At 43.0% G+C, this 461,878-nt stretch overlaps 9 protein-coding genes and 1 long non-coding RNA gene across 20 annotated transcripts; 7 read left to right on the top strand and 3 right to left on the bottom strand.

The window, feature by feature from the left end:
- Positions 1–39,374: 39,374 nt before the first annotated feature.
- Positions 39,375–41,203, top strand: foxd3 (forkhead box D3). Its single transcript, XM_010872375.3, has one exon. It carries the CDS (start codon positions 39,639–39,641, stop codon positions 40,737–40,739), a length of 1,101 nt encoding a protein of 366 aa, XP_010870677.1. The 5' UTR covers positions 39,375–39,638; the 3' UTR covers positions 40,740–41,203.
- A 5,860-nt stretch (positions 41,204–47,063) lies between these two features.
- On the top strand, positions 47,064–62,222 carry alg6 (ALG6 alpha-1,3-glucosyltransferase). The gene is made up of 14 exons (XM_010872379.4): positions 47,064–47,258; positions 48,383–48,467; positions 48,890–48,979; positions 49,106–49,194; positions 50,478–50,560; positions 50,667–50,731; positions 50,844–51,029; positions 53,949–54,084; positions 57,467–57,552; positions 58,920–59,004; positions 59,087–59,157; positions 59,500–59,568; positions 60,344–60,533; positions 61,712–62,222. Exons 1-14 carry the CDS (start codon positions 47,177–47,179, stop codon positions 61,913–61,915), a joined length of 1,521 nt encoding a protein of 506 aa, XP_010870681.1. The 5' UTR covers positions 47,064–47,176; the 3' UTR covers positions 61,916–62,222.
- Positions 62,223–62,386: 164 nt separating this feature from the next.
- si:dkey-148h10.5 (uncharacterized protein LOC107988039 homolog) lies at positions 62,387–72,280 on the bottom strand. Of its 4 annotated transcripts, none has more exons than XM_010872377.4 (10): positions 72,185–72,280; positions 71,923–72,001; positions 70,607–70,643; positions 70,135–70,225; positions 69,990–70,050; positions 69,314–69,392; positions 68,982–69,069; positions 68,675–68,731; positions 64,033–64,090; positions 62,387–63,783 (listed from the first exon to the last, which is right to left on the bottom strand). In XM_010872377.4, exons 2-9 carry the CDS (start codon positions 71,940–71,942, stop codon positions 64,035–64,037), a joined length of 489 nt encoding a protein of 162 aa, XP_010870679.2. In that variant the 5' UTR covers positions 71,943–72,001; positions 72,185–72,280; the 3' UTR covers positions 62,387–63,783; positions 64,033–64,034. The 4 variants fall into 4 exon arrangements, with proteins under 4 accessions (XP_010870679.2, XP_010870678.2, XP_010870680.2 ...); XM_010872376.4 differs by having other exon boundaries at positions 72,177–72,276; XM_010872378.4 differs by having other exon boundaries at positions 70,135–70,222; positions 72,177–72,275.
- A 1,141-nt stretch (positions 72,281–73,421) lies between these two features.
- Positions 73,422–91,459, top strand: efcab7 (EF-hand calcium binding domain 7). Its single transcript, XM_010872381.3, has 13 exons — positions 73,422–73,694; positions 73,982–74,193; positions 74,355–74,441; positions 74,877–75,078; positions 78,863–78,981; positions 82,284–82,425; positions 82,718–82,827; positions 84,008–84,168; positions 84,378–84,511; positions 85,085–85,233; positions 86,642–86,851; positions 88,729–88,836; positions 90,378–91,459. The coding sequence occupies exons 1-13, from the start codon at positions 73,550–73,552 to the stop codon at positions 90,456–90,458; spliced, it is 1,860 nt and encodes a 619-aa protein (XP_010870683.2). The 5' UTR covers positions 73,422–73,549; the 3' UTR covers positions 90,459–91,459.
- Positions 91,460–93,623: 2,164 nt separating this feature from the next.
- On the top strand, positions 93,624–101,911 carry pgm1 (phosphoglucomutase 1). Its single transcript, XM_034293838.1, is given in 13 exon segments — positions 93,624–93,942; positions 96,286–96,448; positions 97,073–97,216; positions 97,309–97,434; positions 97,661–97,851; positions 98,080–98,234; position 98,322; positions 98,396–98,417; positions 98,420–98,509; positions 98,669–98,804; positions 100,008–100,191; positions 101,163–101,297; positions 101,627–101,911. Coding segments are annotated over 13 exon segments (1,683 nt in total). The 5' UTR covers positions 93,624–93,696; the 3' UTR covers positions 101,717–101,911.
- Positions 101,912–114,521: 12,610 nt separating this feature from the next.
- On the top strand, positions 114,522–243,902 carry ror1 (receptor tyrosine kinase-like orphan receptor 1). Its single transcript, XM_010872415.5, is given in 14 exon segments — positions 114,522–114,823; positions 200,471–200,527; positions 212,794–213,081; positions 213,481–213,517; positions 231,674–231,801; positions 232,490–232,626; positions 232,872–233,052; positions 233,260–233,505; positions 233,619–233,830; positions 238,660–238,839; positions 238,996–239,223; positions 239,394–239,539; positions 240,527–240,737; positions 240,739–243,902. Coding segments are annotated over 14 exon segments (2,874 nt in total). The 5' UTR covers positions 114,522–114,717; the 3' UTR covers positions 241,456–243,902.
- LOC109616008 lies at positions 158,882–166,679 on the bottom strand. 2 transcript variants are annotated; one of them, XR_002197036.2, is made up of 3 exons: positions 166,359–166,679; positions 165,121–165,245; positions 158,882–158,987 (listed from the first exon to the last, which is right to left on the bottom strand). It is a non-coding gene; the product is annotated as an uncharacterized LOC109616008 (long non-coding RNA). The 2 variants fall into 2 exon arrangements; XR_002197035.2 differs by lacking the exon at positions 158,882–158,987 and adding an exon at positions 161,187–161,702.
- Positions 243,903–266,772: 22,870 nt separating the features above from the next.
- cachd1 (cache domain containing 1) lies at positions 266,773–345,909 on the top strand. 4 transcript variants are annotated; one of them, XM_029121729.2, is made up of 26 exons: positions 266,773–267,271; positions 305,191–305,253; positions 316,176–316,324; positions 320,768–320,874; positions 323,550–323,676; positions 327,278–327,422; positions 328,345–328,561; positions 328,733–328,882; positions 331,709–331,942; positions 332,355–332,504; positions 333,472–333,595; positions 333,807–333,924; positions 335,109–335,277; positions 335,452–335,594; positions 336,724–336,905; positions 337,418–337,528; positions 338,713–338,835; positions 340,335–340,551; positions 340,822–340,982; positions 341,173–341,259; positions 341,412–341,528; positions 341,857–342,008; positions 342,315–342,473; positions 342,824–342,901; positions 343,016–343,117; positions 343,725–345,909. In XM_029121729.2, exons 1-26 carry the CDS (start codon positions 267,038–267,040, stop codon positions 343,970–343,972), a joined length of 3,867 nt encoding a protein of 1,288 aa, XP_028977562.1. In that variant the 5' UTR covers positions 266,773–267,037; the 3' UTR covers positions 343,973–345,909. The 4 variants fall into 4 exon arrangements, with proteins under 4 accessions (XP_028977562.1, XP_028977560.1, XP_028977561.1 ...); XM_029121727.2 differs by having other exon boundaries at positions 266,775–267,271; positions 342,992–343,117; XM_029121728.2 differs by having other exon boundaries at positions 266,775–267,271; positions 332,352–332,504.
- Positions 345,910–348,818: 2,909 nt separating this feature from the next.
- On the top strand, positions 348,819–418,919 carry raver2 (ribonucleoprotein, PTB-binding 2). Of its 3 annotated transcripts, none has more exons than XM_034293594.1 (15): positions 348,819–349,210; positions 364,256–364,322; positions 375,851–376,320; positions 390,943–391,134; positions 398,792–398,912; positions 399,620–399,705; positions 399,828–399,938; positions 400,622–400,733; positions 402,914–403,227; positions 405,736–405,844; positions 407,480–407,637; positions 411,754–411,852; positions 412,195–412,317; positions 415,390–415,617; positions 418,269–418,919. In XM_034293594.1, exons 1-15 carry the CDS (start codon positions 348,962–348,964, stop codon positions 418,407–418,409), a joined length of 2,580 nt encoding a protein of 859 aa, XP_034149485.1. In that variant the 5' UTR covers positions 348,819–348,961; the 3' UTR covers positions 418,410–418,919. The 3 variants fall into 3 exon arrangements, with proteins under 3 accessions (XP_034149485.1, XP_034149484.1, XP_028977189.1); XM_034293593.1 differs by having other exon boundaries at positions 412,192–412,317; XM_029121356.2 differs by having other exon boundaries at positions 348,820–349,210; positions 399,840–399,938; positions 412,192–412,317.
- Positions 418,920–424,325: 5,406 nt separating this feature from the next.
- On the bottom strand, positions 424,326–460,910 carry jak1 (Janus kinase 1). Of its 2 annotated transcripts, none has more exons than XM_034293694.1 (24): positions 460,656–460,910; positions 448,266–448,471; positions 445,066–445,189; positions 443,367–443,520; positions 442,821–442,984; positions 441,868–442,213; positions 440,555–440,734; positions 440,048–440,205; positions 439,828–439,942; positions 436,161–436,359; positions 435,028–435,137; positions 434,380–434,532; positions 434,164–434,251; positions 433,661–433,788; positions 433,392–433,527; positions 431,985–432,136; positions 431,744–431,894; positions 431,490–431,578; positions 431,157–431,349; positions 430,942–431,066; positions 428,117–428,289; positions 426,903–427,020; positions 426,359–426,469; positions 424,326–425,984 (listed from the first exon to the last, which is right to left on the bottom strand). In XM_034293694.1, the coding sequence occupies exons 2-24, from the start codon at positions 448,462–448,464 to the stop codon at positions 425,877–425,879; spliced, it is 3,474 nt and encodes a 1,157-aa protein (XP_034149585.1). In that variant the 5' UTR covers positions 448,465–448,471; positions 460,656–460,910; the 3' UTR covers positions 424,326–425,876. The 2 variants fall into 2 exon arrangements, with proteins under 2 accessions (XP_034149585.1, XP_034149586.1); XM_034293695.1 differs by lacking the exon at positions 460,656–460,910 and adding an exon at positions 452,853–452,871.
- Between the last annotated feature and the right edge of the window lie 968 nt (positions 460,911–461,878).

Below are 461,878 nucleotides of genomic sequence, written 5' to 3'. Positions count from 1 at the left end.
TCATGTTCACTGTACTTCATTACAGGGTGTACTTCACTACACCTACACACACACCCATACCGATACACAGTTATTTCATATTATGTCACATTTTATTAAGCTGTTTTCCAGCTCATGGTTGTGCAGGTATTGAATAAGTCCAGTGATGCGTGATTTAGTGCAACAACAAGACCCGCCCCACAGAGGGCCAAGGGCTCTTTTTGACTGACAGCTTAGACCCTCCCTATCTTACCACCTGATTGGTTATTGACTCGTTCCGTTGATAACAGGTAGGTCAGCGGGTAAATCGGGAAGTCAATTAGCGGCCAATGATTGGCTCTGCAGGATAACTGATTGATTCATAATAATCATTTCAAAAGCTTCTCATTTAAGTCTAGTTTCAGTTGGAATTAAAAAGACCTTGTCTGCATCCCAATTGGCATCCTGCTGCCTGACTACAAAGGGCTCTTGTCAATAATAGTGCACTAAAATAGTGCACTTCATAGGGAATAAATTGCCATTTGGGAGGCAGGCCTTGTAGATGCTGGATTTATCCTGTATCTGATGCTCTGTTAGAACACGAGCAAGGTCAACCTTTTGGACATCCATTCTTGCCAATGAGGAGCCATTTGAACTTTGACCACAACATTCTAACTGTAATAAATATTTCGGTGCCCTAGGAAAATAATTGCATGTCCTCTTGAAACTGCTTTACAACAGAAATGCTGCTTGTGATATACAACTTCTGATGAAACGTGTGCTAAATAGACTTATTTAGGAAAGGTCAAGGAAGTAGGTGGGAATGACTTCCAAATGGGCAACGATATTAACATTTTAAATTAGATTTCAGTCAAAATGTCTCACCCGGCCTTGCTAGTGTTTTCTGGGACAATGTGATGGGGAATTTATCCTGGCATTGTCTAGTTCGCTCCCTGTACCTAAGCCTTGTCTATGATCTGGTGTCAAAAAAGTGTCCATTTAACAGTATACCATGCCCAATGAGACAAGGCCCGCATTTCAACTAGTTTCATTAACACACAAGTAGGCTCAAAATTGCAATAACACTGCTAATCTATGCAAACTTTCTTTAGCCTGTTGCAACTCCAAATATCTCGCTGGTCATGCAAAGGCGTATGATAAAATATACTCTATTTAACTTTACAAAGGAACATTTCTCCCTGCAGCCTACAAAGGATTCCAAGTTTCGCCATCCTGCACAGCTGCCTAGAATAGAAAACACAGAAGTCTTTTGTGAGGTGAATGAGTCAGTCTGAGTGGGTGTGAATATATTAGTCCTTCACAACAGAATTTCTGTTTTCTTCAAATATTCCTCCGATAGGTTTGTCACTGCGGTCATGTTTGGATTACTTCCGGAGCTGAATTGCCCATAATTAGACAGCACGAATGGGCAGTAGTTTGACACTAAATAATTACACTCTGAGACCTGTGACTTATAAATTGGAGGAACACACAGCACCCACTCAGAAAATGTACGACATCACAAACATGTTTTTCAGGGAGTTTGCTGAGTCTGACAAAGAGGTTTTTAATTATGACAGGCCATGTTGGGAGGTTGAATCATGTCCACGGGTTATCGTTGTGGTGCGTGGGCCTTCAGACATTGTCTTGCTCCATCAAATCCTAACTACAGTTGGGGGGGGGGGGGGGGGGGCATTCAAAATCAATGAGACCCTTAGGCTTGCACAGTGCTGAGTTGTGAAGTCATCATTTCCAACAGAGCGAAGACCACTGTTCAGTATCACACACACACGCACACTTTTGTGCTGCCAGTATTCAAATGTGCACGGTTTTAAAGAACATTACTGGGTGAATGGCACATAAAGGCCACTTGAGTAATAAAGGACAGCGTGTGTTGTGGAGTAACAGACCAGCTGTCCCCTCGTGCCGTCATTATGCATCCTAACAGGTATGTGGAGGTTAAAAACAACCCTGACTGATATCTGGACATTTTGGGGAGGATTTGACTGAGCCAACCTGATACCCGTTGTTACTGTGCATTTCCCTGGGCTGGGAAAACCGATCAGAGCCCCTCTGTCTCTCTCACGGTGTTTCTCAGAGATGCACCAGTAGGCAATTTGGCTCCCATCCCTCTGGATGAAATTGAGCGTCAGACCACGTACGCACGCACACACACACACACACATACACGCGCACACACACACACACACACACGCTCACACACGTACGCACACATGCGCCCGCTAACTCCCCCTCCCTCACACACCTCGCTCCATTAGCGATGACATGTGACGCTGCGATGGGCCAAATGAAGCTCAACAATTGATGTCAGAGCCTTACAAATTAAACAAATGGGTGAGCGCCATGGTGTATTATGCACCACAAGCCCCCCCCCCCCCCCACGCACACCCCCCACCCCACCCCCCCACGGCACAGACACAGGCCTGGGCCGGCAGGACCACGTTGTCTTCCTAAAAGTGTCCCATAGGGATGGTTAGAGGAACTCAGCTGAGGGAGAACCACCTCCTGGGGTCTACATCGAAGGCGTCCATGGCGTCGACGCAGTCAGCTGGGCGGGACTTCATTGGGTGGTCCTTTCAGGTGGCCCGGTAGGTCATATGATCGCAATCATCGGGATGATAAAGGCATAACACTGTCTGTCGGAGGGAGAGAAGGCCGGGAACGAATGAGCTGGGGAAAACTGTGCATACATTGATTGCCAATGTAGAGTCTTGTGGAAATAAAATAAACTTTATTCCCTGGATCGGTGCATTCCATGCATCATCCTGCTGTGGTTGCTGGGTCTGCCACTGAAGTGTCTCATTCTGAGCCCAGCTCCAGAAGATAATCCGGGTAGCCGTCGAGGAAGCACAGTTCAGAGACTGAATCACCTCCACCAAACTGGTGACATTGATCCTGTCTCGGGGCCCAAGTGTCACAGCCAATCAATGTCTCCGATCAGGAGGCTCAGCCAACCATGCTGTGTCAACATGCACCTATTTAACACGCGCGCACGGGCACCAGGGTCCAGAGGGGCGATCCCGGTTAGGTTCTATATATTTGAATGTTAGTTATTAACACACAAACACAGTGTCCATCAACATGGTGGCTGAGAGGTGAAACGTCCCAGGAGGCGGAGATGAGTCACAGGACCAGGGGCTTTACACGATTCACAGCACCTGCACACAATGTGTCAGACAAAATCACATCCAATCAGACTCTTAATAACACACACACACACGCACGTACACTTTCAGATGCTCACAGACATACAAAAGGACACACGAGCCGTGGACAATCACCAACGTTAACAGGAAAACATACTGGATATTGGTGGGGTAACAACTGCTGTAACCACCACGTAGACCTGGGGTGCTTTTGCACTGTGGACAGTGATGGTCAAATGAGGTAGGCCATGAATTTGGCTCAGAGGTTGTGGGTTCAATCCCAGTAATAGGCTCTTTTTTCTTTTTTTTTTATGGATATTTCTTCCCATAGTAGTTGGTATCAAAGGCATAGTAAAAATGTCCACAATGAAAATTCTTTTAAATCTCCACAGCAAACAGAGCGATAGAAGGCTCATGTTGTCATTAGGCAGATTCAGCAGACATGCACAGTGTTGTTTTGCTTTCCGAAAAATGCATGACATCCCTGCTATGAGAAAACCCACAGCATAAAAAACCTACTGGGCCTGCCTCTGTCAGGCTGTTTCTCTCCGGATATGTGTGTGTGGTAAAGAAACGGGAAAGAGATGGAATATCTAAAAGGGGTTAAGTGCCGAGGTTACCCATCCACGGAGCATTAGATGAAGGCTCTCATTTTGATGGACACCAGCACTGGTCTCCTTGATGTCCCAAAATATTAGGTTTCTCTTCTAATAATGTTGGAAATATTGCCTACTGTCATGATTAATCTGGGCGACCGCTGTAGCTGATTGCAGGTGACGCGGTCACAGCACAGTGGCTGTGTTAGTTTCCACACTCCGTCAGCTTCACTCCACACACACAACGCTGCCAGGAGCAGCCCTGATAGCAGCTCCACAGCAAGCTAACTAGAAGTGACAGTGGAGAAGGAAACCTTTATTTTAATTCAAACAACAAAAGACCAAATAGCAAAACTTAGGCTTTGTACGTGCTTAACTTTTTCACCCTTTTTTTTTTTCTCGAACGCCTTTCTTTTTTTTCCGTTCTCTTTTGAAGTGGTTTATTCCACTTCTCCGCAGTCGATGCAGGCTCCGAGAGCAGCTTGCTAGCATCGGTAGAAGCGTGCAATCAGGCACAGTGCTTGGCAGAGGAAGAGAGACAGAAAGGGAGAGAGAATGTGAGGGAGGGAGGGAGGGAGAAAGAGAGGGAGGGAGGGTTGAAAAAGAACAGAGAGAAAAGAGTGGAGGTATTTGCAGATGTGGAGGAAGGCACAAAAACATTTGTCAAATCAAAGGCTTGAATTATTACACACAGTTTGCCCAGTTTCACATGCCACTCAGTCTCATTGTTCCAGGCTGGAACAAGACCCTGTTTCTTCTGAGGGGTGAATAACAACCCTAGTCCTCCTCATAATCAAATCTGTATGTCCCAACAGACCAGCAGCCCCGACGTTCAGACATTCTTCCCATTGGCTGTGGTGGAAACGCACTGCTTGACCCAACAATGGCAACATTGATTTTAGCCGCGCTGAGAATTTGGTTGAGCTGTAAAAACTGGACAATGACGGAAGTGCCGGTTTTTCGCCTTTCCCATGAGGCTACATGACAGTAGCCAGTAGCCTCCCAAATCCCTGAACTCTGACCCTTGGTCTCAGCTCTGATTCAATCATCTCCAGTCATCTCCATCCCAAACATCATTACCCCATCATCAGCAGGATCCTCTCTCCCAGGACATTCACGCATGCATATTTGTCCGTGCCATGACAGCGTGGAAACTCCCCACCCCACAAACCCGAAAAACTCACTTCCTGCCCCTCTGTTGTCCAGTTCGACTGTGCTGCCACAATCAACGCTGATATCGTTTGTGCCGTTGTCCCAGGCCACAATCGTATCCTTGTTTACCGCACAGTGTTTAAAGCCAGCCACTTCTGTTCGGGGTGGGGGGTTTGTACATTGATGTCCGGTTGCCATGGGGCTGGTGTAAAGTCATGACCTTCCTGTTTAGCAGCATAGTAACTTATTGAGTTGATACAAATTACCCTGATGCTCTATCTACCCTATTTAGCTGCTTCTTGGTGGGAAGGGGTCAAACTGGCCCTTTCATCGGCAGGCTTTTGAAGTCGCTGCTAGATGCTACCACTGTGAGACTATAGCACTAAGGAAGACCTATGTAAGGGGAGGGAATGTAGGGGGGAGTGGAGGGGGGTCTGTCAGACAATGGCCACCCTCAGAATAAGCATGACTCTGGGGGTAACTTCAAAAGAGCCCCTGGTGTCAGAGTGCTGTTGTGACTTGAGCTGGACCCTGCTTTTCCCTGGATATAAATGTTTTATTAGAGGAAACACCACCTCAGGCAGACTGATGCTGAGAGAGAGAGACTGAGAAAAGAGAGAGAGCGGCAGACCTGGCTCTCAAGAGAAGACAGGCCCTGTGCACACTGCCCATAAAATGAGATGGAAATGGAGCTGCACTTCTTACCCTCCCAACAAATTTGAAAACAAATAGTTTTCTTAACTCCATATTTCTATTTTTTTTATCTGTTAGGCAAAATACCACAAGGTACGATCACTGATGTGTTACCCGTTGTGAAAAGAGTAATCAGTGGAGCACAAATAACATTTTGAATGCAATCAATGATTACCTCTTCGCTAACTCTTCTATTTATTATTAACAATTTGCATGTTTGGAAAGCATAGAATATGCATTTGCATATGCATAAACCACTGTATCCTTCATTTCAGATTACTTTATAGTTTATTTAAAAAAAGGTTGATTGTCTATAACTTGGTTGGCAATGTAAAAAAAAGGTTTTCCTTGCTAATATAACCATTTTAATTGGATAGAGAAGAGAGAGAGAGACCATTGTGGGGACAGAAACACAGGCAAACACAGACCGTAGAAATAACATAACAATTGATTCAGACCAGATCACTATATAAAAAGATCCAAACCTAATCACCACATGTTCACATCCTAGACCCAACATATAATATTCAGAATCCCGTCGTCAGATAAATATAATGATTTACTAATGTTATCCATAATTTATTGCCAATCAGTCTTATCGCCAGCAAGCTCTGGTTGGATCTCTGTCTCTGAACGAGGCTCCTCCACTCTTGTCCCAGGCAGAAAGATGGATGTGTGAGAGCCCCTATGAGAGCCAGATGGTACATTCCTAACAATAAGGTTTGGACTTCCTTTGGAAAATGATCATCTTCCTGGGTGACACTAATGCATCATCATCAACCCTTTTGTGGAAACCCTAAATAAAGCTTTCATGAATATGATATTGGTATGGATTGTAAACTGACATCCAGTCTGAGCCTGGGTCCTCTCTAGGTTTCTTCCGAAAATTCGACCTTCTTAGGGAGTTTTTCCTAGCCACTGAAATTCAACACTACTGTTGTTTGCTCCTTGGGGTTTAAGGCCGGGTGTCTCTGTAAAGCACTTTGTGACAACTGCTGTTGTAAAAAGGGCTTTATAAATAAATTTGATTGATTGATTGATCCATAAACAGAGCAGTAGATTCCAGTACTGGCTACCCATGATATCAAGATTATAGTGTGAATCATGTTATGGAGATGTAAAGTGTTTGTCTACATTTACTTTGTTCACAAACATTGGAGATAAACAAGCTTTTATTATGGTTAATAATTGAGTTTAGCAGTTAAACAAAGCTCATGGGGCATTTATAAGCTATATTTTTCAAGAATCAATGAACAGTTAGATAAAACGTGTACTTACGGTCCAAATATGTATATAGCAACAATAAATAATTACCTAATAACGTGATTTCTTTATGCAGTCTAGATAAAATGCTCCTACAATCAATGTCCAGGTACTTTATTTTGAAAGTATCTCATGTGGCTTTTTTTGTGTCTCAGCGACTGTGTCTTTCCAACATCAATATTACTATATCTGATACACAGAGTAAAATATATAGGTAACCAACTAGCCAACCTTTACTCTAACTCAGAGGAGAAACACAGAGAGAAATAAAATACCAATTGTCTCTAATCATTAATGGTACATGAGTTCGGGCCTTTCTAATTCCACCACCATTTTTTCTGAGACCTCCAAACACACTCGATTCGCTGTGTTGGGCCACTTTGATGTGAAGCGCTAGGGTAAAAGGGTAAAAATCGAAATTGTTGACAATTGCTACCGATCGCCTTTAAACGTCTTTTAATTGATAACGGCGACGAGGTGTTGAACTTTAAACAGACATTGTAATTATCTGCTTTAAGAAGGAGGAGCTTTTTCGGGAAATGTTATGGCATTTGAAAAGGGATTAATGGCTGAGCGAGGCGGACGCCACCCTGCAGCTAAATGACATTAAGGAGACGAGTGGCGGAGCTGAAGACGGAGCAAACCCACCAGTCACTGGAGCCATACCAGCCCAGGGAGCCAGCCAGCCCAGGGCACACTGGCAGTGATAGTGTGGATGAGCAAGGGGGAGGCCGGAGATTATCTTACCATACCACAGAGGGGGGAAAAGGTGGACACGCACCCCTGTTGAAACCCAACCGATGAAATGTGGCTTTGATATCGGAGTCGGCAGCAAAGACAGGTTTTGTACATCAAAAAGTACACAAGATTAATCAGGGGTATTACCTTGTTACGCCTGTGTCGTCAATCCCTCTAACTGCTCGCTCTCAGCTAGAGTTCTGATGTGGACCTGTCAAATTCATCTTAACCCTGTCTCAGTGCCCCCCCCCCCCCCCCCCCCAGCGAGCTGGCAGTTCCCCTCAGATTCCTCAGGATCATGTGGTTCCCACAGCAGCCCCTCCAGGCCTGATCAGGACACTCCACTGAGCTCCAGCCTGGGGGCCTGATTGGTCAGGAGTTAGGGCTGACCAGAGGGCCAAGCCCAGGGGTTCGTTAGCTGCTGCAGGCTGCCAGGGCTTTGGCAGAGGTGACCCCGGGAGAACCTCGAGGACATCCCGGTCCCATAGAGACAGAAAGATGGGTGGGGTGCGGGGTGGGTTAATGAAGCCCTCATCACCTCAGGGATAATGAACACTGAGGTTACTGTGTTACTTTCTGGGTCTCTACCCTCAGGACTGGTTGGGATGTCTTCTAACCAGGTTAGGCCCCTGTGCACAGTGAATTCCTTACCTGAAGAGAATGAATGAAAGTAGAAGGGGAGTTTAGGCCATGTTTAACAATGTAGAGCTATAACCTGAGGAGCTGTAGAGGAGTAGAGTTTAGGCTGTAGTCATATTTTATAGCCTGAGGAGGTGAGGAGAAGAGGATGGGCTTGGGGGGCTTAAAGAAAAGGCTGTCACACATCAGTCATCAGTAATCCAGTCAGGAACAGCTGCGATCTATTCATCTATGATCATCATTAAGGAACCAAATGAGAGAAGACTTAGTTAATGAAGGTGCGTGTGACTAAGTATGGGACTGAAGTGTGTGTGGAAGAGAAAGCGAGAGAGAACGAGAGAGACTATACACACAGGGACAAGGAGAAAGAGCGATGGATGTTATAAAATGTCAGAAACATAAAACAATTGTTCCCAAATTCGAGACTATTATTTAAGGTTTCAGGGGCCCCTGAAGTGGCCACCTTTTTGTGGGAAGTGGCAGAGTGTGGATTGATAGAGCCCTACATTGCTGCTATCTACTTAATACACCGATCAGCCATTACATTATGACCACCTGCCTAATATTGTGTTGGTTCCCCTTTTACCTCCAAAACAGCCCTGACCCGTCGAGGCATGGACTCCACTAGACCTCTGAAGGTGTGCTGTGGTATCTGGCACCAAGATGTTAGCAGCAGATCCTTTAAGTCCTTTAAGTTGCGAGGTGGGGCCTCCATGGATCGGACTTGTTTGTCCAGCACATCCCACAGATGCTCGATTGGATTGAGATCTGGGGAATTTGGAGGCCAAGTCAACACCTTGAACTCGTTGTTGTGTTCCTCAAACCATTCCTGAACCATTTTTGCTTTGTGGCAGGGCGCATTATCCTGCTGAAAAAGGCCAATGCCATCAGGGAATACCGTTGCCATGAAAGGGTGCACATGGTCTGCAACAATGCTCATGTAGGTGGTAGGTGTCAAAGTAACATCCACATGAATGGCAGGACCCAAGGTTTCCCAGCAGAACATGGCCCAAAGAATCACACTGCCTGAATCCTGTCGCTGGTTCACTACTTTTCCTTCCTTGGACCACTTTTGATATGTACTGAACACTGTTGAACACCCCACAAGGGCTGTAGTTTCGGATATACTCTGACCCAGGCGTCTAGCCATCATAATTTGGCCCTTGTTAAAGTCGCTCAGATCCTTACGCTTGCCCATTTTTCCTACTTCTTACACATCAACTTCGAGGACTGAATGTTCATTCGCCACCTAATATATCCCAACCCACTGACAGGTGCCATGACAAAGTTATCCACTTCACCTGTCAGTGGTCATAATGCTATGGCTGATTGGGGTATGTGACAATGACAGACCAACAAAACTTTGTTATGTAATGGATATTTTTATTGTATATTGTTTGTATTCATGTCTTTTTGTCTTTTAAATATTTTTCTGCTATTTTACATATTGACAATCTAAACATTATTATTACTTTAATTGTTAAATTGTAAAGTATTTCAGGTCATTCCAATAAATAGCTATTTGAATTTTTAAAAAAAATTGTTGTACAGGGACAGAGCGACATTCTTTAGTGACAGAGATGCTCAGTGGGGACAGAGAGGTTCTACAGGGTCAAAGACAGAAATAGATAGACAGAGAGAGGTTCTACGGGGACAGAGAGATGTTCTACAGCAACAGAGATGTTCAACAGGGACAGAGAGAGGTTCTATAGTAACAGAGAGAGGTTCTACAGGGACAGAGAGACGTTCTACAGCAACAGAGATGTTCAACAGGGACAGAGAGGTTCTACAGGGTCAGAGAGATATTCTATAGCAACAGAGATGTTCTACAGGGACAGAGAGGTTCTATAGAGGCAGAGATGTTCTACAGGGACAGAGAGGTTCTACAGGGTCAGAGAGATGTTCTATAGCAACAGAGATGTTCAACAGGGACAGAGAGGTTCTATAGAGGCAGAGATGTTCAACAGGGACAGAGAGGTTCTATAGAGGCAGAGATGTTCTACAGGGACAGAGAGGTTCTACAGGGTCAGAGAGATGTTCTATAGCATTAGGCGGGCCATCAGAACAACACAGCCTAACAATGACACTGTACAGTCACCACGACCACCAAGACATAACGTGGTTATTATGTCGCAATTTCATACAATTGATCAAAAATCCCTAGAAGAAACAGTTAGACATCTTAAAGCTTCCACATGTTGTCTCGACACACTGCCATCAGACTTTATTTTTAATTTTTTTACTCTATAACAATTGATCTACAGCAATTATTTAATAGCTCTCTGCAATCAGGCCCTGTCTCTAAAACAGCTGCCATTAAGCCCCTGTTAAAAAAGAGAACACTGGATGTATTGTTCTATATTGAACAACTATAATTATATATATACCTGTGTCAAATCTCAAATCTCTTATATATACCTGTATCAAATCCCCCTTTTATAGCCAAGATCATTTAGAAGATTGTCTTCAATCAACTCAGCAATTTTGTGAATTCAAGCAGCCTCTTAGAAGTATTTCAGTCCCGCTTCCGACCTCACCACAGTACTGAAATGGCTCTGATAAAAGTTTGAAATTATATACGGCTGAATGCTGATTCAGATTAAATAAAATTTCAGAACAACAACATTAACTACCATATGTATGCAGATGATACTCAAATATGTATGGCTCTCGAACCATATGACAACAGGTCAATAGACTCACAGTGTCACTGTATAGACCACATAAACACCTGGATGAACCAAAATTGTCTACAATTAAACCAAGATAAAACAGAGATTATTGTGTTTGGCAACAAAAATAAAAAAAACTAGTGTTAGTAAAGAGTTGGATTCTTGGGTCCTAAAAACCAGGGACCAAGTGCATAATCTTGGTGTTCTGATAGACCTCATATTTAACAGTCATATCAAAGCGGTCACCAAAACAGCATTCTATTATCATAAAAATATAGCCAGAATCAAGGGCTTGGTGTCCTAAAAAGTCCAAGAGAAGCTCATCCATGTTTTTATCTCTAGTAGGGTTGAATACGGTAATGGGCTCTTAACTGGACTCCCCAAAAAGACTGTAAAACAGCTGCAGCTCATTCAGAATGCTGCTGCTAGAATTTTAACCTGGACCAGGGGTACAGAGCACATCACTCCGGTTTTTAAATCTTTGCACTGTCTTCCAGTCAGTTAAAAAATAGATTTCAAAGTGGTGCTTTTAGTGAATCACTGAACGGTTTAGGCCCCGAAAATATTTCTGATATGTTTGAAGAATCTGAGCAGGGCTCTAAGATCCAAGAACATACAGTGGGGAGAACAAGTATTTCATACACTGCCGATTTTGCAGGTTTTCCCACTTACAAAGCATGTAGAAGTCTGTAGTTTTTATCATAGGTACTTTTCAACTGTGAGTGACCGAATCTAAAACAAAAATCACATTGTAGGATTTTTAAGTAATTAATTTGACATAAGTATTTGATACATCAGAAAAGCAGAACTTAATATTTGGTACAGAAACCTTTGTTTGCAATTACAGAGATCATATGTTTCCTGTAGTTCTTGACCAGGTTTACACACACTGCAGCAGGGATTTTGTCCCACTCCTCCATACAGACCTTCTCCAGATCCTTCAGGTTTCGGGGCTGTCGCTGGGTAATAAAGAATTACAGAATTCTGGGTAATACAGAATTCCTTCTCTCATTCCTCCTCTGGATCATCCAGATGGTCATAGGCAAACTTCAGATGGGCCTGGACATGCGCTGGCTTGAGCAGGGGGACGTTGCGTGCGCTGCAGGATTTTTATCCATGACGGCGTAATGTGTTACTAATGGTTTTCTTTGAGACTGTGGTCCCAGCTCTCTTCAGGTCATTGACCAGGTCCTGCCGTGTAGTTCTGGGTTGATCCCTCACCTCCCTCATGATCATTGATGCCCCACAAGGAGAGAACTTTCATGGCTCCCCAGACCGAGGGAGATTGACCGTCATCTTGAATTAATTCAATTTTCTAATAATTGCGCCAACAGTTGTTGCCTTCTCACCAAGCTGCTTGCCTATTGTCCTGTAGCCCATCCCAGCCTTGTGCAGGTCTACCTTTTTATCCCTGATGTCCTTACACAGCTCTCTGGTTTTGGCCATTGTGGGGAGGTTGGAGTCTGTTTGATTGAGTGTGTGGACAGGTGTCTTTTATACAGGTAATGAGTTCAAACAGGTGCAGTTAATACAGGTAATGAGTGGAGAACAGGAGGGCTTCTTAAAGAAAAACGAACAGGTCTGTGAGAGACGGAATTCTTACTGGTTGGTAGGTGATCAAATACTTATGTCATGCAATAAAATGCTAATTTTAAAATCGGCAGTGTATCAAATACTTGTTCTCCCCACTGTAAGTCAGCTAGTAGAGCCCAGAGTCCAAACTAAACATGGCCAACTTGCGTTTAGCAGTTATGCTGCACACAACTGGAATATACTACCAGAAGATATATTTAAGATTTTAGTCGTGCTCCAAATGTATACATTTTTTAATCCAGGTTAAAAACACTTGTCTTTTCACGCGCCTATAACTGAGCGTTTAAACCTAACCACACTGTTTAGCCTTACAGCTTTTATTGCTTCCTACGTTTTTATCCCATTTCTATTCTATTTCTATTTTCTTACTCTATGTTTTATTTTTATGATGTTGTTTTGAGGTTTTCATCTGAGTGTTTGTTTTTATGCTAATTAATTTCTTCTTTTTTTTGTTAAGGACATTGAATTGCTTCTATGTATGAATTGTGCTATATAAATAAACTTGCTTGTTTGCTTGCTTGTTTGCTTGCTTGCTAGCGACAGAGATGTTCTACAGGGACAGAAATGTTCTACAGGGACAGAGATGCTCAACTGGGACAGAGATGTTCTACAGGGACAGAAATGTTCTACAGGGACAGAGATGTTCAATGGGGACAGAGATGTTCTACAGGGACAGAGAGAGATATCCTTCAGGGACAGAGAAATAGATAGACAGAAAGCAACATACAGTACCTGTACGTTGTTGACCTTATCTTGTTTTAAGCTGAGACTCTGGAAGTCTGTGTCTCCATCTATTCCTTTTTCATTAGGGCTGCCACGGGAAGTAACGCTGCCTGTGTAGCGCAGAGCGAGAATGTTTACACCTCTGCTCCGTCCAACATAAGCAAAAGCCAGAGTAGCGCTTCTTCACAATGGCTTTTTAATTGGCCCCAGTCCTGGGAGTGGACTCATTGAGGCTGCTTGCTCCCCCAAGCTAATTGCAGTAGCGACAGGATAAACATTATTCTCTTCTTTACATTTCTCCATTTTATGCCGGTTCCCACAAATGCACAGCCGGGTTGGGCGAACTAGCTTGTTGTGTAACATAAACAAATGATTAATGTCCGTGAAGTTTCTAAATATGTATCTCTACAGTGTCCAGGATTGGAGGCCTCACGGATAACAAATAAGAGTTTGTTTGAAAGCTAAGCGTGTCTAAACAGTGGCTGTGGACACCCTCTTTCCGTCTGTCTGACCACCTCAGGAGCTGGTGATGGAGATGAGGGGAGTCCAGGAGCAAGAAGGCTGACATTGATTGCACGTCAAACAGGGAACACACGGGATTAAGGCCTCACAGACGTACCCAGCAGGGTAACAAGAAGCCAATTGGAGACCCCATGGACCTGCTGCAGAGGCCTGGCTCAGGAGTCACAGGAGCCATCTTGTTCAGATAGGGAATGATTGGGTGGGAGATCACCAATGTCAATACACACTACTGCGTTGTCGCTCACCACTTTAGGAGTTAGTGTATATAGTGCCTTCAGAAAGTATTCCGACGCATTCATTTTCCTCAACATTGATTCATTGTGGGCTTAATTGATAATTTATGACATTCATGTTTTGTCCTTTAAATCTATACAGGACACTCCATACTGACAAAGCAAAAACATGTGATTTTGTCCTCATCAGACAAGATCAAATTTTTCCTCGTGCTTTTAGTGTCCTTCAAGTGTCATGTAATTTTCCCTTTAGTCCGGGGTGGTTTCTTAAAGGCCTGATTGATGGAGTTCTGCAGAGATGGTATTCCTTCTGGCAGGTTGGTCACCTCTGTTACCCTTCTGTCCGGTGACTTAGTTTGGCTAAACGGACAGCTTTAGGGAGACTCTTGGTTGTAGTAACTTTTTCCATTTCACAAAGATACATCTAAATGTGCTCCTGGCTCTTGGCTTTAACAGTTTTTATAACTTTCCTCAGATCTATGCTTTGACACAATTCTACGTGAAAGGCGAATTCCTTGGACGTCATGGCTTGGTTTTTGCTCTTACAAGCATTGTGAAGTGTGGGACCTTATATAGTCAGCTGTGTGCCTTTTATGACCAATCAATCAAATTTTCTACTGTTAAGGATGAGTGTCGCGGATGTAACAGCCGGGCATGGCCAGTGCCGGCTGTTGCATTTCTACGTTCAGTGTATTTTAGTTCTAGTTAGTCTGTTTCTATGTTCTGTTGTTTCAATTACTTGTGTTTACTGTCTCTTGATTTGTCATTATGGGGTTTTGTGATTGGATTGATGTGAATAAAATCGATTATAAATGAAGTCTGTAAGTCTGTAAATTGTTGAAACAGTGAATAGATCTTTCCCAACACACTGTCCCATTGTGTGTGTGTAAGTGTGTGTGTATGTGTGTGTGTGTGTGTGTGTGTGGGTGTTAAGCTGTTTTCTTTCAGTAAGCGTGTGGACCGGTTGTAAGTAAACAGACACTGAACTGAATTGTGGCCTTTAGGGAGGCGTGTCATGATAATGAGTTTCTTGAGTCTCTCCCACTAATCCAGACTAACACTGGGGATCAAACCCACTCACTCCCTTGTCCCAACACAGGCTGACATCCCCCAACAGACTAACCCGACACAGAAACACACAATAACACACATACTTCACACAGAAACACAATAACACGCACACATCCCGCACAGAAATGCACAATTATACAAACATCCCACACAGAAACACAAACATACCACTCAGAAATACACAATAAGACACACATCTCACACAGAAATACACAGTAACACAGATATCCCCCCACACACAGAAACATTCAATAAGACAACCATACAGAAGAACACATCACAGGTCTGTAAAATTGTATAATGAGATCACATAGACGATTTATTCACGCTCTTACATTTGAGAAATAACATTTGTGGAACAACATTTCAACAATGGCTTGCATTTGTGTAAATAGAATAATCTCAGTTGATACAATTAAATCAATCAAATGTATTTCATAAAGGCCTTTATGGTTAGCAGGAGGCACAAAGTGCTTATATAGATAACCAGCCTGAAACCCCAAAAATCAAGCAGCAACAACAAATTGTTTCGCAGCAGCTTGGCTGTGCTGGTTGGAGATTATAAGAGGACATGGCCTTAAGGTCACATTGTTGTTCAATATTCTATACACTCACCTAAAGGATTATTAGGAACACCATACTAATACTGTGTTTGACCCCATTTCGCCTTCAGAACTGCCTTAATTCTACGTGGCATTGATTCAACAAGGTGCTGAAAGCATTCTTCAGACATGTTGGCCCATATTGATAGGAGAGCATCTTGCAGTTGATGGAGATTTGTGGGATGCACACCCAGGGCACGAAGCTCCTGTTCCACCACATCCCAAAGATGCTCTATTGGGTTGAGATCTGGTGACTGTGGGGGCCATTTCAGTACAGTGAACTCATTGTCATGTTCAAGAAACCAATTTGAAATTATTTGAGCTTTGTGACATGGTGCATTATCCTGCTGGAAGTAGCCATCAGAGGATGGGTACATGGTGGTCATAAAGGGATGGACATGGTCAGAAACAATGCTCAGGTAGGCCGTGGCATTTAAACGATGCCCAATTGGCACTAAGGGGCTTAAAGTGTGCCAAGAAAACATCCCCCACACCATTACACCACCACCACCAGCCTTCTCATTCTGTTTACGCCAAATTCTGACTCTACCATCTGAATGTCTCAACAGAAATCGAGACTCATCAGACCAGGCAACATTCTCCCAGTCTTCAACTGTCCAATTTTGGTGAGCTTGTGCAAATTGTAGCCTCTTTTTCCTATTTGTAGTGGAGATGAGTGGTACCCGGTGGGGTCTTCTGCTGTTGTAGCCCATCCACCTCAAGGTTGTGCGTGTTGTGGCTTCACAAATGCTTTGCTGTATACCTCGGTTGTAACGAGTGGTTATTTCAGTCAAAGTTGCTCTTCAATCAGCTTGAATCAGTTGGCCCATTCTCCTCTGACCTCTAGCATCAACAAGGCATTTTCGCCTACAGGACTGCCGCATACTTGATGTTTTTCCCTTTTCACACCATTCTTTGTAAACCCTAGAAATGGTTGTGCGTGAAAATCCCAGTAACTGAGCAGATTGTGAAATACTCAGACCGGCCCATCTGGCACCAACAACCATGCCATGCTCAGAATTGCTTAAATCACCTTTCTTTCCCATTCTGACATTCAGTTTGGAGTTCAGGAGATTGTCTTGACCAGGACCACACCCCTAAATGCATTGAAGCAACTGCCATGTGATTGGTTGATTAGATAATTGCATTAATGAGAAATTGAACAGGCGTTCCTAATAATCCTTTAGGTGAGTGTATTTACCTGTTTATACATCACATAAACAACTATCCCCATATTACAGTATCTGTTCATTTTCCATTCATCATCAATATGAGTCTTCATGAAATCAAAAGTAACCAAGATGATTTTTAGGTCCAGTTTTATTGCACGTCCTGTATCCACATTTGCCTTTGTGGGTGAGCGTGTGTGTGTGTGTGAGTGTGAGTGAGAGAGTGTGTTATTCTGTCAGCGTGTGCAGGTGTGTGTCCGTCAGCGCGTCTGCCTCCTGCCAGCCCATCACACCAACACACAGATAATATCAAGCGAAGGGGAACGAGGTCTCCTCTCATCTCCTGCTCCTAAGTGTTTACAAATTGTTTTCTCAGGGCTGGGCTGTGGGCTGTTGATCCCGATGACACGAACCCCTTATGGTGTTGCACATGGCCGCCATTTATAAACAAATGAGGTCTCACCCCGCGGGTCAGGGTGCTCAGCTGGCCCATTTGTGCCCAGCCAGGACTCCTGGCTCGACAAGGCCGTGGTGTCTGCCGTCATGTCAGACGCCCCTAACCTTGTCTTTGTGCCGAGGCGGGGGCACCGGGTGTGTGGCGGGGGGGGGCTGCTGATTAGTGTGAGTGACAAAGTGGCACACCGAGTCCACTCGGGCCTTCATAATAAATCTATCAGGGTGTAATAGAATTCCATCAATCCTTCGTCCGCCTCCCCCCTCCCCCCGGGGGGGGGTCACCGTGTTTGGGGACGGAGGCGCAGCGCAAACGTTCCGTCCGCCACCCCGAACCCCCTCCTCTGGGACTGTGACACTGTTATTATTCAATTACGCTCTTTTCTTCCCAGTTAAAAGACCATGATATTATTATCACTTAATGAATACATATAATTGGATCTTCACCGTGGCGCCCCCCCCGCCCTTCCCCCACCACCAGGCCGCCTGATGAATACCGTTCACTATTCATACTCCCCGCTCTCGTCTTCCCCGGACGCATTTATTACGGACTCTGATCCGAGCTGGAGGGAGACAATGGAGATGAAGAGGATGATGAGGATGATGACAGTGTTCATTCTATGCTTAGTTAAACACAAAGAAAGGATGATGAAAATGGGTAGAGGGGAGAGAGGAGGGAGAGGAGAGGAAACGAGAGCATGGACAGAGGAGGACTAAGAGCGTTAAGCGAGAGAGAAAGATTGAGGAGAGCGATGAAAGCCTAAGTGAGATCAAACAATAAAAGCTAGAATCACGAGAGAATGGAGAGATTTCTGTGGATTTCTGTTAAAACACTGTATCACTCGACTGGCTCACGGTCGTATTTCTTTATGAAATCGGAATCATATTGACCAGCACGATCCGATCTCGTGCTCGGACCAACTCCCGGAGGTATTAAGACAAGGGGCACGCCCCCGCCAGCCGCAGTGGCTATCAATATCCTCTCAATCTGACTGAAGACAACGGGGGGGGAGGGGGGGGGGGGAGGGGGGGGGGGCTCCGAAGCGGCCGATGAGCACCACTAAAAACATTGATTTAGCATTCATCCACTTCATTTGAAGGGAGGCGGGGGGGAAGGGGGGGGGCTGAGGGGTGCGTCAGTCCGTGAAAAGGCAGACAGGGGCTGTTTAGCCGCCCCTCATTCAAGTTACTGCCCCCTCATTGGAAACCAAAAGCAACCGCCCCTCCCCTTAACATTGTCGTGGGGAAAATGTGGTGGGGCCGCATGGGGTGTTGGTTGGCACGTGTGTGTTTAGGGTTTTTTGGGTGGGGGGCGACATGGTGACACTCAGCAGACAGGGTTGGCAGAGTGGCAGAATCCAGATCCGGCTGTTCCCCCGGCACAGGCAGAGAGCCTCCTCGACCTCCCTCTTTGCCTCCTCCGTTGTCCCTCTTACCTCTTACCTGTCCCCCAAAACCCCTTCAACCCCTCCAAAAGCAGCACCTCAGCCTACCCAACCCCAGCCCCCACCATACATCAGTCTAAATTAAATGTACATTAGGCCTTCCTCTATCAGAGGGCAGGGCAGCAGAGGGCTGACATCATTACTGAACACATGACCATCATCTATTATATCCTATTATACACATGTCTCTGGATTGTACCAAAGTTCATGCATACCTAAGTGCAAGATTGTGTTAAAAATTAAAGAATCTTTTAGGAGGACAAAGGACTTTCTGAACTGTTGACTTTGAGAGGGTCTTTATTACCCCGACCAGGGCGTCTCACGTGCCTGGAGAGTGGATAGGGACTTTCACCCCATCCTCGCCCCCTCTTTCTGTCTCCCTATCTCACTCTCTCCCTTCTCTCTGCATCACCCCCTCCTTTCTCACCTGTCTCTTTTCCCTTCCTCCCTCTTCATCTCCTCTCCTCTTCCACCTGGTGGTATTGTGTAGTGTTGGGCAGTGTTGGATTGTTTACTCTTTTGTTTTGTAGTATTGTGTTGTGCTATTGTGTGTTAGGTAATATTGTGTAAAATTGTATTGTGTAGTATTGTATTAGTATTGTGTTTTGTAGGGTTGCGTTATGGAGTATTCTGTGTGTTGTGTGTTGTAGTGTTGTGTAGCACTGTATCATGTGGTATAGTGATACATAGTATTGTGTTATGTAGTACTGCGCTATGTAGCATTGTGTTGTGTTGTGTAGCATTGGATTGTGTCGTATTTTGTGTTGTACTGTTGTGTCGTGTTGTGTAGCATTGGATTGTGTCGTATTTTGTGTTGTACTGTTGTGTCGTGTTGTGTAGCATTGGATTGTGTCGTATTTTGTGTTGTACTGTTGTGTCGTGTTGTGTAGCCTCTCTGGCTCTCCCTCTCTGTGTGAGTGATACATTTGGGTTGCCTCCCCTCACCAGTGGGGATATATTTGCGTTGGAGCGTTCTGAAAGCAGCTGGAGAAGCGGCTGCCTGAGTAAAGGCACCTGAGTGCTCAGCGCTTCTCTTTAATTGCTTCATTATCCTCCACGCTAATCCCTCTCCAATTTCCACACTCTCATTTTCAGCACTCATTTGTCCCGGTTCCTCTCCAGCTCTATTTCCTCTCCTCTAGCGCAGACACGGCCTCCCAAACAGCACCCTAGCCCTTAACAGGTTTACGACTTTTGACCAGAGCTCCATAGGTCCCGGTCGAAAGTAGTTCACTGCGTAGGAAATAGGGCACTGTGGGGGAGGCCGTCAGACCACAGCGGTCGCAGCATTGGAACCTATTTGCTTTCCAAGGCAATGATAACAATTAATGCTCCAGAAGGCTGCAGCGCTTGTTTCCTGAAACTGTTTCAGCTAAACGAGGGGACTGATAAACCGAGGAGAGTGGAGGCGCCAAGGCAGACAGGCTCAAAGCTTCATGGAACCATTTGTCTCCGTAATTATGCTTTAATTACAACTGTGTATGCTAATACGCTAAACATTTGCGTAGAGCATAACATACACAACTTCCTGCATATCTTTGTGTTATATGCATGTGCGCAGGGGAGGGAAGTTTCAGGTACGCTGTTGGGTTTATTGCTTCGGGGAATTGTTTGGAATGAAAAACAAGGGTATGTGTTGTGTTGTATTGCTTGTGTTTATTTAGTTAAGTAATCGTGTAGAAATGTTCCACCATCACGGCCAATCTCTTACTCCTTTTTTCAGAAGAACCAACATCATTTCAGTTTTGTTAGTGAGCGGCAACAACGTGTGAACAAACGACCAATTTTCGGATCACTTCCAAATCACCCACCACGGCATTCGAACGCTGCTACCTGTTGTTCTAGCTGTTCTATTTCTATAACCAAGTGTCTGACCGGGCACAGCCGTCAGCCGTCATCCACGGCTCTTCGCCGCAGCACCACCGAGGCGTTGAGACACACACTTACCTTAACTACATGCCAACGAGCCATTAACATACAAATGACCCGCACTTAACCCGTGATACAGATACAACCAAATGCCACCAAACACTAAGGATCTGCAATTCACAGATGGAAACCCGATAGAGGCTGACACGAAGCGTGCAGGAACTCTTTTATGTGCAATTCTGGCTCCAACCAAAGTCATTTAATTGGCTATTATCGAATGGAGATAAGGGAGATTTCGGATTGATGAGGGTGACGGTGGTGGTGTAGAAGATGGGGAAAGAGGAGTTAAATGTCAAATGAGGGTTAGCCATGCAAGGGAAACCCCCCTCTCGCACAGGCTAATGTGACCTTAGATTGTGGTGAGATTCAGCCCCTCATATGGGGAGTCACTCTGCTAGTTTTCTATAGAATGACATCATGTGGTACATGAGTCAGTCAACCCTCACCGCAAAAACACCACCATCATGTGAGACGTCTGACCACTGTTACTGAGACTTCTGTAAATCCAGGACAAAGCAGGACTTTTATCCAATGAAAAACACATCGCGTTTGTTCAGTTTTTCGTTTAAATGATACTTAACATGTAGATTACTAATTTCTATTTCTATTTTGGAAGGGGAACTATTTTACACCAACAGAGCTTGATGGTAGACGCAGCACATGCAGAACCATGAACTTAGTAGTGTAGAACTAGGTACCTGACCTATGTAGCTAGTTTACCTAGCCTACATCACTGGTCACATGACTATGATACATCTGAGCAAGGCAATGTATTCCCACTGCAGTGATCAGTGGGGGGTATTCTGTGGTGGACTTATTGCCCATTACCTCAGAGGTAAACTGGCAACCATGATTTTTTTTTAAATGTACATGAAAAAATTCTATATGTAAAACATAATTCATAGTATATGTTTTTTCGGGCAAACCAGTTTGAGCGGAACAGGACCAAGTAGCCCTCTTAGCAACCCAGGACAGCGCTGACCACGTCTGGATCATCTCTCTCAGGATGCTCTGTCGGAATACTACAACCAGGATAAGAACCTTTCTCACAACCACATCGCTGATCTGTAAAATACTTTACAAAGACATGAGCGTTCTGATACCAGGGAGACACTGGATACCAATTATATTGAACATACCCTTTTACTTAATGTCATTATCTGAAGAAAATAGTGTTACAAAATAACAATTTAATTTAGGTATTTTCAATATTTTATGGACAGTGAAAGAACACTGAAGGTTGTTCCCTGTGTCTAATTTAACTGCTACATTTACACGGTCAATTTAGCGTTTGGATTTTCTTCAGATTGCATTCATGCAAATAGAAATGTGATTTGAATACAGGGTGATGTCCTAATTTATTTTGGGTCCAGGGGAAACAGTAGTTGAGAACCATTGCTCGAGAGGTCATTCTCAACTGTCTTTTCAGGAATGGGTTTGTGCAGTGTCTATGTATATGGGGAGCCTGATTAAAACCTGTTTGAACATTTACATTATATTTTCACACTTGATTGACTGTTTCTCTCTTTCTTATCATTGCCCTGAGGCCTCTTGTGTAGGGCAACTCCTTACTTCCAATGTTTGTATCGTTTTTGGACGACAGCAACAACATACAAACCGCTTCCATTGAACGTTGTAGACATTTTTAGACACTAGGATCAATATCTATTCGGTGACACCTAACCCCTGTCTAGCCAACCAGGCAGGAAATCTCGCAGCGTATGAAGTATTTCATCTGGGCCGACCCTGATCCCTGACCCCTGACCTGTCCACTGCTTGGGCCCCAGCTATCGGTCCTACATGCTCCTCAGGCTATCATTGCCAATAAACAATAGGCAGGAAATTGTTCCACGCTTGTCACAATGTTGGTGGCAACTGACCCCAACTACCTTTCTCTCCTAATCTGCCTCTGTATCTTTAATTCTTCTCCCTGTCCTTCTCTGTACCTCTTTGTCTGTCATTCACTTACATATCATGTTGCTCTGTCTAGCTGCCTGATAGATTTCAAGCCAGATTTTTCCCAGTGCAAAACTCCCTTCAAAGTCCCCCTAAATTGCATATGTTTGGATACGACACTGTCCCCTCAGACTCAACTCTGGACCTCAAAGCCAGATCCACTCCACTTTTTCATTGCTACCGTCTGATTAGGAGCTTATGTAGGAAAGGGACACCAGGTGGGTGTAATTAATGATGAGGTAGAACAGAAAACCAGCAGGCTCCGGACCTCGTAGATTAAGAGTTGAGTACCCCTATATACTATGTATATAAATACTACATATTTCTAATAAGATATTATAGATTTTCCTGGCATAGCCACGTTTTTTAGTAAGAATAGTATTACAGCTTTGTTCCTGATTTGTTATGTCAAGGGAAATTGAGATAGCAATGCCAAGGAAGAAAAAAACTAATAAACACTGTAGAAAAACAAATACTATTTTCCTATGGGCTCATCTGTCTGACAACCTGCGGTTGAAGAAAGAAGAAAAAAATGGAAAAATCTGGCCTGTCCACCAATCCCTCATTCACCGAACCCTCATCCATCCCGGGTGCACCTCTTAATTTGGTCCTGCCAGCGACCGGGAAACAAGAGACCTTCAACATCGGAAACAAATGGTTCTACCAGGGAGTGGCACCATTCACGGCCAGCGCCAGCAGTGTCTTATACCACACCAGTCAACCTCAGCCATACTGAGTCCCATGTAGTTCCTGCTAGTTTCTGCTACACCAACAGTATTACAGGCTTGACATAAAAAAGGTTGCTCTGATTGTCTTTCTGCTAAAAAATGTAAGAGCATAACATTTTCTCTGTTTGGGATGTATACATACAGTTGTGCTCAAAAGTTTGCATACCCTTGGAGAACTTATAATATATGTAGCATTAGTGAAGAAAACATGAGTGAGTAGGCAAAACACATGTCCTTTATTTCTTATGGGATTTACATTCAACTGTAGGTCATAACAGAATGGCACAATCGTAAAACAAAACATGGCAACAAATAAAGAAATTAACTGACCCCTGTTCAAAAGTCTGCATACCCTTAGTTCTTAATACTGTGTATTGCCCCCTTTAGCATCAATGACAGCGTGAAGTCTTTTGTAATAGTTGTCGATGAGGCCCTGAATTCTTGCAGGTGGTATAGCTGCCCATTCGTCAAAATGCCTCCAGGTCATGCAAAGTCTTTGCTCGTCTTGCATGAACCGCACATTTGAGATCTCCCCAGAGTGGCTCCATGATATTAAGGTCAGGAGACTGTGATGGCCACTCCAGAACCTTAACCTTTTTCTGCTGTAACCACTGGAGGGTCAACTTGGCCTTGTGCTTAGGGTCATTGCCGTGCTGGAAAGTCCAAGATTGTCATATGCGCAGCTTTCGTGTTGAAGAATTGTCTGCTAGTATTTTAACATGCTGCATTCATCTTGCCATACATTTTCACAAGATTCCCCGTGCCTTCAGAGCTCACACACCCCCAAAACATCAGTGAGCCACCACCATGCTTCACAGTGGGGATGGTATTCTGTTCACTGTAGGCCTTGTTGACCCTTCTCCAAACTTATGGTTGTGACCATAAAGCTCTATTTTGGTCTCGTCACTCCAAATTACAGTGTGTCAGAAGCTGTGAGGTGTGTCAAGGTGTTGTCAGGCATATTGTAAGCAGGCTTTTTAGTGGCACTGGCACAGTAAAGGCTTCTTTCTGGCAACTCGACAATGCAGCACATTTTTGTTCAAGTATTGTCGTACTGTGCTCCTTGAAACAATCACACCGTCTTTTTCCAGAGCAACCTGTATTTCTCCTGAGGTTACCTGTGTTATTTTTTTTTATCTCGAACAATTCTTCTGGCAGTTTTGGCTGAACTCTTTCTTGGTCTACCTGACCTTGGCTTGGTATCAAGAGATCCCAGATTTGTCCACTTCTTAATAAGTGATTGAACAGTACTGACTGGCATTTCCAAGGCTTTTGATATCCTTTTCCATCTTTATAAAGTTCCATTACATTGTTACGCAGGTCTTTTGACTGTTCTTTTCTGTTCCCCATGGCTCAGTATCTAGCCTGCTCATTGCATCTACGTGAGAGCTAATATTATATACAGACACTAACTGCAATTTAAAAAGCCACAGGTGTGGGAAATTAATCTTTAATTGCCATTTTCACCTGTGTGTGTCACCTTGTGTTTCTAACAAGGCCAAACATTCAATGGTATGTAAACTTTTGATCAGGGCCATTTGGGTGATTTCTGTTATAATTATGATTAAAAAAATAAAAATGTGATAATAAATGGCTTCATATGATCACTATCCTTAAATAAAATACAGATTTTGTGCATGATCAGTCATATTTTCAAAACCAATGCCAAAATATCACAATTTCTGCGAGGGTATACAAACTTTTGAGCACAACTGTAAATGTGTTGCAGATTAGGAGGGCTAATCTCCAGTCAGTTTGTCCTTTTACATCGTAATGGACCAGAACTCATGGACAGTGGCGAACTGATCCTAGATCAGGGCTTCTACTTTAAGATGCTTTTTGAAAACGGTCCATGTGCTGTATTGTGTGGTGGGGACAGTGTGGTGCAATGACCTTTGTGACTCGCCCGATGTCATCCAAATTGAATGTGAAACCAGAAGCCAGTCATCCTCCTCATGTCAGGGGCGAGCAAGGAGCCTAGAATACACTGGCTGCCTGCCTCTCCTGCCACACCAACCAGGAGCTGTGGGATCTACTCTCCTGACCAAATGTTTTAGGTTGTGTCCATGTAACAGGCCGGACACAGTCATTTCCTCCCTTGTAAACAATATACAAGCATTTCGTATTCAATCGATGTCTGCCATGTGTTCGTTTGATGTGATGATACCATCTCTGCTGGTGTTGTGTTCCAATACACAATGGTCACCAGAGCGCACGTGTTATCGACTCCGTGAAGCAGGCAGCAGACACCGCCAATCGGTGTAATGCGAATGTGAGTGGGTTACATTCAAAACAACTGTCAGTCATTTTAGAAGCTGTCACTGGTTGGTTTATAGCTCTATGTTCGCGCCTCCGCTACCCAACAACACTATGTTGTGCCGTGATCTCACTTTTTTGAAAAGATTGTGAGCTTGATGGTTAGTTGACAAGTTGAACCAAATGAGCTGGTACAGGACAAAAAATAAAAAAACACTGTTTGAGATTCTGGAGGACTGGAGTCAGGAATCAACAGAGTATAGGACAGTACAGTACATTAGACACCACTGGAATATAGGTCAGTATAAATGTCTGTATTGTATTGCACTGAACTCTGCAGTGCTGTGATGTCTAAACTTGTGAAACATGGATGTCTGTGATTGTTAGAGATTTGTTGTGGTCTTGACCCACCAATACAGACAATATTGCTTTGTTTGGTTGGAAAAGATCATAAGAATAAAGTAAATCTCTCATGGGCAGAAACTGATCAAATTATGTAAAATGTACTTTCATGTTTCAGAGATTTAACTAACATAGAAAAGTACCCAAACACCCTAAGAAGGATATTAGATATTTATGCATTTGTATACCTATTCTATGAAGAGGATGACTTGATTTTGCTGCGTAGTGTGATCAGGAACTATGATGTCATTCTTTTACTTGCTGTTGATCCACTTCACTTACTGGAGATTTTTTTGTAACTGAAGTTGTCTGATCATAGCTGACACCCCATTCCTTCTACAGATTTCTTTCAATATTAATTCAAGGTAGATGTTTAACAGACGTTTCGGAAAACCTGCTTAGACACTTTTTTGTAATTCTGTTACACACTGCAGTGGTTGTTAAGACAGGAGAAAGAAATACTACAGCCAGTGTTCTGGGTAGACTGTGCCCGCACAAACACCCACAGTAGACAGAGAAAAAGCGGGCTACAGTAGCAGTCACGTCTCCAGGGGTTTAGGGGTAGAGCAGGGCATGACACCAAACATACGGACGGACAGCAATCTATCCTCACAGATACAGTAAAGCACTCATGAGGCAGGATGGCCTTTATCCTTAGGGTGACTGTTTGGCCGCACGACAGATGCTAGGCGTGGGGGACGGACATGCTGGGACAACAAGAGCTCCGAGATGGACGAGGCAGGGGGATGGAGGGACCCACTTGAGAGAGACTGTACTGCTGTATCTCAGCCTGCACCCTGGACCCCCTACACCCCACGTGGATCCCTGATGGGCTATGGAGATCTACTAGATTTCATCTTTGGTACCCTAACCTTGCTTGGTGGTTGGAGAAGTACTGCAGCACTGAAAAGTGGGCCCCAAACTGGAGCCTAACCGTATGTAAACTTCCAGTTACAGTTTGTAATTGGGATCAGTTAGGTAAATGTCAATGTAGCAGTTTCCTCTGATAAACTCCATTGAGTTACACTGGGTTACACAGAGCGAACCTCGCTCAGCTTAAATCAAGTTAGAATTAGCTGGACAGTGATAATAACTTTAAAGGGTCTGACATCATGGTACGTCATCAGAATCCAACTTGAAGCTATTTTACTCTAATATCTGTTAGCCTTCAAATATTGAAGTGTAGCCTTCAAATATTGTTGAAATGGTTGTTTTGAAGTTATAGGTGGTCGGTCCTTGCGTTCGTAGCTCTGTCTATATGAGTTTGAGAATGGTTCCACTTCTCCGATCAGAGGAGGGGCTCCCTCTTTGTTATTGTTTCAAATTAGAACTGACCTGTAAATCCAAACACAGTCAGTCACGATTATCAGAGGAGATTTTGTCACTGTAAAGGTAGTGGAATGGCCCATATAGATTCTATCAGAAGAATTCAGTTTGGACAACAATCTATTCTACTGAAGGACTTCCCGTCAGATGACTCCAGTTTCAGTAAATTCAATTTAAGACAACTGGACCCTTCTTTGAGATTAATCAAATGTTTACAGAGGGCCTAATGTGGTAAATAGAGGGCGAGGGCTCCTCTTGTTCTTGATGATAACTGTGGGTCATAGAGGGAAGGCAATCAGGATAACAGTTGCTGAATTGTTGTAGGAACTTAAAGAAACTACACCCTCAATTAGCAAAACAGGTCCAAATTACAATGGAAGTTCAACCAAATGATCTAAAGAAAATTGGTTTTCATACCAGGTAAGCATTTTGATGACAAGGTAAAGCTTATCCTCTAGTAGTGCTTACCTTACGATCCCTTAGAATCCACATAAATTTAACATTAATACAAGAGATGGTGGAACCCCAAAAGGACGTGATCAGTGAACATTTTTTAAAATGTTTTTTTAATGTATTCATTGTTAATTGTTAGAGTGTTATAAAAGGTTTTTGGTCTTTATTCTGCACCATTCAATTGAAATTCCAAATAGAAACGCCCAGAATTCCTAATGAGCTTCAAAACATTACAGATACAGACAGAAATCCAAAGATCACTTGGAGCAAATGTTCCAAACATTCCCTAGCTCTCTCAGCAACAATCCCTACCAATATCCCCATCAGAACACAAAGACATTAAGAAGGGAAAAGAAATGACATAGGCCAGCAAACTTGAAATGTATGTAGCTTCCTCAATATTATCCTTCACTGGCTTTCTTTGTCTCAGATGTGTATCCAAACCATGTACATATACGAATGACCCATCTAGGAATTCCAGCAGCACAGCTCAATAAAATGGCTTATGCAGAGCAAATTTAATATGTGGTTTTGCCGAGACAATACAGGGGTTTGAGGGCTCTGCCATGCCCTGAGGCTGGGTGATAAAGAAGAGAAACACAGAGGAGAATGAAGCCTTTGTGGGTTTCCTAAAGTTTGAAGGCCCCATGCAGGATGTAGCAAAACAGGGGCCTAATAGAGGTGGAACTGTAGGCCACGGTAAAAAAAAAGACCTGTTTCTGCTAAGGAGACACGAACTGCAAAATATATGATGTTGTATGTGAAACGTTGTGGAAAGTATTAGAAAAACATCATGCATCTGTCCTTCTATTTATTATTATAGGTTCAGGCTTAAAACACAAATTATTGATATCATGCATCTAGATGCGTCTGATAACTACATCCCCAAACAGGAGGAGGTAACAATAATACTACACTCTCAGGGGAAAACGGCATCCAGAACCTAACACGTTTTTTTGGGCTAGGAGCCCTTCTAGGTTTCGGCGTAGAATGTTTTTCGGGGGGTTCAAAAGATGTGGAAACGTCTATGTGGAAACAAAAGACGTTCTACCTTCCGTGGATACAATCAAAGCCGTCTTTTAGAAGCCGTTTTCTGATGTATTTTAGCTCACGGCGTTGTGGCACACGATGACCCAGTGTTGGAACCCCAGTCACTCGTATGAACCAACTCTAAAGCAGAGCTGTGGTTTGTCCATGATCCCCGGCAACACGGAGACACCCGAGGGTACGGTCCTGGGTGCTGCATGAAGCCGGGTGGACATACCATCACAGACGGTTTCTCGCATTGCATTTAGACACATTAAGCACTTTGTAAACATTTGATTTCATTCAAAGAAGGGGGCCGGTTCTTCCAAATGAGATTACCCTACTAACGCAAGTCATCTGACAGGAATACCTCTAATTTCTAGTATAGATTGTTTTCATGCAGAATTCTTACATGATAATTGAGTTTGCTGTTCTGAGCTCCCTCTCTCAAGACCAGTCACATGGACACATTAGTTGGTTAGCAGGTTCAGCCCGTTGAGTTATAAGAGATGTGTAAGAGATTATAGGAGTTTGGGAGGAGAGGCTGCCAATTGACAATTTGCAACTGCACTTTGATGATTTTGTTATGCGTTTAAATAAGACAAATAGCCTGATTCTGCAGTTTAACTAGAGGCCTCTCGCTCAGTGAAAACAGATGTCATCATTTGCAAAGTTGCCCTGAACAAAGGTGTGACACAGCAATGACAAAAAGACAGAAATCGAACACGTTTACATATATGCTCAGCTACGTATGTGCAAGTGCAATACAAAAAATTATGTTAATAGTTAAATCTTCAAATATAAAGTCATCAATCAGCATGGCTTTATTGAAAATGATGTTGTTCATTCCAGGTGATATTTGTTCATTTTTGGATATTCCAATAACCTTTTTTTTGTCGGTTTGTCTGCATCTATAAACCGTTGTAGCCAACACATAACAGATTAACATAAACCTTGTGCAAATGGATGTATATTCTAGAATTGGGGTTCTGATATTTACATGGGTAAACACTATATAATACCTTTCCAACATAAAAAGCTTTAGCTCTGAATGATGTTACCATATTTGTAAAGACTCTGTATGGAACCTGTATCATAATGCAGTAAATTTTCCCAAATTAATTTGACATGTCATATTTATATGGTGTGCTAAAATAGAATGGATCAGCCTTTCAAAAATATTATTTGAGATTGAGAACATATTCATCTGTCATTATTGACTAGCCATTCAAATTCAAACTTGGTTTGAAGTCTAGACACTTACACTGCAAAATTAGGATTTTGTAGTCAATTCATATTTCTTTGTAGATGTTGATTAATTCTGGGGTTACTCTTTTGCTGGAAGATCAACTTGTGTCCAAGTGTCAGCTTCATCATAGTGACAACCAGGATTTTAGTTGTAATATGATAGTACTTTATAAAGTTCATGATGTATTTAACGCAGATGCAGGAAACAAAACAGCCCCAAAACACAGAAGCATACTTACAATACCATATTCATACCACGTTGTACCATAGGTATGAGGTTATTTTATGCGTGTATATTTATTTAGTCAACCCCAAACACACCACTGGTTTGCCTGGCCAGAGATGTCTTTTATTGTCATGTGACCATAGCACCCTGGCAAGTAATACCCATACTGTAACAAAATACGCACAGCAATTAATGCATACAATAAATTCTGAAATCTCATCATACTGATACATGTCTGGAGAGAGAGAGAGAGAGAGAGAGAGAGAGAGAGAGAAAGAAAGACAGAGAGAGAGAGATAGAGAGAAAGACAGGGTGTGGGTTTCTCTACTGGAAAAATCAATCTGAGGCTACCAATTACCAAATGCCAATATCTTTAAAAGGGAATCTACACTAAATTAGCGACCGCTAACAGCATTGTCCTGGCTGGCGAATGATGTAAAGCTGTGAGTGGTATTTAATTTGTATTTCTCTCTCTCTCTCTCTCTTTTCTCTCGTTCTGCAGTGCTGCTGATGTTGAGTTAACTAAGTGAGAGGCAGAATGATATCCAATGTGAGACTGTCAGATATATTTACCCTTCAAGCACGGAGCCATCATGTGCGGCCTTGATGCCTTCACAACGCACAGGATGAAGTTTCAGCAGCGCTTGGGATTTTTTTAAATAACTTATACATAACATTACTGCATTAATATATAATGCTAAATTGCAAAATAATAGACAGCCAGGAATTGTTAGAAAGGTAACATGATATACTATCAGAATAAAGAATAGTTTGTTCTTCATCTATAGCATGACTTTATATGCAAAGATAGAGAGAAAACACAGTTTTGTGAACATTTTAACCCAGAGAAGCATACACTGACACGGTGATTGTGTGAGGTAAATAGATGACAATGACTAGTTAATCATATTTTATGGTTGCACAAAATAACCAAGACTATAGAAATGCCCACGGAGAAGACTAACAGTACATCCTGAGACCGATTCACAAGCAAAAAGGAATTACTTTATTTTGGTCCAGAAACACGAACACACAGAACATTGTAGTCACACTGTAACATATTCAAAATTCAAAACAACCAACTGCCTCTCACTTTTCTTGCCAACTAGTTAATTCAAATGTGATCATCCATGTAACCTTTTCTGTTAAACAGACAACAGTCGACGCTATCGGCAATGATCTTGTAGCAGGCAAGTACACAATCCACATAGTCCCAAAAGTCACAGTGACAGAGAACCCATTTTTAGAAACTGAAAACCCTTATTGTGTTGGTGGACACTAGACTGGACCCACGGTGCTGATTCCGCGGAATCAAAGGCAGTCCTCCCGCAGCCCACTGACTGGTGAAACCACTAGTTTGCGTCCCCAAACGTCGCCCTACTCACTACATTGGTCGAGAGAGCGATGTTCCCTGATAAAAGAAGTGTAGTAGGGAATAAGGTGCCATTTGAGACTTAACCATAATTACATGCGAGAGGGACTTGTGATCTTTTTAATTATTCCGTACTTCGTTTCTATCCCACCATTCTAAACCCAACATGAAAATTGATTGCCTTGAATATCCATCTTTATAATCTCTCCCAGGGCCATAAATTATCCAACTTTGGGGCATAGAGGGGACAAGGCGTGGATGTAGAGGCACAAGTGGATCACTTTCATAGGCTACACCCGCCATCTATAGCCGGAGCCCCGGCCCTGTCTGTGAACTGTCGGGGCTAATTGAATCGACTGCTCTTTGGAGTGAAAGACCGGGGAGAATGTAGCCTGCACTTGTTATTTTGCGAACCCCTCAAACATGTCAAATATAGGAATCTCCTGAATGTCAGCGACAAAGATGGAATTAACTAGATATATTTTTATTGTTGCAGAAGGTCGTTAGGGCTGCGGATAGACTGGGGTAATTATGGAAATGATCTCTCCGGCTCTGCGGAATGTTTTCCCGCTTCCATACGGAGTGGAGAGCCGTTCAATCAGCCGCTCTCGTGGGAAAGTTCAGCCATAACTGCAAGTGTACCAGCAAAATCAAATTAAGAAAAGAGATTTCATTAGTATTTATAGCCTAGAGGCATTTGTAAAAGTACAGAGCCAGTGAAGTTATGTGGGATTGAATAGAGGAGAATTATTGGTTAATGACAAAGGCCAGACCTAGAAGACATACATGGCTAATGAATGGATCATTGAATGCAGAAGAGAAAGCTGGGGGGGTGTAAAATATTGATGTTCTTGTGTCTGACTTTGGACTCCGTCTTGTTGCTTTTGGAGATTATAGGCTCATGTAACACACATATGAATGGTATGGATGCAAATGTAAACAATTCATAATTGCATTTTAAAAATGTGATTAATTTGATTTATCTTGAAACTCACAGCCGTGATATGGAAAATGTTAGCCATGTCTGACTAAACAATTATCTTTTATCTCTTGAACCAACATAACATTGTACTACATTGGGCCTACACTCATTGTAATTAACTACATTAGTGCATAAAAACAATAGCGATTTATCATCACCACGCACCTAAAACAAAACCAGTCTACACATGACATTTCCATCCTAGTATTACAAGACTATTACTATCCCACAAGCAACAACAAAGGAAAATATGTAGGCAACGTTGTACAAATGTATACAACGTATTATATGGAAATGTTATTTAACGTCATTTAAATCGTTTGTCTTCATACTTGCAAGATCAGCATTCTAACTAACTCACAGTCAAAAATGGGCAGCTTCTCCTTCAAATGTTTTAGGCCTCTTTGGCAACTTGTATCTAGATTTTAAACGCAGTATCCCGTGACACGTACCCCTCATCAGTCGATGACAGTGCGCGCTTTTACATCCAAAAATGTCCCCTCATCAACCCCAATCTTGGTAATTGGGTTTTGGAGCCAGGAAATCCGGGGAAAACGAGGCTCTAGGAAGAAAGTGACAGAATATTAGTGGGCCTAGTTGCCACCTCTAGATGTATGCATTGTACTATGATGTCATAGCTAGACGTGTATACTTTAATAGACAAGAGGAGATGGCGTTCAAGGGTCAGTTCAAGTGCCCAGCGTAATATCCTACATGCAGGCTAAAGAATGACAGTTTCCTTTAACATCAATTACAGGTAATGGGACCTCTCGTTTTATCTTTGCTGGCCTAATATACATAGGTGTGTCCTTGGCGTTGTTTCAAATGCAGCAATTTAAATTGGCTGGACAATGTAGTTGCACGATACACCATTCAATTTCTCATGACGCAGTTATCAAATACATGTATTAATGTAATCAAATTAAAAGAGCCCAATTCACAGGATGCAAACTACAATGGAATATCCTAAATATCCAAATTACACCCAGAAATGTGTGGTTATGGCTATTTACTAATTTACGGAGGGGATAACAAAAAATGGGAAACCTAGGCCAACCGTTGCCAATTTGATATTGCATTCTATAATTATTTATGTGCATGGAAATATTGTTTATTAATTTTCAATTAACTGTATATCAATTTGATTGTCTTTCATCTCATAATCCAAAATGGCATGCCTACATTTCAATATGACCTATTTTCTGGAAATTATTTTCTGTAAAAATTTTCGTTTTTGTATTTTTTTGTTACAAAATCTGTGCAGGTGTGCTTCAATTTTGGTGGTGCGATGAGTGACATTAAACGAGTAAATGTGCTGTTTACTACAACCTACTACAACGGTAGTCAAATAACGCTTTCTATTCGTGTTAATGTGCAACTTTAACCCTGATCTAAATGACAATAAAACCTACAAACCGGTTAACATTGCACATACTTAACAAGACACATTTGCATGTTAATCCGGCTCACATTTAGCAGGAGGTGTCACTTTCCCACCCTAGCACCATTCCAGATCGCACGCCTCCGTGGGGAACTCCGAGCACCCGCACCGGGCACTTCTAAACCAACCATGAGTCTTTGGAGCACAGTTAGACTGCAACCGTTGTATTAGTAGTTGTCTTAGAAATGTGAAGATAAAAAACAACAGCAAACGAGTTATCAAAACAAACCAACAATACTCCAATCAATAACAATAAGAGTGCCATAATCCATTAAAACAAGAATTGGAGTTAAACACATAATTTCGATAAATAAACAAGAAGGAGCAACCTGTGAGATAATAATTTCGACGAAAAGTTGTATTGGACATATAGATGAATTGAGTGGATCATATGGCAATAGTATTTATCAAAATATGCCAACTAATTCAAACCCACGTACTGGATAGATTAACATCAATTTACTTAAACTGTCATACATAGGCTTTTGTAATGTAAATAGACCGAATTAATCAAATAAATTATGGGGTAACTATAGCCTGACATAGCACTGTTGGTCCGAACTCCACTGTATTATATGCCTAATCGTTGCCGTTGTACATCAGTAATTATTAAGTGTGCTTACATCTATCAGCAGTCTCTAAACAGTGTTGAAGTCAATATCATCTATTGGACCTGGCTCACTATATAGATACTGCATTTGAGGGCAACTTCAAAAATCTATAGCCAAGACCTACTGTAGTGATTACAGGTCCAAACGTCTCTAGTTAGGCCTGTATGCAGCAATCTATTCGACAATTCAATTAGGTCGAAAAGGTTACAAAAATATATTTTGTTAAAAACGTTATCGAGCTATTTGTCAAATTATTGGGATACATTTAAAAACAACCCTGAGATCTGTCATTGCAAATTTTGTGAAATTAAGTTACATTTCAGATCATATAAAATGAATAACATTGCAGCTTGCAATCATTATTTTAGGGAGTAGAAGGTAATGACGAAAAATATTATAATAAAGCAAAATCAAGAAAATGTATACCTTGAAAGAAAATGATGATATAGGTATGACCGTTATTTTCGTGATCAACTGATAATGTATACCTAGAAAATCCCTTTCATCAGTGACAGCTCCACAAATCAGGTGTTCTAACTCAGGTGTCCATTCGATAAATCAGCCATAGCCCATAGTTTGCAGGCCATGATATTACAGATAGTCCATGTTCTTTTCTCTTGGCTTTTAACAGTACCATCCTGTCATTTTGTATTTTGTATACCAAAGCAATTATGTCGTTATCATTCCCGCGCGCCTGCAGTGCGCGACACACATTCTCTGTTTTGGCCCCTTTGTGCATTGTTGTGAAAGCACGAGGTTCCATGATGATTCTACAAAACGGACGGTTAAAAATGAGCTACATCATATTGTTTGACAGAAAGTTGCAGGTTGATAGAGTGGATTCTTCAAGGGGGTGAAAATGCCGACCCCCCCCCCCCCCCCCCCCCCCCCCCCCCCCCACCCGCGCGCGCGAAGAACGGCTGAGATCCTGCCTTCTGGTGGGGAGCCTATAGCCTTGAGGGAATCACGTGTCTACCATGAAAAATCTAATTAGATATTGCATTTAAATTAATAGTAATTTTTTTACTGAAGTATGACGTGAACGCTTTCCTTTTCCTAGATGAAAAGAACAGTTTTCCAGAGAATGGCTCGTTTTTATTAAATGTGACGTGCTGATCATTCGGCGGTGATGTAAAATAATTAACATAATAGCCATAATTAAAAGCGCGCTAACAATGCCATTAATTTATCATACCGTTTTACTAGCTTGCTGCCCCCAACTGCTGTACCATAATTAATTAAATGAGTTGCCTTTCAAAAATCTGTTTTTCAGTAGCAGCGTTTTACACACTTGAACAAATTCTAACATAGACTCTTTGCTTTCATATTATACATTTTTTTCTTTCCTCCACTTTTTATTGAGGATATCTATTGAACAATGACATTCCATTGGTATGACACTGACAAAATGACTGGAATATTCTTAGAGAAATTAATTAATTTATATAAACAGACATTTATATGTAACCTTTAACACATACATATAGACACGTATATATATATATATGTATATATTGTGGCCTCCACCCAAAGTTTTCAGATCAGGTTTGCTTAAAACCATCTTGATAAGACGGTTAAATTGTTCTCATCCTTTCCTAAAAATCACAGTAGGAAATATTGAAGGCCAAAATAGAAACAAGCATCAGGCTTATACCTGCAGCCTAACTCTTAATCCGCGGTAGATCCAAGTTTTACATTACTTACTGGATCTTATTTACTGGAAGGGTTTAAACAGAGAGCATCCTTTGATTCTGCAGACACCGCTAAAGCTATTATGATCCGCTTACCAAGAAGAACACACCAAGTCGTCTGATTCGTGTTCTTTCAGTTTTTGTTGCTTATTACGTTTTATTTTTGTCTATTTATTAATAAGAGTTACGTGTGCAATATTATTGCTCGTCGAATTTCCGTGCTGGAATATCTGGCCGTTGGTATTTAACATGCGTCCATGCGTAATTATTACGCACCGTTTTTGTACAGCAGTGTCTTCACATCCCCAGCAGTTTCCATTCTAGGAATGCATTTTCCTACGGAGCACACATTCTAAAGCTCCCTCCATCTCTTTGCCACACCTTTCAATTTAATATCTTTTTATTTAAGCAATTTAATTAGGCAGAAATTCTATACCGTTTTGCTATTCGCGTGATATTTGTTTCTGACCTTGCTTGGTAATCACATTGCAACGCGACGACGCAACGACTTTTTACGCTCTGTCACCTGCTATCTTCTATCGCCGCTGCGTCCTCTAATGGTTCATGGTGGAGAGAGTTTGCTTATTATTCTAAAAGGTTTTGTCGGGCTAAGCCGTGCATGTGTGCTTAAATGTACATTTCATTAACAAACTGCGAAGGTATAAAAGCGGATTTATGAGGCTTCAAAAGATCACAGGGAGGACGGGTTTGATCCCCTTTTGTGTAATATCACCAAGTTACGCTGCCTATTCACAACACACTGCACCTCGAATTTAAAGAAGAAGGAACCATTTAAAATAGACTTTCTCCAAACGTTTCTAATATCCCTATATCGAATCCAGCTATGGTCAATAAAAATGGCATTAGCATTCAAAAAATACCTTTGTGAAAAAGAGGAAAAACATGTTAACAAATAGTTATGTCAGTGTTACCTACGGAGAGGGTGAGCTGGGATTTCATCTGCTAAGTAGCTTCGTATTGATAGACTCCACATCACACAGGTCACCGGGTGCTTGCCTGAGCAAGAGATTAGCACAATGCATGTCTAAATGGGAGGCCTTGTCCCTTTTCACTATGACACCATTATTAACGATATGATTTAATTAATTTGACTTTTATTCAACGTAAGGAGCAGCGGCGTCAAAGGTGCAGCACGAGGCTTGAGACCCAGTGCCAGGAAGAATTAAAAGATAAAGAGCGATTAGAAGACAGAGGTCGCGACTATCCAAACCAGAAATTAGGTACCACAAATTATGTAAAATTAGGCCTCAGTTGTAAAAAAGACGGGTTCCTTAATGGATTACAAAAAGCATATTTTAATCTAAGATATCATGCGAAGATTTTTTTTAGATGTAATACAAATACAATCTTGACGATATATGTACATTCATATGTAAATATATATATATATATATTCACATATATATATATATATATATATATATATCGTCACATACATATGAATGTAAAATATAATGGTTATTATATTACAAAATGTTAAGATGTCAATAATAATTATAGGCCGATTTTTCTTAACAAACATCTTCATTTTATTATAATAATAGTTTTATTTGAAGACCTTAGTAAAGCAGTAGTATACATCAAACGTATAAAAAAAACCAATCAAAGTATAGCCCAATGTGATGTCTGGGGTACTTGTGGTTAGTGGTAGCGAAATCCTTACAGATTCAATGTGCAGATAGAGGCCAGACCAAGGGCTTTGAACTGAGCCAAATTAGACCTTGACATGGTTAACTGCTACTCCATTCCCATCGTAAAGTAATTTGCACATTTTTGTTAGTTCTAATAGAGGGGTGGTAAGAATAATTGATTCTGTTGTCAATTACATATATTTTCATTAGGTTACGGCAGGAGGTGGGTTTCAGAATGAATCAATAGGAAGTTATATTGCTAGTGGCACAGATAGAGGAGGAAGATTCTCCAGTTTTTTTTCATCCTAACAAACCAACGGCAGCTAGACTAGATGAGCAATGAACATTTTCTATTTTCAATAGCTGAGCAAAGCTATGTGACCGACCTGGCATCAGGATGTTTGCTCGCTATTACCAGAGCACTTGTCCTGACCCCCTCCATCTACTCCACTACAATGACATCGGGCAACATTTTCTCACACGACGCAGGAAACGTTTACCCTTCTGTATTCGTTTCTACATCCTTTCTTAAGAACAGCCCACATACATGGCGTACCTTCATGGTTGTGAATGGCCTTTTGCATTCATTCGTCCCGCATTTCCTACTTATTCATATGCTAACACCTACAATGATTAGGTCGTTAACACCTCTAGCGAAACCTGTTTACAATTCTTTATTTTATTTTTCCATTGTTGTTTCCCAATATCATCCTCACGTTTGACGAATCCACAGAATTAACAGACTGAATATAGCCTTACATTATCTTTTCCATTTACACAATTCATCGTGCAAATGATACTTGGTATTTTAGTAGGTACATAGGCTCATCGTTTTTTACGGTTAAAAATTTGTATATAACTAAGTATTACGCGGAATAATTACTGTATACGGGTAAAGTTATTTGGGTACTCAGCACGGTAGGCAAAAACGAATTATTGACTGCCCTAAAATCTATTTTCCAATAAATTAACATTATTATATTCCATGCAATATACAGACGAGCACACAAAAATAACTAGAAGATATTCAATTAACTTAGCTGTCGACGTTTTCATTCAGCAGCTTTCAACACAAGCAATTTGTTTAAGCAAAGTTAAGATTTGCTTTTACCGCAGCCCCGAGTTAATGCGCATCAGATCTTTCAATCATGCAGGCCAATTTTCTTTTCTCCCCCCTCTGCTACCGTTAAATGGTCTATGACGGACGAACACAGCCAGAAAGTAGTGTAAGGCAGCATAACTGTTGTCCCTTTGTTGACAAATCCATGAAACAACTTCAGTTTGCATGGTTTAGCAGGGGGACGTCTGACGTCACCCAATCACGTGGCGACACTGATAGTATATCTTAAACTGAAAAGGTAATCTATCAGGCAGTCCTTAAAACCGGCTTTAAAAGCATGTGTCATCTAGACTTCGTACTCAAAAATCACTATTAACCTACAAGGAAATAGCGGTTGAAGGACACCGAAGCGTGAAGCGCACCCACACCAAAACCAAACCCTAAGAAGACGCGACTGGAGAAATATTTTCAGAAGTTTAAGTTTCTGTGGCAGGCCGATCTGACCTGCATTTAGAATTAGGCGACATCCGATCTGACGCGCGCACCCACTCACCTAGCTCTGTGGTTGTTCATCGGTAAAGTAAGCTGTGATGACCCTGTCTGGTAGCAACAGTGCCAACGACATGTCCGGTCAGACGGTGCTCACTGCTGAGGATGTGGATATCGACGTGGTCGGGGAAGGCGATGAGGGAATGGAGCGGGACAGTGACTGCGACAGCCAGGGGGGCATGCAAGACCGCTCGGAGGAGGTGGAGGAGATAGAAGTGAAGGAAAGGTCCGGGAGTCCCTGCGAGAGCGCCGGGGAGGGAGAGACCAAAGCCGACAGCACGGAGAGCGCATCGGGTCCAATGAGTAGCAAGCCGAAAAACAGCCTGGTGAAGCCCCCATATTCCTACATTGCGCTCATCACCATGTCTATACTGCAGAGTCCGCAGAAGAAACTCACTCTTAGCGGGATCTGCGAATTTATCAGCAACCGGTTCCCGTACTACCGAGAGAAGTTTCCAGCTTGGCAGAACTCCATCCGCCACAACTTGTCGCTGAATGATTGCTTCGTTAAAATACCCCGTGAGCCGGGAAACCCTGGCAAGGGCAACTACTGGACTCTGGACCCCCAGTCGGAAGATATGTTTGACAACGGCAGCTTCCTCAGGAGGAGGAAACGATTCAAGAGACACCAGCCAGACATTCTCAGGGACCAGACAGCCCTCATGATGCAAAGTTTTGGGGCTTACAGTATTGGGAATCCTTACGGGCGTCACTATGGAATTCACCCAGCCTACACCCATCCAGCGGGGATGTATCCTTACATGCCCCCGGTGGGTCCCATGCTTCCCCCCACTGTCCCGCTCTTGCCATCCACTGAGCTCAACCGAAAAGCCTTCAACTCCCAGCTCAGCCCCAGCTTACAGATGCAGCTAAACAGCCTGAGCACCGCGTCTATGATCAAGTCCGAGCCCTCCAGTAGACCGTCGTTTAGTATAGAAAATATAATCGGGGTGTCCACCTCCTCGAATGCACAGACTTTCCTGCGGCCTCCGGTGACTGTTCAGTCGGCGTTGTTGAGTGCACATGCCCTAACGAGGACATCAGCTGCTATTGCACCAATTCTTAGCATGCCATCTAATATCATATCGGGACAGTTTTTACCCTCCGTAACGGCAGCAGTGTCCAAATGGCCTTCTCAATAAACATTTTTCTAGACTTGGGGGGAAGACAGTATACAGCACGAAATAGGCAGCACTGGACTCAGCTATCTGTAGCCATGTAAAGACTCTAAAACAGAGAGAAAAGAAAAGGAATGCTTTCTGTACAGGTAATTTGTACATATTTGTAAAAAGAAATGATTGTTTGAATTTTACCTATTTTATTTTGTTGTTTGAACTGTACAGCATTAGCTTAGTTATAGACGAGCTGTCCTTTTATTCTTTTATATTTTCTTTTGTATCTGGAGGCTCACTGTTAGTTCAAAACAAGCAACACTTTTGCTTTGATTTTTCATACAGGATTCAACATGTTCCTATTATAAGTCTGGATAAATAGTCTGTTTATAAATTCAAATATATGTATGTAGCTCTATTGTGTTGTAAAATTGATTCATTTGTTAATAAATCTAAAAAAGAAGTATATTATTTATGTATAGAATTCTTGAATTATCTGATAGACCTGCCTATTGACAACGTTTCCCATTTAACTATTTCAGTTAACAGTCGAATGACAAAACATTTTAAATCAGTACTGGTTTTGCAAGTAAACAAATGGAAATGTTTTTCAATTGAAACAATGTTTACAAAAAAGTGTCAGCCAATATTGGTGAAACAATATTTTATAAATTTCTATTGGCATGTTTATGACAATTAAAGGATAGTATAATGACGTGGTTATTATCTAGAACAAGTTATTAGTCAACTGAAACAGGTAATTTTCTTTAGCTGAAAAGTAGACTGAGTCCCTTTTCGTGTATCTTAAAGATGGCTATTGATATTACATACTAACGAATGTTTATTTCAGTATTAGTCCATCATCAATACAAATAACAATATAATCATTTGAAGTTCATTTAAAAATTATAATGTTTTTGTTTTTGTCAGAACATTTGGCATAACAATAGAATGTCATTAGGCTAAAATATAACGATTATTTGTGCAATTTTATCACGGTTTATTTTCAGAGATTGAAATTGTTAAAAAATGTTTAATACATACAGATAACATGCTCTTGGAGCTTAAAGAGATTATTACAATCATTAACATTCTGCATCCAATACGCCTGTTTAACATTGAGATTTTAAAGCGCACATGAAATCATTAGATCTAGAATGAAAAGATTTTGGTGGATAAACATAGTTGAATCACTACGAAATTGACAATCTTTAACTAATATTTTAACTAACATGGTAGTGAATTTCATTAGCAGTGCAGATGATCTCAAGGTAGCAAAGAATATAAATGCAGAGACATTACAGTATCCTATTACAAGATAAACGAATGAGATATAAATACGTGTACACGTTGTTACTATAAAAGCAACACTTAGTTTCACAGTTGTGTCTGGCTAATCACTTCAACACAAACAACAAATGGTGGATGGTGTGTGTGGCCGGTGTCGCAAGGGTTAGGGGCTATATTTAACTGATACTCATGGGAACAGAGAAATGGCTCTCTTCTTGAATTCACTTTCAGTCTGAAGAAGCTGCTGAGGCAGTGCTTCTTAATGACACTGGATAACGGGAACCCATTCCACTACTGACTTCTTATTCCTTCGGAGAGACTACATTTGTAAGCGCATTGCTCTGATGCGTCGCGGCACAGCACAGTTGGATATCACATTCGCCAGCGATATATAGACGTAGCGGAGTAGGAACTTCTATTTTAATTGTAGTCAAGATATTGATCTAATATGATGCAGTATAAGACAACATAGCCAGCCTATATTCGAAAATCTATTCTCGGAAAATTTTATAAAATATGTTTTCACCACGAAGTGGTGTTTGTAGGTAAAATATGTAAGGGACATTTTACACTCAATCAAATGTGTTGATCCAACCGAATTTGAATAAAATATCACATCGAAATCAGCGTTTCAATAAAAACGAATACTTATCGAATTTTTAAAATTCTGTTTAATTACTAAACGGGTAATTGTCCAACAAAACCGACTATCAAATGTGAATAGCTTTATGTCTCATCACTATTACCTTGTTATTTAAATTTTTATTTTTTTGCAAAAGCTAGTCAATTCTAAATAGACATTATAAAAAATGTCTTGCAAAACAAAAACAGAAAATGAGCAACTAGTTCTACATAGGCCTACATTTTGTATTTATCCTTTATTTTACCAGCCAAAAGGCCAATTGAGACACAGCATCTCTTTTTCAAGGGAGACCGAGACAAAAAGGCAGCAGCAATTATCAGAACACTACAAAACACAAAACAATCAACACAACAGTACTGTCCTGCATTAACAGTACACTAGGCTAATATTAATTCTGGGGCAGTTTAATCATAAACTGCCCATGGTTTGTTATCACTTCTCAAACAATGTAACCCTCTGGAACACACGTACAGCAATGACTTGTAAACATCGCTAGGTGGCGTTTATTGACACCTTTATTCACGTCTGAAGCAACACAGAAACATTAGACCCACATTTCCGCACAGGAGAATTATGTACATGGGTAACTATATACAAGTATGCTAATATGGTCTACACGAGTGGTTTGGGTTTGGATCTTATTTATCTTGGAGAACGGACACTGTGAAATTGTTTAGATTAAACGGGTTTTAATAGTGTGTCTACTTTAAGGGCAGCTGGTGGGAAAGAGTTGACTCTTTAACAAGTGCAAGGTTATAATAGATCCCGGCTTTTTATATACTTGACGTCAAGTAATACCCTTTTCGGTATTGCAACTGTGGACCACCGGAGCTCCTCGAAATGTTAGTTAAGCCTATCTAGGATGTAGGATGAAGAATGTTTTGTGGCCAGAAAATTAAAATTTTCAATATAAAAAATTTGAAGCCCTAAGAAAGTAGCAAAAGCTTTTATAAGAAAACAATTTAGAATACAAATAAAAACTATCAAAAGATGTTGTTGTCTAGACAACAATCACAATAATTTGTATAATAATTTGTATAACATTGTATAAATAAAATTCCATTTGATTAGTTTTTTTTTTTTTCTAATTGAAATACAATTTACGTTCCAAAATCAATTACTGTTGGATGAAAACTTGTTTACGCAAGGTTTTGAGATTTGAATTTAGGTCTGTAGAACTTTTCAGATGCTTAAAAAGCCTATCATGGGGACATGCCAATTCGCTTATCCAACGAAATATTAAAGATCCTAAACTGTACCTTGACAACTGGTATGCTTTGGACAGATAACCGTTTCCCCAAAAAACTATTGATCTCTAGTTTGAAAGTTGCTGCGCTTGGTAAATCGTGCGGCGCTCACACGTATACACGAAGTTAACGTAGCAGGCGTTGACCTTTGAAACTGCACCTGCTCTTGCGCGCTGCACAGGTGGGGTTCAGTATAGTGAGAACAAGAGGTTCCCACAACCCTGATACGTACTCTCAATATTGACAGTCAGTATGGCCCACCACAGAGAACTGAAAAAGTTGCTTAAAATAATGCCGTAGGCCTATCCAATTGTAAGCCTATATTTGGACTGTCAATGGAAGCTTATAAGGCTATTCTTTCCTATTGCAGGGCATTTTGAGTGCTGTAATACAGTAGGCTCACCTATTCGTAATTTATTGAACATCTTTTTTGTAAATTGATGTTTATGCATAGTGGTATATATACATATATATTCTAAATGTAAATCTACAATAACGAAAACAATGAAGACATTTCCCATTGAAAGCAGAAGAAAATACCTAGTTAAAAAAACCTAGTAGAAATATTTCTTTCTTCGAATAAGAGCTATTCCCCAATATTGACCTGAGTAGGTGAAATATCGTTATATTTTCTAGTCAACTGAAACAGGTAATTTTCTTTAGCTGAAAAGTAGTCCCTTTTCGTATATCTTAAAGATGGCTATTGATATTACATACTAACGAATGTTTATTGCGTGGGTGATCCAGACCACTCGTCAATAGGTGGTAACTTAAATGCGTCTTTGTGGTTTGCATCACTTCATTCACTGAAATAGAATCAGAATGTTTAGGCAATCTGTTTGACTCCCAATTAATTTAGAATAAAGTTCCACAATACAAACTTGTAAAAGTATTTGCTATTGTTTCGAAACAGGCGAAAGATCAATCCGAGATGACTGCATTACATAGGCTACGTTGAAATAATGGGTAGCCTATGGATTCAACGCGTTGTTTACGTGAGATACGAAGTGAAAACTTGCCACTACGCTAGACAATGTCTGTCGTTTTGTCTCAATACGTTTCATGATGTATGCGTTATGCAGCATGCGCGCAATGAAGTGTCCAATTTGTGATTTAGTGCATATTGGGTAACCTACCTAAGCATAATACGCCGCCTCAACAGCCTATTTGCAGCCATAGTTGGTAATATATCTCGAGTCTAGGAGCATCGTAATGCTTAAGTTACATCGAAACTGTTCAACGAGGCCCTCTTTTTTTATTGTGTGCCAACTGTTTCTTCGAAAACAATAAGCCAACAATATTGATAAATTTCCCATGACAGGCGTTTCAGCAGGTTATTTCCAAAGCGCAATTAACAGCGCGCATGTGTGTGTAATGGAATCTATATACATTTCAAAAACTATAGATCTATGAAAAATTATCAATACTTATATTAACCTTCTTATTAGCTGTGAAAATAAATGTGAATGGTAACATATTTTTATTATGGTTCCACACCTTGTTAATGCATCCTGCTACACTGCCCTTTGTGACATTTAAATGTTGTTGTTATCATAATACTGTTGTGTAGAAACAACGTGTGTTATTTAACAAATAACATCAGTGCGCCTGATGGCCAAAATTCAGGCAAATCACTGCAGCAGGACTTTCAAACTGGGGTCTGCAGAACCTGAGTGGTCTGCCAGGTAGCGACAAGATCACAGACATGGTGTAAGACGAGCTGAACAGTTCTATTAACATTACACACTTTTCTCTCAGCCTCTTGGCAAATGATGTAGAAGAGCAAGATTACCACTGGTAAAATTCAACTCTCAGGGACGTTACAGGAGGCTCACAATAATATATAATATATAGGGGTTCCTTGACATTAACATGTTAAAAAAAAAGCAGCACTGTCATTCCTGATAATAGGAGGGGGGGGGGGGGTCAGGGTTAATGGATCCCAGGATTTTCACTCTTTTCCAGGGGGATCACCCCCCGGAACCCCCACCCCCCTCTAAATCTACACCCCAGGTTATGCCCGAAAGGGATCTCAGGTACGCATGCCCTATTCATTTGAATGAGTTACAAGTATGAAGGGCAAAGGTCCAATGCTCTAAAATACTGTGTGTATTAATTTTGTTGAAGCACCGATTCTAAATTCCCCCCCCCTAGAAGACAGGAACATGTAAAGAAACCTGGAGAGGAACTGGGCTCTGGGGGTGGCTAGTCCTCTTCTCCCTGGAATCTTTCCTGCCTCACTCTATTTCATGCTTAAACATGGGCAGAGAAACAACCAGAGACTATGTCTTTTAAACGGCACCCTATTCCTTATCCAGTGTACTAAGGAATAGGGTGATATTCCCAACTGCTTCATTTTCAAGAAAGACCTAAAAACCTTCATTATAGCATTACAACTGGGGTGACAAGCCAGGCCAGATCTTTGACAGTAAATGTAGATACAGCAGTTACTGAATATTTAAAAGGCGCAGAGATGAAGCAATAAATGACAAAGTAAAGCTGGTACACCAGGGTATTAATAACTAATGGCCACCAATGAGTTATAGTTTTCTCATTGTAATGAAAGTGTCATTGCAAATCAGCAGTTGTCCAAGGTTATTATTATTTATAAATAATTGATGCGTGAACCACAAAGAAGTGACGTGTTTTATTCAACAACTTCTCACTCACCGAATGGTTGTAAAAGTAATCAGACTGAAACGTTATACAGGATTTTCATCCGATCAGTAAGCATTTCTGGGGGTTACAATAAGCATCGGGGTGATATAGCATTGTTCACTAGCGCTACAATATTTGCATATTCATAAAATAATCAAAATGGTGTCGAAAGGCCCAATGTTGTTTTTACGTTTTTTTTTAAATCGTTCTATTATCACGTAGAATCATTCATTGTTTCCGTTTTCAGATTTAACCAGTCGTATACATTCAGTGTCCACATAGCCAATAAAAGTAGCGAAAACATTAACTATCCTTAAGATTTTTCACTTCTTAATGTAACTATTTGTCTGCACATGATATATATAATGTCATAATCTGCGCTGGGCTCTATTCCGCTTGTGATTTGAATGGAACATTTTCTATAGGCTACTCTGCAGCGTCATCAATCTGATCAAAAGCTCGAAATGCATGAAAACCCCGACGAGGTTCCTCAATATCTCTACGTCATCACTCGGTGCCTGCGCCTGATATGACGTGTTCAGGAAATGAAACTGCTAGGAAGCTGCAACATTTATCGACAATCGTAGCATTTCGTGGTCTGTAATACAGGTGTTTTGCATTAAGAAAGCATGGACACTTGGAGCCTTTTATCCATCTGTGTTTTGCTCGGCCTTACGACGAGATGGGCTGTTTCCTTGAACTCATATTCAGGTATGATTAAGTGGAGCACAGCCAGTTAGCAAGCCAGAAGCAGCAAGAATGATGATACCAAATAGCTACTATCCTTCACTGCGGCGAAGTTAGTTTTAAGTTGGACATTCGACAGACCTTCGGCACTTCAAATCTCAATAGCTCTTTAACGAAGTATTCATGTAATCCAATATTGGACTCATTGTGATTACAAAAGTGTATACGATGTTGCACAGCCCTTATTTATCTAAATAATAAGTTAAGAAATCTGATGGAACTTCTTCATTTCAATAGCTCCAACAGTAGAAATGCCATGATTATAAAAAATACATATTCTTGATCAGGGGAGGGTGAAGAACAATGCACACCCTTTATTTTTTCTAAATCTGAAGTTTCAAAACTTGACGGAAGTTCTTTATTTCAATAGCTCCAACAGTAGAAATGCCATGATTATAAAAATTGTGAAAATCTGAAGTTTCAAAATATACCATATGTACAGTCATGTCATATCTATTTTCGGAGCTATTGACTTCAAATATTGAAAAAATAAAGGGTGTGAATTGATCCTCACCCTCCCATGATCAAGAATATGTACTTTTCATAGTTATTGTATATGTTTTGTAAGAGCTATTAAAACTAGAAGTTTGAAGAAGATGGCTGCATTTGTACACACTTTGACCATTCCCACAACCAGCACCGGCCGGAGATCACTTCCTTTTCGGTTTTGGCTCTGATACACAGCGGTTAGTTCTCCGTGGCTCGGTAACTTTATGCTCGGTTAAAATATGGGTAAATAAGGGCTGTGCATCATCGTATACACTGTTGTAATCACAATGAGTCCAATATTGGATTACATGAATACTTAGTTAAAGAGCTATTGAGATTTGAAGTGCAGACGGTCTGTCAAATGTCCAAACTAAAACTAACTTCACCGCAGTCTATCATTCTATATCTGCCCTGTCTAGCTTGCATGTTCAAATGCTAGTGAAAATGTTAGTTTGCATGCAACCTGTATTTTTGTGCCTTAATCGTGTACATTATTCTGAAAGATAGACATAAGAGCCAGCCAGCTTATAGGCAGCCACTGTGCAGCAGGCCCGTCATCATATTGCTGAATTGCTCGCTTCACACATTTCGGTTTATAGGGGCAGGTAAACCACCCATGTTCGGAGACTATGAAGCTCAAAGGCATTGGCAAGAAATCACATATAATCTGCCTGTTCATGAATGGTAAGTTGTTCTACACACTTGTCCTTGCTGGGCTTGTGTCTTATCTGTTAAAGGTTGTCTTTTTTAGTTTTTAGGCCTGGTCTAATAATGTTATTATAATATGATATGCAATTCCCATAACTGTTCTAATGTCTGCTGTAAAGAACTTTTGAGAAAAACATCTGTGTCATGAAAGTAAACATGGAGAACAAGTATGAAATAAAAAGGCATAATTTTAGACATTCTGTAAAGCTACAGTGCCAATTGGATTTACAACTTTCAGTGCCAATTGGATTTACCTGCACGTAAAACAATTTAGCAAAGTTCTCCTTACAATGTAAAGAATATCCCAAATTAATATAATGTGGTGAAACTTAATCAATTTCTTCCAGTATGGTATCTTAGAAAGGTATTACAACTTATTGTTGTTTGTATTCATCCAGGTACTTTAACACAACAGACAACAACCTGAACTATTGGGGCTTGGACTACCCTCCGCTAACAGCGTACCACAGCCTATTGTGTGGACACGTGTAAGTCTGAGTGAGCATACACACACACCCAAATGGCATGCATGTGTATGTTCTCACCTGACATAAAAAGGCATTGTGCATGTGTATGTTCCTTCCTGACACAAACACACATGTTCTTTCCTGCAGAGCCAGTCTGATAAACCCAGATTGGGTGGAACTGCACACATCTCAAGGTTTTGAAAGCTCCGCCCATAAGTTGTTTATGAGGGCCACGGGTAAGACCACTTAGTATCAACAGCTATTTTAGCTATTTTATCCCTCTGGGTGGTTTTCAGTGTTGCAGTATCCCTTTAATACAACATACAGTTGATATACATTTATTATACAGTACCGTACTGGGCAGCCTGAGATGTTTATTTATAAATTATAAGTTCAACACTAGCGTCTGCTTGTGGAATAGCAGAAGCAATGTTTTTACCATTCTAGGCAGCGTTAGCAGCTAACTAGATAACTACTTCATTACTTGGCAGTTGTTATAAAATGGTTGGGAATTGCGTTTTTCTAGAATATCCTGCCTGTGGTATATCAATAACACATATTTCTTTTGTCCTATGCTAGTGGGGCTGTGAACACACATAGGGGTAGATTACTAGCTTGGTAGCTAGCTTGCTATTTCGGTGGATGTATAGTTTACCTATTGATGAGCTTGCTTTTCAGATCTGTATCAGCCCATTAATTCCTCCATCACTCAAAAATGATGCTGATATTTGAGTTTTGTCCAGAACTTAATCCCAGTATCTGTTGGACTGACAACTCTATACAACCACCAGACCGAAATAAACAAGAAATAATCATCGGAAAGACTACTGAGAGTGAATGCAGTGACAATAACAAGCTATTTGGAAAGTACTGAATAAAAAAAAAACATCTTTCCCCAATACCATTTTTAATATAAATAGTATTTTTCTGCTTTTTTTATAATGGATTATGGATTTATAATGGATAATCCAAAATGATTATTTTAAAGATGTTCATCTGGACAGTAAGTGTTTATTTCTGCAAAAGAAGTAAATTAGATTACAATAAAACCAAATACAAAAATAATAAAAACATCAATATTTATTTTGTTGTTCAAAATGTAACTGACATCTTTGGCTTGAACATTTGAGTACATGGGGCAAGTTGATGACAAAACACAGTTGACCCAAAAAGCTTTCTACATTTGATGAATAGTGCAGGTCACTTCCTGGAGTGACAGAACAAAATACAGTGAAGTGCTGGCTAGTGCTCTGGCGTAGTCATCGTGATGTGCTCTGGCATAGTCACCTGCCTCTGAAGTATACACTTTGACTGTGAGAACAAGTCTTACAAGATCTTTTAATTCAATAAGGACCAAAAACACTGCAAAGACCATTAAGACATATATGGAGTCTGCAGATGGAAAATTCCGTTTCAGATAAAAGGCTTTAAACAACAGGTAGTAAGAAAATAAGGATGGTAATTTGTGAAGTATTGTTACTTTGTGGAAATTATTGTACTGTTTTTTTTTTTTTATCAGTTCTTATTGCAGATCTGCTGATGTATGTTCCTGCTGTGGTGTTGTACTGTTTCTACCTCAGTGAAGGATCAAATAGAAAGAAGGTTTGGCAGAATACATTTACATTCTCGGTTTATATTGTGTTAGCAATATAGTTGAAAGGTGATAAACAAGGATGCTGCAGGGCTGAAGTGTTGTCTTATGGCCTAGGTCTGCCTCGTTCTCTGCATCCTGCTCTATCCAGGCCTTATTCTCATCGACTATGGACATTTCCAGTATCCTTTAAAGTCCAAAGCTATTATGTATCACTGGATTGCAGATTCAGCTTTTGAAAAATAATGAGCTTTAACAGTATTATCTTGTCTATATTCTTTAACCTGGCTTCAGATATAACAGTATAAGCCTAGGTCTGGCCCTCTGGGGAGTGTTGGGCTTGGGTCTGGGTTGGGACATGCTAGGATCTCTGGCCTTTGTCCTGGCTGTCAACTACAAGCAAATGGAGCTATACCACTCTCTGCCGTTTTTCTGCTACCTACTAGGCAAGTGTTTCAAGCAGGGCATGGCAGGCCGAGGGTGAGTTGGCTGACTTTTACTAGCTAAGGGGCTTTGCATAAATGGGAATTTTGTAAAAACAAATACATATTTAGCGCTGTGTTTTTGGTTCTCTATTTGTTGCTGTTTGATTTTTAGCATTTTAGCGTATTCTTTCCTGTTAGATTTTAACATTTTTGGTGCTTAAATTTCTCCCCTGTACCACAGTAATGACAGCCTCTATGTGTAACCCATGGTAACTAAGTAGAGGTTAGCTGGTCTCTGATCCCATAGTTCTACCATCTCTTACCACTGTTCTCTTGAGCAAGGCACCTAGTACAATAATTACTTTTAGGCTACTGTGTTAAACACATATCAGCCCCTATTATCTGGAGAACCGCTCAGTGTGCAGGGATTTGATTCACCACTAAATCACAATGAAGCTTTTATTGTCCTTTGATGTTTGCCTAAAGAGTAGTTAGAATTTGTTAAAGTTGGAGAACGGCATACATTTTCCAATAACTTGGGACAGCCTATTCTGTGTATTAATGGATGTGTACTAATGCGCGGTTAGGCAGAACGCTGTTGCAAAAACAGTTAAGTGACAGCTCTCGATTGAGTCAATCACTGACTATGGACAGTTGTGAGGCTCAAAAAAGGAAAAAAGTGTTAAGCATTTTTAAGTTAGTAGTACACTTTAACTTGGACAACCCTAGTTAATACTTGATTTATTTAGTAAAGTTTTGCTACACCCAATACCTCCATGAGAAAAAGTATTTGCCTCCTTAGACTCAAACTGGTTACGACTCCTTTGGCAGCAACGACTACAACCAAATACCTCCGGTAGTTATTGATCAGTCTATTACAGCGCTGTGGGGGAATTTTGGCTCATTCCTCTATCCTGACTAAAATGTATCTATAATTGTGCAATCAAAACTTACAGTTCACCATGTCAACATTAAAGCAACCGATTCATTCAACTTGAAAGTCAGAGGCATTTTGGGGTTTTCGAGCATGAACTGGTCCTGTCACTACATCTTAATGGGGTTTAGGTCAGGAATTTCTCTTTGCCATTTCAAACCTTAACATTTCTTGTTCTTCAACGAAGACATTGACTTACTTGCTTTGGATCAGTATCGTGCCTCATGACCCAGTTGTGCTTCAGCTCATGGACAGATGTTTTTACCCTTCTGTAGAATTATTTGAAAACTTAGAGAATTCATGGTCCCCGAATTCTGTAATGATGATGGCAAATGATCCTGGTCCTGATGCAACAAATCATCCCCAAACCATGACACTACCACAACCATGCTTGAAAAGTGTTATGAGCTTCTTAAAGTGTAATGCAATATTTCCCCTGACATAACAGGGCCCATGTCACTCTCAACTGTCCATAGAATATTTTTGAGGTAAATCCAGGTGCTTTTTGGCAAACTCGATAGAAGTCATGTTCTTAGAGAGCAAAGGTTTCCATCTTGCTACTGATTCCTATATTCCTATATTTGCCCTGTGTTCTGATGGTGGAGTCATGACCTTAGCAGAGGAGAGGATAGGCCTGCTGATCCCTGGATATTTTTCTAGGGTTCTTTGTGTCAATACCTTCTCCATTTGGGCAAAATTACTCTGACTGTTGTTCTGTGGAGCCTCAGATCCACATACATGTATTTGGAACCCTTTTCAGGCTGATATTCATGAACAAAAATTTTCCAGAGCTTTAGCTTTGGAACATGTGTACTGACAATCTGATGGCAAGGGCCTAAGTTAGTCAGATTCATATAGAACAAGGCTGGGCCAAATCCAACCAGATTGTTTACCAAGGTATTCAAACACATGGCCCTAAGGATCCCTTTCACTGTGTCAAGTTAAAACAGAAGAAATACACTTATCACACCTGAAGACCGTTTGTACAAATACATTTAACAAGCTGGAACTAGCTAAATTCAAAATGAAATTGAAGACTTTGAAAGTGGGTAGTGCATCAAAAAATGTCCTGTTGCCATGTCACTTACTGCAATCTGAGATCTATAAATTGTCAGAAACGTCCACAACAACTTGCCCATGTTTTGTTAGCTCATTTATTTAGTTAATATTGGCCAGCATAGTCCTCAGCGTGGGAGGCATCATCGGCGGTAGGGATACCTTCGACTTGTCGTGCTCCAGCGACTCCCTTGGGTGGCTGCAAGCTCACTTGGGTTGTTAATACATTTCTTAGTAGCTGAATGGAAGATTTCCTCTCCACCTTGATAGCCACCTTTCATCATACATAAAACAGGTGTAAAAACAATATGCTACTTGTCATTTTATCTATAAATTGTGTTTCTCTTTAATTTTAACAGGACACGAGAACGTAGGACAAAGAAGTTTAGAAAATCCAAATGAGATGAGGCCTGTGTCCGTTTTAGCACGCTCCCACTCAGAGTAGCCATGTTACTGAGGCCAGGCTGTCAGATGGCTTGACTCTGAGTAGTGCCCTCGCACTTGTTTATCTAGTAACAATGTACCAAGGGCATCTGGTAGCAAATGGAGACCTGGATTAGATGGGCAGAGGAAGATATGTCCAGATGACACCATCCTCATGCCCAAGCTCTTTAGCTATTCCTGTGTGTGCAAATTTACCACCATGCAGCTACTACAGCTGATCTACTGTGAAAGGCCGTTCACCGACACGGTTCCCACAACATACATCGACTAACTTGGGATGAGTAGACAGCCGTATACACAGCTGTTGTCCTTTCTGAGTCCTCTATATCAATGTTCATTCTCAGAGGAACATGTGTGCGAGGGAAAAACAACAGAGTGCTGAGATTTAGCCAATGACTGCTGTTGAAAAGATTAATGAACATGGTATACTGCTTAGTAATGTAAACACCGCTATTAATATACAGAGAGTGCCTGCGTGAGTTTATGTTTTGGGTATTAAGTTTTGTGTACTTTATTGTCGGTATATCCACTGTTCGTTAGGTTGTTCTTGCTAGTGAAGATTGCTGTGACGGTCCTGGTGACCTTTACCCTCTGCTGGCTTCCTTTCCTCACTGACCCTGGCCAAGTTCTGCAGGTGCTTCACCGACTCTTTCCGGTAGGACGGGGTCTCTTTGAGGTACGTACTGTGTGAATTAGAACAATAGGAAATTATCATTTTTTAAATTTTATTTTAAACTGCACATGAAAGATTAGTTTGATGGTGAACCCCAAATGGTTAGGTTAAAAGCTATATTTTATTTATTCTCAAGTCAAGTGCGTTCTCATGTTCTACAGAGTGAGTCAATTAAAGCTTGTTGAATTTTCTGGAGAGCAGGAGATAACCCAAAGCCAGTTTTCCCTTTGACAAGCAAGTCTTTTGAAGTAAACAATGGATAGATGTCCTGTTACACAAGGGGTTTTCAAACTTTTCCTGCCTATGGAGAAAGGATTCCGATCCGGCTATACCTTATACACTTTCAGATCGAAATAGTGTTGTATTTATTCCGATCTAGAGTGAACACCTTTTTAAAGCAGATACAGGTTTAACAAACTGTAGCATAGCCTATCTATTTTGTGTCGTGAAACATTGGGTGTTGGTCACAGAAATTCGAGAAAATACAATGTAATTTTGTCTGACAGTGACATTATACTGTGCTATTATATACGTTTCTGACTTTATTAAACAAGCTATTATACAGGAATTTTGTTAAACAAACACCATTCACCAGAGTAACCTGAATAGGCATGAGAAAAAGCACAAGAGAATGATCACATTGCACAGAGCTCGATCTACACATGCTCTGAAGCTTCTGGAATCTCCAGATCTTTTGGTCCAGTGAACTAAAGATCCTGAGGAAGATTGGGATCCACTGACAGCCACTCCATTTAATTATTTTGACCTATCCACGGTTCTATTTTTGGATGAGGAAGTATCAACTCTAGTATCGCCTATTAGCCTATTATGGAAAGATGATATACTGTAACTCCAAATAAATGTTTGCCAATAGCAGCTGTTTAGCTGTTTAAACAAAGGTTAGCCATGTGTTTCTGAAAAGGAATGTCCAGGCACAACATCCTACTGTTGAGGCGCCACTACAACCCAGGTTCTATACCAGGGTGTGTCACAACTAACTGTGACCAGGAGGCTCTAATGGTCAGTACGTACTGGCCCCTGCATCTCCCCAGAATAAAGGAGGTGGGGACGGGCAGAACATTCCTTGGCTCATCTTGCTCTGGCATTCTCCTCCGAGCAGGTTGGTCACACTGGTTGAGTGAGTAGCAGAACAGCTTGGCTTGGTTGAAGCATGTCCCCGATCTTGGAGGGTGTACTGCCTGTTGGAGTTAATTGGTCAAGGTGGTAACAAGTAATTGTACACCCGAAATTTGGAGTTAAAGGGGGTCAGATAAAATTTATAGAAAGCACAACATGCCAGGACAAGTGTCACCTGGGTGACTTTTCAAAGTCGGACGTAAAGCGATTACAAAGCAGAAATTCTGCATCATAAAAAAGTGGTAGCTCTGTGGCCCCCTAGAGGTTGATATGAATAGCCACAACACCTGGGTGCCAACTCTACACTGATAAGGCAGTCTTTAGGTGAGGCACCCAGTTAATGATGCGATGAGGGGGCACAAGGTAGTCAACGCACACAGCCAACATGCTCTTACACACGCACGCACGCACTCGCAACACAACCTGCTACCTTCCATCAATTCATCTGTGCTCAGCCAATTGGAAATGGATCCCCATGCGTGATCAAACAAAGCGGACGAACAAAATGGTCAAAGGTCAGAAGATCAGGTTTGCTGTGTCCGGTCAGCTGGTGGGGGGTGTTGTGACTAGTTTAAGGGATAACATATAAATCTAGGTCGGTTAATGCCAAGGCCTTTTCAGCACGTCGTTGGCCAGCCATGTTTCGGCCATTTGACGTGGCGTTTGGTCAGTGGACCCGTGTCAAAGTGCACCCGTCGGCTCGCGCAAACGTGTCAGCATAGCGCGGGGCGCGCAGGAAGTGGGGAGACGGAACGGGGGAGGTAGGGAAGAAGGGAAGGCGTCGCCGGATCAGACGAGGGGACGTTGTTGAGAGGGGCAACGCTTCCGGTGTCACTATTGAGGGTCGTGGTGGGGGGCGTCGAGTGGTCGGAGGCCAAGGCTTTCCAAAACCTGCCGTGTCCTGCGGGCCTGCACCCGCTCCCCGAGGTGCCATGATGTGAGAAGTAATAGAACATTCTGTGAGGCCCGCTGGGGGGGCGGGGAAAGGGGGGGGGGTGGCTTTGCATGCTGCAGAGTTATTTGTTATGAAACGAAGCAAACATAATACAGAAGGTGTGAGCGACTCTATACCCTCACGCCTGGAGGGGAATCCTGGACTAATTGTGAGAGTCGCGCACGTAAGCAGAAGCCGGACCAGGGCAAGGGGGACGGGGGGGTTGAAGAGGATTTGGGTAGCGGTGAGGGGGACGGTAAGTTGTAAGTTTACCCACGGAGCTGCTCTCTGGCCGTATCGGTTTCCTCGCTCCACTAAAACAGAGCCGAATGCTGCAGCCTGTGAAATTCAACGCCGGCTCATAAGCGAGGAGCGCCACCAATGGCCAGACCCTGCGGTACACGTTCCTCTGCCGGCCCGGGTTTGGGGGGAGGGGGGGTGGGGGTTATTTGTGGGGCTACGTGGGTCGTGTTGGTGAAGGCCCAGACGTCTGCGGGACGGCCTGTCTGCTGACTGGGCCGGTCTGGAACCTCCACACAGCTGCGATCCGAGCAGCTGTAGAAAGGCCCGGAGGACCTCTGCTCCGAGGATATCTACATTGCCATGTCACAGCCAGTGGAAGCAGCAGGGCGCCTTAGTATTCTAATATCTGTTTCCAGAACAGCTGCTGAGGCACCTAAATCACATACTGTACTTGAGTTCTCCCTTTCCTGCTAGCAACCCAGACCTGCAAACTGTCGTTAAGGTTGACCTGTAGGGTGTTTTTGTTGTTACGGTCATAACTACTGTTGTTCGGTGGACAGACTTTGTGACAGTGGTACAGCGGTCTTCTACGGGGCGGGCTGATTGTGAATGGGCAGAAGTGTGCGGAAATTGTAACAATGTGCTTATCTCTGAACATTTAACCCTGTGTCACCAAGATTACAAATAAGTGCATAGCTTCTAGTGACATCCCTTGGCCCTGACAGGGGCGATTTATGAGGCTGGTAATGCTTCCCGAAGCACTCCTGTACAAATGCTGTGTGGAATGCCCAGAAGGAATTTTTATTGCACTTTCAGTTGGGAAATTATTACTTCTAGCAATGCGACTTACTCGCTTTCTCTTTAAAATACAACGGTTTTAAAGCTGTGCACTGTAACACTATGTTTAGATTTTTTACACAAAACCCCTTTAAGGAGTTTTGGAACTCCTTTATTGATTCACATGGATAATAAATCGTCCATTACCAGCCAGTAACATGGTCCACCTACTGGTACAGTATTATTGAAGGTGGGGGGTTCCTTCCTTAAACTTGTATATGTGTGTGTTGACAGGATAAAGTGGCCAACACATGGTGCAGCTTGAATGTCCTGATAAAGATCAAGACCATCCTGTCCACTGATACCCAGCTGTATCTCAGGTAATCCCCCAGTCCATCTCTTTCTCACACTTCGTTAGCCTTCTTCGGCCCTTATCTCTGTCTCTCTACCTCTCATTATCTCTCTGTCTCTTTATCTCTTTCTCTCATAGGGCTTGTTTACATTACGAGAGAAAATAAAACGCTCATCTCAGTTTGTGCGATAATGTCCATAGTGTTTGAATTGACACCGGTACAGTATGTTGGAGTGATATGTGCTCGGACTGTCCAGAAACCTGATACAGCTCTGACACGATTGTCTTCACACTTGCAAAACTCTGGCGGGGGGCTAAATTGAAAATGTGGTGCACGCTCCACCAGAAAGTGGCGTCTCGTACTATTGATATCTGCAGGTTTATACAACAAAATAAAGTAGCATCTCAAGTCTTCTTCAATATGTCTTGGAAAGTGTAGCATACTGTAAACAAGCCCTGAGAAGCTTCACACGAGACACTTTTATAGGGGTGTGAAAAGAAGATTATCCCTTGTAATAATATGAGAGAGCCACTTCTGAATACTGAGCACTACCAGCTGCTATGGGCTGTTAAAGGCTCTCTGACTTCTGGAAATCTCCTGATGAGACTTCACATTTGGAATCCAGAGAGAAACTATTTGAACCATTTCTGGGAATCAGTAGATAGACAACCTTTTTGTTACAAAGTGTTATACCAGTTAAAGCTCTAATAAGGTCCTTGTGAATGAAGAGGCTTCAGCCAGTCAAAGAATAATGCTGTCATCATGGCTTTGTGCTTGAATAACCTGTGGGGCTATTATTTCGTGGTGCTGTGTGAATAACCTCTGGGCTATATTTTGGGGTGCTGTGTGAATAACCTCTGGGCTATATTTTGGGGTGCTGTGTGAATAACCTCTGGGCTATATTTTGGGGTGCTGTGTGAATAACCTCTGGGCTATATTTTGGGGTGCTGTGTGAATAACCTCTGGGCTATATTTTGGGGTGCTGTGTGAATAACCTCTGAGCTATATTTTGGTGTGCTGTGTGAATAACCTCTGGGTTATATTTTGGGGTGCTGTGTGAATAACATCTGAGCTATATTTTGGGGTGCTGTGGACGGACACGTTTCAGACTGTTAAAACTGGGATTGAACTTGGACTTCCAGGGCTTGAAAACACTAGATATTTTTGGTTACAGTGGAATGTTGTGGTTTTTTTGAGGCCCATAGACATGTAATATTTACCGCGGGTCTCCTAGGGTCTTCTGGTTTGACTGGGATTTACAGGAACCAGCGGCATGGTTGGCTTTCACCATGAGGGTTCAGTATCTAGACCGGGCCACTCACTATCTGGGCAGATTTATTGGCGTTTCTATAAATGATGCCTGATTAATGGATTCCACTGTTGTTATCTTTCAGCTTGGCCGCCACTCTCCTAGCTGCCCTACCGTCGTCTATCAAACTATTAACCAAACCTACGCTGTGGCAGTTCAAACTTGCCTTGGTAAGTGAGTAAGTGTCCTGTTTTCTGATGGTTGATTACAGAGAATGATGTAATGCTAACCTGTAGGAAATTGTCATTTTAGGTCAACTCCTCTCTGGCGTTCTTCCTCTTCTCCTTTCAAGTTCACGAAAAGTCAATCCTTCTGCCTGCCTTGTGAGTAGCAGAGTAAGGACGTGTGTCTTTCCTGTGGTTAATAATTTACCTCACTTACCACTGTGCGTATAGAAGACCAGGACTTACCAAAGTTTTACTGTTAATGGGATTTGGTCACTGGTCATCTGTTCAACTAGATTAGGCTTATTGTTGCTTTACTTTCTTCAGGAATGTGTCTTCCATCTGTCTCTGAATCAGTCAGTAATGCATGTCCAGTACAGGACGAAACCCAAATACACAGTATACTTCAGACCAGGGCTCACAGTGTTTGTTTTTAATGAAATATGTGCCATTTAAAAGTATACGCGTCCGTTTCTGCTCCGCTTCATTGTCTGCTTCAAGACCAGTATGCCTGCTGTTAGGAGACCTTCCCCTGCCAGCCGTTTGGTTTCTACAGGCCTCCACATTCAGGTAAAGGGTACTTTTCTCCTGCTGCTGATGGAACACATAGTGGACTAATATTATGTGGGAAATACATGAACTTAGCCTTAAGATTCCTTTAGGAAACTTTCCGTTTTAAGTTAAAGGCCAAAGGGGAAACTATTCAAAAAGCATGAAGTACAGTCCTTTACATTAAATGTAACTCAGAAACTCCTGTAGAAAAAGATTTGAGGCTGTGTGAGCATGGCAGTTGCAGAGGAAAGGAAGAGGGGCTGACTACTGACTTTCACCCCAGCTGTCGTGGAATTCTTCCGGCAGTACTAATTATTGTGCGCGTGGTTTAGAATGGGGATATCTGTGGATTACACTGCATAGCTAGCATACCTCTCCGCTAAGCAGGTTTTGTATAGGGACAGTGGCTCATTCTGTAGGTCTCCTTCAGTACAGTCGTGCTGACATGGCCTGCATTGTGCACCTCCAACCCCCTCGGCGTCCAAGACATACATCTTTTGTTTGTGCGAATCCAAACATAATTGGGTCATTTGCTGCTTAAGCACAGTTATTGTAAGAGTGGCTGAACGGCAGCACGGGGGTTGGTCAAATCGGAAAAGTATGTATTGGTAAAACGTTCAGGGTATTTGTTTTGCAAATGAATGGTGGTTTGTGTTGGATTTAAGTAGGCGCTCCGACTGCTTTTCTGAATTGTAAACATGTCTTTATGTGGCCTGGTCAGAGTTTATCCAGCGAGGTTGTGTGTTTTTTGGGAGACAATGTTGTTATACTTCCTCACCCCTCCCGTCCACAGCATGCTGCCGTTGTTCCTGAAGGACGGTCTGTTTGTGCCGTACGCGGTCACCTCGTCAGCCTTCGTGTTCTACAGTGTCTACCTGCTCTCGGCCCTGGAGCACAGCTCAGAGGAGGAGCTGCGTCTGAGGCCCGTACGCCGTCTGGTCTGCCTCCCCCGTGTGGACCTCGGACGGATCGCCCGGTGGACGGTGAGTGGCCTAGCGGTGTAAACACACAGCCCCGAACGCCCACCCCCACCGCTGGTGATACAACTGGAAAGTATTTATTAACGGCAACAAACAGATCGGTCCGACTGCAAACCCAACGGAATGTGTTACCGGACGGAAATCTGCAAAGTTGTCAGTTGAAGCAGTGGGTGTCTGGTCTTATCTGTACCCGGCTCAAGTTACTTCAAATGAGGACGACCGTACACAGCCACACGCCAGGGAAGAAGAGCTGACGGTCACAAGGTTGTTGTCACAGTCATTTAATAACCTGAACTGCATCAATGCGAGAAGATACACACCCCTCCAGATGTATTAATATAATGTGCAAGGTACTGTAAACTGTGTACTCTGGCTGGAAGGAAAGCCACTGCCAAGGCTCTCCGAGGATTATTTATCGCTTATTTATGTTCCAGGCGTCTGAAGTAGATTCCTGGGCCTGGTCAGCGCTGTTGCCGATCATTTCCTCCCTTGGCAACAGGAGATCCCAACCCCTATAGAGTGTATGGTGGACTTCTTTGACCAGAGCGCTTTATGTGGTGTAGAATGGACCCAGGTCAAAAGTGTCCAGAGCACACCCCACAGTTAGAGGATGGGCCCTTAAGATGGGTGCCATTTATGTCTGGGACATAGCCAGGGGAGATCATGAGGAAGAGGTCTTTTTATAGAGAGTGTCATTAACACAGGTTAGCCTAGATATATTTATTTACACAAGAGGCATAAAGGAGGAGACTAGGTCAGGGTTGGGTTTCACAGGGTTGGTCTTATACAGAGGCGCTTACACCACCTACACTCTCCTAAATAGACATGTTAATGTTGATCCTGCTGCTAACACCGTTTTGCCTTTCCGGTCGGAACGCACCAGCCGGGGCGAAAATAAATGTCAGCTTGTGATATGAGATCATCACACGGTGTCTCTTTAAAAACGGTTTCAATTGTATGACCAGGAACTTCATTCATCGGATGAATTAATGAAGCTGTAATGAGGGTGTTATGTTTGAAACGCATGTCAAATTAAGCTTCAAACTGAGATGAATCTGAGCCAGAGGGCATGACGTGATACGCTCCTGGCTCTGTGTTTACACCCTGTCACGGTTTAACTTCCTTTAAAAGAACTGAAGTCTCTCTCTCTTCTTCCCTTTCTCTCTCAATCTCCTGGGCAGTTCTACCTCTCCGTTGCGGCCATGGCTGGTTTGAGCTTTATGAGCGTGGCGTTGGCCCCTCCGGCCAGGCTGCCTGATTTGTTTCCCCTGCTGGTGTCTGTGTTCTCATTCCTCCACTTCCTCGGCCTCCTCCTGTACTTCAATGTGGTCCAGATTGCCGAGCCACCTTCACCTAGGAGGAAGAATCCCAAGAAAACGGAGTAGCTACCGCCTAGCGGAAAGAGGCAAATGAACTCAGCAATCATTCGACAGAATTGTGTACAGCTGCTCAAGACGCTAACCTCAAAGTACCCAAAGGACTCTATGGTCAAATATTGGCATCTTTATTCCAGAAAGAATCAGCCATTCAAATATGAACAGTTGTTGTTTCATCAATGTCTGATTATGTACTTTCAACTTATAACAATTCATATTTTTTTGCAAGCAATTTCTTTCTAATGTTTTTACCATTTATTAAAATATTGTACAAATTCAGTATTTCTCTTGAAAAATAATATCACCTCACCTATGACTTCTCAATGAACCTCTTTTACAGCCATATAACCAGCACATAGACCAGATTCACCTGAAAAAACGATTTCACATCAAGTGTCCATCTTTTCCAAGTCTTCCAGCTAGCTAAATCACTGGTGCTGATAGTGTTATGGTGTCATAGCAGGACAATTAGCCAAACCATGTATTTCAACCATTTAATTTTGCTTCATAAAAGATTAATTACAACAGCTACATACACTGAGTCCACACAGCACACAGGGCTAAACACAAAAAAGCAGTTAGAGTTTAGACAGGCCCTAAAACAAGGATGATGGAGGATGACATATCTGAACATAATGTCATAAAGCTTGAAATACCACAGAAAAAAAATAAAACGGTACAAGCAATCTTTTCCACCCTCGGTCTGTGAGTTAATGACCGGCATTAAAACAAAATCCATTCCAACTATAAATGTTATCGGGTCACTGAGGGCCTGCTGGTATGCTGTGTTTCTGCTGCGGCTGCCCTGGAGCTACTAACACCAGTGACGACGGCGAAGGCCCAGATAACCAGATGCCTGGGGTTTTACCGGGACAAAAGGGTCAACGTGACGATGTGGAGCCAAACATGAACAGATGTACACAACAGCAGCTTGATTATTTTACACATAACTAAACTCATTTTTGTAACAGAATTATGCAAGAATGATGTATCTGACTGGAAACCACACAGTAGAATATGTAAAACCATGGCGGTCAAAGCGTATGCGCCGTCTCGGCGGATTGTGTTGTGGAGGGCTAAGGCAGAGTGGGCCCCGATGCAACGGGTGTAGGAGGCGGTGGGTGGCCGAGGGTGTGGGAATGCCAAAAGCCCCGTGGAGCTCCAGAGGCCCAGTACGAAAACATTAGTTTTGTTTATGGGGGTGCTTGCTTTGTCCTTCACACGGCCTCCAAGGGTGATAAAGTGAGAGTTATACGATCCACCTTGGGCAGGAATAGGAAATGTGTCTGTGTGCACCAGCTGTTGCTGAGGTCGCACAGGCTACTTGGGGCCTTGGCCTTCCCAGGCACTGCCAAATAAAGAGCCAGAGACTGAGGAGTGTGTGCGTGCACATGTACAGTGTGTGTGTGTGTGTGTGTGTGTGTTTGTTTATCTTCCAGGCCCATATTCCTTTCCTTTTCCAGGTATCTAGATGAAATGCGGGGGATGGATATCAAATAGCATCAGCTCTAATGGGACTGGGGCTTCGCTCACTGAAAGCACATTATTTTCACAGCGCCGCATCGCTGGCGTTATTGTAGAATCAACATTTGTCAACTAGAAGGGAGAGACTCTCCGGCGGACGGGGCCGGACGGGAACGCGTCTTGATGTCTATACAGTAACTGGCTTTTTTCGCTTTCTGACACGTTAACCCCCCGTGACAGGCAGCTTCGAATACGTCACCCCGCCTCACGACTGACAGCTACGGGTTCTATATCCATCACCCGGCCACCTCGGAGGAAACGTGCACACCCACAATGCCGTCTGAGGAAGGATGGAGAGCAGCTATTCCAGGTGCCGTCGGTGTGTTGAGATGAGCTGCTCTCCAAGCTGAAACCTGTAGGGGGATATAAAGACAGGAACGCATAAGTGTAATCCTTCTGTCTGTCACAGTAATTTAATACCACCACCTTCGATAGGAAGACTTTGTGTAGGTATAAACAGGAGGACAATAGAACAAGGAACGTGTTGTTGTTCAAGCAGACATTGATGAGTGTGTTACAGTATAAGGGATCTTTGGACCTCGTGTTTTTGTACTTTAAAAAGTTGCACCAGAAGGCTCAATAAAACGATGATGGTTTTGTACCTTTATAAGCCCATTATGGATTTCAGGAATTCAGCGGAACTGCCAATTTGGACCACACCTGCAAAATGATAACATTTCTCTTTCAGAAATTAAATGCAGTAACAGCTTTTATTTTGGAGTTACATTTTGTTAGCAATAAAATAAATATTTTCATTTGATATTTTTAAGTACCCTTAATGACTACAGTTTAATATTACTAGAAGGGGAGGAATTTTAGTTTTTCACCTGTAACGGGACAAAATCCAACAACCTAGTCCGTGTCAGAAATCATACCTGAAGGACTGCATAGTCTGCAACCCCAGAAGGCAATCGAACTGCTTCAATTTCACCAAAACAGCCTCTAATATAATACACAGCTCTTCAATCAGTTGTGTGTTTTAATCAAAAAGCATAAAACTTCTCCCGAGCAGGTGGCATGTGTCTGAGAAGGGGAGAGGATTGATGTGGCGGATCGTGGGGAGACCTGGGTCATAGCACCGAACCTGGGACACCGACCCATCTCATCGCTTTTATTACATTTAAGGAATCCTGTCTTTAATACAGCCCATTACTGCTGACATACAAATCTTTCAACATGGACCGTCTAAGGCCTGATCAATTGTTATACTGCTGAGCTGTCCCCTTGCTCCTCATTTTGTCATCTGAAAATGCATATTGTATAGGATTTTCTTATAGAAAAACTGCAATAAAAATCCGTTACTGCCCAGGAGATGTGAGCGCGGTGGTGGGTTGCCCATGACTAAATGCTTCGGTGAAACTAAAATTTGTTTCCGTGGTAAGCAGAACTGTTTAAATGTTATTTATTTTTATGCTCCTAAGAAAATATATTGTGAAGTGCAACATTGATTTAGAACATAACAATGTCTCTGTATGGGTCGGAGGGTGAGAATTTATGAATCCTTTGCACAACTCCTTTAATTGAATTTTCCAAATCTCTCACCACACACAAATAATCAATACCTTCTGCTGAGGTGCCTTCACTTTTCAGTTCTGTAGTCATCAGCAGATACAGCCAGACACCCTCCTCCCTCCTGGGGAATTTGTAATGCCTGGGCAACCTTGTGGATTTATGTCTGCCTGAAGCTGGATTTCTCACGAAAAGCGACTTCTCCAGAATGCTCAACAAAACTTTTGTAAATCCTAAAGAATGGCAGAGAGCTCTTCAAAGCCTCGCCGCTGGCAGGCATGTTGCATAAAGAAGAAAAAGGTTGCCGCTTGCTACTCTCTGTAACTAAACCGTGTTATCAGGGCCTAAGAGCGAAGGAGGACGACCCGTCGGGGGAAGCAAAGTGGGTCAGAGTTTGGCTGCCGAATTTAAAATATCCTTGTCGATTGACTCAGCTGCCTTGGCAGTATGTGAGGCCTGCTCTGGCACAGAGCTGTGGCTGCTTGAGGCTTCGCTTGGCCCTTGAGACGGAGTCAGAGTTACAGCTAACAGTTTGTATCATCTCCACATGGCCTCTGAGACTGAGTCAGAGTTACACCAAACAGTTTGTATCATCTCCACATGGCCTCAGACGGAGTCAGAGTTACAGCTAACAGTTTGTATCATCTCCACATGGCCTCTGAGACGGAGTCAGAGTTACAGCTAACAGTTTGTATCATCTCCACATGGCCTCTGAGATTGAGTCAGAGTTACACCAAACAGTTTGTGTCATCTCCACATGGCCTCAGACAGAGTCAGAGTAACAGCTAACAGTTTGTATCATCTCCACATGGCCTCAGACGGAGTCAGAGTTACAGCTAACAGTTTGTATCATCTCCACATGGCCTCTGAGACGGAGTCAGAGTTACAGCTAACAGTTTGTATCATCTCCACATGGCCTCTGAGACGGAGTCAGAGTTACAGCTAACAGTTTGTATCATCTCCACATGGCCTCTGAGACGGAGTCAGAGTTACAGCTAACAGTTTGTATCATCTCCACATGGCCTCTGAGACGGAGTCAGAGTTACAGCAAACAGTTTGTATCATCTCCACATGGCCTCTGAGACTGAGTCAGAGCTACAGCAAACAGTTTGTATCATCTCCACATGGCCTCTGAGACGGAGTCAGAGTTACAGCTAACAGTTTGTGTCATCTCCACATGGCCTCAGACAGAGTCAGAGTAACAGCTAACAGTTTGTATCATCTCCACATGGCCTCAGACGGAGTCAGAGTTACAGCTAACAGTTTGTATAATCTCCACATGGCCTCAGACGGAGTCAGAGTTACAGCTAACAGTTTGTATCATCTCCACATGGCCTCAGACGGAGTCAGAGTTACAGCAAACAGTTTGTATCATCTCCACATGGCCTCAGACGGAGCCAGAGTTACAGCTAACAGTTTGTATCATCTCCACATGGCCTCAGACGGAGTCAGAGTTACAGCTAACAGTTTGTATCATCTCCACATGGCCTCAGACGGAGTCAGAGTTACAGCTAACAGTTTGTATCTTCATCTCCGCATGGTTCAGGTAACAGAGGTGACTTCTTAGTCTCCAGCCACATGACAGTCATGCTGAAATCACAAAGCAGACTGGCCGGGCTCTGCCTTCTCACTGGAGCTCTCTGTAACCGTAGAGACACGGCTACATTCGACTGGGAGCACAGTCCTCGGAACCTTTTTTTTCCTCCCAGTTTTACAATCAAACAATAAGAGCCTCAGTTTTGTGAATTAGTCAGCCTTAACAGCGTGTCTTTGAACTGAATCATTTTGACCCGAATGGGGTCGGTTCTTCTTCACTAGAACTGTTGGTTTATTTGTTTGCTTGCTTCATGGCAGCACATTGGCTTTTCCTGGAGAGTGCAGACGGAATAATCCAATCACCAAATCAGATTTGTATGACATTGCATTCATTGTAGATTGCTGTTAACTGACTATGTCAAAGTCAGACAGCTAATTAAAAGAGACAATACAAAATGTATAAATCCATAGTTCTCATATGAGGTGAAATTGACATATTCCATTACTACTGTTATAACTACTCCTGCTATTTTCAAGGATTGTGGTGACAGCAGTGTTATGGTTGTGCTTGACATTGAATGGGGTGGGTGTCAGTATTAAAATACATTAATTGGCAAAACCCAGGTAAAAAATGGGAGTAAAAGTTGCATCAGTCTTTTTAACTAACAACTAAATACATCGTAATGTCAAAGACATGCCAGAACGGCTATCCGAGCGATTTTGAGCGTTTATGAGTGGTCCAGTCTCAGTGCTTAAATTTCTTGAAATCAGAGCTTTGAAGGTTTCTGTCCATCTGTCATTCCCAACCAGATTTACAGAGCTGCGAACATTTATTAGAATCCCTGAAGACTATTCACAGCTGCAACTGCTACCAAAAATAATTCCAACAAGTATTTGCTGGCCAGGAGGTTACAACATCAAACCAATCTGTCATTTTTCATTTGGATAATCTTCATTTGACACTTTTAGACTGAATGGAGCAACGCTATGTGGGCTGTAAATGTAGCCTAGAGGTCAGAGAACACAAGCCTAGGTCCTGGGTGTCACAACCAGCGAGTCTAAACTAATACTTCACACCAGACAGCAAACCATGGCTCAGTCAGGCTCCATCTCTGCAGCACAGATATAAACTGTAAAGGTCCGTGCTGGACACTCTTCTTCCTCCTCCTCTGCCTCGAATAAGGTTTTGTTTACTTTAAATGTGTGGAGGCTCCTCCCTGGGCCATGGTAAACGCTGTTGTTGTAAAGGGGTACATAGAAAACTGATGTTTCAGACTCCAGCATGTGATAAAAGATGTGACATTCCTCCGGTGTCGGGCCACAAGGCAACGCGTTTGACTTCTTCACTGGAACTAATTAAAACAATTTCCAATGACTTTATCGGAAAACAAGCCTGACTTTGCCGACAATCCCCCTATTCACTTACTACAAATCACCATTATGTGATTGGATCACAAGTAGAGCTTTGCTGGAGGCATAGTGTGTGCTTGAAATAATCAAATTTATTATCTGCCTGGGAAACCGAGCAAATGACTGTTTGTGTTAGGAAAACAAAATGTTGTTTTTCGAAGATTACAGTTTTTATCGAAAAAATGGGGACAAAGAAACACACATTGAGATTGAATGGATGCGGTAGAAATAGACTGACAAAATTCTGTAAAAATAGACTGATTGAATACTGTAGAAAGAGGATGAATTCCGCAGAAGCAGTGATGAAGAAATGATCAGATCAATGCCTAGTAGATGTTTCAGAATAAAAGTTACATCGCTAAGACGGATCCTTCTGATTGGTGTAGCACTTCCTGCCTCAACCTGTCCACGTCTGCTCACAGATTATGACAGATAATTTAAACCAATTCAGTCCAGAACATAATTCATTTGACGTGTGTGTCACGAACAAGACAACGATGCTACTGTGTGAATATTATTCATTTTATGGGTGCTGTTATCCGACGGGTTGTAAGGAGAGGCACCAACACACAGCCAGACTTGTTTTATTTTAAATGCTGCTAATGTTTTGGCCCCTACTGACCTTCCCCTGAGCGTATATTATTTGATCATAAAATGTCGATTAAAGCGGCAAACACCCCTAACCACGCTTGGCAGAAGGTTTTCAGAGAAAATGTAATTGTGTCAATAAAGTACTGTTTACCTTGAACACCGTTTAAAAGTTTATTACGTAATTAGAGTGTCAATTACCTTGCATGGGGCTCTGACCGGAACTATCCACGCTACGACAGGACTCTGCTTGGGCTGCTGCAGATACAAGTTTTGGATTTTAGTGAAATGTTGCACATAAACAAAAAAAGGGAGGTGAAAACAACATTTTATAACAATGACTTTGCCCTAACTAACCTTTGACCCATACTTCATTATTCTAAGACTTTTGTTAGTTAGTTATTCTTATTGTTTTTAACGTATACAATTTGTTGCCCTGAAGCTTTTTAAATGGCTCTTGCCATCAAACTGCTGTATGGATATAGTAAGTGATTAAATCCTCACTTACTAAGCTCTTCGTGTCTCTTGAGTTCAGTCTTGAGTTCAGCTGAGCCTCTCGAGAAGAACCTGTTCAGCTCACTGCTGCCCTCTGCAGCCTGATGGCACAAACAGCTCCTAGTCACTTTTGGTCAGTCAGGCATATGAATAGGCTGAGCAGTGGCAGTTCTGTTATTAACTAACATCACAAATATAAACTGTCTCTATGACAGTCACAAAAATACCTGAGAATACCAGCTAGGAATCAAGAACGAGGCTGTCATACACTGAAACTCCTGTTGGTCCTAAATCAGAGTGGATGTTTCCTTTAGGTGGTGAAATGACGGGGGAAAGTTTACTTACCATTATTTGCTCCAGCTCTTGCCTTGCCTTGATAAATGCTGCTACTGATCCTTCCAGTTTAGATCTGATGGCATGTAGTCTGGTCCAGAATAATTTAGGTCCAAATAAAGGAAGAGTTAAATGCATTAACATGGTAGGTTAGGGGTGGAGAATGGCACTACATCGACAAAGGTGAAATCCCCATAATAGTATCTCATGACGACAGCAGGGCCATGTCGAAATAGAAACATTGAAATAGATTCTTCTTAAATGACTGCACTATAAAATTCTAAACTAATGCTTGTCTTGATGGATAGAACGGAATCAAAATGGGTATGCTTTGGGGAAGGAAATGGCCCTTGTCTTAAACTACTCTTATCCAACTATTTTTAGTGCTATGTAAATCACTGATGATTCGACCAATGATGAATCCACTCCACTGCACGTTTCCTGTCATTAAATTCTGATTTGTCATAATGACCATCAGCCAAGTGTGGCAATTGATATATCCAGTGATACTAAAGGCAGACCTCCCCTTCTTTCCCAGTCCCAGAACATGGTTTCCTTCTTCAGTTTACACCGACTCAGCTTGAACAATCAACAAATACAATGTTGTTCTATATGGCTAGCTTCCCCTATAGCACTGCTGTTGTGTACATGAGCAAGAAGAGACACTGCGAGGTGTCACAATACTCACTTTTCAACTTCTGTCTGTGGCAACTGCGGTTTAAGTGAATATTGCGTGGCTTTGGCTTTACCTGTCAATGAAGTAGAACAGTCTAAGACCATTTTCATAGATGCTGACTGAGCTATAAGGTTGGACATCTGAAGCTGTACCGTACCAGCTGGCGAGACAACAGTGGGACTCAGTCGACAGGTCCCCGTCATAGGGGAGTAGTTTCTGTTCGGGGCATGTCGCTTGGCTGGCGTCTGCTTGGGGCACACAGATCCACAATTAATTAGCTAAACGTTACATTTACATTGTCTTCTGGTTATGTTAATTAACTATAATGTTACGATGCGGAACTGTTTGGACCACAGGAGGCTGGTGAGAGGAGGACGGCCTATGATATCTGCCATGTGAATGGGCCGGTATTAAACGCATGGAAATGGTGTACTCGATGTGATGGACACCCTTCCATTCATTTCATTCCAGCCATTACTAAGAGCCCGCCTTCGCTAATTAAGATGCCACCGGTGGTCAGAACTCACACAACCAAAGAATCGTAGGAACAAATGCTAGCTAGTAAGGTTATACACTTTGAATAAAAAGTCAAATATACTCAATCACTGATGTTTTCTTTAACAACTCACATTTTCTGGGCGCTCCAAACAGAGAGCTCTTTTAACTCTGTGAAAACAGTGGAGATTATTTTAAAACATGAAGTGTGTTTTGTATTGAAACAAGGTATTACACAGGAATTACAGTCCATGAGCCAAACCAAATTTCATGACACTTTGCGGTAGAAAAGCTTGGATGATATGATTTTTTCAATCATAGGCTATATGATTCCATTTCAATAAAAAGGGGTTAAACAACCCCTCTATTTTTGCCATCAGCTCTATTGATTTACCTACAATGGCTCATTTCTTAATAACATTGTCATAAAATGCTATAACTACATACTTGTTTCAGGGTAATCGGTCTTACTGGAAAATAATACAGTCTGAAAGATTCAAAATGGGTGGTATATTGTTTGTATAGTTGGCACTTTTAAGTCCACTGTATAAAACAACTTAGCATGCGAAGATGATTGGTATCCTCTGCAATTTGTTGATTTGTCACAAAAGGTTAACACAGAAATGTAAGGAATGCACAATTCACAAAAAGAAAACATTGGTGATTATACTCTTCTATACATTAACATCATGATCCAAGCCTAATGCTCTCAAATATTAAAAAGCATTACATTAAAAAAATGGTTAGTTGATAAATTCAATAGAAACAATGCAACTGGTATGTAATTATCATTAGGGGTATTTCAGCTATTATAGAAAGATTTGGTTTGTGGTACATGGCCAATGTACCATTACTAAGGACTGTTTCCAAACACTTCATGCATAGTTCCTAAGAATACCTCTTAGTCATGGTATATTGGTGTGGCAGAGTGGCCTAGTGAAGTGTTTACCAACCATACCGGGAGTACTAGGACCCTTGAGAAGCCAGAGAGACTAAAAGGTCAAATGCACATGACAATGAGTACTTCAGGGGTTCTCAGTAGAGGTAAAAACTCAGTAGGCGATAGTTACCAAAAAACTGAGGGAACCACTGGCCTAGTAGTAGTTATAGCACCTGGCCATTAACTGACAGGTGAAAAATCACAAACATGGAAAACCATCTAGAAGACTTTGCCACACTAAAACAGCCTTTGGCTAAATACCTTAAATTTGTCCCTCGACCCCATTTACACTATACTTGATCAAAATCGCATTAGATTAATGGGCCTAGTCTTCACGAATCAAAATATCAACACCGTAGGGTTTTCAAATCATTTTGGGTTCTGGCTCTCAGTCCGCCTCTTTCTCAGTTCCCAATCAAACTATAATGTGTACAATTAGCTACATTGTATCACTGGTAAGTACCGTTGAAGAATCTATAGAAATCTAACGTAGATAAATAGATTACTTACGGCATTTTCATAAAGTACATCTAGGACCAGTCCAATGTTTAAAAATTGGGCGCGTTTTTGCAGTAGAATTTGTGTCCTCCTAAAACACAGGCAACACAAAGTTTTATCCGTAGATTAATAGTAAAAAGTCATTATAATATATTTAATAGCATCGGTTACGAAATTAGTTTTGAAAAAATAAAAATATGTTTACAGTTTTTTCCTTATTTCATGTTTTTATATTAAGATTTTCAGTGACAAAAAGAATCTAGGAACTTTTTACATGTTTAGTTCCTTCCGGATTCGTTTTCTCAGTACACAGCGAAATACTTGTTTGGGCGAAGCGTTCAAATGTCGTGGTAGCCTAGCTACAAAGCGTTAGCGTAACTACTGCAGCACAGGGTTCCCCGGAGCCACATTAAGACTTCCGGTTTACGAATTATGCTTTCAAAATAAAGGTCGGCGGTAAAACACTATTTCTAAGAAACAAAATCCACATCTTCCGCAGCTCGGCATAGTGCATTATGTTAAAATTATGTTAACAATGAAGAGGCTTACTGTTTTATTATGAAGCTGATCTTTTTGCTTTGTAACACATACCTCCTCTTAGAGTGACATGGCAGCAGAAATGTATTATACAGTAATGCAAGTTAAACACACGTTTGTATAGTAATGGATATAATAAAAAAGGGGAGTATTATGGTATCTGCAACAATAGCAAGCAGAAGACTGATGTTGCACCTCCGTCATAAATAACATGATATTACGTGGTAGGCAGTAGATGAAATAACATGGTACAAAGTAGCAGGTCATTGCAGACTCTCACTTAAAGCCTGAGAGATGTTTGCAGTGATGATAATGAGACATCCTGGAGCCTGAAGCCTAAATAAATTAAAATGTAATGTCCAGAAGGGTGAATTATTGTACAGTCAACCCTAAATAGCATAAATAACTATGACAGGATCAGACACCACATGTGTCCATACCATTACAAGTCAGCAAGGAGCAGACCAATTGACAGAGTGCTAAAAGTGTCCATCCAGGTTGTCAAACAATGTAAGGCCAGTCCACTGCAATAAAGCAGGTGCTGAGGTGGCTAACCCACAGAGACGACCAGGCGCGGAGTGAGGCCAGAAGGGACCCACGGCAGGCAATGTGGTGGTAGCTCCCTAGGCAGGAAGGACAGGGCAGGGACCAGGGACCCAAGCAGCTCCTAGGAGAGGCCCAGTAGTAGATCTAATGTAATGGCATAAACAGGAATCAATGCTTACAAGTTAAAGTCCACTGAGGGATCAGCTTGAACCTTGTGTATATGGGGTGGATGGCCGCTGGGGACATGATTGGAAAAACACAGTGCTTTATAAAACATATTGGTTCGTTTTTTCTGATTTGAGACCAAACAAAAGGTTTAATATCCATATAATATGCCATATGCTGTAATAAGTGAGCCCCAGCATCTATTAGCGGGGAACTTTTATTTCTTATTTATATGAGATTTTGTGACCTGGACGTATTTTTTTTTGGTGTTGCTGACAATACGCTTGTGCTTGCGCTTTGTAACGTAGCAGTATGTATATAACAATGTAGCTAGTTTAATCTGGATTTGCTTGCTTTTTGAAACGCTAACGTAGATTTTTCACGGTTGGCTATGTCTCAGCAGGCAACTTCACTCTCGGTCGAGGTGCAGAAAGGCACCGACCAGGAGACTTTCTACACGCACTGCAGAGCCGCCTACCTCGCTGTATTTAGGTCTAGTTTAGCCTGCATCACTTCCAAGCAACAGCTATGCCGTGGTAGGTAAACATTCCTGTCACATGTCATACTTAGTTCCATCAGTGAAACCAAAGGCTAACGTCTTCCCGAACTAGGCAATTGATGGAGCGTCAAACACTTTTAAGGGAATTAGAGGAAGTTAAGTAATAGATCGATAGATAAATAGATCATTGCTTTTTGCACCTAAGAGTAGTCCTCTGCCACCTCATAACTGCCTCCTTAGCTAGAATGTTTAACTCTTAATTAGCCTTTGTTCAGTTAACGTGCACTCACATTAAATTGTTTTATGTATTTTATCAATTCATAGTTCTCCAACAGGCTGGCAGAAATCCATCCCAGGCAACTCTGAATAAACACTGGACTCAGACAACCACAAAGTTGAATTTTGATGATTTCTGTGAGATCCTAAAGAATGAAAGGCCAACAGAAGAAAATGAATTACTGCTAGCCTTCAAAAAGTTGGATCTCAATGGGGATGGTTATATCTCTCACACTGAACTACAGAAAGTCCTAACTTCAGTAAGTACATCCTGTTGAAATTAATTTACAACATCCTGATATTTTAAGATACTTATCATCAAATGAATTAAGCTTCTTACACATAACAGTAAATATGGAAACATTATTAAGCAGTATATAGTCTTTCTTAAAATTGATTGTGAAGTTTACTGATTTTGTAGAAAGGTGAGAAGATGACTCCAGAGGATGTGGATGCCATTTTTTCATTAGCTGATGCCAACAGAGATGGCAAATTGGACTATGCAGAGGTAAGATTGGGATGAAAGTTTGCAGGGCTGCTTTTCCTCATTGCACATTAACAACTCTTCTTGGTTGGTTGAGTGCCACTAATCTCAGTCATCATTGTTGGCCCAGAGAATGCTCTACTTCGGGCACATAGGTTTAAATACTACCTTACTGGGAGAGCTGAATGGGTACAAAATTGAAGCAGAACGCCTGGGCAAGATTTTTATCAGAGTATCCACCTCGATTTCTTACTGTCCTGAAGCCCCTAGGATTTGCTGGAATGAAGCAAGGCCATAACTGCTAATTGGACATCTCAAAATTATGTAGAGAAAAATGGCGTTAAAATTCTTTTTCAAACTAACTAAGGAGTGAGTTTGACCACTTGTTCTTAGCTCAGTTACATGCATGCCTTTACAACACTACACAGCCCACTAACCTATATGTCTGCTTACATCCAGTTCTGCAGACTTTTGCTATCCACTGTAGAGCAGTGTCGGGTTGCAGCCCTGGAGAGATTTGAGGCTGACGCCAAGATGAAGAGGCAGAACTTTGGCAACCAGTTGGACAGCCCTCCAAAGACTTCAGCACCTGCTGCTGTACCTGCGCCCCAGCCACCAGAGATGGCACAGAAAACCGAGCTAGACTCTACATTAAAGAAAGGTAATTCAGAAGTGTGTGTATAGGAGTACCAGCCTAGAACAATGATGTGTGTGTCTGTGTATTGAAATAGCCCAAACTTAAGATATGCATGCACTTAATATGCGAGACATTAAACCAATCAGAATCTTATATGTTTAGAATGGTCAAATCATCCAGTAGATTGTATGGGCATACTAGAACACATCCATCCATATCATCATGATGAAGAAAACGTTTCCTAAAATCTCCTTGAAGTATATAGCGTGCCGTCAGATTTGTATATTTCCTTCACTGCACATTACATTAAAACACATGCATGTACACACACATACACACTGCTTTTAAGTGCCCTCCTCTGTAGAGTAGTGATATGTAATATGTAATAGGTCTGTTATTGATTGATTCTCCTCCCCTGAATCATTTAATTAAGACACTCCATACATCACAATCTTTATAACCAACTGTGATTTAGGGCTCATTATCCCTTCTATTATGAGATGGTTTAACAGAGGGAGGGTTGAGGGCGTGATACTGCCTGCGTTCTGCATTGAGATGCGGACAATACACATGGTTCAGATACTATTTGAAATAATTGAAAGGTCTTAAGCTGGACTTAGTCCAACAAATCTTTCTTTTTCACTGCCTATTTAATTAATACGTCAGTCTTATCACATTCGTTAGCGACTGCTCTAGTTATGGTACATCTGTTAGTTTGCCCATTTGAGAGTCTTGTGGGTGACATTTTCCGTAATCAGTAGACGCCGATGGAATGTGCATGGTTTGCATGGCCGAGCTGTGTCTAAGAAGGTATTCAGTCTAATAGTTTAAATTTGATTTGGGTGGGTAGGGGTAGCATCAATGATGGGTGTCAGCTTTGGCTGATCCATGCTCTGTTGTACATCCATCTGGAGCACCATGTGATTAGCTGGACTAGCAGGTGTGAAACACAGGCAAGTGTGAGTGAGAAAGTAGGACAAGGAATCCATGTTTGGCTCTGATATGGTGTTGGGTGGTAGCGCTAAAACCTTTTGGATAAACATTTTTATTGGGCACTGGTCAGCAAAACAAATAGCGACCTTTCCGCCAGGAAACTGTCGCCCGTCCAACACAATAAGGTAGATGTTGCTTAAGCAGATATGTTCATTACTGCAGTACAAATGTACGGAACGTGTTTACAATGGCCTGTAGAAGTCTACAACCCCTGGAACTTTTTCACATTTTGTTGTTGACACCTGAGAGTTTTATGCGTTTTAACTAGGATTAGTTTCTGCTTACTTTTATGAAGTTATATATTAAAAATACAAAACCAAAATATCATAATTTGATAAGTCTCTACCCCACTGAATTAATAGTTGGTGGAAGTACCTTTGGCAGAAATGTCACGTCTATATCTTTTGAGATAGGTCTGTACTGTAGCTCAAAGATTTTTAAATATTTGACCATTCTTACATACAAAACTGTTCAAGCTCTGTGAAGTTCCTTGAGCACCAATGGACACAAAAGTCATGTCACACATTTTCGATTGGTTTTAGGTCAACGCTCTGTCTCGGCCACGAAAGGACATTTTTCCTTTTATTCCCTAACCACTCTGCTGTAGCTTTGATTGTGTGCTTTGGGTCATTGAAAAGAGAACTTCGATCCCAGTTTCAGGTTTTTTGAGAAAGGCTGCAGATTTTCCTCAAGGAATTTTCTATTCTTGACCATGCTGTTATGGAGATTGAACACCTAATAAATCTTTATACCAATCCCCTGACATGTCATCCACAACTTTGTTCCTTAGTTCTTCTGAAAGCCGCTTGCTGCTCATGGTTGATTGTTTGTCATCCAACATAACAAACTACAAAAACTGCTGACTTAATTCAGAAATCATTTGAATCTTTATTACAAGTTGACAGAGTTCGAGGCCAGTTTTGTTAGTTGTGATTTTGAGCGTGATGGGTTACACCTGAACTAATTTAGTATTGCTGTTTAAAGGGTTGTAGAGAACTATCCAGTTAGGATATTTCAGTTTACTCTTTTGAATATTTAATTTCACGATCCTGAAATAATTGAACTTAAATGTGGAATATAATGTGTAAATGAGTAGGAAAAAAGCATTAAAATAAGAGCCATTGACATAATGAAATGTGAAAGAATTCAAGGATGTTGTAGATTTCTATGGGCATTGTACATATACAATTTGACAGTATGCTTGACAGGACAAGCTTTGTAGGGCTACAGCACATGTGGGACTCCAGACTGGCTAAAGCAAACAAAAAGCATAGGAAAGATTTCAAATGGTCTTTGAATAAATTCAGTTCTGAGCTGGGGCCAGGCAGGGCGAGTCAGTGCTTTAAGTGTTTTGTCTGCTCATGTTATTGATTGGGGTGAACCTTTCATCATTCACTGGAGACTGGGAGGGTTTCCACAGTCATCAAGGGAAAGGCCTCTCTAACCACAGCTGCAAAAACACGCGCTGAGATACCAGCTGGACTATCACATTATTGTGCTTCTGCCATTTATTGATGTATCCCCCTTTACATGCAAAGATTCTTTTGAGTGGACTTGACCATGCAAGGCTTTTTAATGCTCAAAATATTTTGACAGGTCGTTTGGCTGTAGGTTGTCTTCTTGGGAAAGATTCCACAGTACAAAATAGTCTTCATTTTCTGAACAGTTGCAATTATGTCCTTAACAGAGCCCTGTCATCAATACACATTTGATTCTTAAGAATAAGTTGATGGAGACATTTTATTTAATTGGTATTTCATTACAACATCCTTCCTTCTCATTATTCTTCATCTCTCTTCTGTGGTCTGAGAAACAATCAAGTCCTTCATTATTGAATTGGTATTTTTTGTTTCCATTGGCAGTCCAGGAAAAATTAGAAGATAATGGATTGGAAGAACTGTGATTTGTGCCATTTGGAATGCACTAATAGTCTGCACTTAAATGAATTAGGATACGTTAGAGTTTTTCCTGGCTGAAAAAAAGCAAAGGTGGTATCCCAAACCCCGCTACCCCTCGATCTACCGGACGCCCCTCTGTGATATACTTCATATAATATCTGGATGCCCCTCTGTGATATACTTCATATAATATCTGGATGCCCCTCTGTGATATACTTCATATAATATCTGGATGCCCCTCTGTGATATACTTCATATAATATCTGGATGCACCTCTGTGATATACTTCAAATAATATCTGGATGCACCTCTGTGATATACTTCATATAATATCTGGATGCCCCTCTGTGATATACTTCATATAATATCTGGATGCCCCTCTGTGATATACTTCATATAATATCTGGATGCCCCTTCTGTGATATACTTTATGTAATATTTGACGCCCCTCTGTGATATACTTTATGTAATATCTGACACCCCTCTGTGATATACTTTATATACTATCTGGATACATTTTGTGATACTTTATATAATATCTGAAATACACGGTGTGATATACTTAATATAATATCTGGATGCCCCTCTGCAATATACTTTATGTAATATTTGAATACCCCTCTGTGATATACTTTATGTAATATTTGAATACCCCTCTGTGATATATTACCACATCTTTGCGTTTGACCATTTTTATTTACGAGACTTCCTCTGTATTTTTATGTGATGTGTTTTTTTATATTTTATTTTGTATACAAATCATCATCGTATATCAGAATATTTTAACGGCAAACTGTAATCCTGACTGGACAAAATGTTACATTGTCCAACCCTACTCTGAAGTGTTTTATCTTCAACTCGCTTTTTTGTAATGCTGTTTTAAGCGATTCATGTTTTATATTTTGTTTCTCTCTCAGACAGCAGATCGTCATCCCGTCCTTCAGCTCGTAGCAGGCGGTCGTCACTGTCTAACACCGTCACCATGGCAGCCAGCAATACCAAGAGCACCAAGCTGGCAGAGCCCACGTGTGTACAGGTACATGAGGAATGGTAGCCGGGACCTGGGACTTAACATTTACATCGGTACAACGGTACTCACTGAGGTTTGGTTCATCTGTCGGTCCCTTTGGTGATGCTCTGCCAGGGCAATTCAGCAGGCATCTTCAGTTATTGGTTTTGATGTGTTTTTTTATTGTTTTTTTTGCCTGAGAAACCTGACCACCTTCAACCAATGATGTGGATGTTTAATTGGATTTAAATTTGAAGGTTGATTTGGCCAGTCAATAACTTTCTACCTTTTGACCCTGAAAAACCCCCTAGTTGCTATGGCAGTATGTTTGGGGTTATTGTTTTGCTGTGTAAATTAAGCGCCACCTAATGAGTGTAGAGGCATTTTAATGTACTTAATCAGAAGAGGTCTCACTTCAGTTACCTTCCGTTACACTTCAGTTACCTCATCAATGACAAGTGAGCCAGTCCCAGTGGCTGCCATACACGCACAAGCCATAACACCCCCTTCACCAAATGTATTACAGATGAGCTGGTATAATGTTTATCATTGAATCTATGCATTATCCTCATAGTCATTGATTACATTCAAAATAGAGAATAGAAAATGCTTCACCGCCCTAAAGAATATATTTGGATGGATACCAAAGCTATTCTTTTTTTCATAGGCCACTTAGTCCAACTAATGTATTCATTAGTCTGAACGCCCCACCATAAGTCACTTGAGTAGCAGCACAGACATCCTTCCCGGTCTCTATGGTGGTACAGGGGAAAGAGCTCCGGGTTCGGGGCCATGAGGCACACTTCTGCTTTTTCTGTTTTTATGTTGTTATTTCACTGAGGCCTTTGGCTGGCAAATTTACTCCAGGTCGGTCGATAAGTATGTAGTCTGTTGGTATTGATCGTACTCTCTTTTTCTCTCTTTTTGACTTCACCTCGCCTCGAATTCTTTAATGCAAGAAAAGAAAAGAGAACAGAGAAAATAGCTGTGCGCGACCTCCCTGGTCAGAGTGATTGGAAGGGCCAGCTGGAGGAGGGGGGGAAATGTTGTGTCTGAAGATTACCTTCTAGATTGTTCTCTCACCATCCCGCATGTTTCACTACTGCCCAGGCCTGGCTGAGACAATCAGGAGTTGTGAATGGGTTGAGGCTTCTCCTGATACCCAGCTGTAGATTCTATGAAGTGTCTGGATCCATTAACATGTCTGTAGGAAGCCAGTGCTCTGAAGAGTGGCAAGGCTATGTGGGCCTGTAAATTAGTGCAGGGTCCAGGGGTGGTGCCAGGGGCCTTAATTAGGCTCCGTGGGGGTATTATGGACCCCTTAAAGTTGGGGACAAAAAACATCCCTGCCCCCAGTACCGTTTGGTTTATTTCATATTTGGTGGACAAACCAATTTTATGGTTACGGTTTCATCAGCCTTAATATTTTTCAACCTTATTTTGCCACTTGGTTTTAAGAGCTACCCGTTTTGTCAGTCCACACACTTTTGGTTTCTTTGTTCAAGTTGATAATTAATGGTTCACTTAATTAATTAATTGTAAGACCATAATTTCCTCTGTCCTCATCGCCTGAAAGAGAGTTTTCAATCACAGATTATTTGCAATAGAAATCATTCAATTTCAATAGATATGTATGGTCCAATGATTGAAAGGGAACTGTGTAGAATCCTACCTGTAGCGTTTACTAGTCTGAATGTAAACAGTTACACAGCTCCTCCTCTACCCTTAACAAAGGAATAGTATTAGCTAGTTCAGGGTGGTACTGCAAGTGTTTAACGCGTGTGTGAGGTGATTACACCTCAATGCAAACGGATAGACAGACCGCCGACCAAAGTTAAAATGGACAATATCTCAGTCTGAACACATTTCTGGTCATTTATGCCAGTAGCGCAGTGAAAACCTTATATTTGGCCCCATTAAATGTCCTGAATGTAAGGCACATCACAGTTCAGATCAGAGCCGCTGGAAGATGTGTGGCGAGGCAGCATTTGCCACAGCCAATTGAATCAGCCGCGGCGGTGCCATAGCACTTGATTGAGTTTAATAAAGCGCATGGACGCAAAACGTTCTAAAGATGAGCCAAGTGCTGATTTTAAGGCCTGTTTTTCCACATGATTAGCTAAGCCGCACAGAACTTCTGTCCTTCATGTCGTTTCACGGCTGCACGGCAGGCCCTGTCCTCTGCGCGGGACTCGACCTATCAGTTTAATGGGAAAGGTAGGTGATGCTGGTTGGGCACAAAGCTCAAGACATGCTCCCTCCTTTCCTCTGGTAGTCTGTTTATAAAAGCAAGCGCAATAACGGATTACCCTGGACAGACCCAAGCAAAAACACTGTAGAAGCTTACACTTTAATACTTCCTGATCCTGCATGCATGCTGTACTTTCAGTCAAATGTAGGTTTTCAGTAACAGCTGCATACAGTCTATGCATCCTGGGTGAATAAAAAAAATAGTCAATTATTTACTGCCCATTTGTTTTTGATAATTATTTTAAATTCGATTTTGACTTGGGCTGAATATTTTACCAACACATTTTCAGTCCAAATTTATTAACAACTCATATAAATGTTATATTAGCACACAATCTGTAGACACAATCTCAGCACTACTTTCTGTGTCTACGTATAGGACCTGTCTGTTAGTCTATCTTTAAATATAGCACTACTTTCTCTGTCTGTGTTTAGGATTTGTGTCTGTTAGTCTTTAAAATATAATGAGCATGAAAAAGTACAATGTTGCTGCAGTTTGACTGGGTTTTCGGCCTCCCTGGTTTTTACCTGATTTAGTGACCAGATCGGGAAAATCTCCATGTGCCACCCCTGGCTGGGGAAGAGATTGAAAAATCAGGAACACACACAGAATATATAAACAGTCCTCAATAACCAGCTCATGGTATTTTGGGAAGACATTTTTTAAATATCTGTTTGGAGAAGAAATGTATATAAAAGCTTAATGCTATTATTCAACTTGGTACGTAAGATGATTTTCATGGCATCGTTTGAAAACTGGTCTCATTATGCTGCCATCTTGTGGCAGTGTGTCTAGTATGGTTAGTATTGGTGCCTATATATAACAGAACAAATATGTTCTCTGAATTACAAATGTAGAGTAATTACGCCCATTCCTCAATGAGTCATTGCAGTATCAGTTTGCTACTGGCTGACTTGATATCTATTTCCAAAGACACCCCTGTAATACAGCCTATATATTTCAGTCAGTTTTCTCCAGTTTAGAGATCACCTGCCCTAATACATTCTACAAGAATCTAAGCTTAATTGTAGATTTTAAACATTGAACTGATTTTAAATCAAAGAATACTGTGTTCCAGGGCTTGTACCACTGCTGTATGAAGGGCTGTTTTTTCCTTGAGGAGGATGGAGGCATCACATCCCTGCAGTATCATCTCACTGTCCCCCAGACAGCCACTGTCTACCTCACCATCAGCCCCCTGAACCTCAGCCAGACACCTGGTAAGTCTACCTCACCATCAGCCCCCTGAACCTCAGCCAGACACCTAGTAAGTCTACCTCACCATCAGCCCCCTGAACCTCAGCCAGACACCTGGTAAGTCTACCTCACCATCAGCCCCCTGAACCTCAGCCAGACACCTGGTAAGTCTACCTCACCATCAGCCCCCTGAACCTCAGCCAGACACCTGGTAAGTCTACTTCACCATCAGCCCCCACCCCTCTATGAACCTTGATAGTTTAGTCTAATCTGAGCTACTCTAATCGTCATTTATGATATCTGTGTTTATCATAGAAAAGTCTTCACCCTGGATGTCGGTAGACACAGCTGTCTTTGTAGTGTCAGGAAAAGACTCCAAGCAAGAGACTAACCTGGTGTGTTTCACGGAGTCCAGAGACAAAGAGGTCAGTCCTGTCGGATTCATTATTTCCCTTAGATACATTACTCCCAGCTTCATATAAACTGACCAGAGGAACTACAGTGAGATACAAAAGTGTTTTGTCAGTGACACATTTATGTTTTTTTGGGCTCTGTATTCTAGCACTTTTGACATGATACAATGATTTTGGGGCTACAGTACAGATTTAATGCTTTAATTGGAGCATGTTTATGTTTATCCATGTATGATGAAACATTTTCAAAATTATAGCAAGTTTGCTCACAATCCAAAAGTATTTCAACAATTGGCCTCTCATCTTTCTTATTTAAAGAAACATCTTTCTTGTTTTGCATCATTATTGCATGTCTTGGCTTGATTCCAGGCTTTGCATTTGGAATATAAACTGGTATCTGACAACACAAGGACCAAAGAAGTGTCAATGCTAGTCACCATGGCTATCATCATGCAGATAAAATCTGAATAAATTGATTGAGGTCATTGCCAAAAACATGAAGTATGTGAAAATCAACTGTTTGATACAAAGAAAAATCAAGGAAGCATTGATGAGCTTAGCAATGGTAACCTGGCTAGTAGTCTAAGAAGACGCTTGTAGTGGATGACTGAAAACTTTCAGTGGTGAAGAAAAACAGATCAGTAACACTTTCCAGGAGGTTGACATGGATGGGTCAAAGACTACCTTAGAACTTCAGAAGTTATACACAACAAGATGCAAACCATCTTGAGGGATGGGAACAGGAATGTGTGGAGAAGAAAAAGGGAACTGCCCATGATCGAGTATGCAACCTGTGAAATATGTTGGAGGAGGTGTTATGTATTGGCCATGTATTGCTGCCACTGAAACATGCTCACTTGTCTTCATTGATGAGGTAAATGGATGGAGTGTGCAGCATTAAAAAAAGTATTTCTTAATGGTTGAGAATTCAGTTGAGTTAAAGCTGAATTCAGTCTGAAATCCCAAAGTAATTGTATCATTTAAAAACAAAGAGCTGGAATGCAGAACCATAAGAACTATAAATAGCTCACTGCCTAACAAGAAAGATGTGGAGCATTTCTAGTACCTATTATTTGTTATATACTATTGGGCTGTTAAGTGTACACTGTCTACTATCTAGTTGTCTTCATTCAACTTTAAATGTAAACCCAACCAATTAATATCCTAATAAGTGTTGTCCATAATTGTCCAGAAGTATGGCTGGAAGGGAGAGCTGAGCGCCGGGACCTACTACCTCCTGCCATTCACCACGGGCTGTAGGTTGAGGAAGAGGATGAGGAAGAGTGTGTCTAAACCTGTCACTCTAGTCACCCTAACTGAAACCGGGGAGCTGGACCTGACCAGGGAGTTCCGGTGAGTTTTACACTTCGTAGAAATAATACTACAAACCAATTACATACAGAAAATACTGTTTTTATATTGTGTGAACTTTCAGTTGATCTAATAATATTTATTATTGTTATTATTACTCAAATTGAAAGGTGCCAAATGTGCAAACGTGTTGATCTTTATCTGTGGTGGATTCCGAGGTTAACCTGTTCATTGCTTCCTGTCCACCATAGGGATGCGCTGTCGGACATCTTTGAGGTGATAGACCTGGATGGAAACGGCCTGCTCAGTCTCCAGGAGTACAACTTCTTCGAGCTGAGGACCAGTGGAGAGAAATGCGATGATGAGGCATGGGATGTCTGCAAAGGTGAGATAAACTTGATGCTATTTTATATGGCATATTAAAATGTATAATAGTTTTGCCTAAATCCTTGCCAGTCTTTTCTCCTTTGACATTTTGTTCAGACGGTTGTCTCATTGGATCATCAAGGCGGATGGCCTAGTGATTAGAGCGTTAGCTCATTGGTTCTTATATCCAAGCTGACACTGCAAAAACAAATAATAATAATGTGCCCTTGACCAAGGAACTTAACCCTAATGACGTCTGTAACTAACCCTGGATAAGAGCTTAGCTAAATGACTGAATGTCAAAAGAACACACAAACAACATGATGTATAGTATTTGCTTTAACTGATTTTTTTTCTTTATTGGGGAGGTACTTTTATTGACAGGACAGTAGGCATGAGAGGCTAGAGAAACTGATGGGGTAGAGGAAGACAGAGAAGACGGAATTCAAACCTTCGTCGCCACTCGGCAGGGTGTAATGCAGAGCTTAGACTGCTACACCAGACTCCGGCACTTAACAAATTATTTGACTGTTACATGATTCTACTTGAATTTAACTTTGTGGTTCATGACTCTTATGTAACTCCCTCGCAGAGAACTTTGACACCAGGAAGAACCAGCTGAGTCGTCAGGGCTTCATGGAGCTTAACTTAATGGAGGCCAGTGACCACGATGGAGACCCCACAGACCTTTGGGTTACGCTGGAGGCCATGGGCTATAACCGGAGCCTGGAGATGGTGGAGGTGGGCCGTAGCTCTAATTTCCTACATAATTTATCATGACCCATAGTATTTCTACACAGTAGTTTTCAGAACAGCAAAAAAGGACCACTGCCATCAGCCAAGGTCATAGGTCATTGTGAAACTTTTTTTTTGAGAAGTGGAAATGACACAAACTACAGCAGTTAAGATGGTATCAGCCTTAGGTGTTTTGATTAACCGATGGGATTGGCCAGGGGATTCAACCCATCATACATGCTAGCAGTTCATTGTCATTTTCACGCCAAACTGACACAGTGCTTTGCAAACGCATTCAGACCACTGACGAATTCTCTCATGTTACCGATTTACAAATGGCCTGTTTGATATATTATTATAAAACACTGAAAGTCATTTTATGGTCTGGTTTTATGTTGGGAAATTGTTGTAAGAAAAAAAAGTAGAAGTGTTCATCTGAAATATAAACAGTATTTCAGATTGTTGTATAGTTTTGTTGACACAATTTGCAACCGAAATTCTCATCTCCTTAACATTGTATGTTATTATCCAGAATAGTCCTGTTTTCTTTGTAGCATTATACCAAAAAGTCAGTCATGTAAAATACAGTCTATGAATCTTTCATTTTTATACTGTATCAATTTACTCTAGGAAGGCAGACTTTCTTATCCATTCACTGATGTTTTTTTCTGATATTGGTCCTTGAGATGTCTTAATTATTTTTAAACTTGTTTGAAACTTTGGAGGCATAACCTGTATTGGTAATTAATGTCAGTTTACATGTCAAAGGAAAAAGAATCAACCGATGGGGATTCTAACATGCATCACTTATTCAGACAAATACAATCTGTAATGGATGGTTTATGACAAGCAACTTCAGTCATGAAGGGCTGAAGCAAATAATTGTATTTTTACCTGCTAGTCATTTTCCCTACCTGGTATGTTAGATCTCATTTACTATATGATTAGAAGGAGAGGATGATAACCTGTGTTTCAGCCATGCAGGACCAAAGTTAGTAACCCCCCTGCTATAGTACAAGATGTTAGATCTCGTCAGCGATTTTAATTTGCTGCGTTTTTTTTCTTACCTGATATGAATATTTGCTCAGCTGGCCTGCCCCTGGCATGGTGGCTAATTATACCAGATGTCTATGAAAAAAATCACACCATTTGTTTAAACCAATTGTTTTAGCAAATGTTCATGAGTATGTCCCCCAGTTATTTGAATTGGACTGTGCTTGCTTTGATTGTGATCTTACAGGAGTTAAGAGCTGAGTCAGGCGTTTACATGACTAATGACATGCTCAGCCTACTACCATACTCTGTTTAAAATAGAATTATTAGTGTGCAAGTATGAACATACTCCCTGGAATTCACTGATCACAAATCGCTTAGTGAAGTTTAAATGAATAAGTCCTTCCCCTTCCATCTGTAGGCTTGTCCGTTCCTGATAGATCTCTACTGTGATGAGGCCCAGTGTACCCTGCAGCCGGTCCATTTGGAGACGGGTCACAGGATGCTGAACATGGCTCTACAGCGTTCCATTACTGCCAGGTCAGAGGTCAAAACCCTCAGGGGTTCGGAGAACGTCCTGGTCTACACCTACAGAGGAGAACACAGGATCTCAACCGTTATTGCCAACAAGGTGAAGGACTAGTGTCTTTACTATATAATTTACAACCCATTTACGATGCTGTGTAAAATGCCAATAACAGAATGCAATTATGTGCAAATCATTCAGCTCTGTATTTAATGGAAAATGGTACAAAAACAACGTATCAGATGTTGAAACTGAGAAATTGTATTGTTTTGGTGGAAATACATGCCCATTGAATTTTTTTTGCCAGTGACACATTTCAAAAAAGTTGTGACAGGGGTATGTTTACCACTGTTGCATCCATGAATCCCAGAAATAATTTCAAATTTAAATTTGTCAGACCACTGGACAGTTTTCCACTTCGACCTTATTCCACCTTAATTGAGCTCAGGCCCAGAGAAGGCAGCGGCGGTTCTGGATCTTGTTTATGTGGTTTCTTCTTTGCACGGTAGAGTTTTAACTTGCATTTGTGGATGCAGCGACGTACTGTTTTCCATCCAATAATGGTTTTCTGCCTTGTCTCTTGCATGCAGAGATTTCCCCGGATTCTCTGAATCTTTTCATGATATTATGTACCGTAGATGATGAGATCCCCAAACTCTGTGTGAAAGACTGTGTGGGCTATTATTGCAACAATGTAAGAATAACGTTTCTTAACGTAAAATAGCAGAGTGGTGAACCCCTCCACATCCTCACTTCTGATGGACCCATCCTCTCTGGAATGATCTTTTAATACCCAATCGTGTTACTGACCTGTTGCCAACCTAATTAATTGTGATATATTCCACCATGTTTAGTTTTTTGGCATTACACAACTTTTCCAGTCTTTTGTAGCCTCAGTCCCAACCTTTTCGAAATGATAGCATCAAATTCAAAGTGGGCATATATTTTAATTAAATGTCTCAGTTTCAACATTTGAGATGTTGTCTTTGTACTATTATCTATTGAATATAGGGTTTAAAGGATTTGCACGTCATTGCCTTCTGTTTTTATTTACATTTTACACAGCGTCAAACTTTTGGGGAAATGGGGTTGTACTAAAAACTGGGTGATTCAAACACTACATGCTTAATAGGATGAAAGCTGTGGTGTTTCAGACCTTCTAACCCTGGTAGGATGACAAAACATGTTTTACAGTTCTAATTTTGTTGATAATTCATTAAATATAGCAATAGTGCTGAAGCAACTGTCCTCCAATTTTTGAGAAAGTAAGCTTTTATTTTTTCTTTTGGCTTCAGTATTTGGATTTGAAATAAAATGATTACTATGAAGTGAAGAATAGATTATCAACTTTAATTATTCAGAAATTACTGATACATAAAAAATCTATACATTGTATATTAAATGTATCTAATCCACCTTCAAACAAATTGCGGTTTACTTTTTATTTTTTATTCTCCCACAGTGTATAAGGTAAACCTTTAAAAGTTAAATGTTCACAACTAGCGAGTCTCTTATCACATGACGCCATCATTGATATGCAGCTATTGCCTCCATTCCCATGACAACCTGGATAGCCCCTATAAGAATGCTCTGGTAGAATAAAAAAGTGTGCTACAGTGTTTTCTGTTTTCATCCATGCATCCTGTAGAACTATACAGTAGGCTTGGGAGTTATACATTTTCAAATGAGCATAACAATATCAGCCAACAATTGACTGTGTATAGGGTTTTGTAATGGGATCCCGTAAGATTAATAAGCTTGGTTCATGTAGTCTATAAAGACCATTTAGCAATCCAGAAACCAAATCCAAACACAGGGAAATTAACTGGTTTTAATATTCAACTCACTTAGGTTACCACCAGTCCAATTTACACCAAAACCTGACCAGCATTTCTAATACCACACAGACGAGTTCCATTAAAGAGACCTTTCAACATAATGCAGTGTATAAAATGTCTTGTAATGTTTCCCTCCTGCTGTAGACCAACCAGAAGGTGACGGTGCATGTGAACAATGAACAGAGTAAGAACTGCAGCAGCAGCAGAGGAATGTGTGTGTTCGCTGTGGAGGTCCCTGCTAGGACAAAGATGGTGAGAGAACTCGTAAAGGACACGGTCTCAGAGGGCTGTGGCAGAGCTTGTTGGATCTACAGTGGATCTTATAAGTATTCAACCCCCTTGGACTTGTTGCATTTTCTGTATTGATTGTATTGGGGAATTACGCAAAAGTAATTCTAAAGTGAATTGGGTTTGGAGGGTCAATTGGAGGCACTTCCCTCTGGTCAGATCATGAAAGATTTGATGAATCTGTGGCGTGTTCCATCGCTCGGTCGCAGTGCTAGACCTAGCATATGGTATTTACAGAGACTTTGGCCCAGTGTTTTCATCTTCAGCAGGGGCTGTGTAACATGCCACAAGACTAGGCTCCGGTGCTGAAATGCTCTTGTCCATGCTGCCACCCACTCTTTAGCCTTGCAAAGCACTTGTGAGACAAATACAGAAAATGTCAGACTGGAAATCTGGCTAAAAAATAATTGGGGGATGAATGTGTACACATCTAAGGCCTAAGGATGTTTAAAAATTAACAGAATATTAACTTGAAATATATAATTATTAAAAACTACTGCTACTTTACAATAATTAGTTATTACTATAAACTAATAAATACATTCATAATCTAAATTATTCACACATTTCCCTTTTCAGATATTTTCCAATCTGGGGAATGAAGTTACAGATCAATACTCTTCTAAAGTTGATACTGCCAATATATTGGTTTTCTTCCTGTACTTGCTCTACCCATTTCAGAATATCCCCATATTGAGGTCCTGTTATGAACGACTAATATGATCATTCATTTATTTGATACTGTAAATGAGTGAGTAAACTCACATTCAAATTGTAAAGAGGACTGGCTGATGCAAATGAAAGTGCACTTTGACCTTAGAACAAGGTCATTCTTGCTCCTGATAACTTGGAAACCCTGTTCACCTTTTCCAACCTGGATTGCACCACTGGGGAGAGGTGTGACTGTGCAGCATAGGGAATCTATACCTGGAATGGACCTTTGCCTACTTTGAGCAACTCTGTGCGAAGGAGATGTGTTGCACTGCGTGAGGCAGGTAGTGGTCACACCAGATACTGACTGGTTTTCAGACCCCCTCAATACAGTGAAACTGCACATTTTAGAGAGGTATTTTATTGTGGCCAGCCTAAGGCACACCTGTGCAATAATCATGCTGTCTAATCAGCGTCTTGCAATGCCACACCTGTGAGGTGGTTGGATTATCTCAGCAAAGGAGAAGTGCTCACTAACACAGACTAACAATATTTGAGAGAAATAGGCCTTTTGTGTACATAGAGAAAGTCTTAGATCTTTGAGTTCAGCCCATGATAAATGGGGGAAACAACAAAAGTGTTGCGTTTAAACATTTAAGTGTAGATCTGACCTAGCTGGTTACATGCTGTATTCCTGCAGTTGTGTTAGTTCTGTAAAGCACTAAGACTAAAGGAGAATGCTTCTCCTTCTTCTCTCTGAAGAGGAAGCAGAAACATGTTGCATCAAGAAGTATGGAAATATCTCAATTGGGCAAATGTTATTAACTTTCTGTGATCTTTGTCATATCTTTCAGGTGTGCCAGCATGTCCTCCCCATCAATGAGAGCCAGGAATGGACCTACAGCTGTGTAGAAAGCATTATACCATGCCAGTAAAACCGTGACAGCCATACTAGCTAATATAACATTGGTACTTCAAGGTACTTCAAACTATTTTTAGCCAAAGGAAACTGAATGGAAAAACACTATGTGCTATAAATGTATTAACTGAAAAAGTCATAATCCCCATAAAACCTGGCAGCAAAACTTAAAAAGCTGCTCTTTGCGTTATTCCACCATTAATTTCTTCCATAGGGGATTTATAAATCAACTCAAAAAAGGTCTGTGTTTCGTGTAGGCTTACACCTCCACAGTGTTTGATAACAGTGTAAATATCTTTAGGACGAGGTGACTTAATGTCTTGATCTATATTTAGCCAGTACTTACACAATATTTTTTGCATAGTGTTTTGAAAATGGTTACAGACAACCTTTACACGATTCTCAAAACGCTGAGCCGGGGTAGGCTCACAAGAAAGACAGACCTTATTTGAAGTGGATCTAAAAATCCCCAAGAAATAAATAAATAGTGTAATAAATCAAAGAACCGCTATTCAAGTTTTGCCACTAGGTTTTGTGGTGATAATTACTTGTCAACTATTCCTCTCTTTTGTGCCTTTGTGATAACTGTGGAGTGTTCTTCCATGGAATTGTGAGATGTAATGTTAATTAGAAAAATATGATGGTATAAATGTAACTTTTGATAGAGATTCTGTAGATTGTAACTGAACCTACATTTGCACTTTTTATTTTTTATGATTTAACACTGTGGCCTAGGTTATACTCTGTACTTTATATTTACCTACTTTCTCTGTTCATCAAAAAATATTGAAATTGCTAAATTAACAATTTATAACTTTGATCGTGCTGGGCTTTTGTAATAATGTTTATCATTTTGTAGAGTATTTGCATCACAATTGCACTTTTTAATACCAATTTAATGTGCGTTACATTGTAACTTGTGCCTTGTGCCCTGAGATTTGGAAAGCATATGTGCTAAATCTCTAACAATATTACAGATGTATGTCAAAACTAAGTAAATCTCTTACTTAAAAATAACCTGTTTAATTTCATCCTTCTGAACTGAGATGTGTGCGTTTCACGTCTGCCCCGTTAGAAATGTCAAGACCAGAAAATTGCACAAAACGCTTCTGTACCGCTTATATGAAAAGAGTATGGCTGGCTGTGCGACAATACTGTGCTCTGGGCCCAAACATAACTTAAGTGGCCAGTATTGCTCTGTCCCTCTTAAAGACCAGCACAGTATGGTTGGCTTAGGTCGAGATGGTTGGGAGCAATGAGGTAGTTGCCAGGAAGTCCTCTACATTCCTGTGCTCTCCACTAAGGCCTGCTCTTTATTTGTCCTTGGCCTTTAACACTCTGAAAGCCTTGACCTCCTATTAATAGGTTCGTGGCCATTATTTTGCTCTTTGACTTTTCTACTGTAACTGTAGAACCCACCGGTAAATGTCACATGACATGTGAGCTGTGTTTAGTGGGCCTAGCAGATTCCGCTCTTCCTGAATCACTACAGTAAGTCTGAAAGCTTTTTAGTTCTATTCAGCTTGACCAGTGAAAGTTCTGTATGTGATAGCAATGCTCAGGCCTTAACCCAAATCAACCCCTAACTCTGATGCACTGGAGATCTGAGTGTTTGACTTGTGTAAGTAATCTGATAACAGCTCTGTTTTTTCATAACCTTCCCCAGCTGTATGCCTCAACACAAATCTGTCTAGAAAGTCTATGTAGAGTTCCCAGCGTTGGGTTTTGCTCTGACATACGCTGTGAAGAGTTGGACAATGTTAACAGTTGTCTTTATTAATAATCTTTGATTAATTGAATCTAATCAGGTTATAGAGAACTCTCAAGGATGATGAAAAGACACAGGATGCATCAGTACTGACTTCTGTACGTTTTGGTATGTTTAGTTTTTTCACATTCAATAATTTGACATACATTTCTTAATGTTGTCATAGAGTCATGGCATAATGAATACATGTAATCAAGTGCAAATTCAGTCTATCACACAAGAATATGGAGGATCTCGCATCTCCAAAACTGAATAGGGTGTAGGACAGAGGTTCCCAGCCTTTCTCCGTTTCTGTACTGAATTTTGCTCTGCCTGGACTGCCAAAGTACCCCCTCTTCAATACACAACTAAACCTATGGTGTCATGAGTCTTGTCAAGTACCCTCGGTGGAGAGTAACCTGCAGGTGTCCTTGTACCCCTGATTAGGAATCACTGGTATAGGGCCTAGGGTTTGATTTTGTATTGGGCCATACACTTTGTACACAAAGTGCAAAGTTTCAAATAATCCCAAAGAAAGTTAATACCAGGTTAATAGCGTACTGGGAAATAGAGCCGCCATGTTTTTTTTCCTACTTCTGGAGCTGTTAAGTTCTTACACATATTCCAAATAAGAGAAGTTCCTTTGAGTCCATTTCAATACCCTTACCAACGCCCTCTTGCATGTTACTCAATTTAGCAAATAAGACTGTGGTGACACAACCGGCAGGCCCTGTCATAAACCACACGGCTTTTGGTGATTTACAAAAAGTGAGTGATGCAATGGGCAAAGTTGGCTGTGACTGTGGCAGGCCTCTGTCACAAAATCAGCATACCCAGGTGACTTGGATTTTTGGCTATATGTCTTTGTAAAACATTTTCAAAAAAACTAATTTCAGTAGCTTAACTGGTTTGCTTTCTCACCCCCGTTAGGGACTGTTTGGCTGTTGTGTAGGTTTTCTTTTTGGAACATGGACTTGTACTCCCTGACCTATTGCCAGGTTAAAGGGATGGTGTAACCGAAAAATCAATGTTGCTCTCAGATATTTTCAGACTTTCAAACAGAGTAGATTGTTTTAGTAGATACCTATTCTATGCATTAGGAGAAATGTGACAATGTGTGGGAGGGTATTACTGTCTGGTTAACTGAGAGAAAACGGTTGCCCAGATGAATATAGTTTTGGCAAGGTGTGTAAATTACATTAGCAGTGAATGAACTGTATGAATGGGAGATTCAGCTGAAGGGTCCAATGTATACTTGACTTATATGTCTCTAATCATTTACAGAGCATATCGGTTCATTTCACCCAAACGGGTGGGCAGCTCCCAGCTTCTCTGTTTGAAAATATACTTTTTTGAAGAAAACCTCAAATAACTCCACATAAATAAGCCTACTGTCTCTTTAAATTTAGAGGTGGGAGGGACTCGACTCTGTACGTGCAGCAGCTGTGCGGTTCATTCGTCTCCACCGAATACGCGGATCACACGGGCCGTTTTCTTTTGGGGGAAAATGACGAAAATCCAAGTAGTCAAAACCAAGGCTTATCCAGACCAAAAGCCTGGTACGAGTGGTCTGAGGAAAAGGGTGACAGTTTTTCAAACAAATGAGCACTATGCAGAGAACTTCATCCAAAGCATTATTTCTTGCATCGAACCAGCGGAGCGTCAGCCTGGATTGCTCGTAGTGGGAGGAGATGGAAGGTTTTTCATGAAAGATGCCATTCAGTTGATTATCCAGATCGCTGCTGCTAACGGGGTAATAACGCTGTGTTTGTACACCCGTGCATTACAATATTGATCTATAACCTTGCACAGGCCTCAACCTAAAACTTGCATAGTAGCTAGCCTAGCGTCTTGACAGCCTCCAGTGTTGACAGTGACCGCTACGTTCAGACCAGGGATTATTCTCGTTTAGAGGTTACATTTTTGCTGGTCCGGAAACATTATTCGTTTAAATTGCTGGTGTTTGAAAAACTATAGGTCTGAGTTTGCTTGCTTCTCGTTTGAAATGTGGAGGACAACTACCTTATTAAATATCATTAGCCTGATATATATTTAAACCCGAACACCATAGGCTGTTGGATCATCGGTGGAGTTTTCCTATGCTGCCTCATGTGCCAAATTACCTCTCTGATCTTTCGGTAAAGTGCTTGGAAGGGATATGGCTGGCATTATGGTATGCTTGCCCTTTCCTCAGGTGACTACACCATTTCTTTCCGCGTGCGTATTTCGTCATGGCAGGGATATTTGTCCTGGTTAAATTGTTCATTGCATTCATGTTAAATTGGTTATACGAACACATAGTGCGGTATTCTGCAAAGTTGTTGTAAAGGTAAGAGGTGCAGGGGGTGTTTCATAAGAAGACTGGGTACCGGGCTCTGTTCGTTCCTAATATGACTTGAGAGGAAAGGGGGCGTGGTAGTGCGCTGTCACGTAGCCGGGTGTAGAAGAGCATAACCGCCAAAATTGCCACGTTCAAAACAACAGGGAACTTTGAAATCTCCGATCTAGCTACGATTCATGGAAAACTAAATCTTGAACTGTCATCCAAGTCGGTAAATCGGATAATCGGGGGTTATCGTGAGCTTCGACATCCCGTCCTGAAGCTCACTGGTGTCATAATTACCTTATAGCTGAACTGTACAGTGTTTATTCAGACCAACGTCTTTATCGCACCATAGTAAATCCAATATGATCCGTCCCAACCTGGTCTCAGGAACCTAGGTAGACTGTTTTACGAAAATGCATGGCACCCGATTTATGTGACATTACATTAGGTTACATTACAATGCACGACCAAAAAGGTATGATACATAATGAAATTATTAAAACGAAACATATCTTACGAACGCTATTACAACGTATCGAATGTTACGAGCACTATTAAAATGTAAAATAACATACGAACGCTAGACAAACATATGATATTTACGAACGCTATGAAAGACGATTCTTTAACAAAATGTTTGACGAGTGTTTCGAACTGGCAATGTTAGGACGAGAAGGCAGTCGCCTTACCCACTGCCCCACACTAGACATGGGGATTTAAGATGAGTAACAGCATTAGCAAGGTCGCTAGAATATGTTATAAAAGCATTTTATCGTTAACGTTAGGCATCACAGCACTGGGGTTAGGGTTAAGGTTAGATCTTACAACGCCGGGGTTGAGGTTAGGTTTAAGATTTGGGCTATGGTTAGGAAACAAAAAATATTAGGTTAAGGTTTGGTTAGGGTTACGTCTCACAGCTCTGGGGTTCAGGTTAGGGTTTGGGTTAAGGTTAGGTATCAGAGCACTGGGGTTAAGGTTAGGGTTATGGCTTTGGTTAGGATTACAAAGAAAATAACTTCAAACATATTTATGTTCTGACAACACAACTCGCCAAGACTATTTACAGTTTCCTTACTGGAGCAATGGGTAGCATGCCTGTCTAGGATGCGGAAGGTCGCCGGCCACGGTTACTACTTTTTATCTCCATTCCAACTCTAACGTTATTTTACTGCACGTAATATATCTTACGAAATCCCCTGCCTAAAACTTGCGTAAAATAGTCTACGTCATCCTTCTGAGACCAGGTTGTCTGTCCAGTATGATACTGCAGAAAACGATCTTCATTTCAATTGTCTGTCTTCGTGGCTGCTTTTAATTTACTGCCCTATCATCATCACTTAGACATCTAGGTTAACGTAGGCCTATTGGGTTAGATATAGGCTACAGTAGACCTATTGTATAATGTTGGCTACCGTATTATGTAAGTGAAAGTGTATGTATGATGTAGAAATACACTGATTTGGGTGCAGCTCATAGTTAGAACTGTTTTGTAAACAGAATATCCCTCCAACCATCCAGCCTACTTCCCAAACTATCCAGTGTCACTCCAATACTTGTTATCTCCAATAGATACCAGCCCGTCTTCACCACTGGCATGAGGTGTTGACTCTGTATTCTCCTTTTGTTTCCTCCATACAGAGTGTGTTTGTGAGTGTAGACTGAATAGGTGAATGTAATAAATTGGATGGCTTGTATAGCACATGCATGGCACCAGAGTATGATAATTTACCCATTGTTCTCTCCATTTCTCTCTCCTCGCTCTTGATGCAGATCGGCCACCTTGTCATCGGTCAGAATGGCATCATGTCCACCCCCGCCGTGTCCTGTGTGATCCGCAAGCTAAAAGCGGTGGGAGGAATCATACTGACAGCCAGCCACAACCCTGGTGGCCCCAATGGAGACTTTGGCATAAAGTACAACATCGCCAGCGGAGGTGAGTTAGGAGGAAGTGAAGAGGAAGTGGAAAGGAAAAAAGACAGGCTGGGATGAACTGGGACTGGAGGTGACTGGAAATACAGTGGAGAATGGGGGGAGATGCATTTAAAACTCAGAGGAGATAGACATGTAATACCTATAAAGGAGGGACATTTAAAGGGAGAGTATGAAGCTGGAGCATTGCTGTTAATAATGCCTGGGGATGGAGTATGGCTGTTTATAAGGCCTGATAGTGTGGTATAGCTCTTTATAATGTCTGGTGGTGGAGTATGGCTGTTTATAATGCTCAGGGATGGAGTATGGCTGTTAATAAGGCCTGATGGTGTGGTAAGGCTGTTTATAATGCCTGGTGGCGTATGGCTGTTTATAATGCCTGGTTGTGGAGTATGGCTGTTTATAATGCCTGGTGGTGGAGTATGGCTGTTTATAGTGCCTGGTGGTGCAGAATGGCTGTTTATAACGCCTGGTGGTGCAGTATGGCTGTTTATAACGCCTGGTGGTGCGGTAGGGCTGTTTATAACGCCTGGTGATGGGGTATGGCTGTTTATAATGGCTGTAGTACTGTAGATTTATTTAACCTCTCCCTTATCTTCCTCTCCCAACTGTGCGTCTCCGGCTCAAGGTCCTGCCCCTGAGGGAATCACCGAAAAAATCTTCCAGATCAGCAAGAGCCTAACTGAGTACCACATCTGCCCTGACCTCAAAGTGGACATCTCCAAGATCGGCAAGCAGACCTTTGAGGTGGACACATTTAAGCCAATGACTGGTACAGTATGATGGGATGCGGCGGGGCCAGTGGACACAGATCTCAGCTGATGGGTTGCCTGAAGACTAAACTCTGCTGTGTCCCCCTTACAGTGGAGATTGTGGACTCTGTGGAAGCCTATGCTGAAATGCTGAGGGGAATCTTTGACTTCCATGCCCTGAAGGAGCTGCTGTCTGGAGCCAATCACATTAAAGTTCGTCTGGACGCTATGCACGGAGGTATGCCACATTCACTTTAGCCTACAGAAGCCCCTCCCTGACGTCTTGTGGAAAGCCAGTGTTGTCCAATAGAGAGCAGTCCTTCAAAATTGCTGGTTTTAGTCCGAATGGCCCCGTGCTTAGTCTGGCAACCCCATTGGGATATGTTGTTCAAACGTTGATCTTTACCCTCTCACCTCAGCACCCCAGACACTGAACATAACTTTTAATTCTTGCCCTTGAACAGTGGTTGGTCCCTACATCAAGAAGATTGTCTGCGAGGAGTTGGGTGCGTCCGCAGATGGTGCTTTCAACTGTGTTCCCAAGGAGGACTTTGGGGGACACCACCCTGACCCTAATCTGACGTATGCCTCTGACCTGGTCAACGCCATGAAGGGGGGAGAGTACGACCTTGGGGCCGCTTTCGATGGCGACGGTGTAAGTGGACAGACGGACTTGCCTCATCCAGTCACGTTTGTCAGTCATCTGCAGAAAGTCTTGTGTCAAGGCTGCTCCTTATTGACTGGTGTCCCGTGTTGTTAGTCGCATCGGCCCCGGGATCAGTCCATAATCCGTCCAAATACTGTTTTGTTGTCGCTTCGTCTCAGCCGTAGTCCGTTCTTAAGCCGACTTCTCCTGTCCTCTCTGGCTCCCTTCTACCCTCAGGATCGTAACATGGTCCTGGGAAAGCATGGCTTCTTTGTGAACCCGTCTGACTCCGTGGCTGTCATCGCCGCCAACCTGACCTGCATCCCCTACTTCCAGAAGACCGGGGTCAAAGGTCTGGCCCGCAGTATGCCCACCAGCGGTGCCCTAGATAAGTGAGCTTAACAAGGTTCAATCGGCACTTCCCTCATAGTTGCAATTCTTATTAAATGTGTTTTGCTTGGACGTCGCACGTGTATCAGCGTCTAGTGTCGTCTTCAGTGTTCATGGCAGAGTTAGTAAAATTGATTTAAAATGTCTTATCTATGACCTGCAGTGTGCTAAAGCCCTGAAGATGAATCCTATGAGACTCCTACTGGCTGGAAGTTCTTTGGCAACCTGATGGACGCCGGCAAGCTGTCTTTGTGTGGAGAAGAGAGCTTCGGCACTGGTGACTGAAGAATTCGCTTACTTATTTGACTTAATGATGTAATGGTCAGGCCTTATGTTACTTTGCTCCATCAGTTGCTCCATTTCAAGGTGAGATGTGTTTGTACCGGTCTTAACCACCGCCTTCTTCCTCCGCTCCACACTTCCTTGTTTACTCCAGGCTCCGATCACATCCGTGAGAAGGATGGGTTGTGGGCTGTGCTGGCATGGATGTCCATCCTAGCCCACAGGAAGCAGAGTGTTGAGGAGATCATGAAAGACCACTGGAACAAATTCGGCAGAAACTTTTTCACCAGGTAAGTCTGGAATGTATTCATGGGGATGGATAGGACACTCAAACTTGGTTATTGCACTGTTCAGCTTGGATCGACATCGCGGGCGTCCACAATTTTAAAATAGTCTGTTGATTGGTACTTTCAACTTAATGGCCTAATTCCCTCCTGAAGACCGGGTTTAACTAATGTAAATTTTTTCATTACATGTCATCCGCTCAGTTACCCCTTGTTTTTCTCCCTTCCCAATTTTGTGAATTCCAATTCTTACTTATGGTCTTACCTCATCGCTGCCACTTCCCTTCTCAACCAACTCAAGAGAGTCGAACATCAAGAAGTTTCTCCAGAAACACATTTCACCAAGCCGTTCTGCTTATCACACTGCTAGCTCAAACAGAAAATTCTCCACAGCATCTACGCGCTTGTTAGAGTATTAATTTACCGTTGTCGGTACACTACAACCAGGATTTGAGCTCCAACATTAGAAAATGGACTAGTTCTAAGCGGATATGTCCACTGGCATTGCGTGGTGACCCCGGGCAGGGAGAAAAATTGCAATGCGGTATATACGTCGATCCTGGCGTAAATCCTTCTCACAGTCAACGTCTGACTGTGAGTACCACATAGATATTCCACATAGACCACACAGATAATAAGACAATATAAAATAAAAATACTGAAATATATTTATCATAGAGGCCCAACATGAGCCACCACTGGCCCCCTTCCCACCCACCCACCACTGGCCCCCTACCCACCCACCCACCACTGGCTGCGCCAGTGGGTATGTCTCAGTGAACCTGACCTCTATCATAGAGGGATGTTGCCTGTTTTTCTACCTCGTTCAGTACTGCTACTTCCCAGTGGTGAAAGAGAGAACTGCAGTCTCTATCAGGATCACATGGGGTTCATCCTAGCGCTGGAATGCAAGGATTTAGATACCGGGGTGGAGAGTCCCCCTGGAGGGTGGTTAGAGAATTGTAACAAAATGTTTTTTTATTCTATTGCACATCATTGAATTGTGCACATTGAATTGCTTCTATGTATGAACTGTGCTCTATAAATAAACATGCTTGCTTGTAGAGGCGGAGAATAGAGAACACTTTTTCAACTATTGATACGTTTTTATTTTATTAAGAATGGTGCCCCATTTGATAGTTTTAACAGGGGTTATGTTGTGGAATTGTTCTTCCTTTTAAGACCGTTTTCCCCTCCCACCTTCACCAGGTATGACTATGAAGAAGTGGACTCCGACAAAGCCAACACCATGATTAAGGATCTTGAGGCTACCATGTTTGACAAGTCCTTTGTGGGACAGAAGTTCTCATCAGGTGATAAGACCTACGAGGTGGCCGTCTCTGACAACTTTGCCTACACCGACCCTGTGGACGGCAGCATCTCCAAGAACCAGGTGAGGGACCCGTTGTGTGTCTGGACAGGCATTCAGGTACATGGGCGTGACAGATGGAATTCCCTATGTGTATTGTGGTGGATAGTTATTACAGTGTTGTTGATGTGATGTTATTACTTGACCAGCCCATTTCCTGATAATATACAGAGGTGAAGCGTTCCCAGAGGCACATGCTTATCATTATTAGTTTTGCTTTATATTCACAGCGTGGTGAGTGAGTGGTACATGACAGAAATTATACTGTTGTAATTGTGTTGCAAAGCAGTTTATAATGGCAACAAGGCATGTTGGGGGTATACTGCCAATGTACCCTGGCTAAAGCGCTTTATCAAGGCACTATCTTACATCTGGGCTAAGAACATCCCTTAAATGTGACATTGGTCACAATGTAGGTGACTGAATACAGGTACTTTAATCCAAGCCAAAAACCAACAAGGTACACGAAACAGGTGTTACAGCAAACAATGACCATCAAGAAACACTAGAACAGGAGGAACTTACATAGGGACTTAACAAGGGGTTAATGAGACACAGGTGAATGTGATTACAAAGATGGCAGTAAATTGAACGTAGAAACAGGCGAACTAGAACCTAACTACATAGACATGCAACAACCGGCACGGCACAGGCCCCAGCCAGCCATTACCGCCAAATAGTGTATCACATACACCAGAAGTGCCTAATTTTCTTAATTTAGTTATGTTATCTTTCTCTGTCTCTCAGGGTCTGAGGATAATAAGAGTGTCATATTGCTAGTCACTTTTAACCTTGTTTCTGTCTGTCAGAGTTGGAGGATCGTATGAGCATTGTAAAGCTAGTCATGTTTATCCTTGTTTCTGTCTCCCAGGGTCTGAGGATCGTATGAGCCTTGTATAGCTAGTCACATTTAACCTTGTTTTTGTCTCACAGGGTCTGAGGATCGTATGAGCGTTATATAGCTAGTCACATTTAACCCTGTTTCTGTCTCACAGGGTTTGAGGATTGTCTTCTCCGACGGCTCCCGGATCATCTTCCGTCTCAGTGGGACAGGCAGTGCCGGGGCAACCATCAGGCTATACATAGACAGCTATGAGAAGGACCCGGCCAAGATCTATGGTGACGCCCAGGTGAGTGTTGAGGAGCAGTCTGTGTACTTGGTATGACCTCGCAACAGGAGAGGAAGTTTTCCCATGCGCACAAGTATATTTGACATTGTACTGTCCTTGCAGGGATCCCAAACATTATTCCTGTTAAAAATCTAATTTTGTCAAACCCTTAACCTCACTTTAACCCCATAAAACGCACCTAGTCACCAACATTAAACCTAACCCCAACCTCTAACCAAATTCCAACCCTAAACCCACAACTGTGTCTCGATCCAAACCCCTAAAATGTCAGTCGCTGTTGAGGAAGAGACTTTGATAAAATGACAGAGCATTTCATGGATCTTCCTCAGGTCATGCTTAAACCTCTGGTGGAGATTGCCCTGAAGATCTCTGGGCTCCATGAGAAGACTGGCCGCACTGGCCCCACCGTGATCACATAGACGGCCACACCCTGCCACGCCCTGTCGCGCCCTGCCATGCCTTGCCATACTCATCCACATACCTTTCTCCTGTCAATTGTTCCACTTGTGCCTACCGTCCAAAACAAACACTTCAGCTTTACTGTTAAGTCCAAGCTAAGCCTGGAAAACTATCACTTCTATCCACCACAAATAAAACATCCTTCCAAAAAAATGCTTAATGTGTTCATGTCATGTTTTTTTTCTTTCGTTTTTTGTCTGCATACATTGACAAATATCTTAATTGATTCTTTGGATGTGTATGTTTATTAAGCAAATGTAGGAACAGTCTGTTTTGTTCTTTGTAGCAATAAATATGACCCAGAAAAACCGACTATATTATACCTGAGGGGTTTGCTGCAAAGTAAGATAGATCCCCGTGCCTCGTTAAGGGTTTCATATTAGGCTGGATGCACGTCCATTAATCCCTGTATGTTCTGCGTTGTGTTCTATGTTATGCTGAGTGAAAGAATGACCTGGATCACGACCAGCTGCTGGTCACTCTTTTAATGAAGGCAGAACGGTGGATTTGTCTCCTCTCAGCTAGTCTGGCGCGAACTGCACATGCATACGTGACTGATAAAACTTTCAGTATTAACAGCAAAAATACTTTAAATGAAAATGTGAAAATTAATTAAATAAATGATAGAACGCTCAATGTATTTGACAACATGAATTTCTTTTACATGCTTAATACAACCAGTGTAAACACATGTAAACACTATTGCCAGATGAATTATAATGAACATCATGCGCATACCTCCTCTCAGCTAGTCTGGCGCGAATTGAGAGAAGCCCCTGAATGACCGCACAAGGCCTGCGACCTCTTAAAGTGACAGTACAGGTATTAACACCTTGGTCTGAATACACATAAACATAGGCAATAAAGCAAATCTTAAACATATAAATACAATATTCATCAGGATTTGGTGACATTTCAACTGTAAAAGTAAAGGGTTATATAATTTCAACTCGGTTACATATAGCTAATTTTTCATCCCCACTTCCCACCAAAAACACCATTCCAGGGGTATCTGTTTGAAGAGACAAGAATGATCACTGGAATCCAGACCGTAATCCCTTCAGCAGACAGGGTTGAAGGGAATGAAAGTGGGGCGATAATATGAAAGATGGCCTCTTATTCTGAATATAGACATAGTAATTTATTTTATACTCTGTCAACAAACAAGCCAAGAAGTGCTGGATGGATCAGGATGGGTTCTGTCCAGAGTCAATATGGGAGAAGTGGGAGAGGTAGTGTTTCCAAAAGGTGAAGGCTCTCCAAAAGACATTCCTGAACTGCATCCCAAATGATCCAGACTTTTCATTATGTCTCCATCGGCCCTGAGATAAACGGAGTGCACAACCTAGGAAATAGCGTGCCATTTTGGACCCAGTCCTGGTCCTGAAGCCAGGAGGGATAAAAGACAAATCTTTCTGTTCTCTTCAGGGAAATGTACTCAGTAATAGGATAGTCCTGTGTAATTTGTGTGCATGTAAGTGTCTCATAAGATGATTTTCTGGCCAAACAGCAGAGAGAGCTGAGTAAGAAAGAGACTTCTAGTGAGGGGAATAAAACTGTTCTACTACTTACAGGTTAAGGAACAGTGGAGAGAGGGATTGAAACTTGTCCTCCTCCCAACTCATTTACTGGTCGGCATTGACGTCACCATTTTTCATAAGCCTGTCTCCTGAGTCCCAGTTCTAAATTGCCTACAATTGAGTTAATGGTTGAGAAATACAATTAGTTTGGGTTGCACAGATAGACTTCTAGCACTTTTAGCACATGCCTTCCCTCTGATGTACGTCAATGTCATTCATGTTGACAGCAACTCAAATCCGGTCACCCCTGGACCCTCCTTTATGGGCCATCTCTGTAGCATACAGGGGGTTAACCCTAAACCCCGCCGGAAACATCAAAGGTGTGTGCTGTGACAGCAGGATGTGTAACGTCAACCCTAAATGGTTCCTCTTTGGGGTCCACAGGGGAAAGAATAATAGGGCAGAACTTTCGGTCCCGGGCTTCCATTGTTGAGTCCCGGGCCTGGGATTCCAACACAGTGCGACGCATAATGTATTCCCCTGTTCGGCCCAGCCGGTAATGGTTCCCAGGTTGTATATAGATTGGCTGTTATTACGTCAGGTAATCACAATAAGGCTTACATTAAGCCGCTCTGGTCTGAAGCTATTAGATGGCTAAATGACTTTCTGTGTAGTTTGCAAGGCGTCTGTGTTTTTATAGCAGCCTGTAGAGGACTCTGTTGGGAGAACTGGTCCCTTAGGACATAGAACAACACCATCAGCTGACAAAGCCATCATTCTAATACGCTTCAAATAAGGCCTGAAGTGGTGAAAGCATACTGTACACTAAATTAAAAAATAACTCAATGTTTTTCTGGTTTTTAGTTCTATTAAAACCTTTTTCACTCAAGAAATGTTATGATGTAATGTATTATAATAATCTGACATTAGAAAAGGAAACATAATCTGCAGAAAAGGTATCTTTTAACAACTCAAATGTATTTTCAAATAATTTAATCACCAGATTTATTATAAAGTCATTGTACTGTGAAAATGTTGAAAGGTTTCAATGGCTTTCTGATGACATCAGCAGGTATTTCACTAAAAGACAGTGTTTCAACATCCTTTATATGGATTTTACTTTCAAGCTGATGATATCCACTGAAAAATAGTTGGTTAATTTTCTGATCTGAAATGTGATCAAATGAATTCATTCAAGTTGTATTTTTATCCACAATTTATTTGTGCACCCCACTTTTTTCACCAAAATAAATTGCACCAGTGAACTTGAAGTCCATTTTGAAGTCCATTCTGTCATCTGTTAACTAATCCAGTACTGTAAGTGTGTACCAATCCAGTATCTGCAGACTGCCACTTCAAGTAGGTATTCATTTTGTTGGCAGAATATCATCATTATCGTCCTGAAATATAATAAACATTCCAATCAGTTGTTTACTCAAATTTACAGCATGATAAATATTTTTTCTCAGCATTCATAAATCCATCCCTTTTAGACAGATATCCTACTCCGTTGGCTGAAATGCAACCCCAGATTTATCAACAACAGATGCTGACAGCTTTTTGGGTCTTCAACTGCATTTTTTGTATTTAACTTGTGCAGTTTCTTAGATAATGTCACTATGATGTTTCTTCGAGCCATTTCACAAGCTATCAATTAGCTTTTGGACAACATTTTTTTTCAAACCTCTAAATATATTAAATAATTTTTGAAAGGTTAACCCTGATGGCACACATAGACATCTGGGTTGTACGACTGAATTTGTCAAGTACTTCAATATTCATAAATACAAATCATTGGTTTGTGTGATGAAGAGGCTGAACTAGAGCATTTTCTTTTTTTAGTGAGATCCGGGTGTATCCAAATGTTTGTTATAAAACTTTAAAGTGGAAATAAACTATTGAAAAATATTATTGGAAAGCCTAAAAAGATCTTCATGATTTGTCATTTAAAATAGTATATGAATATTTAATAATTATATATAATAAGACATCATAGGACATTTATAGTATCCATAAATATTGTGTTGTGCTAATAAACAAACTCGAAACTCCTTGCCAACCAACAACACCTCGTCAAGGTGACAAGGAGACAAGGCTTAGCCCTGTGCAATACTCATTCCCTTCCAAGTTGGGTCCCTGACCAACCAAATTGCCTTGACTCATCAGGGATGTTGGTGCTGGCGAGCACCCTCAAGTTCAAGCAAAATGGCTTGCCAAGATGTGCTTAGTAGGACACAACTCACTTGCATATTGTCAATTGTCAATATTTGTTGCCCATTTTGTGCTGATATTTTTTTTGGTAAAAGCAAACTTGAATTTGAGGAGTCAAAATAAGGGAAATGAATCGATGGAATTGTGAACAAAACTAAAATTGCATCTCTCCCCTGGTAACTAATTTGCATGAATCTCAGAAAACATGAATAAATAACCATCTGCAGTGAGGCAAGCTGAGAAAAGAGAAACAGAATCTCTGCCTATTCAAACTTTTGTTCGTTCACTACTTTGAGAAGCTAGAACAGCTAGAAAAGTAAACAGCATCAAGTTCTAGGTTTATTTACTGCACAGAGCATGACAAATGATACCAAGGAAGCACTCATTTTCCAAAGCATTAACTCTTAAACGTTGTGTGCTGCAACCTCAAAAGAAAATCGAAGTACCATTAATTTATAGTGAGTGAAATTCCATTGTTCACCGTATGTAGGCTTATAGACACGAACAGGTGGGATTTTAAACATTGTCCTCTTGTCTTTGAAAAGATAAAAAGAGATTGTGTAGAAGAGAGACAAATGTGGGTTTGTATTTTGCAAGAATTTCTCCTGGTTAAGTGGATGGGATATTTGTTTTATAAGGCATTAGAGGATGTAATGCGTCAATGTGAAAAAAAAGTACAACCAAAAATACAACCAAAAATAAATTCCAACCATATAAGTTTTTAAAGGTAACCCAATTTAATGTTTTGTTTTTTTTTACTTCAAAACCATTTATGCAATAAAATAAACAGAAATGAATTTTACTCATGCAGAAAAAGTTAGTACACTGCAACAATGACCAGAATTAGTCAGGGGCTCCATAACAGGTGCAAGTGATTAGAAAATAATTAGAGAGTAACTCAAGAGCGTCCAGCACTCCACAAAGGTTAGAAATTTAAATAACGATTTGAAACTTGTCTGGTCTTAATCATATGGTTGTGTGCTGAGATTAAAAGATCTATCCTAATCCCCCACAAGAAAGCTTATTGATACCCATGAGATTGGGAAGGGTTACAAAGCCAAGCATTTCCAAGCAACTCAAATTACATAATTACACTGCTATACAGATCATGTACAAATGGAGACTGGCAAACAATATTGGACAGGTCATCCCACCAAATTCATACCAATAGCTGACCAAAAGACTCTTATAGAAGTCTCTAAGAACCCCAGGTTAAATCAACAGATGTACAGATCTCTCTTGTCAGATTCAGTTTTGAAGTGCATGAGTCAACTATCAGAATGAGAACGTACAAACCTGGCCTACAGGGTTGGTCAGGAATGACCTCTCATACATGTCCAAGGCACTACATTCTGTGAGTTCACATGTTATTTTGTATTTTGAATTGTTGTTGAAGGACCTATGCAGCTTTCCTCTAACAATTACGGAACATTTTCTGATATGACAATGAAAGCGCCTTTAGTGTAGATTCTACAAAACAATTTAGAACTTTTTTGGAAATTCTTTTACACCTTTGCCTATCTTGTGTCCCAAAGATGGGAAAAAGTAGTCATTTGTATTTAATTTTATTGTTTGGGAAAACATTTTAGCTTCGCTAAATGTCCATATTACCACAGCGTACTTACACTTACCATTGTAGATCAACCTGTTGGTGTCCTACAGCAAAACCAAAACCACATCCTTGTTCCAGAAACTCTACTGAACATAGAACATACTGTATATACCTTTTGCTGGACCATGTAAGCAGAGCCAGCCAAGAAGAGTAAATGTCTCTTACAGAGTGAGTGACTGAATGACTGACTGACGCCCCCTTGTTAAATAGCATAGTGCTTGGAGACGTGGACCGCCAAATATAAGGTCCTGCGTTCGAGTCTCATCACAGTCAAAGCAAATTTGCATTAGGATTTGTTCTGGATAGACAAAAACGTTGTTGGCTACCACTTTCAGTGGCTAGGTTATAGTAACCCTAAACTAAAACTGTTCACTGTTCTATCACAACTATTTTTGGTGGATTTTCAAAGTACGTATCCATGCATCCTTTTATACGAAAAAGTCAGTTATCGTCACCTATAATGATAGTTATTGTATCAATGTCATTCATGAATGAAAGAAAAAGGAACTTGTTGTGCCATGAAATGAAATAGCTCTGGCAGTGTAAAGTTCATCTTCAGTCTTGTTAGCAATTGCTCAATTATGACTATTCCAAGTAGTAGGTTAGTAGATACTAGTAAGCCTATTACTGGCTAATGAACTGTTTAAACGGCCTGTGGCAAAAGTCATACAGTTCAAGGATGCTATTTGTGGTGGAGGTTAATAAGACATTTCAAGTTTACCTCCACCACAATGCTTAATGGTGTCTAGTAAAATATTAAAACTTGGCATGATTTTAATGCGTGACAAAATGATCTAATGTCGAGATGCTATACCGACACTCAGCAAACGTATAGCACCGTGGTGTAATGGTAAAAGACACAGCCTCTCACGTGGTTGTGGCTGTGTCACGTTTATCACTTCTAATTGCAGGCCGACTGAACTTGCCTGGTTACTTTTTTTGTTTTTACATTATGATTTGGGACTGTTTTGCTGTCTCAGGGCCTTACTCTAACTCCCCTATCCTAACCCCCCCAAACCTAAACACTTCTCCCTATCCTAACCCTTAACCCTTCCCCCTATTCTGACCCTAAACCCCTTCCCTATCCTGACCCCTAACCCCTCTTTCTACCATGACCCTAAACCCCTCCATCCTGACCCAAAAAACCTCCAGATATCCTGACCCTAAACCGCTTGTCCTTATTTGACCCCTACCACTACTCCTATTTCTAGACCCCTCCCATTGTCACCCTAAACCCCTACGCTTATCCTGACACTAAACCCCTCCCCCATCGTGACCCTGACTCCTGTAACCACACATCCCCCATCTCCATCCCAAGGTCACTAGCCTAGTCCCATCCCTGATGAGCTGCAGTGCAGGGATTTGGAGCCAGATCTGACTAATCTTCAGCCCCTTTCACAGCATGTTAGCCTGTCACTCAGAAAAACAACTAGCACTGCAGGCCTGCCATTGTTATGCAAGCAATGGACCACCTGGAGGCACCGTACCCCCCACTTACTACTGACACCCCTCTCCCATTAGAATAGACTAAAGTGACTGTTTGTTTTCCCTTTGTCTCTACACAAACAGAGGGGAGCTGCCTACTGCCAACCCCTCAGTCAAGACTCGCTTACCTAGCAGTTAGGCAGAGTAGGCAGGACGCTACACACTTGGAGAGAGGGGGAAGCAGATCGAAATAACTTTTACTTTTCATCCAGTAGTGATGTTGTAATCTTATCAGTCCAAATTGAGTTGTGGGAGGACAGAATGGACCACAAAGTGCAAACACATTTTCAGTCAGTTGTACAGCCGGTTGGACAATTACAGTGATCTGGGGAAAGGGGAACGGAGGACTCCAGGGTTTAGAGAGAGAATGGATAATCTTTTCATAACCATCTGGTGCCTGTCAAAATGACTCTGAGAAAACATAATCAGAAGTCATGTCAGCCAGACTGCAGTCATTCTGTGTGTTGAAATGTACTTGATTCAATTGAAATAAATTACTTTATTTAGATAGAATGAACTTCAGATGTGGCAGGTCATATTAGAAGTAGAGACAGTACTTGACTAGTACTGTACATACATAGTAAACATATTCAGTGGCTCTCCCCTTGGACTTTTCAACCTTTTATGGTGCTGCAGCATTAAATCAAAATGGATTTTGCCAATGTTCAACACAACATTATGTCCAAGTGAAGAATAAAACATCTAAATTATTATTTGTTAAAAAATGAAAATAATTGACTGCGTAATTATTCACCCCCTCTAGTTAATATTGGACATAGGTTGCAATTTCAGCCATAAGCGCATTTAGATCTACCAGTTTTGCACATCTGGACACAGTAATTTGTGGATTCTTCTTTGCAAAATGCTCAAGCTCCATCAAATTGCATGGGGACCTTTAGTGAACAGCATTTTTCAACTTTTTCCATATATTCTCAATTGTGTTGAGGTCCGGGCTTTAACTAGGCGACTCCAGGACATGTAACTCTTTTTTTAGGCTACTCCAGTGTTGCTTTGTCTTTATTTTTGGGGTCATTGTCCTGATGGAAAATAAATCTTCTCCAAAGTCCTAAGTCTCTGTTGCAGACTTCAACTTCCAGTATTACTTTGTATTTTGCTGTGTCCATTTTGCTCTCGATCTTTGCAAGCTTTCCAAGCCCAGATGCAGAGAAGCATCCCCACAGGATGATCCTACCGAACCCATGCTTCATGGTGGGGATAATGTTCTCAGAGGGACGTGTGCCAAACATGCTGTTTTGCATTGAGGCCAAAAAACTCCACACTGAATCTTCTTCATCTCTGTATTTGTCTCCAGCATACCTTCTGGCAAACTCTTGGCTTTCTTTTTGACACGCTCCCATTAAGGCCACTTATCATCTGGCCTATTGTTGCAGTATGCACAATCTTCCAGCTCAGACATGGAAGGATGTACAGTGAGGGAAAATATTATTTGATCCCCTGCTCGTTTTGTACGTTTGCCCACTGACAAAGAAATTATCAGTCTATTATTTTAATGGTTGGTTTATTTAAACAGTGAGAGACAGAATAACAACAACAAAAATCCAGAAAGTATTTGATCCCCTCTCAATCCCTTTAAGAGTGTGCTCCTAATCTCAGCTTGTAACCTGTATAAAAGACACCTGTCCACAGAAGCAATCAATCAGTCAGATTCCAAACTCTCCACCATGGCCAAGACCAAAGAGCTGTCCAAGGATGTCAAGGACAAGGTTGTAGACCTACACAAGGGTAGAATGGGCTACAAGACTATCGCCAAGCAGCTTGGTGAGGTGACAACAGTTGGTGCAATTATACACAAATGGAAGAAACACAAAATAACTGTAAATCTCCCTCGGTCTGGGGCTCCATGCAAGATCTCACCTTGTGGAGTTGCAATGATCATGAGAACAGTGAGGAATCACCCCGGAACTACAAGGGAGGATCTTGTCAATGATCTCAAGGCAGCTGGGACCATAGTCACCAAGAAAACAATTGGTAACACATTACACCGTGAAGGACTGAAATCCTGCAGCGCTGGCAAGGTCCCCCTGCTCAAGAAAGCACATGTACAGGCCTGTCTGAAGTTTGCCAATGGACATCTGAATGTTTCAGAGGAGAACTGGGTGAAAGTGTTGTGATCAGAAGAGACCAAAATCGAGCTCTTTGGCTTCAACTCAACTCGCCGTGTTTGGAGGAGGAAACATGCTTTGGGGTTGTTTTTCTGCCAAGGGGACAGGACAACTTCAACGCATCAAAGGGATGATGGACGGGGCCAAGTAACGTCAAATCTTGGGTGGAACCACCTTCCCTGTGATGGCAATTTTATCAATCAGAACTCTTGTCTCTGTTGATTATCCAGACATTGTGTGTCACAATCAAAGTACAGATTTACATATCAGCCAATGGAAAGACAGACATTTCTCAAATGCACCTTAGTTCAAAATTTCCATAACATCCCTCAGCCAGGACATTGAAAATGGTTCGTGGATGGGTATTCCAGCATGACAATGACCCAAAACACACAGCCAAGGCAATGAAGGTGTGGCCCAAGAAGAAGCACATTAAGGTCCTGGAGTGGCCTAGCCAGTCTCCAGACCTTAATCTCATAGAAAATATGTGGAGAGAGCTGAAGGTTTGAGTTGCCAAACATCAGCCTTGAAACCTTGATGACTTGGAGAAGATCTGCAAAGAGGAGTGGGACAAAATCCCTCCTGAGATGTGTGCGAACCTGATGGCCAACTACAGAAATGTCTGACCTCTGTGATTGCCAACAAGGGTTTTGCCACCAAGTACTAAGTCATATTTTGCAGAAGGGATGAATACTTATTTCACTTATTAAAATGCAAATATTATTTTTTTTGTTATTCTGTCTCTCACTATTGAAAAAAACCTACCATTAAAATTATAGATTGATATTTTCTTTGTCAGAGGGCAGACGTACAAAATCAGCAGGGGATCAAATATTTTTTTCCCTCACTAAAACTCTTTTAGAGATATTTAGTTTTAAAGTTTGGCCCGCTGTAGACAGATTCACATTTCTGCCATATTCTCTCCATTTCTTAATAAGGGACTTTACAACACTCTGGGAGATATTCAGTGCCTTGGAAATATTCATGCATCCTACCCCACCCCCCTTTGAATGTTCCTTTGTCTTCATTACAACGTTTTTGTTAGGAATTTTAACCAACTCTGGGACCTCCTAAAGACGGGTATTTAAACTGAAATCATGTGATTCATTGCACACTGGTGGAATCCGTTTAACTAATGATTTGACTTCTAAAGACAAAAGTTTGCCCCGGAGCACATTCAGGTGTGTGATATCAAATGGGGTGAGTACTTATTTCATTAAGAGTAATTAGCAAATTAAATTTTTCACTTTAAAGACTCTAAATTAAATTCCTTTGAATATCATGTTCAATAAAATGTAGAAAAGTCCAAGGGAGGTGAATACTTTTGAGAACCACTGCAGTCAACAAACATGATAGACACAAATGCATAAAAGATATACAAAATAATGTAAGTCACATTTAAAAGTGTTACCAGCTGTCTTGGTCTTAAGAAGTAATCTACAGGGTCTACTCCCTGATGGCAGTAGAAGATATTGGCTGTTCAGTGGGTGTATGAGATCCAAAGAGATGTATTTACCTCTCTAATGTGTGTGCTCTTTGTAAATGTCTCATAGAGCCTTTTGCTTTCTTTCAGTTTGCTTTCCTACTTTTTTCCATCTTCCAATCTTCCAAGTTGAGAACCAAAGCTATGTTGTTGTTTTTTTTTTGCAATTTGCAATTTTTATAGTAAGTAGTATTTTACTTGTGGAAAACATTGATGGACATCAGAGAAAAATAGTCTTGTAAAGATTTCTGCTACTTAATCAACCCTGGAGTAATGGCTTACAAATGTTTAATATTAGATTTAATCATGCTGGAAAAAGTAGAGACCTAATTTTCTCTCTTTCCTCTTTGAGCTCACTGGTCTGGGATACTTAATTTTAAGGAAAACAGTATTACTCTGATTTCATACAAAACTATTTGTTAATTTGTAAAGTTTTTCTTAACCTCTGCCTGTCTTTATTTTGTTGGTAACCAGTTTTGGTAATTGGGTGTTCTGTGCCATCATTATATGGTTTAGTTTCTTCAGTTTTAGTTCATTAGTTTCATTGTCAATAATAATGTGTCCATTGTTTTTAGACACTGACATCAATCATTGAATTGAGTCATTATGGTGACTATGGATTTTACCACATTTTTCCAACAGAACTCAAAATATCTGAACCAACCAAGATTTTCAATCCCTGTCTGTTCTATATCGGAACAGAATGAGTTTGTCAATCCTTGACTGACCTATATCAGTAAAGAAAAACCTTATAAATCCCTGTCAATTCAACACCTGAACAGAACGACTTTATAAATCCCTGTCAGTTCTATATCAGAAACGAACAACCTTATAAATGCCTGTCAGTCCTATATCAGCACAGAATGATTTTATAAATCCCTGTCAGTCCTATATCAAAACTGAATGGCCTTCTTAATCCCTGTCAGTCCTACATCAGAACAAAATGGCCTTCTCAATCCCTGTCAGTCCTACATCAGAACAGAATGGCCTTCTCAATCCCTGTCAGTCCTATATCAGCACAGAATGATCTTAGAAACCCCTGTCAGTCCTATACCAGAACAGAATGACCTTCTCAATCCCTGTCTGTCCTATAGCAGAACAGAATAACCTTCTCAATCCCTGTCTGTCCTGTATCAGAAGATCACAACCTTACCAAAGAGCCCCGTATGGGGGAATGGGAAGGTTTTGATCAGGTTCTGTGTGCTGCCATGTGTCCCTGCAAGCCCAGGCTGACATGGAGTTGGGAAATAGGAGCTGAAACGGTGGGCTCATGAGTCATTCCAGCCCCTTCACTTCAAACGTTGGCGCGCTCAACCCGCTCTTTCCTTGCTACTCTGCCGCCAGATGGCCTAACAAGCAAGAGCAGGTCAGGAAGTAGGAGCCGGAGACGCTAAATTGCTACCATTCACTTTGCTCTACCCATCGGTAGCCTATCTAGAATTACAGTACCACTCTGACCCTGATAACGTGTGTCTAAAGCCAGAAGGGTGTTGTAAAGATTTAACAGCGCGTAGTTGGGAGATGGTGATGTGACGTTGGAGAGGTTTGGGAATGATTATAACTGCGTTGCTTGTTGAAAGCCTATGGTGTAAAATACTTTTAGATGTTGTTGTTGCTTTGTCACTAAACTAACTGCCCTATTCCTCTCTTCCTATTATCCACTCTACCTTTCTCTTACCCCTTTCCATCCCTTCATTTATTTCCTTCTCTCATTCTTCATTTGTCTTTTCACCTTTCCCTGTAATCTGCCTTTTCCTGTTAAGAACAGTGTCTATTTCTTTCAAATTCATGATGAATTAATAGGCTGTAGCCTACCCCTGATTCAGTCTCTGGTCTCAATCCATGTGGTTCAGTTCCATTTTTAACCTCTTGGTTGTGCTCCAACATTGTGAATTCTGAAGTAATTTCGTTCACACAAATCCACCAACTCTATCTTTGTAAATGTCAGAAACATGTATTGCTGTAGTCTAGTCTAGTCTGCTGATGTGATTTTGTAAGGTTAAGGTTAATCGATTTATGTGCAGTACTTGAAGTAGCAGCCATAGCCTGTGACATAGCTTTGTCTAAAGCCGCAGCATTTCTTATACCCATGTAATATACTCCCACATACATGTCTGATTATGCTTCATGAATCTAAACACCATCAAATGCAGCATGTGTACTGTAATAATAGTCTGCACTACAGACGTTTTCAAACATACGGTTTGAAAACTCGTTAAGCCTTACCCCAAGACATGCCTCTTTTCAACAGAAGGTGGCGACACATCCTACACTAATCAGAGCCAGATGGCTCGTGCAAGGCAAGCCGCATACAGAAGTTTTGGAAGCGTGCGCTGAGAGCGCGAATGAAAGCAGAACTCCGGCAGGGAGAGAGGGGAAAAAGAGAGAACTTCGTGATTCCACTACACACAGACAGATACGGGATAAAAGACGAGTCCGTGGACAGTTCTTATAGACATTTTTGTTTATTTTCTTTTTAAATCAACGTTTGTAGTGGATGTAAAGGGACTAAAATAGATTAGGAGGAATGTATCCTGATCGGGCAACAGTGACCCACCGTCTTCTGATATGTCATCTTAACATTCTCCGGGCCATGGTGCTACTGCAGGCAGTTTTAGAGATGACTGCGACTGGTAAGAATTGGACTCTTTATTACAGTAGTAAAATGTGGCGTTAGAAACTTTTTGCAACTTTTAATGGCATTCGTTTTATGTTTAATGGCATTTGTATGATGACATTAATCCAGCCTTTTTGTTAAATACTCACATACGTATATTTCAACGAGAGAACGTTATTTTCTTGTTTGTAGTATTTTATGCAGTTTCTTTATTTCATTTAAGTTGCTTCGTTACACAAACATATGGTTAACATCATACATTATTGCCTTAGCTTTTGTGTAAAGTAGGTCTGTCTGTTGAAACCCTAATACATATTTAATTGAATCAGTGTTCACTGCCAAGTGTTACATTTTAAACAAAGCAAATTTAAATGTTGACTTATCTCCAGTCTATTAAAAAAAACAAAGGGACTTATTTCCACTGATGATGGTGGGGATAACCATCCAAGACCCAGCTGGAGGTCCATTGTGTAACTCGTAGTAATTTAAAGCAAACTCGGATTTACTTTGACACTATTGATTGACTGATGCCGAGTATGATATTAGAAAGGGAATACGTTTTTTTGTTTTAATTTATTATTTCAACAGATGTAATCTATCAGCAATATTGCATTTCAATTCAGGAAGTGCGCTGTAAGTCAAATTCCGTTTCGAATGTTTCTAATATGTTAAGCTACATCCAGAGCCTGCGGCAGAGCGGCAGACAATGGTCAACAGAAGGGCATCCGATTTTCCGTAAGGGGCAATGATTTTAATTTAAAAAAAAATATGCCTGCATTATATGAAAATCTATCACAGGCTAATCAAATTGCATAGTATTGGTTTATGTTTTTAATAAAAACTTTCGAATTGACTACTAACAGAAAATAGATCCCTCCCTTAACCAGTGTTTGTCCATAAGTCTACCACTACAATGGCAAAATTAATTCATTTACAAAAAATCAAGAGACTGGTCGGTCAAAGTCACGAATGCGTCTTTAACATACAACACAAGATCACCTTAAAAACGGCTATTAAAACCCTAGCTGGCATACATCAAAAAAACTTCTATGAAATAAATTGACATGGACGTTGAAAGGGATGGAGTGGCGCCTGTGCAACCACTGTCTTATTCTTTCATGATTCTACAAGAGCATAACTGCATTTCTCTCCACTTTATGATTCCTATGTCAGTTTGTTAATGGGCAATATTCATGATGAATGTATATATCATAAAACAATGATATATACATTGGCTAGAGTATTGGGAACTTAAACTTTTAGTTTTCTTTTCTTTCACACCTAATGATACAAATATGAATATGCATACCTGTAGTCTATACTCAGAATTAGAGGCCACCACTAATACTCATCATTGAGCTCAGTTTGGCCATGCTCTTGTGCCAATGACTCAACTCAAGATAAGCAATTTTCCTTTAAAATAATAACTGTTTGGTCTTTGACGTTTGAGGTTGTGCAGTGTGTGAAAGAGTATCTCAACATGTCCATCTGTGCCTTTTGATTTGGCTGTTAAAGTGCCAGATGGGGCTTCAGTATGGTTCTTCGTGGTCTGACCAAATGCAGTCTTCCAGTGAACCACCAGGGGCCCGCGGTCCACAGGTTGAAGACCCCACCCCCACCCCATCTTCCACCCCCCTGCAGTGGAGACACACCAGCCCCCTGGGCATGTCCTCCACCCATTGAACTACCACCAGCCCCCCCCAGAAGCGGAGACACACCAGCCCCCTGGGCCTCTCCTCCACCCCCTCATCTACCACCCCCCAATGTTCTTAAATGTTTTTCAATGCAAAATATGTTCAATTGGAATCAGAATTTGGTTTAAGATATGTAGATGATACTGACCCGACCATTTAGCATCAGTCACATTTCTGGGAACAAGTTATCTGCCATCTCCATATTTATGCATATACTAGCTGTGACGATGTTCTTATATCATAGATCTATTTTGTACATTATTCTACAGCAGTTAGGCATATTTATGACTAATAATAGTCTTTCACTAAGTCATCACAAAGACAAACAATGGTTCTCCTTACCACACCTAACCTGTAAACATCCCGTGACTGTATTTAACCTTTATAACTGCCGTAGCTAACCTTTATAACTGCCCGTAGCTAACCTTTAGAACTGCTGCATATAACCTTTATAACCACCGTATCTAACTTTATAACTGCTGTATATTGGAGGCAGGTGTCCAGATGGTGTCTGAGCACTTATGACAAGTAGTTTCCGTAGTTTTAATGTTTTAAAACAGGAGCACTGTCATTGGATATGGGTTTCCCCCCTTTGGTGACCAATGTGATTGTAATTTGTTATTGTTTTTCTGTCTATGACTAATCACCAGGTTAAGGATGTCTGTGTTTGTTCAGATTGCACCAGTACTCCCTATTGGTTCTGGTTATTACTCAAAGTGGTCATGGGAGGCGGTGCTTTCCGTGCCATTATTCCGGCATGCCGTTCTCTGAGAACAGAGTCCATAACTCGCAATGTTAATCCAAGATACATGGCTGGATGAAGTTAGGTTTTTCACATGGGATTTTATGACGGAACAGGAATTTGAAGAAGACAGACTGTTGACACTAAAGGCACTTTACCTCGGTAAAACGTCACCCCGGAGGGATGGGTTCAGTCTTTTTCTAAGACTCCTGTCATCCTCCTGTGCTCTTATACATCTCACTCTTCTCCTAATGCATGCTACAGTAACTTGCAATCCACTGGTGCATCTCCAACAGCCTTTGCAGACCTCTAGGAATGTGGAGGAACTATATAATGGGTGTACTTTGTGTGTGTGTGTGTGTGTGCGCGCACGCTTATGCGCGTGTGTACGTGGATTTGTGAAGGATTAGCCTGCGCTCGTGTGTGAGATCATGCCAGCGTGTGTGTGTGTTTTGTGACAGTTTGGGACTAGTTGAAAGCGCCTGGAAAGAAAAGAAAGTCACACCACTTCTGTGAATCTGGACTAAGTCATAAATAAGACAGTCCATTGCTGGTCCCTTGGTGCTTTCAAACAACATTGTGTAAACCATGTCATGCATTAGCAATTACCTACTTCCCTTTTCATGTTAACCTCATTATGTTTGCCAAGTTTATATGTTTTGTAGATGGTGTCTTGTCTTATTGTTTAATTGATGGTTACTTACAGTAGTAATTAAAGGTCATGCAGTTATTGTGTAATTGTATGTTAAACTGATTGTTGTGGATTCTTCTATCTGCACGCTAATGTATACATTTCTTATTTAATTTGTTTATCCTCCCTCTCACTCCTCACCTTAGTTTGTTGTATGTTTAGTTTTGCAAGAAGTGGCAGCAGTTGTGAAACTACTCATTCATTGGCAGAACATTAAGCTCATTAATGACAGTCTCATTTAAAGTTCCTTTGTCTAGATATTCCATATCTTGTGGAACAATTATTTCCATAGACCAACCATCTTGAATGTTACTAGTCATTTACACAATAACAGACATGTTTTCCCCCCTGCAAAGTTCAATCGTCACTACAGTATCAAAGCAAAAGGATTAATTTGAACAATTTACTTAAAGAACAATGCTGATGGGAAGTTTGGTCACAGGATGATGGTTTGTGTGTCTCTGCTCTATCTCTCTGTGCTAGAGTGAGTGTTTCTCAAAGATTTCTCCACTACAAACTGAAGCCAAGCATGGAAAACCCTTTCCTGCAATTACTGACTTTGCACTGCACAGTGGAGATGAGGGCATGACAGAGAGAAAATCTCCTCTGGACATCTAGGGTCTCAGAATTAAAAAGAGAGGTAGGATCTTTGATGTAGATAAGAGGCCTATCTAATCTGACTTTTTAGTTCCAGCTATTGTAGCATAAGGCCTAATTCCCTTTATTACTAAGTATTCTTTGATAGCAGAATGACACTGATTACATGCGACGTGAGCCTTTTTGACTCAAACTGAATATTCAAATAGTGGCCTTTTAATGGTCACATGCTATAATACGTTGAGAAAGAATCTGAGAAAGAAATCTATATAGAAAAAACAGAGACTCTGGACCAGAGCCTACATTAACATAAAATAAGGAAAGGTTAATGTAGTCTTTTTTTTTTAAATTCCATTTTAACAATGGTGTATTAAATATATTCATTAGTCCAATACCATGTTTGAGTCAAAATGGCCCCTCGTTGGCCTGTAGGGGCTTCCTGGCTTTTCTGCTGTTGAGGAGATGCTTAAAACTTGCTGTTGTAATTAGATTACATGTGCATCGACGTAACCTGCTAGGAAATGCAAACACTGCAAAAAGACGTGTACATTTCACTGCCACTGCATCACGTTACTTTTTTCATGTTTCATTGCGTTGTTCTACAGTAATACAAGGGGGGACATGTTGCATTTCATTTGAGGGGAGGTGGGGATGAAACATGGCTTTTTAAATTCAGCTGTAAATGTGTCACTGTAAATCTCTAAAGCCTGTTTGCGTTGCATTAAGGACTTAAGGAACCTGTTGCATGTGGACTGTCAGGCCTCTTGCCGCCTACAATTAGGCCTTTGTATCTCACCACACTCTCTGGGAGCTAATAAATACCCAACCTTAACGGCTTCTTACCCAAAGATGATATTTATTTAAAAACTGGAAATATAGTATGTGCAACTTATCAGTCAACGGAGGGAGTTTTCCTTCGTTTTTTTAAGATGTGACGGGCAGCATCAGATTTTTCTCAGTGAAGAAGGGGCTTTTATGCATTCATCATTCCCCGCAATATTCATGTCCATCACTGAACAGGACTCATAAATGCTCCCATAGGACAGAGCAAAGCTTGAGTAGGAGTGGTGGTGATGAATTGAGATGAGGCTATTGTTGAACTTCACGTTTACTGGTTTGTTTTCTGACTTACTGGTGAGCTGACTGATTGTCTGGCTGACTGGTGGGATGGTTTGTTGGTTGTCTGGTTGTCTTGACTGACTGGTGAGCTGATTGCTGCCTGGTGAGCTGACTGGTTTTCCGGCTGACTGGTTGTCTGGCAGACTGGTTGGTTGTCCGGTTGTCTTGTCTGGTGAGCTAACTGGTTGTCTGGCAGATTTCTGGGATGGTTTGTTTTTTGTCTTGCTGTCTGACTGACTGATGAGCTGTCTGATTGGCTGAATGGTGGGGTGGTTTGTTGGTTTTCTTGCTGTCTGATGAGCTAACTGGTTGTCTGGCAGACTGGTGGGGTGGTTTGTTGGTTGTCTGGCTGACTGGTTGGTGGGCCGACTAGCTGGCTCCTGTATCTGAGAGGTTCTGTCTCAGGAAAGGTAGACAGCCACATTGCCTTCTCCCTGCCACCCTTGATACAAGCTCTGAATTGAAATACCTTGGCACCTGTTCCCACCACTCCTAGTTGTTAGTCTAAAATCATCCCATGATCGCTGTCCTATTTCTTTCATGTTGTCTTTCCTTTCCTCACTCACGACCTACAGTGTTCACTGGGTGAACCAACAGAGAACCAACTGAGATGAAGCAAATACGTCTGGAACGTTTATGTTCCATGATGGGAAAACTTGAAAATCTACTGTTGGCTGGATGGGCTGGTTGTGCTTATGCAGAACTCATAGTATTCCCCATGATTTCTGCCAAGTTTGCTATCTGCAGTATCAGTCAAAATGTGGTGGTGTAAGTTAACACCAAACTCTGTAATAATACACAGTTTAGAATCATCCTTTTTGTTTCATATGAAGTAACTTGCTAAAATTGTGGGTATTTAAGCTTATGTTAATGGTTGTAAAGATGCCTCCACAATGCTGGGTTATATTACTGAAGCGAGGGAAACCCATAACACCTCTTAGAATTACTGTCTGCAGCTTTGGCTATATAAAAGGCACTTGCTGAAAAGAATGAGATGAACATTTGTCTTCTACTTCTCTCCCTCCCAACTGAGGATTACCCTCCCTGTCTTTTCCTCCTCATGGTGTGGTGGACCTACTCTACCTGGCTCAGGTACTCTTCTGTCTGGTCGAGGAGCCAAATTTATGTTGTTATCTCTGTTGACTGAGAGAGGGTTCTTGGCATGGTTTACCCACAGCCTTCTGAGAAAGGCAGAAACAAATGGATTTCCAGCAACACTCTAGCCTTTGCTAGTCCAGCTTCTGTTCCATCCATCTTCTCACAACGTCTGCCTGGGGCTGTAGAAACCTATGGACCGCCTGTTTACTGCACATCACATAGTACTGATTAATATAATATACCGGACTCTATCAAAATGCTAAGAATTCACACTGTGGTGGATTCCTGGTTTTGAATCAAATCCTTGCCTCAAAATACCATCTTAATTTCTCTTTTCACAGCCCCAACCCCCCCCCCCCCCCTCACTATACGCCCCCAGTCCGTCTCCCCTCTGATGAGATGTTGAGTTAGCGGTGTCCTCGGTACAGGTGTTTCTGATGAGAATAGCATCTGGCTAACTCCTTTCCCATGCTATGTAGCAACCTAAAACACGGCAGTTTGGATTGCGGGAAATTACATTTTACAATTGTCTGATGATTTGTCTTATATATAGTGAGGCAACGTTTCCTTGTTGCCATAGTCTCTGTGAGTTAAAGAGGCACAGGGTAGGAGGACAACATTGTCTCTGAGATGCTTTTTTGTGCTATGTATAGCCACATTTGTGTCCTGGGAGTATGTGGATGTAAGACTTTAAGGATAGTTTTTTGACAGTTTTTGCCATTAATCTGCAGTTGACTCCGTAAATGTTGACTGCGTGTGTCTGCCTGCTTTGCCCTTGGTTCAATGTCAGGCTAGAGGAGAACCCTGATTGGCCCCTTGATGTGTGGGTTCAATGTCAGGCTAGAGGAGAACCCTGATTGGCCCCTTGATGTGTGGGTTCAATGTCAGGCTAGAGGAGAACCCTGATTGGCCCCTTGATGTGTGGGTTCAATGTCAGGCTAGAGGAGAACCCTGATTGGCCCCTTGATGTGTGGTTTCAATGTCAGGCTAGAGGAGAACCCTGATTGGCCCCTTGATGTGTGGGTTCAATGTCAGGCTAGAGGAGAACCCTGATTGGCCCCTTGATGTGTGGGTTCAATGTCAGGCTAGAGGAGAACCCTGATTGGCCCTTGACATCCACGTTAAGCTGTTTCGGAATTCTCCACCTCTATTCACCCCTGTTTGTTTAACATAAAAAATGCTTTCCTTTATTGGTTCGTAATTACTATCAGTAGCCATAGAAACTTTAATCCCGTTGTAGTCTGAAGGCTAGGAATTTTCTTCTCTTTGAAGATTAGTTCCTTTAAAGAGGGTTAGGTTTAAGCCAGTTGTTGGACAATCCTTCTCTGGCCACTGAATGCCTCATGTATGTTGTTGTGGATCTGAGAGGCATTTATAATTGGATTGGGAATGCCTAGGCCATTTTCATCCCATTGTTTAGGAAGGGTAATTGAGGCTGGGTTGATTTGTGTTGCTTCTGTGCATCAAAGAGGGGATGGCCAACGATAAGTATTTCGTAATCTTCCTCTTTAGGTGCCTGGAAAAGTTTGTGTAATAGGAAAAAGTGGAAAGATTATGTTTCTTCTCTGCCATACCCCATCAAAATGAACTTGTGTGGAAGATCCACCGCTACTCAAAAAATAAATGTTACAATAGATCCAAAGTCACTGACTTCTTGGTCGGCTTCTACCACGTCCATCATGGTCTCATGTGTTGCCCCCTGCTGCCATTTTCCCCTTCCCTTTCTCCTCTCCAAAGAGACGCGGTGAGTGTAGTAAAACTCTGTATTTATGACTGTTGAGGGAAAACAGCCTTGGTGCCCCTACTGTCTGTTCTCGGAGCCCGGCCTCCGTAACCTCCCTCAGTTGTAGTCAAACAGCCATGAGTGGGACAGGGCCTGTTTATATAGGCTCAGCCTTTGTCACTTTGTTCCTGTCGGTGGCTGACAATTAGACACTGGTCCGTGTTTGTTCAGCCACTCCATTCAGGAACAAAGAGCTTGATGACTGAAGGCCTCTTGCTGCTGCTTGAGTGAATGACTGGCCTGGCATTTCATGTCAACCTACCTTTGTGTTTTCTGCTCTTCCTCTCTCTCGCCCTCTCACTCTCAGTCCTGTGCTCTGGGTAAAGCAGAGATGGCTCTGTGGCCGAGCTGACCAAGGAATCCAGAAATAAAAGGCCTCATTTGGTTAATTTTGAGTGATCGTTAGCCAAGGCCCCAGACGTGGCCCATGAGGACTTGGCTCAAGTACGCGTCGACAAAGGGGGAACCAATGCTGATGAACAGGGTGTTGCCAGAACCTGGACCTGGCGACCAGGCTGAGACTAGGGCCTCTTCTCTTCCCTCAACCCCTCGAGGAAACCTGGGAAAGAGATCTCACCCACCTCAACTTCCCCGGAGCGTTCGCACAGGCACTAGAAAGGCTGAAAACCACTTGGCGTGCCAACCGGCGAGAGACTTTTTTCAACAGGAACCCTGATTTCTCCATTTGTCGGCCCATTGTCGTTTCACTTGAGATGTGATCCACTTGAAAGCCCCACTTGCTGGATGTGTTAACCAGAAACCAGTAGGCCCTTTGAATGAGGCCCGAGACGTCTGTTTGAAGTCTCCGTGTCTGACGGCCAGGTGGAATGTGGTGCGTGAAAATGCTAGGGGATGGAGTAGTATTACAATCGGGTTCTTGAGGTTCTGGATTGTGAGTTGGCAAAGGTTATTAAACGCTTCTTCTCCCACAGACATTTGTGTGTGTTGCCAGACCCTTGCATGATCAATACACACTATATGGTTCTGCATTATGTATGGTTTTAACTCCCATAACAGGGAACAGGGCCATGGGGGACCTCTGTATTTACCCCCAGCCGGCGGAAAGGAATCTCAAGTTGACCAGGAATTCCTACATTTATTCTGCGGGATGCGGAATACTCTTGGCCTCTCCAGAATCTCTCAGAGGTGGATAAAAATCTGTGGGAGTGTTGAGGGGAAAATTGAGTTTACTGGTTGGAGCGGCCTTTTACATATTTCGACTTTAACAGTTATTTCATTTCCCGTTGGATGTTTATGAAGCCTGGCACCAGGGTTTTGGAGCCAGGCCAAGTTTAGATTCACCCTTTGGTCCCTCTCTCAGTAGCCCAAGTGCTCAGACTTCTCGTAGAGCTTTGATTTGAACAGTGCCGGAAATGAAACTGCATCGAACGACCTCTGAGTTAAAGAGATGGAGGAAGGGTAAGGAAGGAGTGATAAAGAGAGAGAAAAAGGGTCAGACAGGGGAGACATCTTAAAGGGAAATGAGAGAGAAATGTCTACAGTGATTAATCCTTCTCTTTGTTGGATTCTGCCAACACCGGTTAGGATCCAGGTCAATTTGACCTAGACAGGAAGTACAGTAAGTGCATCAAGATTTCCAAGATTTTTTCAGTAGTGTTCCAATAGACAAAATGTTTTATCTTTATTCTCTATGCCCTGAGTTGATTGACCTAACTATTCAAAATATAGTGATTCTTCACAGTACCAAAGTTGTAATCCAATTCAATTTGGACATTTTACGACATGCCTTTGAGTATTTAGTCCACACTGTAGGCCTCTGAACATCACAGTTAATAAATATAGTTATCTGTGTATGTATATAAGATCACATTAACTTCAAATGCACATTGAATCAGTGTTGCATAGCTTCTGAGAATAATGATATCACACTGATATCCATGTGATCAGCATGTGGCCACCATTGCTGTGTAGAAAGCATGGTCATACAGTGGGAATCCAATTGACCAAATACATCATGGATATCACTATTCTGGTCCTGGGAGAGTTTATTTTATTTGCATATTATTTAAACATTGCACATAATTGATGTATTCCATGAGTCTGAGAACCACACTTATGAAAGTAGATGAACCTTTTTGGTGGATAAAGAACATACAGTATAAAATAGTATTTTAGTTATTTCAAACTCCGTTCCGGGTCAAATTGTCCATGAACATAAAATAAGGTGTAACTCTATTTTCCATGCCTCTGGTTTGGTCAAATGGTTATTCTATGCATGAAAGAGAAAACAGAACATTCCAATGTACAGTAGATGGAAGTAGGGTGAGCAAAGATGATGGGCCAGTGAAAGGAAAGACGAAGAACGGTTGAATGTTGACACAGGAGCAGATGACTGACAGTAGGTTTAAAACAACCCTGCAACCCACCCGTCAATCTAAGTCCGGAGAGAGAACATTTCGAAGGAGTAGGACGGAGAATGGAGACGGGGTAGAGCCGTGGTGTAATGGGGGAGCTGTCTGTCTGTGAAGTCAATTATTGCACTCTTCAGTAAGGTGCTAAGACGCTTATGTCTGACGCCAGGAGATGTATGGTAAATCTCTACACATGCAAGATTATTAAGCTGTATCACATCAGTATTTCTGTAGTTTTATTGCCCCTGAATGCTCCCAAAGCAGAAATGTATGAAAGCTACAATTCCTTCCCTCCACCCATTCATGTTAAACGCTGCAGCACAAGGGCAGCTGTCTGTTGCTGAGTACTGAGCAAGCCAGAGAACTGGCCGCAGGTCTTTCCATTACACATAATATCATAGGAGGTTTTGATTATTTATTGTGCTATCTGTCTGAGATGAACGGTTCTTGATACGCCTGCTGCATGTTTTGGATGACCATGTTTAGTATTAGTGCTGTTTGGGAGGAACTCAGGGCCAAGCCATACATCCCTCAGTGTAACAGAGTAAGATCTCTGTTCCTGCTTCCCTCATATGTCATCCTGGATTATTGTTCTGGAGCAGAAAGTGGCAGAACTGAATGGTTATTATACGACTGTTTAAAAGGCTAGTCCAACACTTTCCCATCAGGACAAGCCTGTTGTTATTACTGACCCATCAGGACAAGCCTGTTGTTATTACTGACCCATCAGGACAAGCCTGTTGTTATTACTGACACATCAGGACAAGCCTGTTGTTATTACTGACCCATCAGGACAAACCTGTTGTTATTACTGATCCATCAGGACAAGCCTGTTGTTATTACTGACACATCAGGAAAAACCTGTTGTTATTACTGACCCATCAGGACAGGCCTGTTTTTATTACTAACCCATCAGGACAAGCCTGTTGTTATTACTGACCCATCAGGACAAGCCTGTTGTTATTACTGACCCATCAGGACAAGCCTGTTGTTATTACTGACCCACCAGGACAAGTCTGTTGTTATTACTGACCCATCAGGACAAGCCTGTTGTTATTACTGACCCATCAAGACAAGCCTGTTGTTATTACTGACCCATCAGGACAAACCTGTTGTTATTACTGACCCATCAGGACAAGCCTGTTGTTATTACTGATCCATCAGGACAAGCCTGTTGTTATTACTGACCCATCAGGACAAGCCTGTTGTTATTACTGACCCATCAGGACAAGCCTGTTGTTATTACTGACCCATCAGGACAAGCCTGTTGTTATTACTGACCCATCAGGACAAGCCTGTTGTTATTGTTTTCCGTCTGTGTGTGTTTGTATGTGGCTGTTCAAGAGCTTGGCAGTCCGTGTTGTCTGCCTGTCTGCAAGTAAGTCTTTGACGGTTCGCCTGTCTGTCTCTATCAGTCTGGATGTACAGTACCAGTCAAAAGTTTGGACACACCTACTCATTCAAGGTTATTTCTTTAGTTTAGCTATTTTCTACATTGTAAAATAATAGTGAAGAAATCAAAGCTATGAAATAACACATATGGAATAATGTAGTAACACATTTTTAACCCATCAGTGCTAAACAGATAAATACATTTCATATTTTAGATTCATAAAATAAACCTCCCAAAAAATTGCCACCCAAAAAATGGGGTTTGCACACTCTTAGCATTCTCTCAACCAGCTTTATGAAGAGGTCAAAAATCAAGAAATACCCTTGAATGAGTAGGTGTCCCAACTTTTGACTTGTACTGTCTGGTTGTTCTCCACATCATGCCCAGAACCTTCTGTCGTTGTCTTGGTTCCAGGGTTAGATGTGACCGTGGTGTGGTTTGGTCAGGGGTCAGTCAGAGGGACATATGACAGTGACACTCTTACAGGGTTTCCAGTGCACTCCAGTTTCATTCCAGTTATTTTATGTATGTCCATTGTTGCTTCCCCTGTGGAAATGACAAATGATGCACACTTTCTTCCTCATTACATTACTGAAACCGTTGAGCCTCACAACCACCCACACACACACCCACCCACACACACACAAACACACACACACACACAAACACACACAAACACACACACACCCACATGCACAAACGCACACACAATCACCCACACCAGCAGAAGGTTGAGTAAATTGATTGTTGCCCTGTGACAGGAGAGAGTTATAGTAACTTAAATGAATTAGGCTCAGAGTTAATGGCCCCTGAGATGGCTCCAACAGCTTGAACTTCCACCATACATACTCACTCATTCAGCCTCAACTACAGTCATTATAAGGGCCATTCCATCGCGCTTGAAGTATTGAAGGACTGATACATAGCTGTGGAGATTTGCATCATTCTGATCGGATTAGAGTTCTTTCAAGGAACATTTCTATATTGTCAATTTTCTTTTTAAAAGCAGGATTCTAATCTATATACCCAGAGTTGGACATATGAACACAGGCGCAAGAGTGAGAGACAACCAGAAATGGTACAGTTTATACACATTTTGCACTTCCCAGATTAAACAATACTATTCTGCTAATGGTTGTTATACTTTTGATTACATTGCTGTCAACGTGCTTGTCTTTAGATCGTGTTAAATGAAAACAGTTGACAGTTTTTTTTCCATCAGTCTTTTTTTCCCTCAACCTTTTCCTAAGTTTGAAGCAACACTAGAAGGTAGGCTTACAGCATTGGTCACATAGGTGGTCTTGGAAAGCCACCAAGATGGCCTGCTCAGTAATGTGAAAGCAATTAGCTGTGGTTTTACTGAGTGCAGAGATATGTGGAGTAACAAAAGGAATGTAGTTGGGCTGCTGCCTGGGTCCGGGTCGATGCTAATACTGATTTACCCCTTTAACAGCCCATTCACACAGCCTAAACACCCCCAATTTGACCAAGCCGTGAATTATTTCAAGTCATTTTTGTTGATGTGTATCAAATACGTGAACAGAAGCGGGGAAGCAGATACATTTCTTTCCTGCAATGGACCTAGTCCATTTTTATTTAACTCCTGCCAAAGCCATATCTAGTATTCCAGAAATACTGAGGTCAAAATCCCCCCCAGTCCCCCTTAGAGAAACAAAATGGAGTATTATAATTAGCTTGAAAGTATGTAAGTGCAATACATGATCTCTTGATGAAATAAAAAAAGCTTCTGCTTTTTTGCTCACTTTAATCAATACAAAAAACTCCCAAGATAAACACTCCACAATAGACAGATGTTTTACACAAGACTGTCAAAATGGGATTTATTTATTGACAGGACAAAGATATTTTGTCTCATCCCTGGACACCCCTGCCTGATTTAGAAATAAAAGGTTAATACGTTTTATTACATGTGAGTTTGTACAACTTTTCAAACTTGTGTCAGTAGGAGCATGTATATCTATGTAATTACTATCTGTTATATAATAATACCAACATTGTCAAAATGCCTAGATGCTGTGAACATTGTCTACGGCTGTGTAGCATAGATTTCAGCCTGGTTCCTAATCACTTTTGTTGTACACATACCCAGACAAAACGTGGTAGGTGTGACTGAAGCGTGATGTAAAGTTGTAGTTTTTTCTGCACTACGCTCTAACTGCTGTGACTTTGAGGTCGGGACATAGGATGCTGAATGTGGTGAAAGTTTCACAGCCTAGCTTGTTGACATTCCTGGCTGGAGAAAGTATATTGACCTACAGCAAAAATATAAGCTGTAGGTCTGTTTACTGGCAGTACTCATTGTTCATCAGGCTTGCTTAAAAAGAATCATGACCATGCTTCATTAGTCACCACTTAATGTAACGTTACAAGTTTCTGCTCTCACAAAAGCTAAAAAGTATTCCTCATTCTTATATAGTTCTCTAGCAAGTTAATACCAAAACTGGATATAATTCATGCCATTAAGCCAACGTTGTGTTGATTGGAGTAAACATTTCTATGTATAAACAGTGACCGTAAACATTACCGAATTCTTTCTGGAAACATTAACCCAACAAACCGCTGTTCCTTATCTGAAAAGCAGTAGAACAGACTTACCCATGGCTTTACCCTACCCACCTACAGAAACATTCAAAGTCTGTTTTCTGGCTATTCATCTTATCTTCATTACAGTGTGCTGGGTTCTAAGACAAATTACATGGATCTGCTTGTCTCTTGATTACATGCAGTGTGTGTGTTGTGTGTGCGTGTATGTGTGTGTGTGTGTGTGTGTGTGTGGATAGCTTTGGATTTTTCACAGACTGGTAATCCTGGAAACCCTGGTGTCCATCCTCACCTGGGACAAGTCTCTCACCTCCCTCCAACTTCTTGTTTTCTCCTTAGGGTTACACTTTACATTTCACATGTCCCTTAATTCAACTTCCACCTCCTTTCTGTCTTTCAGTTCAAAGTGACTTTATTACAATAGGAATGTTTTATTTTATTTACATTGACACTGCAAATGTAACAAGCTAGTAGGTAAACATTTAACCGACAAAATATGTAACAACATTTCACATGCAAAAGTTTAATGACATTTCAAATGCTGAATACGCACAATGTTATTACAATGTGCAAATATTTAAAGTGGGGAATATAAATAGAAAAATATTAGTAAAGTTTAAAATGTTGTTTCTGCTACACTGGTTACCCTTTTTTCATGGCAACAGGTCTCAAATCATGCTGCGTGCTGTCTCTCTCTCTCTCTCTCTCTCTCTCTCTCTCTGTCTCTTTCTCTCACGCACACACTCACACTCCTTCACTCACAACTGACTACAGTACCATAACACTTTTGTTTCCAGCCTCCAAGACAAACAAGATTTTAGTGAGTAAACACTATCTCCGATATGCACACCAAACCCCAACATGAATCCAGTGGAGAGAGCCAAGGCCTTTATAGGGCCTGCCAAGCCCAGGTTTAAACTCCTACTGTGGGGGGATTCCTATGTGGACCTGGCCTCTTTTGCAAAAGAATCCCCAGAATGTTGTGGAGTCCAAAAGAAATGAAGATAACAAGACAGAATAGTTTGGCAGCTTGAAGGCCGTCCGGCCTGGGCTCTCCGCAGGCAGCGTTGCTCCATCCCTCAGAAGGTAAAGTCATTTTCACCTCTGCCTGGGAAGCTGAGCCAAGACTAATGCCCCAGCAACATATTTCTCCTCTACTGAGACCAGACGAGCTATCAGCCTCTGGAGCAGAAAAGCAGCTTTAGTGTCAACGACCGCACTGCTTTGTAGCTGATAGCAGGTAGAGACCCTGCTATCAGCTTATCATAGACTAAAGCAGAACCTAAAGATTCAGGATAATAGGAAAGTAATGCATGTGTCTGCAGAGTAACAGTGAACAGTGAACACTAAATGCTAACCAAACATGCCAGATATGGCATAAATGTTGTCTGGCGATAAAACTGTGTGTGTGTGTGTGTGTGTGTGTGTGTGGTGGGCAGCCTTTGCCAAGTACTGCTTTTGATGGAAAGTCCCCAAAACAGGCAATTCAGCAGGCATGAAGGTTAGGTCCCAGAACCTTCCCAAAGCCTCCTGTCTCTGACACCTCGGAATAGAACCTCTCCCTCTGTGCTTCTCTGGTCCATCTCTTTACTCACATCCCTCTTTTAAATCTCGCCTTCGCTTTTTCACTTCTCTTTTTTCCTTCCCCTTCTCTCTGGCTCCCTCCCTCCTGTGGACAGGAAGAGGTCACCTTAGTGGGAGTTATTTTAGGAGCCCCGTCTATCAAAGCTGGGATAAGGGGGAGATTTGGAAGGCTTTCCTCCTGCCCTTGGTCACCAGACATCACTGGTAACACCAAAAGGCCGGTGAATAAACAGTGTCCAGTAGTCATGGTTATGTCAAACCTCACTTACCTCATACCACTAAAGCCTGTCAATCAAACCTGTCCCCAGGTAACCGCTCGTATCATCAGGGTTCTGGAAAAACCATACTGAAATGAACAGTTTTCCCATTCTTCTCAATTATGAGGCTTAAGAATGTATTGAAATACTTACAGATGTGTTCTTCCGGTAGGTTCTATTTGGTGGAGTGTTACGGTTACTAGAGTGTAAATGTGTAACTCAATGTGAAAGCTCCTGAATCAACCAGGTTACTGCGCCTTTCTATTTCTGGGACAGCCAGGAAGTGAATAATGCTGTTTTTGACCACGCTTCATTACCACTAACCCGAATGATTGTTTCCTTTCTGCAAGGTGAAAGGATTCTGGAACCGAGAAAATATGTCATTTTTTTAAAAGAGCTGTCTTGGCTTTTCTTAGCACCTACTCTTTGACAAGGCGGGTTATGTACTCATTCCCAAATGTCAGCTAAAACTGTATGACTGCATTCTTTGTGTTTTTCAAGTGTTTTTCAAGGAAAGCGAATAGCAATTCACAGAACATTGAAAGCAGCTGGAGCACTTGAGCTAGTCAATGATGCAAGGAACTAGAACGAGAGAGAAAGAAAGAGAGAGAGAGAAAAAGAGAGAGAAAGAGAGAGAGAGAAAGACCGATAGGGAGTGTCAGTCAGTATTTGTATTATCCCTCCCAAAACAAAAAGGAAGCCATTATCAGGGACAGGGGCCGTCGCCTCTTGTAGACATAGGTAATCATATTGATATATAGGTTTTGGACTAGTGGCCCTTGGAGCTGTGGTTCATGGGTAGAAGGAAAGAGGAGATGGGCCAGGAGAGAGGAAAGGAGGGAATGCCAAACGTAAAGAGAGTCGAGGAGGGCGGGGAGTGTGGGTGAGAGTCGGGTGGGAGGAGAGGGGAGAGGGACAATCTTTTATGAGGCGTGGGGAGGGAGGGGGGCTTTGCCTGTGGTGGGTCCTGAATAGAGGAACCCCATGTCCTCTTTAATGTGATGTGAATAACTCTTGACCTAACAGAGGCTCTAGATTGGCATAACGACCAGTTGGGCTGGGGGTGAGATGATGTGTGTGTGTTTGCATGCATGCTGTCTTCGTTAATGTGTGTTGGTAGGTAGGACTAGCGTGAAATTAATGCGAATTGGTGGCTGACTGTCTTTGAAATGGCTGCCTCAGTTCGAGCTCGTTCTCAGGGCCAGTCCTGGCCCTAAAGACCCCAAGCTGGCCCCAAGCTGGCCCCAAGCTGGCCCCAAGCTGGCCCCAAGCTGGCCCCAAGCTGGCCCCAAGCTGGCCCCAAGCTGGCCCGGTGTTTGGGGAGGACAGGCGCAGAGGCCCCTGTGCCTGCGGGATGCCCCAAACATGAATGAAGGCAGGACGGGGCCCAGAGAGCGAGGCCTGAAAGAGGCAGCTCAAGCAGAAAGCCCGAGAGGGGTTAAGTGGAGGCAGGTGTTCCATGACAAACCTTACACCCCCCTCAACCCAACACTTCTCGCCCCCCTCACCTCCCCCACACAGAGAAAGGGTCATAAGACACCCGCGTTCCATCGCAAGGTATTCACTGACAACTGTCAAGGTATTCACTGACAACTGTCAATGTATTCACTGACAACTGTCAATGTATTCACTGACAACTGTCAAGGTATTCATTGACAACTGTCAAGGTATTCATTGACAACTGTCAAGGTATTCATTGACAACTGTCAAGGCATTCACTGACTGTCAATCTCAACTGTCAATCTCAATCTATTTTGCTGTCTCTCTCTCGCTTTCACTCCACTCTCTGTCTGTCTCCGTCCCTCCCTCTAATAATAAATGTTCTTACTTTTTATGCTGTCTGTGTGTCTCTTTTTCCACCCCAGGTCTGTTCTCACTCTCTCCTGTGTCTATTTTCCTCCGTGTAGAAGGATGGTTCATTCATAGTGGGAAATTCCTTGTTGTATTTAGCAGATGGGAGCCTTTACCCCTTCAGCTTCTCCATCTGTTCTATTCATTTGAATTGCATGGAGGTGAGGAAAATGGCCACCATGACTGTTACTGTACACACCAAAAAGCACACTTTTTGTGACTAATTTAACTGCACCAAAGCCCAGAGAACCTGGACGGTGAATTTCAACATAACAGAAGTGATAGAACGTCCCTTAAAATAATGGCTACATTGTTAGATGTACCAACACATGACCACTGACAAAAGGCAATTTCTGTCACTGTCAAGTCAGTCAACCAATGAGTCAGTCAAGTCAGTCAGATAATCAGCCAACCAGCCGCAGGCAATACCCGGTAGAGTTGTATCAGAATTATAGCCACTTCTAACTATGTCTTGACAAACATTTCAGTAGATCTCTTTGTAGCACAACCAAATTAATTTCATGAGTTCAACTATCTAACTAGGCTCAACTATCTCTGTCAGTCTGTTTATTGTCCTAATGCAGGTATGACCCATTTAATCCCTTGTGGTTTTAAATCCCTTGTGGGACAGCGTTATTGTGTCCTTGAGCAACCTTAATCTGAACTTTTTAAATTATTGAAGAGATATTATTTGTAAACTTATACAGGACATTTTTTTACTGATTTTTCACCAGACTAGTCCATCAAGGTATTCTAGAGGCCAAGAAAAATTGCAATCTATGATTGATGTTTCTTTACATTTATATTATTTAGCAGACACAAATCCAGAACAACTCAGGTAAAGCACCTTGCTTAAGGGCACACCAGGTTATTATTCACCTTGTCAGTTACTGGCCCTAGACTCTACTACCTACTGACTTTAAACAACCATTACAAACTTCAGCCGATTTCAGACACGGATAAATCATTGCAAGTAAACGTAAGCATATATACTTTGTAATGGCCAAACCACCTTGAAGTGATATGAAACCAAATAAGGAGTAACTTTCTGGTTATTTTGTAATAGCGGTGAGTAAAGTTGGCAGAAGTCTGGAAATAGAATGTGATATTTAAATCCTGGAGGGACACGTATCTGTTATTTCACCTTGAAGACAAGGCAGCCATATTCTCTTTCTAACTCCCCAGACCCAGATGGCACTAACCAATTGCGTGACACTTTGCAGGTCTCTTGGACATGTCCAGAAACTTGTTTGTCCGAGTAATGTGGCATTATCCATGTCTTATGAGTCTAATGAAAACACCCCAAGAATGTAATAGCAGAGATGGAGGCAGACAGTGGGATTGAGGCAGACTGTAGGGGGGAGGCAGACTGTAAGGGGGAGGAAGACCTTAGGATGGAGGCAGGCAGTGGGATGGAGGAAGACAGTGGGATGGAGGCAGACAGTAGCAGAGAGGCAGACCGTAGGAGGGAGGGGACTCAGACTAGTATAGATGGAGACAAAATTCTGACATAGTCAGAAAGACGTTGTCTATCATATGCAAACAGACATACAGAGAGAGTTCATTATTCAGTCTGGGTGTTTGGGTAGGGTCTGGTTGTTTGGGCAGGGTCTAGATGTCTGGGTGTTTGTGTCGGGTCTAGATGTCTGGGTGTTTGGGCAGGGTCTAGATGTCTGGGTGTTTGTGTCGGGTCTAGATGTCTGGGTGATTGGGTAGGGTCTAGATGTCTGGGTGTTTGAGTAGGGTCTAGATGTCTGGGTGTTTGGGTAGGGTCTAGATGTCTGGGTGTTTGGGTAGGGTCTAGATGTCTGGGTGATTGGGTAGGGTCAAGGTGTCTGGGTGTTTGGGTAGGGTCTAGATGTCTGGGTGTTTGGGTAGGGTCTAGATGTCTGGGTGTTTGGGTAGGGTCTAGATGTCTGGATGATTGGGTAGGGTCTAGATGTCTGGGTGTTTGGGTAGGGTCTAGATGTCTGGGTGTTTGAGTAGGGTCTAGATGTCTGGGTGTTTGAGTAGGGTCTAGATGTCTGGGTGTTTGGGTAGGGTCTAGATGTCTGGGTGTTTGAGTAGGGTCTAGATGTCTGGGTGTTTGGGTAGGGTCTAGATGTCTGGGTGATTGGGTAGGGTCTAGATGTCTGGGTGTTTGGGTAGGGTCTAGATGTCTGGGTGTTTGGGTAGGGTCTAGATGTCTGGGTGTTTGGGTAGGTTCTAGATGTCTGGGCAAGATCTATGTGTTTGGGAAGTTCATCCGTTAGTGTGACTGTCTGACACATGGACCTATGAGTCTGCTGGTTAGAAAACAGAAAGGCCTGTTTTTTGCTCTCATTCCCCTTAGGAATCCACATGATTCAATCTTAAAACCTGACACACAAACCGATTATGTGGTAGTGTGCCAAAATGTTCCTCCAAAATGTGGTTTAACCAGGAAAATGTCATGATTTGGGTCCCTTGTAGTTCTGTTGGTAGATCATGGAGGTTACAATGCCAGGGTTGTGGGTTTGATTTCCATGGGGGACCAGTAGGAGAAAATGACATACTGCATGTTAGTTTAAGGGTTAGGATTTGGAATTACAGTTAGGAAGAAAGGATTAGAATTATTGTATTTAAGGGGAATACATTTTGATGTCCTCTTGATGATAGCTGAGTTAGTTGTGTGTGTGTGTGTCTGTGTGTGCGTCTTGCTTCTGTGTGTCTGTGTGTGTGTGTGTGTGTGTGTGTGTGCGTGTGTCTGTGTCTTGTCTCTTTGCGTGTCTCTGTGTTTGAGAACTAAGTCTCATAGGACAGGTGTTCCCAAAGCCTTTTTTCCAGGGCCCCTTTTCTCATTTTGGGTTTGTTCTTACCTTGCTGGAATAATTATGTTATTAAGCATGAACCAGGATTATAAATATTACAGGAGAGAGGGCGCAGGAGAGGGAGAGATAGTGACTGATTCAGAGACAGAGGAAGGGAGGCAGGGAGGGAAAGAGAGAGAAAAAAGAGAGATGGAGGGAGAGCGCCAGAGGGTAGAGGCTAGAAGGAGATTTTGGTCTATAGGTGAGGTTCACTAAATGACTTTTCCATGACTACTGGTATCTGAGCCACTCTGAGCCCAAGGATATCCTCTGTTTATGCTCAAGCAAAGACCTGCAGATTAGCCAGCCTGGCATTCGCCTGATTAAAATGACCTTCTTGTGTAAACTAAGCCTGAGAAGCTGAGAGCTGGGTAAAGCACAGAGGGACCTTTTGGCTTGCCGCTCTCTGTCTAAGCTCTGTCTGGCTAATTAACCTGCAGCCGCACGGTACACACACACACACACACACACGTACAGACAGATATACACAACCGTCCTATTGGTGGTCCATATTGTGTTAAGGCAGCAGCAAAGCCCCATGGGAGAGGTGCTAAGAAAGCCCTTATCTCCATCATTAACATCAGGGACAGCTTTTCTTTGTGTGTGTGTGTGTGTGTTTGTGCATGCACAGTGGTGGTTCTACCTTGGATGGCTCCCTGGGTGAGTCTGCATACCCTTAGTTCGTAATACTGTGTATTGCCCCCTTTAGCATCAATGACAGCGTGAAGTCTTTTGTAATAGTTGTCTATAAGGCCCCGAATTCTAGCAGGTGGCATAGCTGCCCATAGGTCTTGGCAACAGCATCCAGGTCATGCAAAGTCTTTGCTCGTCTTGCATGAACCACATGTTTGAGATCTCCCCAGAGTAGCTCAATGATATTAAGGTCAGGAGACTGTGATGGCTGCTCCAGAACCTTTTTTCTGCTGTAACCCCGGGAGGGTCAACTTGGCCTTGTACTTAGGGTCATTGTTGTGATTATTGTAACTGGGCTTTTTTGTGGCATTGGCACAGTAAAGGTTTCTTTCTGGCAACTCGACCATGTAGCTGATTTTTGTTCAAGTATCGTTGTAAAACAACCATTCCATCTTCTCCTGAGGTTACCTGTGGGTTTGTCTTTGTATCTGGAATAATTCTTCTGGCAGTTTTGGCTGAAGTCTTTCTTGGTCTACCAGACCTTGGCTTGTTGTCAAGAGAACCCTGAATATTCCACTTCTTAATAAGTGATTGAACAGTACTGACTGGCATTTGCAAGGCTTTGGGTATCTTTGTATATCCTATTCCATTACCTTGTTATGCAGGTCTTTTGACAGTTCTTTTCTGCTCCCCATGGCTCAGTATCTAGCCTGCTCAGTGCATCCACGTGAGAGCTAAGTAACTCATTGACTATTTATACACAGATACTAATTGCAATTTAAAAAGCCACAGGTGTGGGAAATTCAACTTGAATTGCCATTTTCACCTGTGTGTGTCACCTTGTGTTTGTAACAAGGCCAAACAATGATTTCTGTTATCATTATGATTTAAAAAGGAGCCAAACAACTATGTGATAATAAATGGCTTCATATGATCACTATCCTTAACTAAAATACTATTTTTTGCTTGAGCAGACCTGTATATACAAAAATAATACTCATAAATATCAAAAGGAAGTAACAAAGACAAATAGAAACAAATTGTACTAATTAAAATTAAAAAGGAGGATCTATTTAAATGTTTACACTATCGAAAATGTTTATACTATTACCCTATTGATAACAAAAAAACACCCAAATAAAACTAAATTGCACAAAGCCTAGATGCTCCTCATCCTGGCCAGTGCCAGAGGGTGCCAAAAATCTTTAAGAAATTCCCCTGAATTCGTATTGAAATACACTACACGAGTCTGACACCTAATAAATACATTTGTTGCACATTTAAATATACATGTCATTATACACCCCAAAAAAATCTATATATGTAATGCTCAGTTGAGAAGGATTCAGGCGCAGAACAAGAGATGTATTAAACAGATTGACCTTTATTGTGGAGGTCTGTTACACTCATAAATGAAACATAAATTAGAGAACGCACCTGACACAGTGCTTCGCTACACAACAATAACGCACAAAAACAGTGCTGCTGGGCTTATATATAGAGCTAAATGAAGAGATTAAACGCAGGTGTTTAAAAACAAGACAGAACCAATAATAATAAGACAGAGAATAATGAATGGGGGAGCGGCATTGGCTAAAAGACCAGTGATGACGAGTGCCGAAGTCCCATCAAGAGAGGGAGCAGACTCAGGAGGCGTGACAACATATCACAAAAAGACAAAATATCAAAATAATATAAACATCTTCTAAGTTAGCCTACAGCATTGGATGTTCCCCTTACTGAGCTCAGGACCTAGTCAATACTATCACAGAAAACCTTTATGATGTCACCTCAGTGGAAGTTAACTATGTTTTCCTAAACTGGGCACCTGATGGCTAAGACCTTTTCTTATCCATTTGTGTTTATTTGACACTTGAACATCAATACATTACCCATCCCTCATCACTGTCAACCAAGAGTCAAAACATTACACATCCCTCAGCACTGTCGACCAAGAGTCAATACATTTCCCAACCCTCTGCACTGTCAACCAAGAGTCAATACATTACCAAACCCCTTGAACTGTCAACCAACAGTCAATACCTTACCCATCCCCCAGGACTGTCAACCAAGAGTCAATACCTTACCCATCCCCCAGGACTGTCAACCAAGAGTCAATACATTTCCCAACCCTCTGCACTGTCAACCAAGAGTCAATACATTACCAAACCCCTTGAACTGTCAACCAAGAGTCAATACCTTACCCATCCCCCAGGACTGTCAACCAAGAGTCAATACATTTCCCAACCCTCTGCACTGTCAACCAAGAGTCAATACATTACCAAACCCCTTGAACTGTCAACCAACAGTCAATACCTTACCCATCCTCCAGGACTGTCAACCAAGAGTCAATACATTACCAAACCCCTTGAACTGTCAACCAACAGTCAATACCTTACCCATCCTCCAGGACTGTCAACCAAGAGTCAATACATTACCCATCCCCTTGCACTGTCAACCAAGAGTCAAGATGTTACCTATCCCTTAGCATTGTCAACCAAGTGCCAATACATTACCTATCCCCCAGCACTGTCAAGACTAAATCAATTCACCTTAGTGGTGTGCAGACTGGTTTTATGTTATTGTTAACGATTTTGCACAAACCAGAAAATAATGCAACAGAATGTCTGTGAAGCTATATATTCACAGTATAATGAATTAATTTGCAAGGCCTGCCATCAGGTCACACCCTCGCTCCTGTTGTACATCACACATCACACTCCCTAGATCACCCAAACCCAGCACACTCCCTAGATCACCCAAACGCATCACACTCCCTAGATCACCCAAACCCAGCACACTCCCTAGATCACCCAAACACATCACACTCCCTAGATCACCCAAACACATCACACTCCCTAGATCACCCAAACACATCACACTCCCTAGATCACCCAAACACATCACACTCCCTAGATCACCCAAACACAGCACACTCCCTAGATCACCCAAACCCAGCACACTCCCTAGATCACCTGAACACATCACACTCCCTAGATCACCCAAACACATCACACTCCCTAGATCACCTGAACACATCACACTCCTTAGATCACCCAAACACATCACACTCCCTAGATCACCCAAACACATCACACTCCCTAGATTCTGAGCGGTCAAAGTGGTTTTCTTTATTAGATTCTTCTGGTTATGAATTTTAGCTTGTCTGTTTAACAACATTGTCTCCTGCCTGCCCCTTTTGTACTGTTTCTCTCAGCATACTGTATACCTGTGTTTTTTTATTCCTGCTGCCTGCCTCTAGACTTCGACACCTGCCCTGTGTTCGGTAGCTTGGTTTAATAAACGATGCTTCTGTGCTTGGATCCGACCTCCTGACTCTGTATTCATTACAGAATTGTGGTTTATTCTGTAGCATTTCGCAGTGTGACTGATTCAAAAAGTTAGAGGTGACTGTACAAAGTTAGAGGTGTGCTATTTCATAGATTTCCCTGCTCCCCCTTCTTCAGATTTGCAGTGTAGAGACCTTCCCATCCCGTACTTCTGAGTGGGAGACCTTCCCAGGCAGTAATCTGCCTAACTCACAAACTAGAGTCAGGGAGTCTACTCCGACTAGGTTCATTGTCCCACATTCCCACACGGTGACATGATATCATTAATGTGACATGCAAATGAGCAATAGGAAACCAATCACAAATGTCACCATTCCGAATTTCTGGGGCCCAGCAAAATGTCACCCCATGCTGCTGCCCTTGCAACTCATACCTAAATCTGTCGCTGTGTGTGTGTGTGGTTAGGTCTTACTGAACTCATGGGGACCAAATGTCCCAATGAGTATAGTAAAACCAGAAGAAATTGGACTCATTGGGACCTTTTGCCGGTCCCTGTGAGGCAAAATTCAATTTCCGGCTCAGGGTTTAGGTTTAGGGTCAAACTTACAATTGATTTTATAGTAAGAATTGGAGTTTCTTTAAGGTCCAGGGTTGTTGGTTAAGTTTAGGGTTAAGGTTAAGCATTACATCTAGGTAAAGCTTAGGCATAAATGTTACTTTATTGAGGTTAAGGTTAGGGTTAGGTATAGGGTTAGATTAGGGTTAGATTAGGGTTACCTTTCGATACATAACCCCCCTACCCACACACACTCCTAATACTCAACCTGAATGCTCCTTTCTTTGTTTCTTCTCCATCATCTCTCTCTTCCTGACAGTGGCAGTTACTGAGCAGTGTATGTCTTCCTTTATGGCATGTCAAGTGGTGACATGGACATTTATATTAGATTAGAACTGAAATGTGGTATCTCTGAACTCTCTCTGTGTCTCTTTCTGTGTTTCTGTGTGTATTTGTTCAAATGGAAAATGTGCTTTTCAGGCTGTGCAGGTTAGATCTGTGGGTAATTTATTCTTGACATCTGTCCCGAGTCTATGTGAGCCCTCGTGGGAGAGCTCTTACCTGGGTTCCTGGCTCTCCAGCGCCCAGTCCTACCAGACCACGCCCCCTCCCTCCTCTGACCAATGAAAACTACTTAGTGGTTCTGATTAAGGGCACTAGGCCACCATGTACAGTCGGTCTTAGGATGAAGCTCAGTGAACAGTTCACAATGTTCCGTGGGTCTTGGAGATGGTTTGGATCAGTTTAGTGGACGTGACACCCGCACAGAGGCTTCTCTCTCTGAGTGTCCAACACGACTGCTAGTCTGGCCGCTTGGGCAGAGAGAGTGGCATACAATGTGGGGGAGCGAAGGAATGCTGCTTGCCTGCTGCGCTAATCCCATGAGGAAGAAAGGATGGAAAAATGTGGAGAGGAAAAACAGGAAGGAGAGACGAGAAAGGGGAGGCAGGGGAGAGAGAGTGAGAGGAGTAGGGAAGGATAGAAGAGATGGGAAAATGGAGACAGAATCAGAATCTCTTTTATTTGCTAAGCACATTCATAAGAACTCAGCCTTTTTCATGGCGTAATATTGCAGCGTGCAGACAACATATAGACAAAATACACAAAATGTACACACGGTTGGCGTACAATTATATAGAAATTATTGGTGAGCATGTAGAATGATGACTTAAAATACTGAGATATGAGCTACCCATATTGTATATACTAGATGGATTTACAGGAGATTTACACATTTACAGTATCAGTGTGTCTGGTTGTAGATAGATGAACAGAGTTTCTATATGGTGCCACTGTGACCTGAGCAGTTTGTTGGTTTGATGTGGTGATCCTAGTCATGTTAGTCTCCCTGGGAAATATATCTGGACGCTGACAGGCGCACCTACCTGCTGTGAAAGAAAACTGTTCAGGTGGCAGGACGTTTTGGTCCTGATTGACACCGCCTGCCTGCTCTTTTGCTTGTCTGGAGAGAATCCTTGGAACAGTCAATGACCAAGGTGGGAGTTGAGGATGGACCCTGTGATGGATGGGTCAAGCCGGGTCAGAATTCATTGGGAGGTGTCTTCGATGTCTTCGCTGCAGTGCGACTTCTTGATGACCACTGTGACGTCGTCCTCCTACCTGAGATCCTGGGAGGTGATTCAGCCAAGCTAACAGCTGAGCTTTCAATCTCAGGGGGGAACATTTTCTGAAGTCAACCACCACCTCGACTGTTTAGTCTGTGTAGAGCTCCTGATTGTTATGATGGCGAGGGCCACCGGTCGCTTGACCTCTCCACACTCATCAGCGTCGGCGACGAAACCGACCTGACTATTCTGTCACAAACATGAGCAGTTTCTCTGATGGAATTTTGGAGATCCAGTTGTTGGTGTGTAGCAGCGAAGGGGTGAGCTCAGACATCCCTGCCGGGCTCCCAGTGCCCATGGATAATGACTTCGACACGTGCTTACCCATCTTTACACGTTGCATCCTGTTGGTCGGAAGGTTACTCAGCGGAGGCCCATGATGCCTCGTCTACAGGCCTGTTGGCTCTGTGGAGGAGAAAGGACAGAGGAGGAGGGTAGAAGGGATAAAGTTTGGATGAGGAGGTTTGGGGTGGAATATGGAGGATTGGGAAAATCTTTCTCTTTATTTAGTTCATGTAACGGTTTGAGAGTTATGGCAGGTCAACAGACAGCCGTCTAACAGGTTCAACCTACTAATACACTGGCCTCGACTCCGCTAGTGGCAATACTTCTCTGAGTATATGGTTCTCTAGACTAAGGAAGTAGCCTGATGCATAGTGATGTCCTTGGTGTGTGTGTGTATCCTACGTGATATCAAGCGTAGCTTCAAAGCTTCGGCGGAGTAACATGCATTACTTTCGCTTCGAGCCGGAAACCGGCCAGTCCGACTAAGGCAGCAGTCGAATAAGGAGTGTTTCCTGTCCCTCCTTTAAAATGCCTCTCAGACCAGGGTTCAAAACCTAGTCTACATGATTTCTTTCCAATACTTCAGCTGTGTTTTCTTTGATCTTGTCAACGGGAACATATTGAATGGTCCTCTACAGTGCAACGCTAGCTAATGTGACATTCAGGTCAGGCCCAATGTAACACTAGAAGAATTTGAAAGATATCCAGTACTATTTGAACCCTGTTTTGAGTCTGAGTCTGGACCAAGTAATTAACCCCCTGCAGCCCAGGGGAAATCACCTGGCTCTCTACTCTGGCTCATTCCTTACATCACCCACCGCCTTTTTCAGGTGTTGACAAAGACATCCGTCACTAACAACATGATATTCTGACATCACATAGGTGAAAAAAAAATGTGGGGAGATTTTGAGGATCATAAAACGGAAAGAGTCAACACTTAACATGCCTCTTGGAAAGTATGAAGATGGAGAGAAATAGAAATGGAACTGTGAAGAAAAGTTGGAGTACATGTAGGAGGAGTCGGATGAGGTGAAGGAGGAGAAATGGTTTGACTTGAGGAAGATTTCTCTCCAGCTGTTTGTTGTGGTCTCTGGTCTAGACAGACATACATATGGGACGAGCATCATTACCATTTCATAACCTCCTCAAGCCCACTTCCCTGTAAATACTCAGCTATGGAAGCTTGTCATGAAGGAATTGGTAGAGGATTAATAGAGAAGAGGTTTACTGGTCCTGCTTGTGTTGACTCCTCCAACTGCAGAAAGAGAGGGAGTCTCAATAAGAATCTCCTTTTGTCCTCCTCTGTGCTTTTAGACTGAGTGCTTGTAAACAAATGGATCCTTGAAGGACAAATGTTTGTGATGAAGGAAATGTGATATGAGGAGGATGGGGGGAGGAGAAGGATGATGGCTGTGCCTGTGTGTGAGAGAGAGCAAGGATGAGGGTTAGGGTCTGAGATTTGAAAGGCCTTGACTGGAAAGGAGACAGGGATCTCATTAGAGGTTCCTGTGAACAGTCCTCCTCCACGGCTGGGTGCAGGAGGGGGACATTGTTCTCATCCTGCCCCAGCTCGGGGCTCCCGGCATGGGCTTGGCTTGTTAGGTAGACACCCTCCCGTGGAGGCTGGGGCAGGCTATCAAAGGGACAAAGAAGCCTTTGGTGTGCTGACAGGCGGGCAGGTCAAAGGCTGGTGTGTGTGTGTGTGTATGTACTGTGTGTGTTTGTGTGTGTGTGCATATGTGTGTGTGCATGTGTGTCTGTGTGCCTTGGTGTGTGTCTGTGTGCTAATATGTATCTGCAACCCCAAAGTCAGACACAAGTGTCTAATAGACAGTTCTAATAGACAGTTCTAATAGACAGTTCTAATAGACAGTTGTAATGGATAATTCTAACAGATAGTATACTAATAGTCAGTACTCTAACAGACAGTCAAGCAGACAGTTCTGCTAACTGATGAGCAATAGGGTCTAGTTTGGAATTCAACATGAGTTGAGGGATCAAGGAAGGACAGGGTGATCTAGAACAGGCCTATATTTTAGGCCCTTATCTCAAGCCCTCATCTTCCCCGCTCTGTTTATAGTGGAATAAACAGCAAGCTGAAGGGTTTGGCATATACAGTATATAGGTCAAACATCTGTCTGAAGTAATATGAAAGAGGGGAAACTTCCTGCTTTGTTTTCTGACCTTCTCTCTTAACCATCCACGGCGTCCCCCAGAAGTTAAGATAAGATGACAACCCTCCAACTCAACGTCTCCTCCACATTGGTTGAACTATGGCAGAATAGAAACCTCCCCCAACCTCCCTTATTTCCCTCTACTCGTCCAGACCAGTATGTGGGGCATCTGGTTCCAGGTGTTTCTTCAATGCCTGCTGAGTCAGTTTCATGTCTTCACCGACCAGCCGTCTTCAGCCTCCATCTCCCTCTACGGCCCTCTTTCCGTCGCCTCGCTCTGTTTTTATCTCGGGTGGTTGTCTGGTTTTTAATCAGCCAGGAATAACAGCAACGCTGTGGCCCTTATTGTTTCCTTCTGCTTGCCCCACCGACTGCTCCGGCCCTGTTGCGTCTCGTTATTAATAACGTAGGACTGGACTTCTGCAGTACCACTTGACTGGGATCATCCCAGCACGGCACATATTGCAGAGCCTGCGGGCAGAGCGGTCACAACCCGGGAAGAAGTGATTAAGACGTTTGCTTTGTTTTAATGAAAGGAAAAGAAAGCAATATTCTTTTTTATTAATTTGCGGGTTACCTAAATAAGAGAGTTTCAAAACTCATATTGGAAACCGCTGTGTTCTTTAGCCTGGAGCGTGTGTTTCGCCGGCAACACACAAATTAGTTTGTGCCCCCGTGTGTATGTCTCTATATGCTGTATGTTCTCTGAGCGAACCTTTTGGGACGCTGATCACTGGCTTGCATTGTTTGACATGGCTGGGGTGAATGATCTCATTGAAGGTTAGCTTATCTTTAGGGCTGCTGTATGATAGCATTAGTGCTCTGTAATCTGACCTGGTAATCTTGTGGCTAGCTGGCGTTAGCGCTGTGTAGCCTCATGAGAGAGAGCCCATGTTATTCATTATCTACCTCTGAATGCTTACAGTGGTGGTTAGCCCACGTAGTGCTCCCTCCGCGGTGCAAGCTGTTGCACTCTGATGGATATGGTATGTTATTGGAGGAGACACAGGGGTGTTTTACCCCACTTGTGTTCTGTGTGCGTGTGTGTGTGTGTGTGTCGGGGGGAGTGGGTGTTTCTGTGTGTGGGTGTGTGTGCGTGCGTCCATGGTGGTTTGTGTGTTAAAGGGCAAAAACGTCTGTTTGAGGGGACCCTCTGATGTAGCTAGTATTTGAAATGGAGTCTTGATCTCAGTCTCCGTCTCTGTTTAAAAGACTGTCCTACTACTGTCTTTAACTCCTACCCTGACCTAGCCCCTTACTAGACAGAACATAACAATACTGATTACAGCCTGAACAATGCTGATTACAGCGTATGAACCAGGGCCAGATTGGTGGAGGAAGGATTAACATAAACGAAGCTGTCGCTAGCTCATTAGAGAGCTGCTAGCTCTTTATACTTCATGTAGTACTCCTCTTCTCAGGAGCCCAGCTGAAGGGCTCAAGCCAAGCTGAGTGCTGGAGAACTGGAGTCTTTTCTTTTCCTTTTAGACTGAGGTCTTTTCAGGCTATCTGATGGTAACAGACATGAAGCAGCCCCCCAGGGCTGGCTCTGTCGTTCCCCTTTTAAAATGTTAGCACTGGGAACAAAAAGGCTAAGTGACCCACAAGTGCGTTTTGGAGGTTGAGAGTAGACAGAGAGAGAGTTGGTTTAGAGCATGGTCTGTTTGCAGTTGTTTTGTTAGAGGGAGGCGGCTTATGGAGGGTTACTGAACCCTATCAAGGTTTAAACGTTGTATGGTGCAACGCTCGTGTGTCAGCGACTGATTCCATAGGAATAGAAGTCTGAGCATGAGCATAGGATGAACACACAGACACACTGGCTTGACATATTTTCCATGTTTACCGGTAGAGGGTTGGATCCAAACCCACGCTGCTCCATTATATACACTGGAGGCAGCAGCTTTTGATTGGACCGCTGGATCAGTCTAGGCCATCAACCATACATACTCCAGTTGTGTTTAGTAAACATTATATCCAGATTTCTCAAAGATTTGGCGACCGAAATTACATGTGTGTTCATGACAGGTGACAGGGCTTCAACAGTGGGTACCATTGGAGTTTTCATTAAGCCTGGCAATACTAGGATGATACAGATGTGATACATGTACCATAGAAACATCAGGATGAAACTGAAACCAGGATGATACAGACACCAGGATGATACTGAAACCAGGATGATACTGAAACTAGGATGATTCTGAAACTTGGATGATACTGAAACCAGGATGATGCTGAAAATGGGATGATACTGCGACTAGGATAATGCTGAAACTAGGATGATAGTGAAATCAGGATGATACAGACACCAGGATGATTCTGAAACTAGGATGATTCTGAAACTTGGATGAAACTGAAACCAGGATGATGCTGAAACCAGGATGATACAGACACCAGGATGATACTGAAACTAGGATGATTCAGAAACTTGGATGATACTGAAACCAGGATGATGCTGAAACTAGGATGATAGTGAAACCAGGATGATACAGACCTCAGGATGATTCAGACACCAGGATGATTCAAACACCAGGATGATACTGAAAATAGGATGATTCTGAAACTTGGATGCAACTGAAACCAGGATGATAGTGAAACCAGGATGATGCTGAAACTAGGATGATGCTGAAACCAGGATGATACAGACACCAGAATGATACTGAAACCAGGATGATAGTGAAACCAGGATGATGCAATTCTGAAAGTAGGATGATAGTGGAACCAGGATATACAGACACCAGGATGATTAAGATACCAGGATGAGACAGATACTAGGATGAGACAGATACTATGATGAGCCAGATACTATGATGAGACCGATACTAGGATGAGACAGATACTATGATGAGACCGATACTAGGATAAGACAGATACTAGGATGAGACAGATACTATGATGAGACCGATACTAGGATGAGACAGATACTATGATGAGACTGACACTAGGATAAGACAGATACTAGGATGAGACAGATACTATGATGAGACTGATACTAGGATAAGACAGATACTAGGATGAGACAGATACCATGATGAGACTGATACTAGGATAAGACAAATACTAGGATGAGACAGATACTATGATGAGACAGATACTAGGATAAGACAGATACTAGGATGAGACAGATACTATGATGAGACTGATACTAGGATAAGACTGATACTAGGATGAGACAGATACTATGATGAGACTGATACTAGGATAAGACTGATACTAGGATGAGACAGATACTATGATGAGACTGACACTAGGATGAGACAGATACTATGATGAGACTTATACTAGGATAAGACAGATACTAGGATGAGACAGATACTATGCCTCCATTTTCTTCCTGCCATAAATGGAACAGTCACCGTGTGATCAAGGAAAACATGACACATGTAGCCAGCACACAAGACCCCCACACAAACACACATTTCAGCCTGGGCTCTGAGAGTCATAATAAGTTATTATATTTCTTCTTCCCAACACACAGGCTCTTTGAGAGTGTTTTTCAAAACAGGCCTCACTTATTGCCATTTGGGCCTAATGAGACACATACGGTACACGTTGACCAAAACCAGGAGGAGAGAGGGTGCAAAAGAGAGAGAGAAAGACAGAGAGAGAGGGAAAGTGCCTTCAGTTGGCAAGTTTGAGTAGACTCATCCACCAGCCCCTGCCCTTCAAGAACCCTCCAGGGCTTTTAACACATGACGACTGTCAGGAATCACCTCACAGCCAACTTCAACACTCCTCTTTTCCAAACATATCGATGAGGCTTTAGAAGTGCCTTCATGTCTATGTTCGATTTCTCCGTGTGGTATTAACCACACCCCCATGCTGTGATTCTTGATTTGAACAGCAGTAAGAAGCAGCCAGTCGGCCTTTGTTTGGTGCATAGCCGAGGGATGTTTATGGAGAAAGGGAACCGCTATCCAGTTTATAGACAATGAGTAACATTGAGGTTGTTGTGTTGAAGCTTTACCCTGAGTGGTGTTGCTAGGTAGCAGTTATACACTGTAGTGTCTCTGCTCTACTGTTGTAATGGGTTTTTGTGTCTGTAACCTGCACATTGTCTCTATGATTGTCCTCTGTTGAGAGAGACCAGGGGCATCTTGTCCTACTGTGTGTGGGGTGTGTATGTGTCTCTGTATGTGTGTCTCCGTGTGTGTGTCCTACTGGGAAGGTTGCGTTTTGTGAAATAAACCTTATTTTAATCCCATACCACCACTGTCAAAGCCTAGAACATGAAACCTGTATTTTTTCTCAGTGATCACAAACCACTTATTTTATCTTCGGTTATCAGCAAGCTCTTTCTTTCCTTCTGAAACCCTGTGTTCCCTCTACGTTGTCGTTAGTGGTGTGAAGGACTAGTAATGAAAGTGGACGGGTGTGGGTGTGTGTGGGGGCTTGAAGCAGCCGGGCGAGGGTTAATGACAGAGTGTTAGTCTGGGCCGTCACTGGACAGGGAGATTGATGTGTTTCTAATGAGAGGAGAACAGAGTGGAGCTCTAACACACCTCCCCTTAGAGCCGTGCCCCAGCTTTTAGCACCAGCCTAGCCCGGCCATCCCAGCCGTGGGAATTGGGAGGGAATACCAGTGGTACATTAGGCTACATTCCAAAATGACGTTTTCCTATTCTGTAAATAATGGTTACTGTCACCAAATAGGAAAGTGAGCAGGTTATGATTATGAATAGTTTTACCATCCATAGTCTTTACATTGCCTGATGTTGAGAAGGACCAGATAAAGGCTGGCCGAGGTGCCTTCATTTAGACTGGGTTGAATTTGAGGGATTGGGTCTGTAGGTAAAATGGGGGTGACACTTCTACCTATTTTATCTTTGTAATATGTAAAGGCACTTCATTCTGTGTTTTGCTGAGATTCATATATCTTTTAAATACATCCAGTTATTTCCTGATTTGCCTTTTCTCAAATTTGATATTCGGGACCTCCTCTTTTCAATCAAATCAATGCAGTTGGTAGGAAGTCAAGTGCTTTAGTGTTGAGGAGGGGAATCAGACCCATGACCAGGACAGAACCACAGTTCAAGTCTGGTGGGAAGGGCTTTGGTCCCTGTGTTTCTTCATTTTGTGTTGTCCGTCTGTGTCTGTGTCTGTGTGTGTGTCTGTGTGTGTGTGCATGGATTCATGCATGTCCATATGTTTGTGTAGTGTTCCTGATTGGAGTAAGACTCCAGAGGAGACGAGAGTATTCCAATCAGAGACTACAGAGGAGAGGAGAGTATTCCAATCAGAGACTCCAGAGGAGAGGAGAGTATTCCAATCAGAGACACCAGAGGAGAGGAGAGTATTCCAATCAGAGACTCCAGAGGAGAGGAGAGTATTCCAATCAGAGACACCAGAGGAGAGGAGAGTATTCCAATCAGAGACTCCAGAGGAGAGGAGAGTATTCCAATCAGTATGGCATTTCCTCTCCTCTCCCTATCCTCTAAGGGCTGGACCAGCACCTGTGTTTGCTTCTGTAGTCTGACACACAATCCTTTTCTCTCTCACACCCACTCTCACACGCAGGCACACGCACGCATATGCTTGTTTAACTATGCTTGGAAGGATTTTGGGGGATTTCCATTAAAATCTCAATCTTTTCTACCTTTACCCATATTGATTGGTTACATATACAGTTAAAATAACTTTTTTCCTGTGCCACAAAATATTTCTCTCGTAGACTGATCTAGTGTGTCAAAAAAAATACTACAAAGTAAAATAATAAGTAATGTGCGGAACAGAAAACCGCCAGGCCCAATACCACCCCCATAATAATTAACAGATTCGTTTATTTTACAGTAGTTTAATGTGACTCACTAACCTCAATAATTAGGTCTTAAAGATTCTAGCGTTTCGGTATCAAAGATGTTTTTTCTGTACCAAAGATGCTTGTGTTGTTCTGATCCGAGAGGTCATGCAGCACATTGTATCAGGACCTGCCCTCATCCACATCTGTTTCAATCTAATTTCTCTCTGTTCTTTTTGTTTTCACTATAGATATTCACATCTTAAAACAATCATAGTTATCAGCATATCACGAACATTATAAGATGACCACAAGTGAATCCCCACCACCTGTAAACAGAACAACAGAACAAGGGATAACATATAGAACCCTCGCCCCATACCACAAACAGCCCCCCGCTTCCTTGGTACTAACTATCAGTAGTTGACAGAATAGAAAGAAAAAAGAAAAAGATAATATACTTATTTTTCTTGATATGCAATGGTCAAATGATTGGTAAATTAAATACTGAACACAATACCTGTGTCCAGAATACCTGAATGATGTCCTTCCAATATTCCCCTTGTTGAGGCCAGAGAACATATTCATTACTGTTCCTACCCCTGTTTTACATCTTGGGTGGAACACAGAATATTTAGACTTACTCCAGTCCCTGCCTGGTGTGAAGTAAACCCAATGTACTGTAGCAAATTGAATTGCAACAGCTTGTGTCTTGTCTTAAATGGAATAAGCAGAGTGTCTAAAAAGAGCTTTCATCACTTCTTATCCCTCAGAACAAGACCAAGGTCCTCCTTACATTTAATGCATGTACTTATAGATCCATCATTCCCTATCAGAGCCTGAAGACCAGAGTGCATGTAAGAGACCAGAGTGCATGTAAGAAACCAGAGTGCATGTAAGAGACCAGAGTGCACCTTTCGACCCTGTTTCTCTATAGCCAAGTATCAATCACAAAATGACTCATGGGGTGACTCTTCCCTTCTTTTTCAGTGGCAAGATAAAGTAATTAAAATTGGTTTGGGGTAACTTAAAGTGAGATACTAGCTACAGAAAGAATGATAGTTTACAATCTCTATACAGATGACCAGAAGTTTGAATTCGTTCATTAAACCATAGAAATCTGATCTCTCAGGGCATTGGGCAATAAGGGGTTATTATAGAAGGATGTTTGTATATGCAGGAGATCTATCCTCTCCTGTTTATTTACAGGCTTCAGACAGTATGTTGAGTTTTTATACAATGCTCAACAAAATGAAGGGAACACGTGATCATGACAGTATAACACCAAGTCATTTAGACTTCAGGGTATCAATCTGTCCAGTTAGGAAGCATAAGCCATTCTGAGTCAATGTCACCTGATTTGGTGCAAATGAAAGTTTTGCGTTTTGCTAGTGTCCTTGTCACTACTGGTAGCATGAGGTGGTACCTGCAGCCTATTCAGGTTGCACAGGCAGTCCAGCTCCTCCAGGATGGCACATACTGTGCCGTCACAAGGAGGTTTACTGTGTCTCCCATTACAGTCTCAAGAGCATGGAGTAGATAACAGGAAATGGGCTGTTACACAAGGAGAGTTGGACAGGGCCGTTGAAGGACATCAACCCAGCAGCAGGACCGGTATCTGCTCCTTAGTACGAAGAGGAACAGGAGGAACCAAACTCTCAGAAACAGACTCTGTGAGGGTGGCATGAGGACCCAACGTCCTCTAATCGGATCTTTGCTCACAGCCCAGCACCATGCAGCTCGATTGGCATTCGCTAGAGAACACCAGAATTGGTGAACACGTGACACATGAAGAGTCTGGAGACGCCGTGGTGAACGTTATGATGCCTGCAACATCATCCAGCATGACTGGTTTGGCGGTGGGTCAGTGATGGTCTGGGGAGGAATTTCCTTGGAGGATCTCACAGACCTCCATGTACTAGCCAACGGTACCCTGACTACTGCTAGGTACCAGGATGAAAGACCCATCTTCATACCTTACACTGGTGCAATGGGCCATGGGTTCCTCCTGGTGCAGGACAATGCCCGGCCTCATGTGGCCAGAGTGTAGGCAGTTCCTGGATAATGAAGGCCTTGATGTCATTGTAAGTTGCAGTGATGAAATTCACACAAGTTGGAACAGCCTGTGATTTCAACTGTTCAACTTAGATTTTCGGTGTGAGTTTGAATCCAGCCCTCAGTTGGTTGGTGATTTTGGTTTCCATGGACCGTTGTTACGTCATTTTGTTCTCATTGAATTACACAATGTACAGTAAAGATTTTGATCTCAAATATATTTAGTTCATCAGGACTCGATGTATGATTTAAGGGTTCCTTTTTTGAGCAGTGAATTATAAAATGATTGTATATAAGATCTAGCAATGCTGTATTGGTCTAATCTAAAGATGCCAATGGAACAGGGGAAAAACACTCCTATATCAGCCTTCATGAGAGTTTTGTGTTCTATCATGCCATACCCACACAGTCTTAACTGAAAGGCCCAGTAATTCACCTGAATGTTGGGTAGATTAAGCCCACCTTCTGAATACATTTTGACCTTCACTCTTGGAGGTTCCATTGCCGCAGAAAGGAAGAGACCTTATATGTCCCATATTATTTTATGGTGTCAACCAACTCTTGAAGTTTAAACCTCTGGTTTAGTGAGATAAAGCAAAATATGTAATCAGCACATCACAAGACCAGATGATTGCATTCCCCAATTTGCACACAGCTTTTTAACTTGCACCTTTGTGATGTTTTGGTCTTCATGGAGTTTGTAAACCAGCACTTTAATTTTGTTGAGATGTTTTGAAAGTGTCTCTTGAATGTTTGCGTTAACATGATCCTTCTACCTTCTGTACCAGACTTCCTCCGAGCTGTCAACTGTGGAGGCTGAAGCATGGCTTTCAGAGTTTTATTTTTCAATTTCTGTTGGCAATAGAAGAAACGCACTTTGCACTTTGAGTTTTTAAGCAACAGAGACTATTTAAAAAGTGTGTAGTATAAGAAAGCTTTGAATACACTATGGAGTCGCATCTTCTTTGCTGTTCCTGGGATTCTCTGTTGTATCCTCTACAGGACTGTTACTGATAAGACATGTGGGATTGATTTCTTTTTAAATGTTTTTTCTCTGAAGTGGAAAATAAAATAATGGCACTGGTCTTAATTGGTTCCATATTTTGTCTTTGGGTTGGTTGGGAGCTATGGAGGGGCCTAACCCTACACACACACACACACACACACAAACACACACACACAGTGTTAGACCGAGTGCTGTTGTCTACATGATCTGTATACATTATACAACACTATGTTGTACACGTCTGACCCCTCTCTGAACTCACCACCATTTAACATAGCTTTAATAACACACCACATGCCTTTCTTGATCTTAAACCACACATCAATTCAGTCAGGTGTTGAGGTTCAGAATCAGCGTTGAAAACCCCCTGATGCCCAACAGATATCACCACTGCCAGTCGACAAACAAAACCACATCTTTAAAAGCCATGCCAAAGTTTACAGAAAGTACACAAGGACTATAATTATTTATTTTGTGTGGGGGTTTTCATTGAAATTCAGGAACACTTGAATTGTAGCCCAAGAAGACAGGAGGGGAAAAGAATGTGTTTTTAGATCGGTATAGGATTACACAATCATGAAAAGAAATGTTTATTCAGCCTCAGCATTCTGTATCTGACCTGGGCCAGAGATGTTCACCCACTTCTCAGGCTATATATTCTGGCAGTCTGTATGCCATTGTCTTGAATTATAATGTATAAGATTGTTTTAGAACAACTATGTTCCCAATGGCTAATTTTTGGCCCTTGGAAATCATGCATGGTATACCAACGTCAGCTGGTGTGTCTCAATAAGTTCATGTGATTGTCCTGTACCGTCCTGCATTAACCAATGTGTTCAGATTGCAGGGAGTACAGGGAGTAGTCAGCACAATAGTCAGATAAGTTTACAGTAAGTAGCCTATTTTAATTTCTGAAAGTCCAGACAACTGATGCCATAGTGAAAAGACTCAGGTTAGGCTGTACTGTCAGCCGAAATTCCCTCATTGTCATTGCACTCGGCCATGATCTTGAAGTGTCACAAATCTCATTAGTGCTCATTGTTCATTTTCTTCCAGTCCCTTTTCAAACACCTCTCATTAGTCCTCTTTCTTTACCTCTGATGTTGTCATCCATTGTTCCAAAACACGGATTAACCTTTTTAATTCTTGCCAATATCCTGATTGCTTTTTGTCTGATTATGTTTGTTAGTGTTTACACCTTGACAACTGTGTGTTTGGAGCATTGCATTGGGTTGATTTGAGTTTAGTTTTTTACACGACAACACTGCGATAACTGTGCTTTACAAAGTTACTTTTTTTGTAGACTTTTGCAAAAAAGTGTTAATGGAACACTAACTTCTATGAAAACATGCGCATTAGGCTTCTGGTTTGGGGTTAATTGTCTTCCTTCAGGAATACAGCAAAATGGTGTTGTGTCCAGTATATTTTTAATAGAACCAGTTTTAAGCCTGGATATTTCAAGTATTGTGAAATAGGATATGATATTATCATGATACTTTAGTGACGATACGATATGTATTGCGATTGTCACATGTTTTGCAATTCAGTATTGCAATTTGACATTGGTAAATTGTTTAATTATAGTTCAAAATACTACTATGTGCAGTGGGTACTTTGAAGAAATTTCAACAGAAAATGTGCTTTTTCTTAATATAGCCAGAGGGATATGTTCTAGACATATTTGCACATACTGGCTGGCTTGGCATTCTGATGTGCATAGCTTAAACATACAGCTCCAGAAAAAATTAAGAGACCACTTTTTCTTTCCTTTCCGGAGCTGTATACAGTACTTACAACAAAGAGTTTAGAATTTTAGAATCTATTTTAATATTCTCAGAATAAAAACTGCAATGTATTACTGTATTGATTTTCCACGCCTTCCCAACATTTTGAAAAATTCCATTGCATTGGAAACTACTACTTTATTTTTATATCATTAAATGTTCAATGTAGTGTCGCCAAGCATATTTATAGTAACACTGAGGCTGCTGTACATTATGTTCAGTGTTTGTCAGTCTCAAAAAGCCAATCAGAGGAAGTATAACTGACGTTTGGGATGTTTGCTGACATTGTTAATGACGTGTTCTAGAGGACTAATTTCTTCCTAGTGACTGACAGCTGAGTCAGTGGAACACGAACCCGGAATGTTTGTGTTCTCATTTGTGGCTTCGGCCCCACTATTTGCATGCCATTACTGGCCCAGAGTCCACAGAGACTTCATTCATGCCTTCTGCTTCTCTCTATCCACCTCTCCTTCTATCCCTCTGTTCTGTGGACGTTGGTTCCTTCCTTCATGCACCACAGCCAAGCCGCCCGTTACCGCGGTCGTCGACCACAGCCACGTTCGCTGCCGTACCTTGACACCTCGGCACACGGGGGAGACCCCCCCGGCCCACCCCTCCCCAACCCAGACCCCACCGACTCCCTTCCCTTCAGGTTCTCACGGACCCAAGGGGCAGCTGGTTAGGACTGGGTTACCCTCTCCCATCGCTTTCCCACCCCAACGTCAAAATTAGAATGATTGACAGCGGGAAAGGAGGGGTTCGAGGGGTGGATCGTTAGTGTGTAAGGCGCTGCGTGGCGAAAATGAGGCAGCGTTTAAGAAAAGCCTCTTGTGAAATTTGAACTGACGCAAAGTCGAGTAGCGTGCATAGAGAGCGCATGTGGGCAGGGTGAGTGCTGAACCCTCACCCACGCAGCTAGTGACCCACATTCCTAGGTCAGTTGATAACCAGGCATTGACATGTCAGACTTCTAATGGATCATAATGAATTTGCAGTTGCTGTTACTCTAGCCCGTTACGGTAACTAGCCATTTACGGTTACTAGACAGTTACAGTCACTAGCCAGTTGTGGTCACACTAACTTCAAAGATGCCCGTTCTATTCAGCAGGATCGAGGTGCTTTTTATTCCCACCTACAAACACCTAATGGAACTCACTGTCAGTGTGTGGGTGTCCATGTTTTGTTTCCACTGTCACTGCTGTTCATTCATCAAACCCTGTTGTTGTTCAGGGTGTTATTCTCTGTTATTCATCTCTGTGATGACCGTGACAAGACGAGGCGAAGAAGGAGACATGTTTCCTTTCTGTCATTTAGTCGACATTTTTATCCAGAGCGACTTGCAGAAATTAGGGCTAAACAGCTGTCTCAGTTGGCACAGTCACAGATATTTACGGCTTCAAAGCTGCAACCTTTCGCTGGCCCTGTGCTCTTACTTCTATGTTCCACCATGTAAAAGACCACTGACTGTTGAGCAAACACAGAGAGAGAGGTTTTTCCTCGCCGTTCCATTACTTATAATTTCTGCACATTGTTACTGACACCATGCTAAAAAATCTAACACATCTTTTTAAAATGTTTGCATATGTAATGTAAATAATTGCTTTCCATTCCAGCAAAGAGACTTTAAATTGAAATCAGCATTTAGACAAAGAGACAGACAGGCTGGTGAAACAGAGATGTGGGGTTCATCTTGGAGAGTAAGAAAATTACTTTTACAGAAAGGAAAGTAAAACCGAAGGAAACACCCCCTCCTGTAGACTGCCCTGCCCCCAAAAGCAGGAACGTGGGACCAGAGTAATGAGTGAACACCACTATAATGCACCTGCTACCTCCACAATGGGCCAGTGCCGCAATAAATAACGTGTCTGACTATGGATCAGAACATTCTAGGTTTGACCCCTGCCTGGCTCATTAGTTTTTTACACTTCCTGAAGAAAATTCTAGAAGTAGTAGTTGCAGTTGTGGGTCCTGACACTACGCATTGGCTGAAGGCTCTTATAGAGTTTATGTATTTCATTGTACGTAACAAAAGTGTAAAACAACAAACTGTCTGCTTAGTAATTTTTCTTCCTTGGAAAACCTGCCCTCATTTCAGACTTTTGTGAAGATTATGTTGAAAGAGAGAAAGGATTTAAAAGCAAGGGGTGATAGTGGGGAGGAGGTGAGAGTGAGGAAGGCCGTGAGCGTCTTTACACTATGATCTGAAACATCCTATCACCCTCCTAGACCTCCAGCCTTTCTCCAGCCCCGTCCACACTCTCTATACAGCCTCACTCCAACCCTGTCCCCAGCCTCTATACAGCCTCACTCCAACCCTGTCCCCAGCCTCTATACATTCTCTCTCCAGCCCTGTCCCCAGCCTCTATACATTCTCTCTCCAACCCTGTCCCCAGCCTCTATACAGCCTCACTCCAACCCTGTCCCCAGCCTCTATACATTCTCTCTCCAACCCTGTCCCCAGCCTCTATACAGCCTCACTCCAACCCTGTCCCCAGCCTCTATACATTCTCTCTCCAGCCCTGTCCCCAGCCTCTATACAGACTTTCTCCAGCTTTGGGCTACAGACTCTTCCCAGGCTCTCTCCAGCCCTGTCCCCAGGCTTTCCCTTGCCTCTCTCCATCCCTGTCTCCAGCCTCTTTCCTCAGTGCCTCACAGGTTGGTTATTATGAACCTTATCTCTGCCTCCCTCTACTCCCTCAACCTCCCCTCAGTGCTGCCGGTCAAGGGCCACTGCAGCTCCAGGCTAATGAGCCCTCAGTCACCCACCCCTGGCTCAGAACCAACCAATTAGAGCACTGAGCAGCCAACCCCGGTCTGGGCCTCGGCCATTTACGGCCCTCACAGCTGCACATGCGGAACATTCCATGGGCAGGTGGCAGGGGTGTGTGGAACGCGCCATGTCACTTTCATTATCAACTGCAGGGTGGAAAGACGGTAGTGGTGGTGGGCTGAGTACAGTGTAAGATGCAGGTGTGTGTTGTGTCTGTACGTATACCCCCATTCTATTTCCCTCTGTCTCATGTTCCTTGTGGTGTCCTCTTCAGTTCTTTCTGATACTGTGGATAGGTTGAAAATGGTGGTTAACTTCAGTGCATTAAATATCCTGACCACATAACCAGAGGCTTTCTCAATATTGCATAAAAAAATACAAAATTATCTTTACAAACCCAAGTTAGAACGTTCATATGCGTAGATAAAGATTTATCAATGACACAAGTGTCATGTGCATAGCAGAATGAGATTGCCATTAGGCCAACTGCTGTGAGCCTGGTACTTGTATTTGTATATTCAAAGGCCCTCATTAACAATATATGGTCAAAGTTATTCTGTTATAGCCTGTGAGCAAACAAAAAAACAGAGAGCCACTTTTCAAAACTAAAATACGTTTTAATTTTCAATAAAGGATTTTTAATGAATTGGCACCAATACAAAAAAATTAAGTATTCCCTTTGCCATTATAGGGTATTGTGTATAGATTGATAGCAAAATTGTAGTCTAATCACTTATAAATGAAAAATTTTAAATCTTACACTTTCCACATTTATGGTAAGATTACACAGGATTGATAGACTAGGACCGATCCTTTGGCAGATGGACTTTGCACTTTATTTTTTCCAGCCAGTCATTTTGACAGAAATCTCCTGCACGCGATCCTATTATATTTCAGCGCCATGGAAAAATAATGTCACATTCTTATCACACAGATTTTAAAAGAAAATCTGAACTCAAAATACTAAGTACATATGTGTTTTAAATAGACTTATTTTATAAGTTCATCTAAGAATGTTAAGCCCTAATCAAGGCAAGCTGGAACCGGCACAACGCTATATGAAAGAGTGATGTAAGCGGCGATCTGGTTTTAGGAGAATATAGTCGGACTGTCATAATGAACACTGCAGATCTGCATGTGGGTGTGCAGGGACAGAGGGCATCTCATCTGTAAACAGGGCAAATGTCAGGGGTCACAAAAAGTCACATCAACCAGAAGACCAACTGTTTATGTGCAGCCCTGTGGAGAGAGGAGAGAGAGAGGAGAGAGAGAGGAGAGAGGAGAGAGAAAACAAGACAGGAAGATGAGGCTGAGAGAGGGAAAGAAAGGATAGGAAGAAGAGTGGGAGATAGAGGAGAAGAAGTGAGTGTCTGTGAATTCCAACTATGTTTCTCCTCCTGGTGTTTCATTGCTGTTTTATAGCCTGTAGATGTGTGCTCTCTGGGCTGCAGCCTAGAGCTCCTTCAGCTGCAGTGTCTCTGGGCTCCAGCTCTCTGCTCTGGTGGGTCAGGGAACCCTCAGCAGGACTAAATGTGAAAGGGCGTTAGGATTATAGTATTCATCGCCTGTTGGTTAACCACCAGTCATTATGACTCAGGGTTGGGACTCTTCACAGGCTGTTGGCTGTGTTGTATGGGCGGTTGGCTGCGGTCAGGAGAGCTGACCTCCTCGTTGTAGGGCAAAAAAGGTCTTGTCACCTGGAACAGATAATGTCCCGACAGACCGCTCAAATAATTTTCAAACAACAATTTCTAGAGGCATTGAACATAAACAGTCACCTAGCTATCTGACAAATACAGTACTGAAAATTAAACCTAATTCATGCCAGCTCAGGGGTTGTGTGTGTATGTGTGTGTGTGTGTGTGTGTCAGAAAAGGTCCAGTCATTTTAATACTAGTCATTTATCAGGCTTTGTAGAGAGAGGGGGAGATTTCCCCCAGAGTACAGCAGCAGCACTGTATGGCCCTGATGTAACTCTGTGCCGGGGCCACTGATCCTGGAATAGTCTGTCCCCCGGGGAGGATTAACCAGGTTGTCGCTGATACAGACCCCAGGACAACCCTGACCGAGGTCCCTGGAAGATTAGAGGCTAACGGGGTGCTATATTTCTTTCTATGACCGAGACTCATGGTATTAGTGGAACTGTGAAGTTGTCACTGATACTGCAGCCCCTGTCCTGGTGCTATGGAGCGGTGTTTCCCCAACCTCTCCTCTGCCCCCGCCCTTCCCCAGAACACAACCCTAAATGGCACACATTCTCCCTCCCATCTCAATCCATTTTATCATTTTATTGGCATGGAATACATTTTTCTCATCGCCCAAAGGAAGTGGGAAAAAAAGAAACGTGTAATACCTAACATCAGTGAAAACATAAATTAAATTACTACAAACATTACACACAAAGTATTTTGGGTATAATCTATGTATAATGTTCTAAAAAGGTATGCATAGTTATAGAAGATGTATGACAAGTGAAAACAAACACAAATATGAATGCTGGTTAGGTTGTCAGGGATTCTGATTCACGAGTTGAATATGTTATTCAGTTAACACCTTCACCTGTCTCTCTCTCTGTCTCCCTCTGTCTCCCCCTCTCTCCCCCCCTACCTCCCTCCCTCTCCTATACCCCTTCAGACTTTTCTCTGTGGCAACAGTGTATTTTATTTTTCTGAACTGTCAACTCTGTAAAATAACAAACATGGAAAGCTACGCTGAGGTCTAACTCAGCAGTGTGACACAGAGGCCTCAATTCCACCATATTACATGCACAGCAGTATCCAACTAAAGCGTTATGGGCCAATCAAATAAATAGAGGTTGAGACACACCTCTCAGTGTTTGTCTTTCAGCAGCACTGCAGTATGGGAAACACCTCTCCTCTCATATGGCACTCCTGGTTGCAGGGAGCTACGCTCACACGTCTGCAAATGTTAATTAAAGTGGAACTCCGCGATTGCAACACAAATCGTTTTGCCTAAAAGAATGTTGTATACCCATTGATTGTTGAGCTACGTTCAAGATTCATGAGCTACGTTCAACATACAATCCTACATTCAAGTCTATTTTATGGTTAACAAATATAGTACATGTGGTATCACAACTGAAATACATGTGGTATCGCAACTCAAATTTGCGTGGTATTGCAACTCAAATTCATGTGGTATCGCAACTGAAATACATGTGGTATCGCAACTGAAATACATGTGGTATCGCAACTCAAATTCATGTGGTATCGCAACTCAAATTCATGTGGTATCGCAACTCAAATACATGTGGTATCGCAACTCAAATACATGTGGTATCACAACTCAAATACATGTGGTATCACAACTCAAATACATGTGGTATCACAACTCAAATACATGTGGTATCACAACTCAAATACATGTGGTATCACAACTCAAATACATGTGGTATCACAACTCAAATACATGTGGTATCACAACTCAAATACATGTGGTATCACAACTCAAATACATGTGGTATCACAACTCAAACACAGGTAAAATCACTAGCTGAAGAAAGTGAACTGACAAGTGTGGGACCATGTGTTTTCGATCAGACTGAACTGTGCCCTCCTTCCCTCCCAGTCCGGTGGATGTCTCCCTGGGAGCCAGAGCTAAGCTGGGTCTGTCTGCAGAACAGAAAATGCCCCATGTTAAGCCTGGTCTAATAAGACCGTCCCCCCTCTCTCTCCTCCCTGAGCTTTCCACTGACCCCCTCTGTCTACTGCTCTCTCATTGTGTCCTTCCTCTCTCTGTTCTTCTGTTTCTTCCTCTCTCCATCTCGCTCATTGACTCTGTCTCTTGATCACCCTTTCTTTCTCCCTCCCTCCTTCCCTCCCTCCATCTCTCATACCTTCCCTCTCTATCATTCTGTCTTTTCCATCTCTTTTGCTCTCTCTATATCCCTCTCTCTGTTTCTGGCACCACAATTAACTGTGAGCTGCTTTTGACCCTATGATTCATGTCCCCTGTAAACATTTTTGTCTGGTTAAGTAAAAAAGTTATTCTTAGAGAGTGGGAGAATGGGTATAAATGTGTAGTTATTCGGCTGTGGTTTTCTGGGAGGACAAGAGAGTGACGGTCTGGACCCGTATCAACACAGCATCTCACAAAAGGTGTGTTGATCTAGGATGGGGTCCATATATTCGTATTCATTATGATTCCCTATATCAGCTCTCTGACACTCTGACACTTTCTGGATCGAGGCCCAGGTTTCCAGAACAACTGAAGAAACATTCTGTTACAGAATTCGTTGTTCCAGGTTCTGAAGTGCAGGTCTTTCTCTCTCACTCCCTATTTAACTCTTACACTTTCTTTGTTTCTCTTTCACTCTATAACTGTCCATCCTCTCGCTCTCCATCTGCCAGTACGTTGTAGCCTAGGTGGTGTGTTTTTGTTTTTGGATTAACCTGAAAAGAGCCAGAGAGACTTATATGAGTATGTGTGTTGAACCCATAGCCTCCCCCAAGGGTACTGTTCTCTGCTCTGCTCTGGTCGAGTGTAGTTGTGACAGACAAGCTCTCAGACTTGGATTCTGGCTTTCACTGGTAGCACACACATTCAATACATGCAGTTTTACACACACACACACACACACACACACACACATACAAATGTTTGTTTTTCTATCCTTGTGGGAACCTGAGACTTAAACCAGAAATCCATGTTCCCTAACTCTAATCTCAATAACCTGCCTTGTATGCCTAAACTTAACCCAGCCCTAACTGTTAACCCTAACCGATCATGCATAAACCTCAAAGGAACCCCAATGTTAATAATATGGCCAATTGTACATTTTCCCCTAAACCTAACCCCTGAGTTGGTATTCGCTTATGGGGAATGCTTTTTTAGGTTTCATCTTTGTATGGTAACCAGTTCCACTCATAAACACATAAACATGGATCGCACAGACATGTTTAGATAGCAATATTTATTTAATGATCCTAAACCAAACCCTAACCCTTAGAAACCATAACCTAACCTTTACCCTAACCAAAATAACCTAACATTTATGCATAAACCTACCCTTAACCTAACTCCTCGTCCTAACAATTAGATACTATATTTCGTAGATGGGTTCTAGAAAATGTATTTCTGTCTGTTGCCTCTTTCTAATTAATGTATAGTTTGTGGATGTCTTTGGTTCATATGGTCATATGGTACATGTAAAACCTAAAACACACACTAAATCCAGACTCCTTCAATTGGCATGGTTTGTTGTGAGCTGCCATTCAGTGTTACGTTGTTTGAGTTAATGTACTGCAGGACACCTGTTGGCAAGACATCAGTGAGGCACTGGCTTGCAGCATTACACGCTATGTAGGGATGGAATATCATTCCGTGTAACACTGCTCCAGTTACTGCAAACTGAGCAGCACTCTGCCACGGCTTCCATTTTCTACCTTTAGACTGACCCATCCATGACCTGGCCAACAAAACGTATGCTTACTACAGGAAATACATACCGCATCGCTGGGAATTAGATTCTCTCTCTGTCTGCCTGTCTGTCATTCTGTCTGTCTGTCTGTTTCTGTCTGTCTCTCTCTCTGCGTGACTGTCTATCTCTATCTGCCTGTCTGTCATTCTGTCTATCTGTCTGTCTGTTTCTGTCTGTCTCTCTCTCTGCGTGACTGTCTCTCTCTGTCTGCCTGTCTTTTTCTCTGTGTGCTTTTTCTTTCACTCCCACAACCTGAGTAGAGCTCTGGTACTTCAGTTGACTTGGTAAGACACAAAAACACAAACAGGCACACATAATACCATTCCTGTGGGGACCCTGAACATTATTCCTACTCAGAATTGTATGTCCTCTAACCTATAACCTCTAAATCTACACAATCATTCTAACCCCAATTGTACAATGTACCCTAAACTTAACTCATAGGCAGAAAATCTGCTTTTTTGGGAACAGAAAAATAATTTTCAAATGTTTCTTTTTTATTATCCTTGCAGGGATGTTTGGCTTTTACCTTGATTATAAAATATGTACACACACTCAGAGATCGACAGACAGACACACAGACGCACGCACACACATACGCACACACATATACACACACACACCCAGACTTATTCTGAGCTTTTCTGAGCTTGCCTTTGAAGATCCGAGATGGTTGCTTCTCTATGCTCCGTGTGTGACTGGATGGATTCTGATTTATTTTACTACACATGGGGGCAGTATGGGTCGCTGATCAGTCCACATAAACATCCTATAGCCCTGACGTGTGTGTAGCTACAGTAACACAGCCCTGATGAGTTCTATAGTCTACAGTAACACAGCCCTGACGTGAGTCTAACTACAGTAACATAGCCCTGACGAGTTCTATAGTCTACAGTAACATAGCCCTGACGAGTTCTATAGTCTACAGTAACATAGCCCTGACGAGTTCTATAGTCTACAGTAACACAGCCCTGACGTGAGTCTAACTACTGTAACATATCCCTGATGTGTTCTATAGTCTACAGCAGGGGTGTCAAACCGGTTCCACGGAGGGCCGAGTGTCTGCAGGTCTTTGGGTTTTCCTTTAAATTGGTTCCCAGGTCAGACCTGAACAACCAGGTGGGGGTAGAAATTAACCAATTAGTGAACTAATTAATCAATCAGGTACAAGGTGAGAGCGAAAACCTGCAGACACTTGGCCCTCCGTGGAACCGGTTTGACACCTGTCGTCTACAGTAACATAGCCCTGATGTGTTCTACTGTATAGTCTACAGTAACAAAGCCCTGATGTGTTCTATAGTCTACAGTAACATAGCCCTGATGTGTTCTACTGTATAGTCTACCGTAACAAAGCCCTGATCTGTTCTATAGTCTACAGTAACATAGCCCTGATGTGTTCTACTGTATAGTCTACAGTAACAAAGCCCTGATGTGTTCTATAGTCTACAGTTACATAGCCCTAATGTGATCTACAGTCTGTAGTAACATAGCCCTCACGTGAATCTAACTACAGTAACTTAGCCCTGATGTGTTCTAAAGTCTACAGTAACATAGCCCTGATGTGTTCTGTAGTATATAATCTGTGTTCTGTAGTCTACAGTAACATAGCCCTGAGGTGTTCTATAGTCTACGGTAACTTTAGAACTGATGTGTTCTATAGTCTATAGTCTGGGTACTATAGTCTACAGTAACATAGCCCTGATATGTTCTATAGTCTACGGTAACATAGCCCTGATTTGTTCTATAGTCTACTGTAACTTTAGAACTGATGTGTTCTATAGTCTATAGTCTGTGTTCTATAGTCTACAGTAACATAGCCCTGATGTGTTTTATAGGTCTACGGTAACATAGCTCTGATGTGTTCTATAGTCTACAGTAACATAGCCCTGATGTGTTCTATAGACTACAGTAACATAGCCCTGATGTGTTCTATAGTCTACAGTAACATAGCCCTGATGTGTTCTATAGTCTACAGTAACATAGCCCTGATGTGTTCTATAGTCTACAGTAACATAGCCCTGATGTGTTCTATAGACTACAGTAACATAGCCCTGATGTGTTCTATAGTCTACAGTAACATAGCCCTGATGTGTTCTATAGACTACAGTAACATAGCCCTGATGTGTTCTATAGTCTACAGTAACATAGCCCTGATGTGTTCTATAGTCTACAGTAACATAGCCCTGATGTGTTCTATAGACTACAGTAACATAGCCCTGATGTGTTCTATAGTCTACAGTAAAATAATCCTGATGTGTTAGTCTAACATAATCCTCGCTCACTGAACTACTCTCTGGTAGTTCTCGTCAGGCTGTCCAGACTCTGCTCACCACAGGGACACAGATGCCAACCTGAACCCCTGAAGGCTAAACGCCCTTTGACCTCCTAACCTTTTGACCCCAAGCGTCCGACATCAGAGAGACAGAGACAGACGAGGTGCTCTCCCTCCCCCGTCAACTGGCTGGCCCTCTGTCCTGGTGATTTGTGAGCGCAGGGCATGGCTGTGCAGGGCAGTCTGGGGAGATGCAGGGAGAGATAGATCAGACCGAAGGAGACGAGGGGAGCAGAAGGGCCCAGATCAAAGGCTACACAGCACAGGCACATCTCTTTGTTGTTGGACAGGAGTACGACTGGACAGACCGACTTTGGGTGTCCTGTGAGGAGGACATTTTTGCCTCGTGACCGTGTGATTGCATACCTCTGTTAACTGTCTGGGGCTGGCCTGTTCAACTCAGGTATTCTAAGGTGTGTTGCTCCCAGCTGATTTTATAACCAAGGGGGAGGGATGGGAGTCTGAACTGATTCCAAAGACCCCTAACCTCTCAAACCCAAACCCCATTGCCTGCGTGTCTTTCACCACTGAGGGATTATGGTTCCGGTCAGGATACATAACACTACTGTTACAAAACTGCAGCCTGGAAAAGATCTGCCAGAGCAGAAACACACTCATTCATCTTTTCCTGTGTCTCCCTCATTTTTCCTTGTCATGACTTGTTTATCCAGACTAGCTTCTTGGTATAGTTGTGCATTGTCTGATGCAGAGCCGCGGAACCTAGCTTAAATGTATTACCTATCTTAAACGTATTACCTAGCGTAAATTTATTACCTACCATGAATGTATTACCCTAGCGTAAATGTATTACCTAGCTTCAGTGTATTAACCTAGGTTAAATGTATTACATTGCGTGAATTTGTTACCTATCTTAAATATAATAACCTAGCTTAAATATATTTCCCAGCGTAAATGTATTAACCTAGCATGAATGGGTTACCTAGCATGAATGGATTACTTAGCGTGAATGAATTACCTATAAAATCTACTTATAGTACCGTGGATGAGGCCTCCCAGTCCCAGGTAGTAAATATGGGGCTTCTGAAGTGGGTTTCACCTCGTTTCCGGCCCTGAGGTACTGACTGTTTCGGAGAGACAGGTCTCTGCCTATTACTGGATCCCGATACTGCCCCAGGTTTAGATGACATTAAAATACAGAAGCCAGCACAAAGAAGAAACTAGTGGGTCATTGGATGTGTCAGCAGACTAGCACCAAAGAGGAAGCAAAGAAGTGGCAATTAGCTGTTTCTGGAACAAAGTGAAATCCAGAGAGTGATTAATATCTTTTTGACTCACCTTTCACACCTGATGTAGGTTCATTCATCACCCAAACTGTCTAATGGTGTCTCATGACTAACATACAGTTTCAACACTTCCTCTAGGCATGTCTTGTCACCAGCTCTGCCGCGTGTGTGGTTCTACCGCGTGTGTGGTTCCGTCGAGTACATGTGCACGTGTGTATGCCCGTCAGGATGTGGGAGACTCTTCAGGTGTCTGTCTGGGTGTTGTTTCCACAGCTCCGCTCCAGCCCAGCTTGGCAGCTGATTCACTGTAAGAAAGCGCGGCTGTGTGTTGGAATCCCAGGCTTGTGTGTGTGTGTGTAGAGGAGAGAGAAAGGGTCCTTGTGTGTGTGTGAAACAACCCCGATCCTCTAGGTCCTGATTGGCAGATAACACTGGGCCGGATAATAGCTTGCTGTTCCCCTCACTGTGGGGGAGTGAGGGGGCGAGAGGGGGAGGGGGAGAGCTATGCTGGTATGGAGCATGCTGAACAGCGTCAGGTACTCATTGGGCACTCCAGTTTGCCAAGAGACACACAAACATGCACACACATTCACAGACGCATAGTTACACACACACACACACACACACACACACTGTTCATGGCTTTTGGTGGAGCGGGTCCATCGTTATCAGTGATGTTTCCTCAGGCCCTCAGGGTTTACTGGCACATACCATGCTCACATTCCGCCCTACGCTCTCCTGGCTGATTGGCAGACCCTCTGTGCCATCTCTATATCTCCCCCAGAAAGAGGAACCATTATTCACTGGGTTTAATATTCCCGGGGTTGAGCACCCAGGGCGACAAAGCCTGCCGGATGCCGGACAGCGTTCACTGGAATCCCCTCTGGTCTCTGTCAGAGCTGAACAACGCTCATCGAAGGAGGTCTGGATAATGTGTTGTCTCCCTGCGCTACACCCAAGACAGGTGCTTATAGTTATCGGAATAGCGGACCTCTGGGGTGACTTCCCGGTGGCTCGCAGTAAGAACAGACCCACGTTGTTGATCATCATATAAACACAGAAGTCCCCCCCCCCTAGAGAAATGACAATTGACCTCCTCCCTCAAACCCATGAACCAAATATAGGTAACCGCAGCCCACAGTACAGAGGGCCCCAGTGGAGTGTAAGACCAGGGGGCGTTTAAGGACGCAGACGGTTCGCGCATACCAAGAGCAGACGGAACGCGCCCTGTACTGTAGTCCTCCGTGTCTCTCAGAAGCCGTTCGAGACGGTAGCTTGCCGTTTTGTCATTTAAGCGTTGACGAATTGCACCCGCTACGAGCCGTTGACTTGCGATTTCCCTGGCTCAGCATCGCCCAGGTCCGAGTGCTCTGCGGGGCGCCGTGAGTTCGCTGGTTTGTGATCACATGAAATATGGAGTGTTTTCACCCTTGGGTGATGACTAGCCATGCAGCTCTGCTGTGGATGAGTGAGACTCCAGCAATTGACATACTTCATACCCGCTGCTTTCTCTCAGTAACAGTTGAATGGTTTCAATCTGTAATGGATCTAACAGGCCAACTGGAGCCAAGTCAGTGTTTCTCCTCTTTTTAGCTCCAAATTACGGAAAGAAACAGATCCGCAAGCAATTAGGATGTAATTGATTGTACCTCAGGACTGCTTTCATGTGCTGCGTGTCCCCTGGTTTTGCTTTCCTGCCTGCTAACAGATGGAGCTCAAGTTGAGGTGGTGGTTTCGCATACACACACACACGTACGCACACAAACACAAGGTCACACACAAACACACACACAGGACATCATACACAGCGGTATGCATGGCAACACTTTGTAATAATGAAGTTGTTAAGTGTTCTTGTTTGAAACTAAGCGGTGACACGCTTTAATAAACAAATTCAGTCAATTGTCGTTAACAGCGACAGACTGTTGACTCTGAAGAGCCCGGTTTTTTCCAGAAAGCATCAGCAACTGGTGCCCATGAGGAAGCTTTAGCGGCGTCAGGTCTCACTGGTCAGGGGGCAGCTGGGCTGTTATCATTAGGGTCGGAGGAGGTCCTCCAACCTGACCAGTATATCTTCGCTTACAGTTAATTTCACACACAAGGCTGTGAATGTTTTCCAGGTGTTTTCATATGTATTTTAATGTAGCTGATGCTGTCTTGTATCTTTCTGGCTCAGCTGATACACATACTACAACACTTTACTGTGTTGCAGTATGTTCATCTTAGGGTTGTAGTATGTGAATCTGTTGTTTTGTTGTGTTGTCATGTGTGCTGTAGTACAATAGTTTTATTTAGATGAACAAGACTTGTTGCCAGATTTGCGTTGGAGATCCATCATTTGTTGAACGTCACAAACATTAAACATTAAAAGATGTTAATTGCTGCATGTCACAAACATTAGTTTGCGTGTTTTGTGAATGGAACATTTGAATGACTATTGATTATGACTAATGACTAATGATTATTTAAATGAAACAGTTTTCACAACAATTGTGGTGGTTGTAGTCTAAAACGACTCTAAGCGTCAATGTTACCTTACATGTACTGTATTTATACAGCCGGGCTGAGGGTGGAAAGGATACTGACTGTCTGACAGAGCCATTCCTCAGACTTGTGTCTCGACCTGTCTCAGAGGGAACAGAGATGGTGCTCCGATAACACACACACACACACACCACTCTGAGTGGTCTATTCTCCAGACCTGCCAGGCCCTACTCAGGCTTCTTATCTCAGACTAGTCACTTTTCTCTGTAGGACATCCTTTAAGAAGGCCTTCCAGCTACTGGATTTAGTCTGGCTGGTTTACAGTCTGAACATTTGGAGAAACCAGATTTCAGCAAGTGATGGTTTTGTTTGTCTTCAAGTTAACCCTTCAGTCCAAATCCTACCAGCTATATACTCCTCTCTGATCGCTCCTTCTGCACTTTCCTTTGTTCCTCATACTAGTCTTCTCCCTTTCCCTCGCCTTCCCTCCACTCCCTCCCTCTCTTCTGCTCTCGTCCTCTGCTCCGCCCGGCCCTCCTCTCTGTGGGTGTGTGTTTGGCCTCTCCCAGGGGACAGAAGTCTACTTCTCTCTCACTCTCTTTCTCTCTGGCGTTCTTCCAGTCTGTGTCTCCGCTCTTTACTCTGTTGGAAGCATCGAGCAGACAGGAGGCTGAACCTGAACCATGACCAGATCCCTGCTGTCTGAACTACTGTAGGACATAATTCATGCTTGCTCCGCTAAAATGAAAGGAGAACATAAGAAACCCAAATGAGTTCATAGACGTGATGGGAGCTGGGAGCTGTAGTGCCGTGGGGAGTCTGATGATACTGTAAGCGTCCACGTGGGCCGGTACACAATGCGACAGGCCGACGGAGGGTGTGTGAAGATGACTGGACTCGGCCAAGACATTGCTGCATCCTGTCCCGGGATGATGACCTCACCCTTCCTTTCGTCATACTCTTTAGGTTAGGGGCCATGTCGTTTGCGTTGTTATTTCATGTCATCGGGTCTTGGCGCGGAGCTGAACGCGGACAAGCAGAAGTCGACATAGCGGCTAACCAGCAAATACATTCTTTGTACAGCACCGTGCAATTGATTCTTGGCTTACAGAAGAGAATCTGGGAGCAATTTAGCTGGAGGTTTAGAGAGGGTCCCAGCTCTGCCAGAGAAGGGGTTCATGGTAAACAGTATGGCACACAATAACCCTCCAACCCCTCCTGCTGTTTGAAGTGGTACCCCCTAATCTGATGCGACTAAGCGTCACGTGTTGCTCAACTCACCACGTTTAATATATTTTCAGTTCTGTTCCTTAACTGTATGTATATCTGAGGTGGCTAGAGGGTCACTGACTATGATATAGACAGCCATAGTGTGTGTGTGTGTGTGTGACTTCTGATCCCCTGATGATCCCCTGCATTTTAGCCACGATGTCAGATGAGGTGTTTGTTGAGTACACCGAGTAAAGAGTCCAGTATGTGTCATCGCGGAGAACACAGGCCAGAGTGTGTCATTGCAGAGAACACTGGGTAGAGTGTGTCATCGCAGAGAACACTGGGCAGAGTATGTCATCGCGGAGAACACAGGCCAGAGTGTGTCATTGCAGAGAACACTGGGTAGAGTATGTCATCGCAGAGAACACTGGGCAGAGTATGTCATCCCAGAGAACACTGGGCAGAGTGTGTCATCGCGGAGAACACAGGCCAGAGTGTGTCATCGCAGAGAACACTGGGTAGAGTGTGTCATCGCAGAGAACACTGGGTAGAGTGTGTCATCACAGAGAACACAGGCCAGAGTATGTCATCCCAGAGAACACTGGGCAGAGTGTGTCATCACGGAGAACACAGGCCAGAGTGTGTCATCCCAGAGAACACTGGCCAGAGTGTGTCATCGCGGAGAACACAGGCCAGAGTGTGTCATCACTGAGAACACAGGCCAGAGTGTGTCATTGCGGAGAACACAGGCCAGAGTGTGTCATCGCAGAGAACACAGGCCAGAGTGTGTCATCCCAGAGAACACTGGGCAGAGTGTGTCATCACGGAGAACACAGGCCAGAGTGTGTCATCCCAGAGAACACTGGCCAGAGTGTGTCATCGCGGAGAACACAGGCCAGAGTGTGTCATCACTGAGAACACAGGCCAGAGTGTGTCATTGCGGAGAACACAGGCCAGAGTGTGTCATCGCAGAGAACACAGGCCAGAGTGTGTCATCGCAGTGAACGCAGGCCAGAGTGTGTCACCGCGGAGAACAGACTGGAGAACACAGGCCAGCGTGTGTCAACACAGGTCTTCGGTGTTCTCATAGTGGCTGTTTTGGGATGAGAGTAAGGTTCTGCTTGCATCACCGTTCTCCTCTACACCCCTGTGTGCTCACCCAGGGTGACTCATTAGAAATGTAGAAATGACCGGCTCGCCCAGCGAATGTGGTGAGCTATTTTATTAGCAGCTATCGGATGGCGTATTTTTATGAAGCCTTAAGCCCTGGGTCGCGCTCTCTCTTTCAGGCCGCTCCAGCTTCTCTTTATTACAATCCATTAACAGACGGGGCCTCAATGGGCCCTTTGTGCTCCCCTGTGTGCCATTTAAAACTGTAATGTATTATGTCGTTCACTAATCCCACCTGCTGGGGACATGCTATTGCTACCTAGGAAACCGCAGGCTATCTTAACCCAATTCATGGTGGGATTTACTGTACATAAAGTTGAAATGTAGGAGCTTGAATTCATTTTGAACACTAGGCTACTCCAGTGCCTATGTATGGGCAAAGTGTTTCTATCAATTGTCTCTAATAATGAATGTCTTCCATCTGATCCTAGGTCAGATTGTCATTAATATGAGGTGTATATTAACAGATCTGATCCTAGGTTAGATCGTAATAAATATAAGGTGTATATTAACAGATCTTATCCTAGGTTAGATCGTAATAAATATAAGGTGTATATTAACAGATCTGATCCTAGGTCAGATCATAATTAATACGAGGTGTATATTAACAGATCTGATCCTAGGTCAGATCATAATTAATACAAGGTGTATATTAACAGATCTGATCCTATGTCAGATCATAATTAATACAAGGTGTATATTAACAAATCTGATCTTAGGTCAGATCGTAATTGATACAAGGTGTATTTTAACAGATCTGATCCTAGGTCAGCAGTCCCATTTTGCAAGACTTGATGAATACTATATTTTTATCTGAACCCATTTACCCATGATGCACTTATATTGTTAATCTTGTAGTTCATCTCTTGTAGTTGTTTCAAACGTATTGCTCACCATATGAATGCTGCCGAGCAACAAGAGGAAACCATAATAAAATGGAAATGAGAGTGAAACCTCTAAATAAATGTGCTCACTGTTAGAAAATAAGATGGAGAACAGCCTCTTATGTGAAGCAATGAAAGACAATGAAAGACAATATAATACAACATGTCGTCGAGAATAATATTGCGATGCATATCTGTAACGCTCTTTCCCCTCATCACTCGTGGGTAGACACGTACGCCAAGCAGCCATTTCTCAGGTCAGTCTGAAAGGAGGACATTGGCTTGATGTCTTCTGAAACAATATAGGAGAGGTCAGAGAAAGATAGAGTGTGTGAATGTGTGTGCACAGCAGACCAAAAGATGGTTCTACACAGTAAGGCTTATCTCATCCAAATCCCTATCATTGTCATGGTCATGATGGGCTTGGGTCCAGGTAAACTTCAAGGAAATGGATCCGTGGACTTAACGGCTAAATGTATAAAATCCAGAGACAGTCTTAAGCAACCCTTATAAATACCCTGTTTAACACTTTCTTCATATCCAGCAACATTAATTTGCATTGGCTTCCTTTGGGTGAGAGGGCCTCGTCTGTTATGTATATCTGCCCTGAGAAACCCTGAGAGTGCTTTGGGCCTCTGTATCTGTTGACACAGTGAGGACAAGCAGGCGTCCCTCTTGTGGATCAGGTGACAATTTGATGATAATGGAGGAATAGGGAAAGTGATTTGATTATCCCTCTATGTGCTGTTTGACTAATTACTGGGGTGTGTGTGTGTATTTGTTTATTTATGTATTTGTCTGTCTATCTATTACTTTGGCTATTCATCTTTTATAACGTAAACAGGTACAAATAATCAGCCTTCACCTTCGGTGGTAATGTGGCACTTTTGCTACTGGCAAGACCCATCAATCACTCCAATGTGAATACGTTATGTCACTGGTTGCGTACAGTAGATACGGGTTCCTTTTTAATACCGTTATAGATATTAGTAGCTACCTGGCTAACTCATGCTAGTTTCTTACTAACTCTGCAACTGTAGGTAGTTAGATAGCCTTTTGCCGGACTGCGTAAGTGGAGCCGGGCAAAAAGAACGAATGTCTCTTACTGAGTGAGTGACTGACTGACTACCCCCTGTTAAATAGCGTTGTGGTTAGAGACATGGACTGCTGTGCAGGCAATACGTCTTTGACAAAACAAACTATACATTAGGACCATTAGACAAACTCTTTGCCAGCTACAAGCTTCAGTAGCTACGTTAAAGTAAGCCTAAAGTAATACTGTTTACAGTTATATTGTGATTATTTCTGGTGGATATTCATAATACACATCTGTGTATGCTTTTGGGGTTATAGATCACAACAGTAATAGAGGAGAGATTTCCACAATTCTCACATCTTTATATTTGACGAAAAAGTCAGTTATCGTCACCTATATTGATAGGTATTGTATCAATGTCATTCATGAATGAAAGAAAAAGGAACGTTGTTGTGCCATGAAATGAAATTCGCTAGAAATTCCTCAATTAATTTGACTCTTCCAAGTAGTAAGTAGATACTAGTAGGCCTATTACTGGCTAATAAGCTGTTAAAACAACACCATTCATCTCTTCTAATCATGGGCCGACTGTATATTATGGGTGCTGCAGTTAGCAGCATTCTACTGATATGAAGTTTCCATTCTACTGACATGAAGTTTGACAGGCTGGCTCAGCTACGTCGTTAGCTAGGACGCTACTTTCCATGAAATGCAAACAAGAAATTCAACCAACCCATTGGCCCATAAAACACTGTTAATGTGGAATGCAATTTTGTTTGGCTCTTTGTTTGTCAAATGTAACAAATCAAATTACAACATGCTTGTAATTGTTGTGTCAAATAACACTATAAATTATGAAATGTTGAGTATGTTGAATTTGGGACAACTCGGGTTAGCTTTAGCATAGTACTTGTCTGACAAACAGCCTATAAACTATTACCAGAAACTCTGGCCATTTTAAATATTTTAGAATTGATTTAGTACTCCTTGTGACTATACATTGTATAGCTTCCCATTACAAATGTCAGTTGAAAGGTGTATCTATATATTATTTAAATGTTATTTATTTTGAAATGTTGTTAGAATAACTTTGTGAAAATCCCACCACATTAGTTGAAATATATTGTATTTGGGCCTGTTAGCAGACCAGACTGTACTCCCAGATACCTGACCTCATGTGACACCAATTCATGATCTTTTTATGAAATACGGGGACAAAGTTTCCATATGGGTTGTTAGATTCTTAAATTAGCCAGAAAGTGGAACACTAACAGGCCATAAAGTTGATTGACTGTATTGTGCTAAGTTAAAAGAGACCGTTTTAAGCTAAGCCACTGCACGTACAGCAACCCATACACATGCTGTACAGAAAGTCCTTGTAGTGGTAATGACTGTAATGTTTGCATCTTATTTCTTTCACTTTGTTGTGGTATGTGGGCAGCTTGAGACATTTAAACGAGATGATTCATCAGATGCAGATCAAGTTAACCTAATTCATTAGAGAAGTGCATATAATAAATCCAGCTGTCAGATGCAGGGTTTTTGTTGGTCTTTCACCATCTCAAATGATATCCTATTCTATATTTAATGCACTTCTTTTGACCATGGTTCTAATGGCTCTGGTTAGAATTGTTCACTATAAAGGGGGTAGGATGCTTATTGGTACTCTGCCCTGGTTCTCTCAAGCTTTGTTGATTGGGGACTTGACAGTCAGTTTCCTTTCTGTGGAGAGTTATAGAGATAAGTGTTCCCTCTCCACAGAGAGTTACAGGGATGATTGTTTTTATATAGTTTGTTTTTCTCCAGATTTAAAGTAGCATGCTGCATAGGTTGGGAGGGGTGTATCTAGGATTAAACTATGGCTGTGACATTTTTTATTAATGTCGACAAGCAAGAAAGAACTTAAGCTAGCGATTAATATTAATGTAAGTCTAACAGCAAAAATATTACCATTTGCCAAAGGTATGTGTCAGAGTGCCAGAATGTTTAAGCTCTCTAATACTGAGTGGTGAGGGGAGGGGAGGGGAGGGGGCGGGGCGGAGAGGAGTGAGGTGACAGAGGCTTTATTTAGCCAGCCGGGTAATCACCTATTAGGAGTGGGTTGTAAAACAAGCAGGAATTTGCTGTCAGGTCCTGTGAGGTTTTCATCAGGGAGGGAGGTAATGATTAGGGCTAGAGTTACCCTCAGGGGACCCCGAGAGAGGAGTGAGGAAGGAAGGAGAGAGACACAGAGGATGGGGGAGAATGTTGATTCACACGTAGACTATGCAAAAGTGTGTACGTCAGTCCTGTTTAACTCTAATCTGTTGGGATTTGGTGTGATGAGACCGGGCTGTAAATGCTTTGGATAATGACCAAACTGTGAAGGGAGACAAATAGGGTAGAAAGATGTCCTTCTCCATCATGGACCAGTGGTGCTAACAGATAATTTGTCTCGTTATTGATCCGAATATTCAATGTTTGACTTCTGGCTGGCATGGGAACTGTTTTACATCGGTGTCTCTTTACCTAACAAATTCTACTATCACCAGTAACAGCATTTGTCAGTGAGTTGCTAGTGTGAATAGGAAATTGGATTAGCATATTATGTTAATGTTATGTAAATTAAATTGTTGTCAGCAATTGTTATCAACATTTTTTAAGTCTTAATAGGCTCCACATTCCCTACTCATGTTAGCAAGACAGACAAGTGAGGAATATTCATCTAGACACAGTGAACATTTAAATTCCCATAAAATATCAGATGAGAATCATGAAATCCACCAAAACCCCTGTGATGTCCTCCAGCCACATAAATGAATATCAGCAGCAGGGAGTGGCCAATCAAACAGTAAATACTTCCTGATCCCTCGATTGTCAGTTTTCAGTTGCCATGGTTGCCGGGGGTATTATTGACTTGACACATTTTTCGTGTTTTTTTTTTTCCAGCTTTATATACCCACACAGACACACAAGATTCAAGTGATTTGTTTTTTTTTAATCATAAATTAAATTGATTAAAATGTATTCAGTAAAAAGGCCTATTTGAATAAGTTCATTCTTGGTGGAACCACCTTTTGCTTAAATCACAGTCTCTTTGAATATGTCTCAACTAACTTTGCAGACCTTGACTGGGAAATATTTGCCCCGCGTTGGAGGTGGCGTCACAGCAGTTTTCCTGTGATGTCACTATGGGCGGGTACAGTGTACCATCTGCATTGAAAATGAACCGAGGTGAGGCGTGTAGAGCCGAGTCCAGCTGGTACTAAGTGGTGGAAAAGCTCCCAATGCGAATCGAGGCTAGGCGAGTAGAGTTGAGCCAGTACCATGCAGTGGAAAAGCGTTTAAAGTTAACCCTCAAAGTGAGTTGGAAACCAAGCTTCACGAATGTCTCTTACTGAGTGATTGACTGACATAGCGTCGTGGTTAGAGACGCGGCCTGCGGAGCATCAGTAACAAATTATGCCTGAGGTTCAGCACAGAAAAAACTTTACGTGGCTCCCTAAAATAAAACGGTTCTGGTGGATATTAGGATTTGTTCAGGATAGACAAACACTTTGCAGGCTTCACGATTCTCTCCTCTTTTCACTTGACAAAAAAGTCAGTTATCGTTAGTGGTGGCCATTCAAGGCTTCATTACCGTTCTTCTAGCAGCAGGATATTATGCCACCAGTGCTAACTCAGATTTTCTTTTTCAAAATAAAAGCCATCATTAAACTATATAAGGTAATATAGTTAACAATCTTGTCTGTACATTTTGTTTAATGTCCGTTCCAATGTTATTCTTGTCTGTTATTTTTCACAGACTAGATTGTTAACTATATTGTCTTATACATTTCAATTATGGCTTTTATTGTGATAAAGAAAATCTGATTGCTGCCAGCATAATATCCTGCTGCTAAAATAAAGCTAATGAAGCCTTGAATGGCCACAACTAGTTATCGTCACCTATATTGATAGATACTGTATCTATGTCATTCACAAATGGCTAATTAGGCAGTGGCAAAAGAGGATTTGTTCAGGATAGACATGAACCTTGCTGGCTACAACCTTGAGTAGATATGTTATGGGAAACATAAAATGTAACTGTTTACTATATTGCGACTATTTCTGGTGGATTTTCAAATTATGTCTCAGGATTTGTTCAGCATAGACAAACACTTCGCTGGCTACACGATTCTCTAATTTTTTCACTAGACGAAAATGTCAGTTCATCATCACCTATATTGATACAGTAGTTATTGTATCAATGTCATTTACGAATGGCTAATAAGCTGTTAAAACAGCCAGTGGCAAAATCCATAAAGTTCATAGATACTATTTGTGGTGGAGCCAAAATTAATAAGAAACGTTACTCAGTTTAACGCTAGTTAATGGTGTCTAACAAAATATTCAAACTTAGTGTGATGTTAATGAGTGTAAATAATATAATGAGGCTATTCTAATGCCCAGCATGTGTGCTGTTTGGTTGCGTAGTGGTTAACGACAATTCCTTTCACATGGGTGACCTGGGTTCGATTCTCAAGAGAGCACGATTAACACATTTGATTGCGGGCCGACTGAACTAGGCTTGCCTGGTTTCTTGTTATTATACCTATTTGCACATTGTTTGAACACTGTGCACTGTACAACTGATAATAACGTATAACATTGAAAACATTGCAATTGTTAAATCAATCAAATCAATCAAATGTATTTATAAAGCCCTTTTTACAACAGCAGTTGTCACAAAGTGCTTTTACAGAGACACCCAGCCTTAAACCCCAAGGAGCAAACAACAGTAGTGTTGGATTTCAATACTGATAAATACTGTTAGTTGTAAAAAAAATGTATCTCACTTTGTTTTTCTCGTTCAATTCACTTGCTTCGGAAATGTAAATATACATATGTTTCCCATATAACTCCCCTTTGTATTGGTTTGATTGATTGATAGGGAGAGTTTGGGGGAGTGGTTAGGGAGAGGGAGCTCACTCAAATTAGCCAGATGCCAATCAGAGAGCAGCTGGCCTGGGGCTGCGGGGTGCAGAGAAGAGGGTTGAAGGGATGGGGGGGGGCTTTACAGCTGTTAACATATCATGTTTGACATCACCGCCTGCTCTGCATCTAAAGATTTATAGGCCTCTGCATCGCCCCTAGGCTTCTTCCACTTTACATTCCCTTTATTCCCCATAACTCCCTCTCAATGCCCTCATCTACCCTTTCTTTTCTCTAATGTCATCCCTCTCTCCAGAGTGTGAAGCCTGTGATTATGGGCCAAGCTGGAGAGAGTAATACTGAGTCAGCATGATGAGGGCAGGAAGGCAGGCAGCGCCAACTCCCCACTCAGTACCCCATAACTCTTACGTAGTCTTACCCCATGTATCTCATTCACTTCCACTTAATTACTTTATTTTTCCAGAAGGAAATTCAGATGTGGCTGGTCAGAGAGGATAATGATAAGTACTTTGTAAACATAAATAAGCAACATAAACGACAGATACAAATGCTTATACATTTATAAAAAAAAAAATATGTGAAAATTTGTAATAAATAAGATAAACATCTGTCACATCCATTTTCGTTTAAATGGTACTATACAGTTGTTTATTTGCTGATGCTACTGTTCTGCTGCTAATATACTAATTGAACGCAGATGCTAATGTAATGATTTTATTCTAATCTAATTCTACTTTAGTGATGCTACTACTGTATACAGATGCTGTTATACAGATGCTTCTATACAGATGCTACTATATTGATGCTACTATACAGATGCTACTATACAGATGCTGCTATACAGATGCTAATATACAGATGCTACTACACAGATGCTACTACACAGATGCTACTATATTGATGCTACTATACAGATGCTCATATACAGATGCTGCTATACAGATGCTACTATGCAGATGCTACTATACAGATGTTGCTATACAGATGCTACTATACAGATGCTACTATACAGATGCTGCTATATAGATGCTGCTATACAGTTGCTACTATACAGATGCTACTATACAGATGCTCCTATCCACATTCTACTTTACAGATGCTACTATATTGATGCCATTACATTGACGCCAATACCAATATGCTGATGCAACTATTACATAATATTGATGCCACCATGCCATAATACTAATTTATTACACTATATTGGTTCAAAACCTTTGAATAACTATGTTGGTTTTAAAAAATGACTGGAGTCTGCACCCTGTTGGCATTACCATCCTGATGGCATTGTTGATTGATAGGTGTGTGTAACATCTGAAGAGAGTTCTTTACCTCTGTTAGATGTTCACTCATTGTTAATGTTTCAGGGAGTATTTTGCTTGCACAACTCTCTTTAGGTTATTCTGATTTGACCATGTGAACAGGAAACTGGATTTAAAGTTAAACTGACAAAATAAAGCAACAGGAAAAGAATGTTAAACAGACTGATCAACATGTTAAACAGATTGAGTTTAAGCAGGAAGCATAGTCTGGATTCGCTTTTTGATAACTCCTTCTAAGGTGAGCTCCTAAGTGTAACTTACTATCAGCTATTGTTTTCAGGTACCTACACCCTTCCACCTGCTTTAGGTTCTGATCTCCGATGGTGATTACTTTTCATGCTGATGGCTTCTTCCTAAATCCTTTGATCAGGTCTGTGGTCTTGGTATCATTCAGATCCAGAACGTTCTCTGGCACCTGAAGTCCAACTTGTCCACAATGGACTGAACAAGTTCCTTAGAATTAGATGTATGAAGAATTACTGTGTCGTCTGAGTATTTTATGTGTTATCTCAGGGCAGGTGATCCTACAGCTCTGTATCTCTCTATAGAAGTAACAGGAGACATGACTCAGTCCTGTTTTGATCCAGTTAAGATGTATTGTTTTTGTGTCTGTTCTACTAACCATTGAATCATAGACATTTGACACAAAATCCATTTAAGGACATTTTTAAAATGTTCTGACCCATTAGGTGTGGCTGCATTGTTATAAAAGCACGGGAAAAGACCACAAACCCAATCCAGGCATAAGACTTGGGCTTCACAAGATGAGACTTAGTCAACACTTAGCTTGTGGTCCTTAATGTAACATCATCCTCAAATCCCTGAAGTATCACAGCCTCACCTTACCTCATACATCCTGTTCCCTACATTCTACCAACTCAGTCAACCTGAAAACCCTGACGTAACCCAGGCCAATCTTTTCAACCTGCCAAAATCGGTAGTAGGACCGAATGCCGGATCAGGCCCTAGAACTAGTGAGGGATTTTGTCTGTGTTCTAGTCCTGGTATATTACTGTATAACACACATTACACAATGGAAAATATGAATAATAGGAAATTTGCTCCAAAGCTGCTGACTTCTCCCCATGGCTCTTCTCTCCATGTCATACTGTGTATAATTTTATAATCTTTGCAGGGAGTTTTGGTCCCAACCAAGAAAGCAAAACCTGTACACACAGAGACAGAGCGGGCCTTTGAATGCCCGCAAATGATCAAACGCATGTCCCTGTAGTTTGGGTGGGAATGAATCAAACCTACAGTTTGTGTGGATAAGATCTGAATGCAAATCATGTGATTGGCAGTTGGGCTCCAAATAGGCCGTAGCTTTCGGCTTTTCCCCAACCTTTTATTCACAACTGTTTGGTGGTAAAGGTCCGAAGCTGTTCGCCTCATTCGGTTCTATGCATATATTTATCGTCTGGATGTTCAAGTAAGGTGCTGCTCGCCCTCCACTACTTTCCTTTATGTAAATGCAGCCAAACCTACCTCCTTTATCTGAACAGTGGCAAAATGAAACCCCTGTGGCTGTTTAAACTGACATTCTGAACATCGACTAACCTGGGCTTCAACCTTCTCTCTGTGTTCACTAAGACATAGCGGTGACAGATGCTGGGCGCAAGTTGTATTAGGCCAAGAACACCCGTTTCAACCATCCATGTAGCTACTTTTGTGATTGAGCAATCGTGCTGACATTTGGTCGATTTAAATACTGAAAAAGAACACTACTTAAATTGTTGGGCCCATAATTTCGCAGTGTTAACCAGGGTCATGAAAGTACCACATTATTCGATAGACGCCTTTCAATGCGCCAAAATTCCAACTTTGGGTCACCACTCACCGGAGTTTCACAATGAACAAGTTTGTTTTGCATGGTAGGGTCTGTCTATGTCCTTAGCTGTTGTTTTCAGTGGCAATGAAATCCCTGTTTTCAGACTGCCTGTCTGAGTTTGCATGCATTTGACCCACTGTCTAAGTAGCTAGCTTGAATAGACTTCCTGTGTCGTGCTTCGGTGTCGTGCTTCGGTGTCCTGCTTCGGTGTCGTGCTTCGGTGTCATGCTTCGGTGTCGTGCTTCGGTGTCGTGCTTCGGTGTCGTGCTTCTGTTTGCAATAGCCTTCTGGTACTGAAGACGTGTTTGTTGACGTGTGGAGCAACGACTACGCCAGACGGGGAGCTGCCCAACAAGGGTCTCGGCTGAAGCTCCGCGGACCAGTGGCCGCTGCCCGTCGAAGCAGAGGCAGGACGGGGAGAATGAAGGAACCGGAAGGACGGAGAGGGAAATGGTAGTGGAAAGGATAGAATGGGGGAGGAGGAAGGTAAGGACCTGCTCGCCCTCGCTCTCCCCCCCATGTGGATCCTGGTGCCCAGCCCTGTGTGTGGTCCTGGCGGGTTACACTTCAGCCTACCTGTGGCCCCGGCCAACCCGACCCGCATCTGTCTCTCGCCGGTGGCTTTCTTCCTGTTTCCTGAATGTCGGCCTGCTATAGCAGACCTGCAGGTACCAATGCAGTTTTCCCATTGTGACTATTCAGTGTCACCTGAACAAGTGCAGTTACGCATAGATGCGTTAAACCAAATGTAAACACTACAGGCGTGTGAGGTGGACTGGCGCTACTGTATTGTGAGGGGGAGAGTTTCCGAAAGTTTTACACTGTACTTCAATGAGTGCATGAGATGGCAGGCAGTACCGTACTGTTCAGTAATGAGTGTGTGAGATGGCAGGCAGTAGTGTACTGTTCAGTAATGAGTGTGTGAGATGGCAGGCAGTAGTGTACTGTTCAGTAATGAGTGCATGAGATGGCAGGCAGTACCGTACTGTTCAGTAATGAGTGCATGAGATGGCAGGCAGTAGTGTACTGTTCAGTAATGAGTGCATGAGATGGCAGGCAGTAGTGTACTGTTTAGTAATGAGTGCATGAGATGGCAGGCAGTAGTGTACTGTTCTGTAATGAGTGTGTGAGATGGCAGGCAGTACCGTACTGTTCAGTAATGAGTGTGTGAGATGGCAGGCAGTACCGTACTGTTCAGTAATGAGTGTGTGAGATGGCAGGCAGTAGTGTACTGTTCAGTAATGAGTGCGTGAGATGGCAGGCAGTAGTGTACTGTTCAGTAATGAGTGTGTGAGATGGCAGGCAGTAGTGTACTGTTCAGTAATGAGTGTGAGTGGGCATGTGTGGCCCTGTTACTGTTCTCGCCCTGCCCCAGCACTCACCCACTTCCCAACTCACAGCCACGGCTTGTAAAAGTCACGACTGGTGTGAAAATAAAGAGCTGCTTACTGTGTTTACGAGCTGGAGCCCCTACAAGCCTGTCCACTGACGTGTGCGCAGTGCCTCGTTCCGGGCTTGACCTGATCCACTGTCTGTCAGGGCATTCCCCCTTCCAGGGTTCAGTTGCTCTTTCACTCAATTTCAATTACATTTATTATTGGAATGGGATTTTATTTTTACACTGCCTAAGAAAATGGAGAATTAAAAAGCTATAATAAAAAATTACAAAAATATAGATAAAAAATCGGCCATTTTAAGTAGACTTTACACACAGGTTTTAGAAAGATTGAAGTCATTTTTAAATATATATTAAAGACAGTGGAAGGGTGATATAAATGAGCGTAAATTAAAAGGTTGAGTAAGAGTTCTCTCCCAGTCCCTTTAAAAAAATAATATATATTCTTCATTCCTCCATTGCTTGGCTCTGTCAGAGACAGCTTACCGCAAGGAAGAGACCTCGTGCCTGTCTCAGTTCGGTTCCACATTTTCTCCAGCCCATTGCCCAGGATGATTCATAATGTTGTTCGTCTCCCTTATTAATAGTTGTATTTTGACTGCATCATAATGTGATTAGCAGTCCATGAATGGGCACCAGTGGGTAATGTGTCACTGAGGCTTACCCTTCAATGCGTTGAGCTGACGGAAAAACTCCAGAACACAATCAGCTCGAAATGGTTGGAAACGGTTATTCACAGTTATTCTGAGGCCGGCAGTGACTTTGAAGCTGCTTCAAGGATAATGACAGCGGTAGGGCATACAACGTGATCCTGTCTGGCACACGTTGTGGCGGGCCAACTCTGACAGGAAGCGGTGTTATCGCGGCAGATAGGCAAACGTGGAAAGCACGAGTGGATAGATTTACCTTTTGTTATTTACCTTTTCCTTTACTTCCTGCAGCCTGGCCTTTTCTCCATTTGTGGCTCTCCTCGTCCTCTACCTTGACCTTTCCCCTTTCTCCTCCTCAGAGTTTGGGTTAGCGGTGTTAGTTAGCATGTTAGCATGTGGCTAGTGCTGCTGCAATGTCAAAACAGTAGGTTCTATTCGACCGACCTCCCGTGTGCGGCGTGACCTTGAAGTTGCTTCCACTTAAAGTGTATATGTTGTCATGCTATACTGCCCTGCCGTAACCCGTGGGAATTACTTGATAATGTCAGCCAGTAAAACTTTAAGAGCGGTACTCAGTCAGGCTTTATGTGGCTGCACTGAGGGTATGTTGCTGGGGCTATAGCCCAGGCCGACCCTCTAGACTACCAGACAAAACCTCCCTGTTTGTCCCCGTAACCAGCTGCCCCTATTGGTCAAGTAGTCTGGACCTGCTGCCTCCAGCCTGGTCCCTGGTCTTATCCCTCTTTACATACCCTTTTAGGGCCTGGGGCTTAACCCGCCCTGGCTCTCGTTGGCTCCCCTGTCCTCCTCCTCCAGACTGGGCTTAAGAGCTCAGTGTGACTGCCAACAACACAAGCTGAGAGCCAGGGCCTGGAGAGGGGAGCAAGGCCCTCGGAGTGACATCAGCGCTCCTTCCAGTACAGCACACAGCGCTCTAGTCTGTTCTGCAGCCGTCTATTTAGAGCTGTTGGACCTCCAGACTACCTGCAATAGCTAGCCACAAGTTCACATTACCTATCATGGGTGAGAAAGGAAACATTAATTTAGGAAATCCTGTAACATTTGTGTGACTGGACCGGACTTGACTGTACAGTAGACTGGCTAAGGTTATGGTTTTCTTCACATACATTCATTAATAGTTGTACTGATCTCTCACAAATGGACAATAATGATTAGATGTTAATGAGACAGTCAGGAGTCAAACCTAGAACCTTCTGATTCCTAGTCAGAAGTGTTATTCTGTGCTGATGTGGGCAGTCTGGGGCTCAGAAACAAGTACATTCTGTGTGGTCAGAGCTGCAGTACACAATCACAAAAGACAGCTCAACTCCGTGGTCGTTCATGGAGTTTAGTTTCTATTGGCTTGACTCGTGGTTGTCTCTGAGATGCTTCTGAGTCCGCAACAATACCACAGCATCACTCGTCTGTGCAATTTGTAGCACATTTCCTGTTCCAGTAAAGACAATTGATCAAACCTAGAACCTCCTGCGCCGTATTCAGGTGCGTTGTCCATTGCGCCACACTGTCCCACTGCAGTTCTCACGTTTCCCCTCTTGGGCTGGTGGGATGGGGTGGGGGGGGTGCCCCCCAAGCAAAAAACACACATCCTCTGGCTAGTTGGAAGGAGGGGAGGTGGATGTTCAAACATATCAACCCTCTTAAGAGAAAATGAACATTCTCTACCTCTCGTCTCTACCTCTTTCACTCACTCTTTCTCGATCTCCCTCAGTATCTCTTTATCTCTGTCCCCCTGTCCCTCTCTCCCAGCCTCCCTCCCTCCCTGTCTCCATTCCTCCATCCTTTGTGGTTTGGCAGCCCATTGCAATTAAGATGTGGGAATAGTTGGTGGACTTACCACATCTAAACTTAACTTGAATGTTGGAATCGACTACAAGTATTTCACAGAATTGTCTTTGTATTAGCTGGGTGTGTTGGTAAGCCATTTTTTCGGAGCCGTCTCCTCTCCCTAACCATTTCAATGTAAATATTCCATTCATTCTTTGTTTTGGAACCATCTTCACAGAACCTTGAGTTTTGTGGAATGTGGGCGGCAGCTTAGTCAGGAAATATACAGCTCCTTGGCTGCTCTTAGATTTGTTGTCATGCTACACACACACAAAAAGTAAACAAACACGCACACACGGTTTCAGCGTGCGAGATGCTTCACAGAGTAAAGGAAAATACTATTTTCTTCATGACGTAACGTAATTGAATTAAAGGAGCGGGTTATTGCGGGTTATCTTTCTGATGGAGCACGGCTGGGTCAGTTGGATGAGAGCTGTGTGACGTGGTTGTGGTTGGCTGGTCTTCAGAAAAAGTGCTTCAACATGCTGTTAATTGCAATATTGTTTGGGGCTCTGGGCTCTTTAGAGTCAATCACTTGATGAGGCATAATGGTGCGAGTATAGCGTAGCATACAGCTAGCTAAGGCTGCGAACTGGTCTGGCTCAGCGTAGTGGAATGTTAAGGTACTGTACTAGATAATAGAGCCATAATGATCCAACATTTCTATAGACTCATAACAGCAACTACCACCATAAGATGTGGAGGTCATGCGGAGACAGAACACGTAATTAAATGTTTGAACAGTGAGATTAAACTGAATCTAACATTGTGTGTCTGTGTGTGTGTGGAAGAGAATTTATAGCAGATGTTTAATTGTGGAATCTGGACTATGAACTACAGAGGGAGTGAAGTGAGGGAAACATAAACAAACAACAGTTCATGACCCCAGAAACAGAACTCCAAAAGGGCAAAACTACTATTAACGCTGGTCCCCCTTAAAGAACAGGACAACTATGCTAACGTTAAAAACCCAGAGGCATCTATTGTGCAGCAGGGCGAAGTTGGATTACTAGAGGGAATGTTAGTGCTTTCAATTGTTTTAACTACATACGGATTATTAATATTATTAATATTCTCAGTCCCTCTCTTCAAAGACACACTTTCTTTTATCAGGCACTGTTACGAAAGCAATTAGGGTTTTAGTGCCTTGCTCAAGGGCACAGAGAGATACAGTAAAGACTACTGAACTAGACGGACTGATGGTCTTCTGAAGACCTGGTTTTATGACTGGCCTCAGTTAAACACTGTTATCTACTTGAATCTAAAGCTGTGACACATGGAAAAACTCCCAAACCACTCAATGACAAGGATGTAACTGTTTTTCAATGCTGACTGGAGAAAAAGTATACAATGGTTGCCCTATGTCTGTCTCTTGCAAGAGAGTTAAAGGGGTGCTGAAATGACGGGAGGAAGCTATTTAAGGCTGGGGTCTTCAAAAGAGACATGTTTCTAAGGGCTGTCAACATAGTTATTATAGTGTCGATTTAGGCATCAGGTCTTAAACTGTGACAAGGGACGCACAGGAAAAAAACTTTATTTACCCTGATGTTAGGAGCTTGAGACGCAATGTCAGATATTTTATTTTATTACTCTGCTTATAGCTACCCTTTAGTTACCACCAGCTCCATTCCATAACACACCACAACTCTGCTGAAACCCGACACACACACTCCAACTCCACTAAGTCATGGCTGAAGGCGAGACAAAGAAAGAACACTTCTGGAAATGTGGCTGAATCAAAAGGGGAAACCTCCACTCCTCCTCTCTCTCTCTCTCTCTCTCTCTCTCTCTCTCTCTCTATGCCATCATTCAATATCCCAACACTCACACGGGATAGGGTGGTGCCGGGGTGATGGGGGGGGGGTAATGTTGGCCGTGTCACGGGCGGGGGGGTGGGCAGAATGGTGCTGGGGTGATGTTGGCTGTGAAGGGGGAAGGCCTCTGTGGATTGTCAACAGTGGCCGCTCATTTCCAATCCCGCTTGCGGACAGACAGGCCAAACTTCAAACTACACAGAAGATATTCCAGATGTGGGGAAAAACACTGTGAAGTGCCTAGGTCTGTCTAGCTGCGGCCCAAATGGGACCTTAAACCCTACAGTGTTGTTAAGGCCTCTGGTCAGAAATAGTGCACGAAGGAATCGGGTGCCATTTGAGACACACTGTGATAGACCCTATACATGGCGGCTAGGAGATGACAGTAGCCCTCCACTCAGGCATGGCCAGGGGACCTGCTGGCTCACACTAACCCATAGTTAATCATGCCAGTTTACAGGGCTGTGCGGTTCTGTGTAGAAGTACCAGAAACCCAGGGAGGGGCCTGGGAGACCCAACCATCATCCATCACCCCCCCCCTCCCCCATGGAAGCCCAACCTACATTGCCTGGGATTGCTTTATCCTGCTTTAAACTATAAGAAATACTGGATCAAGGGTGATATGCAATTTCCAGCCAGCACTGTGCAAAATCTCTAAAGGAAAGGAATGGTTCCCACATGGTATACCACTACAGTCAAGACTCAGACAGAGTTGTAATCTAGGGTTGGACAGGATGAAAGGATTACTATGCGTAACTGAATCACAACTTTGAGAAACCTGTAGAAGGACTGTTTTTGAAAGAACATTCAGCTTTAGGCACAGCTGCCTCCAGGAGCGTAACAGTCCCCCAACAATAACAAAAATACAGTCATGTCAGAAAGTAAGTACACCCACTGGAACACTGTGGATGTTTGGATGTATGGATATACAATATTCACATCAACACTACTGACAGATAAAGGTAACCTAATATAAAACATGAGTCTGAATGATTATACTTTGCTATCATTTGTTCATCAAAAATCTACAGATTTTTTTTTTATATCTTATAAAATGTAAGTTCACACCTAGCTTCAATAGTGCCCCCTATGGCTTAGGGGATTTGGAGGAGTTTTTGCCCACTCTTCCTAACAGTACTGTTTCCACAGTATCATGTTTGAGGGCTTTTTGCATGTATGGCCCTCTTCAGGTCCCTCCACAGCATTTTGATTGGATTGAGATCTGAGCTTTGACTCTGCCATTCAATAACCCTCCTTTTTCTATTAGAGACAATCTGTTGTAGCTTTGCTTGTGTGCTTTGGACCGTTGGACCGTAGTAGCAAGATCTATGTTCAGTTCTGCTTCAGCTTTTTAACAAATGGCCTCACATTCTCCTCAAGAATTGTTTAGTACAATATGGATCTCATGGTTGACTCAATGATGACGGCCAGGCCCTGAGGCAGAAAAGCATCCCCAAACCATAATACAACAGCCTCCATGCTTCTCAGTTGATGTGAGGTTTAAAGGCAGTGTCGTTTTCTAGACATTGCAGCCTAACTACTCCACCTGTAGATTTTGTCTTTACCCAGATGTTGTCTGGCAAATGTTCATCTTGTCGTAATATTTCTTTTGAGAGGCTTCTTCCTAACCTCCCATGTAGGCCAAGTTTGCGCAATCTATTTCTGACAGTTGACTTACACTCAAATTATTTTCTAATCATTTGCACCTGTTTTTGTGCGCCTGATTCAAATTTTAGCCGCTTTATGTGATCGAACACTCCTACTTTTATCAATTTTTTTCTTATAATATAATTTTTATTCTGTTTATTTTAATTCCATAAATGGTTTGTCTAATGTGTACAGCCATACACCTCTCTTGCATGTCCCTGAGAGAGAAAGCTAACAGCTAGACAATGGTAACACGCTAATGTGTTGTGAGTGTTGTTTTTCGTTGCCCAGCATTGAGCAGAGAGGTATGCTAGTTGAGAAAAGGGGAGGGGACTTCCGTCGTTGTCATCGGTTCTTAAGAAGATCAGCAGTGGCACAGCCCAGCGCCATATTATATTTGGATGAGAACATCTGAATGAAGGGTGCGATAACATCAGGGGAGCTAGTGTGCTCTTAAATGTCTTCCATATGACCTGCTTATTCTTCATCCTCCTCTTCCTTCTCCTCCCCTTCTCTCATCGTTCTCCTCCTCCACCTCCTGTTCTTCCCGCTTGTTGTCTTATGGAGGTGCGGAACCTCCTGATTCTTGAATTTTTCCATTGAGGTAAGGGTTTGATGTTATTGGTGTCTTGACAGCCCTTCCCACTAGGGGTCAAAGGGGGGCGTTGGGGGAGTTAGAAAAAGGAGGGGGCGAAGACGCGCCTGCATGTGTCCCCAATTACCCAGTCCGAAATGAAAGGGTGCAACAGATTTAATGGGAGGTGTTTCTCTCAACAGGAATAAAGCACCTAATCAGACCCAGAACCACTACCAGCCATTACACACACAAACACACACACAGTTTACTTCCACCACCACAATCCACAACCAATACCATATCTGTTTCGTACTGAGCGGACAAGTCTTTAGGTAGCCATCTTCCCTCTTCACACCCAATCCTACAGTTCTACCTACACTGCACATTACTGTCAATAACTAAAACCGTTGCCATGGCCATACAAACTGTACAGCGTGTATACAAATAGCACTGATAAGTGTTTTGCTTGCTGTCTCAACATTCAAAGTGGTCTCAGGATACTATGCAGACTATTTTACAAAAATCCATGGCACCCGATTTCGTATGTGACGTTACGTTAGGTTACATTACAATGCACCACATTGATACATTACGAAATGCCTAAAACGTAAAATAACGTACGAACGCCAAATAAACGTAAGATATTTACAAACCCTATGAAAGCGCATAAATAATTACGAAGTTGAACAAAACATTTGGCCTTTGTTTTGAACAGCCAACATTTGGATCAGAAAGCAGTCACCCTACCCATTGCCCCACACTGGATATGTAGTTTATGGAGGAGTGATAGCAACACCAAGGTCCCTAGAATATGTAATTTTTCCGCTAAGGTTAGGTTAACGTTAGGCATCACAGCAGTGGGGTTAAGGTTAGGGTTAATGTTTGGGCTACGGTTAGGAAACAGAAAAGGTTAGGTTAAGGTTTGGTTATCGGTGGGTAGCGTACCCGTCTGGGATGTGGAAGGTCTTCGGTTCGAAACACTTCGCCTGGCTAAAATTTACGTAAAATAGTCTGCGTAATCATTCTGAGACCAGGTTGCAACATTGCAGTACACATGTGACATTAACATACGTCAGTGATTGCATCAGTACCCGCAGTGCTTCAAAACATATTTTAATTACATGGGGGAGGAGAGATGAATGATCAGCCAATTAGGGTGATTGTGTGGCCTTCGCTTACCATCAGTGCAACGGGATCTTCAGTCACCACACAGAGTCCAGGAGCCAGCTTGACGTCCCATCTGAAAGACAGCCCTCTATGTCCTCCTCACTGCCCCATCACTAGAACAGTGTGGGTCTGGAGCCCTTACCTCAGTTAGTTGCAGGGTGCTATGCTGCTAGCTGCGCATTATCGATAATAATCCCAAAATCAAATTGGACCGAATAGTTAATTATAGGAAGGTAATATGTATATTAATAAAACAAACACAGTAACACAAACTGATTTACAGTGTGCATGATTAATGTGTTAAATCAATTAGGCCTGTGTAACCAACATGAAGTGGATTGTTGGCCTGGATTGATATCAGAAGTAACTATAGATCTGATGTGTTTATGAAGGGTGCTTACCATGGGAACAGGATGGTGAGGCCTTGTGATTTAATATTATAGCATGGCCAATACATCTCCTTCACTCATCTAACTGGGACATTTCACTGCTAGGCTGACAGGAAATGAGGCAATACAATAGAGATCTTTGTGTTAATCTACTTTCTCTCTGTCTCGCTGAGTCTCTCTGCTTCTCTGTCTCATTTTCTCCCTGTTTCAAAGTCTCTCTTTGTCTTTTCCGCTGTCTCAACGTCAGCGTCTCTCCCTTTTTCTCATTTTGTCTCTCTCTCTCCCAGTCTTAAATCACATTTAAATGTAAAGGGCTTTAATGGGCATGGTAGAAATAGCTTTTCTGGCATTTGTTTACATTGGAAAGTAGAAAACATAATAAATAACAAAAGTGAAAACCAACATCTAAAAATCAATGTAAGAAAATAAAAATAAAAAGGGGGAAGGCAGTTTGAATGTTCCAGTATTAGCTGTACAGCTGTATGTGTAGTCTTGTAACAATACTCTAACAGCTGAAGTATGAATGACATGGAAGTGAATACAGATGTAAATATTGGTCATGGTTGAAATGCCGTTTGTGCTTCACTAGTAACTTTTTGCTTATGGCATCCAGTCACAAATCTTTCTGCTGTTTACACACTATGATATTTCAGCTAACAAATAAGGGAGATCTCTAACAGATATACATCTCTCTGTGTCTTTCTCTCTCTCTCTTTCTGGATTTCTCAATCTATGGATCTGTCTTTCTGTCCCTATCGCCTGGCTGGGATATGGAAGAGTTATGGCCCGTTTAAGCTTTAGTTATTGCGTATGGTTTTTCTGTAGGATGTGGAGTGGCAGAGACAAAGGGAGATGATTTAAGAAGGTGAGTGCTTGATGGATCTAACTGAGCGGGAAATTGCCATTCCTGGCTGTAAATTGACTTACTAGCACCAGGGGTTTTCAGTGCGCATGGAATAACGAGAGAAAAAAGTCCCATTCTGCTGCATCCATTCAAACTACACACATGCAGGAAAAGATATGGCAGTCCTCCTCCCCCTTCTATTTTTACCTGGTTACTATATCTTATTGTGAACTGACGAAGAGTTACTTAGACATTGGGCATGTAACTTGGTACTATGCAGGCCTCTCTATACCATTCAGTAGCTGTGGTAGCAACATCCCTGATGAAGAATTTGAATTAGGCATTCACTTCTCATCTTTCTGTGTCCCTTTAAAACCTTCACTACCTCTTCTCTCCCTCTGCAATCTCCTCTTTTCTCTTTACACATTAGGGTCTTGCCCCTTCCTGACTCCAACAGACGGTTCTTAACCTGGACTGGAGCACTGTGACACTGCTGAACACAAGGAGCTAGGTCACTGTATTACACTAGAGCACCGCGACACAGCTGAACACAAGGAGCTAGGTCACTGTATTACACTAGAGCACCGCGACACAGCTGAACACAAGGAGCTAGGTCACTGTATTACACTAGAGCACCGCGACACAGCTGAACACAAGGAGCTAGGTCACTGTTTACCACGACACAGCTGAACACAAGGAGCTAGGTCACTGTATTACACTAGAGCACCGCGACACTGCTGAACACAAGGAGCTAGGTCACTGTATTACACTAGAGCACCGCGACACTGCTGAACACAAGGAGCTAAGTCACTGTATTACACTAGAGCATCGCGACACTGCTGAACACAAGGAGCTAGGTCACTGTATTACACGAGACACAGCCGAACACAGGGGGCTAGGTCACTGTATTACACTAGACACAGCCGAACACAAGGAGCTAGGTCACTGTATTACACTAGACACAGCCGAACACAAGGAGCTAGGTCACTGTATTACACGAGACACAGCCGAACACAGGGGGCTAGGTCACTGTATTACACTAGACACAGCCGAACACAGGGGGCTAGGTCACTGTATTACACTAGACACAGCCAAACACAGGGGGCTAGGTCACTGTATTACACTAGACACAGCCGAACACTGGGGGCTAGGTCACTGTATTACACGAGACACAGCCGAACACAGGGGGCTAGGTCACTGTATTGCACGAGACACAACCGAACACAGGGGGCTAGGTCACTGTATTACACGAGACACAGCCGAACACAGGGGGCTAGGTCACTGTATTACACTAGACACAGCCGAACACAGGGGGCTAGGTCACTGTATTACACTAGACACAGCCGAACACAAGGAGCTAGGTCACTGTATTACACGAGACACAGCCGAACACTGGGGGCTAGGTCACTGTATTACACTAGACACAGCCGAACACAGGGGGCTAGGTCACTGTATTACACTAGACACAGCCGAACACAGGGGGCTAGGTCACTGTATTACACTAGACACAGCCGAACACAAGGAGCTAGGTCACTGTATTACACGAGACACAGCCGAACACTGGGGGCTAGGTCACTGTATTACACTAGACACAGCCGAACACAGGGGGCTAGGTCACTGTATTACACGAGACACAGCCGAACACAGGGGGCTAGGTCACTGTATTACACGAGACACAACCGAACACAGGGGGCTAGGTCACTGTATTACACGAGACACAGCCGAACACAGGGGGCTAGGTCACTGTATTACACTAGACACAGCCGAACACAGGGGGCTAGGTCACTGTATTACACTAGACACAGCCGAACACAAGGAGCTAGGTCACTGTATTACACGAGACACAGCCGAACACTGGGGGCTAGGTCACTGTATTACACTAGACACAGCCGAACACAGGGGGCTAGGTCACTGTATTACACTAGACACAGCCGAACACAGGGGGCTAGGTCACTGTATTACACTAGACACAGCCGAACACAAGGAGCTAGGTCACTGTATTACACGAGACACAGCCGAACACTGGGGGCTAGGTCACTGTATTACACTAGACACAGCCGAACACAGGGGGCTAGGTCACTGTATTACACGAGACACAGCCGAACACAGGGGGCTAGGTCACTGTATTACACGAGACACAGCCGAACACAGGGGGCTAGGTCACTGTATTACACTAGACACAGCCGAACACAGGGGGCTAGGTCACTGTGTCACACAGCTGAACTCATTATCGACACGACTCCAGTGGTCCTACTTCATTTATTTGAATGTGTTGACAGCTTGGTCTGCTCTGAAGAATTGAAAAAAAGTATAAAAACCGGAGATCTAGAAGACTGTAGAAGACAGTGCGTGCATGTTCGGATCGTGGACTATGATTGACATTTAAGGGCAAGCCTGGGGTCAGACAGCAGAATTAAACAGATGCTGAGTGTCTCCCATGGACGTCCTAAACAAACTGAGAAGGAAGAGCTTGCTATTCAATCTGGTTTGGAGACAGTTATTGACAGATTCTTGAAGTATGTTTGGACATCTGTTACCATTCTTATACAGGCCTGATCATTTGTATTACATACTGTTTTTATGTACAGTGTACATTCAAATATATTGTGGTCAACAAAGTATTGTGCACATTTCAAAAGGAAGAACACGAAGGGCTCTGTCTGTCAATCTGTGTGTGCCTATTTGTGTGTGCATGTGTGTTCGTGTGTACACTACTTGCATTTGTGTATGCGCCTTCAACACATTGACGAAAGACAAATCAGAGGGATTGTGGTTAATAATAATGGAACATTTCTCCTCCAATTACAAATCATCTTCTAAATCCTCAGAATACAGGGATTCTAATGAAGTGTATTCTGTCTCTGATTGTTGCTCTGAAGACCAACATGCTTCAGTCATTAACTGATTTACAAAGGCAGACATTCAAATCCCAGCGCATGGAAATTCTGAAATTCCGATCAGGGTACGGGACGGTTCTGGCACGGTTTCGGAATTGATCCCACTCACAGGTTGTCATGATTATCCTGGTCTTCAAAGATGCCCGTCTACCTAGCCCTCTCCATGGGGGACATCATCAAGGAGGAATCCATGAATTCCCTGAACCCTCATGGGATACGTTTTGTCAACGGTGGGGTTGACAGACAGACACAGACAGACAAACACAGACCGACAGGCAAACAGACAAACAGACATTTCTAATTATGACGTCAGGATTTTTTGGGGCCCGCATCACAAATCCCCAGGCCTACACATACTCCGCTGTGTCGTCCTGTCAGGGAGGGTATAGCTCTACAGTAGGCAGTAACATGCCCGGCCATTCCTGACTAATCGCCCCAGAATCTGCGGTAATCCGAGCATCGTCATGAGCCCTGCGGTCATTAAACCGTAAGGTAACCCAGGGTCTACGACGCACCGCACGTCGTTCTGTGACACGCTACACGCCTGGACAAACAGGGCCGTCTGAACGCGGCACCAGACTGTAATGTCAACAGCGTTTTTCTACTGATGTGGTCTGTGGGGACGGAGGAAATGCTAACACACTATGCTAATGACCTCCTGTTGGCCTGCTATAGCTGTCTGAACTAATGAGCGTCACGTGTGAGAGATTTGGTGGGGGTGAGCGACCTTCAGAACCAGTACCGGGATCCAGCCCTCATTATGGCTTTGACAGAGCCAAACTGACTGACAGAAGGGACTTTAAAAGGTTGTGGACATTCTTCGTAATCACCAGAAACAGCCATCAAACTGACCACAAATGTCAGTTTGGGTTTTTTAACAGAGAGATGGCTAACTTTCTGTAGGTAGCAGACTGCTGTTTTATGGAACATTTCAGCACTGGTTGTCATACAGTTTAGTTCAGTATGTAAGGGCTGGATTCATCTGTCTTGTTGAACTGGAGCTTGTTCTTTCTGTTCTTTCTGGCTGCTTGTGTATTGTGTTTTTCCATAGGACTTTTATTCCAAACCTCTGGGAATTTCCTACTTCACCGACCAACACAACCTTCTCTCTCTGTCTCTCCTATTTTCTCTTAGAGCACTTTGATAGGACAGTCAGGGAGTTAGTTCCTGAAGTGGCACGGTCAAGGGGGTAAATGGGGTTCCTGAAGTGGGACGGTCAAGGGGGTAAATGGGGTTCCTGAGGTGGGACAGTCAGTGATGTTAGTTGGTTAGTTTCTGAAATGGGACTGTCATGGGGATTAGTTAGTTCCTTAGATGGGACAGTCAGATGGATTAGTTAGAAGGACACAGTGTCCCTGGGCTTCTCTCCTTTCATTCAGCAATGCTTGAGTAGAGCAGCGAATAACTGCATTGACACTAGTACCCCACAACACACACACACACACACACTTAACCACATACAAAGACCTACATACACACCACATGCAAAGGTAACACACACAGTCAGTCCCTACCCTGAACATCCAGCCCATCCTCAGTCTTCCAGATCAGGCTGTGTTTCTGTTCCTGTGATGCTCAGGTCCGGTCTGGTTATCTACATCAGGACGGTGACAGAGGAGCACAGCTCTGAGCACAGCAGTCCCAGAAACCACAACACAGAGTTACCAGTCTTTCTTCTTTTCCAAGCCCATGTCCGGCCAACATCACCGTAGTTGCCACCATATCTGGGGCACATCCAAGCTTTATCACTCAACTAATTAAGACAGTTGGAGGCATTTTTAGGAGGTTTAGTGTGGAAGGCTGCAACCTCTGGGATATACAGAGCAGTGACACCCAAATTCAAACATTGCTGCTCCTGTCCTCTTTTACCTCTGCTCCTCTCTTTTACACCTGCTCCTCTCCTCTTTTACCTCTGCTCCTCTCTTTTACACCTGCTCCTCTCCTCTTTTACCCCTGCTCCTCTCTTTTACGCCTGCTCCTCTCTTTTATACCTGCTCCTCTCTTTTATACCTGCTCCTCTCCTCTTTTACCCCTGTTCCTCTCTTTTACGCCTGCTGCTATGTTCTTTAATGTACGCTCCTCTCCTTTTACAACTGCTCCTCTCTTCTTAAATGCCTGCTCCTCTCTTCTTTTACACCTGCTCCTCTCTTCTTTTACACCTGCTCCTCTCTTCTTTTACACCTGCTCCTCTCTTCTTTAATGCCTGCTCCTCTCTTATTTTACACCTGCTCCTCTGCTCTTATTCACCTGCTCCTCTCCTCTTTAAAGCCTGCTCATCTTTTCTTTTACGCCTGCTCCTCTCTTCCTTTTTCTAGGTTTTTTCCCAGGGTACAATCCCAGCACTCCACTGGGAAACTAGGATAGAGAATCTGGAAAGAGAAATATGAAATATCCACATTCAACTGTGCACATCCTTCTAATGCAAACATCTGCTGACCAGTTAAGATGTTGGTTTGTTATTACTGTTGAATATTATAGGATACCCCTCAATTAAATAGTTCCATTCTTCAGTAAATATGAGTGATCCATTAATGATAATGTAGGAAAACCACACACACAGACACATACACTGAACCAAATCATACCATATTAGCTGCCTGGCTTATCTGACCGCTTCCATTTAACCTTTCAGACTGTATTGTATTCCCCACTTGGCTGACTCTCAGTCTGGCTGGAGTTTTTTAGCCTTGTCTGTTTACCTTGTTATCACATCACATGCTTTTGGGGTTCTTTCCCTTTTAAGCATAAAAATCTGAAGAAAGAATTTTTCTACAATAAGCTCACATGGCGGCGTGATTTTATTACCATCATCTAAATACAGCTGGAGGGACATGTGCTCTTGGAATATAGCAGGAGAGATCTGGCTGATGAGATTCTCCAATTTGAGGTGGTACCTGCTTTGAAGAGAGCTTAGCTGACACAATGTGTCTATCACTTAACCCAAGGCAAATGTGCTACAAATATAGTTCATTATATATGTCAAACCCCCTGGAAACCAATAAGTTTATGAATCTGCGTTAACTTTTCCCAAAGTGTAGTGTTCCGTATTGCATTGTGTATGGGAATGTCATGAAACCAGTTTTAACGTGACAAAACAATGATGCATTTTTTAACATCAACTGTCATTACGAGCACTAAGACTAAGGACTAAGGGTGTTATTCAGCTATCATTACGAGGACTAAGACTAAGGACTAAGGGTGTTATTCAGCTATCATTAGAAGGACTAAGACTAAGGACTAAGGGTGTTATTCAGCTATCATTAGAAGGACTAAGACTAAGGACTAAGGGTGTTATTCAGCTATCATTACGAGGACTAAGATTAAGGACTAAGGGTGTTATTCAGCTATCATTACGAGGACTAAGACTAAGGACTAAGGGTGCTATTCAGCTATCATTACGAGGACTAAGACTAAGGACTAAGGGTGTTATTCAGCTATCATTACGAGGACTAAGACTAAGGACTAAGGGTGTTATTCAGCTATCATTAGAAGGACTAAGACTAAGGACTAAGGGTGTTATTTTATTAAATGCATTTAAAATCTTCCCCTGAATGTGTTTCATTTGTGCTAACAGAATGGACTAAGAATTGGGATATTTTATAAAGGTTTACTTCAGAAAAGCCTACATAAAATGAGAGTTCTTAAAGTTCCTGTAAGGTTTTATTGACCCATGATGCATCAGGGCTAGTCCTTAAATGAGCACAATTTTAGTTGCTAACTGTATATACCTTCAGAATTACCCCCACTTTGCCTTCTCATTACTGAGTTTTACTTCATTTGCATATCAGACAAACAAATATTTGTGATATTAATAAGTTCAGATACAGAATACTAATCCCCGTGATCCAAAAGGAAATTCATGAGAAATGTAACACTTGAGAACGTTTTGGTCAGATGTTTGGTGAAAATGACATGTGTGTGTGTTTGTGTGTGTGTGTGTGTGTGTGTGTAGTGATGCTTGAATCTGCGTCATGTTTGTATATGCGTTATGTATACATCTTTGACAATCAGGCCAAAACATCGCACCAGACTGCTGTTTTCTTTTGTTTCCAGGATCAGCTGCTGTGACCAATCCTAACCAATCTATTTTTAGGCCATCATTAGCAAATGGCTCTAATAAAACCAACCCTTTGTTCCTGGGAAACATTAAAATGGTGATCTCCAAATTACCCTGCATTTTCTCCGATCTTCTTGATTGTCTAATAATGGGGGCTGGGTAGGGCTAGCTTGCAGATGTTCTCTAAACGGAAGAGGGGAAATCGGGCCTCTCATCTGGTTTGATATTCCACAGGACCGGACGGGGTAATTTGGCCTCTAAAACAGACCCCCTTTACAGGCCCCTCTCCTGTAGACCCCCCTCCCCTCGTTCTTCACTTCCTCTGTAGGTTGCTCACCTGGCTCTATTTCACTGGCTTCACTGTGTTAGGATAGGCAACTGGCCGTGACGCCTCCCTCTCCTCTCCTTCTCCCCACACCTCTGCCCCCCACCCCACCCACCAGAATACTCCTTACCGTGTATTGAATCACAAAAACGAATCTGTGTTATAGCTCATGAGTGTTTGTAGCTTCGCCATAGGATCCCTGGGATTCTATCCCAGATCCCAGAATCCCCCCTGGAGTTCCGCAGCCTTCCCGCCACCACCCACCAGTGTGTGAGGCCCGCTGCCGGAACATTCAATCAATCAATCAAATTTAGCAGTTTTCACAAAGTGCTTTTACTAGACACCTGGCCTTAAACCCCAAGGAGCAAACAACAGTAGTGTTGGATTCCTCATTTAAATGCTGGAGCGGTGTTTCTGGCGTTTGTTGGAATAGCGTTGTTTGCCACGTGACGTCAGCACGTGCCACCCACCCGTCACATGAGCAGACTCCGCCTCCTCCCCCCACCCGTTAGCCCGCCTCATTTCCTGACACTACGCCGAGTTGCGCTGGGCTCGTTATTTCCTCTCTGACACGTCGCGTGTTCAACCGCAGATTATCACCCAATTACCACCTCCCAGACGGGCCCTCCTCGGCTCCCCTGGGCCCCCGTCGCTCCGCCACTCTCGCTGTCATCTGTCTGGGGGCCTCGCGGGCGCAGCTGCTCCAGCTTGGGAATTTATCGTGTCAGCCGAACCACGGCACGCGTGAGAGTGCGACCTCGCCGGTTTTGTGTTTTTATTTTTCTATCGTGGTCTGCCACCAGAGGATGATATTTACGATGAACAGTATGATAGATTTTGTAGTGAAGTGAGTGAGGAGAGTGGAATCTGTGAGTGGACGCCGTGGTTCAGTTTAAAAGCTGTGTTGAACTGGGGTGGGGGAGGCTCCGATTACACTAGAGACTGAGGCTCTGATAGGGAAGGCCTCTGGCTTCTGGGTCTGTCTGTCTTTATGTCTGTCTGTCTGACTGTCTTTCCGTCTACTTTCTGTCCATCTTCCGTGTTAAATAAGCTGGCTGTGTCAGTCAGCCCAGTCAACCCAACCACTCAGACATGGCTTTGGGTACTCCCTGGGTCCGAGACACAAACATCCGGGTGTCTGAGAGATAAGGGTGTGCTAAATGGGAACAGTGCAGAGTTATCAGTTCTTTCCAGTGCAGAGATGTCATTTCTTATTGTCTAGTGCAGAGATATCAGTTATTTTTGTCCAGTGTAGAGATATCAGTTATTTTTGTCCAGTGTAGAGATATCAGTTCTTATTGTCTAGTGCAGAGATATCAGTTCTTATTGTCCAATGTAGAGATATCCACTCTTATTGTCCTGTGAATTGATATCAGTTCTCATCATCCAGCGCAGAGATATTTCTGTTCTTATTGTCCATTGCAGAGTTATCTGCTTTTGTCCAGTCTGGAGGCATCAATTCTTACTGTCCAGTGCAGAGTTATCAGCTCTTATTTTCTGGTGTAGAGATGTCAGTTCTTATTATCCAGTGTAGAATTATTAGCAATTTTTTTCGGTAAACAGTGACTGCATAAGGGATTTAGTACATGATAATTATTTCAACTACCCATGGATAAAGTGTCATCGTTTTTCCATTAAAACCACGCTTGTCTCCCTGTTCACGTTTTGAAGCAGGTGTAACAGTAGTGTGTATCTCCTGTCCACAGGCTCTGACATCTCCCTGGACCCCAGTCTGGTAGCCAGCTCCCCTTGGAACAGCTCAGGTGATGACACGTCTCACGCACAGCAAACGCACACTCGGTGTGCACAGTGACACACCCCACGATACACCCACAAGCACAGTCACAGTGTACAGTGAAACAAGCCGACAAAATGAGAGTACATGCCAGTCAGAATTATACCGTTGTGACCTTACATGTCGAAACAAGCCATGGCAAAAAAATTATCCTGCACATTTTTTATTACCTGGGCTCCCCACTCTGTGAATAGACAACAACACAGTGGCTGACTGTTGTACTGTTATCAGATGGGCAGGTTGTGGATTGGCCAGTGTTGTTTTTGATTTGTCGAGCAGACAACATTCAGGCCCTCTGAAAGCAGCCGGGTCAATCTGCACGTTGGAAGGGCACCGTCGAAGCGGCTGTCTGACGCCGGCGACATCAGAGCTGTTCAAGGAGTTGACGCCTCGGTAAACTGGCGTCTGTCGTCTCCGGGGGGTTTTCCGTACACGTTCGAGTTGATGCTCAGATATTTGGGAATTCCAGGTGGAGTTGGCTGGCGGGAGTCTGTGCTCGAGAGTGGCGTCGTTGTAACGGCAAGGCGTCTTCTACACTGTGACATTATGATGTGTCCCTTTGAGAAGATGGATTATACTGGGCTCTTACTGCGCTTGTCAAATGCCACATCTTTATAGTTTTGATTTCCATCTAAATGTGGATTTAGACCTTGACCTGTCTATAGAGGAGGAACAGGTGTCTCATCCTCCTCCCATGTGATGTTAGCTGGGCTCCAGCTCCTGTTTCTAGGCTGTCTCCTGGGGTGAGGGCCAGGCCAGCCCACGGACTAGGCCTGTATTAACCAATAAGTACTGACAGGCTTCTACACACAGAGCTAGAATGCAGAAGCTGCTTGGTTTGGGTGTGTTTGACTTTAGAGAGTGCGTGCGCATGCGTGTGTGTGTGTGTGTGTGTGTGAAGATGGCCGCAGTAATGAAGAAGGGGCAATGATGGGAACAATTTAGTAATCTTGTGATATTAAAGCACAGTCATGAGGCAGGTTAGGTTTGGTTTCAGTTAGATTGGGTTACCAATTACTACAACACTCCGCACGAAACAATTACAAAAGAATGGGTTTGTTGTGCGAACGTTGGCAGGACATCTCTTTCCTCCTCTTCACGCTGGTCTTCCGGCTCATCTATCTTTAAGGCAGGCAGTTGAGTGTGCAGGCAAACTGTTTAAAAATTTAATTTCCACTCAGCCCTATGGGAGTGTGCTGGGATGTGACACGTTCAACTCAGCCGATAGAAGTGGATGTGTCATGATCCACTCAGCCCTATGGGAGTGTGCTGGGATGTGACACGTTCAACTCAGCCGATAGAAGTGGATGTGTCATGATCCACTCAGCCCTATGGGAGTGTGCTGGGATGTGACACGTTCAACTCAGCCGATAGAAGTGGATGTGTCATGATCCACTCAGCCCTATGGGAGTGTGCTGGGATGTGACACGTTCAACTCAGTTCAACTCATTTTTACCTAAACCTAACCTTAACTCTAACCCCTAACCATACATTCCATGACCAAAACCTTTATGCCTCCCCTTGACCAAACCCTAACTCCTAAACATAACCCTAACCCCAATTCAAAAATAAATTTTAACGCTTATTCTAACTCTAATGCTAGACTTAATCCCAAATCAGATTATGCTTCTTGTTAAAGTTAGGATGGGCCAAATGTTTTAATTTTAGAGTATCTTCCTTGTTTTACAATCATAGTGACATTTTGGCCCTGACTCAGACAATAGAATGGGAACACACTATGTTATTTCCGTGTGTTTTTAGACTCCTCTCTATGTGGTGTCTAAGTGTAGAAGGTCATTGATCTTTGGAGAGCTGAGGGGAGTCTTTGAGTAGTTGAGTACTCATGTCAGACATGTACTGTACCTGTCCAGATATGAGTCACACATCACTGGCAAACACAGTGCTCTATGTATGAGCTACAACTTCACATTAAAATATCCCTGACACGTAGATCCCACACTAGCCAGTGTCAGCCTGGCCCCGCAGACATGTCACAATGAGAAAACCTAAGTGGAAACGCCATCGGAAAACCTGAGCCACAAAACCTGAGTCTCATTCTTTTTCCTCCGCTATGAAAATTATGAAGTGTTGAAATAGTTTGGGCCTTTTCCTGTAATGTACAGGTTAGGATAGACAATCTGTCTGAATGTTTCTGCAGTCAGTCCTGTATGTTTAGAAGGATAAAATGTATTCTCAACGTGGAAACTAGGTGAATTACTGAGACAGTCATTCGGTTTCAAACCAAATTGGTATCATATGTTTTTGCTATTTCATAAAATATCCTTTTACATTTTTTTTATTTAGGCTAGATGGCACAATGATTCTCTTCACTATTCTGTGCTTGTTTTGCCATTTGAACAGAAATTGAGTGAACTGTGTAGAATCTTTGCAATGAGGAAATAAACACTTCTTCGGTTGATCAATATATACAGTGGGGAGAACAAGTATTTGATACACTCCTGATTTTGCAGGTTTTCCTACTTACAAAGCATGTAGAGGTCTGTAATGTTTATCATAGGTATACTTCAACTGTGAGAGATGGAATCTAAAACAAAAATCCAGAAAATCACATTGTATGATTTGTAAATAATTAATTAGCATTTTATTGCATGACATAAGTATTTGATCACCTACCAACCAGTAAGAATTCCGTCTCTTACAGACCTGTTTGTTTTTCTGTAAGAAGCCCTCCTGTTCTCCACTCATTACCTGTATTAACTGCACCTGTTTGAAAATGTTACCTGAATAAAAGACACCTGTCCACACACTCAATCAAACAGACTCCAACCTCTCCACAATTGCCAAGACCAGAGAGCTGTGTAAGGACATCAGGGATAAAATTGTAGACCTGCACAAGACTGGGATGTGCTACAGGACAAATGGCAAGCAGCTTGGTGAGAAGGCAACATCTGTTGGCGCAATTATTAGAAAATGGAAGAAGTTCAAAATGACGGTCAATCTCCCTCGGTCTGGGGCTCCAAGCAAGATCTCTCCTCATGGGGCATCAATGATCATGAGGAAGGTGAGGGATCAGCCCAGAACTACACGGCAGGACCTGGTCAATGACTTGAAGGGAGCTGGGACCACAGTGTCAAAGAAAATCATTAGTAACACACTACGCTGTCATGGATTAAAATCCTGCAGTGCACGCAAGATCCCCCTGCTCAAGCCAGCGCATGTCCAGGCCTGTCTGAAGTTTGCCAATGACCATCTGGATGATCCAGAGGAGGAATGGGAGAAGGTCATGTGGTCTGATGAGAAAAAATAGAGCTTTTTGGTCTAAACTTCACTCCCCATGTTTGGAGGAAGAAGAAGGATGAGTACAACCCCAAGAACACCATTCCAACCGTGAAGCATGGAGGTGGTAACATCATTCATTGGGGATGCGACCCGAAACACCAGAGATGGGGACAAGTCACACATGGTCAAGTCCAAGCAAGTCTCAAGTCTTAACCATCAAGTCTCGAGTCAAGTCTCAAGTCACAGTTCAGATAAATCAAGCAAGTCAAGGGTTCACCCTAAGCAAGTCAAGTCGAGTCCTTATACGTTTCAAGTCAAGTCACAGTACTAAAGAGATGAACACACACACACACACTGTCCTCTGTTTCTGACGTGCGCTTGGTGCGAAGCTCGATTTCAAAATCTAATATTTTTCTCCTCCGTGGTACAATTTTTTGGGGGGACGAAGCGTAGGGATCTTGAATCAGCCTGAAGGGGTTGTATTCGCTATAACAACCGCCTCGCTATACCTTATCCCGCTTATTACATGGCTACCTACCAAATAAATCTATAATTTGACACTAAATATTGATTTCAAAAGGAATTTATTGATTTAAAAACGATTGTATTGCTTCCTCTAAAGAAAATAGTCAGTTCCGTCTCTGGTTAGAATCTTGCTGCGTCCATAGCAACAAGCTGTCTTTTTTCATGGCAACAGTCTGTTATCAAGAAATAACATGCGTTCTGCACTGGAATTCAGCCAATTAATGTAATATGGGCTAATAATAACAACCTTATAAACTAATTATTGTGACTGAAAAACTGCCTAATATGTAATTATTCTTGTCTGTATGAGTAAAAAAAAAAAAACCTCTTTGAAATGTTTAGGTGCTAGTAATCACATCGGCGCCTCCATGTTAGCCTGTCATGTAGTAAAGTTAACTGTTATAGTGTAAGCACAATGCTTTTTAGTTTCCACACGCAGTCCACAAACACTTGAAAATGCGCATATTTAATACAGACATTATAGCCTACGTGTAATAATATACATGCCCGCTCATTTTAAGATGCCCATCAACATTAAAATTCAGGCTATGGCTCCGGAAGAAGCATCTCAAGGTCCTGGAGTGGCCTAGCCAGTTTCCAGACCTGAACTCAATAGAATATCTTTGGAGGGAGCTGAAAGTCTGTATTGTCCAGCGACAGCCCTTAAACCTGAAGGATCTGGAGAAGGTCTGTATGGAGGAGTGGACCAAAATCCCTGCTGCAGTGTGTGCAAACCTGTCAAGAACTACAGGAAATGTATGATCTCTGTAATTGCAAACCAAGGTTTCTATTCCAAATATTAAGTTCTGCTTTTCTGATGTATCAAATACTTATGTCATGCAATAAAAGCAAATGAATTACTTAAACATCATACAATGTGATTTTTGTTTTAGATTCCGTCACTCACAGTTGAAGAGTACCTATGATAAAAATGACAGACTTCTACATGCTTTGTAAGTGGAAAAACCTGCAAAATCAGCAGTGTATGAAATATTTGTTCTCCCCACTGTATTTCCCATTTTAGGCTGTACTTTTGTATACTCCAAAAATAATTACAACAAAAGTTTTATTGACTTCCTTATATTACAATGTTATTTCTTATACAAATCATACATACAGCCATTTAAAAAAATAACTGCCCAAGATACACAGCATACCACCTCTTCTGTGAAACATGTTGAAGGGAATGTTATGGCTTGCCCATGCATGGCTTTCACTGGAAGTGGCTCACTTATTGTCTTTGATGATGCAACTGCTAACAGCATTAGTACAATCTTTTCAGTAAGATCTTGTCTACAAAAGTACGATCAAATGCCTTCAAATGCATCATACTGCAAGACAATGAAACCAAATATTTTAGGGCAAAAAGTAAATAGATCTCGGCTGGTCAATCTCCAGCTTCTAATCTAATTCTACATGCCAATCAAGTTGTTAACGATCAGAGATAAACAGACCTTAAAATAACCAAAACCTAAAAATGGTTGCTGTACAGGCCTGAAAGAGCATCACCAGAGAAGATACCCAGAATCTGGTGCAGTCACATACTTTAATACTTCAAGTAGCTTTAGTGCACACAGATGATATGCGACCAGATACTAAACATACTTGTTTTGTTTCTTCAAAAATCCTGACACAGATGACCTACCCTTGCTTTCTAATATTCTACAGAAAACTGTAACTGCACAGCAGCTGGCATCATTTTTAAACATTACATTTGTAACCAATCTTGTTTTAGACTATTTCGAAGTACAGAAACCCACTAATGTAGTTAATGAACTCCTGCAGTCTTCTGACACCAATTATGTCTCTATTTCTTTTAGATTTAAGTGCTTCATTTGATGCTATTGATCATTCTGTACTTATTAGGAGGTTAAAATGCTTGGTTGGTCTACGTGAACAGGTTTTTATTTGGCTAAAATTATACCTTTCTGAGCGGTATCAATTACCTCAGCTGGGGGATAATTCGTCAGAACATTCCAAGTTTGAATTCGACGTTCCTTAAGGTCAGTGCTTAGATCCCTTTTCTTTTCACTGTACATGCTACCCCTTGGTAATGTTATCCATAAGTACAACATGGACTTTCATTACTATGGTGATGACACCCAACTGTAATTATATTTTAAGCCAGATTGTACTTCACAGTCAGCCCTCTTTAAGAAATGCATTACAGATGTAAAACACTGGATAACAACCAACTTCTTCCTTTTAAACTGACAGAAATTATGCTGCTTGGCCCCAAATAAAGTTCAACGTATTGGACCTCACCCTTAAACATTCATGGTTGGCCTATCACACCAAACATGGTCGTTAAAAGCCTTGGTGTTACCTTCGATGCCAGCAAACATTTAATAACCACATTAAATGCATATCCAAAACTGCATACTTTCATCTAAAATCCAGAATTATACACTATCGCTCAGCCAGATACCAAAAAAAACTGGCCCATGGAAATTTTTCATCTATATTAGAATTGTGACAACTGCGACCTCTGCTGGTTCACCTCCCCCTGCAGCGGGCGGGCCCCAGCGGTCGACGTCACCTGCTTTCTGACGCCACCGTCTTCATCATACATTTCACCTGTGTCTCGTTTGTGCACCTGTTCCTCATCATCGCTGTTTCCCCCGGTATATATGTTCCCTCTGCTCCCCCTGTCTTTGTGTGTAATTGTCTCTACTAAATGGAAGAGCTGTTCAACGCTTTGTTATACCTGTACTGATTTCTCTCGCTGAGAAACATTAAACCTTCATTCCATCACGCCTTCTCCGGTTCCTCCTTGCTCCTCTCAACCCCCGAAGCCGTGACAAGAATACTGTAAATCCCTCTTCAGCAGATCAGACTTCACATTGAAAAGCCTACACCTCAAATGTCAAGCAATACTACAAGAACACATCAGTCCACTTTTATTCACACTGTACTGGCCGCCTGTGAATTCTTCCATTGATTTTACAATCTTACTCTTGACCTTAAAGGTACATGGCCTCACCCCTTCTGACAGACATGGTCATTCCTCACAACCCAGAGAGGGTCTTTAGTGTTTTTAGGTGTCCTCTGTTAGAGCCCCTCGGTTGTGGAACAGCCATTTGATATACACTAGGAGGGTCAGAGACCACAGAGGTTTTTGGATAACTTTTAAAGACCTAACTTTTTTGACCAGACTTTTATGTAAACCCACCCATCGAACGAGGAAGGGGAAATCAGACGTAACAGGGATCACCTGTGGGGGTAACCACCTGTCTTTCTACCCATTATTAAACAGGTGTCGGCACCTCATCGTGAGGGTGGAAGCCTGAGAAAGAACGTGGGTTGAGGGACTAGGGAAATACTATCCACAAGCTTCAGCAGAATGTTGGCCACTTAGGTCCAGTCCAATTGCAGTAGTTATGTTTAACCCTGATCTTTGACTAAAGTAATCAAGTAAATTCAATACAGACCTGTTCTCCCTGTTGTAATCTTCTGGAAGTTTTTTGTAAGTCCTTACCTGTTCTGTTCTCAGTTTCTAAAGAATACGCTTGAAAGAAATGTTTTGGGAACATTGGATGATTTAGTTGTTTTCAGATTCACTCTGTCTGGACTGCCTTACGTTATCCCTTTATGGGAGTTGAGTTCCCTCTTTTCTTTTAGTGTTTTTGTGTTAAAAAGATAGTGTTCATGTTTTTTGGCTCTGCTTAATCTACCTGACAGTGGAATTATGGCTTGGCAATCCCTCTCAGACTCGTGGGCATCAATAAACTTCCTGCTGATAGGTCCTTTGATCCTGGCAATATGTTACCCCACATCCCTATGGACAAAACCAGACAAAATGTTTAATCTTAAAGCTGAACCCTACCAAGTTAATATCTAATGAATTTATAATCATTTGCATCTGTTTTGGTGCACCTGAATCTAATTCTAGCCTTTTTGTGTGATGGTTAATTTAGGGGTGTGCTAAATTCTTCCGCTTTTCATTGCATTAATTGTTTCAGAGTAAAATATTTTTGTGGGATTTATTATATTGGATTACCTTATATTGGGTTTTCTTAACTATCAAAAAAAAGAATCCATAAACTGTGCTAATTTCTCCCTTGACAGTATGTCGGCCAGTGTTTTGGTCTACAGTGAGGCGTGTACATTCCTCATCAAACATTTCTATTAGCATTAACTGAAGTCATTACAGGATTTTTGAATCCATAACGGGAAGTGTTCAAGTCCAGGCTCCACATCAGAAGCAGTGTATAAAATTCGGACACATCCTTATACCAGTTGAACATACCAAACCACCTTCTTTCCACCAATGATCTAAGGTCTGTTTAGACGGTTCTTGCTCTGTTTACGTGTGTGTGAGTGTGTGTGTGTGTGTGTGTGTGTTTCGGTTCTGCACCTGAGGACCATTTGACCAGTAGTCCTTCTGGCCTTCTCAAGCCCCTTGTTAAGTCAGAGGTGATTCATAGTTTCCCATCCCTTCTACTCAACCCAGTTTAAAACGTGCATAAGCAATAAATAAGGTTTTATGTCCTTTTGACGTCCATCACAGACCTCCTGTTCATAAACAATACCTTCCCTTAAAGACTACCTTCCCTGAGCTGTAGGTCACAGGGTCGCACATACTCTAACCCAGGGGTCGCCAACAAGTCCGTCACCAGTTACCAGGTGAAGGTCGCAGCCCACTTAAGAATACAATATACCTGTTTTGTCTCAGACCGTTTGAAGCAATTTTCACAAGCATCAGTCACCTCAGTCTCTCATCTTCTGTCTAAAAAAAGGAAGCTAGGTTGAAATCCCAGAAAAACAAAAACAACAATGGTTTCTGCCAACACCGCTAAGGGGGCACATACTCTGATGTCTGTGTACGTACACACATGCGCGAGCGTGCACACACACACACACACATGCATTTTGGTTCCTTGTGGAGACCACAAACATTTTTGCAATTCAAAATCACATGTTCGCTAACCCTTAACCAAACCCTAAATCCGAAACCTAACCATAACCCTAAACCTTACGGTAACCCTAACTCTTAGCCCTAACTTGAACCTAAACCTCCCAAGAGAGTAAAATCTGTACACACACACAAAATAGCAGTACTGGAAGTAGCCTACTGACTACAAAGTTGAATCCCAGTATCAACAAGAAACATCACCAAATATCATTACTGCAGTTATTCAATTTCATTATTCAATTTTCACTTCCTAAATTGAATTAAGAAGTGGGTCAGGTGAACAGGGAGAACAGCATAGCTATGTGTGTTGGGAATAGGAAAGAATAGGGTTTTGGTCATGTCCAGCATGTTTTAGTGGAAGCATGCATTGCGGTGAACAGAGCAATGGAAGAAACCTCTATCTGGGCATTCTGTAATAATATCCGCTCCCTCCTCCCCTCGCTCTCTGTTTCTCAGAGCAAGTTTGTATATTGTTGTAAGAGGCTGTGTTTGTCTAGAGACTGGGAATTGAGGAGACAAGGGGTATATGGTGAGACATCCTATGAAAGGGAGAATCCCATGAAAGGGTCTCATGTAACTCGATTGGTAATGCATGGTGCTTGCTACCCTAGGGTTGTGGGTTCGATTCCCATGCAGAGCCAATATGGAAATGTGTGAACATGTATTCTCTCTGGATACACTACTGCAAATCACTCTGGATTAGGGAATGATGAAAACAGGGCCTCTCTTTTGTAGTCTGCCAGATCAGACAGACAGGTCTGTGAGATGGACTTGGTCAGACAGACAGGTCTGTGAAATGGTCTTGGTCAGATAGGCAGGTCTGGGTGGCTGGTATTGGAGGAATAGTAGCTTAGCTGGGATATTGTGGGATGTCAGATGACACATGTTGAGGTGTTTTAATTACACTTCAATACTTTTGTTTGATGTGCGAGTTGGGAGGGAAGAAGGCTGTGTTGAGTCTGAGGGGCAGGGAGGAGGGACTGTGTTTGAAGAGTGTAGGCCAAGACAAACATCCCCGGCGCACACTCTTCTCTCACACAGGAACACACACAGGAACACACACGGGACACACACCCCTTCACGTTGCACACACTCTTCGATCCGTCAGTCAAGAGCAACGAGGAGCAGCATGTGGTTGCTTAAGCGGAGCTGAAAGAGGAGACGTGTGATGAGCGGTTATGACCTGCCGGTTCCTAATGCCATCCCGGCTTGGTTAATCAACCTAATAACGACCCACTGACTGACCTCCAGTCCTTTCACTGGCCCATTGCTTTTCACTTGATTCAATTGGTCTTAAAAGAAGCCCCTTCAAGAGGTTCATTTACCACCGTCAGTGAAAAAGGAGAGGGATTTATTCCTCATGTCTTACAGGCCCCCCTTCTGTTCCCGTCAGCAGGCTGAGACATTTGGTTCACTAGGGTCAGGAATACTGTTATTCTGTCTGTCACTGTATTCCATCAGATTGACCTGGTCAAGGTTTACATTTGCAAACACATCCTTATTATATTATTATAATTATTCAAGGTAGTGTTCTACTGAAAAACTACAGTTTTTAACTAATTGGTGATCAGGTTATTAGAATTCCCTGACCATCTGAAAACCGGCAACTTTGAGGCCCTTGACCCCCTCCTGGCCCCATAAGGGCCACACTTTGGGCTCAGCACAATATACTTTCATTAATATGGCCCTCGGTGTCACATTCCATTCATTGCTACATACATATAAAGCCTATGGATGGCCTCCCTCTCATACAGAGACTTGTCAGAGACCAGCGAAGCACGAGGAGGTTCAGTACACGGCCTCTTTGTTTTCATTCTTCCTCGGATGCGGTTTTATCTGTGTTGTCAGGAACCTACTACAGTCATTAATGGTGCTCAGAGTTCACTGTCAGGTTAAAACATGACTTTGTTAAATCATCTGGAATGTTTAGTTATGTTTTCTTTCAGGGATTGAGATAACTGAGCCACAGAGTGTGGGTGGGTGGGTGGTTGGGGGGAGGATGACGGACAGACAGAGGGAGGGGAGGGAGACGGCAGGGTGGAAACAGACGGAGGGAAAGCGAGAGAGGGGGAGGGGTCTGGTGATCTCATGTTAGAAAGGTTGACCTTGATGCCAACAACCAACACTGCACAGTGCAGGAAATGCTTTCCGAGGTGTGAGGTTTGGATGGGATTCAGCCAGGTCTGCGCTGCACCTCTGAGCATGACTTCCTGTCATGTGACCACGTCAAACACATGGAGACCTTGACGCAGTGGAATTCCAAGAACTACATTGTACATACTTCATAGAAGCTTGATATGTATAGATGCCATACAGTTCCATTCAAATAGACACAGACTTACAGTACATGTAAATAACACAGAAACAACTTTCTGTGTTGTTGGTATGTGTCAGAACTGTTCATAAAAGTGTTCCATCACTGGGAGTGCCAAACATGGAGCTTGTTTAGATATTCACACAGCCTGAAAGAACTGACTGGTTCCCTCTTACACATGTCAGCCTCTCTTTCACACACACACACACACACACACAGACACACCGATACACGTGTGCAGTGTGTGGAATCATTCCCCCAGGTTTACCATGCTCCAGAGTGTGTGGTTGTCCAGTTGATGTTGGCCCTGCAGTAAGACCTGGCTGTGTTCAGCAGGACAGCTTCAGGAGAGGAGAGGGATGATTCACGAACGAGCAAGTTTGTTCGTACACACCTTATTCGCAGTAAACACACGCGAGCGGACACACACACACACACACCGACTACAGTCATTTCGGAGTGGTGTTATGTAGAAAATGTATTTAAAGCCTAGCTTTGTGGGATAGTGGAAAGTGTGGTTGGAAAGGGTTGTGGTGAAACCCTTAGATATTGGATAGCACTGCTTAATATGAGGTGGAAGAACGTGGAAGAGCAACAATCCATCTTTTCAGCTGGACATTCCATTAATGGATGTTTATTGCTTAATCCTTTGACAGACATGGAGTGATTGCAGAGCACAGCAGTTTATCTGACTCTGTGGTTTACTCAGTAAAGGATACAGGATTTAAATGTGTTTTACAGTGTTCTCTGCCTGTGTACTCCTGATCTTAAGGGATATCTTCACCTATAAACATGATATTTTTATGGTACATTTATATCCTTCGCTACGGTTTTACGGGCCACATTGTTATTTACAGGATGTTGTCTGGGTCTGAAGTTATGCATGTCAGTAATGCCAATGTAGTTACTGTGACTAATGTATCATAAAGTTCTCTCACTATCAGCCTATCTCTCTCCCTCTCTGTGTCTTTTCATCTCGTTCTTTTTCCATCTTGTTGCCAAGAGAAGACTCCCTTCCTGTCATCTATTCAATGCAGTTTGTGATAATAGGCCCTTTTTGATAGTTTTATGCGCAAAGTAAGATGCAATAAAACAGATGTGCACATGAAATTGTTCCCCCGTCTCCATCTTTCACCACTCCCCCCACACACGCTCACACTCCCATCCTCTCTCTCCTAATCATTCAGTGCTCCAATTAAATGTCCATATCAATTCTCTGCCCCCCCCCCCTTCATCCCAGACCTGTTCCTTCGTCTGGATGCTCCCATGAACAACATTACCACGTCTCTGGGGCACACGGCCGAGCTTCTGTGTCGCGTGTCCGGTAACCCCCCTCCCACGGTGCGCTGGCTGAAGAACGATGCCCCCGTGGTCCAGGAGCCGCGCCGAATCTCCTACAGGCCCACGCCGTACGGCTCGCGTCTCCGCATCCGCAACTTAGACACCACGGACACGGGCTACTTCCAGTGCGTAGCGACCAACAGCTACGGCACCGTCTCCACCACTGGAGTGCTCTTCGTCAAGTTCGGTAAGACCGAGGCGGAGGAGGGCATGAGCTGAGTGTGTATGAGGTGGCTGTGCGCCCTGTTGATTTCTGAATTGCCTGCTATGAAGTGTATGAACCCGGTTTTAAAAATCCAGACCAACTTTGTGCGACTCTTTTCTGTGTCTTAACACCTCACTCAGTTGATGAAAACCTCTCTGGACATTTCTCTGTGGTTGATCAAATCAATAAGTAACACTGGCATAGTTAAGAGTCGGGAGGTCAGAGTTCACTGTCGGCTTTGTTTGAGTGAGCTTAGTGGATATCTGTCCTTCTTGGCCTGAGTTCTGGCAGAGGTTAGGTTCTGGCAGCCTCCTGTGCTCTGAGAGTGATTGTTCCCAGAATGTTGTTAACATTCTGCATTGCTTTTGTCTTCTCTTTTAGATCCACTCCCAACCCCTCTGCCAGGAAGACCGTCTCCGTAAGTAGTCCTCCATCCTCCATGTAGCTCCACTTACCACAACACAAAGCTGGCTCCTGTTCTGAAGAGCCTTCTAAAGTAGAAAGAAGGGACAACTTGCGAAAGAAAATAAATGGCTTGATACTCCTTATAATTGTGTAAGAAGTGTTTAGTTTGGTGTGGTGACAGTAGTATTCTACTACCGTACTAAAGATAGTATTCTACCTAGAATGTACACAGTACAACAACAATAGCATTTATCTTTTGTTGTAGTACATGTATATATTGTGTGATGGTAAAAAATCTATCCCAGAATGTGTATGTATATATGCCACTCAAATGTTGGCACTTGTTTAAAAATATAAATAAGGTGAGATTGTGCGGAACTTCCTGCAAAGGGTAAACCATGCATACGCACATCTACTCATGGTTAAAATATTTTGTTACAAGCCAGGAGTAAATATTGTTATTTGTTATGGGGGATAGTATGAAACACTTAGAAAACCATTAAGAAAACTGAAATCTGGAAAACATATCAACAGTTCTGTTGCTTTTGCCGACAGTAGGAAATGCATTTTTTTTTTTATGTATTTAGATTTAAATAAATATCTATCTCTCTCTAGCCATGATGGATTCATATTTATGAAGTAGCCAAACGAAAACATATTTTATGTGCATTTTTCAGTCATGTAATTCGATCTAGTAACCTACAATAAATTGGTAGGCATCATGTAGTTCTGGTTTTGAAATCCCATAATACTGCGCAGTTTACAGTATTGGCAAAATATGGATTTTACTGGTGAGCAATACATGTTTTACAGTTGAGTCCTTGAAGTAGGCCTGTTTCAAAGCTTTCTTCCAAACTCTCTTTGCTTCCTTGACTTGTTTAAAGCCTTTCTCCTATGGACTGACCTGTGATATGTGGGCAAGGCATTAAGGCTAGGTAAAACGTGTGTGCCTGGACATTAAAGTTAGTTTAAAATTAGGGTAAGTTAGGATTAGGTTTAGGGATGCAGTATGTGTCTGCATCACAGAGTCAAGCCATATTCCATGGAAAAGGACCATCAAACAGGCTGGCATAGTGGGGAAATCGGACACTTAGCACATTAACACAGAGGGAGAGATGACACACACACATCTGTTTCTACCATACATTTTGTTTGATTTATCGTGCATCTTGTTGAAATATCCTGCAAGACTTTTATCATAATACTAGTGTTCGCTATTAGAACATTAGCTAAACCATCTTTTTCCTCTCAGTTGACGTCTCTTCAGTAGTGTGACAGAATAAAGACTAAAGCAGAGACTGCTGTGGAGTCCTGTGATGTCAAGGGTACTTTCCCCCTCGAAGCTCCTTCTCTCAGAGACCTTGTCAGGTCAGCTGTCTTCCCTGGCCGTGCACGAGAGCCTCTTAGTACTGATTAAAGTCCACAGGACCTGCCTCTGTGCTGTGCGGAGGCGAGCGGGAGCGGCATAAAGCAGGACTCACTGGGTTTAAACACAGTCATTAGGCTCTTTCATTAGAGTGCACAGGGCTTCCTTTGAGTGGGGCCAGGGGTCTGGGGATGGGCGCCGGGGGCCCGGGGGAGGGGTGCTGTTGCTCGTCATTAGTGTCACGGTCAGCTGATTAGCTGTCAGGGGGACGGCAGGAAAGACGGGGTCAGCTAATGGTGGCATGTTATGGCGTCCGCGGTCGGTGCCGCGTTTCCACTGATCAGTCAACGTTCCGGGGGTTGGATTCGGGGAGAGGAAACACCGGGTTTAACGCCACGGTGGCACCGGCCGAAGCTCCTGCCAGCGGGCGCGTTTGCGGGCGGGGAGTGGAGAGGATGCTGGGGTCGCTCATTAGGTTTGCGGCGTGTGTCCTGTTTTTCCGTCGGTGTGCCGCGGCCCACTGGGCATTCGATGATGGACGCTAATATATGTTCTGTGTGCGTGCCCCTTTGGCCCAGATCTGACTGGCCCGCGGCCCACGGCACGGACGCGGTCCTGTGTACACTGTGGATTGGGCCAGACGTGCCACAGCATGCCAGCCGGACACAAGGGTTGTCGGGCGGCTCGGAACCATATCTGTTGAGTGGCTATGTGGACTTCCTGCTTCTTGTCCATGTCCATCAGTGTGTTTGAGACCATGTAACATGGTCCTAGACCTGTTCTTCTGCCCTGGACCATGTAAGCATGGTTTCAGAACAGTTCATTCACAGCTTTTAATAACCGCTCAGTGTTTTCTCTTCTTCTTTTTTTTTACGTGACTTCCTTTACAGGGACCACCTGGAGTCCGGGGTAATCCAATCCTGGGGATGAGGTACTGCCCCCCCCCATCACCGGGGGGTGGCGGAGGGTTGAAGTGGGACAATGACGCCCGTTGTTGCGGTGGTTGGTTGTCAGACATGTTGGTTGCCGCGGGCGCCTGGCCTCACACCTCTCTTCTCCTCTTCCCTCCCTCCCTCGCTCGCTCGCTCTCTCCTCAGAGATGTTTTCACAGGCCAGAACAAACACACGAGGGGGAAAAATTGCTTCATTTCCAAAATGAGCTCCTTCTGGAGCAGCGAGCAACCTCCTTCCACCAACCATCCCCCTTCCTCAGCAAAAGAGAGGAAGAGGAGAGTGGGCGGAGGAGAAAAACGGTTAGGGGAGGATGGAAGATGGTGGCCTGCCACCAGTGTTGAGTGAGCTCTTTGATGGTACCCTTGGGTGGATGTGTTCACCTCAAAGTAGGACAGAGAGATGCTGGATGTAACTCTTAACAGACGGAGACGTAGTTAACACTGAACAGACGGTTGTCTGGTCTCCACAAGCCCAACTGAAAGGATGGAGACCAGCCCAGCAGCAGAGAGGGTGAGCATGGAGAGAACAGGGGAAAGACTATCATCACTGTTTCATTCTGCTTGGTGTCAACATGGAAGACATGCCGTACAAACAGCCACAAAAATGCCGCGCAGAACAAGCCCCATTCATGTGGAATTGGGCCAAATTAATAATGTGTGAAACTTAAGCCATAGGTTTTTCCTTATCATCAGAATAACAGCTAAACGTAAACCCACAAGGTTTCTGGTCTGAGATTTTCATCTTAAGAGACAGGGTGATGTATACAGCCATGAGCTGGCTGGCGCAGATGAATGTGTGAAACGTGTCTCCTGTACAGACCAAAGCCTGTATCTCAGCCTGTTTATAACACAGTGTTTTCTGTTGTTTGAAAAGATTAATACCACCACAGTCCAGTTGTCAGACCTGTTTAACTTTTCCAAAGCTTTCTCCCTCCCGAATTCTGTCAACGCTGCAGAAAAGCAATTACAAAATATCTCTACTTTTTTCCCCTTGTCCCTCTCCCTCCCACCCCTCCCCCACCCTAACCACCTCATACGGCATGATATTAGAGACAGGTTTCAACGAAGAACAGACCTCTCCTCTATCTCTCTGTCTCTCTGTCCCTCTCTGCCTCCCCTGGTCTCCCACATCTCTACATTGTCAATCTCTCTCTCTCTCCCTCTCTCTCCCTCTCTCTCCCTCTCTCTCACAGTCTCTCCTTCTCTCTTCTTCTCTCTCCTTCTCTCCCCCTCTCCTCTGTTTTTGTTTCTCTCCATCTCTTCTCTCTCAGTCTCTCTTTCTCTCTCCTTCTCTCCCCCTCTCCTGTTTTTATTTCTCTCTCCCTCTCTCCCCCTCTCTCTGTCTCTCCCTCTCTCTCCCCCTCTCTCCCTCTCTCTCTTTCTCCCTCTCTCTCCCTCTCTCTCTCTCTCTCTCCCTCTCTCTCTTTCTCTCTCTCTCCCTCTCTCTCTCTCTCTCCCTCTCTCTCTCTCCCTCTCCCTCTCTCTCTGTCTCTCCCTCTCAATTCAATTTCAATTCAGTTTCAAAGTAAAGGTTTATTAGCCTGGGAAACATTGCTTTACTGTACTTAAAGTGGAAAATAATCAAGATGTAAAAATAAGAGAAGTGTAAAACACCCTTAAAAAGATACCAAAACTGAAATTCTAAGGAAATATTACATTTTGAGTCAGTTACAGTGTTGTAGTATTAGCTGTGTACAATTATGTAACAATGTGCAAATAGTTCAGAGTATGAATGGTGATGAGAAAAATATTATAAAGAGATAAATGTTGGTTGTCTATAATTACGTTTTTACTTGATTGGTCACCATTTTCTCATGACAATCGAACAAATGGTCTCTGTATAATGAATATAAATTTTAAGTGAACATTGCATGCAGAGAAGTTCAGACAAAGTCATTGCACCTTGTATATTATTAGCTATGTTATTATTAGTGCTGCAACAATGTGCAAATATTTTAATTAGGATCAAATGGAAAGTAAATAAGGTACATATTGGTTATATTTGCGTAGTTGTTTGTTCTCCAGAGGTTGCCTTTTCTAGAAGGTGCAGCTCCATTTCCATTTAAATCTGATGGCATTGCAAACATTCTCTTGTTGGCCCGGTCTGCCTATACTGGTATGCAGCTGTGTACTCACTGTTTAGCAAATGAGACATTTTTGATTGATTCTTTCAAGCATCTTTTGGTTTTTTGATTATTTGATTGATCTAACTGTGTTTCTGTCCTGGGGCTTGTTGGGGTCTGGTTTTGTTTTTGAACAGAGCACCAAAACCAGCTGGCATAGGGGGCTTTCCTCCAATTTCTCCCTTTCTCATTTTCGTCATTTCTCTGTAGATGAGATCTTTGTTGTGGCATGTTTTGGAATCACTTACCTTTAGGTGGTTGTGAAGACTAGCTCTTTTCTCCATTCTGGTAATTGGTGGGTGTAGTCTTTATCCTGCCCTGCATGCATTATTTGGGTTTGTGTGTTGTCCTCCATGGGATACTTTTACAGAAATCATTATTTGAGTTTATGTGTTGTCCTTCATGGGATACTTTTCCTCAATTGAGTGTTTATTCCATTTTATGCATTTTTGGTTGGTAAGATGGTCCCAGACCTTAGTCATCTTGGGCAATGGGTTTCAATAACTGCTTGGATTATTTTACATTACTTGTAAAATGGATACAAAACATACAGTATTTTGCCCAAGCAATGTAACATTGGGAAGAAATATAGCTATTTGTTAACTTTTTTGTGTGACTTAATGAAATTGTACTTTTTCCCCACATTGAAATGGGGTGAAGGTTTTAGTCCCAGCTTTAGTGTTTCACCGAGCCAAAGGTTTTAGTCCCAGCTTTAGTGTTTCACTGAGCCAAAGGTTTTAGTCCCAGCTTTAGTGTTTCACCGAGCCAAAGGTTTTAGTCTCAGCTTAGTGTTTCACCGAGCCAAAGGTTTTAGTCCCAGCTTTAGTGTTTCACAGAGCCAAAGGTTTTAGTCCCAGCTTTTTGTGTTTCACCGAGCCAAAGGTTTTAGTCCCAGCTTAGTGTTTCACCGAGCCAAAGGTTTTAGTCCCAGCTTTAGTGTTTCACCGAGCCAAAGGTTTTAGTCCCAGCTTTAGTGTTTCACTGAGCCAAAGGTTTTAGTCCCAGCTTTAGTGTTTCACTGAGCCAAAGGTTTTAGTCCCAGCTTTAGTGTTTCACCGAGCCAAAGGTTTTAGTCCCAGCTTTAGTGTTTCACCGAGCCAAAGGTTTTAGTCCCAGCTTAGTGTTTAACCGAGCCAAAGGTTTTAGTCCCAGCTTAGTGTTTCACCGAGCCAAAGGTTTTAGTCCCAGCTTAGTGTTTAACCGAGCCAAAGGTTTTAGTCCATAGGTTGGTCCTAGTTATCTGGGTCTCTCTGTTTTTGGTTGGATAGTTGTAGGCTTTTGGAATAATTTTTTTAAGACAGAAACATTTCAGGCATGTTTTTGCTTTTATGGAGTTAGACGGTGTGTAAAGTCTCTCGATCACTCTCTCTCTCTTTCCATCACACTTTGTCTTAGAACTGGGAGGTGTAGATTTCTTTACCAGGAAGTGTTCTCTGCACTCTAAGACCATTCGGTTTGTAGACCGTCCACCCTGTTCACACGCCATAATGGCACAGAGAGTGTGCTTAACCTGAACTCAAATAGAAATGATATTTCACTGTGGCACACACACATGCACATACACACAAGCGCACACGCGTGCGCACACACTGTATCAGGATATGTTGACATTAAAGAAATGATTGATCTGTTTAGCTAGTCACTGAACCGAGACGTGTCCATACCATTGGTAAGACACCTTGATTATCAAGTGCCTTTATAAACAGACTAACTATTCATTTATTTGGATTCCTTTGAAATTTTTATACCATATAGTATCAGGCAATTAGTTATTCAGTAAAATGTTAGGGTGATACTGAGTACAGTTTGGGTGTTCGTTACACCTTTTCATAGGTCGGTGCCAGTATCAACAGCCCTGTCTGTTACAGGTTTCCCCACCATAGTTGATTTATACTTTTTTATATTAACTCCATCAATTTAGGACTTTGTAAAGCCTGCTGTCTGTAACATCGCTGTGTAACATAGAGTTTTTTGTAATCTGACAATTCTTTCTTTATGCTCTAAGATAACATGAATGTGTGTGTGTGTATGTATGTGTGTGTGTGTGTCTATATATATATATATTTGTTCAGACCTGTAGTGTACACCCATGAGAAAGCAAGTTTCTCAGAAGGTAAAAAAACAAAGGCTTTTATATCCGGTGCAGACAGAGGATTTTCTGAAGGGAAACTCAGTATTACACCCCCCCCCCCCCCCCCCCCACACACACACACACACACACACACACACTCACTCCCACATGTTCACCTAAGCCCGTGGAGGGCTTCATTGCCTCCTTGTTATAGATCCTTTCTAACTAAGTGTTGATTGATTGGGGATCAGGGCCCTAATATGGCACACTAGGGGCCGGCCCTTTGACATAGGCTGCTCTCTGTGGCCATGGGACTGTTTGAAACCAGAGCCCTACCACTACGCATAGGAAATACCACAGAGCCTCTCACCATACAAACATATAGAAAACCTTCTGCAAAACAGGCCTATTCTTCGGGGACTATTCACACTTTTAAAACCATTGAAAAAGGGACACTTTTGTGTATTGTCTTATTTACGTTTGCATGCATGACCATAAGCAGGGCGTAGCTCAGTCAAAATGTTGACTAGCTTGTTTTCCGTTTGGTTCGACATCTGTTTAGTTATATTCACAAAATGATGTTTTGTTGAAAAAGGACAAGTGAATACAATCACATGGTTTCTTGAATCAATACTAAGAATTATGAATATTACTCCAGTTTCTTCTCATTGATTTCAGGCTGGTTGCCAGCCAGGTAGCAGGTAGCTTAAGTGTTATTCGATGTGTTAGTTTGGTCCCACAAATATTACAGCGTTCCATATATGTTTATGTTTTACATCAATGGAAAGTAGAATATTAGCTAATGATGTACTGTAGCTGAGCCAGTCAAATCAGACTTCTGTTTTAAATAAAAGCAAATGGGTTCACGGATACTGCTGACCAGTGAAGCCCTCATAACATTGAAATTGTTCCAACAAATAAGCTACCATTGCTTGGTTATTAACTAGCTAGCTAACATACAGGTGCTGGTCATAAAATTTGAATATCATCAAAAAGTTGATTTATTTCAGTAATTCCATTAAAAAAGTTTAACTTGTGTAATGTATACATTCATTCCACATAGACTGATATATTTCAAGTGTTTATTTCTTTTAATTTTGATGATTATAACTGACAACTAATGAAAAACCCAAATTCAGTATCTCAGAAAATTAGAATACTCTAATCAGCTAATTAACCCAAAACACCTGCAAAGGCCTTTAAATGGTCTCTCAGTCTAGTTCTGTAGGCAACACAATCATGGGGAAGACTGCTGACTTGACAGCTGTCCAAAAGACGACCATTGACACCTTGCACAAGGAGGGCAAGACACAAAAGGTCATTGCTAAAGAGGCTGGCTGTTCACAGAGCTCTGTGTCCAAGCACATTAATGGAGAGGCAAAGGGAAGGAAAAGATGTGGTAGAAAAAAGTGTACAAGCAATAGGGATAACCGCACCCTGGAGAGGATTGTGAAACAAAACCCATTCAAAAATGTGGGGGAGATTCACAAAGAGTGGACTGCAGTTGGAGTCAGTGCATCAAGAACCACCACGCACAGACATATGCAAGACATGGGTTTCAGCTGACGCATTCCTTGTGTCAAGCCACTCTTGAACAAGACAAAAACGACTGGACTGCAGCTGAGTTATGTTCTCTGATTAAAGTAAATTTAACATTCCCTTTGGAAATCAAGGTCCCAGAGTCTGGAGGAAGAGAGGAGAGTTACATAATCCACGTTGCTTGAAGTCCAGTGTAAAGTTTCCACAGTCAGTGATGGTTTGGCGTGCCATGTCATCTGCTGGTGTTGGTCCACTGTGTTTTCTGAGGTCCAAGGTCAACACAGCCGTCTACCAGGAAGTTTTAGAGCACTTCATGCTTCTGCTGCTGACCAACTTTATGGAGATGCAGATTTCATTTTCCAACAGGACTTGGCATCTGCACACAGTGCCAAAGCTACCAGTACCTGGTTTAAGGACCATGGTATCCCTGTTCTTAATTGGCCAGCAAACTCACCTGACCTTAACCCTATAGAAAATCTATGGGGTATTGTGAAGAGGAAGATGCGATACGCCAGACCCAACAATGCAGAAGAGCTGAAGGCCACTATCAGAGCAACCTGGGCTCTCATAACACCTGAGCAGTGCCACAGACTGATCGACTCCATGCCACGCCGCATTGCTGCAGTAATTCAGGCAAAAGGAGCCCCAACTAAGTATTGAGTGCTGTACATTCTCATACTTTTCATGTTCATACTTTTCAGTTGGCCAACATTTCAAAAAAAAAATAATTTGTATTGGTCTTAAGTAATATTCACATTTTCGGAGATACTGAATTTGGGATTTTCATTAGTTGTCAGTTATAATCATCACAATTAAATGAAATAAACATTTGAAATATATCAGTATGTGTGTAATGAATGAATATAATATACAAGTTTCACTTTTTGAATGGAATTACTGAAATAAATCAACTTTTTGATGATATTCTAATTTTATGACCAGCACCTGTATGTTTCCACAAATTAGATTATGCCTCTTCCCACCAGCTGCTGCTATCTGCACAGGTGATAAAAAATAGCCATTGTCAAGAAAACATGCTGATAGACAGGCAGATATTCAGTAAATTTGGGGCAGTATATTAACACGTTTCTGAAGCATGCTAAGCATGCCATTTGTGTTTGAGCTATAGCTAACTAGCTATATCAACTTGACAATATATATTTACCTGTTGAGATTATTAAAAAAAGTATAACAAGCTCAAATCACCTAGCCTCTCAACTGCCTCCAACCTCAAATCACCCAGCCTCTTAACTTCCTCCAAGCTCAAATCACCTAGCTTCTCAATTACCACTGACATTTAATCCCCAAACCTCTCAACAACCTCAAAATCAACAATTTAAATTCACCCAACACCTTAACAATCTCCAACCTCGTATCTTACCATATGTCGACCTTCTCCGCTCTCCAATTACTCAAAATGACCTCCAATCTGAAATGTACCCCTTGACTACCTCCACATCACCCAACCTCTATAATTCCTCCAACCTTAAATCACCCAAAACCTCAACCATAGATCAGGGGTCGGCAACAGGCGACCACCCACTCTGAATGTAGTGGCCTACCCCTAACATATATCTTCTAAAACATTATCCTCCACCCTGACAACCACCCAGAAACCTTTCTCTATTGCTCCATTACCTCGCTTTCACCCTTTCTTTCACCCTCTCCCCCTTCTCTCCCTCAACCCCTGTAGACAGGTCTATATATTGTTCAGGCAGTGTAAGGGGCAGCTTGGTCAGGACCTCAGGGACCCCAGGTCCAGACAGATCAGCTGGGAGGGGAGGGAGGGGCAACGGCTAGGGCACTTCCTGTTTCCTGTTCCCAGCAGCCCTTGCAGGAGCCTGTCTGAGATTTGTCTGGGGTCTCCATTGGCTCATGTCGGGCTGATAAAGTCTGTGGTTTGTGTAAATCATGACTGTTCCCAGTGGGATGCAGTGGTTTGGACTTTACCCCCACTCCCTCACTAGTCTCGCTTTTCTAGCAGTAAGGTCTCCCTGGCACTGATAGTTCACCAGTAAAACCTCTGGGCATCTGCCATTCATGAATGACCATTTCTGCCAGATGCCTTAAAAACACCTAGCATGTAAACCATGAAGAAAGCGTTAATCTGGCTTTGCCCCTTTCGATCTGGCTCAAATTTCACCCTGGTGCTCTCTCTATGAGCCTCTGAGCTTGTAACATTACTCAAACTCTATCTCACATTTCACAGTTCCTTCCACAAAACGTGGCCATGCTCTCTCGTGCTATTGTATGAAACAGCTCCACTGGTTCTAGTAAACATCCTGGACGGGTTCTTGAGAAGTGTAACAGAACTCTGTCACAGTAAAAGGTCCCTGTGCTCCTTCTAGAAGGATCTACGATAAAGCGATGTCACCTAGCTGAGGTCCAGTATAACACAGCTAAGCCGTGTTGTGGTGTATATCCCCTTTTCCAGGGACTACCATGGTAATTGCATCTTTCTTAAAGAGAGATAACACCCTCTACTTTGCTCTTAGGAACTGCGTTGAAGCCACAGGTTGGGACGCAGTGCTCCAGGCCGGGGCCTTTCAAAGTCTCAGTCTGACCCAGGCATCGAGGCTTATCCATGGGTGGGCTGATTCCAGCTCTCCCCTGGGGCTTATGCTATTAGACCACAAACACAAAGAACCTCTACTGAGGAGAGGATTGCATGGCCATCCTGAGAAAGAGAAATATAGACGGAAGAGATTGAGAAAGAGGGAGAGAGAGAGAGGGGGAGAGCGAGAAACAGAGCGAAAGAGAGATGGGGAGAGGGGAATTGGAGCAGGAAGGTGGAGTCGAGGTCCTGAGGCACTATGGGAGTTGAGACACCTGACATCATGTGGCATGTTGCATCTGCTGTGTTGATGTCCCACGCCTCCTCTCTGTCACCACGTCACAACACTGACGTCCCACACATACATCTGTTTCAACTCATCCGGATGTTCAGACCTAAAGAGAAGCTTTTGATCGCTGTTAATGTGGAAATGAATGTGTTTTTTAGGTTTCATTTGGCGTGGTTGAACTAAACGCTGAAACGCTGAACCGTTTCATAGCTGTCTATTTTTTCTGTTGACCTTTAATCCATTAATGATGGCCAATACCAATACTTTGGATTGTTCTTGCGTTGACATTCTTTTTCTGTAACTACTGTATGTAGAGTCCCGTAAAGGCATTGCCCTCTATCCCTGACAGATATTGTTTCTGCTCTTTAATGAGTGGTCAAATGCTTACAGTCAGGCAACCAATAATTCTGTGAATCTCTGGTTCTTTTCCTGTGTTTAGTCAAATCTGCCCTCTCATTTGAAGAGCACCGCAGTATGAATAGTTCTGAACTGAGACCACCCTTTTAAAGGAAACCATCGGTGTTCTGTGTGCTCCTGTGTGTGGTGAGAGACCTCACGCCAGTCCAGACGAGACTGAGTTTGGAAAAATAATGCTCTAAAGCCATTTAGTGCGTAAAACCACCTACGACTAGCTTTAGCCTGGATACATGCGGAGAGAAGCCAAGATTAATTTATAATCCTTGTCTCTAAAGTGATACATGCAGAGAGAGCAGCCTAGACTAATTTATAATCCTCTGGCCTAAAGTATTTTCTGTCTCCCTCCACCCGTTCCTTCCACCTCCTCTCTCTCCCCAGTATCCCTCCATCCCTACCTCCCTCTCCCTGACTCACCCCTGGTTTTCCCCCATTCAAAGCCAGACTCCCAAGCCCTTTGACTGACATTTCTTTCCATTCGAGCAACACAGAAGGGCACTTGCAGGCCTAACTGTAAATATGAATGAATGCTCTGATAGGTACTTTCTCTCCCCTTTTCCAGGGTGAATGATGTTTTACTCCCATTTATTTTAGGAGGACAGGGGGGCCATAAATTCACTTTTATTGGAAGATCACAAACGGTATCCTCTGGACTCTATTAAAGCAGCGGTCTCTGTGCCTCCCCAGTACAGGCTCTGTCCTGTGTCTACGTGCATGAGTCTGAACAACGCTCTGTTTTACAACCCTGCATTCGTGGACACTTTCACTAGTGGACTATATTTAGGTTATTTCTGGTTCTAATGACAACGGTTAATAATCTGTTCTGGCAAAACATTGCCCTCGTAGACCCGACGAAAATCTTAAGGTCAAGAACCCAGGACACATAACTCTATGCAAAGTCTAAAAGACAGTACCCAAGTCCCCGAAACAGATATTTTGTCAGGATGGGGGTTATTTTAACAGGCTGACTCTGAGCCTTTGTGTATTCCTTACCTGTGATCTAGTCCTTGGGTAAATTACTGTAAATTGCTCTTGTTAGGATTAACTCTTATACCCAAGGAAATCACGTTTCGTGTTTTACTTTCGCCGTGTTCTCTGAGTCCCTACCTCACAGCCAAACATGCGTTCTCCAGTCCTTCTAAGTGCACATCTTACGTGGGATCTCATTGTTATTTGTGATGTACAACCCAGTCGGTCATAAATCAACCAGTAAAACATAGGGACGCGTGTCTCTCTACCTGTATCACTTCGGGCTATTTCAGTCTTCCTGTCTTTTTCCTCAGCTCGTCCTGTTATTACCCCTCAACAAGCATTTTGAATCTGTTTCTATGTGAGGTTTGGGTTCCAAGCTGAAGGACATGGAGAAGAATTGGAATGAAAAGCAGGCGGTTGGTTTGGCAGAGCAAGACCCTTGGTGAGCCCTAACAACTGTGTTAGGTTTGTTTAGGAGGCTAGAACTCTAATCTACCACACCGCCTAGAGGGCTTCTACAAACTCTTACCAGGCCTCCCTCCTCTTTCTCCATTTGTGCTCTCCCTCTCTCTCTCTCTGTGCCTCTCTCCTTCTCTCTCTCTCTGTGCCTCTCTCCTTCTCTCTCTCTCTGTGCCTCTCTCCCTCTCTCTCTCTGAGCCTCTCTCCTTCTCTCTCTCTCTCCTCTACACCTTTTCCGCTTCTCCCTGTTTCACTCAGCTAGCTCCGTTTGTTTTCAGGGATCTGTACACATGACGGGTCAGTGAATACAAAAACAAACCCACTCTGTTTTCATGAAGGGCCTCTCTCCCTCACTCTGCCTCTCTTTCTCCATCTCTCTAAAAACACACTCTCTCTCTCTTTCTCAAACGCACCCACGCGCACACACGTTCTCTCTCTTTCTCTCAGGATTTCTGTCACTCTCTGTCTTTTTTTCTGTCAGTGTCTGCCAGTCTTTCTCTATTCATCTCTGCCCGAGTCTCTCTCTCTTTCTGTCACTGTCTGTCTCTCTGTTCTCTCTCGCGCAAACACACTCTCTCTCCTTCCCTCCGCAAGATGTAATGAACTCCTGACAGTTTGACCTCTCAGTTGCCTTTGTTTAGTAAATCACTGGAGTCGTCTGTAAACATGGTCAGCGTTGGAGCACTGAGCCCCGTGACCTGCGACTCCCCGAATTTCTCCATTTCAGAACCCCCAGCTGTAAAATAGAATTCCAGAACTCTTCTACAGATGCTGCTAATTCCTCCAATCAGGATTTCTCAATTTTCTCCAACCGTCTGAAGCACCCGACCCCACCCCCCCGGCGATCATTGCCCTATTTTCCACTGGATGTGATGTCCCTATGTCAGAGGTCACAGTGAAGAATGATGGGTTTAGGGTGGGTCTCTGTCTCTCTCCACGTCTTAATCCCTTCCTCTCCCCGGGGGACTGAGTAGAGAAGGAAGCACTGGTCTTAGCTAATCTGATTGACACACAACCATCTGTAAACGTGCTGCTGTCAGGATCACTGTAATGTTGATGGGCAGATATGCCTGGATCTGACTCTCATTTTATCTCGTACTCTGTTAGCTTGTCCAGTTACTTTGTTTCCCATTCATTCTCTCTCTTTCTTGCTCACTCTCTTTCCTTTTCTCTTCGTCTCTCTTTCTCTGCCTCTTTCTCCCTCTCTGTCTCTCTTTTTTGTGTCTGTCACAGAGGCGTGTATTGTTCCAGTTCAGGTAACATGAGGAGTCTTTAGGTCCTTTCTCCATTGTGCTCTAATAGAGTTCCTCCGTGGCCCTGGTCTCCATCCGTTCCCGTTGTGGTCACGGGCCACTGGGACCCACAGACCCAGCCGACCCCAGCTGGCGCCGGCCATTTTGTACAGTTCAAATGTCTTCGCGGAGCTTGGCGTCACATCTCTCTGACTTGTCTTGTTTTATGTGGCTGAATTACAACAACACACAGCCATGCACAATATTTCTGCAACGTAACCTTTATTGTTATGGTAGCAGAAATAAAACATAAGCAATGAAAAGCCTTTTCTGCAAAAGGGAAATCCTGAAGAGTACATAGAAAACTGTGACGAACAGGCTTGTTTTCTTTTTCTCCGTCCTCGTACCGAAAAGGCTTGTTCTGAGAAACCCAAACTGGGTGCGGCTAGACGAGGAGCGGCCTGGAAGCCCCGTGAGCGATGGGAACTGGCAAGGCTTGCCCAGGGTGGCGGGAGACACTGTCAGCCGGGGATTCCTCGTTCTCATCACGCTGTATCGACTCCTCGGGCAGGGCTCGGGTCAAGGCCAGGCTCCTCGCCCGGCCCAACCTTCAAAAAAAAAGCCCACCAGTCCATTGAACACGACGTTCCATTCAATTTTTTATTTAATTCTTTATCTCTGGGAAGTGATGAGAGGAGACGAGAGGGGAGAAGGAAAGTGGGACTTGTAGGGGATCTTCCTCTAGAGGAGAGAGAAAACAGATCCTCCAATAACCAGCGCAGAGGCGTCTTCACACAGGACGTGAATGCCTGTGACCTCGCGGTGGTGACAGCTAATATCCTTGTCTGTTCGCACTGTCGAAAGCCTCTAGATAGAACCCTCTGTGTCACCGGGCCCCGCCCCCCTCTGCCCCTCTGTTCCTCGCCTCAGTCTGCACATAACTGGAGCTTTAAATAGATCCAAGTCTGATGAACGGATCAAGAATGCTTTGAACACGAATACCGAAGATGATATTAAAAAGACTGCTGGGGAATAAGGAGGCTTGTCTTAAGACACTTTGCCTCGGCGGTTTCTCTCGGTTCCATCCCATTACGGCGTGAATCTAGCGAGCGCGCAGAGAGCGTGACGCCAACGACCAATACAGACGTCAAGGCTTGTATCCCAAAGTCCCTCCAGTCTGCCCCTGAAACCCGTCCTCCGATGCGCTCCTGTGGACATGCCCGCTGGGAAGAGGATTTCACAGACGGAGGCCAGGAAACTGAGAATACACCAGATGGCGGGGGAGAGAGCAGAGGGGTTGGGAAAGGGAACGGACGACAGGACGGATGAGGCTTCGCAGCAGACTGGGCAGAAACCATTGCCGCTTTCGCCAAATCTTGGAATGTTTTATTGGCCTCCGGAGGCATTGAGCTGCTGTTAGCTGCTTTTAGCTCTGGAGCGCCACATCCATTAGCCTGGCTCCTTGTGTTAAGCGTGTAACACAACGTTGACATCTCCATACGCTCCCATTCCAATGGAGTGATACAGATGAGTGTTTTATTCACAGTGGACCAAATCACTGAACGCTGGTTGACTCTTCTGTGAGTCAAACTCCTCTGAGGTCTGAAACGTCAAACCCAGCGTCTTCGCAAGCCTTTATAGACTTTCGCTTGACTCCGGTTTTCCCAGAAAACACCCAGTTTGACATTGAGTGGGCTGCACGTACTGGAATTGATTTAGATGACTGTCTGTTAGTCAGCAGTGGGAGCACATAGTCTCTGACCCCTTAGTCCTTCCTGGTCCCTGAGGTGAGGCCCTTAGCAACAGACTGGCAGATGTCATACTATTATAGTAAAAACACATTGGGGTTGAGAGACATCCCTCTTCCTGATATTCTCTGGTGTCTCTCATCCCCATGGGTGACTGGGCATGAGGTGCGGGTAAGCTCTCACTCACACACACACACACACACACACACATACACCCACACACACAAACATCAGCACTCCTTGGGGACCCACGGTAAAACTGCTTTCTTCCTGTCAATGCTTTATGGATTTACCAGGCCACGAAGGATTCCATTTCCAACAGGACCTGCTGTCTACAGTGTGTGTGTGTGTGGGTTTGTGTGTGAGCACGTGTGTGCGAGCGCATGTGTGTGTGAGCACGTGTGTGTTTGAGAGCATGTGTGCATGCACGTGTGTGTGTGTTCGTGTGTGTGTGTGTGTGTGCGTTTACATGTGTGCCATACATGTGTTTAAGCAAAATAGTTAAATGTGGTGCATTAATGTATAAACTGGTTGTTCATGTGTGTGTGCATTTTTTGTTTTGTAAATTAATTTCTAGTTGTGTTTTCCCGTATGTTAATTTCTAGTTGTGTGTTTTCCCGTATGTTAATTTCTAGTTGAGTGTTAGCGTGTGCGTGTGTGGGGTTGTTTGTGTGTGTGAATGTGTGTGTGTGTGTGTGCAGCCTCTGCTGGATCCTTGCTTATAGTTCTGAGTGGCTCTGCTCTATCTCCCCCGTCCATCAGACAGAACTGTGAAGTAATCGTAGCCTAGACAAACACAGCCTTTCCTGTAATTAGCCATTATAAACTAGTACGAGAGAGGAGCGTGGTGTTAGTCTGTAACTCAAAGGCCTAAACATCCTCACTGTTTATCCCCATAGTAACCTTGCCGTAGGACTACAGCAGTTCCTCAGAGCCTGCGACAGACTCAGCCTCCCAGCATGCATGTGGGATCCGTTCCAAATGGCAATATATTTGGAACATCTTGAAAGTTGTGCACTACTCTTGACTGAGGAGGGGAAAGGCAGGGAGATAGGATGTCATTTAGACCGCACACACAGACAGGAACCTCCTTCAGAGGGCAGGCTTTGTAGAGGACGTGGTTAGAGGACTTAAGGTTCTATGGTTTTTAGATGATACTTTTTCTTCCGAGCATTTTTCTTTGACTGTTTTGGATAGGGTTTTTCAAGCTAATGCCTTTTGGAGCAGAATGGCTGAGTGAGTGATGTTGGTTGAGGTCTTTCAGAGTTCCAGGGTTGTAATTTGCCGTTGGCTCAGGACCCAGAGCAAGACTCCGACGGTTCAGGATTGTGTAGTCTTCCTTGTCATTTAGCCCTCTCATTGCAGCAGTCCCTGGCAACACACAGTTTAACACACACACACATTTCCAACGACACACTTCTGAAGGATTTCTTTCTCTCTTTCTGTGTTTCGCCCTCCCCTCTCTCTTTTCCTGCATGTGTGTGTTTCCGTGCGAGCGTGCTTGTGTGTGTGTCCATGTCTGGAGAGCCCAGAGGAAAGCCACGACTGGGGGATGTGGGGAATTTAGGGGTTAAAGTTCAAGTTAGAGAAGTGACCTTGGCCTCTGTGACACTTAACGCTCTCCTCAGAGAGTGACCTCCTGACTCCTGACTCACACAACACCACACTCACCCCTTGTCCCGGTCCAGGCGACGATGAGGCTGCTCTTAGATGTTCTCTGGGCGTGTATGAGTGTGTGCGCGTGTGTGCGTGTATGTGTACATGTGTGCATAGGGTATGCATGTTTGCGTAGGGTTTGCATGTGTGTGGTGTGTGTGTATCATGTAGAGAGAAGACAGTATTATAACCATTCTGTATGGTCTTCATCTGGCATAGCTTCAGTCACATGACTAATCAGTGCGTAGAGGGACATGACCTTCTTTCAGTGAACACTGTTTGTGTGTGTGTGTATGTGTGTGTGTGTGTGTGTGTCAGACTTCCATCAGTGCAGAACACATGGGCCACACTCACAAGATAGGGTAAAACACCCACGCCTGTTATACTCCCAGCTATTCATGTGTTCGGCATTAAAAGTCCATGATGACATCCTTTTCCATAAACAGGAATAAAGTCAGACGACCGACTGTTTAACTCTCCGTTCCTTTCAAACTATCTTTTCTATGGGAAGGAATGAGACGTCAGGATCTCACAGCTGACAGAGATAGACAGATTTTCTAGGAGCAGGACTGAAACCTTACCCTCCGTTCTGCTGTGACCGTTTTGACTGGACAGAAAGAAAAGGGTTTTTGCCATATGCTTCTGATAATGTATTGTATGCTGTGCTGACCTCTAGTGGACATACTGTGAACTGCATCACAAACATCCCATCCGATTACTCTCTGTCCCTCTCTCTCTCTCTCTCTCTCTCTCACTCTCTCTCTCTCGCTTTCACTCTCTCTCTCTCTAACAGGGATGATTTTGATGAGGAGGGGTTCTGCCAGCCATACAGGGGCGTGGCCTGTTCTCGGTTCATTGGAAACCGCAGTATCTTCGTGGACTCGCTACAGATGCAGGGCGAGATTGAAACCCAGATCACCGGTAATACCCCCACCCCCCCATGTCTCTGTGTCCTCTCAACCCCCTACATCCCCTGTGGGCACGTTGGAAGTGAAGTCAGACCTCCGAGCGCGTAGATTCGACTCATGGTCTGGAGAGCTGGTGTGGCACGTAATCAGACAGGACACTCGATCAGTTCTAGCTCCGGTGTGACACGGTCAGATCTATAGCTAGTCATTACTGTCAGCCTCGTAGAATGATGAGGGGATATGTGGTAGATCGGTTAGCTGGATGTTAACGTCACATTAGGGCACGTCACGTTGTCTGTAGTGTCGGAGCTGTCTGGCGCTGCCTGTCTGTGGTTGCCAGTCCCAACCCTAGAGACTGTATCCAGCATGTGGCTGTACTGTCTCAGAAGGTCCTGCACTATGGACGGACAGACAGGCAGGCAGGCTGTGAGACAGACAGACACACGGTAAGGCAGACAGGCAGACAAACAGGCTGCTTTCCTTAACTTTCCTTAAGCAGAAATGACAGTGCCAAACAGAAACTTTGAGTGATTTGTTACTGGATGGAGAAGTTCCAAAGGGTACGCAAATGTTATGATAAGATATGATATTCAATAAATAGTCAGCAGTTCCGATAAGTGTTATAAGTTAAAAGACAAAGAGAGAGACGGAGAAAAGTTAAACTTGTGACACCGACACATAAACACTCTTTTGTCCATCAGCTGCCTTCACCATGATTGGAACGTCCAACCACCTTTCCGATCGCTGTTCCCAGTTCGCCATCCCGTCACTGTGCCACTTCGCCTTCCCTACGTGTGACCGCAGCTCTGGGGCGGACAAACCCAGGGACCTGTGCAAGGTAACTGTCGCCAGTGTGTCACTGACCCAACGACCTGCGCTGGGTTTCAAAGCCACAGCCGGATACGTTCCGGCTCTCTAGCATGCGGACGGCTGGTAAAATCGCTTTAGCCGTGAAGGCCTAGCAGGCGCGGCGTTACTTGCCACGCTCAGCGGTGACCTGGCGTGGTTACGGCGCTGCGATGCTCGCATTGTCTCCTTGGCGTCGCACTCATCCCTCCCGCCTCCGTCTCGCCCGTGTTTTAGGACGAATGCGAGATCCTGGAGAATGACCTGTGCAAAACGGAGTACATCATAGCCCGTTCCAACCCCATCATTCTGAAAAGACTGAAGCTGCCCAACTGTGAAGACCTGGCTGCCCACGACAGCCCTGACGCCCTCAACTGTCTGAGGATAGGAATCCCCATGGCAGAGCCCATCAACAAGAGTAAGACGGCATGGCGCCCGGCATAAACACTGTTCATAGCAGGACTGAAACTAGAGTACTGCACATAGAAATACCACACATAGAAATACCACACATAGAAATACCACAGAGTCAGGAGACTTGTTGCCTGTGTACAATAGCTGTGAAACTTGTTACGGTTCTGAACGATGTCTGACGTTCTCCTCACCTTCTCTCTTTTTGGACCAGACCACAAGTGTTTCAACAGCAGTGGTTCAGACTACCGCGGGACGGTCAGTAAAACCAGGTCCGGTCGTCAGTGCCAGCCCTGGAACTCCCAGTACCCCCACAGCCACGCCTTCCAGGCAGCGCGGTACCCTGAGCTCAGCGGAGGCCACTCCTACTGCCGTAACCCCGGCAACAAGCAGGAGGGACCGTGGTGTTTCACCCTGGACGAGGGGGTCCGCATGGAGCTCTGTGACATCCCCCTCTGTGGTGAGACAACGGGGGAGGGGGTGGGCATGAGGGGGTTGTAGAACATTCTGTAGTTAATGGGAGTGTGGACCCTGGTGTGGACTGTAACCTGATGTCTTCTGTATCTCCCTCAGACTTTAAGGAGCCACACGGAGGCGGTAACATGGAGATCCTCTACATCCTGGTGCCGAGCGTAGCCATCCCCCTAGCCATCGCCTTGCTGTTCTTCTTCATCTGCGTGTGCCGTAACAACCAGAAGGCTGCCCGACCCCCGACGCCCAGACAGCCCAAACCCGTCAGGGGACAGAATGTGGAGATGTCCATGCTGACCAACTACAAACCCAAGGTAACCCCACCCCCGACCCAGAGCCGGCTGTGTGTTTTCAAGAGGTGTTCGAAGGTGGCCCCCTGTTCTGCCCTCTCTTTCCTTACTGCTGTGCCGGAGACCTCACAGATTTGCTGGCATCCCTGGGGATATGTCCTGGTGTTGATTGGTTTAGGACTGCAGGGAGGCCGAGCCAAGACACCCATGTTCAATATGTCATCTTTACGGCCTTTCTGGTCAAGGCCTGCTCAGGGTCTGCGGCCTGCTTATTCTGCTGTTTCAAACTGCTATGATACGCTCCACCCAGATGTCGAGGGTCTCACCAATATCTCGTTGGCGTAGGGGTTGTGCTACTGTTCCTGAAAAAGAATCGCTGTCTTTTTTTTATACAAACACGTTTTTATCTTGTTCTTGTCAGTGTGCTTCATATAGCCATTGCTGTGGACGTGAATTCTCACTCCCACTTATAGCTGTTTGTCCCTTTGCTGTGATGAAAAGTTACTTAAAAATTGTGAAGTTCTTTAAATATAGTGAAAAGTTATACACCTTTCAGATGTCAAACCAATGTGGCCAAATAATTCAGGGTGTGGTCAGATTTGTGGTTTCAGGCTTAGTGTAAAAGGGGTCATGATAAAGCTCAGTCATGCAGAGCTGTGCTCCACTGGTTACACTGTCTCCACTGGTTACACTGTCTCCACTGGTTACACTGTCTCCACTGGTTACACTGTCTCCACTGGATACACTGTCTCCACTGGTTAAACTGTCTCCACTTGATACACTGTCTCCACTGGTTACACTGTCTCCACTGGTTACACTGTCTCCACTGGTTACACTGTCTCCACTGGATACACTGTTTCCACTGGTTACACTGTCTCCACTGGTTACACTGTCTCCACTGGATACACTGTCTCCACTGGTTACACTGTCTCCACTGGTTACACTGTCTCCACTGGTTACACTGTCTCCACTGGATACACTGTCTCCACTGGTTACACTGTCTCCACTGGTTACACTGTCTCCACTGGTTACACTGTCCAAAGCTCCCCACCTTAGACAATATTTTTCCCCTTTAACTGTCTCCCTTTCAGAAGCCAGAATAATTTGGATTTTTCTCTCTTACTCTCTTACCTTCTCCAATGCTTTCATTAAATCAAGGAAAATAACAAACTGCACAGTTAATAAAAAGCACCCAGTCTAAGCAACATACAAATAAAATATTCCAACACAGATTTAAATATGCCGGACACACGTCAAAAAGAAGAGAGTGGAGACAACATGAGTAGGCAATTTCTCCAAACTAGGAATCAGGAAGTAGGCTGACCCCCAGCATCCTCCTGATATGGCAGTATTGGGACTGGGATTGGGACTGGAATACATTTTCTACTGGGACTGGTACTGGCATTAATGTTTCTACTGGGACTGGGACTGGCATTAATGTTTCTACTGGGACTGGGACTGGCATTAATGTTTCTACTGGGACTGGGACTGGCATTAATGTTTCTACTGGGACTGGGACTGGTACTGGCATTAATGTTTCGACTGGGACTGGTACTGGCATTAATGTTTCTACTGGGACTGGGACTGGCATTAATGTTTCTACTGGGACTGGGACTGGTACTGGCATTAATGTTTCTACTGGGACTGGTACTGGCATTAATGTTTCTACTGGGACTGGGACTGGTACTGGCATTAATGTTTCTACTGGGACTGGGACTGGTACTGGCATTAATGTTTCTACTGGGACTGGGACTGGTACTGGCATTAATGTTTCTACTGGTACTGGTACTGGCATTAATGTTTCTACTGGGACTGGGACTGGTACTGGCATTAATGTTTCTACTGGTACTGGGACTGGCATTAATGTTTCTACTGGTACTGGGACTGGCATTAATGTTTCTACTGGTACTGGGACTGGCATTAATGTTTCTACTGGCTCCCTGCATTCCTTCAGCTATGCAGCAGAAGCAACAGCCCCCCTACCGCTGTCTTTCACATGCACACGCACATACACACACACACACACACACGCATATACACACAGCCCTCTTGACCCGGCCTTCTTCGGCCCTGCCCTGTTCAAAGACGCGACGTTCGCCCAGTGTTTTGACTGCCTCCGTTCTATTGCTATTATGACTCCCAAAGACAAACACTGCAGAAGTGTCTCGTTTAAATTCACCACAGGAGGATTGGAAAAGATTTATGGTATGTGTGTGTGTGTGTGTTTGACTGTGTAAGTTTATGTGTGTGTGTGTGTGCGTGTGTGTTTGCCTACTTATGTGTGACCTGTTCATGCCAGAGCCTCAGATCTCTATCATCAGAGCCCAGCAGGATGAGGAATGTTCAGCTGCAACTCCCTCTGTCTCCCTCTGTGTCCCTCTATCTTTCTCTGTCTCACTCTGTCTCCCTCTGTCTCCCTCTGTCTCCCTCTGTGTCCCTCTGTCTCCCTCTGTCTCCCTCTGTGTCCCTCTGTCTCCCTCTGTCTCCCTCTGTGTCCTTCTATCTCTCTCTGTCTCCCTCTGTGTCCCTCTGACTCCCTCTATCTCTCTGTTTCCCTCTGTCTCCCTCTGGGTCCTTCTATCTCCCTCTGCCTCCCTCTCCCTATGTCTTGCTCTGTGTCCTTCTGTGTCCCTCTATCTCCCTCTATCTCTCTGTTTCCCTCTGTCTCACTCTCCTTCTGGGTCCTTCTATCTCTCTCTGTCTCCCTTTGTCTCTGTGTCCCTCTGTGTCCCTCTTTCTCCCTCTGTCTCAATCTCTCTGTCTCCCTCTCTCTCGGTTTCTCTCTGTGTTCCTCTTTGTCCCTCTGCCTCCCTCTCCCTCTGTCTTGCTCTGTGTCCCTCTGTGTCCCTCTGTCTCCCTCTGCCTCCCTCTCTCTCTGTCTCCCTCTGCCTCCCTCTCTCTCTGTCTCCCTCTGTCACCCTCTGTCTCTCACTTTCTGTCTCTCACTTTCTTTCTCCTTCTCTCTTCATTCCTCTCTTCCTCACTTTCTCTCTTTCCATCTTTCTGTCATTCTTTCTGTCACAGAAGCCACTGTCTGCTGGCTATATCTGTCTATCATTCCTACTCTGTCCTTTGTACATTTGTCTATTTATTGTCATTTTACAATAGTTCTATTTAGATGAATGAGACTTGATACTAGATTTGCATCCATGATACATTTTTGTAAATGGGTGAAAGTGTCAAAAGTGTCAAGTGTTAATTGATGGTACACTTTTCTGACCAATATTCCCCCGCTGCTACTGAGGTCAGAAGGCGATATCGAACTCAAGGTGTATTGGAATGTAATGAACGGTGATGTAGGAAGCCCTTCCAGTTCTTTAAACAGAATCAGAAGTAACTAAAAACAGATCACACAGACAGCAAAATGGTTCTCCTATCACAGGTGAACAACATTGTCAGTGGGTTTATAGATCCTCCAGGTCAGTGGATTGGGCCAAAGCACTGCACGCGGATGTGTTTTGCCTTACTGCGTTGCGAGGGTTTCCAGTGTATTGAAAATGGTATTTACGCAGTATGTTAATGTTATTCAGATGAAGTGGTGTCACGTCAATTGAGGTTCTGGAGGAAGTATTCTAAAGATGGAACTCTATTATCCCAAATCTCCCCTACTAGTCCTGTCCTTCTCCTCAGTGTCAAAACTACCCATCAGGCCTTGCTCCGGGTCACCCAGGGGTCGTTATTCACTGGCCTAGCCCAGCAGGGCGTGCTATGAGGTGAGGATGAGTCGGGATTGGCCCCAGGGAGGGAGTGAGGAACCCAAACCAAAAACATCTGTCCCCCTTTCATAACCTCCCCCACCACCATTCCAGTGCTAACCAGTCTCTCGTCCCCCTCCTAGCTAGCTGTGGCCTCCGTCAGGAATTTCATTTTTCATTTGGGAGTTCCTGGAATCTCTCATCTTCTTGTCTTTTCACATTTTATCTCCTCCTGTCCTGTCTGAGTCCCTCCCCTCTTTCTCTCTCTCACACACACACACCCGGACAGGGGAAGCTGTTGGGATGGCAGGTCAGACAATATGAAAGACTATGATTCAAAAATGATGTTTAATAGAAAGAGTATAGAAAAATGCTGTAGTCGCCTTTTCGGAGAGAATCTGTCCCTTCACTGAAGAAGAACAACGGTTGGGTTCAATTAAATTTGATTCAATAATTCCAGTCAATAATTCAGAAAGTACACTGATTTCAATTCTCGTCAATGCTTTTCACAACTGGAATTTGCTATACTTTGTAAATTGCCTGTAATATGCCTCTTGGCTCTCCTCTAGTTCTCATGGTTCAGTCCAGCGGTACAGATAATTACAGCTGCCCGTCTTTCCTCAAACCAAACCTTTAACTTTCTGTTATTACTGGACAACTTTTATTTTACTTCATTCATTTACATAAAAAAATTAATAATTGCAGGCAATTTCTGAAATCTGCTCAAACTTGTCCGTTTATTGTGGTCTGTTAGGAGCATGTTGGCAGATTCATGGGTGTATGAGGCCAGATTCTGGGTTGCGGTGGTATATTTATGTATTTTGTGTCTGGGGCTTGAGTGGTTTATTGAAGCATTGAGCTGACGAAAGCAAATAATGCAATGAGGGTAACAGATAATGATGAGGTCTCCAGGCAATATCACACAAACACACACACAAACACACACACATATATATATACACAGAACTATACGAGGCACTGCCTCCTACAGCTATAAGCAGCAACCATTGTCAAGCTGTCAAGTTTTGAGATCCATCCACAGAAACCCACATAATAATGAGTATGAGTGTTTATAGGTTAATGCAATTCCTCTCTCCCCTCCACCTTTCATTCTTGTTTCGCTCCCTCTCTCCCTCTTCGCACCTTCACCCTGCTCAGAGTAAGGCCAAGGAGCTTCCTCTATCTGCGGTCCGGTTCATGGAGGAGCTGGGTGAATGTGCGTTCGGTAAGATCTACAAGGGCCATCTGTACCTGCCTGGTATGGAGCACGCCCAACTGGTGGCCATCAAGACCCTGAAGGACTACTCCAGCCCCAGCCAGTGGGGGGACTTCCAGCAGGCATGTAACCCTGGATGACACTGTACAGTCAGAAGAATCGCAGTACTGTCGATGGCACTGTGCAGTTAGATTCATTGGTGTTACCAGGGACGGCTCTTGCCTTTTGGGGGCCCTAAGCAAGATTTGACCCAATTCCTGATCTGTCTGTCCCCGCAGGAGGCGTCGGTCCTGTCGGAGCTTCAGCATCACAACGTGGTGTGCCTCCTGGGCGTGGTGACCCAGGAACAGCCTGTCTGCATGCTGTTCGAGTTCCTCAACCAAGGAGACCTCCACGAGTTCCTCATCATGCGCTCTCCCCACTCGGATGTGGGCTGCAGCAGTGACGAGGACGGAACCGTCAAGTCCAGCCTGGACCACGGAGACTTCCTGCACCTCGCCGTACAGGTAGCTAACACGACTCCTCACTCCTTGTATCGTCGTCTGACGTTGGGCTTTCCAGCAAGGCACTTAACCCCGAAAATGGCACTCTTCTGATCCCTCGGAGTAGAACTTGTGGGGAAGAGATAGACAGGAGATGGATGTTTCTGAAAAGGCTCTTTTCTAATATATTGTAGGTGGCTGCTGGAATGGAGTATCTGGCTAGTCACTTCTTCGTCCATAAGGACCTGGCGGCGCGTAACATCCTAGTGGGAGAACAGCTCCATGTCAAGATCTGTGACCTGGGCCTGTCCCGAGAGATCTATGCGTCCGACTATTACAGGTCTGTACACGGTCACCCCACTACTCACTGTCATTGTTCACAAACCCACCCTCCGCAAGGTCAACAAGCTGAACATCTTACATCACCACAGGCATTCATACATTTGCAAAGTGATTTACAAGGCACATATTCAGTGTCTTGCAGTCAGAGCATTTGGCTCATTCCTTCTTGGTTAAAGGACAATTCCAGCACTAATCCCCGTCAACTTGGTTGGAGACCTAGTAATCCAAATCTGTTAGAATTTTTTTTTTTTATTGATGACCAACTCGGCGAACCAGGAACTTATTTGTTGAGATTGTTAGATTGTTACAACTTCCATAGTACTTTGTGGCAGGATGATCAGATGCGATTTTGCCTCGGGAGCTAGCAGATAACAATAACTACTTAGTGGCTATTTTGTTTTTTGGTTTGTAATGGATGTTTTGTTGTCTGTGCACAAATAGTTGTTGACGGCTATAGAAACCCTACATGAACTAAACACATTCCCAGAGATGTAGCAGAATGTCTGTGTGTGTAGTCAGCATTTCACTCTGGATGACTGCAAGAGGCATATGCAGGCTGAGTTGATAATAAAATGTACCAAAAAGCTATCCAAAGTTCAATTCAAAAACTTTAGCTACAGTATGACATCAACAAGTCAACCCCATTCCAACCGAATGCTTGTTAGTTTTTAAAAGACGTGATTACCCCCAAATATGTCACTGAGGGTAACTTGCCTTTCCTAACTTTAAAACCTCAAAACACAGTGACTAACTATTTTCAGTCTGCCATGTAGGAAACATGATCTGCAAAACGATTTTGAGATGTTTGGGGATCCGGGGATCTGGGGATCCTTTATGTGAAACAACCTGATTAGATTATTGTTTCAATTATATTTTGTGTGCTTTTATGTTCCCACTTAATGATTTCAATCCTGTTGCTTTTAGTATTAAATTATTTAAGTTTGATGATTCCATGTAAATTAAAGTCATTTTGTTTTCATTACAGAGTCCAACCCAAGGCTTTACTCCCCATCCGCTGGATGCCTCCGGAGTCCATCGCCTACGGGAAGTTCACGACGGAGTCGGACATCTGGGCGTTCGGCGTGGTGTTGTGGGAGATCTTCAGCTACGGCCTGCAGCCCTACTACGGCTTCAGCAACCAGGAGGTCATGGAGATGGTTCGAAAACGTCAGCTGCTGCCCTGCCCAGAGGACTGCCCCCCCCCGGGTCTTCAGCCTGATGACAGAGTGCTGGCAGGAGGGCCCTGCCAGGCGTCCGCGATTTAAGGACATCCACAGTCGTCTCCGGGCCTGGGAAGGCCTGTCGTCACATGCCAGCTCTAGTACCCCGTCGGGAGGCGGGGGCAATGCCACCACCCAGACCACGTCATTGAGCGCCAGTCCTGTCAGTAACCTCAGCAACCCGCGCTATGCCGCCGCCGCAGGTTACCTCTACCCAGCCCAAGGCATTCCCGCTCCAGGTCATCCAGGCCACCAGATGGCAGGCTGGACCCCTATGACCCATGGAGCGCCCATGGCCCAGAACCAACACCAACGTTTCATACCCGTCAACGGGTACCCCATACCCCCGGGATACGCTGCTTTCCCGGCAGCCCACTTCCAAGCCCAGGGCCCACCCAGGGTGGTGCAGCACCTCCCCCCTCCCAAGAGCAGATCTCCCAGCAGCGCTAGCGGCTCCACCAGTACGGGTCACGTGACCAGTGTGCCGTCCACGGGGTCCAATCACGATGCAAACACGCCCCTGCTATCACACTGCGTGGCAATATCTGCCTTGCCGGGGGGTGGGACCATGCAGGTGTACGGACACATGTCCCAGAAGGCTTTGCAACAGATGGACCCCTCGCAGACGTCCGCACTGCTGGCCGACACCAACAGACTCATGTACAGCGAGTCGGTGATCACCGCAGACCTGTAAATAACCCTAGCAACAGTTCCTGTATTATAACTCACCCGATTGATTTGATTTGTTCTGTGTTTTTTGTAAGAAAAATATTTTAATTATGGTTCCAACTTTCTGCCCTGCTTGTAAATACACGCACGTGAATTCTGAACGAACAAGATGCAAAGATTTATATTCGAATGACTTGTTTTTCAAAAGAGCGATTGCAAGCCTGTCCTGCGTCCTATTCTGAGACTCCAACTGCCCTTGTGACGCTCCCCCACTGTGTTCTCTGGACCCTGTGCTGTCAAAGCCCGGGCTCGTCGTCAATAATGCACACCGGTCAATATAACTGTGTCCCTCAGTGCCTCCCACTGACGTCAGGAAATCCCAGACTCCCGTTGAAGTTTCCGACCCAAGTTTGACGGGCGCAGGCTTATGTGGAATGAATCGAGCTCCTGTTGATTCTGCTGGGTACTCCTGGGAGCGCCGGGATTTGCCACAGCGGGGTTGTGTTGTAGCATGGACCGAACAGGGCCACGTTCTGCAGCCCAAACCCAGGTGCGCCGTTGCTTGGACTGGATCTGGCCAGTTTTGCGGCAGATGGGGTCTCCTGGTGTGCTGGAGCCAATATTGATCCTCCCTCAGCACATCTGCCTTGCTGCCATCCCTGCAGGAATCCCACGATGCACTTCTCCTCTCCTCCAGTAGGCTAAGCCCCCCTCTGGGGACATGTGATCTTCAAAGACTTGCGATCTGACTTCAAAGAAGCCTATGGAGCATGACGCTGAAGGAATGAGGCCCTACCTACGCAAGGCTATGCAATAAGATAGCATTCATACCCTGTGCCTCACTTTCCACAATGGCAACTCTCGATGTCTCTCTCTATAGACAGAAAATATATATATATAAATCTATCTCTTTATCTCTCTCTGTGTCTTCTTGTCTATCAGCATAGGGCTCTATCAACTGGAATGTCCCCTAGAAGAATGCTGTAGGTACAGGGATTAAACCGATGAGTGTTTAACCAGTCTGTGTTTCTCTCCTCAACTCTTTCAGTTTCTCATATCTGGTAATAGCAGCTATGCAAGATGGCTCTTCAGCCTTTGATCGACAGTTACAGTATTTCTTATTTTTTTTCTTTTTATAGAAGTGGGGTTGATACGCGTATGCTCAACATTACAACTTATTTGTCACAACTTTTAATGTTTGACTGTAGACTGAATGAATGATAAAATACAGGTGTGAATAAGAAATCCTTCCACATTCCACCACAAGGTTCACAGGAGCAGCTAAAATACAGTATTTCACCTCAGTTGAATGTGTTTGTTGCAGTGAAACTATATTAAAAAAGACACCCTTTGCCTGTACAGAAAGATGACAATCCTTGGTTTACACTTGGTAACACTTGCCTTCAACGATAACGTTCGTATAATACACTTTGCTGGATTTGTAAGTACGTCTTCACCTTTTTTCAAAGGAACATAGTCTGATAGTGATGAGAATTACAATTGCATTTGTTTTGTTTAAATTCCTTATTATCTTTATTTATGTAAAGCAGGTTAAGCTTCCTAGTACCAGGACTAACACACAGGTATCCTCTGATAATGTAAAATGCATTTAGGTGTGCGTATATACCAGTTCAAAACCACTTAAACTGAAGACTGTGAACCTTGGGACTGACGTGTCTTCCTTGCAAAATATCAATCTTGTGTCCTATGTTTTTCTTTTATGTCAGATCAGTTTCTTTTTCAAACAACGTGTTTGTGTATACATAAAAATGGTTTACATGCATAATATTATATTGACCAAGACGCCTTGTCTTTGTACTTGTTGAAAGATTTTTGCACAGATGTTTTGTATGGCAAAATCATTATTAAATAATTACATTGTTTGGTCATATCTTGTAGCATTATTTCTGTTTATGTTAGTATCTATGAATTGTGATATTTGTGGGGTCTGGATTATTGATTGAAGAAAATTATATGTATGGTTGAATAATGTTGTGTTGACTATATAGAGCCACAAGGGGGCAGCAATGACTGGTAATACCCCAATTATTTATTTCAAAACCACTTGTGACCACACTATGGTGCAGTTCTGCTATTTGTCATAACATAGTATGTCCAGTGATAGTTTGTGAGTCTCATCTTCAGCAAAAGGCATGTTTGATGATAGCTGAACTGAATACATGTTGGCTAAGATATCAATTCTCTTTTCTTTCATTAAGAATCAATGTTTGTTGCCTGTTATGAAGATTCTGCTAAGAAATACCTTACAAAAACACAATATTGAATGTTTAAACCTTTGAAATCATTGGAGGATTTTCTTGTTTTCATGTCAGTGCAGAAGCCTGATATTATATAAATACGATCTTGCTTGCATTATTTGTGTGTGTGTTAGTGTGAATGTGTGTGTATCTGGGTGTGTGTTACTGTCAGTGTGTGTATGTGGGTGTGTGTTACTTTGAACGTGTATATATCTGGCTGTGTTTTTGTGAATGTGTGTGTGAATATGGGTGTGTGTTATTGTGAATGTGTGTGTATCTGGGTATGTGTTACTGTGAATGTATGTGTATCTGGGTGTGTGTTATTGTGAATGTGTGTGTATCTGGGTGTGTGTTACTGTGAATGTTTGTGTCTGGGTGTGTGCTATTGTGAATGTGTGTATATATGGGTGTGTGTTACTGTGCATTTGTGTGTATCTGGGTGTGTGTTATTGTGAATGTGTGTATATCTTGGTGTGTGTTATTATGAATGTGTGTGTATCTTCGTTTGTGGGAGTGAAACTTCAATTCTGTAATAACTCTCTACAGCGCCATCAATGAATAAAATCTGTTTTAATTATCCTTCTTCCTAAAAAGTACAATGTGTGTGTGTTTTCCAAGGAAAACCAAGTAATGGTGCACATATGGAAGGATGATTAGATGAACACACTCCTGGCAAGGAGAGCAAGACCTATGAAAAGTCTGTGTGTATTTACGCAGGAATCAGTGCGAGCGTGAGTGTGTATATACAGTGTGTATATATATATATATATATATACATATATATTGCATGTGTGTGTGTGACCCAGGGAATGTTTTTAATCAGGCCCATGTCTCCTAGTTCCCACCTGGCTTAATCCCAGACCTCTCTGTTATGATTCTGGAATGTTCCACGTTCTGTGCTAGTTTCTTTACCAGAACTGCCTGGAAGTAGCCGACAGTATTCTACAAACATTACATAGTGTGTGAGCACATGCTGGCCCTTGATATGGTTGGGATTTAAGCTAGCCCTCGGAACTTCACTGCTTTTGTAAGTGAAAAATTGATTTGTTTTGGCAGTGATTTTCTGAGACGTGATTGTTCGTTTCACTATATGATAATCCGAACCATGCAGAGTGTGCTCGTTAGTGAATGACGGACAGAGCAACAGCATTGATCCTGATCCCAGGGAGAGTCGCTTGTTTGCTCAGGCCCGTACTCACAGCAGGAGTCTGGATCACACTCTGGGTCTTTCTGTGGGTTGCAGGCAACAGCAAGCCGGTTAGCTCAGTCTGGATTGGGACGGACAGACAGGAAACCAATGCCCTCTCCCCCAAACGCACATCATGAATGAAATATAGATTATTCTTTCCATTTTAATGTTCTACCACTGTGCTCGCTGTCAGTTTGTCTGCATTCCTCAAACCCCTCGGATTCTCTTCCCATAAGCCTATAGAGGGATAAGTGGAGACAGACAGCAGAAACGGGAGAGAGTAGAAAACGGGGCATCTGTGATTGATACAGGACAATCTGTCTGGATGAGAGAGAGCTCAGCGGTGCTCTCACAGACGGTGTCATGAGCATGAAGAAAAACAGAAGCTAAATGCCACTTGAATCGCGTTAATGTCACTGACTGGTGTTTGGCCTCATTAGGCATTGTCTGCTCTCTCTAGCTTTCTTTATCCGTCTGTCTGTGTTTCTTTCTGATTGTCCCCATCTCTTACAAAATAAAGACATGTCTAGGAAGGACTTGATAGTTTAAGTTAACCCTAACACTTAAATCACCAACAGTGGTGTCCTAGTCCCCTAGTCAAAGAGATCAGTCAAAGAATCACTCCTGGCAATAAAATCCTTTCCAAAGTGTAGGGTTTGAGGGGGGTGTATGTTAGTTATATGATTAGTTATAGGGTTTGGGGGTTATGTTAGTTCTAGGGTTTCAGGGGGTTTATGTTAGTTCGAGGGTTTTAGGGGGGGTTATGTTAGTTCTAGGGTTTCAGGGTGGTTCATAACAGTTCTAAGGTTTCGGGGGGGGGGGTAAGTTAGTTCTAGGGTTTCAGGGGGTTTATGTTAGTTCTAGGGTTTCTTGGGTGTTTATGTTAGTCCTAGGGTTTCAGGGGGGTTTATGTTAGTTCTAGGGTTTCAGGGGGGGTGTATGTAAGATATAGGTTTTGGGAGGGTTATATTTGATATCAGGTTTGAGGGGAGTTTATGTTAGTTCTAGGGTTTGAGGGGGGTTTATGTTAGTTCTAGGGTTTGAGGGGGGGTCTATGTTAGTTCTAGGGTTTGAGGGGGGTGTATGTTAGACATCGGCTTTAGGGGGGTTTATATTAGTTTTAGGGTTTGACAGGGGTTCATGTTAGTTCTAGGGTTTGAAGGGGGTTTATGTTAGTTCTAGGGTTTCAGGGGGGTTATGTTAGTTATAGGGTTTATAGGGGGTTTATGTTAGTCCTAGGGTTTCAGGGGGGTTTATGTTAGTTCTAGGGTTTCAGGGGAGATGTATGTAAGATATCGGTTTTGGGAGGGTTATGTTTGATATCAGGTTTGAGGGGAGTTTATGTTAGTTCTAGGGTTTGAGGGGAGTTTATGTTAGTTCTAGGGTTTGAGGGGGGGGGGGTCTATGTTAGTTCTAGGGTTTGAGGGGGGTGTATGTTAGACATCGGCTTTAGGGGGGTTTATATTAGTTTTAGGGTTTGACAGGGGTTCATGTTAGTTCTAGGGTTTGAAGGGGGTTTATGTTAGTTCTAGGGATTTAGGGGGTTTATGTTAGTTCTAGGGTTTCAGGGGGGTTTATGTTAGTTTTAGGGTTTTTGTGGGGGTTATGTTAGTTCTAGGGTTTCAGGGGGTTCATGTTAGTTCTAGGGATTCAGGGGGTTTATGTTAGTTCTAGGGTTTCAGGGGGGTTTATGTTAGTTTTAGGGATTCAGGGGGTTAATGTTAGTTCTAGGGTTTCAGGGGGGTTTATGTTAGTTCTAGGGTTTTAGGGTGGGTTATGTTAGTTCTAGGGTTTCAGGGGGTTGATGTTAGTTCTAGGGTTTCTTGGGGGTTTATGTTAGTTCTAGGGTTTTAGGGTGGGTTATGTTAGTTCTAGGGTTTCAGGGGGTTGATGTTAGTTCTAGGGTTTCTTGGGGGTTTATGTTAGTTCTAGGGTTTCTCTGGGGATTATGTTAGTTTTAGGGATTCAGGGGGTTAATGTTAGTTCTAGGGTTTGAGGGGGGTTTATGTTAGTTCTAGGGTTTGAGGGGGGTCTATGTTAGTTCTAGGGTTTGAGGGGGGTGTATGTTAGACATCGGCTTTAGGGGGGTTTATATTAGTTTTAGGGTTTGACAGGGGTTCATGTTAGTTCTAGGGTTTGAAGGGGGTTTATGTTAGTTCTAGGGTTTCAGGGGGGTTATGTTAGTTATAGGGTTTATAGGGGGTTTATGTTAGTCCTAGGGTTTCAGGGGGGTTTATGTTAGTTCTAGGGTTTCAGGGGAGATGTATGTAAGATATCGGTTTTGGGAGGGTTATGTTTGATATCAGGTTTGAGGGGAGTTTATGTTAGTTCTAGGGTTTGAGGGGAGTTTATGTTAGTTCTAGGGTTTGAGGGGGGGGGGGTCTATGTTAGTTCTAGGGTTTGAGGGGGGTGTATGTTAGACATCGGCTTTAGGGGGGTTTATATTAGTTTTAGGGTTTGACAGGGGTTCATGTTAGTTCTAGGGTTTGAAGGGGGTTTATGTTAGTTCTAGGGATTTAGGGGGTTTATGTTAGTTCTAGGGTTTCAGGGGGGTTTATGTTAGTTTTAGGGTTTTTGTGGGGGTTATGTTAGTTCTAGGGTTTCAGGGGGTTCATGTTAGTTCTAGGGATTCAGGGGGTTTATGTTAGTTCTAGGGTTTCAGGGGGGTTTATGTTAGTTTTAGGGATTCAGGGGGTTAATGTTAGTTCTAGGGTTTCAGGGGGGTTTATGTTAGTTCTAGGGTTTTAGGGTGGGTTATGTTAGTTCTAGGGTTTCAGGGGGTTGATGTTAGTTCTAGGGTTTCTTGGGGGTTTATGTTAGTTCTAGGGTTTTAGGGTGGGTTATGTTAGTTCTAGGGTTTCAGGGGGTTGATGTTAGTTCTAGGGTTTCTTGGGGGTTTATGTTAGTTCTAGGGTTTCTCTGGGGATTATGTTAGTTCTAGGGTTTCAGGGGGTTTATGTTAGTTCTAGGGTTTCAGGGGGGTTTATGTTAGTTCTAGGGTTTTAGGGGGGGTTATGTTAGTTCTAGGGTTTCAGGGGGTTGATGTTAGTTCTAGGGTTTCTCTGGGGATTATGTTAGTTCTAGGGTTTCAGGGGGGTTTATGTTAGTTCTAGGGTTTTAGGGGGGGTTATGTTAGTTCTAGGGTTTCAGGGGGTTGATGTTAGTTCCAGGGTTTCTTTGGGGTTTCTGTTAGTTCTAGGGTTTCAGGGGGTTTAAGTTAGTTCTAGGGTTTCAGGGGGATGTACTGGGTGTAGTACTGCAATGCAGAGAGATTCAGGATCTAATTGCTTCCAGCTGAGGGATCTGGTGTGGTATGAAAAACTACCAGGGAGGATCAAGAAGAGAGGAGGGAGAGATAAAGTTGGAGGGAGACTGAAAGAGAGAGAGAGAGAAGATGAAAGGAATTGGAAAGGGTGATGAAGGGATAGAGCTGTTTTGCAGCATTAGCTACAACCATGTAGAAGACTGTAGTGAAATGTCTTCTGGGGGAGGAATAGCAGACAAGGTATATACAAAGGGAAAACTGGGGGATCAATTTGATGGAGGGGCGATAGAGACGAATGTTGTGGAGAGGTGAAAGAGGAGGATATGATGAATGGGTCATATAGAACAAAGCCTCTCAGAACATTTGAATAAAGAACGTATTATCTGCAGTCATGTAGAATTCCATAGTTGAATTCTAATGTTATGTGTTGAACAGTTACCAGGTATATTACAGAGTGTGCATCGCATATTGCTTGACCTGATCCTGAACCAGAGCATACAGTCAGGAAGAAGGTGCTCCAAATAAAAACAACCCCATTCCTCAATCCCTCACTTTGTGACAGCTGACTTTGTTTTGTTCGATCAAAGACAAGACGGGATAGAGAAAAGGAGGGAGTGAGCGAGAGAATAAAGAAAAGAGAGGTATAGCGTTTCACTCCTCCCTCTCGGGGCCTTCTCGTCTGTCTGGGATGTCTGTGATGCCTCAAACAAGCCCCTGTTTGTCAGGGAACATGGTGTGTTATTGTGGAGGGCTGATAGGCGGTTGACCCCTAGTTAGAGGAGGCTACTGTGACCTTGGACAGGGGAAGTGAACAATATAGGTCCTTGAGCACTCTCAAGTGGCCAATCATTTTCCACTTTGCCTCCTGGGCTACTGTTGGCTGTCTGTCTGTTACCTTAGTTACTGGTTACTCATGGAAATGCACAGATTTTTTTGTATTTTGAGTCTGAAATGTATAGTATAGACGAACGAGTCTGAATGCCTGATTAAAAAAACGAATGCTGCTGCTGGTGTCAAATGAATTGTTCATGTCTTCAAAGAAAATTAGCAGCATTTTGGTCTCGTGACCAAGTTAAATAATTTCAGTTGTTAAATCAACAATAAATTGGTACTATTCAGGGTTTTTCTTACTGTATACATTTAATATCCCATATCAAATTTGGCAGCAAGCTGGCCAGCATAGGGTTAGAGTGAAGAGAAGACTGCAGGGATACAGACCTACTGTTACTTCTGCCACATCAATTCCTTTCTTGTGACTGATACAGTATGGATGAAGAGATTGAGGGAGAGGGTGATGGAGGGTGAGGAGAGGGTGAGGAGAGGGTGATGGAGGGTGAGGAGAGGGTGATGAAGGGTGAGGAGAGGGTGATGGAGGGTGAGGAGAGGGTGATGGAGGGTGAGGAGAGGGTGATGAAGGGTGAGGAAGGGTGATGAAGGGTGAGGAGAGGGTGAGGAGAGGTTGATGGAGGGTGAGGAGAGGGTGATGAAAGGTGAGGAGAGGGTGATGGAGGGTGAGGAGAGGGTGAGGAGAGGGTGATGAAGGGTGAGGAGAGGGTGATGGAGGGTGAGGAGAGGGTGATGAAGGGTGAGGAGAGGGTGATGGAGGGTGAGGAGAGGGTGATGAAGGGTGAGGAGAGGGTGATGAAGGGTGAGGAGAGGGTGATGGAGGGTGAGGAGAGGGTGATGGAGGGTGAGAGGGTGATGGAGGGTGAGAGGGTGATGGAGGGTGAGGAGAGGGTGATGGAGGGTGAGGAGAGGGTGATGGAGGGTGAGAGGGTGATGGAGGGTGAGGAGAGGGTGATGGAGGGTGAGGAGAGGGTGATGGAGGGTGAGAGGGTGATGGGGGTTGAGAGGGTGATGGAGGGTGAGAGGGTGATGGAGGGTGAGAGGGTTAGGGTTAATAAGAGAGAAATGATAATTTTACAAAAGATTGTCCAGATTCCAGACGCAGAAACATAAATTATACTTTGACACTTTTGCTCTAGAGCAGAGGTATTCAAACTCTTGGTTGCGAGCCCAAGTCTGGTCTCGGGGGAAGAACTGCAGTGGGGTGACCATGTTTAGATGAAATAACAAAAAAACGTTGTTGTTTTTTACAGAAATTTTTTGTATTCATTATTAAATGTATGGGACTACAACAAACTCATTAAGAAAGATCATTGGTTGAAAAAGTTGCATTGATTGCATTCACACTTCCTTCATTACACTGGAGTTACAGTATCTCACAAAAGTAAGTACACCCCCAAATATTTGATTATATCTTTTAAAAACTGATGAAATGACACTTTGCTACAATGTAAAGTAGTGAGTGTACAGCTTGTATAACAGTGTAAATTTGCTGCCCCCTCAAAATAACACAACACACAGCCATTAATGTCTAAACCGCTGGCAATAAAAGTGAGTACACCCCTAAGTGAAAATGTCCAAATTGGGCCCAATTAGCCATTTTCCCTCCCAGGTGTCATGTGACTCGTTAATATTACAAGGTCTCAGGTGTGAATGGGGAGCAGGTGTGTTAAATTTGGTGTCATTGCTCTCACACTTCCTCATACTGGTCACTGGAAGTTCAACATGGCACCTCATGGCAAAGAACTCTCTGAGGATCTGAAAAAAATGATTGTTGCTCTACATAAAGATGTCCTAGGCTATAAGAAGACTGCCAAGAACCTGAAACTGTTGCCAGCAGTTTAGACATTAATGGCTGTGTGTTGAGTTATTTTGAGAGGACATCAAATTTACACTGTTATACAAGCTGTACACTCACTACTTTACATTGTAGCAAAGTGTCATTTCTTCAGTGTTGTCACATGAAAAGATATAATCAAATTCCACAACTAATTTCTTTGCTTTATCCCTTTCTGTGTTTACAAATCGTTATTTACACATCCGCAAATCTCTTTGCCATGAGTAGTGAGATAAATCACCGACAAAAATCAGAACACTCGAAAAATATACTAGTATATATACAGATGCAATTATTTCTTCCAAATATTCAATTACAATATTGTTCATGTTCAGAACTCTTTGTTTACACATCTGAGAAATGTTTACAAATACAGATTGTTTTTAAGTGTTCACAAACCGTCAGTGACACACTTGCAAATTGGGTTAACAAATACAAATCTATTCTACACATGCAAGTCATTATGTCAAGGATTTACCCTCACAGTTATGTGCAATGTATTTAAAGTTAAGAAACCTTTAAGGAAAAATATAATAGGAAAATTAACTTTTTATGCTGACACATGTAACACACACTCTCCAGAAGTGGTTTGGTTTTAGTTAAGTCTATGGGAAGGGAACCAATTGTGATTAAACAATGCCATGAACGCTCAGAGGATAATAAAGCTTACAAGGAACAGAATTCCCGGAATGTGTGTGACTGTGGAATTTTGCGGCTGCATGAGAAACCAAAGTGTGTTAGGAAAATATGGCAGAGGTTGACAAACAGACGCCCCCACCCACCCATCAAATGACCCACACAACTGCACAAACTCTAACACACACACACTCAGAAAAACTGCCCATCACACGCATGCACAAAAACACCTGCAACAAAAATATGCTTGCTGGAAGGAAATTCAAAAAGCTAATGTTTCAAAGGGGAATTTAAAAAGATAACGTTTCAGAAAAAATGTATGCCGCAATTATTATATAGCCCATGTTGCAATAGATATATTATACAGCCCATGTGTTTATAGAATTATTATACAGCCCTTGTTGTAATAGAATTATTATACAGCCCATGTTGTAATATAATTATTATACAGCCCATGTTGTAATAGATATATTATACAGCCCATGTTGTAATATAATTATTATACAGCCCATGTTGTAATAGATATATTATACAGCGCATGTTGTAATAGAATTATTATACAGCCCATATTGTAATAGATATATTATACAGCCCATGTTGTAATATAATTATTATACAGCCCATATTGTAATAGATATATTATACAGCCCATGTTGTAATATAATTATTATACAGCCCATGTTGTAATATAATTATTATACAGCCCATGCTGTAAAATTATTATACAGACTACACTTTAATGTTTACTTGCCTTTTATGGTACATGCCAAAACGGTAGTGTCAGTAAATGGCACAGATGTATAAAAGAGGTTTAACCATGTTAGAGAGACCAGGTCCTTGACAGAGAAAGGTAATCCACCATGAGACTGGATTCAGCTGAGTTAGTGAACCAAGGCCCTCCTGAGTCCATCTGAGGTTCTAATGCTTTATTCTCTCTAATACCATCATCATTAAGAGGCAGTTTTACTACAGTTTTTCTCTATTGATAAAATACATTTAAGGAATCAAGGCTCCAGTTCATCTCCATTGCAACCCAATGTGCAAAAAAATATTTGTTTTCATTGCTTTAACACACAATACAAATGCTACTCACATTTTTGTGAACACAACGCTACAAGACATGACAAACTCAGTTGTGCAAAGTCACATTAGATCCCAGCTAAAAAAAACGACTCCCTTGAATGTGAACCTCTTCAGCACACATTCAAGGTGTATTTTCACAGTTAGTTCAATCCCCAATCAGCCCTTCTGCACGAATTGCTTCGCTGGGATCCATTACAACAACATCTAAGACCCATGTGGTTCCAGCAGTGTTAAGTTGTGACCTGTTGTGTCTGCACCATCTGCTTGATGCCCCTCTCAGGTCCCCTGGCTGTGGGGTGCGTTGGAGTCCCGTGGGCCAGGGTTGATGGTTCCTGTCTTCCCCAGTCTCTGGTCTCCAGACCTCAGGATCCAGCCGCTCTAAACCATCCGTCTCTGTGCTGGAATGGAGTCTGAGGCTTGGCTAATGTGTTCCATCTGGCTGTGCTGCAGGGTCCAGGGGTTAGGGCCGAGCACAGCCTTCTCCCCGCTCTACCCGGCCCCGCGTAAGTCTGGTTCCACTCAGCCCCTACATTCCTTCCCACACCGGGGCCCCTGGCCTGGGGAAAAAGGGAGACAGGCATAGCCCTGCAACCTGGGTCTACAGAGCACGAGGCTGGGGCTGTAGGCTGGGGCTGTAGGCTGGGGCTGTAGGCTGGGGCTGTAGGCTGGGGCTGTAGCTGCGCTAGGATCTTGTGTCTCCATGTGGTTACGCATCTTTGGGGTGACATCATTGTTGAACAAGGGGGTTTCTAGTAGATAAATAAGAGGATCTGCGAATTGCCCCACGATGGTTAGTTCTTCAGTGCACCTGCAATGTTCACAACATTCTGTGAGCAGTTCACTTTACAAGCTATAAGCTTAATGGGTGAGGGATATGGGGTCTATGGGGGGGACTGAGGGTCTTTTCCCCCTCTATCTATATATTTCCCTTGCTCTCTGATAATTACTCCCTCATTTCCTGCTTGTTAAGTGTGAAGTGAAAGAGGCCTCCTCTGCATAATTCAGTGGGAGGGAGAGGACTCATATCTCCATGAGCTATTTGAAGTGGATGGAGATGCATGGATTAATATGAGATCTTTACCTGTAATCAGAGGCTGAGTGTTAAATGTGTAATACACACAGCATTAGCAGGGTAATGGCAAACTGGAAAACTGCTCAGCTCTTTCATTTGTCCCCTCAACTCCTGTCGCACTCTTCTCCTCCACTGACTTTGATTGCTGTTTTAAAAGCAGAGGTGTCTTTATTTTCAGATATGTATCAACAGACATACTCAATCCATTAGCCTTTATCATCCCTAAACAGCAGGCAGCCCAAAAAGGTTAATCATCCGGCTGTTGTTTGGGGCTCTGCACTTGCATGCACACACACACACACACACACACACACACACACATGCGTCCGCACAGGCATACACACACCCACAAATTTACAAGTGCTGATGTCAGAAAGAAAGCAGACTGTTCCAAGTTGGAGCCTTAATACCGCCAGAAATAGCAATGGCTTCAGCTGGGAATCGGCTTAGTCTTCAAAGGCACATTCTGATGTAGAAAAAGAGAGGGGAAATGGGGGGAACAGATTGGTTATATTATATAAACACATTGGTTATATTAAATAAGCAGATTGGTTATAATATATATAGCTTGCTATTCAGCTGTAAAAGACAAAATAAGAAAAGATCCAGAACATCAAAGAAGTACATTGTCATGGCAACTGTGCCTGCTTTCCTCCCCAAAAATATAAAAATGGAGGATAATGGAGGATCTGTACGGTGCGAGTTTGCCTTAATCACCCCCATTTTGTGCGAGTAGTCATGTTGAATTTCCCCCCAAAATTACACGACAGACAAATGTGTTTGTTTGACACGGTGGGATTGTCAGTAAAACATAAGTATGCAAGAAATGGTATGGGAAATATGCACCATTACTGAATAACTTGGTAAACTTATTGATAGTAAACTTGGTGTCAAGTGGTGATTACGTGATTGTGGAAGTGATTAATATCGCAATATCATTTGGAAAATAAATCAGTTTATTAGGCTACAGATTACATTTTAATTAATCTCAAATGGTGGCGAATCTGAACTGGGAAGAGCTTGATGCTTCATTTAAAAAAAATATTCTGGTAAAGATGTATGTGTGGCTGCTGTTTGACTAACAAAAATACTCTTAACTTTTCTCTATAACGATCTCATGTAGCCGACCCGCATTGTTTTCGCGAGCTGTTGCTAGATTGCATGTGCGAGGATACGAGTGAACACATAAGCTTTATAACGCTATAGCTTTTATAATCGAAAATGCGAGGGAAACCTATTAAAAGTACTGTATATTAAGTGTATTACAATATCACACACTGCTTTTCAACTGCAAAAAGTCAGATGAGTGAAACCGTGCACCTATCTTCATGAAGATTCTACAATACTTCCATGCAAATCTGTCTCCAATTGGATGGAAAACTGGCTACTGACTGAGATTTTACTTCTCGCTTTTCTTTCTTCCACAGTACAATGACTTAACAGATCATATCCATCTGGCCATTATTTAAAGCTAGTCGAGCGTTGTAGCTGACTCAAACTAAAAACCGATAGAGCAGAAACTCCTCTAGTTCCCCAAGCTTAAGTGAGCAGCTCTACCCTCACCGATCCAGCAATGGAAGAATTATTGTCCTATACACTGTAGGCTCTTAATCATAATGTGTCTCATTAGATATCCTCCCTACTAAAATGTTGGCTAAATCAAGACCTGGACCAATTCCTTCCAGCCGCAAGTTATAATCCTGATATGCAATGAAGATTATGGACGACCAAGGAAGGCTACTGATGAAGCACTATACGGTATGACTTCTGTCTTTGAAACTGTACATGGTTGTACATTGGTGCAATGATCATGATCCCAGCCTTACCATTGGCCACTGTGGTTGTCACTCAGCCACGCTCTTGTAATTATTTTATTTAACCTGTAACCATCCAGGGTAATCATGTTTAAATCTTCTACATGCAAATTTTGGGACTTGTAGAACAGTATAAAAAATGTTTTTGGATTTAGCAACAGCTCAAGATCTTTAAGGGAATTTTGTAGTTGTTGGAAGTCAGACTGTAAGTATGCAAAGGTCTGAGCAAAATGTAACCCTCAGGAACTGCTTTGTGACATACAAAAAAATGTGTTTCAACCCCATCAGTTACAATGGCCTGGGTTCTATCACTGACGTTATTCTGGAACCATAAACATGTGTCCACAGCCAAGACCAACAGGGTCGATTTCTTTATCAAAATGAAATTATGAACTGTATCAAAAGCCTTTGACAGGTTTCCAGTGCTTCTGCAGTATAATTTACAGCCAATGGAGTAGCAGGAATAATACTGTGCACATGTGCAGAACCAGATTGATATTTATTTACAATGCGGTGGTCAGCTAAAAAAAATTTGTGTATTCACAGAAGACTCCAGAACTTTAGTTAGGTAAGACAATTTAGAGATAGGACGAGAGTTATCAAGGTCTCTAATAGCAGCATCCTAATACAATGGCAGCACAGAGGTTATCCATAGTGTTGGAATAACTCCAGAAATAACATTAGATAAAAAATATGTATTAGAGCTCCAGAAATAAGTCAAGCAGCAATAACCAGCAGACCTGTTTGAATTTTGTGGGCGCCTGTTGCTTTTTTTAACGTAGACAGCTAACAAAGCATTTAGGACGTCTTACAGTGAAAGGAGTTAGTAAAAAATCATGGGTTTTAATATCAAAGTGACCCTGCACAGATGCTTGATAATCTTTTATTCCTTTTATGTTTGCATTTGGGGTAATATTGGCAGTTACCTCAAATAGAGAATCTACAGCCATGGAGTGGTGATTGAAGGCATCAACAATAGAATTATTTTCAGTAATGAGCCCAGAGTCCAAAACAATCTGTTCAGGCAACAAGGTGCCGGTACTGTTCTTTAGGCTTTTTACTGTTTTCTGGAATTTGTCCAGATTCCTCTAAGTGTGTTTTACGTAGTATTTTAATTTTGTCTTTTGAACAAAAAACTTCGTACATAAGTTTCTCAGTTGTTTATAAGTCTGCCAGTCAGAACTTGTTTTTATAGCCCACATCATATTTATTTTATGAGTAGCATCCCATATAATCCAGTGCACCCCTAGCCCCCACCATCTCTTGCATATGGGTCATTATTTTTGGGGGACCTGTCAGAAGAATGGTGGAGAGGTCACAACTTAAATGCAGCCACTGGTCAGAAGTCAGGGGTCAAAGATCGGGTTCATCAAATGACTATAACCACATGACTCGATGTCCTCAACATCTTAGAGGTCTTTCTCGTTCTCTGTCTGTTTCTTCCATTTTGTACAATGATTTGGCTTATAAACTGTGTGTTGTTCTTTTTAAATCCCTTCCTTTGCATTGCTGGAGGAGAAGACCCTGTGTGTGTTACCCATTAAGGGCAGGAGTCCTTTGAAGTTTTTCTGTGCTGATGAATCATCACAGTGAGACTGAAATGGTGGACATCTGATTGATGGCCAGCGGAGGAATAAGAAGATAGCTCATAGCTCATCATGACTGGGGCAAAGAATATATTAACAGACCATGTCTATTTATGAATACAGTGCAGCTTTGTCTATTTGTGCTTTAACGTAAACATGGTTCACTCTAAACATTATCTTACACAGTTCTTTATTGATTAACAATCACAAGGTCTCTCTAAAGATTATCCAGGGAATAGTGATGACTGGGATAGTGTGTTAGGGACATTGCAGCTTAGTCAATATAGTAATTGCACCACAGTATAGCTGGGTTGGTGGAGATATGATGTAGCAGGCAAGGGGCCAAGACATTATAATGACAGACCAGTCTCTTTAGGTATCATTTCACTCCACTGTCCTGAATGCTAAGACTGGCAACCAGGAGACCACGATAATGTCTAAGAAGCCTGGCAGCCAAGCTAGCATGATAACTCAGGTCCAAAATGACTACTATCTGCTACTATAAACTCTCCTTTGTATACTGTATATTCTAATGTGGAGTCATAAGCAACGGTCGGCTGCTTTTTATTATCATGTCCTGGCCTTCCTGGAAAAAGGGGAGAGAAATAGAAAAACGAGAGACAAACATGAGCAGAGAAGTTTTTCCTGCCATTCTCTGTTTGTCTGTCAGCTTGTATACTTCTCATATCAAGGCTAATGTATTCACAGCGCTAGGACATTGTTCTAATCAGACACACTTTCCCTCTCTCAATCCTTTCTTGCTCTTTATCTTCCCCAACCAGGTGGCTTTGTAGCCATGAGGGATAAAACAATATGCAAATGAGATAATCCCCTAAAATAAATCTTTCTCCCTTAAAGTGGCCCCCTCCCTGGCTTCTTGTGTAATTAAGTATTTCTCCATGAATAAAAGACTCATCAGTGGTCTAAGAGTAGGCCAGCCAGACATTTGGGTTAGTGTTTCATCCATAACTAAAGGAGTGTTGCTGTTTTCATAAGTCATCCAAGATCAACAGTCTGTAGCTAACTCCAATGATTTAGTGAGTGAAATTAATATTTGAATTGACTGTCCACTATTTATGACACGACTGCTATTCAAATCATGTAGATCCCTGCTGCACGCAGTGGAAGCAGTTCAAAGGCAGGCTGGCATTTGAGTTTTATGTGTGATCCAACTACCAATCAGTTGTCTGGAGCTAATGCAGGGGTTGGAAATGAGGTTTTCTGAAGGTAATGATTGGGAGCTCCAGCTTGATAGTGGGACGTGTGTTGCATTTGGCGTGTTTGTGTGCATGTGTGTGTTTCTATTTTGAAAGAGAAAGCAAGGTGTCTCTATGCGATGAGGCTTCATCCAGATAATAGTGTGTGTGTGTGTGTGTGTGTGTTTGCTCATAATTACGGTATGTATCTTTGAGTGGAAGCTTGGTGCATAGCACATCACAGAAACCCCAGGCCAGCATACGACGACACAGCCATGGAGCCTAGACAGCCCCCTCTAGTTCAGTGTCTGTGTGTGAGCCACTCTGTTTGATGTGCCGCCGCCTTTTAGAGCCATGGTACTGGCTAATTAGACATGGGGTTTATAGGGCGCAAGCAAACACACATGCAAGCACACATGGTTTAACGAGGCCAGCTAGAGTAGTCAGGAATGATGTAGACATTTTGGCCCGACCACACCAAACCAAATTACAGATTCACTGAGATCGCATATACTGTAGGTTAACACTGATGATACAAGCAGCACATCTGAGGAAATAATTGTACGACAGCAATCAGGTGTGTGGGTGTGTTTGTGTGTGTGAGCAGTGAGTCCTCTTCCTGAACTGTTTCATTACGTCAGTAGTATTAAATGCAATGACGAGTGTGTCGAAGCATTGACATGAAATCTTATGTCATCTTGCCATCTTGTTCTGAAGGGGACCTTAAAACACACTCTCGCTCATCCACATGACAATACACACTGTGCTGTATAATTACTGTGACCTGGTTGTGCTGTGTCCCGTAACGGTGTGTGATAAAAAATGTGTGTGAGTACGTGTGAGCGTATGCATACGTTTGATGTGTCCATACATCAGTCTTTGAGTTCATAAGCACTGATTCAAAGTAAATGAATGAATACTTTAAAAGAGCTCTAGACACAGTATGTGCGTAACCTCTAGCAATGAATGTCAAGGTCTATTCTGGTGAGAAACAAATACATTGAATATAATATCAGAAATGAATAAAACTAATTATTACACACTGTTTCAAAAGTAAAAATCCACTGGGTTATATTATTGGCTAGGTACAGTGTCATAACAACTGATATTGTAGCTGTGTACAGTGTTGTAACACTAATTTTGGTTGTGCTTACTATCTTGTTTGTTATACAATGGTTGCCCTTTTCTTATGGCAAAAGGACACAAGTCTTTCTGCAGTGTCTGCACATCGAGCTATTTTGCAGATACAGGAGTTGATCAATGCCTGATTTGCTTTCAAATTCTATCTGGGTCTGGATGCACTGAGGGAAATAAGTGTCTTGAGTGGTCATGCATTTTGCAGTAGGTTAAGAAGTGCAGCTCCGTTTCCATCCCATTTTCTGAGCAGAGTGCACAGCCTCTTGAGAGCCAGATCTGACTATGGTGGCCTCTCTCCATAGCAGTGCCATGCTTAGTGAGTCTGTATATAGTCAAGGTTTTTAAACATTTTGGATCTGTTCCATTTATGGTATCCAGCAACTGTGTTCTGTCTGTTAAGTTGCCCCCCACTGATGAAATCGGAAGTGGGACAATGTAAACGATTCAGTCTGATGATTGGCACATGCAGGGACTTAAAAAGGTCAAGAACTTATGTGTATGCATAGTTGTATGTAGAAACAAGATTAGCTGTCCATCAAAAGATTGTGACTACAGAGGGGAGAACAAGTATTTGATACACTGCCGATTTTGCAGGTTTTCCCACTTACAAAGCATGTAGAAGACCTTCTCCAGATCCTTCAGGTTTTGGGGCTGTTGCTGGGCAATATGGACTTTCAGCTCCGTCCAAAGATTTTCTATTGGGTTCAGGTCTGGAGACTGGCTAGGCCACTCCAGGACCTTGAGATGCTTCTTACGGAGCCACTCCTTAGTTGCTCTGGCTGTGTGTTTTCAGCCACGATCCATCTTCAATGAAGGGAAGGAGGTTGTTGGCTAAGATCTTGCGATACATGGCCCCATCCATCCTCCCCTCAATACGGTGCAGTTGTCATGTCCCCTTTGCAGAAAAGCATCCCCAAAGAATGATGTTTCCACCTCCATGCTTCACGGTTGGGTTGGTGTTCTTGGGGTTGTACGCATCCTTCTTCTTCCTCCAAACACGGCTAGTGGAGTTTAGACCAAAAAGCCATATTTTTGTCTCATCAGACCACATGACCTTCTCCCATTCCTCCTCTGGATCATCCAGATGGTCATTGGCAAACTTCAGACGGGCCTGGACATACGCTGGCTTGAGCAGGGGGACCTTGCGTGCGCTGCAAGGATTTTAATCCCTGACTTCGTAGTGTGTTACTAATGGTTTCCTTTGAGGCTGTGGTCCCAGCTCTCTTCAGGACATTGACCAGGTCCTGCCGTGTACTTCTGGGCTGATCCCTCACCTTCCTCATGATCATTGATGCCCCACGAGGTGAGATCTTGCATGGAGACCAGATTGACCGTCATCTTGAACTTCTTCCATTTTCTAATAATTGCGCCAACAGATGTTGCCTTCTCACCAAGCTGCTTGCCTATTGTCCTGTAGCCCATCCCAGCCTTGTGCAGGTCTACAATTTTATCCCTGATGTCCTTACACAGCTCTCTGGTCTTGGCCATTGTTGAGAAGTTGTGTTTGATTGAGTTTATGGACAGGTGTCTTTTATACAGGTAAGGAGTTCAAACAGGTGCAGTTAATACAGGTAATGAGTGGAGAACAGGAGGGCTTCTTAAAGAAAAACTAACATGTCTGTGAGACCGGAATTCCTAGTGGTTGGTAGGTGATCAAATACTTATGTCAGGCAATAAAATACAAATTAATTATTTAAAAATCATACAATGCGATTTTTTTATGGATAGAAATTACAGACTTCTACATGCTTTTTTAAGTAGGAAAATCTGCTAAATCGGCAATGTATCAAATACTAGTTCTCCCCACTGTACGTAGCCAGGTCAAGGTTATTCTTGGTTATAAAAAATGTGCCCACTCATATAAAGGTGTACCTGTAGAACTCAAGAAAATCTAAATGCATTTCCCCTTGATTCTGATTGATATTAAGTGTGTTATAGGCTATTATGGGAAATTTCATTTTCGATCGAATGTGGTGATGTTTTTGATATTATACAGTCCTACTGCAGGGATGTTTTTTGTATGCTACGCTACGCTATTAAGCCATTCAATTAGGTTCTGTAATGTAGCACATTGATGTGTCTCAATGTTGAGAGCTGGCCTTTCCACAATGACGTTGACTGTAGATGTAATAAATCCATGAACCATGTGTGCTGGCATGTTTGTATACGGACACATGCAAGCTGCAGCCCCAAAGCTGCCAAGCCGCTAGCCCAGTGGTCAGTACAACTCTGTACAACTACATTTTGCAGCCCATTAACACCAAGGCTGTAAACTCCCATCACTAATATGGAACAGCAAAAGTGGGGGACAACATGTTTACAACTTGTTTTATTTTTGTTGAATGTCCTTCTTGAACAGCCTTGTTGCTTTTGCGGTGTGGATGTTTAGGCAGAAGTAGGTGTAATTCTTGTTTTCTCTGGAGGATCTTCTTTTTGGTAGATCAATATTTTTGTGTTACTGAGATTCCCTGTCAGGGCTCAAGTCATACAGAGTTTGTGCAGAAGATCTAGCCTCTGCTGTTGGCTCTCCCTGGTTGGAAGCAGAAGCACCAGATCATCTTCGAAACGGGAGGCATTCAACTTCCTAGTCCAGTAGGGTGAGACCAGCTAATACAAACTTGCCCTTGTCAACTCAGTAATATAAATGCTGATAAGAGTGGGACTCAAGCTGTGTGTTTACTGAATAAATATTTTGTGTACAGATTTACTTTATGATATCATATTTTCCCCTCTTAAGGCTCTTTTCCATTCATTTGGACATCACACCCTGATGCCAATAAAGCATGAAAACTGTTTTGTTTTGGTTGTTGGTCAGTAAGTGTGGGCAGGGAGTGAACATGGTCTGTTGTCTTGTGTTTTGGTCAAAAGGCAGTTGGACATTTTCTCAGAATTATGTTTTACTGATAAAATTGTCAAATCTGCTGTTTTGCTGCTGCAAAGAATTTACCTGCTGCTGCTGTTCATGCAGAATGAATGGGGTTAGATGTTCATGCAGAATGAATGGGGTTAGATGTTCATGCAGAATGAACGGAGTTAGATGTTCATGCCGAATGAATGGGGTTAGATGTTCATGCAGAATGAATGGGGTTAGATGTTCATGCCGAATGAATGGGGTTAGATGTTCATGCAGAATGAATGGGATTAGATGTTCATGCAGAATGAATGGGGTTAGATGTGTCTCCCCTTTTGTGGATTAGTGGTCTGACCCTAGTTCCAAACATTAGGAAAGATATAACTATGGCTAATTAGAATGTGTGTTCTGTAAGTTTTATCTTTTCAAGTGCTATACCGTAAGGTGACCAGACGTCATGGTTTGCCCGGGACTGTCCCAGTTTCAAGCTGAGTTTCCCAGGTCCCGGTTTCCGACATTCACAAAAAAAAAATCCCAGTTTTCACCACAATAATAATAATAATAATACTGTAAGGTTTCCACATATGAGTCGGAGCCAAACAAACAACTGCGTAGAACTGCAGAGCAAAGCAACTATTCTCATCAAAGCTCAAAGTGCCCCCCGCTCCACCAACCACAAGCACGCAGGATGACCAAAATGCGCGTACAAGCGCATACATGTGCGCGTGCATTAACGTGCGGTTACACAAGGGTCCCGGTTTGGGGGTTTGATAATGTGGTCACCCTACTATACCATCAACACCACATGTCTTTTTGGCTTGAATGGTTGCTATTTTGTCCTCTAGCTCTTTGAATGTTAAAGGAAAATCCAATGTATTCTGGTCATCTTAATCCTGAAACTGCATTTTGTTGTAAAGATGAAAAGGTTGGAGAAGTGGCTTATCGATATACTCCTCCATTTTGGATAGCTAGCTCGCTGTGTTGTTTATTAAGTATTTTATAATTTCCTCAGAAATTATATGACTATAGATTTCCAGTCACATACAGCTGTTTTCTGACAAGCAATCTCTTTCTGTCTCTCTCTCTAAAGCTGTTGCAGGGATGCACATGACTGGCTGGGGTGTTTTTCCATCTGTGAGATGATCTGTTTCTGTGGTTGTTATGCCTTTGGGTGTGACTGCCTGTCTGGCTCTTCTTGACAGGACTCGGGCTCCTACAGCTTGTGTGGTGTGATACCGGAGCAAACCGGCCAGTTCCCTCACCTAATTCACACCCTCACACATCAGACTCAGCACACAGATGCAAACACAGATGTTGAACAGAGCAAAGTCTGGCAGGTCACAAATACATACACATTCATAAAAGAGAGCACGCGTAGGCACACAGAACAATTCAGACGGTCAACTGCAGCACTCTCTCCCCAGGTGTAAAGCAGAGTGCTGTCCGTCTCTGTGTTTTAATCCTCTCCACTCATAAACACCTCTTACTTGTGACATTATAGCTGAGATGAGGTCATCTCTGCCTTTTTGGGGCCTGGACACCTGTAGAGAGTATACTTTTTCTGCGCTGGACTGTTAGCTTTGTCGCATACTGACAGATAATTGTGACTATTTGTTTCACACCAAACCAGTAATTAGTTTACAACCGTCAGTATCTATCAACCTTTTGTATGGAATTGTCTGAAAGCATCTCACAAGTATGAAAACATCTCACAGGTTCTCAGGCCAAGGACACAAACAGACGTCCCATTCATGCTGCATGTCTGCTCTTCATCCGCCCCGCCGACTGACTCCCTGGCCCTGGCCCTCCCACAGCAGGCTCTGAGGACGGGGTTTGGGGACTGGAGCCAGGACTTTGACTATGAGATTAGAAGGCTATGAGGCTGGGGTTGTGAGGCTGGAAGGTTCAGAGGCTGGGGAGGCTATGAGGCTGAGGTTGTGAAACTGGAAGGTTCAGAGGCTGGGAAGCTATGAGTCTGTGGTTGTGAGGCTGGAAGGTTCAGAGGCTGGGGACGCTATGAGTCTGTGGTTGTGAGAGTGGAAGGTTCAGAGGCTGGGACGCTATGAGGCTGCGGTTGTGCGACGGGGAGGCTCAGAGGCTGGGATTGTGCCTGCGAGGCTGGGACGTTAGGAGGACGCTGTGAGGCTGGGGTTGTGAGACTGGGAGGCTCAGAGTCTAAGACGCTATGAGGCTGGGGTTGTGAGACTGGGAGGTATGGTGGAAAGGCTGGGATGCTAGGAGGCTGGGGTTGTGAGGCATGTCAGTGCAACCAAATATCGACCATTGAAAGAGATGTATGTTCTCCAGAGAGTCCCGTCTGTGTTACCCAGTACCTTAACAACTGTTTTGCAAGCTCATAAACGGGCTGCGAGAGATCAGGAGCTACCAGCCAGGGCTGGTGGCCCACTGCAGTTCGGTTGAATCATTAATGTGATTCTGATTCTCTCCTTCAGATTGTGGAGAACATCTAATCCTGTGGACTGGTATTTACCTTTATTATCATAAAGCTCTGCACATGCTTTGTCAAAGACATATAGTAACCCAATTGGCTTCACTTTACTACAGAGTAGCTACATAACCATTCACGTCACCTCTCCTTAAGTCAGTGTGTGAGACAAGGCTGATGATGCTACAGTCATAGTGAGTTGATTGTTCTCTACAGTCATACTGAGTTGAGCAATGTATACAGTAGACAGAGTAATATTACACTGTTGCTTCACTTATCATAGACATTACATAGTAGGCGTGCCCATTGGGGACACAGTGCCTACATCAGCTGTCTGGAGTTGGGTTACACACATGGCCAGAATGGCCACCACCCTTTTTATTAGGTGTGCTTGCCAGGTAAAATTTTCAACACATTTCTTATTACTGGGGCTTTCATAGCGTAGCCATGTTCAATATTCAACATACAGGACCACATAGTATTATTAGTTGGTTTAACCGCTTGAGCAAGACAGACTTAGTTTAACGTTTAAGCTATACCAACATAAATTCCATAAATAGTAAATATATGTGACTATATTCCTTTGCAAAAACAATTGCTAATGTAAAATTGGCTTTACAAAATACATTTGATCTATTGAACAGGCTGTAAACCCACCTAAAGGATGGATAAACCTTGGGGTTAGAACAATGACATGGATGCTGTAATAATCCTCTGTGACAGGGAGTTTGCAGTGGGCCTCTCTAGACAGGTCAGGAAAGACTCAGCGATGAATGCCTGCAAAGTATTTTCCGGTCCCTCATCATCAACGTGTTCCTTTTTACCGTCCAATCTCACCTAACCCTGCTGATTCTTCTCATTTCAGGGAGGTCACAGAGGTGTCAAAGTTGCTTGTGGTGCTCTGTGCCTACATGGTACATACCAAATGCTTTTGCTTCACTGGTAACCACACAGTGGCAGTGCTGGCTGTCATAGGGCAAATTACCTCTGCAAATTCAAATACATTTCCTGGAGATCTTCCTTACGCCAGGTTCTACGTTTAGGCCTGGGGCTAGATTTCAATATCATGAAGCAGACTACAAATGTACGCAATCACAGAGACTTTGCAGGAATTATTGGTCATGGCCTCTCAACATCTACAACCAAGACAACATGCAAACATCTTCAGCTGTTAGTGAAAAAACTCCCTTGCAGAGAGCTATTGTGTACCAACTCGTCCCCGTGGATTGGAACTGGTGCCCAGGGGTGTGGCAGGAACCTGCAGTTGGATCGCCACATGGAGATGCCAGTCCGCCTGGCTCTACAACAGCTTCTGCCCTACTTGGAGTACAGCATGTCCTAGACATTGGATGTTAGAAACCACAGTGATTTGATGAGATATCTTGAGAGCTTCTGCTGGGTACTCAGGCATGCTTAGTGTCGCTATGAGCAGAACATATCCCCTGAATCAGGCAGCCAATAGGGTAGAGACGGCCTGCCAAAGTGTCAATAGAGTCTACACCCTTAGGTGGTGCAGGTGGATAGCTTTGGGGGAGTACAGGTTGACATGTTTGTATCTTAGGAGACGTATTGCCTCATCTGGTTCTTGAAGTTGAACCCTCCAGGCAGTCTCGGACTGAGTAAAGTATTTGTCACATCGGGATTGTAGTAAATGGAAATATTGTGACTGTCACAAATTGACCTGTATTTTTCATGTTTGAAACTAATGCATGTCCATATCTGGTGAATCAGCGGTTTTCCTCCATTACAAAATAGAACCTAACCAGTGTCCTACAACATTACATTTAAATCTTCTTAAATCAGCTACTGTACACAACAACAATGAATATGTTTAATGAAGTGGTATTTGTCTTGTTGTACCCTGAGTCACAGCAGCATAGCCAAGCAGAGACAGAACAATGTGTTTGAATCAAAATATATTATCATTATTGTGTGGGAAAAGTGTCTAACAATACGACGTTGCTTCTGCTGATGTACAGTAGTAGAGCGTATGTCAACCATGTTATTTTAAATGTGAGTAGAACTTGTTTTTTCAAATTGTTATCCAAATAAATCCAAATCCATTCCTAGATCAAGCTCCATGCCGTTGTTTTGGTACTGCTCCTCCTACTTTCACTCGATTGTGATTCTCCGGCTCACACTTAGCTAGAGTTGGTGCGGTGTGCAGGATCTTAGGTTAAAAAGAACTACTTTTAGTGCTTTTACGGATTTTATTCTTCTACCTCCGTGGATTTTCAAAAGATGCTATGATGTCTTCGTTAAAAATCGAGGAATTTTGTCTTAAAAGTATGGGCACGTTTAGCGACTAAGTTGCAAAGTAGTTCCCTTGAAGTTTTTTTCCGAAGGCTGCAAAGCGAATTCCCAGTTTACTATTCTACTACCCCAGCCATCATGGCGAGGCGGGCAGGGGGAGAAGGAACCGTGATTTTAACAAGAATTCGCTTCACAAAATGGAATAAGCACTCGAGACTTCAGTGTAACTTCATGGCTGTTTTTTTTAGCTTTGTGGCAGTAATGTCATTTTGTGGCGCTGAAACTGAGTTTTCGATTTTGGAAGAGGCACAAGTTTTAGCAATACAAATGAAGAAACTGTCCTCGCAAGAGCTTGGAGTCTTCACCATGCAGGTAACAAAACTGTTCACATTTTGTTTGAATGAATCGACAACCTTGTTTTTGATATACTGTTTTATGTATGTAGCCTTGCCCTAAATGCCCATTGTAGGTTATCATGAAATTGTTTAATTGCAGTCTACAATCACTGGGGTACAAACGTCTAATTATGCCGCATTAGGCTATCTTTTAAGGACTGAGCTCCCATGTCACATTTTTTTAATGAACTACTGAATTAATCAGCAATTAAATTACACATTTTACCTACAATTTCGATTTTCTTGTGTGAATGCGGGCATTTCTATGCTTAAATCTGTATTGTTTTACACATTTTATTACGCCCGGAGCTTCAGTCCATCACTAGTCGCCACTCAACTCCGTTGGAGTATTATTTAATGGGCCCCTTTAGTTGTGATAGTGTTAACTTTGACAGAAATGTAACAAATGTTCCATAGAAATACAGTCATTACAAACACCTTTGCTCGCGGTTTATTTGTGGTTGACTGGGTCCATTCTGAAAGGCGCTCTCTTTGAAGTCGTATGCGGATATTGACGATGTTGTAGGTCGAAACAGTAACGATTACTGCACCTTCAAATAGTTGGCGTGTTGTCAAACTATCTGGTACTTCCTTACATATATGTAGGATTAATTGAAGGGATTAGGGGATACATTGCTGATAACAATGTTTGTTCGGCAGGTTTCAGTGTAGGTTATCCGCATTACATTTTAGAAGGGTTATTCCAGCATTATGGACGTTAAATTAGCATGTAACATGTTGACGTTTACAGAATGGACAAAATATCTAAATGAAACTTTGGATTTGGGTTTATAGTAGCCTATAGTGTGTATGGAGGCGGCTAAGATATTAGCATGTTGGGAAATTACAATTAAATGCGTTAGGCGTATGGTTTTGGATGTTAGGCTATATATGGCTCATTTTATTTCAGAAGATATTAATATGGAAAGTCTGAGTTCGTATAGCGAAACATCGATTGTCATCTTCAAGAACGGCATGGCAGAACAAAGGATCATTTTAAAAAGGCTATGGTTTTCTGTTATTAGCCTGGAGTATAATCAACGCTCAGTTGGATGCTAGTGTGACATAGACATTTAAATGTCTCGTATTTCTAGATCAAAATGTATTTGCTTTGAATGTTTTAAGTTCAGCAGGCGTCCTAGCACTTCTCTATTGCATAGTTACAGTTGGCCTGAGCAAGGCTAGACTCCACAGCACAGTATCTATACATTTAACTTCAACAGTTGGATATATAAATATAAGATTATATTGTTTAAACATGTTTCTTGTAAAAAAAAAAAACTGTCTGTGTAACTATTAATATTTTAACTGGAAATTATAGCATGGTTTTATGTTAAATACTAAAATTTGGCAGTAAAATGTTTTCCCATTAAATAAAATAACTGAATTCACCCCAACCCACATGACTGTAACATACAGCTATTCTTAATGTTTAAGTAGACCTATCCACTCCCTCTTATCAATGCACATACACACTATCGTTAAAGCTTCAGGCATTTTTAAATGATTTATGTCCCAATGTTTCAAGTTTGGCGCATAGATATAAAGAAGTTGGCCAAAGTGGTTTCTTCATTATGATGCATTTACATGACATTTACATTTTCTAAGGTAGCCCTGTTAGCTCTAACATTTTATCGGTAATCTTTAAAAAAAACTTAATGTCTTGAATTAGAACATACATTAAACTTAAGGTGGTTTAACAGTTATCCAAACTATATGCAAATGACTGGTTGTCTGTTGGAAAATACCTTAAACAATGAGCTAATCCTTTCCAGCACACTTTGGAATTACACAGATCAGTCTACTAAGACTTCAGGTACAACTCTAAGCTATTTGTGTCTTTCAACATATACTAGTCACAAGTGGATTATTGTAACTGCTATCATTTGTCTAAAGGCGGATTTTACTACTTTACAGTTTGATGTTATATGGTTCCACACTGTGAATGTAGTCTATGAACGAAGATGAAGTTTTACCACCTCTAGCAAAAAAATGTAATTGCTTTGCAAGTAACTTGAGGCTTGTGAGCATGTAAAGACAAAAACAATCTCAATCACCTGAAATCTTTGAATTGATATTACCTATAAGAAATGTCCATTAAAATAAGATATGTATTTTTGCGAGCAGGGGCTAAATGTATAGCCTGTTTCACAGTATGATAGTTGAGATTTACTAAGAGTTGTTGACATTTGTGTCGTCAATAAAAATATTTATGATCCAAACTTGGAAATCTCAGTTGTCGAATTTTGTGTTCTAAGAAATACGCCCCAGTAATCACTGTGAATATAATGCTGGCTATTGATTAACTCCGCAACAGTCTATCTAGATTATTCAACTGTGTGTGCTTAACATTGTTTTATGAGATTTGACTGGATGGCCTAGTTATGTTGGCAGGCTTTGCTGAGTTTGCTAATGTTGGCTTACTCGTCATTCTAGTTTTTGGGAATGTCCAATGTCTGCTCATTAGTTCAAACGTAACTTAGCTAGATGGAATTTAGTATGATATGAAGTTCCTCATCATTAATCATTTATGGATGGTTGATGAACAACCTTTCCATTTCATTAATGTAACTACCATGTATGTGGCATTTTTTGTTGTCCTATTGTTTTGGACTTGGCCACCTACTTGACTAGTAAGCTGTTTTCAACACACAGCAGTAAAAGTCTACCCTCAGGTATAGAATATAAAAATGGACATGGTGTAGAATTTAGAAATGGTAAATTTTAGTTCTGGATGCTCAGGTTAATCTTAGCATTATATTTCCTAGCACCCTTTCATTGACAACCGATATTTTAGCTCGCTCTGTGACTCGCTCGCTCGCTCTGTGACTCGCTCGCTCGCTCTGTGACTCGCTCGCTCGCTCTGTGACTCGCTCGCTCTGTGACTCGCTCGCTCGCTCTGTGACTCGCTCGCTCGCTCTGTGACTCGCTCGCTCGCTCTGTGACTAGCGAATACCCGGAGCTTCGGTTGGGATGGGGGTGGTCTTTGGTGTCGGCTGAGAGGGAGGGCATAGCACTGAAACATTTGTTTTTCAGTTTAAATTAAGTATCAAAGGATTTTGTTCTACAATTTCACATATCACCGATAAATATTGCCCGACAGAAATGCTCATAATAATGTATTATTCTTTGTCTTCTCAGTATGGCATACATGTAAACAAAACGCAGGTTTATTGCTGAACATAATAGTACTTGTGTTTTACACATACTGCACAATGCAGTTAAACCCAAATAATAGTAATGCGCAACCAAACGGCATCGATAGGCACAAGGATATTATTTAATGTCAACCAATTTTTCCATGTTAAGTTACTAAGATGCTTGGAAAAGGTGTAAGCTATTTACGGCATTGAGGTGAGTTTTTTTTAAACTTATTGTCCCACTGTGGTAGGCCAGTTTCAAATCACATTTCTGCCAAACTGCCTTTGTTTTATCTTCGTTTAACTTTGTGCTTCCACACAGTTGAGCTCTAAGGCATTCTCTTCAGGAATACACTACATGTGTACAAATCACTATGGGTGTGAAAGTTCCTACGCACATATCACGCAATTGGGAAGCTTCAACTGTTGTCACTTGTGCCCGCTATACTAGGCACGTTACCCTTCAACAACAAGTGCCTTATTCTTGTGTACAATGAATGAAGCCATGTATGCGTGGCAACAACTGCTTGTATGGCAATATTAGACGGCCAAGGTGAACAGAAGCGCAACGTTCACTGGTGTGTGAGGGATGTCAGGCGCACTCACAAAGTTGTTTGGCAGTTCACCTGTATTTATAGTCTGTTTTGTAAATAAAATTTAAAAAAAATATCAATAGTGAAAATGAAAACAAAATACCTACAGAATGAACGAATATTAGAATATTCTGGTCCAGCATTATAGGAGATAATATAATCTTAAATATTCTAACTACCTTATTAAATCACTTGTATTTTAACTCATTCTACTTGTAATAGGAGAGTTATTTTCCCCTCTTAAATGTTAAAGATTCCCTAACAAATGGCTTGCTGATTATACTGCCGTGGTGGTGTGATGTGTGTTAGTAACGGTGATGGGATGTGTTAAATGTGGTGGTGGTGCAGAGGGCTGTTTCACACAGATGGGAGCCATAGTGCTGGTCAGTAGGGGGCCCAGCCCAAATGGTGTTTCATCTCCCCACTGCCCTTCAACCTACCATGAGACCTGGCCTACAGGACTGCTTCTACCCCTGGGGCCTCTTGTCAGCAGATCACTCTCCTTTCTTACATCTTGTCTTGTACTCATCATGATTATTTAGCTCATCTTCTTTCCCTATTGACTTATTTTATCATTGATGGGAAATGTCTTTACATACTTACGGCAGCTGTGGTGTGTTATAATGAATCACAATCCAATTGTCTTCTGTTTTTTAGAACCCTGTTAGTTTCTGATTCATTCCCTTTTTCAAGGTAAACGGTTACTTTCCGCATTTCCTTGTAAAACTGCTACATTCTAGGTTATGATAAGTTCTCATTAAATTCAGGCATTGCTTTGAAATGAAGCTATGTGTTTGGTCAGGCCTGTGTGACCACAAAGTGTTGTGAATCCAGTTAAAACAGTAACCTGCCCATGTATATAGGGGTAGAGTTGTGGCTTTGTGGTGGCGGTTCTCTGCCCTGACACCTGTGAGTTACTGGTCAGTCAGAGCTGGTCCGGCCAGAGCTTGTTGCTCCAGGTGTTTGAATTGTCTCTAGTAATGCTAGTTCTCTATGGCTAGCCTGGGATTTTCCATCTGCTGTGGTCTGGCTTAGGGGAGCCGCTCTGGCCATTGGAAAACTGGGGTAATATTGCATAGACAAATGTGCACAAAATAGTTAGAAAAAGCTGTGCTCAGGTTTGGTTTCTAATAATGCTTTAGACCATTTATGATCTTTAATCAACCCAACCCCATGTTTTCCTTGCACAAAATCTGTGGATGTAATACTACACAAGCGACCCCCCCCCCCCCCCCCCCCTCCTTGTCTTGTTTGTAATTTGATGTGTGCCACTGCTCTGTCATGGTCTCCCGAGTCAATGGGTCAAATTGATACAATCTGTCAGTGAGTTATTCAATTATCTAGGGAGCCTGGTTGCACAGACAAACCCTATGTTCTCAAATGTGTTTGTAACTTAATGCGTAGATAATCAAGTGCTTCTGTGGACAGGAGGTGAGCTTTGCTGCTGAGTAGGCCTAGCCGTGCAATTTTATACACTAAATGTTTAAAAAATAAATAAATAAATTGCAGACTTAATTTTAGCTGTTTTTTTAGTTGAAAATTTGAAGTTGAAGAGATGTTTTGCTTGATATTCTATACTCTGGTGTATACTGTTTCAAATGTTGAGTCAAACCACCATAGACCTACAGTATATACCTTACCAACAGCTATGGCTAGTGGACTAAATATTGAATAGGGGAAAGCTTTATAGCCACCGGTAAGAGAAATCAGATGCTTGTCACTTTATGTGTAAGTACAGTGGTACAATTTGCTCTGAGAGCACATATTTGCCTTCTATATCCCCCTGATTATTTAGAAAGGAAATGTCAATAGGTTTATTTTAAGGGGTGGATTCTGACTCTGAGTACCACCTGAAGAGTGAAGGTACTTCCTGTAGCTTAATCAGAGGAAGTGGGGGTTGTGGTTTGTTTTGGGTTTGGCACGTCTAGAGTCCTAATTGAATAATGATGGTAATTTCGGCGGGAATGGGGAAACTTGTGAAAGATCCACAGGAGAGAAAAAGGAGCTAGCTGTCGACCCATCTTTAGGTTGTGATTTTCAGGTTGGGTCTAGTCCAAGTAAAACAGTTTTCACATGCTGATATTGGCATTATATTACTGTGTTCGCCACTAAGGTAAAATGTACTTAGAAAGTCAGTGCCTTTCTGTAGAGAGCATTGCAGTGTGGACTTTGTAGGAAACATGAGTCTGAACAGACTTCAACACATTTCACATGAGGATTTCTATATTATTAAAACTATTACAAGCAGAACAATGCCACAATACATAGTTTTGACTTTTCTAATATATTGTGCACAATTGTCAAAACAAAGTGGATATTAAATGAAACAAGGCAAGCCTAGTTCAGCCAGCCCGCAATAAAGTGTTGCCATTTCGAGATTCAAACCCGGGTTGCCCACGTGTAAGGCTGTGTCCTTAACCACTACGCCATGGAGTTGTACATTTGCCGGGTGTCAGTATACAGTGGGGAGAACAAGTATTTGATACACTGCCAATTCTGCAGGTTTTGTCATTTTTATCATAGGTACTCTTCAACTGTGAATGAAGGAATCTAAAACAAAAATCCAGAAAATGACATTGTATGATTAAGGAAATAATTAGCATTTTATTGCATGACATCAGTATTTGATACATCAGAAAAGCAGAACTTAATATTTGGTACAGAACCCTTTGTTTGCAATTAAAGAGATTATAAGTTTCCTATAGTTCATGACCAGGTTTGCACACACTGCAGCAGGTATTTTGGCCCACTCCTCCATACAGACCTTCTCCAGATCCTTCAGGTTTCGGGGCTGTCACTGGGTAATACAGACTTTTAGCTCCCTGCAAAGATTTTCTATTGGGTTCAGGTCTGGAGACTGGCTAGGCCACTCCAGGATCTTGAGATTGTTCTTTCGGAGCCACACCTTAGTTGCCCTGGCTGTGTGTTTTGGGTTGTTGTCATCCTGGAAGACCCAGCCACGACCCATCTTCAATGCTCATACTGAGGGAAGGAGGTTGTTGGCAAAGATCTTGCGATACATGGCCCCATCCATCCTCCCCTCAATACAGTGTAGTCGTCCTGTCCCCTTTGCAGAAAAGCATCCCCAAAGAATGATGTTTCCACCTCCATGCTTCACGGTTGGGATGGTGTTCTTGGGGTTGTACTCATCCTTCTTCCTCCAAACACGGCGAATGGAGTTTAGACCAAAAAGCCATATTTTTGTCTCATCAGACCACATGACCTTCTCCCATTCCTCCTCTGGATCATCCAGATGGTCATTGGCACACTTCAGACGGGCCTGGACATGTCCTGGCTTGAGCAGGGGGACCATGTGTGCGCTGCAGGATTTTAACACATGATGGTTTTCTTTGAGACTGTGGTCCCAACTCTCTTCGGGTCATTGACCAGGCCCTGCCGTGTAGTTCTGGGTTGATCCCTCAGCTTCCTCATGATCATTGATGCCCCACGAGTTGAGATCTTGCATGGAGCCCCAGACCGAGGGAGACTGACTGTCATCTTGAACTTCCTCCATTTTCTAATAATTGCGCCTTCTCACCAAGCTGCTTGCCTATTGTCCTGTAGCCCATCCCAGCCTTGTGTAGGTCTACAATTTTATCCCTGATGTCCTTACACAGCTCTCTGGTCTTGGCCAATGTGTTGAAGTGTACCTATGATAAAAATTACAGACCTCTACATTCTTTGTAAGTAGGAAAACCTGCAAAATCGGCAGTGAATCAAATACTTATTCTCCCCACTGTAGCCTCTTGTCTCAATCCTGAACAAATCCTCTTTTGCCACTGGCTGTTTTAATAGTTAATTGGCCATTCGTGAATGACGTTGATACAGTTAAACTGACTAACGTTTCTTACTAAGTTTACCTCCACCACAAATAGCGTCTATGTATGGCGTTTGCCACTGGCTGTTTTTACAGTGTATTAGCCAGTAAAAAGCTTTACTGGTATCTATTAACTTTCTGGTATCGTCATAGGATTTGAGCAATTGCTAGCAAGTCTGCCAAAGCTATTTCATTTCATGGCATAAGAACATATTTTTTTCTTTCATGGCAAAACAACAAACTTTTATTTAATTCATGAATGACATTCATACAATAACTACCAATAAAGGCGACGATAACTAACCTTTTCATCAGGTGAAAAAAAATTGTTGTTTCTTTCAATAGATTCAAACTCAGGTCTTCCACATGAGAGGCACTGTAACCACTACGCCACGGCATTACACGTTTCCACTTTAAGTTTACCTACTCCATATTGTCTATGAAATGTGTTACTTTTGCCACTGGACGTTTTAACAGCTTATTAGCCAGTAATAGACTTAATAGTATCTACTAACCTCCTAGGAATAATCATAAGAATTGAGCAATTGCTAGCAAGACTGAAGGTGGACTTTTCCATGCCAGAAACAGTCGGTTTCAGTTAAGGCGTATTGTAACGTAACTACTGTATGTTAAGCCAGCAAATGTGTTTGCCTATCCTGACCCACTTCGAAAATCTTCCAGAAACAGTTGCAATATAACCGTAAACTGTTTTATAATGTAGATATAAACGGTTTTAGCCAGCAAAGTTTTTGTCAGTACGGAATAATTCACAGTGCGTATTTTGCTTCGCCTGCGAGGAGATAGGTCCCGAGTTGGTATATTTCACAAGTCCGCTTCTCTAAACACTATACTATTTAACAAGTCAGTCACTCACTCACTCAGACATTTGCTCTTCTTGGCTGGCTCCACTTTTGCGGTTTAGGCAAAACATGAATTTGCACCATTCATGTCAGGTAAAGATATTTGGTAACACCTTACTTGAAATGTGGTGTCATAACGTGGTCATAACTGTCGTAAAATGGCACTGTAATGACATATTTACTAATATTATGACTGGTTATGACACATGCAAGTCTGTCAAAACGTAACAAACCATTCTGTAACACCAGTCTTCTAAGTTTTTATTTATTTTACATTTCATTATAAATGCTATGTGTCAATATAATTATGCATGAAGTGATGTCAGACATTTAACTTGCCCAATGCTTTGTTTCTCATGACCCATTTGTTGTGCCCTTTGATGTACCTCAGTGAGTATTTCTCATTGGTAGTATGAGTAGAGAATTGTATATGTTAATGTTATGTTGATAATATTGTCACAACAATACTTGTAGTATAAACTGAGGCGTTTCTCGCTATGCTAGTTTTACAGAATTGAAATAACATTTGTATAATATGTTAATATGAATTTTTTCTATTCACGCTATATAAGGACAAACTCTCGCTGGGTCAGAGGTATTTGGTGCAGCTCAACACATGCTCTTGCAGTGCATATTTGTCCTGTCCGGAAAGGGGCATAAAGTATCTTACTATGTGGTTTACCTCACAACTTACATTGTTGCCAGGTAAATACTGTTGAAATGCTGTTATGGGTGAAAAATTCTGCATACTTCCTGATTCTGTACACATGGAGCCGCGTCAGACTTTGTACGTCACTGCTCATACATACTGTTTAGCATGGTCTAATAAAAAACAGTGAAAGGCAGTAAGCCACAATCAAATCGCAGTACATATGGAATTTTGCAAATACTGCGACAATTAGACTTTCAGATTGGCTGTGCTTCTCACTGACTATGATTAGCCACCTTGCATATACTCGCAGGCCTATGCTACATTTGAATCACTGTTTTGCTAGCCAAGATCGCTCTTGCTCTCTGTTCTCTTGAGGTAATAACACACACTATTTGCTTTCAATCACGACACAATGAATTTTTCAAATGACCATGTAGACTATGCGGACACCGCCCCGCCCCGGAAGGCCCGACGACACATGAAGGAGGTCTTCCTCCAGGAAAGTATTTCCACACTTGCTGCTCGCAGGTGGCCTGGTCCTGTATGGTGAATGTATCGCTTTGGTTATGGTCTTCTCACAGTCAGTTTCTGGGTGGGACCCATCTCTCATGATGAGGAGCCCCATTGAGAAGGCCTCTAATCACTCACATGGTCCGGACATTTTCTGGCCCTAACATCCATCACACTTAGCCGTGCTGGGGGATAAGGCTGGGGAAGCGGGCTCTCTGGAGCAGCTTGGTATCTGTTGTGGGCCTCCGAGCGAGGCTGTGGCCCCCCACCTGGCCCCCTGGATAGTCTACTGCCTTCCCCAGTACCCGGCATGTGTTCCTGACAGGACGAGCTGATACTGTTTTGTTCCGAGCCTGAACTCTCACTGACCTCACCTCTAAGGCTGTATCCTCTTTTTGGGTTTGGGAAAGTTCAAAACGTTGTTTTGTTGATCTGCCCCTTCAGCTCTAATTGTACAGAATGCTTTTTCCCTTCATATTCTAGTTTTAAAATGTCACATCAAGAATGTTTTAAGTGGTGGTTTTCAATTCCAACTAGAATTGCTTTTCGATTCTCTGTTGATAAGCAGGCGAAATCACCCAGCGTTTCCTCTACAGCCAGGAAAAAGTCTTGTTTGGAGCATTATTGTATGAAGATATGGCATCCAATGCTATGGAAGACTAGCTGTTTCCAAATGTTAGCAGGGTGGGGGTTTAGTGTGTGATGTGGCCTTGCTGCAGGCAGTAGGCTCCTGAAACCCCTTTGTTTCAGCCCGTCCACCCCCCCCCCCCCCCCCCCCCCCGCCTACTCCACCCCCACATCCCCCAGGCTAGTCAAGGCCACGAATGAATGATCTGGTCTACAGCGTTGTTCCAGATGGAAGATTGAAGGTCCATTCTCCAGAGCCCGGTTGTGTCCCAAATGTCCACCCTGTTCCCTATATAGTGCTATGGACACTGGTCAGTACTAGTACACTGCAGTAAAGGGGCATAGGCTGGGTATGTGGGACGCTGCATATTGTCTCATCTGGTCTGGACGACAATACTGAGTTATGACCATGGCGATGATCTCCTTTCCTTGCCTCATGAGTTAACTGGCTTGGACCAGCTGCTAAGTTTAAATCAGTTGGCAGGCCTATACTACTGAAGAGTGGACTAGATCATTTATCAGCTTGGCTTCTGATGGAATTCCCACATGTTTTGTAAAAGGCTTTGACCAAATCTGTTTTCAATGTTTTTAAAGCAAGTAGGCCTGCCTCTGCCTCATAGCTCTTATGGGTTTCTGTCTTCCCCACCCTGCTGGTGTCTTTACAAGCCAGACCCCCTACTAGACAGAGTGTAAGAATCAGGAGGTCATGTTCATCTGTGTCTTTCCTAACTAGACCAAAACATTGGGTAACACTTTATTTGGGGAGTCAACATATAGATGCTTTACAGATTATAGACAACATTTCAATGATCTGTCTACTAACCCTAACCTTGAACCTCATCCTATTCCTAGACCTTTCCCTAACCCTTACACTAACACTTATCCTAATATTAATCTTAGCAAGCATTTAGTGTTTTTTTCTTTTGGAGTTTGTTGTTGGTATTAATATTTTTAGTGCCTGTACATGGTCATTTTGACTATCCAAATGAAGTGTAATCAAATATGGGAGAGGGGCCAATGTTGTTTATTAGAAAGGCTTTTCGTTTTTAAAGTTCCTGATTCTTCTAGTGGTCTGGTGTAGCATAGGTGGCCAGTTCTCTGAAGTTGTGACCAGTAGCAAGAAATGGTTCAACCCAGTTAGGTATTCGGTTAATTATCAATTGAAATGAGTTTGCGGGCAGTTAATGGGCTGAACCCCCTTGTTTCCCAAATAACGACAATGGGCCTTAGGGCTTATTCATATTAGACTGATCTTAGTTTGCGTAATCACTTCCATAGTGTTTGAATTTTCGTCGCCATGTTTGTGGCATGTCACGCAGGATTGTGGGAGTCAATAGAGGGAAAATTTAACAGTACTCACTGCATATAAACTTGACAGTTCTGAAAAAAATATTGTCACACCTCCAAACCTCTTTTGCTTTGCAGGTGTGTTTACACAACAGCAAAATCTAGTATCTCAAGTTTTCTTCGATATGCCTCGGAAAATGTATTATAACGTAAATAAATTTTTTGTTTCCTCTGAAATGACTTCATTTAACAGTGGCTGTACTTAACTAGTCTTATTTAATGAAGTTTAGTTTATTTAGTTTGTATCTGTATAGTTTTAACTAGGAATCAGAGAGAGACCTGTATAGGAGAGAAACAAAAGTGTAGAAATGGATATTGAACCCAGAACACAGAGCAGTATAATGAGCTCCCCGTGTATAGATCCAGCAGACCAGACCCAGGATAGCAGGGCAGAGGCCTCTCCACTCCACCCCTGTACTGAGCGGGCCAGAACCCTCTTCACACCAACCCTACACTGACCCCGGATAGCGGGGCAGAGATCTCTCCACCCCACCCCCAAACTCACCACAAAAGACTGAGCTGTGGCGAATTTGTCCCCCCTCTGCAGTGCAACAAAAAAGAAGGAAAGCATGGGGGATGGGGAAATGTGACGAGGGAATGGCACACTGTTGAGCCAAGGGTTCTTGGGCTACCTCCCTGTGTTTTCCCCTCCCCCTCTTCTCTACTCCATCTTCTGCAGGAGTCTTTGCATTCCCAATGAGGGGAGAGTTGAAGCCCTTACGGTTGGGAAACCGGATTTTCAGTTACCAGCTTTGTGTGTATTTTACTCCTTGTGCGACTGCTTTCTATCCAAGAGGCCGTTTAGACTGCAACAACTGTCGTGACAATTTCATTTAAATAACATATAAATGCAATTTTCTTTTGACACGAGCAAAGAGCGACTCTTATACTGGCATCGAAACAATTCGACTATGACCAGCGAAGCACTTGTTTACACCTTCCAGGTCAGTGGTCTGGCCAAAGCGCTTCATGTGCATGTTTCACATTACGGTGGAGCGACAGTTTCTCGTAGGTAGTGCGAATCGAGATTTTTTTTCAATTCACAAATGTTCATGTTATTATAACTAAAGTTGTCCACGACAATTGATGTAATGTAAACAGGCTCTAAAACTAGATGGAAAATAATGAATGTTAATTTGGACGCTTTTGAGTGAAGTGGTTGGCTGGACAAGCAGTGACCTTCACTGTGCTTGGCAGCAGGACGGTGTGGTCAGCACCCAGCACTGAGGCTATCTTTTAGGATGACTAAGTAGGTGAGTTCTAAATGAGTCTTCTTCATCAGGCCGGCATCCACTTTCACACAGGCCTCTGTGTTGGGGGCACTGGGGGTCTGAGAGGTCAGCTCAGTTAGTCTAACGCCTTTCCCACAGCCAGTTATTAGAGCAGAGAGTCCAGGAGATCAGCCAGGTCACACAGTCAGCACACCTGTCAATGAACTGCAGAACAAAGTCCACTGGTAGGCTAGCAATGCCGTACAGTACTGGTGCTTTCATGCTCTCGTAACTCTATCTCTCCTTTTCATAAAGAAATGTTGACTTTTCTTTGAAGTGTGTCCTTCCCAGTGGGATTTATTGAGGACTGTTGGCTGTATTTGTATTGGCACTTGCGGTTGAAGATAAATTGGTAGAAATTCACCCCAGAGGGAATGAAACGTGGTGTTGTAGTTTACATCTGGATGGAGGATAGCCCACTACGCTAGTAGGCTATTGATGTGTATAGTTTCATAATTATCAGTAACGGTGTCCGTCCGTCCTTGTCTGCCGTCTGTCTTAGCCCACCTGTCTCTTTGCCTGTCTGTCTGTCTGTTGTTTTATCTTTGTTCGCCTATTCTGTGTGTGTGGCTGTGTGTGTGTTCATTCTCCGGCCCACAGTGTTTTTAGTGATAGTGAATCTGTTGTGCTCCTGTATACTGAGAACGTGGTACCATATGGGCTTGTCAATAGTTCAGAGACTGAAGAGAATGGCTAAATGAGAACATTGATAAATCCAAACCCATTGTTAATAGAAACAAGACTCATTGTGGCTCTATAGTTTTCTCATGCCTAAGGGCTTGTCTACAATTTCCTTCTGGTCTCAAAGGGCCCAGCATTCCTGGCTAGGAGGAAACTGACAGAAATACTACCCATCCTCCGACCTCTGTCTACCTTTTGTTTGTTTTTCAGTTTTTCCTTCTTCTCATAACTGTGCCCTTTGCGTGTTTGTGTATTGCTGTTGTGTGTGCATGCATGGGTGGCTGTTGACTGTCCTGCATTTTCTCTTGGATCATTGGTTGTAGAGATGAATGAGGATGTGACCATGGCTGACCCATGACCCCTGAACCCATTATGTCTCGATGTAGTGCAAGGTTGTTTGGCAGATGAAAGGGTGAAGGGAGGGATGGTGCACTTTTCTTTATCAGAAAAACCCATGAAAGAAATACAGCGGTCTAATTGGGAGACGTGTTGAGTGTTATAGTAAAGAGCGGGAGGCAGGGTATGACATAGAGTGTGTGTGTGTGTGTGTGTGTGTGTGTGTGTGTGTGTGTGTGCACACGCACAGACACACAGAAGCTGTGTTTGGCTGTCAGTGTCTCTGAGCTCAGAGCCCTTGTCTGCCAGGGACTGGTTTATGTTATCTGTCGTGACTCACTGACTGGGTTGGTAATGCAACACGAACATTAGCAGAGTCAAACGGAGACCTTTGTGGGTCCCCCCCCACCCCCCCAACCCAGTTTTGCGGAAGGCCTGATGGGTCGCGCTAAACTTGGCCATCCTTAGCCAAAAACAGCGCTGTGATAAATTCCAGCCGCGAAAGGCATTGGTTTAATTGGCTTACCGATAAATAACTCCCACGATACCTGTGTGTACCCAAGCCCAATCACTTTTGTAATATTTACAGTGCAGCAAATCTTTCTCGATAGATACTGTACTGCATTTCAACTATTTCATTGTGATCAAAAAGATTATTGTAGGCTGTTAGGGGTTGGCTCCCTTCTTTTGGTTGGCTCAGATTTGACCCACCTCTCAGGACTTTGATTTGCTAAAATCACAAGGTGACAGATTACTTCACTCAGTAAGGCCACTCCCAGGAGAGCCGTTTGTAAGAAGAAAAACATGTTCTGGGACATTGGCCATAATTCATGAAACATGTGTATGATAACATTTGATCTTAAAATGATCGTATGATCATTTCACCGACAAAGCTGGTATTCGTCAATATTTATCTTTGTCATATCCTTACAATCAAACTCGCGTCTGGTCGGAGACCGTGTAAACGTCAAAAATAAGATTCGCAATAAGACCATAATTATCACACAAAACAACAATTGTACCAGCCTCGGTAACAACAACCACAATTATAATCATAATAGGTAATATAAAACAAGATGATGAGGAATATAACACATTCAAACGTACCACAATATCAAATATTGTATCACTACAGTAGGCAATTATTTTCTTTTTGTATTTCACTTTATTCTGCATTTTCTCCCTTCTGTTGTTCATGCATTTGTAAGGTTTGAAATGCCTTTGGATGTAATGCATTAGACAAACTTGCATTGCCTTGCTTTTGCTAAGTCACTCGGGCCGTATTAACATACTTGGAGATCATAACTGGTGATTATAATTATGGTGGCCGGCATCTTGATTAGCTAACAGGTCTTAAATTGACTAGAGAGGATAAATATACCAGTGGTTCTGGGTTGAATAGTTACCCTAATGATGGCAGAGCTTGCTCTTTTGAAGGACTTTGGCTCCGGGCTGAGATGCGAAAGTGTTCTGTAACTGTACTGATTTTGTCATGGGGAATGAGGAATGGTTAATCAGCCATTTCAGGCTATAATTTATTTTGAATTCATAGGTTGCTGATCGTCTTATGTAAATAAGGACAGGTGCAGCACGTTCTCGCGTTCACAGTTTTATCCGATTTATCAATCTGTGATGACATCTACACTCATTTTCACCAGGTGAGAGTTTTTGAATCACACTTAGAGATTCGTAAGTCTCTCCCAATGTTCGAATCTGAGAAGGTTTCATGAATGAGGGCCATTGTCTTTTTTGCAGAAATGCCTTCTTAAAGATGTAAACTTTAATGTGAGTTAATAACAAACTACTATGCGAAGTGTAAATGCGAATAAAATGTAAAACTCAAACCCATGTTTAACCTGTAAAATTTAGGACTTTTCCTGCTAGACATGACTACTAGGTCTGTATTATTGCAATCCTGGGATTTTCAAACATGGACCAGTGCGAACACGTTGCTAGAGCTCTCAAACCATATCATTGCCCTGAATTTAGCCGACCATGTCAACAAATCTGAGTGGGAACAAGTTGCGAGAGAATACTTTCTGCTGCCATGACCTTCTCTGACTTGGAAAAGAGCATAGTAAACAACGTCAACAGACCAAAAGGACTTAGTGTTTAATCAGAGGATATTATGTCTGCTGCAAAACCTTCCTACTGTACATATACGGCTAAGTTTAACGTTTGCTAACTAACTACAGATGATTCCTTTTCAGAAATGTGTCAAAAGTCCTTTGCATTGCTAGTTATCTAGCTATTGCTACTGACGTTACTGTTTATTTTAGCTGGCTAGGTAATTATTTACTTACCAGCTAGTTAACATTTCCTGGCTTCTAGCTTGATCGTTGGGTAGCTAGCTTTTCTTCACTAAAGTGAGCAAGTAACTTAGTTTGATAATAAGCTACCTGATTGACTGGTCATTCATTCAGATGTGAGACAATGTCTAGCTATTATGTTTACATTGTCTTCAAAAAGTGAGTTTGTTGTGAAACGTACCTGGCAATAAAACTTTCTGATGCGTGATGTGGACAACCCAGTCCGTCAGAACAGTAAGACTAATAAACTGCTCAGTGGCTGTCCACCTGCACTCAAACTATCTGCGCTTACATCGCTGCAACTATTTATAATGAATCCTGCTGCTAAGCCACTTTACCTTTGACTGTACTGTTTATACATGATGTATGCATGTGAAAACATTTGAATTTTATTTTATTTGGTTTGATATAGTATGTGTTTATTACAGACCAACCAGACCAGTTTAGCACAAGGCCAGTGTCTCCATTTGAATACTTAAATAGCTGGGTGGGGTTAAGGCCTCAGAGGGAGTGAACTATGCCGAATGGGCATAAATAAAGACCAGCTCTCTGGCAAGTGTGAATTCCCATAACTTTATCAAACAGTATTGTATTATATACCATTAAAGCTGGACCTCTATAAGAAAAAAATGCCCAACCACATTTTTGTGATAGGACCCCGTTCCTGAATTCTGTCACATTTGGTCTTAAAGTACAGGCATCACAGAGCAGATACTGAATCTCTGGTGGGGTCAGAAGGCGGTAGATTCCAGGCAGTTACTGCATGGAAGGGAATATGTGACTAAATACAAAATATACTGTAAGTTGAACATTAGGATTTCTAAATGGTGAAAACAATGTGCACAAGTACCCTAAAATTAAAACCAAGAAATCGTTCTTTACCCTGTACTTTCAGTGGTGGTTGGGAGGGGCTTCAAGCATTGGGGCAAAAGGAGTGAAAACCTGCCAATAATCATTATACCTAGTGCTGTGTTCTGTTGGTTCCATTCCCCTGGGCACCATTTTTGATACGTGAGATCCACCTGTGGTTTGGCAGGAATAAAACGGTAATGATTTGCATGTCATTGTGGGCGTAAATGGGAAAAGACAAAAGTTTAGGCTTTTATAGATTGTTTTTTGTGTACAAAATAAAATATGCCACTGGACCCACAGTTTTGAAACGTATTCCAAAACATTTAACCAAATACTTTTGTTGCTAAAAATTCTAAAATTCTGCACATTTCTAATTATTGTTTTTTTTTATAAAGATAACAGAACCCTAACTCATTCATCTCCGGGGGAACAAGGCGAACGGTTGATCTGTCTTAGTTACTAGGTATGCGGTTGTTAAGTGGTGCAATCACCCAATGGGAATCTGCATTTAAATTCCTGACCAATTCGGTCAAGGGCCCTGAACAACGGATTGTGTTGTTTGCTATTGGCATGGCCGGTCAGGGACTGTTTGCAAAAGTTGTCATTGTCTTTGGAAAAATACTTAAATTTGTCCGCTCTTACGACAGATGACAAAGCGCATCGGAGTTCATCAAAGTCGAAACAAGTAAATCATTTTTTGCTAAAATTGTTCGCTTTTGTTTGAGCTCGTAGTTATCCTTTGCTGCTGCCTTCACTTGAGTGACTCATGCAAATTTTTCAATGTTTTTTTGAAAAACAATACCAGACAGCCACGTCACATCACTGCCCAACTCTTGACTGGCTAACTGCACATGCAAAGAACTGTAAGGTAGATATTTGTGAATGTGCCAGATTATGAAACAATTGGAGGATGTCAAGTTTATAATGCAATTATTTGTTTCAATCTTAAATGGTTTGAAATTGCCAAGGTTGCTGTCAAGTTCAAAACAAGTAGATTCACCCCCCCATCATAATCTTTTTAATAGGGCATTTGATACCCACTGTGTTGGTTTGAGTAACCAGTCTTTAAGAGACTGGCAGGGAAGTAGGTGGTAAAGTTCCCAGTATTTCTGTGCCCAGGCTCGTTGGCAGTGGTGTACGCTGCCTGGTCTGCTGCCAAGCTGCCTCTCTAGCAGGGCCTTGGGGACAGGTTGCCTCAGACCTGTTCCATAAGACCCTGGTTCCTGGCGATGGCTGAAAGGGATGAAGTGTAATGGAGGTCTGGAAAAAGAGGGGGAGTGATACAGAACACTGTGGGAATGCAGGTGGACTGATAAGTGTGCATGTGTGGGTATACATCCCCATATCTTTATCTAAAGAGGCCTCTCTCCTGGTGGTTTTGTTCAGCACAGTATAAGGGACTGCTATTTTCCCTATTTCTAAATGCTAACTCCATTTGAATTCAATTATTTGAGTAGAGTCCTCCACACATACAGTACTTGCCCATTGTAGGAATGCTCAGTTTGTGTCTTTTTGGACCTGAATGTGGAATTCTATTACCCTCTAGGGTTTGGAGGTATGGATCCATGCAGCGTTTCATTCACTTATTCATTATTCATAGATTAAATCTATATATTTTAAGGGTGTGGTGGTCATTGAGAGATTATCAATCTATTTTTATTTTGGCTTCTTAATCTAGTTCATCAGGCTACTTTCCGACAGTTCTGCCAGTAAGGGCCCAACCAAACTGGCCCATAGATTTAATGTGATTTCTAATGCCCTCTCAATGAGTCATATGTTTACCTAAAGCAGAAATGTATCATATTTTTTCACTATATGTGCTGTGTTGCAATTATTTTTCTCTCATTTTAGGGACTAGATGTAGCCAACTAGTTTTTCTTTAGTTTTTTTATTTGCGTGTAACTTCGACATGGGATTTTGTTCCAATGATTGATCCTCAAAGTACCCTATCCTATGTTTCTCAAACGTTGTTGTGCCAGGGACTGGCAAAACGTGCTTATTTCTCTGGGTACTGCTTTCTTTAGAAAATGTATTTATTCTAATTTCTGCCGGACCGACCGCAGAAGTGAAGCCGGCCAAGAAGAGCGAATGTCTCTTACTGACTAACTGACTCACTACCCCTTGTTTACTAGTGTAGTGGTTAGAGAAGCGGACCTGCAACAAATGGGTCCTGCGTTCGATTCTCGTCACAGTCCAAACAAATGATGCATTAGGATTTACTCCGGATAGACACCAACTTCACTGGCTACAACCTTGACTAGCTATGTTATACAAGCCTAAAATGAAACTTGACGGTTAAAATGCAAATATATCTGGTGTGTTTTCGAAGTGGCCGTTTTAACATCTTACATTTCAGCTTACATTTCATAGATGCTATTTGTGGTGGAGGTAAACTTAAGAAGTATTAGTCAGTTTAACACAATGCTTAATGGTGTCTATTGAAATATTCATACTTGGCATGATATTAATGTGTGACAAAATTATCTCATTTTGAGATACTATACCGACACTGGGCAAACGTGTAGCGGTTAAAGACAGCCACTCACGTGGGAGACCCAGGTTTGAATCCAGTGAGAGCCACAACATTTATCACTCTTAATTGCGGGCAAGCTGAACTAGGCTTGCTTGGTTCCTGTTCTGGTTACATAAGCGGTTGTCACAAAGTGTTTATACAGATACTCAGCGTACAACCTCAAAGAGTGAGTAACTAAAGGTTACTCATTCACAGTGGCTATGAAAACTCTCTGGTAGGGTCGGAATCTAGACATACAGGCCTAAAAACACAACTAGATAACACACCTCTTTTCTAGGTAAGTAAATTAAGTTTAAATCTCAATGATTTAGGTCTATGGTTTGTAGGTACTATAATGACTAAAAATGCTACTGAGACATTCATTGATGTTTTAAGAAAGATCATTAAGTTATAAATTAATGGATAAAAGGCGGGATGCAACAGTCACTGTTGAGCATCATAGAAGGAAACCGATTACATGAATTTGTCCCTGAGAGGCATGCCTTTAATTTAAGGAGTTGTCATAGTTGATAGCTTAAATTGTTTAGAAGTTAGTCATATAAGTCATGGAAGTGAAATGGAAAGCTGTCTGTGTGTGCCAATGGTTTGTGTGATATTGACAGTGATAATGCGATATCATGAATATTGTGATATCGATATTAATTTAAATATTCTTAAACATATATTGTAAACTGCCATTTGCACTCGCATTTGCCTTCATTGCACATCTATACATCCCACTTGTACGTACATTATATTTGTAAATTTTCTGCCCTCTTCTGTTAGCACTTCTGGTTAGATGCTAATTGCAATTTGTTGTACTGTACTTGTACTGCTCGATAACAAAGATGAATCTAATCTAAAGGTTTTTTCTAGGGATATGCCCAAGTTTAGTCTCTACAGTAGAGGAACGCTTGTCAACTCTCAAACAGGTTTTGGCTTTTTAGACACGGTACTTAATCAACACTAAAAGCAAATCATTTTGAAAACCTGAAAACAAATGATCGCATGGACATAGACTGCCAACATGCCCAAAAGCTTTGTAGGCTAGTGCAAATGGAATCTGATCGCCTGAAGAGTCCGGTCTTTCAGCCTATGTAAATGTGCCCATTGTATTTCTTGGAAGCGCGTACATCATTTAAGATTTTTTAAGTTGATTAAATGTCAAATCTAGTGCAAAGGCATTTTAGAAGCATTGTCTCTAGCTAATACCAGAAACTCATTCATTGTTTATCGCCCAGTGTTCTAAAACTCCCGACTCTATTTATTTACGTTTTTTGTGACGTGGATCAAAATTACAGTTCCAGTCTATCACGTAACATTTTGGCCACTAATGTTTTTCCTATTCAATCTCCGTTGTTTCGTTGTCTTCTTGAGCCACACATCTTAACTTTTCTGTCCTTTATTTTCTTTCGCTCATCTGACTTGCTTTGCTCTCGCTCTCTCTCTTTCTGTCCTTTTTAATTTATTTCGCTCCTCTGACTTGTTTCAGTGTCTCTGTCTCTCTCTCTCTCGCCTCTCTCTCCTCTCTCTCCTCCCCCCCCCCCCCCCCGTGTAGTGGACCGTGCACTTACATGTGACAGGGCAACTGGCCAATGAAACATGATCATTATATAGTGGTTTCAAGCGGGCTCTAAATCAAACAACAAAGCCACACAGCCAATGGACGCATCTCTCCACAAAATAAACACAATATCGATATGCAATAATGGTTTTGTCAATATATCGTGCACCCCTAGTGCTAGCTACTAAACCGTGAACGTATAAATATATGCGTAACTTTGGTTCTGTGAAGGAAGTGTCTAAGCTATCAACAGGAATTTTCATGAACCGGGGGTGGTCCGAGGACCGGGGTTTGAGAAATGCAGCTGCCTGTGCAACATCTGGCATTCAAAGCACATGTATCTACCTTTCTCCTCCTACAATCTACACTCCTCTCGTATTGTGTTAATAGTCCAACTTCTGCACTATCCATTTTAAAAACCATTTGTTTCCATATAATACAATTACTGAATACTTAAACCACTGTTTGATTCAATAATAAACAAATGGATATAGGTATTGATAAGTATTAAAACCATGTTCCTAACCTGACACACTGCAGCTGCTTGCCTTCCCTGATTCAGCCACCATAACGTTACTCTGTGATTCTGTTAATGTAGCTAAATGCCATTTGGCTACAAGAAAGGCCTTCTAACTATATGCAAAGTGAATTCTGAGTGCCGATAAAATGTTGTTTAAACTGTAAAGCAGTAGAGTGCATCAATTAAACGGCGCATGCTGCTGTGTAGCCTATATTTCAGAACCCCAGACAGCGTCCAATATTCACCACAAGAAAATGGCCTTATTGAAGATTCTTAAAAGTTAGAGAACGTGTCTATTTTACACCTGGCAGACCAGTTGGGAAGTAGTTGGCATGTCATTGCATTTTGATTGAATTATTTTAACCTGGAACATTAACATTGCATATTTAAATATTGGGACTAAACCTTAAATCCTGCTTCGAGTGTCTATATACACTGAAGGACTACATATGTTTGTTTTTTGATGGCTTTACTTTTCTGTACTTGAACTAGGACAGCCTATGCTTTGTGCAGAAATGGCCTGTCACTTAAGAGCATGTTGTAAAATGTAGATGTCGTGCTTCAGAATGTTTCATTCAAACAACTAATGACATTTAAACAACTGAGTTTTTACCATGTTATTGCATAACAGTGGTGATACCCCACCTCATCCACACACACACACACACCTACCTATCCAATAGAGGTTCCTGTCTATTTTGGGTTGGTAATTCCATGTTGAATGCCTTAGTTATGTCAGGATTAGTGCTCTAAAGATTTTATTTGCTTCTGTGTCTTAACTGAACTGACTGAAATAGTATGAGTCATAATCCCCATAAGACCTTGCGGCACAAGTGGAAAACCGTCTCTTTCAGGTCTTACTCCATTCATTTCTCCCATAGGGAATTTATAGGTGCACTTATGCACTACAAATAAGGTCTGTTTTTGTGTAAGCTTACACCACCTGGACATTTTTATCAAGTATGTTGACTCATCAATAATGGCTAAATATAAGCAAATCCTTTTTGTGGATGTAATTGAGGACAATATGTTTACAAACATTTACACGGTTGTCAAAAGCCTTGTGGGTGTAACCCTAAATGGAACACAGGCCTTATTTGAAGTGATTGTTAAATTCCTTATGGAATAAATGAATGGTGTAATGTGAAAAGAACCACTATCACATTTTGCTGCTAGGCTTTGTGGGGATTATGACGCATCAACTTTTTCAGTTTATTGATTGGTCCAAATGCAGTCAACAGGGTTAAAACCAGGATTTGGCAAACGATCTTACTTTCCTTCATTCAGACTTCATTGTTAGAGTTTGTAAGAAAGGATTAGGTGAGTTAATTTGTCAGAACAATGGTGCTTCAAGCTGGCTTTCTAACCTGTGCCAAAACTAACAGCTGTAACACCTCTACACTCTCTCCTGGCTCCCAGCTTCCCCCTTTTCTCTCTCAGAAGGGAAAAAAGCAAACATGAATTTATTTTTTAAAGATATTTATTTTTTCTGTGAAAAATATTGTCTCAATTCTGAGTGTCTCAAAGGTGTGCAAGAGCTCTGTGGTTTGTTATTGCTGCTGTGCTAATTCTTTGATAGAGCGGTTTGGTTATTATTGCTGCTGTGCTAGGTTTCTGATGGAGCTGTTTGGTTTGGTTATTGTTGCTGTTGTGCCAGTTATATAATGGCACTATGTGTTTTAAGGATGTCATGAATTTTACCATTGCAAAAATGTGTAAATTACCATTAAAGGAGAATTTCCTACTATTTAGGGAACATATGAAAACTTATTAACGAGTAAACAAACACAAGAAGTTTGGCATTCAATGGGACTGATTTCCTTAGTGCTTTATTCTTTGACCAAATAATTTATTCTGTAAAATAGCAATCTAACTACCTTAAAGTGCATTGCTAGGTTAATTAAATTAATCTATTGTTTTTAGTTTAGTCATTTAAAAACACTCGTGAGTGCAGGTGATGTCATAAAGATAGTGGATATAAAGTCTACACACCCCTGTGAAAATGCCAGGTTTTTGTGATGTAAAAGAATGAGACAAAGAAATCATTTCAGAAGTTTTTCCAATTTAATGTGAACAGTTCAATTGAAAAACAAACTGAAATCTTCAAGGGGGGAGAATGAAAAATAAAAACCTTACAATAACCTGGTTGCATAAGTGTGCACCCTCTTATAACTGGGGATGTAGCTGTGTTCAGAATTAACCAATCACATTCAAACTAATGTTAACTAGAAGTCATTACACCTACACCTACCTTCATTTAAAGAGACTCTGATAATCACAAATAAAGTTCAGCTGTTCTCATAGTTGAGAGATATCAGTCAGGCGAAGGGTAAAAAAAAATTCCCAGCATTAGATATACCATGGAACACAATGAAGACAGTCATCAAGTGGAGAAAATATGGCACAACAGAAACATTACCAAGAACTGGACGTCCCTCCAAAATTGATGAAAACACGAGGAGAAAACTGGTCAGGGAGGCTTCCAAGAGGCCTACAGCAACATTAAGGGAACTGTGCTACATGTGATAAAACTCCCGTATTCTTCATATGAATGGGCTATGGGGAAGAGGGGCAAGACGGAAGCCTTTTCTTACAAAGAAAAACATCCAAGCCCGGCTGAAGTTTGCAAAAACACACATCAAGTCTCCCAAAAGCACGTGGGAAAATGTGTTATGGTCTGATGAAACCAAGGTTGAACTTTTTGGCCATATTTCCAAAAGGTATGTTTGGTGCAAAAACAACACTACACATCACCCAAAGAACACCATACCCACAGTGAAGCATGGTGGTGGCAGCATAATGCTTTGGGGCTGTTTTTCTTCAGATGGAACCGGGGCCTTAGTCAGGGTGGAGGGAATTATGAACAGTTCCAAATACCAGGCAGTTTTGGCACAAAACCTTCAGGCGTCCATTATAAAGCTGAAGAGGAAGTTTACATTTCAGCATGACAACGACCCAAAGCACACATCTAAATCCACAAAAACATTTCAGTTTGCTTTTCCTTTGATTTGTTCACGTTATAGGTCACATTAAAGGTCGAAAAAATTCTGACTTGATTTATCTTTGTCTCGTTCTTTTACATCACAAGAACCTGGCATTTTAACAGGGGTGTGTAGACATTTTATATCCACTGTATATTGTTCAATCAGTTTTCTTAGTCGCACCACCTGGGGGAAAAATGAGACTCCTATGTGGTGTCGAAGTTTAGGCCACTGACAAAGGTTTCTGTCATCTGAGAAGTTTTTCTATTGAGGAAAGAAAGGGAATGGCTGATGCCTCTATCCTCCTGTGTTCTAGAATGTAGGATGTGAGGCATGACGCTTGTTCCTTCCATAGGAATCGATACTGATAGTTTTATCCTTCTCGGACCATCCCTGCTGACTGACTGGTGGACTGGCATGGTGACTAGAGTCCTTTTGTACTCTTGCTTGGTTAAATTATTTCTCTCCCCTCTGCATTAACATGGCGCGGTGGATTTGTATTCTGTATGCAAGTTCGGGGCTCTCAGCTCATGAACCTTCTTTCAAGCACTACCGTGTGTGTGGGTGTGTGTGGGTGTGTGTGTGTGTGTGTGTGTGCTCGCACTGCCAGTCTAGTCCGGGGCTACATGAGTAAGACGTGTAGTTGGAATGGGGAGTGAGCATCTTCTGAGGATGTCTAAGGTCTTCAAGCGCTGTGTGAGGGAAAGAGTTGTGCACGCGTTTCCTTTATTTGCCTAGACTGGGCTGATGTTTTCCTTCCTTACTCACCACAGTCCTTTTCCTTTCCCCTGAGCACCCTTACTAGCCAACACAAACCATACAGGGAGTTAATCATGTCTTGACGTTAAAGTACTGGGCTAGGTAAAGTGACAATGGGGCATGTAGCTAGGCTACCAGAGGCCAAAATGTGCTGTCTCTGAATAAGAATTGTCTTACCGGGTAAGTCACATTTGATTGTGTTTTCTCCGTTTCACCAAAACGGTAAATCTCCTGTTTTGAGGACATGCTGAAAACACATTTAATGAAGCAAAATGTATAGGCCTACTCTTCAAGTGATAGTTTGACCTAAAATCATGTAATCAAGTGAGTCTGTGAGACCATGGTGTTATATTTCACAATAAGGCTTTATTTCTGTCCCTGTCCCTGGAGTTAGCAACGTAATCTTTGTCCAAGTTTATAAATTGAAACCCGATCCAGCAAAAGCTGCATTGCAAGCATAAACCAACTCAAAAGCATTTCAAGATAAGACGGGTGCCGTCGTTTACCTTAAAGAACCTGTCAATGTTGTTTTCCCAGAGAAAATGTTTTCATTTTTACAGTGCAATTATTTTCACTGCACTAATAATTGTGTTTACCGGTCTTGCCCCAACGGGAATATAGCATTTACTTTCTTGTATTCTCAGATATTACTAAAAAGACATGTTACACACATGGCAGTTAACTACAGTGGGGAGAACAAGTATTTGATACACTGCCGATTTTTCAGGTTTCCCTACTTACAAAGCATGTAGAGGTCTGTAATTTCTATCATAGGTACACTTCAACTGTGAGAGACGGAATCTAAAACAAAAATCCAGAAAATCACATTGTACGATTTTTAAATAATTAGCATTTTATTGCATGACATAAGTATTTGATCACCTACCAACCCGTAAGAATTCCAACTCTCAAAGACCTGTTAGTTTTTTTTGTTCTCCACTCATTACCTGTATTAACTGCACCTGTTTGAACTTGTTACCTGTATAAAAGACACCTGTCCACGCACTCAATCAAACAGACTCCAGCCTCTCCACAATGGCCAAGACCAGAGAGTTGTGTAAGGACTTTAGGGATAAAACTGTAGACCTGCACAAGGCTGGGATGGGCTACAGGACAATAGGCAAGCAGCTTGGTGAGAAGGCAACAACTGTTGGCGCAATTATTAGGAAGTGGAAGAAGTTCAAGATGACGGTCAATCTCCCTCAGTCTGGGGCTCCATGCAAGATCTCACCTCATGGGGCATCAATGATCAGGAGAAAGGTGAGGGATCAGCCCAGAACTACACGGCAGGACCTGGTCAATGACCTGAAGAGAGCTGGGACCGCAGTCTCAAAGAACCATTAGTAACACACTACGCCGTCATGGATTAAAATCCTGCAGCGCACGCAAGGTCCCCCTGCTGAAGCCAGCGCATGTCCAGGCCCATCTGAAGTTTGCCAATGACCATCTGGATGATCCGGAGGAGGAATGGGAGAAGGTCATGTGGTCTGATGAGACAAAAATAGAGGTTTTTGGTCTAAACTCCACTCGCTGTGTTTGGAGGAAGAAGGATGAGTACAACCCCAAGAACACCATCCCAACCGTGAAGCATGGAGGTGGAAACATCATTCTTTGGGGATGCTTTACTGCAAAGGGGACAGGACGACTGCACCTTATTAAGGGGAGGATGGATGGGGCCATGTATCGCGGGATCTTGGCCAACAACCTCCTTCCCTCAGTTAGCGCATTGAAGATGGGTCGTGGCTGGGTCTTCCAGCATGACAACGACCCGAAACACATCCAGGGCAACTACGGAGTGTCTCCGTAAGAAGCATCTCAAGGTCCTGGAGTGGCCTAGCCAGTCTCCAGACCTGAACCCAATAGAAAATCTTTGGAGGGAGCTGAAAGTCTGTATTACCCAGCGACAGCCCCGAAACCTGAAGGATCTGGAGAAAGTCTGTATGGAGGAGTGGGACAAAATCCCTGCTGCAGTGTGTGCAAACCTGGTCAAGAACTACAGGAAACGTATGATATCTGTAATTGCAAACAAAGGTTTCTGTACCAAATATTAAGTTCTGCTTTTCTGATGTATCAAATACTTGTCATGCAATAAAATGCAAATTAATTACTTAAACCATACAATGTGATTTTCTGTATTTTTGTTTTAGATTCCGTCACTCACAGTTGAAGAGTACCTATGATAAAAATTCTACATGCTTTTTAACTGGGAAAACCTGCAAAATCGGCAGTGTATCAAATACTTGTTCTCCCAACTGTAGCTAGTTGGCTAATTTGGAATCCAATGAAGAAATATCCCACCCCAAGGGGGGAATATAGTATTTTACGTGAATTCCTCTTTCCCCCACTCTATTTCTTTAATTTCCTTTTTGTGTGGATTGTAAAAACATGTTTACTGCATCTCTACAAAAGATTGTCTCCTGGTTTCATTTCATGAATGTGGCCGAGTCTAATGATGCCAACGCCAGAAGTAAATGGTGAAATGACACCATTAGCCTTCAGACAACCCCAGTTAAGGGGAATTTTACCCAAAAATGATTTTAGGTCCCTTTTTAAAGGTGCTGTGCAATACAAAATCCTGGGTAACCACCATATCTACAGCATAGGAAAATGTGCACTGTCTTTTGTGTGCAATCTGTAGACACCTTAGTTATAGTTCTTTGAATTTCAGTGACTAGGACAAAATAATTCAACACTCATAAAAAGTACCAAGCGGACTATGCTTTCCTTGATTGTTAGCAATCTCCATGGTCTTTGCCGCTCAATTTTATCAGCTTATTGGCAGGGCTTAAGTATTTGACTTTGATCTTGCATTGGAACTGTTTCACCTCAGTTCCACTTTATTGACATGCTGTAATTCCCATCGACCGGGCGTGAACCTGGCATGGGCCTCCTATGTGTGAAAGCCTGAGAAGTTGGATGAGTTCAGTTGTTATACTTGCCGTGGAAAAGTTTAACACTATCAACTGATGCTGCAGGTCTATATTGTAGGTCCGGTACTGTTCAATCCCTTATCCTGACACCTCTTTAATGAGCATGGTAGGCAGTCTGTAGTAAAAGACACTTCAGTAGAGGAGGACCCCAGTCATTGAAGCCTCTGTCCTCCAAACTGTAACCTCACCCCTGTATCATGTTCTCCTTGACTGCACTGCCTCTCATTCCAGAACACAATTTTGTCCAAAAACATGGACCTAATGTAGGCTAGTTTTTATTTGCATCTCTTTATATAAATCAGTAGGGTTTATAATCTGATGGTATAGTATCTAGATTACGAGGACTATCTCTGACTTTTGCATTTGTACTGACCTCTGAGGATGTCTAATGGGGCAGAGAGGATGGCAGGCCGGGTAGTCACCTTTCAACCACCACACGTGTGTGATTTAGCAGGGACCTGGACTGTTGTCATAAACATTGAACTCAGGCTGAGCCTGGGGCTGAGCTAGACCGGGATGTGCTGGGCTGTTCATCAGATCCAGGTGTGCGCTGCTTGATTGTGAATGCTCTTTAGATTCAATCCAAACTCCAGGAGAAAACAGCTGACTTGATCACTTCTCAGTTTTACACTTACCATTTAGGCCTGTTGCCGATTTGTAGATGTTTCTTTTTACAGTCATATTAGCAAGGTGTGCCCTTAGATTGACTCCAGCAACCTTTTCGTTACTATTCAGAGCATATATCTCCTAGCCTACTCAGCTGTTGTGGAAGAATGGGCTTTGCTCTTATTGTGCTGTGCAAAGAGAGATCCTGCTGTCTTGTGGAGCGCAATGGATTATGGTAATTGTAGTTCATTACCAAATGTTCTGCTCTAAATTGCATGAAATATGTAACTACAACTCCCTAAAGCCTGGTGTCCCAGTTCGTTCGTCTCTAGAGAAACCTGAAATGGAATCCAACAGGGCTGCAAATTATGAGCAAAAATCGCATTACGATTTGTTGTTAGACATTGTGATTTGATTTGCGATATGATGAACAATAATTAACATGTCCTTTTGCTGTGGTTTAGAGTAGGGATCAACCGATATATTTTTTTTTCAGGGCTGATTCCGATACTGATTATTAGTGATCAAGTAGGGGTGACTGGTATTTGGGGCTGATTTGTATTTCTGGCATAAATTACATTTTTACTGACACAACATTATATTTTGAAGAACAAAGTTCATGGACTTCCTAGCAGTGTTTCTTGTGAACAAAAATGTAATATAAATTAAATCAGGTACATTTCCTTTTACAATCTTTGTCAGGTTTCTTTCCTTTAAAAATGTATGAATGAAGTAAAATGCTTCTGTAACTAACTTTTCTGTGGTGTAGCCATCTGCAATAAAAGGGAGTATCAAAAGAGAAAATTAAAAACTAAAATATGGTTAAATTATTACAGCACAAAAGCATTGGAAATAATTTGTGTGTAAGCTGGTTCCAATTCTATGAACGTAATGTATTAACATCATAACAGGGAACCAAAAAAACATTACTGGCGGAGTATTTCTGCTATTGCGTCATGCTTAGTGTGACCAGCCTTGGGATAAGTGACGTGCAATAATACATTTTACGCCAAGTTTTTTTTGCTAGTCAGCAGACCAAATTAACGGTAAACAAATAAACTTGTTAAAGTTACACTAGCTATCGCATTCAAATAACGTTAGCTAATGAATTCACGATTCAATTCAATAGGTGCTTTATTGGCATGAATGGATGGTGGCCACTGTTGCCAAGGCGAACATGCTTAAGTAGCAACAGTGATAGAGTACATAAATACAATGAACCTATAAAAGCACAATGCAAATTCAGTATACCAAATAATATTGACAGTTTTACAGAGAATAAACAACGTAAGATGGTGTAGCACTCTCGTTCATGTATTTTGCTAGGTAGCCAGAAAAGTGCAAATGATAGGCAACAGAATTTCCTCACAACGGAGGTGAAATCTTTAACGTTAGCAAAGTTGACGTTACTTTTACCAAACCTAGCTACCATCATGTTAAAACTTAAACAAATAGAGGCGAGTATTATGTTATATATTATCCAATTGCATTCGCACTGACAAATATCACTGCAAAAATTGACTCAAACATTAGCTGTCTTTTACTGCAACAAAGAGCATTAGGAAGGGACACTGGCCTATCACATGTGGCTGATTTATTATTGTTTGCCTTATTAAACCGGGGTTCGGAAAAATCGCTGTCTGTTTTTCAGCTAGTAGGCTACACCAAAACATTAGTTCAAGCATTTTTGGTGGAGTAACGTTAATCCACAAATATTAAACTGGGTATTGTCATCATAGAATATCATATTGAGGGTGAAACTTTGTTGCACAATCAGTTTAGACGTCAGCGTTCTTACCTCTGGTCTTCACCAGGCACTTCTCTGCGTTCTACTTTCCCTCGGCTCTCTCACAAATATTACATACAGTGTTGATAGTGTATTAACTTGTGATGTGTAACCAATTCTGCCGGCGGGACAATGAGCAATACAAGCAGAAACATTTCTGAGAGATGCGGCTGCCACAGAAGCGCATTTAAAACTAAGTATTTTATAGGCAGCTATTTCAGACCAATGAACGATTCCGATTATCGGACAGGTTGATAATCGGTTCACTTGTAGTGAAGGGGCACGTCTTTGGCTAAATAATGTGATTGGCTCTTATTTCTTCACCACTCTGTGAGCTCCTCTCACATGGTGTTACGCTTACAAAAGAAGGGATTATTGACAAGAACGGCAGAAGTAGGGATGTGTGGACAGTACCTCAGCTCCTCTACAATTGAGTAAAATATTCAGTCATGTATTGTTGGAAGTATTTTGTGTGAACGTGTAATCCGAACAAATACAGACTATACATTTTTGGAATTTACGAATTAAGTAAAAAATGAGTAGGCTATAGCTTGAAATGCAGATTAAGATAATTTTGTTAGGACATTCTCTTTAGTGTTTAGTCTATGGGCTATTTTTCCACTTTATGTGCCTTAGGCCTATATATCTAATAAGATAGCATATAGGCTATTCTAATAGTTTTTCAGCCTTTCTTTTTTACTCGTAAATATTTGAATTATTTTTCATTACTGTACTTCACGTCAGTTGCGAATGTATTCGACCTGTTTTTTCATGAGGGATGATCCGCTTTTGTGAATGTTTATAGCCTGTAGGCAACGTTTTTTCTAAAGCATAAAGAATATCGTTAGGCCATTTTCTTTTGTGTTCTTTTCCACGTTTGTTATAGACTTATTAATAAAAAAATACCTGTTGATCAATTCATTATTTACTGGTATGACTGTGCATATTTAGAGTTAAATTACGTCTTAAGAAATAATTGAAAGCTCAACAACATTTTGCTTCTAGTCCTTGTTCAGGACTAGTCTAGCCTACATCAGTTACCACCCATCCCTGTTGTCCCCTTCTACAGCAGTTGTGTAAACTGGTTGTGGTGTGTAGGTCCTCCACCCAACGCTCCGGACTGCATGGTAGCAGACAGTAGTTGAAGGCACTTTAGGGCGGAGGGGTATTCTTTAGGAGCTCTGTGTGTAGGGCGGGAAGGGAAGAGAAGGGAAGAAGCAGGGGCTTTCTGATCCCCCCAGAGAGATGGATGAGTACAGGGAATGTCAGACAGAGATGTGAGCTCTCTCTCTCTCTTATTTCTGTCTTTTTCCATTCTCCTCTCCACTTGTCGCCTTATTGCTAGCTGTGTTGCTTTTCTTTGAAGCTCTGAGTTTTTTGTGCTGGTGCGGAGGCAATGTTCACCTTGCAATTTGTAGCACCTTCAGATGAGAGGTTCAGACGCTTGCATGCCTCTGCTTTCATTCTCACACCAGCCACTGCAGCAAAGCAGTCTGACGACTCTACAAATCTGAAATCGCAATGTGCTATTTTTGGACAGGATCAGGGAATAATTCTGTATGTTTGTTTTTGGATTGACACATTAGACCGCCTTTCAGGATGCCCACGCTATTTTGATGTGATCTTTAACTATAGAAATAACTGTTCCTTTGGGACCGCATTTCACATCTGTCTCTCATAAAATGTTAGTGAATTTCTCAATTCCTAAAGACCTACATATCATTTGCCTCATTAGGGGGAAAAAAGCATATTTTGAAAGAACTTGTGGATTTTGTTAGGGTAATAATTGAAAGTCCCTTTTCAGTTAAAATGCTGTTGGCTGTAGACGGAGCATTAAGGGTTGCTGGAGGGAAAGGAGTGTTAACAGAAAATAGAGCACCAGCTGTTGATTGAGGGTGAGGACAGCGAGCAGAAGATGGACGTTTTAAAACAAACCCCACCATCCTCTGCTGTTGTCACAGTTGACCCTGTTTTTTTCTCACTTTCTCTCCCCACTCTCTTACTTTCTCCACCCCCACTTACACGCTGTTCCTCTATCATCTCTTTCTCACATGTGGAAGGCATTAAATCCTGTCTACCAGAGCAGAGAGTGCGGCAACAGCAGCAAGTGGCCTAGAAGCCTCTGACATGTCTGGGATCCGTGTAGGGGATCTGCTCTGCGCTGGGTGACCCAGCCTCTCTAGAGCCCCCGCCGCTGTTTGCACAAAAGAGTTTTTGTTATTGCAGAACTGTACACTCCTGACAGGCCTCTCTCCCGCGACGGGGTAGCGAAGGGGAGACCGGTGGTTGGGAGGCCCCTCCAGAGTTGACCAAAGTAGAGCAGTACTACAGGGCAGGCTAGTCTAGGCTGCTACATGGGTGTGATCTTTACGTAGCTGGATTTTAGTTATGAATGTATTTTTAGGAAACATTTAGGTTTTTCTTTGGGTGCCTATTGTTATTTAATCCATTCTCTGGTCTAGGAGTTGGAACATTAAAACATTTTAATTGCTATTCCTGACCTGAATACCTGTTTCATATTATTTCTCTTAATGTTTAAATCAGTTATTCTAAAACAACCATTCCTGCTTATTGTAAAAAATTTTTTTTAAAAACATCCTACCACCAAAATTCTTTGTCACTAGTAGTTTTTTGTGGGGGAACAATGCGTTAGGAGCTATTTAATTAGCTGTAGCGGCAACGCAGGAGAAGATGAGTAGCTGCAGGCAAGGGGGAAGTGTCTGTCTGGGGGATGATCAAGCCTAACTGATGTGTTGAGGTGTTGTAGCGTGTCCTCATTTAAACTCTTTGATTTGGCTGTCTTTTGAAATTCAGTCTTCCATTGTTTAGCCAGATGTCTCAAACTTACTACATGAGGGCTCTAGCATTAGTCTTGTGCCCCTTTGACAGCTCTGTGATTGGACGACACCTACGACACCAAGCTACACGCACCAGATAACATGGAATGGTAGGCTTATTTTTATAGTTTCAATAGAAATCCGATAAAATGTGTGTTTAAAATGTTTTGAAAATCTGCGATTCTTTGCATTGTGGGCGGTGGGATGGCATGGGGTTTTATGGGCTTTCATTGTTTAGGTCATGTTTCTAGAGGTTACCTTAGTAACGAATTGGATTAATTACTCTACCAGACTTATACTCAGTATTTGCTGTCGTTAACTGTTCTGAAGAACCTAAATGGTGTTTTAGGTTTTATTTCCCAATAAACAGCCCCTTGATCCGTCTCATCTAATATGTTTCAGTCAGAGCACCATGACAACGGAAGGCATAGTTTCATCAATACAAAAACATGTGGAAGTATTTGCAAGTGGAACAAATTTTTCTGTATTTTTCTTTTCATCGCTCTACCGCAGTATTATTATTCTTGTTTTTTCTCTATCCAAATTGATTTCCAGTGTTCCCTAACCTTCTGAACTTCTGATCCCCTAATGTATGGTGAAAGTAGGAAGCTGGGGGGGATGTGATGTGGCGGTAGCAAGTGTAGAGAACCTGAAAACGATTCTAATCCGAGACACTGCTCGAGGGGTTCACTCCGAGCCCCGGCCCTGTGTTGGGCAATTATTTATTTAAGGATGTTTTGCAGAGACACGTGTTCCAGATGAAACAATTACAACCTGTCACAAAGCAAGTGAGCAGGCGTGCGTGTAAAGGTTGCCAGCATCCAGCATGGCCGACACTTCCTTGTTGTCTCCCTACAGTGCAATGGCACGCATCCAAGAGCTATAACATGTCACAGAATTCCGTTCACTCCATTGACTGTGGTGCGCAGTAGGCTATACCCAGTTCGTCCAAGATGGATTAGTCCGAGAAATATTCATGGTGATTAACTGGTTGTTAACCTGTTTTCTATTTCAATTTCTCTTAATAAAACAGTCATCCTGATAAATGATTTTGCCTTGGTTAGAGAAACTGTCTTTTTCGGTTCAGAATAATGACGATCACAGAAAAACTAAAATGCATGTTGTTGGCAAGACAAGTGTTTAGATAAACCCCAACAGTTCCTAAAGAAAAGGCTACGCTTGCTGCATAGGAACCATTCTTTCAGAAAGTATTCTGACCCCTTTCCACATTTTATTTACTTAAATTTTGATTAAATATGTACTTTTTATCATTCTAAATGCAAAATGCTGAAATTGACTAAGCGAAAACACCTTTTTAGAAATGTTTGTGACTGAACATGAAAAACTGAAATCTGGTGCTTATGTATTCAGACCCTTCATTCAGTAGCCTACTTTGTAGAAGGTACTTTGGCATAGATTGCAATATTGAGTCTTCTTGAGACTACCTGCTCTACTACACTTGGATTTGGGCAGTTTCTCCCATTCTTCCTTGTAGATGCAAAAGCAGCTGGAGTCCCTCCAGCAGCATTGCTGAGGGCCATGGCTATGATTCTGTAAGGTAATGAATGTAGGTCTACACTGGAGAGATGGAAGTTGCAGGCCCACAGGCACGCGTGTGCTTCTGTTTCTCACCACAGCAAAGGCCTGCAGTGTTGCTCAGCCTGTTCTGGCATTGGGTCGCCTACTGCATGAGCACTTGATTGTGACCCACCACTTACGGGAGCATGCTTCGTGGTGCCTAAACGAACAGCTATTATACATGAAAACAGTTTTTTTATGCTTTTGAGAAATACAGATGTAAAATGGCATGTTTTTTTGGTCTGAAAAGTGGTGCTGTTCGGTGCAGCTTTCATGCTCACAGATGCAGTATACGGGCACTTGGTGCACCGCACCATAGCAGTGCCTCCATCATCCCTTCAGGGTGCCAGGCAGACCCGTGGAAGGAAAGGAAAACAAAAAGAATGGCAAGACCCGGCAAGGCAAAGCCTGGTCCACTGATCAGTCAGCCCTGAAGAGAGGATTAAATCCAGTGGATGTCTGACTGCCTTCCTCAGCAGGCCCTTCCAGAATGTCTCTAGCTGCAGGCTCCAGAGGTCTTTGAACATGGCTGAATTACTAATGGGTTTATTCCCTCTACCCAACCCCAACCTCCCCTGGTCAAACCCTTCTAATCAAAACGCTTTGCCGCCCGTGTCCGTTCCTCATGCCCAGCCTGGGTGATTTAAGTGGAATCTCATCCTTTCTGGCTGTGCTGTGTACATCAGTGGTTTTTAACTGGATGATCCTTTTAAGACGCTGCTCTATTAAGATTAGATTTACTTGAAATGGAAAAGGAGCTCTAAGCTGGTTTTCTGCATCCGAAAGAACAGCTAGAGCCACTAAGGAAAGACTTAACTTGGACAAATGAGGCGTGTATCGGCTTGGTCTTTATAGTGTATACAAATAATGGGTGTCAAGTCAATAACTTAGTCCCATCAAGTTTTCTATGCCCAAACTGGCTATTAAGGCCTGCATTCTCATGGCTAACCCTCCAGTGGTAGGGTCCGAAGAGTGGCCTATAGTATGTCTCCCCATGGAAGCTTTGAGTCAGGGAGCCCTAGCCGCCTAGCCAGGGAGAGCTGTATTAGGTTACAGAAGGATGCATTCCTCCCTACCCAGGGCATAGCTGTGAAAACCACTGGGCCGCATTTAATAACAAACAGCCTGCAATTGGGAAGACCGGGTTGCGCTACAGTGCTAAGCTTATGCTAGTTAGCTAGCTGTGAGGGTTTTGTTTGTGTTCTGTGTCTTTTATTGTAAATTTGAACACCCACAGCTCTTTTTGTTTGGGCTAGTCATTTTGTTTGGGCGAGTAATAATCTGTTTGCCGTATCTGGGCTGGGTTAGTTTTTCACATAACCATGGGATGCAGTGTTTGGTCTTGGTATCTCTTTGTGCTTGTTTCTCATGTTTAGTCTAATGCATATATGCCTGTGTTGACCTGACCCTACCTGTATCAGAACTGTAGAGCAGAAAACGGCCTCCGACTCTTTGCTCCACGATCCCTTGGACAAACGGCTTTCCATGTTTTCCTTGTGTGTATATTTAGGAACCTTGTTCGTGAGTGATTGTGTGAGGTCCCATGAATCACTGCTGTTTTGACAGCCACCTCTATTGTAGGTGTGTAAGAACTTTGGTTTAGATCAAGGCATACCGGGTAACTTGTGCCCCTCCACTGGAGTGTGTGTGTGTGTGTGTGTGTGTGTGTGTGTGTGTGTGTGTGTGTGTGTGTGTGTGTGTGTGTGTGTGTGTGTGTGTGTGTGTGTGTGTGTGTGTGTGTGTGTGTGTGTGTGTGTGTGTGTGTGTGTGTGTGTGTGTGTGTGTGTGTGTGTGTGTGTGTGTGTGTGTGTGTGTGTGTGTGTGTGTGTGTGTGTGTGTGTGTGTGTGTGTGTGTGTGTGTGTGTGTGTGTGTGTGTGTGTGTGTGTGTGTGTGTGTGTGTGTGTGTGTGTGTGTGTGTGTGTGTGTGTGTGTGTGTGTGTGTGTGTGTGTGTGTGTGTGTGTGTGTGTGTGTGTGTGTGTGTGTGTGTGTGTGTGTGTGTGTGTGTGTGTGTGTGTGTGTGTGTGTGTGTGTGTGTGTGTGTGTGTGTGTGTGTGTGTGTGTGTGTGTGTCGTAATGAGGCAGTGGAGAAGCTTACAGTGAAACACCTGACACTAAGTCAACATCTTATTTAACAGTGTTTTTAGTGGCCTCCCTGTTTGTTTGTACCATCCAGTGACTGTGTGTGTGCGCAATGTGTATACTGCGCATAAAACCAGCTACTTAAAAGTTGTAGTAGCAGGTGTGTGTTTTTCTGTTTGAGTGTGCCTATCCTACCAACCATACCAGTGCGGGTTTAAAGATAAAACTCAAGGATTGTTTGTGCTGAGTTGTTTGTAGCAGTCTATACGATAATGCTTTGCCATGTTTGTGGTTTTATACATTTGGCATCTTCAAAATCTTCAATAGGCAACAGCAGGCAGGTTGGATTTCTGAAGACATAAGTTTTATTACTGTAATTGACTTCAATTAGAAGGGATAGCGTAATTCCAGGAAATGGTCCATTAACAGTGAAATAACTCCAGCAAGGGCCTTGTGCTTAGGAGCGGACCAGGGAGGTATTCATTTGGCCAAATGTTTTTCTACAGTTAAAGGTAATGCAATCTCCTAAGAAGCATTAAAGGCTTTAGCAAGTAACACAAAGACATTGCTGGTTATTTAAGTGTAATGGAGAGAGGCATCCACCTCACAGCGCATTAAAACTGAATAAATCCCTCCGTATTTGCATTGGAATGATGGAAATTCGGGCCTGGTGTTATTTCGCTTTTAAATGAAGCAGCGCAGTAAGTCTTCCTGTGGAATACTAACCACGTTTTTGTCTCTCTGCAGAGAATCTTCAACTCGTTTGTGTACACAGAGAAGTCATCAAACGGAGAGGCAGAGGTGCAGCAGGTGAGTCACTCTGGGTGCTCCCGCCATCGTGAGCTTGTGCTATCTTCCTGTGTGCACGTGTGTCTCAGTGCCGCAGTAACACACACACACACACACACACACACACACACACAGTGATCATCAGAGGGAGAGAGGGCTTATTAAAATTCTACAGCTGCCGTCTCATTGGCTTTGAAGTTGTTTCAGTTCATTGCGGGCTCCGTTCTCCCCCGTGCAGTGCTGTCAGTGCAGTAAGGATCTCTGACAACGAGATGCTGCCATAAAAACATGCGTCCTCCAGTCCCTCTGTATTCTGAACGCAGAATGTCATTTTGTCTGCGCTGTCCCCGTGGTTAGTAGTGAAGAGAGACTGTTAGATTCCAACATGTTCGTGCCATAGCTTTGAAATCGCCGTTATGAACGTAGCCCGATCCTGAGGGTCATTGGTCATACGGTGTCTGTGTTTTCTTGTGCCTGGCCAACCTGCACACAGCTAATAAGCCGCCACTGTGTAGAGTAGACAACCATGGCAGCTTGCTGGCCAAGCCCATTCCTACACTGCATTGGTCTGTGATGTTTCCACGGCATGGCGAGTTTGACTGGCTCCTAGTGTTAGCACTGGCCATAAGTACTGTGTAGTATATTGTAGATCACTTTGATGTATTCGATCATTTAATAGCTTTTTTTACCGTTGGTTTTGAACCTCAGCTACCGATGTTCAGACAGTATAGGGTACTAGGTTGTACATTGTGACCAGTATTGTTACATTTGCAACAAATGGTTTGGCTGTGTAGCCAGGAATTTGTCGGGGGGGGGACTGTGGAGTTTGTATAGTTTGGGGAAAGAAATCTCCCTGATATTTGTTTTAGTAAGAAGGCTGTACCATTGTTTTCAAGGGCCCTGAATAGAAAGGCCATTGTGGATTAGCATCAGTGTTGCACCTAGCCGCACACAGCTGCCTCATCCCATGAGCTTTGCTACTACCTCAGTCAGTAATTTTTTTTTATTTGGACCTAGACTATATGCCAAAAGTGTGTGTGGACACCCGACCATCACCTATAGGAGCTTGTTGGACATCCTGTTCCAAACCTATGGGCTTTTAATAAGGAGGTAACATTAGAGATTCGGCAGCAACAATAAGACCTCAGGTTTTTGTGTTTTGTCTTCCAAATAAGTCTGTGGTGAAACGTCACATAGGTTCAGCAGCAGCAATTCATAGTTTTCAGTCATGTGATTGCTCAGACAGCCTTGCGGGACAAATATTGTAAAAATGTGGTGGCTAACATGGAATTCTATGGAGCTAGTGCGTAAGCCGGTCAAATGATGTGTGTTTACTTCACCTCACAAAACATGAAAAACAAAGGTTTATTGGGCACTTGTGACCCACATACAGCACCCGCTGCGCTATTTACATGGTTAAAAACAGCGACATCCCTGCCAGAGCTGAACTTTGGGGATGTTTACTCAACTATACATTTAGTTCAGAATTCTAACATACACACCCTGCTACCAAACCAGACCCACCATTGACAGTCTGGGTGGAGAGTGTTTGATTGGTGCTGTTCCTCCTGTATTAACTTTATTAACTTAGCTAATGCTTTATGTTTAATAAGAGAGGTTTAGCTAGCCTCACCTACTTTAGCTAGTCCATTGGAGTTGGTTGCATTGGTGCAGATGAAGACAGAACCATGTCATTCATTACACTGATTATATGTAGATATGATTGCAAATACAATATTTATGCGTTTCACTTATCCAGTGGAACTGCAACTATCTGGCATTTAGTATGAAGTATAACTAGTAAAAGTTGTCAACGGAGGGCAATGGAAGGAGACTGTTTTGGCCACCAAGCGGGCATTCCCTATGCCATGTCGCTGCGAAAACTGTCAATAAGACTTACGATATTTGTATTTTGCCTTCAAAATAAAGGCCTGTGATTTGTATTGTGTACATTTTCAAAGGAAAAACAGTGCCACATTTAAAGTCACTTAGCTCTTCAGTATGACCCATTGTACTGCCATTGTTTGTCTGTGGAGATTTAATGGCAATGTGCTGCATTTTATGCAACTATGAACAATGGGTGTGGCTGACAAATGAACTCAATAAATAGCAGGGGTGTCCACATACTTGTGGCCATATAATGTATACTAGATTGCCGGGACTGGACATTGCATTCATAAACAATATTGTGGCCTGTTATAAACTATTATGTTCTGTCACATTACCTTGCTAACTTGTGACATTACCAGTCTCTGACAAAATGTCCAGTCATATTACCTAACCTGCTGGTAACTTTACCATTACATCCAACCATTTTGGAGCAGAGAAAGTAAGAATAAAGGTAAAGTTCTTCAGGTGATCGGTTATCACAACTATAAAGGAGTGACAGATTCTCTGGTACTGTAAACCTGACATTTGTAAGGAGTTTTAAATATATTTTTTCCCAGCATTGTAGAGCTGGAACCTGCCAGTAGGAATTCTGTTACATGCTTTGCCTCGTATCTTTAATTCCACGAATAACACTTCAGCTGCTAATTTAATAGCAAATTTGCATCAGCCAATACAATGAAAACATTTATTTTTTTATTCAAAGTGTGCGCGCGTGCACTAATCAGCCATACCATTATGACCACCTGCCTAATATTCTGTAGGTCCCCCTTTTGCCACCAAAACAGCCCTGACCCGTCGAGGCATGGACTCCACTATACCTCTGAAGGTGTGCTGTGGTATCTGGCACCAAGAAGTTAGCAGCAGATCCTTTAAGTCCTGTAAGTTGCCAGGTGGGGCCTCCATGAATCGGACTTGTTTGTCCAGCACATCCCACAGATGCTTGATTGGATTGAGATCTGGGGAATTTGGAGGCCAAGTCAACACCTTGAACTCGTTGTTGTGTTCCTCAAACCATTCCTGAACCATTTTTGCTTTGTGGCAGGGCACATTATCTTGTTGAAATGAGGCCAGTGCCATCAGGGAATACTGTTGCCATGAAAGGTTGCACATCAATCAGGGTGGTCTGCAACAATGGTTAGGTAGGTGGTACATGTCAAAGTAATATCCACATGTATGACAGGACCCAAATTTTCCCAGCAGAACATTATATAGTATAGTGCATCTTGGTGACATATTCTCCAAGTAAGCGATGCATGCACACGCACCCGGCCATCCACGTGATGTAAAAGAAAATGTGATTCATCAGACCAGGCCACCTTCTTCCATTGCTCCGTGTTCCAGTTCTGATGCTCACATCCATTGTAGGTGCTTTCGACAGTGGACAGGGGTCAGCATGGGCACCCTGACTGGTCTGCAGCTACGCAGCCCCACACGCAACAAACTGCAATGCACTGTGTTTTCTGACACCTTTCTATCAGTACCAGCATTAACTTGTTCAGCAGTTTGAGCAACAGTAGCTCGTCTGTTGGATTGGACCCCACAGGCCAGCCTTTGCTCCACACGTGCATCAATGAGCCACAACCCTGTCGCCGCTTTTCCTTCCTTGGACCACTTTTGATAGGTACTGACCACTGCAAACCGGGAAGACGCCACAAGGGGTGCAGTTTTGGAGATTCTCTGACCCAGTCGTCTAGCCGTCACAATTTGTCCTTTGTCAAAGTCACTCAGATCCTTATACTTGCCCATTTTCCTGCTTTTAACACATCAACTTTGAGGACAGAATGTCCATTTGCTACCAGGTGTTGACAGGTGCCTCGATGACAAGATTATCATTGTTATTCACTTCACCACTCAGTGGTCATAATGTTATGGCTGATCGGTGTATATATTTATATAGATTATCATTGTTATTCACTTCTCCACTCAGTGGTCATAATGCTATGGCTGGTAGGTGTATTTTCTTACATTTATTTACTATATACAGGTAAACCTACAATTTTTTTTGAAGGGTTTTGGAAACTTCAAAGTATTGCTGAACACAGAGTAATAGCAGCAGTATAGAACCAAAACTTGACTTGGACATTCATCTTTAACCAGATGCTCAATTAAAGGGACATAGGCAGTATTATAGTGTAAACAATAAACATTTGCCTTCTGATTACTGAAAAGGGCTAAGAACATTTGAGAGTGAAGATCAGAAACCAGGCACCACTACCGCCTCCTCACACACAGCAAAACCTGGGGTAATTACTGTATCTTAACAGGAAACTAGTGATTTTACACAATGCACTAACCTACACTAATGGCTTTGCTTTCAGGCCCATACTTTGTTTCGAAACATTGTTATTCCATAATTTTCAGGCCATGGTTTAATGGCCTTCCTACCTGTTGATATTTTTCGTCAATCTTCTTTACAAGTATTCTGGATATTTTTGTGTAGCCATCCACATTTTTGTTGAAATAGAATCAAATTCTAATGCTCCTGTCCCAATTCCTCAAAACAAAATGGCGATTGCTTGTCCCTAAGCCCCCAGTCAAACTACTATTACCCTGGCCAGACAGTACCAGACCTAGCGCTACAGGCATGGTTCTCCCTGGATAGGAAAGAGATGGCACGTTGGTTGGTGCCATGGCAGCCGAACGACACCAATTAAAGCTGACATCACAATGGGGAGGAAGCCCCAAGACAAGGAGACCTACGGAAAGACTGACTGACAGGCAGGCAGACACAGCAAGACAGCCTGGCTTTGAGAGTGGTACCCTGGCTTCCCTCCACAATGGCCTTCTCCCTCTCATTAGTCAAGCAGAACAGGAGCAGGAAGGGGAGAGGACATCTGCCACTGTGTAATGACTTCGACTGTCCCTCTCCTCTCACCCCAGAGTGAAGGCTAATGTGTAGGTTGTTTTCAGTGTGTAGTGCAGGATGCTAAGGAAGGTGTGTGGTATTATCAGTAAACCAAAGCGAAAAGGGGGGTGTCGTTCATGAGCCCCCTCAGAGCCAGAGAATGTGAATTTGGAGAGTTTTGTCTGCTCTTCTGCTCCTCTGGGGAGAGGAGATTGAATCAGCACAGACCGACCGCAAACCACGGATAGCCGGCCGAAGGTCAAGATGCCCAATAGATTGACACTTTGTTGTGTTTTTGTGTGGCAGGTGCGTTTGTAGCCAGAGGACAATGTTGTCAGTAGTGTAATTTACTTGTCTATCAGACCTGGGGGCAGCGCTCGGTTTGTGACATTTAAAGAAAGGCAAGTGGAGGAGAAGGTTCCCATTGTTTTCCAGTCACATATTTAGCCTAGTCCTAGGCTAAAAAAGTCAAGATGAATGGAGAATATCCATGGGAATGTATTTTTTGTCCTGGATGACATTAGGGCTAATTTGTGTCCACAAAACCATCCCATTTCGTTTTTCTTTGGGGCTGGAGTTGTGAGTGGGTGGTTGTTTGGGATTTGAGGACCGGGAGGGGGCATCTGGGAGGGAACTCGCTAAACCGGTGCCTTGCAGGTCTTGTAGTTCATCTTGACTTATTAATAGGCATTACTCAGTCTTACCAAGCTGTGGAACAGCGCAGGACACTGGCTCTAGTAGACTGGAAATGAATGCAGGATGTACTCACCTCATATCACATGACCTGATGTGCTCCCCAACCATTGTTCATATAAATCTGTCAACTCTGCAGGTTTAGTGTCTTCTGTTCATATATGTTGTCTTCCCCTAGCAGCCCCAATACGCCGTGTACAATTCCTGCTATATGGGAATGTACTTGCCGCATAAAGGTGCCTCTGATTCCCGCACCTTTTCGCTCTTCACACTGTGATATTGAGTCAAGGGTGGGACCGGTCCTGACCAACCCAGTGGTTTATACCTTTCCTGTGTCCCAAATGAGACACTTCTTACGTAGTGTTGGCTTAGCTCCTTGGGCCCTGGTCAAATGGAGTCCACTGTGTAGGGAACCTGGTTCCATTAGGGATGGGAGGACTACGTGTCATGTGGCTGTAACTCCACAGCCGGTCCGATGTACAGCACTGCTAGCATCACTGGCCAGGCCGTCTGATTAATAGGAGTGGTGGCTGGCTGATTAGGTGTTGTTAGGCCGATGGGTCGCCTCACGTTTCCCCGTTCCCGAGCTGGGTTAGGGTTGTTGGCAGGCGTGCCTCATTTGATGTGGACAGACGACGAGGCCGAATGCTGTAGTTCACTGCAGCCCCCCCCCCATTTTTGGCAGTGCGTGAATGTAGTGACTTGGTGTGATTTCTAGTCTGTATATGGCTTTTACTGTACAGTCGACTATTATGTTGTGAGTTTGTGGGAGTAATTTTTTGTCAATTTTTTTCTAGTCTGTCTCTGTGTAGGCTGTGTGTTTGAATGCGGTGGGGAGGGGGGGGGTTGTCACGAACCTGTAGGTTTTAACTAGGTTCCCTATGGGTTTTCTCCTTGGCTACAGAGTAGAAACAGGAACCTGTTGTAAGGGGCTGTTGGTGCGCTGGTTTTTAATGTCCTGTGGGGGGAACCCATTTTGAATGAGGCTCAGAGATGCGTGCACTCAGCCATAACTCCCCCCAGAGAGCTGTAATACATGCCTAGCATTAGCTAGCATACTAACACAGAACAGACAGGCGTCTGATAAACCCTGTAGGCATAATACCAGCCAGCAGGATTCAATTATCTGCCCTTTGTTTAGGAAGGCCATTTTCCTTCTTGGTTTCCATGCCTTTGACTGTGCAACGCAGGTTTATTCCTCACCATCCTCTCCACCATCCATCTTTATTTCTTCATGTTGACAGCTTTCACACTGCGTCTGGGTTTGAGGTGCCGGGGCCTTTGATGTGGTTCACCGCTCTTTCCTCTGTTATTTCAACCAGCATGTACTATGACATCCAATGTTATACCAACCTTGCTAAAACGTGCAGATATAGAATGTGAGAGTACCCATACATCCTTGAGTCCATCTTGAATAACATGTTAAATGTTTTAGTTGATCGCTGTCCATACATTCATACTGGTCCTGTACCAGAAGTTCCCACACCGGGTGTCATTTCTTTACAAGCTTTAAATGTCTTCCCATCGCTGACACTTGGTAAATGCAAACCAACGCTAAGGCAACGTTTCTCAAAGCCCCGGTCTGCCAACCAACGCTGGTTCGTGGAGGAAACCATGCCAGTCTGTGAAAAGTCCTCTTGAAAAGTCCTGTTTATTGCATTTTACTGCACTTCATAGAACCAGAGTTGTGTAATTACCGAAACATCCACTACAATATCCAGTATTTTACGGTTGCCCCATAGTGGTTTCCGTTTCACTTCTACAAATTTGGCTGTAGCTTTTGAATCGTTCAAGCTATCAACTATTACGACCCCTTAAAATAATGACTCTCAGGGATACAGTCATGTCGTCTTTCTTCTGATGCTCACAAGCTTCATAAGACCCATCAACAGAGAAGGTGGCAAATTTGCAATTGAAAGCAAATCATGTCTCCGGTTTTACCCTGTGATGCTCTTCTTTAAAATCTTCGTACATTTCCCAATACTCTTGATGCATTTCAGTAGCTGCAAACCATATACTGAAATCCTGAAATTTGTGGTGTTTAAAAATCCTAGATTCTGTTTTCCAAGCCACTGTAAATCAATATCTTGTTGTTACTTGCTTTTTGGGGTTTTAGACTTGGTACCTTTATAAGCAATTTGCGACAACTGCTTATGTGAAAAGGGCTTTATTAAATACTTTTGATTTGATTAAATAATATTGGGAGTAGCCTAATGGCCAAATAGACTTATTTAATTACGTTTTTCCAATAGCCCAAATGTGACCTAAAATAGTAAATGCAATTGCTTGATTGACCATGTTATGACTTTGTTAAAATAATTCCGTATTAGGGTAGTAGATATCAGAGATTGTAAAAGAAAGTGTTTTAAGTGGTTAATGTACTACAATACATTATATATTTATATTAATGTAAGATATGACTATAATTTTCTTAAGCAAGTGGTCCCCAGAGGAGTAAGGCCAAGTTTGAGAAACACTACGGGAACTTAAACAACCCAGCTCGAATATTTGCAATTTGGCCTATCTCAAAACATTTGATCCAGGAGGAGACTGATGGTTTCTGCTGCCATCAGGCTGCATTGTCCCTGAGCTTGAAATGGGCCCACCTGGAGCCCTGAGCCGGAGACACGCGTGTCTTAAAACACATTCCATGGGCACATCAACCTGAGCACATCCCAAAAAATGCGGTATAACTTTCAAATAAAACTGTTTTCCTTGTTGGCATAATCGCTTTGATCACACACAACGCCAGTGTGCTTAACTACACCGGATGTTCATTCATTTCTAGTGGAACGCTGTGCTTGTGTTTCAGCTTCGCCTTGCAGTCCGTTGTAGAGCATTCTGTGTTGCTTGTTGAATGTATCTGGCTTGGTGGTAATGGTAGTGATGGGTGAACTTTGAACTTCTGTTGAACATATACCTAGATCAGTCATGCATAAAAGTTTGTGGATTGACACTGTAGGTTGTAAGGTCTATATTTTGGTGTGCCGACCAAGGTCATAGTAGTAAACTAAAATTAAGACTGAACCTACATATTCAAAAATATTTTTGTAAACTGCTAAAATAAGATACACAATAAGATAAGCAAAATCTCCGCATGTTAGGTCCAAAGCGAATTAAACTACAATAAACAATATTATAGATAATTTTAGTTTTTGTTTCTTTGGTTAATTCTCAACTATTGATTGGTGAACAAAATAATTGACATGATTGATGTGATTTGATCGTCTTCAAAGCATGTATGTTCTTCACAGTCTAGTTTAATCTTTTTGAACAATGATAAGGATTGGCATGTACATGCGGGCAGTCCTATTCAAGAAGTGATCCAAAAGTTCTCTGGTTTTGCCTCTACACTTAATACAGTTTAGTTGTCTGCTACGGAGATTAGAAGTTGATGAATTGAGTGATTTCATTGGGGCCAATTTGAGGTTTTCAAAGCAATCTGTATTATTTTGCAGCGATTATGGCCAATACTATTTTTCAGAAAAAGCAAGTGTTAAATTGACATAGTAATCCACGAGGAATCCACACAGAAGATTTTATGCGTATTCAGTTAAAAGACAATCATGTTAGTCAGCAAAATTAGGTAGGGAGACAATGTCACTTCTCTGGAGTGCATTGAAAGCAGAGTCCGATGCCGCAGACTCTGACTGAAGGCATGGTCTGTCTGCACCACGCGTGGTAATGATAAGGCTTGGGAATGATTTGATAGCATGCAGAATAATTGGAGTCTGATTCAGTAAATGTGTACTGTAACTAGTTTTTCAGTGAATTTATTTAAATATAAATAATTCTATGGTTTCATGTATCATAGACCAGAAAGTATACGCTGCGTGGTGGTGGACAACCAGCTTGGAGGCTCTTCAGCACATTCATTTAAGCAGCACATTGCCAGCAGTGCTGATTGTGATATTTATGATGCCCTGCACTGTTTATGACTTTGAAGGCTAGCATCTTTGCAGATGTAGGTGTCCAAGTCTCACTTAAGGCCTTTCACTCATTTCATGTCTTTTAGAAAGGGCTTACCAAAAAGGTTTTTCCACTCCCATCCCCATTAGCATTAGTGGTGAATGAAGTTAAATCAAATTAAAGCATTGTTTTGTTAGCATTGTGTTATCTTGTGAAGATCGTAGGGTGACTGGGATAGACAGTGTACTTTTTTTTCCTTTTTATTAGGTTTTTGTACAACTTGCACCTTTCATGTGTTCATCTTAACTTGCTCTGAAAAGCAACCGTCAAGGTTTTATATAATCTTTTGTAAAACGGGGACCTTTTTAGCAGTCGGAAAGGAAACGATGCATCGAGAGGCCGACTGGGAGAGGTGACTATTTACACTGCAATGGTGTTCAAGATGACACGGATTAATTTACAAATACTGGATGCATTCTGTATAAACTAAGAGCCAACCAGTCTTAAAAGCAGCCTCCCCAGTGACTTCCCAAAAATTCATCCCTGCACATAACCTAACAGGCATAAGCCAACAAACAACACCTATTCAGGTATGTGGGCCTGGTATATCGCTCAAGCGTACGCATTCGCTCAACATTGACATGACAAAACAGGACCAAAAAAAAACAGATGAGCTGCTAACCAAAATAAACCAAGAGATTGGACAGATAACTAGTAAGTGGAAAGATGGTACTTCCATGGTAGCCTACAATTAATGTTCTGAACCACTACCACCCTGAATATGTGATCGTTTTCTTCAGCTGGTAGATGTTAAATAAAGCATTCAATCTGAAGCAGTTCTGTCTATACCATATTAGTATCATTCTATTAGAACATAAAAATGTTTTTCAATATATTGTTCCGATCTGTGACACGTGATGCTGACACCTACAGAATACCTTCACCCGTGAGGCTCGTCTGTACTAACTAGTGTCTTCTCTGCTCAACAGGCTAATGCCTGTAAAATGTGAAGGAGTGCTTGTGGAGTACCCGTTAGGGTTAACAGTGTTGAATTTAGCCGGACTTAATCAATAAAAGAAACCACAGCCAACCACTGTTGAGGAGAGAGATTTATTCATGGTCTTGGGGATTACAGAGACCGCTTGTGCTATCCTCAGTCGTACCCACTCTGAACTCCCTCCAGATATAGAGATACATTTTATATGCACTGAAACACAACGCTGTTTAGATAAGGGACTGTCCTTCATGTAGAGTGCAACACACCTTCCTATCAATCTTCCACAGTTTATTATGCCATGTCCATACCATATATCCTCCTTTTAAGAGCTGAAAAGACTTGTGGTTTATTTAGTGGCTGTATAGGCTAGTTCTCATAGGGGTTCTGTTAAATTTGTAATAAATCTAGTTGGAATCCAACAGTATGGAGTCTAAACCAGGAGCCAGGGGAGAGGAGAAGACCTGAAGGAACTGGGCACAGCCAGATTTAAGATACTTTAGTTCAAGTTTTCTGCTCGTTGTGTGTCATAGTTCCCCCCGTGAGTAATTCCACCACGAAGAGGATGGTTGTATCTGATCGGTACATAACTGTTCTTTCGCTTGGTTGTAGCTGGCAAAGAAGATCCGGGAGAAGTTTAACCGTTACTTGGACGTGGTCAACAGGAACAAGCAGGTAGTTGAGGCATCCTACACAGCCCACCTGACCTCCCCACTCACCGCCATCCAGGACTGCTGCACCATCCCCCCTTCCATGATGGAGTGAGTATTACACACACACACACACACACACACACTTTGCAACTTGTGTGTACCCAAAAACATGATTCTTTCAAAATCCTATTTTCCCTAACCGCTTAAGCTAACCCTAACCTTTTAACTCTTTAGGGTAGACCTATCCCAAATTCTAACCTTTAGCCCATTAAAGTTTTCCCCCCAAATCAAACCCCTTGACAAAATAAGCTTTTTCCTGAGATGGCTGACAAAACGGCCTGACGACACAGTTTTTGGTCCTCGCCTAGTTAGCCAAACATCTCCACAAACACCTTACTGCTTCCGTCAAGTGTTTCAATGTGTTCAGGTCCTTTGTAGAAACTGTTAGGTCTGTCTCCAAGTGTGCAAAATCTGTAAATTCACACACATGACCAGCAGTGGCGGTGGGGAGCAGCTGGAGTAAACACACCTCAAATGAGACCAGAGAGGTGGAGGGAGACCGGTTCTTTCAACCCTAATCTCTACAGCACCAGCTGTCTCCATCTCTCACGCTGCCTCCCTTGTGCTTCCTATCCTTTTCTGCTTCTTTCCCTCTTCTGCTTTTCTTTCCCTCTATCTCTCTCTATCTCTCGCTCTGTGTGTGCGCGCGTGTTCTGTCTCTCTGAAGTCTTACCACTGACTTATCTGGAGTTCCAGTGTGCCAGGCTTCAGTCCAGTGTAGTTCCTGGAGAATTTAATCACCATTTAGTACCGTCCAGTCTTTTCTCTCACACGCGTCTTATTATTCTGGAAGTGTAGATTATGAAAAAGATGGAATTAGATTTTGGGAGGGGTGTGTGCAGGGAGGGAGGCGGGGGGGGGGGGGGGTGGTCGTCTAGCAAGATTATGTCTCACATCTGAGCGTGGTGTCAGTCTGATAGCACTGCCCCCACCCCCCACTTCAAAGGACCCCGCTGGGAGGAAGCTAACGTGTCCCACTCTGGCCAGGTTCATTTCGGAGCTCCACCACTTTAAGTGCAGGCAGAGTTCTCCGATCTCCAGGGCCCTTCAGTCCCCATCAGGGAAAGTTAATAAATATCCCGACATCTGATCTGTGCCGGTGCCGTGCCCCAGCTGGACTAACTCGGCGCTGTCCTGGACCGTCCAGAGCGGCTTGGGTGAGACACACGCGCCCTGGGGTCCAGGTGCCCTTCGGTGGACTTGGTCAGCTGCTCCCGGGTCAGACGGCAGGTCGTAGCCGATGGTGTCAGGTGGTTCACATGCTATTCCTTGTCACTCCTTGTCATTCAGCGGCGGCCGTGGTGTCGGCTCCCCAGAAGCCAAGAGGCCTCCGCTCTGGAACGCTTTAATCCTGTAGTTCTCCAACCTTTCCTCTGGGACTCCCAGGCATTTCACAGGTTTTCTGTTCTGAAGAAGATCACTAGATCGGTTTCAGTGCCTGATCTTAAGCTATATATAAATCATTTACAACTTGAATGTGACTTAGTTTTCGCTATAGATATAAAGTTCCATTGGCCCGTGTCTGATCATTTTTCATGTGGTGATTCATTTAGGAGCGTGGCTTTTCCCCAGCCCTAGTCTAAACTAGAACCGTCATAACTGTCACTTAGGACAGTTCCGTGCCTAGCACCTGTCAGATGAGCATGCGCGCCCCCATCCACACAGACGTCTCTAGCTACAGGATCCAATTGGACGTAATAGCCTGGGCCTGTATGTATCTCAGTGGTTAGCAAATTCTAGCAACAAATCAACAAGCCTGTAGTGATTCTTAAAATGAGTTGGCAACTCTGCCTGGCTCTAGTTACCTCAGAAAATAACAAACCTCAGCCAGTCAGGCAGGTGGAGATAAGAACAAGCCATTAGCCGACTTTCTGTGTGTTTACATGACGATAGATTATTTAATTTTTTTAATACAGTTGTATTGTTTATAATGGGTATTCCTTCCAGATTGTTTTTTACTAGATGGAGACAGGAGGGAAATCTGTTCTGCCCAACCAGTTTTGATGCTGTTGTCTGGCTTCCTGGTGTTTCAGCAAAATGACACACTACTCTATTGTTATGACATTAAAGTCACTGAGAAAATGACTTTAAGGGAACAGCTATTCTATCCGAATTGAGTTGTATTCCTTGTATTTCCCATTGGTGACGACTATTAAGTCCCTCTCCACTGGCTGAGTGTTGGTTCATCCTCCACTGGTCTCTGTGGGATAGAGCTGGAGCTAGGTCTGACTACTAGAGAGAGTAAATCAGAGGGAAATGGGCCTTATTTATTATTTACATGAAATGTAAATTTACATTGGCATGTACCAAGTCCAGCATAGAAGGCATTCATCATATCTTGTTCATGCTTCTTCAAAAAATAGGTTTTGCGCTACCAGAAGAATGATGACTTGAGCCATGTAAATAAGTAGCGTACAAGATACACTGTTTGTCATACTGCAATAGTCATGGCTAAAAATAGCATCTGTCATTTTCTAAAATGTCAATGAATGTATTGGTACATCAAAATATTTTTTTAAATGTGTATTGTTTTGTAAAAATCCTGTGAGCTAGGATCAGGGATATGCTGTCAGCTGTTTCTTTCCTGTTTGCCCAGTGAGCTAGTTAAGCCCCTGTTTGGGCCTGGGGGAGAGGGGTGAGGAGAGGGGTGAGGCGCTTAACTGACCTTAAAGGCTTTAAACCCGGCTCTGATAGGTCCCTGTCTCTCTCACCAAATTATTCTCCCCATTTCAGGAGATCTCGCACTCCCTCCTCGTCCCCCTCATCCGCTCCCCAAGTGCACTTTGAGCCCCCCCATCTCTGCCACTCACGGCAACGGCGCTAATGAAACATGCACTGGTAGATTAAAAGAGGGGAGCCCGGAGTTTGACTAGCTTCTGAGAAAGGATGGGGAGGGTAACATGCAGAAATGTAAAAACATTGTTAGTATTCTTTACCATAAAAGGATAAGCTTCTTAGAAAACACAGACAGTTCAGTACTCTCTAGTTCTATTCATCATGCGTCATTCTAAACTCTTAACAGCGCCACGCAATTTAAATGTTGCATTGGGGTAAGAGAGACCAATACCCTCTGCGATATTCCTGTGTCTCCCCTGAGTTATTGAAATAAATCATGGCAACCCCTTCATTACTGAAATGTATTCAAGCAGGGGCTTGGTCATGAGCTAGCTGAAACAAGAAGAGAGGGTTATATGCAGATCTATGTGCCTCTGGCAAAACAAAAGTGCTTCATAATCAAATGTGCTCACTTCAGGATGCTTCAGGCTTTGTTTCATATATAATACTTTTCAGAATGTCTCACACTCCTTTAAAAACCCTGGATGTTTTTTGTAGGATCTTGCGTCATCTCAATTTCAGATTGCTTTATTGACATAAAATACAATAATGAAATATAGTTCCACGTTTAACGAATAATATTAACAATAATAATATCTATTGTAATATGACAAATCTCTCTCCCCTCTCCTTTCTCTACCTCAATCTCTCCTCTCCTTTCTTATCCTTTCTCTTTCCATTTCCCTCTTCTCCTTCCCTTCGTTGCTCTTTGGTTCCCCTGGTTTTGATGTTGAATTCAAAGCACTTGCAAATTTATTTTTTATCCGGCACATTTGCTTAGCCCCCCCCCGTTTAAAGTGTGTTGAAGGGGAATAATAATGAATGTAGCCCATTGAGAATTAAATGTCTGAAGTTCAAAGCAGCTGGTACATCAAGGCAGCTGTCAATCAAATACTCTCTCAAGCTCTGGCTGGGGACGATGGGGAGGCTGGGGAGAGGAAGTATATTATCTGTCAGCGTCTGCAGGCGTACCTGGCTAGACGTGCGTGTGCGTGCGTGCGTATGTGCCAGATTACAGGTTGCTGCTGGTCGGTGGTGGTGTTGCCTGGTGAATAATGTCAGCCAGCAGGAGGAGGGTGTTCAGTGAACGTGGTAAGGGGGTAGTGGAGCTGAGAGGGGAGTGTGAGATCAAAGCAACCCGTCCTTGGCGCAGTGTAGAACAGGCTGCTCCCCTGAGACTCCCCGCTCCTCTCCTCCTTACACCGTCTTTTCATTACGGGAGCTGAGACGATACTGGGATGGGTAAGACTAAATGCTATGAGTGAGTGACCAGGGGCTACCATCACTGTGTGATACCGCTAGCCCCGTGTGATACCGCTAGCCCCGTGTGATACCGCTAGCCCCGTGTGATACCGCTAGCCCCTTAAACCTAAAAAAACATGCCTTTGTAGAAGTGAAGACTGAACAAAAGATCCTCACCTCAGTATTTACAGTCTATACTTGTTGCTCACTTGCTTCTATATAGTCACACCATGTTCATCCAGCCAGAGATGGTTAGTTTAGTTTACATCGTTTCTTCTCTTGGATTGCTGCCCTCTTCTTATCTCACTTTATCTTCTCCCGCCTTCTATGTGTCTGAGAGAGATTTAGTGTATGGTCAATTAATCAAATGTTCGTGCACTGGTGCTGTTGTTAAGGTGTTTTCTCCCCGGTTAGGTTTGATGGGAACTTCAACACCAACGTTTCCAAGACGATCTGCTGTGACAGACTGTCCCCTACAGTCAACAGCAGAGCCTTCAACCCTGGACGAGACCTCAACTCAGGTCGGTCACCTTCTACCGCCACCACTCCTGAGCCTCTACCACCCCTAACCCTGTTCCATTAACCCCAACCGGTCCACTGCTCTGGTGGATAACCCCCTCTTTTTCATATTCATCTTGTTCATTCTATCGGTCCCCAAGGCCACATGAGCTTCCTGTACTTCCTGTCCACCTCTTCTTCAATCCCCACCCCTTTATAATGCACTCCTCATACTCCAACACTCCAGCCCGGTGCTTGAGTTGACATTCGGAATAGAGCATTGTGGGTAGTTTCAACAATAAAAATCATTTGAAAGCAGAATTGGCCTCTCTGATTTAAATTAAAATAAATTCTGGGCTACGTGTCCATTCAGGAAAGGCATGTTTAGGAGACTGTTGGGCCTTGCCCATTTCCCCAACCCACTTCTGCACTGCTGGCCAGTCAAATGGGATGTCACAATAATTAAGTCATGATGATGCCTTACATTTTACCTGAGTGTCTGAACAGTCAAACTGTAGAGCCAGACAAAGAAGATGCATTTTCAGTTCATTGTTTTTTTGCTGAAATCCATTCATATCATAGCAGAATTCTGTTTTTAGTTATTTTCTGAGATCCTTTCATCTCGCAGCTGAATGTTGCTAACCCATGTAGTGACTGAGGCAGCTGAATGTTGCTAACCCATGTAGTGACTGAGGCAGCTGAATGTTGCTAACCAGTGTTTGCCCAACATGTTTAAAACCGAATCACATTCTTGCTAATGGTTGTTTTGTTTCAATGTGGGAGCATTGGAAAAGCCAACTTCTCTCCTGGATACACTATCCCTCCTCCTCGCTAAGGACTGTAGAAACTACGGTCTACTCTCATACCCGTCTCCTGGTCTCTCATACCCTCTCTCCTCACAAAAATCCAGGTGGCTCTGCCTCAGAGCAGGTTAGGACGATTCATCTTCATCCCAGAGTTTATTATTCTAAGGCAGCCATCAAGAGTTCATGTTACCAGCTAGCCTTCATTTCTCATCCCGTCTTGACCCACACCCTCTGCTAGCATTCATTATGTCCATTTGTCTGGACCCAGTCTAAACAACCAGAGAGAGAAGACCAAGTGGGGGAGAAGGAATGGGACGAATATTCAAATCAGGAGGGAGAGCAATAGGCAGAGAGACCATGATAAAGGACAGCGCAATTGTGGGATTGAAAGAAGTGGAATAAGAGGTGGGATCAAGAGATTATCCTGAGGCCGGAGAGAGAAATGACTGAGGGTAGCAGGAGAAAAGAGAGATGGCACTGGTTCTAATAAATACTTTTCCCGGACTCTCCTTCTGGTTCTCATTCTCTATGCCTTCCACTTTCCTTACCTCCTTTCTAGACATTAGCTCTGGTCATTTCTGCTATCTCTCTGCTTCCTTCTCAGTCCTAGAACTCCCATATCCCTTTGTTTCCTCCTCCATGTCTCTGTCTCTTCGACACACCGGCTTGTTTCCCACGTTGCTCCGGGCCCTGGTTTGATGTGAGTGTAGTTGGTGTTCCCACTCCGGCCCAGTGGACACATTAACCCCTCTCCACTTAGCCAAAGTGTTACTGATCTGTGATAGAGCACTGAACACGGATGGAACTAGTTTGAGGAAGTGGCGGCCCCTCAGCCTGTCGTCTATGTGGTTCTAGTGTTTTCTAAACACTGGTGGCGGGATTAAGCGCCGCGGTCTAGCAGATGTATACAGACTCTTTCAGACTGTCAACATCCCGAGAGGTTTCTGTTTATACCAGACCTGGAGATGGATGGACTGGCCCAGAGTGCTGATACTGGGCAGGCTTGCATGCCTCTGCTCAATAACCATTGATGTAGGAAATACTAGTGTGTCACTAGCCCATATCCCTTCTTGCGTTTTACTTAGCTTGTTGTGGATTGTTGGTTTGTATTGGGTGCTCTGCTCGTTAATGTTGACTGTCTGTTTGGTCTTGATGTGGGCCTCTAGTTCTAATTTGGGTGGTGCTGAGAAGATTGGATTAGCAAGCGTGGTAGTCAACTCTTGTGGCAGTAGCTCCGACATGCCTCACTTTTACATCGTAGCCTGGTTAAATACTTTAAATTGGGACGAATTTGCTGGTATTTGTAGCCGTCACTGAAACTCTCCAAGACAAAGAAACACGTTTTCAGTAATGTGGCCCCTGTGTGGCTCCCCTCTCTTCTGTCATGTGAACGGCTGTAGTTTTTTCTCTGCTGCTTTGCTGCTCCACACAGGAAGCTGCAGGGTTTCTTTTCTCATCTCTCTGATGGTTCTTTAAAATTCCCTTTGTTTGTTTGTTCGGCAACTACTTTGGCCCAGTTCCCTGGCAGATGCTGCTGTTACGTTAGCTTAGCAGATAGGACAGCGATGAACTGTTCATCTGATATCCAGTCTGTGCACATACATTGACTGAGTGTAAACATGGTTAACCACCTTAAGCCTCTTAATCAGTGTGCTCTGACAGGTGTCTGACAGACCAGAATGAAGCCCTTCGAGGTTAAGAGAAAGAGACAAATGATCGAATTTACTCTCTAATCTACTCTCTAATCTGCTGTTTATTACTCACTCTCCTACATCTTGTATGTACTACTTTCTCTTAACTCCTCTTTATTACTCTCACTGTCTCCTATCTCCTGTTGGTCATGCTCTCTCTCTGCCGTCTCTGGTTCCTAACACCTTTCTCATCCTCCCTAGTGCTGGCAGATAACCTGAAGTCCAACCCAGGCATTAAGTGGCAGTACTTCAGCTCAGAAGAGGGCGTGTTCACAGTGTTCCCCGCCCACAAGTTCCACTGCAAGGGCAACTATGAGCACCGCAGCAGGTAATATGACACAGTCTAGATGGCACTTTGACAAACAGTTACAGGCAACCAGCCCTGAACACAAGGGCTGCTCTGGAGGACTGACTTGTTAGTAAATCATCACTGACTGGCCAATCCTCAAAACATGTAGCTTCTTGTGACCACAAAATGGTCACCAACTACTAGGATGAAAGAAAACAGAAAAACTGCTATTGTTTTGTTCTGACTCTATGGGCTCTTTTGTGGCACTGGGAGAGTATGTGAAAATGACATTTCTGCCCTATTCGGGATCAGGGTCTCTCCTCACACACACACACACACACACACGTCCCTCACGGCCCCCGGCAGGAATGTGTCCTGGGACAGTAAAGACCACTGGAATCTCTCACCCGCTGTTGAGGTTTCTGTGGCGTAGCCTGGTGAAAGATGTCTCTCTACTCTACTCTCCCTGTCTCTCTCTGACATCCGTCTCTCTCATCAAACTCTCGCAAGGTCATCTCTCCCGACCAGCCAGCTGGCATTCAGCTATGAGAAAAATTTTGTTGCCCTCGCGTCGGCTTGTTAAAAAAACAAATGGGGATTTTCTGGACACGAACACCCGCTCTGCGCTGTCTGAGCCTCATAGCCCTGGATCACCACACCAACCAGTCACTGTCCCGGACCAGCAAGAAGAAAGAGTTGGGTTGCTTAATAGAAGAGCCTCTCACGTTTAAAGCTCACCTAGAACATCTTGTGAAAAAGCTCAGGCTCAATTTGGGTTTTTAAAATAATTTTTAGCCTGAAATAAGGTGTTACTTTCTTGGTTGTAATCAACTATGGTGATATATTTGAAATGCTTGCCCCTTTTGTGTCTATATATTTGCTGGACACTGTGTCCGTGCACCCTATGGCTTTTGTTAAAACTCTCTGGTCATCCAACTCTTTGCCGTATATGTGATTTGTGATTTGGCCTTCTGGAGCTCCATGGAGACAAAGGCTTTGGTATGTCTTCAGGCCATTTTGAGAGCGCTCCTGTTTTACCGGTGTACCTACAATGTCTAGCAGACGTGACTGCGATGCAATTAACTTTTTGAGCATAAGGAGTTTATAGAGTGAAACTCATTCTGTTCCTCTGGTCCTTGTCTGCAAAAGGGCTTGAATTGACACAGCGTGACTCGCTGTATGAGTTTAAAGCTAGACTAAAATATATGGTGGCCAATTATGTGGGGGCTTTTAATGTTTTGACCACTTTGCTCCACATCTCCCCAGAGCACTCTTGCCTTTCTCAATGTGTAGATTTATGTTTTTGCTTTGAGTTTTAAATGTTTGAAAACCATGCTGTTATGCTTGGACAGTTCTGTCTTATGAATTGAGTTTTAATTTCTTTGAGGCTAACCTGGACAATGTTTGGTTAACACCTTACACTTCATGGAATTGGTAAAGAGTGGATTTAATAATTGCATTGCAATGTGATTTAAAAATGATTTCACGCTCTGTCAAGTTGTCTGAAATCAGAGTAAGACCGGCAATCTCAAGTCTTGCTTAAGTTATTAAAACAGTTATCACTATAACTTGGCCACTCAGGAAACTGATGTGCTTTCTTTGTACGAAGCGCTTGTGCTGATTTGGCCTGGTGTTGTTGACTATTGACCTGCAGAAGGATGAGTTCCTCTCCCAGTGTCTGGTGTAAAACAGACCGCAGCAGGCTTACATCTACGACTGATCTTGTGCTGGGCTGCGTCCTCGTTCTTTTCATCTTCAAAAACTATGCTTGAGTCTAGCGCTTGCCTAAGGGACCATGTCGATGTCGTTTGTATGCAGGACACAGAAGGGGTAGTCAGTGTCAAAAAGAATGTTAATGCCTACTGTTTCACCAGGAGTCCATGAACCTTAGGAGATTAGTTAAACAAAATGGCCTTCCTAAACTCATTTAGACTTGCTTACTTATGCAACTTTTATATTTGATCCATCCCTTTAAAAAAAAAATCAAATCCTAATTTAATCCATTAGTTTCCAACATTCAGTATATGGAAAACGCCCTAGGTGAGTGAATTCCTAAGAGCTTATTGCCTATGCATAGGGCTTCATGTAAATGTTTCTCCCAGGCAGAAAGGGGTAGAGCATGCATACCATGGAAAAGATTGGAAGGGAACAGTTCACCATGTTTGGAAACCGTCTGTTCATGTTTGGAAAATGGTCAAAACCAAAAATGAGCAAACAGTTGACCCAATTCAAGATGTAATCCTAACATTATTGATTTGTATATTTGCTGCACCATCTTCACCAATGTTAAAATTTTTTAAGCCTAGAAAAAATTGGATTGGTGTAACATAGGATTGAAACTATTGTCTCCTACTGGCCAGTCCCCTCTTCTAATTGGACACAGTCATGTCAATCAAATGTTCTCAGTAAAGAGTCTTCAACTGCAGGGTGTTTTTTCTTCTTTTTCTTCCTGTTTTCTTCAGAAACCACACTTTGTTGTTTTGTAAGTCAAACAGTTATTGTCATCACAGTATTTCATTTTCCACCACGTATCCTCTGCAACGAAAATGTTTGAAAATTCTGACGACAAAACGTGCTGAAGTGGCTCTGTTTGCTGTGGGGATGGGGTAGGGTTAGGGGATGGGTCACCTTGTTTCAGGCTATGATTAAGTTCAGGCCTGCTGACAGTCACACCCAAACAGCACTATAAAGCACAGAGGCTGGGCTCTGACACCATGTTCAAATTAGGCACATATCAGTGTCTGGATCTGACATTTTCAGCCCGTATATGGACAAGTTTGTGTATATGAAGCCAAGAACAATACAGCAAAACAATGCATCTTGGGATGCTGCTAGACTTGCCCTTTTACTCAGAGGCTGTCACATTTTCTCGACTTATATGGTCTTGGACACGTTAGGCTCATCGCTTTGCATGTAACAAGTTAAAGCCCTATTGTTTTGGGTATAATGTGTGGAACAAATGATAATTAAAATCAATTTTCCTTAAGTTGTGATCTCCTGCATAACTCCATCCAGACCACAGGTTAAGAACCAGAACCAGTATTTCAGACTTGTTTTATCTGACAAACAGGGCTGGGAATAGGAGGTAGAGATGGAACGGCGAGGGCTGGGAATAGGAGGTAGAGAGGGAACACTGGTGATGGTTGGGAATAGGAGGTAGAGAGGGAACGCTGGTGATGGTTGGGAATAGGAGGTAGAGAGGGAACGCTGGTGATGGTTGGAAAAGCAGTGGTGGTGCCGCCTCCCAAAAGCAACAGTATCCTGGGAAGGGGATCTCTTGTGAAAACAGTGTTTGGAGGGCTCTGGGCAGCCGGAGGTAGGGGGGACAGCCCTGGGAACTGCCTGCCGGCTCAGACCACCGTGAAGCAGGGCGACGTAGGAGAAGGATGGGGTTACTAGCCCGGGTCACGGCAGGATTATGTTTGTCCACTGTCAGTAAACCTCCCATCATAAACAGTTTATTGTGTTTGCGGCCATTTTTCTTTTTTGAAGTGAGAAAGTATTGTTGAGTGTGCATGTGTTAGACTTGTGTATACATTGTCATTTCTGTCTAGGCCGTGTTTGTGTACCCCTCTCCCGTCTGTGTATGTCGGTGTCATGTTTGTATGTGCTCTCATCTTGTTTGTGTGTGTTGTGGCAGGCCTGTGTATGTGTCGGCGGTGCGACCCCAGGCCAAACACATTGTGGTGATCATTGACCACGGCATGGCCATCACAGACACACAGCTCCAGATCGCCAGAGATGCTGCTCTTGTCGTCCTCAACTCCATAGACGAACATGATAAGGTCAGAAGATGGCGCACCCCCTTCCCAGTGTCCCCCCTGATGCCCCCCCACATCATCATGCATCCCCCCTGATGCCCCCCCACATCATCATGCATCCCCCCTGATGCCCCCCCACATCATCATGCATCCCCCCTGATGCCCCCCCACATCATCATGCATCCCCCCTGATGCCCCCCCACATCATCATGCATCCCCCCTGATGCCCCCCCACATCATCATGCATCCCCCCTGATGCCCCCCCACATCATCATGCATCCCCCCTGATGCCCCCCCACATCATCATGCATCCCCCCTGATGCCCTCCCACATCATCATGCATCCCCCCTGATGCCCTCCCACATCATCATGCATCCCCCCTGATGCCCCCCCACATCATCATGCATCCCCCCTGATGCCCCCCCACATCATCATGCATCCCCCCTGATGCCCCCCCACATCATCATGCATCCCCCCTGATGCCCCCCCACCGCATCATCCATCCCCCCCGTGGCCCCCCACCGCATCATCCATCCCCCCGTGGCCCCCCACCGCATCATCCATCCCCCCCGATGGCCCCCCACCGCATCATCCATCCCCCCCGATGGCCCCCCACCGCATCATCCATCCCCCCGATGGCTCCCCACCGCATCATCCATCCCCCTATTGCTCCCACAACATATCCTCCACCCCCTGATGCCCCCCCACTCCCTGATGCCCTCCCACTCCCTGATGCCCCCCCACCACACATCATCCATCCCCCTATTGCTCCCCCACTCCCTGATGCCCCCCCACTCCCTGATGCCCCCCCACCACACATCATCCATCCTCACAAGGTTTTCTCCTCTCCCTATGAAGATAGCAGTCACTATATATTACCAGAAGGTGGCGTTGTGTTGGTTGGTCATGAATCTGACTGTGTTGTTGCTGTCCTCCTCTCACACAGATATCCATCCTGTCATCAGCTGAGGCTGTGCGTGCCTGTTCTCTGGACCAGTGCTACAAAAGCTACCTGTCTCCTGCTACCAGTGAGACCAAGAGGAAGATGGGCACATTTATCAGCAATCTCAAGGCCTCTGACAGCCCTACCCAGCATGCACTCGGCTTCCAGAAGGCTTTCCAGCTCCTCAGGAACACCAGCAACATCACTCGCCAGCTCACCAGTAAGATCATATTGAACAGCTCAATCCATGTTTTTATAACACAATAAGATCATTTGTATACTGGAATAGTTTGTGCTTGAAATGGCTCACTGAATGTTATAAAAGGTCAGTGTTTGTGAGAAGGATTTATTTCTAATTTTGTGATTTGGTTCTGATCCATGTTCTTCTCAGACACAGACATGGTCATCGTCTACCTGTCGTCTGGCATCACATCTGGAGAAGCGTCAGAGCATGAGAAGAGGGACACACTGCGTGTGGTCAAAGAAGAGAACCGCCACCTCAACAACTCAGTCATGATCCTCACCTACGCCCTCATGAACGGTAGGAACCCTTAACCACGCAGTTACCTGGTCAGACGCTGACCTTAACCACGCAGTTACCTGGTCAGACGCCGACCTTAACCACGCAGTTACCTGGTCAGACGCCGACCTTAACCACGAGGTTACCTGGTCAGACGCTGACCTTAACCACGCAGTTACCTGGTCAGACGCTGACCTTAACCACGCAGTTACCTGGTCAGACGCCGACCTTAACCACGCAGTTACCTGGTCAGACGCCGACCTTAACCACGAGGTTACCTGGTCAGACGCCGACCTTAACCACGAGGTTACCTGGTCAGACGCAGACCTTAACCACGAGGTTACCTGGTCAGACGCCGACCTTAACCACGAGGTTACCTGGTCAGATACCGACCTTAACCGCGAGGTTACCCGGTCAGACATTAACCACCCGGTTTTCCAGTCAGACATTAACCACCCGGTTATCCAGTCAGAAATTACATTAAGAAATCACCCAATGAAGACAATCAGTCAGAAGTCACTCAATGTACATTTCAGTGTACAAGTACATTAGAATTTTGGATTGTTATAATATACACTTGTTACATTTTTACAAACGGAATGAATCCAAAATGCCTGATAAGGTGAATAAAGGAACAATCCTGATGACTAGTGAGCTGTGTGTGTGGATGGTACCTGGGGTGGGGTGTGAGTGGGGGTGGGTCTGGACTCAATCCGATGGGAAGGGGGATGGGTAAAGAGAAGCGCTGTGAGCTGGAGAGGTCCTCATGAACCTCAAAGGCTTTTTGTTTTGAACTGTGTCTGGTTTATCCACCTCCCCCTCCATTATCATTCTATTCAACCTTCCTCCCCTCCCCGCCTGTGTCGTCCCTTCCTCCCCTCCTCTTCTCCTCCCCTTCCTCATCTTCTCTCACCCACTACTCCCCTCCCAGCCCTCATCCTCTCCTTTCCGCTCTCATCCCCTCCTACCTATTTCTTGCCTTCTCTCCCACACCTCTTTCACCTCCCCCTCCTGTCTCTCCTCCCCCCTCTCATCCCCTCCTTAGCCCTCTCATCCCCACCTACTTTCCCACCTCTCTCATCCTTTTCTCTCCTCTTTTGCTCCATGTCTGACACAGTGACCCATTCACAGTACATGCACTTGCCTGCCATAATCACAAATAATTTGTCAATAGAAAATAACAATGAGGGACATCTGAGAGGCCCTGACTGTAGAAACTTCAAAGGGTGTGTGCGTGTGCTCATGCATGTCAGCTGGCCAGATGTGAGCTGTTGAATGTCGGTGATCAATGGATGCCCCCCCCCCCCATCCGCTCCGATGTTTTCAAGTACACTGAACAAAACATGAACCCAGCAATCAACTATTTCAAAGATGTGGTACATATCAGGAAATCAGATTAATTACTCCCTTATATATGGATTTCACATGACCCAGGATACTGTTATTCATCTGATTGTCACAGATAAAAACATAAATTGGGGTGTGGATCTGAAAGCCAGTCAGTATCTTTAGGGAAGAGGAGCACGCTGATAAGCTTTCCTGAGACGGTTTCTAACATTTTGTGCAGGAATTCTTTGGTTGTGCAAAACCACAGTTTCCTCAGGTGGCTGGTATCAAACGATCCCACAGTTAAAGAAGCTGGATCTGAAAGGCTGGTGTGGTTACTTATGGTCTGTGGTTGTAAGGCCGGTTGGAAGTACTGCCAAATGCTCTACACCTACTTTGAGGGTTGTGCAGGAGAAATTAGCGTTTAATTATGTGGCATCCTTGTAGTTGGCACATTCCCTCTAGACTTGAGACTTCTGTAGCATTGTGTTGTGTGACAAAACTGCATGTTTTAGAGTGGCCTTTTATTGTTCTCAGCCTAAGGGTCACCTGTGTCGTTATCATGCTATTTCATCACCATCTTGATATGCCACACCTGTCAGTCAGATGGGTTATCTTGGGATAGGAGGAATGTGCACGGACAGGGATGTCAACACATTTCTGTAAAAGACTTGGGAGAAATCCTGGAATCACATGTTGTTTTTGTTCAGTGTCTGGTGCAGTCGTGAGTGTGGCAGATGTGCGGTTGATTGTTCAACGTGATCAGTGGAGGACTTTTTTTCCCGTATCTACTCTGATGTTTCAACTATGCATTTCTGAGTGTTAGAATCTGGAATCGCGACATACGGGGTGTTCTGCCAATACCTCTTGTTTTTCCCCTTGTGTGTGCTGCTGTCTAATGCTAGCCAGTCTCTACTGCCCAAGCCTGTATCACTACCTCAATCCCTCAAGTATCCTTATAATGCAGTATGGAAAATGAAATGGAAAAGAAAACACATTGAAGATTGATTTAAAGACATTGACTAGTAAATCCCTTGCCCATTCATTCATGGCTTTTAGAGAGCATATTAATAGCCAGATGTCCATGTAGGCCCAAGCTGGCTGTCAGTCCATTAATACCAGAATGCGTTAGTCTGACTCACCTTCTTATGAATTCAGTCAACCCTCTCATCTGTCCATCTTATCATGACCAGATCTGTCCCTAAGCACACATCATGAACCCTCTTTAATCCAATCAGAAAAATGATTGGTGTTCGTTCCTTATGAATCCCAGTAAAATGCCAGCTACCTCCAGTACCAGTTTTTTGGGCCTTCTGTGTTGGAGGGGTCATTCTAGGGTGTCCTCTGTAATCGGGTCTAGCTGTATTCTTGAGGGCTTCTGCATGATCCATTCCATCGATCTATTAAAAACGCTCAGAGGTATCTTGTGGCTGCTCTATGCGCCAGTCAACAGGGGTGGGGAGGAGTGTGGGGGCGTGTCAACACAAGCACTTCAAACCACAAATGTCCATCTCTCCGCAGAGGGCGTGACCGGTCTGAAAGAGCTGGCGTTCCTGCGCGACCTGGCCGAGCAGAATTCGTTGAAGTATGGCGTACCGGACCGCTCAGCGCTGCCCGTGGTGAAGGGGAGCATGATGGTCTTGAACCAGCTCAGTAACCTTGAGACCACCGTGGGCCGCTTTTACATCAACCTGCCCAACCGCATGATCGACCTGGCCCGCTTCAGCCTGGCGTACCAGGACCCCATAGGAGATGGTGGGTTTACAACTGCTCCCAGATCAGATTCTGTAGGTTTGTTTAATACTGTTTGACTGCAGGGTTCGTTATGAAACTGGATCCCAATCCCAGAACCAGCTTTTCCTTGGCCATGTGGGTAGTGGGTTTACAGAGGTCTAGGGCCAGGGTTGCTGTCACCGTCATTATGTGTAGTGTTCTGATTTGAAATCTGTGCTTAGTAAACATAAGCCCTACCTGGGAACTAACAATCGGTCTGGGATCAGTTCTGCTCATGTCTGCCTGGTTGAAGTTAGAACTAAGATAATGGGAGCTGTGGTTTTTGAATCACTGGTGAACAGTAGATTAGAATCTCGATCAGATTGATAAGGGTTCTTGGTGATCAATTACGGTGATGTGAATCTATATATTTTTTTCTTTGTTCTCCCAGCAGGTTTTATCATAACAGTAAGCCGTCCCTGTTACTTTGGCAACTTGTTGCTAGGTGTGGTGGGAGTAGATGTGAACCTAGCCTACATTCTAGAGGATGTCACCTACTACCAGGATTCCCTGGCCTCCTACACCTTTCTAATAGACAACAAAGGTATGTTATCTCTTTCTCACACACACACACACACACACATACACACACAAACCTTTGTGCATAGTCTCAGAAAAACCAGGGTCCAGATATCAAAAACACTTCTTAGGTAAAAACATAACTAGCTTCTTAAAGGGGAATAGCAACATCTTAGATGTTACTTTTTCTAACATCATCTACACAGACCATTTGTTTGCTTGCGCAGTTAAAAAAGGCAAACATTAAAACCCGGAACAGACATTTATCACGTATAAGAATATATGGTATGTCAGTTATATTTAGATATATTTAGACACTGAGACATTTTGGGCTCTGTAAGCCACCACAATGGATTTAAAATGAAACAAACGCGATGCAATTTAAGTGCAGAATTTCAGCTTTAATTCAAAGGGTTGAACAAAAATATGATATATTTAGGAATTGCTACCATTTTCATACACAGTCCCCTTATTTCAGGGGCTCAGATGTAATTAACAGTATTAACAAATGAACACAATCATAAATAAAATGTTCATTGTTAATACTTTGTTGAGAATCCTTTTCAGACAATGACTGCTTGAATTCTGAAATGCATGGACATCACCAAACACTGGGTTTACTCGTTTGTGATGCTTTGCCTTTACTGCAGCTGTCTTCAGGGGTCTTTGTGGGTCTTTCTGCCTTAAGTTTTGTCTTCAGCAAATGAAATGCATGCATGATCGGGTTGAGATCAAGTGATTGACTCGGCCATAGCAGAACATTACACGTTTCCTTCAAAACTCCTGGGTTGCTTTCGCAGTTTGTTTTGGTTCATTGTCCATCTGTAAAGTGAAGCGCTGTCCGATCAACTTGGCTGATTTTGGCTGAATCTGAGGAGACAACATATCCCTATACACTTGAGAATTCATCAGTCTGCTTCTGACTGAAGAGCCCCTCACCACGCCGACTGACGCACGCTCTGATTATGTCGTTGTTTTTTGGGGTTTCCCAGGTTACACCCTGATGCACCCGTCTCTCACGCGTCCCTACCTGATGACAGAGCCTCCGCTGCACACAGACATCATCCACTACGAGAACATCCCAGGGTTCCCCGCGGTACGGGAGAACATCCTCCGGTGAGTTAGGGCCAGGGGGCTATGAGACGTGGCTTCTCACCCGGTTTATATAGATGATAGAAACTCAACGTAGGCTACTGATGTGGTAAGTAGCCTGTGTTGTAATACATCTTGACCAAAGTGTTTTGGTGAATGGACTGTAATGCCTGCTCTGTTGTATAGAATGTTTTATTTGCTAATGCTAACCTCGCTGCTCCTTGTGTTACTCCAGACTGCCCCTGGGTAGTCAAGTGATATCTGTGCCCACCAACTCCTCGCTGTCATGGCACACCAACCGACTTCGAGACCCCAGCAAGGAGGCCTACAATGTCAGCTATGCTTGGAAACTGGTAGGATGCTCTGGTTTCACTCTTTTTTTTCATAACACAGCAAGTAAGAACCACAGAGCTGTCTTTCTCTTTCCTTTGGCTGTCTCAGTCCATCTCCCTCAATCACAGCGGTTCCCACCAAACGCTGTGACCTTCAGTATGTTCCTTGAGTATTAGCCCAGTTCACTCACACCCAAAACCCTTTCTGTTACGTTCCAGAGCTAGCTTTCCCTGCATTCCCCTTGTGTCATGTTTTATGAGAAGTAGGGAGGACAGCATTAACATTGACTTTGCCCAAACAGTTGACATGATCTGTTGCTATGGGCTAGCACGTAAATACAGAAAGATTCAGAACTCTACGATTGTGTAATAACACAAAAAGTAGTGCCCTCTGAAACCACCAAAGTGGACCCTTATATCAAACATTGTTTTTGAAATTGTGTTTTCAAAATTTTCTGTTATTGCTCTCAGTCCCTGATTAACTGGTGTTACAGCTTACCACTGAATGTCTCGAAACATATCAGGATCTCTCCAAATCCCAGCAAATTTAAGGTTTTGATTTGTGGCAGCTACGGTTACCACTTGTTATGGAGTTTCAAAGCACTTCTGAATAACAGTGTTTGACTAGTTTCTACCCAGCTGTCTGGCCATTTTGTTTAAGTATTAAAATGCTAACTTGGCTCAGGAAAATCTTTGTTTCAGTTCTTTCCCACGACAGGGCAGTCTCTTAATTCCCACCCCAGCCTTTCACCCAGATCCACTTGACATGGTTCCTTTCATATCTGAATGAGAGTCGCTGCATTCGCCCAGTTTGTTGCTGGTGTCATCGTTAAGTGCAGCCCATTTATCTCCACGGCCGCTGTCAGCAGGGCTGGGAGTGGACCGTTGGTGACTCGGCATGTGCTTGTGTGGTGGTTGACGAGCGACGTTGCAGCCGGGTAAAACATTGCTGTGACGACTGAGCGACCAAAAACACGCGTGAGGAGATGGGAGTAGAGGAGCTGGCAGTAGGGGTGTCCCTGTCTTGTTCTGGATCTTTCTGGACCGTTCGGGGCAGAACTCTAAGTTTCATTTTCAGAAACCATATCCTGCTGAAGCTCCTAATCTTAAACAACTGTCCACTTCTCTCTCCACCTCTCACTTACGCATCTTACGTCCTAACCCCTGGGCCACCTGCAACCACTTAAACCCTGTCCTCTCCCCAGGTCCAGGACACATCCTTCATCCTGTGCATAGTATACGTCCAACCAGAAGTACCGGTGAAACACCTGAAGAACCTGAACACTGCTCCCAGCTCCAAGCTTCTCTATCACCGTCTGGACCTCCTGGGACAACCGTCCTACTGTCTGCACTTCAAACAGCTGGCTACCGTCGGTAAGAACCTGGGCTCGCATTCATAGATGAAACAGAATAAAAGGCAGAGCTTTTATTTGAAACATGACGGCAGGCTAATTAGAGCTCCTCGTCTCTGTTTGTCATAGTCATACGTGACTATTTACGTATTGGTTTTGTCTGTCCTGCCTTCCTCTTGCCCGTCTCCTCTCTCAGAGAGTCCCACGGTGATGCTGTCTGCGGGGAGTTTCTCCTCTCCCTACGAGCACCTCAGCCAGCCGGAGACCAAACGCATGGTGGAACATTACACTGCCTATCTCAGTGACAACACCCGCCTCATAGCCAACCCAGGCCTCAAGGTACACACACACCTCATAGCCAACCCAGGCCTCAAGGTACACACACACCTCATGGCCAACCCAGGCCTCAAGGTACACACACGCCTCATGGCCAACCCAGGCCTCAAGGTACACACACGCCTCATGGCCAACCCAGGCCTCAAGGTACACACACGCCTCATGGCCAACCCAGGCCTCAAGGTACACACACGCCTCATGGCCAACCCAGGCCTCAAGGTACACACACGCCTCATGGCCAACCCAGGCCTCAAGGTACACACACGCCTCATGGCCAACCCAGGCCTCAAGGTACACACACGCCTCATGGCCAACCCAGGCCTCAAGGTACACACACGCCTCATGGCCAACCCAGGCCTCAAGGTACACACACGCCTCATGGCCAACCCAGGCCTCAAGGTACACACACGCCTCATGGCCAACCCAGGCCTCAAGGTACACACACGCCTCATGGCCAACCCAGGCCTCAAGGTACACACACGCCTCATGGCCAACCCAGGCCTCAAGGTACACACACGCCTCATGGCCAACCCAGGCCTCAAGGTACACACACGCCTCATGGCCAACCCAGGCCTCAAGGTACACACACGCCTCATGGCCAACCCAGGCCTCAAGGTACACACACGCCTCATGGCCAACCCAGGCCTCAAGGTACACACACGCCTCATGGCCAACCCAGGCCTCAAGGTACACACACGCCTCATGGCCAACCCAGGCCTCAAGGTACACACACGCCTCATGGCCAACCCTGGGGTAATGTATTAATGAAATAAAACCATGTGAATGTTGTTTAGCAGCAACAGTTGACGAGAGACCCTCTAGAAGACAAAACATGTTAGCTTGCATCACCAAACAAAAAACGGAACTGCCCGTCAAGTCTTGTTTCTTAACCTTTCTTCTCATGTCTTTACGGTGAGCCTTGAGAATAGCTCCTTGCTGTTGGCAGTTTTAGCCCCTCTGGATGTGGTGAGAGAATGGGGAAAGACTCTTGGTAAAAGGCTGAGGGGGAAAGAGAATCCGAGATCCTGAGCCGTGGTTAGCCTACAGCCTAGAGCTCGGTGGGTTCCTCTCCTCTTCCCAGGCCTGCCTTAAAGGAACCCTGCTATGTTTTCTCTCTTTGTGCCTCCTCTAGTCGTCGGTCAGGAACGAGGTGATGGCGACCAGTCACGTCACAGATGAATGGATGACACTCATGGAGATGAGTAGCCTGAACTGCTACATTGTTCGCCGTTACATAGCAACGCCCAATGGGGTGCTGCGGATTTACCCCGGCTCACTCATGGACAAAGCCTTCGACCCGACCCGCAGACAATGGTGAGGTTTATTTAGGGTGGATGGGGGCTGGACTGAGGGGCGGGGTTATTTGAAATAGTTCCAGAGTCGTATAACAACAGAAAGTTGAGTCCTACTTCAGTGTTTTGGCCCGGCTTCGTAGAGTTCTCTGTTCTGCGTTAGAGCGACTCGCTTTCGGTCAAGAAGTTTGGATCTGATAAATCCTTCCTGACGCTTTTCTTGTTGCATGAGAGTTGTGGAATCGACAGATACAGTTTCACTCTGGAATGTTTCAACATATGGTCAGAGTGGAGACTGTTCTTGTTTTCCCAGGTTTTAGATCAGTGAATTGCATGTGGTCATGGAATTAGCGCCTCGTGTGTGTGTGTGTGTGTGTGTGTGTGTGTGTGTGTGTGTGTGTGTGTGTGTGTGTGTGTGTGTGTGTGTGTGTGTGTGTGTGTGTGTGTGTGTGTGTGTGTGTGTGTGTGTGTGTGTGTGTGTGTGTGTGTGTCTCCTTCACACTGGCCCTGGCCTCAAACCTCTGGTCCATCTAGGTACCAGCATGCCGTGGCCAACCCAGGCCTCATCACCTTCACCGGGCCGTACCTGGATGTGGGGGGCGCCGGCTACGTGGTCACCATCAGCCACACCATCCATGCCTCAAGGTACAATGAGATGGAACCTGCATGTTATAGAAATATGTAAGAGTGCAACATGGTGGGAAATGCGTGCTTCCAGAAAGGGGTGTCCGAGAAGTCTCCAACACATCCCTTACAAGCCTGGCAGCGCATTTCCACCAATATTGCCGTCAGTCCGCCTGTCTGTATGTGTGGTGAAAATCTTTCTGCTTGGAGCCAGTTTAATGACAAAAGTATGGGTTGACAGACATACTTTGAACATCAAACGAAACAGAAACAAACAAAAGAAAAATGTTATTTCAAAAATAAAAGCGAAGAATTAACCATAGCAATATTGGGATGAATAACTTATGGGATGAAATAAGTCATTTATTTTTTTGCCCACCCCCCCTTTCAGAGATGTTTAATTTACCAGACATAATGACAGTAAATATGGTGCAGTACTCTTTCCAGTACACGGAGGACTAGGCGAAGTATGTTACTAATTGGTATGTAGGTCTTAGGCTAGAAAAGGTTGGAAACCAATGTTGTTCAGTCTTGCATCAGCGCTGTGACCTTTGAAGCCACCTGTGTCGTCGTCTTGTTCCCCCAATTTTGTTATTCAGCTTCCTTGAGAGAGTCAAAGATGGGGCATGTATATTCTGAACCACATCCTGCCAAGCCATACTGCTTATCACACCACTCACTGAAATCGGAAGTAGACTGGAACCAACGTGCTTTTAGAATAGAACTCTATTTGTCAGGTTAATGATTATAATCGAGTTTGCAGGCACTTTACCCGCCACAAGGAGCCAGTAGAGTGCGACAAGACAAACCTTTCTGGCCTGCCTTTCTCCAACTTGGACACAGCTTAGCCAATTTGCCCCAACTTTTGCACCACCCTTTGTGGGAATCCAGGGCGTGGTCGGAATGCAGACTACAGTTCCAACATGGTCGCCTTAGTACAAGCTGTAGCTGTCGACACATTGGCTGGTCATGCCGGCATTCTGGGACACTCGGCCCACCACCGTTGAGCGACAAGTGTAGCAGGAGAATGTTAAACTGATCTGGAGTCATTGTAATACTGCCTGTTCATATTCTGTTGAGGTACACGCGCGCGCACACGTGTGTGAGATGTTGGAGGTTTACCAGCAGCAGGGAAGGCAGAGAGAGAATATGAAATGGGTTCTACTGAATCATTGTCTCTCCGCTCCCTCTCCTTCTCTGTGTAGTTCTCAGATGGCCTCGGGTTATGCGGTGGCTGTGATGGGCATTGACTTCACCCTGCGCTACTTCTACAAGGTTCTGCTGGACCTCCTCCCCATCTGCAACCAGGACAAGGGCAACAAGATACGGTACGTTTGATAGGGTTACTGAGCGCCAAGCCGCTGATGTTTCAGAGACTGTTAATCAAGCTAATCTGATTTGAATAGCACAGAGAAGGATGCGGGGAGGGGTGAGAATGGGGGAGGGAGGGGTGAGAATGGGGGAGGGAGGGGTGAGAATGGGGGAGGGAGGGGTGAGAATGGGGGAGGGAGGGGTGCAGAGAGAGAGAGGGCGGGAAGGGAGATAAGCTGATTATAATTGCATTCCAGAGACATCCTGTTATGTTAGATGGTGCTGCTTTTCATTTTTTCTCTCCATTTCTCCAATCCCAGTCCCCCCGTCCCACCCTGTGGTAGCCAGGGTGTTCAGTGGTTCATGTTTAACAGGATTAACCCAGAGGAAGGGGACTGGGGTGGGTTGGGTTGAGGTTGAATGGGTTTGGATCAGGCTAACCTAACATAGCAGGCGTTCAAAGACACGCCTCTGAAACTGGATCCCCGGGTGACTGGGTTTCTGGCGGGTTGTCTTCTGCTCTTCTCAGCCGGCCCTGTGAATGTGGAGCAGGAGTTTGATGTTGTGCGGTCTCGTTAACATTCAAAGGCAAAATGTATGCAACAGGCTCTCATTCCATTTCCTCTACAACTACAACTTCAGGTTGTCACTGAGGTTGGGAACAGGCAGGATGGGTTCATATTAATGTGCAAATGGACTGTGCTCTGACCGGGGTGGTTGGGGTTGACAGGGTTTCTCTCCGTAACACAGCTTTCTCTCTCCTGACCCGACACAGCTTTCTCTCTCCTGACCCGACACAGCTTTCTCTCTCCTGACCCGACACAGCTTTCTCTCTCCTGACCCGACACCGCTTTCTCTCTCCTGACCCGACACCGCTTTCTCTCTCCTGACCCGACACAGCTTTCTCTCTCCTGACCCGACACCGCTTTCTCTCTCCTGACCCGACACCGCTTTCTCTCTCCTGACCCGACACCGCTTTCTCTCTCCTGACCCGACACCGCTTTCTCTCTCCTGACCCGACACCGCTTTCTCTCTCCTGACCCGACACAGCTTTCTCTCTCCTGACCCGACACCGCTTTCTCTCTCCTGACCCGACACCGCTTTCTCTCTCCTGACCCGACACCGCTTTCTCTCTCCTGACCCGACACCGCTTTCTCTCTCCTGACCCGACACCGCTTTCTCTCTCCTGACCCGACACCGCTTTCTCTCTCCTGACCCGACACAGCTTTCTCTCTCCTGACCCGACACAGCTTTCTCTCTCCTGACCCGACACAGCTTTCTCTCTCCTGACCCGACACAGCTTTCTCTCTCCTGACCCGACACAGCTTTCTCTCTCCTGACCCGACACCGCTTTCTCTCTCCTGACCCGACACTGTATCCATTTTTAAATGTTTATGTTGCTCCAGTCAGATCATTTTCAATGTGCAAGTGTTCCAGGTTTTGGTTCAGGTATATTTGGTCAGATTGATCGTACTGTTCAGTAAAATAACTATTTTCTTTCTCTCTGTCTCTTTAGGTGTTTCATCATGGAGGACAGGGGTTACCTGGTGGCCCACCCCACCCTCATCGACCCTAAAGGCCACGCCCCCGCCGAACAGCAACACATCACGCACAAGGAGCCTCTGGTGGCCAACGACATCTTGAACCACCCCAACTTTGTCAAGAAGAACCTGTGCAACAGCTTCAGCGACCGCACAGTCCAACGCTTCTACAAGTTCAACACTAGCATCATTGTGAGTTTCTGTCTGACCCCACAAACACAGGAGACGAGACGGCGAGGCGTGTGGCCACGCCGTCTGGACCTGTTGTTAATGCACGACATTCATCAGTACCACAGCCCCACCAAGTGGTAGGATATATCACAGCCTCTTCAGTGTTGTTCCTCAGAACACACCGTGTCAAACAGGAAGTGAGGCAGACCAGGGCTTTATTCATAGAGCTGTTGATTACCACTGGTGTGATGCCATCACATCTGTCTCACTGTATCCACGCTCTCTCCTCAGGGGGACCTGACCAACCTTGTCCACGGGAGCCACTGCTCCAAGTACCGCCTCACCCGTATCCCAGGGACCAATGCGTTCGCCGGCATCGTCAACGAAACGTGCGATTCGCTGGCCTTCTGTGCCTGTAGCACAGTGGACCGCCTCTGTCTCAACTGTCACAGGTCGGACAGTTCTGGAACTCTGTTGCATAGACGTTGATTTGCTGGGTTCTTATTACTGTGAATTAATTTTTCAGATGTTAATGTCAGTATGCCTTTGTTTTTTCATTGTCGCTTTATTTATTTTTGATTACCGTCTTAGTAGATCATGTAGTAGTTGTGTATTTTTGACATTGATCTGCTGGCTTTTCAGGATGGAGCAGAATGAGTGCGAGTGTCCCTGTGAGTGCCCCCTGGAGGTCAATGAATGTACTGGCAACCTTACCTATGCAGAGAACCGGTGAGGGCTTGGTTCACTGTTTTGACTACATGACTCCCTAATTTGAGCGTATAATAGCTGTAGCCTGAATGGTAATTAGGCAGTCCTTAGTTGAAATGTTCTCATGGCTACTGTCATCGTCTGTGGTCTGACCATGAGTATCTGCTTTTTAGGAACCCCAGCTGCGAGGTGCACCAGGAGCCCCTGTCCTTGACGGTGATGGACTCCAGCCTACAGGACACTCTGCCCCAGTGTATCAACACCCGCTGTAGCCAGCGCTTCACCAGCAGGTAGAGTACTGCACTGTCCCGGTGTCACCAGGGAAACCACATGACCACAGAGGAATACACAGGGTGTGTAGTGGCCAGTATGACAGGTTATGGCTGTTCTTACCCATGATACGTTGCAGTGTGCCTTGATACAGCCTTTAGCCATGCTGTATTGGCCATAAACCAGAAAAACGTTAGGGTTGTCATAGCTATTACAAACGGTTACCAACTCCATTACAACAGTGAAAGGTAATTGAATGTTCTGGTACATGCTAGTAGTAAGGCAGGACAGAGTGTGGTGTATGTACTGTACATCAGTATGGTCTTAACTCCACCCTGTGATCCCCAGTGACTGTTTCGGTGTGCTGGACTGTGAGTGGTGTATGGTGGACAGTGATGGGAAGACCCACTTGGAGAAGCCATACTGTGCCCTGCAGAAGGAATGCTTTGGGGGCATTGTGGGGGCCAAGAGCCCCTACATGGATGGCATGGGGATGCTGGGTGAGTCTACCTGGGTTGATGTTTGGTTCCCCATAGCGCGAATGAAGTCATTTGATATTTTGGGCACGGAGAGCAGGGTTGTGAAGTGTCTTCCGGTCAAGACTATTTTCTACCTCTGATCAGAGTCAAAACTGATAATAAGTAGAAAGGTGTGAAAATGGTGTCCGTCTGTTGCCCACTGATATGTCTCATAAACACAGCAATCTTAACAAATCAACAAACTGTGAATGAACAGCCCCGTTCTGTCCGGACTCGCTAACAGCCTCCATCTATGTAACATAAACCCCCTCCTCTCTGCCCTTCCAGATGAGGAGGTGGCGTCTCTCAACATAAAGAGTGCTCCAGTAGGGCCGGTTGCCGGGGGCATCATGGGCTGCATCATGGTGCTGGTGTTGGCCGTCTATGCCTATAGACACCAGATTCACCGACGCTCCCACCAGCACATGTCCCCGCTGGCCGCACAGGGTAAGTCCGGAGGTCTCCCCTCTGGCCTCGGTCCGGAGGTCTCCCCTCTGGCCTCGGTCCGGAGGTCTCCCCTCTGGCCTCGGTCCGGAGGTCTCCCCTCTGGCCTCGGTCCGGAGGTCTCCCCTCTGGCCTCGGTCCGGAGGTCTCCCCTCTGGCCTCGGTCTCCCCAGTAATTTGCCCAATAATGCCTTCTGTTGTCTGGGCCTAAGGGCTCTGCATCAACCGGGGAAATGCAACAGGTGTGGGAATGAACAGCTTCTATTCACATGGGCACAGGTTTTCTTCTTTGGACTGTGAACCCTGAATATCCACACTGACTGTAGACATTGTCTCTCCCCGATCGTGCGCAGAGATGTCGGTGAGAATGTCTAACCTGGACAACGAGCGAGATGAGAGGGACGAGGACAGCCACGAAGACAGGGGGATCAGTAAGTACCACACAGGGGATTAGTATTGGTGTACTGTAAGACCGTTCCCTTGAGTTGACCCTGCGTTTTGTCCCTTGTCATTTAACCTAGATGTTTTCCTGTCCCGCCCTGCAGTCAGCAACACCCGGTTCATCGCGGCCGTAATGGAGAGACACACCCACAGTCCTGAGCGCAGGAGGAGGTACTGGGGGCGGTCAGGAACGGAGAGTGACCACGGTAAGACGGCACGCGGCCAGGCGAGGAACACAGCGCTGCCCTTTCAAACGCGTGTTCAACTTAAGGACGAGGAGAGTGGTGTTGCTCTGTCACAACCCACGTAACACTGGCCTTGTGTTCTTCTCCTCCACCCTGAAGAGGAGTCAGTCTAGCTAGCACTGGTTGTGTAACCACTGATCAGGGGGCAGAGAAACGGGGAGTAGCGAAGGAGAGGACGATAGAGAAAAGTTGAGAACTAGACAGAAAGTTGTCAGAACTGCTTCAGGGCCAACTGCAAAGCGGTATAGTGTTTGGCTCATTTCCTTGGCTCAGTCAGAGGTGGCCTCCCACAATCTGCAGAAACACACACACACACACAGACCCTTCATACCAGGCTATGTGCAACTTAGACACACACACACAACTCTCTGCATGTACACTTTCTCCAGAGATTTCTATGAAGACTGACGTTTCAAATATAATTAACAAGGTGTTTCGGTGTCATTAGCTGAGGGTTGATGTGTTAGAATCCCTGTTTGGGCCAAATCAGTGTGTTTCTGCATGCCGCGCCGTAACGGGAGTCCCGCGCCATGTCAACGTGAATGTGTCCCTGTGTTCGTCACGTCAGGCTACAGCACCATGAGTCCCCAGGAGGACAGCGAGAACCCGCCGTGCAACAACGACCCCCTGTCGGCCGGCGTGGACGTGGGTAACCACGACGACGACCTGGACCTGGACACGCCCCCGCAGACGGCGGCGCTGCTCAGCCACAAGTTCCACCCGTACCGCCACCCGCCCCATCACCACCCGCTGCACCTCCACTCGCACCACCTGCAGGCCGCCGTTACCGTGCACAGCGTGGACGCCGAGTGCTGATCCCGATCCTCCCCCTGGCGTCGCCGCTCCTCCACCCCCCCCACTCCCCCCGCCGGCCCACCTCATTGCTTGGCTACGTCACTACACGCGGGCCCTGGACATCACCACCACTACACCACCACCTCCGGACTTCCCCGCCCCCCACGTGCTCCAACTGGGCCCGGCCGTGGGGAGGGGAGGTGTGCTGAGGGAGAACAGGGAAGTATCCTCGGGACGATTGTACATTGGCGGGGGGAGAGTGGGCGGAGCCCTGCTCAGACCGTGTTGGGGGCCAGGTGCTGCTGGTTGTGTTGTACAAGGGTATTAATAAAGTGGTTTTCCAGTTTTTAACAAGAAAAAAAAAAAAGGCTAAATGGATTATTTTTCTACTATTTATTGAAATGGATTTGAACTCTGGACTTTGCGGTTAAGAGACTGGCTGAACACGGACCGCAGAATGCGTCAGCTGCACTCTCCCTTGACTTTCTGTTGAGGTCACTTCCTGTGTCACCATAACCAAGAGGAAGTGGTTTTTCAGTGGATATGTGACTCACGTTATCATTTAGATACATTTTCCGTTGCAAATCATTGGGGAGACGAGCTCTTTCTGTTGACAGGGTGAACTGACTGCAAGACATTCAGAAACCCAGCTAGCAGTTTAACCTCGAACCTCCTGGGTGTCTTGCTCACCTGACCATCTGTCTAGGATTGTGACCGGGGGTGCTGTATCACTGAATAAGGTTTGTCATGCCAGGACCTTGGCAGAAGGACAGACGCGCAGGACGTGCAGTGCCCGCACTTGGGTGCCCTGTTAACCTGGTTGGTCCTTCTGAGCCTGGCTGACCAAGCTACGGCCCACTCCGACTCTCTCTGCCCGAATGGGACCTATCAGAGTTGAGCGAGTGTGTCTCTGTTTGAGACTGAGAGCTGCTGTAGCTGCATACATCTTTATGTTCCTTTGTGGTCAATAACAACAGAAGAAAACAGTCTTCTGTACACTCTGCGCGTGTGTGTGTGTGTGTGCGCGCGTGTGTGATAGAATGAAGGTCGTCAGAGCATACCCATTGAAGTCATTATTACATGTTCTAATTGTTTGAAAGTGTAATTAGCGAATAGAGTATTTTTGTTTTAAGCTGTCCAGCTGATTTTTCTGAAGTCCTTTTAGCCCTACAGTATGACAGTTTGTTTTTATGTGAATCAACTGCATCAGTCAAGTCAGTTAATGGTTTTCATTTAGTTTGGGTAAAGAAGGTTATTTTCTGAGCTAAACAGTATAAAGTGTACATATGTTGTTTTTTTAATCACAAATAACTATTAATATGTTACACTCCATATTTTATGTTGAAAATGAAATATTGTGTTTTAAAAATGTTCAAAATGTGGGTTTATTTTGATATGTTGAAGTTCATGGTATCTGTCAGAATGTGCTCTGACACCTTGAATGTTTCTAGGTCTACCTTTCTTTAGGTCCATACTGGATGGAAGACAGACTGAGAGAGCTGTGTTTTACACACTTAAAGTTGGAGCTCAATTGGCTATAAAAGCATCATCTTTTAATTACACGTGGGTCAAATTGGCACACAAGAACTTAAACTGTCAGGAAGAGATTTTATTTTTGAGTGCAGCAGATCTTTCTATTTGTTAACTTGGGTCAGTTCTAGGAAGGGCATGGGTCAATTTCATTTCACTCACATTTACTGAGACTGAATTGGCCTGAATAATCCCCATAGTGTTTTTTTACATCTAATTTTGATGGGAGAGAGTGTAAACACTTAACTGTATTTACCAGCTGTGTAAGCAAGTATAATCTTGTGTATACCAAACACTATGAATTGCGTTATTGTACTGAAGGAACTTCAATGTGTGTACACCATTCCTTTTTTCCAGTGTAACATATGCGGTTATGGAGATGATTTATTGCAATGTGAATGTGATAAAAGTCCACGTTTCACTTTGAACCGTTTGCCTCTCGTTGCGTTATCACACCACAGCACAGAGTGGACCATTATTCACTACTCTTTTAAAATTATTTTGGTTTAGAAAACATTAATCAAACTTGTGTCCAGCCATCACTTCAGACCTTACACATCACCCAAGGCATACGTTAACAATATGACAAAACAACACCATTTCCACATGAATGATGGTTTCATATTGTGATCTTCTTTGGACAGTGCGTTGGACACTTTCATGTCTGCCACAAGAGTGTGGGATTAACAGAAGGGATTACCTCCTGTTTTATCTAGCCTTTGTGTCTGGCACATTTTGGCGTTCCACTACCCATGTGTATCATTTCTCCATGAGACCGGGATGGGACGGTTATCAGCGGTCAGCTGAATGGTATGTGGTGAAATGGCTCTTCAGTCCCACGGTCTGCATTGAGGCTGGAGTGTTTTTGAGACAGCCGTACGTTTTGGTCCCTTTAAACTGCATTTACCCCTGGACATTTGAGACGGCAGTAGTTTGTATTGGGGATGTTAGGAGCAGCAAAGTGCCTTGCAGCCTGAGAGGAGCATCACTTATTCATCTAACGGAGTTCAGTGACAAACAGCCTTTGGATCTTGACGGCATGCATGTTTTGACGCGTCTGGATTCAAGAACCGTCGAGTGTTAATGTAGGTGGTCTCTCTTACAGGTGGTGAATCCCTTTGTGTAAAGTGATGAATTGATGTCTTGGCATCCTTTTTTCCCCCCTAGTGAATTAGTTTGTGATCCAGAGTATGTGTACGCAATTGTGTCAAAATGCTGACCATGGTGTTAAGCAGTAATGTCAGTCAGAATCTGTGTAATGAAGTGTTTTTAAATTGGTTCTCTGATGCCTACAAACTCAGCCTAAGCATGTGAAAGCCCAAAGGTTGGTCAAGGAAATATATTATTCAAAACATGTTCTGTAGTTATTTTTGTTTTAGTCATTTAGCTGATGCTTTAAAAAAATATATATATTTGAAGTATTATTTCCCAAAATATTTTTTTTACATGTTTCTTGACAGCAAGGGGCACCAAACATTCACCGGCTGGTAAGTGAAGTCCAAAGAGATTAAACACGTGCTTTTGTGGGAAACTTGTTTGCCAAGCCCAACTACCTTTGAGTAGAGTGATGTTCCTTCTCCACTTACGTAACAATGTTGACTAGGAAATAATTTATCAGTGATATGGAGACAATTCTTTAGAAACCAAAGCTTAACTATAATTATCTTATTTTAAAAGTTTTGGAATTTAGGACCAAGTCACATTCTGACAATGGTTGAATAAATATTTTTATTTGAAAACTGTTGATTTAATATGGACTCTTCCAAGTCATAAATGACCAAATGTGTGGCAAGGATAACCCTACTGTGTGCTGGATTAAAACCAAGTAAAGTCCAGCGACCATCTCAATGTACAATGTTTTTTTTCTTTGTCTGTCCCCGGATGACAAATTGAGAGAGCCCTACAACCATTCCTCCTTTACTCCCACACACTGAGCCCAACACGAACAGCACTTCGCTCACAGCCATTCAGAGTTCAAGGCACCGTCCGCCTACATCACATAAACATGCGTCCCAGGGACTCGCTTTGCCCGCTCAGCCACTCGCCGACACCCACTCACAGGTCCCGACGAGCACTGAGATCTCCTCTTGTCTTCTCTTACTCCCACTCAGCGGAGCTGTGAATCATTCTCAGAGCAGTGCAGCGCTCCCCATCCCAATTTGTACTGCTGTATGTAGTTCGATTGGCAGCCTTGCTTTTTACATGTGAAGAACCTCTTGATTTTTGCATGAGTGAGAACAGTGACAAGCTTTTAAGGGGGTGTTTCTCGCGCGTGTGGGTGGGCGAGAGAGGGAAAGAAAATTTGATAATTTCAGTTTTCTCACTGATTTGAATGAATCATGGCATCTATTAACTGACAAGCATCACCAACCGTCATTTCAGAGAAAACACGGTTCAATGATTCATCTCTTCCTATCTGTCAAGATATTGACACCTGATTTTTCAAGTAGGGTCGCTAACAATAGTGTAGAGAATGCTATTATTTAAACCCATCTTGTTTGAGCCTATATCCCTGGAATAGACACGTTAATGCATTCGCCCTCTTGTCAGACATTAGGTGGCTTAGTTTGATTGCTGCATTGATGCACAAACAAGGTACAGTTCCGCTTCAGTCTGAAGCCTGTCATTTAATTTGCCATTTGAGTACAGGATGTATCAATCCTTTCATTGTGCTAGTGTGTATGTTGGAAAAAAGAAAATTACATAATTTTTTTTACTCTGGTTTATTTTATCCCTTAAATATTACTGCTCTGTAAATATTACCTTAGTGTTAAATTATTTTCCCTGATAAGTATGTTAAGGTCTGAAGCATTCACATACACAGTTCATGACCATTGTGAGGGCCTCTGGAAATCTGCCATGTGCGGCTCAGTCATTCTGTGGCTTGCAGCCTCCACCCACGGATTGACTGACTCTGAAAGGCTTGACTGACTTCAGCTGGATGACAAAATGGTCCTACCCATTCATGTTCATAATGTGCACAGCAGATGAGCATGCCCCTCAGATTTCTTTCCTCCTAGTTTTATTTTAGGACTATATATTTATTATTTATAGCCTAAATAAAGACTTGCCTGAGGCCTTCATCCATCAGTGCCAAGAGTTTCTGTTGAAAAGCAATGTATATTTGGAGGAGCATGTCAGTATGAATGCATTTCTGAAAACTGTAGATGAGTGTCCTTCCCTCTGAATTGGCTGTAATCTCTACACTTGCTGATTGACAGTTAGTGTTGATTTGGTTTAGAGTTTAGTCTACCACAGGATGGCGATACAATATTCTTTTTTAGTGTTATTGCTACGTATTATTCGTTTTCTTAACGGTGGGGGTCGCAAAGCGCACAGCGTAACTATTGTACCACGCCGGGGCCTGGCTTCATGTGCGTACCTTTCTCGTTTGCCCTGCTCTCATTCAGATAAGAGAAACAAAAACACAGACGCCCACCTATCGTTGCCTCCACTCACTTTCTATCACAGCTACTCAAGATGGCGGCAGCTTCCTCCATCCAGCCGCCGAGCGTTCACTCTTTGAACCAGGAAAATGCACCTTTCACGGATTCTGACAGCCCGTTGAGTCGACAGGATGAGGACGCAGCATCCGAGGGGACCAGTCTCCGAGACTTACCGGATTTGGAACCGGAGGAAATTGAGAAGAGGCTGGAGAAAACTCGCCGGGAGCTGAGCAACAGGAGGAAAATCCTAATTAAAAACCTGCCTCAAGATACAACCAACCAGGTACACTATTTTCAATTTGGATGGAGCGAAAGTTATTTGGTTGCGCTGGGCTGCGTGCCACTTGTTAAAGTAAAAAAAAAATATCCAGGCTTACAGCAATTTGTAGTTTATATGCAGGAAAGCGAACACAATTAACTTAAGTGGTTTTAAGAGAGCTGTTTGGAAATGTTGCGTATACTTTTTTACTCGATCTAACATCTAATTCTGACATGCAATAAAACGTTTTGTATAATTCATGGAGGGACCGTTATACAAAGTAAATTATTTAAAATTAAGTTGTAACACAGAATGATATTAAACAACAGTCTCGAGTTTCTTAATTTCTTCAGTGTGACCGATGGACTCAAATATTTGCGTCTAGGGAGAACTCCTGAGTAGCTTTAACTACAATTTACCAAAAAGACGCGAAACGGCACTGACAGACTTGTCATTTAACTTTTTAGTTAATATGCGCGGCTGGTTTTTAGAGTTACAGTGTAACATACAATCGACGTTCAACGTCATAACGAATAACACCGCAAAGCAGGATATTTGTGTGGAAATTCTTCATCTCTAAGATATTTAATGATACATTTTTAACTTCAAGTGTTTATATTGTAGGGCAGTAGGAATGTTTTAATTCAGCAGGTGGGGAAATCTGTTAATATTCCCCTCTGGCACTGTTCATAATGTTACGCTGGACATGTTCTAACAACGCACTACATTTTATTATAGGGGTATTGGTAAATATAAAGATTGGAATATGTTTATTCACTCGAGAATTACATTAGTTGTATTAGCGTTTTTCTGTAACTGCTTGTATTACAGCGGGTCTACTGTTATGTTCTGTTTCTAGCCTTGACTACTATTGGAGTCATTCTGGTGGTATTTGGTCTTGAAGGAATCGTAATAAACTATAGGCTGATTTTAAATTCCTCCCGGGTGTAGCAACTAGCTAACATTTCTCAGCCAGAGGTAGGCAGGGTGCCAGTGAAAGGAGACAACCAGAAAGGACCATCCCACGCAAAGCCCAATGATGCTGGAGGAGCAGGTGAGACAGTGTGAGAAACACTAAAGCTGGAGCCAGAATGCAAGCCAGGTGAGATGGAGACCGAGATGGAGAGAAAAAGCCGGTCTCCACCTAGTTAGTGTCAACACATCTCAGAAGGCGCCATGGCAGACCGAGCGCCGTTTGATGAGACCGAAGAGGTAGTCAGGAAAAGAGAGAAGGGAGGTTGTCTACTCCGATTCAGTGTGTCAGGTCTCCTGTCTCCCTTGCCGGCCAATGTATGTGTGCCTGTATGTAGAAATACACACACACACACACTGCCGTCACCGACATTGTCATATAACACCACACACACATGCAGTTTGAGCACCACTGTGTCCCATTTGAGCGAGTGGGTTTTCCCTGAAGCCAAACGCTGGAGAGCTGAATTGATCCACTGCCAGGTTGATTGATTGAAATGGGAAACCCTCTGTGGTTTGTGGAATCTTGATGTGATTCCTCCGCTCTCCCCCTTACCTTGACGTTCCTCCTCAGAGTCGTCAGTCAGTTTCGACCTGCTTAATCCTAGGCCCTTTCCAGTCCTCCTCAACGAACACCTCTGCTGTTGAATGGAGTGGCATGAGCCAAAGCCCCAAGTTAACATGGCACTGGTCCACGGTGGGTGGTGTCAGGTGTGGGATGATGGAGCTCTGCTGACGACCCTGAGGTCAATGCGAGGGAGGAGGGGGTGGAGGGAGAGAGGCAAGGAGGGGTATGTAGGGAGGGGAAGCAGCCTGAAAGGAGATGGATGTTGATTTGAAGGTTTTGCTGTGCCTATCATAATCCAGGAATATTTTGTGAAAAAGCTGTCATCACAATGAGGGTACGTATGGTGGTTGGGGTGGGGGGGGGCAGAAAATGCATCATACTACAACCTCACCTCTGGCTATCAGTTGCTGTTTAATTATTCAAGATTCGGGGACAGGTTAGACACATGCAGGTGCTGTCGCTCTCTCTCTCTCTGTGTGTGTGTGTGTGTGTGTGTGTGAGTATCTCCCTCTGGAAAATCTGAAATCCGTGTTCCATCTTAGTAAGCTAAGCTTTTTGCCTGAACTTAACCTATCCCTAATACCTAAACCTAACCGGTTATGTCTGAGTCTAAACTTCTTCCCAATTCTGGTCCCCACAGGAATTATATCACATCCACACACACAACCCATAATGCAATACACACACAACCCATAATGCAGTCTTATTTCTTTTTACAGAACTACCACTAACAGGTCCTAATCATCATAAAAGCAAATACCTGGTGTTGGAGAAAAGCTATATTTTAGGAGCTGTACTGTAGCTGCAACGCAGGAGAAGCAAAGGAGCTGTGGGAGTGGGACTTACAGTGAGAGTGAGGCAGGTGCTGGCCAGGCAGACTGATGTTGCCTGTCGTTCATCATATCTTGATTAAGTAGCTTCAGTCTTGAATGCATCAAAGAAGCCCAATAGCCTAATATCTCCTAATGTGCCCCATGTAGGCTGCAACTTGAGTGCTGCCACAACAACATTCCACTGGTGCCAACTCACGTAACATTTTATTATTCTATAACAATTTTAATGAAAACCTGCTCAGAAAATTCCAGTTTAAATGTAAAGGAAAAGCAAAGGAATTACCCATTGTCACACCTCAAAATAGCCCTCAGCCAAATGTTAACTCCGAGCTTAAAATGTTGTGTGGCCCGAAAAAAGGTCTTCACTGTTTTAGCATGGGTTACTATACTTAAGGGGACTAACAATCCTGAAAAGTATGTTAATACATCAATCAGATCATTTTATAAAGTCCTTTTTACATCAGCAGTTGCCATAACGTGCTTTTACAAACACCCAGCCTAATACCCCAAAGACTGCCCCACAGAAACACTCATGGCTGAATAAACCTATTAGTATTTTACTTTGATTGGTAATTAGTATTGATATAATGAGTAGCCTCCTCACTGAGAAACTCCCTAAGGGGACTGAAATGGCTGACAGGGAGCTGAGGGGTGCAGCTTGACTGACTGATTGGCATAGAACTGACTGTCTGTCTGACTGGCGTAGAGCTGACTGACTGGTGTGGGGCTGACTGTCTGCCTGCAGTGGATGATGTGGAGCTGACACAGTAGATCCAGGGTTCCAAATCTAGGTGGTGCCCAAAAACAGTACCTCTGTTTAATGGCGTGGGCTGGGCATTTTTTATTTATTTTTGGAGGGCAAATAAATTGTTGAAATTATTTTAAACACTTTTTTCTAGAAATTACAGTGGTTTACAGTGGGGAGAACAAGTATTTGATACACTGCCGATTTTGCAGGTTTTCCTACGTACCAAGCATGTAGAGGTCTGTAATTTTTATCATAGGTACTGTTCAGCTGTGAGTGACGGAATCTAAAACAAAAATCCAGAAAATCACATTGTATGACGACTGCACCGTATTGAGGGGAGGATGGATGGGGCCATGTATCGCGAGATCTTTGCTAACAACCTCCTTCCCTCAGTAAGAGCATTGAAGATCGGTCGTGGCTGGGTCTTCCAGCTTGACAACGACCCGAAACACACAGCCAGGGCAACTAAGGAGTGGCTCTGTAAGTAGCATCTCAAGGTCCTGGAGTGGCCTAGCCAGACTCCAGACCTGAACCCAGTAGAACATTTTTGGAGGGAGCTGATCCGTATTGCCCAGCGACAGCCCCAAAACCTGAAGGTCCTGGATAAGGTCTGTATGGAGGAGTGGGCCAAAATCCCTGCTGCAGTGTGTGCAAACCTGGTCAGGAAACAATTCTAAGGTGCACTACAGGAAACATATGATCTCTGTAATTGCAAACAAAGGTTTCTGTACCAAATATTAAGTTCTGCTTTTCTGATGTATCAAATACTTATGTCATGCAATAAAATGCAAATTAATTACTTAAAAATCATACAATGTGATTTTCTGTATTTTTGTTTTAGATTCCGTCACTCACAGTTGAAGAGTACCTATGATAAAAATGAGAGACTTCTACATGCTTTGTAAGTGGGAAACACTGCCAATTTTTGCAGTTTATCAAATACTTGTTCTCCCCACTGTACATGCCACTGATGTATATTAGGTATATTATAAGTTGTATATTGAGGAGTTAAAGAAAAAATACTTACCTTTGAACAACATCTTAAATTAATGATGTTTAACTCTTGCAATGAATGTGTCTCATTTGGAATATCTGTATATTTCAATGTAATTTACATTAAGGTTAAAATACACATTTAATCAAACAATTGGTGGCACAATAGACCGGGGAACGTCAGGTCTGCTATTATTAGTAATTATAAATATTGACCCAAATATAAATGATTTCCCAACCATGTGTAATTACATGAAATGAGCAGAGCTTCAAAACCCTGTCTTTCTCCTATTATCTCATAGAATTTTACAAACATATTATAATTTTTATAATACTGAAAGATGGGAACCATTACTACATGCATGCGGATTATTAGTGATGGGTGAAAAATCCATTTTGGGATTGTGTTTTGACACCACAATATATCGGTTTTTTTTTATTTCTACCTTCATGAAAATGCTAGTATTTCTCCTACATAGTTTTCCATCATTTTAATTTGGGAGCAAATTTTTGAAGACAAATATTTTCATTGCTCCTTTTCTCATGACTTGTCCCCCTGCCATAGACAGGTGAGCAATATACAGTATCTCACAGAACTGAGTACACCCCTCACATTTTTCATGTGACAACACTTAAGAAATGACACTTTGCTACAATGTAAAGTATTGAGTGTACAGCTTGTATAACAGTGTAAATTTGTTGTCCCCCCTGTTGTTATTTTGAGGGGATAGCAAATGTATACTCTTATACAAGCTGTACACTCAATACTTTACATTGTAGCAAAGTGTCATTTATTCAGTGTTGTCACATGAAAAGATACTCAAATATTTGGCCATGTCTAAACCGCTGGCAACAAAAGTGAGTACACCCCTAAGTGAAAATTTCCAAATGGGCCAGTTGTCAATTTTTGGTGTGGCCACCATCATTTTCCAGCACTGCCTTAACCCTCTTAGGCATGGAGTTTACCAGAGTTTCACAGGTTGCCACTGGAGTCCTCTTCCACACCTCCATGACGACATCACAGAGCTGGTGGATGTTAGAGAGCTTACGCTCCTCCACTTTCCATTTGAGGATGCCCCACAGATGCTCAATAGGGTTTAGGTCTGGAGACATGCTTGGCCAGTCCATCACCTTTACCCTCAGCTTCTTTAGCTAGGCAGTGGTGGTCTTGGAGGTGTGTTTGGGGTCGTTATCATGTTAGAATACTGCCCTGCGCCCCAGTCTCCGAAGGGAGGGGATCATGCTCTGCTTCAGTATGTCACAGTACATGTTGGCATTCATGGGTCCCTCAAAGAACTGTAGCTCCCCAGTGCCAGCAGCACTCAAGCAGCCCCAGACCATGACACTCCCACCACCATGCTTGACTGTAGGCAAGACACACTTGTCTTTGTACTCCTCACCTGGTTGCCGCCACACATGCTTGACACTATCTGAACCAAATAAGTTTATCTTGGTCTCATCAGACCACAGGACATCCATGTCCTTAGTCTGCCAGTAATCCATGTCCTTAGTCTGCTTGTCTTCAGCAAACTGTTTCTTGTGCATCATCTTTAGAAGAGTTCCTTCTGGGACGACAGCCATGCAGACCAATTTGATGCAGTGTGCGGCTTATGGTCTGAGCACTGACAGGCAGACCCCCACCCCTTCAACCTCTGCAGCACTCATATGTCTGTTTCCCAAAGACAACTTCTTTGGTCAACCATGGCGAGGCCTGTTCTGAGGGGAACCTGTCCTGTTAAACCGTTGTATGGTCTTGGCCACTGTGCTGCAGCTCAGTTTCAGGGTCTTGGCAATCTTCTTATAGACTAGGCAATCTTTATGTAGAGCAACAATTCTTTGCCATGAGGTGCCATGTTGAACTTCCAGTGACCAGTATGAGGAAGTGTGAGAGCAATAACACCAAATTTAACACACCTGCTCCCCATTCACACCTGAGACCTTGCAACACTAATGAGTCACATGACACCGGGGAGGGAAAATGGCTGATTGGGCCCAATTTGGACATTTTCACTCATATGTGTACTCACTTTTGTTGTCAGCAGTTTAGACATTAATGGCTGTGTGTTGAGTTATTTTGAGGGGACAGCAAATGTACACTGTTGTACAAGCTGTACACTCACTAATTTACACTGTAGCAAAGTCTAATTTCTTCAGTGTTGTCACATGAAAAGATATATACTCAAATATTTACAAAAATGTGAGGGGTGTACTCACTTTGTGAGATACTGTATTTTAACAATACATCTGAACCTGCATTAAAGCTGTGCAGTGAATAAACACCAACCTGGTACCACCCAAGTGATTACTGCTGTGCAGTGAATAAACACCGACCTGGTACCACACATGTGATTACTGCTGTGCAGTGAATAAACACTGTCCTGGTACCACCCAAGTGGTTACTGCTTTGCAGTGAATAAACACTGACCTGCTACCACACAAGTGATTACTGCTGTACAGTGAATAAATATCTACCTCGTACCACCCAAGTGAATACTGCTGTGCAGTGAAAAAACGTCAACTATGTACCATCCCCCAGCTGATTACTGCTGTACAGTGAATAAACATCAACAGTAAATAAACAGAGCTCTTGACTTGTATCTATCGTCGCAGATGCTCATTTCTCCTCTGTAAGGTTGAGCAGTGTTCGGCCTCTGCAGGCCCCATCAGCAGGCATGGCTGTAGACTTTGAAAAAAGTGAAGTGGAGGGAAAGAGAGAATGGGGAAACAGTCATGGCTGCATTAAATGGGGAAATAATCTTTTTAAAACACATTTTCAAAACAGAACCTTTTTGTGATAGGGGGCTTAAACTTTTTAAAATAACATTGTAGAGGTGAAAGTATAATATAATTGCGGTTATTACATTCAACGATAAGACCAGCGTTCTTGTGGGGCCCCCGATTGGCTGCCCTGGATGCCATGCACCATCACACCCATTAAAGCTCCTTTGTGTGGAATCAGAATATTTGAGTTTGCCATATTTATGTGGCTTTCACTGTTCATCCTGCTACGTTTGTACATTTTAAATTTAAAATGTCTTAATGTATGCATATTACATATTGTAATAAAATAACTGTGATCATTGCTGATACATTGCTAAATACAGTAATAATATGGTTACTTTATATGTGCAATTTGCTTAGGCTCTAGAGGAACTCATAAACCTTTAAACATTAACATGTGATGGCAATAGAACAGATCAGATGAAAATATTCACAGTAACAGATCATAAAACGGATGTATCTGAATGCTTTCTGGGTCGTCCCACTAGATTTCCTTCATGAAGCCCTCAACTGTACATGCAAATATGAACCATTAACTAGCAGTGGTTCCTTGATGAACTCCACAGGTGCCTTGAGGACCTCCTTGCATTACAACTAAGACCAGTAGAGTTCAGAAAAACAGAACACCCAAGGGGCATTCTTAATCTCCTATTGCATGTGGTACTATTGTGAATTTGATTCATTGTGCATCCTTAGAGTGAGTTCCAGTATAGAGAGACGGAGCGATAAAGGGATTGGAATAGGAGACCGGTTGTCTGAAGCAAAATCCATCCCGTAAGTGGTTTTAGTATGATTATTTAGAATAATGTACAGAACAGTTTCATACTTGGTATAACTAGTTTGGGATTTGGTATGTATTTTGATTGACCTGATGTATGCATTTTCAAATGCCCTTGCAACCGCTTGCTGAATCTTTAAATGCTGATGTGGCCCTAAAGACAAAATCATGGTCCACCCCGTCTTAAGACTGCTACTGATATGTAGCAGTGTGTTCTGTGGTGTGTAGAGAGAGAGAGAGACAGGCTGAAGGAAGAGAGACAGGCCGCACAGAAATACTTTTCTGCTATGCTTTCTGTTTACCTGTTTACCAGAGCCCCCCTGTCTCCTGCCATGCTGTCTGTTTGCCTGTTTGTCTCTGGCACTGGCTCAGAAGCTGGGATTGAGACGCCATCCTAATTGGAGCAGAAATTCTTTGTATCATTGTATTCCAATTCTGCGTTCAATTCTCCTTCACAAGTTTCCATTTGAGAAGCTGAGACTGACACTTTATATAATACTGTAGTCAGTGTATTCTGACTGGAGTACATGTGACAATGTTTATTTATTTAGAATATATTTAAAAAAAAAAACTGGGATGGTAGAGAGCTTTCATTTCCAATCTGTGGTTATGGCTTTGCCTCGGCAACAACTCTACAGCAGATTCAGGAGCATCAAAGATCAAGACATATCTTCTGATATGCTTCCAGTCACACTTTGCTCAACCTAAACATCAGAAAATTTGTATTTTCAATAATTTACTAGGCGTTTGATAAGTTGAGGAACAGAATTACCTACGGTGCCAAAGTGGCAACAAGGGAAAGTCCTTTTAGTGGCACAAACCACTTCAGTTTGTGTGCTAACGGGCTTTGCAATGTCAGTGGCATGCGGCTTCCATGAGTTCCAGTGGCCAATCAGTGCACCTTAGAATTGCAAGGTACTAACATACTATACCTTTGCCTTTGAAAGCACATTGTAACGTCCGTGGCTGTGATAAGAGTTTGGCTGGTTCCATGATATGTGAGGAGGCTCTGCCATTCTGCTGCGGGCTGTGTTGCTGAGGCGCCCATGTTCTGCCTTGCCCTTACATGAGTCCTGAGCTCCAAGGAGAGACACGGGCGAGGGCGAGATCAGGCGAGGTGACTGAAAAACAAGCCCCGGCCTTCGGCTTGCCACCTGCCTCAGCTGCCTCTCCTCTCAGCACAATGCCTGGGGAGAGGCATATTGGAGAACGAGAGAGCTGTAGGCAGTGTTAGAAAGGGCGTGCAATAGGAAGAGGTCAGATAGAGGGAGAGTGAGATCTGATGGTGTACACGTGAATGTGTTGTTCTCTCTCGGCTTCGGTTTATTGGAACTCTGCATGAACATGTTTTCAGACCGACGAGTAACGGGGAGAAGAGGGGGAGGAGGAAGACCAGCAACAGGGGGACGCTGAAGAGGAAGAAACAAGGTTGTTAGATCCTTGGTGATTTACATGGGCATTTAGGAGATGCTGCTATCCAGAATTTTAGTTTAGGGAGATATTGCCATTTCCGCACTTATCAACAAACCATGCAATTTTGTCAATTCTTCTCTCTCTTTTTATAATTTTTTTAAAATGTGTATTATTTCCATTTATTTTAGGGTTTTTATTTTTTTCCGTATACATCTATGCCATGTCATCAATTATCTTGCCTATATATTCATCCTCGATGAATTAGTTTCCCAAAAACTGTTTACTGCGCAGCCTGTTCCACGAGGGGCCCCAACAGGTTTTATAAAAGGTCTTTAGAACATTTCCCCCCAATGGAGTTATTGTAAGAAGAAACTCAGTCTCACCCTTTAGTTTTTATGTTGGGGATGGCGTATCCATCCACTGACGCTCCCTCCCAGGTCCGATGCGGGTCACTTCTGCTCCCTGAACCCCACTGTTGTGGTCCCTGCGCGCAATTAACCTGGGAGTCCCCGGGAACGATCAGTGAATGGATTTAGCCATCCCATCCTCGTCGCCAAATTGTTGTGGAAATCACTAAATGGGAAAGGCACAGACTGTAGATTATTTTCACAGGTAAAGCTTTATTCAAGATTTGCAAACCTGGAGCAGTTAACAACACACTCAGCAGAGTCAGTTCATAAAGCTCTCTGTTGAAGGTTGAGCTGAGTCGAAAGTGAGTAGAGTCGAAACGCATAATGGCCTCACTAAATGACTTGATTATACTTAGAATAAGCAATATGATATTATTGTACTATGGAATAAGAATTTCTACCACACATTCATTTTAAGACAAGGAGTCGGTACAGTAACGCATCTCAGAAGTAAGAACATTCTATTCAATCAAGTGCCCATCAGCAAAGTGCTTCAAGGAGGACGATACTGATAATCAAGATTGTCGTCATTTGTTTTCACAAAGGCTACACTGGGATGTCAGTGGAGTTATTTTGGATGCTCTTTGAAAAGGGAGGGTTTCAGATGTCCTCTGGAAACGGGCAGGGACTGTTGTCCTAGCTTCAAAGGGAGGATGGATTCACCATTGGGGTGCCAGGACAGAGAAGTGTGGGTGTGGATGCTATGCTCTTGTGAGCCACCTGTTGCACACTTCATAAAGGAAATCACCAGGTCATTAACAATCATGCTTCCACATCCAGGACAGGAAGTTAATCCCTGATGATCTCACAGGACAGGAAGTTAATCCCTGATGATCTCACAGGACAGGAAGTTAATCCCTGATGATCAAACAGGACAGGAAGTTATAACGTCCTGCTTACTTCCTGCATTATAACTTTATGGAGTAATCTCATCCCCCATAACATTTAATTCCTGCTTCTTAAATGAAATAGCCTATGTTTTGTAGTCTAATAAACAATGTCGGTAGAATTTGATAGAAAGTAAATGATTGGCGTACGCAAGTTCCACCTCAGGACAACCTCATGGCAGCCGGCCCAGCGAGTTTGACTGTGGGCTTGTATGTTCTGCATGGAAGACTCCAGTCCTCCTGATGTGAATTCTCTCCACCCACCCAGAGCTCAGTTTGTGTGCTACCTGACTTATTAAACCTTTCAGTGTTCTTTTTAGTGTAATGTATTTTCGATCTGTGGCCTGTATGGTTTTGTAATGTTTGTTACTCCCCATCAAAAATATTTGCCAACTATAAATAAATAACCGTAGCTCCCTGCCCACTTCTGGTCATATCGATACCAGAGTTAAAGAACAGCACCTTAGGCTGAATAGGCGGTTTATTTTTGAAACATTTGTTGAAATTGCTGACGGCTGTTTGTCTTTGGCCTTTCAACCCTATATATTCAGAAACACGATGCAGAGACGTGGGAGTTAGCATGAAAAGTTAGCATGGTGAGCTGCAGCTAGCCAGCTCCGTGGGGAGTGTATAGGCAGTAAATGGGTATATGCATAGAAGTTTCTCGATCTTTAAAGGCCAGAGAAAGGAGAGATCAGAAGCCACTTGGTTAAATGAATCCAGAATACAACTAACTGTACATGTGTCTGACAGGAATGCAGTGATTATATTGTCCTTAAGGCCTTTCCAGACCAGCTCGGAACATGATCAAGGGAGTAGGAGGGGTTGTCATACCGTATCTAAGGAGTCCGGTGTGGGTCAGAGGCGTTGACAACGTCCCCTGTATTCCCTGGCCATCGCTAACCTATGCTGGCCTTCTAGTAAACCAGAAATAAAACTCACTGGTAGGCTGACTGTGTGCTGCAGATGCTCCTTCTCTCACCTGGTTTCTCGCTGTAATCCCTCAACTTCCCTGTCTCTCCCGGTATTATCCGACATGTTCTCAGACCACTGTCCATCTGTTTGTCCGTAAACAATCTGATTAAGCCTCTTCGGCTTGAGGGCAGACATGAGGTTTTTGTTCTACTGCTGAGTGCCAATTATCCATGCAGCAAAGGACAACTAGGGACATTTGAGCTCTTGTGGACATTTCACCGGTCTCCATGAGGATAAGGGATATTTTTGCCTTAGATGTTAGGTTTAGGGATTCGGGATTATGGTAAGAATTGAGGTGAGCAGGTGTGGTTGGGTTTCAAATGAGTGTTCATGCGGTCAAGTATAGGGGTTAAGAAAAATAGCACTTTGAATGGGCATCATTTTTTGGTCCCCACAAGGATGTTGAAAGATAAAGTGTGTGCATGCATGTGGTGTTTGTCAGGTACAACCGTTGAAGTGCAAATCCATGAATGTCATAGCTAAGAGAATCAGCTGCTTGTGATCTCAGCTGCTCAGCTCTGGTCAGCCAGCCTGCCTAGAAAGTAAAAAATAGGATGCCATTTGGGAGGCTTGATTCAAGGCCACATGTTCACCACAGATCAAATTATTTCTTGACCCATTACATTTTTATGACAGGGATTGTAAAAGCAACAAGAAATTCTGACGTATGGCATAATCCATATCTTATATATTGTGTCCGGGAAGGCTTTTTACTCATTTAAGATCCATTACTGTCTGTGGATGGAGACATATTAGGCAGGGAGAGACTGAGGGAGAGGGAAAGAGTCTGTCTGCGTGCGTGCGTGCGTGAGCAAGTGAGAGAGAGAGAGAGAGAGAGAGAGAGAGAATGGGAATGGGGCTCTGTGTTGCATGCAGTATATGTCTCTCTGAGTGGAGATGTGTTTAGACAGCTCGCCTCACTGTATCCAATAGTCCAGTGAATTAGCCTGAATCCCGAATGGTGCACTATTCCCTAAATAGACTTTATAGTCCACTACATAGTGCACTACTTTTGACCAGCGCTCATATAGGGCTGGGCTTGAATAGCGCGCCACATTGGGTTGATAAAAAGTAAATAGGGTGCTATTTGGGATTTGTTCTCTTAGTAAAAAGATACTGATGAGTTAGTTCAACACTTATTAGTTAGTTCAATCTCTCTCTGTACTCTTTAATGTTTGAAACCTGTCAGCACCGCAGGGCACAGCTAGGAGTCACAACCCAGCAGAGACACAGCTAGGAGTCACAACCCAGCAGAGACACAGCTAGGAGTCACAACCCAGCAGGGACACAGCTAGGAGTCACAACCAAGTAGCGCACAGGTGTCACGACACCGCAGGGCACAGCTAGGAGTCACAACCCAGCAGAGACACAGCTAGGAGTCACAACCCAGCAGAGACACAGCTAGGAGTCACAACCCAGCAGGGACACAGCTAGGAGTCACAACCAAGTAGCGCACAGGTGTCACGACACAGCAGGGGCACAGCTAGGAGTCACAACCCAGCAGAGACACAGCTAGTAGTCACAACCCAGCAGGGACACAGCTAGGAGTCACAACCAAGTAGCGCACAGGTGTCACGACACAGCAGGGACACAGCTAGGAGTCACAACCCAGCAGAGACACAGCTAGGAGTCACAACCCAGCAGGGACACAGCTAGGAGTCACAACCCAGCAGAGACACAGCTAGGAGTCACAACCCAGCAGGGACACAGCTAGGAGTCACAACCCAGCAGGGACACAGCTAGGAGTCACAACCAAGTAGCATACAGGTGTCACAACCCAGCGGAGACACAGCTAGTAGTCACAACCCAGCAGGGACACAGCTAGGAGTCACAACCAAGTAGCATACAGGTGTCACAACCCAGCAGGGACACAGCTAGGAGTCACAACCAAGTAGCATACAGGTGTCACAACCCAGCAGAGACGCAGCTAGGAGTCACAACCCAGCAGGGACGCAGCTAGGAGTCACAACCCAGCAGGGACGCAGCTAGGAGTCACGACCCAGCAGGGACGCAGTTGGAGTCACGACCCAGCAGAGACACAGTTGGAGTCACGACACAGCTAGGAGTCACAACCCAGCAGGGACGCCGCTAGGAGTCACAACCCAGCAGGGACGCCGCTAGGAGTCACAACCCAGCAGGGTGTCACAACCAAATTAAATACAGTTAAGACTCCCAACCCAGAAAAACAGTGATGAGTCACAACCCAGTAAAGACACCGCAGGGACTCCGGTGGGGGCTGATGCTGTAATACCGACAGACTTTGCTCAAAATGTCACCTCCTTTTAGATGCATTAACACTCATCACAGCGCGGCGTGGAGCAGCAGAATAAAATGGCTCAGGGCAGAGCAGAATGATCTGGAACTACATGCATTTTTCAAGTATCTAAACTGGTCTAAACTACTGAAGTGTGTTTTGTGTTTGAATGTGGGCCTTCAGAGTGGCTTATCAGAGGCTCGTCGGCCTGCTAGTAACCAATCCCCCCCCCCCCCATCGCAGGTCTGTGAGCGCAGGGACATAACAGTTAAAGTAAATAAGAACTCTGTTTAATCTCACCACGGACAGGCGCAGAGCGAAGCGCGCAGCAGGGAGTTGTGTGTTTGGCTAAAAGGAGAGATGATGGGAAGGAGGAGGAGGAAGGGGAGATGGTGAAGAGAGAGGGGTTGGGTGTAACCCCCACCCACCCACACCATTTCTCTGTTCTCTCAATGTGGGAGTAAGTGTCAGATAAGGCATCTATCTACATAGTGCGTGGAGAGTGTGGGCTTGTTGAAGTGCTTTGATTTCCTCTTACATACCATAAGAGCTGCTCTGTTTTTAGCTTTGAGTGACCCTGTGTGTGTGCGTTTGTGGCCCTCCTTGATAAGAGGACTTGTAGCGTGGTGTGTGCGTTTGTGGCCCTCCTTGATAAGAGGACTTGTAGCGTGGTGTGTGCGTTTGTGGCCCTCCTTGATAAGAGGACTTGTAGCGTGGTGTGTGCGTTTGTGGCCCTCCTTGATAAGAGGACTTGTAGCGTGGTGTGTGCGTTTGTGGCCCTCCTTAATAAGAGGACTTGTAGCGAGGTGTGTGCGTTTGTGGCCCTCCTTGATAAGAGAACTTGTAGCGTTGTGTGTGCGTTTGTGGCCCTCCTTGATAAGAGGACTTGTAGCGTGGTGTGTGCGTTTGCGTGTTGAGGCAGAGCGTACGGTATTGAGTGAAGCAGAACGGGGAGGTAGAACAGTGTCTGTCTCTCGTCGATGTTCTATACAGCCCATCTCTTGTTCTGCTTGGATGAAAGTTTAAAGAAATTCTTATTTGTCAATCTATATTAGAGCCTTCGCTAAAGTACTACGCTGTAAGTAATATTCAATAACAATGAAGTGTGCTGGCTAAAGGTTGTGTGTATGAATCAGACGGTCACGTGATATTTTGCACGCCTCCCCCCCACAAGAAATAGAAAATAAATGTCGGACGTAGTATCTTAGCTAATATTTGTTCTAATATGTTTTGGATGGGTCTCCCCTGTGTTATTATGAAGGGCCCATTAATATTTTTAACTTGGGTATATGTTTGATCTTTTTCTCTAATACCAGAGATTCATTATAAAACAGAACCTCATCCTCAAAGACCTCAAAGTATTTCTGGGGGAGAAATGAATAAACTTCAATTCCTGTCAAATAATCAGTTTTTAATGTCTAAACTCTCTGTCTCCCCCCCCCCCCCCCTCTCTGAAGGAGGTCCATGAGATTCTGAGAGAGTACGAGCTCAAGTACTGCTTCGTGGATCGCAACAAAGGGACAGGTAAACTAAACCACCTTTTACGTCTGCAAATTATCAACATCTTCACAGAGCACCCCCATGTCTGTCCCGTCCCATCTCCTTTCCTGGGGAGTCAAGTTAGAGGGAATGGCTATATTTAAACTAGAACGTGAGGGAGAGCCAAACACCTGAAATCGAACGCCTTTTGAAAAGCCGATTGGCAAGCAGCTGAGATAGCAGAGGGTAGCGTGTCGTGGGGGAGGACATGGGAGAAGGGGGCGAGTGGGAGTACCAAAGGTTAATTATGTTTAATATCTGATGGAGGGGCTGTATTTGCGTGTGACTCAAAACCGCCTTATCCACGGCTCACGTCACACTGTTAATTAGCCTAACATAGTGCTGTGTCAAGGGAGAATGGGTCCTGAAGTACTGGAACAAGTATATACCGGATGGCTGAGAAAATGTTTTCTTTCTCCACACTGTATAACATTTTCTTAAAACAGATCCCTTGATGATATTTTGACAGCTCTGCTTGCTTGCTTGCTTGCTCTCTCGCTCTCTCTCTCTATCTCTCTCTCTATCTCTCTCTCTATCTCTCTCTCTATCTCTCTCTCTATCTCTCTCTCTATCTCTCTCTCTCGCTCTCTCTCGCGCTTTCAAGCATTTTAGAGAATATAGTTAGTTGCAGAACTTTGTCAGTGTCTGTGAAATTGTAATGATTGCCCTTTTTTTAAAGACAGTGATAGAACTATTTTAAATCTAATCTCAATTGAAAGTGGAGGAACTTCAAAGACATTGTCAGTCAGAGGATTGAGAGAGAGTGGGGAGTGGTGATAACTGTCTTGATATTCATGTTTTATACTGTAACAGCAGCTCAGTAGTTCTGAATTATCTCAGAGACCTGGTCCAGTGTTTTCATGATCATTCTTAGACTTCAGGCACATCGAACACAGCACCCGAGAAATGACCCCACGGCATTTGAACTCTATTATTAATCTTTCAGAAAGTGTCTTCACACACACAAACACTCACTTAGGTATGATTCACGATACCCATGTATCACATTGTGTGTTTGTTCTGGAGTCCCAGAATAGCTGTCTGAGCCATAAGAGCACCAGAACGTTTTACCCCCAATTCTGAATAGTGATTGGCCATTGTAACCTCTCCCCCTGTCAATCATCCCTCACATTTTTGCATTTGCGTGTTAGTCCTTTAGCTCTTATTCAGAGCAACTTAATGGATGCCGACGTTCCTTCTTTTTTCTACCGGCCTCTTGTGGGAATTAAACGGTCCTGCCAACCGTGCCACTTGGGACACTTAGTGACCATCTACCGTTTTGGTGAGGACTTTAAGGGGGCAGGCCTTCCGTCGGATGTAGAGCGGCTCCGTCTGGTCGGGTTGAGCTTCTCACCTTACAGTCCCTCAAACAGGGTTTCAACACAAGGTCTTGCTGTGAGACGACTGTGATCTCTCCAGTCCACATACAAATGTATTGTGTAATGGAGAGAGAGAGAGAAGGAGATGTAAATATGTTTCCCAAGCCAATAAATAGCCTTTGAAGAGATGACGGATGACATTAAAGAAGGGATATGGGAAATAATGAGAGAGGGAGTGTGAAATGGGACCGGTGTGTGTGTTTGTATGTGTGATTGTAGGCAAGGTAAGTGCAGGTGTTTCTGTGTATGTTCATGCAAATATGTTCACTCTTTAATACAGCTCCCTAATCCCTAATGGAGCCTGAATGGTCCTCGTCAGCAGCTGTGGGACGCCGTGCTTTCTTAATGTTTATATATGGTTGTGTCTTGTGTGAGGTGCGGCGCTAGCCCTTGTTAAACACAGAATCACCAGCTGAAGCTAGAGTAATCCAGACTCCCTGTTATCCCTCGTGACCCTGGTCTTGAACCCAGAGTCTGGTGTGTCTAACAATCTCCCCTTCCCACCCCTGATTGACCTCCCAGACGTCAACCATTAGTCAACCTGGGTATGCTGTCTGAGTCACCTCCTTAAACCCCTTTCCTCACACACGCACGCACACACACTCACACAAGCACGCACGCACACAAACACGCTCTCTACCCTCTTCTCTGGATCGTCCTCCGCAGCATACCAAAGATCACAGGGCCATTTAAGGGCTTCAAACCGTGGTAGACTGACCTGCTGTGGAAGCATGTGTGTGAACAGTCGGCACGTTTAATACTGAACAAGCTAAACACAAGGTTCGGAAGTAGTTTGCATCTCTTTGAGGGAATTTAGACTCAGATGGTATTTTTTATTAGTTGTGATTATATACTTATTACTGGGGTTTTAATTGGTGTGTGAGAAACTGTCATAATATAGGCTCCATGCTAACTGTAGCGCACTGATAACCCGGTTTTCTCTGGAAGTGCTCCGATAGCCAATAGGGAGAGTTTTCTGTGTGGAATAAGTGGTGCGTTTCAGAGAGTTCTTGGGATAGAGGCTAGCCGAAACTGTCAAGTGAGAATTCCTTTGAAAACAAATGAAAGACAGCGAATTCATAGGAAATGCACATCTTTCTTTGGCTTTTGTCTGACTCATCTGGAGGAGGCTACAGTATGGAGAGAAAGTGGACTGTTGGGTTTTATCAAACACATCTATGTAAAAATTGTTACCTTTGTGGCACAAAGACCGCAACCAAGTTTATATGTTCAGAAGCAAGAAGTGAGAAAAGCTAGTGACGAAAGAGGTACACTTATGGACTGAAATATGTAAAGAGGAGATAAGACTGCTATCAGATGACTGATTGGCAGGTCTTCTTCGATTCCTGTGAAGATGCCAGTGAGCTGACAAACACTCATGTCTTATACATCCTGTAAAAGTATGTTGACTAAAACAAAAGCTATGAGGGTTTTTCTAAATAACAATATCTGAAGAGTTAACAGAGTGCCTTGTTAGGAAAAAGCTTGCTTTTGTAAAGGGTGATTCTGATATGGTCAAAGAAAAAGGGATAAAAGCTTAGAGGTAAAATATAGAATGTTAAGATGGATTACAAGGACAAAATAGCATTTTGTGCAGTAATTTATTTGTAAGCATGTGATTGCCTCAATTCAATGATGGAGGTATCCCTGTGTATTCTACTATTGATTTTATCCCTCAACTAAGAGGTAATTACCATGCTATTTCAGTTTTTGCTAACAATCTGCATTGTACCTAAGTCGTGGAAAGTGTCAAACATTATACCGATAATAAAGAAACCAGGAGCTAGTCTCCAAAATAATTTTCGACTAGTAGCTTTAACATCTATGCATGCATTGGGTTTTAATTAATCACCATCAAACTACTGTGGCCAATCATTTACACCAGCGTCATTTTTGCATACAAAAGTCATAGAGATTCAACCTTAATAATATGTTACACTCCAGACAAATATCTTCTGCAACCTGAAGGCCTCTGCTAGAGTTTTATTTTTATTTTTTACCTCTTTTTTCTTTCTTTTTTTTTTTTTACTACTATGAAAACACATTCTCTTGCAAAGGCTAATTGACTTAGGGGTGAATGGTGGCCTCATTCTCCAGATCAGCGACTTCCTGCCTGATGGGCCCCAAAGGGTCCTCAAGAATGGTATCAAGTCAGATCAGCTGGTCTGAAATATTTTAGTTTTAAGTGCCATTAGAATAGTAAATGTCTAAATGATTATCACAATCTATGGTATTCACTAAAATGCATTTGCACTTTTGTATTTTGTGTAGTATATTTAATGACCTGGTTGTATATTTAAAGACCTTGATGTTGTGGAACTGTGGGTAGCTCTGTGAGGACCCAGAGGGTGCTACTCACCTGGAGGAGTCTAATGTCTGTTTGATTCACCTGGAGGAGTCTAATGTCTTAGTAAATTTTTTTAGTTTTAAATATGTAAAATGTAAAGGCACATTTTACAGCCATTCTACTCAGTTTTCCTGCCATTGTGTGGTGTAAATGTTTTGAAACTACTTTCTACAGATGTCTTTTGCCATGTTTATACTATCCTACGGAGCGTGACTAATCTTAATCAATGGTTGGCGGGTGGCCACAGGGCTGTAGATTGGATGTATTTCGCTCAGCCTTTGCAATAAAAATAAAGTAAAAAATAAACTATGAGTACAGGCAAGTGTCCCTGAAAACCGCTGATGCAACACCAAATTCTATGTCAACTCGTGCTCTGTCCCTCCCTCTCAGTGAGGATTTAATCCAGCACATTGCTCAGTAACTGGCAGTCTCTTTAGACGATGAGCAGGATTTTCCCTTCTTCATCCCTGTTTTAAACAATCTGCTCTTGCTTCAGTGCTCTTGACAAATATGGCATAGCCAGGAATCCGTAATATCACCTTGATACAAAGTGTTCTTTTAAATTTGCATTCGTCATTACCTAGCCTCTAATCCCAATCCCATCCCCAGGAATATCCCCTGGAGTTGGATGAAGCCCCAGCCAAACCGGCTGCAGAGCTTTCATAAAGAACTCCGGAATGGAATTCAGAATTCCAAAGGTATGCGCATTGTTCTGGAACTGTCGCCTGATCACAATGAGGGGGTCAACAGGGGTATCCTGGTAACACAGTGGACCTTTTATGCAAGCTTTACTGTCCCTACAATGAAGACAATGGGAAATCAGAGGAGCCCGAGGTTTTGTACTCAATTAAATGGATTCCGGTCCTATCAGCAACTTAAGAGTTTGTCGTAAAATGTCCATAAATCCACTTTGGTTTTTCTATGCTGTGGTGTCATGTTGTATTTAAATCTGGGATTGGAACATATTTTTTGAGATGCTACTTTTGTTTTGTTATGGATGGTTGTCATTTATAGATTCTACATCCATATTTATCACATTCATACAGATCCCTTATCTTAATTTGAGGCAGTTTCATGCAATGTAAAGATTGTGGAAAATAAACCTAAATTATGTGGACGGTAAATATGCATATTTTTTGTAGGGGTTAATAAATGTTTCTTTAGGTCACATCCATTCAATGTGTAGGGAATTTCTATTTTTCTGATAATTTGTAAACCTTGAATATACTGTAAAATGGCATTTCTGGGCAAAATAAATTCCTGCAACAACAGGCTAATAAAATGTAAAAATGAAATATAATGATTTCAAGTACTATGCCCATTCCACTAATAATATTTTTTCTATATAGCGACCTGATTATGAACACAATTTTTTTGTAGAGTTGTGTTAATCTAAATAGAGACAGGAAGAATATGAAAGCCTGTTTCATCATATTATAAGCAGAATGCGTCACAAACCACATACCTTTGAAGAAGCGCTTTTATTCTTTCTGGCAACCAACACCATCCCATTATATAACCCAATGTACTAAAGCTCCGGTTTCTACTTGCCAATTAGCTAAAGACGCTAAATATTTACAGAGCCACGTGTGTTTGTTAGAGAGCAATGGAATGGAATGTTTCACGTTTTCTTTTTTTTTTTGTAAATGAGAAAAATTAAATTGTATCGTAATATGTCAAAGATGCATGTATAGTTATAGATCTTTGCTGTGATGTTCTGATTTAGTTAACAGCTCTGTTCTGCGTTTCCTAGTCTGACTCAGCTAAGTGATAATGCCACTCAAGACCTCTCAGCCGCGTAATTGCCTCTCAGGACAAATGCAGACAGATCTCGCTTTTGCTTTTTTCTCTTTCTGCTGTCCTTTATCTTTTCCCTCATCATCTTTCTTGCTCTTGCTCCCCATCTCTCTATATGACTTATCTCCACGTCTCTCTCTGTATCTTACTGTCACTTTCTCTCTACCGTCAACTGCTCATCTGTGTGCTGTGTGAGTCAGTTGATGGAAATGAGACCAGCCCACACGCCAAGTTACGTGATAGATACAGCCTGTTAGAATAGATCCACTGTGTCGCCAACTCATACCCAGCCAGATGTTCCCTGTTCATTTGATCTCAACCTGGGAAAAGAATTGGATTAGCAGTGTTTTCCCTAGGCTTGTATTCAGTGTGGTGGTGAAGGGAAGGCACTACACACATTTTAGTGGGCCTCCTTTTAGCAGCATTAGTGTTCGAAGCAAATTTCTAGCAAATCTACACATTTTGCCATGGCTTAGCTGTTACTGTTCATAATGCTGGGTGACTGTTCAGTTTGTTAATTCTCAAAATATAATATAGACTCCAACTCCATTATACAGTATTTCCTATATACTTTATATCTCATTCCAGTCATTTAAGTTTACACTTTTTTACAAAAAATCAATCCCCAGAGTTCTCCTATTGAGCTCTGTTAGTCTTAGTGCTGTGTACTGTAGGTATCGGTAGTTAATTAAGCTCTTCGTAGTATACCCGCAACACCTCTCCATGTTTCTGTGGTTTGACTGAATGTTATGGAGTGGCAATCTCATATCCAGTCCCATCATCCCCTAGTGGTCTTATCTCCGCTAACAGCAGGTATGTGTCTGTATTTGTCTGTCTGTGTGTGTGTGTGTGTTGAGTTTGATGTGCACCGCTGAGCCACACAACATCATCCCTATCTATTTCCCCACCCACGTACAGACACACACAGCATTGACCCTTTACAGTGGGTTATCAAAGCTAACCATCCTGAAATACAAAAAAGACCCCAAGGTCACACTGTGTTGCCAACCTGGCATACACACTAACTGATTCTTGACAGTAGTTGTACTCTGCTTTGGACTCTTGAGTCATTATTCGATCTAGTTCTGATTCCTGGATCTGAATATGACTAGCTCATGAGTGATAGTGATAGCCAATTCCAATATAATTATTTTAAATTTATTATTTTAGTTAACACTTTCAGATACTTTCTCCCTGTCGTGTTCAGGTCAGTCTTATAGTTGTCAATCTTCAGTGATGTGTGTTCCAAAAGGCATCCTACTCGGTCCTTGTGGAGATGTTCCAAATGTACTATACAGGGAAAAGGGTTCCATTTGTAACAGACCCAGTGTTATCTAAACTAACAGGTATGGCCAGACTGAGCTGATATCCAAATCTTCTCCATTTCACTTCCTCTTACTGCTGCAACATCAACAGTTTAAAGTCACCATGAACTTAACCTCTCTTCCATGCTATTACTTACAATTTATATGAGCCTGGAACAGCACATACGTTTACCTTTAGGGAGGGACAGTTTCATTCTATCAGAGTGTAAATTATTCATCTTTTGAATTTACCAAATCAAAATGCTGTGAAGGGTGGCATCAAATAGAGCAGCCAGTTTGATCATGTGAACAAACACTCCTGAGCCAGCCATTTCAAAATACAACTAATAGCCTGCATATTTTTTGTTTTGGTTTTAATCAAACAAGCACTGCCTTGTTATACCAGGAGTCAGTGGTCCTGCACTGAGACAGATCAGCTGCACTGTATGATCACACAGCTGGACTTTTTCACAGCTTTTTTTTTGGCCAATAAAAGCCACCCAGTTTGAAGTGTTTTTACCAGACCTTCTGCGAATTTTGGGCGGAAAGGTCTGGGAACAAGATTACTGCAAATTTAGCTTTGAGATTCCCTTCACTGGCAGTTTAAATTAGAAATTCTTTGGTAGCTATGAGTGTCCTCTACTTCAGAGTGTTATCATTCTGGTACCATTGCGTTCTTGTGGCTAACAGCGCTAATTCAGTCTCCACGGAAAGAGGAAGTGTCTGCTTTAGTTGGGTGACATTTTGCGGGGAATGATTCATTTAGTAAAGCATCCAGGGAGAGTGATGGAAATGCTGTGAGAAGGAGGCATGCTGTGTTGAGACAGAGAGTGATTGAGGAACAAGGGGTGGGGGATGAGATGGCCTGTCAAATGAGGAACGAATGGCAAAGTTAGGAAGAGAGGGTTGGTGTGGATTAAGCGGGGATGAATGGAATGATTGCAGGGTGGGGTTATAGAGTATTTGAGCAAAAGAAGAATGGAGTGAGAAAAATAGAAAGGGGTGGGAACTAGTGGTAGGTTAGTGGGTGCAAGAGATGGAATAATTGTGGTGGCAAATCGAGAAGGGATGGAGTGATTGATAAAGGGGTGATTATGGTTGTGATCTGGTAGTTGGTGGGTTGAGGGAAATTAATTGGTATTCTAAAAGTGAGAGGCAGAAAGAGAGATGGAGCGTTTTAGAGACGTGAGAGGTGGGTACTCTCATAGGTAGAAACGAGAAGAGGTTCCAATTGCTGTGTGAATTAGTGCTGGATGGTGTGGTTGTCCACTTGAGCTTGTGAGACATGTCTTCCACCCCCAAGCCTGGATCGTCGCTCCCTCAAGGTGACCAACTGCGAGGGGCCGAAGAGCCAGGTTGCCTGATAACACATACTGATTTCTCCCACTGCTCCTCGTCTTCTACACAGTTCAGTATTAAACTCAGTCTCTGTCCTCTATGTGTAAAATCTTGATTGACAGTCAGTTCCTTCCACTAATTGGTTGGTTGGTATTTTGTAGTGTGCATGTTTAACAGGAATAATCCGACCAAAACCAAACATGCGCTATAAATTTTAAGACAATGCAAATACAATGCAAACATCCTTTGTTACCGGTTTGACTTCTGTGGCCCTATAGAATTTCTCGGTTTTAGAGTAAATGCACCCAAAATAATTCTAAACATCTAAACAGATGTTGTGAAACACTGTAAATCCACTGTTATTGCAGATTTTTTTTAATATAATTTTCTGATATTACAGTGCTAAAATTCCACATTGCTACTTTTAAAATGTGCTGTGTTCAACTTAATAAAATGTGTTTCTAGCAAACTGTGAGGCCAGGTAGAGTAGCCAGACTCAACTTAGATTTCTATCCAAATAACTAGTCAAACCTTACCCAAAGCATCTGAGACAATAGTCTAGATGTAGCCAGGACTTGCTAGATGTGCCTCGCTTATTGAAATGTTTTTCCATCTGTTGGAGTGGATAGGTGTCATGCACAGTACAGCCTTGACAGGAGTCGCCACTGAACCCGGTGTTGTACGGACTACATGTGATTTAGCCATCAGCTCTTAATTGTCCTCCTTAGTCCCCTATGTCCTTAATTAGCTACTTTACAAAGAATGTGGCATGTAGAATTGTAGGCTTCGAGATCATTCCACAGATTCCTTCTTTCTCTTGTTCTTCCATTCTCCTTGCCATACACATATGCTACTTATAGAAATACAGAATAATCACTGAGTTTTGAAGCAAAGCCCTGTAATTAAGTGGTTCTTTGTGTTTTGGAGAAAAACGCCTTGCCTTAAAGCCTGTCAGTTGCTTCTGGAGCGCCTCTGTATTATCAGATTATTGTGTAAGCTATTTAAGAACCGTTGAGCTCTCCCCATCTCCCTCCCCGCATCTCCCTCCCCGCATCTCCCCCTCTGCATCTCCCCCTCTGCATCTCCCCCTCTGCATCTCTCTTCAATATGAAGCAAATATTCAGCAGTGTAGTTCTATTTAGTAAGCCCATCCCTCCTTTGTATTGTGTTGAGAGGGAAAGGGTGGGGGAGAGGTTGGGGGAGAGAGAGGGAGAGGTTGGGGGAGAGAGAGGGAGAGGTTGGGGGAGAGAGAGGGGGGCAGATTTAGAAGCATCACAAAGTAGGCCTAAAACAGCATACCGACCCATCTCAGTGTCATGTTACTGTACATAGCCTGGTATAACCAGATTACAGCCTCAGAAGTACACCCATCACAGAGTTAGAGTATTAGTGTTGAGTTAATTGATTTCTGTGCGGGCGGTTGTGGGCCTGGAAGGCGGGTAGAGTATATTAATGCTTTAATGGAATGTGAAGTGGTATAGATGGAGATGTAATGTCCAGAAGCCGGTGGTACGTGGGAGAGAGGTCTTCTCCTGACATCACATTAGTGATCTGGGTTCGGCTCCACACTTCACGGAAGTTCAATCAGACATCCGTGGGATCCCTGATGAACTGTGCTGCTGTCTTCTCTGATCATTAGTCAGAACTTTCTGGCACACAAATACCTCTTTTTCTTCCTTGCAGTCAGCACACACTTAGCATGTACGCACACACGCGCACGTGCACATGCAGGGACTCGGCAACAATACATCATGTCATGTTTCTCTGTCTCCGTCTGACACAGTGGCCTTCTACTTCCTAGCGACATGCCACTGCACCCTGTGTTCAATCCCTAATGTGTGATAAGAAAGGGCATTGGCATGTCGGGGAAATGCAAACAGATCTCTGACTCTCCCGGGCCCATCGGAAATTGCCGTGATTAGACATGGTCTGCTTTTTTTTTTGTTCACCTGAAATGATCTGATAATAATCTGGTCCTTTATGTTCGTTTGCAACTCTGGTGGGCTCTTATGGTGAATTTATTTTAACGCACACAAGACTGACAAGGTGTTTTTGATCCGAATGGGCTCTTGGTCGGGTCAATCAGTTCTCTGTCCCGCCCCTGATAAGTTGGATGTGCAAAATTAGTTTCACCTTTGTCCCCTTGTCTTCGCCTCCAAACCCCTCTAAAGGGTTAGCACAGTTAGCAACAGTTATGAAGAAGACCGTCAGCCAAAGCAAATCCCAATTAACTTACTTATATTTTTAAAGCACCAGCACCATGGGGTTTTTTTTCAGTCCGATGGAAGCTACTATGGGCACATATTGCGCACTCTCTAGGCCGAGGGGTATTTTGACCACACTACACATTCCATATCAATTTATTACTGCCTCATTTCACGGATCGTGAATGGCTGCATTGCCGTGTCGGGGATACAGGGGGGCATGTTGGGGCAGGGAGGTGTTGTTTTGGACTGCTGGAGTTCATTTGATAGAGGCTGTTTATTGGATGCCAATGTTGTAAACGCCGCCCCTTGGCATTGTGTTCTGTCCTATCACTGTGTTTAGAAGCAGGATACATGTGTGTCTTAGTGACTGGATTCTTTCCAAGCTGCTCCCAGCTAATGTGGGTCTTTTTCTCTGTGTATCTCTGTTTTCCTCTGGCTGTCCGTCTGTCCGCCCATCTCTGTCTGTGTGTGTGTTTGTGTGTGTGTGTGTGTGTGTGTGTGTGTGTGTGTGTGTGTGTGTGTGTTTGTTTATGAGTTGTGTGTCTGCGGTTGTGTACATGTGTGAGAGTGTGTTTCTATACCAATTTTTCCCTTCCACTGTCTCTTTGCATCTTTTCATCTGTCTTTCTGTCTGTTTGGCTCTGTCTGTCCGTCAACCCTGTTAATGTCCGTCAACCCTGTTAATGTCCGTCAACCCTGTTAATGTCCGTCAACCCTGTTAATGTCCGTCAACCCTGTTAATGTCCGTCAACCCTGTTAATGTCCGTCAACCCTGTCCGTCAACCCTGTTAATGTCCGTCAACCCTGTTAATGTCCGTCAACCCTGTTAATGTCCGTCAACCCTGTCCGTCAACCCTGTTAATGTCCGTCAACCCTGTTAATGTCCGTCAACCCTGTTAATGTTCGTCAACCCTGTTAATGTCCGTCAACCCTGTCCGTCAACCCTGTTAATGTCCGTCAACCCTGTTAATGTTCGTCAACCCTGTTAATGTCCGTCAACCCTGTCCATCTCCCTGTTAATGTCTGTCTCGCTGTCTGCGTACCTGTCAATGTCTCTCTTTACCCGTCTCCCTGTCCGTCTATGTCCCGGGGTGTCTCTGTCTCTTCCCGGTGTGTGCGTGGGGCGTCCGTGTCCCTCCAGCGTTTGTGACCCTGCTGAACGGTGACCAGGCTCAGGATGCCATCCGATCCCTCCACCAGAGCGGCGTGCGCGGCCGGGACATCACGGTGCAGCTACAGCCCACCGACTCCCTGCTCTGCCTGACCAACCTGCCCCATACCTTCACGGCCCAGCAGCTGGAGGACCTGGTCCGCTCCTACGGCAACATCGAGCGCTGCTTCCTGGTCTACAGCGAGCTCAGTGGACACTCGAAAGGCTACGGCTTCGTGGAGTACATGAAGAAGGACTCTGCGTCGCGGGCCCGGTCGGAGCTGCTCGGGCGACCTCAGGGGGACCGCGCCGTCATGGTCCAGTGGATGGACGTGAACCAGCTAACCGCGGGTCACCACCTCCACTCGAAGTGCCTCTGCGTGGACCGACTGCCGGCAGAAATCGACTCGGAGGAGCTGACCCAGCTGTTCTCCGACCGCTACAAACCAGTCTTCTGCCAGGTCAGTTTGAGATGGAGACACTGGTGTGTGTGAGCTTGTGTGTGTCTGGAAGCATGTAAGGATTTCAAGTTGAACAAGTTTAAAGACCCGGCGGTCTATGAATGGGTGGTTGCTAGGGTGAGGCGTCGTTACGCCAGCAGGGCTCGTATTTCACGCTCTTGTGTGTGTGTTTGTGTGTGATATATACTTTGGCATGCCCACAACATTTGTTCTGTTGGTTCTTTACACATCCCAGAGCTCTATGTATTCCATTCACAAGTCCTTTCTCCACCTCTATTGTATAAAGATTTATTCCCATTCAGCTCCATTCATTTTGTGTTTCCACATATTAATACTCATATTCGTGTCCGCTCTCATGCATCCACCAACCCCCTGAAGGGCCTTGCCTCTACCCTGTAACTCATCCAGCCCCATCCTCACTAACATTCCACTACAGTGGACTAAGGTCTCGTGGGAAAATGGAAATGATCACGTGTCACCTTCCAAGGTAACACGGGACACATTTCGAATTGATGCTACGATTGAAAATGTTTCTTTACATGTTATGTTAATTTTATTTAAATGAAATTCTGTTCCCAACTATTTATGTAGTTTTAACAGGCTCTAAGCTCACTTCTATACCAGGAGGCAGGCAGAGAATGCCATTAGAAAGTGGCATTAGTAGCTGTTAGCAGCAGGTAAACGTTAGTAGACAGAATTATCTCTGTCTCTCGCTGTGTGCCTCTCTCTCTGTCACTGGCTTTCTCTCTCGCTTTCTCTGTCGCTGGCTCTCTCTGTGTTTCTCCAGGAGAGGTCTGTCAGACGAGTCTGTCATGAGTCATCCCTGACAGGGACAACAGTGAGAGGAGAATAGTGGTCTTCCAGTTAGGAGGAGGTGGTTATTTCGAAGTGTTAGAGACATGTGAAGTGGTGATGGAAAATGGTGTCAAGGTACTCAGACAACTTACATTATTTGGAAGAGGCTTTTGTCCTTTTTGAAAATGGATGTTCATGCACTTAACTTCGTAGCTAATACACAGACACACATGCATGCAGACACTTAGAAATGGATTGAAGGTAAAATAGTTCTGGTGAAAAAGGGTATCCCTAGTCTACAATGTAGACATTTTACACATACTCTACTATGACACCCATTTTATACCTACTCTGCAGTTGTCCCATTCTTTTGATTGACCTCTCTGACCATGGTCAGTCTTCAAACATTCTATAGTGACCTGGAGGTCTACAGCTGTCACACATACTGACAACCGCATGCGCACACACTCTCACTCACTTCCCCTAGACTGAATGACACCCAGGTCACAGTGAGATGACCCCTTCAGACCTCTGTCCTCCTCCAGAGAGTCACTGCCCTGTCACTCCTCAGCGGACTGCCAGATCGCACCAAGCATCATAGATTATATGGTTGTTGGATTGTGTTGTATGCTCATTCTTATCATTATTGTTGTTGAGGTTTTAGCATTGTTTGTTTTGGGCATTTCTAGCTGTTGTACTGGGCGTATGTGGTGTGTATGTGATATGACTTTGATCTGTGCTGCACAAATGAATATAGCTTATCTCTTTTTTGCATAGCTGTTCTAATTCTGGCTGCTTTAGTATGGCTTTTGTGTGGTTTGTCTTTGTCAAATTCACACACACACTCACAGACACACTTTCAGTTTCACACACACAAAGATGAAAAGACAGTCACAAACACTCCCACCTGGACTTCAAATCTAAGCTAATAGTATGCTCTGATGTGTATATATATAACAGTCATGTCCATATGGGAATGTAAACTGTTCAAGTTCAATGCATAAAAATGGTCTTTAGTTCTTCAGTCTTTACTGCAGTGATCAAATCAGCTTCTGAAATAATAATAACCACATTAAGTTAATTTGACATATTTAGGAATGTGTCACTGCAGAAATCTAGTCACTGCATCCCAGTACAGCCATCATCACTACCAGGAGGTGGATGGGCATCACTGCCTCCTTGTGGTGGGTCGGGCATCTGGTAGCTAATTCCAGGCTTTTGGCCGGAGAATGCATTATCTTCCTAGTGAGTGGGGGCTGGCAACTATTTAATGGTTAAGTAAGCAGTGTGATAAGAAGCCAAAAGCGCTTTGCGATATGTGCATTTGTGGACAAGTCTCATTGCAGGGGGGTTCTGAGTTGAGGTGTAACACTTCAAAATGTACCGTAAGCTCATTCCACAGCTAGCGTGAAACGTCACTGAAGGGGCTATCCAACTGGTGTATTTTTGTGTACTGCAGCTCTGACGGTTTGAAAGTTTGTCGAAGAGGGCTATCACGTGGGCTGGGAAGCGGATGACAACTGGTTGGTCCCCGATCTGGGGCAGACAGACTAGCAGTGGAGGAAGCTTCACTTTCAGCAGCGAACACCTCACGACATTGGTGAAATCCCCAAGGCCGCCAAACAATTAGACACAACATTGGGAGAGGAGGGGAAAATGAATGGAAAATAAATATATATAAAACTCGCTCAGTCATAGAATATGTGGGGCTTTCATTCCACTCTCCCCTATCAAGCTCATCCATGCTTTTAACTCTAGTAGGGTTGACTACTGTTATGGCCTCTTAACTGGACTCCTGAAAAAGACTGTAAAACAACTGCAGCTCATTCAGAATGCTGCTGCTAGAATGTTAACCAGGACCAAGAGAACAGAGCACATCACTCCGGTTCTTAAATCTTTGCATTGGCTTCCAGTCAGTTACAGAATAGATTTCAAAGTGGTGCTTTTAGTTTATAAATCTCTGAATGGTTTAGGAAATACATTTCTGATATGTTTGAAGAATATAAACGGAGCAGGGCTCTTAGATCCATGAACACAGGTCAGCTAGTCCAAACTAAACATGGAGAAGCTGCATTTAGCACTTATGCTGTACAAAACTGGAATAAACTAGCAGAAGATCTAAGACGTGCCCGAAATGTATACATTTTTAAATCCAGGTTAATAACACTTCTTTTCTGACGTGTCTATGACTGAGCACTTAAACTTAACCACACTGTTTAGCCTTATAGCTTCCCACGTTTAATCATTAGCCTTATAGCTTCCCACTTTTAATCTTTATATGTTTGTAGGGGGCCAAGCAACGAAGTTGCTGGAACCCTTTTATGTTTGTACGTTTTATTAGGGGGCCAAACAACGAAGTTGCTGAAACCCTTTTATGTTTGTATGTTTTATTATTATTACTATTATTATTATTATTCTCCAGGGCCATTTTCAGAGGTCCATATTTCGGTCCCCTCTGGTTCAAAACGCTAGAAACTTTGCCTGATTGTAGACATCACGGTACCCATACTCCTCATGGTGGCGCTGTAGCACTCAGTCGAAAATGGAAAAAGTGAAGCTCAGATCTCATGAACCGATTGTCGTAGAGACATGCAACCAAGTTCCAGATATAGCCCTTCTCATGCTGACCAAAAAAGCCTTTGGGGTCTTTCAAATTCGCCCCTTGGATTTTCCTTCATTTTGAATTTGGTGAAAAACACGTTAACGACATCTCCTCCGAGACCGCTGAACGGATTTGCATGCCGTTTGGTGTGAAGGACCTTTGAACCATTATCTTCAAAAGTTATATAAGGAAAGTTGGTATCTCAAATAGTACAGCCGAAATCAGCGAATGAAATTGAGCTGGGCGGGTCTATGACTTTAGACGTCCGTTAATCCCAAATGGAACATCAAACAGCTATGAAACGAAACATACTAGTATATGTATCTCTCAAGAATGGACAGAAAAGGTCCCATACAGAAATACCTCTTAGGGGCGCTATAAACATCACCGATGTTTCTCACGATTTTGCCGTTAATAAAAACACATTTAAATGACATCTCCTCCGAAACCACTGAACAGATTTGGTTGACAATTGGTGTAAAGGACCACTGGACCATTGTCTTTACAAGTTATATAAGAAAAGTTGATATCTCAAACAATATGGCCTCCATTTTGACTTCTGTGAAAAACTTGTTAACAACATCTCCTCCCAGACTGCTGAACGGATTTGTAAGCCTTTAGGTGTGAAGGACCTTTGAACCATTATCTTTAAAAGTTATATAAGGAAAGTTGATATCTCAAACAATATGGCCGAAATCAGCGAATGAAATTGAGCTGGGCGGGTCTATGACTTTAGACGTCCATTAAACCCAAATGGAACATCAAACAGCTACGAAACGAAACATACTCGTAAATGTTTCTGCTAGGAATGGACAGGAAAACTCCCATACAGAAATACCGCTTGGGGGCGCTATAAACAACCAATGTTTCATGATTTTGCCGTTGATAAAAACACACTTAAACTACATTTCCTCCGAAAGAGCTGAATGTGTTTGGATAACAATTGGTGTAAAGGATGACTGGACCATTGTCTTTAAAAGTTCTATTATTGTAAATGTTTCTGGTGGATTTTCAAAATATGCATCTGTGTGTGCTATTTCGGGTATTATAGATCACAACCCGATGAGACTATTCAGTCTGCCAGCCAGCCCTTTGGTGTAATGGAAACATCCTGGTCCTTCAATATTGTGACCACAGTTTGATTCCCTTCTCAGACATTCCAAATTCTCCATCTCATAAATGCTTTTCCACTAGGTGCTTTTCAACCTTCACACCAGAAATACCATGATTTTCATTTATTTGCAAGAATAATTGTATTACATGACACTTGTGCTGTTATTGTTTTCCAAAGAAAGGAACCAGCCATGGAGTCATTGGAGTCATTGATTTCGTTATAAGTAGGATGTATAGCTATAAAATTTACATTTGGAGAGGATAGAGAGCTGTAGGGACAACAAGTATCCCCTGTGGTGTAGTGGGGACATTCCTGAGCTGTTCCAAATTTTGTATTTCAGAAATGTATATCCACTCAGTACTTTTCACCCTTCACATAACAATATATATCCCCTCTTTAATACCATGAGTCTCATATGTTTAGGAGAATTGTTTTACCTGACCCTTATATACTGTTATTGTTTTCCAAAGACACAAATCAGCCATGGAGTGATTGGAGTCATTGTTTTCGTTATAAGTAGGATGTATAGCTATTAGCTATATAGTCTTTGTGCAAGACTACTCTTTAGTTCCGTTAATAAATGTTATTTTGTCCACGTTATTTCAGCAAAAATGTAATGGCTGAGGTAAAAGTTGCATTCTGATGTTTAAATAGCGTAATGATTAAAGACAGTCTGCCACATAGAAAACCAGGGATTGAAACCTGCCAGCGACAACAATATTCATCCCTCCTAATCGGCTGAACTAGGATTGCCTGGTTCCTTTTATGGTCTCAAGGTCTTTTTGTTTTGTTTTGATTTCCTCTTCTTCGATTGGACTACCTGACTACTTGTGCATTTTTATATAGCAAAACATTTCTCTAGTGAGAGCATGCAGTGAGATGCTTCCTGTGCCCCGCTTGGCCCCCTGAAATGCTGCTCGCAGCTTTGATTGTATATATTTTTTTATTACGATGTTTTCATTTGCTTTGATGTTTTCATTGGAGTATTTGTTTTTGTTATTGTTTTCATATATTTTTCTTTGTAAAGAACATTGAATTGCTTCGATGTATGAATTGTGCTATACACTCACCTAAAGGATTATTAGGAACACCTGTTAAATTTCTCATTAATGCAATTATCTAATCAACCAATCAATGGCAGTTGCTTCAATGCATTTAGGGGTGTGGTCCTGGTCAAAACATTCTCCTGAACTCCAAACTGAATGTCAGAATGGGAAAGAAAGGTGATTTAAGCAATTTTGAGCGTGGCATGGTTGTTGGTGCCAGACGGGCCGGTCTGAGTATTTCACAATCTGCTCAGTTACTTGGATTTTCAAGCACAACCATTTCTACGGTTTCCAAAGAATGGTGTGAAAAACATCCAGTATGCGGCAGTCCTGTGGGCGAAAATGCCTTGTTGAGAATGGGCCGACTGATTCAAGCTGATAGAAGAGCAACTTTGACTGAAATAACCACTCGTTACAACCGAGGTATGCAGCAAAGCATTTGTGAAGCCACAACACGCACAACCTTGAGGCGGGGTTTCAACAGCAGAAGATCCCACCGGGTACCACTCATCTCCACTACAAATAGGAAAAAGATTGGACAGTTGAAGACTGGAAGAATGTTGCCTGGTCTGATGAGTCTCGATTTCTGTTGAGACATTCAGATGGTAATGTCAGAATTTGGTGTAAACAGAATGAGAACATGGATCCATCATGCCTTGTTACCACTGTGCAGGCTGGTGGTGGTGGTGGTGTAATGGTGTGGGGGATGTTTTCTTGGCACACTTTAGGCCCCTTAGTGCCAATTGGGCATCGTTTAAATGCCACAGCCTACCTGAGCATTGTTTCTGACCATGTCCATCCCTTTATGACCACCATGTACCCATCCTCTGATGGCTACTTCCAGCAAGATAATGCACCATGTTACAAAGCTCGAATCATTTCAAATTGGTTTCTTGAACATGACAATGAATTCACTGTACTGAAATGGCCCCCACAGTCACCAGATCTCAACCCAATAGAGCATCTTTGGGATGTGGTGGAACGGGAGCTTCGTGCCCTGGATGTGCATCCCACAAATCTCCATCAACTGCAAGATGCTATCCTATCAATATGGGCCAACATTTCTAAAGAATGCTTTCAGCACCTTGTTGAATCAATGCCATGTAGAATTAAGGCAGTTCTGAAGGCGAAAGGGGGTCAAACACAGTATTAGTATGGTGTTCCTAATAATCCTTTAGGTGAGTGCTTGCTTGCTAACATTGTAAATCTGGAAATATTCCCAGCATGAAATGTTAGTTCCTCTTATTTCTCCATTTAAATCTAGTGGGGACACCGAGGTCCTGAACTCTGTTGATATAAGGCTCCTGTCCACCATGTCTACACTCCTCTCTTTTCTGCTCACACATCATCAGCTGAAGGACTGCTGTAACAGGATTGGTTTACATAATGTTACATTTTGAGCATTGTGTCTCTGCCACTGTCTGTCCAGCCTGTAGCCACCGGAAGGAGACATGTTAGGGTGGGTCTTCTATGAGGTTAACGTGTGAAAAGGATTACATCAGAAGGAACTGGCTGACAGACTGTTTCTGTTCTGAAATGTTGCTGGTGTTAACTCAGCAAGAGCAGAGAGCGCATCTCCTATTCTCTCGGTGTGAGTGTGTGTGAGTGTGTGTGTGTGTGTGTGTGTTTCTGTTTGTATGCTTGCACGTGTGCGTGCGTTAATCTCTGTTTATATAACCAGACTGATTCACTCTGATGTATCTGTCCCTGGTGCAAACACACACGTATGCAGGCAGTCACTTTATACATGGTACTTTACTTATGGTGGATCCCAAAACTGATTTCCATGTAACATCTTATTTTCATTAATAACCCTTATCCTAACGCCAATAACTTAAGCTTAATCCTAAACCTTAACTTCACCTCCTAACCCCAATTTTAACAAGTCCAATCAGTTCTCCATATCAAACCCACCTCACACTCTCTCGAAATCCGTTTTAATAGAATCTATTGGTGTCTTTTGCGGTCATCATCTTACTGGAAGACTCATTGCCATTTTCAGAACCAGCTTTCTGACACTGGGTTTGACATTGCATGATGCCAGGCTCACATTCAAGGCACACAGGGACAGCGAAGCAACCCCAAAACATCACTTCTCCTCCTCCATGTTTAGCCCACCTGCTTTTTGTTTTCTGTAAACATAGCGATGGTGGGCTTTACCAAAAAGCTGTTATGTGATCCTTATCTGTCCACAATGGATTGTGGCTTGTTCAGGTGTTTTGGTAAAGTGCAGGCCTTTTATGTCTCTCTCAGCAGTGAGCTCATTCCGGGTCCTACCTGCTTTCAATGATTTGGCGATGGATGGTGCGAGTTGAAACTTCATTACGTTGTGTTTGAAGGTCAGCTTAAATCTGTGTCAGATGATTGAGGTGCTTTTCTCAACCATTCAAACAATCGCTGTGATTTTCCATCTAGGTATCTTCTCATCCAGCAAGGTTGACCACAGATACATGGGTCTTATACTTTTGATAACATACTGTGGAAAAAGTAACATCAAGGTTCCTGGAGATGGATTGTGGTCTTGAGGTTTTCCGTTGTCCACATCTTGTGTTTGTCCTTCTCAGACATTTACAGTGGGGAGAACAAGTATTTGATACACTGCTGATTTTGCAGGTTTTCCCACTTACAAAGCATGTAGAGGTCTGTCATTTTTATCATATGTACTCTTCATCTGTGAGTGACATAATCAAAAATCCAGAAAATCACATTGTATGATTTTTAAGTAATTAATTTGCATTTTATTGCATGACATAAGTATTTGATACATCAAAAAAGCAGAACTTAATATTTGGTACAGAAACCTTTGTTTGCAAATACAGAGATCATACGTTTCCTGTAGTTCTTGACCAGGTTTGCGCATACTGCAGCAGGGATTTTGGCCCACTCCTCCATACAGACCTTCTCCAGATTCTTCAAGTTTCGGGGCTGTCACTGGGCAATACAGACTTTCAGCTCCCTCCAAAGATTTTCTATTGGGTTCAGGTCTGGTGACTGGCTAGGCCACTCCAGGACCTTGAGATGTTTCAGGTCGTTCAATGCTCTTACTGAGGGAAGGAGGTTGTTGGCCAAGATCTCACAATACATGGCCCCATCCATCCTCGCCTCAATACGGTGCAGTCGTCCTGTCCCCTTTGCAGAAAAGCATTTCCACCTCCATGCTTCACAGTTGGGATGGTGTTCTTGGGGTTTTACTCATCCTTCTTCTTCCTCCAAACATGGCGAGTGGAGTTTAGACCAAAAAGCTCTATTTTTGTCTCATCTGACCACATGACCTTCTCCCATTCCTCCTCTGGATCATCCAGATGGTCATTGGCAAACTTCAGACAGGCCTGGACATGAGCTGGCTTGAGCAGGGGGACCTTGCGTGCGCTGCAGGATTTTAATCCATGACGGCGTAGTGTGTTACTAATGGTTTTCTTTGAGACTGTGGTCCCAGCTCTGTTCAGGTCTTTGACCAGGTCCTGCCGTGTAATTCTTGGCTGATCCCTCACCTTCCTCATGATCATTGATGCCCCACAAGGTGAGATCTTGCATGGAGCCCCAGACCGAGGGAGACTGACCGTCATCTTGAATTAATTCAATTTTCTAATAATTGCGCCAACAGTTGTTGCCTTCTCACCAAGCTGCTTGCCTATTGTCATGTAGCCCATTCCAGCCTTGTGCAGGTCTACAATTTTATCCCTGATGTCCTTACACAGCTCTCTGGTCTTGGCCATTGTGGAGAGGTTGGAATCTGTTTGATTGTGTGGACAGGTGTCTTTTATACAGGTAACGAATTCAAACAGGTGCAGCTAATACAGTTAATGAGTGGAGAACAGGAGGGCTTCTTAAAGAAAAACTAACAGGTCTGTGAGAGCCGGAATTCTTACTGGTTGGTAGGTGATCAAATACTTATGTCATGCAATAAAATGCAAATAAAAAATCATACAATGTGATTTTCTGGATTTTTGAAAAATTACAGACCTCTACATGCTTTGTAAGTGGGAAAACCTGCAAAATCGGCAGTGTATCAAATACTCACTGTTTCTGGTTTCCTTCTCTGCATACTCTTTGTGATACAGGCAGTGACAGAAAACAGGAGAATGAGTCCTTTTCTCTCTTCAAACTGGTTGGATAAATGATTTTCATAATACAGGCATCTGTATTATGAAAAGCATCTCCTGTCTATAACTATAAGTCTGTAACTTGCTACAGTTGAGTTCAATTCCAACAGTAAGTAAAGGAAAATCACCTTCTTGAAATATATTTATTTCCCAAAACGTCTAGAAGGTGCCAGTTGGACATTTTAAGACTTTCTTTGTGGAATCTGATAATATTTGGTGCATTATTAGGATTTTATTTGGTTCAGTCGCAAACCAAAGAAGTATTTCTAAAAACATTCTTGAATTTTAGCAGTTTTCTAGAAGAAATGTGCACTATTTGAATGAAGCGTAGTACTTTTGGCCATGATTGTACAGCGTTTTGGTCTTTGTATATATAGTTAGGAGTAGCGTTGGATGTGGGGCGTGTATGTTAGTGTTGTGTGTGTAATTTTGTGCCAATTCTAGTGCACTTATTCAATACTGGAGGGACTGGAAGGAGTGACATTTGATAATGAATTGTTATATTCTATGATTTGGCTGTGTTTGGCAGTCTCAGGGCCTTGGGGCGGTGAAGCTGTTCATGGTTCAGATGGTTACAGACTTGAGGCACTGTTAGCTCACACCCTGCCTGCCATGTGATAGTGTAGAGTTGTCCAAGAGCTTTGAGACACCAAAGCCACTAGCAACTGAGCCACCGCTGATTTCGAGACAAACCCAGAAACTTTGCTGGAGTGTTGGAATATCATTCTAGGCTTTCTGATTAGGTTGTGACATGTTTTTTTGTTGTAACACAACTTAATCAGGAAGACTACCTGGAAATGTTATGTTTCAGTTCCATTTATCCCTATACATTTCAACCTTGTTTTACCAGGTAAATTGACTGTGAACACATTATCATTTTCATCAATGACCTGGGAGGAATGTGTGTTAACGGGCTTGCTGAGATAGGACAGCTGGGTGAGGGATTTTATCTGTTTATATATTTCTGTTGAAATGAACCATCTTACCGCCCTGGAAGTCAAGGGTTTAATTTTCACTTCTGCCTGTCCCTTTTTCATTCCATGTCCCCTGTTTTCTTATCACTCTAAATATAAAATTTAGAAAACTGTAAAAAGTACTGTTGCAGGTATCAATAGTATGTATAATGCATTAAACCACCTACATTGTTTACACAGTTTGATTATTTCAGAGACAATGTTTTGATGCTGCCTTTATCAAAAAAGTGTATTCTGAGTACTCCTGAAAAAATACACCAAGATTCAGATTGAACAACCACATTGGGTGTTTCAGAGTACCTCTATTCAGTTTTTTTAAGTCTGAACACAGACATTGGGGTTTAAAGTCAAGTTTTCCTGTGGTAAGTCTTGATGACAATGTCTCACTGTACCTACTCAGTATTTTGCACAGTTCATCAGAGTGGTCAGATTGACTGCCATCATATACTGTTGAAGACCCATTAGCATTTAGCCTTACTTTGTGATAGTGTAATGTTTTTCCAATAGGTAACGTTGTTTTGTTTTTGTTAGGTTCTAGTTTGTTTTGGGCCAAGTTGTTAGTGACTTGTGAACGTAACCTCACAGGGGGATTTCTCTGTGTTGTTGTCTAATTCTTTGTCTCTCTGTCCCTGAAAGAGTTGTTACTATGACGTTATTGAGGGGCTTTTGTGCCTCTGAATAGAGATAATAAAATCCACAGACTTAATCACTCACACACTGTCACAGACATTTTCACAATAGCTGACCTTTAACATATGATTTTGAAGAAGCAGAAATAACCTTATCCTGAGGGGTAGAGGAAATGTCAGTGTCTCATTCATGTGATTAAAGGCACTGGTAGTAGGGTCTGGTGGGGCTTTCTGTAAATGGGTTAGTCTTTATGTCAGCCCTGGAAATGGACAAGGAACCACAGAATGGGAAGAATGGAGGAGAGGAGGGGTGGAGGAAGAGGTCAGTAAGGTGCAGAGCTGAGGCTACTATCCAGAGACTTCATCCATGTTCTCCAGACTGTAACCTTTTACCATCAATTCATGTGAACATGTTGCATTGGTAAAGGTGCTGTAGGCTTATGTTTTGAGGTAGTTTTTGGTTTCCTTTCCACCTTTTTTATTGGATGACAGAAAGTGGGTAGTATTTTGTGTACTATTTTTCCAAAACAGACCACTGAATGTTTAACTGTGGATGTATCTGACTACTGTATGGTTAACTGTGGATGTATCTGACTACTGTATGGTTAACTGTGGATGTATCTGACTACTGTATGGTTAACTGTGGATGTATCTGACTACTGTATGGTTAACTGTGGATGTATCTGACTACTGTATGGTTAACTGTGGATGTATCTGACTACTGTATGGTTAACTGTGGATGTATCTGACTACTGTATGGTTAACTGTGGATGTATCTGACTACTGTATGGTTAACTGTGGATGTATCTGACTACTGTATGGTTAACTGTGGATGTATCTGACTACTGTATGGTTAACTGTGGATGTATCTGACTACTGTATGGTTAACTGTGGATGTATCTGACTACTGTATGGTTAACTGTGGATGTATCTGACTACTGTATGGTTAACTGTGGATGTATCTGACTACTGTATGGTTAACTGTGGATGTATCTGACTACTGTATGGTTAACTGTGGATGTATCTGACTACTGTATGGTTAACTGTGGATGTATCTGACTACTGTATGGTTAACTGTGGATGTATCTGACTACTGTATGGTTAACTGTGGATGTATCTGACTACTGTATGGTTAACTGTGGATGTATCTGACTACTGTATGGTTAACTGTGGATGTATCTGACTACTGTATGGTTAACTGTGGATGTATCTGACTACTGAATGGTTAACTGTGGATGTATCTGACTACTGTATGGTTAACTGTGGATGTATCTGACTACTGTATGGTTAACTGTGGATGTATCTGACTACTGTATGGTTAACTGTGGATGTATCTGACTACTGAATGGTTCCCTCTCAGCTAAATGACAAACCCTACTTTATTGTTAATATATGGCTCTCTGAGTCAGATCAGTGCATTACATACACATACAGACACACACACACAAAAACACTTTTGTTTTTCTGGTGTTGTGGGGATCTGAGACGTAACCCGGAAATCCATGTAAGCAGGAAATCACAATTATATGCCAAATAACCAATTTATATGGTTTTACTATCTTTGTGAGGACTTCAGGTTCCCATATGTACACAAAAGTGGATCACATACACTTTTGTTTACCTACCCAAAAATAAATGTTCCCTATTCCCTTAACCTAATCCTTACCCCGAATCTAACCCTTAACTTACCGTGACCCTAAACTTAACCTCAGGAACGTAACCTTTAAATTCAGTCTAGCCCCAAGCCTAAGATTGACTTCATGTCTATTATAACAAGGTCTGTTTTTTGTATTTCTGAGAAGAATGTAAATGTATGTCTCTCTCTCCCTCTCTCTGTAACTCAATCTCCTTTTCTTTTTTTTTTTTTGCCATTACCACCATCACTCACTCGCTCGCTGCAATCTCTCCCTCCCTGCCTCAAAGTGTTAAAGTGGTAGGCCGACAAGCAGAAAGGAAGTTCATTTCCATATTGTAAGGCGAATGTGTGCTTCTGGCCCATCGACCTACTCCTCCCCCACACCACTTCTGCTCGTCCGTCTCTCCTCAGACCGGAGGGCCTGGCGGACGAGTGGGAGGTAATGGGGTGAGAGGAGGGGCGATAGAGGGTTGGGGTTAGGGTTAGCCCTACCTCGTGAGTCATGCGCTGCTGACGGTTGGTGACAGTTGACTTATTGTGTTGAGCGTCTGGACCCTCCGCCGTTCAGTCCAGTCGGGTCCGGCCCGGTCAGACCTCGCCATGCGGATGAACCGGAAGCCTCCGCCGTGTCCGTTGGTCTACATTAGCCGTTAGGCTGCCGTGTGCAGTACACGATATTGGCGGGTCTCAGGGCCCCCTGCAGGGCTTAGAGGAGGGGATGAATTATTGAACTGATCCCTTCTGCTGCCTCACTCGAGGAGCTCTCTATTCCTAATGGGCCCTGGTCAGCTGTACTGTAAAGGATGCCATTAAGATGGCAATCAGGTATCAGTATGTGGTCACTAACAGTGCAATAACGGTTCAAATGGACTCATTTCTTTCCAACTCATGAATCCCTTCCTCTGTCAATCCCTCCCCCCTTTCCCTCCCTCTCTTCTCCGCTTTCCATTACTACCGTCTTCTTCGGCCCATCCATTCACTTCTATTAAAGGACAGTAGCAGTAAGGCGGTAATAACTCTCTCAGTAGACATGATCTAGTGGTGCCCTAGTGGACTTTAGCCTGCACTTTATGATCAATACTGACCAAAGCAATGCATATTTAGTGTGGCCTTATTAGCACATGATGTCAGTCCCCGCAAGGAGAGTCATTTTCTGGCTTTCGGGGTTAGATTTAGGGTCAGACTTACAATTTGACTTACTGTTAGAATTGGGGAAACTTTTAGGTTTAGGCATTATGGTTTAGGGTTAGGCATTATGGTTTAGGGTTAGGCATTATGGTTTAGGGTTAGGCATTAGATCTAGGCTATGTTTAGGCTCTGAATGTGTATAGTTCAAGCTAATGTTTTCTGGCCTCCACAAGAATAGAAATAAGGCTGTGTGTGTATATACAGTATGTGTGTGTGTGTGTGTGAATGTGTGTTTATCTCTCCCTTTTTGGAGTTCTAAGACCCAGATTCCCCAGAGAGTGTTTAGAGAAGTGTATAACAGTTAGATGTGAGATACTGTGTACTGCCAGTGTTTCTGGAGGCGTGCCAAGCTTTCTGCAGTATTCCACACTAATTGTGAGGGGAATAGGCGGGTTGGGACTGCATTGTGTTAAGTTTGTGTTGGTATATGCTTGTTTTACTCGTTTGTTTGTAGAAATGTGCTGTAGTTGAGTGCGTTTTGCGAGCGTTCGCAGCAGGTGTGCGAGTTACGCATGTGCTTTCTGTTTGGTTTCAGCTGGCCCAGGACGAGGGCAGCCCAGTGCACGGCTTCGGGGTGGTGGAGTACGAGAGGGCGGAGCAGGCGGAGGCCGTACTGATAGAGATGGACAGGACCCTGGTGGGGGGACAGGAGATTCGCCTCTCCCTCTGCACCCCCGGGACCTCCGGCAGGAGCACCCTGGCCGCGCTCATCGCTGCTCAAGGCGTGGTAGGTGACACGCACGCAAAAAAAATAAGAGACACGTGTTACCGAATCAGACGCAAGCCAGTGCAATGGTGAATTGGGGATGACATGAAAGTTGAGCGTTCAGTGTACAGTAGCGCAGTGCACATGGAGTTAAACTGGTGCAGGCTTACATTCCAAAAAGTTGAGGCGTACATTAGAAACATAAACACTCCATTCGTTTGTTCATACATCATGTTTATCTGCATGCAAACACACGGCCTCTTACTGCTTCTCTCGGTGTCGTGTAGCGTGGCTGTAACGATAACAGTGACAGTGTCTGTTAGTGGAGCGAGACTCCAGCAACAGCCACCTGAAAATGCGCCTCTTGTTGCCTTCATTTGGCTATATTTCACAAGTGAATAATCTATTATTCTTTCATTCAAAAAACGGAAATGAACAGCAATTGTATGAGTACCTCATGGAAATAGTATAAATGACAGAAAAAGTTTTGAGATGGGAGGGCATTAAACACACTGACATGACAGTTACGTGGAAAGAGAGATGAGAAAACAGTACACCTATATTAAGTGTACATTTGATTAGATGATAATGTTCACTTACTTGCCAGTCACAAAATTAAAGTATCACAGAAAGAAATCCACACATCATCATTAATGGCAGAGTTTTTCTGCAAAACAAACTTGTTTAATATTCTTAATGAAATGTATGATAATCCTTGTGAATAATGATGTTGCATGTCTTGGGGAAGAAGTCAACATCTTCAAGATGTTGACTGGGGATTTTGAGGGGAATGTTTAAAAAATCTGCTTGGATTGGTGTTAAAGCTCGTCCTAATACAATAGATTAATTCCATATGTACATTATATGAAAATGTTGTAATTTTCTAAATATATTAGTCAATCATTATAATAATAGAACATTAAAGGATAAGCATATGTAGTAAAATTTGGCATGTTTCATATAACCATTTGTTTTATGTTCACTTGAATACCTAGAGTCCCACAAAAATGTCTAGGTTCCATGGACCTTCTGTCATTCATTATCCAGTGTTATGCTTAATGAAAGACATTCGATGGGTTGTGTTCATTAAAATTTTTGTTTTACTAACTTCTTTTTACAAATGCTTTGTTTTTTTTTGTTTTTCATACATTTCATACATTTGAACAAGTATTCCCAGTTGTAATTCGCCGTTTTTCCAGGGTAAGCCTGACTCAGAATAAACCCACTCCCTCTCTTCTCATTGTGAATCATGTTTTGGCCCGTCAAACACATTATTACACATTATGTGAAAGTGGTTAAACATGCATAAACACATCTCTATATGTAAAGGCTGAAAACAAGAAATATCATGTCTGATGTTTTTTCACCTTTCATGAGGTCTTGTGACCAACAGTATTTAAGTGCAACTAGGGTTGCCCGATATTGGAAATAACTGACATTGCGATATTTTGTTTTTATGCGATATACACTCACCTAAAGGATTATTAGGAACACCATACTAATACAGAGTTTGACCCCCTTTCGCCTTCAGAACTGCCTTAATTCTACGTGGCATTGATTCAACAAGGTGCAGAATGCATACTTTAGAAATGTTGGCCCATATTGATAGGATAGCATCTTGCAGTTGATGGAGTTTTGTGGGATGCACATCCAGGGCACGAAGCTCCCGTTCCGCCACATCCCAAAGATGCTCTATTGGGTTGAGATCTGGTGACTGTGGAGGCCATTTCAGTACAGTGAACTAATTGTCATGTTCAAGAAACCAATTTGAAATTATTCGAGCTTTGTGACATGGTGCATTATCCTGCTAGAAGTAGCCATCAGATGATGGGTACATGGTGGTCATAAAGGGATGGACTTGGTCAGAAACAATGCTCAGGTAGGCCATGGCATTTAAACGATGCCCAATTGGCACTAAGGGACCTAAAGTGTGCCAAGAAAACATCCCCCACACCATTACACCACCACCAGCAGCCTGCACAGTGGTAACAAGGCATGATGGATCCATGTTCTCATTCTGTTTACGCCAAATTCTGACTCAACCATCTGAATGTCTCAACAGAAATCGAGACTCATCAGACCAGGCAACATTCTTCCCGTCTTCAACTGCCCAATTTTGGTGAGCTCGTGCAAATTGTAGCCTCTTTTTCCTATTTGTAGTGGAGATGAGTGGTACCCGGTGGGGTCTTGTGCTGTTGTAGCCCATCCGCCTCAAGGTTGTGCGTGTTGAGGCTTCACAAATGCTTTGCTGCATACCTCGATTGTAACAAGTGGTTATTTCAGTCAAAGTTGCTCTTCTATCAGCTTGAATCAGTCGGCCTATTCTCCTCTGACCTCTAGCATCAACAAGGCATTTTCGGCCACAGGACTGCCGCATACTGGATGTTTTTCCCTTTTCACACCATTCTTTGTAAACCCTAGAAATGGTTGTGCGTGAAAATCCCAGTAACTGAGCAGATTGTGAAATACTCAGAGCAGCCCGTCTGGCACCAACAATCATACCACGCTCAAAATTGCTTAAATCACCTTTCTTTCCCATTCTGACATTCAGTTTGGAGTTCAGGAGATTGTCTTGACCAGGACCACACCCCTAAATGCATTGAAGCAACTGCAATGTGATTGGTTGATTAGATAATTGCATTAATGAGAAATTGAACACGTGTTGTATCCTTCATTCTTCCCCAGCCCCATCCTCTACAATTAAAATGTATGAAACTCATGAAATGTTTTATATTTCAGGACAGGTAATAGGTAATAATATGTAATAGTATAGAAATAGCAACAGTAGTAAAATAGAATATCTTACCAACTGCAAGATGCAGTCTGTGGCCAAAGCACTGCAATCTGTTCCACTTGTTCAGGTGCAGCCTTCACCATGTTCCCGGCATTGTCTGTTGTTATACAGACTAGACGACTCTCATCTAGGCCCCAATCAGCTAAAGGTTCTCTCATCCCTGTTGCGATGTTCTCACTTGTGTGATCCTCAAGGAAAATGCAGTTTGCAAACAGTGACTTTTCAGGTGGAAGTCCTCATTAATAAAGTGTACGGTCAGACTTATGTAGGGCTCCGTTGTCCGGCTGGTCCAGAAGGCTGTTGTTGTTGTATAATATTCCACTTGTGACAGCTCTGTGTCTTGCATTTCTAGTACAGCTCTGGGATGGCAACTAGAGAAAAATAGTTGCGTTATGGCATTACATGCATTACCTACATATGTTTTTAAAACCCTCTTTGGTAACCATGTTAATTGGCACCATGTCTTTGGCAATGTGAAATGTTATTGAATCTGTGATTTCTTTCTGCCGTTTGGAACCTTTCTCGTATGGTGTAATACTGGCAAATGTATCCGAAATAGATTTTAGCTTTGGACGGCATTGAGATGCTTTGCACTCGTCATATGAAGATTTGTGGTGCCGCCTTAAATGATCAAACAAATTGGTCATGTTGTGGCAACAATTGCAAGGCACTCTCGACAAAGTACCTGTTCTTGGTCAACATCTTGTCTGTAGCCGAAATACAGTGGGGAGAACAAGTATTTGATACGTTGCCGATTTTGCAGGTTTTCCCACTTACAAAGCATGTAGAAGTCTGTAATTCTTATCATAGGTACTCTTCAACTGTGAGTGACGGAATCTAAAACAAAAATCCAGAAAATCACATTGTATGATTAAGTAATTTACTTGCATTTTATTGCATGACAACATATGTATCAAATCTCCAAAAAATTATAAAACATAAATAACGGCCAATGCCTTGATGGGTAAGCGTGCACACTCCAAAACATATACTTTGTGGAAGCAGCTTTTGCCTGGACTAGAGCAGTAAGTCTGGATAGGTATGTATTAATCAAGCATACCAGGATTTTCCTTTTCTTTGCAGAATAGTTCAAGCTGAGTCTAACTCTAACTTTCATGAGATGTAATGCCTTTGAAGTTCTCTAATATTCTTCTCCCTATCTGTACCTTTCAACGATAAGATTGTGTAAATCTTTTGTTAGCTCCTCGTGGAATGCGGTTACCTCTGCAGTATGCAATCAACAAACCTAGAAAATCCAACAGGATCAGCTGATTTATTTGATCACTTCAGCTGATGTCTGGTGATTGCAGATTTCCTTTGGACATAATTTGGACAGTTAGAAACCCCATTATATAGAGTGTGTATACTTATGCAAGTGACTGTGTTTATTAAACAGATAAGAGTATCCTTTTTCCCACTTTAATATAGTTTTTTGCAAGGTGTTATGAAAGGAAAAAATATTATCCTGGAAGACCACTGTATCCTCTAGCTGTTTCTAGAATATTGTCCCTTGAAGACCCCTGTATATACAGTCCTTGTTTCTAGATTATATGTATGTATTCTAAATTAAACCTTAGTGGGGAGAAATATTCACTGAATAGCGCTTTAAGGTTGCAAAGTCAGTATTTTCTTTTGAAATGATGAGCATAAAGACATCCTATGTATTTCGGTTTAAGAGCATGTTTTGGGCTCTTTCTGTTGAGTGTTTTGGAATGAAGGAGTTGCAGGCAGAAACCATAGCGACATGACATCCTTGCAAGGAGAGAAGAAAGAGACACTGGTGTGCTCAGACAAGGACTCATCCTGTCTTTCCTTCAGTTTGGAGAACTGAGTTTGAACACAGGACCAGATGGACCTCCCCCTCTTTCCCTCTGCCTCTGTAGTGTGATCGTGTGGGAGTCTGGTTATATGGTGCTCCAGGGAACTAGCCAGCAACCAAACAAACAGACTGATACGCACTGACATTTTCTCAAGGAGAGAGAGTTCCTCCTCTTCTCCTTTCTTCCTCCTCTCCTTCTGAAAGATGCTGTGAGCGACATCACACTGTGCTTTAGCGACAATCTTGCCTCGCTCAATGCCCAAATAACACACACTATATGACAGGCGAAAACAGGCACGAGCATGCACAAACACTGGTAGTTTATTTGTATTTGACAGGATAATAAGCCAGAGAGTTCATGCTATTTTTAGTTCAGGTCAAGGCTAGGGGAGAAGTCATGTTTGTGGTACTTTGAGTTGAGGTCAAGGCTAGGGGAGAAGTCATGTCCATGGTATTTTGAGTTTAGGTCAAGGCTAGTGGAAAAGTAATGTCTGTGGTATTTTGAATTCAGGTCAAGGCTAGGGGAAAAGTCATGTCTGTGGTATTTTGATACAGTCTGTGAGTGTGGTTTAATGTGGGCAAGGGCTGTGCTGCTAACCTAAAGCCTGCAGGTAATAACATGTATAGTTTAGTCCCCCTAGTCCAATGGCCCTCTGGCGGAGAATCTGGCCTCAATAGAGCCAACTCCTTCTCCTATGCCCTTCATATGATAGCATATGGAGGAGACTTTCATATATCTTGTGCACGACCCCAGTGGGATCCCCCAACCTAGTGTAGAAGCTCACAGAAACACGTAACAGTAGTGGAAAATACCTGCTATACTGCTAGATCCTCCCTGTGTTCTCCAGTAGCAGATGGGTACCCTGCTGTAAACAAGTGACCGTGGTGTTGGAGCGCCATCAGGAACAGCCTAATGAGGAGATCATAGGCACATGACAGAAGCTCCACTGGTACAGCCAAATAGTACACTTCTATTCGTACACCAGTCCCTACATGGTCCCTACACTGCCCCAAGACTCACTACAGTACACTGCCCCTACAACTTCACTACGCTGCCCCTACACATTCATTACACTATCTCTACACATTCACTGCACTGTGTCTAACCCTCATCCTACCAACATATTTAACATACAAGGACTACCAACTGGAGTCCCTGGAGACCCCAAGAATAAACTACTGTAATAAACAACCATCATAACAAAATGTTAATTTGTTTTTTATTAAAACATTATCAGTTATGTAATTAATGTTATCTGAAAAAGGATAACTGATTATTATTATTTTAGGAAAGTTATAGTTTACTTGTATATTGTGTAAAACGAAAAATATATATACTTTTCTTTAATACAAATTGCAGCTTTTATACCAAGTACAATCCACATTAGCACTTAAAAGCTTATTTACCATCCTTTGATTCTGGTATCATTTACAGTTTTCAGTTTTACATTTTCAAGTAAACATTTGTATTATATTTATATGGTGAAACCATCCAGGGTCCTTTTAATCCCAATATATATATATTGTTTTTTTAATTGGATTAGATTCGATTCAACTTCATTGTCAGGGAACATGTACAAGTACAGAACTCCCCAAAAAGACTGTAAAACAGCTGCAGCTCATTCAGAATGATGCTGCTAGAATGTTAACTAGGACCAAGAGAACAGAGCACATCACTCTGGTTCTTAATTCTTTGCACTGGCTTCCAGTCAGTTACAAAATAGATTTTAAAGTGGTGCTTTTAGTTTATAAATCACTGAATGGTTTAGGCCCCGAATACATTTCTGTTATGTTTGAAGAATATAAACCAAGCAGGGCTCTTAGATCCATGAACACAGGTCAGCTAATAGAGCCCAGGGTCCAAACTAAACATGGTCAAGCTGCGTTTAGCAGTTATGCTGCACACAACTGGAATAAACTATCAGAAGATTTGTCCCAAACGTATCCATTTTTAAATCCAGGTTAAAAACACTTATTTTCACACGCCTATGACTGAGCACTTAAACTTAATCGCACTGTTTAGCCTTACAGTTTTATGGCTTCCTTTGTTTTTATTCTATTTATATTTTCATATTCTATGTTTTATTATGATGTTGGTTTGATGTTCTCATTTGAATATTTGTTTTTATGCTATTGTATTTTTATATTTTTCCTTTTTCTTTGTAAAGCACATTGAATTGTTTCAGTGTATGAATTGCGCTATATAAATAAACTTGCTTGCTACAACGAAATGCAGTTAGCATCTAACCAGAAGAACAAAGAGAGTAGTGCAACAAGGTCCCTGAGAGGCAGAACTAAGCGATGGGCGGGTGGGTATGGTTAGTAGATGGAAAGAAACTGTTCCTGAGCCTGTTGGTGCTGGAACAAATAGAGAGTTTTTGATACTTTAAATTATGACCTATGGGAAACTCAATAAATAGTTCAATTTATTAAAACTGAATAGGCAGAATTGGGTGCTTTTAAAAATACATTTGTATTTTTAAAAGGCATTAATTAAAACAGAAACTGAAAACAATGATATGAAGTCATTAGGAACAAATTGATTGACAAAGACATGAAAAATTTGAATTTTAGAATAAAGCACCTGTGAGAGATGACAAAGTCCCCCCCAGGTGTCTGTGGGTTCCCCAGTCAGTAGGATGAGGCCAAATCCCTAGGCTGTCCCTAGACCTTCACTGCACTGTCCCTGAGTAGGGAAATGTGATTACTAAACTGTATTTAAATGTGTTGTATAAAATAAGTATCAGGGGGGCCAAACCGGGGGAAATGAAGTCCTTTCTACTAATCTGAATATGTGCACCTGTGTTTGCACGGCATGCAGCCTAATAAATGAATACACTTGTGAATACTGCTCAAAAATTTCTCGCTACCCCCCCCATTAGCCTTGAGTAATACCACAGTGAAAAAGTCCACTGATAAAGACAGGGCAGAAAAGATGTCTGAGGAAAAAAAATAGAGCCTTATCAAGACACTAACAGCCCAACCAAGTCCTAAACTGTGCTGTCTCCACATTCACTGAAATATAGCAAGCTGTGCTAACCTTTCCTCTGTGTGTGTATTGGCAGATGTTGAGCAATAAGAAGGGCTTACTGCCGGAGCCCAACCTGGCCCAGCTGCTGAACAGCATGACCAACCCAGCAGCCCTGCAGGTTCTCATGAGACCCTATCATTCTGGGAAACGAGGAGGTGAAACACCCACACACATGGAATTACCCGGACTTTAGTTTTAAGACCACTGTACATTATGTTGAGATAACTCTATAATATCTAGTTTGGCTGTTGATTTGATTGACAGATTATGGAATCTATGCCCCTAGAAAGATAAAAATGGCTTTTGATTAACATATCCTGTTCAATCATTTCCATGCAGGTTTCTTTTTGATGAATGCCTAATCATATATTATAATGAACATGTTCTCAGACTTCATCAGAACAAGCAAGCAGGAAGGATTGGAGGCTGGCTGTTTAAAGAGGAGCATGCACAATTACACTGTCTAAAATTAGCCCCTGATTAAATGTTAAACGTCTACCTATTCTGGAGGAAGCTACCGTTAGCTTTGGCACATACATTTATTATGAGAAGGTTGTGGATCTCTTGAGTTATCACTAAGACCATATCATGTTTGTATTCAATGTTCTGTTTCAGTTTAGTGTTTAGTGAAGTCTGTAGTCTTGTAAATTCTGTAGTCTACTGAAGTTTGTAGTCTATTCCATTATATAATCTAGTGTAGTCTATAGTTTGTAAAAAGTCTGTAGTCTGTTAAAGTCTGTAATCTATTATTTGCCATTCCTTTTTTGTGCTTTCTAATGGCAACATGTTTTTCAATTGTTTTCCATAATTCTCAGAGAGAGAAAGAGATTTATTTACCATGCCCTTCCCTCTCTGTCTCTAGGGAAGTTTGGGCGCCCTCCCAACCTTTCTCCCTTTCTCAGACCCCCCCTCACAGCAGCCCTGTTACAATTGGGCAAGGTACAACAGGTGAGCAAATGACTGCGTGTGTACGGGAGTGGGTTACAATCCTGGAGATATGAGCGTGTTTATCGGTGAGGTGGCATGTTTCAGTGGGTTCTAAACGTGTGTTCTGTGTTGGTCCTGTGTTGTTTGTCTCCCAGAGTGCCTTGTTGGGAAACGGTCTGGTGTTGCAGAACCTCCTGCACATGCAGCTGGCCCAGCAGCAACTCCTTCACATCAAAGACAAGCACATTACTCATGTGAGACATGCCAACGTGTGCGTGCGTGCGTGCGCATGTTGAAGTTTTGTTTAGAAGCCCCTGCTAGTCATTTCTAATTAGATTTAGAACATTAGCTTTGCATTGTTACCGGTCCTGTGTTGCATTAGTAAAAAGCAAATGCTCATGATATGGAAACGTCACTGCTCATAGAGACATAGACATAGCCTGTCTTTTGTTCCTTCCACCAGCACATTCCATGTAGTTTTAAAAGTACATACTTGACAATATTACTAAAGCGAGAGCAAAAGGGGGAGGGAGAAGGGTTGAGGAATAGAGGGCGTTAAATATGAAAGAGAGCTTTGGCAGTGTGTCCATTGTTATTTCATGCCAATAAATTAATTCCAATTTCATTGAGTGAAGGTGCAACTGAGAGTGATAAGGAGAGATTTTAAAAAGAGGGGGAGCTCAGTTGGGTTCATTCATCCTGAGGTAGCTCTCAGTGTGTCTGTGGACCAGAGCCAAACTAAGTGGAGTTGTTCCATTTCCTCATTAGCTTTACAACCGTTTTCTTAGCTTTTCCTCTAATTATCCAATCATCTTTTTCACTGCGTATGTCCTCTCGCCACTCTCCTTTTCTCGCCATGTCTCATTCTGTATTCTCCATCCCCTTTTACTGTATCCCGCCCTACATTTGTCCTGTTCCTCCCCTTTCCCTTTCCTAGGTACCCAGTCTGCTAGGTGACCCATCTCGTCTCCTGTTACAGAAAGCCCTAGGTCTCAGACCTCCAGCCCCCATGACCCTAGGCAAAGGCCTTTTGGGGGATTCACCCACCGGTGAGTGCCCCTAGCTGTGTTTGGTAGATCCACAGTCAGTGTTGCCACCGTTTTGCATTTAGCGACTTCTCCCACTCAGTTCTGCCACAAACGAGAGTGGGAGAAGCTGTCTGTACAACAGAAGACACAGCAAGGGTTCGCAAGCAGTAAGAGAAAAACAAAGGCAGTGGATGAGTGCTCGGTGGGGGACCACACCTGTGCCACACTGTGGCAAATTAGGGCCGTGAATGCACTGTGGCAATGAGGAAATGTCAGAGCAATTTCTAGCGGAAATCAAGTTGCTAATAGCGAGCAGCTATCACTGCTAAATTGTTGTCAACACCTTGTTAGCACCTCCTAGCATAAAGATCCTTCCTTTCTGGCGCTAACTGTTCTTCATAGAGATACATAGCACATTTACTATTCAAATACTCCAAAAATGACTGTCATTGTTTATGGAAGTAGGGGTACGCCTGGCACATGGTTTGATATGTATTGCGGTTCGTGGGTCACAGTTCATTACGGTTTCGGTAGAGCACCAACTGTATTGTCAACTGTTACTGAGGACCTGTTTTTAGTGTATTTGGAAAAAGATCCAACACTTATGCTGGAAGACATGAAAATGCCTGATGAGGGCACCATCTTAAATATAATATAAAGTGCAATACGTAAACATGGCACAAACATTATTTTTGCCATGAAAGATAGTGTAGGTACTACCTGGTTGCTGAAATTGGTAGGTAAGGAACATTGGTACCATGGCTTGAGCACCTTAGATGGTGCTGCAGCTCTATATTATCAAAATCAGAGTTCAGGCGCTTATCTGCGGCTATACCCACACCCCTTTCCTCTGGTCATTCCATTAGCTCAATCAGATTGCTGCTAATATCTGTTGATTATTGCAATTAATAAGTTGTTTTAAAAATTATTAAATGCAAGGGTATTCATTATTTATTAATTGGGTGTTTTTGCTGATCTTGCACAATGCTTTGTTTAAAATCAGTTGAGATGGCAGCATTAAATAGAAAACATGCAAAACTAAAGGGTTTTATGAAGTGCATTTAGCAACAGATGTTTTACAAAGTCGTTTAACTGTATGCTTTAATGCAGGAGTGTCATAAGCGGACGCTTAGCGGTCAGGGGCCCCAAATAAAATTTAGCTGAGGGCCCCCAAAAGGCTAGAACCGGCCCTGCTTTAACATTGGAATTCCCCCGGAATTGCAGTAAATAAGAATAAGGAGCCTGAAGTATAGGCTGAAGTACTCAGATGACAACGTATAATTCAATACATTGAGGTCAACTTGAGATGCATTTTGCTCAAAGTTTCTATGACACTCAATGTGGGGAAAGCTTACCGTGCTCAACTATAAACCAACTCCTCATGAATAAGTTGCCCACTCGTTTGATGGGGCTACTGCGAACATTACGTTAATGCACCACTCAATAATGCATTAGAGAATACAATTTTTTCACTTTGCAGCTAATGGCGTTATGCCAAACGAATACGTACCTCTATGAAAAGCAGACACTGGTTTCAGATCAGTTTACAGTGCTGAACACTGCAGTCTCCATCTTTTACAGTTTTTCTTGCCGCCTCTTACATAGACCCAACGTATCGATGATAAAATTAGTTGCACACATTTTTCATTATCAGTGTTGTCAATTTGATCAGTTCATTGTTGCTTGTATTTGGTCTACATTTTCCGTTAGTAAAACACTGGGGTTTTTATTTCCACAGCATAGGGGTAATGTACTTATTTAAGTAACATATTTCAGTTTTGTATTTTCCAACATAAAACCAATGCCACCACAAATTGATTTTGAGTGTACATGTTTTAAAATACAATATCAAACAAAATCTTATTTGAATGTACCATCTATAATTCAGTAAAATGATTGAATCGGTCAGGGATTTGAATACTTTTGAAAGTCTTTGTTCACCTTACCAACTCCTTAGTACAGTACTGTAATAATACCGTATCATCAGTTTTTAGCCCTACTGAAAATTCCCTAACCTCTTAAATAGCCTGCATGTTGATCAAAGCATGTGCTCTATACTGTGTTCTGTTGTTCTGTAGGCTAGCAGGAAGTGATTCACAAAAGCAGATGGATAAGTCTGAGCTGCTGGTGTGACACGCCCATCTGCCTTCTATATCAGCTCTGCTTCACCCTACACCCTCTCTCTGCTTCACCCTCCTTAGAGTTGGGTCAGGAGTCCATGCCAGCGTCCAATCAGACCTCAGTTTCGGGAGCGGGCATGATGCCATACCTCCAGGCCCGGGCACACCTGGGCACGCTCATGGGATCAGAACAGAACGGGGCCGCTGTCTCCACTACGGCCTCTGACAGGCAGCCGGCGCCTCCTGGAACCACAGTGAACCCTCAGCCCCAGGGTCAGGGGTACTCTCTTGGAATGAGTAGCCCGGGGCTCGGCCCCCCACCGCACAAAACCCCAGGGGGCCACCAGCCCAGCCTACACAGCCACGACAGCATTGAGAGCAGTCCAGCGAGCGGAGTGAGTATAAAGCACAGACAGCACAGGCAGACCACAGACACAGCACACACACACTAGCTCCGTGTGTGTCGCTCTCTCCTTGTCAGTCAGTTTCTCTGTGTGTAATGACATGCCTCTGGGTTTTCATTATTATTCCTCTCCATCCGCTTTCATTTTAAAGCCTTTTACAGCAGCCGCAGGGTCACCATAATGGAGCCCAGCTCCCAACAGGGGAACATTAATTAACCCAATGTGTACAGTGATGTGAGAAAGTAAGTACACCCCCTGGAAAGTTGTATTATTTGGCATTTCTGGAAATGGGATCTCTAATATTTGCTTCCGTATTATTGACAGATGAGTAAATAATTTAAAAAATGCTTATACAATCCTGTTTCCAAAAAAGATGGGACGCTGCATTAAATGCAAATAAAAACAGATGGCAGTGATGTGCAAATCATTTATCCCCGTATTTTATTGGAAATCGTACAAAGACAACATATCAAATGTTGAAACTGAGAAATTGTATTGGTTTTGGAAAAATATATGCCCATGCTTTTGGAATTAATTTGGTGGGAAAACCTATTTAATGTAGATTGCCAGTGGTCTGGACTTTTCTCTGTTTGTAAATAATCTGTGGGACATTGAAATTATGTACTATATATTGCTTGGAAATGGCTCTATAACCTCTCCCGGACTCATGAACATCAATAGTTTTTCTTCTGAGGTCCTCAGGTCTTTTGATCTGGGTATGGTGCGTTTCCACACTCATGTGGTTATCACCAAACCAGAAATGTCTAATCTTTATAGAAAGCTGGACCCTCTGAAGTTGCCCTGTAATACCTTTCGATTAGAAATGTTTGCTATTTTATGTGACAGTAAAAAGAGGGATGTACTAAAGTTTTTCACAAAGAAATTGCGTTTGTTTATTTTAATATCATAAAAAGTGTTGCCTTAATCAAGTTGTGTACCAATATGTAAAAAGAAATATATATATATTTCTTTCCAGGGGGTTTACCTTTTTCTTTTTACATGATTGTGCTTGTGTGTGTGTGTGTGTGTGTTCGTCTGCATATTGTGTGTGTGCATGCATGCAGGCGTGTGTGTGTGTGTGTGTGTGTGCGCCTGTGTGAGAATGTCCACAATGACATCCGACCTTGGGCATTTAACTGCCACTGTTGGGGACAGGGGTCCAAGAACTACCTGGTAGAAGAAAGGTGTTCCATACAGGACTTAGTTTCACAGTGCACAGCATTGTGATGTTTGTAGGTTACTGTATATTGTTGAATGCATTACTGAAGAATTATGTAATTTGTACATAACCTAGAGATAATTTCGGTACAGCACAGTGTGGGAATATACAGTCACTTTCTATGTGTGTTGGAACAATGAACAGCTTGGTCAGTGGAAGCTTTCCCAGACGAACTGTCTGGACATGGCAGCCATCCCACTAGGGCCATGCCGAATATGCTGGCTACCTATTCACCCATGTTCTGATACAGCCCATGGAGCATCCAGAACCAGAGCCAAGTCCCTACCACATTGCCAAGGGATTGTGTCCTTGGGTTGTGTTAACCACCATTGCTTATCATAATGTATTTGTAATGTGTTTTTTATAAATTGTTATTACTTTAAATGAGGCACTTTTATTTACTAGTGGCTGACTTCCTATACAGCACGTACCTCCGCTATATTACTGTATACACAATGCACACTGAAGGATGATGCATGTTGTATGCACATACAGTCCTTGACACTGCTGCAATAGTCCTAACACCTGCTTATATTGATAGGCGTTGTGTAGAAATGGAATCGGAATACAGTGATTACAATCCTTTGGAATCGAATGTAAACAGCTTATTCCAGTGGTGTTTGTTCCGTGCTTGAGCCAGCACCACTAGAACATTTTCTTTGGCACAACTGAAGTGACTTTTGAAATAGGTTTCACATACAGACACATACAATCCCACAGAATCAAAAGGGCTTTCCAAAAACAACACACATGCAGACACATACGATCCCAGAATCAAAAGGGCTTCCCCCAAAAAAAGCACGCTGTATTTTGACTGGCAGTTTTCTGCATTTATTGAAGAGCCATCAGTTAACCTGATCTGGAATCTGTTAATGGATTATTGAACAGGAAAACTAGGGCAACCGTTCTTGAGAAGTGTAGAAACATTTTAATCAAACTAATATATTATTCTGAATTCACAATAATCATATTATTGTGTTTGTGTCACCGTAAGGTTGATAATGCAGTGGAGATTTGTTTTTATATGAGTGTCAGGAAGTGTATACATTTATTATAATTTGTCAAATGCAGTATTTCCTGTTTAGTGCTATTTATTAGCTATGTCATACAAGTGGGCAATATGAAATTATATGTTGTTCCCTTTACGAATATAAAGATTGCATTTTTGATAAACATTCCAAATGAAAATGATTAGAATTTTGGGTTGTGACTGAGACATCTGGTTCAGTAATGGTCAGAAGGCAATGCCAGTAAAGGGTCATCTATCTCTGTGTGTTTAGGCTCTCAGCAGTCAAAGCTCCCTACTGGGTGAACCCCCCAAAGAGATGAAGCTACCCTCCAACCCCTACCTGAATCTAGCTAGTGTTTTACCTGGCATGGTAATCCAAGGTAAAGTACACAAACACACAAAGATTATGAAACAATCTACCCTGCTGAAAAAAATGAAGGTATGACTTAAATCACACATCGGGTCTTGATGAACAAAATATATTAAAAGGTCAAAATCTTTACTGTACATTGTGTAATTTGTTGAGAACAAAATTATGTAACAACAGTTAGTGGAAACCAAGTGAAGGCTGGATCCAAATTCAAACTGAAAATCAGAGTAAACAACTGTAAGTCACAGGCTGTTCCAACTTGCATGAATTTCATCATGGCAACTCATAATGTGACTCATTAGTGTGTATGGCCTCCATGTGCCTGTATGCACTCCCGACAATGTCTGGGCATGCTCCTGATGAGACGGTGGATGGTGTCCTGGGGAATCTCCTCCCAGACTTGGACAGTCTGTGGCATTGCTTAGTGGAGTCAGATGCACTGATACATAACATCCCAGAGGTTCTCCGTTGTATTCAGGTCTGGGGAATGTGAGAGCCAGTCAATGGCATCAATGCCTTCGTCATCCAGGAACTGCTTACACACTCTGGCAACAGGAGTCGGGGCATTGTCCTGCACCAGGAGGAACCCAGGGCCCAGTGCACCAGGGTAGGGTCTGAGGATTTCATCCCAGTATCTTAACAGCAGTAAAGGTACCGTTGGCTAGCATGTGGAGGTCTGTGCAGACCATCACTGACCCACTGAGAAAACCGGACTCTTTCACGTCTGTCACATGTGCTCAGTGTGAACCTGCCTGTCATCTGTTAAGTGAACAGGGTGCCAGTGGCGGACCTGCCAATTCTGGCATTCTCTTGCAAATGGCAATCGAGCAGCACGTTGCTGGGCTGTGAGCACAGGTCCCACTAGAGGACATCGGGCCCTCATGCCACCCTAATGGAGCCTGTTTCTGACAGTTTGGTCAGAAACATTCACACCAGTAGCCCACTGGAGGTCATTTTGTAGGGCTCTGGCAGTGCTCCTCCTGTTCCTCCTCCCACAAAGGAGCAGATACCGGTCCTGCTGCTGGGTTGATGGCCCTGTCCTGCTCTTGTGTAGCAGCCTGTCTCCTGGTATCTCCTCCATACTCTTGAGACTGTACTGGGAGACACAGCAAACCTTGCGATGTGCCATCCTGGAGGAGCTGGACTACTTGTGCAACCTGAATGCGCTGCAAGCACCACCTCATCAGAAGTGACAAGGACACTAGCAAAATGCAAAACTAGAGAAGAATCAGTCAGAAAGGATAAGGAGAGAGCAATTGTCTGTGGCCACCACCTGCAAAACTATTCCCTTTTTGGGGGTTGTCTTGCTGTTGCCTCTCTAGTGCACCTGTTGTCACTTTCTTTTGCATCAAAACAGGTGACATTGATTTGCAATCACTTATGCTTCCTAACTGGACAGATTGATATCCTGGAAGTCTAATTTACTTGGTGTTATACTGTGATTAAGTGTTCCCTTAATTATTTTGAGTAGTTTATAAGAAGTCGTCGAAAGAGCAGATGTTACTTGTTTAAATTTCTCAAGTTGTCAGGGCTTTCTTAAAAAAAAAAAATGTTAGTCCAATGAACATTAACAGATGGTTTACCATTTACATATGGCTTTTTGTGTCTCACTGTACACTTTGTGGTTGTTTGCTCCATCATGCAGCCCCGGTGACCAGCAAAGCCCAGACAGGACAAGCTCTAGCTGGGGTGTACAGCTGCGCTATACCCCATGTCTCCCAGCCCACCACCTCCCACGCCCAGGCCCCCTACAGCACTGACTCCTCTGCAGACTACAGCCACTACAGCCAAGCATATTCACAGGTAACACAGGCACGGTAACCACCCGAAATAATCAAGGGACGTAAAAGTCACTGACGACCAAAACATTTGGGATGTAAAATGGGTTCTGCAAGGCAGGCACAAGGGTATCTGCTGGGCTTCCTGACATTTCTTTCACCACACACCAAATCAGACACGGCACCAAAGTTCAGACTGCATGCGACTGAAAGCGAGTGTGTGTACCAGTATTTGTTTTATGAATGATTTTAGTCTACCCTGCCTAGCAAACTTTCAACCCACCAGTCACGGATTGTTGCATTAGCTATTCCCAATGCATTCAGGATAAATAATCTAGGGACTTTTATTTGCAAAGTTACTATTGGTTTCTCGTGCAAATCATGGAAACTGAATGTGCTAAAATGGCTATAAATGCGTTCTACTGTAACAAGTTAACTACCTAACCAATAATTGGATCAAAGAGGAGCAAACCAATCAATGAAAAAGCAAAGGTCTTAGGCTTCAATAAAGCGAAAGACAACGGAGTGTTGCTCAGAATCTCTCATCCCTACTAAAGCACTCTGCCAGCAGCACTTCAAAGTTAACTGTCCCAGTCCAGATGAAAGACCCACCCCATAATAACCAACACTTGATAAACATGTAGACTAATGAGATGACTCCAAACAGTGCCAACTCTAATCAGGCTGACTGAAATAAGACACAATCTGGAATTCAGGCAGAAAACATTTCCCCCATCACACTATGCCACAGGGGTGTGCGCACAAACTGTTGATGTGTATGTGTGTTTACGTGGATTGCATACATAAACGTACCAGTGACGTTTGCAGGGTTGCATTCTGAAATTCAAATAAATCTAACTGGCATTCTTTTCCTTTGAATGACATACAAAACACATTGAAGGTGCTTATTATTTTTAATAAGCACCAAATTCTAATTATCAGTAATGTTTATTTACTAACTACTATCAAGCATTCACATATTGTCAGTTGTATTAAGTTTTGAGGTTTGACTGGGCTTATCTAGGAAACATAACTTTCCTCTCCAGTGAGGTAACAACTTACCTCTCCAATGTAGTGTAGTGTACTCAGTAGTTGTGAGTTAAGGAACATTGTCTTGCTGAAAGGAGAACCTCTGCTCCAGTCCAAAGGTTATCCTATATTTGGCTCCGTCCATCTTGCCCTTAATTTGGAAAATGTTCCCAGTTGCTGGCCAATGAAAAGAATCCTGATAACGTGATGCTCACATGCTTTACTCTGGGATGGTCTCTCCCATCACGCTCTTTAGGGTTTCTATTGGCCTCTTGGTGGTTTCTCTAACCACTGACCTCATTGCATGGTCACTCAGTTTCGGGAACATGAAATACTTTGTTAATAGTCTCTTATTTTCGCTTGCTTTAGCAATGTAGACGAATGGTTCCCAAGCCAGTGAGGTTCCATTAATTTTTTAATGAGTTTGAGTGGTTTATTCTATGCTGGTGCTCCCCCACTCTGAATCACTAAAGGGCCATAGAGATGTCTCGATCTCTCTCTTTCTCTGTGTCTTTGCTTTCTCTCTTTTCAATTATATATTTTAACAGTGCTGTATGTAGGATTTGTAGGGACTATATGAATATCATTGTAACATAAGAAAATGCCTATTTGGTCTATTGTTGTCTTGGTTTGGGAACTACCAGGCCCATAGTGGGTGACATATGTTACTATTTTCATTACATTAGAATTTGTAAAATGGATGACCTTACTTTTTTAGCATAATGTAGGATGTTATGAATTTGTAAAAACTGATCATTTGTTAGGAATTTGCTAAAACATATTATATGAATTTGGTTTGAAACTGAATCGTTGTTGCCGCAATTCACCCAGTTTCCACATGCAGAATGCATTCCCCTTCAATTTCAAATCTTTATAAACATGGGAAACATTTGTTTACACTGACAAGGCAAGACAAAAATAAGCATGCTATAAGTAATCAATGTAAAAACTAAAATACAAGTGAAAGCAAAGCATCTGAAGAATATGAATAAAGATTTGAATACTTGTTGTGTTTCCAGTGTTTTTTGCGCTCCAGTCGTCTCCCTCTTGTTACTGCACATTGCCATATTTCACCAAACTAATTCAGGGTTCATCAATGTCTGAATTGATTTCAGACTATTTGTTGGTCTGTGTGATGTGTGCCCCTGAGGTGGTAATACATAGGCTGTTTCCACCTCGTTTTCTGGGCAGTGTTGCGCACCTCTTTTCTCTCCAGAGGCAGATCTAGCTGTGGCGGCTTCTGTCAAGAGCAAGGCCAAGCTCTCCAAGTCTGTACATTGTCATGGTTGTTCTGGTGGTCCAGTATTCTACCACTGTGTATTCTCTGTTTAGTGAAACGTAGCTTCTGCTGTCGAAGAGGACTCTGTCTAATTTGACTATTTGCATTAATCATTGCAAGTCCTCATTTTGGAAATCTTTTATTTGTCTTACTGAAGCTATTATGGCCCAAATAAAATGTTTGTGCAGAAGATCAAAGTGATGCTGTAGTACAGATCTTTCTAGTACTTTGCAATTTTTTTTATATCATTTATGAAAAGAGTGGAGCTCAGGTTGCATCGCTGTATCACCCCCAATACTGAGGTAAGATCTCTGCGTGTTCGGTGCTAATTTAAACTGTAAATATATTCTATTGTTTGTGTTCCTTTACTTTATAATATATTTTCCCCCTCAAATGCTAAATTATGTCGCAAGCTTGAAATCAACAAAGCATAATTTTTGCTTTGCTATCCAGGAGTAGTCCAAAGGCTGTAGATTACTGCCAATGTTTCCCAAAATCATCTATATACAAATTCTGTATTAATTTATGCCAGAAATTAAAATGTCTTTGTGAAAGTGATGTGTTTTGATACCAAAGCACAGATGGGTGCTTTGGTAGGAAGACAATTTTAGACTGACAATTTGAAATCAGGGGTATTCAATTCATACTCTACAAGGTACAGAGCCATAGATTACTGATCACGCAGATAAAACAATAATTATTCAAATAAAATGTTCTTCCGATTTTAAATAATGGTGTTATAATGCATTTCTCCCATTTGTCTGTAAAAGTTTCCTATGTTCTGCTTAAGGATCGCTTTTCTTCAGAATCTCTGTGCCGAACCTGTCTGGCAAACAGGCTTTACCCCGTTTTAGGGCTTTGAATATCTACTTCAGCTCTGTTATAGTGAAGGGTATATTATATTTTTTTAAAGAACATTTGGAATTTTGCAGATCATTGATGGTCTTTGGGAGTTTGGGGTTTTTGGTTTGATAGATGCCCCAGGTTTTTGTGGTGTGTACTGTAATAGAGAACAGTCAGTCCAAACTCACAACTAAACCGTCTGATGAGGCGCTGTGGTCTTGGTGGCCTCTTAGTCTTGGATGTAGAGGTGCTAGCGGATGGAGCTTTGGAGACAACAGCCTCTTCCTGGCGGTCTTCCTCCCTCTGTATCTCCCACATTCCTTGGGTGGAGGAGCTCCCTTCAAGGACCATGGGGGGATGGCATTGCCCTCTTCCTCTGCATCTGAAGCTCCTTGTCTCTTAAACCAAGGCTGTTTCCCTGGCCTCTTATTTTCCTGGATTTAGTGCAGGTGCACCTGATTTAGGGGCAGCTGGTGAGCTGTGTTCAGTGAAAATTGACACAAATAAGACACATATAAACCTCAGTGCTGTAATATGTTTTTTTAGATGATTATATTGCCAGTTTGTTGTGTTTCCAATTCTATGTTAACTGTAGCAACATTTGATGTAATAAGCTATTAATTGTGTTATTAGTTTTATGTTTTTTTTTTTATGCTTGCCTGTGAGCTGTGTTGCTGGTCTTCATCCCATTTGTGTTTTGTTAGGAGATCAAATAAATATTCCTAATTTTGGTTTGGGATTTAATTTTGTCTGTTATAGATTTCAGTTATCTTTTAAGGCATCTGACAGGGCAAGGTGTGGCATGCATAAAACACATTAATATTTTCAGATGGTAAATCACTCTTTCTCCCTCTTTCTCTGTTACCCACCCATCCTCCCTTTCTCTCTCACTGACTATCAGTATCAGGGAAAAGTCCACATTGGAGTAATGACTTGAGAGGTGTCCGTGTCCATGTACCTGTAATGAAATGTGTGTGTGTGTGTGTTAAGGAGGCCATGCAGCAGTGGTACCAGCACTACCAAGCTCAGGGCTACTCTACTGCCCCTCAGGAGAGCCAAACTACAGACTTTACCAAGGAGGACTCTCAGGTACTAATGACTTTACCGTGCCCGGAGGCCAAATAATAATAATAATATACATAACAGGTATTTCAACCTAAGCAGAAAAGCAGACAGCACAGTTTGGAAAGTAATTATGTTCTACACGCCCAGACGCATTTGGTCCCGGGTACCTCAGGGTCCTTACACACTGGAATGTGATATTAAACATGAACCGTTACCCAGCAAGCACCACTGTCCCCTTGCTTAAAAGCTCATATGTTTGTGTGTGTGGCTACTGCCCACTGATGTGCCCACTGATTTCCACCTGTCTGTGTGTGGGATGTTTTCTCTACTGTATCTGTGAAACAAGTCCTTGTTGTGTTCCAGCAGGCAACAGCAGTGCCGTCCTATGGGGATTACAGCTCTTACATGCAAGCTGTCAGTCAATACTATTCTCAGCCTCCCATGACCCAGCCGCCACCTCATGCCTACCAGCCCAGAGAGCCCGCCAAGGTACATCACTGTGTTGCTGTTTAACCATCAGCCAGGGTCACAATCTAATGACCTTTCAGTACACACGATCCCCAGCCAAGCCTCCAACGCTCATATCCCCACCCACCCTTGTCAGTACCACCAATCAGGCGTCCTCCGACACTCATATCCCCACACTCCCTTAGTCAGTGCCACCAATCAGGCGTCCTCCAACACTCATATCCCCACACTCCCCTAGTCAGTGCCACCAATCAGGCGTCCTCCAACACTCATATCCCCACCCTCCCCTAGTCAGAACCACCAATCAGACGTCCTCCGACACTCATATCCCCACCCTCCCCTAGTCAGAACCACCAATCAGACATCCTCCGACACTCATATCCCCACCCTCCCCTAGTCAGAACCACCAATCAGACGTCCTCCGACACTCATATCCCTTCCCTCCCCTAGTCAGAACCACCAATCAGACGTCTTCCAGCGTTTCTAAACATTTCTATTTAGGTCATTTAGACTCTTATCCTGAGCGACTCACAGTAGAGCACATTTTTCAGACCGGCATAGCAAGCATCATGCTCTACCTACTGAACTACAGGAGACCTAGTGTGGCTCCATGACGCGTCAATACAGACACCCAGCCCAACAGAGAGAACAGGATGGTGGCTAGGAATTACTTCCTGGAAAGGCAAGAACATAGAAGGAAACCTAGACAGAAGCATGGATTCATTGTGTGGCCAATCCACCTGAGACTGGGCCTGTTAGACATTTTAAGACTAAATGGCTGTTAAAACCAAATTGTTCATACAAATATTAAAATGTTCAGATGACTACTGAATTGAAAACAACTTTACATTTTAATGCCAGTTTGCTGTTTGTAAACAGTGTTGAAAAATAATCACATTGATAATATAGGATACAAAAAGACATATTTTCCAGACAAAATGTAAATGTCAGTTGGCTTTTCTTTCGTGTTAAGAGGCTAACACAAAAATAGAATTCCAGCAGACCCGCTCTGGGCAGCAACAGCAGGAGTCGTCAGTTGGAATGTAGATCAAAAACATGATCAGTTGGACAGGGACAGTTACAGCAGTAATCACGAGGGATTGTCCTATGGCTTAGGTCCTACTGGTATGAGTGGACTGGGTATTCCTTAGGACAGACTGACCATAGCCCCCAGACTATTATTGTATATATACTGGGAACTGACAAGGGGGGGTCATGGGACACTGTGGCCTGTCCAAAGTTATCCCTGGACGGAGCCAACTAGGCATGAAATAGCCATGCCCATTTTGCCAAGCTGAGGCCAGGACCACCAAAGGGACAACATTACACTAAATGACTACTTTGAGACAAGGATAAATATAGCCCACAGAGTTCGCTCCCAACATAGTAGTCTGAGGGGACTCAGAACCTAATAGTTTAATCTTAAAGAGACAAAATGTGAATGAGCATTTTGCATAGTTTTGGAACTAAACAGTTCTCATTCTTTTTTTCTTTTCTTTTTTTAAGTAAAAAATAAGTTTTAATATCTGTTAACACAAGCTTGATGTTACATTTCCATCATAAAGAGTCAGCATATATGGTGTAGTGAAAACAAAAGTGATCTGAAAACACCACCTTGAGGATCACCAAAAAGTACCTACTATATGATTTGTCCTTTGAAAGACCATCCAACAGAGCAATCTGATAGATATATATATATTTCAAACAGATGAGATCTAAATCAACCAAGATCTTGTTTGAAGACCTATTTGGGTGTTCAATCTCTTCAAACAAATGTGGTACTTAGGCCAAGACATGCAATGGCGGAGTCAGAGCTGTGGTCTGATGCCATTACATGGCCACCTCAGGTGCATTCTCAGTATTCTGAGGGGGTCTAAATGTGGACTCAAGCTTTTAGTATGCGTTCTCCAAGAATGCAACAAAGTAATTAGAAACTGCTATATTTAACAAATGAATTGCCAAGCACAGGAAGTAACTCCTTCACTTAGTTCTGAAGGAACCGGTTCAGTAGACATCTGGAAGTAATAAAGGGAATTATTATGTTTGAATTTGTTAAGGATATAGGATTAAAAAATAGCCGTTGGTCCAAAACTCTTGCAGGGATATGATTTGGAATTGTAACTAGGAGGACAGTTCATTTAGGTGTATCAAGTTGTTAGGCTTAAGCCAGTTCACTCCATAGTCGTTTGCCTTAGGAATACGGGATATAACATATAATAGTCCCATTTTGAGATATTATTCACAGTCTTTCTGACAAAAAAGGGGAATACCTTTAAGGCAAACACCACCATCTTTAGCTTTGCTTTAACTGGATCAGACAGTCCCAATCTCAATGGGGAAAACTAAGCTGACTACACTGAGGCTAGAGGGGTTAGACTCCTGTTATAGTGACAGCTTGTCTGTCATTCTTCTGCAAGTCAGGCAGTCATTATCCCTTAGCCTTAACCTTGGAGTAGCACTGTGCCATCTCTGCTATCTCTCACCCAGTTCAATCTACATTCCACCCTCCTCTCTCTGTAAACCGTGCTGACCTCCAGTCTCTCACCCTGGCTGCCCCGGCATACCCACCTCCCTCAGACCCTTTTTATTCCCCCTCTTAGGTTGAAAGCCAGTGAGTGTGTCCATGATCCGCTTGTGTGGAAGGCCTGTGGTATTTAGATGCTGGTGTGTTTATTTGGGGAACATGACACTCCTTACCCTAACCTTGGACATGGATATCCTACTGGGAAAAGGTGTCTGTCCACACCAGAGCAGGTGCTGGTCACAGAAGCATTGCTGTATCTCTGTAATGATTGTAAGTGGCTCTCTATAGACCTAATTGTCTTTGTGGGTGTGTGTGTTTGTGGGTGTGCGTCTTTGTGGGTGTTTGTGCGTCTTTGTGGGTGTTTGTGCGTCTTTGTGGGTGTTTGTGCGTCTTTGTGGGTGTTTGTGCGTCTTTGTGGGTGTTTGTGCGTCTTTGTGGGTGTTTGTGCGTCTTTGTGGGTGTTTGTGCGTCTTTGTGGGTGTTTGTGCGTCTTTGTGGGTGTGCGTCTTTGTGGGTGTGCGTCTTTGTGGGTGTGCGTCTTTGTGCGTTCCACTCTCTCTCTGTGTTAGGAGGCTGACGTATGTAAGCCACTGGGTGTGTCCCTGCATGCAGTCGGTAACGGCGGTGTCCAGTCAATGTTGCCCACCGCTGTCCTGCCGGCCTACAGCGCCATCCCAATGATGCCAGGCTTCATGGCGGCACCGCCCATCGCCACGCACACCCACCCAGCCAACTCTGTCACACACAACCAAAGTGCCCACGCCCAAGCGGCCAACGAGTGGAACCAGTATTACTATGTGAGTCCCACTATGATTAAGATGGCGGTGAGGAAGAGGAGGATGATGAGGGGGTGATTATTTTGTTTTAGTGAGAAACCGATTCTAGCCTCCCCTGTAGATTGGGAGTTAGACAGATAGACATAGATAAACAGACAGACATGTGCCTTGTTGGATCCTCAAAGTTTAGATTAAAATCTGTATCCATGTAATGTCTGATCTAAACTCACTGGATCGAGTGGCTACGTCAGGCTTAGTGGACCAATCACCATGGCCAAACTCATGAAACGGTAAATAAGTGTGTCAACGCAACTGCGATATTCAAACCTCTACAACTACACTGAACAAAAACATTAAGGGAACACGTAATCATCACAGTATATCAATCTGTCCAATTAGGAATCATAAGCGATTGTGAATCAATGTCCCCTGTTTTGGTGCAAATGAAAGTGACAACAGGTGCACTGGAGAGGCAACAGCAAGACAACCCCCAAAAAGGGAATGGTTAGGCAGGTGGTGGCCACAGATCATTGCGCTTTGATCATTCTTCCTGACTGACTCTTCTCTAGTTTTGCATTTTGCTAGTGTCATTGTCACTTGGTAGCATGAGGCGGTACCTGCAGACCATTCAGGTTACACAGGCAGTCCAGCTCCTCCAGGAAGGCACATCCACACGTGCCGTTACAGGAAGGTTTGCTGTGTCTACCAGTACAGTCTCAAGAGCATGGAGGAGATACCAGGAGACCCGCCGTTAGAACTGGAGAGGGCCGTAGAAGGGCATCAACCCAGCAGCAGCATCTGTATGTGTGCCTTTGTGCGAGGAGGAATGGGAGGAGCACTGCCAGAGCCATACAAAATGACTTCCAGTGGGCAACTGGTTTGCGTGTTTCTGACCAAATTGTCTCAAAGACTCCATGAGGGCCCGAGGTCCTCTAGTGGGATCTGTGCTCACACCCCAGTAACATGCAGCTCGATCCAGGTCTGATGATAACAGGTCTGGAAGGAGATTCCCCAGGACACCATCCACCGTCTCATCAGGAGTCACATAATGAGTTGCTGTGATGAAATTCAGTTGGAACAGCATGTGATTTCAATGGCTTACTTTGATTTTCAGTGTACGGGAAAGATTTGGATCTTTAGTATATTTCATTCATCAAGACCTGATGTGTGATCTAAGTGTTCCCTTAATGTTTTTGAGCAGTGTGTATACAACCCTATTTCCAAAAACATTGGAATGCAAATAAAAACAGCATGCAAGGATGTGCAAATCATTTATCCCTATATGCAATTGAAAATAGTGGAATGACAACACATGAAATGTTGAAACTGAGAAATGTTGATGTTTTTGGACATGCCCATTTTGAATGTGATGCCAGCAACACGTTTAAAAGATTGTTGGGACAGGGGCATGTTTACCCACGATCCCCAGCCAAGCCTCCTACCATGCATCATTTCAGTCCATCTCAAATGAACTCGGGCCCAGAGAAGGCAGCGACGGTTCTGGATCTTATTTATATATGGTATCTTCTTTGCATGGTAGTCTTAACTTGGATTTGTGCATGCAGTGACGTACTGTGTACACAGGCAGTGATTTACGGAAGTGTTCCTGAGCCCATGCAGTGATTTCCTTTACAGAACCCTGTCTGTTTTTAATGCAGTACCATCTGAGGGCCTGAAGATCACGGACATCTCCGGATTCTCTTAAACTTTTAATTATATTATTTACTGTAGATGAGATCCCGACAATTTTACATTGAGAAATGTTGTTCTTAAATTGTTGCACTATTTGCCTGTGCAGTCTTTCAGTTGTGAACCCCTTCCATCCTGACTTCTGACTGACCCATTCTCTCTGGAATGATCTTTTAATACCCAATCCTGTTATTAACCTGTTGCCAATTGACCTAATTAGTTGTGATATTTCACCAGGTTTAGTTTTTTAGCATTACACAACGTTTCCAATCTTTTGTTGCCTCTGTCCCAACTTTTTGAAATGTGTGGCTGGCATCAAATTCAAAATGGGCATGTATTTTTGCAAAAACAGAAGTGTGAATACCCATCTCAAAATATTAGAATAAAAAAAAATACAGAAATTTACAATAAAGAAATCTAATATGTTAATTAACTCCCTGAGTTTCCATGATATTCAAATATTTTGAGATGCACCTGTATATGTTGTCTTTGTACTATTTTCTATTGAATATAGGGTTTAAATGATTTGCACATCATTACGTTATTTTTCTTAAAATCTTTCACAGCGTCCCAACTTTTTGGGAAACGGGTTGTACAACCAGTAACACCATCTGATTAGTACCATTTGTTGTTTGATGAATCTCTGCTCGTAGAGCTTTAGTCCTAGAATGCTGCACTTGCTGTAGTAAATGTTCAAGAGGGGGAGATTAGGATAATGATCTAAGATGAGCAGGCAGCCTTGTGGGAGGATTTACACAGACACTTGAGTTGAACTCATGTCTCTTAAAAGATTTAGCTCTATTTGTAAAAACACTCTTAACCTCCTCTGCCCATCTCAACCCCCTCCCCTCTTTGCTATCAGTCAGTCTAACCCACATTATACAGGATAGTTCAGGATCTCCGGGGGAGACAGCGGTAGAGACATGAACTGTGTCTCTGCGTCCAGGCGTAACTCTCACCTCCTCTCTCTGTCCGTCCCTCAGAATCAGGCAGCTCGAGGCCAGAAGCGGGAGTACCCCCAGTTGGCGGGGCAGGATATGCCAGCGGAGGTGGCGTACGTGGGTCAGCATTCCCAGGGCCTTGGGGGACAGTACGCTGACTACTTCAAGAAAAAGAGGGTCTAGAGATGACCCCTTACCCCTGTGCACCACAACACCTAAACCACACAATAAACGCACAGTTTTTAGTTTTGTACGACGTTGGTACAAAACACACACACCCGCACACCAAAATGTCGCTTTTGTCCTGTTCAAGCCTTAACTCTGAGCTCATAAATATTTTCTCAGTTGTGTTAATATTTCCTGGTTAATAATCTGTACACTGTTTGTAATGTATATGTGAGCTGCTTTTGTATTTTTCGGAGTCAGTCACTCTGCCAGTCTGCCATTATGAAGGCCGACCAGTGTGTAGTCAGATTTAACCTGCTGTTTCTATCGCTCTGTCTTTCTTCAAATGAGGGAAACTGTTCAGTGTTGCACACAGAGTTACTTCGGTGCCTCGCTGTAACTGACATGTTTTTTTCTCTTTTCCCCGACTGCCTAAGCATCTCTTTTTTGATCTATTTCTTTGTAAAATTCCTGTGTGTCTGCGCGTGTGTCTGCGCGTGTGTCTGCGCGTGTGTCTGCGCGTGTGTCTGCGCGTGTGTCTGCGCGCATGTGTCTGCGCGCATGTGTCTGCGCGCATGTGTCTGTGCGCGTGTGCGGGTGTTATTTGTCGTGCTGTAAGTGTAGGAGCGATCAGCCATTCCCTCGGTAGAAGACGCGGCTACCCTGGAAACTCAGAGACACGGGGCGGGGGCTGTCCAATCACTGCGGTTTACCTTGAACAATGCACACTTACAAAGGCTCCCATTGGCCTGGTGTACAAGCAAATGAATGGACACCTATATTATAGCCATTCCAATAATCACTGAGTGGACACCTCTGTGTCTATATATAGCCATGTATTCTAACTAGCTAGATGGACACACTATACCTAGGCCGCCTTCTTATGGCCCTGTTTGTGTGATAACTGCAGAGGATCCTTCTGCTTAAAATGGCTGTTGTTTTCTGTAGAGGCCATGGAACAGTGACTTAATCGCTGAACGCAATAAGGTACGCATGAGATCTCCCGGCTTTTCCCAGGCACTAGATTTTTCCCGCTAGTTTTAAAAATGCGGTGGACTTTTCATTACGGGAAAGGCTCTGGAGACAATCAAACCAACCAACGCTTTAATGATGCTTCCATAAGCTGCGATTAGAAATTAGACCCAAATGCAGAGAGCAACCTTGTTTGATCATATTAGAAATGTTGTGGACTTTAGGGTTTGAGTGAACTCTCATTTTAGATGGATTCTATTCAGGAAGGAAAAGGACTAAATTATACACCGATCAGCCATAACATTATGACCACTGTCTGATGAAGTGAATCACACTGATAATCTATATAAATATACACACCGATCAGCCATAACATTATGACCACTGTCCGATGAAGTGAATCACACTGATAATCTCGTTATCATGGCATCTGTCAGTGGATGGGACATACAATTGTGTTCAAAAGTTTGCATACCCTTAAGAAAACACAAGTGAGCAGGCAAAACACATGTATTTTATTTCCTGTGGGATTCATATTCAACTGTAGGTTAACAGAATGGCACAATCATAAAACAAAACATGGCAAAGAAAATAATGAACTGAGAAGAATGCAAATTGCCAGTATTTTATGATAAAATACTGCATTCATCTTTCCATCAATTTTCACAAGATTCCCAGTGCCTTCAGAGCTCACATAACCTCAAAACATCAGTGAGCCACCACCATGCTTCACAGTGGGAATGGTATTCTGTTCACTACAGGCCTTGTTGCCCCCACTCCAAACATAACACTTATGGTTGTGACCATAAAGCTTTATTTTGGTCTCGTCACTCCAGTGTGCCAGAAGCTGTGAGGCGTTTCAGGGTGTTGTCGGGCATATTGTAACCAGGTTTTTTTGTGGCATTGGCACAGTAAAGGCTTCTTTCTGGTTACTCAACCATGCAGCTCATTTTTGTTCAAGTATTATCGTATTGTGCTCTTTGTAACAACCACACCGTCTTTTTCCAGAGCAGTCTGTATTTCTCCTGAAGTTAGCTATGGGGCTTTCTTTGTATCCCGAACAACTCTTCTGGCAGTTTTGGCTGAAATCTTTCTTGGTCTACCTGACCTTGGCTTGGTACCAAGAGATCCCCGAATATTACACTTTTTAATAAATGATTTAACAGTACTGACTGGATATTTTATATCATTTTCCAATGGGATAAAGTTCCATTACCTTTTTACACAGGTCTTATGACAGTTATTTTCTGTTCCTTATGGCTCAGTATCTAGCCTGCTCAGTGCATCCACGTGAGAGCTAACAAACTCATTGATTGTTTATACACATAGACTAATTGCAATTTAAAAAGTCACAGGTGTGGGAAATGCACCTTTAATTGCCATTTTAACCTGTGTGTGTCACCTTGTGTGTCTAAGAAAACCAAATATTCAAATATGTAAACTTTTGATCAGGGCCATTTCGGTTATCATTATGATTTAAAAAGGAGCCAAACATTGATGTGAAAATAAATATGATCATTATCCTTTTTATTTTTTTTTGCATGATAAGTCATCAAATCAATGCCAAAATTGAACAGTTTCTGCCAGGGTATGCAAACTTATGAGTACCACTGTATTAGGCAGCAAGTGAACATTCGTTCCTCAAAGTTGATGTGTTAGAAACAGGAAAAACAGGCAAGCGTAAGGATCTGAGCAACTCTGATGAGCGCCAAATTGTGATGGGTAGATGACTGGGTCAGAAGATCTCCAAAACTACAGCCCTTGTGGGGTGTTCCCGGTTTGCAGTGGTCAGTACCTATCAAAAGTGGTCCAAAGAAGGAAAAGAGGTGAACTGGCGACAGGGTCATGGGCAGCCAAGGCTTATTGATGCACGTGGGGAGCAAAGGCTGGCTTGTGTGTTCCGATCCAACAGACAAGCTACTGTAGCTTAAATTGATGAAAAGGTTCATGCTGGTACTCATAGAAATGTGTCAGAACACACAGTGCATTGCAGTTCGCGTATGGGGCTGCGTAGCCGCAGAATCACTTTTCCTTTGACATGATGTGGATGGCGGGTGCGTGCGCGTGCGCGTGCGCGAAGCTAACTTGGAGAACACATGGATGCACTATGGGAAGGAGGCAAGCCAAGCCGGCGGAGACAATGTGATGCTTTGGGCAAAGTTCTGCTGGGAAACCTTGGGTCCTGCCATTCATGTGGATGTTACTTTGACACATACCACCTACCTGAACATTGTTGCAGACCATGTGTACCCTTTCATGGCAACTTTATTCCCTGATGGCATTGGCCTCTTTCAGCAAGATAATGCACCCTGCTACAAAGCAAAAATGGTTCAGGAATGGTTTGAGGAACACAATAACGAGTTCACAACAACGACTTGGCCTCCAAATTCCCGAAATCTCAATCCAATCGAGCATCTGTGGGATGTGCTGGACAAACAAGTCTGATCAATGGATGCCCAGAATGGATGCCCAACCTCACAACTTACAGGACTTATAGGATCTGCTGCTAACGTCTTGGTGCCAGATACCAGAGCACACCTTCAGAGGTCTAGTGGAGCTCATGACTTGACAGGTCAGGGCTGTTTTGGTGGCAAAATGGGGACCTTCACAATATAAGGCATGTGATCATAATGTTGTGGCTGATCGTTGTATGTTACAATAAATCAGCAATATTCCTCAAGCCATTCAGCAAATTTCAAACACTCCCCTTTCACGTGGTGTACAGTAAGAGTGAATGGGTGCTGAATCCAACCCTGGTTGTCTATATGAGTTATGGAGGCTCCATGGGGGGGATTGGCTGAGGGCTTTAGCACCATGTTAAGTGCTGGCACAGGTCTTCAGCTTGCGACCTAGGCAATAACAAAAACTTGTACAATAGATGTCACCATGCCAACATGAAGGCATACCAGGGCATTGCCTTGCCACTTTAGTGGGCTACAATCAATAAATCTGCCAGGCTTTTTATCTTCCTTCCACTATGTTTCTATCATCTGTCTGTCTAATCCGCCTGTTTTCATCCTCCAGATAGAGGCTGCATTTTCTTGTCCCGTGACTTGATTTGAGGCGCTTGTGTTTAGTCGCGCCATTTATCATGCTGTCAACAGGCGAAGCGTCTTTAAAATATGTGAGACTAACATTTCTAAACCAATTTCAGTGTTTAGTTACACTTTCGTAATGTTACGCTTTTGGTGTGTGAGAGAGAACTGTCCAGTTGGACTTAGTTATGCCAGCCAGCTGATTGCTCTCTCCTACCACGTCTTTATAAGGCAAAGCTTAGAGTGTGGAGCTTTGTGTGTGTGCGCCTGTGTGACCATAGAAAGTGTGTCTCTCCGTCTCAGATGGTGACTGCCGAAGACAGACCCAGGCAGTATGGAACATATCCAGGCACTCCAAGCCAGTCTGGGTTGTGTTAATCGCGTTCCGGTGATTATATTAGTTGTCCGTCTATAGTCCAGTCCTCTCTGACGCCACTACTGCACGCGCCACAGTGCTACACACAGGAGAGCTGTGTGCAAGCCTGTGTGTGACTTTAAACCTAGTAGTTTTCTCTTTGCCTTTCGAAGGTCCATAGGTTTTCTAGTTATCCCAGTCTTGGTGTGGAAACCAGTCTGTTAAAACCAGTGTTATTAGCCTGGTTGAATAGGAACAGACAGCAGAGATGGACAGAAGGACAGAGAAAACAGCTTTTGTTGGCAGTCATTCTATCTCTCTGACCTGTTCTGGCTGAGGGGTGTGTCCACAGCCTTCAGCTGAGGGTTCCCACAGATTTTGGACAGGCCTGTTAACATACATGCTAATCAGCACATTACATCTTTACCCATTTCCCCATCTCTGCTTACATGAGTTCAGTGCTCCCTATAGTTTTGCATATATACCATTTATCATGTACCAGGTTAGATTCCTGGTTAAAGGGGGAAAATATGAGCATCTCTCATCACGAGTGCTTTAATCTTTGCTAGAACCAGTGCCCTGACCAGAGATTGAAGGGCTCAGTTAGGGCTTCTCCCATGTACTGTATCTCAGTCGTGCCTCTGCATGTTGCCAACCAGGCATATGGTTATATTGATTGTAAACTAGGTACTTAATCCCTAAACTACTCAGTGTCGTAGGAGAAATAGACATTTACCTGTCGGTTGCTGTTCATAGCTCTGAAAAGTGTTGGTTGGTACGACGCCGGTTTTCTGCACAGCCGTGTGATCCTGCGAGGTTACATATAAACGCTACACAGATATCAGCATGGCGCGTTTCCAGTGGGTGTTGAGAAAATTACATTAAAATGAGGTTGGATTGACCTTCAACTGATCAAGCCAATAACATGTATGATGTAGTATCGACACGCCGTGATTCACAACAAATCATTAAAAAAAATAAAACAGCAAACAAAACCAATGTTAACGGAAGATTAATAGCATTTGGTTTAACATTGCTGAACGTTCCTGAAAAATCGATTCAGGCTAAGACTTGTCATCACCTTGATCACACCTATACTTCAGGAATGTAAGCCGACTGGTCGGTTAAACAGTAGCCGGCTCCAAACTTAAACCTACTCAGCCCGACCAGGCTGATAGGCGCGTAGCTTTTAGTCTTAAACTCGTGGGATCAGGTGCCTGTGAGGCTACAACACCGGCTGAGCACAAATACTAGACTTGCACCTGGGGTACTGAACCGTGTGAGTGTTCGCAATACTGACGTCTTTGAGACTGAACAGAACATTTTGAAGGCTGTAGACATAGTTTGGGTGTGCTTTTTGCTTTGTACCATTTTTTGGGACCTGAAATCTCTACTGTAGATTTTGCAATATTTTATATCGCAACTATGTTGATATTGCTTTACTGTGAATAAGCAATTTCTAGAAGCAATGAATTTTAGCATGCCTATTTACTTCTTTAATATAGAAAGTGTTTTCAGTAGTTATAATTGCATTTGATGCTTTTCGAATTTGACAAGACAAAAGACAAAAAAAAACATTTGTGTATTTATTGTGTATTTATGTACATTTTTCCATCCATTCTTTGTCTTCTCTCTGAAAAATAGATTTGTGTTCTCTCCTTTGTGAGCAGAGGAAATTGTCTTTTACATTCCAGAATAAACATGGACTGAAACTTAAAAGAAAAAACATTGTCTCCACTGTCTTGATACACATCGTCTGTCTAGAAATTACTACCAATACAAAAACCTGCTGATTGTTATTAAGTACTCTGGGGGTACAAGAATGTTCCTCTTCTGTTCATTCACACGCAAATTCAAGAGATTTTTTATATATGCATATAAAGACACTAGATATCTGACATACACATTATGGCTGCACTTGTACTTGAAGCTACTTTGATTCTTAGAATAAATGAATACAGTAAATCGACTATGCCCTTAAGTGTCTGTCATAGGTACTACATTCCCATCTTATTTCATCTCTATTTCTTTTAAATGTAAAAAATGCTTTCAGTTGCAATGCTTGGTGGTGAATAACATGGTTGGGACACAGTTAAGTGTGACATCATATGTACAGGTTCCGATGAGTCCATTCGTGCCAGTCTGTTGTGGCTGTGCGAAAGAAGAAACGAGGAAACGGAACAACAGAAGCTAAAACACGGCATGACGGAAGGGGTACCGGAAAGAGTTAGTCCTTTGGTTTATGTTCTGCAGCGGTTCTAGAGTATTCCACCCAGGGTTTTATGGAGGAGGTGCAGCAGCCTGGGTTTAACCATACTGCCCTCACCTCTATTCTCACGTCTAATGCAGTTCCTTACATATCCTGTATCCCAAGACGTTCCAGCAGTCACAAGGAGATGGCTTGGCTCCATCCGGTCCATGGTCAAATTACTCCATGGTGGATGTCAAAATCCTGGTTACTTGAACTACACGTTGTTGGCGTTTTCACAGTGAAATCTTTATAGTAGCTGTGGCAGTCCTCTCCCAGAATCCTTTTTCTTTGTAAAGCACATTGAATTGCTTCAATGTATGAATTGTGCAATACAAATAAATTGCTTGCTTCACATACACCACGATCCTTCACAAAGAAGAGTCCCTCTTCCACAGGTTCTATCAAGGACCCATTTCCCTCGCGGTCTTGAACTCTTTGCCCCGTTCTCTGCATTAAAAATTATCACGATACAGGTTGATATAAATGGAGCCGTATGAAGAATGCAAAGCTGACATGCTCGGGAAAAAGGTGAAAGGTCAGGCTGGGAGGTGGCTCCAAGGTGACGTACCAGCTGACCAGTATACCTAATGGGCTCATTCATTGCTCAACATCCGTCCGTGAGCGGTCAAAGTTATGTATGATTCCATATGTTATGTATTTATCCATATAGTATATAGAGCATTGTGGTTCTGAAAGAAAGGTGAAAATATAGAGAAGGTCTGCGACGGCGTGAAAGAGTCTAGCGGTTCTGATTTCAATGCGTGCGGTTTTCAGTCCAGGTCACCCAGTCTGTGTCCCTTGCCTTTTCACTCAGGACCCTGGGAACTGTCTCTGCGGTTGGTCCGGTGTGGCACGGTGGCTGGTTGGCACGGTTACTTGCTGCTGTTGGCGAGCATACGTGTGAAGTCAGCGATGAGAGCCTTAAAGGTGATCCTGCTCTCTGGGGTACTCTCCCAGCATGCCCTCATTAGTTCATAAACCTAGAAGACAGATTAAATCAGAAATCAGAACATAATACACTAAACACAATAGAAAAGTAGCCAGAAGTACCATCCCACCATACACAGATTAAATAATTTACACCTAAAAGACCCAGTTGGAATACACTCAGATTTACATACAAGTTGTAGAGATACAACATTATTTTTGTAATATATTGTCTACTTATGATGCAGAAGTATAAACAAGAGCAATATGCACTTTTCTAGCTCTATTATTGACTGAAAATAAACTATTAGATATGCTGTAGTTAAGTTCAAAGTTGTATTTGTCAAATGCACCGAATGACACAGCGTCATTCTATACAATGAAATGCTTGTGACATGGCCCCCAACGTAGTGAGATGTTATCTTACTGCTCCTGTACAGCATTCTGGCCGGGGCAGCCTCTTCCCCTCCTCCAGCACCTTAACCAGTCGCGTCACAGTCATCTGGCCATGAGTCGGACCAATCATCTTCAGGAACACCTGTGGCACAGAGGGCGGACTGTAGCCGTTACCATGGAAATATAATGAAACTAAACTGCTTTCCTATCTGGCCAGTGAAGATGGGGCAGAGAGTTGGTATTAAATTGTCAACAGTCTGAAGAGATTTGCCTAACTTAACCACTGCATTCCCTCTATTTCATAACATGACAATTCAATCCTTTCTTTAAATTGAACCGTGGGGTAAAGAATATAGATTTTGTTAATGAATATGCAATGGTCATGGTTACATGGTGTGGACATATTGGGACAGTTGGAAGGCTGTGTGTGGGTGGGTGTTGGCATACGCTGTCAGGAGTGGGCAAAGTCCCATCTGCCACCCTGGACATAGACTGGCGCTACATGACTAAATCAGGTACAGAAGGCTGTGCTGCCAGGACTGTGTGTGTGTGTGTGTGTGTGTGTGTACACCCACCGACATGGGGCTGATGGCCGTCTCACAGTAGGTGAACAGCTCATACATGGTGACACCGAAGGACCAGACGTCAGAGGCCAGGTAGAACTTACAGTGGACCAGACACTCGGGAGCATACCTGGTAGATGGACAGAACATCACGTTAACTCAACACCCGTCTGTAACGCGACCCTCGGTCCAACGCCAATATATGGCAGGTCTCCGGAAACACAAAACACAAAAGGAACCCTTCCTCCCTCCGTTTGGTCCTTCATGTGTGCTTCCTCCGTTTTTCCAAGTGTCACAAAACCGAGGGGGTGAAAATGATAGGGGGTGTTAATTAGACCTTGCAGTGTGCGAGTAGGCCTTCCTGACTGACTAGAAACCCATAAGGAACCATGTCATTCTGAAAGCTTCCACAATTGCACTCAAAAGAAGGGGTGATCCTTACTAGTACAGGAAATAGCTTGTACAATTGTAACTGCTACTAGTGTTACTTTCTAAATAACAGAAGGGATTAGATCCTTTGATTTTCATCCCATAAACACATATGGCACTGAGGGAGTTGGTTGAGGTGAGGGGCCAGTTTGGGGTTCAGTTATATTTAATTCACCAACTTATCTTCAGAGACTTTTTTTAATTTCATGTGGGGTAACCATGTACATTTGCCGGAAATCTTTTAGCATGGACTGGCCAATAAAAACGTTCCTGGAATAGAACTTGTCTGGTCACCTCACAAATCCTGTTGGTAATTCCCGGAGTTGGTCAAAAAAAAGAGATGAAGTATGAAGAAATATGAAAATATGCTTATCACCAGACCTGTGATAAGAAGGCACTGAGTGGTGGTCGCAGATAAACCTGCATATTTTACCAGGTTTCTTGGCACACAACACATTCATGCCTCTGCATGTGAGTTACATCTCTCATGTGAGTTTACTCTCTCTGAGAGATGGCTCATTTGGCTCCCAAAAGCCTCTGTTCAAATTGCTTGTTAAAGACCCAATAGTTGGGATTTGGTCTTTAGACCAGGGTGAAGGGTGTGCCAGACATGGGGAGGCAGACTGCCTAGTGGTTAGAGAATCTGACCAGCAAAAGAATGGTTGCTAGTTTGAATCCCTGAGCTGGTGAGATACAGGAGTGTTTGATGCAATTCTTAATATTGTAAAGTAAAATGTAATGTCCCTCCAACATCACTACATTTTCACAGCAGGTGAAATTACAACACTTGTCCTCACCAGAACACAGGGCTGTCCAGGTCATCTTTGACTGTGTAATATCCCTCATTGTCCTTGATGCTCTTGGTCAAGCCAAAGTCTCCAATCTTCACCGTGCTCTCATTCTCCACCAGAACATTCCGGGCTGCCAGGTCCCGGTGGATATAATTCCGAGATCCCAGATAATCCATTCCCTAGAGGGAGGTGAAGTAGTATAGTTGGTATGCATCACATCCATAGCCCCTGACATACCTGGATGTTCCAAACCTTTGAGTGTTAGCTGGCAAGTTAAATCAAGTGTGCTTGTCCAACTTAGTAACAAAAACAAATTGAGCATAATTGAGTACTGAAGTTGGAAAACATTTCCTACCACTCTTCCAATTACATTTCTCTGATTTTCTGTGTCACATTTTTTCTCTTTTGTTTCTGACAAATTTGACATTTACTTGCTGTTCTAGTTCAACAATGCTAGAAAAAGAAAAAAGCAGTCCACAAGAGGATTACACTACTAAGCTCCACCTTTCGTTATGAAGCTGTGGTTATGGTTAGGGCTGAACCAGGATGTAGACATAAAGCTAGTGTTAGAACTGAATGAGGATGTGGACATGAAGCTTGGGTTATATCTAAACAAGGAGGTGGTTGTTAAGCCAGGGTTATATCTAAACAAGGAGGTGGTTATAAAGCTTGGGTTATATCTAAACAAGGAGGTGGTTGTTAAGGTACGGTTATATCTAAACAAGGAGGTGGTTGTTAAGCTAGGGTTGTATCTAAACAAGGAGGTGGTTGTTAAGCTAGGGTTATATCTAAACAAGGAGGTGGTTGTTAAGCTAGGGTTATATCTAAACAAGGAGGTGGTTGTTAAGCTAGGGTTATATCTAAACAAGGAGGTGGTTGTTAAGGTACGGTTATATCTAAACAAGGAGGTGGTTGTTAAGCTTGGGTTATATCTAAACAAGGAGGTGGTTGTTAAGCTAGGGTTATATGTAAACAAGGAGGTGGTTGTTAAGGTACGGTTATACCTAAACAAGGAGGTGTTTGTTAAGGTACGGTTATATCTAAACAAGGAGGTGGTTGTTAAGCTAAGGTTATATCTAAACAAGGAGGTGGTTATAAAGCTTGGGTTATATCTAAACAAGGAGGTGGTTGTTAAGGTACGGTTATATCTAAACAAGGAGGTGGTTGTTAAGCTTGGGTTATATCTAAACAAGGAGGTGGTTGTTAAGCTAGGGTTATATGTAAACAAGGAGGTGGTTGTTAAGCTAGGGTTATATGTAAACAAGGAGGTGGTTGTTAAGGTACGGTTATATATAAACAAGGAGGTGGTTGTTAAGGTACGGTTATATCTAAACAAGGAGGTGGTTGTTAAGCTAAGGTTATATCTAAACAAGGAGGTGGTTATAAAGCTTGGGTTATATCTAAACAAGGAGGTGGTTATAAAGCTTGGGTTATATCTAAACAAGGAAGTGGTTGTTAAGGTAGGGATTGAGCTGAACCAGCATGTGTACATGAAGTTGGGATTCCATTTGAACCAGGATGTGATTATTAAACTATGGTTAGGGCTTAACACTAGAACCGCCAGACCTTTAAGACCCCCATATCCGTAAGAGCCAAAACCTGTTTGGCTTCATTAGCATACGAATCGGCCCTATTAGCATACACATTCTCCTCCGCAGCATCACCTTCCAGTCAGAGCATCACTTCATCTACTGGGTCGTCATCAAACTATATAGAATAGTCTAAAAATAATGAATTACAGAATTTGTTTGAAATGGTTAAAGAATTTGAAAAATACAAGAATGTGTTTGTATTGAAGGTTTTTCTAAAAAATAAAATGGACAACACTGATTCAAAGATAAATCCATTAGAATTTAGTTTTCATTTTGATGATGTCCAAGGTAAAATAACAGACAATATTGACTAGTTTGGGACAATCAAAGGCTATACGCATGAATAGCCCACATAGGTCTGAAGCCTGGTTGCTTGATAAACACAGTACATTTCAAAGAATGTATAACACACAGGCTACAGTCTATTTGTAGAAATCTATTTGATTACAGAGTAAAATAATGGAATTTTATTTTGTGAGTAATTATTTAGCCTAAAGCATTTGTAGAATATTAATCTTCAGTAAAATAAGCAGAGAAAATTCAAAGAGACGGTAGGATGTGTGCAATTTCTCTTTCCATCCTAAAATAAGAACAGTAAAATGTGTTGAATTGGTGACTGGTAAACAATATCCTTGGTGTTTTGTGAAGAATTATTTAGCATAATACATTTGTAGATTTACATTTGATGAATTAGCCTACACAATAAGCTGAATCTCCTATTGAAAAACTGTAACGTGTGATAAGTAGTCTATATTATGTTTCAATAATAGCCTAATTAAATTGAATACGTTGAATGGTCATGAACATCTTGTATTTCATTTGTAAGTTTATTCAAATTCAACCGAGTTCAGAAAATTCATCTGGGAGTATCGCACATTCATCCATAGACATCATGCATTCAGTGAGGGGTGATCAGCGCCTGGGTACCATTTGGGCTGTTGGCGGATTAAGTCGGAAAATAGGGTAAAAAAACAAACAGGTAAATGGTCTCTAAATAGTTTTCTGTTTGTCAGTTTACAATTCTGACAACAGAACAATGAAAAATATGTCTATTTAGGAAAAGTAATGGAAGGACTTGGCAGTTTTATTTTAATTACAAACTCAATCGCCAATTGGCGTAGGCATTTGGCAGTTGATTTGGACACAAAGTTGGCACAAAGTTGGCAGTTAATTAGGACTGAATCAGTATGTGGACATAGTTAGGGTTAGGGACTTGGGTTACGGTTGTGGCTGTAGTACCTGACAGATCTGGACAGCATAGCTGAGCAAAGTCTCCGGGCGGGTTTGTGCTCGGTTGCGGGGCAGGTACTCCTTCAGACTGCCAGCAGGCAGGTACTCCATGATCAACTTGATGCCTCTGCCTCCTACACACAGACAGTGGTGTAAGTACACAACAGGGCCAGGTTTGTTTGTGTGTGGGTATATGCGGTGGGGGTTTATGTTCTCGTTCTCACCCTCCTCTTGGCAGATGCCTTTGTACTTGACAATGTTCTCGTGGTAGAGTTCCTTAAGGATTCCTATCTCACTCCAGAGGTTACTACTCTGCTCTTCTCCGTTCTCTGGCTTTAGACTCTTCACAGCCACCAGCTCCCCTGTCCGGTCCCCTCTGGGATCATAACGACACAGCTCCACCTTCCCAAAGTGGCCCTACGCACACACATTAAATTAACCCACTTATGAATGTACTGTCTATTAAATAGACAATATAAACATGATCTATGAGCCCCAAATCATCCCCACAGAGATGGAAATACACAGTCACATTTAAACACAGAAATATGGGATACCTCTCCTAAATCTCTGATCTTCCTGAGGAACCTCTTCTCAAACATAGTGGGGTCCACCTCCAGAGAGGGCACAGGCTTGATAGAGGGGTCTGGTGCGTGGACAAAAACAGTTACACTAACAGGGACACACTGCCAGTTTATTCAACAGTGACCCAACAAACCATCAACATGGATGCCTTGTGAAGTGACCGCAGTACCTCATTCTGGCCACAGTGTGGGAGTATTCAAGCAATATACATCCAACAAATACGTACTCTGCTCTTCCAGCGTATCGATGTCTCTGACAATGGCCCTGAAGAAGGGCCTTTTGCGGGGGTCGTAGGCCATGCAGTGGGTCATGAGTTCAGCCAGCTCTCTGCACTCGGGTGTAGCCAACTGGCACTCAGCTGCATAAAACCTCTCCTTCTACTCAGAGACACAATCATATTAAACACTGTGGGTTTGGTCCAGAAGACTTGTGAGGTGTGTTTGTGGCGTATTGAGGTGTGGGCATACCTCAGTGAGTTTCTTCTCCTTGAGGGGCACTTCTCCGTCGTAGCAGATCTCCCACAGCGTTGTGCCGAAGCCCCACTTGTCGGCTGCTACGCTCAGGTTAGCCGAGTCCTTCACACACTCGGGAGCGATCCATGGAATTCGCTCCACACACTCTGCGGGGTGGCACCGACATGTCCGACAGTTAGGGCCACAGCCAGCATTTACACACACTTCACAAACACACACTCATTCAAACAAACAGTCCAGCGTGTTCTAGAAACCAAAACCTTAACGGACACAAAACACACCACTCTGTTCGTGGGGGTTGCTGATAGAAATTTTGCCAAGGGATTTTCAGTGCAAAGGTTTTAGACAACCTTAGAAAATAGTTTAAAGCCATTTATCTCACCAGAAACCAGGGTATATTTGTTCGGGGGGAAAAACAAAAACAAGAGTAAGACATGTAATTAGTATTTTGGTGGCCTCCCTTGCGGTGTGAGACCGTTGGGTAATATTTTTAGTATTCCAGTGGTCGATGCTGGGGGATCTGCTGTAGCTATTCTTTTGACTTTGGTTGCTTATTGTCCTTTTCCCTGATCCAAACAGGTTCAATTCTTGTAAAATGTGTACTTTGGCACAGTCCATCAGATTTAAACCAGGGTGCGTTTGGGGTTTTTCCACTGTGTTCAACTTTGCACTCTCTTCAAATTTCTACATAACATTCGTCAATCCATGTCACAAGATAGAGTGTATATAAACAAACCAGTTGGTATGTAAACCATTTGGTATATATATATATATATATATTTTATTAAAAATAAATATTTTATACATTTCCCTACAAGATTACTGCAATTACTGTCATGATTCACTCCCCCCTGCCATGTGAACAGGGGCCCCAGCATTCCTGGCCTGGAGCCAAGTCCTTCCCACAAGCCCTAACGTCCCACTGACAGGAATCCACAGCCCTACCATGCCGGTAACACAGACTGACTGGCACACAGTGGAAAGAACGAGGTGAGGAGAGGACAGTGGGAGAGAGTGGGAACGGACTAGGGGGCAGGGAGGACAGGACAAGATGGGGAGTGGGTGGAACAAAAGGCAGAAGGGGGTGGGGTGGTCTTTTCTGTCCAAATCACATGTCCCCATGGAGACACAGGGTATTGGTTCTGCTGGTCGGTTAAAACTGTCAGCCACAGTCAATGTTAACCAAACAGATATATGAAACACGATGCTGTGGCAGGGGATTGTAGAATGGGAAGTGTACTTGTACCGTACTTCCCAGACCAAACCTCCCTTTTAGATTTCCATGACCATATAATACTTCTCGAAAGATGCCCTTGTCCATTAAAAGCTCCTTGTTTGTTTCATAATTTCTGTCTCCACACGAGACTGCCAACCGAAACGGTTCGGTGAAGTGGTCCGTACCTTGTCTCGTTAGCACAGTGATGGGTATTCCCGGGTCACTGAGCTTGATGAAGGGTCCTCCCTCACTGTCGACTCCTTCTCTGGCCAGCAGGATGTTCTTGGTACATACAAAGCCATGTACCAGCTTCTTATCCTCCTACACGAGGATGGAGGGAGGGAGGGAGGGAGGGGGAGTCAGGTATGCACACCTCCCAAATGTAAGCATTATTGTGATTCTGTCCATTTCGGTGAGTGTGTGGGGAGAATGTGTGTTTGTGTGTGTGTCTTACTAGGTAGCTAAGCGCACTGGCCAGTTGTTTGGCGACCTGGAACTTCCATGGCGTGCCAAGTGGACTCTGTTGCCTACGCATGAACAGATCCAACGGACCAAACTGGACAAACTCCTCCACCATGATATCTGAGGAGGAGAGGGAGACCCAGGTTAAAATGGAGTCAACACACAAGTAGACAGGATTGTTTGTTCCCTCTTGGTAACCGCCTTTGTCTGGGGGGGGGCAACGCCAGGCTATATGAATCCACTGGCAACAAACCCCACCCATGAAACTGTGAGATGCATGTTCTGACACGCTCAGACAAGGACTCTAGTAACTCATTGCTTTGTTGTCTGCTGAACCCTCCCCTCACCAGCGAATTCCTTGGAAACGATGGCAAGTCTTATCATATAGTCCGTATCGTTCCCGCATAAACGCTGCTGCCAACAACAACAGACCCGTGAATTGTCACAGGTCTGGATGTCAGGTACGTTACAGTGCCTGTGTGTGTGTGTACTCACTCTCCAGGTGACGCACACAGACTCCATAGAGCAGGGCGATGTGCTTATGAGACACTTGTCGCATCATGCTGGCTGTCTCGAAGAAGGCCTGTGGGGGGGGCAAAACAGAGTTGGTTCCAGTCTGGCAGATCTCCGGCACAGAACATGGTTCACGTGCTCTCAGATGGAGTCCCAAAAGTACTGACCTCACTTAACAGAGGTGTGTGTGTTTCTTACCAGTGAGATGTCTCTGTGGCCAGAGCCCAGGACCTTCAGCACCACTTTGAGCTCATGTGAGGAGCAGTAGTTTGCATCCTCATCGTCCTCGCTCTTCACCTTCAGTATTCCGGAGTAGATGTTGGTCCGGGTTCCCAGGCCCAGATGCTCTCCCTGAGAGAGAGAGATACAAACGCAACCTAAGAAATTGACCTGTTTAGAAATGATAACGAACCGAAGCTCATCGCTGTTTCACTCTGTCCCATTCGCTAACACTCATGCTAAACAGCTCATTTTACGGTCTATGCATATTGGCCAGTGTTGCTTGGGGAGTGGGGAGCCATCGTCAGCGGGGACTGACTGGGATCTCTGCACTCTAGCTACTCCCTGAGGCATCTTGGGTGCTAACGGAGGTCATGGGGTTAGAGAGCACTCCCCTCATGCTCATTGACCCGTGGTCAAAGGAGCCGTGTGGAAAAAGCACAACGGCTCGGCCTATGAGGAAAGAATCTTCCAACTCTTAGGAGCCTGCTGGGAGTTGTTGCAATGAGACAGCGATGAAATTGGGAAATGGAAAAAAAAGAGGGTTGAAAAAAGACAGGACTATTTTTTTCTCTCTAAATGCTGACAGAGAGGAAACGGGTCCAAACATGGGTGAAGGTACTTTACCTGTATGATCTCCTCCTTGAGGATCCTGTGGAAGCTGAGCTGGCTCTCCTGCAGGGGTGTCTGGGGGACATATGCCCTTTCCTTAGTCACTACCAGCAGGTTGGACACCTCTGAAACACACGTTGAATTTAGGCCCAAAAATACCACCCAAAAAACGTTGAGCAACACTGACGCCAGTCTTATCTATGTCAAATGGTCTGAGAAAGGCATTTGGCACTGCAGACATGGAGTGGCAGTGTTTCCACATCAACAAGAGACCGTGTGCAGAAAACAGCCTGTAAACCAGCCATGTAGCTTAACTCCCTGTGGACTTTGAAACACTGTAGTTATTTGGTGGGTTTATTTGGGGGGGGGGGCATATGCTTGAAAACTACTTGCACACGCTAGAAATTTCTGTTTACGTGAGCAGAGTATGTAAGTGCATGCGTAGATGTTTGTGCAATTTCATCTCCTCTGCAGCGTGTGGCTGTGTAGGAGGAAGTGATGTTCTGACAGAAGAAGAACATGCACACAAAAACAAAACAAATGATCCTTCCTCTTTGTGACGGGACCCTCATAGCAGGCAAAAGATTTTACAATAACAGCTGCCCTCCCCCTTCAAACACACAGGCGTCCCCTTCTCTCGCCTCCCTGCAGTAAACAGATGTGGAGAGTGCTGCTCTGGAAACCACAGTACTACCTGTCCTCGCCAAACACACACATGCACACGCACGCATGCACACACACAAGGACACACGCGCACACACACACGCACAGGATGTAAACAAGACAGAGTGATCTAACAGACAACCACCACATACACACAAAACATATGGCCACACCCACGCAGTGTGAACATACTGTCAGGGTTAAGCGGGTGGTAACCATGGTGAGGCAGTGTTGCTAAGGGAAACTAAAGCTGATGGTGTAAACAGCTACAGAAGGTGAGATCCTCTCAGCTGACAGGAGCTAAATCACACTGACTCCTCAGTTCAATGTGTGCATTGGTTTGCACCTGAAATGTATACAAAGCATGACATTCTGAGGGTCGGATAAAAGACTAAAAAGACTAAAATGTGAATTTAGCATTTTCTAATGAACAGTCTGAGACTGTGCGTGTGTGTGTGTGTGTGTGTGTCTCCTCACTCCTCTACCTCTGGGCTGCGGGGGACAGCAGTGTTTGAGCTGGAAGCGGAGGTTGTCTGTGCGGAGGTTCTGTCCCGTCAGGTGGTCCAGCAGCTCTCGGAGAGAAGACCTATAGGTGTCCGTCCCATACAGGCGGTAGCCCTCCGGACCCACTTCGATCTGGAAGTTCTTATACTGATAAACCTGCCTGGACTCACAGATGTCCATCTGAAGTGAGGAGGAGGAGGATGGAAGGGCAGATGAAGGGAAGGAGAGGAGGAATGAGAAACACGCACATCTCATTTAATACAGTGTGTACTGATACAGTGGGGAGAACAAGTATTTGATACACTGCCGATTTTGCAGGTTTTCCTGCTTACAAAGCATGTAGAGGTCTGTATCATAGGTACACTACAACTGTGAGAGACGGAATCTAAAACAAAAATCCTGAAAATCATATTATGATTTTTTTTATAATTAATTTGCATTTTATTGCATGACATAAGTATTTGATCACCTAACAACCAGTAAGAATTCCGTCTCTCACAGACCTGTTAGTTTTTCTTTAAGAAGCCCTCCTGTTCTCCACTCATTACCTGTATAAACTGCACCTGTTTGAACTCGTTACCTGTATAAAAGACACCTGTCCACCAAGGTTATTATAGTTTTGCATTTATTTTTTTATTTTTTATTTCGTTTTGACTTTTTGTTTTCAAATTCAGTTTAGTTTTAATTAGTTTTTAAAGTGGGTTTGCTAGTTTAGTTTAGTTTTTATTTTTTGAAAATGCTTAGTTTTAGTTTAGTTTTTATTAGTTTTAGTCTTTTTTTGTAATATGGGCTATTAATATGGGCTATTGTGTAATAATAACTCAACAAAAACATCATACAATTTTAGAAAATATTTATTCAACAATAAAACCAGTACATAAAATGTACATATGGGAACAAATATGTAAACAAGTCTACACTCCGCAATAAATGCAAAATGTGGAAGTGAGGTGTGCCAAGAAAAAAACTAAATAGCCAACAGACTAAAGAAGACAGACATGATGAACCGCATGTATTCAACTCCTTTTTGAGTCACACAAGAAATTTCGGTCAGAATGTCAGGGAGCTTAATCTGAGAAAAGAACATGACAAATAAAAATAAACTTGTGTCCCGAGTGTGTGTGTGTGTGTGTGTGTGTGTGTGTGTGTGTGTGTGTGAGTGAGTGACAGAGAGATGGAGGGAGAGCAGGGAAAGGAAACACAGCTGAGCGAATACTCTGCGTGTTTTAAATAGTGTTAAAAAAGGAAAGACATTGACAAAGACAAAAACTAAGAACATTTACTCTATAATTTTATTTTAGTTAGTTTTGTCAACCACACATCACAGTTTTAGTTATCGTTTTTTTTGTAATGCCTCGTTTTTATTTTAATTTCAGTTAACGACAATGTTTTTTCCCACATAGTTTTCGTTTTTTCGTTCGTTTTTGTTAACAATTATAACCTTGCTGTCCACACACTCAATCAAACAGACTCCAACCTCTCCACAATGGCCAAGACCAGAGAGCTGTGTAAGGGACATCAGGGATAAAATTGTAGACCTGCACAAGGCTGGGATGGGCTACAGGACAATAGGCAAGCAGCTTGGTGAGAATTCAACAACTGTTGGCGCAATTATTAGAAAATGGAAGAAGTTCAAGATGGTCAATCTCCCTCGGTCTGGGGCTCCATGCAAGATCTCACCTCGTGGGGCATCAATGATCATGAGGAAGGTGAGGGATCAGCCCAGAACTACAAGGCAGGACCTGGTCAATGACCTGAAGAGAACTGGGACCACAGTCTCAAAGAAAACTATTACGCCGTCATGGATTAAAATCCTACAGCGCAAGCGAGATCCCCCTGCTTAAGCCAGCGGATGTCCAGACCATCTGGATGATTCAGAGGAGGAATGGGAGAGGGTAATGTGGTCTGATGAGACAAAAATAGAGCTTTTTGGTCTTAACTCCACTCGCTGTGTTTGGAGGAAGAAGAAGGATGAGTACAACCCCAAGAACACCATCCCAACCGTGAAGCATGGAGGTGGAAACATTCTTTGGGGACGCTTTTCTGCAAAGGGGACAGGACACTGCACCGTATTGAGGCGAGGATGGATGGGGCCATGTATTGTGAGATCTTGGCCAACAACCTCCTTCCCTCAGTAAGAGCATTGAACGACCTGAAACACACAGCTAGGGCAACTGATTAGTGGCTCCGTAAGAAGCATCTCAAGGTCCTGGAGTGGCCTAGCCAGTCTCCAGACCTGAACCCAATAGAAAATCTTTGGAGGGAGCTGAAAGTCCGTATTGCCCAGCGACAGCCCCGAAATTTGAACAATCTGGAGAAGGTCTGTATGGAGGAGCCAAAATCCCTGCTGCAATATGCGCAAACCTGGTCAAGAACTACAGGAAACATATGATCTCTGTAATTGCAAACAAAGGTTCGTGTACCAAATATTAAGTTATGCTTTTTTGATGTATCAATTACTTATGTCATGCAATAAAATGCAAATTAATTACTTAAAAATCATACAGTGATTTTCTGGATTTTTGTTTTAGATTCCATCCCTCACAGTTGAAGAGAACCTATGATAAAAATTACAGACTTCTACATGTTTTGTAAGTGGGAAAACCTGCAAAATCGGCAGTGTATCAAATACTTGTTCTCCCCACTGTATATACACCACACAATAGACCTAACCATGAGACAAATCTATTCAGAGCCCTCCATACATACTGAGTCATTCACACGTTTTAGCAACTAAGAATAACAGCACTTTCAGAGTTCTACCACCAATTTCACTTAAAGTAAATGTAAGAGCTATAAGATCTTTGCCAAGCCTTTACTGCTGCCATTTTGAGCTCTTGCTTGTGTTTGGAGAGTTTCTGATTTCAGTCTCCTCCCCTGACTTCAGTGAAATGCATGTTCAACTTAAATGAGGATATTGACATGGCCAGTCTAAAATGTTCCACTGTTGTCCCCCAATGAACTCCTTGGCTGCGTTGACAGTGTGTTTTGGCCAAGATACTTCTGTACACATTCTGCTGCTGCCATTATTGGTTACATCATCAGTAAAAATGAGTGATCCGTTGCAGGGGCAGCCATGCATGCCCATGCCATGACACTATCTCCCACATGCTTCACAGATGAGGTGGTATGCTTTGGATAATCTGCAGTTACTTTTCTCTCCATACTTTTGCCTTCATATCACATCAATATAGGTTCATCCTCTTCTCGTATCTCAATAATCAGAAATCCTGTACTGGCTCTGTACTAGCAAAGTCTAATCAGGCTTCTCTGATTCTTACCATATAGCCTTTGGAATTCTGCTGCCGAAGTTTGAGTTCTTTAAGTTAGAGTTTCAGACAGTAGCCAATGAGTTAACATTGAGGCTGTACACAAAAATGTATGTTGCGTTTACCTTGTCCTCTGCCCTTTGTCACTTCTGGTTTATTAGAGTTGTTTTACTTTGGACTGCATTACTATATAAATGGAATATACCTACTGTAGGTGTAATTTTGCATTGTGACAAATGCGTATACTACTGCAAATGTATACGCAACATCTGGTTATGCTACCTACTCTTTAACTGTCTGTCTAATGGGTGTTTATGTGCTTTTAATTATTTATTTTTACAGTAACCACATACTGAGAAATAATTCCAGTGTATTTTACCTCACTGCAGACCACGGTCATGATGATGTAATTGTAGTCAGTACAGGACCAACGCAGGACATAGGTTCCCTCCTCATTGCCCTCCTGACGAAGCTTCTGGATGGCATATTCCGTACTGCAGGAGGTACAGAGAGCCATTGGTGAGAAAACACAAAACCCGCACAATGAAACAGTGATGAATACCGAGAGAGATTAATAGAGTGTGTGTATGAGTGTGTACCAGATAGGTCCATGACAGCAGTTCTGTAAGTTCTGCACCACAGAAGAAGGAGCCACTTCCGTACACAAGTAGTGATGGGCATCGACCGTCAGACGGAAGTACCCGTCCACCAGGGCAGCGAACGCCAATGCCTCGCCTTTGAACGCCAGCTGCACTTCCTGGAGAGGTAAAGCATTGTGATTAAACACTTCATCAAAACACTCGCTAGTTCCGCTAACACATTGACAATAGCTAATCTCCCTGGAGTCTGTGACTAAAGCAAGGCGCTAGCTTCCTTCCCTCCCCTTATGCCTAGCCTGCTCCAGTCTGTAAACAGCTCCAGCCTGGACTATGTAATGGTAATCTAAACACAGACAATCAGATTTCTAAGAGATTGGGAAGACCTAGTGGTTTGCGTTTTGGGGCGTAACAGTACAGTAGAGACTATTCAATAAACAAGCAACTGTCACTGGCCTAATGTGCATAATCTCTGCTAAGGCAGTATTGCGTGTTTGGTTGCATGCTTACCATCTTCTTGTTATCCTGTCTGATGATGGTGACAGTGGAGTCTTTGATAACAATGTGCGTGATCTCGTGGAAATCACAGAACACCACCCAGCCATCGTTGGACTCCTTCTTCTTGTCCTTTTTCTGTTTGCTATCAGGCTTGTTCTTTTTCTTTGTCTTCTCTTTGAGGATCAGGGTATTCTAATGTCAATGAAACAAACGATACATAAGATTCATAAGCTGAACGGAAATATAAATGCAACATGTAAAGTGTTGCTCCCATGTTTCATGAGCTTAAAAAAGTTTGTTTCTCTCAAATGTTGCAGATAAATGTGTCCCAATGAAATTATTTCAATTCTTTTTAATAAGGGTAACAAAGTAAAATAATTTAGGTTGTATGCTGTCTGTCTTTGTGTAGTGATTCATTTCAAAAACTACTTTTCCTCTATGAAAAATGAAAAAAAAAAGATATCCGTGTGTGGAACTGGTACAGGCAGGATTTGTTTGGAGTAGGAGCATCAGCTAAATGTTACATACTAGCAGTAAACACTGAGCGTTAACATTGTGAGCATTTTTGTAACGTTGGTGTGATCAAATGATCACATTATCAATGCCTTTTTAAACCTCCAACGATCGATCCACACATCTGAACCTGAACCCTGACTCCTTCCACCACCCTAGCACCCCACTCACATTAGGAGGGCTCCTTCCACCACCCCACTCACATTAGGAGGGCTCCTTCCACCACCCTAGCACCACCCTAACGCCCCACTCACATTAGGAGGGCTCCTTCCACCACCCCACTCACATTAGGAGGGCTCCTTCCACCACCCCACTCACATTAGGAGGGCTCCTTCCACCACCCTAGCACCACCCTAGCACCCCACTCACATTAGGAGGGCTCCTTCCACCACCCTAGCTCCCCACTCACATTAGGAGGGCTCCTTCCACCTCCCTAACACCCCACTCACATTAGGAGGGCTCCTTCCACCACCCTAGCACCACCCTAGCACCCCACTCACATTAGGAGGGCTCCTTCCACCACCCTAGCTCCCCACTCACATTAGGAGGGCTCCTTCCACCACCCTAGCTCCCCACTCACAATAGGAGGGCTCCTTCCACCACCCTAGCTCCCCACTCACATTAGGAGGGCTCCTTCCACCACCCTAGCTCCCCACTCACATTAGGAGGGCTCCTTCCACCTCCCTAACACCCCACTCACATTAGGAGGGCTCCTTCCACCACCCTAGCTCCCCACTCACATTAGGAGGGCTCCTTCCACCACCCCACTCACATTAGGAGGGCTCCTTCCACCACCCTAGCTCCCCACTCACATTAGGAGGGCTCCTCCTGTATGATATCCCTGTGGTCCCAGTGACCTGGACCTCCATAGCGGGGGAGGGCTCCGGTCCATGGCTCAGCCCCCCGTTGGTCTCTCCCTCCTGGGTAACTACCAGGGCTCTGGGCTCCAGCACCTCCCGACCCAGGCCTCGAGTCAGGCCTTCCAAAGTGGACAGGTACTTGATCTTCAGGTCGTACAAGGTGATGTTGCTATCCTGCACCGTGCGGCTGTTGAACTCGTTCAGGAAATTTTTGAAGACGTTGTTGATACGGAGCCGGGTTAGGATGTTACGCTGTTTAATGCTTCTGTTTAGGGACTCCGGGATAAACCGCTTGTAGCTAGACAGAGGGGGAGGCATTAAGGACATTGTATCTGGACAGAGGGGGAGGCATTAAGGACATTGTATCTGGACAGAGGGGGAGGCATTAAGGACATTGTATCTGGACAGAGGGGGCGGCATTAAGGACATTGTATCTGGACAGAGGGGGAGGCATTAAGGACATTGTATCTGGACAGAGGGGGAGGCATTAAGGACATTGTATCTGGACAGAGGGGGAGGCATTAAGGACATTGTATCTGGACAGAGGGGGAGGCATTAAGGACATTGTATCTGGACAGAGGGGGCGGCATTAAGGACATTGTATCTGGACAGAGGGGGCGGCATTAAGGACATTGTATCTGGACAGAGGGGGCGGCATTAAGGACATTGTATCTGGACAGAGGGGGAGGCATTAAGGACATTGTATCTGGACAGAGGGGGAGGCATTAAGGACATTGTATCTGGACAGAGGGGGAGGCATTAAGGACATTGTATCTGTACAGAGGGGAAGGCATTAAGGATAAAGAATCTGTGTTTTGTGTGTGTCTGTTACATTTGTATAGGTGTATCTGTGTGTTACGTTTGTATAGGTGTGTCTGAGTATCTGTGTGTTCATCTAGATGTACCTGATGTCATTTGAGGCAGTGGAGAGGGGGATGTCACGGGTCATGGAGTAGTGAGTGATGGCCAGGACAGCCATGCCCAGACACTCGTTCTCGATCTCATGCTGCTCCGCTTCAGTCTGGGGGCTACGCACCACAGCCAAACCTTTCTGAAAATCATGCTGGCCCTGGAGACACACAAATAGACACACCCATCTGACATTTACCACCGTGTTCCAATGAAATTACAAAAAGCTATGAATCACCCCTGTGAATGTACAAACCTTCACAGAGACAGATAAACACTTTCACATTCACACAAACATACCTGAGACCTAATCCAGAATCCAGATGTTCCTTATTCCCCAGCCATATCCCTGTATAACACGTCTGAACTCAAGCCAGCTCTAATACCTAACCTTAAATCCAAACCCATGTCTAAACCTAAAAGTAACCCCAATTGTAACACTACACCAAATTACAGGTTTTTCGCTAAACCTCATTCATCAGGTTTTCCCTTCTTTGTGTTGGGTCTCCACGTGTACAGATGGATGCGGATCAAACACAAACCTGGGCGAACAGGTAGTCCAAGGAGGCAGCGTCCAGCAGTGGTGTTCCCTCTGGGACCTTGTTTGGACTGAGACCTCCCCTCAGTTTGCTGATACAGTGTCTCCACACTGGAGACTCACTCTCACTGGTCCCGTGCCAGTTAGTGAAGTAAAACCTGGACGGACAGAAGACACAGCACCGAATACCAACACATTATCCAGGAGTGGGTGGGTGTGTTTTCCATCTCTATACACACTCGTTTTTGTTTTACAAAGGTTGGCTGGAACCTGTATGTGGACACACAATCCAGTGTGTCTGATGCAAATTCAGCTGAACACAGTGCCCATTCAGGCAGGCCCTCAGCGCCCCGCTGTCCGCTCAGAGGGGAAGTGAGCATGGCACGCATATCTGCTGTCTTTCCCTCTAGGTTTTAAGTTGATCTCTAAGATTCTCTACAAGTGAACAGGCAAGGGAAAAGAACACATCCTGTTCTGTTATCCGCCAGGATGACCAACTTGGATGTTTTAACCCTTGTGCGCCCCTCAAATTGACTACCCTTTGGACACCTTCGTGGACAAAAATGTACACGTACAATAAACTGACATAAAATATTTATACAGTCATATTTTTTTCAGCAATTTTTTCATAAATCTCTTAAACTTGAAACCTGCTCAAAACAACCAAACATTCAATCATTTTCAGGATTGTATCCCTTTAAATGCCAGCTTGATTGTTTGAATTACCACATTATTTATTACAAAATACAGTAAAAATGTCAAATATCACTACTTTTCTTCAAAATGAAATGCTTACATTACAGAATGCATGGTTTTATACTCTAATGGCAGTGAGATAAAAAGTAAATGGGACATTTTTGTCCACGAAGGTGTCAAAATGGTGCAAAATTAATAAACAGAGTATGAAAGACATGAAAGAGTTAAAGACATTGGATTTCAAAAATGTAACTAAAAATAAGAGTTCTGCCAAAAAATCATGCCCCTAGCTGCAACACAGACAAAATGATCCCCAAATAAATAAGAATGTTGAAAAATGTACAAAAATGCCAGAGGGGCGCACAAGGGTTAAGTATGTAAGAGTGTCTGCTAAATGGTTTCCATATAAATAATAATGCAAAGGTCATACTACTGTAACCCTTCTCCCACGTAATCTAGTTCACCATGCGGCCCGTATAAAGCCCCCTTGCTCGGTGGCTTTGTTGTTACACTGAATGGTTGTTGATGAAAGGCAGTATTGTTGGAGCGTTCGCGCGGCTACCAGAGGCAACGGTTGAGAGAGCGTGGTGGTGACAGCAGCAGGTGTTGTTGCTGAAAACCCTTGGCAGAGTTGGTTAGTTACGTGTGCTCAAAGGCAACGGAAGGTGGCCTGACATCGAATGATGGGAATCGGGAAGATTCTCCGTTATAAAGACTGGGATTATTGAGATCACGCACAGAGATGGTTGTTATCGTGTGATAACAGGCACAAACACTTAGTAGCTCATGTGATAACGGGCACACACACCTAGTAGCTCATGTGATAACGGGCACACACACCTAGTAGCTCATGTGATAACGGGCACACACACCTAGTAGCTCATGTGATAACGGGCACACACACCTAGTAGCTCATGTGATAACGGGCACACACACCAAGTACCTCATGTGATAACGGGCACACACACCAAGTACCTCATGTGATAACGGGCACACACACTACGTACCTCATGCGGTAGTGCAGCTTTATAGAGGTGTCTTCTGTGATATTGAAGACGTGGCTCGGAGGGTACCACAGGGTCCGGCTCTCATCATACAGAGCAAACAGGTTGTGACACAGGGGGGAGATGTCTGGGGGAGAGCGGGGGAAAACAAAGGTCATTTAATCATTCACTAGGTGCCCCGTGTTTGAACAGGTTATTAGCACAGCGGTTCTTATGGTCAGTAGTCCACGGGTGTTACTGTACATGTAGCTTATGGCGGAACACAGGCACAACCGCCTCCGTGTGAAACATTAAGGTATTAACACTCCGATTTTCATTTTCAGTCACTGTAAAGTGGGTCTATCCAAGGTTGTCATGGGAACAGGAATTTACAGCGGAGCCAAGGAGACAGGAAAGAAGTGTAGCAACACACGGAGGGACATCTCCTCTGGAAAACAGTCAATAAGAAAGGCTGTGAATAATCCCCTGGCCAGCAGACGTCCCGCCTCAAAGCCTAAATCAGATTGAAAAGGTGATTGACATTAACTATTACATTAACTGCCTAGAGCTTCCAGATTTCATTAAATATGACCTGTAATTATTTAAAAAGAGTATCAGCAGTAGCTGATTTTGCGTTTGTTTAAGCTGTTTAAACATAGAAACACGTCTGCTTATGTACAATATACAGTACACAGGCTGACAGATCCTATCTATCGAGGATGGTTATCAAGCCAAAACTACTTCCTCCCATGTTGAAGGAAACTTGCCATATGAACAACAGTCGTCTCGTCTAAAAACAGTATACATTTTACAGAATAGATTGCTAGTCACCGATTTCAATTTAAAACTGCCACAGGCACTGTTTCAAATTGAGTGAGGCTTCAATCAATTACAGTTTTAACAAAAGTAGTCATGTGTAAAGACTATGCTATTCATTCTACAGTACAGAATGCTGGCCAAAGATCAACAGTAATATCCCTCACACACTGTTTTCAATAAGCAAGGCTCAAATCAGTTGCTGTTTTAATGTCAGTCAGCCTTTATGTAAAAAGAGTGTAAATGTACATTATATATTACAAGTTGCTAATAACAGATCTAAATAGTTTGCCAAAAAACCTATCAAATAAAAAGCAAGCTAATTACCACAGCCTCTGTTTGTTTGACAAGGCACAAATCGATACAATTAACTGATTTGCCATCTTAGTCCTGAAAAACTATTGTGATGCAATTAGTAAATACATTTTCCAATCAGTATTAAACCATGTTTCACCAGGATATTAAACATTATGTAAAGTTAGTTTGCCAGCAAGCGGTACCCAGTCTAGCAGGATGTATTTTTTAACCTGCTTAGAAGGAGAGACTGGGCAAAAGCAGGAAGCACCCCCACCAGTGTGGTCGTCTTTTAAAAATAGGGTCTATTGTTGACACATTTATCAATATATCTGCAGATCATCGCTGAATGATGTCTAAGCGTTTTACCAAAGGACAACGGGGATTGCACACAACTTGTTGCAATATTGGTATAAAATGGAGGCTTTGCCAAATGAAAAAAAGATATATACATTCACTAGAATATATGGTCATTAGAGTCTGAAAAGGCCAAATGTAAACTTGAAGTGATTTTACAAGAAACTACTTAAAAGGTGGAGGCCTACTGATATTACAGACTAGTAGTGTAGCATTAAAAGCTGAGCCATTCTGTTGCTTATAAACAGTGAGATACAGGAAAAGCCTGAGGCCAGGACACTTCCTCTTCTGAGCCCTTTTGTTTTGTTGTGACAGAGCTGAGAGCCACATCCATACCAATTCGTACTTACACAACCTAAAACTGACCAGGGACCACACACACACACACACACACACTCTGCAGAGACCAACACTCGTTTGCATTGGACTATAAACATACATTTGCGCTGGCAACTACCTGGCTTGTTAAGCCTATACCTAGTTTGTGTGAACTACTCCTGAGTTGTTGTAGATGTTTTCTGCTGCACCATGAACTCTTCTCTTCCCTCTCATTTTGCAGTACTAGTCTGGTTTAACATAATGAGAAAGCTCCAGAACTCCCCCCCCCCGGCCCAATCCCAAACAGATGTCTTATTGTTAATGCAGGAAGACTTACGGAATCTTTTCAATTCCCTGTCTTTTACTCTGCTGTTCGATCCCAGAGTCAAAACAAGGGGAGAGTGGATCTTTGCTTGTCTAATAAGAAAGCAGCCAAACCAGCATTAAAAACCAATACTCCCATCTATGAGCATGTGATAGCCTTAATAGTTTGCATGTTTGGTCAGTAACTGAGAAGCAGCTGGTTCAAATCCCTGCTCCAACAAGGCCCCAAAAAAGTTTTTCAGTTGCTCAAGGCACTCCACCCGAATATCTTGCAGGATTGTAGCTGGGTTGCATTTGCTTTGTCAATCTGTTTTTATTGTATGACACAGTACATAGTGTAATTACTGAAAAACAATGTATGTGGAGATGGGCGGGTCCAGAGGATTCGTTTACGGTTATATCCTGGTAAAATGATTAGAATAACCTCACTCAGCCCCGGTGCTGTCGTTTCTTATTGTAGGATTCAGTTACGGTTCTATCCCGGTAAAATTATTAGAATAACCTCACTCAGACCCGGTGCTGTCGTTTCTTATTGTAGGATTTGGTGTTACATAAGCATTGCAACTCTGCAGTGATAAAGAACATTTTAAAACCTAAAGAAATGTCAATAAAACATGAATACAGACATCCCTAATGTTTTCAGATCCTATGTCATATCTGGAAAAGAGTGTCTGCTGAATGACTAAAATGTAAATGTGCATTATGGCCCCATTGTACACTGACAATAAGCAGTGCTGCACACAAACAGATTAAACATATCAAGAAATGTCTGAGTTCCTGTATTTCTCCTTCCTCTAAAGGAAAGTTGTGTAATCTGACAGTGCCTATTCACAGCGGACCTTCCTGTTGGCATACAGGCTCAAACAGGGCATGTCCCCACACACAGCCCAAACTATTTCCAATTCACCAACTTTAGAATATACAAAGTTCAGAAAGAAAAATCTCCCCAAGTATGCAAACGTATGGGACACCATTTATTGCTAGCGTGCACAAGACTCACAGAAAGAGATGCCCACAGGGGGGCACGCACAAACACACTCATCCAGTCACGCCATGAAATATAAACACGCTCCCTCAAAACAGACAAAGTTGGCAGGAGGCGAGACAGTACTCACAGCATCGTTTGGCGGCACGCACGCACAGCTCCTCCGCGGTGAAGCTGTCTTTCAGGAACTCCAGCTGGTGAGTGTCAGGCAGGTAGAAATGGATCTCTAGGCCCCTCATGGGCATGGCGACGGGGCCCTCTGCTCTTTTAGACCTCCTCATCTTGCCACACAGTTGCCTGCCCAGCTCCATAACCCCCGGACTTGGCATCCAGGCTCTGGAGGGAGGGATGGAGGGTGAGACGGCGGGAACACATGTCATGGGTAATTCACAATCAACTCATCCAGAGGGGAGCTAGCTGAGGTAGTGGTGACTCAGGGTCTTAAGTGACGTCATTCGACGCCCACACACAGATGTCAGCGAAGCAAAAACGCTAATGTCATTGAGAACATTTCTAGCGTCGCAGGCACCTCATCCCACAAGTTGTAGTCTTGACGAACAAACAAAGAAAGGGGCCCCTTCTTTCCCATTCAACCGCTCCAGTACATGTGGAGGAGTGAAGACCGGGTGTCGCCTCTGATCGGGCGACAACTTCAGAATTCTGGAAGTCACTAGCCTGTTTAAATCTCTGACAAATTAGATGTCAACAAAATAGATGGGCATCTTGAACAACATATTCATATTGAACAAACGCATCTACTATTTGGGCTTAAGTACTAGTGCAGCTATTTTACATTAGTTTTGGAAGAGCTGACCGGACTGGACCTCAGAAAAGTTGGCCAAACAGCTATCCAAACAAGACTATGGTCAGAGAGCTGGAGATATTGGAGCACATGACCATGAGCCTATACAGGGAATGAAAGGCAAATTAAAATCTCTCTCTAGCAAGTTGGGATACTACACAAGCTGCAGTAAAATAGTGTGCAGTGTTTTTCCCTGGTGAAGATAATTTAACAAGCAGTTGAGTAGCTCTATAACTGTGACCAGGAAAAACAACCCTTTTATCCCCACAAAAGGATATTACTATTATGAGGTTCAGCAGTGAAACCGTTCTATTTTGAGAAAAAATATTTTGAGATGAAAAATGAAACAATATATTTTGCTGAATGTGTATACATATCGTCTTAGTGTCATACAAATGTCATTCAAACGTTTTAATTATGATTTATTATGGTAATGTTATTATACATAGTCCTACAGTGTGGTTCTTGGTCGAACTAAAAAGTATTTAACAGCTATGTAAACATTTGTTGTGTTTTCTCATATGATCCCATATACTTTAATTTATTACACTTGTAGACCTTAAACTCACATCTGGTACAAGTAACTCTGTTACATAGAACTACATTGTTCTTGACTTTTAAACATACTGTGAACTGAATTATGCCCAGTAAGCATAGGTTTTCTTCAAAATGCCTCTAATCAGTGCAAACCCCTTTGTCACAGAAAATAAATTACCAGTGATATATTACACTAAACATGAAATGTTTGTCAGAAGCTTCAACTAATACAAAGCAACTTAGTTATTTTCATAATTACAAGGTCCAGGGAAAACATGATGTATGATCATTTTCTTGAATTCTATGAACACATCTGAACACTGCTTTCCCAAACCTGCTGAGGAGTTGTTGACCGCAAATGCAAACTGGGCATGATAAAATTGGTAAGGAAGAAAACCTGTTGTGACTGCGCCAAGATCTGGCGATGCATCATTTAAGAAATCGACGTGGTTTCTCTTGATGTCAACAAGCGTGTTGGCGCGACATGTCCACTAACCTGTTCCCTGAACTGTCTTACGTGTCTACAGACAGCCAAAGGTCACAGTCACTAAACACATCCTCATAACGCACTGAGCGATGGCAAAGTGTAGTGCCGTGTTAGCGCTGCATGGGTCCCTTTAATTTGAAGTAACTACACAACTATGAGAACGCCTGCTCAGGATCTAAAGAGAACTTCAGAGGTGCCTTTACAGTCACGCTCCAGACGTTCACAACCTTGACACATTCCATTCTTTATCAATTACAAGTAATGCTACCACGGACGTGTCAGGTTAGCTGGCCGTGTCTTTAGGACCGTCCTTTCCAGTGTTTGCCGATCCCTTATGGATTTTACCGGGGACTATACAAATGGGCAGTTACAAAAGCAGGAGCTACATAACAGACTTCCCCTGAGAACTGGAATTTCCTGTTGCGGGCTGTTTTGCCGAGTGCGAGAACACACCCACACACCACCCAGCACTACCACAGCTACAGAAATAATTTCATTTCGACGAGCGAAACGTCGTGACAGGGCATTCCAAGGACTAGAGGACATGACGTCCCCGACAATAACAGGATGAGGGGAAAGAGAAAATTAGGACAATAGAGGAAGGATGAGCACAGAAAAGGGTATGAGGAAGGGGGTAAGAGGGTGTGCGTGCTGAAGAGGGGGGGAGTTAGAGGGTAAGAAGGGCTGATTGTAGTAGACCTAGTTCTAGTCTGCACTCATCTATTAATTCCGCATCTTCTACGGGAGTGTGAGCAGTACCACCAGCGACGAGGACGCGGTTTGTTTCATAACATCCACATTAGCGACCCGAGGACGGCGCCCCAATCTACTGAGGTGTTATATATTGTTTATATGTAAATAATCTGTAGTTACATTAACTACTATCATACTATCAACAAATTTCAAAATACTGACATGGAGCACAAGTCAGCAAATCACATTGAGGACCCTTTTTAGTTCTACTGTGACACTTTTACAACCAGTGAGTAAAAAATAAAGAAATAAATCGCAGTCTGCATGTTTAACTAGATCTACAGCCTGCTACAAATTCATTATTCACCCTACACTATAATCCAGAGAGACTTACAATAGGGAGTGCATAAATTCAACCCACAACCCTGGCATTGAAAAGCACCAGGCTCGACCAGCTGAGCTACACAGGACTTCTGATGCTCATCATGAATTCATTATTCACATCCAAACAATTCAAATCTAGGCCACCACTCTGTAAAAGTTAAAACTGAACATGTAGTACATTACACCACATTCTCAGGGGCATTTTGCTAATCCACCCAGCACAGTAACTCTGACTCACTGATGACGTTAGAAGTCCCCCTGCCACTCTCTGTTGCTCTGTCAAGAAAATAGGCTACATTATCACAAAAATGAGAAGAGAGACTATTTAGGGAGGGATACATGTCATTACACAACCCCTATTAGCTCATATAGATACTGTTGACAGTCCCTGGTGGAAGACTTCCAGGATTTGACTACAGCTTTGACTTCGAACAACTGTACGACCAATTAGAACTAGGGTAACAGCTCAGTACAAATACTTGTTAACCATTGAACCCAGTTGCCACACATTTTGATTCACTGTGAGTGAAGTAGCCAGTGAACAAAATTCTTCGGAATTCTTTCTCCATTGTCTCTGATCAGGAATTATTTCTCAAGGAAGAGAGCAATGGAGGGGCTATGTCAAGTCTTGTATACAATGACACAACTTTGTACACATCTCAATAAATGAATCCCTTTTTTCAATTAAGGCAATTTCATATTTTGACAGTTGTTTTCTTCCACATACAGTGCCCTGAAAATGTGTTAACCCTTTCAGATTTTAGCCAGTTATTAGATGTTCAGCCAAACCCTAATTGTGAACAAGAGATCCTGAGAGAAGAAACACCAATTTCTCAAAGTTATCCAGAGCAATTCCGCGTGAAAACGTAATCGCCACTTCAGATTTAAAAAATAGTTCTGAAACCTGTAGCAGCAATAACTTCCACCAAATAAAATGTATTTAAAACTGCATTTAGTGTTGTGACTACTGTGTTTAGTGGAATTCTCTTTCTATGTTAATAACTTTAGTAGACCAACAAGAAACCAGGCAAGCAGAGTTCAGCCGGCCCACAATAAAATGTGTTAATCGTGGCTGCCCTCTCAAGAATCAAACCCAGGTCACCCACATGAAAGGCTGTGTCGTTAACCACTATGCCACAGAGCTGTACATTTACTGGGTGTCAGTATAGCCTCTTGACATTATATAATTTTGTCACGCATTAACATAACGCTGACTTCATATTTCGTTAGACACCATTAACCATTGTGTTAAACTGAGTAACATTCACCACAAATAGCATCTACACTCACCTAAAGGATTATTAGGAACACCTGTTCAATTTCTAATGAATGCAATTATCTAATCAACCAATCACATGGCAGTTGCTTCAATGCATTTAGGGGTGTGGTCCTGGTCAAGACAATCTCCTGAACTCCAAACTGAATGTCAGAATGGGAAAGCAATTTTGAGCGTGGCATGGTTGTTGGTGCCAGACGGGCCGCTCTGAGTATTTCAGAATCTGCTCAGTTACTGGGATTTTCACGCACAACCGTTTCTAGGGTTAACAAAGAATGGTGTGAAAAGGGAAAAACATCCAGTATGCGGCAGTCCTGTGGGCGAAAATGCCTTGTTGATGCTAAGGTCAGAGGAGAATGGGCTGACTGATTCAAGCTGATAGAAGAGCAACTTTGACCGAGGTATGCAGCAAAGCATTTGTGAAGCCACAACATGCACAACCTTGAGGCGGATAGGCTACAACAGCAGAAGACCCCACCAGGTACCACTCATCTCCACTACACATAGGAAAGAGAGGCTACAATTTGCACAAGCTCACCAAAATTGGACAGTTGAAGACTGGAAGAATATTGCCTGGTCGGATGAGTCTCGATTTCTGTTGAGACATTCAGATGGTAGAGTCAGAATTTGGCGTAAACAGAATGAGAACATGGATCCATCATGCCTTGTTACCACTGTGCAGGCTGCTGGTGGTGGTGTAATGGTGTGGGGGATGTTTTCTTGGCACACTTTAGGCCCCTTAGTGCCATTTGGGCATTGTTTAAATGCCACAGCCTACCTGAGCATTGTTTCTGACCATGTCCATCCCTTTATGACCACCATGTACCCATCCTCTGATGGCTACTTCCAGCAGGATAATGCACCATGTCACAAAGCTCGAATCATTTCAAATTGGTTTCTTGAACATGACAATGAGTTCACTGTACTGAAATGGCCCCCACAGTCACCAGATCTCAACCCAATAGAGCATCTTTGGGATGTGGTGGAACGGGAGCTTTGTGCCCTGGATGTGCATCCCACAAATCTCCATCAACTGTAAGATGCTATCCTATCAATATGGGCCAACATTTCTAAAGAATGCTTTCAGCACCTTGTTGAATCAATGCCACGTAGAATTAAGGCAGTTCTGAAGGCGAAAGGGGGTCAAACACTGTATTAGTATGGTGTTCCTAATAATCCTTTAGGTGAGTGTAAGTGACAATAAGATTTTTTCATCAAGTGAGAAGACGAGAGAATCATGTAGCCTGCGAAGTGTTTGTCTATCCTGAACAAATCCTAATATCCACCAGAACTGTTTTATTTTAGGCTTCCTTTTACGTAGCTACATAGGGTTGTAGCCATCATAGTTTTTGTCTGTCCTGAATCTCAATGTGTTTTGACTGTTACGGGAGTCGCACGCGGGACCTGTTGCTCCGGAGCCTGCGTCTCTAACCACTACGCTATTTAACAAGGGTCGGTCAGTCAGTCACATTCGCTCTTCTAGGCCGGCTCCGTTTACATGGTCCGGCAAAAAAGGAAGTTCCAGCATTTATTGTTAAGGCAACACGGAAGTAGGACACCTTAAAAACCAGTGATTGGTCAGCTCCCATCTGGGAATTTGCACAACGTTTCCAAAAGCCATATTAAACAAGGCATTGGTAAACATGTTGTCCCCCACTTTTGTTGTTCTGTATTAATGATGGGAGTTTACAGCCTTGGTGTTGTACAGAGTTGTACTAACTACTGGGCTACGCAGCAGCTTGGCGCAGCAGCAGCTTGGCGCAGCAGCAGCTTGGCGCAGCAGCAGCTTGGCGCAGCAGCAGCTTGGCGCAGCAGCAGCTTGGCGCAGCAGCAGCTTGGCGCAGCAGCAGCTTGGCGCAGCAGCAGCTTGGCGCAGCAGCAGCTTGCATGTGTCTGTATACAAACATGCCAGCACACATGGTTCATGGATTCATGGATTCATTACATATATGGTTGTGCCAGTCAACCTCATTTTGGAAATGCCAGCTCTCAACATCATTCACTGAAGATTTCAATGTCCTAGATTATGGAACCAAATTGAATAGCTTCAACAAATACTATAACAAAAAATATCACAATATCATAGTACAACAAAACAACACATTTGATCGTAAATTACAATTCCCCACAGTAGTAATTTCAACTCAATCCAAGGGGATCAGCACGTTGATCTTCTTGAGTTATACAATGTTGTTTTGAATGACTTGGCACATTGTTTGTGAAAACACAAAGTATAGAGTCGAACTGGCCACAACCTCACAACCTTTGGATGCAGAGACAGTTGCTCTTCCCACAGAGCTACACAGCAACTTGGCTTAGCTAATCAATTTAGATTTGAAACAGACGATTCTCAACAGGTAGGCCCAGCATTCATCAAAGTCTTGTCAAAAAAATGCATAGTGGGACCAGAGAAAAACCGACCGAAGCTCTGACACTTTCTGATTTCAATGGTGAGGCACAACAAGTAGAAGATGAGACTGAACATGTTGGTCAGTGAATGTAGGCACGTATAGCGCTCCCACCCATCTTTCAAATGTAGTATCTCATATTTCCCATCTGCCAAATTTTACAGAATAACGACATTAACTACCATAGCATGCAGATGATGCTCAAATATATATGGCTTTCAAACCGCATGACTACAGCTGAATAGACTCACTGTGTCACTGTATAGAGCAAATAAATGCTTGAACCAAAATTGCCTACAATAAAACCAAGTTTAAACAGAGATGAATGTGTTTGGCAACAAAAATAAGAGAACTCGTGTTAGTAAAGACCTGGATTCTCAGGCCCTAAAAATCAAGGACCAAGTGCATAATCTTGGTGTCCTGATAGACCTCATATTTAACAGAGGTCACCAAAACAGCACTCTGTCATCTCACAAATATAGCCAGAATCATGGGCTTGGTGTCCCAAAAATACCAAGAGAAGCTCATCCATGATTTTATTTCCAGTAGAGTTGACTACTGTAATGGCCTCTTAACTGGACTCCCCAAAAACATGTTAACCAGGACCAAGAGAACAGAGCACTCTGGTCCGGTAAAAATCTTTCCACTGGCTTCCAGCCAGTTACAGAATAGATTTTAAAGTGGTACTTTTAGTCTATAAATCACAAAACGGTTTAGGCCCAAATACATTTCTGATATGATTGAAGAGTATAAACCAAGCAGGGCTCTTAGATCCATGAACTCAGGGCAGAGAGTACAGCCCAAAGTCCAAACTAAACATGGTGAAGCTGTGTTTAGCATTTATGCTGCACACAACCAGAATTAACTACCAGAAGATCTTAGACGAGCCCCAAACATATCAATTTTAAAATTCAGTTGAAAAACACTTCTCTTTTCACGTGCCTATGACTGAGCACTTAAACTTACCCACACTGTTAGCCTTACAGCTTTTATAGCTTCCTCATGGAATCTACTAGTTGTTTTTATTTAGTTTTTATTCCATTTCTATTTTATTATTTTATGTAAAGCACATTGAATTGCCTACTTGATGTTTTCATACTACTATTTGTTTTTATTCTGTTTAATTTTGATATTTTTCTTTATGAAGCACACTGAATTGCTTTTATGTATTAAATGTGCTATATACATTAACTTGCTTTCTAAAAGTGTCTGATCAATATGTTTGCCTTCTTCCATTTGCTCGCATTGCAAACCAGTCCCCCTTTAATACCCTTCACTGAAAGTGAATAGGGCTCTGATATTTTACTGAAGAAGTATCATGTGAATATGGAATGTTCATTTTATAGCACTAATTCACACCTGAAGATTGCTTGTTTAACTACCTAACTCACCAAACAAATGACAAAAGTACAGTTGTGCTCACAAGTTTGCATACCCTGGCAAAAACTGTGAAATTGTGGCATTGATTTTGAAAATATGACTGATCAAAAAAACCTGTCATATTTAAGGATAGTGATCATATGAAGCCATTTATTATCAGATAGTTATGTGGCTCCTTTTTAAATTATAATGAAAACAGAAATCACCCAAATGGCCATGATCAAAAGTTTGAATACATCATATTAATTTTAAAAAAATACAATAAGAAAACAAAGATTAGAAGTGGCTATAAGCTATAAGGCTAACGATTAAAAGTGGGAAGCTAGAAGGCTAAACAGTGTGGTTAAGTTTAAGTGCTCAGTCATGGGCACATGAGAAGAGAAGTGTTTTTAACCTGGCTTTAAAAATTGATAGATCATTGATAGATCATGATACTACTACAATGCTATTTCTTTATTTTTACCATTTTCGACATGTTAGAATAAGTGACCAGTAGTAACCAAAAAGTGTTAAATAAAAATACATTAATATTTTACATTCTTCAAAGTAGCCACCCTTTGCCTTGATGACAGCTTTGCACACTGTTGGGATTCTCTCAACCAGCTTTATGAGGTTGTCAGCTGGAATGATTTTCCAACAGTCTTGAAGGTGTGTCCACATATGCTGAGCGCTAGTTGGCTGCTTTTCCTTCACCCTGCGGTCTAACTCATGCCAAACCAAATGATAGTCCCCACTAAGCGCAAACCAGATGGGATGGCGTATCGCTGCAGAATGCTATGGTAGCTATCCTGGTTAGTGCATCTTGAATTCTAAATAGTGTTGCCAGCAAAGCACCCCAACACCATCACACCTCCTGCTGAGATTCTGTTCACCCACTCTGCATCACACAAAAACATGGCGGTTGTAACCAAAAAAAAAATCACTCATTTGGACTCATCAAACCAAAGGATAGATTTCAACCACTCTAATGTCAATTTCTCGTGTTTCTTATCGCAAGCAATTCTCTTCTTATTGTGGTCCTAAAGTAGTGGTTTCTTTGCAGCAACTCCATAAAGGCCTAATTCATGGAGTCTCCTCAGAACAACTGATGTTGAAATGTTTCTGCTACATGAACTCTGCAAAGCATTTATTTAGACTGCAATCTGAGGTGCAGGTGATTGATGATTTCTGAGGCTAATAATTCTACTGAATATATCCTCTGCAGCAGAGAACTCTGTCTCGTCCTTTGCTATGGTGGTTCTCAGGAAAGCCAGTTTCATCATTGCGTTTGATCGTTTTCAACGTTCTTGACATTTTCATTGTCTTAAAGTAATGATCGACTGAATATAGTTCTACAGTAAATGTATATAGGCCTACTTACATATAAACATATACACATACACTCACCTAAAGGATTATTAGGAACACCTGTTCAATTTCTCATTAATGCAATTATCTAATCAACCAATCACATGGCAGTTGCTTCAATGCATTTAGGGGTGTGATCCTGGTCAAGATCTCCTGAACTCCAAACTGAATGTCAGAATGGGAAAAAAAGTTGATTTAAGCAATTTTGAGCGTGGCATGGTTGTTGGTGCCAGACGGGCCGCTCTGAGTATTTCAGAATCTGCTCAGTTACTGGGATTTTCACACACAACCGTTTCTAGGGGTTTACAAAGAATGGTGTGAAAAGGGAAAAACATCCAGTATGCGGCAGTCCTGTGGGCGAAAATGCCTTGTTGATGCTAGAGGTCAGAGGAGAATGGGCCGACTGATTCAAGCTGATAGAAGAGCAACTTTGACTGAAATAACCACTCGTTACAACCGAGGTATGCAGCAAAGCATTTGTGAAGCAACAACAAGCACAACCTTGAGGCGGATGGGCTACAACAGCACAAGACCCCACCGGGTACCACTCATCTCCAGATAGGAAAAAGAGGCTACAATTTGCACAAGCTCACCAAAATTGGACAGTTGAAGACTGGAAGAATATTGCCTGGTCGGATGAGTCTCGATTTCTGTTGAGACATTCAGATGGTAGAGTCAGAATTTGGCGTAAACAGAATGAGAACATGGATCCATCATGCCTTGTTACCATTGTGCAGGCTGGTGGTGGTGGTGTATTGGTGTGGGGGATGTTTTCTTGGCACACTTTAGGCCCCTTAGTGCCAATTGGGCATGGTTTAAATTCCACGGCCTACCTGAGCATTGTTTCTGACCATGTCCATCCTCTGATGGCTACTTCCAGCAGGATAATGCACCATGTCACAAAGCTCAAATCATTTCAAATTGGTTTCTTGAACATGACAATGTACTGTACTGAAATGGCCCCCACAGTCACCAGATCTCAACCCAATAGAGCATCTTTGGGATGTGGTGGAACGTGAGCTTTGTGCCCTGGATGTGCATCCCACAAATCTCCATCAACTGCAAGATGCTATCCTATCAATATGGGCCAACAATTCTAAAGAATGCTTTCAGCACCTTGTTGAATCAATATCACGTAGAATTAAGGCAGTTCTGAAGGCGAAAGGGGTTCAAACACAGTATTAGTATGGTGTTCCTAATAATCCTTTAGGTGAGTGTATAACACAGTGAAAAGAGTCATCATCAAGTAGAGAAAATATGGCACAACTGAGACATCGTCCAAGAACTGGACGTCCCTCCAAAATTGATGAAAAGACGAGAGGAAAACTGGTCAGGGAGGCGTCCAAGAGGCCTACAGCAACATTAAAGGAACTGCAGAAATTTCTGGACAAGTATTGGCTGTGTGCTACATGTGACAACAATCTCCCATATTATTCATAAGAATGGGGTAGGATGGCAAGACGGAAGCCTTTTCTTATAAAGAAAAACATCCAAGCCCGGCTGAAGTTTGCAAAAACAAACATCAAGTCCCCCAAAAGCACGTGGGAAAATGTGTTATGATCTGATCAAACCAAGGTTGGCCATAATTCCAAAAGGTATGCTTGGTGCAAAAACAACACTGCACATCACCCAAAGAACACCATACCCACATTGAAGCATGGTGGTGGCAGCATCATGCTTTGGGGCAGTTTTTCTTCAGCTGGAACTGGGGCCTTAGTCAGGGTGTAGGGAATTATGAACAGTTCCAAACACCAGGCAATTTTGGCACAAAACCTTCAGGCATCCGTTAGAAAGCTGAAGATGAAGTTCACCTTTCAGCACGACAACGACCCCAAGGCACACATCCAAATCCACAAAAGCAGGGCTTCACCATAAGAAGATTAACATTTTGGAATGGCCCAGCTAGAGCCCAGACCTGAATCCAATTGAACATCTGTGGGGTGATCTGAAGAGGGCTGTGCACAGGAGATGTCCTCGCAATCTGACAGATCTGGAGAACTTTTGCAAAGAAGAGTTGGCATATATTGCCACGTCAAGATGTGCCATGCTAATAGACTCCTACCCAAAAAGACAGTGCTGTAATAAAATCAAAAGGTGCTTCAAAAAAGTATTAATTTAAGGGTGTGCACACTTATGCAACCAGGTTATTGTGAGTACATCTTTTCCCCTCAAAGATTTCAGTTTGTTTTTCAATTGAATTGTTCGCGTTATAGGTCACATTAAAAGTGAAAAATGTTCTAACATGATTTCTTTCTTTCATTCTTTTACATCACAAGAACCGGGCATTTTTACAGGGGTGTGTAAACTTTTTATATCCACTGTACATACATACACACATACGTACATACATACACATACATATACAATTTATTTTGGGCTGAATAAATCAAACTAAAGTCAAATGATAAAACACTTAAATTCAGGTAAATTCAGGTACTACCTTCAGGTACTACCTTTTGTGCTGATCATTATATAAGAAAATATTTTCAAATGTAATCGACCAAAAATAATGTTTCAATCTTTTTTGATAAGATTGTTTACATATCTAATGATGTTTTGATAAGAATTACGTTAATATTTTTAAATGATTGACTGCCTTTGCCAAGAGTTTGTTTTTGAAGTCAAAATTATCCCAGCCAGTAATTCGTTTCACTGAAATATTCTCATAATCCTCATCTGAAAAGTTGGCAAAAAATTAAGCGGAAATGAATTACATTCCTCTACGGATCGCAATTTCTTTGGATTTAATGAGTAATCGAACATTCAAAATGTACATTGATACAATCAAACTATAAGTCGTACAAGAGGACAGATAATTTCTACGATGTTCTGGGGAACGACAGCATATTTGTTTGGCAGTATTAAATTATGCCACGCTGACAATTACGCTCTGTGTAAAATAAAGTGACAGTTAGCTAGCTAAACAAACCTTAACAGTAACAATGTAACAACTATTATTTTATTTGAAGAAATGTTTGTCAATTTTGTGACTCGAAAAGCAGGCGTCTTGCTGATGCGTTATTGGCTGACGAGTTTCCTCTTAAATTAAACCAAGTAACGTAGCTAGCAATCAAGTTAGGTCATGCTAGTTGTTTGTTTTTTGTGCATTTCTAGAAGCTATAAATAACTTGCCTTATGAATTAGAAAGTTATTACAGTTTTTAGAATACTGGGAAATGATCAGATGTACAGTAATGTTTTACTCACCTAGCAAGCTAGCCAGATAGCAGCCAACTTTACTTCCGTATGTTTTTGTTCATGGATCCAGAATATAATTCTCAGTGGTGAAACGACTACTTGTAAAGACTAACTTGAAAATTAAAAGAAAAGATCCTTAGCAAGCCAGGTATGTCAATATTCCCAAACGAAAAATATTTTGACCGTCGTTTCCTTCAACTCTTGTCGAGAGCACGTTCATATTCTGCTTGATCCTTCCTGTCACGTATCGACTGTATTCTGCCAGCAGCAATAAAGACGACGTCATTGTTTTATGTTAATGAGAAATATTTTAAAATAAAAGCCCACATGTCAATGCATTGCAATATGTATATGACATTCTTAAGAAAATAAATTGTAACCACCAATCAGCCATAACATTATGACCACCTGCCTAATATTGTGTGGGTCCCCCTTTTGCCACTAAAACAACCCTGACCCGTCAAGGCATGGACTCCACTAGACCTATGATGTTGCGCTGTGGTGTCTGGCACCAAGACGTTAGCAGCAGATCCTTTAAGTCCTGTAAGTTGCGAGGTGGGGCCTCCATAGATTAAACCTGTTTGTCCACAGATGCTTGATTGGATTGAGATCTGGGGAATTTGGAGGCCAAGTCAATACCTTGAACTTGTTTTTGTGTTCCTCAAACCATTCCTAAACCATTCCTGAGCCATTTTTGCTTTGTCGCAGGGCGCATTATCCTGCTGAAAGAGACCAATGCCATAACAGAATATTGTTGCCATGAAGGGGTGCACATGGTCTGCAACAATGCACAGGTAGGTGGTAAGTGTCAAAGTAACATCCACATGAATGGCAGGACCCAAGGTTTCCCAGCAGAACATTGCCCAAAGCATCACATTGCCTCCCCGGCTTGCGTTCTTCCCATAGTGCATCCTGGTGCCATGTGTTCTCCATGTCAGCCACACACACACACACACCCAACCATCCATGTGCAGTAAAAGGAAACGTGGTTCATCAGACCAGGCCACCTTCTCTCATTGCTCCGTGGTCCAGTTCTGTGGCAGCTACGCAACCCCATATGCAACAAATTGCAATGCACTGTGTGATCTGACACCTTTCAATCAGTACCAGCATTAACTTTTTCAGCTCCCCACATGCATCAATGAGCCTTGGCCGGCCATGACCCTGACCGGAAATAACCCACAAGGGCTGCAGTTTTGGAGATGCTCTGACCCAGTTGTTTCGCCATCACA

Source organism: Esox lucius, chromosome 8 (assembly GCF_011004845.1).
Source record: "Esox lucius isolate fEsoLuc1 chromosome 8, fEsoLuc1.pri, whole genome shotgun sequence".
Classification (NCBI taxonomy): domain Eukaryota; kingdom Metazoa; phylum Chordata; class Actinopteri; order Esociformes; family Esocidae; genus Esox; species Esox lucius.
The sequence above is the reverse complement of the archived record's forward strand: the minus strand, read 5'-3'. Positions and strand labels throughout refer to the sequence as shown.

Excerpts from the sequence above, each read along its gene's own strand:
- alg6 (XM_010872379.4), top strand. The coding sequence starts at position 47,177 with ATGGACACTTGGAGCCTTTTATCCATCTGTGTTTTGCTCGGCCTTACG. Across the intron at positions 50,561-50,666 it reads AAGGATCAAATAGAAAGAAG|GTCTGCCTCGTTCTCTGCAT; the intron begins GTTTGGCAGAAT and ends CTTATGGCCTAG. Across the intron at positions 54,085-57,466 it reads TAGGACGGGGTCTCTTTGAG|GATAAAGTGGCCAACACATG; the intron begins GTACGTACTGTG and ends GTGTGTTGACAG.
- foxd3 (XM_010872375.3), top strand. The coding sequence starts at position 39,639 with ATGACCCTGTCTGGTAGCAACAGTGCCAACGACATGTCCGGTCAGACG.
- efcab7 (XM_010872381.3), top strand. The coding sequence starts at position 73,550 with ATGTCTCAGCAGGCAACTTCACTCTCGGTCGAGGTGCAGAAAGGCACC. Across the intron at positions 84,169-84,377 it reads GACCTGACCAGGGAGTTCCG|GGATGCGCTGTCGGACATCT; the intron begins GTGAGTTTTACA and ends TGTCCACCATAG. Across the intron at positions 84,512-85,084 it reads GGCATGGGATGTCTGCAAAG|AGAACTTTGACACCAGGAAG; the intron begins GTGAGATAAACT and ends ACTCCCTCGCAG.
- cachd1 (XM_029121726.2), top strand. The coding sequence starts at position 267,038 with ATGGCGAGGCGGGCAGGGGGAGAAGGAACCGTGATTTTAACAAGAATT. Across the intron at positions 267,272-305,190 it reads TTGGAGTCTTCACCATGCAG|AGAATCTTCAACTCGTTTGT; the intron begins GTAACAAAACTG and ends GTCTCTCTGCAG. Across the intron at positions 342,474-342,823 it reads GTCCCCGCTGGCCGCACAGG|AGATGTCGGTGAGAATGTCT; the intron begins GTAAGTCCGGAG and ends GATCGTGCGCAG.
- raver2 (XM_034293593.1), top strand. The coding sequence starts at position 348,962 with ATGGCGGCAGCTTCCTCCATCCAGCCGCCGAGCGTTCACTCTTTGAAC. Across the intron at positions 403,228-405,735 it reads AGAGCAGTCCAGCGAGCGGA|GCTCTCAGCAGTCAAAGCTC; the intron begins GTGAGTATAAAG and ends CTGTGTGTTTAG. Across the intron at positions 412,318-415,389 it reads AGCCCAGAGAGCCCGCCAAG|GAGGCTGACGTATGTAAGCC; the intron begins GTACATCACTGT and ends TCTCTGTGTTAG.
- si:dkey-148h10.5 (XM_010872377.4), bottom strand. The coding sequence starts at position 71,942 with ATGTACTTTATGAAAATGCC. Across the intron at positions 70,226-70,606 it reads GTTTGGAGCGCCCAGAAAAT|CAGACGCCAGCCAAGCGACA; the intron begins GTGAGTTGTTAA and ends GTGTGCCCCAAG. Across the intron at positions 64,091-68,674 it reads CGGTCAGAGCCCCATGCAAG|GTGTGGTCCAAATTGGCAGT; the intron begins GTAATTGACACT and ends ATCATTTTGCAG.
- jak1 (XM_034293694.1), bottom strand. The coding sequence starts at position 448,464 with ATGCCAAGTCCGGGGGTTATGGAGCTGGGCAGGCAACTGTGTGGCAAG. Across the intron at positions 433,789-434,163 it reads CTGTGTGCGTCACCTGGAGA|ATATCATGGTGGAGGAGTTT; the intron begins GTGAGTACACAC and ends TCTCCTCCTCAG. Across the intron at positions 432,137-433,391 it reads CACTGTGCTAACGAGACAAG|AGTGTGTGGAGCGAATTCCA; the intron begins GTACGGACCACT and ends GCCACCCCGCAG.